General features: G+C 51.0%; 133 protein-coding genes across 133 annotated transcripts; 71 read left to right on the top strand and 62 right to left on the bottom strand.

Moving 5' to 3' along the window:
* Positions 1–11515: 11515 nt before the first annotated feature.
* On the top strand, positions 11516–15215 carry gefA-0 (Ras guanine nucleotide exchange factor A; the record flags this gene model as incomplete). Its single annotated transcript, XM_037329953.1, has 2 exons — positions 11516–12049; positions 12105–15215. 2 exons carry the CDS (start codon positions 11516–11518, stop codon positions 15213–15215), a joined length of 3645 nt encoding a protein of 1214 aa, XP_037172166.1.
* Positions 15216–19324: 4109 nt separating this feature from the next.
* CGCA056_v014710 (putative transporter) lies at positions 19325–20525 on the bottom strand (the record flags this gene model as incomplete). The annotated part of the gene is made up of 4 exons (XM_037329952.1): positions 19325–19710; positions 19895–20105; positions 20160–20358; positions 20419–20525. 4 exons carry the CDS (start codon positions 20523–20525, stop codon positions 19325–19327), a joined length of 903 nt encoding a protein of 300 aa, XP_037172165.1.
* A 731-nt stretch (positions 20526–21256) lies between these two features.
* Positions 21257–22854, top strand: fmo1-2 (Thiol-specific monooxygenase; the record flags this gene model as incomplete). The annotated part of the gene is made up of 3 exons (XM_037329951.1): positions 21257–21390; positions 21448–22036; positions 22096–22854. The coding sequence occupies 3 exons, from the start codon at positions 21257–21259 to the stop codon at positions 22852–22854; spliced, it is 1482 nt and encodes a 493-aa protein (XP_037172320.1).
* Positions 22855–24551: 1697 nt separating this feature from the next.
* CGCA056_v014708 (uncharacterized protein) lies at positions 24552–25005 on the bottom strand (the record flags this gene model as incomplete). Its single annotated transcript, XM_037329950.1, has 2 exons — positions 24552–24840; positions 24899–25005. The coding sequence occupies 2 exons, from the start codon at positions 25003–25005 to the stop codon at positions 24552–24554; spliced, it is 396 nt and encodes a 131-aa protein (XP_037172257.1).
* A 1543-nt stretch (positions 25006–26548) lies between these two features.
* Mfsd1-0 (Major facilitator superfamily domain-containing protein 1) lies at positions 26549–28363 on the bottom strand (the record flags this gene model as incomplete). Its single annotated transcript, XM_037329949.1, has 5 exons — positions 26549–26897; positions 26959–27163; positions 27224–27286; positions 27341–27946; positions 27997–28363. The coding sequence occupies 5 exons, from the start codon at positions 28361–28363 to the stop codon at positions 26549–26551; spliced, it is 1590 nt and encodes a 529-aa protein (XP_037171603.1).
* A 1287-nt stretch (positions 28364–29650) lies between these two features.
* CGCA056_v014706 (uncharacterized protein) lies at positions 29651–31157 on the top strand (the record flags this gene model as incomplete). The annotated part of the gene is made up of 2 exons (XM_037329948.1): positions 29651–30024; positions 30080–31157. The coding sequence occupies 2 exons, from the start codon at positions 29651–29653 to the stop codon at positions 31155–31157; spliced, it is 1452 nt and encodes a 483-aa protein (XP_037171604.1).
* An 895-nt stretch (positions 31158–32052) lies between these two features.
* On the top strand, positions 32053–33186 carry CGCA056_v014705 (uncharacterized protein; the record flags this gene model as incomplete). Its single annotated transcript, XM_037329947.1, has 3 exons — positions 32053–32417; positions 32476–32785; positions 32845–33186. 3 exons carry the CDS (start codon positions 32053–32055, stop codon positions 33184–33186), a joined length of 1017 nt encoding a protein of 338 aa, XP_037171601.1.
* Positions 33187–34436: 1250 nt separating this feature from the next.
* Positions 34437–35643, top strand: CGCA056_v014704 (uncharacterized protein; the record flags this gene model as incomplete). The annotated part of the gene is made up of 3 exons (XM_037329946.1): positions 34437–34620; positions 34673–35090; positions 35145–35643. The coding sequence occupies 3 exons, from the start codon at positions 34437–34439 to the stop codon at positions 35641–35643; spliced, it is 1101 nt and encodes a 366-aa protein (XP_037171602.1).
* Positions 35644–35782: 139 nt separating this feature from the next.
* maoA-0 (putative flavin-containing monoamine oxidase A) lies at positions 35783–37275 on the bottom strand (the record flags this gene model as incomplete). The annotated part of the gene is made up of 3 exons (XM_037329945.1): positions 35783–36540; positions 36593–36893; positions 36958–37275. 3 exons carry the CDS (start codon positions 37273–37275, stop codon positions 35783–35785), a joined length of 1377 nt encoding a protein of 458 aa, XP_037171718.1.
* Positions 37276–39784: 2509 nt separating this feature from the next.
* Positions 39785–41422, bottom strand: liz1-5 (Pantothenate transporter liz1; the record flags this gene model as incomplete). The annotated part of the gene is made up of 3 exons (XM_037329944.1): positions 39785–40552; positions 40608–41111; positions 41165–41422. The coding sequence occupies 3 exons, from the start codon at positions 41420–41422 to the stop codon at positions 39785–39787; spliced, it is 1530 nt and encodes a 509-aa protein (XP_037171719.1).
* Positions 41423–42118: 696 nt separating this feature from the next.
* Positions 42119–43181, top strand: pip-2 (Proline iminopeptidase; the record flags this gene model as incomplete). The annotated part of the gene is made up of 5 exons (XM_037329943.1): positions 42119–42221; positions 42278–42559; positions 42609–42824; positions 42878–42988; positions 43051–43181. The coding sequence occupies 5 exons, from the start codon at positions 42119–42121 to the stop codon at positions 43179–43181; spliced, it is 843 nt and encodes a 280-aa protein (XP_037171599.1).
* Positions 43182–43313: 132 nt separating this feature from the next.
* Positions 43314–45761, bottom strand: STB5-0 (Protein STB5; the record flags this gene model as incomplete). The annotated part of the gene is made up of 1 exon (XM_037329942.1): positions 43314–45761. The coding sequence occupies one exon, from the start codon at positions 45759–45761 to the stop codon at positions 43314–43316; it is 2448 nt and encodes an 815-aa protein (XP_037171600.1).
* A 1228-nt stretch (positions 45762–46989) lies between these two features.
* On the top strand, positions 46990–48578 carry fmo1-1 (Thiol-specific monooxygenase; the record flags this gene model as incomplete). The annotated part of the gene is made up of 3 exons (XM_037329941.1): positions 46990–47075; positions 47137–47728; positions 47784–48578. 3 exons carry the CDS (start codon positions 46990–46992, stop codon positions 48576–48578), a joined length of 1473 nt encoding a protein of 490 aa, XP_037171833.1.
* A 186-nt stretch (positions 48579–48764) lies between these two features.
* On the bottom strand, positions 48765–50570 carry SEO1-1 (putative transporter SEO1; the record flags this gene model as incomplete). Its single annotated transcript, XM_037329940.1, has 9 exons — positions 48765–49010; positions 49065–49278; positions 49322–49408; positions 49454–49690; positions 49768–49804; positions 49855–50131; positions 50185–50213; positions 50279–50301; positions 50386–50570. 9 exons carry the CDS (start codon positions 50568–50570, stop codon positions 48765–48767), a joined length of 1335 nt encoding a protein of 444 aa, XP_037171819.1.
* A 555-nt stretch (positions 50571–51125) lies between these two features.
* Positions 51126–52717, top strand: CGCA056_v014697 (Taurine hydroxylase-like protein SAT17; the record flags this gene model as incomplete). The annotated part of the gene is made up of 8 exons (XM_037329939.1): positions 51126–51312; positions 51367–51428; positions 51495–51689; positions 51799–51965; positions 52085–52181; positions 52230–52354; positions 52414–52643; positions 52710–52717. The coding sequence occupies 8 exons, from the start codon at positions 51126–51128 to the stop codon at positions 52715–52717; spliced, it is 1071 nt and encodes a 356-aa protein (XP_037172222.1).
* A 118-nt stretch (positions 52718–52835) lies between these two features.
* CGCA056_v014696 (uncharacterized protein) lies at positions 52836–53018 on the top strand (the record flags this gene model as incomplete). Its single annotated transcript, XM_037329938.1, has 1 exon — positions 52836–53018. One exon carries the CDS (start codon positions 52836–52838, stop codon positions 53016–53018), a length of 183 nt encoding a protein of 60 aa, XP_037171831.1.
* A 285-nt stretch (positions 53019–53303) lies between these two features.
* On the bottom strand, positions 53304–53657 carry CGCA056_v014695 (uncharacterized protein; the record flags this gene model as incomplete). Its single annotated transcript, XM_037329937.1, has 1 exon — positions 53304–53657. The coding sequence occupies one exon, from the start codon at positions 53655–53657 to the stop codon at positions 53304–53306; it is 354 nt and encodes a 117-aa protein (XP_037171832.1).
* Positions 53658–56158: 2501 nt separating this feature from the next.
* On the top strand, positions 56159–56623 carry CGCA056_v014694 (uncharacterized protein; the record flags this gene model as incomplete). The annotated part of the gene is made up of 2 exons (XM_037329936.1): positions 56159–56301; positions 56374–56623. The coding sequence occupies 2 exons, from the start codon at positions 56159–56161 to the stop codon at positions 56621–56623; spliced, it is 393 nt and encodes a 130-aa protein (XP_037171817.1).
* Positions 56624–57459: 836 nt separating this feature from the next.
* CGCA056_v014693 (uncharacterized protein) lies at positions 57460–59259 on the top strand (the record flags this gene model as incomplete). Its single annotated transcript, XM_037329935.1, has 4 exons — positions 57460–57742; positions 57803–57880; positions 57939–58063; positions 58744–59259. 4 exons carry the CDS (start codon positions 57460–57462, stop codon positions 59257–59259), a joined length of 1002 nt encoding a protein of 333 aa, XP_037172221.1.
* A 6898-nt stretch (positions 59260–66157) lies between these two features.
* On the top strand, positions 66158–67733 carry CGCA056_v014692 (UNC93-like protein; the record flags this gene model as incomplete). The annotated part of the gene is made up of 2 exons (XM_037329934.1): positions 66158–67436; positions 67489–67733. The coding sequence occupies 2 exons, from the start codon at positions 66158–66160 to the stop codon at positions 67731–67733; spliced, it is 1524 nt and encodes a 507-aa protein (XP_037171830.1).
* A 3570-nt stretch (positions 67734–71303) lies between these two features.
* On the bottom strand, positions 71304–75223 carry CGCA056_v014691 (Uncharacterized protein; the record flags this gene model as incomplete). The annotated part of the gene is made up of 2 exons (XM_037329933.1): positions 71304–74944; positions 75010–75223. 2 exons carry the CDS (start codon positions 75221–75223, stop codon positions 71304–71306), a joined length of 3855 nt encoding a protein of 1284 aa, XP_037172191.1.
* Positions 75224–75963: 740 nt separating this feature from the next.
* gto2-0 (Glutathione S-transferase omega-like 2) lies at positions 75964–77082 on the bottom strand (the record flags this gene model as incomplete). The annotated part of the gene is made up of 3 exons (XM_037329932.1): positions 75964–76824; positions 76872–77021; positions 77053–77082. 3 exons carry the CDS (start codon positions 77080–77082, stop codon positions 75964–75966), a joined length of 1041 nt encoding a protein of 346 aa, XP_037172193.1.
* Positions 77083–80809: 3727 nt separating this feature from the next.
* On the top strand, positions 80810–81289 carry CGCA056_v014689 (uncharacterized protein; the record flags this gene model as incomplete). Its single annotated transcript, XM_037329931.1, has 2 exons — positions 80810–81059; positions 81195–81289. The coding sequence occupies 2 exons, from the start codon at positions 80810–80812 to the stop codon at positions 81287–81289; spliced, it is 345 nt and encodes a 114-aa protein (XP_037171948.1).
* A 702-nt stretch (positions 81290–81991) lies between these two features.
* CGCA056_v014688 (putative uncharacterized oxidoreductase) lies at positions 81992–82582 on the top strand (the record flags this gene model as incomplete). The annotated part of the gene is made up of 1 exon (XM_037329930.1): positions 81992–82582. One exon carries the CDS (start codon positions 81992–81994, stop codon positions 82580–82582), a length of 591 nt encoding a protein of 196 aa, XP_037171947.1.
* Positions 82583–82658: 76 nt separating this feature from the next.
* CGCA056_v014687 (uncharacterized protein) lies at positions 82659–83078 on the top strand (the record flags this gene model as incomplete). The annotated part of the gene is made up of 1 exon (XM_037329929.1): positions 82659–83078. The coding sequence occupies one exon, from the start codon at positions 82659–82661 to the stop codon at positions 83076–83078; it is 420 nt and encodes a 139-aa protein (XP_037171691.1).
* Positions 83079–85138: 2060 nt separating this feature from the next.
* On the bottom strand, positions 85139–85465 carry CGCA056_v014686 (uncharacterized protein; the record flags this gene model as incomplete). Its single annotated transcript, XM_037329928.1, has 1 exon — positions 85139–85465. The coding sequence occupies one exon, from the start codon at positions 85463–85465 to the stop codon at positions 85139–85141; it is 327 nt and encodes a 108-aa protein (XP_037171690.1).
* A 1008-nt stretch (positions 85466–86473) lies between these two features.
* OpS4-4 (FAD-dependent monooxygenase OpS4) lies at positions 86474–86834 on the top strand (the record flags this gene model as incomplete). The annotated part of the gene is made up of 2 exons (XM_037329927.1): positions 86474–86745; positions 86831–86834. 2 exons carry the CDS (start codon positions 86474–86476, stop codon positions 86832–86834), a joined length of 276 nt encoding a protein of 91 aa, XP_037171689.1.
* Positions 86835–87011: 177 nt separating this feature from the next.
* On the top strand, positions 87012–87405 carry CGCA056_v014684 (uncharacterized protein; the record flags this gene model as incomplete). The annotated part of the gene is made up of 2 exons (XM_037329926.1): positions 87012–87335; positions 87403–87405. 2 exons carry the CDS (start codon positions 87012–87014, stop codon positions 87403–87405), a joined length of 327 nt encoding a protein of 108 aa, XP_037171688.1.
* A 2335-nt stretch (positions 87406–89740) lies between these two features.
* Positions 89741–90409, top strand: CGCA056_v014683 (uncharacterized protein; the record flags this gene model as incomplete). The annotated part of the gene is made up of 1 exon (XM_037329925.1): positions 89741–90409. The coding sequence occupies one exon, from the start codon at positions 89741–89743 to the stop codon at positions 90407–90409; it is 669 nt and encodes a 222-aa protein (XP_037171687.1).
* A 3178-nt stretch (positions 90410–93587) lies between these two features.
* On the top strand, positions 93588–93964 carry CGCA056_v014682 (uncharacterized protein; the record flags this gene model as incomplete). Its single annotated transcript, XM_037329924.1, has 3 exons — positions 93588–93755; positions 93816–93824; positions 93920–93964. 3 exons carry the CDS (start codon positions 93588–93590, stop codon positions 93962–93964), a joined length of 222 nt encoding a protein of 73 aa, XP_037171686.1.
* A 796-nt stretch (positions 93965–94760) lies between these two features.
* Positions 94761–95089, bottom strand: CGCA056_v014681 (uncharacterized protein; the record flags this gene model as incomplete). The annotated part of the gene is made up of 2 exons (XM_037329923.1): positions 94761–95001; positions 95052–95089. 2 exons carry the CDS (start codon positions 95087–95089, stop codon positions 94761–94763), a joined length of 279 nt encoding a protein of 92 aa, XP_037172392.1.
* Positions 95090–97311: 2222 nt separating this feature from the next.
* CGCA056_v014680 (Zinc-type alcohol dehydrogenase-like protein) lies at positions 97312–98475 on the top strand (the record flags this gene model as incomplete). The annotated part of the gene is made up of 4 exons (XM_037329922.1): positions 97312–97395; positions 97444–97455; positions 97512–97910; positions 97990–98475. The coding sequence occupies 4 exons, from the start codon at positions 97312–97314 to the stop codon at positions 98473–98475; spliced, it is 981 nt and encodes a 326-aa protein (XP_037172383.1).
* Positions 98476–100065: 1590 nt separating this feature from the next.
* PTGR1 (Prostaglandin reductase 1) lies at positions 100066–101360 on the bottom strand (the record flags this gene model as incomplete). Its single annotated transcript, XM_037329921.1, has 5 exons — positions 100066–100296; positions 100348–100405; positions 100470–100539; positions 100596–100734; positions 100803–101360. The coding sequence occupies 5 exons, from the start codon at positions 101358–101360 to the stop codon at positions 100066–100068; spliced, it is 1056 nt and encodes a 351-aa protein (XP_037171713.1).
* Positions 101361–102683: 1323 nt separating this feature from the next.
* On the top strand, positions 102684–103367 carry SCD1-1 (Scytalone dehydratase; the record flags this gene model as incomplete). Its single annotated transcript, XM_037329920.1, has 3 exons — positions 102684–102720; positions 102786–102883; positions 102990–103367. 3 exons carry the CDS (start codon positions 102684–102686, stop codon positions 103365–103367), a joined length of 513 nt encoding a protein of 170 aa, XP_037171711.1.
* A 1038-nt stretch (positions 103368–104405) lies between these two features.
* On the top strand, positions 104406–105324 carry CGCA056_v014677 (uncharacterized protein; the record flags this gene model as incomplete). Its single annotated transcript, XM_037329919.1, has 2 exons — positions 104406–105040; positions 105096–105324. 2 exons carry the CDS (start codon positions 104406–104408, stop codon positions 105322–105324), a joined length of 864 nt encoding a protein of 287 aa, XP_037171712.1.
* Positions 105325–107943: 2619 nt separating this feature from the next.
* Positions 107944–108564, top strand: CUT1 (Cutinase; the record flags this gene model as incomplete). The annotated part of the gene is made up of 1 exon (XM_037329918.1): positions 107944–108564. The coding sequence occupies one exon, from the start codon at positions 107944–107946 to the stop codon at positions 108562–108564; it is 621 nt and encodes a 206-aa protein (XP_037172338.1).
* A 1598-nt stretch (positions 108565–110162) lies between these two features.
* CGCA056_v014675 (uncharacterized protein) lies at positions 110163–110737 on the bottom strand (the record flags this gene model as incomplete). Its single annotated transcript, XM_037329917.1, has 2 exons — positions 110163–110477; positions 110549–110737. The coding sequence occupies 2 exons, from the start codon at positions 110735–110737 to the stop codon at positions 110163–110165; spliced, it is 504 nt and encodes a 167-aa protein (XP_037171428.1).
* A 3950-nt stretch (positions 110738–114687) lies between these two features.
* On the bottom strand, positions 114688–115763 carry PaFS (Fusicoccadiene synthase; the record flags this gene model as incomplete). Its single annotated transcript, XM_037329916.1, has 3 exons — positions 114688–115090; positions 115145–115433; positions 115487–115763. The coding sequence occupies 3 exons, from the start codon at positions 115761–115763 to the stop codon at positions 114688–114690; spliced, it is 969 nt and encodes a 322-aa protein (XP_037171429.1).
* Positions 115764–117144: 1381 nt separating this feature from the next.
* CGCA056_v014673 (Fluoroacetate dehalogenase) lies at positions 117145–118050 on the top strand (the record flags this gene model as incomplete). Its single annotated transcript, XM_037329915.1, has 1 exon — positions 117145–118050. The coding sequence occupies one exon, from the start codon at positions 117145–117147 to the stop codon at positions 118048–118050; it is 906 nt and encodes a 301-aa protein (XP_037171425.1).
* A 559-nt stretch (positions 118051–118609) lies between these two features.
* On the bottom strand, positions 118610–119854 carry L3HYPDH (Trans-L-3-hydroxyproline dehydratase; the record flags this gene model as incomplete). Its single annotated transcript, XM_037329914.1, has 2 exons — positions 118610–119690; positions 119742–119854. 2 exons carry the CDS (start codon positions 119852–119854, stop codon positions 118610–118612), a joined length of 1194 nt encoding a protein of 397 aa, XP_037171427.1.
* A 2214-nt stretch (positions 119855–122068) lies between these two features.
* On the top strand, positions 122069–122878 carry CGCA056_v014671 (uncharacterized protein; the record flags this gene model as incomplete). Its single annotated transcript, XM_037329913.1, has 3 exons — positions 122069–122475; positions 122533–122669; positions 122718–122878. 3 exons carry the CDS (start codon positions 122069–122071, stop codon positions 122876–122878), a joined length of 705 nt encoding a protein of 234 aa, XP_037172336.1.
* Positions 122879–124511: 1633 nt separating this feature from the next.
* Positions 124512–127434, bottom strand: BDF1 (Bromodomain-containing factor 1; the record flags this gene model as incomplete). The annotated part of the gene is made up of 3 exons (XM_037329912.1): positions 124512–124889; positions 124939–127234; positions 127343–127434. The coding sequence occupies 3 exons, from the start codon at positions 127432–127434 to the stop codon at positions 124512–124514; spliced, it is 2766 nt and encodes a 921-aa protein (XP_037172337.1).
* Positions 127435–130335: 2901 nt separating this feature from the next.
* On the top strand, positions 130336–131553 carry utp5 (U3 small nucleolar RNA-associated protein 5; the record flags this gene model as incomplete). The annotated part of the gene is made up of 1 exon (XM_037329911.1): positions 130336–131553. One exon carries the CDS (start codon positions 130336–130338, stop codon positions 131551–131553), a length of 1218 nt encoding a protein of 405 aa, XP_037171785.1.
* Positions 131554–132249: 696 nt separating this feature from the next.
* Positions 132250–133187, top strand: axeA-1 (Acetylxylan esterase A; the record flags this gene model as incomplete). Its single annotated transcript, XM_037329910.1, has 2 exons — positions 132250–133090; positions 133180–133187. 2 exons carry the CDS (start codon positions 132250–132252, stop codon positions 133185–133187), a joined length of 849 nt encoding a protein of 282 aa, XP_037171784.1.
* Positions 133188–136474: 3287 nt separating this feature from the next.
* CGCA056_v014667 (uncharacterized protein) lies at positions 136475–137049 on the bottom strand (the record flags this gene model as incomplete). Its single annotated transcript, XM_037329909.1, has 2 exons — positions 136475–136821; positions 136884–137049. The coding sequence occupies 2 exons, from the start codon at positions 137047–137049 to the stop codon at positions 136475–136477; spliced, it is 513 nt and encodes a 170-aa protein (XP_037171787.1).
* Positions 137050–162163: 25114 nt separating this feature from the next.
* On the top strand, positions 162164–162420 carry CGCA056_v014666 (uncharacterized protein; the record flags this gene model as incomplete). Its single annotated transcript, XM_037329908.1, has 2 exons — positions 162164–162355; positions 162418–162420. 2 exons carry the CDS (start codon positions 162164–162166, stop codon positions 162418–162420), a joined length of 195 nt encoding a protein of 64 aa, XP_037171786.1.
* A 4426-nt stretch (positions 162421–166846) lies between these two features.
* CGCA056_v014665 (ATPase WRNIP1-like protein) lies at positions 166847–168535 on the bottom strand (the record flags this gene model as incomplete). The annotated part of the gene is made up of 1 exon (XM_037329907.1): positions 166847–168535. One exon carries the CDS (start codon positions 168533–168535, stop codon positions 166847–166849), a length of 1689 nt encoding a protein of 562 aa, XP_037171552.1.
* A 762-nt stretch (positions 168536–169297) lies between these two features.
* On the bottom strand, positions 169298–170106 carry ISA1 (Iron-sulfur assembly protein 1; the record flags this gene model as incomplete). Its single annotated transcript, XM_037329906.1, has 2 exons — positions 169298–169335; positions 169419–170106. The coding sequence occupies 2 exons, from the start codon at positions 170104–170106 to the stop codon at positions 169298–169300; spliced, it is 726 nt and encodes a 241-aa protein (XP_037171788.1).
* Positions 170107–171082: 976 nt separating this feature from the next.
* Positions 171083–173457, bottom strand: armh3 (Armadillo-like helical domain-containing protein 3; the record flags this gene model as incomplete). The annotated part of the gene is made up of 5 exons (XM_037329905.1): positions 171083–172064; positions 172119–172456; positions 172513–172779; positions 172864–173067; positions 173374–173457. 5 exons carry the CDS (start codon positions 173455–173457, stop codon positions 171083–171085), a joined length of 1875 nt encoding a protein of 624 aa, XP_037171790.1.
* A 1206-nt stretch (positions 173458–174663) lies between these two features.
* On the bottom strand, positions 174664–179397 carry CGCA056_v014662 (uncharacterized protein; the record flags this gene model as incomplete). Its single annotated transcript, XM_037329904.1, has 1 exon — positions 174664–179397. One exon carries the CDS (start codon positions 179395–179397, stop codon positions 174664–174666), a length of 4734 nt encoding a protein of 1577 aa, XP_037171789.1.
* Positions 179398–186617: 7220 nt separating this feature from the next.
* On the bottom strand, positions 186618–187194 carry CGCA056_v014661 (uncharacterized protein; the record flags this gene model as incomplete). Its single annotated transcript, XM_037329903.1, has 3 exons — positions 186618–186728; positions 187020–187101; positions 187160–187194. 3 exons carry the CDS (start codon positions 187192–187194, stop codon positions 186618–186620), a joined length of 228 nt encoding a protein of 75 aa, XP_037171792.1.
* A 5117-nt stretch (positions 187195–192311) lies between these two features.
* CGCA056_v014660 (uncharacterized protein) lies at positions 192312–194264 on the top strand (the record flags this gene model as incomplete). Its single annotated transcript, XM_037329902.1, has 1 exon — positions 192312–194264. One exon carries the CDS (start codon positions 192312–192314, stop codon positions 194262–194264), a length of 1953 nt encoding a protein of 650 aa, XP_037171791.1.
* A 2392-nt stretch (positions 194265–196656) lies between these two features.
* On the top strand, positions 196657–198192 carry CGCA056_v014659 (uncharacterized protein; the record flags this gene model as incomplete). Its single annotated transcript, XM_037329901.1, has 1 exon — positions 196657–198192. One exon carries the CDS (start codon positions 196657–196659, stop codon positions 198190–198192), a length of 1536 nt encoding a protein of 511 aa, XP_037172304.1.
* Positions 198193–198274: 82 nt separating this feature from the next.
* CYS3-1 (Cystathionine gamma-lyase) lies at positions 198275–199577 on the bottom strand (the record flags this gene model as incomplete). The annotated part of the gene is made up of 3 exons (XM_037329900.1): positions 198275–198832; positions 198886–199410; positions 199488–199577. 3 exons carry the CDS (start codon positions 199575–199577, stop codon positions 198275–198277), a joined length of 1173 nt encoding a protein of 390 aa, XP_037172307.1.
* A 296-nt stretch (positions 199578–199873) lies between these two features.
* Cbs (Cystathionine beta-synthase) lies at positions 199874–200836 on the top strand (the record flags this gene model as incomplete). Its single annotated transcript, XM_037329899.1, has 3 exons — positions 199874–200121; positions 200183–200728; positions 200830–200836. The coding sequence occupies 3 exons, from the start codon at positions 199874–199876 to the stop codon at positions 200834–200836; spliced, it is 801 nt and encodes a 266-aa protein (XP_037172290.1).
* A 659-nt stretch (positions 200837–201495) lies between these two features.
* TMT1 (Thiocyanate methyltransferase 1) lies at positions 201496–202538 on the bottom strand (the record flags this gene model as incomplete). The annotated part of the gene is made up of 5 exons (XM_037329898.1): positions 201496–201651; positions 201706–201822; positions 201885–202070; positions 202242–202407; positions 202483–202538. The coding sequence occupies 5 exons, from the start codon at positions 202536–202538 to the stop codon at positions 201496–201498; spliced, it is 681 nt and encodes a 226-aa protein (XP_037172291.1).
* A 3877-nt stretch (positions 202539–206415) lies between these two features.
* CGCA056_v014655 (uncharacterized protein) lies at positions 206416–206907 on the top strand (the record flags this gene model as incomplete). The annotated part of the gene is made up of 1 exon (XM_037329897.1): positions 206416–206907. One exon carries the CDS (start codon positions 206416–206418, stop codon positions 206905–206907), a length of 492 nt encoding a protein of 163 aa, XP_037172292.1.
* Positions 206908–207360: 453 nt separating this feature from the next.
* CGCA056_v014654 (uncharacterized protein) lies at positions 207361–209494 on the top strand (the record flags this gene model as incomplete). The annotated part of the gene is made up of 2 exons (XM_037329896.1): positions 207361–207419; positions 207505–209494. The coding sequence occupies 2 exons, from the start codon at positions 207361–207363 to the stop codon at positions 209492–209494; spliced, it is 2049 nt and encodes a 682-aa protein (XP_037172296.1).
* Positions 209495–209638: 144 nt separating this feature from the next.
* Positions 209639–210857, bottom strand: CENPV-0 (Centromere protein V; the record flags this gene model as incomplete). The annotated part of the gene is made up of 5 exons (XM_037329895.1): positions 209639–209971; positions 210029–210224; positions 210306–210352; positions 210422–210487; positions 210555–210857. The coding sequence occupies 5 exons, from the start codon at positions 210855–210857 to the stop codon at positions 209639–209641; spliced, it is 945 nt and encodes a 314-aa protein (XP_037171738.1).
* A 1606-nt stretch (positions 210858–212463) lies between these two features.
* Positions 212464–214281, top strand: P450-1-2 (Cytochrome P450 monooygenase 1; the record flags this gene model as incomplete). Its single annotated transcript, XM_037329894.1, has 5 exons — positions 212464–212829; positions 212892–212994; positions 213067–213135; positions 213193–213771; positions 213839–214281. 5 exons carry the CDS (start codon positions 212464–212466, stop codon positions 214279–214281), a joined length of 1560 nt encoding a protein of 519 aa, XP_037171814.1.
* A 793-nt stretch (positions 214282–215074) lies between these two features.
* On the top strand, positions 215075–215674 carry CGCA056_v014651 (uncharacterized protein; the record flags this gene model as incomplete). Its single annotated transcript, XM_037329893.1, has 2 exons — positions 215075–215152; positions 215240–215674. 2 exons carry the CDS (start codon positions 215075–215077, stop codon positions 215672–215674), a joined length of 513 nt encoding a protein of 170 aa, XP_037171820.1.
* Positions 215675–216019: 345 nt separating this feature from the next.
* GLO5 (Peroxisomal (S)-2-hydroxy-acid oxidase GLO5) lies at positions 216020–217247 on the top strand (the record flags this gene model as incomplete). Its single annotated transcript, XM_037329892.1, has 2 exons — positions 216020–216171; positions 216221–217247. 2 exons carry the CDS (start codon positions 216020–216022, stop codon positions 217245–217247), a joined length of 1179 nt encoding a protein of 392 aa, XP_037172301.1.
* Positions 217248–217541: 294 nt separating this feature from the next.
* On the bottom strand, positions 217542–218006 carry dke1 (Acetylacetone-cleaving enzyme; the record flags this gene model as incomplete). Its single annotated transcript, XM_037329891.1, has 1 exon — positions 217542–218006. The coding sequence occupies one exon, from the start codon at positions 218004–218006 to the stop codon at positions 217542–217544; it is 465 nt and encodes a 154-aa protein (XP_037172288.1).
* Positions 218007–221795: 3789 nt separating this feature from the next.
* On the top strand, positions 221796–222779 carry CGCA056_v014648 (uncharacterized protein; the record flags this gene model as incomplete). Its single annotated transcript, XM_037329890.1, has 1 exon — positions 221796–222779. One exon carries the CDS (start codon positions 221796–221798, stop codon positions 222777–222779), a length of 984 nt encoding a protein of 327 aa, XP_037172287.1.
* A 242-nt stretch (positions 222780–223021) lies between these two features.
* On the bottom strand, positions 223022–224708 carry CGCA056_v014647 (putative transporter; the record flags this gene model as incomplete). Its single annotated transcript, XM_037329889.1, has 3 exons — positions 223022–223387; positions 223440–224393; positions 224448–224708. 3 exons carry the CDS (start codon positions 224706–224708, stop codon positions 223022–223024), a joined length of 1581 nt encoding a protein of 526 aa, XP_037171913.1.
* A 1445-nt stretch (positions 224709–226153) lies between these two features.
* Positions 226154–227797, top strand: CGCA056_v014646 (putative transcriptional regulatory protein; the record flags this gene model as incomplete). The annotated part of the gene is made up of 3 exons (XM_037329888.1): positions 226154–226305; positions 226468–226905; positions 226963–227797. The coding sequence occupies 3 exons, from the start codon at positions 226154–226156 to the stop codon at positions 227795–227797; spliced, it is 1425 nt and encodes a 474-aa protein (XP_037172419.1).
* A 240-nt stretch (positions 227798–228037) lies between these two features.
* On the bottom strand, positions 228038–229936 carry LIP1-3 (Lipase 1; the record flags this gene model as incomplete). Its single annotated transcript, XM_037329887.1, has 3 exons — positions 228038–229078; positions 229131–229548; positions 229605–229936. The coding sequence occupies 3 exons, from the start codon at positions 229934–229936 to the stop codon at positions 228038–228040; spliced, it is 1791 nt and encodes a 596-aa protein (XP_037172283.1).
* Positions 229937–231383: 1447 nt separating this feature from the next.
* Positions 231384–233061, top strand: sdnJ-0 (Glycosyltransferase sdnJ; the record flags this gene model as incomplete). Its single annotated transcript, XM_037329886.1, has 3 exons — positions 231384–232030; positions 232094–232726; positions 232785–233061. The coding sequence occupies 3 exons, from the start codon at positions 231384–231386 to the stop codon at positions 233059–233061; spliced, it is 1557 nt and encodes a 518-aa protein (XP_037172282.1).
* Positions 233062–233266: 205 nt separating this feature from the next.
* Positions 233267–235210, bottom strand: ausC-2 (FAD-binding monooxygenase ausC; the record flags this gene model as incomplete). The annotated part of the gene is made up of 3 exons (XM_037329885.1): positions 233267–234400; positions 234571–234838; positions 234903–235210. 3 exons carry the CDS (start codon positions 235208–235210, stop codon positions 233267–233269), a joined length of 1710 nt encoding a protein of 569 aa, XP_037172285.1.
* A 1461-nt stretch (positions 235211–236671) lies between these two features.
* Positions 236672–237983, bottom strand: CGCA056_v014642 (Uncharacterized protein; the record flags this gene model as incomplete). The annotated part of the gene is made up of 2 exons (XM_037329884.1): positions 236672–237637; positions 237753–237983. 2 exons carry the CDS (start codon positions 237981–237983, stop codon positions 236672–236674), a joined length of 1197 nt encoding a protein of 398 aa, XP_037172376.1.
* A 1042-nt stretch (positions 237984–239025) lies between these two features.
* Positions 239026–240323, bottom strand: CGCA056_v014641 (putative trans-sulfuration enzyme; the record flags this gene model as incomplete). The annotated part of the gene is made up of 2 exons (XM_037329883.1): positions 239026–240054; positions 240108–240323. 2 exons carry the CDS (start codon positions 240321–240323, stop codon positions 239026–239028), a joined length of 1245 nt encoding a protein of 414 aa, XP_037171757.1.
* A 10748-nt stretch (positions 240324–251071) lies between these two features.
* CGCA056_v014640 (uncharacterized protein) lies at positions 251072–251419 on the bottom strand (the record flags this gene model as incomplete). Its single annotated transcript, XM_037329882.1, has 1 exon — positions 251072–251419. One exon carries the CDS (start codon positions 251417–251419, stop codon positions 251072–251074), a length of 348 nt encoding a protein of 115 aa, XP_037172426.1.
* A 486-nt stretch (positions 251420–251905) lies between these two features.
* CGCA056_v014639 (uncharacterized protein) lies at positions 251906–252300 on the bottom strand (the record flags this gene model as incomplete). The annotated part of the gene is made up of 2 exons (XM_037329881.1): positions 251906–252210; positions 252285–252300. 2 exons carry the CDS (start codon positions 252298–252300, stop codon positions 251906–251908), a joined length of 321 nt encoding a protein of 106 aa, XP_037172427.1.
* A 130-nt stretch (positions 252301–252430) lies between these two features.
* Positions 252431–252913, bottom strand: CGCA056_v014638 (uncharacterized protein; the record flags this gene model as incomplete). Its single annotated transcript, XM_037329880.1, has 2 exons — positions 252431–252541; positions 252689–252913. The coding sequence occupies 2 exons, from the start codon at positions 252911–252913 to the stop codon at positions 252431–252433; spliced, it is 336 nt and encodes a 111-aa protein (XP_037172428.1).
* Positions 252914–255333: 2420 nt separating this feature from the next.
* CGCA056_v014637 (uncharacterized protein) lies at positions 255334–256137 on the top strand (the record flags this gene model as incomplete). The annotated part of the gene is made up of 5 exons (XM_037329879.1): positions 255334–255366; positions 255408–255465; positions 255535–255738; positions 255779–255996; positions 256024–256137. The coding sequence occupies 5 exons, from the start codon at positions 255334–255336 to the stop codon at positions 256135–256137; spliced, it is 627 nt and encodes a 208-aa protein (XP_037172421.1).
* A 3511-nt stretch (positions 256138–259648) lies between these two features.
* On the bottom strand, positions 259649–261979 carry CGCA056_v014636 (Retrotransposon-derived protein PEG10; the record flags this gene model as incomplete). The annotated part of the gene is made up of 1 exon (XM_037329878.1): positions 259649–261979. One exon carries the CDS (start codon positions 261977–261979, stop codon positions 259649–259651), a length of 2331 nt encoding a protein of 776 aa, XP_037172422.1.
* Positions 261980–266531: 4552 nt separating this feature from the next.
* Positions 266532–267884, bottom strand: CGCA056_v014635 (uncharacterized protein; the record flags this gene model as incomplete). The annotated part of the gene is made up of 5 exons (XM_037329877.1): positions 266532–266601; positions 266779–267100; positions 267160–267582; positions 267640–267800; positions 267853–267884. 5 exons carry the CDS (start codon positions 267882–267884, stop codon positions 266532–266534), a joined length of 1008 nt encoding a protein of 335 aa, XP_037172420.1.
* A 415-nt stretch (positions 267885–268299) lies between these two features.
* On the bottom strand, positions 268300–270635 carry ATAD3B-1 (ATPase family AAA domain-containing protein 3B; the record flags this gene model as incomplete). Its single annotated transcript, XM_037329876.1, has 4 exons — positions 268300–268781; positions 268839–269042; positions 269098–269497; positions 269550–270635. The coding sequence occupies 4 exons, from the start codon at positions 270633–270635 to the stop codon at positions 268300–268302; spliced, it is 2172 nt and encodes a 723-aa protein (XP_037172414.1).
* A 6446-nt stretch (positions 270636–277081) lies between these two features.
* Positions 277082–278893, bottom strand: FUS8-0 (Cytochrome P450 monooxygenase FUS8; the record flags this gene model as incomplete). The annotated part of the gene is made up of 6 exons (XM_037329875.1): positions 277082–277235; positions 277289–277342; positions 277408–278030; positions 278089–278221; positions 278273–278482; positions 278541–278893. The coding sequence occupies 6 exons, from the start codon at positions 278891–278893 to the stop codon at positions 277082–277084; spliced, it is 1527 nt and encodes a 508-aa protein (XP_037172425.1).
* Positions 278894–279968: 1075 nt separating this feature from the next.
* On the bottom strand, positions 279969–281378 carry CGCA056_v014632 (Oleate hydroxylase FAH12; the record flags this gene model as incomplete). The annotated part of the gene is made up of 4 exons (XM_037329874.1): positions 279969–280143; positions 280204–280372; positions 280470–281262; positions 281328–281378. 4 exons carry the CDS (start codon positions 281376–281378, stop codon positions 279969–279971), a joined length of 1188 nt encoding a protein of 395 aa, XP_037171881.1.
* Positions 281379–283387: 2009 nt separating this feature from the next.
* Positions 283388–284785, top strand: CGCA056_v014631 (Phenylacetate-coenzyme A ligase; the record flags this gene model as incomplete). The annotated part of the gene is made up of 2 exons (XM_037329873.1): positions 283388–283631; positions 283686–284785. 2 exons carry the CDS (start codon positions 283388–283390, stop codon positions 284783–284785), a joined length of 1344 nt encoding a protein of 447 aa, XP_037172423.1.
* Positions 284786–285464: 679 nt separating this feature from the next.
* CGCA056_v014630 (Acyl-CoA dehydrogenase) lies at positions 285465–286853 on the top strand (the record flags this gene model as incomplete). The annotated part of the gene is made up of 1 exon (XM_037329872.1): positions 285465–286853. One exon carries the CDS (start codon positions 285465–285467, stop codon positions 286851–286853), a length of 1389 nt encoding a protein of 462 aa, XP_037171879.1.
* A 1221-nt stretch (positions 286854–288074) lies between these two features.
* On the top strand, positions 288075–288650 carry Them4 (Acyl-coenzyme A thioesterase THEM4; the record flags this gene model as incomplete). Its single annotated transcript, XM_037329871.1, has 1 exon — positions 288075–288650. The coding sequence occupies one exon, from the start codon at positions 288075–288077 to the stop codon at positions 288648–288650; it is 576 nt and encodes a 191-aa protein (XP_037171872.1).
* A 1182-nt stretch (positions 288651–289832) lies between these two features.
* Positions 289833–290694, top strand: dltE-1 (putative oxidoreductase DltE; the record flags this gene model as incomplete). The annotated part of the gene is made up of 2 exons (XM_037329870.1): positions 289833–290030; positions 290086–290694. The coding sequence occupies 2 exons, from the start codon at positions 289833–289835 to the stop codon at positions 290692–290694; spliced, it is 807 nt and encodes a 268-aa protein (XP_037171871.1).
* A 228-nt stretch (positions 290695–290922) lies between these two features.
* On the bottom strand, positions 290923–292377 carry MCH2-1 (putative transporter MCH2; the record flags this gene model as incomplete). The annotated part of the gene is made up of 2 exons (XM_037329869.1): positions 290923–290948; positions 291195–292377. 2 exons carry the CDS (start codon positions 292375–292377, stop codon positions 290923–290925), a joined length of 1209 nt encoding a protein of 402 aa, XP_037171868.1.
* A 3509-nt stretch (positions 292378–295886) lies between these two features.
* CGCA056_v014626 (uncharacterized protein) lies at positions 295887–297431 on the top strand (the record flags this gene model as incomplete). The annotated part of the gene is made up of 1 exon (XM_037329868.1): positions 295887–297431. The coding sequence occupies one exon, from the start codon at positions 295887–295889 to the stop codon at positions 297429–297431; it is 1545 nt and encodes a 514-aa protein (XP_037171867.1).
* Positions 297432–298259: 828 nt separating this feature from the next.
* CGCA056_v014625 (uncharacterized protein) lies at positions 298260–299155 on the top strand (the record flags this gene model as incomplete). Its single annotated transcript, XM_037329867.1, has 2 exons — positions 298260–298519; positions 298579–299155. The coding sequence occupies 2 exons, from the start codon at positions 298260–298262 to the stop codon at positions 299153–299155; spliced, it is 837 nt and encodes a 278-aa protein (XP_037171870.1).
* Positions 299156–299871: 716 nt separating this feature from the next.
* CGCA056_v014624 (uncharacterized protein) lies at positions 299872–302956 on the top strand (the record flags this gene model as incomplete). The annotated part of the gene is made up of 2 exons (XM_037329866.1): positions 299872–300244; positions 302949–302956. The coding sequence occupies 2 exons, from the start codon at positions 299872–299874 to the stop codon at positions 302954–302956; spliced, it is 381 nt and encodes a 126-aa protein (XP_037171869.1).
* Positions 302957–311868: 8912 nt separating this feature from the next.
* Positions 311869–313756, bottom strand: BOA3-4 (Cytochrome P450 monooxygenase BOA3; the record flags this gene model as incomplete). Its single annotated transcript, XM_037329865.1, has 5 exons — positions 311869–312797; positions 312886–313233; positions 313298–313367; positions 313418–313507; positions 313571–313756. The coding sequence occupies 5 exons, from the start codon at positions 313754–313756 to the stop codon at positions 311869–311871; spliced, it is 1623 nt and encodes a 540-aa protein (XP_037171864.1).
* Positions 313757–323502: 9746 nt separating this feature from the next.
* On the top strand, positions 323503–324339 carry CGCA056_v014622 (Allergen Asp f 4; the record flags this gene model as incomplete). Its single annotated transcript, XM_037329864.1, has 1 exon — positions 323503–324339. The coding sequence occupies one exon, from the start codon at positions 323503–323505 to the stop codon at positions 324337–324339; it is 837 nt and encodes a 278-aa protein (XP_037171863.1).
* A 931-nt stretch (positions 324340–325270) lies between these two features.
* On the bottom strand, positions 325271–327316 carry CGCA056_v014621 (uncharacterized protein; the record flags this gene model as incomplete). The annotated part of the gene is made up of 1 exon (XM_037329863.1): positions 325271–327316. The coding sequence occupies one exon, from the start codon at positions 327314–327316 to the stop codon at positions 325271–325273; it is 2046 nt and encodes a 681-aa protein (XP_037171866.1).
* A 1598-nt stretch (positions 327317–328914) lies between these two features.
* Positions 328915–329685, bottom strand: CGCA056_v014620 (uncharacterized protein; the record flags this gene model as incomplete). Its single annotated transcript, XM_037329862.1, has 1 exon — positions 328915–329685. One exon carries the CDS (start codon positions 329683–329685, stop codon positions 328915–328917), a length of 771 nt encoding a protein of 256 aa, XP_037171865.1.
* A 3147-nt stretch (positions 329686–332832) lies between these two features.
* On the top strand, positions 332833–336726 carry CGCA056_v014619 (uncharacterized protein; the record flags this gene model as incomplete). The annotated part of the gene is made up of 1 exon (XM_037329861.1): positions 332833–336726. One exon carries the CDS (start codon positions 332833–332835, stop codon positions 336724–336726), a length of 3894 nt encoding a protein of 1297 aa, XP_037172377.1.
* A 1306-nt stretch (positions 336727–338032) lies between these two features.
* Araf43A-1 (Extracellular exo-alpha-(1->5)-L-arabinofuranosidase) lies at positions 338033–339077 on the top strand (the record flags this gene model as incomplete). The annotated part of the gene is made up of 2 exons (XM_037329860.1): positions 338033–338384; positions 338449–339077. The coding sequence occupies 2 exons, from the start codon at positions 338033–338035 to the stop codon at positions 339075–339077; spliced, it is 981 nt and encodes a 326-aa protein (XP_037171662.1).
* A 4750-nt stretch (positions 339078–343827) lies between these two features.
* CGCA056_v014617 (Succinate dehydrogenase assembly factor 4) lies at positions 343828–344292 on the top strand (the record flags this gene model as incomplete). Its single annotated transcript, XM_037329859.1, has 1 exon — positions 343828–344292. One exon carries the CDS (start codon positions 343828–343830, stop codon positions 344290–344292), a length of 465 nt encoding a protein of 154 aa, XP_037172381.1.
* A 264-nt stretch (positions 344293–344556) lies between these two features.
* On the bottom strand, positions 344557–347673 carry CGCA056_v014616 (uncharacterized protein; the record flags this gene model as incomplete). The annotated part of the gene is made up of 1 exon (XM_037329858.1): positions 344557–347673. The coding sequence occupies one exon, from the start codon at positions 347671–347673 to the stop codon at positions 344557–344559; it is 3117 nt and encodes a 1038-aa protein (XP_037171665.1).
* Positions 347674–353267: 5594 nt separating this feature from the next.
* On the bottom strand, positions 353268–354551 carry CYP8B1-0 (7-alpha-hydroxycholest-4-en-3-one 12-alpha-hydroxylase; the record flags this gene model as incomplete). The annotated part of the gene is made up of 2 exons (XM_037329857.1): positions 353268–354171; positions 354223–354551. The coding sequence occupies 2 exons, from the start codon at positions 354549–354551 to the stop codon at positions 353268–353270; spliced, it is 1233 nt and encodes a 410-aa protein (XP_037172382.1).
* A 2928-nt stretch (positions 354552–357479) lies between these two features.
* Positions 357480–358688, top strand: CGCA056_v014614 (uncharacterized protein; the record flags this gene model as incomplete). Its single annotated transcript, XM_037329856.1, has 1 exon — positions 357480–358688. One exon carries the CDS (start codon positions 357480–357482, stop codon positions 358686–358688), a length of 1209 nt encoding a protein of 402 aa, XP_037171664.1.
* A 3065-nt stretch (positions 358689–361753) lies between these two features.
* CGCA056_v014613 (Galactose/lactose metabolism regulatory protein GAL80) lies at positions 361754–362957 on the top strand (the record flags this gene model as incomplete). The annotated part of the gene is made up of 3 exons (XM_037329855.1): positions 361754–361773; positions 361862–361927; positions 361982–362957. The coding sequence occupies 3 exons, from the start codon at positions 361754–361756 to the stop codon at positions 362955–362957; spliced, it is 1062 nt and encodes a 353-aa protein (XP_037172378.1).
* Positions 362958–366850: 3893 nt separating this feature from the next.
* Positions 366851–368045, top strand: ADH6-0 (NADP-dependent alcohol dehydrogenase 6; the record flags this gene model as incomplete). The annotated part of the gene is made up of 3 exons (XM_037329854.1): positions 366851–367057; positions 367112–367256; positions 367315–368045. The coding sequence occupies 3 exons, from the start codon at positions 366851–366853 to the stop codon at positions 368043–368045; spliced, it is 1083 nt and encodes a 360-aa protein (XP_037171663.1).
* Positions 368046–368711: 666 nt separating this feature from the next.
* Positions 368712–369977, top strand: CGCA056_v014611 (uncharacterized protein; the record flags this gene model as incomplete). The annotated part of the gene is made up of 1 exon (XM_037329853.1): positions 368712–369977. The coding sequence occupies one exon, from the start codon at positions 368712–368714 to the stop codon at positions 369975–369977; it is 1266 nt and encodes a 421-aa protein (XP_037172379.1).
* A 3079-nt stretch (positions 369978–373056) lies between these two features.
* On the bottom strand, positions 373057–374534 carry asaE-3 (MFS transporter asaE; the record flags this gene model as incomplete). Its single annotated transcript, XM_037329852.1, has 4 exons — positions 373057–373964; positions 374041–374133; positions 374188–374430; positions 374480–374534. The coding sequence occupies 4 exons, from the start codon at positions 374532–374534 to the stop codon at positions 373057–373059; spliced, it is 1299 nt and encodes a 432-aa protein (XP_037172380.1).
* Positions 374535–377253: 2719 nt separating this feature from the next.
* On the top strand, positions 377254–379329 carry CGCA056_v014609 (uncharacterized protein; the record flags this gene model as incomplete). The annotated part of the gene is made up of 1 exon (XM_037329851.1): positions 377254–379329. The coding sequence occupies one exon, from the start codon at positions 377254–377256 to the stop codon at positions 379327–379329; it is 2076 nt and encodes a 691-aa protein (XP_037172170.1).
* Positions 379330–380827: 1498 nt separating this feature from the next.
* atnN-4 (Aspercryptin biosynthesis cluster-specific transcription regulator atnN) lies at positions 380828–382862 on the top strand (the record flags this gene model as incomplete). Its single annotated transcript, XM_037329850.1, has 2 exons — positions 380828–380946; positions 381185–382862. 2 exons carry the CDS (start codon positions 380828–380830, stop codon positions 382860–382862), a joined length of 1797 nt encoding a protein of 598 aa, XP_037171821.1.
* A 140-nt stretch (positions 382863–383002) lies between these two features.
* Positions 383003–386262, bottom strand: CGCA056_v014607 (uncharacterized protein; the record flags this gene model as incomplete). Its single annotated transcript, XM_037329849.1, has 3 exons — positions 383003–385083; positions 385387–385781; positions 385844–386262. 3 exons carry the CDS (start codon positions 386260–386262, stop codon positions 383003–383005), a joined length of 2895 nt encoding a protein of 964 aa, XP_037171827.1.
* A 7320-nt stretch (positions 386263–393582) lies between these two features.
* On the top strand, positions 393583–393900 carry CGCA056_v014606 (uncharacterized protein; the record flags this gene model as incomplete). Its single annotated transcript, XM_037329848.1, has 1 exon — positions 393583–393900. One exon carries the CDS (start codon positions 393583–393585, stop codon positions 393898–393900), a length of 318 nt encoding a protein of 105 aa, XP_037171826.1.
* Positions 393901–394168: 268 nt separating this feature from the next.
* On the top strand, positions 394169–395841 carry CGCA056_v014605 (uncharacterized protein; the record flags this gene model as incomplete). Its single annotated transcript, XM_037329847.1, has 3 exons — positions 394169–395103; positions 395320–395799; positions 395835–395841. 3 exons carry the CDS (start codon positions 394169–394171, stop codon positions 395839–395841), a joined length of 1422 nt encoding a protein of 473 aa, XP_037171450.1.
* A 1414-nt stretch (positions 395842–397255) lies between these two features.
* Positions 397256–398539, bottom strand: AMZ2 (Archaemetzincin-2; the record flags this gene model as incomplete). The annotated part of the gene is made up of 1 exon (XM_037329846.1): positions 397256–398539. The coding sequence occupies one exon, from the start codon at positions 398537–398539 to the stop codon at positions 397256–397258; it is 1284 nt and encodes a 427-aa protein (XP_037171825.1).
* A 14002-nt stretch (positions 398540–412541) lies between these two features.
* On the top strand, positions 412542–414276 carry CGCA056_v014603 (uncharacterized protein; the record flags this gene model as incomplete). Its single annotated transcript, XM_037329845.1, has 2 exons — positions 412542–412923; positions 412982–414276. The coding sequence occupies 2 exons, from the start codon at positions 412542–412544 to the stop codon at positions 414274–414276; spliced, it is 1677 nt and encodes a 558-aa protein (XP_037171764.1).
* Positions 414277–416562: 2286 nt separating this feature from the next.
* CGCA056_v014602 (Galactose/lactose metabolism regulatory protein GAL80) lies at positions 416563–417742 on the top strand (the record flags this gene model as incomplete). Its single annotated transcript, XM_037329844.1, has 2 exons — positions 416563–417267; positions 417737–417742. 2 exons carry the CDS (start codon positions 416563–416565, stop codon positions 417740–417742), a joined length of 711 nt encoding a protein of 236 aa, XP_037171824.1.
* Positions 417743–417922: 180 nt separating this feature from the next.
* CGCA056_v014601 (uncharacterized protein) lies at positions 417923–420103 on the bottom strand (the record flags this gene model as incomplete). Its single annotated transcript, XM_037329843.1, has 1 exon — positions 417923–420103. One exon carries the CDS (start codon positions 420101–420103, stop codon positions 417923–417925), a length of 2181 nt encoding a protein of 726 aa, XP_037171823.1.
* A 2684-nt stretch (positions 420104–422787) lies between these two features.
* CGCA056_v014600 (uncharacterized protein) lies at positions 422788–423243 on the top strand (the record flags this gene model as incomplete). The annotated part of the gene is made up of 1 exon (XM_037329842.1): positions 422788–423243. The coding sequence occupies one exon, from the start codon at positions 422788–422790 to the stop codon at positions 423241–423243; it is 456 nt and encodes a 151-aa protein (XP_037171822.1).
* Positions 423244–424734: 1491 nt separating this feature from the next.
* CGCA056_v014599 (uncharacterized protein) lies at positions 424735–425630 on the top strand (the record flags this gene model as incomplete). Its single annotated transcript, XM_037329841.1, has 2 exons — positions 424735–424958; positions 425012–425630. The coding sequence occupies 2 exons, from the start codon at positions 424735–424737 to the stop codon at positions 425628–425630; spliced, it is 843 nt and encodes a 280-aa protein (XP_037171794.1).
* Positions 425631–426693: 1063 nt separating this feature from the next.
* ustS-1 (Glutathione S-transferase-like protein ustS) lies at positions 426694–427508 on the top strand (the record flags this gene model as incomplete). Its single annotated transcript, XM_037329840.1, has 3 exons — positions 426694–426766; positions 426814–427314; positions 427363–427508. The coding sequence occupies 3 exons, from the start codon at positions 426694–426696 to the stop codon at positions 427506–427508; spliced, it is 720 nt and encodes a 239-aa protein (XP_037171793.1).
* Positions 427509–428224: 716 nt separating this feature from the next.
* Positions 428225–428707, top strand: CGCA056_v014597 (uncharacterized protein; the record flags this gene model as incomplete). The annotated part of the gene is made up of 2 exons (XM_037329839.1): positions 428225–428555; positions 428577–428707. 2 exons carry the CDS (start codon positions 428225–428227, stop codon positions 428705–428707), a joined length of 462 nt encoding a protein of 153 aa, XP_037171607.1.
* A 2039-nt stretch (positions 428708–430746) lies between these two features.
* On the top strand, positions 430747–431847 carry glcA-3 (Glucan endo-1,3-beta-glucosidase A1; the record flags this gene model as incomplete). The annotated part of the gene is made up of 1 exon (XM_037329838.1): positions 430747–431847. One exon carries the CDS (start codon positions 430747–430749, stop codon positions 431845–431847), a length of 1101 nt encoding a protein of 366 aa, XP_037171800.1.
* A 670-nt stretch (positions 431848–432517) lies between these two features.
* Positions 432518–433542, bottom strand: eglD-4 (putative endo-beta-1,4-glucanase D; the record flags this gene model as incomplete). The annotated part of the gene is made up of 2 exons (XM_037329837.1): positions 432518–432818; positions 432872–433542. The coding sequence occupies 2 exons, from the start codon at positions 433540–433542 to the stop codon at positions 432518–432520; spliced, it is 972 nt and encodes a 323-aa protein (XP_037171567.1).
* A 2829-nt stretch (positions 433543–436371) lies between these two features.
* On the bottom strand, positions 436372–437242 carry srb5 (Mediator of RNA polymerase II transcription subunit 18; the record flags this gene model as incomplete). Its single annotated transcript, XM_037329836.1, has 2 exons — positions 436372–436747; positions 436797–437242. 2 exons carry the CDS (start codon positions 437240–437242, stop codon positions 436372–436374), a joined length of 822 nt encoding a protein of 273 aa, XP_037171799.1.
* A 336-nt stretch (positions 437243–437578) lies between these two features.
* pnk1 (Bifunctional polynucleotide phosphatase/kinase) lies at positions 437579–439276 on the top strand (the record flags this gene model as incomplete). The annotated part of the gene is made up of 7 exons (XM_037329835.1): positions 437579–437672; positions 437729–437904; positions 437967–438082; positions 438131–438754; positions 438809–438870; positions 438921–439063; positions 439109–439276. 7 exons carry the CDS (start codon positions 437579–437581, stop codon positions 439274–439276), a joined length of 1383 nt encoding a protein of 460 aa, XP_037171798.1.
* Positions 439277–443627: 4351 nt separating this feature from the next.
* plyE-3 (putative pectate lyase E) lies at positions 443628–444450 on the bottom strand (the record flags this gene model as incomplete). The annotated part of the gene is made up of 2 exons (XM_037329834.1): positions 443628–443976; positions 444035–444450. The coding sequence occupies 2 exons, from the start codon at positions 444448–444450 to the stop codon at positions 443628–443630; spliced, it is 765 nt and encodes a 254-aa protein (XP_037171797.1).
* An 8622-nt stretch (positions 444451–453072) lies between these two features.
* CGCA056_v014591 (Satratoxin biosynthesis SC1 cluster protein 4) lies at positions 453073–454760 on the bottom strand (the record flags this gene model as incomplete). Its single annotated transcript, XM_037329833.1, has 8 exons — positions 453073–453401; positions 453455–453522; positions 453577–453959; positions 454015–454058; positions 454141–454177; positions 454231–454357; positions 454537–454600; positions 454655–454760. The coding sequence occupies 8 exons, from the start codon at positions 454758–454760 to the stop codon at positions 453073–453075; spliced, it is 1158 nt and encodes a 385-aa protein (XP_037172110.1).
* A 1641-nt stretch (positions 454761–456401) lies between these two features.
* Positions 456402–458134, bottom strand: qutD-5 (putative quinate permease; the record flags this gene model as incomplete). The annotated part of the gene is made up of 2 exons (XM_037329832.1): positions 456402–457788; positions 457854–458134. 2 exons carry the CDS (start codon positions 458132–458134, stop codon positions 456402–456404), a joined length of 1668 nt encoding a protein of 555 aa, XP_037171796.1.
* Positions 458135–461407: 3273 nt separating this feature from the next.
* Positions 461408–462094, bottom strand: CGCA056_v014589 (uncharacterized protein; the record flags this gene model as incomplete). The annotated part of the gene is made up of 1 exon (XM_037329831.1): positions 461408–462094. The coding sequence occupies one exon, from the start codon at positions 462092–462094 to the stop codon at positions 461408–461410; it is 687 nt and encodes a 228-aa protein (XP_037172339.1).
* A 1030-nt stretch (positions 462095–463124) lies between these two features.
* Positions 463125–464404, bottom strand: set5-1 (SET domain-containing protein 5; the record flags this gene model as incomplete). The annotated part of the gene is made up of 4 exons (XM_037329830.1): positions 463125–463546; positions 463606–463694; positions 463743–463768; positions 463826–464404. 4 exons carry the CDS (start codon positions 464402–464404, stop codon positions 463125–463127), a joined length of 1116 nt encoding a protein of 371 aa, XP_037172167.1.
* A 1516-nt stretch (positions 464405–465920) lies between these two features.
* On the bottom strand, positions 465921–467846 carry MUTYH (Adenine DNA glycosylase; the record flags this gene model as incomplete). The annotated part of the gene is made up of 1 exon (XM_037329829.1): positions 465921–467846. The coding sequence occupies one exon, from the start codon at positions 467844–467846 to the stop codon at positions 465921–465923; it is 1926 nt and encodes a 641-aa protein (XP_037172342.1).
* Positions 467847–468497: 651 nt separating this feature from the next.
* Positions 468498–469165, bottom strand: OV16 (OV-16 antigen; the record flags this gene model as incomplete). Its single annotated transcript, XM_037329828.1, has 2 exons — positions 468498–468690; positions 468768–469165. 2 exons carry the CDS (start codon positions 469163–469165, stop codon positions 468498–468500), a joined length of 591 nt encoding a protein of 196 aa, XP_037172343.1.
* A 1722-nt stretch (positions 469166–470887) lies between these two features.
* Positions 470888–471823, bottom strand: CGCA056_v014585 (putative NADP-dependent mannitol dehydrogenase; the record flags this gene model as incomplete). Its single annotated transcript, XM_037329827.1, has 3 exons — positions 470888–470928; positions 470980–471111; positions 471166–471823. 3 exons carry the CDS (start codon positions 471821–471823, stop codon positions 470888–470890), a joined length of 831 nt encoding a protein of 276 aa, XP_037172344.1.
* Positions 471824–472534: 711 nt separating this feature from the next.
* On the bottom strand, positions 472535–473784 carry xdhA-2 (D-xylulose reductase A; the record flags this gene model as incomplete). The annotated part of the gene is made up of 4 exons (XM_037329826.1): positions 472535–472771; positions 472822–473368; positions 473439–473722; positions 473773–473784. The coding sequence occupies 4 exons, from the start codon at positions 473782–473784 to the stop codon at positions 472535–472537; spliced, it is 1080 nt and encodes a 359-aa protein (XP_037172345.1).
* A 389-nt stretch (positions 473785–474173) lies between these two features.
* Positions 474174–474884, top strand: CGCA056_v014583 (putative uridine kinase; the record flags this gene model as incomplete). The annotated part of the gene is made up of 1 exon (XM_037329825.1): positions 474174–474884. The coding sequence occupies one exon, from the start codon at positions 474174–474176 to the stop codon at positions 474882–474884; it is 711 nt and encodes a 236-aa protein (XP_037172340.1).
* A 380-nt stretch (positions 474885–475264) lies between these two features.
* CGCA056_v014582 (putative NADP-dependent mannitol dehydrogenase) lies at positions 475265–476221 on the top strand (the record flags this gene model as incomplete). The annotated part of the gene is made up of 3 exons (XM_037329824.1): positions 475265–475441; positions 475499–475900; positions 475961–476221. The coding sequence occupies 3 exons, from the start codon at positions 475265–475267 to the stop codon at positions 476219–476221; spliced, it is 840 nt and encodes a 279-aa protein (XP_037172169.1).
* A 1361-nt stretch (positions 476222–477582) lies between these two features.
* On the top strand, positions 477583–479267 carry CGCA056_v014581 (Lactose permease; the record flags this gene model as incomplete). Its single annotated transcript, XM_037329823.1, has 3 exons — positions 477583–477727; positions 477786–478154; positions 478216–479267. 3 exons carry the CDS (start codon positions 477583–477585, stop codon positions 479265–479267), a joined length of 1566 nt encoding a protein of 521 aa, XP_037172341.1.
* An 802-nt stretch (positions 479268–480069) lies between these two features.
* GAL4-0 (Regulatory protein GAL4) lies at positions 480070–482733 on the top strand (the record flags this gene model as incomplete). Its single annotated transcript, XM_037329822.1, has 5 exons — positions 480070–480224; positions 480275–480337; positions 480424–481687; positions 481738–482213; positions 482271–482733. 5 exons carry the CDS (start codon positions 480070–480072, stop codon positions 482731–482733), a joined length of 2421 nt encoding a protein of 806 aa, XP_037171635.1.
* Positions 482734–486407: 3674 nt separating this feature from the next.
* On the bottom strand, positions 486408–487488 carry CGCA056_v014579 (uncharacterized protein; the record flags this gene model as incomplete). The annotated part of the gene is made up of 4 exons (XM_037329821.1): positions 486408–486576; positions 486718–487077; positions 487133–487175; positions 487440–487488. The coding sequence occupies 4 exons, from the start codon at positions 487486–487488 to the stop codon at positions 486408–486410; spliced, it is 621 nt and encodes a 206-aa protein (XP_037171625.1).
* Positions 487489–490939: the final 3451 nt, after the last annotated feature.

Raw genomic sequence — 490939 nt, 5'->3', positions numbered from 1 at the left:
CGCCGGCGTCGATAGGGCAGTAAGCTGCCACAAATCGGCGTCGTCTCCGGGCCAATTGTTTTCCTCAGCTCGAAGGCTAGGCCTGAAGAATGTCCTAGCGGATAAGCTGTAATTGCTCTCCTCCCCCAGCATTCGAAGAGAATGGCTGCACGGACGAGACTGCTAGGTCTGATCCTGAATTAAGCTGGACACCATGCTTCGAAGATCTGGGCGTCTCTAGTGGTCGCCGACTGGGAAATCATCCGTCTCTTTTCAGCATCGCGGCACACCTCGGTCTCACGGCGCTGTCGTAAGCAGCCTGGCTTCCTCGGAGCGGCGGCATTCGCGGGCGTCAGAATTAGCAGTCTGATGATTGTTGCAGGTTGGCACCTTGGTCAACCGATAGTTCGACGACCTCCTCACGCGGCCTGCTTGACACACCTCCAAGTCAATCGCATTCATCCTTGTGGCACAGCACATATGCCGTAGTAGATGATAGCTGTGGTTCGTGGAGACCTCAGAGAGCACCTGAAGTGTCAAGTCTGTGCTCACCGAGCGTGCACGAGACTGAAAATCATGATTGATAATACCTCGTCTGCGGCCCTTTCCCGTCAAACAAACGTCATTGCGCATTCCCAGGAAATTGTTGATGAGACACCAGCCCTCAGCTATGCCTTGACAGCTCCATTGACACACACCGAAGAATGCGGCTGCTTAATTTGGAGATTGAACAACAACCTGCTGTGCATGCCGATTACCTCATCGATTGAATATGCGCTCCATGACGCGCGCGCGCGCGCAGGAAACAGGGGCATTCTGGCCGGTACCCTGAATTGGAAACAAGCCCTGGCACAAGTCTTCCTCAGCTATTCTGGTGGCATAGGGCCAAGTTTGTCGAGTAGTAAAAAAGAGTTCAGTCATCTCGTCGAGGTCGACGCGAAGAGCCACTAACATGAGACGGCGTGAAAATGAGTAAGTGAATGGTCGAGATTGGATGGTGGAGTGGAGAAAGTCGGGATTGTTTGCTCGCCTCAGGGTCCAACCGCTCCCGGGGAAGCACGTTGAGGAGTGGTCGTGCGCTAGATGCGCGACGGACCTCGAACATGCAGTTTGCTTGCCTGGGGGCTGGTTTTCTCAAAGTCTCGTCAATTGCACAGAGTGGAGATCTTATCCCAGCAGTCGAAGAGTGAAGACACAACTCTATTAGTTTGGGAGTGGCACCATCAGGACGTCATGAATGCTGCGCCTTCCTAGGAGAAAACCTGGGTGCCTGTTGGATCTTCTCTCAGATGATTGCATATCTGAGTTATTGTGGTCAACGAACCAACGACATCCCGCAGTGCCTGGGTTTATGTTGATCCCTCTTATGCAGCTGCGTATGCAACCATGAGCGGAAGCCAGGATGAAGGCCGCGGATCGGCCAGAACGCCGGACGGGCTCCGGCCTGCAACCAAAACCTGCGTCAAGACGGCAACACGCCCAAGAACCAGGCGCCGAAGCCAGCCAGGAGGATAAAGCCAAGGCTGCCACCGGTGAAGAGCGGATCCTGTTCCTGATCCCCGGCGCCACAATTGCACTGATCAGTGATATTGTGGTGGGGTGAAAGCCTCCCAGGAGTTCATGATTGCTTCCTGTGGACTTGTTTGTCACATTTGCTGGGGTTGATGATAGGACCATCACCCAATGAACATGCGCTTTTCCGGGTTTCTGGGTGCATGCAACCCGGCACGCTCGCCTCAGTTGAGAGAACCAACAGGCAACCAAGTCCTTCAAGCTTGAGTTAGTAGATTGCAGGGCGTATGCAGGGTGCACTCGTCCTCCAGAATGACGGGGCGTACATAACAGAAGCTCATAATCTCGCAAAGAGCTGGCGGAACTGCTGCGGGACAATGAGATCTGACCAAAAACGCCTTTGGGCCCGCCCTCAATCAGCGTTCTTCAATCACACTGAGACCAGAGTAATGGATAGAGCAGGCCAGGCATTGTCGAGGCGCTGATCGCACAATCACGGAACTCTATCTGGGCATGTGGGTCAGCTTCCCGAGATATCGCGGAGACGGGCTCGACCTCCGGGTCCGTTGCTTCGGCTAGGCATCTGAAGTGCGAGGGGTCAGCAAGGGCAGATTAGAGTGGATAAACTCATGCTCTGCGATGCCGACTTGGTATTCCTCAGGTGAGACAGAGTGCAACTGTTTGAGAAAGGTGTTGGGATTTCGTCGGAACTGCCATGTGCTCTGGAACAGATCCGGGGTTCAGACGTTTGTACTCGGGCGAACTCTGTGTCTTCGGCCGACTCCTCAAACCCTAGGCCGAGGTGAAAACCGTGGGATGCCGTGATTCGAGACAGATGTTCTCGACAAATTGAGTTACGACTTGCAAGTTCTCCAGACTGGAGGACCGGTGATCCGGTTGGCATCAATTCTCAGACGCGGTGTCCATTTTTGACGCTAAGCCTTCATCTGGCCCTGCTACGAGCTAGCGGGGTTGAAGCTCCCATGGTCCGGACTGCTTCCCCGTGCAGGTACTTGTTGGTGTTAATGTTGTTCCATTGCAGGTGAAGACGGGGCGTTAGTAACCAGTACCTGGGTATGCTTGCCCAGCGATGGGGGACTTCTCGACCAATCTAGTCATCTAACCCGTGCTCTGTTGGTACTGAGAGGATACGCGGATAACGGAGGTTGCCGTTAAACGGGGACCTCCATTCCCCATGCATGATGTTGTGCTGGAGGAATGAGTAATGAGCCTGGACAAAGGTATTGAGTGGATCGATGTGCCCGAGCTCGATGGATAGTGATAGAGGAGTGGATGAGAACTTTGCTTCGGCCTGCCATGTCCGCGATGGAGGGAGGCTAGAACGAGGTCAGATCTGATGCCAGGACTCTTGTCCAATACCTTGTAAAAGTTGTGACGCTGCCGACATTGAGCGTTCAAAAAGTCCCTCTCCACCTGCGTTCCCAAGGCGACATTGGACGACAGGGGAGATTTCCGCTGCGACGTGGACTATCAGTTTCAATAACACTTCGTAGCTTCGTAGGTGAACTAAACTTTTGAGTTCGAGTGCTTCTGTGCTGTTGGCAAACGTTCCTAGGTCTTAGCTGACTTTGACATGAGGGGGATGTAACGCCGTCTTTCACCATAGCTGCAACTAGACCCATGCGTTTCCTACACACACTATTCGCAACAAAAGCGTTCCCAGCCGTATCGACGGACGTCATCAGGATCATGCTTGAAATGCAGAGTGGCTCAAACGGCGAGAGAATGGACGAGCATTTTCGGCAGCCAAGCTAGCGACGGGCGGTTCGGAGTCGAATCGCCATTTGCACTGTTCTGTCCCTGCTCTTGATCGCCAAGCCGCCCTGCGGACTGAATGTCGAATCCGAAGACCGCATACCTGACGCCGAAGATGTTGTCGCGAACCCAGTAGCATGGGGAGGGAGCGCTGAACATTGGAAAGTACGGGTCACAGTGCGGGTCGCTCAGGTCGGCCAAGGGCAGAATTTGCGTGAGGTCCAGGGAGTCGTGAGGAAGAGGCAGGCCACTGGACCCTGGTTGCCGTTGGGCGATCCGAGGCGCCGGTGAGAACGGATTGAACACCCCCGACCACCGCTGTCAAACTGGGGACGAAACCCCTCGCGGTCACGGTGATTTCCGGGGCGTGCATGGACTCGACTCAGTCCAGACATATCGTCGACGTGCTGCAGAATACCGTACTTGCGCTGCAGCAGTTGCAAGTCGAGGTGCAATGAAGCAATGGAAGGTGTTGTGCACTGACTAAAGTTCGAGTCGCCACGTTATGCCCGCGTGCGCACGTATGTGTATGTGGCTTGTTGTCACCCGAAGACTGCTGCGTGGTGCGTGCGAACATTGATAATAGATCCCTTAGCGTGGCATATCCACCAGCCCACCTCGTGAACGTGTCGGGACATGATCATGGCTGGCCATCCGGAGGCCAGCCGGACGAAGACCCATTGTGAGGCCTGTTCCTTGGCACGAAGATTGAAGTTGGTGGGCTGGCTGGCAATATGCACGTGCCTGTTGGATGCGACTTGCGGACAGGGGCATATTCAGTTCCGGTCTGGTATATTCCCAAAAGGTGCAGTCCCCTGAAGGAATGGCAACACGACATGAGTTTTGGGAGCTGCTGCTTGCATTATGCAGGCGCAAGTTGAGAACAACGACATGTGTGAAGTGCTGTGGCAAAGAAGCTCTGTATTCGTAATGTCGTCCATGATGAACTAGAAAACCGGCACCCGGAGGTTATCCAAACTAGCGAATGCGCTGGCTGCTTTGGATGTTGCTGGAAACATCGATGTCATCTCCTAGTGCCATATCCGTACGGATTGATGCCGTACCGAGGCCCCAGGGGAAGTGGCAAGGCGAGGCCAAGCACGGGGAACCGGATCGTCATGGTCGACAAGAGCAAGTTGGTCGACGGAGGACGGGTCGGCCGGCGAGATTGACGAAGCGGCCAAGCCCCTGCATGACCATCTTTCCTCTTCTTGCTTTGTGCTCCAGCCGTGCCGCTGCCTTGCCTCGCCCCGTCTCGAAGCCTGGAGGACGGGATGGTGTTGGTGGTGTGCGAACACCTCAAACTTCAGACGACCAGGGTCCTTGATGGGGTTCCCTTTTTGAGAAGGGGCATGACATGAGGGGCGAAGAACCGGAGAGAGATCAACGGGATGACGGGTCGACGGGACGGTGTTGGAGCAGTGCGACGAGAAGTGGATGGTGTATTCGTATGTGACGAGACTGTTGCATTGTCTGTCGTTGGAACAGGGCTGGCTGAGCCGCAGGCACCGTTGACCAGGTTGGAGAAGCTGCTTGCTTGGCAGACCGGAGAGGCGACGGCAACGTTATTTCCATTTTCCAGGGCTGCCTCGATACGAGCGGTGGGTTTGCAGACGCAGGGGATGTCGGTGAAGATGCCCGACGCCACAAGGTGCAGCTGAACCTGGATTGGGAAAGTGCATGTCGTTGGTGGTCGTGTGCAGAGGTCGAAAAGTGAGGCATCACGTCGGGAGGGTTGTGTATCGGGCCTGATTACATAATACAGACTCGCTGGTCGCAGGTGTCCAGCAATTCAGCACACTTTAGGGGGCATTGGCTGCTGAAGGCCGCTGTACTGATTGTGCAAGACGTCGACACCTGAGAAAAAAAACATCAACGAACGGACAGCAGGAGCGGCGAAGGTCGCACCTTCCTGATGAAAACCTGCCGGAATTAGGCACCTACCTGCCTTTGATAAGATAAGACCATAATAATTTTGTCACCTGCGCTTCTTCGTCACCTTTGCATGAGTCCTCGCAGCCTGACGACCACCATGGACTTTCCAAATGTCCATCAACATCACCACCGTCCACCAGACCATTGCCACCGCAATGCGCCTCCACCGCCTCTAGTGCCTTCCATTGCTTCTTCGTCGGCGGTGATCATCTTTGGTAGCTACGGCAGCATCTCGGAAATTGAAGCGCTCAACCGCCCAGCATGAACTGCCATGTCGAGCAAAAAGCAAGGAAACGGCAGGCACCGATAATCGCAATTCCTTGAACCATTCGCTGCCATCCGATGGAAGATTACGCCGTGGAGCGTTGCCCTCAACCACACTTACACCCTGCCGACGTCGTATCGCATACAAACCGGGGAACGGTACGGTAAGGTACCGACCAAGTCCAACCGCCGTGACGGCACTGCATAATACTTTGGCACTATCGACGGTGTCCCTGACAGATACATGCATATCCGTCTTCTTCACACCGCGAATCACTCTGTCATCACGCATATCATGCGCCAAATCACACCGTACACGCCGCAGGAGGCTTCGGGCAGACTGCTCCGATTCTCGCAAGACTCCAGGCCTCGAAAGCTCCAGCACGAAGATGGGGAAAAGGATGCGCACGCAGACCAGTCCTCGTTGCAAGGCCCATCGCTGCCGCCGGAGCTTTGCTCGCCAACCAAGCTTCGCCTTGTCCCTGCCGCTAGCCTGACAGCTCTGATCCAGGTGGCATAATGTCCCAGACACCATCACCAAGACTGTCTCTATCAGCCTTCGCCCTGGCGAGCACGGTCAGCTGATGTCTCTGCCTCTGATCACCGTGTCAGATCAGGCCATAGCTGACGGACCGTCTTCTAGTCCAGAAAATCGACAAGCAGAGAATCCCAATCGCCCCTCCCCCGCATGACGGCCACGGAGCAGATCAAGAGAAACAAGGATTCATCTGCGTTTGCCTGCCTCCCCGATGGACGGCCGATTGCTGCCGAGCCGCGCTCCAAACAACGGCACCAGGAAGTGATGCGGGACCTTTTGGCATCTTGTCCAATTACAACGGAATGTACCTCATTATCCAGCGAGATTGTCGGCGCCGTCTCTCGGACCTCTGCTCCGTCGGAATCAGTCCCAGATGATGGCATGTGCTGCGGCACCAAACGACAGCCACATTGACCTCCCACTGTGCCACAGCCGCCCGCGCGCCGCACAAATGCTGTCGTCACTGCCTCTTAGACTTGGGGTAGCCGTCAGGGCCGCCCTGCGCTCCGACTGAGAAGCGAGCACTCCTTGTGACACATCAGGCAAAGCACCTGTCCAAGACCATGTCTACGAATTTTGTCGACCGTCAAGACACTAAAAGGAAGCATACACGAGGAAGAACAATGGTCATTAGTGCGCGGTCGTGTCCGGACGTATTGGGGAGTTCTAGTCTCGGTCTGCGTGCTTCGTTTTACTGCTCATGCTGTTTGGCTATAGCAGGTATGAATTTTGGCCGTATTGTTGCCATGGCAAATCGGGCGGCACGACTAAGATGTTTCCAAATCTGGGTGTTCAATGAAAAGTCAGCATGCCAGCGCGACTCGTCAGGGCACCAAGGTTTGTCTGGCAGCCGGATCGTGTTGTTGGAACTGTCCCATCAAGCGCTACATTAAGCGGCACGCAGGCAGGTGAGTAAGACGGCAGAGGCGCGACGGTGCAAGTGCATCGGCGCACTGGATCTCACCTCGCCCCGGGCGCCGGCCGGTCATGGCCGGGAAAGACATGGAATTCTGAATATTGCCTGGATAGAAGGTTATGGCATACCCACCCGGCTTCGAAGCCCGGTACCAGCATCATGACACAGGTCCCAGGCCTTACGGAAAGCAAGGCGCAAAGACCTGATGCCGCGACTCAGAAGAAGCATACATGGTACAGTGCCCCAGTTTGGGGCCCTACTTGCCCGCCGGCATTGGCAGTGCGCGCAAAAATAGCCCGGTTACTAAACCCGAAGACATGAATGTGGTGCAAACATCCATGGACACAGAGTTTATGGTCCAGCAGGTTCTAGAAGGCAGAGCGCCGAAGACCGTTACGCATTGCTGCGGTACGAAAGCGAAGCTACTTGCCTCGCACCGTCAGTGTCTTGGGGCCGCCGGCTTTGAGCTTTTACTCGATTAGCAATCGACGGCCTTCCCGGCTTCTTTACCAACAGAAAACGGCACGGTTGCTCGTGATACGGGGTCACGGCTTCTACGGATGAGGAGCCAGGCGGAACAAGATGACAAGAGCCCGTTTGAGGTGCTGCCATCATATCATGTCGCTGGAGCAGCAATCAATTAGCTGGGCGCTGATTGACGGCATTTTACCTTGATGCGGCCGTTGCGCCCGGCGTCGCTCCCGAGAGCCTGGAGCATCCACCGCCATATGAACCAGCCCACACGGACCAGAACTCGATTCGTTGGACCCAGCAGTTTGGGGCACGGCGATAGACTCTGAGCACAGGGCTCAAGGGCTGAGAGATCGAGGCCAGACCTCGATGTCGAGAGAGGGGAGAGGGGGGTTCAGGGCGTTGTCGCAAGCCGCAGGGTTTGGCTTCCCTGGTTCTGGGATATCGGTTGCCCACTTGCCTCTTGGTCTGCAAAACATCTCAGCTTACTCGAGCTGGATGTTGGTTGCCCGTCGTGTTTGCTCTCCCTAGCAAACCGCAAGCGTGGAACCTGTCCTGTAGGCAGCAAGGGAAAGGGAAAGGAGAGGGGAAAGCCACAAACTCTGTCCGGGCCCCAAGTATCAGCATCACAGCCAAGCGTCTGTGAGTCTGTTGAAGCGATTGGGACCGAGGCGATGGATTGATGGCAGCCTTCAGCTATCTTGTCGCGGCGCGCAGTCCGTCAAATCCCTCAGGCCACCGACCAGCAGCAGCGAAAGAACGCACAGGCACATGCATACAGTGTTCGCGATGATGAAGTCTGAGAGGCCCTGAAAGAGGTAAGAGAGGACTTCGAAGTAATGAAGTGGGCGCAAACCAGGGGGCAACCAATTGGTCACCCTGGCCCTGGACTAGAGTCCGGGAGGGACTCCGTTGCTCACTAAGAGACCCCTTGTTAAATCACAGTGGCTTACAGGGCATCCGCTAAAGGTCCACTGGCGCAGTTTGGTTTTTGCAATTGTGGCCGCCCTTTGCTGCACGCCTTAGGGGGGGCGTGCGGTGCGAAGGGGGAGTGGAAAAAGAAGAGAGAGAGTTCATTACCGGGGGAGGGGACGACCAACTGACAGGCCTGGAGGGAGAGGGCAGAAGAAGAAGAAGAAGAAGAAGAAGACGAAAAAGAAACGAAGCTGGCCTGGAAGCGGGTGACGAACGGGCCAGAGCGAGAGCACCCACGGCACCGTTAAGGTGGGAGGAATCGCCAGGGACTGGCCGCTGGGGACGGGCGGGTTGCTGGTCGGGGAAAGAGCCCAATTGACCTCGACCGTCGCAGTCGCAGGGAAGAAGAGGTTTTCGGGCACTCGCAGGTCCCGTCGCAACCCAGACCACTGACGCAGCCGGTGTACGTACCACGGCTGATGGCTTACGATGGCTGACGACTTGCAGTAAGGATAAGGTACCTTACAGCGAGGCGCGGTACGTGGCTTGAGGAAGAGGTGGGGAGCTCCCTCCGACTGGAAGGGAAGGGAAAGCTACCTCACGGTCGGTGGGAGAAGCGGCATCGGTCCTGGCCCGAGACGCAGCAATTGGAGATGCGATTGGAGTGGCTGTTGCTCCAAGAGCTCCTGGAGGCTTGTTGAAGTGAGGTGGTTGCTGCTGATGTTTTGGCAGGCAGGGAGGCGGCCATCGACGCTAGACTGCGGACTCTGGAGTCTAGAGTCCAGAAAGAAGGAGAGGGGAGCTCTTGCACCGATCTTGCCAGCCAAACGTCGGACGGAGCCTTGCAATCTGATGATCGGAAGCCGGCAGGAGAGATTGCCATATGGGATCACGGCCTTTCTCCAGCTCAGCCCAGTCCAGTCCCAAGCCAAGACCAACACGACGAAGCTCGCAACCAACGTTCGGAGCAAGCCGAACAATGGGAAGCAAGCAGGCAAGCAAGCACCGGAAGCCGATGGAAACCAGCATCGGCATCACATCAGCACCAACTTCAGCTTCGCCTTGCAGGATTCGGGGTGGGCGTCTGTCGTCCGATTTACGGATACGATGGCTTCTCTAACGTGCCCCTCCTCCACGTTCTCCTTACATGGACACACAGATGCCTCCTTCGCCCTGGCCGCCGCTGCTGCGTTGTTGCACACAACCACGGCCTCGATGACCTCGCCTCGACTTGCGCTTTCCTCTTCTCATACACACAATGGGCCTGGCCATTCCCCATTGTTCAGGAAAAGGAAACGGCGCACGGCGCTCCTGTCGGCCGTCTCCCATCATCATCATATCGTGGCATCAGTGCGCTCGCGTTGCGCCTCCAAACTTGTTCGGTCACAGCACCGTCCGAGGCCGTCCAAGATGCAGATGAACCGGCAAGCGCACACACAGATGCGTCGGCCGCCTAACTCCATCGGAAAAAAATGACTAATGATCAAAATTGAGACCTCGCCCTTCTTTCCCAACACGCTCCAGCTCGTTGTCGGGCACCCAGTACTTTGCGGCGAGCGCAAGCAATGCGAGCCGTCAGTCACATCGCAATTATTGTTAGAAACCAAGCTATTGTATGCACCTCACCTTGCCTCGCCTCTGCATTGCCGACTTTCAAGGCCTGCCTACAGGTAGGCACCTCAGGTGCAGATGGATGCAGATGAAGGGCGGATACAAGATACAGATACGGCGCGGACAGTCGAGCTGCGAGCAAGGTACGATACGGGACGGGTCCTGCACCTGCGTCCGCGCCGCCGCGGCTGCGGCCGGCATCTGTCTGTCTTGTCTTCCTGCCGTACCTGTCGCTGCTTGTCACACACACAGAGTCGCACTCGCTCGGCCTTCACTGCATGTGCATATGCACAAGACACGAGCAGCACACCACAAGAGCGCATTCCTCGCGCCTTCTGTAATTCTTCTTCGCATTCTCTCTTCCCCCCCCCTGCAAAGGGAAAGACGAGCGCAATCACACTCGCCTTTGGAGCGAATCCCACTCTTGCTGCATAGGATGGATGGATGGTCAAATGCTTCCCTCGCGCGTCTCCGTCCCATCCATCATCACCAACTCAACGCGTAGCTCCTCGCACTCTTCCTTTGTTCTCTGGGGTTGCGTGTGCCCGTCCCTCGGGAGACAAGAGACGCCAGACTGACGCACGATACAACAAGCTCGCCTCCGTCGCAAAACCAAACTGGCCCAAGAGCTCTACGCTAAACCAACCAAGCCGACTGGGCGGCCCTAGTTGATCTTCAACGTCGACAAATCCTCGCCCCAAAGCGAACAAGAATAAGGAAGAAAAAAACAAATCCAACGCCGCCCACCTACGAGCAACAGCAAGGTACGCACGCTACAGACCACCGGGGCATCATTTTACGGAACATACTCCCACACCCCCCTCGTCGCCCACTCCCAACGCCCATTACACACACTGGCACACACACACCACCCTCCCAAAGTTCCCAGACGCTTGGCCTGGCCTGGCTTGTCTCCTCCCCTCCACTTCCCTACTACGTGATCGTCCCTCGCTTTGGGCACTCACATGGGGGCCTCTTCTTGGGCTCCCGAAACCTTGAGTCAAGCCCTGGTCCCTGGTATGCACCTATCCACCATTAGTACGGGCAAGGATCCCTCCAACACGTCCGTCCCAGGGCTATGACATTCCTGTTGTTCCTATTCCCCTTCCACATCAATGCCCGCATCTCCTCCCTACATTCCATATCCTCTGCCACTTCCCATCAAAACCACCTCCACAAAGGCCAAGCGTCCTGTTTCTCTGTTCACCCTTTCCGCCGTCAACTGACTGTCATCACAACACCTTGACAGTCCCAAGAGGAGACCCGACCGCATTGCCACCTACTCGACGTTGGGGCTTACGACTTACGATTTCTGTTCGAAGTGAAGGATAACACGCTAGAGGCGCATCGATCGAACCGAGCTTTGCGAACGACGCAGTCGCAACCCATTGACCTATCCGATATCCGTTCAGGGCCGCAGAAGAGGCGCAGCAGGAGGATCAATTCGTATCTGAAGAGAAGTCTGGACTCGACTGGACTTTCCTTCACTGCACCTAATCGAGGGCGAGACAACCTCGACACCAACGACTTGACATCACGCCCAACTCACTTACATCGTTGTCGCCCATGCTTCTCCACGAGAGCAACCAGCAGCAGCCATGGTAATGCTGAGCGACCATTCCATGCGTGCCAGTCTCCAAGTGGCACCTCTCAAGCTTCACAAATCACAATCCTGCGATGCGCTGTCGTCGAAGCAGGACCAGTACAGCTCCAAGTCATATTCAACAGCACACATGACACCACCCGCAACACCCAATGGCTCGCAGGAAGATCTGGCTGCGCAGATGCCGCCGCCAGTATTCCACAACTTCCTGCGAGCCTTTTACCCCTTCCACCCGAGCTACGCCATGACCGACTCGAGCGTGACATTGCCATTGAACGAAGGCGACATCATTCTTGTGCATTCAATTCATACCAACGGATGGGCCGATGGAACTTTGCTGGTATCGGGCGCAAGAGGATGGCTTCCCACCAACTACTGCGAGGCTTACGACCCAGAGGAGATGAGAAATCTGTTGAAGGCTCTGCTGAACTTCTGGGACTTGCTCCGAAGCACTTCCGTCAACGATAGCGAGATCTTCGGAAACCAGGAGTTCATGAAGGGTATCATTGCTGGAGTGCGATACCTTCTGGTAAGTAATGCTCGTGACCCAGACTATGGATTTGAGTGGACTAATTGGTCGTCAGGAACGCACTCACTGCTTGACAAGAGAATCGGCAATCATCACCCGTAACGAGAACCTGAGGCGCGCGAGAAAGACGCTGCTCTCTGAGCTGTCGGCGTTGGTGAAGACGGCAAAGAAGTTGCAGGAGGCGCAAAAGGGTGTCCTGCAACCACGCGAAGACGTTAACGACATCATCGACGAGATGATCCTCAAGGCCTTCAAGATCGTGATCAAAGGTGTTAGGTTTTTCGACATCCTGGAAGACGATCGACGGCAACGAGCCCCTGCGGTGACCGTCATGGCGACCGTCATCGAGGAATCCTACATTCCCCCGACGCCACCTGCAGATCAGACCAAGTTCGACGAGACTCATGCAGGTTCCCGAATGACGAACGGTGCACCTGGCAGGGGTGCACCATCGCAACCGACCGACGCGGCACAGTCATCGCCCGCTAACAGGCGGCTTTCAACGCTCTACTCGCCTGCCAGCCCCAACTCGCACCGATTGTCTCAGAATGTCAAACGGCTTTCATCCAACATCTCCCATCGCGTTTCATTGGCTGGACCTTCGCCGCTGTCAAGACCTGGTCATCTTGTCTCGGAACGCCTCAACAAGAGCCACGACACTTTCCTGTCACACCTGGGATCCTTCATTGGTCGTTTGCACTTACAATCCCAGTCTCGGCCGGAGTTGGCTTTTGCCATCAAGCTGTCAGCGACATCTGGTGGAGAGTTGCTGGCTGTTGTCGATGTCGTCTGCGGGCACAGCACTAGCTCGGACATGCTGGTCCGAGCCAGGGAGATGATGTTTGAGCGCATTCGCGAGTTGGTCTCGGCGGCTGGCCAGATCATCCGCCATGCGGTAATGCAGGATGCGGATGTAATCATGCCGCAAGACAACAGCATGCTTCTAATGGCCGCAACTGGCTGTGTGAAAGCTGCTGGCGAATGTGTGGCCAAAACTAAATGGGTCATCGAGCGTGTGGGCGACTTTGAATGCGAATTCCAGGCTGGAGAGCTTGGTATTGACCTCAGCGTATTGGAACTCGCACCGGAACCTCACTATCGACGACCATCCATCGCTCCGTCAATTGCAGAGACTGCAACGACCGAGGCGACTAGCGTAGCAGAATCATCGAGGAGTACTGACTCTGTCCATTCTGTTGTGCCGCCAACGCCCCACCGACCGAGTATTGTCGCCAACGACAAGCCACTACCTCAACTACCTCACACTGATTCACCTGATGAAGAGTCCCGCCGAGTTCGACCTTCGTCGCAAAACTCCAACGGACGTAATTCACGACCATCTTCACTGGGCGATGATACTACTTCCAGCGTGGCATCTTCCATCTCGTCGATTCGTCCGACTTTGCCTCCTCTTCCCAAACTCTCTACATCCCTGCTCCCTGGAGATGAGTATGGCCCCATCGAAAACATTGGACAGGACGGCGACTACCACAATTCCTCCCGTGTTGACAGTATGACCGCATCCAGCGCGGGCAGCAGCAGCACCTACCTTAGCCGGGACTCAGAGGCCAGCCTCGTTTCCCAAACTTCTACCCGCGCAACAACCCCGGACCACATGTTGGCGCCTAGAAGCAAGCCGTCTATGTCAGAGCTGAGCAACAACGGAAGCGCCCACAACCATGACGAGGTGGACGAAGTCGAGTCTAGGATGTTGGAGAAGACGTACGCTCACGAGCTCATGTTCAATAAGGAGGGTCAAGTAACTGGCGGATCTCTCCCTGCACTTGTTGAGCGTCTCACAACTCACGAGTCCACCCCCGATGCGACCTTTGTCTCGACATTCTACCTTACTTTCCGACTCTTCTGCAGTCCTCTCAAGTTGGCAGAGACTCTCATCGAGCGATTCCACTACGTTGCCGAGGCCCCCCACATGGCTGGCCCGGTCAGACTGCGCGTCTACAACGCCTTCAAGGGTTGGCTCGAGTCGCACTGGCGTGACGAGACCGACCGCGAAGCCCTCAGCTTGATTGAGCCATTTGCCGAGTACGAGCTCGGCGGCGTGCTGCCCTCAGCTGGTCGCCGCCTGCTGGAATTGGCCCAGCGCGTCTCCAACGATGTCCTGGTCCCTCGCCTGGTGTCTTCTATGGGAAAGACCAACACTTCAATTGCCCAATACGTCCCGGCCGATACTCCCCACCCGCCCTTGGCTATCACCAAGAGCCAGTTCTCCCACCTCATGACATGGAAGAATGGTGGCAGCAACCCTACCATCCTCGACTTCGATCCTCTTGAGATCGCTCGTCAACTCACCATCAAGCAGATGAACATTTTCTGCTCGATTATGCCCGAGGAGCTTCTCGCGTCGCAGTGGATGAAGAAGGGTGGCGTCCATGCTCCCAATGTCAAGGCCATGTCGGCTCTTTCAACTGATCTCTCCAACCTCGTTGCCGAAACCATTCTCCAGTACCCCGAGGTCAAGAAGCGCGCCGCTGTTATCAAGCAATGGATCAAGGTTGCTCACCAGTGCCTCGAGCTTCACAACTACGATGGACTCATGGCCATCATCTGCAGTCTCAACAGCAGCACCATCAGTCGTCTCCGCAAGACCTGGGACGCCGTCTCTCCCAAGCGGCGTGATATGCTCCGCCACCTGCAGGCAATTGTCGAGCCATCGCAGAACAATAAGGTCCTGCGAACCCGTCTCCATGACCATGTCCCGCCCTGCTTGCCGTTCCTTGGCATGTATCTGACCGATCTTACCTTCGTCGACATCGGCAACCCCGCCACCAAACAGCTTCCCACACTTGGAGGTGATGGCTGCGAAGAAAACGGCGGCGGCCTTACCGTTGTCAACTTCGACAAGCACACCCGTACGGCCAAGATCATTGGCGAGCTCCAGCGATTCCAAATTCCCTACCGGCTCAACGAGCTTCCTGAGATGCAAGATTGGATGACGGCGCAGATCGTCCGCGTACGGGAGAGCGACCAGGGCCAGAATGTCCAGGTCAGCTACTACCGCAAGAGTCTGCTGTTAGAGCCTCGCGAGATGGCGATGCGCGCCCCCGCCGAGCCTCAAACCAGCACAACCACTACTCAGCGTAGCGGCGATCTCTTCGGCTGGATGAGCCGAGGAGACCGGGGTGCGCCGACACCCACGCCGATGTGAGGTCTCGGTCCAAGACGCCCATGTCTTGCTGGCAATCTCCAACGGACAACATCATTTCCACATTTCCCACGACATACATATCCCCTTATTCTGCTTCACTTTTGATACCCCAATTTTCTCACCTCACGTCAGAGGCTTTATGTCATGAATGACTTCTATCCTCATTCACGCACTACACTCGGCGTTAATTTGCTTCGTGCCCTGTTTCTGGGCTTGGCTCGGGGCTTCATTCGCCATGGATGAATACATGCGCGCTGGCTTATTGCATTGCTTGGATGTCGGTAGGGATGAGCGTGGTCATCCTGTATTATTGGAGGTGGCTGAGATGGTCTCTCCACCACACTGTTGGAATGCTCACATTCGCTCGCGCGTTTGTCGGGTGGTATTCCTGTTCCCTATGTACCTTGCTTTGAAGATTTTGGATTACGGCTGATGGGCTACTGGCATGGCTTGGAATGGATGGGGAGTTGGAGGCATACCAATCGAGGCCTTTGAGCCCTTATCTTGGACACCCGCGTCGTGGTAGGCTCTTTGAGCATTGGAGGCGTCCAAAAAGACCAAAAGTGTACACTGTATATGTAGGATAATTCTGTATACAGATTTTGGAGTGGCGGGCGGAGGTAGATACCATGAATAGGACTCAGAATCCTGATGATCAATAATTATGCATCTTCCTACTTGCCACTAAGTGATTGTGAGACATGACAATCTCGGCATGCAGACCCAAATTTCGCCAGCGGCGTGGTTATTAAACTAAGGTTTGAGCGATTCTTCTAGAAGGATCACGATGCCGTTTCTTTTAATATTACCAGCTCCACCTATTTTGTTTCCTCGGAGGTTAACGTGGCGGACGAGAGATGAAGTCGTAGGGATCCGGGGGCCCGCTCCTCATATCAAGGCCTGCGAGTTTACCACCGCACTGGAGTGGATAACAAATTGTTTCTGATTCGACTCGGTTTCTGACTGTCTCCCAAGGACCGGTGTTTTGGGACCTGGGCTGTGGAGATGGGGATGGGTGGTGCCCTGCTAGTGTTTATGAGGCGGGGGGTGAGATGTGATGGTTGGAAGTGTCCCTGGGCGGTGGTGTTGGGATAGTATTGCTGTGGTATAAATGGGATAAATGAGGAATAGTGGGTGGGGGAGGGGAGGGTATGTGGGTAGTTCGTGGATGGGTTTTGATGGGTGTGAAGTTGGCATTGACGCTGTGATGGTGTTGATGATCCTTTCAAGCAATAGTGAACACAAGAAAGGACAATTTGGTAAGGAGAATGGCTTGTGTAGGGAGGGTTGCTGGGTTTGTATGCTGCCTGTGAAAGCGTCATTCAGGATTCAGGATGAAAGCCACGCTGGAGGCGGCCCTTTCCCAACCGCCCTCCTGGAGGGCAGTTGGCGGTGGCCGTTCATTTGTCTCCAACTTGATTCATGATGGTTGTCTTTGTGATGGGGGCCGCTCTACATATAAGTATGTATGGGTCTGAAGGATGCAACAGCTGGCAAGGCAATCGGCATTCCCATCTCCAATAAGAAATTGCGATGCCGGCAATGGGATGCTGTTGGCTTCTCTTGATCTGTTCTGTATGTGCCACGGTACGACTTTGGACGTTCAGCTGGTCTTTGGATAGCATGGTGTCATTGCTGGGCGCGATTGTCGTTCGTGGATGTTGGGTGAATACGAGCAGGCTGGACAACGTGGCTTACCTGATGATGTATGATATCGCTTGACTTGGTGAGCAAAGGGTGAGGGACTGTATTGATGAGACGGGTGAGAATCAGCAAGCGCCCAGGACAGCATATGAGAAGTTCATTGCGTTCCATCAGATATTAAGCAGAAGCTGTTCAGGTCAGTTAGTTTCTTAAATAGCACTCTTGGGTGTACCACAGGCAAGAGGCATTTGATGTTTCTGGCACTGTCTATTTAAGGGAGTAAACGGAAACAGTTCAAGTGCTTTTCGGCGCGCAATGGGTGTTCGAAAGTCTCGTTGCAATGTTGATCGCGTTGGCAATCGGTGTTGGTATTCGTGCGGATCATGAAGTCAACAGGTCAGAGGGCCGCACAGTCCTCTGCATGTTCTGCAACGTGCGTGCAGTCTCTGTTATTAGTGGTCTCTGTCTTGGATGTATTCGATTTCATAGTTGCAGGATGACTACGAAGAGGGCAAATTGCTCTGTTGCAGGTCTTGTCTTGGGCGCTTTTGGAATGGGAACAAGGACGCACATAGCGAAATGTTCAGGAAGGCAAAACAAACATGGACGAATTTGTCTGCTCTTCTTTTTGCGGCTGCGCTTCTAAATCACGCTGCGTGCTGAAGCTTTTACAGAAGCATGCCTGCTGGGCGTCTGCTGGGAAATGGGTTTCTCTTTCAAGAGGGGATGCAGTATCAAAGAGGATGACCATGAATGTAGCATACTTAGAAACAAATGCTTTCGTGATGAAATATCATCATCAGGACAATGAGAAGGCGAGCATCTCTTTGTGCCAGTAAGAGAAGCTGGTGGCACGCTATGAAGCTACGTGAAGGGAGGATACCACTTGGAAAGCCAACTCAGCACCCAGTATGCTGTCTATATTGTCTGTTGCTGTATACGCATTGGAGAAGATTCCACAAGCGAGGATGGAAATAGTGTTGAGCCTTTAAATTGATGAGAACTTGAATTGCTTGCCCGGATTCCCCCGGAAGCAATGGCTGCTGTACCCCGCCCAAGGCGAGATCTCCACCAAGATCTCCGATACGTTACTCGCTTTTGAATTACTTTTTCTTGTTCTAGCGTTACTAAAGGATAGTGTACCTAGTCTTATGTTGTTGAAGGTGAGTTCACGGAATGACCTGGGGCCGCAGGGTTGAAGTCGGCAGGAAAGGATTAGAACTAAGATGACGTAAGCATAAATTAGATGAAGATTGCCGTTTGAAATATATTATATAACTTAGAGCGTAGAAGAAGTTCTGCGAACGCCATCTTCAATTTGAAGGCACAATATCGGAGATGAGCAACGCAAGATGACCGTTATTGTAAGGCAATACTTGTGGGCACATCAAAAGATGCTAGCGACCAATACCTAGGAGAATCCAAACACTAATCCAATCGTCCAAGAGCTTGTTGATGCGACTACTTCTGAGGGTATGTCATGAGTTCCCTGTATCAGCTGGCTACAACAGAGGCTTGAGTGATTGGCGGCCCGATGTGGTGCTGATGGAAGGTTTGATGACTGGGAATCTGCAGTATTGGACGTGGTGTGATGCGGAAACTACAATATGTATTTGAAGCAACGTGGAGGATGGGAGAGGCTATTGGCCGTCCAGCGATCAAACTAGGGCAGTGGACGCGGGAAATCAATGCACAAGATGTTGCCTGAAGGTGCCAAACGCAAGGTGAACGCATTCATTTACATCTGATACTAGGGGGAGTTTCCCAATATAACCGAACATTAATCCAGAAAGAACGGTGTTCAGCAGCAAGCCCGTATCTATGCTGTGATCTTTGCATCTACATTAGGGCACGTAAATTCGAGGCACCTCCCCCTTGGCCGGATTGTACTTTCCTTCGGCAACACGCTTATTATGCAAGGTGTAGATGATGACCTGCAGTATGGCGAACGCCATCCCAATCGAGACCATAATTATCTGGGTCCCCAAACCGGTCTGATAACTGCGAAAGATTCAGCCGTAATCCTTTGAAGATGTTCTGTGAACTCACAATGGCGTGTCGTTGCCTCGGTAATACTGCGTTCCGACCATCAGGCCACTGATGGAAAGCATCACCCACATTCTATGCCACATATCAGCATTGGATCATGAACTTGCGCCATAGACAGCATCGACCTACGCAATACTGATACTCCTCTCTCCTGGCTCGCGGCAATTCAGCTGCACCCATGAGTTGTTGGCTGGGTGGTACCCCACAGCGAAGCTATTGACGGCTGTCCAAAGACCCCAGCGGGACCACTTGCCCACATGAGGATGGGCAGTCCTCGCCACAAGTAGGACGATAAGATAGCAACTGTGTGCACCTATTGCCGACAGACCGCGCTTGTTAGTCTTGTCACTAATCCAGGCGACTATGAAAACGACTACAAGCGCAAGAGAGGCGCCGACGGCGGCAAGAGCGTTGGCTTATATGCGGTTGAAGCCGAGGTTCCTGCAAGACTCCCGATTAGCATAATGTCCTCGACCCAGATCCCGTGCTACTTGCATGATAATAGTTGGCGTGTAAGTTGTCAAAGGACTCCAGGTGGAGAAGACGGCGAAGCTGCTCAGAAAATGGGGCCATCGTTGCCAATGCAAGATCGTCTTGAGCACAAGTTTTGGCGGTATATGCATTCCTTGCACGCCATGTCGCTTCTCCTTGTCATCGGATTCGAGTCGGCATTGAATGATGGCTCTTTCCGAGCCTTTGAAGCGGACGAGGCCTCGGCTCAAAAGGGGATCAGGGGTTTCGGGAGATCCAGGGAGGAGTAACAACAGGGAGAGTCCCACGAAGATAGTGAACACTCCCTCAACTGCACTCGTGTTAGTTAAGTTGCAGTAGCAACCCGCGAAATATAAAGCTCTTCAAGCTAAACGTTTAAATCTGGTTGAACTTACTGAGAAAGAGCCACTGCCAGCCTCTTAAACCCCGTGCGCCCTCAAGCTTAAGTATGCCAGATGCCAGCAGGGGACTCAAAGCATTGCCACTAAACATACCAAAGAAGAAAACAGCGACCCGCTTCGCGAGCTCTTTCTTCTTATACCATGTCGACAGTGTGTAGCAGGCACCCGGTATATAACCTGCCTCTGCCAGACCGAGAAACATTCGCGATGCCAGAAAGCCCTTTCTATCGCGGAGAAATATCTGAAGGGTCGCAACCAAGCCTAATAGCATAACTTGAGCTGATATGTACTTGCGAGGGCCAACCTGAATTGTATCAATGTCAGTAGTGTTGTTCATGATACCACACCCGTTACTCACTTGTTGAAGCAGCATGTTGGACGGGATTTCCAAAATCACAATGCCTAGAAACATCAACTGGTTTCCGAGATTGATTGTGTCCTGATCCACTCCGATATCCTTCGCGAAACCACCAGTAAGAGCACTCGCCAGGTTCATGCGATCCAGCTGAAAGACAAGCAGCCCCAGATATAGCAACGGCAGCACTGAGCCGTCAATCCTGCGAGCGAGTTAGCGATCTCAGATCACGTTCTTGGCCTCCTCATATGGCGAAACACACTTCCTCCTAGCTTGAGTTTCCTCATGGTTCGTCCAATCCTGTTCAGATATCGGCGTCGCAAGGCCAGGTGAATCGGCCACTTGCAGCTCCTGCTTTGTTTCTGCCATCGTGCAAGGTGAGCTTTCGGGACTTGCAAATTGGGCTTCCAACTTGCAGTTTCGGCGCCAGATTTGATAGGATGGGGCGAGATTAACTATTGGGCCGAACGACGGGAGGCAGGTCTTGTCTCTGTTCGGCATTTGCCCTCCAGAAGCTCAGTCTCTTGCATCATCTCTCGGCAGTTGCCACGTCCACTTGTGACCAATTGGGAGGCACATCGATTAACTCCGCCTGGAAGACATTCCAGAACCTTGGGCCGTCGACCCTCTTAGTCACGGTGTCGCGCTCTTGGGACCATCACGCAATAGCCCCCAACGTCCATTCAGCAGCGTGCCATGCCGGCCGAACATGGGGTACCGGGCTAGATACGGCCACCTCGTTGAAGATTCTCCACATTTCTCCGGATGTGAGTGACAATCCTACCAAGCACGCCATCTTTCATCATCGCGCCAAGACGAAAGCCGGTCTCTTATCTGAGGATGTCGGGATTTGAAACTCAAAATATCATATAATCGAGCATTGAAAAACTCCTCGTTCGAATGCGGCTCCGTGTTCCCGGGGTTTTAAATGAAATCCATTCGGGAAGCAGTACATCGTTGAAGCGGCTTGTTCAAAGCCGAATCACCGGGGAAGCTAGTACTTTCACACGCGATATATACCTTGACCTAGCCGATCCCGTCGCCAAACCCAAACTGAGATCCTCGAGGTGTTCGGCTCTCACCAGCCTAGGTTATCCAAAATGGGAGCTGCAAAGCGCGTTGCCGTCATCGGAGCCGGCCCTGCAGGTGCCATCACAATCGATGCTCTTGCGCAGGAGAAAGCATTTGAAGTAATTAGAGTCTTTGAGAGACGCGAAGGTCCTGGCGGATGCTGGTGAGCCCAAAGAACATATTCATCAACGGAGTTGCGCTAATATCAGTTGACTCACAGGCTTGGGGAGACGAAAACGCCGCCAATTGTCCAGCGCGATGAACTCAACCTTCTCGGCACACGCAAAGCGGACCCAATTTACCCTTTCATTCCTTCCAAACTACCAGCTCAGACCCCGAAGCTTCCAAATCCTCGTTATACAGAGTCTACAGTATATCCGTACCTCGAAACCAACGTCGACTTCTTGCCGATGCAGTTCACCCAAGAGCCGTTCCCACAAAAACAGTCAGAGTGGTCTGTTTCTGTGCACGGCGCCGACACGCCTTTCCGGCACTGGTCGCTAGTGCAAGACTATGTACGGTCTCTTGTCGAAAGAAGAGGCTATCAAGACTTCGTGGAGTACAACACCACTGTCGAGAAAGCCGAGAAGGATGAAGAGACTAGAGAGTGGAGGCTGATTCTACGCAAAGACGGCGAGAAGACAGATTACTGGTGGGAGGAGAGGTTCGATGCTGTCGTTGTGGCATCAGGTCATTACAGCGTGCCTTACATTCCATTGATCCCGGGTCTTGGGGACTTTGCGAAAAGGAAACCTGGAAGTGTGATCCACAGCAAGCACTTCCGTGGCCGTGATGCTTACAAGAACAAGGTGAGATGCGTGAGACCATTTCATGACGATGAGAAATGGGGACTGACTATTGTCCGCAGAGAGTTGTCGTTGTAGGCGCTTCTGTTTCCGCAGCAGACATCGCCTTCGACCTGACCTCGACTGCTCAAGCTCCGGTGTACGCTGTGACTGTTGGCCACAACTTCAACGGTTACTTCGGTGGGGAAGCATTCAACCACCCGAAGATTACGAAGGTCCCATCCGTATCGCAAATCGATCCCAGAACCCGCACCGTACACTTTGTCGATGGCACTTCCGTCGCTAATGTTGACAACATCATTTTTGGAACTGGCTACACCTGGACCTTGCCCTTCTTCGATTCGTTCAACGGTAGGAGAACAGCGCCAAAGCCAACTAATAACCGAGTGCCGGACTTGTATCTGCATGTCGTCTATCGGCCAGACCCGACTCTGCTCTTTGTTGGGGCTGTCAATGCTGGCTTGACCTTCAAAATCTTTGAGTGGCAAGGCGTATTGGCAGCTAGAATACTTGCTGGACGGGCAAAATTGCCACCAGTGGAAGAGCAGAAACGATGGGAAGATGATCGCGTGGCAAAGCGTGGGGACGGCGCCAAGTTTGCTTTGGTGTTCCCTGATTTTGAAGAGTATTTTGAGACTGTCAGAAAGCTTGCTGGTCCTGCAAATGGCTGCGGCAGAGAACTTCCACCATTTAATAAGTTCTGGTTTGAGCGATTTATGGCCGGCCATGAGCGACGTAAAGAAATGTGGAGGAGGCTGAATGCGGAGGCCAGGGAGACTTCAGAGCAAGGAAAAGTAAGAGAAGTTCGCGCCAAGTTGTGATCACACTTAGTCGCAAACGATTACATACACATCCGCAGATTTTAAAACCTCAGCAATATTGTGCAATGTGAAAGTCTGGTCCAGAGACGCTTCTGTTTTATGTTTTTTTAAAAGTGTATATTACACAGGCCAACATCACTACTTACTCCTTGGGTATCAAGATTATTCTATAAATCGCCACAATTAACGTCCTGCTCCATGTGAACAGTCCCAAAATAAGAATGCCTTTGATGCTGTAACTCCAATGCCCTTCGAATCAACTTGCAATCAACTTGAACTTGTGTTTGACGAAACGCCACCGCCACCACTGCCACCGCTGGAACCCATGCCTGAATCCCCTGACTGATGGCTCGAGTAAGCCGGAGGCTGTCCATCATAAGGGGAAGAGTGTCTGCCGTTGTAGCCAGCGGTATAGGTGTATCCTCCCTCTGATGTGCCGTATTGAGGACCTGGGAATGTTCCTTGGCCCATACCGGTCTTCCTAAGCTCGTTTTTCTGCGCTGGGCCCTCATTGGAGGTGGCTATTCTCATATACATCTTCATGTACTCGGTCTGCCTCTTCTTCATTCGTTTCCTCGCGCAAAATATGCAAGTCGCAAAGACGACTGCCATGGAAACCGCAACGCAGCCGAAGATAATCGCAGGGAACGCAGCGGGTGGGCCGGGGCTCGGGCTCCCTGTGTCGTTGAAGTCGCGTTGGATAGAAAAGGATGACTGTCGCAGATTCAGAAGATCGGCTGCGGAGCTGATGTCCGCCGACCTGATGACGGGCATCTTGGCTTAGATTGTAGGCTTCGGGGCCGCGTATGTGTCGACGTGGTATTTGTCGTGGACTTAGAAACGACGATGGTGGCAAGTGGCAACTTAGCTGCGAAAGATAGATTGGTTGTGATAGAACCAATTTGGAACAGCTTAAACTTGTAAAGAAGTCTTCGCAGTGTTTTGGTGGCAATCAATGAAAACATATATGCCCAGGAAGTAATTGGGAGAGGCAGGGCTGACTCGTTGGCTGCTGGTTCCTTGAGGATTCCAAAAGTCGTCTAAGCCCTACCATCACTGCCTCATTTAGGCTCACAGAACATTCCAACACATGGGCAAGGGGCAGACTAGCGGCACTTTAAGACCTTTCGTGCACCGAAGGATTCAACAAAATTGTGTCACGGGGGCTTCAATTAGGATAGGCTACTTCAAAGTGCAAAAGTCATCATGGGGCCCAGACGGCCACTCGGACGACTAGCTTGGGCTCCTTCCCCCACACTCAGCCACCGCCAAGTACGACCGCACACTGAGACCTGCACCGCCCAGTCGCCCGGCTTTCGTGCGCTGAAATATTTAATGAATACCAAAGTCTGCATGTCCAGAATGCCCGGAAGTACAGGCGACACAACTTGTTGGAATTGCTTTCGACGTTCCTAACGTGTATTGATTCGTTGGCTTCTGTGTCATAGATTGCAATCGTCCTCCCTGAAAACGAAAGTCCACAATTCAGAGAAGACTTTGCATGATCAATACAAGTGCTCCAATATTCCAAATGAACAGTGCGCAACGGTTGAGATGGTTAGATACACTCACACATGAGACGAACCGTTGACGTGGAGAACAGACGAAGTCGCGAGTTGCACAGAGGTGTACAAGCCAAGAGTCAAATTTCTCTGATTGCTAAAAGTATTTACAACGAAATCCCGCCCATTTGTCATCTAGGGGTTGGTGAGAGTGAATGCAATATCGCCTGTGCTTGCGCCACCAACACAGGTTGACTTGAAGCTGCCGGTCGGGCAAGTAGCGCGGGCCGCGCGAATGCAACCCTCCCAACGGCCCTTAGAAACATTTAGTGTAGCGCCAGAGCTGGTCGGGTTCAAAGTAAACTTGGCTGTACCCGACACGCCGGTTGTGCTCTTCGGCGCACCGCCGCATTTCTGGATCGAACCCTGGATGCCACCACAGATGGCGAGAGTGGCAACGTTCATGTCGTGGGTGTCGATTTTGCTGCAACCTCGCGTCAGTCTTACACGTCACTGCTCGTTGTCAAATAAGATGTACTTACGCAGCCTTGTCGGTGCAAGTGGTGTCCTTGACAGCAGCAGGGTTGACGTCCTTGTTGGCGCGAATCTCTAAAGCAGCGTCGTTGAGAGTAGGGGCGGGGACAGCCATGGCGAGGCCAGAAAGAGCCAAGAGGCTTGCGGCGAAAGTAGACACTAGCATATTGGGTTGTTTTGATTTGATGAATGAATACGGTTGAAAATAGAGTTATTTTGACAGAAGAAAGTGGAGTCGCAGCTTTGGGCCTGCCAAGAGTAGAATGAACAAACAAGATGGATTGGCACCTTCTGGCCAAGACTACGGGAGCACGCAAACTAATAAATCTGAAATCGGAATGTTGAGCCGGGTACTTTGTGTGGAGGCAGGGCTACCAGAGCATGATCGGCAGGCCCGTCTGATCGTGTGAAGTGGTGTTCCATCAAGGAATCGTCTGAGACGGGAACAGTTTCAGCTGACCCTTTTCGCACATGCGACGAACGATGCTTGCTGGTGAAGTTGGTGGTGAGCTGCCGCACTACCGAGTCGCTTATCCATTCACCCTAGCGATACGAGAGAATAAAACGGGCTGTATCCCCCTTTGCTGTCTCAAATCTTGCGCAAGTTTCGAGCCTTCCACCTTCACCCCGCCCGCTGGATCGCGCGGCCTCCATGAAGCGGGCAGGTGATTTGGGCGCACCAGCCATATAATGGCACGGCGTATTGCGTGGCTTTGGCCGGTTAAGCTTTGTCGGGCTCGCAAGTTTTGGTATCTACCACATGGTCGAGAAACTTCTCACGATGTTGTCTTATCAGAGTTCAATGTCATCACATGGTTCCGATGATTTGGATATGATTAGGTTGTGAAGGCCGCGTCATTCATGCTCAGCCTCTTTGGACTGCCGTGAGCAGCGAGGCTATTCGCAAGTTTTCTCTGTTTTTGGAACAGCTGCATTCGTCTACAAATATCACTAAACGGGCTGAGTAACTTCAAATAGGGTTCTACAGTCCCTCCCCGTCAGCTCCAGAGTCAACGCATGGTCCATACTTCTCGTTATGAGCGCTGAATGGGTTGATGACTTACTCCAAAGCCTGTGGACTGTTTTACACACAGCAACTTCGTCGCAGTCGAGTGATTCTTTGATACTAGCAATGAAGCAAGACGAACACCTGTCAGACCATCGTGAGAGCGAGTAGAGAAAGGTTTCACGTCACATAACGCTGATGAGGGTACGCATCACAAACTTTGACCAGTATCATAAGCATGAGTACTGCAGTCTTGGCAATAGACGGTGTAGACATCATCGGTGTTGTCAATGAAACCCTATGAGATGACTCGCGGGTTGTTATGAGTTATCTAATTGTGAACATCAACGATGCTCTTGGCGAAGGAACCACAGTGAGCGCCAGACCGCTTGAAGTGAATGGTAAATCTGACTTGATATGGTACGCTGAAGTCAAATGGGCCTGGTAACTCAAGCCAGGCGCAATACATTTGCCTATAGTAACCCATGGCCTCGGCACTTGCACTTATGGAATTGAGTTCAACAGTGTTCATGAAGTATCATGCGATTTGATTCAGATGTTGCGTAATCGCGGGGCTCTCTTCTAGTTCTTGGTCCTTCCGAGACGCCCCGTCGGCAGCCAACACACAGCACGTGGTCATGCTCCTTCCACTTTAATTGTTGTTTCCAGTCGCGACACCCCAGAAGTACCCGCACCAGCTGCCCAGGATCAGCGCGATCAGTGCAACGAAACAAGCCATGGAGATCACTTTGTTCTTGTGGCCGTCCTCCTCGTGGAATTTCCGCTTCTGCTCGTTCAAGATTTCTCCCCGAGCAATGCGAACCTTGCGCGACCACTGAAGATGTCCAAGATCAGTGAACTTGAGAGCCAGCAAGAACAAGCCAATAGACACGACAACTGAGATTCCGGCCAAGATGACGTGTACAATAGTGACCTTATCATAGGAGTTGTTGTCCGCGTCTTGGATTGCTCCGGTCACGATACGGACTATGATGTTCATACTAAAGCTTGGTGAGTATATGCGCCGACGGGTGACTGAATCTGGAGGTTGGTGGTACGTACGCATTGTTCATAGTGATCTTCAGAGAGTAAGCCGAGCCAAAGACTGATGAGTCCCACACCGCAGTACGTGTGCTGTCAATGATGGTGGCCGGGCCGAAGCAGTAGGCAAACGCAAAGACACCGAAACTAGCTGCAGTGCCTGTCGTGTTGTTGGCAAAACAGACCAGCAACATGGAGGTGAACATGCCGACACCACAGAATGCCACTAGAAAGCGATGTCAGTCTTCCGAAACACATTAATTTGGGCAGCGAGTGAGTGACATACGGATAGAGATGCGCTGGCCAAAGACGTCTAAGAACACACCGAGAAGGGGAACAACGAAGAAACCTGGTTTCGTTAGCCTTTCGATCTCTTGAAACTTTCAAGAAAGTTAATGCTTACCAGCATATTGAAGCGTCGCGCTGTACCATCCAGCAGTGATGGAACTGGTGCCGAATCGCTGCTCAGCCAGCTCTGTGGCATTCTGCAAGAACACAATAGCAGTGCTAGTTTCGAAGAGGGAAAAGGCCATAACAGTCCAAAACGACCACGGCAGTTCCAAAACCTTGCGCAACTGGAACTTCTTGGACTTTTCAGTGAGCTGCTCTCCTGTGGCTGGATCGCGGACACCTTGGAACTTCTTGTGGGCCACTTTCGTGAACCAGTAAAAAAACACAGTGACGACATTCGTAAACAGGTTCATGAACACCGCCACCCAGAAAACCCAGGCAAAGTTCCCTGTTCGCTTCGCGATAATGTTTGCAGATGACTTTCCGGCAAATGCACCGATCTTGCCGATGCCCAACTCAAAACCAAGCGTGGAGGCGAAACCGTTGCTCGGAGCAAACCAGGATGAGAAGACCTTGTACTGTGCGACCTGTGTAGCGATGTCTCCCAGGGCGCGAACCACTCGACCGGCGACCATGAACTTGTAGGATCGTGTTTGGGCGGCCGCTGCGACGAGAATAGAGCCGGCAGAGTAGATGAAGTTGCCATACAACATGGCGCCTGTTCAGAGTTAGCATGTCCGTCTATGATTGCGCCAAGGAAAACCACACCAGCACCGCCGATCCTATCCGTCACGATTCCACTGAGAAGCATCAGGGCCGTAACCATGAAGTCTTCGCTAGCCTCAAGCAGGGAAAATTGGGTGTTGCTGATACCCAGCTCCTTTTTGATGGTGCTCTTCATGGCTCCTGAGATGCCGGAACTCCATTGGGACCCGAAACCAATCGCCGTAACCAAGGCTATGGACGCAAACTTCCAAGTCCAGGGCACCTGAGTCTTTCTGGTGTCTTCGTCATCGCTTTGGTCAGCGGTCAGTGTGTTGATCGTGACACCCGACTTTTCGTTTGCCTCGTCGGACGGGAGGGAGGCTGGGCGTGCTGTTTCAGCATCGCGGTCCAGGGGAGCGGTGGTGGCCATGTTGGCTGAACGAGAGGGTTGGGCTCCGACCGCACACAGCGACGCGAATGAATGACGTTGGGAGTAGCACCCGCGACGCAAGATTGAAGTCTGTGAAGAACGGGGTTTGAGGCGTGAGAGCTGATGCGACAGGACACTATTTAATATGCAACCTTCAGCTTTCAGCTTGGCTCAGCTTCGTCGTTGTGCCCCTCCAGATCGTTCATATCAGATCCTTTCATCTGATAAGATAATTAAACCGAAGGCCCGAACATCCCTGGCTACACGTGGTTGACCAAAATTTACTCAGTGGACTGACCAAGGCAGATGGAAGCTGGATCCCGGATAGTGTCACCAGGCTAGGCCGTCGGTCTAGAAGCACGTTACACCGCGCCATCCCGTATGAAGTGGGTGGTCGGAAAAATGCTGCCTCATCGGGTAATGACTCAAGTGACATGATTCGCAAAAGCGGCAGACGTGGGAGAGAGCAACTTCAAAGGTTGCCGACATCATCTTTAAGCAACCAGCTGTCTTAGAACCCGTGAAAATTCCCGAGGAAAAGACGAGGAGACGTCTAAGCTCTTACAACTTCGAGGCTTTCACGTGCCCAACAGATCACATGTATTCTATCTGCCGTCAAACATTCGTCTCTTCCTGAAGTCTTCACGATTAACAATTCGGTGGCGAGAAAATTCGATCAAGGGGTACGAATTCGGTCTGTCATGAAGTAGTATTCAAGGCAAAGCGTTGAAGAACCGCCGAGTCTCTCACTGTGAGAGGATTCCTGATCGACGGTCCCCAGTCATTAAGTGGGTATTCCGTTGGTGGGAGTCCGGCGATACGAGGCCAACTGTCTCGGTCGTTAGTGGTTCGCCGAAACGTCGGACATCTGTAGGCGCTAGATGCGCGCGTGCAGAGTTCTCGACAGACGATCGAATTGCGCGTCTTGGCGGGAGGTTGAACTTTCAGGGTCCTTGACTAATAAATGTTATTTTGCATGGTTCTTCACATTTACCCTGAGAAACGCCGGCGGGGCTGGCTGGCCATGTCGATATCGGAAGTGGATTGAGGTGTTGTTTATTATGATGGTCCCGTCTCCCGCGATTATCTCTGGCGCACGAGACCCTTTCAAAACAAGTCGCGTTTGGATCTCAACTTGACAATCTCACAAGAATGTCCAAATCGCTGGAAAGATCGCGCTCCAGGACACGAGGATATGGCTCCTGTTCCCCCCATCCCAGGGCCCGGTCCCCTTCTCCGGAAAAGCCAGTGTCATGGGCCGCCTTACCTCACAAAGGGCAGCTTGCCATGATCGTCTTCGCACGATTGGCGGAACCTTTGGCCGAAAGATCCTTGGCTTCATTCTTATTTTTCCAGCTGCAATGGTTTGACCACACCCTCTCGGAAGCAACCATAGCAACCCAGGCCGGCGTTCTCACCTCCGCTTTCGCCGCTGCCCAGTGCGCGACCGGGATGTGGTGGGGCTACATCGCCGATAGCCCCCGATGCGGCCGGAAGAACGTCCTCATCATGGGCTTACTTGGTACATGCATGTCGTCTTTGGGTTTGGCTTTTTCTAGATCTTTTCTGGCCGCGCTCTTCTTCCGAGTCCTCGCAGGTGCCTTGAACGGCAACGTTGGCGTCCTACGGACGATGATATCGGAAATAGTAGATGATAAAAGGTGCGTAGAAAACTACGATTATTGCTATTTGAACCAACTAATAACTCTTACTTAGGTTACGGTCAAGAGCGTTCCTTCTGTTGCCAATGTGTTTCAATGTGGGAGTCATTGTAGGCCCTCTTCTCGGCGGCTTCCTCGCAGACCCCGTCACTTCACATCCGGATCTTTTCGGCCCCGGCTCCCGGATTGGCGGCCCTGATGGCGTCCAATGGATGATGGAGTATCCATATGCTCTTCCATATCTCATGTCGGCGTCTTTCCTGTTCCTCGCTGCGATGGGAGTGATTCTCGGCTTGGATGAAACACACGTGGCCCTTCGCGACAGCAGAGATCGTGGCCGGGAGATTGGTCGTTACATTTCCAGCTGTCTAAAGACCAAAGAAGGAGTGGAATACACCCGTCTTGATCAAGATCTTTTGTCGGATCGTCCAGTTGGCCGAGTTGCTGGTCGCACGCACACCGAAGCTTCTAGCGAAGCTCCTCGGTCGATCTTCACTCATCAAGTCCTCCTTACTTTGTCACAAAATTTCCTCTGCACACTCCACACGTCGGCATATAACGCCATGCTTTTCATCATCTTGCCACTCGCAAGGTCGAAGAACGTCGGCAAGCAACTACCATTTCGATTCGCTGGCGGTCTTGGTCTCACATCACAGCAAGTGGGTTTCGCGAACACCATCATTGGAATCGTTGGCCTTCCTCTTCAGATCCTGCTTTTCCCGCGAGTGAGTGGAAAGCTCGGAGCTACATCCTCCTACCGACTCTTCCTTCCGTTCAGTCTGCTGGCATACACCGCTATCCCATTTCTGTCTCTTTTGCCTGGCAAGGGTGATATCTTTTGGGTGTGTTTGGCGGCGGTGCTAAGCTCGCAGGTGCTGTCCAGAACGTTTGTTGGACCGGCCACTATATTGCTGGTGAATGAGGCTGCTCCACCGGCTGCTTTGGGGACGGTGCATGGAATCGCTGCAAGCACATCAGCAGGCGCTCGTATGCTTGGGCCGGTGATCGGCGGCTTGGTCCTCAGTTGGGGCCTGCAGACCAACGCCATTGGTATTCCGTTCTGGGGCCTCGGTGCCTTGGTTATGCTCAATTGGCTGCTAGTATGGGCTGTGAGGGTCAATCCCGGACGTTAAAGCAGAGAATTGGTTGGTTGGGTGAGAGCAAAGTCAGGCAGTGGTCACTTCTTGCCCTTTACCTGCCGTGGTCGATTACAATGGCCAAGACTATGGCACCAAACATAATAGAATTTGAGAGAACAGAGTCTAGATCGTACACATCGGATTCTTGGTTTCGTCTTTCATTACTTAGTTGGGAATGTCTATCTTCAATGTCTTCCATCAAGTGCTTACATGACTGGGGCGAGAAGTACGGCCTTTAACCGCCCGTTGCGGGGCCTTGTGGACGTTTCCCGAATCTCAGAATCATGGGGACATCGTAATGTGGATAGTGGGGTTGCATAGATGATACTGCCAACGAAACCAACAGGCAGTGGGAAGGAGTCGGCGTTGCCAGCAACACATGTCATTGATAGAAGAGTTTGATGGTGTCTGGTAGCTAGGCCTGTCGTGACGGCCCGAGGTGGGATGACACCCTCAGCATCTTTTTAGTTTCGTGACGATAAGTTGCAGCCACTCATGTTCAAGATGTCTCATTATAATTCCTCGAAACAGCTAGTGCGGGTATATTCTAGACTTTCCGGGACATCTATCTTACCAGCCGGGGTTTGCCCCGCGTGAACCCAACCCCGCTCATAACGTAAACACACTATCTCCACGTGAGACTCTGCCCGAAGCCCAACGCTGTTCACGTAGAGTTGTGCCAGTACTTGTGTTACGATCAGGAGATATTTGATCAGATATAAATTCAAGACACAAGCACGTTCTCAAAACCATCAACCTTCTTTCTCATCCAAATTCGAATCAACACTTCCCACTGCAAGACACTCGGTGGTCTTTTTTAAAAAAGCTTCTTGAACAACCTCACGTTATCTTCTGCGTTGTTGTATCCAAAGGACAGTATCTAATCAAAATGGCCGCTGAAGTCTTGATGCCTGCAGCTCCACCAGCTGTGCTGGGACCGAGACTCAAAGAGCCAACGCGCCCCACGAATCGGCTGCCCGACTTTCTAATCGACGAAGTGAGAGATGTTGAGAAAGTCGCTTTCGATCCAAAGAAACACTTGAACATCGTCGAACCAGAGCGCATCTTCACCATGCAGGAAATCGGGCTCGGCGGAAAGGGTATATCCCCGGTTGCAGCTTCTTCCCCATTCTCCATCTTTACACCGGAGGCCGTGGCGCAGATGAGAGCAGAGATCTTCAGCGAGCCCGTCCTTCGAAGCTGTCAGTTCACCTCTGACTTTGCTAAGAACATGATCCGAGGATATGGACCCAGGTAAGCAGGGGGGAATGGTGTTTGGTCAGTATGCTCCGGTACTGACTCGTCTTTTCAGACTTTCTCCGTTCATATTCGATGCTTGGAACAGCCCTGAAGTTCTCAACGCGGTCTCGAGGGTCGCCGGTGTGGACCTTGTCCCAGCCATAGAGTATGAGGTCGGCCACGTCAACATCTCCATCAACGATGTCACGACTGAACTCACTGCGATCGAGAATAGCGACGACTCGTCCGCTTTTGCCTGGCATCTGGATAGCTATGCTTTTGTCTGCGTGACAATGCTTTCCGATTGCACCGGTATGATCGGAGGCGAGACGGCTATGCGGACAGGCACGGGGGAGGTGATGAAAGTCCGCGGACCAGCGATGGTAGGTTGTTGTCCCTCACAAAGTACTCATGCAGGACTTTGACAAGTTGTTATCTTCAGGGCACTGGGGTCGTCATGCAAGGCCGCTACATCGAGCATCAAGCGCTCAAGGCCAAGGGTGGTCGGGAGCGTATCAGCATGGTCACTGCCTTTCGGCCCAAGAGTCCCCTGGTCAGAGACGAGACTGTCTTGACAGGCTCTCGCCCTATCAGCACTCGATCTGATCTCTACTATCAGTGGAGTCACTACCGTTTGGATGTGCTTGAAGAACGCTTCCGTGATGGGGCGAAAAAGCTCCGAGAGCGGGAGCGCGCTGGCCGTGAATTCGACGTTGATGCAGCCAAGGAGTTTTTGACTCTCCAGAAGCAGTTTTTGGAGGCTACTATGGCGGAGTTGGAGTAGTGGGAGACTACGGTGAACTTATCTCATACCCTAGGTCGCGTGTGGCTCAGAAGACTGGCAACATGTCCGAACCAAATGAGCCATGGGTCTACTAGGTTAGTATTATATGTACGATTAGGTAAATTGTACGCAATCCAATCACAGTCAACCAATCGTTGGTACCTCGCATTTACAGTAAGAATTTAATGCCTGAGATGGCATGTCATAGTTAGTTGAGGGGGAATTGCTTTGGACGGAAGACGTAGTGTGACGCGCTTAACGTCGTGTGCTAGAACGTTCTGTTGATGCGGAAGGAGATGGCCGAACTCGGAGTCTTGTGTCCTGCATCAATGAGATGTTCATGCCATATAGATGACTGTGTGATAGGAAACATTGAACCCGCAGGTATTGATGTAAACCGCACATCCAGCCAGTTCATCTAGTTGGCCGTATCTTTAAACTGTGTTTGGGTTTGGGGCTCTCATTTGGATTGCCTTTTCGGGCATAGTACGAGATAACGCAGAACATGCCGATCTCCGGAGAAGGTGCCGCGTTAGATGCACTAACAGTGCCGCAAACCCTGGTGCATAAGACGCAGGCCAGCTGCCAACAGTGCGGGGAAGCGAGATAAGCTCCCTTCCCGGTCGGGTGGGTGGATGTGTTGTTGGGGCTCGACGGGTCTAAGCAACCCCGCTTCCTCGCCTGTCATCAGACATCACCTTTGCAAGGTCATAGGCTTCTCAGCATTGGATAGTACCTTGAGATGAAGACGACGTGGATGTTCTGATAGATGTTATGGCTCGGAGAAAGAGGAAATACGTGCCCAAAGTCAAGGGTGAGTTTCGAAAGGGATCTTTCAGGTGATGACTATTCAAATTGGATTACTTGGCTGACAAACGACAGGGTGTTACGAATGTTCCCAACGCCGCATTGACTGCGATGGGACAAAACCCAGTTGCTTCAAATGTACAACACGAGGAATCCAGTGCAGTGGTTTCGGTGTGCAATACAAGTTTCTTGATGGCTTCTCTCGCAGGGCTAGGTCTCAATCTCTTGCAAACCGGAGTGCGCTGCTGAAAGACGCACTCGCTCAATCATCAACGAGTACATCGTCGAGAATCCGAGATCACAACTGTCATGCTACTACCTCGGAACAAAAAAAGCCCCATGATTCTTGGGAAGCCATCTATTGGGAGAGTTCTACACTCGACCTCTATGACACTGCCCAACAAGACGCATTGATAGATGCTTGCCTACAGACAAGTCCACGGATGAACGATGAAGGCTCCCATCCCGAGGTCCCAAACAGTAGCGCAGTCGAAGGAAAGGATGTTGCTGAAGATGCATCATCCTCAACAACAACTGAAGTTCAGGCGGTCGTCAGGCCCCGCAAAGCGGCTATGCCGGCAAGCTTAAGCATACTCGAGCCATGGAAAGAGTTCTTGATAGCGCACTGTAAGGCTCTATGGATAAAACGAGCCCGTGTAGATACTAACGCAATGAAAAGTTTCCGAATCCATCGCGCCTGAGATGGTTGTCATTGATGACTGCTTCAACGGTTGGCGGCATCTGGTTCTTCCTCTTTCATGGACCAACGAAATGATAATGGACTCTGTCCTAGCTGTGTCAGCCTTTCATATTGCCGGAAAAGCTGCTATTCAGTCTGAATTTGACCCCTATCGGCTTTACACGCGGGCAATTCATCAGCTGTTGAATCGAAAAGATCTGGTGGACTGGGACAAGGAAACGAGACAGTTTGTCATTCTCGCAATTATGGTCCTTCTTGTTTCTGTGATGGTCAACGGGTTATCGGATTTCCCCATCGTTTTTCAAATGTTAGAATCAGCCATCGACGCAGTCGGTGGAGAAAATGTGCTAAAGGACGGGGCGGAAATGGGCGGGTTTCTCTTGCGGCAGATTCATAAGTAAGCCTCCCCGATGACCTCCTCCACAAGCATGTCACTGACACACATCCACAGGATGAGAGTATATGCTGCACCGCTACTCAGCCAAGAGGCTGGAGTTGACGCTATCATGTACCATGGGAAGGAAAGCTTCGATTGTTTGTACTACTACCACAGCTTATACCCTGATTACTGTTCTACGTTCGATCACCTGGCGGACCTTCGCCAGCAGGCGTTCAATATCTACCTGAACCGGGTTTTGGGAGAGAGTATCCTGAAATCCTCGTCAGTAGAACTAATTAACTCCTACCAGAAGAGCCTAGAATCTTTGCCCGAGGGGTCTGTTGGCGAGCACTGTCTTGTCTGGCCGACCTTCATCGCTGCTCTGGAATGCCGCAATCGCGAGCAACAGTCATTTTTTGAACATTTCTTGCTACGGCAATATCACCGTAATCAATTCTTGAATATTTTGAAGGCTTTAGAGCTATTGAGAAGTATCTGGGACCAGACTGGGCGCGGGAGCGAGACGAACTGGCCAGCATTGATTCCAAGTATGAGAGTTTTCATCATGTAAGAACCTAGGGGGCCGAAACTGGATAATTCAACTGGCAGCAAGTGGATATTTGTAAATATAAATCCTCAATTGCTTTGGTCTCTTACGTAAACTCACAAACTTTCAATTCTCCACAAGGTACTCATTCAAATTGTACTTCTTACAGATTGGCCCGCGTAGTACGCTGAACGGCATCAACTACCTCCTTCGCACCTTGCTCTCCAGAACACAGTGCCCCTTCCATGTACCCCTTCCATTCCGTAGAGTATTCCGTGCCGACGAAATGAAGGTTGCCGACGGGCTTGCCGTAGACATCAGCGTACTCCGTGTAGTGTCCAATCTCCTGAATCGGGGCCAGCGCCCCCTTGCTATACTTCTCATGCTTCCAGATCTGGTCAAAGATTTCAATCGGACGGAAGACCTCCGAATCTTGTCCAACGTTGAAAGCCTTTGCGACTTGTTTGAGCACTACGCTGCGACGTTCGTGAGGGTGCAGCTTAGACCACTCTTCACCAAACTTGCCGTTGACGAAGCAAGTCAGAGAGTAGAATCCCGTCTCATCGACACTGGTGTCGCGAGCCAATGTGATTGGGCCAGTGTAGCTCATGAAAAAGCCATTGTATCCGAGATCTCTCCACCATGGCTTGTCGTAGCATAAGATAGCCTTGTTGTAGTGCCCAAGTCTAGAAGAATCATTGACTTCACGCAGTCTGGAAGGCAAGGGTGGAGAGATGTTCAGATCGCGGATCATAGTGCTCGGAATAGAGATAACGGCCTTCCTCCCCACAAAACGCTGGCCGTTGGTGGTGATGACGGTAACATGAGCGGGGTTGTTCTCGATCGACGCAACGGGGGCAGAGAGATGGATGTTGCTGCGTCCGATCAGGTCGGCGATGCCATTAGCGATTTGTTGCGTGCCTATTGCTCATGGTCAGTCCAATTACATGCCCCATGAGGAAGGTTCACGTACCTTTATGCAAGCGCTGATAGTTTCCACCAGTCTTGTCGTCTGCACGAATCGAGAAGAGGCCTCTGTTCCGACGACAGTAGTCGATGAACCACGCAGCAGACTCTTCCGTAGATTCGACACCATGCATTACCTTCGCCCAAAGATTGATCATGGCGATAGTCTTGGGAAACGCACCCAGATTTCGCACGTATTGATCCAAAGACACGCTGTCATCTTCTCTCTTGGGAGTCTCTCCCTTTAGCGACTCGGCTTGAATGTGGTCTCGGATGAATTCCAGATTCTTCTTTTCTTCGGGAGTGAACTGCAACCGCTCAGTCAGCCGTGCCTCAAACAATAACATGACGATAAACTGGTCGTCCACTCACCTCAGGCGTGATGCCGAATGGAAACTCGATCCTCTCGTTCTCCGACACTTGCATGACTGCTTTTCCGACTAGTCGCTGCGCAACCATGGGAAGATTGAACTTTCGGATGTATTTGGTAATACGCGGTTGAGTGTTTTCATTGACCCAGGCAGCTCCGAGATCCGCATATCCTCGGCCAGATGCCAAGGGCACGCTCCAGGTCTTGCCGCCAACGCGATTCCTCGCCTCGACAACGGCGACAGATAATCCTGCCTGCTGCGCAGAGTATGCAGCCTGAAGGCCGCTCAGGCCGGCACCAACAACGACGACGTCAAACATGTTGATGTTTGTTGATGAACTGTTCGGAGGAAGCTGTGGAAATGCGCTCTTGGAGTTGTGAGACAAGATGGTCAGCTATGGTAGAAGCGAATGAGACAATGTAGAAATATGATCAAGTTGAATCAAAAGCACCCTGGCCCCCTCTTTTTATTTGGATTTTGCAAAATGTCAAATCTCTCAGGCACAGCAATATCAGTATTTATCGGCTCATTTGACCCATATTCTACCGAGGGAGGTGGCTTGTCGCAGCACTAGATGGAACCATGATCAGCCGAAACCAAATCTAAGCTACAGAAGCTCATAGCTTTTTGGGAAGAAGCCCACAATAGCTCATTTCCTATTTCAGAAATGAAAATGAGAGTACAGACCATGACAGCCAATCCGAAGGTGATACTTATGACTTGACTCCTCGAGTGTCATCAGTTGGCCATGCAACGATGTGGGGTACTGAAGCGACCAGGAGCCTTTCCCAATGCGGTAATGAAAATGAGAGGACCACGCGGAGTTGAGATCAACAGGAACGCGTCCCCTCAACTTAACTGCGAGTCCCCCCTTCCCCGCATACGTACCTCGACCCATCCAGCTTCCGAAGATCGGGGTTTGGGTCAAGACCCTGATGTATTTAGAAGTCCGTCATGGGCTGGACTTTGAGGAACAGTATCCAAGAATTTGAGGGACATGGCTTGGGCGCAATGCATCTGCACCGCCGCTCAGATTGCAGTCTCGTGGAGTAACCGTCCAGAGTGCGACTCACGTCCTGCAAGTCTCGCCGACATGGCAGGTGATGCGCCTCTGGTTTATGGCTGATTGTGCACCAACGACGAGACTGCGATTGCCAAAAGTGCAGTAGCAGCATCTTCTAACTAGGCGTGAAAGAAAACGTAGAACATTCCCATGTCGATTCTAGCGCTTGTTCGTCGAAACTACTGTTTCCACATCTGTCCCATCCTTTTGGATTTCACAGAACTCGACTTTTCAATTGATGCATACCATTTTCGTATGATTTACCAGCTGCCCACTCAAGATGAGTCAATTGCAAATGCGAGGTCATAAATCAAGAGGTGTCTTGCCTCGAACGCTGACCTTAATGAGATGAGAGATGTCAATCAGGGTTTCTGAGTGGGTTCGCTTGATTGCACGGGCGGTCCGAACCCTCAAATTCTCGGTCCGAAATGTCACAACGAGAGACCGACAAGGGTCCTACTGAATAGAAGCACTCCTCTCAGCAATCTGATGGGTTATTCATCAGTTTGAAGGTCGCTGCGTCATTGGCCACCGTTGTCAAACACCCTTTGTAGGCGACTCCTGCCCTCCTGCTACGAACTTGGCAGTCGTGGATTTTGCTCAGAGGCCAACGTGAGTCTTAACCCTACAGGCTGTTGCTTCTGTACAACCTCTAGGTATGGACACTGGTAATTGAAGACTAAAGTTGGTCATAAACGTCGACTAATACTTGACTTTAGATCCTTCCAACCGACTATCAATCACACGTATACACAATGGGTACATACGACGAGGACGATGATTCGAAACCCTCTGAAATGTACAACGCATTAAACGGGCACTCCAATACCGACAGGCAAAGGGGTTTACGATATTGGAATCCAATGTCATTATTCAGATCCTCCAATTACACACCAGTGGAAGACGCAGACGAGCAAACAGAAGATGCATCCGCACTTGCCCTGGAGCTCCGGAGGAAAGAGACGACGATACGAAGATGGCAATGCTTTTCCGTATTCTTGATGGTAGTGTTGTTGATTACCTGGTTCCTGTTCCCATCGAAGCCGCCCCCACGATATCCCCAACCAGACGAAGGCACAGATAATGTCCTGAAATGGATGAAACAAGCGGAAGTAGCTGACGGCCACTACTGGTGTGGTCCAACAACAGCTGAAGCCAAGAAGAGAGGATGCACGTTCAACAAACTTCACAACAGATGGATGTCGCCACACTGCGCAGCTGATTTCGAACCGGCGAAGGAGGCTGTGTTCAAGGCGCTGGATGGCGATGTACCTGAATTTGTCTTCTACAGAGATGAGGATGGCAAGCCCGGGGCAAAGATATCCGAGGAAGAGCTCAATGGGCTGGATATCTTGACGCCAGCGTGGACGACTGTGGGACATCATATGACGCATTGCATGTACTTGCTTCTTCAGGCAGCCGCATCTTTGAATCTCGGGACTAAGGCAGACATGGTCGTGCATGCGTGGGAGCATGCTGGACATTGCGCCAGCGTCATCATGAACATCACAAAGACGGCGCCAGGGTGGACCGACATTGCGAGTTTCGGACATACTCAGTCTGGCGTGTGTTGGTAGCCCAACTCCCCTGGACTGGTACTCGCTGGCATAGGATTTGATGAGAAGCGCAGAACTGTTGGTTGAGCATAGAATGAAGACACACTAAGCATGTTATCATTCTAGATATTTTATTACAAACTAGATATATCCCTATTATCGTTGCGAGGTCCTAGTTCTACGTGGCACATATCGCACAATACGCCAGCTCAGGCCTCATCACTGTCACTCTCATGAGTGCTGACCTTTACTCTCGACTCTCTCCACTTCTGCAACAATGGAAGTCCAACACCCGTCCAAACTGTCAATGCGACGACGAAGGCAAGAGCACTGCCCCATCCATGTGTCTTCACGAAAGCTGGAGCCTGTCCACTGGGCATCTGCAGCTGCTGGAACGGGATGACGACGGCCTGTCCAACAGATACCATGAAACCCAAGACAAAGGCACGCTTCTGCTGGTCACCACCGCATGCCTCGTTTGCCCAACCAGCCAGCAGAGGCGTGTAGCAGCCGTAACATCCTGCGAGGATGAAGACAGCCATACGAAGCATATGGGGAACGGTCCAAACGGTGAGCACGGCGTAGACGAAGGTCAGCAGACAGCCGACTGCGAAACAGATCGGGCCACGACTGCGCATCTTGTCGGCAATGTAGCCCGTCGAGACCATGAAGACGAAGTTGATTGCGCCGACGCAGGTTGGGATGTTATTGATCTCAGGCACCGTGTACATCTTAGTAGATTTGAGGTAGAGGGTGAAGTACTGGATGATGTAGGAGCCGCAGGTGAGAGTCCAGAAGCAGTAAGCAGCGGTGAAGGCGTAGACCTGCCACGAACCGAAGACGCGGCTGATGACGGACCAGTTCATCTTACCGACGGGCTTGCGGCCCTCTTCCTCGATGCGCTGACGGGCACGCTCCTTTTCCCAGTCGCTGAGATAGAAGGCTTGCGTGGTGTGTGGGGTGTCAGGGAAGCAGATCTGGCAGAGAGGTCAGCATATGCATACCAAAGCGCGGTAGGGACTGTCAACTCACAACGCCGTAGATAACGACTGGGATGGCGAGGATGAAGTCAAAGATAAAGAGCCATCTCCACGCCGACAGACCTCCCTTGCCGCCCATTCCGGTGTAAAGGGCGGATTGCAGGTATCCAGAGAACATCTGACCCAAGACGCCACTCATGACAAATAGACCAGAGCGACGGGCAAGCTCGCTCTTACGGTACCAAGAGCCGAGGGTGAACATCACACCCGGCCAGGCGCTGGACTCGAACAGGCCGATAAAGAAGCGGAGGACGTAGAATTGGTGCGCGCTGTTGCACTTGAAGAGAAACAATACGAAGAGCGACCACACAAAGAGGCAGCCTGGCAACCAGTAGCGAGGGCGGACAACGGTGATGATCAGGTTGGCGAAAGATCCGCCGATGATGGTGCCAATGTTGAAGTATGTGTTCATCCAAGAAAGCTCGTTGCCAGGGCCGAAGCCGAGCTCATCGCTCATGCCGGACACATAAGCATTTGAAATGTTGTTTTGGTCGAGCTGCCGATGTGGAATTAGCGGCGAGCTTGAAAAGCTTAGCGGAGGCACCGTACCTGTTTGATGAAATACGTCAAACAACCGAAGCTCAGGAGAAACCAATCGAGCTTGAAGATGAGCTTCTTCTCTTCGGGAGATGTGCCCGGCTCATGCCAGTGGAACCACCCAGCCTGCTCAGGCTCTTGTGGGGGCTCCGGCTTGGTATCGGCAGCGGTGGCGGCGGACGTCGTCGAAATGCCGTCCTTGTCGTGGGCCCGGTCGACCGGGTCGACCGCCTTGATCGCGTTCGACGCGTTGTTGTCGAGGTGCGCCATGTTTGACTCGGCTGCGTGACGAGCAAATGACTCGGGTGTTCGGAGACAAGGAGAAGCACCGCTTCGCACAACGCAGGCGTCGGACACAGGAATACTGCTCGCTGAGGCCCTTAACAGATGGTGAAGGTTTGGGGGTGACTGGGCAGCAGATCTTTATGACAGCCACCGCTCTCCTGAACTGTTCTCAAGGCGGCCGATAGCCCGACAATGATTGGATAACGATTTTTTCTGGGTCGAGCACGACATCGGCAGTCCGCTCAGTGACATTCTGCAAAAGACCGGGTGCTTGGAACGCCAAAACAACAATTTTACCCCGGTGCCGCGCGGTGGATTTGTCCCTTTGATGGTAGTATCGGGGAGGGGCCTGCCTCTTTACCCTTTTCGGTAGTTTCTGTCGGACGCTGTCCGGTTTCTCGCCCGGTCGTCGGACCCTTACTCGTACGCGCAGCAGTCCCCGGTTTATCCCCCATTCGCCTTCTGAAAGCCCGAACCCCGCTGCTTCAGCTTTCAGTGCGATAGGTGAGTTCCTTCAGATGTCGCTGCTAAGGCGTGATTCAATGCCCGGGCTGTCTGGCATGATATTGACTGGTTCCCAGATTTGCACACCGTTTGATTATCAACTCAGTTGCAAACAGAGCGCCGAATTGAACTCACCGACTGTTGACTCAACCGGCCCCTGTCGAACTGTGTCTCATCATGGTTGACTTCGTAGATATCAACGGTGCCCGACTGGCATACCGTGTTGTCGGTCCGGAGAACGCGCCTCTCATGATTACCCTTCATGGAGGTCGAGGGATGGGTGAGCATGAGCCTTCTCTACTGTCGGTGACTTTCCACGGCTTAACAGCTATTCAGGTGATCATAGGTCGGACTTCAAAATCTACAGCCAGCTAAGTGACAAGATCCGAGTCTTGTCATTCGATTACCGAGGACATGGTCAGAGCTCTTTGACCAAGCCGTACACATTCGAGCAGATAGTAGATGATATCGAGGGCGTAAGGCAGCACTTTGCCGGAGACAAGCAAGTCATCATCTGTGGTGGAAGCTTCGGCGGCTTTCTGGCTCAGCGCTATGCGATCAAATATGCCTCTAAAGTTTCGCATTTGATTCTCAGAGGCACAGCTGCATCTCATCACCGTGAGTTCTTGTGCCATATGTTCTGACATTATCACTGACCATCGTCCAGACGAGGCCGGGGCGATCAAGACTCTGGAAGAGAGGATACATAAAGTTCCCAGCTTCTCTGTTGACATGCTTAGAAACAAGGTCTTTGGAGCTTACGAGAGTGATCGTGAGTTTCAGCTGATCTATTTCGCCATGATGCCACTCTACAGGGAGGTCTTTGACCCAGATGCGGCGCTGAAGAGCAATCTAGATGGCGTTTATGTAGCTGAATCGCACAGTAAGTTAACGATGCCAGCGGATAATTGTTTTAGTAAACTGATCGTGTTTTAGATGATCTATACTCGCAGAAAGAGAAGTACTTCGACTACACAGACCGCTTGTCACAGATTACCGCCAAGACGTTGGTGGTTGTCGGTGACAAGGACTGGATCTGCCCTCCAGGTAAGCGTGACTGAAAACTCCGTTAGCATCCAGAGTAAATCACAAGCTGACATCAAGTACAGAAAACTCGAAGTTGATTGCCGAGAAGATCCCTGGGGCTGAGTTGTTCATGGTTGAGAACGCGAATCATGGAGTGCATGCAGAGAAGCCGGAAGTGGTGCTCCCCAAGATCCGAAGACACTTGAATATTTGAGTCCAGGAACGTCGATTGTTTTGATGGTTCCTACTTCGTCACAGCTCAGGAATGACTGTTTGGTTCAATTTAAGACGCGTGGTATCTGAAAGCAGGGGCGCAACGCTGAAGCAAGACGGTAGCTACAAGCATTCAAAGAAATCCCAATTCCAACGACCCCCATCCATAGTCCATAGCAGAGTCCTCATTTCCCGCGACGGCCGAGTGTCGTGTTCCTGTCGGCGAGAAAGCAGCTTGCCCCCTGAAGCCCGTCGTAGTAGGTGGCTGGCCGGCGCAATCATCGGGCCATTCATGGAAAGCGTAACAAGTAGACCTCCCAAGTACTTCCTGCATCAAAGTGACTAGACTTGTGATCATTGGACGGACCATGGCCTGGTAAGACTCTCTCGACGAGGTCATCTGGCCGTTATTGCCGTACATGTTGTTACTGCTGCCTGGGAAGTGAAGAGTAGTGTAGCCATTATTGGGTACGCCTGAGATTAGACTCATGAACTGGCGGAAGACGTGTGCTGCTTGTCGCGCGTGGGTCCAGCCCTCAGGGAAGGCTTCGAGGATGCTGACAATGACGGCGACCTCGTCCCTGGCCGAGAACGACGTGCACTCTGCGGCGCAGGCGATGAAGCTGTGGATAAGGACCAACCCGACAGGGAACAAGCGGCATAGGGTGACGCGGTTCAGTGGCAGCTGGCGTTGCTGGAGAAGGACCGAGGTCGATTGAAGATGCTTCTGTGCGAAGCGCAAGAGCTCGACCGCGGACACGATAGAGCCGCAAGAATTGAAGTGGCAGGGATAGTGAAGCAGCAGCAAAAGATGGTAGTACCGTGCACTCAACCAAGTGACTGAATTATGAATCGGCACATTGTCCGGTTCCAATGGCGACACAAGGCAGCCATTGCTGTACCAATTCTCAATCTCTGATCTGATATCCTGGACAATGGCACGGCGGTCGGCCTGGGAGAGCGCAGCGACGTCTGACTGCTTTCGCGTGTGAATCTGGCGGAGGATTCGATCTTCTAGTTGCCTCAGCTGGATGACGTGACGATTTGTCTGTAGGATAGAGGCAAAATGTTGCCGATCTGGAGAGGCGAATTCTTCAATCGTTAGTCCGGGCAACGGAACATCCATGTTCTCGTCAATGAGCGCTACTGGCAAGCCCAACGAAATAGCCATCATCCGATCAAGGACGTAGATGCTCCAGAAGAGACGATGCCGGAGCTCGATGTCCATCGCGGAGAGCGTCTTGTCCTCGGAAGATCTGCGGCTCAGGCCTAGCAGCATCGCCTGCCGAGAGACTATGCCAGCTATTGACCATGTCGAGATGCCCTTCGGATCAAAGAGCGAGTATAATGCCACCAAGACCAGAATCTGGATTGACTCGAGGTCTTCACGAGCTAAACATTCTTGGATAATGTCGGCATAAGCCACGTCGAACTTGGACGTCGTGTCATTCGGTATCTGGCCTGCTCTCTGCAAGGTAGTGCAACCGATGGCCATGATGAGGTACAGCAAGGTCGTATCTGAGTCTCGCCGCCGTTTCGAAGACTCGCCCAAGTTCTCCAAGTCCCTGAGAACTTTAGACCTGTTCACGAACGGATATGCTCGGTTCACATTCCGGAAATATGCGTCCACAAACCGACGAGCAATGGCATCCCGCGGCAAACTCGATGACGAGAAGCCTCCATCCCGGATAGACTCGATGCCAAGTATCCTCCCTGGCTCTGGTGCCGGCTGAAGAAGAGCACGCATATGGTCGTTCCCTCTTGATGAAGGCGATTCCGAGTCCACGTTCACGGCCAAACTTCGCTGATCAAAGACAACTGACCCGGTGTTGCCGTGTATCGTGAAACCATCCCCTCGATTGCTCCCCACACTCGCGGATCCAGGCGTGGCTCCATTCGCCGGCGTTGACGGGTTGATATCCAATTGCTGGCTCTGGTGCTGTGAAAGGGCACCCGGTGAAGACCCAAGGAGTGACACAAGGTCCGTTCCGGTATCAAGATGCTCAACGCCGCCTCCAGGCACGGGATGGCTTTCGTTGATGTACCGCGTTAACCATTCAATTCTGGCCCTCAGATGATGCGTCTGGGCAGCCGTCGACGCAGCTGGTGTGGAGAAAGAACACTTGTGTCCAGCATTGGCACACAACGTGCAGATAGGAAATGTGCGTGAACATTTCTTCTTGAAAGCACGGCACCGGTCGCAAGCGGGAATATCGCGGGGCGCCTTAGGCGAGGACGCCGCCACTCCCGTGTTCGCGGAGGCGGTGGCGTTGGCGACATTGGGAACAGGGCCGCCCGAAGGAAGTCCAGGGGCAGCAGCAATAGGACTTGGCAGTATCGACGGCGTAGGAGGCGGCAGAGACGTTGTCCCTACGGCTGCCGAGACGACTTCTGAAGATGAGACATCGGGAGTGATATCCGGGGCCCCTCCAGCTGGCGCTGGTGATGCCTGCGGTGGCGGCAGAGATGCGCGAGGCAGCACGGGCGGAGAAGCCGAGCGGCGGAGAGTGGATGGAGACGATGGGGATGTTCGTCGGACGCGGAAGCGGTGGATGTTGGATTTGATCTGTTCGGGAGACATTGCGACGGGTTTGCCAGTGAAGACGGCGAGACGCCGACGCAACGCCCGTCTCGAGTCGGAAGGGGGACGATCGGTCGGTCGGTCACTGTGCGCGGGCGCGTCGCAGGCGCATAGATGATAGGGGGGATCGAATGGCTTGGAATCCAGGAGTCGTGGGGGCGATCTGAGTCGGAGTCGGGGCTCTCTCCGCTGTTATGCTGAGCTGCTCTTCAGGCCATGGATGGATGCCAGGCCCTTCCGACGTGGTGGTAATGCTGCAACAATCTGACTCTATCTCTATCATGTATGTCGACGTAGAGAACGCAGCATCTTTGCAGAGTGCGAATATTTTCTCTCCCCCCTTTCAGCGTTGCACTCCAGCCAGCCTGTCCAGTCCGCGCAGATCCGATAACATGTTTTTTTTTCAAGCCTTGCGCCGGCAGCTAGCACGATCCAGGCATTTCGGCAGTCAGTTTGATAGCAATCAACAGAAGCACGACTCGAACGGGCGCAGAGCACGCAATCTCTATCGGCTGAGGGGGTGGACGAATGAGAATTCTTTCTTCAGGGACAATTGTCCAGTAGATGGCCCATGTTTTGCCCCGCTGTCGGGGATCTGTCGTTCGGACTTAGTACTGCTGAAGAATTTTCTTTTCTGGTTAGGTGGCCGGATTGCGACTTTATGGGAGACAAGTGCGTGCTACAATCACTGGCGAACATGGGAGAGCAGAAGCTTCTTGTCTCTGTGAATGATAGAGTCTCTGCCAAGAGAATTGTAAGACGGGGAAGTATATGACTTGCATGAGACTGCTGTTCGTCCCAAGACTGCTTGTCTCCGGCAGCCGGAGTCCGGCTGAAGGATGCGTGTGTGTAATAGTCCCACCACACAGTTCAGTGTTCGCGCGACTCAGACAATAGCGCCAGTCGGGCCAAGGCCGATTAGTGTCGGCCGTCACTCTCGCCTCGCCATCCCAGCGGGTCTTTCGTCCGATTGCAAAGCATGATTGCACCAGCTGAATGAGTGGTTTGTGCCTATTGCCGAGATCTAAAGATATGGGAATGCAATCGCCTGATGTTCTTTCACCAGCGTAGACAACTCTTCACGGGTGTTTACTCATTTAAGTCCGTCATCTCCTCTCTTCACAGGCTTCCTCCGAGCTGTTCATCGGCGCTACGATACCCCTCATCATCATTCCAACTCTACTCTTCCACAATCCGTCCCACACCGATCCGGTTAAACCCCGCAACCATGTCGCCCATGTACACGGAGGATAAGCTCAATGTCGACCGGGTCGCCGTGATCGGCGCCGGACCGTGCGGTCTCGCCGCCGCGAAGTAAGCTGTCGTCCGACCGAGCCAGCCCCGGAGTACCTCGATGCTAATCACCGGCTTGTAGATACTTTTTGGCCGAAAAGAAGTTTTCCAAAGTCCAAATTTTCGAGCAAAGAGATACCGTCGGCGGAGTTTGGACCTACAGCTCTCTCAGCGTCATTGATAATGACTTCAGCATCCCGAGAACGCAGCCCACAAGAAACCCGGACACGGCTATTGCCGTTGAAGGTCATGAGGCCAAGCAGTTCGTGTCGCCAGTCTATGACTTTCTTGAGACCAACATCCCGCACACGCTCATGAACTACTCCGACAAGAAGTTCCCCTCCACTGCCTCGCTGTTCCCTCCTCACCAGACCGTGAAGAAGTATCTTGAAGACTACGCCGAGGAACTGAAGCCCATCATTTCACTATCGACGCAGGTTTTGAGCTTGAAGAAGGTACAGAGTGGTAGCCAAGTATGCTGGGAGATTGAGATGCAAGACCTCAAGACCAATGAGACAACGAAATCGCAGTTTGATGCCGTAATGGTCGCCAGCGGTCACTACAACGACCCTTTCATTCCCGATATCCCAGGTCTTGCCAACTTTGACAAAGCGCACCCTGGCACTATCTTCCACTCCAAGTTCTACAGGAACCCTTCTCAATACGAGGGCAAGGTGAGCAACACTCAACCTGCAGTTGTGTAAACTCTGAGCTAATGCAGCATTCCAGAAGATCATCGTTGTGGGCAACTCAGCTTCCGGTATCGACTTGAGCGCCCAGATCTCCACGGTCTGCAAATTGCCCATCATTGTGTCTGAAAAGACCACTCTGAATACTCCAGCGGAAGACCGGTCATCATGGGCCAAGATGGTGCCAGAGATTCTCGAGTTTATCCCTGAAGGCCGCAAGGTGCGCCTTGCCAACGGCGAGGTTGAGTCCGACGTTGACGGTGTGGTCTTCTGCACGGGATACTTCTACAGCTTCCCATTCCTTCGCGACCTCTCGCCGCCAGTCGTCACAGATGGCGCCTACGCTCGCAACTTGTATGAGCACCTTCTCTACATAGACGACCCGACATTGGCATTCGCAGGTATTCCGCAGCGCATCGTCCCATTTCCTGTTGCCGAAGGCCAGGCTGCATTCGTTGCGCGGGCATGGGCAGACAGATTGGCTCTGCCAAGCACCGCTGAGATGAGGGAATGGGAAGCGAAGATGCTGAAAGATAAGGGAGAAAGCAAAATGCTGCACAACCTCGCTTTCCCGAAAGACCTGGACTACATCAACATGCTCCACGCTCGAGGTCTTGAGGCTGCCAAGCGAGAGGGCCTCGAGAACGATGGCATCGGCAAGATTCCGCCATTTTGGGATGATGAGAAGAGGTGGACGAGAGAACGTTTCCCGCTCATTAAGATCGCATCGAGAAAGCTTGGTGAGAAGAGACACGAGGTCACGACTTTAGAACAACTGGGTTTCGATTACAAAGCATGGAAGGCTGGCTTGAGCGAGGAGCAGAAACTCTTGTAAAGGTAGCGTCAAATCAGGAAGCGCGTGTCACGTCCAGATATCATAGATATATCTCTATAGATGACAGTTTTTAGAAAGCCTATTTGCCTTCCCAAAGCCTTGTTCTCTAAGTTCACCGCAAAGTGTCGCCATTGCGGAAACGACAAAGGAGGTGCTGCTACCCGCACTGAATCAAACGGATCCAACTTAGCTATCAACAGTCGCCTTTCGAACTTGTCTCCCGAAGTGGCCCAATAGCAGTATACCTACAGCCTGCGCAACCGCACAAACAGATGAGGTGATCCATCCTACCCGAAAGTAAGGCGTCTGCGTCCCCGTATTGAAGATGAGAAGCGGAACCCAAGCATTGAAAGTTGCACCAAAGGCTTGAGCAATCCCAAGAATGAGAGCTCTCTCGTCCGCTAGAGAGCCAAAGGTTTCACCAAGGTAAGACTTTCTATGAGTCAGCATCTGCGCATGAAGAGAAACAAATGAGAATCTGCTTACGATGATCACAGGCCCATAGGCAAGGGTGGCCGGGTTGACGAGGTACCCGAAGAACGCGCCCGCTTTCGAAGGGACAACGGCCAAGACAACACACGTGACAAAGTTCAAGGACGTGATGATTAGCGCGACCCAGAAGCGATTCTCCAGTCTGTCAGACAGCAGGCCAAACAAGATTGTCCCGACGAGACCGATTGCATACGCGGCTGTGGGAATACTGGGAGGTTTTCAGCCAAAGGACGTGCTCGTCAAAAACTCACACGTTGATCTCTTGTACCGTGTACTCGTTGAGAGTCTTTAGGTAGATGGCAAAGAAGTCAAGGCCGTACGTATCGATGCAGAAGAATCTTCGTCGCGTTAGCTAGAAACTTTTACACATATGAGCGACTCACATATAGCTGAGGACAAAGACCCAAACAAAAGGGCGGCTGAAAACGCTCCTGAAAGTCTTAAGCGTCACACCCTCAAATCTTTTGCGCCCGACTTCAACAACTCGCGACTTTGCAAATTCTCGCTCCTCTTCGTTGAGATAGAACACACGCGTGTCATAAGGACTGTCGGGGACGGCAAAGAAGCCCCAAACAGCACCAGGAACATTGATGATTCCGCACATGATGAAGATCTCCAGCCTGGTATTCCGTGGACGCCGTCAAGTCCAGTGTACACCGCTGCTTGAAGGTATCCTGAAAACATTTGGGCTGCGAACGATGCCGAGTAGAAAATGGTACCGCGAGTGGCTAGCTCTGCTCGGTCGTTAGTTGGGGATATCTGGGCTTGCAGCTAGGATGTTTACCCTTGGGAGTGTACCAGCTTCCAAGTAGTGTCATGCCTCCGACATAAAATGGAGACTCGGCGAGTCCGAGCAATAGTCGAAGGACATAGATGTGCTTGTAGTTCTTGACAGCGGCAAAGCAGAAGGTGAGGATAGCCCATGTTGCCTCGATGGATGGGAGCCAAATCGAGGGCCGCACGTGGGTAACGATGATTTGGCTGGGAATCATGCCAATCGTGTAGCCTGTTGTCCACAACGTTTGAAAATAATTGTATTGATCGGCGAAGAGTTCCAAATCCTGTTTCCATTAGCACAAGAAATCGTCACGAGCGGTGATATTGTAAGCATTACCTCTTCCATGCCAGACACGTATGCGTTTCCTGCAATAGCGGTTAGATGTTTTGTGTAAGACGCATACGTTGCAGACAGGCCTGTAAGTACTTACGAAGATTTGAAGCATCCAAAAGTCTGAGGAAGTATCCGAAACATGCTCAGGAGCTTGTATTATTAGTCACTGACGTGAACGAAGTGAAGTTCACTCATAATACTTACAGAATGAAGAAGTCAAGCTTCAGCAAAAGCTTTCGTTCTTCAGACCTACCGCTTCGGTGAAACCAACCACGTTTCCGCTGACCAGCAGCTTCCCCTTCCACATCACCGACAACATTATGAACAATGTCATTTCGCTTGGTGTGCGACGAATCTTGATCCTGAGTCACACTGGACTCGTCAGCCATTTCGAAGATTTGGTCGGAAGGCCTCACAGATGATACAACGGCGTTGAACAAGAAGCAAGCAGATCGTATTACTTATCATAAGCGCGAAGAAGCGATGCGGGGCAATCTAGTTCTGCCCATTCTTGATGCCATGGCACCCAAGGAATGATGCAAGGCCGGCATTGTGGGTCGGTCTTTCACGCCCACGCTCTTCGTCACCTAGGTAGTAGACGCAGAGAGATGTGATGATTGGAGAAGAGGTGGTCGATTAACAGAAACCCGCGCTGAAAGCCAGCTTGCTGCATGTCCGCGCAACACCCGCGTCGTACCGACCGCCTAGGACGATTTACCATCAATCCTGATAATTGCGCCATCGTGCACCCGACAAATTGATGATCAAGTATCGCTCATCGTCCGGAATGTGGGCGGCCTGGATTCAAATGCGCTATAGCATGAGGTCGATGAAGAGAAGAATCCCTTTAATATGACGAGAGTCTGACCGCGGACTATTGGGCAACATTTGGAACTGACAGAGCCTCCAGGTCTTTGGGCAACAAAGACCCTATCAATACAGCCATGACTGCCGACATCATTCCGTATGAGCTCTATTCAGACGCTCCAGGCTTTTTGCTCAATAAGCTTGAATGGGAAAAGGCAAATGCAGCTCACCCCGAAACCTCCAGCTTTGGCTCAGTTCCAAAGGGGTGGCCATCTCAATTTTCTGGGCCTCGGACGTGGACGGGTCAATATTTAGAACAGCATCGTAAGTTACGTACTTGTAAGACCGAGACAAAAGGCAAATGCTGATTCTTTGCAGCCGAAAAGCACATCAAGCACCTCTCCCAAGAGCATATCAATGAGATAGATGCTGCCATCAAGGTGAGAGGATGTTGAGCGCGCCCTTACTTCAATGACCAGACGGCAATCTCATACCTGTTGGCACAGAATTGCAAGAAGCAATCTCTTCTTCTTTCCAGTATTAGTCGATCGAACTTTCAGCTTCTCATCCTCGGGCCAATACTGCGTGGAGTATCCGATGAAATCCACAACGGCATCGGGTTTCAGATTCTCAGAGGCTTCCCGGTCCAGAAGTATGACAAGACGGACCAGATCATTGCTTTGCTCGGAATCAACGCGTGGGTTGGCGATCGACGTCTCAATTAGGGAGCGGACCGGGCCATATGCCATGTCAAGGTGTGCATCAAGTATCTATGCTACCTTCGACGGATGGGTTGCTGACAATCGCCAGAGCATTTCGCATTTGGACCCAGAAAACCGTGGAAAGATCTATGTTTCTGCTCAAGACACCAACGCACAATTCTTTCACAGCGACGCCGGTAGTGATGTAGTTGGACTCATGGCTGTGAGCCTTTCAGGTCACGAAGGTGCATCGACTGTCGTCAGCGCTGGACAAGTGTACAACCAATTTGCCATACATCGACCTGACATTGTCCGGCTTCTGGCCGAATAGAATTTCCGTTGGAGAGCGTACGTCTATCCCCCAACACAAATTAGAAGGTTCTCACGAAATTTAGCAACGGCATACCCGACGATGGGGTGCACTTGATTCATAACAAAGACGGCCGCCTATTTGTCAATTTCTCGACACGGACTTTCATTGGCTACGGAGAGGTTAGTTTTGAATATGATAAGGGCAATAAAGTGACTGACGATTGGTAGATGCCCGATCGAGATGCCGATTATCCACCATTGTCCTTCGAAGAGCGAGAGGCCTTTGCGGGCTGGCAGTGGGTGGCCGACGAGTACAGTCTCAAGACAGACCTTGAAGTAGGTGATATTGAATGGTACGTTGTTTTCAGGTCCTCCCCAAACCCCGTTCCCTCTCTGAATAAGACTTGTTTAGGGTGAACAATCTTCACCTTCAACATGCACGCCGCGGCTTTACCGAGGACATCACGAATCCTAGACATCTCATCCGGATCTGGCTGAACGATAGCGAAAACTCGCCCGAGCTTCCTGAAGACATCAAGCGGAAGTTCGACGCCATGTTTGCCGAGGATCCTAATTTCTTTCCCCTTGATGAGATCGAGGAGGACTTGAGGCGGAGGCAGAGCGGGATCTTCACCGGCTCGTGTAAGCAAGAGACAGCTGACGAGAGGCTGCAAAGCGGGGGCATTGAAGCGTTGAACTCCCGAGTAGTCCGTTAGTTGCACGGCGTGACACGTTGCAGGAATATTGAGCTTTGAACCTATGAATGGTGATTTCTGTTTCTGATTTCCTTGGCTTGGTTGCGTCTAAATGCTGACATCCGGCGTGTAGATCATAATGAGCCTCGACGCGAGCGTTACTGTCTTAGACACGGGCGCGGGCCTACCCGCTTCGGCCGTTGTCAGCATAAGCAACCCGGCACTCGAATGCCGAACGTTCTCTTGCAATGTTTGCGATGATTCAGATAGAAGTTTGAACGTTCTGTACCAATGGAAAAGGGTTTCATCTAAATACTGCTGAGGCCAGCTCGGTTCGCATGGATTTTGCAAGTAATAAGCTGCACTGTGCCACAATACACGGAAAAGACATGGCGGAGACCTGGCAGAGACATGGAAGTGACACAGAAATGCATCCAAGGGCTATTATTGATATTTTGAATTTGCAATTCCCCTTTCCCTGGACAAGACAAGCTGCCAAATAAACCTTTAACTCCGGATCCTAACAGATGGATCCCATGTCGTCCTGAATATGGTCTGTTTCCTGTATCCCATTGCTTTCCAACCGTTCATTAACCCCATTCTTGCTCTAAAAAGCCGTTGGTGTGGCGCAAACCGGCGACGTCACCGTCGTAGGCACTGTGGCCGGGACGTAGATGACCTTCTCATAGGCGGGTCCGTGGCCACCCCAGTTAGGAGCCTGCGCGTCGGCAGTTGTAACGTGAGCACAGCCATGGCAGTCGACGGGGCTTGGTACAGTAACTGTGCTGTTGTACTGTGTGATCGTAGTCGTGGGCTGGAAGTCGCCAGTGAACCCAGGGTCAAAGTGTGTAACAGTAATCGTGCAGTCGCTTACCGCTGGTGGTGCGGTAGGCTCGGGCATTGGGCTAGCAGCTGCAAGGGCTGCGAAGCCTACAATTACTGAAATGATGGAAGTGCGCATTTTTGTGATGGTTTAAACGAATGTAAAGTTCAAGGTTGATTAAATCCCGTAATTGTGTAATTGGAGACGAAGGTGCTGCCAAGATTGATCAAGATTGGGAGCCAAGACAGCAATATTTATATTGCTCTTCACCTTGCAGATCCTCGGATCTGCTGGAATCCTAAAAGATTCTTAATGTTGAGGAACCATGCTGATCGTTGTCTGAGATCGGATGAACGGCAAACTAGCGGGGAGCCAGAGTCCTCTCCGTGTTGATCTTCCACCCGTTGTGTGACGATGAAGGCTATTATTATCATTAAGTTCTACGGCCATCCCGCCGCCACCTCCTGCTATTCACTGGAGAATAATGAGGGATTCGCCGAAAACAATTTGGGCTCGTATTGCAGTTAAAGCGCCCCCTGAGCGCTCAGCCCGAATATGATGGGACGCACTGTTGTAAGCTTTCTGAGATGGGGTAAACAAGCTGTCAACCCTCCAAAGTTGATTGCAAAAACGTGGGTGCCCCCTGCTAAATGGTCCGATGATGTGCCCCCTTTTGAAAGCTTGTTTCTCCGAGCGTGTCGGACGATCATATTGGCATAGCTGTTCAGGAACGAAATATTATTATTGAAAGTTGCTGCTTACCCGAAGAGTCAATAATCGTCGTGAATTCATACTTAGAGCTGCGGATGCAACTACTCGTTGCCGGACTCATCCACCGGGACGGGACCACCCACCGGAGCGGACGCACCCATCAGGCCTAAAACGGTAGGCGTCGCCATTCCTGCCACTCCAATTCCGCCGATTTCATTGCCCGCGCAACAGGAAAACCAGTTCATGCTGCAGATGCTGCAGCGAAGAAATGATATCGCAGCCACAATCTAGCGCATCATTGAAATCGAAGGACAGCTCGAAGGTTGGTTATATTGTCAGACATATCGGACCCCGCAAGCCAAAGCAAATCTGTGGATTTCCCCGCAGGACAGTTTGACGGATAACCACGTGGAAGCAGACCATCTTCCAGCCCTTGAAGCATGGTAACATCTATCCCACACGAACAGTGATACCAAAATAAGCAGATCATAGTACTCACCAGCCCCAGAGGCAGTGCCTGATTCGCATAAGAGATACCACTGCAATCTTCGATGTGGTTGCGGTTGCATTGTGCTATCAAAGTTTGGGCCCAGCCTATGCAGTCAGTATTGTTGTAGTTTATTTCCACGATTTACTTACAATGAAGAAGTAACCACGCAGCAGACTGTTTGTCTTGCAGGTATCGCCACCATTCAGCCAAAAGCATTTGGTCGTAGTGTGATCAGTCTTGTCTTCAGCAACGCACATGATTTAACGGAAGTTGGCGCGGCTGATGAACTGAACGACGCCTTTGCTGGCCGAGCTCGGCTGGCTGTATGTGCATTCCGCCCTGGGGGGTTGGCCCTGAGCGGCGCCGACTTGCAGTGTTCCGTGGTAGACTCCGCTGGGTTGGCGTATCAATGAGGTCCAAGAACTGAAGAGGGGGGTAATTTCAACAGGTGCATCCGCGCAAGTCGCTTCCGCAACGGCAAGTTGCCAGAAGAGCGCCATGAAGAGGACACGAAGTGCGGGAAGGAAAGATTTGTTCATCTTGGGAATAGTTTCTGAGGGAAGATCCGAGACAGATGGTTGTGACTATGGCGTACGAACAACTTTCAACCGACGAAATGGCAGTTTAAGTAGAGAAAAGAAGTTGGACGAAGCTCTGCACAGCCGGTGATTTCTTCGCCTCGGTATCGTAAATGTCGATCTAGTATGGAGTCTTGGATCTGTAAACTTTCATCGGTGATTTGATGTGAGTCGTTTACATCTCGAGAAAAGCTTTGCTGCACGAATGACCGAGCTTAGGGATCAGGCCAAACAACACATTCCACCTTCCCGCAGCCGTTGCAGAATACCTCCAACGAAAAGAAGTGCTCAATTAATTGTGACTTGTACTTCGCTAACCTTCTCTAATGAGGTAAATGGCTCTGGGCCCTTCATTCACGGGGACGAAACTTTGCTGTTCTAAAGGCACTCACACCTAATTTGAGAAGGGCGGGCTGGACTCAAGCAGCAGCTTCTGCTGTCGAAATTGGCCATTCCTACCGCATGGCAAGTTGAAGACTATCGATGTGTAGCAACACTTTTGAGTGGTCAAGAAGATTAGATGGTGTGAATAGATTTCGAAGAGTTGCCTTGCACCTCAACCGTTCTAGATACTCATGAGACATGGGCCGTCAATCGGTGAGCACGAAGTGAGGGTTGCTACGAGTCAGTATCAACAAGCAAGAGTGTGTACCACATAAATTGCTGCTGATAAGCTATACTGACAGCAATTTGTTCAAGAAAGTATATTCTCGGCCATTTCCGCGGTTCCTTGACATAAAATAGCATAAAGAAAGGAGCATTCCGTTACTCTTTGCCAAGCCACTTCCAAGACCAACCCGCTCATCCCCACACTCTTTTTGTCTGATTGAACCATCACTGTTGGACTAATTTCCTCCAAAATGCAACTCAAGTCGGCTTTCCTTCTTCTCGTCGCTGCGATATCAGCATGCGCCAACCCCGTTGACCTCTGCAAAAAGGCCGCGGACGGCACAGTCGATAAGCGTTGCGGTGGTCCCATCCTTGATCATTGCAATTGCAAGATGTACGTTCCCTTCATCAACGACGTCAGCAGCTTTTCAGTAAAACATTTTATACTGACCAAATCTCTTTACAGGTGGGTCCCTGGAAAGACCGCGGCTGATCCTCGTCAATACCTGTCTGGAGACTTCCCATACGGTACTGGAGTAACCCAAGGCACCATGAAAGCAACAGGAGGCGCGGGTCAAGGCAGCGTCTGCGCGGTCACCTGGGACAGAGGAGACAATGGACGTTGTGGATACTGGAAGCAGATCAGCGGCCCGACTGGGTCGGGATGCCAGCAATACCAGAATGTTTGGTTCAGCTGCGACGAGGTTTACGCATAGATAGCGTCTAGATTTACGTATAGATAGCGTCTAGATTGAGTGACCCTGCCTTCAATCGGTTTATAGAAAAAGAATCCTCATAGAGGGCGTTCCCAAGGTGCGCTCTCCTCAGGAGAGAAGCATTTAGCGTACAGAGCAAGAGCAATGACAATCAGGAATTTTCTTGAGCACAACGTTTATTAACCATCCCGAACCGTCACGCGCGACCAGAAGGTGGGCCAAGGACGTGACAATTGCGAACGATAAGTGGTTCATCACCGAGGCAGGTCCACTCTTTTCCGCAGCACCACGTGTGTGGATGGTGGTGCCATGTTACCCTCTCCGCCAGGCTGGCTTAGAGGTCATGCCCAAACGGCCGTGGAGACTTAATGAATGCAGCCTGCCCTTGGCTCAGCTTTGGAACGTATTTAAGCAAATGGAGCCCCCTGCTTGCCGTTGTGTGACCCGCTGTCTTGCTTGCATGGACAACTAGCTTACGAGGCAATCAGTAAGCAAGGCTCTCTTGCAGTCAGATTATTAAGTAGTTGACAGCCCAACATCGCACAGAATGTAATACCCTGCTCATCCGCCACAAGTTCTTAACCCCAGCGTTCGACTCTTTCAAGAACATCTCATATAATGACCTCCTGAGAGTAGCCGCCAAGCTTATTGTACTCGAGGTCACGTTGTCCCTCCTCTTTCGGTCCAAGTCAACGCGCCAAATATGATCCGTTGGTGATTGAATCCACAAAAAGCCATGTCAACCAAAGTTTCGGATCGAAATGCCTACACAATTGGCTGGATATGCGCCCTACCAACGGAATCGGCTGCAGCGCAGGTTTTCCTTGACGAGCGACATGAAGTACCGAGACAACAACAGCTATGTTGCAGGCAAAATTGGAAAGCACAATGTGGGTATTGCTGTCATGCCTCAAGACGAGTACGGAACCATCACTGCTGCAACAACAGCCAAGGATATGGTACGCAGCTTCCCACAAATACGACTGGGTTTGATGGTTGGCATTGGGGGAGGGGCCCCAAGCCGAGAGCATGACATTCGACTTGGCGATGTTGTCGTCAGCAGTCGCGGTAGAGGCACCGGTGGTGTCATTCAGTTCGACTACGGAAAGACAATACAGGGTCAAGCTTTCAAGGAAACCGGCCATCTCAATTAACCGCCTACTTCCTTATTGACGGCAGCGGCTGCACTTGACGCACAGCACGACCTCGAAGGTCCCCAGCTAAACGATAAGGTGGAAAGGGCGCTGGAGACGCAACGTAAAGCGTTTAAGAAAAAGTATGCGCGCCCAAGCGAGGATACTGACAGACTGTATAGGCCCGAAGTTGTTCATCCTGACGGTCTATTCGGGGATTGCACGATCACTTGCGGTGCTCATCCAGAGCACTTGGTACACCGAGCTCCACGGGGTGATGACGATGACAATCCTAGCGTCCATTATGGTATCATTGCATCATCCAATCAAATCATGAAGGATGCTATGGTTCGCGACAAGCTGGTTCAAAGAGGGGTTCTTTGTTTCGAGATGGAAGCGGCGGGCCTGATGAATCATTTCCCATGTTTGGTTGTACGCGGCATATGTGACTATTCCGACAGCCACAAGAACTCCCATTGGCAGCCATATGCCGCTATGGTAGCGGTAGCATATGCCAAGGACCTCTTGGGGTTGGTCAACCCTACAGTGGTAAATGGGGAAAGGAAGATATTAGATCTTGTCAACTCTGGTTAGTCAAGTTTCCAAAAGTGGGATGAACTTAAGCCTAACAAATAGACAGTCGCATCAACCCAGAAGGAGCAGAACAGAATCTTGAGTGAGACAAAAACTGCAATCGAAAGCATTGATTCACAGCAGCGTGCCAAAAGTTTGAAAGAGTGGCTGCGTCCGGCTGAATCGTCCGGCAACGCACAGCGAGCTAGAGACAAGCGACATCACGGTACCGGCACGTGGCTTTTAGAATCTGATGAATTTCAGAAGTGGTTGACCGGCGGCAGACAACATCTCTGTCTCCATGGGCTCGGAGGTTGCGGTAAAACAGTCCTTAGTTCTACTATTCTTGATTATCTCAAGAAAACTCAAGAAACGCCCATATTGTACTTCTTTTTCGATTTTAACGATTCTCAGAAAGGCACCGTCAGTGCCTTGGTTCGCTCGTTGATCTTTCAACTGTATTTGCTGGGAGAGTCCTGGGCTTCGGAAATCGAAGCACTGCAAAAGGCTCATGACAACGGGAAAGATTCACCAAGTACTCAGGATCTGTTGGACTTCTTCCAGTCAACTCTGGAAAGGGTCCCGGCTATCGTGATCTTGGTGGATGCCCTGGACGAATGCAAACAAGAAGACCAGGAGCAGGAAAAGCTGATCAGGTGGATGATTGAGCTCGTTTCAGCGCCTACCCTCAGACACGTCAAGATCGTCGCCACTACACGGCCAGAGGCCGCCTTTGTGGATCGGGAAGGTTACGATCTGACAGAAAACACAGAGTTCGTGCATCTCAGTAGGGCCAACATCAAGAGTGACATCAAGTCGTACATCGAGGGGTGCCTGCGCGACACATCATGGTTTCACACGCATGCACCAGACCATCCGATCATCAAGCTCATTCCAAAGAAACTAATTGAGAAAGCCGACGGCATGTAAGCATCATCAAATCGAGCCTCTAGGTCAATCTTGTATTGAATCTCACTCACCAGCCATTAGGTTTAGATACGCTGCCTGCCATATTGAAGACATTGTCAACTGTCTTGGCCCTGAGGAAATCGAAAAAGTCTTGGACTCTTTGCCAGAGACAATTCAGGAATCATATATGCGAAGTCTCCAAAAGATACCCAAAGGATACTATGACAAAGCAATGCGTCTTTTACAATTTCTTGTTCACTCGGACCAGCCACTCGAACTAGCGGCAGCCGTCGATATTGTAGCTGTGCGCTCCGATTTCCGAAAGTTTACCACCGCTGACCGAATACGTCCCGGACAAATTGTTCGATTATGCCCAAATCTATTGACAATCGTGGAAGTCTATGAATACAATGGGCCCGATCCAGAGGACTGTTATCAAGTTCAACTTCATCTGGCCCATTTGTCGGTAAAAGAATATCTCATTCAGTACAGTTGCCCCGAATTCCCCCTTATTGGCATAGATGCCAGTATAAGCATCGTCCGCACCTGTCTTTCGTATCTCACTGGCGTTTTCCCATATGATTCGGCGTCGAACCTCAAAGCAGAATTTCCCTTTGTCACTGTCGCGGTTTTTGCGTGTATGAGACACATCAACGCTGTTGAAGAATCACCAGAAACTGTCTTTGCAATGGCCGACTACTTGGGGACGGACTATCCTTCGCGGCTTTTTGGGATACCATTTCCCTGCAGTCCCCCGATGCTCCATTCTGAGGATATACAGACAATCTCCTTGCATTTGGCCTGTTACTTGGGCCTCAGAGCAACAACAAAGGCTTTGATATTGCGCGGTGCGGATGTCGACTGTCGGAATAGCGAATGGTATGGCATGAGCCCCCTCGAAATTGCGTCATATCTGGATCAAGTAGAGTCTGTCCAACTGCTGCTAGATGCTGGGGCGAGTCCCGATACCACTGGCAGTGAAGTCCACGGAAGCGCCTTCCGGATTTCTTGTCAGCAGGGTAATCGAATGATTGCCAAGCTGCTTGCGGAGAAGGGGACAGACATTAACAGGCTGGAGGGAAAAGATGACATGAGGAAAAGTCCCCTTCAGATCGCCATTGCGAACAGGGATGCGGAGCTCACACAGCTGCTACTTGACATGGGTGTTGATGTCAATGCAGATTGTGGTTATTATGGTACCGCGCTACAAACCGCAGCTCGCTCAGGGTTTGCTGAATATGTTGCAATACTTTTGCAGCATGGAGCCGATGTGAACGCCAAAGTCGGAGCTTGCGGGGACGCCCTCCAAGCTGCTGCCGAGGCAGGCCACAAAGATACAGTCCAGCTATTGCTGGATAAGGGCGCAGATGCAAATGCCCCGAACGAGACCAGTTACGGGTGCGCTCTTCAAGCAGCCATTCAGTTGAACCATTTGGATGTCGTCAACATCCTTCTGGAAAGGGGAGCAGATGTCAGTGCTAAAGGCGGAGTGTATGAGCACGCCCTCCAAGCCGCTGTTGCAGAAGGGCACGAAGATATCGTCAAGCTTTTGCTCAGAAGAGGAGCGGATGTTGGATGTCGTCAACATCCTTCTGGAAAGGGGAGCGGATGTCAATGCTCAAGGTGGCAAATTTGGTAACGCCCTCTATGCAGCCGTTTCAGAAGGTGGCCAAGATATTATTGAGCTTCTGATGGATGCAGGGGCGAATGTGAATGCGCAGGGTGGTCTCTACAGAAGCGCCCTGACTGTTGCGTGTATCCGCGAGCTTCCCAAAACGACGGACTACCTCTTAGACAAGGGTGCAAACGAGAATGCAAGTTTTCCAGGACTAGGGAATGCCCTTCAAGTGTTCATGACGAGACGAGTTTCACATTGGAATCTCAAAAGCACGAGTATACTCAAGAGCCTTCTTGAAGCTGGCGCAGAAGTCCAATCTCAGACAGCTCTCAACCGGAACGCACTGCAGCTTGCTGTTCAACGCGCGCATCTCGAGCCTATTAAGCCTTTGTTGAGTCACGGAGCGGACGCAAATATTCTGTATGATGCCTCCCGCGCTCATTTCAAGCACAGTCTCCTGATCGAGTCTCTGTTCAAATCTCAGCTAGACATTGCGCAGGAACTCCTCCAATTTGGCGCGGACCCGAACGCAAAGACTTCTCGCTATCTTCCCGGACAAACAGCTCTTCACCTTGCTATGGACAAGGACTTTCAGGACGTCGTGCGGCTACTTTTGCAGAAAGGAGCAGACGCCAATCAATTGAGTGGCTTTCCTCCTTTCACCCCATTGCAACTGTCTGTCAAGATGGGGTCTGTGAAATATGTACGCATACTCTTAGAGCATGGTGCAGATGTCGAAGCGCTTGGAGGATACAATCATAGTCTTACTGCCATCAGAATGGCACAGCGAGCTGGGGATGAGTCGATCGTTCAGTTGTTGGAAAATTCAAGGGCCGAGAAAAAGATTGGCAAACGGAGGCGAGGAGAATCATGGGACACCTTGGCTAAGAATATTCCAAAGCGTCGCAGGTAACGGCAGTGCAAAGAGAGGTTGGAGAGCGCTTGGCGGCTTGGATGTGTTGGCTTTGTTGCAGATTGTTCATGATCCTGACCCAGTGAACTGGTCTATTATCGCAGGCGGCTGGCCGACCTCTGAAATGCAAATTGCACAGCGCTATATGCCAATCTTTCTTCAATAGCTGCATTCACTTGGTATTTGGATTCAGAGGTCCCGAGAGTCTAATGTCAACGATTTCATCTATAATCTCATTCCTTTATTTCTTATATGTATATTGACTTAGGTATGTGTTGTGAGTAACGCGGGCAGAAAGGCATAGTGAACGTAGTAAAAAACGTATAGATATCTATAGAAAAAGGAGGGCACCGGGGAAGATGGGAGATGGTTCACTTGAAGACTGGCCAGAGGGCTGCTTAAGCGCCGGGGACGAGAGAATTGGTTTGGCTTTGGCGTCGTAGGACGAAATACCCAGCTCTCCGAGGTCATGCAACCATGTTCGACACGGTCCGGGTCTCTTGCCGCAGAAGAGGCGATAGCCAGCTGATACTACTCTACACTGCGACTATCTTCATCTCCCAGCAAATACGTCTCGGCCGATATGTCAATCTTTGGACACAAGACCCAGTGCCACGGACCGGGAAACGTTTGAAGAGCAAAACGAAGGATGCCTGCACACTAAAAGGTCCCCATGTGTTTGATCTGGGGGACACTCAACGGAAGGTCGATTAGACAGATGTAACCTTTGATGTTCGCTGCGGTTGGACATTAAGTGTGGGGTAAGGCATGTTACCGTTGAGATACGCGGGGGTTTGAAAGGTGCAACATTGGTATCAAGATGTTGCTGTCAATCGGTAGGGCGAGACGGAAGGAATGCGCTTCTGTAATGTGACGGCTTCATGGGTTGGAAGGGCCGATAATGAGATGCGCATGACCGGAGGGAAAAACAGCCAGACGGCGCCCGAGCATGGCGGATCTGGACGCCGGGCCGCAAACGGCCGTCACGGTTGGATGCTGACGTCTACAGACGGCCCGGAGCCGTGGACCTTGACCCGGTGCGACCTGCCAGAAGCTGTCAAGCAGTGAAGAAGACAGGGACGCACTGCAGCATGGCCTTATCAGTGTAACGAGCCCACGACGTCGGAGGTGAACAATGCAACTGGCCTCCCGCTGCAGAAAAGCTTCGAGTCCCCGTCGCACCTGGATTCCTTTACTTGTGATAACCAAAGTCAACCTTGATAAAGGGTCTCGTGCTGCAGGTTGGAGAGATAGTAGGCCAGGTAAAGAGTAGTTGCGACGCTCCTTCCTGGTCGTCTGAAATCGAGAGAAACGTTACATGCCAGCACGGGCCACGCCATCAGCTAGCGCCCATTGGCTGAACGCTTGTCTCTATCTTGGCTTTTTGGGGTGTGCCACTTTTATTTCTCAGCACGGGGAGGAGCGGAGCACGCGCTGGACTGATGGCAGGCATGCAGCCACTCTCGCACTTGCCTGTTGTCAAATCAGACGGATAATGACAGGAGGAGCGAAGGATGCAAGAGAAGGGAAGGCACGACACGGCATTTCGATTGGTATGTCTGAAGCATCGAAAACCCCAGCTGAATCAGGCGTCTAACACCGCACTGGAATCCGGCTGTCCATCAGCAGGGCGCTTCGTATTTTCCCAACAGTTGGTTGCGCCACTGTCGCAGACAGAATAAGAGTCAGCCGCACGTTGTGCTGTGTCTCGCCCGTCGTCTGCGCCGCATAGTCAGTCCACGGCGAATGGCCAATGGAGTAGTGTCCTTCTATCCCAGATCTCGTGTCAGCATTTAACGGGATGCAGGTGATGGCGGTGGCATCTGCAGTGCGGTAGTAGGTAGATGTATCGTTCGATATTGCGATGGCACAGTGCCCAGCTTTGCCCAGTCCAAAGTCCACAAAGTTGAAGCCACCACCAAGCTTGACTTCGTCTCCCGCGGTGGTGCAGTTCGTGCTCCTTCCCCAATCGGCCGAGGCACGAGTCGCAGGGGCCAATCGCCAGCCGAAGCCTGAGGAAAGAAGGAGGTCGCGCCGCCACCTCGTGATCTCGGCCCTTTGTTCTGGTCGTGGTGTTATCGATTGGGGTAAAGTGGGGCTTACGGAGGCCCTGGGTTTTCACTGTTTTCGAAGTCCCAATCTCGCCTCGCCGACTCCCGAGCCACAGCACACGACCACAAACCAACAGCCAGCCCAGTGATCGCCAGCAATCCTCACGTTTCACGCAAAGGCGACAAACAAACGCACTCGAATTAAGATTAAAACTTTGTACGCGATACCTGGCAGCTCTCAAGTTGATCAAGGCCGGCTGCATCTGCAAATGTGGTGCGATGACTTCCCGGGCGAGTCACTCACGCAGGCTGCCGGGCGCCGCAAACAGAAGCCGCCCCCCCATCCGTCGCCATGGCTTGGGATCGCCGCGGCGTGCCGTCCGGGACCGTTGAAGTTTGTGTCTAAAATTGGCTGACGGGCTGCGGCAACCGGATCTTTCTTGCCTGGCGTCGATTTTTCGTGTGTCTGCCGAGGCGAGATGAGGTGATGATTTGCCTGCCTGCCTGCCTGGCTTTTGATGCCAAAGAACAAGTCAACCAAGCCTTTCGTCATAACCGAGTTTATCTACGGATTATCAGACGATGCGACAGGATTCGACCATATCTCCGGCCAAACAAGGCCGGGAACCGTCTTTTTCTTATCAAACGGCGACGTCCCGGGTCTCCATCCATATCAGTGGAACACACACCCCAGGAACGGAGGAGCCTCAAGGATGCTGTGCTTGCTGATGAACCCTGGAATTGGCCTGGGCTCCTCCCGCGCATCGGCTGCTCCCCCGTTGCCCAGCACCACCACACCACCCATGTGCTTTTTTTTTTTTTGTTCCTTTTTTTCAATTTCACTCTGCGCGGGCCACCATCACGACCCAACACTCGACTCGCTGAGCCATTGTTCATCTGCAAAGATTGCCATTGTCACCTTTCAAGTGGCCGAATCGGCGTCCGCCCGAGCTCTAAAAGGTGGGGGAGGCGGACACAGGATGACTGGTGCTATTGTGCAAATCCATCTCAATTGGAATTTGTGCTGATGGTGATGGGTGTTCTAGTCCGTTTCGTTTCGTCTCGTTGGTGCATGTGCCTTCGCCTTCGCTGTAACCGTAGCCGTAGCCTGCCACATACCTAATCCGCATCTCCAGACGCCTACCACCATCCTTCACCAGCTTGATCTCAGCCCAGATTGCCTCCCGTCTGAGTCGCCCAGCTTTCTCCTCCAGCTGATAGGCACCAGGTCCAAGACATGACTCTACCACACCTTTTCGCCGTCTGCCCGGTTGGTTGTGTCACTGCGGCTTGTTTGGAGACGCGAATGTCAAGAATCCTTCAACATAACGGACAGCAGTTGCGATACCTTTTCGTTCTTTCCTATGGACAGTTCGTTCCTACCACACGTCAGATGGGCACACGCGCAGCAGCGACTACCGCAGGCAGCTCCTTCTCGCTGCTACCTTGCCTTGCCTTGCCTCACAGATACCTACAGACCGGGGTAGCTCCGGCCCAGTTCTGACCGTCCATTCGGTCGGCGCTGCCTTCCTCATCCTCCACGGCTAGCTCTGCACATCTTTCCTCGGCCAGTCGTAGTTTCCGTAGTCGTGCCTTCCTGCCTTTCGATGCCCTTTGCGCCTTGCCGCTGCCTTTTGCGCCGGGAAAGGGAAATTCGTATCGGATTTTGTGAATCAGAGGGAAGCAGGCAAGCAGGACCCGTGCGGTCTCTGGTGATCTCTTTCCCAGCTGAGACTAAAGTCTTTGCATCCCGAACAAACGTCCCCCAAAGCATCCCTTTCCCCAAATCTCCAATCACCACCACCATCCCCCGGTCTCATCCTCCTCCTCCTCCTCACCTCCCTTACCCATGCCCATCCCATCCCTTCACTTCCCTGCCCCTCGCTACCCTACCACACGCCACGCGCCAAAACCACCACCACCTAACACCCACACTCCCATCAACCCACCCCGGCTCTTCCTCCAGACCACCGACTCCACTCACGATCATCGCCCAGTGCAACTGCAACCTGCAGCCCGATAAACCGTCCCATAAAGAAGCACCGCATCCGTCCCCGGACCCTTCTTTCAACCTCGTGGTCTCATTCTCCTCCCTTCCCCTTCTCACCCCCAATTGCGCGCCTAATCTGCGCCCTGCGCCCAGCCGAGCCGTCATCGTCCGGTCACGATTGAGTTTGCAACCTCCGACAATTCTCAGTCACAACAAGCGCCCCGGCTCACACCACTGCCGACCGCATTTCAGCTGCCGAGGCGCGACGCGCTTGTCGAACGAACCTCACTTCGCTTCAATTGACCTCACCTCACTCATCCATCCTCAGACATCACCAATCCGCAACCATGTCTACAGAAGAGAAACTCCAACCCGAGTCCGCCACCACTCCGGGCGACACAGTGCACTCCACCACCCCCGATGTCGACGGCCCCGCCCCGCGCCCGGCCGGCTGGATGTACAAGGGCTTCCGCGTCCGTGGCCACGAGCTGTGGTACGCTTCCCCGCGCATCCAGCTGTTCATGGTGTCCTTCATCTGCTTCCTGTGCCCCGGCATGTTTAACGCCCTGACCGGTCTCGGTGGCGGTGGTCAAGTCGACACAAAGGCCCAGACCGACGCCAACACCGCTCTCAACTCCACCTTCGCCGTCGTCGCTTTCTTCGCCGGCACTGTCGCCAACCGTCTCGGCCTGCGTCTCACCCTTGCTCTTGGAGGCCTGGGATACTGCATCTACGCCGCGTCCTTCCTGTGCTACTCTCACACCCAGAACCGCGGCTTTGTCATCTTTTCCGGTGCCTTCCTCGGTGTCTGCGCCGGTCTTCTGTGGACCGGACAGGGCGCCATCATGATGTCCTATCCTACTGAGAAGGAGAAGGGTCGCTACATCTCGTGGTTTTGGATGATCTTCAACCTCGGCGCCGTTATCGGCTCTCTGATTCCCCTCGCGCAAAACATCCACACCATCTCCGGCCCCGTGTCCGACGGCACCTACGCCGCCTTCATCGTCCTCATGTTCCTCGGCGCCGTGATCGCCCTGTTCATGTGCGACGTTCCCAAGGTCTACCGCGAGGATGGCTCCAAGGTCATCATGATGAAGAACCCCACCTGGCAGTCCGAGTTCAAGGGTCTCTGGGAGACGCTCTACAACGAGCCCTGGATCCTCCTTCTCTTCCCGCTCTTCTTCACATCCAACATCTTCTACACCTACCAGACCAATAACATGAACGCCGGCCAGTTCAACGTCCGCACCCGCGCCCTTAACAACCTGCTGTACTGGCTCTTCCAGATTTTCGGCGCCCTCATCTTCGGCTACGCCCTCGACCTGCACTCTGTCCGCCGCAGCGTCCGCGCCAAGGGCTCTTACATCGCTCTTACCGTGCTCACCATGGTCATCTGGGGTGGCGGTTGGGCCTGGCAGAAGAAGCAGCCTACTCGTGAGGCTGCCGGTGCGGAAGACTTCGTTAAGATCGACTGGACCGACGGTGGCTCCACGTACCTGGGCCCCATGTTCCTTTACATCTTCTACGGCTTCTTCGACGCCGTCTGGCAGACGTGCATCTACTGGTACATGGGTGCTCTGTCCAACTCTTCTCGCAAGGCCGCGAACTTGGCTGGATTCTACAAGGGTAAGTCCAATCTACTCTACATTTTTGACACGCAAGACTAACAGATCCCTAGGAATCCAATCCGCCGGCGCCGCCATCTTCTGGGCCCTCGACTCCAATAAGGAGCCGTACGACACCATGTTCGGCGCCACCTGGGGCTGCCTCGCCGCCGCCCTCATCATCGGCGCCCCCATCATCTTCTGGAAGATCAAGGACACCGTCGCGCTCGAGGACGACCTCAAGTTCACCGACGAGACCGTCGCGGACGTCGTTGCGCCAGGCACGATCGAGCCCAAGCCCGAAAAGGAGGTTGCCTAATTATTTGATCTGATATGTGACATGTAAGGGGGATGTAATTGGTGTTTGGATGTGTTTGTCATGGATGCTGGAAATGATATCCCGGTGTGCTTTGGAGATGATGTGTTGATGAGAGATGAGGATACCTCACCACTATGTGGTCGTATTTATTAAATAATACACACTTGATATGACTTTGCCTGGTCTCCTTGACTTCTGTGTGATCAGCTATCTTGCCACAAGATACATTTGAGAACCACATTCAACCCCAAAACCTAACTTTAGCCTTGCGTGATATCTGTCTTCAAGTCTTACAAAAGTCCGTTCCAATGGATGCTATATTATAACTCCCAGGCCGCAGTGACATGCGGAAGCGTCCCTTCGAAACAGCATTAGAAGTGAACTGCATATCATGCTGGCCATGGACAAGTCGTCTACAATCCATAGGAATTATGCTCAGTAACCGTAAAAGAGATCGAACAGAGACTACCTATTTTTGCCTCCATCAGAGCCACTATATTTCCTGTGTACTGAGTAACTCTAACCAGGGGCAATGGTAAAAGGGTAAAGGTAAGAGAAGTGATAACGATAAAAGACGCCCATAAATGACGACCATAAATGACTGTGGAGGCAATGACGACAGCGATCACAATGACGATAACAACAGCACTAGCTGTAGAGTACATATGAACCCATAGGAATGATAGTTGCTCTAGCACATGGTGGTCAGGCAATCTCATCAAAGCACGGGACCGGGCGGCCATAAGCTCACGGTATGTTGGCTCTAAATTCATCACTGAGCCCTGACCACGTTCATGTGTTGGTTGAATATCAAATGTGCGGAAACGTGGCCTGTCTCAAATTTCTATAATTGAGATCTCTGTGTGAGCAAAGGCAGGTGGCTACAAACAATGATAATGATATCACTCTTAAAACTTTGTGTTTTGTTCATTGTTTGGATAGGCAGGCATGAACAGGCCCGCCAGGTGTTCCGACAAAGAAGGAAGGATCGTGAAGCAGGCACTACCCACAGCCCTTCCCTCTTCTTGATATTCATGCCTGGAGAAGGTGCTAGGCAGCTGCACCTGCCCAGATCCCCATCATCCTCCTACGCATTTGCTACCCCACATAACAAACAGCAGCAGTGAACGGTTGTTTTTCTCCTTCTTCTACCTACCTCACACAAATTCTACACGACCACCTTCCACATCTGCGCGCGTCTACATCAACTTTTGTACCGAATTGACCTCCTACTTCGGTCAAGGGCGACTTGAAACCATAGCAGTTACAGACGACGACTAAGACGGGCAAAGACGACGTGCAAGAATGACGTGAAACAAGGACAACAACGATATCAAGAGCGACGGCAATAACGAAACATGGCACAACTATCATACCTGCCACCGGAGATTATTCTCGAAATCTGCTCCTTTGTGCGACCTGATCTCCACGGCAAGGACATCCTCGACGGAAAAGAGTCCGGCAAAGTCGATCAGTATCAGGAGGTCCTCCGCGACCGCCGCAACCTGAAGTCGTTGAAAAGCTTTTGCCGCACTTGCAAGAAGTACAACAACCTCCGAGACACCCTACTCTTCACCACGATCGTTTCAAACCAAGACTTCAAAGAAGACGCCGTCTGGGATCTGATAACCAAGATCGGCGGGCTCCTAAATAACCCGGGAGGACGAGTTCGCACCCGCAGCCTCCATCTGTTCTTTTACACCGTGGAAGATGAGCGGACGGTGGAGATGCCCTGCAGACTTTCACCTATCCAGGTAAGAGCTCTGGAGAACGCCGCCGCCGCCGTGGGAATCGACACAACCAAGTTGATTCTCGACCTGTTCGGAGACGATCGAAAATTCATCACTCTCAAAGACGTCGTCAAGCACACCGTGTAATTACGTTGCGATTGTATACTGGGCTATGTAACGCTGCTTCTCATTCTCCTCTTGCCTAAGGTACAAGATCTCACTCTCGTGATCAGCCTGCACGCCTACCACTGGATGATTCACATCTGGGCAAAGGCACGTTGCATCGGGCTTTCCCACGCGGCTAATCTACGACTCAAAACCCTCGCTATCAGCATCAACTCCTTCAAGTATCAAGACGACGATCGCGATAGAGGTTTCCGTTCCATGTTCGGCATGCAGCCGTCCTGCGAGGTATACGGACAGATGTGCGAGTTCCAAGCTACGCAGATGACTGAGTCCAAGATAACCTCACTGACTCTCAACCTATCGCCTATCAAGACCCCAGAGCTGTGTCGACTTATCCCAAGGCTGACGACACTGAAAAAATTCATTCTCGTCGGCAACGTGCGACCGATCAGTATCGCAGACACGATTGAGGCGTTGAAGAAACATGCCCGTACTCTGCACACTCTGGGCTTCAAGAGACGACCTTGGGCCGAGGACAAAGACAACGAGTACGTCATCGCCGACCTCAGAGACTTCGTCTCCCTAGAGAAGCTTTGGATCACCGCCGCGCTGCTAAGTGCAGTCGACGAATCTGGTCAGAAGCAGAAGGCTCCTGCTGAACATCCTCCCACGAAGTGTGAGAAACGGCCCTCTGATGTTGACAACGTCTTTCTGAAGCTTCCAACCTCCCTCAAGAAGCTTCACCTGGACGGCCACACGAAGCACCTCGTCGAGGATTTCCACCGCTTTTCGCATGGAGTTCAGCGTGGGGACTATTCCATCAACTTCACCCTGTCGTTGAGCCGTACCAGCGGCGCTGGCAAGAAAGTGATCAATATGTTTTACCAGCTGAAGCATCAAGTTGTCGTCGGCGATGGCCGTCCTGTGCTATGGTAGAATGCACGGGCAAAACTCTAGCACCAAAGCGGAGCTATGATGACGACAAAAATGGGTTGCTTCCGGGATTGACAGATGCTAGTGGACATGGGTGACAGAGTGGACGATGACAGGGAAGACTAGCCTACCGACGACGACGACGACGACGACGAATATAATGGCGGAGAACAGAGACTACAACAAAGCAGGATAACAACGAAAGATTACAACGGATGGCAATGATGTAGGACAACGAGAACAACGATGACGACAATAATGACGATAAGAATTAGCGAGAATGCATCGTGGTCACTTGGTGGCTTGGACTGCGGCGTGAGAAGCCCAACCCGATGTAGTCTGTGGCTCGGGAGGGCATACCTCGGGGAGGAACGCTGTGTGGATCAAGAAGGATCAATAAGATAAAACATGTACTACTTGTTGGATTCAGGTGCATGAAGAAAATAAGTCACGCCACAAATGGCTGAATTTAATTCAGGCTTTCTCTTCGATACAGTGTTTCCAAAGATGACAGCCATCTTGGTCAAAACAATGACCACAGTCTTCCATCCCGATATCCGCCAATCAGGGCATTTCCCCCTAGGTATCTTATGCCTAGGCTCCTCTTTCGGAAAGGCTCTACAATGAGGAATACTGGCCGTTCGATTGTGACCACTTGATGAAGGGATTAGTATCCTGAAGAGTTTGAAAGGTTGAGACTCTGGTTTGCCCTCAGGGAGTTGTAGAGCCATTGGGCAAAAGTCGATTGTAAATGCATGGGAACCCATCTATCATCTGTCGCTTACACATATCCCCGATGTCTATCCTCCACCTCATCTCCTCCAAATCCTCCGCCACCAGGCGTGTTCACCTGCACATACTCTCCAACCCCTAAGTTCACAATCGCCTTGCCACCCAAGTTAATCCTCTCCATCTCACCACCATCCTCACCCTTCAAGAACGCAAAGTTCTCTCCTCTCATCCCCGGCCCGCCACCGCCCATGCCGTACGGCCTATACACCCGCCTATCGCTCAAAATGCTGAACTTCAACGGCACCCGGGCCTCCACCTCTCTCGTGATGCCGTCTCCGCCCCTCCATCTGCCTTGCCCGCCGCTGCCACGCCGGATCTCGTACTTGCGCACCAGCACCGCCGTCCTCTTCTCCACAACTTCCGCGTCCGTCTGCTTCGTGTTCGTAGAATGCACATGCGTCGAGTGCTCCCCCTCGTAGCCATCTCCAGCACCTACACCTCCACCAATACTCTCGCCGTAGTTCCACCCCTTCGTAACAACCCCCGTGGCAGGATCCTTCCCGCCCATGCCCCAGCCGAAACTATTTGCGCAACCCTGCGACGCCGCGCACCTCCCGAAGGCACGCAGGATCACATCAATGACGCGCTGCGAGGCCAGTGTGCTCCCGCAGATAGCCGCCCTCGGTCCCGGGTTAAGCACCGAGCCCGGCGGCACGCGGATCTCCACGGGGGCGAGGCAGCCCTCGTTCAGGGGTATGTCGACGTCCACCAGGCAGCGGACGGTATAGATGATAGCCGAGTGGCAGATGGAGATAGGGCAGTTGTAGTTCCCCCACATCTGCGGGCCACTACCTTCAAAATCGTACACAGCAGAGCCCGTTTTGGGATCGATGCTGATCTTGACGCGCATGGGCGTGCCATCGTCCAGATAATCCGTCGCCTCAAGCGGACGCCCGCCGTTCCGCGCCGCGACGGCTTTGAAGAAGGACCGCACCGCGAGCTCGGCGTTGTTCTGGATCGCGCCCATGTATTTGTGCACCACGGGCAGCGAGGCCTCGGCGCAGAGCTTGCGGAGGAGGGTGATGCCGCGCTGGTTGGCGGAGGTCTGCGCCTTGAGGTCGGAGATGTTGTCCGCCAGCCGGCGGGAGGTTGAGCAGCCCGGGAACGACCCCGCGCGCTCGAAGGCCTCGCGGACCTCGGTCTCGAGGAAGGTGCCGGCGGCGACGATCTTGAGGGAGGGCACGTTGAGGCCTTCTTCCCAGAGCTCGCGCGACTCGGGCATCATGGAGGTGATGCCTTTGCCGCCGATGTCGGTGTGGTGGCCTCTGCTGGCGACATAGAAGGCGATTTCTTCTTTGCCAGAGGAAGGGGAGGGGATGAAGACGGGGGTGACGACGGTGAGGTCGGGAAGGTGGGTGCCGCCCCATTGGGGGTGGTTCGTGAGGAGGACGTCGCCCGGGGAGAGTTTGCCGGCCCAGAGGCGGTGTTGAGCCTGAATTGCGAACTGCATGGAGCCGAGGTGGATGGGGATGTGAGGGGCGTTGGCGACGAGTTTGCCGGAGGGGGAGAAGATTGCGCAGGAGAAGTCGAGGCGTTCTTTGATGGATGTGGAGATGGAGGTCCGCTGGAGGGTTGTGCCCATTTGTTCGGCGATAGCCATGAAGCGGTGGGCGAAGACGGAGAGCTGGATCGGGTCGACTGTCGAAGAGGAGGGGTCTTGGAGGGATGAGGGGAGAGGGGTGTTGAGGGTTTGTTTCTGGAGGAGGACGTGGGAGGTGAGGATGTGTGCGGTGAAGGTCGGGGAGACGAAGATTGTTTGCGTCTGGTCGATGATGAGGGCCGGCCCAGGGATTGCGGTGGACTTGGGAATCTGGTGCAGGTGGTAGATGTTGGTGGCATGCCAGGCACCATCGACGTAGACCTGTTGCGTCTCTTGCGGCTCAGGGGGCGACAGTGGCGTCGTGGAAGAGAGCTCCTTCAGGGCGGAGGACTCTGGGGCCTGCGATCCGGCGTTACCTGTTCCGCGGACCTTTACAGACTCGATGACGATATCGCGCTTCATCGAGAAGGCGAACTCGCGAAGGTGCGTTGCCTCGAACCTGGCGGCGTAGTCACCGTCCTCAGGCTTGGAGATTGTGAGATTCGTGTCGGTGCCGAAGTATCGCAGAACAAGGCTCTCGTCAAAGGTTAACGAGTTTGCATCAGCGCCTTGGGCGAGAAGCTCCTCTGACACCTTAGCCTTGAGCACCGCCAGACGTTCCGCCACGTGGGCTTCTGCGGAAATGTCGAGTTTGCTGCCGTAAGGCTCAAGAGCCTCGTGCTGCAGCTCCGCCTGCGCGATACCATAGGCGGATAACAGGGACGAGAACTTGTGGACGAGGATGCGGCGGATGCCAAGGCGATCGGCAATATCACACGCGTGTTGACCGCCAGCGCCACCGAACGAGACGAGGTTATGGTTCTCGGGCGCGAAGCCGCGGGCCTCAGTGGCGTTGCGGATCGGGCGGGACATCGTCTCGTTGGCAACGTTGAGGAAGCCAAGGGCGACGTCATGCGGTGTCAGGGACTGGTTCGTCTGCGCGTTGAAGTCGGCGGTGATGCTGGCGAATTTCTCCGCCACGACGGCGGCGTCCAGGGGCTCGTCGGCGTTGGCGCCAAAGATGGAGGGGAATGAGGAGAGCACGAGGCGGCCGAGGAAGAGGTTCGCGTCGGTGACGGTCAGCGGCCCGTTCTTGCGATAGCAGGCGGGACCGGGGTGGGCGCCGGCAGATTCAGGACCGACGGCGAGGAGGCCGTTGCGGGCGAACAGGATGGAACCGCCACCTGCCGCTACCGTGGCGATGTTGAGCATGGGTACAGTGATTGTGCGGCCGGCGATGGAGGTCTCGGTGAGGTAGTCGTAACGGCCGTCGTAGCGGGAGACATCGGTGCTGGTGCCGCCCATGTCGAAGCCGATGACAGGTGTGCCGTCGGCCGGGTCGTAGCAAGAGCGGGCGATGCCGACGACGCCGCCTGCGGGGCCGGAGAGGAGGGCCTCATTTCCGCGGAATCGGGTGGCTGCTTTGAGGCCGCCGTCGGAGCACATGAAGTCAACGCGCTGCGGAGGGACGCGGAAGCCCGAGGTGAAAGAGGAGACGTAGCGCTGGATGACGGGGTAGAGATAGGCTTCGGAGCAGGTGGAGGTGCTGCGGTTGAGGAACTTGATGGTCGGGGAGGTCTGGGCGGAGGTTGTCACGAAGGCGAAGCCGAGGGAGCGGGCGAGGTCTGCGACGAAGTCTTCGTGGGCCGGGTAGAGGTAGGCGTGCATGAAGCAGATTGCGAGGTTGGTGTAGCCCTGCTCGCGGAGGGCGAGAAGTTGAGGGCGAACAGCGTCGAGGTCGGGGGCGCGGAGAACGCGGACGGACTCGCCGCTCGGGGTGCGGATGAGGCCATCTTGTGATGCCAATGCGTCTTTGGAGAAGGGCTCCGGGTTGAGGTCGTAGTCTGCGGGGACGATACGCTCGTCGACCTCGACGACGGTCTCGTGGAGGGCTTTGGGTTTGCGGATGTTGAGGTCAAAGAGCTTGGGCCGAGACTGGTCGCCGATCACGCAGACATCTTTGAAGCCTTTTGTGGTGAGGAAGGCGAAGCGCTCGCCCTTGTGCTCCAGGAGAGCATTTGTGGCTACTGTTGTGCCGATACGGCAGGATGCTGGTGAACGAGGTTAGTGAGGGCATTCGACCAGAGTGATTTCAGGGGCTGAGGTGAGGGGTTACCGATGCGGGAGCCGTCTAGTTTCTCACCGACGGGGATGGTCTTGTTCTCGACGGTGGAGAGGATGCGGCGGATTGCTTCTGTTGGTGCATCTGGATAGTTTGCAGGGTCTTCCGACAGAAGTTTGAAGATGATGGGATCGCGGCCGTCAATGTCTGCAATGACATCGCAGAAGGTGCCGCCGCGGTCGATGGCGACCCTGATGTCAGCCGTCATTCTGAGGCTCACTGAGGGTGATGAATTTTCAGTGAGTCTTTGGCGTGTTTGTGGTCTCAGCGCTTGAGTTGGGCTGAGACTTGGCGCTGTTCAGTGAACTGAAACTGAGATATCGAAAACCACACTGAAGGAAAACACACCCCGGTGAGTCAAACCCTTGGCAAAGTGAAGGTATTATGCATATATAAGAACAATCTCACCGACGCATACACCGTCAAGCATTACCCTGCGGTAATTGATCCCGACGGTTGACGGCCGCTTTGCGCTGTGAAAGCCCCACGGAGGCACTTGTCGGAGACTTGTCGGGCGGCGCAATTGCGTGCTGGCGGGCAGGCGCCGACGCGGTGGATTCTGTCGGCACCTCTCCGATGTTAGCATCCTTGGCGAGAAAAGCTCTTATCGCCGTCGTCGGCCCTTTGGCGACTCCCGGAATTGGCTAGAATGAGTTCCTCATAGGCATCTTGTCCGATTGAGTCTCGCGCAATTGCGCAATTGATCCTGCAGAATACGGAGTTGCGACGTCCTCCCCGGATCTTCCAACCGACAGTCAACCCCGCACACTGCTTGCTGCGCATGAACAGACTCAGAGTAATAGCCTGTAGGCTGTGACGATATCTGTGATCTGTATTCTGAAAGCGGTCATTGACTTTAACATACTGTGGGCCTGCCTGGCTTGAGTTCGGGATTCCGTTGACACCCTCGCATCGTCCCGTCGAGTTTCCTTCCTGTTCCGCAGCTAATTACAACTTCTCTTCATCCTTCAACTCATGAATCAACACCCGAGGTCCCTTCGGAATGATGAGCGGCCCCTGGATGCCCAAAACCCTGGCCCTCGCATTGCCATAGCCCTCCTTGAACCTCGAAATCCAGGTGTCTGTGGTATTGAAGAATGCGCCATGGGTCCTCTCACTCTGGTCCCAGTAAAGCCTCCGATACCAAAGATGCAAGTTGGGATAATCGTTTCGGATGGTGCCCAAGTTGCACTGAAAGATGGGCACATAGGCCACGTCGAATCTTGCAATAGTGGGGAACAGACGTATGTCAGCCTCTGTGATGTGATCTCCCAGCAAGAACGGCCGGTTTTGTAAGATGCTCTCCAGCCGATCCAACGACTGGAACAAATGGTCGACGTTATCCTCATACGCCGTCTGCGTGAACGCAAAGCCGCACTTGTAAACCCCGTTGTTGACGGTGTGGTACACCCACTCATTGATCTCATCGATCTCCTTCTGCAGCTTCTGAGGGTACAGCCCGCCGCCAGGTCTGCTGACTTCGCGGTCCGCCTCAGGAAGGAGGTGATCGAACTCAGTGTACAGCATGCGGATAATCTCACTTGACTCGTTACTGACCAGCGTGTGCGCCTTCTTGTCCCACAGCACAGGCACCGTCACGCGACCTTCATAACCCGGACTGGCTTTGAGGTACAGCTCCTTAATAGTCTTGAAACCGTACACGGGGTCCTCGGGGAGAACGCCGTACTTGGCGGCCTCGGGGCTGTCGGTGAAGTGCCAGCCCTCTTTTCCCATGCCCATGTCGGCGATGTACAGGTCGACGTAGTCCTCGAGGCGCTTGAGGGCGCGGACGATCATGAGTCTGTGGCACTGGGAGGCGGTCAGCGCCCGTGTGTTTACCGTGAGAGGGGACCTACCCATGGGCATCCTGGGCTAACGTAGAGCGCATAGCGACCCTTTTCGGCCGGAAACTTGGAGTTCGGGTCTTTGGTGATGAAGTTGCGGAACTGAGCCTCAGTTCGCTCGAAACCTCCGCCTTTACCGGGCTGGTATCTAATTGGGTCCTTCTATTGATCGTCAGCCAATTGCACGTTGAACAGAACAACTCAGACATGCCTCTTCGCCCATGTTGATGATAGAAAACACTCGGCTTCTACTTTACTTCGAGAGAAACGTTGATGAGGGTGCAATGGTCTTTGCGCTTGAGCGAGTTGATGAGTGAACTAAGAAAGGAACAATACGAACTGAGTGAATTACGAAGTCGACGTTCGAAGCCGGCGGGATGTTGAATTAGTCATGGATGCGCTAGAAGGTACAGCTGCAAAGAGCACGCCAGAAACAGTGTGCAGACTGTTGCAGCATCTGGTGACGTAAATCTCCGTGGAAATTCGACTTCCCCGCAGTTCCCGCGCGGCTCGGAAACCCGGGCGTCGCGTAGCGCGCGGGACAGCGAAGTCTATTTACGGTTTGTCACCCTCCCATACGATCATAAGACGGATATTTGTCAGCTCCGTAATGATTTTGCCAGCAAATTGTCGAGTATGACCTCGTCCGTGTCCGGCCGAATTGAGGTAGCTTGGGATGCCACAGTCTACGGCATCTTGACCGTGCGGCATGCGGTCAAGGCTCCATCCGGCTCGGCATGCCCAGTGTCCGCCCCACTCCGAGCGTATTCATCGCCGAGAACGTCACTGTCGGAGCTGCAGGGCTGGACAGGTGGGGTTTCTCTTTCGGCCTTCAAAGACCATCCGACTTGGTTAGAGGTTTGTGAAGTCTGATATTCAGATTCTGTTAAGGAGACTTCACCTGCTAACTGAACGCGGATAAGACACTTTATGTCTACGGCTTACTGGTCAATAAATTGCATCATTAATCACAGCTCCTATAGTTTCTGGTATCTCTTTCGTCGTCTTCTTTTTAAATTTCGTCCTTAAGCTACTGTCTGTAAACTCGCGTAGAAGTACACGGTACACCTGAATACATATAGACATAGAATATGTGGACAATGGAGTCTAAGAAAAGGGACCCCTATCTCGTGGGGTTTCTCTTTCACATAGATTGACACTAGGTATGCTTAAGTTCCCTAGTACTTTTTACATACGGATTCAACAACAAGGCTCCCTTCGACTCCCTCTTAATTTCGCATTCCCGAGATTCTTACCCTGTGGAGCCGCAATGACACTAAGCAGTACACCCTCAGTCTAAGCCGACTGACCGTCTGCTCAGCCTGCCGCAAAAGTCCATCCGTTGATAGGCGCCTCCAGCGACGTGCGGTTGTACGACCCCAATGTTCTCGCCAAATTGAGACTCATTTACCCTTTCCATTTCTTCTTGCATGATGCTGCTTATCACATTTTCGACAATGTGCAGTTTCACAACTTCACGATCTTCATATTGGCTAAAAGCAATCGACCCCGCTCCGAGGTAATCTACAGTCATCCTTGGCTGGTCTTGGGTTCTGAGCGGTCATTATGTCACAATGAGCCGTGGTCGTGTATTTTGTGTATGTAATAGTCGATAGCTCTCTTCCTTTCCATTTCTCCCATCGTTTTATTCATCAACTTAGCAAACAATCTCATCTGAACTCTGTCCTGAACGCCTACTTTCTCCAACTGTTTATTGAGCAAGAAGAAGCTATGCCGAGAGACAAAGACGACACCGACAGCAACCGGAAGAAGTCCCGTGATGGCCATCAGGTAACTCTTTCCCGTCCCCTTACCGCTGCCCCATTGTCGTCTATGGACCTTACGCCTATCACACAGAAGGGTTACCAAGGCCAGACCGATCCCATCGATGCCGACCGGACCGTGGACATGACGGAGCGGAACGATACAACCGATGAGAGCTCCCCTATCGCCCCATACACCGGGAATAAGAAATGAGCTCTTGTATTCAGAGGTTAAGCGCTGGGTCAGAGTGAGGGTTGCGCTGGTAGTGTATTGCTTACTGTATCTAAGGGTTGGGGGGGAGGCGGAGAGAAAGGTAACTTGTATTTGAATCTGGAGACACTCGCTTTAGACCATCATGGGTCTCAAACACATTATTTTTAACAGGGCATCTGCTGCTTTAAGCTCAATGAAACGGTTTCTGGACCGCCCCTTCAGGATGTGTGTGAGTTAACTGTTCGTAGAAGCCATACCCAAATTAGCACCAGATGGACACCTCTTTCACCTTTTAAATTCATCAAGCACATAGAAAGACAAAATATCCAATGCCCCAAAAAGATTTGTACAATTTAGTACAGCCTGATGCGTTTTCATGCATGCGAGGGCCCCCGCCTACGGACACGTCCGACAAGGTGCGGCGGCACAGTCTCATGTTGACCAGGAGTACCAGTAATGAAGCCCACCGCAAACTGGTGCTTGCAACTCTGTCTGAATATAACCTAGAACCTCATCTTTCAGGGGATAGCTTACAGATCACGATACCTGATGTTTCCTGTTGAGGCTCTTATTCCCGACCAAAGTGCAATATCACAGCCTCACTTTTCCTATGTTGACCAATACCTAGGCTCATCACTGTTTGGCACTGCAGCACAGTCCTTGGCTGCATTCAGTTTAATGTAGGGCTAGTTATGTTGGGTAAACGGGAGGTATTGGGCTACGAGGCATACCTATTTGTTGCCGTGTCTCCTGCGTTATGGTTTTCTCCTCGATCAACCCGTCGCCCACTCCAGTCGTCACATCCTTTCTCAATTGCGTCTATACCATCGCATCCCTCCGTTAGCGACGCGCCATAGGGAATCAATAGTGCCCTGCATATAGACGACTGGCTGTAGTCCATGGCGACCAGGCACAACATAGTTCTCTCCTCCCTTGCTGGTTGTTTTCGCACCCTCCAAGAACAATTCCTCACCATGATCCAGCTCCACTGAAACCTACTTCCACCTTTCAATAATCAATGTTCATTAGAGCCTGCTTAGACCATCTCCGGGCATGTTCCCAGTTCGGCCCTCGAGGTATGGCGCCTAAGTTTCTAAACGGTTTTCGAAGCTATCAGCTCTTATCTCGGTTTGAAGGATGCGCTTATATCAGCCGATCACCGCACAATCTAACCATACCTTGACATGTTCACGCTGACCTTGGGGCGCGACAAGATCAACGTCGTCACAAAACGAACAGCCGTGGATAATGAATCAAAGTACGCTCGGAAATTGACGTTCGAAACGGAAACTAGAAAGCCGAGGGCACGCTCATCTAAACGACCCTCGGTAAAAATTCGTCCAGGATGAGCTAGCATCCCCTATCCATACGGCAGGAAAAATGCTGCCAAGAAAGCTTGCTTAACTCATTTGAATACCTGCAGTTTGAGCCCCTTCCGGGAATCAACTTACATCCCTCTCGCGGCTGGTCGGTGTACGCCTTCACAGCAGTTCGACAATATTAATGTTAAGCCGATGTACATTTTGAGGTATCTACGTCGCCTGTGCGTAGATAAATTGAGTTGTAAACTCCTTTCATCAGTTGCTGAAGTTGCATGTGTAGGACACGAATGATCCAACGCGCCGGTGGAAAATTATCAACACGTACTAACAAATTCCCTTATGCTCGGGCCACTGATGGCTTGCGTACTTTGAAAAGAGTTTACGAGCCCAAGTGCAGAGGGTCAAACGCTGCGAGAAGTCGCCGAGTCGCGACCATGACTCAAAGAATTTGGGTTTCTTCTAAATTGCAAGGCGAACGATGACCCGTTGCGAAGGCCCTTTCTATCACCCAGTCCTCTGTCATGTATCACGTACAGCTAAGAATCAACATAACTATTTAAACAGCAGCATATGGCCTAGCTGCTCAACTGCAACACCAGTTCACCAATAGTCCTTCATTTTCAAGTTCTACAGGATCGCTCTGTCGACAACATGAAATTCTCCATCTCTGTCGCTACCGTCATGTCTCTCATGAGCGCCGCTCTGGCTGACGACTTCAACCTTGTGTGTTGGGGCACTAGTGTTCCTGACAATATCCAGAGGGGAGACCTTGAGTGGGCTATCAAGAATCGCGTCACTGAACTCGGCGTGCCTGGAGGCACCACCTTCCCGTACAAGTTCCACACTTGTACGGATCTTGAGAACAAGTCTCATGAGATTGCGGTCATTGTTACACCCACCAGTAAGTGTCTCTGTTGGCTGTTGACGTGACAGTATTTCCCGCACCAATTATATCACACTTTTGCGCCCGCCTATCCCCCAAATTTCGTCCGTTGCGATAGTTTGCGTGGACTATTGTGCTAATGGCCGTTTTTAGTCACCAGAAAGGGATTCGTCAAGCTGGCAAATGGCAATATTGAATGCAGCGCTCTAGGACCTAGGAATTGGATCTGCCCTCGACACGCGTGGTAGAATGTGGGAAGATTTAAGCGATCGCATCGATGCTTACGTATGACTATCTCTCATGTACAAGAGACAACGCCTTTTCTGTGTGCTCGCAACTGCCGTCACTGCCGCCGCCTCTGATTACTATAATATGCTATCGTCATTTAAATGAAGGCTAATATCCGTTCAGAATACACGATATCTAATCGCGTAAACACAAAACCGATGAGCGCTTCTTTACATAACATTCAGAAGAGTCGTTTTAGGTACACTCGTTAGACAGCCATCGCCGGATTTCGTCTCGCTGGAAACCTATCCAAATTGTGATGTTACCGGACACTTAGCATCCTTTCCATTTCTTTCGCCTACGTAAATCCTCCGCTCTTATGATTCCTGTGATTTCTCCATATTGGGGCACTGAAGATCCGACAAAGTCACACCGGGCGGTTGTCTTTGCTTGTATCATACATCTATCCAACCAACCGGATCACATGCTCCAGACCCGCCCCGAAAAGAAGCCCTTTCTGTCTGGAATCTTCCTGTCAATCAATCATAATGTGGATACAGAGAGCTTGTAGTACGCGGCTATGGTCCCGTAAGCAGAGTCCGAACTCACGTCAGCTGGAAAGCCAGGGCGCTCATCTACTTAAATTGTTAGCCAGCAAGCATTTTGAAGAAAGTTCATAAGCCTTCCCCCCTTCTCATGCGTACTTTTCAATCTAAGACAACATGTCGAGCAAAGGCATCGTTCTTGTCACCGGCATCAATGGCTATGTTGGCGGTCGAACCGTCGAGGCTCTGCTCAAATCGGGTTACCGCGTTCGCGGCACGGTTCGATCAATGCCTTCAGCCCAAGCGACTGTCGAAGCATTAGCCGGGTATGAGCAAAACCTGGAGATTATTGAGGTCGCAGATACATCCGTTGGCGGCGCTTTTGACGAGGTAGTCAAAGGCGTTGAGGGCATTGCCCATCTGGCCCAGCCCGTCACCGAAAACTTTGGAAGCGATCCGCAACTTATGATTAGCCAGATCAGAGACGCCACGACGGGTGTTCTGGAGTCGGCTACCAAAGTTGGGTCCGTCAAGACGGTAGTCCTGATGTCGTCGGCCGTCGCCGTGTTCTCTCCAAAGAATTACCCGTACATCTACACCGAAAGGGACTGGAGTGACTCTTGGGTAGAGATCGTGGACCAGATGGGCGCTGAATCGCCTCCGGGGCTACCGTATTTGGCAAGCAAGGTGGTGGGCGAGAGGTCTTTTTGGAAGTTCCGGGATGAGAGGAAGCCATCGTTCACCATGACTGCTATCAACCCTTTTTAAGTGCTGAGAGCATTATTGTGCAGCTGAGGCCACGTGCTAATAGTGTGATAGCTTTGTTAGCGGCCCGCCCCTCACCATGCCCAAGTCCCCGAGCAACATCTCAAGCTCGTGCATGTTCATCTGGAGATACTTGAATGGTGAAGAACTTGTGGGACCCATGCCCGATTGGGATTACTGGGTTGATGTCCGCGACGTGGCGAAGCTGGTTGCCTGGGCCTTCGACCATGGTGATGAGGCGGACGGCGAGAGGTACATCTCAAAGACGACATGGGCGCCACCTCAAGCGACGGCCGACATCCTCAGGCCAGAGTACCCTACTCTTTCTATAAAACAGGGTCGTCCAGGCGAGGGCTATTTGCCAGGTTGGAAGACACCGCGGGAGGCTGACGTTGATGGATCCAAGGCGCTGAGGGCGGTTGGTGGAGACTACGTTCCATATGGTCAGTCCGTCTTGGATACGGCAAAATCATTTGAGCCGTTGATGAGGAAGCTTTAATTCTCCAAATTCGGTTCAATCGGTGTTATTCCATCTTTAAGTATGTATGCAACGTCAACCATTACATTACCCACGTCATTCAAAAATACGTACAAGCTCAAGCAACCGCGGATAAGAGTCTCAGTTTCCAAACGCTGGTCTCAGAACTTTCACTTTGTCCCCTGCTCTCTTTCTCTTTCCTTGCGCATAACAGCCATGATGACCTGATCTTGTGCCCAGGCAGGTAAGAGGTTGGAGCCGAGTTGTTGAACTGCGTGAGCCCAGTACCCAACGACTATCCCATTGCCATGGCCAGATCGTGCCAAAGCTGCCCGGGCCATGGTCTGGGAGTCCGGCGTGAACAGAGATGGAGGCTCTTTGCAGTGTGAAACATCGGTGACCCTCCCTATCCTAACGCCTAACATTTCGACCTGTTTGTCGTCATCATCGATTCTCAACTCGAGGCCCACGGCACGTGTCATATTCATGAGAAATTGCTTGCTGGCGCTGTAAGACGTCAGCAGAGGAAATCCTTTGTCTGCCATCGAGCTGATATTCATCACAAGGGCTGGCGCGTTCCTGCGGAGGATAGGTAGAAGCACCCGCGTCAGATGAAGCGGAAAGAGTGCGTTTAAGCTGACGTTGCCGGTGATCCTGGCAGCAGAGGATTCGCTAAGAGGCAAGCAAATCGGATTGACCGCGCCACCCCCTGCATTGTTGATGAGTACGGTGAGGTGCAAATCACTAAGATCTGCTTGGATGGCGTTGAAATCGAGGTGATTTTGCGAAGAATCGCTCGTTGCACTTGGTTGCTCAGACCCAATGCAGTTCATGCATGGCACAGTGCTTGCGTCTGCGATTAGCAAACGGAAAGACCGTTGGGGATGCGTTGCTTGCAATCGAGACAAGGCGGTAGACAGCTTGGAATGGTTTCGTCCATGAATTACCACGTTAAACCCATGCATTGCCAGATCGTGTGCGAGAGCGTGTCCTATGCCATCTGAAGCGCCCGTAACCAGCGCCCAGGGCTCATTGCCGTTCGTGGATGTATGCCCATAGCGGCTCAATCTTGATGGTAGGATGTAGATGGTGATCAGATTGATAGCCTTGACAACGACAATGCCGATGGTGAAGATACCAACGGCAGATATGATGTTCGGTATCCAGTGCGCCATTTAGCCGCCGTCGGGTATTGGAATGCGGTGGGGAGATGATAGAACCAATGATGCCAATGTAGGTCTTGCCGGAAGGTCTACATCCCGGTCTATGACGAAGAAAAGAGCTGGAAAAATAGCCCGGAAACATGACTAATAATCCTTAGACTAGGTAGCAGACACTAGAAATCCATCCCTGCGGGCGGCTAGAGAGGTGCAGTCAAATTGACGCCACCTTGCTAGGTCCCTAGGTAGGTAATTCACTGCAATTGGCGCACACAAACAAATCGTTGATGGCCACAGCGCATAGTACATACGTAGGTACTTGGAGACCGACGGAACCAATAAAAAAACGTCAACCATCTAGAGCAGGAACAAGGGGAGGCGTCTCAACGACCCATCGCAACTACCTGAAGTCGTTCGGTTTTCAAACACTTCAAGTCATTTACGTGTGCACTTGAGTGCTTGAGTGTTCTGCTGGAGGAAGTGGGAAGCAGCGAGGTTGGCGCTTCAGCGTGACTGAAATGGGAAATCGTCTGATGGTTCTCGTCACTTGCCAGTTGCAACCAACGGACTCCACTTGTGAGCGACGGGTGAAGGGTATGGATTCAACGTGATTCGGTTCCTCAGAGCCGGCGGAGACATGAAAGAGTGTCGGTGACACAGACGATGATAGCTGCCGTGAGTTCAATTAAATCAATCGAAAGGATAACAGTAGATTACACTGTTCCCGTCTGAATATTGTTTCTTTTTCCTAAAAGGTTTATCCTGTCGCCAACACCGAAAACACCGGAGCAATGATCAATGTTTTGCTTTTTGCCCACGTAGTTACCAACCAGTTCTCTCGTCCAATGTTTTGGCTTCCCTATTGCCAGGTTAGCCCCGTTTGCTAAAATAATTTTTCCACATCAAGCACCTTACATGCTCTCAAGTGCACTTCATCATGACACTCTGCACGTTGCTGGCGGCGCCTCCTGACGTTGTCTCGGTGGAGCAGAGACCCTCCTTGAAGGAACCGAAACCTTCTCCTTTTCCACAATCGGTTCCCGAGAAGGCAAACCAACCGCAGTTTCCAGGGAGGGCCTGTGCGAAGAAGGATCCCGGCTGTGACAGGACGCGACAGTCGAAGGCGTTGATGGTAACGTCGGTCTTTGCCACGCCGGTGCAATCGGTAGATGCAAACGCTTGGAACCTCTCCGCGGCGGCGGTCGAGAAAGTTGCAGACAACAAAGCGACGATGTAAGAGGGCTGCATGGTGAGATTGTAGTTGGAATTGAAGGAAGAGTGGGGTTTCTAGTGCGTAGTACTTGTCGTTCAGTCCTGAGTCGTCTGTCTTTTTTCTTCGTAAGCGTTTGGTTTGCAAGGGTAATGTTCTTGGCATCTCTGGGAGATTGACTGTATTTATACTTTGGATTTATCACAATCCTGTGAGCAATCATTAGGTAGAGGTAGTGACAGTTGAACAACACAAAATAGAGTTGAAGAATAGACGAGCGCACCGACGTATTGGACTGGAGTGGGCATGATATGGCTAATTAGCGGAAATTGAGGTCTCGGGCTCGCCGATCGCGGGTGCCGTTTTCATTCAATTATCTCCCCCTTTGCAGTTTAGGATTGAATCGGTACACTTAGTATTGCGGCATTTCACCAACTGTACATCTTATTCTTTTTATCTCTATACCTTAGATATTTGCCAGTCCAAATCGCGTTGTGAGCGCTAGCGGTACTCACACACATTGGAACGACCACAACTTGAAGGGTAGATTACTCAGTTGATTCGTAAACTTGCTAGGCAACTGTTTTAGCTTTTGTACAACGGTTCAGGGCCGGGGAAAATCTTATCTGTAAGGATAGACACGGTACAGACGAAACGACGACAATGACAACGAAGATTACAGCGCCAATTATAAATAAGTATAGAGCTAAACAATCAGTCATATAGGCCTTCATGTCATCCGATCAGCTAGAAGTGCCCGCATGCAGAGCCAAGCTCAAAATCGGACGAATTAGTATCACCTCAAAGTCAACGTGGCAACCCGGCGACGGAACTGTTTCAAAACGCCGAGAACAAACTTCTAGTCGACATTGTCGGGCAAGATAGCGTGAGCTTAAGTAAGGAAAGCTTGATAACAAAAAGTCTACGCAATCGATGTGTTCTTATGCTCTTGGGAGTTATCTTCCTTCCCAATCCTTTGGTCATACAAGGTGAAGTGAATCGTACTCAGCCTCAATCCCAATTCTTCAGACTAAGAGTGTTCCAAAATGAATTCACTGAATCAATCCTATCCCAAGCGCCCGCTCAAAGTTGCTATCATTGGCGGCGGGCCAGGCGGCCTAAGTGCGGCGATTGAATTCCAGAGGCTGAGCTTCGTTGACTGGACGCTTTACGAGAAGAAGCCTGCCATCAGCGAAACGGGGGCCGGCTTGAGCCTTCAGCGGAATACCTGGAGACTCTTGGAGTTTAATGGCGTTGCTAAACACTTCTCCGAAGAGGACTTCTTCAGATGTCAGGATGGCTCCAACAAGCACATTCGGTTCGTTTGAAGGCCTTCGCAACCTCTGCAAGCGATTGTGTGGCTAATAACGCTGGTTGACTCCAGCAATGGGCGCAATGGAGAGTTGATGGATATAATTAGCCACGCCGAGAACACAATTCCTCAGCACCGAACCTGTCGTATGATGCGCAGTAAGCTGCAAGCGGCGCTGCTAAAGGAGGTTGATAAATCGAAGATAATGACGTCTAAGTGTTTGGTATCCGTTGGTTTTGTGGCCGGCGGCAGATGCAGGTTGACTTTCAAAGATGGCTTTGTCGATGAAGTTGACCTTCTCGTCGGGGCAGATGGGATCAGATCAGTATGCCAAAAAGACCCTTTGCCAGGACATTATTAACCCATTTCAGATTGTGAGATCTGTTGTGTCGCCTTCGCACCACCTCGGATACAACGGGCACTTCACCTATCGTATGACGATTTCCCAAAAGGACGCAAAGGAGATTCATGGCCTTCCATGGGCACCTACCTTCTGGCTCGGTAACGTCGGACACTATGCGTTTACCTGCCCTCTTGGTGGCGATGACTTCGAGGTCACACTTCGCATCCCACGACCCCCTGAAAAGGAGGAATTCGTTAGTTGGGGGCGTCCATGCAACCTAGCCCCAATTGCTGAAGATTTCAACCTGTTTTGCGATCCAGTAAGGCATGCTATCCGTCTCAGCATCCACACCCAGTGCCAAGAATTTGCTCTATTCACTGGGAGTAGGCTCGACCGGATCGTTGCCCACGATGCGGTAGCGTTGATTGGTGACGCGTCCCATCCATTGTCTGGGGCATTAGGTGCAGGCGCAGGCTTTGCCTTGGAAGACGTGTACGCTCTCGCAAAATGCTTGAGCTGGGCATGGTTACATGGATGGTCTCTCGGGATTGCGTTGGAATACTATGATCGCATCAGATCGCCCCATTATCGTGAAATCTATCGAGTGCTGGGCAGAGTCAATGGGACTGAAGCTGCTGTAGCAGCCGAGGATCTCGATATAGACGCAGAAGTCAAAGAACGAGTCAGAAGAACTGACGAAGCCAGAGATAACTGGGTATACTACTATGAAGTAGACAAAGTAGTCGCACGCACTTTGAAGGACCCTGAGTTCAAAGTTGACGCAAGGCTTTAGGGACCCGTACGAAGTTGCGGTTTTGGATTTGCTTGGCAGAATTCAGTACTTAGAATGACGTATTCAAAGTAGACAAAGCTGGTTGAGAATTGAGTGTAGGATTTGAATTCATCCGTCGACTCTCCTAGTGGGATTGGAGGTCTCACTCGTTTCAAGCTCACAACAGGATCAATCTTTCCTGTAATTTGTTATATACTGGAGTCCCGCCTTGTGGTAATGCTCGAGCAAATTAGGAGAGGAAATTCAGACCGAAATGTCAATCTGCTTGGCCCGGCACTGAATATTCGGCTCTCAGCTTTTGTGACTGCAGATACCTGGGTGGGCTGTGGAGTACCGAGATTCACAAAGTCGTGTGACATCAGCAGCAACAATAGACCCGAGGCGACGAGAGATACGTGCCTTGCTTCCAGCTGCTGACATGCTTATCTGTAGCCATGTTCAATGAATCTCTAACAGTAGTCATACCCTATTTCTAAGCGGCAGTTCCGCGAAGCCTAGACAGTAGAAGCACTGAAAGTGGTTCGCGCTTATTTTTCTGCTCGCCCGACAAAGTGTCTGAGTCTCTCCGTAGCTATGCTGAAATGGACATTACCGGCCTGCATAGTTCTGGACATACTGGGATGGACTCGAGAACAATCCGTAAGGTGAAGAAAACTGCTTCAGCCATTGCCCCTCGGGATCATTGTTAACCGTATCGTCGTCGAAGGCTTGCGACCTGTGCTATCGGAAGGGAATCAATTGCGATACCCAGAAACTGCTTTGCTCAAATTGTCAAGTGTATTCGAGAAAGCGTACGCGCGAGGCAACCAGCAGACACAAGATGAAAAAGAAGAAGACGCCATCGCCCACCCATGACCATGGACAACATCGACAACGAGCTCAGAAACAGCGTAGCACAGGTGAACGACAAGCTAGGCAGTCATGATCAAAATGCTCAGCGACAACATGATGCCGATCCCGTCGAACAGGTCACAGTCTTGTCGCTTTTTCCTATGCTTCCCGGTCTCGCAGTTCGCGGTGAACAAAACTCCATTATCATGCCCAGTTCTTGGCCGTCGCCAAATCCAGTGCAAGACACACGTGGTCGACGGCGCAAGGAACTGCTACCAGAAAATATTGTGCGCCACGTCATGGACGTCTATCTGGTGACTTTCAACAGCGTTTTTGTCACTGTTCTTTCCGCCGTCTCTTTACCGAATCGTGGACGACTGGTACTGCAAGCCGACTGACCAAAGTGGATCGCTGTCCTGGGCTACCATAAACGTTGTTCTGGCTCTAGCTTATTGTTATGGCCACGGCCACTTAAGCTTTACCGCTCTGCAGGCCGTCAACGTCGCCGGGTGCCTTGATAACGCCCAATCGGTACCTAATGACACTGTATCGGGGGATATGAGTCTGCAGAGCGTTCAAATCTTTCTTGGCCTAGGCATCCTATTTATGGAGGCTAGGCCAGGTGACGTTCGAGCACCCATCATCTTTGTGTCCACGGCCATGAGACTCACGCAGGCCATGGGCATGCACCGCAAGGACAGTTACAAGAATACGAAATCAGTCGAGGATATGCAACGAAGACGTGTATTCTGGATCGCCTACATCCTCGACAGAGACGTGGCCGCGCGAACGAGGCAGAAGCCCATGCAGCACGACGTGGACATGGATCCTGATCTGCCCCCGATCGAGGATGAGGTGGCGATGGCAGTGACCGGAATGTTGCTGATGCTGGTGCTAATCATGACTATGATGACGCTGATGATGGCGCATGCGCAAGGGGCATGACCAAGTTGAACCTATTCCGCGCCCGCGTCGAGCTCGCCCGGATTCAAGGGCGTTAAGACAACTGCGTCTTTTCCGTCCGGGCCCGTCACATGGATCCTGGAGAGAAGGCTCGGCTTGCTCAGGGTATTAGGGTCTCCATTCAGCAGTGGAAGGCTCGGCTGCCGACCGCCCTTGGCGTCGACTTCCTGTCAAGTCAAAACAACAACCACGGTAGCACTGAAGCTGCAATCCTGCCGGCCGTCATGTGCTGTATGCACTCTTTGACCACTATATGCCTCGGGCAGCTGTGTTGTGTCAACTCGATGGACTTCCACTGGATTGAGGAGGTTCTTTCCTATGCTCGGGGCCTCGGTGATTGCGACGCGACGTCCTCCTTTACCTCTCCCTCATCGGTTATACCACCGCCGCCGCCTTCAGCTGAAGGCTGGAATGTGCTTGTGAGCCAGTGCCGTAAGTTCGTGCAGCCCTTTCTCAGTATCCGCTCAAAACATCCCACCTCCGTCAACGTCCAGCTGTGCCCCTTCATGTCGATTCTTCTATGCCCGTCTGTCAACTTGTTCCTGAACTTCGAAAATGGCAACAGACTGACGGACCAGCGCCTCATGGCGGGAGCCGCCTCTGTGCTGGGTGGCGTTATGGAGCAGACGCAATCAGAAATTGTCTCCAAGGTTCTCGAAGTCTACATTGAGTTTGACTGGCACTTTATACTACTAACGACCGACCTCACAACGTCAGAATCACCTTTTCTGGGCAAGTGACTCTCGTATCAGTAGCACCTTGAAATTCAATGTATGCAGTCAATGTCCAATAGTTGCAGTGCCTAGCGCAGAAACATGTCCCTTAAATCGGTAAGCTTAGACAGGCGTAAAGTGTGTGTTGCCGCTTTTGCGAGAAGCGTATCATTTGTCAGGACCTCCCAGATTCATGCCGAGATACCCCGGACAGGATTATGCCAAGTAGCTCTGCAATCTTGCACTGTGAGGTTCCGAGGAACACCGGGATCTCTTACGTGATTTGTAGGTTCCGCGCATTGCAACTCACAAAGGGGGGGGGGGGGGGGGAGGGGGGTAACATTTCTAAGCTACTGGGGAGCCAAGTACAAGAACCGTGATGTCCAGTGTCGTGAATACCGCGAGATCAAAAGATATTAAACCAGACAATCTTTCTCGTCTGGTGCGTCTATTTCCTCAAGTACCACTCGCAATGCTTGTGGGCATTGGCTCATACGTTGCAAATTCCCAAACCCAACCGACACATTCATACGAGGGCCAAAGGAGTTCTGATTTCGAAATGAACATCAAGACGAACATCACTCTCTACACTGAGGGAACTCCCAACGGCCTCAAGCCTACCATTCTGCCGGCGGAGATTGATCTGGAATACAATGTGAGAAGAAATAACCACCTAACAAGTTCGACGTAAGCCGAGAAACAGCTAGGAATTTCAAACCTCCAGGATGGCAGGGATCAGTTTTGGTGTCTCCATATGGCACAGCTTCTGTAAGTGCGCGACCTCATGCAGCTTTTCATGATCCTCCTCAACGCGAATGAGCAGATCACATGGGAAGCCGTGTCGGAGTTGGACCTGAAGGGTGGGTGATTCGAAAGGTGCGCGTCGAAAGTGTTGGAGATTGTAAGGGGCTGGCCCCTAGGCTTGTTTAACATAGAGGTGCTGTTGATTGACTATTCTAAGCTGAAGAAGGAAGAAAGGACTTTATAGGGATAGGCGCCTAGCGGCGGTGAAGCATACTGGGACTAGGCGGTGTGCTACGGCAGAATAGTGGATCCGGCGGGGCTGGGTCTCGGTAGCTGCTCCGGCAAAGCCGGAGATCTCGGCCGGGCTCTAGCCCGTGACAGAGATGATATCATGGGGATGTTCAAAGACACTGGGAGCATCAGGGAAGACTTCTGACAGTATCTGCGTGTCTGGTGAAAGCATTCTCTTATCGTCCGACATCGCTCAAGAGTATTCGTTGGCCACCTAACTCGCAGCTTGATTTGATATCAAAGAGGAGTGCGAGAACAAGAATGGAGAGGGGAAAGCAGCATTGTTATACGGCCTTCAGCTTGTATTTATCCGTTGCTATTCGAAAAGGGTGTTTCACTTTGGTGGCACTGTAACCGACTACCTGCGTACTGATTGTAACTCACACCAAACGTTGCATGAGTGGGGACGTGAAAACGGAGACCATGATTGAGCCTACACATTTTCTTTCGGTGAATCACTGCTTTATTCGATACCGAAACAAAATCTGTGAAGATGTCACCGGTATCCTGGTCATACACTTTCAGACTTGATTCTTTGAGTTGAGCCACAGGCTTGGGACATCTATTCCCTGCCTGGTCGTACATACTGACTACTACCCATACGTTGGCGATGAATGCGGAGCAATGATTAATGATAATCGGTCCGTGAGGCATTGGAAGGACCCCCAACTAGCTCTGGCTTCTATGCGAGTGGTGTTGTCTGTTGAATAGGATGAAAAGCGGAGGTGTGGGTGTCGCAGGTTGGAACGACCTTTTTTCACAACTGCGAAAGCGGCCGCGACGTATGTATTCCAAACAGCGTCGCGCAGGAACCAATCTCCTTGAGCTTCGTCGCTCTGTGTAGATTGTGCAAGCTGATCTACGTCATATTTCGCTCTAAGCGGCGGGTTTGGGAGAGACGGGGACGTGACTTCGGGCCCTTATTCGGGAGATTGCCCATCCTCCTCCGTCGGGGTCAGGCGGATTCCATCTTATTCGGTTTCGGCTTCTGCGGTAATGCTCGTATCCGTAGTGTAGTTCATCTGAACCTTAATCTGTACTGAGATGGGACCACTTGTCAGCAGGGGCTTGTAACGTCTCCACCGACACCCTTGTCACATCGTTTTCGGATTCGGGTCAGCTTGAATCTTCGTTGAGGCTGTGTTAACGCCGAGCTAGATCATAAGGTCCTTGGCCATGCACCGCAGACATCTTGCCCAAGTGCCTTTGGTATCTCTTAACAATGTTTACACCCGCCGGTCGCAATGAGTATGTTAATTCCGCAAGTTGAAGCCACAGGGTTATAGGGATTATTAGATTTCAAACCTAGTCAAGATTTCTTCGATTCTCATTCGCTGGTGCTGCAGTACGCCGAGGTAGAATGGCCGTCATGAACAAGCATCATCGCAGTATTATCTTTCGCGCCCTAGAAGGTTTTGACATACAACTTACTACCGCATTTCTGGAACCATTCTTTCGTTCTACTAATCACACTGCATACTGAAAACCAATCGCTACTTAAGTTATTCGTTAACTCTTCGCGAGTAAATCAAAAGGGCAAAACACGTTTCTCATGTCATGCTCCTGTGGCCCCAATACCTGCAGCAACGTGACGGTGAGAGATAAGACAGAAAATGACCGGTACTCATCATCCTCGTTACCCAAAGACTCAAAATGCACTTCTCCGGTGATGCCGGACTCTACGTGGGGCTTTAGGAACTTAACAGGGGGTTCCCACCACCAAAACTCAGCGACGCTCCTTTACCAAACGGTCGAGGTCGCGAGATTAAGGTTGATAAGTAATACAATAGCTTTTGGACCATGATTAATATATGCTGGGCGGCGTACATGCCAGTAGGAGATCAACGCACAATCTGATTCAAGACTCCGCGTCTGGCAACTGTAGACTTTCTTCTGGCCCCTTGCAATTCCCATACGAGTAAACGGCGGGACCTCTTGTCAAACGAGAAACTCTATTGATAGATTTCCCCTCACCTTTTAACTTGGCTTTCACGAGTCCTTGGGACTATCCTAGTTGCTGTGGCTCTACGTGATGACAGACTTCAAATGGGTAGTTCTACGAATATATAAAGCAGTCTAAACTTGTCAGCACATCCACAAATTACGAGCCTCGAACACTTCCAACTGCCACAACCACATCAACAGAGACATTTCAAGAAAGAACGACAAAATGAAGCTTCAAACCGCTCTCGCCCTCCTCTTTGCCTCCGTGGCCATTGCAGTTCCAGGCCAAGGCCAAGCGGGTAGCAATGTGCTTGCCCGCAACCCTCAGAGGGGTCCTGTGCGCCCATCTGGAAACTGCTGCTCGTACATCCCCGGCACATGCAATTGCGGTTGCGTAAGTAGTCTCACGACTTTGTACAACAGCGATCTTCGCATGCTAATTTCAGTGTTACAGTGCTCAGGTGTATGTGATGGGTTGAGGAGACACCTGTCTCGCACTCCTTCCCTCCCTTTTCCTTTCCCAGTTTGGTTTAAGAAGACTAACATATATACACTCAGGGTCCTTGCGCCACCAACGACGATCCCAATGCTACCTGCCCTTAGACTGAAGAGGTTTTGATTCCACTGTCCTATTGAATGTGTGAATAGCTCATTGAGCTTTTGCCTGGATGGGGCTTGCATGGAAACCAGGTAATGGTTGGCAAAATCGCGGGAGTGAAGGTTCTATTTTTGCCTTCGTGTTTTTGCCTCACTTGGGCATGCGTGGTGCAGGCGGGATTAGAGTCAATGCATGGTCATTTTGGAGGATCATCCAGCATTAGCATTCAGCCCAGCTGCCTACCAACGGCTCGAACATAAGAATAAACCTTTAGCCTCTCAAGTCTGTCATACATATCTCCACACATTATGCCTCCGCGACATTGTCGGCCGTTATGAAGTGACCAAAGCTTTAGTGCATCAATGGCCTAGAGAGTCGGCATCTAGGCCTGGGTAAGATCCCCCTCGTCTGCAACAGCAACACAGTCATACCCACCTTAGTTTCCCTCATGCCTTACGCCAACAAGTAATTAAGGCGGCAACCTGTCATGGTGACTTAAAATTCATGGTAGCTTCCCTCCGCATCCAGAAAACGCGCTTGATTTTATGAGCTTGGGAGAGGTACTCCGTACATATCAGTCCTTGCGGCCTTGGAAGTCCAGCAAACCTTACTTGCACCACAATGCTGCCAGACAAAGACATCAACGGGCGAGAAACAAGTGCTGCCAGCATTGTGTTGCTTGCAGAGTCCACTCGACTCATCACCACCAACCCATCTGTCGTCAGTAGCACCGTTCACTGTTCCTTCGATAGGATGATACTATCTGGAATTAATACTGTACTGGTACTCGAGGAGAAATTCTTACGTATGACCCATCGTGGGGAGCATTGTGGAGTCTGATGTACCACCAAGCTTCACCTTTTGGAAACTGTAAGAGAGGATCGGAACTCCCACGAAGATTGCTGACTCACTGTACACAAATCGTTCATCAGAACCGTTGACAACAGCCTTTGTGGCTTCGTCGTCAATGATCATGCCTGCAGGAGGCTGGTCTCTCACACAGGCGCAGAGACGATGCTTGTCAGCATTGGGAACAACCGCCCTGCTTGAGGATTAGTGTTTGGTCATATAGAAACAGGGACGTTACTTTACATCATGAGGACTGCCAGGAAGCCGAAGTTCTTTGCCATTGCTTAGTTCGAGTTTGAACAGAAAGGGCTGGATGTATGAAGTCAGCGAGAAAATTAAGATGGCTGCATGACACCGATCGAGGTAGAGGAAACCCGTCGAGTTATGAATGTTAATCAGTAGCACTATACATATCACAGAAAACCAGTCGAACCAGTACTTCTTTCTCCAGCAACCGTCAATCGGTCTGCCCGATATCCCGCCGGCTGCTGCAAGGCTCTGAAGCCCCTGTGCCGGGCGGGGCTAATTAGCATGATGATCGGCTCTACGAAGTAGTCTTCTTTCGACCAACGAGAAAATCCAAGCACTCTAGAATTAGGGTAAAACTGGGTCATGTCGTGGCTAAGACCTTCTTGCGTCTTGTGGCAGCCGGTGGGATAAAAGCAGATGCCACAGCGCCATCAAAACGGCCCTTGATGGTTCTATCTCATACTTCCCCAAGCAATTTTAGAAGCAAGTGAATTTACTGTTATTTCTCCTTCCAAAGCAGCCCCCCGCAAGTGCACTGCTGGCTTGGAGTTTGCGGCCAAAAAGCACATCAAAATAGCCAGGGGGGTGGCTCAATCCTTACGGGTACTTGGAACCTTCGAGTCAAGACCAGTGAGAAAGGGTAGTGGGGCAATACCGAACGTATTCCTGGCCGGCGATCACTACACTATCCAAACTGTGCCCCTGTCTTGTCACGCAGCATAGAGTAATGCTCGATGACCGAACGACGCAGCTCTTCTGTATCGTTGCTGAATCTGGAAGGATTGAAGCTACTGTCCAGCCCAGTTTGGCAATCCTACCATCCTCATCATCGCATGCTCACCAAGGGACCAAATAGGTAGTCAGTCAATCAGTCCTGCCAGAGGAACAACATGACTTCATGAACATGCGGGCAACCCCGCGGAAAGGTTTGCTCACGTTTCCACTGTATGCAACCGTTGCAAGTGCTAAAGATTACGTTTCAGGGATAGCAGGGTAGACTTTCAAGGCGGATTGCTTGACCGCCACGAGAGCCACATTATCTTCGGTCGTCGAAAACCTGTAAGATAGGTTTCGAGATTCGATGGGACCACAATGAGGAGGGGCTACCGAGAAACGGGAAAAGTGGAGGAGATGAGTCAATGATGCTCGAATAGATTGTGAGTTTGAAATGTGATCAACAACCCCCTGAACAGAATCTCCAGGCTTGTTCTTTTCATGAAGTTGACAATGAAATGCCTCCAGATGCTTTCTAGACGACCCGTGGCCTGGAGAAACCATTGGGGAAGACGAGAGCCCCATTATTGATGCGTCTGTGAAGTTGGATGAGAGTGCCAGCCGCGAAAAGGAAGTTAAATGGTTCATCCCGTTAAATGATGGTTGAGCTATCCTCATTTCAGTTGATTACGTCTGTCTACTTCTATCAGGCGTGGGCCTCAAGAAAGACGGTTCTACAGCATGGAAGCAGTTTCTGACTCAAGCTGTTCGTTAATCCGGTCTATTATGAGGACCTTCTGACCGATGAACTCCGTTGCTTCTGAGGGCGAGCAAGCAGCGGGGACTGCTTTGTGTAGAGGTTGTTTTAGTCATAGTTCTCGCTCTATCTTAACAAATCTCTAGTCAACAGACTGTCTATGATGGCACGTGCGGGAACCTGAGAGATTTCAAGGACATTTAGATATGGTGGGTGAGAGATATCTGGCTAGCCCCGCGTGATGATCTGCCCCGGGACCCACGGAGCAACCCACATGATACACGCCGGTAAGATTCGACCGCCTTTGTTGTCGTATGTTCAGTCACTGGTGCCATTTTATATCAAACAGGGTGATGGTCATTTACTTTTCTGTCCTTGGTGTATGTGGAAGTGATATGAAGCGACATTTGTGACCTGCGGGAGTTCTCACCAATTCGTCCGCTCGGCGTCCGACCTGGCCGTGGGGTCTAAAGAGGAACCCGACGCCATTACATGTTCGCCCGAATTGGACTGCGTATTTGAACGATTCGGCTGCGATGTTGTAACCCTAGAACCTGGCGGAGCAATATTCGCAAGTTCAGCAAGTACGTCAGAGGTACGTCGGTCTCCCTTCGACTGGGTGTGTTGTCTTCATTACCCAATTCTACTAGCCGTTCCAAATTAGAACTCAACTATTGCGCGTCTACTGTTTCCCGACAGATGAAATTTCAAGTAGCCGACTTCAGGAGATGGGTGCTTCGCACTCCGACGGGCGTCGGCTCACTTGAGTTGCAGACAACGTCAATGTCATTTTCTCTTGGACCCAGAGAAGTGCTTGTTCGAATTCGCGCTGCGTCGTTGAATCCTCGTGACTTGGCCATAATCAATGTGAGCGCACTCCATTCCGATGAATTACAGGACACTAACCGGCAGCAGGGGCTCGGAAAGGTAGAGTGAGATCTTTTTGTGAGGTCTGGTCCTCGGCTAAGAATTCCTTTACTCAGCACCTGCATCCGACACCTGTAAAAAAATCGCTTATACCAGGGTCAGACGACGCCGAGGCTGTCCTGGAGGTCGGCTCCGATGTTCAAGATTTCTGCGTAGGGGACCACGTTGTTACGCACATCACTGCTCACTTATCAGATGAGGCATTCGCGACGACGGATGACATGATTCAAGGATTGGGTCAGCAAAGGGATGGTACTTTATGCGAAATTGGTATCTTTGGCGACACCGCTCTGGTTCGGATGCCGAAAAGCTTGTCATTTGAGGAAGCTGTGACTTTGACCTGCTCCGGCCTGACGGCATGTAATGTCTTGTTCGGACACCCGGGCAAGGTGGTGCACGTTGGCGATCACGTTCTTGTGCAAGGAACTGGAGGCGTGAGCATCGCTGCTTTGCAGGTACGTAAGGCCAACTCATACATTACATCCTGTCTGTCTTGCGGCGTTGGATTGGTCACTGATAGTTGCGAACGAATAGCTTGCGGTAGCAGCCGGTGAAACAGTCGTAGCTACCACAAGCAACCAAGAAAAGTCGAGTCGCCTGAAAGACCTCGGCGCTTCACACGTAATCAACTATCGCACAACCGAGAATTGGGGTCAGGCTGCTCGGGACCTTACTCCAGAGTCTCGAGGAATGGATCACGTTATCGACATAGGCGGATATGCAACTCTCAGTCAGTCTATTCTTGCCACGCGTCCTGGTGGAGTTCTGAGCGTCGTCGGAGCCTCTGGCGGATTTGAGGGTGAGCGCCCTGATGTTTTGGAAGTTTTGTTTCGCGGGATTTCTCTGCGAGGGATTGTTGTGGGAAACAGACAGATGTTCCGAAACATGGTTGAATTCATAGAGGCGAAGAACTTACAGCCGGCGGTGGATGATGTGACGTTTGAGCTAAAAGATCTGAAGGCGGCGATTGAGAGATTCTGGAAGGGGGAGCACTTTTCCAAGATCATTCTTAGGAACTAAGATTCTTTCTTCCGGCTTCAGTCCATTACTTTCCATTCACATGTCGCAGAGACGTTAAACTTTTGACTCGACTGGCAAACTCTAAACGCAACACCGAGGATTGGGTTATGCTTATACATCACTTTGACCCGGCCCTGACATAACCGGCGTAATTGGCGTAACTGGCGTAACTGGCGTAAGCATGTCGGCCTCCCCCTCTCTTTACTCCACATTCCGTGGCAAGAGTACATAGTATTTATATACAGCCGAGTTTTCACAGTAAACCAGCAGCATGAGTGTATTTACCATCGCTACCTGATTGTACGTTTGCTCCAATGGCCCCCGCGACGCGTTCTTCCTCATATACCTTCCGTTGGTATTGTCGCCCCGGCTTCGGATGTATGCCAAAATGCTTTTGGCTTTTGTAAAGCAAATTGCGAAACAGCTGTCCTCAATCACGCGGTTCGTGCGGCTTACTGGTCGCTCATTATCTCACAGAAGCACCCGAACTTCAAAGGTGCGGAAATTGACATGAAAGTCGTTGTCTTGAGTTGCATTTTGCACGACATGGGATGGTCGGAGACGCAAGAACACCGCTTTGTAGACAAAAGATTTGAAGTGGATGAAGCCAATGTTGCCCGCGACTTTATTAGAAATCACGACAGTGGCACAGAAGGCTCATGGACCGAAGCCAGAATCCAGCGATCTTGGGACGCGATTGCATTGCACGCGACACCGTCGATCGCAGTCGATCGCACGACATGCTGCGAAAGAAGTTGCACTGGTGCAGATGGGTGTGCTGGCGGACTTCTTCGGGCCGAGGACTCATGAAGTGGCCGGTGGTCCAGAAGATTTGATCACTGTGGATGAGTATCATGCCGTGATGCGGGTGTTTCCCAGGGCTGGGTTTGACGGACAAGGCCTGAGGAAAATACTGTGTCATCTTTGCCGTACGAAGGCCGATACCACGTTTGATAACTGGGTGGGTGATTTTGGGCTTATATATGGGACGGATGGAGAAGGGGAGAACGTGGAAGAGTACGAGCAGGGGTGGGAGAAGGCACGGTCGGCCTCGATGTTGACGAGCGCCTTGGAGTCGCTGGTGGCCCTCGATAAGAAAGGCTAGAGTACAACGAAGAAGGCTCTCCAACTCGGAAGCCGATTGTACATGTGCAAGGCGACGTCTTCATGTTCCTGCGATCAAGAAGGAGAAGTCTTCAGCGAGACTTTTGATATTTCAAGTCGCCCACGTCGTCTATGTCGTCCATGTTGTCCATGTCGTCCATGTCGCCTCCAGCCAGCTCTAGTCATCTCACTACTGTCAATGGCATGGACAGTTCTGTCCGAAGGTAGGTACCAAGGCAAATGCGGTTGTCATCGATTACAGGTCGGGTGGCACCCTCGGGATTCTTTAGACTACAACGCCTGCGCAGTTAAACACTTATCATCGTTGCGATCAAAATGGAAAACAGCCGTACTCTGAACGTATAATAGAGTACGTCTCAGCAGATCAAGCTACTACGAACTGTCCAAATTGAATGCTTCTCTGGAGATCCAAAGAGATCAAGTGATCGTGCCAGACCCAAATACTTTGCCAGCTTAAGACATAATCTAGTACTTCAACTTGGTCACAAGCTTTCCTGTGTTTCCTCCCGAATACAGCATCATCCAAGTGCGAGGTATCTCTTCAAAAGCTGCCTCAACAACCATTTCACTCTCATTGTCAATGACAATAGTTCCCTTCTTCCACTCATCGAGGAGAATGGCTCGAACCTCGGGCAGATGCTCAACCCAGTCGAGATGTATGAATCCCGTGATTTGCAGACGCATTGCAATGACTTCCTGTAGCTGGGTCAGTACGAGAAATCAGTTCATAGGGGACATTACGCGTACGAAATAGTTCTTCAAACCAACAGCATTGCCGTCACGATTGTAGTTGGAAATAGATCCACTGGGATGACAAGTTAGACTTCGCGATGAAGTAAAAAGGTTATTGTGCCATGGTAACAACTCACCAAGCTGCGACTCGGCCAAATTTGGCCAATCTGGTCAGCATAAAGTCCAGAATCTCGCCGCCAACATTGTCTGAACTCAAGTCAGTTACCAGATCTGCAAGGCTTAGGTGGAAACTATGAATAGACCGAAGTAGATTTCAACAAATCCCTCAGTCTCTTTCGTGAGCTGCTGCTTGAAGGCTTCGGACTTGTAGTTCAGGCAGATGTCGGCTCCTAGCTTCTCAACCCAGCGAGACTTCTCATCGCTGCCCGCAATTCCAATCACCTGTGGCACACGAACAGTCAGTCAATTGGTGTATCCCGATTATGAAAATGGAGCATGGCAAAACATACCTTGCGACATCCGATCATCTTCTTTGCAATTTGAACTGCCATTGTTCCCACGGCGCCTGCCGCCCCGCTGATGACAATCGCCTCCCCCTTCTTGGCCTTCACAATTTGCGCAAGGGCGTAGTACGCCGTATGCCCAGGCAGACTCAGTGCGCCAAGGAAGTGTGTGATAGGTAAATCATGCTGGGGCTCAATGATCGCAACATTCTTGGCGTCGTCGATTGAGTATTCGGCCCAACCAGGGTTACCGGACACCAGGCTCCCCACAGGAACATCGGAGCTGCGAGATTCGACAACCTCTGCGATGCCCATGGACTTCATGACTGCGCCAACATCCACAGGCGGCAGGTAAAGACGCTCTGGACTGGCGAAAGGGGAGATCCAGGTACGTTGAGCAGGGTCATTGCTAAGGTATTGAGTCCTTAGAAGAACCTGACCATCCTTGAGAGGGGGAATATCATCTTGGGACGGGACAAATGTTGACTTGTCTCTTTCTAGAATCGGTTCGCCGAAGGGCTTCTCACGCAGAAGCCACTGCTTTGATGCTCGTGGGGTGCTCATGTTGAGTTTGGTGTGATTTGCAAAGTAGACAGCTGATGACTATCAAGGACAGGATGTTGAGGGCGCCAGAGAGCCGCAAAGAATTTATAGTTGTCGGAGGGAGCGCTCTGTCATGTTCCAGGACAATACTTCACAACTGATCATCGAACTACAATTAACTTGCAATTGTATGATGACAGCATGGGCATCTACCCAGTTTTCTCCTGCTTCTGGGGTGGCTGACTTGTCTCATTGGCTCTGGACGAAGCCATGCATAGCCGAGCACGACCCAATTGGTTCACTTACAGCAGACGCTGCTGGCAGCCGGTGGGATAAGAACAACTAAATCCACCGGATTAAGTGGGAAAATGGATGAATAATCCCAATCCACGGAAGATAAATTCCACATAGCGGCCCGCGTACTACCATTCGATCGAGGTCTCCGCCGTTCCCTGGAAGTCATTAATCATCCTGCACTGTTGCCCTCAACACGGGCAATTATCAGGAGATATACCAATCGCATGAAACTATATTCACGTCTTCCAGTGAATTCAAAGCAATTAGTGTGTGTCAATTGCGCATTGCAAAGCCTAGAGGTCGCAACTAAACAGGTTCCTTGCGCATGACACTGGTAATATTCAGCTCCTCAACCAGATAACTTATCCCATGTTGACGATTGACCATTGCGGTTTTCTGTTCTTATTCCTGCCCAGAGATCTGTCTTTAACGACCCTACTCTTGTCTGAGCAGGCAACATTGGACAAGTATTGGGGTCGACGGTGGGCTTGCAAGTTACTGCTAGAAAATATAAGGTAAACATGAAGGCTCAAGAGTCGTTGAACACATCGTTAAGTCGTGAATGTACCACGTAGTCACAGTGTGAAATTTCGGTCTAGGGAAGGTAGCATGCTGTTGCATATAGTCGCATGTTCAGCGCAGAGGTTGCAACTCTGATACAAGATGCGCTCTTCCGTCGAACGGAAAGTGGGGGGAGGTTTCAGACGCAATGTTGTGGTTCACGTAGAATGTAAGCTTTACACTCCGAGAGCGAGACCGAGGATTATGTCCGTACATTGCTACATCATTGGCCAGCTGAAGCATAGAGAACATAGATTGAGTGATGGTTGGGTTCATGAAGCTTAGTGTCCACCCATCCGGCTGTAGCCAAGATTGGTCGTAGTAGGCGGCCCCACGAGGATCCGACTGCGGCTACATCGCCGGTTGACACCCAGGTTGCGTGCTGGTCATCTGTACCGGGACTAGAAAGCATCAGCATAAGAACTAAATGTTAACTTTGCGCTGAGATTGACCACCCTCAGATCTAGTCGCCAATCCAAAAGTATCATGGCTTCTGTGAGCACAGGCATTATCAATTTCGAAGGTATGTAACGGCTTGATTGTCAGCGGATATTGTGGTGTTTGGATTATTCAGATGCATTTGAACAGACTACCTCGGTGTTTCGGCGGCTCTTTTCGAGTGGGCAGAGAGCTATGATACCAAAGATTGGGATCGTCTGCGAAAATGCGTGACTCCTGAGTTGCGAGTAAGTTTCCACTTCTGCTCGACTGACTCAGAGCAAATCCATTACATTTATGATATTGTACTCAGGGGCCAAAGTGAAAGGCACTAACAGACCGCCTTTAAAACAGATAGATTATCGAGACGTGTTAGGAAAGCTGTGGGAATCTATGCCGGCCGCAGACTATGTTGCCATGATTTCTAGCCCGGCGGTCCTAGGAAACCCGCTTTTGAGGACGCAACACTTTGTCGGTGCCACAAAGTGGGAAAAGATCTCTGACACAGAGATCCTTGGACACCATCAGCTACGTGTTCCCCATATCAAGCTTTCTGATGCGAGCCCGCCGGTGGAGGAGATGAAAGGCCACGCCCACAGCTACAATCAGCATTGGTATCGAAAGATAGACGGTGTTTGGAAGTTCGCGGGTCTGCGCCCGGAAGTGAGATTCGGCGAGTACGACATGAAAGGCATTTTTGAAAGCGGGCGGCAGTCGGTAGCTTCAGAGTAGATTCAACTAGCTATACAAATCTTCTCTACGAGGTATAATGGAAACGATAAACATCCAAGGTGGACCAACTGTGACTGACTTTGCCATGCAGTTATTTTCACGGCCTACGGAGAGTCTGAATCACACAACAGCCCCGCTTGGTGTTCGAATAGAACTAGACAACAATTAGTACTAGGTAGGACTCTGCCTTACAACACAGGGCGAGGGAGGAGGAGAGGTGCATGTGGCGACAGGGACAGCCTATCGGAGAAGACCAGAGACCCTTAGAACTATACTCAGTATACCAAGCAAAAGGCTCTGTGGTATGAACAAGTGGATTAATCAATCGTATTCAACTACGAATGATCCTCCAATCATAGATTATGACAGTTGAAAGCGAAGACAACACAGCTGCGAATAAGAAGTTTCAAGATACCTGTCTTACTTTTGACGGTTGAAGGCACCTAGTCAAAGGTAGACAAGCTTTTTGCAAGAAGAAATGAAGAGACGGCGATGACGAGAGCAATTCTCAGACTCCGCTCGCTTGGGCAGAAATACTCCCCCATCTAAGCGGCAGAACTCTCCTTCTGCTCCCCAAGCAATCACCGCACCACACTTAAGCATTCGTTGAGAACGGATCAGGCGTTTATTGAGCGGCCATGGAATTATGTCTGAATACCTCGCAGGTTCGGGCGCTACCAACGTCCCGGATGCCGGGTCTAGAAATTGCAGTTCTCGCCTACCGTAAGTCCCCGGATTCATGACTCGACAATTCGAAAACCTCACGCAAAAAAAAAACATGATTACCCGGCGACTGTAGCTGCGGTGGAGAATCCTATTCGGCACCGACAGACAAGCCTTCAGACGAAGGCTAGATTAAGGTTTTCCCCCTTTATTTGTCGAAATAAAGTCCGGGTATCACATTGGTGGGGTTAGAGCGACGAACTGGTATATCTTCCATCAATCGCTCCATTCTAGGCTGCCGGTGGGATGTTGTTTTGACCAGTCATTCATTCATTTTTACATTCACTTCAGTCACTCTCTTTGATTATCATCATCATGATTTTGCCCCATCTCGCTGTGCGTGCACTCTCCGCATCTGTGCAGTGCCCAGTCGTCCTTGACGGACGCATTTCGCAAAACTTCACCCTCGAAAACTTCGACACGAACGGTTCCCCATACAACCCAGGCTTCACCAAGGGTTCCGACCCTTGGTCCAAGATCATTCTCTTCCCCACCGTTCCGACCCCGTCCCGCTTCGATGCAGCCGCCTCCGCCAATGCCACCGGCGGAAGTGGGTTCAAGCCCCTGGAGGTGACGATCAATGACCGCTCTATTTTCAACCCCCCACCCGGCAAGAACCCACAACTCGGCTTCCGCCGGGCGGGACTCCTACTTGGCAACGGCTCCGATGCGTCCAACCAGGGTGTCATGACGTTTCACTGGTCTGCCATGCAGCACTCTGCACGCAAACTGAATCTGACGCACGAGTATCTCACCTCCTTTCACGAAACAAATGACTCCGGTGGTGCCCAGTTTGCGCTGCAGGTGGGACTGCCATTGGGCCAGAATGGAACGGAGCCGCCGAAGGAGAACTGGAAGATGTTGGATCGGAACAACAGCGTCGTATTCACGACGCCGTTGAAGTTTGATACATGGCAAAATTGGGCTGTTACGCTTGACGTCCCGCAAAAGTAAGTACACGTTATCATGTGGACGTGATGTACGGCATAACTCACCATCTTGCAGCACCATGCAAGTCTTTTTCTCCGAAGGAAACGAGCCGTTGAAGGCTGTCACCAAGGTCCTCCCGAACAACAATGCTGGCGGTGGTGCGTTGCAAATTGGCATGTTGAAGAAGCCGACCGAGACGAAGACGGTCGCAAATGACGGGTTTCAGGAAAGCAATCTCAACGAGGGACAAATTTTGGGCGGCATTTTTGTTGAAAACAGTGCCAACGGTTGCATCTCGCTGTGATAGGAAGTATTGGATGGGATGGTTGCGAAGAGCCGGCGTGACCAAACGGAAATGGGGTTCGTCGCATCGTCAATGAATGGATGAATCCCTGCGTATGCCACTCGTTCCCGAACAGGCCCGGGGAGGAGGGACCTTCAGTCGAGGGAGAATCCCAATGTGCCCATGCGCACGTGTTCCCCTGGCCGCGGATCCGGCCGCATACATAGCTACCAGCCCCTCTTATTTTCTTTCGCTTTCTCCTGCATGTATTCCACTTAAACCAGGTAGAAAAAGCAAAACTTCACCGTTCGGGCGTTTGTAGTTACATGTGGCCAGTCATTGAAGAACGTTATGAAACGTTGGTTGACCAGGAGTCTCCGAGACATTCCACCACATCACCTGTCTTGGCTTTTTGTCACCTGATTCCCCTGAAATTATTCCATTGTCTCGCGCAACCTTCGCCCAAAAGTTGAGAAGTGTCATTTGCGATGATGGCTGGCGTATGCTGTGCGACATGAAGATGGTTAGCATTAGAAAAACATTCTCAGGTTTTCTCCGTGTACTTTGGGCAAATATTCGCCCGCCACCTTTTTAGGATGGTTCTTGAATGTCTTATCGGCAGGCAATTTCAAGAACAAAATCTTGGGTTGTTCGTATTCAGTCTTTGGAATGAGGGCGAAGAAGGTGCCAATATGATCAGATGAGTGAGGTCTTTGGTGCGGAGATGGATAATCCTGGCCAACCGCCCGGGGCGATATTCACATAGAATATTGTGCATTCTTTTATCCCTATTATTTTCCTGCCGTTCTGGCTGTCGTGCTTGTTGTCCGTTCGGTTGCCTTAATACTCGTCTCGTCCTAATTGATCTGAACTGTCAGAGATAACCGTCCCAACGCGGAAGCTCATGTTTGACGATGGAGATGAATTTTCAGCCATTGATCCCACCGGCATCATGTTCCCTCGGAGGATGGAAACTCGATAGAACATCGTAGAAGGGCCTGGGCAGCCTGGCTGATAGGGAACCTATAGTGGTCTGAGACTTGGGAAAAGAAAATGGAGTGTTAGCGCTGACAATCAGGCTGGCCATTTCATATCACCACAAAAGCCTAACCAATGACCTGGAGAAATGGAAGTGCCTTGCTCATCATACCGAGGTAGGCGAGAACCTAGCGCCAAGAGAACATCAGCTTGGTCATCAGCGGGGAATTTGATTGATTCAAACGAACACCACGAGAGCGGTGGATGACTGATGCCTACCGCGACACCCTAATAGGGCCAGTAGGGATTGTCGGCGATGATTCTTGTTTTGATACCATACCGAGGCTACTAGAAATAGCATGATCTACCCCTGGGATAATGATGATCATTAAGTCACGGAGGGTGGTATGCTTATCTGCCGGGCCGTAGATTGACGACTTGTTTATGCCGACCGAGGTAAAATTCCAGGGCTGCCCAGTTTTGTCGATAATGATTCAGAAACCATGACGATAGTTCGATATCTTTCATCAAAATTCCACAGGCGTCGTTGATGAAACGACCGATTGATTAAGTGAGGTCTTTCTGGTCAGTCCAGATGACTTCTAGGTGCTCAAAGTACGTCGAGATGCCACTAATACAGGCCAAGATCCTTGCGTAGATGCTCAGTTCAGGAGACATGTCGAAAATTGTTAGATGCGATTGGAGCCCACCAAATCCTAAGGAATGATCCTTCCCGGCATCCTCCTTACAAGGTACCGACACAACGGCGCCGGGAGGACCCATCACCACGGTCCAGGCCAATCTAATCTAGACGGCCGGTACATTCCCCAGTCTTTTTGTTGATTATTCGGTTAACTCGGACGTCCCCCCTACGAGGAGGGCCTTCCCAGGGCGGCCATCCCCATATCTCCCCAGAGCTGGTGAGTGCTCCATGATGAATGGGCCGTTTGTGAGGTCATGGATGATCGCCATAAGAAACAACCTGCATGTGGAGGGTACTCCTGAAATCCATGAGATGGTGCGACGGTGAGCACCACGGCTAGCCAATCATTACGTCCGACGTTAGGTGGCGGCCAACGTCCATGCGCCGTGTCACCGGGAATGTACATACGTCCGTCTATGCACGGCCTTGCCAATGTGATATGTCGGAGAGAGAGCAATGCACACGGGAAAGCCGTGTCAATCCGCACAGATGTTGCAAGACTTTCCTTTGATTAGATCCAAGCTCCAGCACAAGACATTCGTGTCTACAAGACGAAGCCACCAATCATCATGAAACGGCAGGTCGCAAGAAACAACGTTTTTGGATGAACTAAGCTCGTCGCCCCAAACATGGGATGGCGTTCGTGGTGGGCGTGGAGGTGGATCCTGTTTTCTTCGTGGATATTTCGAGTCTTAAGCCTCGGTCGAGGGAAGGGTGTTTCGAGGTATAAGAGATGGACATAACGCCGCTTCATGTAGCTATCCGGAGAGATCACCACCTACCACCCAGGCTTCCAACCATTCAATCATTTACACTCCGGTGTTTGCACAATCCTTCGTTTCCAATTCCACTCGCTGTCTGCCTTTGATCGCAAAACTTCACTTCGACTTCAAACAATCACGCTCTTTTGATAAGACATTCGCTTCGATACCACACCAAACACCACCAATACCATCAAAATGAAGACCGCCGCCATCACCACCGCTCTCCTCGCTGCTCTTGCTGCGGCCAACCCTATCGAGGTCCGCCAGGCGTCTGGCTGCAAGGCCTTCACCCTCCTCTTTGCCCGCGGCACCACTGAAATGGGCACCCTCGGATCCGTCGTCGGCCCCAGCCTCCAGACCAACACGCAGTCCGCGCTCGGTGCGGACCAGGTCACTGTCGAGGGTGTCTCCTACCCCGCCGATATGGGCGGAATCATGTCCGAATCCACCGGTTCCGGCCCCGGCAGCGTCGCCATGGCAAACCAGGCCAACTCTTGGCTCCAGAAGTGCCCCAGCACCAAGCTCATCCTCACCGGCTACAGCCAGGGCGGCATGGTCGTCCACAACGCCGCCAAGAAGCTCAGCGGCAAGCCCGTCGTTGCTGCTGTGACCTTCGGAGACCCTTTCAAGGGTCAGGCTGTTACCGGTGTTGCCACTGGCAAGTTCAAGAGCTTCTGTGCCACTGGCGACTCCGTCTGCTCCGCTGGCGGTTGCGCTAGCTCCGGAGGATGCACCAGCACCAGCGCTAGCGGACACATTGGCTACGGCTCTGACACGAAGGCTGCTGCTTCCTTCATCAAGACTGCAGTTGCTTAAATGAAAGTCCGCGACAGGGTTTCAATGCCATGCAAACAGGAATCCTTGGAAGGGCGATAGAGGAAGCTGCTGGTTCTGCGGCGCGGATACACGACTGGATTGGAAGTCTGGGACATTCCTTATTTCGATTGTATGGCTTACCTTCTATGTACATTATGATCCATCAATAAAAACGGCTCTTCCCTGAGCAGTTTACAACCCCTGATCGATCTTGATCCCACTTTCCTGCGAAGGCACTTCTGACTGTTGACTCAAAAGGCTGCATGTATCCGCAAATCGAATGAGGATCATCAGTTTTTCTGTGACATGCTCATCCCTGTAGTATCTTCTGGCCATCTCGTCTAACTTCATTCGAAGCCGCAGACAGTCATTAGTATACCCAGCGGATATTGAATGACAAGGCCTAACGGAGAATTTGACTCAAAAGGGAAAGGGTTGATCGTGGCGTTTCCGGTAGCTCGATGGGTTCCAGACTAACGTTTCTAGAGCTCGTAGTGCGATCCACGATGCATCGAGCCCCCTTTTGCACGGCCCTCGTGTAACCTCAGTTAGTGCTATTGTTTAAATGGTGGCATAATTCAAATTGATGAGAAGCAAAAACATTGTAGGCGCTTCATCCTGTCAATGATATCTCAAGGTGGAGTTCGATCCAAGTTTAATTCGTACTTATTCTACAATGAGATGCGAAAAGGTCGGACTTGACCTCATAACTGGTTTGCTTTCCCGTAATGGTTTTCAACTCCTGATATGGTGGAGATCTCCTACCCCAGTGGGCGAAGTCAATCGTTTGGTATTTTGATGCCTTCGTTGCATGCCTTGGAAGAGTGCGCGATGATATTCTTGCGTCTTCTGCGATGCTTCCGATAAATCGGTTCGCCAATACACAATTAAGGTATATCCAGACCATCAACCGCTGCAGGGTTTTGCTATTCAGGCTCAAATCTCTAGGTATTCGGGAGGATAGTGACAAGAGTACAATAGGGATAATGGTGACGAAGGCTATGAAGACGAGGAGGATGGAAGGGATAAATAAATCCTTATTTTCATTATGAATAGCCCTTAGCCGCCCAGCGTATTGGAAGGATCTTCAATACTTGATGAGAGTTTCCTGAAAATGCAAGCTTGAAAGCTATCAATTCAACATCTCTATCTCCAAGGTTGTGGCATGTACCTTTCGTTTGATTCAATGCGTTACGTCTGCGGGAAGCGCTAACACGAAGTTCAATTTTATAATTGAAAGTGACTTAACGGCGTTTACGAACCTGTTGCGCCCAGGGCTTGTATGGTTATCCTCTTATAATCGTTCAGTCATCCCACCTACATGAAGGTGGACTTTGCTTGGCGCGTAACATTGAAGACTTACTTTAACGGACGATCCCAATACCTGAGTAGCCCTTCACAGTCTCAAGCATTGAAAATATGGTCATTCATCAACGTCGTATTCTTTATATCTTCATCTAAGATTGTAACGGTATACGAACGTGAATAAAATGTACGTCGTCCATCGGAGTTCAGTAGGACATCAAACCCCCCGCACTGCCCAATTAAGCTTCTTGGGAGCGGGCATTCCGTCGGGTTGAAAGCTTATGTTTCCCATATTAACCATTGAACTGAACACCCTTGCTCGCCTGGCCCGCATGCTGCTTGTCGGTGTTGGTGTTCTTGTCAAGCTTCGTCTGCTCCCCTGCGATGCGGGTATCAATGTTGGCCACATTCGCGCCCTGGGCTTTTTGGATCTGCAGAGATAGCAAGCCCAAGTAGTTCTTCAAAACCTTGTTCTTGATAAACCCGTTGGATGCCTCCTGTGACTTGTCGTTTGCTGGGACGAATGCTAGATTCTCAGCATCGCCTACCAGCTGCGCTGCTTTCTTGACAACTTGGAGGTCTGCTGCAGAGGCCGTCGCTGGGTCAACCTACGCCCGTTGGTTAGCATATGACCATAGCTTGTGCCATCAGGGGCCAGTAAAACTACGGATGAACGTACAGGGAATTTGGCCTTAGCCTCGTCGGCAGCGTTGCCGGCTACACCATCAGAGATCTGGATCTCGGCGTACGTACGATCCACCAGGGCCCTCTTGTCTAGTGCTGCATCCACCTGAGACGTAGTGGGCAGCGCCGCAGCCAGCGAAACGGCGGCAGAAAGCAACAGAACAGCGGTGTTGGTGAAGCGCATCTTAAATTGTGCGTGGAAGAGGCAGGTCTGAAAGGAACGGGAGGTCTGGGTGTAAACGAGATGTGTGGGCCGGCCGAAGTAGTGTAAGCTCCTGAGCGAACGAAAGAATGGGATAGTAGAATAGAACAAAAAATTGAAACGAAAGATGGGATTATGGACAGTTGGATGGCTGGTAAGAACGGAGAAAGATCAGACGACGAATACACTAGGCCATATATACTTCGATATTTCTGGGCCAATTCAGGCTCCCGACGACTTTTCAGATCGCAGAAGCTGTTTTTAGGGAAGCCGCCGTCAGGGTGGCTTGGATTGTCAGAGGGGTTTGGGCTGTTCCAGGGTATCGCTTCATGTCACCCTCAGGGCCTGAAACCATCTCGATCATGAGGCTAGTCCCAATGGGGAAACCGCTTCGGTACACATCTGCTGGGGTTTCAAGACCATAAGATCCCGCCGGTTCATTCAGATTTGCAATATACTTTCTTCAACATCATGTGCTGAAACGCGTTTGTTCCTGTCTTTTCCTGTGACTACAGACTCGTTCGTAGAACTCTCTTGTGCTTTAGGAATAAAGCTGGTCACTCGGCTCATGCCGATTTGGAAAGTCCAGGTGCCCCACATTTCCGAAGGCCAGACGCGGGTTGAGGACTCGCGAGAAGTTAGAATATTGAGCTATCAATGGCTTCTCATGTCGGTACATGTAACTCCAGCAGAAGTGATATAATCCGGCCTTCATTCCAGCTAGTCAGCTACAATTGGATGGATTGCGATTAGCGGTCCAACTCAAATCTTCAAAAACAACCAACGCGCTTGGGGAGAGTTGCCACAGACTCCTCAGCTGCCGCTCAGCTTTTTTGACCAATACTGCCAGGCGTGCAACTCACCTGCCTTACTCATACGATAGAAATGTCGCTTGACTCAAACGCGGGGCCAGAAATACGGGATGGCATATGCGATGGAACGATACATGTCGCACCCCACAACCCCTAGCTACAATTGAGGCTTACTGAAACAAGCGTGGTATCCGTACTTCTTCTGGGGGTTTGCACCTCACGACATGGTCTAGGAACAGCGGTACTCTTTTTTTTTCTTTCTTCTCGCGTATCCAGTTAAATATCCAGTATAGTTAATTGCCCAGTAAACACACTTAATCTGCGTGTGTAACTCTGTTTCGTTGAGAGTCTCTCAGGGTGGAAAATCGGGCTTGAAAAAACAGGCAGATACGATGATAATGAAGCTTGAGATGCCCTCGTGATGGCACGCCTTCGCACCTCTATGTCCTCTGATGGACTATATAGGCTTGAAAAGGGAACAGCGGTACTCAGCGAAAACCGCATCCCTCCAAAACCCCAAAAAAGATATTTGACCTTAGTTACAGTTGAGACGAACCATGTGCTCTGGTGGTTGCAGGGACGGCGCCGATGCCGAATTTTCGACATGACTCCGCTCTGTTGTGTTCTGGGAGAAAGCGCAGTGGGACATGATTTTCTGGCTGGCGGCTTTCTGCCCAAAGCAAGTACTAACAAAGCCTCATGTCGTCCAAGCTGTTACCTCAAATTATCGAATGAGGCTTGATAGAGAAAATCGGACGAGTCTACGTGACCACTCAGCCTCTAACTAAAAGCGTCTGAAAACATCTGCACACACATAGCACTTTGCATCTTTTTAGGTAAAAACGCTGCAGGTGAAAGCTATCCCGAAGACTAGAGGTCTGTGGCTTCATACTTATCTGTCATGCCACAAAGGGCTGGCCAATCCGAAGTCTTGGTGTTTTCCGATGGCGACGGCAAGCCTCGAGTGGCAGCACCTTGAGGGACAAACTTTTGTTTCTATAAAATGTGCCATTCACTATCGGCGGAAAGCTTTTCCAACATCTCGAGTCGCTTCAAAACCTGCATCGCACAATTCAGCCTGCACCACTGCAGCCAGCCAGTCGACAGGAGGAGTGATGATGGCCCCAAAGAGCCATATCAACAACAGGTTCCAGCATGGCCGTCTTCCAGGATACGAAAAAGGACCGTCATTGGCAGCAATTCCAAACGAGCTCCTTTTCGACATATGTGGATACCTTTGTCTGCATTGTCAACTCCCACATTTCATCGATATCCCGCACACAACATGGGAAGAAGGACGCGTCGGACAGAGTAGTCTCGTCAATCTTTCTCGTACCTGCAGACACTTGAGAGATATAGCACAGCCGATTCTGTTCCATTACTACTACAGCGGTGACGCTCTAATGAGCCCACCAGGCGGCTTGGATCTTTCGCAGTATATCAACAATAACGAAATGATCGAAAACGGCAAAATGATATCCTTCCTGTACAGCATCATTAGCCGACCTGATCTGGCAAGTTCGGTCAAAGCATTAGCGTTGGTTGCTCATTTGCCTCCCTATTCCACCGGCAATTGCGATGTTCCGAATTCGACATTCCAACTTTTTCGCGACACAGCCGACACCATCGGCCTAGAAGGGGAGATTCCTTGTCGGTGGAGTGTTGCAAGCCTTTTCTGGCTGCAGGAGCTAGCAATAGGTCTCTTGCCCTCCGTGCGTCATCTTCTCCTCAGGAGACCTCAAAAAGAAGGATATTAAGTTCTGCAACAACCGTCGCAGTCCTTGCCAAACTTGAAGTATCTGGCATTACTGCCAACTTCTGGCGTCGATAGGGTTCTTAATTGTGCTCTTGGTCGTACAGATGGACTTTTACTGCGCGCATGCAATTTGGAAGAACTTACGGTGTCCGATTATTACGTCCAAATCGTCAGGCCGGGTCCTCAACCGACACTCCTTCCCCCAAGACAAACGCTACGTAGCCTAGTGCTCAGCTCTGAAGATGCCTCGTCATCTGAATGCGCATGCCCTGACCATGTTAGCAGATTCAGATGGCTTCAGACAAGAGACTACCACGAGCTACGCGGGACGCGTATTTCTACACGTCTGACCCTTCGCACCTACTCTGTTCTCGAATCACTCCAGATAGATCAAATACTTTTGGACGGTCACATTCCTGGGCCGCACACCGACTGGTCCACTCTTCTGGGCACGTACAATCCAATGACTGTTCTTTCAAAGTTACCCAGAGGTTTGAAAGTACTACGTGTCACAGCTGTAATATGTTGGCCTGTTATGAGGAAAGTGCTGGATGCACTGGTTCGAAAGGCTCCAGTCATGTTTGCGAACTTACACGAAGTTGAAACTGTCTCATACGTCTCAATATTCGATCATAAAGCATATCCCAAGCGCGGATCTCGCATGCCCGCTATCAAAGACAGATTTTCCGAGATTGGGGTTTCATTTACATTCAGATATAGCGCACCCAGAACCGAACTTCTTCCATGCAGAGCTCGTCTAAGGCATTTGTAGCAACAAGTAGGGAAAGGCAATAGTATACGTGGGACTCTAAATCTGTTTTCATGTAGAATCTTTCAGGATACAGTGGAAAAGTACAGCTGATGGCTTCAAATATTCTTGGTTGTGTTATCTTACTGTTTGGCGTCTCCAGTTCGAAATTCAGGAGTCATATGGATTACATTTCCTAATTCATTGCTCATTTCCCTATCTGGGCAATCATACCAACTTATGTGATACGACAGATGCTTTCAGCTACAGACTGAAAAACGTTTGTTCGTGTTGCTTTACATGTACCTGTTCTACATGTCACCCTGGCCGGTTCTGATGGTAACACTCGCCATGTGATCTGAATCGTTCCGTTTATTGTATATCCGTCGCCATCATATTTCTCATGCTCACATGATAATACGCGTAAGGTAGTCTGCTACTACCTTAGGTATATAATGTCTCACTGTTATTACGTCTGCATCTTACGAAAGCTCGAGATTTGCTTCTACGACGAAGCGACAGTCCTGAAGAACAGTCCAAGAAATTTCCCAAGCAAGCCTATTTCTCATCACTAACTCTAGACATTGCCTGTATTATTTACTAGCCACAAGCTTGGTCAAATCCGATAGCGGGGGCAATAGATACTCCACACAAGGTTTCCGCTATAACTCAGAAGTAGTGCTTCGAGATACCTCCGCAAGTCATCAGAGAGGCTTTCATTGTTTCGCGCGGCCTTCACGGTATTCCAATAAGTCGACATAACTTTCATTGTCTCCTCGCGACAAACGTCCTTAGCGTCGTCGACGCCAATCCCCCGCTCATTCATGATAACCCAAATGGCGTTAAACACGTAGTCTTGTCCTTCTTCGGCAGCAGCATCACGTTCTTTTTCCCAAGAGTAGAGGTCATTGACAAGTCCAAGAGCGATGTATAATGGTCGAGCCAACTCCATACACAACTCGTACTCGTGGTCAGGAATGGTTATGGCCATACCAAAGGTTATTGTGCCGAACCAAAATCTAAATCACTGTTAGGGACATCTCTTAGCCCTTGCATAGGACGGGGATACTCACAGCTCGCCGGCGTCAATGGCACGTGAGGGCATGTACTCTTCTAAAGTCTTTGGCGGAGCCTTTCTTGTGTCTGCGGCCAACTGAACAAATCGTGCCCAGGCAGTCATTGATGTTATTGCTCGCTGTCGGTCGATTTTCATCATGTCGAGCAGCAGCTTTGCTTGCAATTGCTTCTCTGGCCTGGCGGTCGCAACCGAATTCGGATTCAGGGCCCCGTTACCAAACGTCGACAAGAAATCATTCGCATGGTCGTCTTTATCATTCTTCAAATTGAGCTTCTCCATTGCATCTAATGGATCACTATTAGCAAAACACCCCAAGTTGAGCACCAGATCGGAATACCGTCGTAAAGAAACGCATACTCGTTAGCGTAAGACATGATTTCGAGGCGATCTGGGAGGCACTCTGGAACAGTGACGGAGATGAAGCAGAAGTCATCTGCGAGGCCACCTTGGTAACCTTCCACATTGCTGACTAGCTTGGTCCATTCTCGTTGGACGCGAAGGGCGCCGTCAATTTCTCTGTATTGCTGCTTGTGTTGGCGGAGAGAAATGCCGCAGTCGAGGCCATGGGTGTCGTAGGTGTCTCCCTCGACTTCTTTTGAGTACTCGAAAATCATTTCTCAAGTGCTTCCTACGAGAGGCAATGTAGATAAGCCAGGTTCTATACACAGCGCTTTTGCCCACACTAGCCGGCGGCATTCTTCTTTTAAAGATTCCATTATCAGTCACAACTCCGCCTCTCTCTCGCGTTTTAAACACGTCATTATCTGGCCGGGGTTCTGCTTACTATGATCCGTTATCAACCCTGAGGCTATTATCCGCTTTTCTCTGGCTGGCCCCTGTCTCTGGTGATGGAGTCCAATTGAATCTGTCCGCGGGGATATGACTAGGGGTACATTTGGCTAGTCCACCAAGGTTCGCTTGTAAGCGACCACTACAATTGGAAGCTTGAATGATCGCGACACCTCTGTTTCCCCACCACCACGCGATTTACCGTCCTCGACCAGCAGCTCAAGAGAGTTTTTGTGTCAAGCCCTAGCTCCACGCATCAACATCATTCGCTGACGATCATTCAGAGGGGGTTCGCATACCTGCTTTAGGGAGGCCCATGAAGTCCTGCTTCATGTGGGATTGATACCCATGATGGTGACACTGTTGATGTTGATTGTGGGCGTAGTAGCAGCCGACAATCACTGCCTAAACAGGAATACGAATGGCGTTAGTTCTTACATCGAAACGAGTCTTTCGCGCACTTGAGTCCGAGCTGAATCAGCAACGCATACATATGTAACATCAATGCAAAGACATCGGGGGCCTAAAGGATAAAAAAAAGGCACAGTACAGCACATGGGAGCTTCTGAATGGGTTTCTTCCACGCCATTGGCATCCTCCCACCATCGACTGTTTATTAAGTTGGGCGAAGTGCGAATATTGTATCCAAATCCAGCCCTTTGCTTGTCGACCTGAAAAGCCTACAAACAATGCTATTGGTCGCCTCTTCGATCGCCAATTGCGCCAGAATGATGCGTGAGTCGTCCATATCAGACCTACTTTTATCAACATTGCATGTCCGTTCTGAACACGTTTGGCTCAAGATGACCCGCGGCTAATCATTCCGCCGCTACTTCCTCGACAAACGGCGAGCTGACAGCTGGCCGAGATTGGTCCCAGTTCGCTCGGTGTATCAAACAGCACGGGGCCGAAATATTAAGTTTCGTCCGGCGATTTTAGACGGGATGGTGGATCAAACGGGTTTAACCGTCGGCGTGCAGACGGACGCCCTCCGAGCTAACACCCCGATGCCGCTTTGAGATTGGAGTTGCGTCACTATCCGCGTCAAACATTCGCCGAAAATAGACACCCAAGGGCGTAACGTCTCCTTAAAACCAGCTGGGCGTCGCTTTCGATTGTTAACAAAACAATTCAGGCGCGTTCAAAGGTAGAAGGCTTGCTTTTCTGTCTCATTCTCGTCTACTCATCAAATCACAATCGCCCAAGATGTTCGACGGCTTCCAACCATTCACAATCACCACCCAAACCTCCCCGCCGATCACTATTCACGGCATTAAGAGCGGGGATTCCGCATCACCCCTCCCGCCCTTACTCCTCATTCACGGTTTCCCTCAAAGCCACCACATCTGGCATCGCGTGGCAGAACGAGTCGTCGACAAGTATACGGTAATCGCCATTGACATTCGCGGCTACGGCGCATCCTCGAAGCCCGGCGATGTGGCATCTTACGCCAAGAGCGCAATGGCGCGCGACTGCATCAGCGTGATGGACCACCTTGGTTATGAGGGAAAGTCCTTTTTCGTCTGCGCACATGATCGCGGCGCGCGTGTTGCGCACAAACTGGCAGTTGACTTTCCCGATCGCGTTAAGAAGGCCATCTTCCTCGACATTGCCCCGACTCTGGTCATGTACAAGACGACAAATTTCGAATTCGCAAAGGCATACTTTCACTGGTTCTTCTTGATTCAGCAGGAACCACTACCAGAGACATTGATCTCAGCCGCGCCAAGGCAATACGCGGAGATGTTCATGGGGGGCAGACAGCCGAAGGGACTGGAGATCTTTGAGAAAGAGAATTTTGATTACTATGCGAGTGTCTTGGAAGACCGAGCAGCGGTGCATTCTATGTGCAACGACTACCGTGCTAGTGCGACGCTGGACTTGGAGGAGGCAGAGGCGGACCTGAAGGCTGGAAGGTTGATTCAATCTCCCTTGATGATACTTTGGGGCAAGTATGGTGTGATTGAGAAGTGCTACGATGCGGTGAAAGAGTGGCAGGATGTTACCAGCAAAGATGTGACGGTGAAGGGACATAATATTGAGTCTGGGCACTATATTCCTGAGCAGGCACCTGATGATATTGCTGAGACTATTCTGGAGTTCTTCAAGTAGAATCTGGAAGATACAATCAATCGAAGATGAAGGTGTCTCAGAAGGCTTTCGACATTGAGGCAGATATCTCTGACTATTCAAGCATGCGACCCGTAGGCGAAAATCAGTTGAAGGTATCGGGATTGTGACATGGCTCACCTGGTGGGCCTACGATCAACTCTAAGCGGATGTTACGTCCCGAGAAGAATCAGATGCCCTGAGTCTTGACACTCTGAAGAACTCCTTAGAAACCATCTACAAGATGTTTGTCGGGGCCAACTGAACCCACCTATCTCTTCCTAGACCCTTGTCGATGTTTTCTGCTAGCGTCATGAACGACTTGCCTTCGCATCCACAGCATCCCCGTCTCAAAGCGGGTTCATCTCCACGGCGTTGTGGCAGAGTGGTCTAATGCGCAAGACTAGAAATCTTGTTCCTTCGGGAGCGTCTGTTCGAATCAGGCCAACGTCGAAGCAAACTTTTTGACATCATCTCGAATTAAGTACCTTAAAGGGTGCGTGCAGATAATTCTTTTGGTTCTGAATAATAACAGAAGCTGCTTTTTCTTCGTCCCTAATTCTTACTTTCTGAGTGCCTGGAAGGAAAAGCCTCGACCGACATCATCCTCTTCCTCGGCGACAAAAGTGCTTGCACCAATGTAGTGCGCCCTCCCGCTCACCTCCACTCTGATCCCCTCCATCTTACCAAAGTCAATCTTTTCGACAGGCTTGCCAACAAAAGCACTCTTGTAGTCTCCTTGAGCCCTCGACACAAGACTGTGATACGTCCAGCTCTCTCCCAGCTGTCTCTTCCCCTTTGCAACTGCCACCGCAACTCGCGCTTGGACAACTGAGCCAGTGGGACTGCGATCAATCTGGTCCGAGAAGAAGTATAATCCTGTTTCTGCGCCTTTGCATCCTGGAGCGACAGGCAAGTCGTCCCCGCTGTCGGCATCTGTGACCATGACGCCATATATAGACTGAAGACGCTTGTCATCCGGCAGTGTGAGACGAGTCCGCAGAAGTTGGTTCAAGTTGAAAGCTTCCTTCAACTTATCTGCGGCGTTCTTGAGAGCAGGAAAATCTGGCTTCGTGAGCGATGGTGAAAAGCCCAAGGCCGATGCCGCGACGATGATGTAAAATGCCCCACCATAACCAACATCGACAGTCACATTATCTCTGCCAGTTATCTCGGCCCACCGGAGGCTCTCTGGGATTTGGAACGTGAGGTCGGTAGCGATAGCGAAAGTGGGAATCGAGAGGAAGGTAACCGGCCTGCTTGTGTCCGTCCTCCAGCTACCGTCCGCCTTCACGGCAGGGACCTTCATTTGAACGATGCCTGCCGGCACATGGAGCCTAACTTGCACTTCATTCGCCTGGTTATCGAACTTCAAGTCTTTGCGTAGTGGGAAGATAGTCTCGTCGGTACAATCAACAAGGAATCTGCCGAGCGCGATCGTGGCGTGTCCGCACATCATTCCGTACCCCTCATGAGTGAGAAAGAGGGCGCCCATATGTGCCTCTCCAGAGTCCACTAGCTCGGTGCGTGGTCTCAACACGGCACTGTACATGTCTTGATGGCCGCGAGGCTCGTAGACAAGACTGCGCCGTATGTGGTCATGCTTCGATTGGGCTTGGTTCAGTTGCTCGAGAAGTGTGCCGCTGTCGAGGCATCAGCAAAGATTTGGGCATTTGGCTGTGCGAGTCACATACGGGATATCTGGGTAGCCGGCGTAGACGATCCGGGCCGGCTCACCCGAGGTGTGCATCTCGACGGTGCGGATCTCAGACTTGACGAAGGGTCGAATGAATGAAGGTAGACTCATTGTGGCTGATGATGACTGGCTGCAGAAGCACCGATAGGATTTTTGTCGGACTCTGGAATTGAAACTGCTGATGTTTGCTCCAAAAGACATGCCTCAAATGACGCGAGCATCGCCGCCAGCTGGCCCCTCCATGATTCCGATTCGGGACCCACTTCCCGGCCACCAAGTGCCGATGTCGGGATCAAGACGGCTGTTGGCCCGGGACAAGGCCGCCCGACCTGGAATCCCCCCCATCAAGGAACATGGCCATCGATTCAGACATTTATGAAAGCCATCGCAACCAGCCTAGCAATCACTATCCCGAGGTTATTAGAATAATCTTATCGTGAAGTTGGTAAAATGCTGTAGTTTGGGCCAAATAATTTCTACGTATGATGATACCAGTTAAGACTCAAGAGAGCGATGAAAGCCATCACTCTGTGTCTTGATTAGGTATTTACATTTGTTTTTTGGTGTTCAGTGTATACTTTCCAAGAAATTCTTTCGAATCTGTTCAATGTTTCATTTTGGTCGGGCGAACACTTGTTTCCTCCCTGGAGAACTCAGAGTGACCCTGCATCGAGCTCTAGGCCCTCGGCTGCTTGCGTTCTCTCTGAGAGCAACAGGACAAGACAAATGCCGACTGAAATCAGTTCTGTGACTGGTAGCATTGGTGGTGTGTGCTTCGAAGTGCTATGACCGTGGGGTGGTTTCAATCAGTTCAGTGGCTATGACCTACCGTTTGTCTCAATGACTGGGCGAGACAGTCAACGCGCGTCTTCAGACAACTTCTCAGAGAACAAGCCTGTTGAAAACCAGAAGCGCTTTTATACTTTTCAAGACGCGGGGTTGTTTCCATTCTCCTGCTGCTGGACACATCCACGTCGATTAGGCGCGCGAGCGTTGCGAAATGATTGATGCTACACAACGACAATGTTGGCGAGGGCAGCCGAAGACGGATAGCCGTGCTCATTACGGCGAAGAACGGGATAAAGGTTGATTATCAGAAGCTCACAATCCCACTCGAAGGCTGAATCTGAGAAGTACGTTGCAGCCCTTGTAGGGCCAAGTCGACCTTCGGTTTGGATGTCAACATCAGACGAGTGCGTGCTCAGGCAAAGACGCCGATTCGGCAGCGACCACAACTCAATCTCTCATCAGAACTTTCAAAAATCTGCGATGCAACGCAATCTCACTCTTCTCCTCGGTGGTTGTCAACTAGCGCAGGATGCTACGACACCATGGACTCATCTCGGCCCCAGTTGTCGAGCCCGGAATGCTATATTCGGTGTCAAGGCTTCCCGGAAAGTCAAAAAGGGCAAAAAAACGGCAAACATCGGATTTTCGAGCCTCTGTACGGAAACACAGAACCAAACCATTCCTAATCTTGCATTATCGTGCCGGAGAATATGCAAGCTAGTTCAGCTCATGTTCTAAGTCTTCGACTTGACACGGGTGCACGGGTGCGTTAGCGCAGCTTACGACCGAGACCCCAACCAAGTGACCGCGGTATCATTTCAAATCACATTCTCAACCATCTTTCTCTGCGTGTCATGTTGATGTACTAACACATCCATTACAAGACGTTGAGAATTGCACACAATAGTGCCAACAGGCAAATCTCTTAGTGCCAACCTCATCCCTAGCTTGAGCCATGCTGCCCATGCATCAACACCTATCCGTAGTTCATCTCCTAAACGACCCCTATTCAGATTGATATAGATCCTGAATACGGAAGCATCCATCGCGATTTTCAACTCGCTGGAGGTTGCCAAAATAGTCTTAGTTTCTTCGGCAAGCCGTCCGCTGTGTTGACTTCTCAGCCCCATCCTCACAGACTCACGGTCTACAGCAAAGTCTCACCCTCTTACACCATCTCACCTACTGCCCCAGTGACTGAACGCCTAGAGCACACAACACCGTCATCAAAGCCTCACCCCCATACATACGCGGTCCTCCAGCTGATCCTTTCTAGCCCTGCAACGCCCCGGATCATCGCACCCACGTCTCGCCGTTTACAGCCTAGCCTCCCACCCTCGTGGAGGACCCCTCGACCACTACATGCAGTGAAAAGATCTCCCTCTCCCGCCATGGCATCGAAGCTCGAATATAACCCTCTCACATAATACCTGCCTCCCTCCCGTCCATCTCAAATCCACACCCGCCAACCTGCAGCTCGCGCCCGTGCCCATTCCGCCGCCAGCCCAATGAGGCCGCGCCGGCTTCGTGCCCACGATGCACATCCCAACTCTCCATCTCCTCGTCTGCCTCACCGCCTCCCTCTCTCCCAAATCCGTGTTCGCATCCGCCGTCCGTGACAACACCTCCCCATCCGCGGCCTTCTCCGCCCCCTTCCTGCAAATCACACCGGCCCCGGACCCGTCCCACGTCTCCCGGCGCCTCCATCTCCTCAAAGCCCGCCAAGGCCCCCCGCGCTCGCCGGACGGCAAGACGGGCTTCATAGGCTGGTACACCTTCTCCGACACCTGGGTCTCCGCCACATGCCCCTCGGACGACTACTTCGCCGCCGACGAGACGTACGGCGTGTGCTGCCCGCGGAACACGCCGTACTGCGACCTGGCGACGGTCTGCGGCGGCGCGAATAACAATTTCGCCGTGGGGCCGAGCGGGCAGGCTGACTGGTACGTCTAAACGCTTGACAAACCTGTATGCGTGGCGTTAATGCAAGCTTGCGATAGCGGACCGACGAAGACCTGCGACACAATCACGGTCCTCCAGACCAAGGGAAGCGACGACGCAAGGCGGATCATATTCTGCATCGCCAAGTCGGACCAGTACGTCCTGCCGATGACCTGGTACCGGGTGACCTTTCCTCGTGAGTTATGGTTTCGCATACAGCTGGAAGATGTCTGACGCGGTAAAGTTCTCGAGGCTACGGTGACCGTGACGGAGAGCACAACAGTGACAGCGATCATTCAGGGAGGCAGCTCAGCTCGTGGGTCAGACGGCCCGGTCCATACTCCGCCGGTGAGATGGGGGCTAGCTGTGGGCTTCGTCTTCGTCTTGATGTTGATGACAGCATAAAGTACGTCCGCGAAAACGACGGCATCTACGGGTCTCGGATTAAGGTGATTTTAAGGGGAGAGCGATCCGAACTGTTGAGAGCGAAGCGCTGCAGTATAAAGCGTCGGGGTTTCTCAAAAGAGAGCAAACACAAGAGCTTCACCAAACCAAAACGTCAGGATTCAAAGCAGTTGCGTGAATAAACTTCCCGCCATGGATATATAGAGACTTGGCTTCAAAGTCCACAGTTCGCTCTGTACGATACAGCTACATTCTTCACGAGGCCCCTTAATTCTTCCGCGTCTGCCTTAATGAAGTCAGGACCATGTTTTGCCAGAGTACGCTAGACAAATTAATGGTCAAGCCGATAACGACGATCGTAGAAATGAGGACGTCGATACGAGAGAGCATCATAGTAATAGAGACAGCGATGACAACGGTGGTGGCGAGGACGACGGCGGCAGAGACAACAGCGGCAAGAAAAAGATGACGGCAATGACGGGGACGAAGGCCTTATTCGCAACTCGTCAATGCGAATCATGCCCCAGACCATAAACCGAACCGTACTTCGCTAGAAAGGCAAACCTGCTTTTAGTGCAACGACACCCATTCACGTCCTCCGTCATCTCTCCCTCCGTCCCTGCCGTCTCCGGCCGGACCCCATCACCACGCCGCCGCCTCGCCCCACAACACCAATCAAAGCTTCGCACCAAACCCCCGGAGCCGAGGAGCCCTCGACCACACATCACCCATTCCCTTCTGCCACTCCCCACCACCTGGACACCAACCACAACCAGCAAAAAAAAAACCATCAATCTGCAAGGAGCAGTCACATTTTTTTCCTGCTCGATCAAAGCACACATGCCAGCTTGATTTCTCTTCACCAAGGTCTTCTGCAAACCTACATCAGCCCTGGACCTCGGAAAGAATCCAGAAGCTTCATCAAGCTTCATCCGAGAGACACCCGACCGACTCAAGATAGTCTCGGCCTGGGCGCAACGCTCATATCCGAAGTCCAACTCACCACATCTCACGCGACTCAAGCAGCATCAATCCGATGTCACATCAGTCGATCCGACCTCCCGCTCTCGACGTCGACCCGGGATCACCCAGTCTGTGGACGGAACTTTCTGCAAGCGCTGACTCAGCTGTAGACCCAAGACGCAGTCGGCATCGACGATGCCGTTCCATCGGCAAGCACCCGCGAGTCGTCCGTCCAAGATGAGCGACGGCATCACGACCTCACTACGACAATGGGATGAAGAGTATTATCATACATCTTATTCTACAACTCAAACCGCTAGCTCGCCGAATCATGCTGCTAGCAAATAATGTGGATGCTCTCAAAACGCGGCATCCAGTAACACCGCAAATCAACGCCTTTTTCATCTGTCTCCGCAGCCACTCCTCGGGCGCAGACAATCGGCTTCAAATGCGGTACCCGGGAGGTCATGTTTTACTGAGGCCGTGTCCAAAACATAGGACCAGCCTCTCTTGCCACCCTCTTGGGCGGATGAGCCCCGCGGCATGGTTGACATGAGCCATGTAGGACGCCAGACCTTCCAGACAGGTAGGTTATGCTGGCGTCGCCATCCTCTCTCCTTCCCCTCCTGTAGATTCAACATAAAACGCGCTGCTGATTACGCGCAAGCAATTACTCCTCCTCAGAATCAGACGACTCGCTGTCGCCATGAATCGGCGCCTCATCCGCACGACCGGCACTACCTGGTCGCTCGTGACCGTCGTCGGAGCCGCCCTTGCTGCCGTACATGTTGCGCAGTCTTTCGAGCTCTGCTATGCGCGCTTCTTGCTCCTGGGCATTCATCGGCTTATTCTTTTTGGGCTTGCTCGACTTGGATGCGCCTTTGGCAGGCGCGCTGTTCACCGGCGAGGCCTCACGAGCAGATGCTGCTGCTGGGGCCAGGCCTGAGCCAAACGTGGGCAAGGCCTTCTTGCAAAGATCCCACAGCTTGTGCAACGCTTCGTTGGTCAGCTGATCAATCTCCAACTCGAGCTCGCCACTGCTGTTCTCCTGCACAGTCTGTTAGTAAACGGATTCAAGTGCACAAAAGGTTACGTACCGATTGCCCCGTGTCCTTCTTGATGATGTCAATAGCTCTCTCAATGTGAGGACTCTCGAGGTCGTTGATAGCGTTCGCGATTGCATCCTTCTCGGGCTGGGTCATCGAGCGTTGCTTTGGCTTCTTGGGTGCGCCGCCGCCACTCTTCTTTTGAGGAGCGGCCGGAGCAGCCTTCTTGCTGGGAGCACCACTGGCCTTTGGCTTGCTGGGCTTAGGCGGTTTCGCCTTCGCTCCCTTGACAGGCTTCTGAGCCGGCAGGCTTTGCTTCTCCTGCAGAATTCGTTGTCTGATGGTTGCAATGACACTCTGTTGGAGATCAATCATCGCGTCGCTCGATGCGTCTGCCGTTGTGTACAGCTGCGTTAGCTGTTCCGTCTCTTCCTTGAGGCGCTTCTCAAGCATTTGAATTGTCTTGTTGGTCGCCGGCTCGGCAGCGGCAGCAGGCGCCTCTTCCTCTTCTTCTTCAGCCTCATCTTCACTGTCGTGGGCTGACCCGTCGGAAACAGGCTTTGCAGGGGTGTGCTTGGCGATCCACTGCTCCTTCTTTGACCAGAGATTCCTGAAGATGCTCTCCAGTTCCTGTCCATTCTCGTAGACAGGCTGACCGGGCTGGTTGAATTTGAAGCAGTTCTTGAACACCTGCTTGACGTCGCCCTGGAATTCCTTTGCTGACTGATAATCAAAGTTCTTCAGCTTGCCCATGATCGTACCAAGGTCCATGGGACGCTTGATGATGGTGAAGTACGTAGGAATTGCCAGAGCAACAGGGTCGACAGGGTGCAGGAAGGCGAAGTTGATCTGCGCGTGCTTCTGGTCCATCAACTCGCTCAAGACCTCGTAACAGAACTGGAGCTCAATGGAAAGTTTCTTCTTGTTGAAGTTCTTGGCCGTGTAATCAGGATCTCTGTTCTTGGTGGGCTGAATGGCGCGCTTAGGTCGGTCAAGGTCATTCTGTGTCGATGCACGTCGAACCTGAGGCACACCGCCAGGCGGGACCGCGTAGGCTTCCGTCTCGGCTTTCGCCGGAGGGCTTGCAGCAGTTACACTAGGCTGTCTGCGGACTGGCGGCGCAGGCGCGGGTGTTCGGGTCTCGGAGTGACGAGAGGGCTTGGGTACTGGCTTCGACTTCGCTGGTTCATCTGAGGGGACCTCCATGACACGGGTCCATGCCAACCGAACGACATTGAGAGCCGCTGACGTTATCTCGTTGTTAACACCGTTGAACGTGCAGGAGTTCTTGTAAATCAAGCCGAGGTCGTCCTTGAACTTGCGCAGGGAGCTGTACTTGTTGTCGCGCAAGTTGCGCTCAAGCTCGCCGATATCCATGGGATTCTTAACCCGCAAGATGTAGCTGTCGGCTAGACTAGGCCACATCTTGACAACAGCATCCTTGAAGTGACCGCCATGCTTCGTCTTCTTCACGCCAGCTAAAACTTTACGGAATTCGCGTATTTGGTGTGAAGTCAACGGTTTGGGGTCGCGCTCGGGATCGTTCCACAGGGGAAGGGTGTCAAGAGCAGACTCGCCCATAGCCAAATCGCCCTGCGGCTTGACTTCGACAGTGGACTCAGCGGCACGGGCCTCTTGCGAATCGGCATTCGACTCGGTCTTGGCTCGCTTCGGTGCAGGCTCATCAGCGGCGTCTTCTTCTCGCTCGCGAGAAACCTTGCTCGCTGGGGGTGCCTCGGTCATGAGAACGTCGTCGTCCTTGGGAGCTGGAGACTTTGCCTTGTCATGGTCAATTGCAAGTTGTGACATGCTTGCAGGGTGAAGATCTACCTCTTTGACTTCAGCAGCCGGCGCAGGTGACGACTCCTCCTTCTTTGCCCCGTTGACCTTGTCGTCGTCCTGGCTCATCTCGACATCTTCCTTGGCATCTGACGCGCTCTTTGCGGGTTCGGATGCCTCAGCCGCCTTCTCCTCTGGCTTCTTTTCCGACTTCTCCTCGGGCTTAGATTCAGGCGCGTCGATCATGTCGACATCCTTTGCCGGCTCGGCAGCTGCTGGACCGTCGGACTTGGTCTTCTCTTCCTCCTCGTCCTTCTTCTCGTCCTTCGAGTCATCCTTAGATTCATCCTTCTTTGCGTCGTCTTTCGGTGCGTCGTCGGACTTATCGGCCTTGGACTCCTCGGGGGACTCATCCGGCTTCGCAGAGCCCTCCTTGGGTGCAGCGTCGGCATCTTTGGCGGAGCTCACATCAGCTTCAGCGGGTTCCTTCTTCTCGTCATCGTGCTTGCCGTTGCCATTGACGGTGGGCTTATCAGACTCGCTGGCCTTTTCGGATGGTGAGGCGTGGCTGCGAAAGACATCAGTTCCATTGTTGGGTACACGCAACTTTGCGCCATGACGCGCCAGACTCCTATCGAGTGCGACGCGCAAAGAAATGGCCCTGAGCATCACTTACCCATTGGTCTCCGGCTTGCTCTCCTCCTTTGTAGGCGTGGCCTCGACTGGTTTCTGATCCGAGGTGGCGCGTTCTGACTGAGGTGACGCCATGACTGCCATGTGGTGTTTGCGATGAGGATAGAATTATTGTGCGCGACGCGACATCAATGGCGGCGTGCGCAAAGTTGGATGAATGCGATGCGACGGACTGATGATGACGGCGGCGGTGGTTCGAATGTCGTTGATTGACGACGCGATCGGGGGTGAGCGAAGAAGACAGATACTCTTCTCAATGGGATGGAAGGTAGGGTCTCGGGTTCTCGTGATGAGGAAGGCGAGGGTGCGGCGAGGGCGCAATCGTGGGGAAGCTACCGTCGCAAAGGATGGAAGCTTGGGAAGGAGCGTCGCGATCCTGGATCGCGCATGCAACTCGGGCAGGAATGACCGGGATGCGGCTAGCGTGAAAGTCGCGACAACCTCGGGAAGAAGATTCGCGAATGCGCCTGGGATGATTGCAAATGCGCAGGTAATTATGCGGCTGTGCAGATCGATGATGCTTGAATGCGGCGACCTGATGAGGCGGTGGTGGTGGATTGGTTAATCCGGCCGATTTGCGACGCGCCCAGTAAACGGAAGGTGCAGTGTCCGTAGGTTTTTTTTGGCGATGCGATACGGTTCGGGAGGGTGGAGGGACCTGGGCGGAGGAAATCGCGTGCACGTCAGTGGTTTTTGGCCGAGATGGCGGCGCGTGCTATTTATGAGAAAGAGAGAATTGGGGGTGGTCCCCGGACAGCCGGTTATCTGGCCTTATCGGGGGGCAGCGCAATCACGCAGTGCTTCAGTCTTCAGAAGGGGTGCGGCCTGAAAACAGTGGCAGAAATGAAAAAACAGTGGCGTAGCGTTGGGCAGGAAGGACCTGTGCAATGAGAAGCAGGAGGCGGGAAGGGGGTCAGAGAGGAGAGGTGGTCAGTGCGCCTGGGTGATCGACGACTAGGGGGGAGGAGGAAGAGAGCAGGAGGTCCGAGGGAAGAAAAAAAAAGAGGGAAGAAATCGCAATTTTGCGAGAAAATGGTTGGAAGAGCAAGTTGAAGGGGACGCGGGTGACCGGGGGGAGGGGGCCCGGGAGGGTGACATAAAAATGCATATTTATGCACAGAGTGGAGGCACTAGCCAATGAGGAGGCATCCTGCAGCCCGGATCAGGACTAAAGGCGCGAGGCTGGGAAATGTGACGGGGATGGGGGCGTGGAACGGGATGGGTATGAATGTGTGATGCGAAGCGGGAAGCCGAAACGGAGTGAGGGAAAAAGAAGGAAAGAGAGGAAAACCGCACTCACCTCGAAGTGAATCGGGCTGGTTTGAGAGCGATGGAGCTGATCCTTCGTTGAAGTCTTGGAAAAGAGTATCTAGATGCACAGCAAAAGATACAGTCAGTAAACAGGCCAGCTGCGAGATGTGGCTGATGATGAAGGTGTAAGTGCGGTGAGGCTGGTGCTGCGGTGCGGTGCGGTGAGAGGTGAACATGAAGTGGACCAGCCAGCGCAGCGAATGCCAACGCGCCAGATTCCAGCCAGGAAGCGACATCAATCAGCGGCCAGAGAAAACAGGAGACGATAAGTCCATGGCATGTTTGTCATTTTCTGAGTGTACATAATGATAGAATGTTCTGTGTAAGGTACAGGCTAAGATTGGCGGTAAAGCCAACACCAACACTGTCCGTCGCAAGGAAAGAGAAGAAGGAGAATGGCAGCGATGCAGCGGCAGATGCAAACGCGAGGAAAGAGTGACGCGACACGCCTGCTGCCGCATTGCGCAACGCAACGGATGCGACAGAAACAAAAATCGGTACGTACCGGAAGGATGAGGAAGCAGCTGGTTGGCAGCGAGTGGAACGGAGCGCAGTCGAGGACTGTGAGTGGCTGGCGTTCGGCGGTCTCGTGACAGATCAGATGACTGCGAACTTCGTGGAATTTTTCCAGGACTTTTTCGCATCAAAAGGCGCGAATTTTAGGAATCGGGGCCACTTCTTATTTGTAGGAACCCGCCAAGTCGCGCTGACCCCTGCGGGAGCTTGACGGTCTACCCTGGCAAGGGTCATGGACAGGGATGAAAGCACCGTTTTGACCCAATCACCGTGTCGGATGACGCTAAAGCGGGGCTTGATGAGACAAATACGGCATAGCACCTAGGGACGGCTACACGCCTGCCTGAGCAGCGCGTCGTCCAATGAGAAGCTTCCGTAGTTCTGATTGTGGGTAGTCGTGCCCTTTGAACCAATCAGACCTGCGTTTGGTTGAGGTCCTTTCTCGAGGACCGGCGTGCTCTGCCCGGCCTGAGGCTTGAAGACTGCCGCGTTTTCGCGAATGGCTTCCAGCAGATTTTTAGGCTCTACGCACAGCCACCGCGTCTCATTTCAACCCGCGTTTGAGGCTCAACAGGTTTGCACTATTGCCATGGAGAGCAAACGGGTCAACCATTTGATGGAAAAGTCATGAGTAGGGGATGGCCGCCATGGAGCAGTACACCATTATGGATAGCATGAGGGGATTTGTTTTGGATGAACGGGGCAGAATGAGCGCGTGGCATTATGGAGCTTGATGGAAAGTCATGAAGGTCGCAGGTGAGAGCGAGTTGACGAACGCAAGGAGGGAGGGTGACATGTGCAGAGGTCCGGTTCCGCCACGTGATGACTCTTCTGTCCGTGCACCTGCCTGGACCCTGAGAATCGGTCAAACCCTTCTCCTTCTCCGACGGAACCAGGTTGAGGCTGCCTTACCTAAGCTTGCAGTCTTAGGTCGGCAGGTACCATCGTCCAAGTCCCTTACGTCAGCATCCCCGCGGGCGGTCATCCGCGCCAGAGGAAAAAAAAATTGGCGACCGGCAGAAAAAAAGTTCAGGTTCGTCGCTGTCGTTGCTGGAGGCGTGAGGGTCCCCCCAAAAATCAACAATTTTCCTACCTTCTTCCACCAATCCCAAGATACTCCCTCCCCCTTCCGACCGAACAATCGCCATAATGTCTGCGAAGAGAAGGTCGTCCGGCAAGTTCGCGCCGCCAGTCGTCAAGCCCTCGATCCGAGCTCCCAAGACGACAATCGACGAGAGCAGAGCTGCCGTTTCCGCGACAGACTCGCTACAAGCCGCCGTCAAGGGCGACGCCGAACCAATCGAGATCTCGTCCAACGAGGACAGCGAGGAGGATGCCTCCGACGAGGAGATGGAGTCGCCCGACGCCGAGGCCGAAGTGAAGGAACCCGTGAACGGAACTGAGGAAGAGACCGCCGAGAACCAAGCACAAAAGACGGACGCCGCCGCCGCAGAGTCGGACGACGAGGCCGGATCGCCCAGCTTCGGCGAGCTCCTGCGCGGCACGATCGACGTCCCCGCCATCCTCGCCCAACAAGAAGCTTCCAAGGAAGTCGTCCCCAGCTCCTCAAGAAAGAACCTCGCCGCGCCGTCCCTATCATCCCTGAGCACCGTCCTCACCCAAGCCCTCAAGACCGAAGACAACGACCTGCTCGAGTCGTGCCTGCAAGTCAACCAGGTTGCGACCATCCAGCAGACGATCGAGCGCCTCGACAGCAGCCTCGCCGGCGTCCTCCTCACCAAGCTCGCCGCGCGCTTCCACAGGCGGCCCGGCCGCGCGGGCAGCCTCATGGTCTGGGTGAAGTGGACTCTCGTCTCGCACGGCGGCGCCCTGGCCGTGCAGCCCAAGGTTCTCGAGCGTTTACTCGCGCTGCAAAAGGTCCTCAACGAGCGCTCGCGCGGCCTGCCTAGTTTGCTGGCGCTGAAGGGCAAGCTTGACATGCTGGAGGCGCAGATGAGCATCCGCAAGGAGCGGACGCGCAGGAGCCGCCACGCACGTCACGACGACGACGACGATGAGGATGACGATGAGGATGAGGAGGACCTGAAGGAGAAGGAGGCTGCTATCTACATCGAGGGCGAGACCACGGGCGCCGAGACCAACGGCACGGAGATGGCGCTGCTGGGAGACGAGGACGACGACGAGGTCCCCACGACGAACGGCTTCATTGGCGACTCGGATGACGATGACGATGACGAGGAGCCCGCGGTGGAGGACGACATGAGCGATGCGGAGGAGGTCGATGACGACGAGGAGGTTGACTACGACGATGTTGAGGAGTCCGATGACGATGACGACAGCGATGCGGAGGCCGCGCCGCCGGCTAAGGTTCAGAAAACTGCTTCTTCTTTCGCGAAGAGAAAATGAGAGGGGTGTCGCGATGTATAGAGGAAGGGGGTAGAACGGCACATAGACTTGGCTCGGTCGACAATTGACATAATATTGTGCAATAGGGCGAAAAAGCTGGTTGTAGGAGTTTCGGTAAATCAATTGGTTATCTGGTGAACTGTTTGTAGACAATGAGTTTCGAGTGATGTTTGCGTGATTGTTTGCGCTTCACCCCTTGGCAACCGAAGATGCCTCCTTGCCTCGAGGAAACCCCAATTGAGTCCTCAGCAAACTGTTCTACCAACACCTCCCCATGATGTCCCATCTCCGATGTTGGTCTCTGCGCGCCTGCAAGCCCGCCGTGTTTCCGGTCTGCCACACCGATATCCCGGCTCACCGGATCCAAAGAGTCTCCACATTCCTGTTTTGGGACACGGAGGCACCAACCTCCATGGTCCAGATCCACCGGCGATCCCCTCTACAACCACGTTCCCGCCAACCAGCCGCGCAAAATGCAACCTTAATTCAACTCAATTGGCCTTCTGATCAGTGAGGGGAACTCGGAATCATGATCTTGGAGAAGCTTGTCGGTATTTTAGCGCGGCCGGGGTAGCTCTCAACAGACATAAAAATGCGTCTTCAGCCCCCGTCTTCGCATCTTTACCTCAGTGTTCTCTTGGCCTCCTCACTTTGGCTCCGGAACTCCTCCAAAGTGCCCCTCTCAAGTACCACAAGATGCTCTCACTCTTAACCTGGGCCGCCGCCCTGCCCCTTGCAACAGCAGCATCCCTCCAACAGATAACCTCCTTCGGCCCCAACCCCACCAACGTCTCCTTCTACCTCTACGTCCCGGACTCCCTCATCCCCAGCGCGCCCCTCCTCGTCTTCCCGCACTGGTGTCACGGCACCGCCCAAGACGCCTTCAACAACAAGCCCTGGCGCTCCCTCGCCGACACCCTCGGCTTCGTCACCATCTACCCGTCCACCCCCTGGACCGCCGACTACTGCTGGGACGTCTCCTCGCCGCAGACGCTCTCCCACGACGGCGGCGGCGACTCGCTCGGCATCGTGAGCATGGTCCGCTGGACGCTCCACAATTACGACGTCGATCCGGACCGCGTCTTCGCGCTGGGCACGAGCTCCGGGGCCATGATGACGAACGTGCTGGTCGGGGCGTACCCCGATGTGTTCGCGGCCGGCGCGGCGTTTGCGGGGGTGCCGTTTGGGTGTTATGCCGCGGACGGGTATGATGTCTGGTCTGATGATTGTGCGAGCGGGCGGATTACGCACACCGGGGAGGAGTGGGCGGAGATAGTGAGGGCGGCGTATCCGGGTTACGAGGGCCCGAGGCCGAAGATGCAGGTGCTGCATGGGGATGTGGATAATGTGCTGAGTGTGACGAACTTTTATGAGGAGATAAAGATGTGGACTACGGTGCTAGGTGTTAGTCAGACGCCGACTGAGGTCGTGGAGAATGATCCTGTTGCGAACTGGACGAAGAGTGTCTATGGCACGAGGGGGCTGTTTGAGTCGTTTTTGGCGCATGGGGTTGATCACAATATCCCGGATCAGCCTGGTGAGGTGATTCGGTTCTTTGATCTAGACTGTGTTGGCGAGGGATGCTTTTCGAGAAAGAGCTTACCTGCGCCGGGGGCTTGCAAGAAGAGGCGTAGGGTCCGGAAGGAGTGAGATGCTGGACCAAACCAGAAGAAACTAGCCGTAAGCTAGGAACATCATACACAGTAAAGTTCGTATATAATCATAAATATATGTCGTGTTGAACTAGAAAGACATCTTAAGGAAGTGGAATCTTACAACTCCTTACGTCCATTTATCTTGATTCAATAGGTGCCCCATTCTTTATACTATCTCAATCAAGGAAGTCCTTCCGGAAATACCTAATGCTTTTCGCACTACTGACTTCTCAAGGAGAGAAGGAGATTGATAAACTTTTGGACAGCCAATATAGTCATCCAATTCTATGGGCTCCCTCGCTAGCAAGTCTCTTAACGTCTTTTCCTTTCCACATGACAATTCAAGTAAAGATTTTATGTGAAGCCAGAGGTCATGGAGCTGTGGGCCGGCATTGTACAACGGTTTAAAGGAATCGACCAAAAGAGAAGATTTACACCGAACTTCAACCCAATCACCTATCAGGTCATATGTCGTACATAGATTCCTTGATGAAACGAGTGTCCATTTCATGTCTCCTCTTCGAAACTCCCAGCTTCCACTTTTGTACAGCTGGGACATTCCATTTTCCTCCCAATCTTCTCGACTGATAGTGAGGACAATATACGACAGAGCGCCTGTGTCTGAATGTTTGTTAGTGTGGTACTTCGATCCTGGAGGTGCACAGACTCTGCTGTGGTTATGCGACAAATAGTAAACAAAGCCTAGTTTATTACATAGAGATTGTATGAAGGGGAAAGGAAATTCTAGCCACTGACCTGGTTCCATATGGGTTTCTTCAATGCGCACTTGGCCGGTCTTTTGAACACATTCCAGATACGCCTCCTCGAGATCCGACGGGGTAACAACAGAGCGATGTATCTCAGTCTTGATGTATATACAGAGCACCAACTCCATCATGTCGCTCACTCTTCTAGTATGCGGGAAGAAGGCTCGCCATGCATATTCGCTGTCATCGGAAGGCGGTTGGAGATCCTCATTGCGTAGATTCGATATGGTCTGTAGCCTCGTTGTTAAACTTGACTGCAATTGCTCAAAAAAACAAGGGCCATTAAGAAAGTTAAATGGTCGTGTTGGACCGATCGCCACGAATGGAGAAGTAGCAATGAGGCTGAAAGAATTTTTCTTTCCGTCAACAGGACGTAGAATGAGATAAATAGTGAAAGAAGAGTGAAAGCTGACAAAAATCTGTTCATTCCCGAGGAAGTTCTGCTCGTCCAGCAAATATCGGGACACTACGTGAACAATATACTCGCTGTTATGTTGAATCTGAAAAATGTGGTAAGAGCCTTGCGTTGAAATTCGAGTCGGCTTCGTTTTGATGGATATGTATTGAGTGAGATTGATGTGCAACGCTCCCGTTGCACTAGAGACATGTGCCGTCATATCTGGGGTCTTGTTGGTCACGTCTAGCTCGCCTGTGAGAAGATAAAACATGCGGATGCTTTCGACGCTTTTGACCTCCGTTGAGATTGAGGTTTGCCGAAGTTCCCGGCTCATGACAGTCCATGTCCAGGTACGCAGATCAGCTACTTTTGGCATGAAAAAGAAGTTCTTCCATGACTCGTGAGATTTCCAGTCGGGTGCCCAAGTTGGATAGCCCTTCCGAGCTTGCATTCCGCAAGCCGCATGAAGAACAGCAGCATCTCTTTGAGCTATAAGACAGTACGCAAACGTACCGATGAAGATATGTTGGCATGATAATGAATAATCCGCTCCTGGACCGAAATTCTGATTGTCTTCTGGTATTGACATCGGTGCGATACCCATCAAGCCAAAGATACGATCCCGGGGATCTGTTGTTCCAGTCCTTGAGGTCATAGACAAAAGGTCCCGAATGCCACGCCCAGATTGGGTGCCTTGAGACAGATACTCAACCCAAGATGCAGCAGTGACTTCCCATCTCAAGCCCGTATCAGATATATGGGTCAAGATCAGGGCATTAGCCCAGAAGTCAACGTCGCCTACCCTCATTGAAACAGTGTTGGATAGAAGAAGCTCTTGGACAATCCAAACCCGCGAGAAGTACCGTCTTTCGAGTAGATTTGTCATGGTGACTTGGGTTCTTGATTGAGGGTACCCGGGAAATTCTGGCACCACATTTCCGCTCGCAAGATCGAGTAGCGAATGCCGACGTGGATGCCGCTTAGCTAGAGGTATGGCCAAATCTGAACCGAGGTACGCAACGACGCGAGTCGATCCAGAGTAGATCAGAGTCATGTTGGCGACTTGCTTGCCTTGTTCTGGTGTGTCGTTCTTGTTTATACAGACAGCATCAACCCATATTGTGCGAACTCCTCGCCAGGGCCGCATGAATTGCAGCATGTCATAGCAGTTTCTGGTTTGAAAGAGAACGTCCCAGAAAGGACCGATGTATATCGGACAGCACAGCGTGCTATCGTCATTTTCGCCGCCCCACAGATAAGAAACAGCTTCGTATTCGGGGCAGTCGTCTAGTTCGTAGACTTCCAGTTCCAGGTGGACCGGAAAATCATGACTTTTAGCTGCGGACAGAACGGCCAGTCGAATCTCTGTGGGCCTGAGAGATTGGGGATAGATGGTCGATGGTGCTGACATAGCAAGCGTGGCTGTTGCTTTCCCGTCTGAATCCGCTCCGCCGACGGAAATAACCGCTCCGGGACTACTGTCCGTCAGGCTGTGTTCACTCTCCGCCTGGTTTATATAAGGCACAGAGCTTGGCCACCATAGATTCATGGAGCCTAAAGGTTCATCGACGGGGATCAAAGGCGCGGATGATGTATTCGCGGGCATGAGGCTGGATAGATCGGCTGATTGGTTGCAGTTGCGACACTCTCGCAACCCATTCTTGACATCAACCTGGGGGCTTAGGCAGCCTGCATCATGCCACCGAGACATGGCAGAATCAAACGATCTCGAATGAGACGCTCCGTGGATCTTGTGAGGTTGAAAAGGCCGGTCCTCTTCAGCTGGATGTTGGAGGGTGTCAGGACAATTTTGACTACTCAGTCGGTGGGTTTGGAGCGGGCAAGTTGCCTATTGGATAAGGTAAGTCGGGCATGTCCAACAAACCACATCAGGCTGGCAGAGCAATCACGTGTAGAAAGTGGGTAATCATCAGCAGTATGAGCGTGAACCATCCAGAAGCAAGATAAGCGTAGGCACAAGAAGTCGCTGCAACTCTTTTCCATTGATAATAATTAAGTCGAAGTCTCATCTCCAGCATTATACTCCACTCCCCACTCCCTCTTCCATCACGATATTTGACATCCGCCGGTCATACATCCCTTTACGGGGCAGTGGCCTTGACAGAGGTGGTGGTGAAAGAAGCGCAGCCCTGGCCCTGGGCGGAGACAGTGACCTGAGCCGCGTTGTCGTGGCCGTTCAAGCAAGCACCTCCAGAGGCAACGAGAGTGTTACCCGACTGAGAGACAAACTCAATGCCGCGAGCAGCGCAGTCCTCAGCGCGGATCGCAGTGCCGTTGAAGCCGACGCAGACCTCCTTGTTAACGAGATCAGGGCGGAAGCCGGCGGTGAAAGAGCGCTGAACAAGAAGGACGTTGTTGCCGTTCCTGGTGGAGGGGGTGATCTGTCTGTCGGCGGCAGTGTTGACGCAGGCAGCGTTGACGATCTCGCCTAAGTGATGTGTTAGGGACAGACGTCTTGCCAAGAGTTCAATTGAGTCTTGGTTAACTAACCGTTGTTGCGGAAGGTGAGGCACTCGTTTCCGGGCACGCCACCCTGCTCCTTGAAGACGAGGGTCTGCCTGCCCTTCTGGACAGTCTGGCGCTTGGACAGGTCCTCGGTGGGCATGGCCGCGACGGCGGTGGCGAGGGCGAGAGACAGAACGGCGGAGAACTTCATGTTTGCGGCTGAAGATGGAAAATCGAAGAATCGAATATAGTAGTTTAAAGTTGAAACAAGAAAGACGGACCAGCCAAAACGAAGAGAAGGTTGTCAAAGTTGGAAGTAGAGTGAGCGAATGGGATGAGTCTCAAAACGAATGTCTCGGGTTGAGGGAGGCGTCGAGGCGCTCTTTAAAGCCATCCCGTCAAAGATGGGAGGGATGGGTCGCTCTCGCAAAAGAGTGAAGATTAAGCTTGATGCGACATGAGGCGCCGCTCATCTTCCCAAACTCCCCACACAAACTTGCGACCTTAAGCGGCGACTGCTAATGTTCGTTGAGCCAGGTGAGGTGCAGGCGGCCCTAGTCCAAACAGGAGTCCAGGAGATGGCCGAACTTCTGTGACCTGTGTCAGCTTTTTCTTCGTCGCTTAACCGGCAGACAGGGGTGCTCGAGCGTATCTTTTTAAGCTCATTGCGCCCAAGTTGGGTGGCGCCCCCACCACGACGATTCGCTGAAACGTCTCAAGGTCGGTCGGTTACAGGGTTGCGCCTCCGAATCTGGGGAACACCCCTCCAAAGTGACGGTTTCATCATCGGCGTCAGGGAGCCGCATTAAGGCTGTCATCTTATGTAATGTCGGGTCGCGCGGAGTTCAGAGTATCAAAAGATTGGTTGGCAGGAGCGGGAGATGGGCCAGATTTGCGCATCGAACCAGCGATCCGAGGACCGAGGAAAGGGGTTCGCGAGAATGGCCCTGGTCTGTCTTGAGGTTTTAGGCTGTTACCGAGTGATTCCTCGTCTCGAGTTATACGAGAATGCCTTTTTCGCTCTTCTTTCGGAAGGTGTTGTCGATGATCGGAGCCGGATGGCCACCGACTAGGGACGAATTTGGCCAACCTGGCGGAAATGTCTGACCGCTTAGTTTGGTGCTATCGCAGGGGTGCGGCCGGTATGATTTCCGTCACCTTTGTGAATCATTCATTCGATTGGCATCTGTCAGCCGGAGTGGTTCATGTGGGCTAGGGTATTCTCCTTAGTGATTGCTTTTTAACACAAGGTCGCCTTGCAGATTTTCGGCAAGACTCTCCGTGCTCATTCTGTTGCCATAGGAATTTGACACCGCAAATGACTGTGCCTCCTGTATCTGTCGTCGTCATTGTCACTACTATCGTCGCCAGTGTTCTCGTTTCTGCCACTGTCATCTCTTCCATTGTCATTGTTCCTACTTGAACCGATTCTATAAGCCTTGAGTAAGGTTCGAACACAGCAGATATACTAGTCGCGCATAGACAAGGAGGATAGTGGGTGGACAGAAACATGGGTTCGAAAAGCTCAAACATCTCAAATTATTTCTCGCCTCTCTTCTTCCCCTCATGCTCTTCTCTTTTATGACGCTTAACATAGTCTGCCCGTTTGTAAATCTTCCCACAAAGATCACACTGGCCGTCAATCTTAGGGTAGTCGGCACTGATCGCCCAGTTGATATGCTTCGTCCATACATGTCTCCTCTTTTCCTTTTCCTCATCAAATTGTGAATCACAGTCATGTTTCGGGCATTTCCTGTGATGTTCCATATGCTCTCTGAACCCACGAAGACATCAGCTCGGAATCAAAGAGGTAAAACGGTACCACTTGGAAAGGGCAAGACCCACTGGGCACTCTCCTGGCCTTTGCCCCTAAACAAACATCCCTTCCAATAGCATCGAACGCGAGTCCTTGGCTTTGGAAAATCGGCGACAGCCATGGGAGGATGCATAGGGGCGGTAGAGGTGTAAGTCAGGTCGACACACTTCGGCAAGATCTCCGTTTGCGAGTCGGTTGCTAGTCGATGCACCACAGTCTCTGTCATGTAACTCTTCAAATCCGTCTGCTCCGCTTTCTCACCCATGGGACTTGCTTCCCGGTGAAGCGGTGGCGACTCGCCAACGCCTCAATAGCATTGGGAGGGAGCTGAGAGCTCGAAAACGAGTTCGGATGGGGAAAGACAAGGAATTGCGATCTCAGATGCAGGTGAACTTTCTAAGGCATTCGCATTGTTTGACTCCGGGACATATGATGTTGTCGAAGGGTCGCGATCGTCGAAATAGTCTTCCCACAAGCTGAAGTCGTTATGCTCTGAGAGTAACAGATCTTCAGCCCCGGGGCGAAATGCCCGTATTGGTTCTTTTCCCATAGTGGAAATGGTAGACCATCTCAAGCCAAAGTTGAACCTTTCACCAGGATGTCAAATATCCGTACTAGGGCTGCCTCAGAAGTGGCAATGATAGATGAGAACAAAGAGCTGGGAAATGAGTGCAGGAATGAGAAGCTCTTATAGTTTGCACCATGTGCTTGCATGTGTTCGAGCAAGTTAGACATGCAAACGAGCCTATCGTTCTCGGCTGCATATTATTCTGAGGCAATGTCCCTGGCAAGAATACAACATCAACTCGCAATTGGACGCCGATAACGTCATTCGGGAGATGCACCAGGACCTCAGCCTGTCGTTAGCGCCTAATGAGGCGGTTGGGCGAACCCGAATGCGTTAAGGTTGCATGGGCCTGATTTGTGATTTATCCTCCACAGTTTTGGCCAATAAGATGTGCCTGGCCTCCAACAGGAAGCTGAGGCACATGACTGGACGATATGACGACTGGATGTTGGGCGCGAAACGAGTAGATGGAATATGAATCACCAAGATCAAACATTTGAATATCGTTGAACCTCGTTTGATTGATCTCACCGGCTGCTTTGTCCCAACATCTCAATTCTTTTCAGGGAGAAATGGGTTCACCATTTGTCAGGCCCTCCAATCAGGCTGGGCTCGCAGCGACGCCCACGGAAACGGCCGATATTTCGACGAAGTCAAATGCTTCTCTTGCTGGCGCACCTGCCAATGTCTTAGGCGCGGCTCACAATCGGTTCGTGGTTGTATCGACGCTACTCTCACTCATTGACCGGGTACGTGGTGAGCCGACAACCCACAGTCTTGACCGACATCCCCACGATGATTCTTGGAAGCATGAGCAGCTTCAGAAGAAATTTCTCGATTCTTTTGCTTTGGTCTCATCGACTTCGAGAGTTGGTAGAGAGACCGCAGCAGCTGTATGCTTGGAGCAGGGCCATCCGAGCGGGACAGTGTTGCGACTTGCTCGGAATCTTGGTGTTCCTGGGAGCCTCATCATTCAGCTTCAGGAGATTCTAAACGATCTAACTGCTGTTGCCCTGAAAGGTGCTACAGTCAAACTGCTGTGCAAAAGCGGATCAAAGTGCTGACTTGAACCAGAGAGGAGATCAAAAGACGTGGAGACCGAGATACTGCTCAAAGTCATCAACCTCACACAAGACAAAATATGATCGCTTCTCGAGCAGCTCAGTGACGAAGACGTTCGGGCAGCTGTGGAACGATCCATTAGCGAAATGGATGGTGATGATCTTGAATCGGACGACGCCGAGGAAATAGGCTTCAGAAAATGGGTCCTCAAGCTGCGTCTGCTGACAAATCTCGACCCCAAATCAGATTCTTCGCACCTCATTATGCATATCAAGTGGGCATCAAAGGCCAGATGGACCTATTCAGAACAGCTTGAGTCCCTTTTTGGAACTGAAAAGGGAGAGTTGCCCGAATGGCTCCAGCACATATACAAATTGGGACGGTACTACGTGGCAACAAAGGCGATGCTCAAACTAGCCTCGAAACAACCAGATGTGTTTACATCCATTCATGTGGAGCCTGTGGAAGCCCCCGAAAAAGTCAACTTCACGCTGGGAAACCAGCGAGATCCTCTTCTAACGGTTTTGAAGAAGATCACAACCGCTGACCCAGTAGAACTCAGGGACAAATTGGGTCAAACTTGGTTCACAGCTGATCCTGAGAAAAAGCTGCGGCAGGCATGTCATATGACTCTAACCGTACATGCCGAAATGCAGCTTCTCAGCTTTTACGATCATCATCCCGATCTTACGCCACGACTGCTATTCATGGGCACAAGCAAGAAAGCGTGCTACTTGTGTCACGAGTTCATCTCTCGCCATCCGCTCACGATCGGCGTATCGGCATGCCATCAGAAACTCTATCCGACGTGGCTCCCTGCCCCATGCTCCTCGGCTGTGCGAAAGAAGCATAAGGCACTTCTTTGGGAGTTCAGTCGACATCTTGAGCAAACAACTGCCCGCGACCTCGAAACCAGATTGGGAATCCGGAGGCCGGTATCCAAGGACTCATCGGCCGGTCCTTCACTCACAACGAGTTGGACGGATTCTAGCGGCTCTTGGACCCAAGAGTTGTCTCTACGAGGTCTTTCATGATTCAGTGTGGACATATATACCAGAGGTTGCAGAAATGTCTGGCATAGATTGATCATCTCATACACTGTATTACATGTCCTTGTGTTGATAGTTCGATGCCCTATTACGTTATCATTCACATCACCGAACGACGGAGTCTAAGATAAACCCAACAATAGTGCAGGATATCTTAGGTGGGATAAGATGTCACAACAAATACGTTCTCCATGATGTTCAAGTCAGAAATCATCAAAAAACGTCCTCGTTCTTTCGAATCTGTTTTCTTCATTATTCCTACCATCCCTTTTGAAAGCCATCGCTTATAAGTAGTAAAAACTCAAGTTGATCTAAGGTTTCTCTTCATCTCCTTTACTATTTTAGAGGAGTTTTGCTATACAGGCGGAGAACCACCAATTCTTCCTCATCATATCTATCCCTACCCCTATCCATATCCCAATCCCATAGTCATCCTTGTTATCATCTATACCTACTGTCCGCCCAAATAGCTAGAAATAGCCTCTCAGTATTATAACCTATAAACAAAGATAACAGCTAGAAGACCTATTTAGGTATTAGGCGGCTAGAATAGGATATTTATACTATAAGATGATAGGAATAATAGGGACTCACTTAGGATAAAAGAACTATAATATAAGTTATATAATAACAAAATAGGGAACGATTAGTAAAGCATAAAAAAGAACGCTTAGTAATTAGTTAGTATTACTAACTAATTATAATTACTTATATACTTATATACTTAAATAATTACTTAGATATAAATAAAAGATATTATTTAAAACTTATATATGATATAACTTTGAGGTTAATTTATAATTAGACTTTTATAGCTCTTAAGTAATTAACTTTTATATTTATTTTTATAGATATTTTTACCTTATTTTTACTATAAATTACTTATTAAACTTACGACTAATTATTTTAGCTTCTAAAGATCTAATCTATTATAAGCTTATAACTTATAACTAAAACTATAACTTAATATGTTATTATTATATTTTAATTTTTAGCTTTTATTAGTAGAGCTTAGTATTAGATAGCTAACTATAATATTTTAACTATTTTTATTATGTAAGTTAACTATTAAAACTTATTAATAATATAGATAAGATATGTTTTTATACTTCTACTAAATTACTTAAAATATACTATAGAAACCTATAATATTTATATTAATTTCTAAAGATTTAAAAATATACTCTATTTACTCTTTTAAAACCTTAATAAAAAAACAATAAACTAAGAGAAACTTCTTATAATTTTAATTAATTAAGTTTACTAAAAATTACTCTACTAATTTCTAATAACGTAGCATTTAATTTAACTTTACTAAAGAAATTGAAATCTTTATATTCTACTAAAGATTTAAAAATAAAAATAAAAATGAAATTGTTAAGATTAACTAACTTAATAATTTCCTTTAGTATATTAAACTTATTATTAAAACTAATAACTAACTTTTTAAATAATAATAAAAATAAAGTAATAAGTAATAAAATGTAAACTTAAGATATAAATACTAATAGTATCTTTAAAATAAGTTTAATAACTAGTAGAATAATAATAAATTTTAAAATAACTAAAATAATACCTACTAAAGTACTTCTTATAAATGATATAATAAACCTATAAATTTTAGTACAATAATTAAACCTAATAATAAAAAGCTTTAGAACTTTAAATATTATAATAATAATAAATAAAGATATAATACTAAGACTTATAAGTAACTAAAAAACTTTCTTTAAAAGCTGATAACTAAATAACCTTAATAAGCTAATATAATTTTAAAAGCTCTCTATATATCTCTATTATAGACTAATTATTATAATAATAACTACTAAATCTATTTTAAAAGTAAAGAAATATTAAGAAATTACTTTAAAAATACTAACTTAAAATCATCTAATTATAATATAAATATCTTAAATATTTATTTTAAAACTATAGTAATAATATATATAAATAATAATAAGATTATAAAGAAGTTAAAAGAATAACTTAATAGGATACTCTAAATTTAACGCTTAAAATTTATTAATACCCCCTTAATATTATAGTTAGGCTATAAGAAAAAACTTAAAGATAATAATAAATAGAAATTTATATACTTATAACTAGCTAAGCTTATTTATTTAGAATAAATTTAAAATAAACCTTATAACTTAATATGAAAAGAATAGCTTAGTATTATATTTATATATATAGAACGATATAAATACATATATAGAAATCCTATTTAGATTAAGTAAGTTAACTAAGACATAGAAAAGTAAATTAAAAAAGAATCTAATAAGAGACTAAAATATTAATATAACCTCTTGATAAAATAATAACTCTTTAGTATAATTAATAATTAGACTTTTAGAGAAAAATTTTTTTACTTTATAACTTAAATAAACTTTATAACATTATTTATTAATATATTTAAATAGAGATTACTTATAAGCTTACTTTTAATATGGATTACTTTAGCTATAAAGAGAAAACTAATAAATAAAAACATAAGGTTAAATAACTTTTAAACTTTAAAGAAATTAATATATTCTAAGATAAATAATAGTATTACTTCTATAGTACCTTAGTAGTTTAGAGAGATTAAAGCTATATTTCTTAGTTATATATAGAAAACTATATTGTATGAAGAAATTACTATTAACGTTATTAAATCTTATTTTAGCCTTAATATTTCTATAATAAGTAAAAAGAATATATAGGAGAAAAATATAATTATTAATGTCACGGGCTAGAGCCCGGATTGATATCTCCGGCTTCGCCGGAGCAGTTACCGAGATCCGGCTCCGTTGGACCCACTATTCTGCCGCAGTACGCCGCCTAACCCGGCCTGCTTCACCGCTGTTAGGTGCCTCCTCTTGTAAAGTGCTTTCTTCCTTCTTCAGCTTAGAATAGTCAATCGACGGCACCTCTATGTTGAACAAGCCTAGGGGCCAGCCCCTTATAGCGCATAATAGTATTTACCATTACACAACCACAACACATTCAATTAACTATTCCTCATTACTACTCAAATTATTTGACAATTCCACAACCTTAGAACAGGTTCTCGCATTATGACTAGTCTCGCCACACATACTATAGCGTCTTTGAGCTAGCTGGGCTCTCTTTGATGGACCTCCCTCCTCATCCTCTTAAGGTGCTAGATGTTTCTCTTTTTGTTTCCCTTTAAGTAAAACCTGAGATTCCTCTATACTAAGTGCCCCTCTAAGCTGTACTTATGTTCTTTTAGCCCTCTAGCGTTTAGTAAGTGTTATATTTATATCCTTAAGGGTATAAAGCTGATTAGTTAAAATAATAATTAAGTATGTTATTACCCATATACCTTTTGATAATTACTTAACTATAATAATAATTAATATTAATAAGCTTTTTTAATAAGTAGAGATATAACTTTTAATAAAGTTAAATTATAAGATAGTTTATTATAAGTTAGAAGGTGTTTATAACTATTAAGGTAGTAATATTAAAAGGTTAGCTATAAGAGGTGTAAGCATTTACAAATATATATTAAGCTTTTTAATAATATAGTCTAAGTCTTATAGTGAAATTCTAATGCTTTAGAAAGCAGACTTAATATTTTCCTTATTAAAAACCTTATTATAAGCTTAATAGAAGGTAATAAAGAACTTAGACTTAGTGATATAATTTATAGAGGCTTTAATAAATAGGTTAATTTTATTATTATATATATATTTTAAAGGTAAATAAAAGGTAATATCTAATAGCTGTAGTAGATATAATAAATATATAGGTATACTAATAGTCATAATATTATTCTATTTATAGTAATTATTAAATTTAGCTAATAAATAGCTTTATAGCTATTAATAATAAGCATCTAGTAGATACTTTTAATTTAGTTCTTAATATATTTATTAAAATATTTAATCTAGTTCAAACCTATTTAATTATCTATCTATCTATTAGTAGTAGGTTTAATCACTTAGTTACTTAGAAAACCTAATTCTATAGTCTAACTAATAAGGTAATATACACCTTTAATAATTATAAATAGAAAGATATACTACCTACCTAAATTAATATATTTAATAACTATAGCGTATTTATAGTTATTAAGCTAAATGAACTTTGCTTTACTATATTAATTAATATATATTACGACTATTAATATAGTAATTGTACCTATTATAAAGCTAGTTTTATTAAAATTATATAGGTCCCCCTCTTAGATGCCATACTTAGCTATTATATTATATCATAATATAAACCACTTTAATATAACCTTAAGATCTTCTTAAAGAGCCTCTTAATCATTATATAGATAATTAAACTTGGTTTTTAAAGCAGGCTATAAGTCCACAAACTGCTTAGCTTATTACTTACTAATAGGCTTGCTATTATATATTTATGACAGGAGATTAGCTATATCTTCCACAACAGCAAGGTATAAAGGAAATCCTCTAGAATCCTATTTAATAATATATTAAACAAGTGTTTTCTCTTTAATTAAATTAAGTTTATATTATTAGGGTTAGGTATATTTATATTAGAGTTAATTATTTATTCTATAGCATATAGAACTTTTAGGGATACTATAAGTCTTTCCAGTATGCAACATATTTAGCTTTTGGCTGGCGACGTGGGCTGATTAGATCGCCTTGATAGCTAGAAGTATCTTATCTTCTTATGTGTAAATTAGCATAATAGTTGTAGAGTTATTACGCGTCAAAGTTTTAAGTGGTTTAGTGCAAACTGCGATTGGGAAAACATTTGTTGCTGACTGATATTTATTGCTAACTGATAAACCATGTTAATATAAGTTATATAATAATAAAATAGAGAATATTTAATAGAGTATAAAAAGAAATACTTAATAATTAGTTAATATTACTAACTAATTATAATATACTCATATAATAAGTCAGCTAGCATAGCGAGTCAGCCACTTTTCCTACTTTCTACTTTAACCTTTACACTAACTTTCCTCTATATATAAATATATAATCCACCCTAATTAAAAGTTATATTATCCTTACCCTCCAGGCTATTAAAAAAAACCTAAAAATGTCTGTATGAAAAGCAGCCTAAACCTTTGAGGTCCTTTAAAAGACACTCCAAGACTGATGCGCTAGACGTATTATATAACCTAAAAGATAACTAAATTTAATAAAGATAACTATAACAGAAGAGGAGGTAATTCTTAAATAAGTTATTGACCTAATTAATTAAAGGTTTCCTTTATAATAAGAAGATATATAAGAAATAGTCAACTAACTCCTAAACATATGTAACAGGATACATATAGGACCCTAATAGGTAGAGAACTTTATACAATATATCCCCTAATTAAAAATGTAATTTTAATGTTAAATTAACTATTAGAGGGCTTTAGCTGAAGATCCTATAATTATATAAAGCTGGTTTATATTTATATAAAACATAATTATAAAGTATAGAATACTTAATAATAATATCTATAATTTTAATAAGATTAGGTTCCTAATAGGAATACTATTATATATAAAGGTTATTATAATGTCTAACTATAAGGGAAAGCCTTATATAATGCAGCTTAGTAATTAGGAATATATTATTTAGGGTGTATATGCAGATAGCTAGGTAATACCTCTATATATTATCATAAAGGGCAAATATCACCTCCTCTCCTAGTATACTAACAGCTAATTCTTAGCTATATAGTATATCTATCTAAGTGAAAATAGATAGATAATAAATAATATTAGCCTAAATTAGCTAAAGCATTTTAATTAATATATAAAGATTTATATAAAAGCCTCTTATTACCTCTTAATCCTTAAAGTTATAACAGCTATAAACTAACTAACTTTAATAAATACTATAAGGAATAAAGTATTATTACTCTTTATATACGTCCCTATTTATTATGTAAGCTTTAGCCTCTTAATATTAGGTGTTTTAGCCTGTTAAAATACTTATATAGTAAGGAAATTAAGAAGATAATATAGATATAGATTTTGCATATTACTAAGGATAACTTCTTTCCTACTTTTAAAGCAGTATTCTTTACCTTAATAAGCAAAACGAATATATAAGATAGTTTAAGATAGGTAGGCTTTATACTTTTTAATCCTAAAGTAATTCTTTCTTACTTAGATTTTAAGCTAAAAATATTAACACTATTAAACTTATAGCTAAGCAGCTAAAGCTCTTAGGATATAAAGATACTAACTATAGCATTAGAGGGTGTATAAAGTGCTTCCTCCCTTAAAAAGAAGATCTAGCTATATTAAGGTAGCTTATTAACACCTTGATATAAGGTAGTTAACCTATAAGCAAAAGGTATTAATAAGTTAGCCTATTAACTAGCTCTTATTAAAGCTGAGAACTATAAGCTTTATATAGCAAATAAGGTATTAAGTAAGCATTAAAAAAGAAAAAAAGACCTAACTATATCTTAGAGGGTTACTTAATACTGCTGAAGCAGAGGCATTATAAGTAGAAAAAGGTGGTGTTAATACTAGAGGAGAGAATAACCCTCAGAAGGAGGGTTATACAGAAGGTGCTGAACCACACGCGTGACGCTATGGCAATTGCGGAAAGTCTGGACATAACGCATAAACCTATGAAGTAGTTTAGGATAGTGATAAGGAAGAGGATGATATGTAGTTTTAATTGATTTCATACGTTGTGGTTAAATTAACTTATACAAAAGGTTGAAAGGTAGAGGAAGATGGCCGACTCGCTATGTTGGCCGACTCGCTATGCGAGTACGTTAATTACTTATTGTTATAGTTTTCCTGCTAGCTAGAGGCTATAATAAGGGCAGCTAAAACTGCGCATAAATAAAGTAGATCATAACAATAGGAATATAAATATAAATAATCCTTAGGTCTTATATTCTATCGTCTAAAAAAGATACCCTCTTATACTTATAAAGTTTAAACTCTTGTATTTAATACATTAAGAGTTCTTATAGATATATAATTATTTATATATCTAGCTAACCTTAATAGAAAAGCTTATAATATATACCTCTTTTTTAGAGATAGTTACCCTAACTATTCTTTTAAACTATATATAGATATATTCCTCTCTTATTCTCTATTCTATCTTTATTATATTCCTTTATAATTATCTTATTATTTTTTTTATTAACCTTTTAATTAGTTAAATATGGATAAAATACAACTACGTTTAATAGAGAATACATTAGTATTTATAATAATAAAGCGCTTTATTATAGTCTTTTTTATCTCTGTTATAAAGATATAAAAAGTAGTAATTTTAGTATTAAAAGTAGTAACTTTAGTTTATTTAATTTTATCTATAGTAGTATAAATCTTATTAGCTATAGTTTATTTAATTATAATATTAGTTTTAAGCTTAATAATATAAAAAGAGAGCTTAATAATAATAGTTATATTAATATTTTTAGCTATAATAGTAATATTATTAGTAATAATAATAGTATTATTTACAATCTTTTTAATATCTATAAAATAGAGTAGAATAGCTATTTTAAAGCTAATTGTAATAATATTAATATGTTTATAAGCTTTCGCAGAGTCTTTATAAATATTAATATTAGTAGTAATAATAATATTAATATAGATAAGGGAGGTAATTAATATACAATTAAGATAGTCAAGCTTTATGAAGTAATTAGTAATAATATTATTAGCTTTATTATACTCTCTAAAGAAATAAGTAGCTAGAATATAAGTATAGCTAAAGAGGTAATTACTTTATAGCTTTTTAAGATTAGTCATAACATTCTTATTTTAATCCTTAGTAATAATATTGTTAATATTATTATACTTTTGAACAATATACTTAAATATATTCTAAATATAGTAAATAAAGGTATTAGATAAGGTATTGCTAATACTATTAATAGTTTTAATAATAAAATAAATCTTTTAGAGAAAAACTATACTAAAGTAATAAGTAAATATAAAAATAGTCTAAGCTTTTGCTTTTTTAATTAACTACTAGTAGAAGACCTTTTTAGCAGTAATAAGCTTTTTCTTCTTATAAAAAGTATAGCTAGCTTTATTATTATTATTATTAGTATTATAAATAATAATAGCTACTTTTTTCTTAGAAATAGCTTTTTTAAACTTAATAGAGATCTTAAGAGCTTTAATACTTATAATAGCAATGTTATTATTATTTTTATTACTATAGTTATTATTAAGAGTAGCAATAGCCTTAATAGCAGCCTTTTTAATAGCTCTCTTAGTAGTCTTCTTAGCAGCTATGTTAGTAGTATTAATAATAATCTTATTAATACTCTTAATAATAGCGTTATAGATAACCTTATTACTAATAAAGCTTATAGTTTAAACAGCCTACTTATTCAGCTTAAAGCTAATAGTATGTTCTTTATAATTACTATTATAAGCGTTAGTATTAATAAGTATAAAAGTATAATATAAGCTATTAAAATATTTAATATCCTCTAAAGATATATTATAGTTAATAATATTAATTAAGCTAAAATGACGTTTAGTAGCTTTATTACTAATAGTATTATTAATTATATTAATATCTTTATAATTAATAGCGCCTCTAGTGAGACTATTATTATTAAAATTAGTAGTGGTAATTTTCTAGCTAAGCTAGAAATACTAACCTCTAATAGAAATATTAAATATAGTAATAATATAGCTATTAATAAAGAGGTAAATAAAAAAGACGTTATTATTATTAACTTAAAATTATAGTTACTTTTATAAAGTAATTATAAAAGTTATTATATAGGTGTAAATGAATAATAATAAAGAAAAAGAAAGTAATAAACTTATATTAATTAGACTTTTAAAATAAATAGTTAAAAATAAGTTTCTTTTTATTTTCAAGGAAAATATAGCTTAAAAAGGTTATTTGTACCTCTTTTTCTTAACCTTAAGGTCGTTTTTTAAGATATTAAAGTTAAATGAGAGATAATAATAAAAAAACATATTAATTATAAAACTATAAAATAAAGCCTTTTTAATATTACAACTAGTAATAACTTATTATTTATAAATAATAGTGTTATTTATTAAAAAGTAATATAATATTCTAACTATATTAAGTTAGGTAAATAACTTTATTAAAGTTAAATTGCTACTACACTAGAGAGATTTATTTTATATTTATAAATAATCTTAGCTATATTTAAAAGCAGTAATTTACAAATTTACTAAATATTATGTTTTAGTAGAAGATCCTTTCTATTAGATATAATATTCTACTTATAAGTAGTAATTTCTATATAAAATCTTATTATTAATAATATAGTTTAATTTCTATTCTTTACTACTATTTATTTCTATAAGCTTTAGTAGTAATATTTTCTAGTAAAATATGTTTTCTCTCTAATTTAACTTATATAGCTAAGTAATTAAAAAGATTAAATATATTCTCTAATAGTTAGATGTATTAACTTTATACGCTAGAGGATTAATAATATATTTAACGTAAAATAAGCTTATTTTGTAGGATATCTATTTATTATTTTATTACTTTAGAAGATAGAATCCTTATTTAAGTTTCATATAAACTTTATTATTTTTATAAAAGTTTATATCTATATAGCGTTTATTATAATATTTTTTATATAAAGCGTTAGCTATATTAATTAGAAATAAAGCTTCTTTTTAGTATATTTACCATAGAAATAAGATGTTTACTTCTAAAACGTCTTTCTATATAATAGCGTTAAGAATAGTTTATAACTTAAATCTTAATATAACCTTATTCAGTAAGCAGCTAATTATTATTAAAAAAGCATTATTAAGATTATGTTATAGAGAAAAAAGCATTTCAGTTTATGAAATATTAAGAAATTTAAAAATATAAAAATAAATTACATTTCTAACTATTTAGTTTATTTATTTACTATAACTATCTATCTATAAGTAGGATATTATTAATAAGAGAAATTTCACTTATAGAGCGTTAAATATTACTATTTAGACAGTAGATATAAACTTAAGGTTTTTATTGCTAATAATATAAGAAAAGATATTTTAGTTAGTAATCTAAAAGCCACTAAAAAGGATTTTCACTTATTTTTTCGCTTTATATATATTATTACTAATAAAAGTAATATCTTTTTGGAGAACCCAATAAATAACTATTTTTAATATATTAAGCTAAATGAAGTTAGATAATCTTTATATCGTTTTAATTAAGTTAACCTTTAATATATTTATAATAAAGTCTATCATCACTATATTATAAAGTATATTTATAACCAATCAGAGCTAAAATAAGCTTAATAGCTTCACTTAATTAATTTAGTTTTCTTTATAATAGCTATAATAAAATACATATTATTTAACTAATAAATATATATAGCTAAGCTAAAAGACTTAAAGTTTAGCTATTATTTTATTAACGCTAAAATAAGATTTACTATTATATATAAAGTAAAGGATTATTTATACTAAATAGCATAAAATATAAAGCCTTTTTATACTACTTATAGAGTTATAAAAAAGGAGTTTTTTAGTTAAATAACTAAATAGCGTCATTTAGTAGTATTTTAGTAATTATTATGATTATTTAGCTTTTTCCTCTTCTATATTTACTTCTATTAGTAGCTATTATTAATTTAAAACTACCTCTATCTAGTTAAGTTACTAAAAAAGTCCAATTATATTTTTTATTATTTTTATAGTTATTAATAAGTTTAGTAATAAATTCTTTAAAAATCTCTAAAATAATATCTCTTTAAAGCTTTAAAACTTCAGTTTTAGCTAAAAGAAAATTAGTATTTATACGTTTATTAAAGCTATCGTTATTTTTATAAATAATCTCTAAAAAGATATTCTTATTTTTAAATTTACTAAAATTGCAAGATAAAACAATAAATACTATATTAAGTTTCTCTAAGATATAAATAATATTTAAATTAAACTAAAAAAGATAGTTAGTAGTACTAACTAATCTTAAGTTAGCTTTATTTAGATCTATAATTTATAGTTATATATATATAAAGATTTCCTTTACAGTTATATAATTTATTAAGACCTAAACTAAATAGTGGTTAGATTATATAAGTTTTTAGAGTTCTTTCATTACTTAAATAACTTTAATAACTTCTATTTCTATTATAAAATAACACTTCTTAAATAGAAATATTATTCTAAATAGAAAAGATATAAATAGAATATATTTTCATGTAATATCTTATTTTAAAATATTAATTCTATTCTATAATATATCTAGTTAGAATAGTGCAAATCTAAAGCTTTTTTTTAAATATTAGCTTTAAAACAAAAGAGATTTATTAAAATTATAATAATACTTTATAACTTAAAAATAGAGGTTCTCTTAGAGAGCGTTCTAAAACTTATATTTAATATTTAAAAGTTTAAAAGTTATTTTTTAGACCTTTTATATATAAATTAATTTATTAAGTTTTATAAATCAGACATTTTATTTATAAAGTTTTATATTAAAATAAGTTTTCGTTTTTTATAAAGTGTTAATAATAATATTAAACTGTAAAATATTATATTAAAGCTATTTAACTATTTTAAGATGTCTCTTAAAGTTATAGAAATTGTCTAGGAATTTAAAGTTATAAAATACTATAATTTAGTTATTAATATATTAAATTTTACTACTATTTATAGTATAGCTAAAAAATCTAACTTCTAGAAGTCTAATAAAAGATTGTTTTATTAAGATATAAAGTCTATTATCTTTAAGAATTTTAAATATAATCTTAATATATTTAAAATAATTTTTATTATTATTAACGTAAATAATAAGCAAGCTGAACAGACAAGCAAGCTGAACACCCAACTGCAACCACATTATAAATATAATCATCAAATAACCACAAAAACTATAAATCAATTAAAACTACTCAGAAACCTCTTCATTAGACGTTTCTTCAACAAATTGACATGTTCGCGCATTATGACTGGTGTTCCCACAGACGCCACACCGCCGTTAGCCCGTCTCAGTCCTTGGCTGACGACCACTACTCTAACGCGTTTCCTCCTCGATCTGAGTTGTCGCCTCTCTCTGCGACTGAATATCCTCTGCCTCAGCTACAGTAAGACTTCCTCCTTGTCTAAGATATGTTTTCTTAGTCCTCCTACGTCGGCTAAGTAGGTTATTCTCTTCCTGAAGTATCTGGACCTCAGACCTCAATAAGGCAATCTTATGCATAAATCCACACGCCCCCTTTGATAAATGCTTAACAGCCTCAATAATTGAAGTTGGTGAGCTATTTTGATGGCGTGAGATTTGATTCTTAATAAGTTCGGACTGAGAAGACGCCTCTGTTAGGTTGTTTAGCGTCTGAGAAGTCCACGCAGGGGGTGTTGTTAGGAGAGACCTTAGAGGCGTTAGAGTGTCTAACTTTATATTAAGCTTAGATAGCATACTCTCTGCACTTAAAGGCATAAGCCCAGCCCCTCTAAATCCTCCCTGAATGTTTTTTTCTATAATTGCTTTTGTTAATGCTCTGTAAAACGCAGGGAAGAAGTCCTCCTTTATGATATAGGTATCACCCTGTTGCATCTTTTCCTCAATTTCTCAGCTGTAAGCCTTCTTCAGTGGCCTAAAACACCTAACATCTAAGGGCTGAAGTAAATAAGAGGAATAGGCCAGCATATAAAGTGTAATAATATTGTTTTCCTTACAATATATCTCAAAGTCAGCCGCATAGTGACTTTTATAACTATTAACGATAAGGAGGCGATATCTGCTACTCGCACGCAGTTTTATATGCTGATCAAAGTGCTAGAGCTAATCTAGGCCTCTTTCGTTTGTTGTCCATCTGTTTTCAGACGTTATAATAACTCAGTTGCATAGTAGATCGGTTTCAGTATACCAGGTGGAGAGGTGATATTAGCCTGTAACGATGATATATAGCGGAACGCTATAGCCTGACGAACTGATAGCCTGAATAACTATAACCTATTCATAATTGCTAGGCTGTATCATTTTTATATTTAAACGCCTTTCGGCACTTATAATAACCATCCCAGATGCAATCTGGCCTATTATAAACCCAGTCTTATTAAAGTTATAGATATCAGAGTCCATAATGCTGTATTTTGCGATTATGTTCGCTATAAGATGAAACCATATGTTTATTACGTCTGGATCTTCGCATTAGGCCCTCTTATAGTCGTACTTGCGAAAAAAGCGCGTCTGGAGCTGTGGTTGTCGCTTAATAAAGTTCGAAGCCTAGCGCTTCCCAACTAGGGGTGCGTCGCAGTCGGCAAGCAGTCGATTAGCTATATCTTCAACGCCACTAATCTGAGGAGGAAACAATTAGGAATCCAGGTTGAGAATATACTCAACAAGCTTTTCTTCTTCAAGCGTAGTCAATTTCTGCAAGTTAGGCGTGGTGTCGCGTCGTGATGATCTTCCCTTCAATCGATCGTATAACGTTGTGACTGGGACGGAGTAGATCCAGGCAGCCTCTCAGATACTGAGACTTAGTGTGTTTTGATAGCTTAGACTGCTAGGACCACTTAAGCTTCTTTTTGTGTTGATGCTATTGTTATTGTGGGATTGACGTGTGGTAGAAGTAAGAAGATGCTGTGGTTGCAGTTGGGTGTTCGGCTCGCTTGTCTGTTCGGCTTGCTTATCATTTATGTTACTAAATATTATAATATTATTAATATATATATAAATTAAATATTAATAGTTGTGTAGTAATTTATTTATAAATATCTAAATATATACTAAAGAATTCTTAAAGCTTATAAATATTATATCAGAGATCTTAATATTATAAAGGCTAATTATTACTATTTTATTATAATATTTTAAAAGAATAAATAATTAACAGAAAAAGCTAGTAATATCTATTATAATTATATATCTTTTATTTTTAACAATAACTATGATATTATTCCAGTTAAATATTAAGTATATATTAGAGATTATAAGATAATTAAATAATTAGATATCTATAATACTATAGCTTTTTTTTACACTATTAATAATTCTTTAAACGATAAATATTAAATATATAATGAAGATTAAGCTATCTCTTTAGAATATTTTACTATCTATATAGGTTTACTATAAATATTTTTAATAAAATTAAAAAAAATTATATTTAATAAATAAAGCTTTACTATAGTTTTCTAATTTTACTATCTATTAATAAGTTTAATTCTTATTTACTATTTATTAAATATAGAAATAATCCTCTTATTATAATAAATATCTTATTTATTTAAAACTTCTTTAAGGCGTTAAAGAAATATTATATCTCTATTATAAATGTTAATACTATATTTACTAAAGATTACTAGAATATTAATAAATTTAGAGATTCTATATAATAATATATTATCTATAGTTATTAGTAGCTTTAATCCTTAAAGTGCTAGCTGGTTAAAAAACCTTATAAATTTATAGAAATCTATTATAACTTAAGAGAACTTTTTAACTAAAAATCTAGCATACGCTAATAGCTAGCTACTTATAAAGGTAATAATATCTATATACTTAATTAGATTAATAGTTTCTTTAAGCTTAATTTTAATAATATACCTTAATGCTTACCCCTTGAAATTATAAATAGAGTAGCTATATTATTTCACACTAAAATAAGCTTCTAACTATTACTTACTATTATTATATTTATAATGTTATTAGATTCTGCCTAAAAATAGTGTACTTTATTTTGTTAGTTTAATCTATTTAATAAGTTTGAATAAGAAGTAATAATAAAAATATTAATCTAAAGAGATATAATAATAATATATATATTATCTATTTTATAAGTTATTATATATAGTTAATAAAGTTAAATAAAGCTTATTATATTATATATAGATTAAAATCTAGTAATATTCTTATGAAGATTAATAATAATTTTATAGTCTTTATAGAATAAGGTTTTTAAGAGTAAATTAGCTTCTAAAATATTTATAACTTTAGTAGTAATAATAGTATGAATATTAGTATTTATATTATTAATTATTCTAAAGATATAGAAATTAAATATAACTTATTTTATAACTTAGAAAGTTAAATTAACTATATTTATTTTTTATAACTTAACTACTTAAAATTTTAAGTTTTAAATAAAATGTATTATTTAGTTTTTATTAATAAGAATTATTAATATATTAGTATTAATATATACCTCGTTTTTATATTCTTATTATTAGATTTAATATTGAGTTAGAAATATATATATTTTACTAATATTATTCTCTTTATAAGTTTGATTTATATATCTATAATTTATTTAGTTTTAAATAAAGCTTAAAACAACTTAAAAAAAAAGCTTCTAGTTTTAATAAAGGTATCTATATAATTTAAGCTATTGTTTATATTATAAATAATTATAATATGATCTCATTTAAAATAAGTAATCTTATTAATTAATATATTACTTAATATTTAAAAAGCTAAATCTATTATTTAGTTTATATTTTCTATTTATTAGAAATCTAATATTTATTTTTATATTACATTAGAGAGAACTTTAGTAATATCTATAAAAGTATAGCTATTATTAATTAAAATGTTGATCTTATTATCTATATTAAAATCTTTGATAATATAATAAACTTCTAAATCTAGCTATTTTAGTTAGTTATATTTAGTAAATCTTTAATGTTTTATATTATTTTATAGGTTATTGTAAAGCTATCTATTTCTCTAATTATAATTATTATATTTTAGCTAAAGATTATAGGAATTAAAAACTTTATTTTAATACCATTAATAAAATTATTTTTATTTGTATTATCAAAAACTATATAAGAATTATAAACCTTCTTTTTATTTAAAATTACTCTAAAACATATCTTTTTTAGATTTTAAGTCTAAAGTATAGTTAATTATAATTAATATCTTTAATTAATATTAAACTATTTTATATTTCTTCTTTATAAAAATAAGATATTTTTTAATTATATTATTAATCTTTAGCTTATTAAGAATTCTCTAAAGCTTTAAATTAATAACATTATATAAAATTATTAATAGCTAAAAAGTAAGTAATATAAAGCTTATCTAAAACTATTTATATTTATAATAGTTTTAAATACAAATATAAAAATCTATATTATTAATAAGGTTTTCTATAACAAACTTATATCTTTAGATTTAATTAATAAACTCTCTCTAAAATAGAGTAAAATATTTATAAATAACATTTTAGAAGCTATAATATCTCTTACTAAAGTATTACTACTATTCTCTCTATTCTGAATAATATTCTTATTAGTTTAAAATGTTTTTATAAAATAACTAGTTTTAATAATTTTTAATTTTTATTTCTATATTTAAAGTATAAAGCTTTATATTTAGGCTAAAAATCTAAATATCTTACTTTTTAGAATAAGAAATATCTTATTTATAAAGTACTAATTTAATATTTTATTTCTTGTTAATATTTAGCCAGAAATATTATATTATTATAAGATTTAGTTTACTTATAATAAATGTACTATCTAAAGCTATTATTAAATTAAACTAAATATTTTATTAAATTTTATTTAAACTTAAAATAATATTAATTCTAAATTAGATATTTTAGACAGCTAGTTGAAAGCTTTCAATAAAAGTCTTTGTTATAATAGAGTAGATATCTATAGAAAATATAAATATTTTCTTAGTAGCTATTAGTTTATCTATAATAATAGCTAAATTAGCGCTAATATTAAGTTTATTGGTTTTCTATAATATTAAAAGTAGTTTAAATATAGTATATAATAAGATTTACTTTTAAAACGTTATTAAAAACTAAAATTATAAGATTTTATAGTTTTATTATTACTTCTAATTATTTGTGTATTATTTTCTTATTAATACAAAGAGTTTATAATAAAAACTAATAGAAAGCTAATTTATAATTTAAGGTTTCTTTTCTTTCTCTATTAGATCTCTCTCTTAAATTATAGAATTTAATCAATATCAATAATAGTTTATCTTTTAAAACTATAAACTAATATAAAGTTTTTATTTTATTACTAATCAAATAGAGAGTAAACTTATTATTATATATAAAACTATTCTCTTTTTAAGAAGTTAGAATAAAGTATATTTTTAATATTAATAATTTTTATATAATAAGAATAATATCAAATATATTATTAATGGCTATAACATATTTAGACTAATAAATTATCTATTTATCTTTCAAATAAACTTTTTTTTTATATTTTATTATTTATACTAACAGAAAAAGTATTGTTATTATCCTAATTAATAAGATAAAAGATTATAATTTAATTATAAAATCTCTTTTTAAAGCTAAAAATATATCAATAATTATAATATTTTTATAAAAAGCTTGTAACTTCTTAGCTATTACTTAATATTTTAAGTTTAATATTATAGCTTTTCTTAATAATCAGTTCTCTGGAAGGGAATTCTTATTACTAAAAAGAGAAATATTACTAAAAAGTAATAGAATTAAAGAATTTAAATAGTTAGCTATAAATATTAACTATTAGGTGTTATTCTCTACAAGCCTTTTTTTCTTTTTATTACTTTTCTTTATAAGTTACATTAAAAAGCTTAATACTATAATAAAATCCTAAAATTATACTCTAAAATTAAATATTAGTCTAAAGATTATTTTATAACTTTTATATTATCTTTTTACTTTATTAGAGATAATAATAAAGTTATAGAGAAAAAAGGTTATATGAAAGAAAAAGATATTAAGTTATATTACTAATTACTATAGTTTTCTTATTAGTTAGAGGCTATAATAGGGGTAGCTAAAACTATATATAAATAAAGTGAATAATAATAATAAGAATATAAATATAATTAATCTTTAGGTTTTATATTCTATAGTCTAAAAAGAATACCTTTTTATATTTATAAGGTTTAGACTTTTATGTCTAATATATTAAGAGTCCCTATAAGTATATAATTATTTATATATCTAACTAACTTCAGCAGAAAAGCTTATAACACTTATATATTTAAATAATTACTTAGATATAAGTAAAAGATACTATTTTGGACTTATATATAATATAACCTTAAAACTAACTTATAGTTAGATTTTTATGGCATTTTAGTAGTTAACTTCTATATTTATCTTTATAGATACTTTTAGTTTATTTTTATAAATTACTTATTAAGCTTAAAACTAATTACTTTAGCTTCTAAAGAACTAATCTACTATAAGCTTATGACTTATAACTAAGACTATAACTTAATATACTGTTATTACGTTTTAATCCCCAGCTTCTATTAGCAGACCCTACTGTTAGATAGCTGACTATAACACTTAATAAGAAAAATCCATCTAAAGTACCTTAAGGCTGGAATATTGAACATCTATGTTGAAGACCTTGATGTCCTAAGACACTAAGTAGGTAGAGACCGAGAAACTTCACAAATGTGTTCTGTCGTATTAAATTGAGGATTAACTACGGTAAGACTTTATTGATATTACAGAATGTACTGCAATTGATTGGAAATGAAACACGAAAGAATATGTGGCATCCAGAAGCTCCCCAAATAATGACTCACAGGCTACAAAGGTGCTGAGGACCATGAGAGGTACATGAAAATGTTTCCTACGAAAGTTTCTGCCCAGCAATTTATTAATTACCTAAGATATTGCGAATCCTAGCCGCATGAAGCCACGATGTCATGGCTGCTCGGCGAGCTTCCATTTTGGAGGAGTCCTCTGCACTCTCTGGGCTCTCTGTCCCCCCATCCCCTCGCAGAAAATGACGGGACACAAACTTCCGCGGTTTTTTGGGGAGATGTCTTCAAACGCTGGGAAGAAACCCTGGAAAAATTCAGGCCATTATCCGAGACTGATCAAGAGAAAACAGTCGGGCTTCTTCGCATATTTCACAAACATCTTCCGGAAGATGGGAAGCTAGTCTTGATGAAAGACGTGATCACCATCGGCCCAGATGATGACAAGCTCCGAGAACTTGCCCAACATCTACGGAACGCTGTTTTGAAACCGAGTGAGTCTGGATGGACGCGACCCACTGTCCGGTCAATATTTCGTCTGACACGTCAGGACTACAGTGAGACTCACCAGCGGCAAGCAACCCAAAACACCACCTGTCAAACCCTTGAGGCTTGATTCTATATGGTACGCGTATGAGCAACAATACTCAGTGAAACAAGAGTGTCTCCGACGGGACGGGTACAAATGCGCCTACAGACTTGGAGAGGGTACAGGACGGCCTAGTCAGTGCAGGTCCTGATAACGATGGGCGGTTAGTGGTCAGTTCAAAATGCGCTCGCATGCTTCCCTTCGCCCTCGGGGAGCTGGGTGATAACGACCAAGAGGATACAGCCACCGGAAGACATAACAAGAGGGTCATTTGGTCGACTCTACAACGTTACTTTCCATCGTTCGTCAAAGACAAGGCAGAGACTTCCAAGATGGTAAACCGATTCGAAAACGGTCTGACGCTGGATCTCAATCTGTGCCATTACTTTGAAACATTTGATGTATTCTTTCGGCCTACTGAATAGGTACGTGGCTTTGTTCTCATGAGGATTCCAAGTTGCCACAAGCTTAGCATCGTTAACGCTCACCTTTTCACCAGCTAGACGTATACCATCTTGAGTGGATGTCAGCCCTCAGGTGCTTCGCAAAAAGACGCTTCACTAGCAACGATGAAACAATGAGGTTGACATAAGCGATTCGAACTTACCACTACCACGTCCCGAGTTTCTCGAGATGCACTATCGGCTCGGGCATAATCTCAAGGATAGCAAAGACCTGCATCACTTTGCCTTCAAAGAGGAGATGGAAAAGACGTTCGAATATCCCGCAAATGTCATGCCAGACGGTTCGACCGACTTGGGGAAGATTATTGCGGAGAAGCTATTGATGCATATCTAGGCTTAGGGATTTAGTAGTTTGGTATCTGATTACACCTTGCACTGGAATATGATTTGTCTCCTTCTTTTGCCTAAAGATGTGATGCTAACTGTGAACTGACGCCATTCACACAAGAACTAGATTTTCGGCACTGCCCCCATCTCACGCGCTGGCTCTGGAATGGCGCACAGCCGCCACAAAAATACTCCTCGATATACAAGGGAAGAATTACTCATTGAACTCTGCGAGATCTTTTCTCGCGAGATCCCAGATATGAGCCGGAAATCGTCCAATTCGTGAATCTAATTAATTCGACTGGGAGCAGGGGGTTTCGTTAAGGACCACACAGGGCAGAAATGGGTGAATAGGTCTTCCATTTCTACTATCAGCCATATTAATTAGGCGCTTTTTCGAGTGACGGGGTACACAGCCTGCTTCATCCCAATCGCTGGGTATCATTGGAAGACCCGATTCGAGCTGGTTAGCCCGCTTGGCCAAGAGAATCCCAACTGCAATCACATCCAATCAAAACCAGTCAGCCCCGAGTAGAAACTATGCCCTGTTGTAAGCCACCATGCATCTACAAGTCGCAAGCGATTTGCTAGGAGGGAAGAAGAACAGGATGGTGGTGCCCTTTCGTGCCCTTGCCATTGGATGCAAGCAGTCATCGGACTGGCAAATTGTACGTCATCCAGTCGACTCGGAAGCGCGCAAATATACCATTGTCGCTCAGAAAAGTATAAATACGCCTGACATTAAGAAGCTTCGTGTCCAAAGGTAAGTAATGCCTATTATTTTGGCAGGCTGGTGAAGTTCTTTAATCTCAGCGTCACCGCACAGGACATTAAACAAGTCTTTCTCAACAGTCCTGCAGCCACTCTTTCACATATCATGTTCATTTTCATGGTATTCTTGGAGCTCTCTCTCGAAATATGACGCGGTGCAATTCTACTTCGGATCCATTAAATGCCACGGGAGACATCGTCGGCTATGGCGTAGGATATCCACGATTTCTTCTTTCATGAGACATAATTCTACCATTACTTCAGTTTTGCAGAGCACTGGTTTTCATTGATTAGGATGGGCATTCTGCTAAGTTTGAGATTCCAGATACTAGCAGCCTTTCTCGGAAGTGCGCTTGTCACCATCTTCGCTGTTCTACTTGCTTACTACTATGATGCTATCGATGGCGACTTGATGACCGACCTGGATGACGAATTCAAGTATAAAGTTAGAACTATCATACGAAAGCGTAAAGCAAGCGTCAAGAACGTACTCAAGGGCTCTCTCGGCCGAGCCTTTAGGCAAACTGAAGAACATAGCACTGCGCGGAGTGATACCCAAACCCGAGACGATCTGCGGAAAAGGCGCACCGCATGCTTCGACCAATTCGTACTTTCTTTAAGCAATCAGCAACTTGTTTCGGGGTTGGCGCTTTTGATAATCACTGTTTCCAGCCAGGGCAATTTGTCCGGCTATGAATTCTCAGTTGCTCACAGTCTTGCCTGGTTTTCTTCGACTACTCACCTCGCAACTTAGGACGTCTTAAGGCCGACTTTGAGATCTCAAAATCGATGGGTCCTGGCAATTCGTGTCTTTGGAATGTTTCTTCTGCTCATACTACTCACATATACATCTTACCGCGTGTCACGGGAGATGTCTGCGTCGAAGTTGCCAGCATCGTGCACGAGATGGCACATAGAGGCTGGCGCTGCAGCATCTCGTGTCATTCAACCTACGCTCGTACTTCTGATTATTTGGAGCTGATATACTTCTCGATTACTGGATGTACATCTGCAGGACAAATGCGATCCATGGGCTCCAATTACTAGTATCCTAGTAGAGAAATGCCCTGAACCCAGGGTTCTCACTCAAGAACAACAACGACAAAAAAGGATTGCGAATCGCGGATGCAACATGCTGCTTCGCATTCAAGATCTCGAAAATGAGAACTCATCCTTCTTATCTTTTTATAAATTTGCAACTAGACTGACCCTGGGGATTTTCGACTACAATCGGGCATTCATTTCGACCATACCAATGATATCCTTCAGCTTTTCTTATGGCGTGTCCTAGGTCGTTTCATATGCGCTTCTAAGTGCACCGACTCTAACGGATGAAGCCAGGGAAATGGGATTTGGTCAACTCATGGTACTTTTTCTTCTACTGCTGCCTTGCCTTGCAGCTGGCGAGGTGTACGGCGGTAGGTGCCTTTCATATTTCAAACAATTTATTGGCTCCCAATACTAAACCTTGCTCAGACTACCAAAACGAAAAGTTGAGGGCGCGTTCCGTTCCTGCGAATGTCGCACTTGTGGCAGGAACCCAAACGATGGAACGAACACAGCCTACGCGCGATCCGTACCAAATTAACTTCGAGCACGTCAAAAAATATCTCTTTACGGCCGCGAAGGATCCATGTGAGATTCCAGAAGACAGAAGAGATGTCTTATACGGGGAGTTTGCAGCCCTAACTCATATTGAATTACGTCTCCGCAAGCGTGGGAGCGCACCCCGTTTATCTCAACTAGTGCTGCTCCATGCTTTTCTGAGTTTCATGTATGCGATCTTTTTCGTAAACATCGAACCAGGAATTTACTACTTAGGGTTCTCTGTGCTTCTGCTATGGGTACTGTTCATTGTCCCGAGCTTCCTGATGGGCGTACCGGCGTCGTCCAAAATGTCACCAGCCCAGCGCATCTATGTGGAGACGGAACGTTTCGTTCAGGAAAGACAACGAATGTTGTCAACTTCAGGGCATCCCAGCAGCTCTACTTGATGAGCGACGATATCGTTGAATTATCAAGAGCCTCTATTATCTGGGCCCCTTCCACGTCGAGTAAAGTTCAAAAACTACAAAACTAAAGTTGCAGACTCCGAAGTGATTATCAAAATGCTCCATTTGTCACCGCCTGTGAGACTTCATTAGCTGCCTAGTTGACCTGTTGTAGTATTGGCTGCTTCCTGGCCATTGCCAGTCGTGCCAGTAAGCTCTATCGGTTCTGTCGTCTCTGCAACCGCACATGACACACGAGCAGCTTCTTCGTCCCTTCCCCGTCGGCGTGGTTTTCTTTGCCGCTGAGATCGTCTCAGACGTCTCCGTAGTTTCGAGAGCCATCGAAGCAAAATGATATCCGCGACAAGTAAAATCATCAGCACCATTGGGAAACTGCACACGGCGATACCGTAACCTAATATCTTTGCACCCAGAGCCACATCTTTGAACATGCCGAGGACGAAAGAAACCAAAATAGTAATAGCCAGTATTGTGATGCCAAACCACATATAGGCAAACAAGACGCGTCGTACCGATTTGTAAACAGAGCCCATTCGTAGCTCAAGGTCTACCAAAATGTGATCGGTGACAATTTTCTGGAAGTTGAGGAACACCAGCAATGGAAATACAAGTGCACCGAGAAGAACAACAACGCCGAAAAAGTCGTACAGCAATGGCCCTAAGTCCTTGAAGCGTGTCTGCATGCTGAGGACCCCAGCAGACAGTGAAAGGGGTAGGAATGTTGTCGCCAATATGGTCAATCGTTGGACACTATTCGTTTGTCTCATTTCCCGACGCATGCCCAGAAATTTGATGTCATGTTCCAGACTGGTAGACAATCTCGATAAACAGCCTCTGACTTGCTGGCAAAGACCGTGTATCTCAAGTTGCAGTTGTGTAAATTTAGCTTGACCTGGCGCCATTGGAATGGTCGAAGGACCGGATAAAGTGTGTTGGATAGCCGCTGCTTCTTTGGTAAATTCGACCAAGTACTCGATCGCTTCCAGCAGTCGGTCTCCCGCGTTCTTTAGATCGCGGATGAGGCAAGAAGTCTTTGTGACTTCTTTCAGATGGCCCTGTTTGAATTCGGAGCGACGAGGATCAAAAAGCGGTTGTTTGTTGTTCATGTACGACTCTTCGTAGGCGACAAGAAATTCAGCGTATAAGATCAGGTTGGCGTGGTAGTATTGGAGGCTGGACAACACCTTCCAATTGGAGGTGTTTTCGAACACTTGATACACGTGATCAAGTTCACGCAGCTGTTTTGCGAATGAAGCTGTGGCTTGGAAGGAAAAACGTGCTAGCTTAACGGCAGCTTCCTTTTTGTTCATCCGATCTTCGAGTGTTCCAAGTAGAGAGGTTCTGTCAGGCAGGGCCAATTTATCGGGGACGAGTGTTCTACATTGGATTAAGACTATGAGCCACTTTAGCATCATCTCCATCGAAGCTTTCAGGATGGAATCGGAGGCATACCAACAGAGTGATTGCCGTGCTCCCGGAATTGAATATTCCGTTCTACACGGGCGAAGGTGACATCTTTGCGCCACTCGCCGGCCGGGAAGAGAATTTCAAAAGATTCTAGGCGAAACCATCGGACTTTTGAGTCATCTCCCATAGACAGGAGAGACATGTGGCTTTTTGTGTAGTGTTCCAATGGGAGATATGCACAACTACAAGCGGCGGGTTCATTAGCTAAACGATGAGCACTGTAGTCTTCATCGCTGTTGCCGTGGTTGCCGTCGCCGCCGATGTCATTGTCGTGCCGATCTCCATTGTTGTCTCGGTTGTTGTGTTGGTTCTCACTTCTACCGCTAGCGATACTGTGATCTGTGGTTTTGAAGCTGATGCTGCCGTCACCGCAGCAATAAACCAATTCAGCAACGTCGTCAAGTAGTTCCATTACGTAGACTCGACGCAGACCATCCTGCGGCTTGGGAAGATCGTGGAGAACTGAAGTGAGATTAAGAAGCGAACCGCAGATTGCTTCAATCTTAACGATGCCAGTTGGCCGAGTGTGTTCTGGCCCAGCACCTGGATGATCCCAAACTCGGACGTAGCCATAACGACCACGCCCATCAATGCGAGTCCATTTGTCGTCAAAGGTTCCTGATGCTGCTTCTCTCAGAGCTAAGATGAACGGCTGCGATATAGCAGAAATGACATTTCCCAAGACGCTAATCACTATGTCAGGATCGGTTGTGATGGTTAATTTAACCAACTTAAAGATAGTTGCTACCAGAAAGCCTATGTTGATACTCATGGCGGGCAAAACAGATAAATTCGAGAGCAAAATCGACGTGGTAGAGACAAGGCTGTCGAGCTTGAAGCGAAGAGCTGACGTACATGACGAACCTATATACATGGAAGAGATCAGCACTGCACATGAACGGCTAGATCCGAGACCAATCATTCGCATAACCAATCGCAGGAACTCCGTTGAATACGAGGTCACCTTGGTCCTTTTCGTCGGGTAAGACGATTTTGATCGGGTTGGGTTAGCCGCTCATTAACACGACAAAATCGAAACTTCTTCAACGCGTCTTCGGTCAATGAGGATTACAGGATCGTGTAGTTCTGACTGACAGCCCATCTTGTGATGGGCGAGGACCCAGGTTGTATCTGTCTTCAGCCGTTGAATCGGCAGTTAATAGTTACCGCTACAAGTCCAGTATGTTATCAACAGAGGACCCTTTGCCTGACGGTATCACCAACTGGAGCAGCATGTTCCCGGCTATCGTTTGCATAAACACCAACGAAACCTCACGATACGAGTCGCACCAGTGTCAACAACCATCCAATCTTACATATTAATACAAGTGTATTCATCATCATGTCCAAGGACAACCCATCCAGTCCAGTCCTCAGCGCTATGCATCGAAACGAAATCCAGCTGCCTCCATCCCAAGAAGGCCAGTAAACCTAAAAGCCCGCAATGCCATGCTTAACGCAGTTCCAACTTCGCGCCTTTCCTTTCACCCTCCTCCCTCTCAAATCTCCGTCTCCATCTCCAAGTCCGGATCAACCTCAGTCCCCAAATCCCTATCCTCCAAGAACCTTCTTCCCAGCAGCTCCTCAGGCAGATACTCCTGCCTCACTCGTCCCTCCCTGTAATTCGGCGGGTACTTGTACTCCGCTCCGTACCCCATCTCTCTCATCAACCTCGTCGGCGCGTTCCTCAAATGCAACGGCACAGGCAACGCCGCCACGCCCGGCTCCCTCAGCGCCGCGTACGCATTATTCAGCCCCCGATACGCCCTCGTGCTCTTCGGCGCAAGGCTCAGCGCGACCGCGCAGTGCGCCAGCGGTATCCTAGCCTCGGGCATGCCAATCTGCTGCGCGGCAGTATACGCCGCCGTCGCGAGCGGGAGCAGCGTGTTATCCGCGAGCCCGACGTCCTCCGACGCGATCACGACCATCCGCCGCGCCACGAACAGCGGGTCCTCGCCCGACTGCAGCATCCGCGCGAGGTAGTACAGCGCCGCGTCCGGGTCGTTTCCCCGCACCGCCTTGTGGAACGCCGAGATGGTGTCGTAGTGCTGGTCGCCCGCGCGGTCGTACACCAACGTCTTGGTCAGCGACGCTTTGATGTCCTCCTTCGTGATCCCCGGCCGGTTGCATATGGAGAGCGCGAGCTCCAGCAGGTTCAGCGCTGTGCGCGCGTCCCCGTCCGCGAAGGCCGCGAGGTAGGTCACCAGCTCGGCGTCGATCAGCGGGCTCGGCACCCCTGCCCCTTTTGCGTTCTCGTCCTCGATCGCCCGCATCAGGATGCCCACCACGTCCTCCCGCGTCAGCTTGCTCAGCGTGAACGTCCGGCACCGCGAGAGCAGCGCCGCCTGCACCCTGAAGCTCGGGTTCTCCGTCGTGGCGCCGATAAGCGTGATGGTGCCCGACTCGACGGGGTGCAGGAACACGTCCTGCTGCGCCTTGGAGAAGCGGTGGATCTCGTCGCAGAAGATGATGGTCTTGCGCCCCGTGAGCGCGCGCTCGTTGGCCGCCTCGGAAAAGTACTTCTTGCACTCGCCCACGCCGGAGCTCGTCGCGTTGAGCTCGATGAAGCGCGACCCGACGCTGTGCGCGATGCAACGCGCGATCGTCGTCTTGCCCGTCCCGGACCCGCCCCAGAGGATCATGCTCGGCACGCGGTCCGACTCAATCAGGCTGCGCAGCACGCCATTCGGGCCGACGAGGTCCTGGCCGCAGACCTCGTCGAGCGTCTTGGGCCGCATGCGTTCCGCGAGGGGTGCGGCTCGCGCCGTCTTGGTGCGCTTCGTGGCCGGGCCTGTCTCGGGGGGCGCCATTTCCTTGTCGTCCTGCTCTGCGACTACTGTGCTGCCGCCAAAGGAGGGGGAAGGTACAGCACCCGGGCCGTCATCGAAGCTGCGCTTCACGCCTGCGGTGCGTGCGATGCCGCCGTTCGCGTTGGCGGGGGTGGTGAGGACTTTTGTCGGGGGAGCATGGCGTTTAGCGGCTGGGGTTGAGAAGAAGCTCGACGCGGGGCGTTTGGCCTGGGAGGCGGAGGGAAGGGTCGTCTGCGTACCGTTGGGAGCTTGACTCGCTGTCGGGGAGGTGGTACGGTCGGGGTTGAAGATGTGGGAGACGCAGCCGGAGTCGATGTGGGAGTTGATGAGGGTCTCCTTGACTGGCTTGTTGCAGATGGGGCAGTCTACGGCTGCCATTTTGATGGAGCTACTGCGGTTCGATGCATGCGGCGACGGGGAAGCAATTGGATTGGTGGTTGGTGAAGTGGACGTGGTGTCGCGGCAACGAATGTGGTTGTTTCTTTCTTTGGAGGTGCAGAACCAAACGAGTGGAAGTAAGTGGAAGACGCGCTCTGGGGAATTTTCCCGATGACGCGCCTTAATTGAGTTGCAGCTGTGGGAGCTCTCGCAAATTCTAGTGGGGCCGGCACGCCTCGCTCCGCAACAGCCGACTGTGACCCGCCGGGACCCTGGGCAGGTGCCAGGTGCCTTGTCGCTCAGAGCCGGCTGTTCTTTTTGAAGGTGTGGGGAGGATGGATCGGTGCCGGCACTCGGATTCGGAGATACACTGTGCCATCCGTCTGCCCGCCCCCGATGGGACGAACGCCCCGGGAATGATCTCATCGAAGGGGGGATGGAACCGATACACCGCCACTACAGTCTGTACGATTGCCTGCCGGCTAAGGCATTGAGAGAAAATAGTTGATTCTCGCCCAGACTCGCGGTCCAGGTCTTTCTCATAGGTATCATTACACCTAGTAAACGCCTCCCAATGCCGTCCAGTGACCTCAAGTCCCAATTTGATGTTCTGATCGAACGTGATGTACACGACGCTGCAGCATATGTACAATGCCAATGCCGTCCACCGACTCGTCTCTGTCTATGGAAAAAGACCGCGGCGCTGAATGAATTGTGTATCCCATGCAGCAAATCTACATTGCCTTCCCGCCATTAAGCTCATCATACCATGAACGACTCGCCGCAGCCGCATTGCTCCTCTGTGCATCTTCGTCAGCCAATGCTCATTCACCTCCTTTCCCGGCCAGAGTTCAAGGAAACGCATCAAGGGGGTGGTACTCACTGATGTTCGGGTTCTTAAACACAAACCTCTGGCTCAACTTGTCCTCGACCCAGTCCATCTCGCTCCCGATGATGCTGAACAGCGCCTTGCTGTCAATCAGCACCTTGACGCCGTCCTGCACCACCTCCTCGTCAAAGCTGCCCGGCTTCTCCACGAACTCGAGGTGGTACGCCAGCCCCGAGCACCCGCGGTTGCGCACGCCGACCTTGATCAGCTTCGGCTCCGGCTGGTCCAGCAGCGCGCGCAGCTGCTCCACCGCCGCGGGCGTCAGCTTCATCGCCGCCTTGCGCGCGCGCAGCTTCGAGCGCGGGCGGGTCGGCTTCGGCGCGGGCGTCGATGACGTTGACGTCTTTGCGGCTGCTGTTGGTGTTGGCTCGGCGGGCTTTGTGGATGTCGTTGATGACTGGGCGGAAGACTGCTGCTGCTGCTGCTGCTGCGGTGTGGCGAGCTGCGAGATCTTGGGCGGCCTCGTCTCGTTGACCTTCGGGAGGGGATCCGGCTGCGCGATTGAGCCCTCTGCGCCGTCGGCACGCGGTGGCGGGGGCGTGTTGTTGGGGTAGAGCGGGTAGGACTGGAAGGACGGGCTGCCGTAGGCTCGGCGGCCGGCAACGCAGGGCGAGTAGGCGCATTGCATCGCGGTGCAGGAGCGGCGGATCGCCAGGCGGGTGAGTATCCTCGGGGCGTTCATCGTGGGAATCTGGATTTGAGGTTGGGTGGGTGGGTGGATTGGTTTGTTTGCGCAAATGACCGGTTCTGGCGGTCTGCTTTCGTCTCGGCGGTCCCAGCGGTTGAGGAGTGCTCGTGGGGAGATGTCGAATGGTAGTGTTAATAGGAAAGGCTGAGAGGAATAGTCCGACGGCAACGGAGAGTTGGTGGTTTGTTTGTAAGGTCGGAGGTTTTTTGCTCGGTCGGTCGGGTTGGGGGGACTCGAGTCCAATGAGTTTGCGGATCAAAAGTGTGGCTGCACTCGGAGCAGAGCAGAGCAGAAGCTGGGCCCGGGAAGGGGTCAGTTGACAGGATTTGGCTGTGGCCCCGTGGCGCGGCTATGACATGGCCACTGCGCTGCCGGGAATTCTCGAGCTCTGGGCCAATCAGAGGCCGGTAATTTGTCAACGGCGGGTGGATATGACAAAGCAAGCCTCACAGCATGTTGGATGACTCTTTGCTCATCGTCCCTTCCTGTGGCGTTACCTCTCCCTTAGGTAAGACGACACAGCAAGGATATGAGATGAAGGGCCGACGGTAATTTGACACCCTGAGGGCTTGAGGTGCATTATTCATGGATTCCGTTCATGCTGCAATAAATCGAATGATGTTTTGGAATGAGACCATTGGCATTAGGTTTGCTCGGAAAGTCAAAAGTCGCTTCGGCTACATTCTCGGCAGCAACCGAGGAGAAAGACGTGGGGGTCCATGAGCCGCAAGACATCAGCCGCCATTCATGATCATCTGTTCCTCGAGAACGCCGTGAGCATTGGCTATCATCGAGGATATCATGACTATTGGCTAACACCTATTCACTCGTATCTTGTGGCTTCAACAAATGACGATAACCGCTCATCAAGATCAATTGCCTCAGCAAAATGGGATGGAACACCATCAATTAGACTATCCATCATATCAATCATCATTACAAATTCATACAATCTACCCTACAACCCTCATCATGACCGCTCAACCATCCCCCTCACATCCCCCACCGCCGCCCTCGCCATCTTCTTCAACAAACTCCTCTCGTCTGCCTCCCGGTACCGCTCCCACGTATCCAGCCCCTCCTTCGCCTGTATGCTCAACGTCTCGTACCCCTGCTTAATCACTTCCGTCACCTCCACGCTCGTCAGGTTCGCCTTCTTGCGCCCGCCCTCCAGCAGCTCCTTGTAGTGCGTGCTCACGCTAATCAGCGTGTCGATCGAGTTGCTCTGCCTCTTCCCCAGCGCGTAGCTCTCCTTGAACTTGCCCAGCACGTCTCCCGTCTCGACGACCTTGTAGAACAAATCGTCATACGCCGCCGCGCCCGGCAGAAACGCCTCGCCCGCCGACAGCGACAGCGCGAGCAGGTTCACCACGTTGTCCACCAGCAGGTCCACCTGCGCCAGGTCCTTCAGGTCCGCGACGTACGTCGTCAGGAACCTGACCAGATTCAGCAGCGCGCGGAAGAGGTCCGCCCAGTGGTACGCCAACCGCGTGCGGCTCCTGCTCAGGTACGAGACGACGCGCAGCATGATGCCCACGCACAGCGTGTACAGCCCGACGTCGAGCCGGCGGCGCAGGTTGTGCGTGATGCCGTCGACCATGGTGTCCAGCACCGCCGTCGCGAGGATGCGCTCGCCGCGGACGAGGGGCAGGTACGGCTGGCGCTGGCGGCACAGGCGCACGGCCGTCTTGCTCTCGTCGCTGCAGATGCGCTTGCAGAGCACCGGGTCCTCGATCAGCAGGCGGAACACCATGAGGTTGAGGTGCGAGTAGTGCGTCGTGCGCTCCGAGAGGTGCGCGTGCTGGAGGAGGTAGGAGGTGAGCGAGGTGAAGGCGGCGAGGGGCTGTTCGGCCCCCTTTTCGGCGGGGAGCGTGGCGAGGTTGAAGCAGAAGAGCTTGTTGGCGTGCGTGAAGTCGTATGTGGCTAGGAGAATGGCGGCTTCTTCGCCTGGTCTGTGATCACCCGTCAGTAAACGTGAGTTTGTGTTTGGTGCTGTGTGTACCCACAGGTTCGTGAACATGGTCTTCATCGTCTCGGCGTCGTAGATGGGCTTCTTCTCCGGCTTCGGCCCCCTGGCGACAACACCCAGCCCCATCATCCGCAACGTGCCGTTCAGCGTCCACCCCTCGGGCAGGTCCTCCTGGACGTCCACGTACTGCGTCCTCAAGCTCTGACACGTCTCGCCCACGCACCTGATGATCTTCCGTATCGTCGCTTCGTTGACGAAATCGTTGAGGCGCATCTGGTACGGGTTCTGGAACTCGAACTTGTTATAGTTGGCGAGCAGGCCGAGGAGGGTAAAGGGGTAGAGGATGCGTTGTGTCGAGTCCGCGTCTTGGATGAACTGGTCTCCTGTCAATCTTGCCAGTCCTCTAGATCCTTTTGTAAATAAAAGATTACCTTCATGACCGCGGGAAACAGATCCCTCTGGATGAAATACGTCAACAGACTCGTCTGGTACGCCCCGGCCGTAACAGCCAGCACCACCTCAACCGCCTTCTGCCTCAGCTCCAAGCTCTTCCCGCTCCGTATAATCAGATCCAGCGCGCCGACAAAATCCGTAAAGACGGTGTCGACGTGGTCGATCCCCGCCAGCACGTTGAGGATGTCCGAACTCGGGTGCGCATACTTTTTTGAAAGCGCCGAGCACAAGAATATACTCAATGTCTGCCGCCGTCAGTCCTCTAATGCACAAACTCCCACCGCCAGCCTGACGCAAAGACAACAGACGAGCCAGGGAAAGGAACTCACATCGAGCGCATGCAGATCCGCGACCCCCTGCCCGCTCTTCACAGCGCCCACCGCCCTCGCGAACAGCTCCCTCGTCTGCTCCTCGAGCGCAAGCATGTCCGCGGGCCCGAGACCGTCCAGTATCCGCCGCAGCGCCGCGCGGTCCGGCCTTAGCAGGAAGAACTCGCGCCAGAAACCCTCGGTCCGGTCATCGTCTTCGTCGTCCTTGAAAAGCTCGTCATGTTAGCCCGTCTCGAGGTTTCGGCTTCGTCGGGAAGGGGTTGGGAAGACGTCGGATGGGCGGATGGGTTGTGTCAAATCGCAAGAGAAGGAGGGCAACCTCCAAAGGCGGCCACCCAGCCTATATCGCGAGCTTCAAACCCGCCCGCGGTGGAAGCTCCGGATCGCAGATCCCTCCCCCAGTCGCGCAAAGGAAGAACCCAAAAAGAGAAAGACGCACCTATCCACGCCCGCCTGTTAGCCGCAATCCCCAATCGCAAGTGCGCATTCCCTCCCCAGACAGTCACGAACCTTGAACAACCCCTCATACAGCTCGACAACCTTAGGCTTAAACACCTCGGGCGGAGGCTGCCTCGTCAGCGGTGATGCTTCCATTCCCGCGCAGCGCAGCACCCTATTCCTCGTTTCCAAGTCCGTTCGCTTTTCCAATTCCGGTCGGCGGGTATTCGATATCGCAGGCAGTCCAGGAAAAGCACAAAAGATTACAATTGCATTAGAAGAAAAGATCGGAAGGCACGGAAAGGAGCAAACGTTAACTGCTGGTTGAACAGTGTTCGGTCCGGACGCGCCAGCAAGCTATCTTGGGCACGATACGATACGATACGCGGTCCGATAAAAAAAAAAAAAAAAGATAAAGGCTCCCTTCCACCCAGACGGGTGTTGCTGCGTAGCTCAGGGGTGCATTACAGTTTCTGGTTTCCCACACACTGTCTCTACCATTGTCATATACACCCACTTCACAGTGCCATCTCCAGACCTCAACGGTACATTACGACACAGCGCATGCCCAGAGCCCCAAAACCACCAAGCTGCCGTCCGTTAGCTGGCTGCCTCCAAGAAAAGATCGGGACACATGTCCCAGCCCGTCGCGCCGTTTCAAGCACATCGCAATTCCCCGGGCACCGTCCACCACCCCCCCTTGAACGGGAAGGCGAGCAGCGTAGGGCTGACGGGACCCAAAAAACATTTCACATCAAGCCAAAAACGACACGTGCAGATTTACCTCCTGAGCAACCCAGTGTCACCCTCAACGTCCCGTTGAACCAGAAGAAACCCGCAGGAGCTTCCTTCCGCCAAGCCGAGGTATGTAATAGCACAGAGCTGCTATTATTATCATAGCGGGCCGATGGTCAGGGGTGCAAAGTGATCTCGGCTGTCCCACCCGGACCGCCGTCCTCACGATGATCGCAATATGCCTCTCCTCTCCGTACACGACTTTGATATCACAATCTCACCACTGGGACAACATGCTGAACGAGAAAGTCAACCCTCGCAAGGGCTCTGTGTATATCTAAACACCCAAGAAAACCACCATCGCTAGCTGCATCCCCGCCCAATGCAATCATTAAAACTGATATATGCAGTGGATGTTACCCAGGACCCCCTCCCTTCCCTTTCCTATCTCCAATGCTTGCTTTACAAGTCCCTGGATACAAAAGAAACAATTTCCAACGCCCCTCGCAATGCCATTGTGTGTGTCTTCTATGTACAGACCGTCCAAGACCACCGGGTTATAGTGTATTGGTAATTCAAGTCGGAGACTCGGTTGGTCTTTTTGTTATTCTGTCCACGGCCAGGCGGCTAGTACATGATACTCTGCCGCCAGCGCTCAATGGACTGCGGCTGTCCGGGCTGCATTTGCATCTGCATCTGCTGCATCTGCATCGGCGTCATTTGCTGCTGTTGCATGCCCATGTTCATCGCCATGGGCTGCGTCTGCATCGGCATGCCCATTCCGCCGCTGTACGGGTTCATCTGCATGTTGTTCATGTTCATGTTCATGCCCATGCCGTTCATGTTGTTCATCCCGCCCATGGCACCCGCCCCGCCCATGCCTCCAGCGGTGTAACTGCCGTAGCCAGAGGCGATCGCCGGCTTGTTAGCCATCTGGGTCATGCCAGCCTGGCCAATCAAGCCGCCATATGCAGGCTGCTGCTGTTGTTGCGGCATTTGCAGGGGCGCACCGTAACTGCTGAAAGCCATACTGGACCGGTTCCAGCCGGGTGCCATGTTGACACCGGCGCCGGCGTTGGACGACTGCACGTTGTCGATAAGACCACTGACGCGCCTGCTGTTGGCGGTACCTCCGTTACCATCGTTGAACTTGCCGTTCATGTACCCGCCAGTTGGCGCCAGAGCCTTGGGCTTGTCGAGACTGGTTGGCATCTGCGCACGCACGGCAGCCATCTTGGCCTCCGCCGCCCGAACCTTGCGCTCCTCTTCTTGGAGCCTCGCCTGCTCCTTCAAGGCCGGGTTCTCGTGATGGATACCTGGGTGGCTGCCGAGAACATCTGCCAGACTATGTTGCTTGCGCAGCGGCGGCGCTTCAGGCTGGTTGATGCCGAGCCCGCCACCGAGTCCGCCGCCGAGAGTCATCTCCCGCTCGCGCGCCTCCCGCTCAGCCTGCAGCCTCTTCCGGCGCTGACCAAGAGTCTCTTCTTCAGGAGGCACCTCCTTCTCCTTGCCCTTGTCTTCGTCCTTCTTCTCCTCAGGCTCGCCGAACTGATTAAGAATCTCGGCAGAGAAAGCGCGACTAACAGGGCGGGCCTTGGGCAGGTTGTTGTGATCGGCCTCATCCTTGGCCCGAAGACGCCGCATGCGCTCGCCCAGAGTCTCACCAGGCTCATCATCTTCCGACTCCTCTTGAGGCCTCACGCGCTCAGAAGAGGGCACGTGGTTGAGGCGAAGTTGGCTCAAACCAGCGTTGAGAGTCATGGCACTCCTTTGTGGCCGGAGAGTTCTTGGTGGTTCAGGCTGTCCCGTAAGACGAGCGCGACGAGAGCTCAAAGGCTCGTTCTCCTCCCTCTCACGCTGCTCCATTAGACCTAGGGGACGGTTGACGTCTGCGACGACACCCTGGTTGGCGTACAAGACACCCAAAGGCACCTCATCATCGTCGGAGTCCTCCTTTTCGTCGTTGGCGCCATCCTCCCAGGCAAGCGCAATCTTCTTCTTCTCACGATGCCTCTTCTGCGCCTCGGCGACAGCGTCGAGTTCGAGGAGCGTGGAGTGCATGCCGCCAGCCAGTGCGCTGTTCGGCATCTGCGTGCGCAGCTTTTGGTTGTACTTTCGCAACTGAAGCTCGGCGAGCAGCGTCGTCGGGGGTCCGTCGAGGACATGAGCAAACTCGTCCTCTTCCTCTTCCTCAGACTCTTCACCAGACTTCTTCGACTCGGCGTCGACGTTCTCGGATAAGGCCTTGCCCTCATCGTCTTGAGCCATGGAATTGGCCCTAGACGTATCAGCAGACTTCTTGCCGAAAGGCAGGATGCCCTTCTTCTTCTTCTGCGACGCCGCAATGTGCTCTTCGGGCAGCAGAGCCCCGGGCGCGGCAGACTTGCGACGGTTCTTCTTGCCATCAGGACCGTACACCTCAGAGCCGAGCTTGCCGGCGAAAGCGTGGTCCGTGAAGGCGCTGACGGGAGCATTCGCGGAGGCGTCGAGAATGCTGTCCAGAGTAGCCATGGCCGAGCCATCCTTCATCTCTATCTGCGGTGTCGTAGATGGTAGGTCAAAGAAGGCGCTGGCGCGCAGCTGTGGTGGCAGATCTGCAGCCCTGGGCATCTTGGACTTGCGGCGCTGCGTTGGCGGAGGCGCCATGGGCATCTCCTCCTGTTCACCAGCCAGCAGTCCATCCCTTTGCTCGGCAGGCACGTGAGAGTCGACGCCAGCAGTAGACTCCTTGATCGACGTGCCACCAGATCTCTGCCCGTCAATGTCCTCGCCCAGCGTCGTCGCACCATGCCCGGCAAGCGGGTCGGGTAGCCACATCTTGGACTCTCTCACAGCAGGGGCCTCGGGGTCTTGAGGCAGGTACTCGGCCTTGCCAAAGCCAGGGTGCCCCATAGCCTGCAAGACCTTGGAGTGTCTTGCGTTCCGGACATTGGTCTTGGGCTTTCTAGACAACTTGGGGGGCAGGTTGAGCATCGCCGGCACGCGGGCCGGATAGTACAGCATCTCCTGCCCAGTGAGCTCGTCAAAGTACGATTGCGGCCTGACCTGGGTAGCCTTGGGGGGACGGGGCATAGGCCGCGGTTGGGGTTCAAACGGCGGCTCAGTAATGTCAGGCATCGGCATGGTCTTGGGCTGCGGCGGCGGCATGTCGTTGTACTCGCCATCGCTCTGCTCGCGAGAATCCCAGCCGCCGCGCTCGGAGTACTGATCTGGTTGGCAGTGCACGCCATCAAAGTCATCGAAGGCGTTCTTGTGGTCAAAGGTAGCCGTCGATCTGGGTGTCGCTGGCCTGTCCTCAAAGTGTCTTCCGTTGTCACCACCAAAGTCCAAACCCAAGCCGGACTGCTCCGGATCCAGGTGCCCGCCGACAGTGTACGAGGTGCTGTCGCCGTTCTCTTCGTAATGCGTATTCGGCCGTCGGATAGTGGCATCATCGTCGGCCAACGGCGCCCGATCAGCATCATCCAGCGCCCGCTGCGTCAATGCAACAGGCTCTGACTCTGCAATCTCAGCCAGAGAGGGCTTCCCAGACATGCCCGACCTCGCGCTCCGCGTGGACCCCTTGCCGGGGCCGTGACGCGACATGACGGCGTCGACGTCAATCTCCGGCCTCCCGCTCGCCGAGTTCTTGGACCCGGAGCGCAGGCGGCCGGTGAGGGAGTGATTGGGCGACATGACGTAGCCGCTGGGGGAGTAGCCGCCGTGGCGGGCGGCGTTGTTGAGCTCGACGATGGAGGCGACGGGAGGGATGACGCGCAGGGGGCCGGGCTGGGCGGCGGCGTCGTCGATCGGGGACTGGGATGCGGCGACGGAGGCGGCGAGGATGGAGGAGCGGCGGGAGTCGGAGCGTTTCAGTTCCCCATGCAGGTCGCGGATGGCGTCCTCGATGGAGCTGGTCATGGACAGGCGCTCGGCCGTCTTCTCGAGGGCGGCGACGTTGCCGACGTAGGCGCCGGAGCGGCAGTTGAGATCGGGGACGGGGTGTTTGAGGATGAAGGTGTTGGAGTCGGAGGTCGTACGGACGATTGGTTTGGGGACGGGTTGGACGATGTTGGAACCCGACGAGGAGGAGTGGTGGTGGTGACGGTAGCGGCTGGGGGACTGGTGTTGCTGTTGCTGCTGCTGCTGCTGCAAGCTGTCCTGGATCTGGGAGATGAGGCTGCTGTTGGATCGCAGCGACGAGGTGGAGATTTGGCGGGTAAAGGCAGCTGGGGCGGTGAGAGCCGACGCAGCGGAGGCAGCTGAAAGCGGGCTCGTGATGGAACTCGTATTCGGGGCAGTCGTGTTGATGTTGATGTTATTATTGTCGCCGATATTTTTTGTTCGCAGGGCCAGGGGGGCGATGTGCTGGACAGGAGGAGAAGAAACGGAAGAATTCGACTGGCGGAGCGACCGCGGTGGTGACTGGGGTTGGGCCTGCTGGGACTGCAGGTGGGATTTAGGGGAGAATTGAGAGGCGGCGCTGGGGCTGCTGCTGCGAGAGTTCGTGTTGGTTGTAGCGGCGCTACTGGTGTCTGTAGCGGCACTGCTGCCCCTGGCCACCTGCAGCGGATCGAGGGACAGCGGCGTCGACCCGGCATGGCGCTGGCGCGGGTTCATACGCGAGATTGCCTCCTGTTGGTCGTCCAACTCTGTTTCTCCCTCTCCCTTATTCTCTCCCTCTGCTGCTGCTGCTGTTCCCCTGCCGAGGCCAACATTCCTGGCCATTTCCTGTTCCTGTTCCTGTTCCTGTTCCTGTTCCTGTTCCTGTTCCTGGCGCCGTCCCTGGCCGGGTTGGCGGGGGCTTTGCATCGTTACATCCAGCTCGCGTGCACCCGAGACATGTTCTTCCTTCTCTGGCGACATTGCCAGCGCCGCAACAGCATCCGCTGCTGACGATGCTGACGCAGGCGCATGTGGTGCTCGCATGGTCGATTCCGCCCCGTCGTCGCTCAAACTCATACCTGATTCTGTCGTCGTTGTCGCGTTGGACGGCGCCCCCTTTCCAGAAGTGGGCTGTAATGTCGTCGACCGCTGCTTATCAGGACTCGGGCTGTCGCTCTTCCAATTCGTCGTACTGTTGATGCTGCCGCTGAAATCTCGATCGGAAAACAGGTCGCTGTCCATCGACAAAGGCGTAAAACTCGTCTCGGCAAGCGACAGGAAGTTGAGGGGGCTCGGGGTCGCGGTGATGGGAGATATACTCGGCCGCGACGAAGACGAGGCCGACACGGACATGGCCGCTGCGAACGAGGATGCCCCCGTCGTCTCTTTTGTGTTTGTGTCATCTCTGCTGGCAGCTGCCACTCCTGATCCTGCTGCGGCCGTGTCCGATCCTGCGGAGGAGGTCGAGGACCTGCGGACCGACGTGTAAGTCGCCATCTGAAAATTGTGTTTCCCTTCCGGGGGTCGGTTTGCCTCTGTGTCGCAAAAGCGCCCCTCGAGGGACCGTACGGTCGGTGCAATCAAGCGGCCTGGGGGCGTGTGTGGTGGCAGTCGTTCGGATTGTTGCTGCCAGGGTTCGAGAAGGACGATTTAGTTTTTTTTTTGGGGGGGGGGGGGGGGGGGGGGGGGGGGGGTTTGCGTGCGTTCTGCGCGTTTGCGACTCTGGCGATGGGTGCAAGTTCAGACGGCGTTTCCGACGTGCGGGCCCTGCGTGCGACGGATGGATGGTGCTGTGCTCGAGCTTCACACCTTGTTGTTCGTCGTGTTGGTGGTGTTGTTGCCGTGGTACTCGGTGCGCTGGGCAATAACTGGGTTTGCTATTCTCGTATTCCGTTTGCTCCTATTTTTTTTCTTCTTCCGTTGCTGCTGTCGTCCCGTCCGCCCGTTTGGCAATTCGCATCTGCTCTGATTCCCCTCGTGCCCGAAATAGGCGGTAGACCTCTTCTCTTCTTCTTCTTTTTTCCCCTTCTGTGCCCTTGGCGCTGTCTGTCGGTAGGTCGGTGCGCCGCTGTTCTTCAGCTGCAGGGTCGGGAGCTGTGACGTAGGCCGCGAAACAGGTAGGATTGCCGGCGAGGGCCTCGTGGTAGCATCCGCGCGGTGTGTAAGCTGTACCTCAGGCGGGGGGGTGTGAGTGTGCGTTTCGACTATGGCTTTCCTCCGAACAACAGACGAAGGAGCGACAGAAACAAAACCACGAAACAAAAGCTCAGTCGAAAAATGCTATTTCTGCAACGCCTGCGCCTCCGTGAAGGAAAGTGTCAGAGAGAGAAAGACTGGAGGTCGAGTCGTGATATATCCGAAAGCAAGAAAAAGCACAACTAAACGGGGGCGTGTGTGGTAGCGTGGTGGGTGGGTGGATGGGTGTGCAGATAATTAGGTGAGCTGGACAGACATCGGACAGCGGGTGATGAGGGACAAGGTTGTGAATGAAATGGAGATAGCGCATGCGGGTTGAGCAGACGCCGTCCAACAAGGCCTGGCCCAGCTTCGAGCACCACCTACACTGCGGCGCCAGGTCAGGTCGGATGCAGATCGTGGACCATCTGCAGAACCCCCCAGCCAGAGCAGCGAGAGAGACAGCTGGACGTGGAATCAACAGACACCACGTCGTCTGCTCTTACTCGCAACCTACAAGCCCACCGGCACTGACCAGGTAGCCGCCAGAGATAAGCTCCCCTCGCAAGGTCGCAACACAAGATACAGAGGACGGGCTAAACTTGGGACGATCCCGCCAGGGTACCAAACGAAAAGGAAAAGAAAGGGAGCATTGGGGGGGGGGGGGGGGCATATACGGATGTAATGTCACTACCACCTCGATCAAAGGAGATAAGTAGACATGCCACCACCCCCCAAAAGACAAGGGACCTGACACGCAAAACGCAGAATAGGGAAACAGAGAGAGATAGAGAGAGAGAGAGATACGCACTGATAGACAGAAAGCCCGGCTGCTGCTGCTGCGTCAGAAAACGTGTCGATGTAACTGCCACCCCACAGGGCGCACTCGAAGCAACAAAGAGGCCGTCAAAAGTAAACACGCCCAGCTGCTGCTGCTCAGTGCCGCAAGAGCTAGACTCGATAGACGCCGGAGACGGCGTGGGTGGTGCGGGCCAGCTTTCCTTTCAAATACGAGTCCCCTTTGGGTCGTCCGTCGGTCGGTCAGTCAAGTCGGCGGTGGATCCGGTCGTGTGTGTCTTCGTTCGTGCCGTTCCTTGTTCCTTGTTCCTCCTTCTTTCTGCGCGGGCGAGTAGCGGCAGACTAGTTTATAAGCGCACCCGGCCTGGCTTTGTGGAGAGAGAGAGAGAGAGGTGGATGAGATGGGATGGAGAGATGGAGGAAAGGAGTAAGAAGGCAAGCAGAATGGGCCTTTTCCCAAATATCGAGGAGGGAACGATGAAAGGGGAAAAGATGGCAGCAAATGCCAGATAGATGAAGACCAGCCAAACTAAAACGAAACTCGAGACGTTGACAGGTGCGCGGCAACAAGCCTGTCCCCTGGACGGTTCGTCGTTGGGGGGGAAGGGGATGCAGATAGACGATGGGGCGCAACCGGGAAACGTGTGCGTGTGCGCGTGTGTGTCGTCTGGAGATGATGTCGGCGTCTGGGGTGTGGTAGACCGCAGTTCCTGGGATGTGGACCGATCCCAAGAGGAGGAGGATGCCGTCGAGTAATAACAACAAATGGCCCTCGAGTGCTCCGTAAGTTGCCTCCTTCGGCGCAAGGAAACCTCGGATCGTGATCAGTCAGTCAGTCAGTCAGTCCCCCCCTCTGTGCCCTCCACTTTCTCTAGGTAAGGAATCGTCTACTAAGCTACTCTGGACGGGTCTGCAATTCTCTCGCCGCAGCCTCCATCTCCTCGGGTCCCCGGTTCCTCGCAAGCAGCAGCAGTAGATATCTCGACAAGATAGCAGAGGATGTTTTTGGTATCATCCAACATCAACACACAATCTCCCATCAAAAGCCACCGCCGCCGGAGGAAAAAGAAAAGACACACAAACTCTCTTGAGGAAAAACAAACCCAGCGTCTGTCCCGTTATCGTCAGGGGCCGGCTTGTTTGCTCGGCGTCCAGTCCTGCCGCAGGGGTAAGAAAAAAAAACCGCCAAAAAGAAAAAACCAGCGTCCGAAAAACTGGGTTCAGAATGTGACTGCGGCCCCGTAAGGCACCGTAAGGATGATGCAGTTCCTTCGGGCCCCCAGAAATTAACTCAGGGGTTTGTAGCAGAGCGGGAACGGCAAAGCAGTGAGAAAAGAAAGAAAGGCCAAAGGAGGATCCGTATCGTATGCGACAGTGACGTTTTCCGTTCTGCCCCGTTGCCGTGCTCCGGGTCTGCCTCCGTGGTGGTGTCGCGTGGTGCGGGCGGAGATTGAACGGAGTTGTAAGAGTCAGGTAGAAAGGCTATTCAAATGAGAGAGACACACGGAGATGTTGTTTCTCACGTTAGGTATCGCGGGGATGTTGGAGAGATTGGCCTCGTCGTCGTATGCAGTAGCTGGCAGAAGGAAAAAGGTTGCGACTAATATCACGATTAGACGACACCCATCCTCGTTGTCTGCCTTAGTCTTATCAGAAATCCCCCCCGAGATCACAAGACCGAGCTCCCGCAAATCCTGCACTACCCCAGCCCACCACCACCATCAAAGAGACAGAGACGCCATCCCAACTCACACTCCAGTCAGAGCGACAGACACCAAACCGCAAGCCAGAGCCACGCCGCCCGCCCATTTACCCGTCAGAACCGCATTGGACCCCAGAAACCCAAACCCACGGTGGCGCTCCCAAGCTTCATTCTAGCCCTCCCGCCTCCAGCCCGCCTCCAACCAGCGCAAGTCCACTGCTCTGGTAGTCTGGCTCTCACCGGCCACCCTCCATCTCACGCTCGAACCGGCTCAACCCAAGACTCGGTCGCCAACAGACCCAAACGCATGCAACCACTCACACACCATCCCCCAAAGCCAAGTCGGTTCGTCCGCGCAGTCCATCCCCATCTCGGCGGGCCTTGGCTTACACCAGAACAAAAGCTTTGGAGCAGAGAAGAACGCAGCCGGCAACGGCACAAGAAAGAAAGGGCACAAGAGACATGTGGCCGTGGGGCCGTCAGCGCCGTGTCTCACTCATCCTCCATCTCCATATCTCTCTCACTCACATCATCATCATCATCCATCATCCATCATCCATCATCCATCATCCATCATCCAACCATGCGGCGTCTCTGGATCCAAAAAAAACTCCCCGTCTCACCTTTCTCCGCAGAACCCGGCTCCTCCATCTCGCCCGAGCCTCACGCGGCACACCAAGGCCCGGCTCTTCTTTCCCATCCTAGCGCCGTCTGTCTATATGTTGTAGTCCCAAGCTGGATATGCCGCCAAAAGTGACGACGCCAATCCCGTCCAGGCATCCAGTTCCCCAAAATTTCCTAATCGTCTAGTTAGTAGCTACATCGTTAGTGCCCGTTCATCCCATCCAATGTGCATCAAAAACCCACATCTCGACCCGAACGAAGAAGAAAATAAAAACCGCTATCCAACATAAAATAAAAGTGGATGGAAAAGTTCCAATAGAACCTCCCACCCTTCGTCATAACGCAGCAACCTCCGCGAACACTCGGTGATCTTGCCATCAAATCCCCACCGATTAAACCGGGGTGTGCAAAGCGAAACCCTCCCCAATTACCTTAAGCTTGATTCGTCTCGCGCTCGCTCGGTCCTCGTGCCTCCACCGAGAGGTGAAGAATATCCCGAGAGCTTTCTCTCACCTCACACCGTTGCGCCGGGTTTCCCGTGAAGAAGAGCCCTTTGAGTAATTCCAAGTGACGATGAATCTCGATGCGGACCGTCAGTCAGTGCCCAGCGGAAACTGAACCCCTCGCCCCCATGTCCATAGTCAAAGCCCATCGTCGAACGAAACACGGATACCACATCGGAATCCAAATCGCCCCAGCGCAGTGGACGATCCGGACAACCTGCAGCCAACCAGCAAAAAGCAAAACAAAATGGCAAGCAAAAAGCCAACACCGCCACCTGGCCCGAACCACCCTCGCTGGCGCCAGCCAACACGACGTCGCAGCCGTACCGCCGCGTGGCTTCTGCGCCTCCCCTCTCCACGACGACGCCGCAGCCCCCAAGAAACACAACCCAATAAGCGCCCAGGAAGCAGATGAAGAGCCACAGAACAGTGGCGCACCATCCAGCGCGGTGAACTCACCTCCCTCCCCGGGCCGTCTTCGTTCGGAGCACACGGCACTTTACGATGCCCCCCCTCCAACCGACCCTCCCAAGAAAACCATCATCTCAGAAAAACAAGTTTTTGGACAAACCCCGTCTCCCCCAACGCGGATTCCAGACCGGTCTTCAGGAGACCCATTGGCTGTGACAGAAAAGCCGCCGGCGGCCCTTTTCTGCTGCTCCAATCACGATGCGATATCCCTGCTGGTCCCAATTACCAACATCTCGATTCGCCAGCAGCCAAGCGGCGTTGTTGCTCGTTAGCCATGTGTCTTCGGCAACGGCACGCTCCTCAAGCATTGGCACCTCCTGTCAAACCACAAATCTCCTTCAGCCCTTCGCTAAACCTCTCGCGTCTTCCTAATCAGGCCAGCGCGTTTTGAAGCAAACCCCAGACAGACGCAAAATGACGACATGCGCCGCCGCCGAGCGTCTTCTCGTCGGACGTGCTCCGGGGCTAGCAGTCCGGGACAAACGCTCTATCGCCAACCTCGCCGTGTTGTCGCCCGTGATAGCTACCTTGGCCATCATCAGATTCTACACCGCTCGCAGTCTGTGCAGAGAAGGGCCGCGTCTAGTCGCAGTCTGTGCCCTCGGCGCCTCTTCTTGGTGATTGCCGATCCTTCTTTCCCTATCCGCAAGCCTCATCCTTCAGAAGATCCAAACCGCTTGGGAAGTGCTGCTGTCTTGATCCCGGGTACGAGTGGATTGCAAATCTCTCGGATCCGAGTCGTGTCGAACCCAGCAACCAGCCCGCCGTGGCTACGATTTCAAAGTTGATGATATTTTCCTGTTCAAGCTTTTTGAGTTGAATTCACCTTTCCCCATGGGTTCATGTCATTCGGGAAAACTGACTCACCAACCGGAACCGCGAAGTGCAAGCCTAACCGCGCGATTGCGTTCATCTCGCATCCAGTCTTTTCCCGTAGACTTCTGCCGCCCGTTTTATCGCGTGGCCGTCAACGACGGGAGGCAGGCTGCAGGACCAGCAAATACACGCCGACAGCCACGTCGCGCAAAAGCCCGTGCTCGCAGACAATCCAGCCTCGAACAAGCCACCCAGAGATAAGCGACGATATTCACGGCTCCTCGCTTGGGTTTGGGGGCTGGACCCAAGCTGGAGACAAACCTGGGCGAACACCTGCAGGATCGGGAAATCAGCCACACCAAACCCAGACCCCGGCGTGGGCTCTGTGATGACACTGGGGTTGCGTTGCTCCGGCCAATATCGCACACATCCCGCGCTGGCAAAAACAAAAGAAATCCGAAAGGGACCCTTGGTTAGTGGCTCATTTCGGCGTTGATAACGTTTTTCGCGGCACGACACGAGCGACGAGCGTCATTTCCCGTACGCAGTCTGGTCACAATTAATAGTCTCTCACCACGCGCCGATGCGGCGGCGGCGCGGGGGGACACCCACTCCATGTCTTTCCGAGATGAGGCTTGACGCGTTGTGTGGTGATAAGCAGCCGCCGAGAGAAAGATTCGTAGAATTTCCTTTTTTGCATTTCACATGCGTGCGTCGGCGCATTGTCGAACCCGCCGATAGCTGCAGGCGTGCAATTTCCAACGGCGCTGCATGGTGTTGCTGCTCATGCTGTCTCAAATGAGGGTGGCATTCTCGATTAGATACTGCAAGGCGTGCGGCGGGCTTCATTGTCCTCGTGCGTCGCGACGATTGCTTGCTTTTGCAAGCTTATCCGCTGCATATTGAGGCCCCAAAGGCCGCCAATTTCTTGAAGCTGCGTTGAATCTTACCTCATATCCCGAGAGTCAATAGACGATGTTCGCCGGGATGCTTCTCTTTAGGGAATGCTGCTGTTGCAACCCGTGTCGTCCGCAGCCATGTCCAGTGAAACCTCGGGTGGTAGCCTCGTAGGGTGGCAATCAACATATTTTCCGAATACGCCCTGGTTTAGTAGCAGCCGATGCTGGCTCAGAAGATCAACTTCCACTCAACAACATGCGATCCGCCTGAGATCAAGTATATGCCCCAGGTGTCGTCAGTTGATGAGGCTAGCTTCACAAACATCTGCGGTACTTGCCCCTCTTCTTGCTCAACCCTGTGGCCATGCCAGGAGGGAAAGATTGAATGCCACAGTGACGACAATGTTGCCGTCAACTCTCAGGAAGACGCAAAACCAGCTGTTCCATGCTCAAGAAAAGGGTTCCCTTTTCCCCGTGGTACAGGCCGTATTCATCTCAAGTGTGTGTCCTCATCTCAAGTCTGTGTCCCTGTCATCTTGCTTGGCCTATGTCCGGTCAAAAGGGGGTGCGAGGCACGACATCTTATCTACAGTCGTGCCTCGTAGCACGCCGTGGCGGGGAATAAGCCCGCCCTGCTGTCAACGTTGCCTCGAGGGAGACAATGCACTGAGGAGCCTGGTTGGATACAAGGTTGGAGTTATACCGCCAGACATGTAACCTGATGAGCTGTCAGCGCTTCTGTGCGACAATGTGTAACGACCCCTCTTCGTGAATATCCATTTTCATGGCACTGACGGTGGCATTCAAGAGTCGTCCTTCATCGACGTCCGGCTTAGGCCCCTGGCCAGAGCGAAAGGTTGGCCCTCTCAAATTGGTATGAAGAAATCGTGTTGATGATGGCGAAACCGTCAGGTTACAGTCTCACAACAGCAAGATGGTCAAACAAGATGTACTTTTGAAGCCCTCTTGTATCCTGTAACCTGGTAGACAAGCTTTCTCTAGACATCATCGATAAACCAAATTTCGCTGGATTTCGAAAGTCCACCCGACGTGGCACCGCATAAATGTCGCAATGATGGTCGCGATGCTTGTCACCATATATAGACATACTTTAAACATCCCACAAGTTACTTTTGAGAGCCTTCCGGCAGGCATCTGTTGATTTCCGTTAATTTGTGTTGTGTTGTGTTCATCAGTCTCGCCATAAAGACCAATGCCCACTTAGTAAACGTCAATGTCTGCCATCAATCAGCAGCAAACGATTGAATCTGCTGTTGGCAACAGCGAAGATGGTACCGATATTCATCGTTGAGCTTGAGACAAGTCGAGAATGGTATCGCGACCTTCCAAGATATCCCTCGCAAACCCCGCGGGCATCATCCAGTCGATTCTCCATGACGCCAACGCGAGGAGGAAGTCAGCCTTTCGGATGGAACATCATAATCTTCATGTCGTCTGAATTTGCAACGCCACTTACGTGTACCTCGCCCGTGGATATCGGACAGTAGATCTCTTTGTCTTGAGAGATGGTCAAAGGGTCCTGAGGCGAATGGTTCCAAATACGAGATCAGCGGCACAGTGTCCGCGATTGCCGCCGCGTCTAGTTGTCTTCCGAAAGGATCTCCAAAACAAGAGGTTCACCAGCAACCAGATCTGGGGCCAAGATCAACGGCGCCACCCTGCGACTGTGTAAAGCGACGGGCGAGGGGTCCGTCGGATAAACGATTGAAGCCGACTGAGCCCGGTGAGGAGCGGACGAAAGTGGAGCTAGAAACGCGGGGAAGGGTCGCTCATCCCTGCTTCGCCGGCCGGCCGCGGGTGTGCCCGGCAGGGCATCCCGCTGTCTTCTCGCGGCACCATTTCAGGGCTTTCGGGCCCAGGCAGGGACGGTTGGCCCCGGACGGTGCGAGCAGTTCCCGGCAAGTGATTCGAGGGCGAGACAGGCACCGAGACGGCTGGCAGCACCACCCCCGCCCGGTGAAAACCAGTTCTAGGTGGTCTCAACAAAAAGTCCCGCTGAGCGGTGTGTGTCAGATGCATCTAGGGCGGTTTAGCGGCCGCAGGTCAATCATTCACCTACCAATGACAATGGCCCGTAGTTACTGATTATCACGAGAACTGCTCGCGCTACAGGTGGCTTGCAGACGAGGGGTAGCATCGCAGGGAGCGCGCGTGGCAGAAAAAAGCAGAAACTGGGCACGTGTGCGGTTGTGCTGTCGTGGGTGCTCGGACGCAAAGACCAAGGAAGCTGACAGAGGCTGGAGACGGTGAGGTTGTCGTGAAGTCGCACCGACCGAGCTGGGCGGGGTTTGCTGCTTGGCTAAGTTAAGCTGGAAGTGAGTTCGAAGCTTAAGCAGTTCCCCGGCTCATGGTTTCCTGCAGAACGACGGGGCGACGGGGCATATGCAGAGGCAGCTGGAGCTTGAATGCGTTGTTTGGTAGTGTCGGAGTCATGTTTAATCAAACGTGTTTTAGGGCGGCACAGAGCGGTGGTTTGATGCCGGTATCGGTGAGCTGAAGCGCCGTCTGGAAGTCTCACTTCTCTCTAAAGTAAACTCGCTATAGAAGCAAGGGACATGTCTTTCGACGGCCGTCAAGCTTTGGGCAAAGTGTGGCGTGCCGCACTTGAATGATAAGACGCCGAAGTAAAGGGCGTCAATGATGTGGGGGTTCGACGGGGGTCGGTGATCGTCGGTGAGCTTGATTTGGGATCTGGACAATGGCGCACTTTTTGGTGATTGATCCTGGTGTGGCGTATCAGTACCGTACCGGCCTAGCAAGGGAGGTGACTGGATGACCCCCGTGCGCCGTGCGGGAAACGGACAGCAGGAACGTGATGTGACGCGGGGGATATCGCCGTTGCCCGGCTCCCGCAATCAACTTCTCAAGCGACAGAGTGGTCTTGCTTGTGTGGAATGTGGAATGTTTCTCGTCTTTGCTTGATGTGTTGGCAAGGCTGGGGATTTGGGGCGACCCGTCCAGTCAATGAACGGTTTCGACGCATTTCCCAGTTGGCTCAACTGACTGATCCCAAAGCGGCAGTCATCCGATCTTTGCAATGTCCAAGAAAACATGGCGTCAGTTGAGGTGTCAAGTAGCGTCAGATAGCGCGGCGCATGAACGAACGAAGCACTCCGGGAGACTGCCCCGGGCGGAAGTGTCCAAAGCAAGAACGAACGCAAGCTGGCCCGGGTTTGCTGCGTTGTTGGCCTTGGAAGTTGGAACTGCTGAAAGAGATCAATTCAAGTTTTGTCGGCCGGGGCTCGTAAAACAATTTCGGGGCTTGACTCGTAAGTAGCAGCACAGCCACACCGAAGCCTCGCTGCTCATCTTAGCGATACGGTTTCCTGAAATTCGACAGAAATTACGACCCAAGAATGCTGATTTCTGGGGAAGCAACATTCCCGAAGAGTCCAGCAATCTGGGGACGGACAAGCGGCCTTCTGGCCTGGGTGCCTGGGAAGGAAGTTTTGGCGGCCACGGCGGGAATCCGGGCAGCATGTCAGTTGGCAGTCCGGGGACTTTAGCGTCGGGGCAGGGGTGGTTCGTCGGTGAAGAGAATCAGGCAAAGTCGAAGAGGCAGCTAGCCTCTGGCCCTCTGCTGATATGCCTTGTGACAGAGCTCATGAATCTATCGGTTGGGGTGGAAGGTTGGCCAGCAGAGTTCGGGTGGCAGAGGCATTAGCGGACTGCAGGGTGGTCGAAGGCACCGCTGGGGAGAGACGTGGTGCGGCCGGCCGGCATGATATGGAGACGCTTCCGGGGCGAACAGACGCCATTTCCGTCAGGTGCTGGCAGGTTGTTGTCTCTAGAGGGCTCCTCTTCTCTCCATCTCCATGCATAACGTGAGCAGTAGCGGTGGTCGAGATTCAAGCTCCAGTCCGTTGAGGTCGAGGCCGTGAGACATAGGCGACGGCAGGCGCTACTTAGCAACGTCTGCTGTCGTCGGTGGTGTTCTCTTTCTTTCTCAACGCAGGCCAAGCATTCCTCATGGACGTCGGCTGGAGTGGTCTGGTGCCGGTCTCGTCTGTTGTGCTGGACACTAAGAGCGCAGCGCCAACACGGGTCGGCTTGCCTGGAACGTGTATCCGTACGGTACACTATGCGCGGGCGGGTAGTGCAGTCAGGTACGGAGGGTACGGCGGAGGTACCAGCCGGGCCCAGACAAGGGTAGGATGCATGATCGCTGAGGTCTGGTTCCGTGTCGGGGCATCTGGCCCTGGGTGTTGCACCCTTGGGCGGGACCAAGAAAGTCGGTTGAGGCGATGATGTCAAATGGCAGATTGTGGCATCGGAAAGAAGGCACATGGGTTGGACGGGGAGGGCGAGATTATTGGCATTTTGGGCAGCGTCGAAGCAGTGAAGCTGGAGCCAAAAGGCCATGTGCAATTTGACATGCTCCGTAGTTGGGCTGCCCTTGGCCCTGGCCTCTTGAGAAGGAAAAGGAGGAAGAGGAGGAGCTCTTCTGGTTTTGGTCTGCGCAGTGCCCTGGCCCTGCCCTGCTCATATCCGCGATGAGCATCTGACCTGTGGGAAGGGTTCCGGTACCCACGGCTGCAACGGTGGTATTTTTGGAGTACCAGCTTGTCCCCGGGAGGCTCAGAATAGTACGAGAAAAGGCGGGCTCGAATGAAACAAAGACTGGATTTGGGTTGCAAAACTGGAACGGAGGGACTGGAGAAAGTGAATGGGTTAGCTGGGTTGACTGGAGATAGACTGGAGCGTCTGGAGAGAGGGACAGAGAGAAGGAGGAGGAGACGAGACGAAGAAGGGCCGTGTCGGCGTTGTGCATGTTGAGCCGCCGAGACGGTCGAGGTACAAGCAGTGGAGGAGATGGAGTGGGAATTGGGAGATCATGGACGTGGAATTGGTGAATCGGAGTTTGTGGGAGCGGGAGCGGCAATGTACCTGCAAGGTGTGACCCTCTGAAAATGCGACTGTGTTATGGAGGCAGCTGCTCGGTGCTCGGTTGGTCCTTCTTTCTGACAGAGACAGCCGAGAGATTGACATTGACTGACAGAGGCGGAGAGGAGAGGAGAGGGCGGGGCGGCGGGTGTTGTGCGACATCGGGGCACCGGTTGAGGTGACGAAGAGGTCTGGCCGCGCTGGATGTGTGCTTGTTCAGAGTGATTATCATAGTAATCTTTTTTTCCCCCTTAATTGCTTCGACCTGGACTTGTTGATGGCTATCTCTAAGACAAAATGACTGGATGATAACGCTCATGTCGAGTAACAATGGGAAGGCGGACAGGTGCATCTTGAGGGGGGGGTTCCTTCCTCACCCAATGGCATCATCCATTCCACTGCAGCGTTCCTGCCCCGCGGCCACCCTCCTTCGGCACAGTGCTCATGAAGACGCACACCGTCGGTATACCTGGGTGTGATCCCACTCGCTCACTTCAGCGAGTGTGTCCTTGCTGGGAAAGGTACCTTCTCCCGTACCTACCCTTCCTAGACAAGCCGCGTACCTTGGCCAGCCCGGGCGAACCCCACTACACCCTCGCATGCCCGCTGTGCAGCGTGCCCTTGGATTTCCATCTCAGTCTGAAGTGCGGTCACCGGTGTGTGTGTTCTGGAAGACTGCGAAAAAAAAATATGAAAAAGGGCCTGGCCTGGAACGTATCCGTACATGGCGCACTTAACCCCGGGCGCCAACAGTGCCACATAAGGTAGCCTTGGCCTAGGTAGCTCTACTTTTACTGATTTATTGAGAGAGAGAGAGAGAACCCAAGTACTCGGATACGTACCGCGGACAATGCGCCCACTGTGTTATTCTTACGACCGCACACTCCCATCGCCCCCACTTCCCTGCACCTGTTCTTGCCGCTCCCGTTCTCGCTGCCGCTGCTGCCGCTGCTCCAGTTGCTGTTACTCACTGCATTGCTGTGCCGTCAATCGCTTGCTGCTTCCAGGCGCCTTGTGACCGCTCACCCCTTACTAGCATCCATTCCATTCTTTCCGCGCCTTGACTTTCTCTGCTGAAGCTGCTCCATAGTCGCAACAAGTACCTACCCTACCTCGTCTGTCTGACTCTTCGACAAATACTCACGATCCGTCCTCCGCCTTGCCTTGCCTTACCTTACCTTCTTCCTCCTCTCTCCAACTGCGCGTCTGCACGGGCAGCGATAGCATCGCCGGCACCAACAGCCCCCAACCACGGACCAACCTCTCTCACACGACCACCCCAACACGCACATACACACCACATAAACTCCCGCCGGAAGGACGAGCGTCATCTTCGTCCCATCACTGCCCCTCCTTGCACTACAAAGGGTCCTGTTCTCCAGCCCTGCAAACTCAGCGCCGTCCGTCTGACTTCAACCCTCCCACCCGTTCCTGATCCCTTCGTTTTCGTTCGGATCCCACCTTCGCCCGCAACGAACAACCACCACAACAACACCATACCTTTCGCCGTCCTCCGCCATGGCTCAGTCCACCGAGCCGCGGAGGCGGTTCGCTCCCGTCCCCATCGAAACCACTTTCGAGTCCGTTCGAAAGAGCTCCCAGCAGCAGCAGGGACAGCAGCAACACCAACATCAGCCTGGTCCAGCACCAGAACCCACTCCCGAACACACCCCGCGAACTCCGTCACCGAATCCATTCGAGCAGCAGCTTCGCCAGCCTCCGCCCCAGCACCATGACGACCACCAGAAGCCGAAGCGCCGCTTCGCTCCCCAGCTGATCGAGACCTCGAGGCGAGCCCGAAGGGTGGGAGACACCGGCCCTGCCACTCGACCGACCGACAAGACCGACATCACTCCCTACACGAACCACATCTACCTCCAGCGCACCAAGTCACGAAAGAGGATCGCCGACGGCACCTCTTCCCCTGCCTCCCAGGTCATTCAGCGACAGCCCAAGGGCGCAAGGCGAGAGTCAGAAGACGAGAATGCCGGCACCTACATGTTGGAGTGGGCCGCCATGGAGGCCGAGAGACAGATGCAAGAGGCTGCTCTCGCTGCTTTCCCCAACAGTCGCCCTCGTGAGGGTGGCGCTGCCCACTTCTACTTCAGAGAGAGCTCCGGGGACGACAGCACTCCCGAAAGCATCTCGCCCCAGCCAACGGGGACTGCCTCCAAAACCCGTGCCCGTCACGCCAATGCACCCCGGCGGAAATCTTCAGACTTGGGCTACTGGCATAAGCATATGCAGGAGCATGCAGAGAAGCTGGCAGTGGAGAGGGGCGAGCATATCCCCGTCTTTGACGAGGAGGACGAGGATGATTCGGCCATTGACAGGATGGAGCTCGACAGCCCCCCTGATCCTCTGTGGTTGACCAACACCAGGAATCAGACCGCCGATGCTGGCTCCAAGGGTCCAATTGGCGAGGTCTTGATGCCGCTGATAACCTCTGACCCTGTCTCAGCCAAAGATACGGCGCAGCCAGCGCTCCCCCCACCTGAACCGGTGACCAAGCCCATCGGCGAGACTGGAATGCCATATGTCCCTTCCACTCCAGCCACCCAAACTGCTGCTGTGCCCATTGCCAAACCTGCCCAGGTCGTCCCAGAGACTGGTTTCCGCAACGCTGGCGGCGGCGGATTCGGCAGACCCTTTGGAAACTTTGGGTTGCCCGCCGAAACTAGCGAGTTTAGGAGGATGCGCAAGGCCGCCTCGCCGCCAATGTTGGGCAAGGACATCGTCTTCCGCAAGTGCCCCTCACCGAAGCAGACGAAGCTCGAGCCGGATCACCCCTTCTCAGAGCTCCCTACCGCCGAAGAGAGAAACAGGGATACTACGGGAGAAGCCGGATTGTGGAGGGGCTACTGCTTCCGAAAGAGCGAGAGCGATCAGGCCATAGTGCCTGCATCTCTTCAGGGACCCAGAATGCTGCATACACCGCTGCCTCCCTCCACTCCCGGGGATCCATTCGCTGCAGCTTTTGGCAAGAGCTCTCTCACTGACGAGCCCGGTTCCCACTATGCATCCGCCACTCTCACCCCAAGCACCGCCGAACACCGCGTTCGGTCGGGTGAGTTTAAGGGTCTTCACATGCTTCATGGCTTGGAAGAACGTCTGAAGCGCGAGAAGGCTCTCGAGGAGAAAATTGCCTCCGAGTTTGACGACACTTTCATTACACAGGTTTACAACTACTTGTCTCTTGGATATCCGGCCATGGCCCGGTCTTTCGACGAGGAGCTTGCCAAGATTTCCCACATGAGCGTTGATGAGCTGGAGATGGAAGATGCCAAGCAGATGGCATCCGGCCACTTGATGGAGCCAGCTGAGGCCGAGATGGCAGAGGAGAAGAGGTGCCCCCGATGGAAGGCGCTGAAGGCGTACATCTTTGAGTGGGCACGACAACATCCCGACTTGGACAGCCTCGATCCTCTCGCTTGGGGTGTGCGTGAGAGACGAGGCAGTTGGGCAATCTAGACGGCAAATGATGGAAATACAAATCATACAGCGGAGGATTGGCTTAGCGACACAGCATGATCATGTGGAAGAGAAGGGTATCGAGTGCTTTTGCGACAAACACAGCGCGTTATCAACGGCGTTTCAGCACAGTCATTCATTGCAAGGAGATATATTTTGGTCAGCATTGAGATTTTGGGTGTTTCGATATGGGCGAAAAAATACGCGGTGTTTGAGAAAGTTTAGAACAGCATGAAGAGGTGCATGGCTGCATTCCCAGAGTCCAGACGGCGTCTGTGGGGTAGACAGTGGGGTTTGATGCATTCGAGACCAACAGAGAGGGGCGACTGAGGATCGGTCGACGGCCGGGCGGTTCCGTAGGGCGGAGCGGCGCCGAGCGAGAGGGGAAAAGGCTGCGGACGAGTTGCGCTGCATTGCATGTGCGAGGGTCCTCTTGATGGATTACAGGAAGGATCTAGGTACAGATTGTACACGAGCCCTGCCCAGTAGGGGTATTCGAGTTTTTGGAGCGTGCGCAACAGGATATCTCTGGCGCTCTGACAAGGCAGTATGAACCGAGGGCGGCGGCGGTCGCCTGATTTGACAAACATGAGGAGACCATTGGTTCGCTGTGAAGTGTGTGTTCCAGATAAGCCTTTTTTGTGTTTCATACGTTAGCATTCCACTGGCTGAAATACCAGCCATCCCCATTGATTTCACACCAGAACAGGGTGTTGAATTTAGTAGGTTGCGTGAAGATTATGTGAAGCCAGCAATGGCCTCAATGCCGGAGTTGATATCGCACTCTGGAACATCGAGTACGCCAACATTATCATCAGCTGATGTACATCTTTCGAGATTTGACGTTGATGATTAATGCTGGAGAGAGGTCCTGCTCGTTCGTCTGCATGGGACCATGTTGCTGCTAAGATGAATGTTGTCTTCCAGACAAAGTCATGACAAAGTCATGACGAAGTTGACTTCCAGTAGTATCTGGTGCATGACTGCCTGTTCTCATACTTTAAAAGGGGAGATTAATTAAGCATCCTTTATAGCGTTTTTGTGATGTTTTCAACATAAATATGCCGAATCACAGGCAGACGTTTTCAGGATAAGAATGGATAAACACTGTACGTATGGTGTTGATGGTGTTAGGTGGCTTTGGTTTCAGATGAGAATCCACCGTCTACGTGAGCTGGGACTTTAAAGACTAATAATCAAACAGAATCAGCGTTAACATGAGGCATAGATGTGATTAATCCAGCTTATATCCTCCCTTAGCTTATGTTACTTATTGTTATTTATCTTTAGGATCTTTATGGATTCATTCTAGGATTAATATGTCTGCTGTTGCCTCTACTGAATTGTCTTATCCTTGATGTACTATACTTCATATGAGTATACTTTAGTCAAGCGAATATCCTCGCCTAAGTTGGCGCCTGCGTTATGACTTATTTGGAGCTATTTCGCCACCTTTGGTCTAGACATCCCAGTCTCTTTCTCAGCTCAAAGTCTAAAAGATTCACATGTACATGTCTTCTAATGGAACCGGCTCAATGCAGTGGAAGATGGCTAGCATATGTACCTAATCTTGCCTTAGCTGAAGCTACTCAGACAGAGCCCCTCCCTCTGGACTGAGACACTGGGAGGGGCGTGCTGGCCGGACTCGCCACTCCTCCGGGCTTGCCGGCTATTAGAAAAAAATAGGATGGAGAGCTCCCCAGTTTTTACTACGTTTGGTGTTCATACCAAAACAAAAAGTTCTTATCTTGGACTAGGCTTTTCGAATACATCCAGACGTATGGTAAGCTCATCGTGAAGGCGAAGGTAAGTTGCCGTGCGGCTGTATGAACTGGGGGCTCAGTACACGTGCCCGGGAGTTCCCCGCGAAAAAGGACCACCTTTGACTACGGCTCAACTTCTAGAGCGGGCGTCAACCTCATCCTACCTAGGTAAGTGGGATTTGTTCTTACATCAATTGCCGCACTCGGCCTTCGGCGACACTAATCGAGAAGTGCAGGCCGGCTCAGAACATTCACACACGGCACGATCACAGAACCTCGACTGTCGCAATCCGATGTCCGATGGAATCCAGAAACCTCCCGGTCAATGTCCCAGCCAAGATCCCCGACTCGGGAAAGACCAGGAGGGGCACAAGCAGGCACGCACGAAGCCCGACAAAAGTTCTCAAGGATTGGTTCGCCGCCCATGATGCGTATCCGTATCCCTCGGACCAGGAGAAGGAGGAGCTGAGAAGCCTTTCCGGGCTGAGCATCCGGCAGATCTCATACTGGTTTGTCAATGCCCGCCGTCGAGGGGGCGTGAAGAAGTCGGCAGTCCCTACAGAATTATCGGTTCCGGAGCTGCTGCCGAGCACAGAGCCAGCGACAGTCAGAACCCAGGATGGGATGCCATGAACCCCTTGGACCGCTGGAGGAACTCGCCGCCCGAGGAAGAGCCGGTATCGCTGGACGCCATCGCAGAAGCCATCGGCACATCACAGAGTCTCCCCGGCCTAAGTTCTTCTATCGACTGGACCGAGCCGGCGAGCTGGAGCCAGGGCCAGACCGCACTCAGCACCGACTCCATCAGCTCCCTCGGATCCTCCGACCAAAGCAACTCCAGCAACTCCTCCGCACACTCATATGCCTCTGACTCGCTCTTCAATATCCGCACCCAAGAAGGCCGCCGCCGCAGACGGCGCAACAACCAAAAGTACCGCAACCCGCTCGCTGCACCCCCCGCCGACGGCGCCAAGCGCATTTACCAGTGCACCTTCTGCACCGACACCTTCAAGTCGCGGTACGACTGGACACGGCACGAGGGCACGCTACACCTCGTCCTCGAGAAGTGGACATGCCTCCCCTCTGGGCCGCGGTACTCCGACTCCGCCGAGGCCGTCGCGCGCTGCGTCCTCTGCGACGAGGCGGATCCCTCGGAGCAGCATCTGGAGAGGCACAAGTACCGCGAGTGCGCAGCCAAACCGCTCGCTGCGCGCTCGTTCTACCGCAAGGACCACCTCCGGCAGCACCTGCGCCTCGCGCACGGCGTGGACGACGTGTTGCCGTCGATGGGCGGGTGGAGGGCCAAGATCACTAGGGTGAAGTCCCGGTGCGGCTTTTGCGGCGAGACGTTCGCGCTGTGGGCGGACCGAAATGATCACCTCGTCGAGCACTACCGCGCCTGGGCGCTTATTAAGGATTGGAAAGGGTGTAGGGGCCTGGAGCCGGCTGTTGCGCTGCTAGTGCAGAATGCCATGCCGCCCTATCTGATCGGGGCGGAGGCGAACAACATTGAGCCGTTCAGCGCGTCGAGGGTGGCTTCCAAGTCGCCCGCGGCGGATGAAGAGAGGGATGCTGTGCCATCGCAGTTTGAGCCCCTGACGGCTAGGCTGGGCGACTACATTAAGGCCGCGATGGAGAATAGCAGGCCGATCACGGACGACTCGATCCGGAGGGAAGCGCGGATGATCGTGTACGGGGATGATGACCCCTGGAACCAGACTCCTGCCGACAATGGGGAGTGGCTGCGATTATTCAAGGCGGGCTACGGTCTGGCGAGCGATGAGAAATTGCCAGGCTCCAGCGGACTGGATCCTCCTCATGCATGGCCGGTTGATTTGCCATTCGATGCGTTTCCCGATATGAACACAACAATCGTCACGCCATTCACATTGGAGAACATGCAGAATGCAGCAATATCGAGCTCTGCGTCTACCCCGCTGGACTTTTGCGGCGCTCCGGTCCAAGACGTCACAGGGGATGGGGTGGCTGTTCCTTGGTCGTGGCAGACTCCAGAATGCCTAGCTGAGTTCGGGCAGATGGGATGCATGCCATCGATGGAGATCCCTACAGCTACTGAAGTTTGCAACATCAACGACCCATTCTTTGGGGCTCCTGTATGCCCAGAGCTGTTGGCTCTCGAGGACCAACTCAGGAATACAGCATAGTGGACTAGTCGTGCTCGGTAAAGAAACAATTTTCATCTCCATTTCTAGCTTCTCCAGTCTTGAAATGCCTCTTTCACGAAGTCTACTCATCTTTCACAGCTTCAGCCAAAGCGAGCTCTAGATCCCCCTTCAGGTCCTCCACATCCTCAACACCAATACTCAACCGAACCAAATCATCATACACACCCACGCTCTCCCTCGCTTCGCGCGGCATAGACGCGTGCGTCATGCGCGCCGGTATCTCGCAGAGGCTCTCCACACCGCCCAAGCTCTCCGCCAGCGTGAAGTACTTCGTCGCCTTACAGAACCGCGCCGCCGCTTCCCCGCCGCCCCTGATGCGGAACGAAATCATGGCGCCGCCCATACCCGCCCAGTGCTGCCTTTGCGCGATCTGTCTCTGCGGGTGGGAGGGCAGGCCTGGGTAGTTGACCGCCAGAACGTGAGGAGACGCCTCGAGGAGACTCGCGAGAGCCGCCGCGTTGGCTGAGGCGGCATGTACTCTGAGGTGCAGAGTCTTGAGGCCGCGGTGGGCCAGCCAGCAGTCAAAGGGGCTCGGGACGGACCCGGCTGCTGTCTGGATGAAGGCGAGCTTTTGTTCAAAGTCGTCGGAGTTGAAGGCTGCGGCGCCCATGAGCACGTCCTAGGGTGCTAGTCAGCAGGATCTGGGAGGAGAGATTAAAAGGGGCGACTTACGCTGTGCCCGTTGATGTACTTCGTCACAGAGTGCAGGACGATGTCGGCGCCGTGGTTCAATGGATTCTGGAGATACGGCGACAATATCGTGCTGTCCACGACCACCATAATGCCCCGCGCATGAGCAATCGCCGCCACGGCACGAATATCAACCAGCGAAAGGGTAGGATTGCTCGGCGTCTCGATCCATATGAGCTGCGTATCATCTCTAACGAGCGTGGCCATGTCTCTTTCTAGAGAAGGCGCAAAGTCGACCGTGACACCGCCGAGCCTCGTAAGGAAACGGTACGTGCCGCCGTACAGGTCCGCGTTGCAGATGACGTGTCCGCCGGGGCGGACGAGGCCGTGGATCACAGCAGCCGTTGCCGCCAGTCCGGAGGAGAAGGCCAGGGCGTGCTTGGCGTGCTCGAGCGTTGCGAGGGCCTGCTCGAAGCTCTCGCGGTTGGGGTTGTTGGAGCGGGAGTAGATGTATTTGCTCGTGGGCTGGTTGATGTCTGGCTGGGCAAAGGCTGTGGCGAGGCATATCTGGAGGAGGGTATGTTGTCAGCGAGAGGTGTTACGGAGATTGGGAGGGGGTTTGGATGGCGGACCTGCTAGGAGACGGCGCCTGTTGTAGGGTCGTGAGGTAGGCCGGCGTGGACTGCGTTGGTGCCGAAGCCGGGCTGCTTCTCGGAATGCTGTTGAGAGGGCATGGTGTCACACAAGTCGGCTAATGGTTCGGGGAAACTGGAGGCGTGCTGCATTATGATTCTAGACGATCGCTTGCCATTTATGCACCAAAGGATGGACGCTTTTGACACAGGGCGTGGGAGCTGACACTGACGGAATGGGGGTTCTTGGGGGTCCTCTTCGATTGGCAATAGCCTTGCCCTATTGTCTTTACGCAGTCACTCTAATGTTACTGCTAGGGCTACGTTGCTATCTGATCTATAAAGCCTAAGTCTTGGTTCACCAGCACGTATTTCACAACCAGGAATCTATACCCGCCATGGCAGAACTACCTTTACCCCCAATCTTAGACTCGGCCATCCACCTCATCGAGCAGACGCCGATGGTCCGTCTCAACACTCTTCCACAGTCAGAGGGCATCAGAGCCGAGGTCCTGGCCAAGCTGGAGTTCCACAACGCCGGGGGCTCAGTGAAGGACCAGGTCGCCAAGGCGATGGTCGAGAAGGCCGAACAGGAGGGAAGACTCAAACCAGGCGACATCCTGATCGAGGCAACCAGCGGAAACACGTACGTGCCCTCTACTATCCCTCATATCGTTCAGCAGCAAAGTTCACTAACACGCCCCCAGCGGCATCGCTCTCGCCCTCACGGCCGCGGTTAAGGGGTACAAATGCGTCATCACGATAGCAGAGAAGATGTCCGAGGAGAAGGTCCTCGTCCTCAGATCTCTCGGCGCGCAGATCGTGCGGACCCCCGCGGGCGTGCCCATCACCTCGCCCGACTCCATCATCAGCGTCGCCCGGCGCCTCAACGCCTCAACGCCGGACTCGCACATCCTCGACCAGTACACCAACCCAAACAAACCGCTAGCCCACGAACTCGGCACCGCGCCGGAGATCTGGACGCAGTGCGACGGAAAGGTTGACATCGTGGTCGCGGGCGCGGGGACGGGCGGCACCGTCACCGGTCTCGCGCGCGGGCTGCGGCGGCAGAATCCTGGCGTGGTCGTCGTCGGCGCGGACCCCGTCGGATCCGTGCTCGCACAGCCTGACGAGTTGAACGCGGAGAAAGGGGAGTATAAAGTCGAGGGCATCGGGTACGACTTCGTCCCTGGGGTGCTGGACCAGTCTGCCGCCGAAGTCTGGGTCAAGACGGGGGATAAGGAGGTGTTTGGGTACGCGAGGCGGCTGATCAGGGAGGAGGGCCTGCTGTGTGGCGGGTCGACTCAAAGAGATCTTCTTTTGGCATTGCCAATAATGTTTCCAAACAGAAGAGTTCATGAAGGTGACGTTAACCATACTTCGAGTCTTGCGTCGGCTTACACCGGCCGAAAATGTGGATCCCCGCTTAGCGGCCCCACTCGGAAGTGTCATTCAACGAAGAAAGCAAATGCCATCCGACGCCCTGAGAAGTGTCAGTCAACGCCCTTCAAGAATACGTCAGGCCACATGTCACGAGGTGACAGAACTTCTGGCCTGTGTCCATTCAAAATTGGCAAGATTTATGCTGGAGCATGCTAAGTCCCCGCCTCAGCCTACGCCCTTGAGGTGCCATTTTGTTGAAAGCTCATGATGGAAGTACGCGAGCGCACCTCTTGACGGGCGAAGCCATTACGTCGCTGGCTCGGGATTCTTTCGCGGTAATTCACTTGTTTCCCTGGACCAGACGCTGAGTATAGGTCTCAAGCCTTGGCCTAGCTGGGTTCGCGCCAGTTAGCCGCAGGTTAACAGAATGCTTGACGCTCACGCCTGCATTTCAAAGATAGCACTCAAAGCCTTTTATCTTTTAATCAAGGTAGAAGGGACTTATGATGCTAGGGAAAAATAACTCCTGAGCATAATTGCTAATTGGTATGGAAATACTGCCCGTGTACTGTTGTTACTCGATGAAAATTATTTCATGAATAAATTGCTAGAGTATTCCGTCCTGGATTATCTCCAGCTAGAACTTCTCAGTCCACACACTGACCATATCCGTTCCTTTTCCGTTCTGGTAAGACCGCGGCGGCTTGAACTGACCCACCCGCCGGAAAGATCCCTGGAGAGATTTGTCTTCCGCATCCTCAACCACCGGCTCCTGAATAAGACCATCGTCACCCTGCGCGAGAATGTTCCAGTATACTCCGCGAAGACCCTACGGCGGTCCCGGCACATCGAGGTCTTTGTAGAGAGGGAACTCGAGGCAGAAAAGAACACCGGTGAGCGAGAGTAGCTCCTGCATACACCGGGCCCAGTCTTTCCGCATCTCTGGAAGGAGAGCGCAAAGGAACTGCAAAGACGGGTCAGCGGCTCGCAGTCTTATGAAATTGACTGAAGTTAAGGGATAGATACCGTGTGGTCATAGATGAGATCGAATTCCTGGAAGTCGCCTCCGCTGCTGCTGGCGCATTGCGCCTCCCAGTTACGCATAAAGAAGTCACCTGCCAAGATCTTCACCTCGCCGGGCTGTGCCCCGGAGACGCTGTCATGCGTTCCGAAATTGTACTCTCCCGGTTCTGGCAGTTCCGCCGCGGCGTACTGGCGTGCGACATCCGCACCCCTTTCCGAGACTTCGAGGCCGTAGACGTTGTAGCCGTGGAGAGCATGACCACGTCATATCCCTTGCCACACCCCTGAATGCGTCAAAAGAAAGAGCAGCAAGTATCTTAGAAGAGCGTAGGATATGCTGAGCCAAGTGAAATGACTCACGGGGACAAACGCCTTCAGGCGACGACCAGTAGACGGCCGAGGGAGGACTTCGGAGCGAGACTCTACGAGGTCAATGAGAGCCGGCGACGGCTTGCCTCTGTCCCAGAGGTTACTCTCGTCGGATTCCCACAGCTCTGCCCAGCCGACTGACTGCCTCTCGCGGTCTCTGTGATGGATGGTCAGCCCTGGGCTCCGAAAGTGCCTTTTCTTTCGGTATACTCCTGCGAAGAAAGGCCCGTACTTTGAGGTGAAAAGCGAGATGAGGCGGCCAGGGCCCTTCGTGTTTTCTGTCGCCATCCTGACCTTTCCAGTAAGATCAGTGAAAATATTGAGGGATAATTCAAGAAAAGAATGAAGCAAAAGGAAGCCGCGACAACCAGTTGGTGTTTTATAGGTAGTCCAACTGTGATTGAGCCGGCAGCGCGGAAGGGAAGTCCCGGCATTTGTGGCGCCTACTAATGCCATCTAACGCCCTATGACAACGCAGCCTGCAGCAAACTGTGTTGCCCAAATGTGACAGCCTCTCCAACCTAGCTGCTGACCCTAATTTTGCTGCTTTTGAGAGGTAGAGTGGTGTCTGAGGTGACCTTGGGGTGATTAGGGTGAGCAGAGGTTACCAGGCGGGCAATTTGAAGAAAAACGGCAGCAAATACAAGTCTCCACCTCAAATGATACACGGTCTTCGAATAAGTTTATAAAATGAAGAAAAGATGTTGATTATGAAAGAACTCATTTTGCATCTTGTATCAATTAGGACGGCAATTTAAAACGCATAAAGTTCCCAGCTATGGACTGCTACGGATTTAAGATTGTTACTACCCGACAATTGGATGACATAATGAAAAAGGAATTGTAAGAGAAACCGAAACCGTAATTGCTGTAAAATTCATACGATGTCTGGAAGCTTCCTTTTCTTGAGAGTCCCTGGAGCGCCAAGGCTTCTAACTGCGAAAGGTCTTCCGATTGCCCTACGCATTCTTACCGTATTGCACCTTCTTAACTATATCTACAATTCTGATGGTAGTGTACTATCGACGGCAATTGTGGCGAAACTCTCGGTCAGTTCTTGCATGTCGCCGGAACCGATGCACTGGTCGCAGTGGCCTGCCTCATAACGGGCATCAGCCTGACCATGAAGTCGGACGGGAACCTTGCCTCCCGATGTCCAGGAGATGGGTCATCGTTTAGATAGATTCCATGCTCGATCAGTCTTTCCAACATGAGAAATGCGGCATCGTATTGGTTGCTTATATCGCCCGAGCAATACGGTACTACTTAAACACTCGGGCGGCGATTATGGAGTTATTGAGGTCAGGGTGCACTTTATTTGACAGATGTCGGCTCATATATACCCCTATCACGTCGCGATACGTGTCTGTTAGATCTTAGTTCATAGCCCACAAGCATATTTTACACGCCAGGAGAAGGAAATCAAAAAGAGAAGATCTTGTTCATGCTTAAGATACCAAGAGGTAAGGAACTAGAACAGATCTATTTCGTGCTCCGTACACAAACATGTCAGCCCTCATCAAGCGTCTCAAGTACAGCTTGCTCATCCACATCTTGCGGCGTTGAAGCTGCTTTCAAGGTGTGAGCGTGCATTTGAGGTCTGTATTGCATCTATTGATGCACTTCACATAGACATCGTTGCTTCCTTTCCCGAAAAAGCAATCTTCCCGGCATAAGTTACACTGTGAACCTCTTTAGTTACAGAGCCATGAGTAGTCAGATGGCTTGCTTACCGCTGTGTTTTGGCGAGGTTCGATGGCAGTGGGGCTTGCAACGGCAAGGCCTGCGAAGAGGGCGAATAGAGTGATAGAAATTTGCATTTTGTAATGGGATAACAACGTCGGTCAACGACAATACTGAAAGACTAGTCAGGGCGACTGAAATTGCAAAAGAGAGCTGGTATCAGCTAATTGTAGACAGTGAGTAGGCGTGCTGGAAAATATCTACAATGCCAGAAATACGGACCGAGTACCGCTTCTTAAATAAACATGTCAAGAGGGATAGTTTAGAAGCAATCCGATATTTACCGCAGTGTGGACATGGTGCTCTTTAGAGTTTTGTCTGAGTATTTCGAGCAGGCCAGAGCAGCAAACTATGTTATTATGATCCCCTGCTCTGCAGTATAAACTTGCGCAGGCCAGCACCCCAACTGAAGGGATCGTAGCACTGGGGCTCCGCAAACTGACTCGATGCTATGTTCAGCTGACACAAATCTGACACAACGCCAATGAAAAGGCCGGCCAACTGTCCCTATAAACAGATTATGAAAGGGGCGGCCAGGTCGCTTATTGGGGTGCTCGGTGTGCTAGAGTGCGGTTGCGCGCATGGGAAATTTTCCTTTTCTTACTCAAGCGGTAATAAAAGCTCTCCTGTCGGCTGTCACCGCTGGACTAGCACTCTGGGCCTCGTGTCACGTCCTTGGACAGCCCAGGGCATTAAAAGGTCCCTCAGCACAGTCAGCAGCGGGACCAGTGAGCAGGGTCAAGTGACGGGCATTGTGGCCTCGACGGATGACGGGAATGACTGCTTTCTCTGAGGTGTTGCGACCTGTCAAAAAGGAAATGCGACCAACGTTGATGTCAACAAAGCCGCCCACTAGTTCACTAATATGCTGCTTACATATTGCAGCTGAATACCTCATCAAGTGCAGACGAAAGCAATGGCGACGGCAGACCAGAGGTTTAAGCTGATAACCAACTGCACCACAATGCAACAGCTTCGGCAACAGGTCGTTATCGCCTATTCTGCACTAGTAGCCGCGCCGGCCAGTGCTCCGATTGGTCGGGTTGTAATAGATGCAGCTATTGAACCCGCCGGTCACCACGTTTCACTTTCTAGGGCTGGTTCCTCAGACCAAACGTCGCTACGATACGAGACCAGGCGACTTAAACTTCCTGAATTACCACGCAAACATCTTTTTGAACGTGAATCAGATTGAGTTTTGTGGGGCGCAGAAGTATGACCCCAAAGGCATGGTCCAAGACAGCGTGCCTGGTGAGGTGAGGGGCAACGAACCTGCGCAGATGCAAAATGGTGGAAGATGAGAGCCGTAGCGAAGCAGTTTGGGAAGGTTTGGTCGAGCCACCAACTGTCTGAAACGCTACGGCCGCCTGAGCCAAGGACAGGCTGACATTGATTCGTTACAGGAGGAAAGCACGCAAGACATAGCGGTTGTGGCCATGTCAAGTCACTCGAGATACACTTAAGGATTTGTGTAAGAGTCTGTCTACAGAAACAGGTGTGATGGACAGTTGGCGATAAGATATGGACATGCTCACACCACTTCTTGGAAACACAGGCGGATGCACATGCATTTGTCTAATCATCACTTCTGCACGTAGTGTCAAGAGGATATCATGAAACAGGGAAGATTCCAAGGACAATTGTGCACAAAGCAGAGGCGAAGTCACTCCGCTCTGGATGATCGACAAACACAGTACGGCCAGCTGGCCCAACAGCAACCAGGCAGACATGCCGCCCCCAAACTCGCGAGCTTATAAATAGGAAGGTCCAACTCAGATTCGCGGAATCAGAGCGCCAGGATTGGAAGGTAGTCGTATGGTCACAGAGCCTGCTTGATGCAGCCTGATCAGCCGTAGCTTGGTTGCCAATAGCCGCCGATCTCTGTGCAGCCTGATTGCTGCGGATCGGCGGTGCATGTAAGTTGATCTAAAAAGTTCATACTCGCTCAAGGTCAAGATGATCCGTACACAATCAAGGCTGAGCCTGGCAAAAAGGTTCAACGTCCATAATTCCGACCCCTTCCCTGCCTTCGTTCTTCTTCGCTCCATGGTGGTCCTCTTTACTCTGCCGAATTTCCGCAACACCGAGGCTTACATCACAGCCCCCAGCTATTATATAATTACCTAAAGCTGCTTCTACATCCATTGCTTGTCCCACGTCCCGTCTTTCCTTTTTGAACCGTTGGGCTGTTCGAAGTGATGAGCGCTTTCCTCCGGCCCCCAAGCCCCGGTGCCGCGGGTGATTATACGCATAATCCCGTCTATTCCTTGGGGCAAGAGGTCGATCTTTCATGCCAGAAGGAGTATGAGGTGATCGACTTGATCCTGACACAGTCATCACCTGAGAGGGATCCATCCGTCTATCTCCTGAGTGAGTTACCTCGTTACCCTGGCTCATTGACATTTGACGCCTGACCTGCGCAATGCTGACAAGAGACTTGGTGGCAGACGCAACGAGCGCTGGAGGCTGTCGTTGGAACGTCAGTCTTGACGGCCTAGCATTCCCCGACTGGTACGACCCGACGCTGAGCCCCGTCTACTTTTTCCGAATGCTACTGGCTGGGACCACTGGCGGCGGTACAACATCCCATTACTTCAACATTACTGAGGCTGCCGTCTCAGCAACCACTACATCATCATCTGCGGTCACATCGCCGACTGCGTCTTCCACATCGGCGTCGGCCTCGACACCGGCTCCCCTTAAAGACGAGGGAAAGGGGCTGTCTGGTGGGACTATAGCAGGTATTGCGATTAGAGCGACGCTAGGGACTCTCGCCGTGGGCTGTCTGGTGGGATGGATGACCTGGAAGCAGATGCGAAATAGGAAGCAGGCGTTGGCCCGCCAGAGCGAGAAGTCGGCAAGTCAACGGAACAACACATCCCATTCAGTGAGATCATTACTTGATGCTGTATAGGTAGGTATGTTGGCCAAGATCCATTGCATCATTACCGGATCGTAACAATCTGATTTTCAAAAAGAGAGCTTCTCCCAGACGGCCTTGAATTCGCGTTCGAAGCGCGCTCCTCCATCTCTTTTTCGTATCCAATGCGAGAAATGGACCCAAACGTTCCGAGTGACACAAGCAGCGGCGCACATTGTTCCACAAAGCCGAAACACGGAGATACGAGAAATCAGATTGACACATAACACCCTCGTACAGCCCTCATTGTTTAGATGACGATCTGCTTCGTCCGCAAAAGAAAGTCCACGTAGTAACTCTCACCCCCTTACGGGTATGCTTGGCGAAAGGGTCGTGTATATACCACCTCAAATCAAGACCTCTCGTCAGTTCAGAAGCTCATTATGCATCAATTCTGTTGCATCTCGGGAAAGGAGAGCAGTGAAGTTTCTATCCGTTCACGCAACCATGAAGTTCCGGCGCTCTGCTGTCAGAAACTCGGTCGACCATGCCTGGATGCATTTCTGGTAAATCAACCTTCCCGCCATGGGTTCTGACGCGCTTCTCCCATAGAAAAGCAGACGAAATACGATAATTGACACGATGTTCCAGGGCCGTCTTGTTCGTCGCCGTCACCGCACAGTCTTCCCACCCAAACAGAGCAGAGTGCATCGGAGCGAATATCACCGGGCCATGCTTGGTTACTCCAAACTGCTTCGACCCGATGTACTCTACGGCGCTCATTGACAAAGATGAAAACATGACCCTGCCATCTCCCCATCGGCGGATCTCTGGACATTTCGAAGGCACCGACGTCGATTTCAACTTTTACCTTCCCCCGGAAACATCGTGGCAGGGTCGTTTCTTCAGCTACGTCTACCCGGACCAGAACTCTACGGCCATAGACCGGCGGATTGGCTTTGTACTGGACAGTGGTGCCTATATTATTCAAGTTTCTGGCACTTCGGGATATCGTGCCGACGCCGCCGCGGCGAAATTCTCTCGGTCCATCTTGGCCAACTACTATCGCTCGGTCCCGGAACATGTCTATGGTTACATATATGGCGGCAGCGGAGGCTCGTACATGACGATCGGTGCGATGGAGAACACTGCTGGTGTCTGGGACGGGGCGGTACCCATTGTGGTGGCAACGCCAGTCTCTATTCCGTTGAACCATGCGGTACGCAACTTGGCCTCAGCAGTGCTTAGGAACAAGTCATCCCATATCATTGACTCAATTAGAAGCGGAGATGTGAAAAAGGCCATGCCGAATCTCAGCGAGACCGAAGCATCTGTGTTTAGGGAAGCGACGCTTTCGGGCGTTCCAATAGAAGCCTGGGAAAACTTCAGCGGTCTCGCGAGCAGCCGAATGCTGAAAGTTCTGTTGAGCTCGGTCAAAAACCTCGACCTCTCTTACGCGGACGACTACTGGAGCAAACCAGGATATCTGGGGACTGATAATTCCACTCTATCCGACGTGCTTCATTCCAATTTTGCCAATCTCACGGCGATAATCCAAGTCATCATCGCAATTAGCGATGATGACGACTTTGCTTTTAACATCACACTCGAGGGAGTTCCTGAAAAGATTGTCAATTTTGACGGCCTGGAATTCATCCTCCTCGATATGGACTGTTCGTCCAAGATCGATGCCTTGACCGGAACCTGGAACCCCTCCACCAAATCCATCATGGCGACCAAGGACAATCCGGACATCGTATTGAGCAATCTGACCCAGGGCCAGCGAATCCGCGTCGACAACAGCTGGTTCATTGCAATGCATACATACCATCGCCATCAAATCCCAAATCGACCCGGTTTCTACGGATTTGACCAGTTCATGGGACCCGACGGAGCCCCTGTGTATCCCCAGCGAGCCGTACAAGCCGCTGCCGAAGTGGCCAAGGGCGCATGTGGCGGTCGCACCCATAGCGGCAACATCACTGGGAAGATGATCATAGTGGACAACCTCCTCGATAGCGACGCCTTCCCATGGCATGCAGATTGGTACAAGTCTCAGGTACAAAGGACTCTCGGTTCCAGCTTCGATGACAACTTCAGGCTGTGGTACAATGAGCGCGCCGATCACTTCTTCGAGCCTGTCGCGGAGAATCTGAAAGACTTCATTGTAGACTACACAGGGATGTACGAGCATGCGATGCGCAGTCTTTGTGCCTGGGTTGAGGACGGTATTCAACCACCAGCATCGACGAGTTATCAAGTTCAGAATAGCCAGGTAATTCCTTCTGGCGAAGCAGACGAGCAGCATGGTATCCAGCCCATTGTCGAGCTTTCCATGAATTCGTCGCTTACTGGAAACATTCAAAGGGGGACCGAGGTAAATTTCATCATGCGGGCGGTAGCACCTGTTGGGGCTGGCAAAATCGTCGCTGTCGAGTGTGATTTTCTGGGAGGCAAGACGTTCGAAAGCGTGCCATTTGGCGAACCTAACGAAATCGTTGACCTGGTTGTGCCATTTGCTTATGATATTGCCGGCACGTATCTGTGTGTAGTCAAGATTACTGTTCAACGTGAAGGAAGCTCATCTTCCCAATTTTCTCGGGTAAGCAACTTGGGGCGGATCCAAGTCGTAGTACGATGAAATGATGCTAGAAGTATTCAATGATGCTTTTTCTTTCTACCAGATGCGATGAGGCCTAAGTTTCTGAGGCCATTTGTTGCCTTTGTAGATTAAATGAACGTGAGATAGAGCCAAGCTCGAACATTAGGACGCCAAGCCTCACACCTAAGGGTTCTTGTAAGGCGGCGAGATGTTGTTGGCCCCATCCTTCAAGACTGGTGGCTTCATCTTCTTCAAGTCCACGTCGGGCAGGACACGTAGATTCACCGGGTGTCCAGATTTTATGCGCTCGCCAAATCCATCGGCTGGCACTGCCCCGATAGCTTTTCGCTCCTCTTCGGAGAGATGGTTGTACTCGTTAGTCATACACACACCGCATATCTTGCAGAACGTCTTGGTGAGGACGTGACGCGAGAAGCTGTATCGGCCGATGTTGGCGGGTTCGGTGGCGTGGAGAACGACTCGTTCCTTCTTCGGATAGATCCACCGGTAGGCGTTCTGTTTCGTACTTGTCAGCGTCTGAACTTACACCGCCAAAGAAACCCTTCGACTGACCCTCACGCAGATACTGCAGTTGCAATCGGCTGTTTCATTGTCATTTGTTTCATCCAGCGGCTCGCTCATGAAAGCCAGGTTGACTGCGCCGCAATGACAAGAGCCGGTGTAGAGCTTGCTGCCGTCGATGGCGGGGGGCAGCGGCCCGTTGTGTTCGGGAGATACATATTTGTCTCCGAGAGAAGCGCCATCGTACCTGGAAATAAGCTGATTAGCCAAATGAAGTCCTCCTAGGACATATCTTCCAAAGAGATGTTCATTTCCAAGAAAGGCTCACGGTTGCTTCTCCAACTCAAAAACATCAACATCCTGAATGGTACGAATCTGCAGACGAAACCTGGGTCAGTACCTCATCGTGTGCAGATGGAGTTTTGAGATAAGGAGGTCACTCACGTTGAAGGCTCTGCCATTCCCTCCAATGAACTCCCCCATAACAGGCGTGGCACAAGTGGGACAGAACTGCAAAATCAATGTCAGCGACTAGGCTAGGTATCTTGTCTTCTCATATTCGTCATCGAATTTGTACCTTGTGAGCAAGCTTCTTCGCGCCAAAGGTGTATTGCGAAAGAGCGTTCTTGTCGCCTTTGACAATATTGAACTTGCTGCCTTCTGTGGGAAAGACCCAGAGGTACCCTTTCTTGTGGCAGATGCTACAGTTGCATTCCATCGCCGACTTGATCTCCGGTAACTCAGCTTCGTAAACGAAGGATCCGCAATGGCAATTGCCTCGATACAGACGTAGACTTGGCTTTGGCTGTGGCTGAGATCCATCTTTCTCCGGCTCTTGCTGCTGTGCATCCTCCGCTTTCTTGCTTCTTGTGGTGACCATGTTGGACGGCCTGAAGGTGTTCGTACTCAATATGATCAACGAACTTGGAGTCTTAGAGGAGGACTAGAGGAGAACAATCATTAAGAGATCGTTGGCGGATAATTTCGAAGGGAAATTAGAGATGGAGGTTGCAGGTTGCTAGTTAAATGGCAGGCTTTGGAGCATAATTACCCCGCGTTCTGAAGCCCCTTGCATGGGAAGGCAGGCATCGCCAGTCAGCACGAAGGGAAGCGGCGTTATCTGAGGCCGAACAGTGCCTAGCAACAGACTTGTGGCGTTCCTCACTTGAAGTGGAACATACACTTGCAACTCTGATATCCTTCGAATTGGTGCGGTTTCTTCGCTGTTTGTGACTCACCGCTGTCAACAAATCCCAGCTGAGTGAGGTGTAAGACTCTGATGTTGCTCCGAACATCTCTATCCCACCAATTCACACCACATCTACAGATTTCTGTAGGGCGATGTGAATGAAGACTGGAGTGTTGAGCATTCGGGAGCGGGGTCGCCCAATGCCTAGCTCACAGCCGCTGACGTCAATCTCGCCTGTGACTGTTCAGCTGCACTTAGTGCTGAGGTTATATTCATATCAAGGGGATGTTGTTGCTCGGGAGACTCCTAAAAGCACGCAATGAGTCTCACATTGGCTACTTGCTGACATGCAAGAAAATACAGCCAATGTTTGATTGGATTTTAACATCAATTATACCGGAGAGGGGTAAGACACACTCATACTATCTGAAGTGGCCAGTGCTACAAGTGCAACTGGTTATGATCTAAGGGCATTGTGGTCCTCTCCAAATTGATATTTATAGACCTCGTCGGCTTCATGCCATGGTTGGTATATGGGCATGTATAATAATATAGGTTCCTTTCCTCCGACAATTTCTGGTGGACTCGCGGCTTGCACTGGCGTGAACCTTGATACATAAATTTATTGGCGTTGCGTTCGGCGAGCGGACGTATATGCGGGAAAACTCCGTGATCTTTAAATTCGAGTATTCTTGATCTGAATCAGTTCCGTAAGTCTGTGGATTCACCTTGCAGCGGACATTGCCAAGGCTCTGACGTGAACGACTCCTCCTGAGCATCACCACGCGGGTACGCTATCCCGCCGGCGGCAAGAGATGAACCCCCACTCTCAAGATTGATACGAAACCGAGAAAATTCGCCCAATGAGCTTGGCAGTAATTGATTTCTAGTTCGAATACACGGTCACAATTAAGGTTCCGGCACTTGGCAGCAAGGGTGATCTGCATTATGGTCCGGTGGGATGGAACGGTTCCCCTCGCGGACGCCCTCCGCAAACTCCGGTTTAACTATTCGGGTAAAGCTCATTGGTTCATCCCTCAGACAGCCGCTGAATGGATTATCCAGTTGACGCGACTGCCGGGCCGTTTCAGTGTGGACATCGGCCGAACACCACTGCCCCGGTGAGGCGGTGACGGAGCTGACCGCGGGGCTACGGACAACCAAAGTCCGCCGCCCGACGAAAGAATACGGGTATATGTGAAATTTCCCGTTGGGATTTTGAATCAACAGACGAACACTCCAATCATTCAGATTACAAAATCAGCTTCTCTCCACCGCAAATCCACCTGATTTCAGCATGGACGTCTTCAACACGACATCCTTCGGAAACGCAGTCACCGACCGCCAGGACCCTTCCGCGTCCTCGTGGTACATGGCGGCATCATGCGCGACTGTCGCCATTTTATCGCTGTTCCTTATGAGGGACCGCACCACCAAGCTTCCGTATCTCAACCCCAAGAAGCCGTTTGAATGGTCTTCAGCTAGAGCTGCGCAGGAGATCATCCTCAATGCCCGAAACTTGATGTACCTTTCAGCCAACAGTCTGTTGGGAAAGCCTTTTCGCGTGCTGGGTGACGTTGGCGATGTCATCATTCTGCCTCCCGATGTTGGCCAGGAGATCCGCAACGACAAGCGCTTCAGTTTCACACAAGGTCTTGCCGACGTAAGTTGATTTGAACCCGACCTATCACACTTTGTGACTACTAGCTTACACGGGATTTGTAGGACTTCCAAGCTCATTGCTCTGGCTTTGAGCCTTACAAGGAAGCCTGCGACCCGGCTGAGAGACTTCAGAATGTTGTGAAACTGAGGCTGACAAAGACCCTGGGTGAGTACTTTCCCTCCCTGTAATTCAAATACTGTAATGGAGACTTAGACTTACACATGACCTGTGCAATAGGTAAAATAACCAGCATCCTCTCCCAGGAAGCCGACATGGTTATCAAGAACACTCTCACCGACTCGAACAGTAAGTTTGAGTGTCCATCCTGCTTCTTGTTACAGACGCCCTGACACTCCTTCCCAGACCCCCACGATGTGGTTCTCAAGGAAGCGGTCCTTGACATCGTCTCTAGACTCTCTGGTCGTATCTTCGTTGGCGAACGCCTTGGCCGAAACGACGAATGGCTTCATACTGTAATCAACTACGTTGAGACGAGCGTCTTTGCCATGCAGGATATGCGCAAGTGGCCCGAGTTCCTCCGACCTATCGTTGCCTGGTTTCTCCCCAGAACTCGACTCCTCCGTGCGTACATCAGAGACGCCGAGAAGCACGTCTTTGCTGAGATCAAGAGACGCAAGGAAGAGTCACCGGCCGTCGAGTATCTGGATGCTATTACATGGTTTGAGGAGATGGCCAAGGGACAGAAGTACAACCCGGCCGTTGGTCAGTTAATGCTGGCCAGCGTTGCTGTGCACACGACTGCCGATCTTGTTTGCCAAGCTATGTACGACATCTTGCAGCACACTGAGCTGATTCAGCCCCTGAGAGAAGAGGTTATTCGCATCATTGGCGAAGGAGGCTGGAAGAAGACGTCTCTTCACAACATGAAGTTGATGGACAGCGTTCTGAAGGAGAGCCAGCGTCTGAAGCCCAACCAGATCGGTAAGTCTCCTAATGGCACAAAACCACGAATTGGATATTAGAGGAACATCAACTGACTTTGGAACAGTGGGAATGAATCGCAAGACAGTCGAAGACATCCAGCTTCCCGACGGAACTTTCCTTGCCCGCGGAGCTTCCATCGTCGTCTCCGCTGAACGCATGTGGGATCCTAAGGTCTACGCCAACCCTCTCGAATTTGACGGCTACAGGTACTTCAAGGAGCGCGGTGGCCCCAAGGATGCCGTGAGCCAGCTCGTGAGCACCAGCACAAGCCATATGGGCTTCGGACACGGCATGCACTCTTGCCCTGGTCGCTTCTTTGCTGGAAACAAAGCCAAGGTTATTCTGGCTCACTTTCTTCTCAAGTATGACTTTGAGTTTGCTGAGAATCGGACGCCAAAGTACATGGAGTATGGGTTTACTTGTGAATCGGACTCTACCGTCAAGGTTTCTGTTCGCAGACGCAAGGAGGAGATTGACCTGTCTGTCCAGGACCCCCAAGCGGAATGAGCACGCGTTTAGTATTCATGTTCAAGCTTGATCTTGAACGACTCAAAGACAGATTGTAGTTCATTTTCTTTTGTCATTTTTGGTGTAGCTTAGAGGCAGTGTAAGAAGATAAAGGTCATAGATGTGTTCTGTTTTAGGTTTGGTAATTTGTGTGGTGTTATCCTAAATTACATTTTGTGTTCATGAGTACGATCGCGGCATCTATCACGAGTTCTTGAACGAATACTCACTTTTTGTACGTGAGCATCAGGCAATGCGCGCGCTGTACGTCCAATCAGACATACCTAGTTGCGCCCACAGCCAGCTAATCACCGACACATTGCGTGATCAAATTCTTTTAGTCACGGCGCTATTACCACTGTGTACACGACGATTTGATGTTAGCCAATTTTGTAAGCTTAGGTTTTGAAAACAAGCATGCCGTGTGGATGGTGCTTGATGTTAGTGTATTAGGAACCTTCTAGGGACTTGATTACCCACCAATTGGCGCTGATTACCCAGCAAAAAGCCCCATTGCGGGGATACTCCAGCAAGCCACATTACTTCACCCTCGCACCTCTTCCAAACGTTTTCTTTGAAAGCATTCATAATTGAGCAAGAGACGTCGCAACCTTATCAACAGAAAAGCGCTGTTAGAACCATTCTATCTGTTACCAGGCTCTCAAGCAAGCGATTAGCAGACCAAAATCAAATCAATGTTCGCACCGTCTTCAACCCAACCCCATCGGCAACTTACACAGAATCACGGGGCCCTGTGGGAGCACTCACCGCAACACGCACTGACTTTGGAGAAATGGAGCCCGCTAAAGGGCCACTGGAGCCATCGGAGTTCGACGTTTACAACCGCTTGTCCAATATGATGCAGACCTTCGTGAGTTCTTTTGTCGGGGAGGCTGGATCTCAGCGATCCCTGGTCTTCAGCGACCTCTCAAGTAATTCTGACGTATTTGCTGTACAGCACAACCACTTTCGTCGAACCTGGAAGCGTCTTCAAGATTCCACATTACCCCCTGTTGACGGCCCGCCAAAAATAACGGATGACCAGATTGTCAGGGAAGGGCTGTTCTTCTGTTACCGTCTGACGAACCACCACAATATTGAAGAGAGGTCTCTATTTCCAATGCTGGCGCAGGAAATGCCTGAATTCAGGGGTGACAATGCACTTCTACTGGAACAGCACCGGGAGATACATCATGGCCTCGAAGACTTGCAGCAATATCTAGAAAAATGTCGATCGCGCAAAACCAAGCTGGACCTTGCGATACTGAGGAGCAAAATGGAGCCTTGGAGCCATGTCCTTTTACTGCATCTGGACCTGGAAGTCGAAATGCTGGGCGCGGAGAATATGAGGAAATACTGGACGTGGGAGGAAATGCTGGGAATGCCTGTTTGAGTAATTACCGGCGATTATGTACGGCGTACCACGGTACACACCGAGAGGCGCCGACCAAAACAGGTGCACGGCTCCGACATCGGCAACGTTGACACCGAACCGCCGAGCTGACACGGCCCGGCGAGTCGGAGGTCCGCTCGTTCACGATGATGATGCCATAGAAGTCAGGGTGGCCCGTATCTCGCGACGCCGAATTTCGGAACATCGTGGGAACCAACATCGTCAATTCTGCCAGTACTTACAGCAAGTGCTTACCCCTGGCCCGATAAACAAATACTAGGTCTCCGCCACAATCCACCCGATTTTAATTTACTGCTCACTTTCTTTCACCACAACACGTTCAACATGACTATCAAAGAAGTGACTCCGAAGGTAGTGACCGTCGCCGACGCGTACGAGATCGCCAAGGCGCGTCTGCCAAAGCCAGTATGGGATTACTACACCACTGGTGCCGACGATGAGCACACTCGCGAGCGCAATCAAGCTGTGTACAGAGAGTAAGAACTTCTCACTCCGTCTCATTCAATTGACTGATCTGTCTTGCAGGCTCCTCCTCCGTCCCCAAACACTTCGAAACGTCTCCAAGATCGACACGTCAACAACGATCTTCGGCAAGCGCTACGACATCCCGATCGCGATCGCGCCGAGCGCATACCAAAGACTCGTCGGCGGCGAAGGCGAGCTCGACGTCGCCCGCGCCGCCTCAAATCTCGGAACCAACCTCACCCTTTCCAGCAACGCTACCACCTCCCTCGAAGATGTCGCGAAAGTTCTCCCCGACCGCGGCCCCGAGTACCCGAAGCCGTGGTTCCAGCTCTACTTCCTCGGCAACCGCGAGCTTACCTCAGGCCTGATCAAGCGTGCCGAAAACGCTGGCTACGAAGCGCTTGTCCTCACCGTCGACACCGTCGTTCTCGGAAACCGTCTGCAGGAGCGCAAGACGCCCTTGACCCTCCCGGCTGGTCTGTCGATGGCGAACATGGAGTCGCGGAAGGTCGGCGCCATTTCCAGAGCCAACATGCTGCTGCGCGCGGAGACGGCGGCCGAGTACAACAAGATCGTGGAGGAGTACCACGGCTCGCTTGTCGATGCCAGTCTGGAATGGAACGAGGTCATCCCTTGGCTCAAGTCGCAAACGAAGATGAAGATTCTTGTCAAGGGCATCATCACGGCTGAGGATGCTCAACGGGCCGTGGAGGTTGGTTGCGATGGAGTTGTCGTTTCGAACCACGGTGGTCGCCAGTTGGATGACGTTCCGGCGACCCTTGAGGCACTGCCCGAGGTTGTTGATGCGGTGAGGGGCAGGATACCCGTCATCTTCGACGGAGGCATCACTCGAGGAAGTGACGTCTTCAAGGCGCTGGCTATTGGCGCTGATCTGTGTCTCATCGGACGCACTGCTCTTTGGGGCTTGGCATGGGACGGTCAGAAGGGTGTTGAGGGAGTGCTCCACATCCTTGAGCGAGAGCTTCACAGAACCATGGCGTTGATGGGCACCGCCAGCCTGAAGGAGCTCAACAGAGGATTGCTCGGACGCTCAAAGAGAGATGGATTTGGAATTGCGAAGCTTTAGATGATGAACGTGACCTTGCATTAAGCGATCTAGCGATAGACTATTTGGAGTTTTGGGACTTTTTCTCAATCATAGACGTCAGACATGGGTACCTTGGTCCGCCATGCTTGTGAAAATAGACTTAGAGTTGTATTACCATTGTCATCAGCACATACCAGACGCCCGCTTTCCTGTTCCAGCTGGTGTTCAGTCGCGTTCAACTACATGCTTAGAAGAAACTCTTACCTAAACATCCAGGCTGAGTTCCACTGCCAATCGAAGACTCGTTCACGACATGTTCAAGTCTCCACCCAATTACGGTTCTTCGGAAGTCGAATCTGCCAGGTGTTGAAGCATAGAAACATCCATCAAAAACAATTCACGACCCTCATCATCAATGAAAGCCGAGGGGCCATTGCTCATCATCAACATCTCCACCTCATCCTCGAACACAAGCGGGTCATGGACCGCGCCCTTCCTCTCAGATACATAATCTCCCTGTGCGAGATGTCCCGTTTGAGGGTGGTTGCCGTCGCCTCGAATGACATAGATCTCCGCGCTTTCGATGTGTCGATGCCGAGGAAGAACTCCTCCCTTCTCCGCGCGGACGATAACAGTATAAGAGCCTGTTTCGGGAGAGAGTTTCACTAGCTTGATCCAGACCTTGGGCGCTAGAGGCAGCCATATGAGACCGTTGCAGTGTATGGTGTCCCCGCCATCGTGAAGTGCAGAGTCGTCGGTTTTAGTAGAGGAGTCGGTTTTGGGGACCAAGGAAGTCATTTTCAAAGATGGAAAGTAGTGAATGCCGAGAAAGCGTCTGGTAATGTCGTGTTGGAAATTTGCGTGATTGGTTCAATGTGCGAGCCAAGTTTATATAAGTGAACCAGACTCTCGGAACTCGTGCCCGGATCATTGGACATTCAAGGTATTGAAGATGGACAACATATATCTCGGCGGAATTAGTTTTCGGGTCCATATTAGTAAGTCGGTCGGATGTTTACTTTCAGTGCATGTTTCAAGACCCGCTCGCGACACCATGTTTTCCATGATAACTGACCTATATTTTGTAACTGCTGTGATCCTTTTGATGCCTCAGACCAAATCCATGCTCTCATTGAGTGTTGTGGGGTTGCTCTGAAGCAAGTACTCCCTCGGTGGGATTAGTTTGCAGATAAACCCGTAAGTCCGGGGCACATGATTCATTCTGGTTGATATGAAAATGAAAATTAAGAGTCACCTCTGTTTCCACTTTGAAGATGAAAACACGAACAGAAACCAACATGAGAGTCCGAAGTCCACGTCCACGTTGTCCGAGTCGGGCTGACTGTACGTGAATTCTCCATGTTGCGCCGATCCCCCGCTAAACATGACCTAAAATTTCGATCTGAGAGGAGCATTAATTGTGAACTTGGAGTGAAATTCTCAGAACATATTCGGTTCAGCCTGTTGCCACTTGATTGGCTCTCGGCCTGCCCAGAGCGTTCTTGCCCATCCTCTGTTGTACCGTAGCGGTATTTTGCACAACATAACAAAGACTTCACTGAATTGAGTCGGATCTTGGAAGTGGACATGATATCGTAACATAACATACATGTAGCTTGGCTTTCAAACACGTCTTCCATGATGTGGGCTTAACAGGTAGGCCTTCGACTTTGAAGTTACAGCATCAGTTGTACCTCATACTCATGTCCGAGAACCAGATTGACTACCAGAACTGAATTCATTTTGCTCGGGATCTTGAAGCCTAAAGTTAGCAAAAAAGGTTGTTTGGCTCTTAGTGGTGAAGTAAGTGGCGAGAAGGTGGTCCATTGTGGCCCATGGTAATAATTGTGCTCCTCTCGTTATGAATTCACTGCCGTCATCAAACATAGACTGCCCATTTGGTTCCATGCTGTCGTCATCACTGGGAGAGCTGGCTATGACCATGCACTGAAACGATTTGGCATGACGTTTGCCAATGAATGCACGCTGCAGCGCCCGAAGTTTGAAGAAGGGTGCATTGGGTCGTTTTGAAGGCTGCTTGGCTGCGCAACCTTCTCCCTGAGCGCTACCAAGGGTAACAACTTAGGCCTGCGATCCAATCGCTCTCACATGGTCCCTATTGCAAGGATCCACGCAAGGACTGACAAGACCAGCACTTTGTCACTGAAGTCCCTACCACTAGCCGAACTTTTAGGGGCATTGCAGAACTGAGGGCCCAGCATGCCTTCCGGGTCAGGCCACGTCCCATTTGGACAGCCTGCGAACTCAAGAATAGCCGTCCTGGTGCGGTTCTCCATGTCTTCTTCGTTCTGCTGCAGCCCGTAAGGATCCGCCTCGCGTGTGGGAGCCATTTTCATGCACCGCTCCCCTAAGGAGTTTCCAAGGCCGTCGAACTCGAAGTTGGTGATGAGAACAGGGCAGGAAGACGCCATGTGGGCGAAATCGGGCAGCCGAGTCGATTCGAGGTCCAAATAAAATGTGATCTGCTCCGAGGCATAGACCGGCCTCGGACGCACGGAACTATTTGGAGGGCAGGCGTTAATCAACATTGTAGTGTAATCCAGTAAGAAAACCCTCTCCGTGCCGTTTATAATTTTCCTGTTGGGGCTTCCGAAGACCATGTGAACGCCGTCCTCTGGGCGAGGACCAGGCTCCGTGAGGCTCCACCAGCTCCCTGATCCAAACCTCCGGCTGCATTGATAAGATCTCTTTCGTCCGGATAACCACTCAGAGACCAATCAATCTGAAAGGGAGCGATCTCGTCGTTTTCCTGCCACAGCTGGGAAGCGTTCCGGGCCGCGAAGATTATCGGAAAAGGCCAAATGTGCTTGTACGTCTCGTTGGCCACCGGGAACACCAAGTCGACCTCGATGTCCGCTGGCGAGGCGGCGCAAGTGGTCAGGAAATACAACAACAGAATCAGAGCCGAGCAGACGTGTATGGGAGGAATCGTACGCATCGCAAATTGATTCGGACCCGCTCCGGCCTTGCAGGACACCAAGATACAAAGCTGTGAGAATTGAGGGTTGAGTGTAGCCGTGACCAACTGACGGCCGAGACTTGTGTAATTATACCTACCTGCGGCAAAGAAGGCGACCCACGTAACCAGGGTTGCTTCGACTTGGCGACAGCTAGTTCGGTTGCGATTGAAATCCTCAAAGGGGCAATGTCGTCCGGTTGGAAGACAAGCGAACCCGAGACGGGCATATACATTGATACCTGGTCACGGATCTTGCATCGCACTACTTCTTGCCTGGGTGGTCAAAATGCCACGTTGATCTCATGCGTCGAATAAGTCTGTTGGAAGTAAAAGCCCGCCCCTTGAAGGATGAGTTCTCACGAGACCCTTGGTGACGAGTGTGACTGACCACCAATTCTTGGCTGGCCCCGCTACGCCAGGCTGTCTTCCTGACCAGGCCTAGTCTGGGGCACCTTATATTCAAGTTTGATTTCGCTTCTGCATTGCTCTGGCCTCCGCATGTTACTACTCTGCAGGTATTGGGTGTTGTGATAATTGAGCCCGAGGTGTCGGAAGAAGAGGCTACTGGCAATGTTGGTTGAAAAGAATTTTTGAACCTCGCATCAATAAGAGCGAAAATGTGATTGGTTTGTCTTGAAGCCAAATACAAGCACTGAAGTCTCATATAAAGGGGATGTTTTCAGTGCTCGTTCTTCAATGAAGTATTGATCAGACAAGACACAGCCCTCACCTTTGTCTCTCATTCGTTGTCTGTAAACCGCATCATTCTTTCCACAAAGTATCCAACCAATTTTTCATTCTCAACGTCGTTACTGGCGTCCTCGGTACTCTCGGGAGCTCAGCCAGCTTCCCCCTCCAGCGGCGAGGCAGCAGTCCGAGCCCGAGCCTGATATTCGATCCCAACACCGACCCAAACTGCAGCTGGTGGTGGGATGCAGACGACGGACTTCCCTGCGAGTTTGCGGTCTAGTGGAGTGGACTGACAATGGCAGACTTTGCCAAATGGGTGCGTCAAGCCGGCTGACCATGGCCGAAATATCCTCTGACCCAGAACGTGTGTAGAACCCCTCGGTCAACAGCTGTGGGGGCTGAAAGATGGCCACTCGTACTGCGTCGAGGTCGTGATCGCCGCTCCAGAGACTCCGCGGCCAACCACCTGATTCTTCTTCGATGTATATAATGTCTAATCATAGTGGTTGCTTTCAAATTTGTTTGCTTCGACGACGTGTAGTGTTTAATTCTCCCGGCACTCAATTAGTCGGCCCCACATTTCCGCCTTTCTTGGTCCGGGTCTCCTTCCGATGCGTTCCCAGTATTGAAGGGATGGGCAGCTTACTTCTCTTAGACGGTCTGAGTTTGTACTCTTTCTTTGAGTATTGAATTGCTTCTAGCTTCAGACGGTGTTAGTTAAGGGAAAGTATGCCTTTGTCAAGGATGCTTCAATGCGTACCTTACCTCGGTGAAGGTGTGGATCCCACCGATAAGGGTCTCAGCGTCTCCACCTCTACGCCCTATTGCTGACATCCAGAGCCTTTGTTTTTAACACCAGAAAAGCCGCATCACGACTGGAGCCACAATTACCATTCATCACACATCACCAACTCAACATGTCCAACAGCTCCGAATTTCTCGTTCTTCCTCGCCCAGGTGGGGCGACCGCCACCTCGAAAGCCCCGATACAGGGTCCCTCTGAGTCGGCCTTTACGGAGACTTTCGGTGCGCTCCTACCACCGGCCAAGTTCTTGAAGACTGCCACTGGCAAAGCCGCCTACTATGAGATGCCCCCTTCATCAGATAGCGAGGGCTCATCTACGCCTGAGCGAGTCCTATTCATTCACGGCGTGCAAACTCCGGCCCTTGGCATGCTTCCTCTCGCCCGCAGCCTTCATGGATCGTTCCCGCGCTCGCATTTCGTACTGGTTGACCTCTGGGGTCACGGACTGAGCGACACACCTGTTGTCCCGCATGAAGCGAGCCTGTTTCACCAGCTCATTGATGATCTGCTGGATCATTTGGGTTGGCCCTCCGCACACATCGTGGGCTTCTCCTTCGGCGCCTCCCTGACGGCCGGATATACTGCCTCAAGAGCGGCACGCGTGCAGAGTTTCACTCTCGTTGCGCCGGCTGGACTCCTTCATGCTGCCAACTTCACGGCGCAGGAACAGAAATATTTGAGCGAGGACAATACCGATGAGGCTGGTGCGCGGAAATTTGCGCTGAGATTCCTCGAAGGTGGCGAGCTGGTTGTGCCCGCAGACTGGAAGGACAGGGTAGCCAAGGGAGAAGTTGTTGCTGAGGCAGTGCGAGAGTGGCAGATGCGTGAGCATCCCGGTCACACCGCTTCCGTAACTGCGATGTTCAGAGATGGCCATGTCTTGGACAACGACGCTGCGTTTGCCAAAGCAGTCGAGACGAAAATCCCGTCGCTTGCGGTCTTGGGCGGACTAGATGATCTGTGTAGCGAAAGTCACCTTAAGGAGATTGGGTTCACGAACGTTTCTGTTGTTCCCCAGGTTGGTCACGGTGTAGTGAGAGAAAGTGTCCCGGAAGTTGCAGGTCTCATTGGGTATTTTTGGGCCAAGCTCGGCTAAGTTACCTGTTGTTAAATAAAGCGACTCATATAATTCCAAACTGAATGTGGATCTTTTTGTTGATGTTGTATACGATATAGTCGAGTCTCTCGCGGAGTCGGGGACCATTCGGTCGCAGCAGTGCCCCTGAGTAAACAATCAATTGCTGAATTTGACACAATGTTGGAATAGTTTTATGCCCACGGCATCGATTATTATCAAGTATCAAAGTCGCTTGCTACCAAACTCATGTTGTCAGGTCTCTAGTAGGAGTACCTGAACTTCCTGTTCTCAAAGTCCGTCAAATCCATCAAGACCTCATCATCCTCCTCCGCGGCATTGTGCTCACTGGCCGCGGCCTCGGTATCTCGCTTGGCGTTGCGGCGCTTCAACAAGATACGAATCGCAATAGCAATAACGACCTGACCGGCAGTGCACCCCATGATAACCTTGCAGCCAGTACCGTAGATAGGGGCTTCTGACGCAAGGAAGGCCTGGGGTCCGATGATATTTCCTGCACAGTATGCCAGAAAGACGAAGGCAGTGGATGTGACACGCTTCGTGTATCCTGCAACGTTGGCAGCAGGCATCTGCAGGGCAACGACGAGGGCGCCGACGAAGGAAGGGCTCTGTTTGACTGATTAGCCTATAGTCGTGTGTCTTAGTTCTCTGTCAACTTACGATGTAGTAGGCCATCAATAGACCGTTCTTGTTGCCTCTGTCCAGCTTCAAATAGAGGGAAACAGCAATGAGTGTGGGCAACACCCAGGTCATCATGACAATCGTGCGGAAGTTCTTGAACTTCGATGCACAGAAAGGTCCGGTAAAAATGAAGAAGGCAACCCAAGCGCCGTACGGAATGCCATAGGCAGTGGTAAGGAGAGCATCCTTCGTAAAACCCTTGACGATCAGTTTTCCGAAGTTGGCAATACCTCCGTTGACGATTTCGTTGAGTAGGGTGTAGAAGAACAACAACCAGATCTGGATATCCTTGAAAGCTTCCTTGATCTGTGCTGGTTTGATCTTGCTGCTGAAGACACCAGTCTTATTGCTCTGGCTGCGAGCAATCAGCAGAGCCTTTTGCTCCACCGTGTAGCGCTTGGCGGTGAGAATGTTATTGGGGAGGAAGAAGAACAGGACAACGCCCCAGATGACGGTCATACCACCGCAAATGATGAAGATGATTCTCCAGACGTCCCACCCATCGGCCTGACCAACACCGTAGAATAAGATGCCGCCGACCATAGAACCAATGCCATTGAAACAGTAAAATGCTCCGGCCCGCACAGGTGCCTCCTTTCGGGTGTACCACATGCTAGTGACAAGCATGAAAGCTGGTGTAATGACAGCCTCAAACATGCCCAACAGAAATCGGCAGACCGCGAGGCCGGCAAAACTGTGAGATGCGGCGGTGCATGTCAGAACAATGCCCCAGCAAGTGACGAAGACGCTGACGACGGTGCCAGTAGGGAAGTGCTGAGCGAGGTAGCTGGCCGGCCATTCTGCGAGAAGGTACGCGAAGTAGAAGATGCTGGCAAGCCATGAGTATTGGCTCTGAGATGTGTTTGTTGTCTCGAAGAGGTCGAAGACGGCGCCGTAGCTTAGTGCCTGCTTGTCGATGTATTGCAAGAAGTACTAAGGGATGATTAGTTGACTGTGCAAAGAAGTACGTAATACAATTGGACTTACTGTTCCCATAAGCAAGGGAAGAAGGGTCAGGTCAATGTGTCGAACAAGCTTCTTCTGAGCGGCCTCATCCTCGAGCAGCTCCTTGAGCCGCGAGTGGGGGATGCCATTCTGCTGCAGGAAAACTTCGGCCTCATCGAGGAGCTCGACTTGACCAGTCTTGAGTTCCTCGCCGACACTAGCCGCGATGGAAGGTGCCTTCTCCGCAATTTCAGGGTCCTTGGGCTTCGTCTGCCCTTCGTTTATAGACGATTCGATGGCCATTGTGGAGTCCGGGGAGTCTGACCAGCCTGGCGGGTCGTTCCTTACTCGTAGAGATGATGTGCTCGAGCACGCGATTGAACGAAGTGGATGCAACTCGGCCTAGTGAAAGGGAGTTGCTATTATTGCTAGTGTTGGTTGCAAATGGCAAGATGCAGCAATGATGTTGGAGTTGTTGAGCTCTCGGACAAGTGCGAGTTGTCGACACTTTCCGTAGCGGAAAACTGTCAGGTTGCGGTGGTCTTTTTATTCATTGTCAATACAAGGGGCAGATGATACCCGGCGGTGGCTCTGATAGCGCCTACGACTCGTTGACCAACTCGATAAGATACATGCCGATAGGCGCTGACTACTGAAGACTTCGGTCCCAGATGGCATAGGCTGCAGATAACATGTCAGGCGATAACTCCCAGCCAAGCCAGCGTGCTATCCTAGTAATAGGATCCATAACTTGATAAGGAACCGAGGACTGCAAGATGCTTCCCCGCGTCGGGATGGGGCCTACATGCCGCTGGGTTCATTAACGTGGAGAGCGGGTGGAGTTACCGTGGGCACTGTGCGGCAGCGGTAAACCGAATGGTCCCGGAGTCCAAATTTGACCGCCGAAGTGCTGAATCTGTTGCTGGAAACGACAAAGTGGAGTCTTCTCGGTGAACCTCCGCCTTATCAGCTTGCGCGTTGACTAACAGAGATATGAGCACTAGCGTCTTTGATCGGGATTAAGCCATGATAATGGTTGTGGAGCTTTCCGCGGGGAAATATCAACAACGCAACTCCCACCCAACCTTTGCCCGAGTCATCAGCCGATATCCGGACTCCGCAACCACAGAACAGAGCTCAGACACGGACAACTCAGACACTGGAAGGGCATAATGTCTACAGCATCAGGAGACCAACCGACGCCCCGGCCGTACCGGTCCCATTTGCGCCCAGCATGCTTGCAGTGCCGGCGCCGCAAGTCGCGATGCCAGCAGCAGGAGGGGATTAGCTCTTCGACGTGTCAAATGTGCCATGTCTACGGCACTGCCTGCGAATTTCCGCCGTCGCCTCGAAGCGCTGGGCGCGCGCCGTTGAACCCCGGGAAAGTCCAGAAATCGTACCGAACCCCCCAGTCCAACACGCCATGTCGAAGGGAACCTCTCGCTGTCGCAGCAGCTAAGGCACCCCAGAGCAGCATACATGTGAGGACCACCTCTACGTCTCCACCTACGAGCACGACATCAGCACCGGGTCCCAAACCTGTGCTGAGTCCGCATAATCCGCACTTAATGCTGGCTTTGGACAGTCCCGAAGATGAAGACAATTCGCATATCATTGGTCCGGCGGTTACAAACGACACACAGGTGCTCGCAGATTACCTGAGCTCGGAACCAAGCATTCATGAAAGGATGATCAGGGTGGTGAAGCCAAGGCCGGGATCGCAAGTGGGACAAACGCCGCGTTCATCAATGGACTTGTCCGGTGGACTTCGGAAGCCTGTTATCTTCACGGCAGTCCGGAAGCGGCCTTTCGGTCTCTCGCCCCGGCAAACGGCGCCGTTGCAGAAGTATCAGATTGTGGAGAAGATGTTAGAGCCATGGACATCGACACTCATAGATCTGTAAGTCGAAGACGTTTCTTTTTTCGCTTGTCAGAAGAGCAACCCCTGTTGATATTGGGGGCTGGATGATGAAAGCTCGTCCCCACATCAGAGGACTCTTGGCAAAACATGTCCTTGTCATGGGTTAAGCATCAGACCACAATGCTAACGGTTGTGGCGCAGATACTTCCGAAAAGTCAACATCTGCTTTCCGCTTCTGGATGAAGTGTCCTTCAAACACCAGTTTCAAACCGCTAGAGACAGGATATCACCGGCCTTGTTGTCAGTTCTCTATGCTCACTCGATGATCTTTTGGAAGAACTGTCCAGACTTGCCATCGGAGTATTGCCCTGATTCCAGGTTCATATGGAACCAAGCAACCGAGACGCTCTTCTCTGAGCTACATATTTCACCCGGGATCTCCACAATTATTGCCATCATTCTCAATGTCGGGGGCAGGCCAACCACTTCCATGATCATGAACGAGATCCAGCTTGGTGCTGCTGTTTCATTGGCACAGTCGTTGGGTCTCAATCGCGATCCAACCGACTGGAATATCTCTATCCCTGAGAAGTGTTTGAGAATGAAGATATGGTGGGCCTTGGTGGTTCATGATAAATGGTGAGACTTTCTCTAAACAAGGTAATGATGATCAATGGCTAATACGATGTTTTACAGGCTAAGTCTGGCTTACGGCACACCGCCTCAAATCAAACGCTTCCAGTATGATGTTCCAGATCCCACACTGGAGTTTCTCACAAGCAAAGACGCAAGCGACGCGCAGAACGGAGCTGCGTCAGTTTTCATAGCTCTCGTTACCCTGACAGGCGTCCTCGACAAGTACCTCGAGTTCGTGTACGATCTTAACCAGGACCGTGACCAAGATAACGGCCAGACCTCTCTCGGACTAGAACTCAGTCTCGGCCAATGGGAAGATTCTCTGAGCGACGACGTGAGAAGGATCATCACCCGCGGCAACAATCTACACATCCCCGGCGCGGCAAACCTGCGGCTGGCTTATCTGTCGACCAAGCTGCTCCGCAGAAGAATTGAGCTCGACATTGAGAAGCAAGAGGATGCAGCCCTCGGCGACGCACTCACCAACCGGTATATCCAAGTTCGCCGGGCTGCCGAGGAGATCGTTCTTCTCGTCCAGGAGTTGGAAGAGATCCACCTCAGCGACTTCTGGTTGCCCGTCAGCGCGTTCGCGTTCACCTCGGCGATCACGTTCCTACTGCGATGCGCACTAGAAACAGAAAACACGGCGGCCGGTCTGGCTCAAAGTGCGTCTTTGAGGCTGGCGAATAATCTGATTGATTCATTGCAGTCGCACCAGCAGAAGTCTGGTTGGGACCTTGGAGATCTCTGCTTAGCGCAGTACGCCGAAGTTGTAGAGAAGCTGATGACGGCGGACAGTCCCTCAGCGACTGTGCCTGAGTTTCAACAGTTGATGATGTCGTCAGAGGTTCCGATTATTGATGAGCTTTTCCCGAACTTGTGGGATATGTTTTGATGCGCTTTGAGAACGAAGATACGTTTCATGTACAACTAGATTACGAATAATGACCTGTTTCCCTATTACTTGTCAAATTCGGAGTAGATGTGCAAGCTGGGAGAGTGTATCTAGAACGAGTGGCAAAAGGTCATGAGCAGCAAAAGGTTCACTTGACAATTGAAAACTTCATCAGGCCATCGCTATGTAATCAAGTATAGAACAAGCGCGTTAGGGGAATTCGTGACACGTTTCTTGCACTCAATCCTCGAAGTTTTCCGTCTGCTTCCACCAGAAGTTACACTCCTTCTCCGCCCATTTGTAATCTACGAAATAAGCGGAGGTTCCCAAACTAGAGCCACCAGCACGCTCATCGTTGCCCTCGCCAAAGATCATCGTCTTTCCAGCCTCTTTTCCCTTGTTGCCAGCAAAAGGCAACCACTCAGGACGCTCCTCGAATTTGCCCTTAATCTTATTGGGGTCCCCATGCACGATGAATGATGTGGCATACGCATGCATCAAGCCGGCAATCTCGCCTTGCTTGGGCGAGATAGACCGCACTTCGGCGTTGTAAGTCTGATACCGCATCTGATCACCGTGGTTGGCCCCATAAAGGGCCGTTTTGTTGAGAGCCCAGTGGTAGAGGTACACCGGAGGATCCTCAGGAGATTTGCCTCCCCAAACTGCCGTCTGCCGGACGGGGCAAGTGTATGCGTAGTGTCCATAGGCAGCTTCGGCACGCTTGTATTGTGCGCCGATATCGAGGGGGCGAGTCTCCACATACTCTGAGTCCGGGTACTTTGAAGGGTCAGGGTAAAGCTTGTTCAGCTCAGCCAGCTCCTTATCTGAAAGCTGCGGGAGGAGAGTGCGAAAGAAGTCTGTGAAATCCTCAGGTGAAGATGCTGCCTTGGGGACGTACATTGCGCCCTCGTTGTGCGCAGATCCAGTAAAGATAGGGACCTTGTTCCACTTCCCAGACTTCCAGGCATCAATGGGACGCCGAGAGATGATGTCACCGTCGAGGACAGGTTGCCAAGCCCATCGAACAGACGGATTGGATTTCTCGTAAACTTTCTGACCCGACTCAATGATTGTCGAAGAGGGCAGCGCGCGGAGACACGGCAGGATCTCATGCTCGGGGCGGTTGTTGCAGCCAGTGAGCTCGAGAAACTCCTGAAAATGAGCCTCGTTGAGCTTCGACTCGGGTGGGTGAACTACTCGGGCAGTGTGACCGCCGGAGTCCATGATGGCCTTGTGGAAAAGCTTCTTCTTCTGGTTGATGTCCATAACCAAGTGGCCAATCTACACTGGTTAGCCAAACTAGGGAATCTTTCCCATGACCAAGACAGCTTACACCGTGAGCGGCAGCAGACAACCCCATGATGGTTACATCATCAGGGTCGCCGCCAAAAGCAGCGATATTTTTCTGAACCCACTCCAAGGCCACATACATGTCCTTGAGGCCAAGATTGAGCAGACCTTCTTTCTTGGTTAGAGCGGTGTTCATGCCACCCGCAACACCAATTCGATACTGCATTGAGACACCAATCCAGGGCTCTTCAGACCATGCCAGCATCGATGGTGTGTTGTGCATCCGAGCTGCTCCGCGGTTGAATGCACCCCCAGGGATCATCACCGCGACAGGAAGCTTCATATCGCTGGCCGTATGGCCTTTCGGACGATACACATTGATAGTCAAGCAGTCTTCACTCTCCCAGTCGGGGCCCAGCCACTCGTCGTCGGTGAAGGGAACAAGCTGCTTTCCGGGGCATCTAGTTGCATGTTTAGGTTAACTCATAATCTGTCTCATCTCTTGGCTCAAACCCACCTTGGACCCAATTCGAAAGCCTCGAGTGTGCCGTTTCCAGCGGCTACAGGGACGGCATGGCGGAATCTCAACTGTCCGACCGGTGGAAGGGCATACGGTATTCCCATGAAGCCTTCCAGGGGCTCCGGAAACGTACCGTCAGTTACTAGCCTGCCAAGAATGGTTCCCTGGTTGATTGTGACCGACGCTGCCGGGCTGTACTTAGACTTCGTTGATTGACTGGCAGTCAACCCCCCTGGCTGTCCAGACCAGAAGTAGGCCAAGACGCTGGCTGCGGCCAGGGGAAGGCCCAGACTCCATTGCCAACTTGGGCTATCCGTTCTTTTCGACATTTTCTCCCCGATTCGGAATACTGTGAGAATCGAGTAAGATGAAGCTCACAGCAGGATGAATCGGCAATGCAAATCTAAAGCTTCATGATATACAACACTCAATTGAGGTTTTGGACAGCGCTGTCGCCGCAAGTGGGAGTTGATAACACTGGTTATGCAGGGTTTGGGAGCCGGCGAGTCAGGGGCAGTGCGGGCGCTCACAGTATTTTCCCACGGCTTACGGTGTCCCTCCCACCTCGCCGCGGCAAACTCAGGGGTCGGTTGCATTTTGCCGAACGAGCGCGCTGTTCCCCGCATTGGAAGAATACATGACACTGAATGCAAGAAAGTCAGTGAAAACGTTTGGTGTTCAGTGACGGGTCATCAACTGGGGAGAACTAAGTTGGGGAGAACTTAATTGGGGCGACCTCAACACTGTAGAGGACCATTCGGTTTGCAGCACGATGAATTGCTAGTAAATACAGACAAGTGTTTCCTCCTTCAATACCGCGGAATGCTTGAGATGTACTAAACATTGCAACTCTCCAAGTTTTCAAGTTGCTGGTAGGCAGAGATGGCCCCGAATTCCGACTGAAACGTCTTGAACGCGACAATCCGGGCCTGCCGGATCCCGATGATCGACATCGGCCCCGCTGAAGAGGCCGGCACGGTAGCCTCCGTCAATTTCGGCGGGCAACGGAGACTAGCCGGAGATCGTTGTTTGAGGTCCCCTGGTATCTAAGAGACACCCTAGAAACAAAAATGCCATCTAGCTACCACACCTGTGCTTGTCACATTCCATTGGACTGCAACATTTCATCTGATACCCTCTTAATTCTCTTTGGCGATGGTGCGTTCGTAGAAGGGAAGAAAGTATACACGAAACTGCTCAGGTAGGCATGAAAGCAGATCTGGAAATTATCTAAGAGAGTAAATTGCGTGATTTGAGGTATCTAAAATGTTCATATTCCAGATGCCCACGACTTTCTCTGGAGTCTACCGCCTCTCCGCTTGGCTATTTTCCCATTTGGGTTTGCGAGGTTTTAACCGAAATCCTTCGTGCAGATGCCGCACACAAGTCCCAAAACGAGGAGTCGTACGAGTACCAACTTTTGCGACGAATAGCGCATCAGCAAATCAGCGACATTGATGAATCTCACGTCAGCCTGAACAATCCGGGAAAGCTCCCTGCGGCGCAGTAACGAGCTTCCACTTCGATGTTAATGCCTGACGAAACCCACGCCTGTGACCGGGTACCTACGCTGAGATTAAAATGAGCACATTTCACCCCTGGCGATTACAGCACACTATGTCGCAATTTGTCTAAAATATGGGTAGGGCCTCGTGTCGATAGCGAGCATTGCCGTCGAGTCTGGCGAATACATGTAGACCATCTCCCAAAACCTCTTTCCAGCGTAATGATCCATCGCGTCGGCAATTCTTGACAAGCAACAAGTTCTTCCAAACCATGGCTGACTGGAATCAAATCTATGCGGCGGCCTTTGTGGGCATTCTGGGGGGGCTCGTTTCTGTCCACCTCAAGACCTCCAAGCGCAAGCCCCCAGCAGCAATCAAGGGCAGGCCGGACACGATTCTCTTCGCAGTCAACACAGAATATGGTCTCTCGAACGTCCATCTCGCGACATTATTCTCGCTTCTCAAGAACCACCCCAACCTCAAGATTCACATTGCTTCATTCCCCAGCTTCGCCTCCAAAGTCGATCGCATTCGCACGTACGCAGGCAGACAGAACTCCTCGTCGAGCGATGTGGTTTTCCATGAGCTACCTGGCCCTGAGTTCGGTCCTGCGACGATGATGCCATCTGAGATGATCATTAGGCCGCCTGGCATCCGCAGCATCGACACTGTGGCGAAAGCAGTGCAGGTGTACCTTGCGCCCTGGACCGGAGAGGATCATTTACGAATGCACAATTTTGTGAGGGACCTCATCCGGGACCTGGATCCCGGTGTCGTCGTTCTTGATATCTTCCTGAGACCCGCAATGGATGCGGCCAGGAGCGAGCGGAGGCTACATGCTGTTCTCGCGCCGAATGTGCTCGCAGACATATTTGGATCGACACAACCGTGGTTGAGTGGTCTTTGGAAGTTCCCAGCGTAAGGCTCTTTCTTGTCCTTATCCTTTCAAATGGCTTGCAAACTGACAAATAATACAAACAGCATGGGTTCCGCTCATACGTTTCCCATCCCATGGAGTTCTATACCTTCCAATATCTATCAAGCAGCCTGCTTCCTCTATTCTATGACGTTTTGCCCAGATCAGTCATCGAAGCAAAAGTTTTTGAACGAAAATGGGCTCTTCGATCCCATCTCTTACTTCAATTTTCATGACCCCCCTCTAGGCCATCTCATTTGTCAAGATACCCCCAACGCTTCTATCCCTCTCATCCGCACCCCTCTCAACGTAACGACGACAGGACCTGTCGCCATCTCAGTTGCCACCGCAGAAGAACAAGACCCAGAACTTGCAAATTGGATGAAGAAAGCACCGACAGTACTGATCAACCTTGGAAGTTTCTTCCGGTACGACGAGGAACGAGCAAGGGCAATGGCCGGTTCTCTGAAGGTTGTTTTGGAGCGGACTGAGGTACAAGTTCTGTGGAAGATCATGCCGAACACCGAACCCGTGCTCGAAGACGGTGTTTGGATGCCTTTGGTGGTGGATTATGTGAAATCGGGTAGGCTGAGAGTAGAGAAATGGCTTTCTGCTGATCCTTTGAGTCTACTGGAGACTGGCCATGTCATTCTCTCTGTGCATCATGGGGGAGCGAGCTCCTATCACGAGGCAGTGTCGTAGGTTTTCCGTTTGAAGATTCCTTCCAGATGAAAGGTTACTGACTGGTTCATGTAGGGCTGGAGTACCGCACCTTGTTGTGCCTGCTTGGCTGGATTGTTACAACTATGCAGCTCTTGCAGAGAGCTTCAAGCTTGGCGTTAGAGGGAATTATAAAGCTGCCCCCGGCATTTCTCAGGACGAGCTCACTGAGGCATTTTTGACGATGCTTGATGGTGGCCCCTCCAGCGTAGAGATGCGGACCAATGCCAAGCGTCTGGCGAAGTCCCTTGTCCGGCCAGGAAGAGACGTGGCTGCTGATAGAATCGCAGAACTGGCGACCGACGGCCGTTGAAAGGAGCATTCAGTACTAGACATGACTCCGAAGAAACTTTCCGATGGTCCAAAAGCCATTCAGTACAATCTCTTGAGCGCGCCTGCTATATTTGGTATGCCGAGAGAGCCTCTGGTCTTATACCACCTGCAACTGAAATTAGATATGAACATTTGCCCATGCTATGAATCGCAACATGAAATATTCAGGTGTCGCAGGAGCAGAACTACTCAGGTGCCGATGTGACTATCAGCCCATCAAGATTGCCCTTTGCCATCCAGTTATCTAGCATCCTACGATGGTCGACGATTCCAGTTCCCCAGGCCAAATTCGACACACCCATTCCTTCTTTCAAAAGCTTAGCATTGCCAGTGAACCACCCGGGAGTGCATCCTTGCGAGAGCGCTGTCCAGCCCACACGTTCAATCATCTGCTGAATGTACCTTTCCTCGGCCTCTCTGGTAACCTCAATGACCGTTCTTGCGGGAATGGGGGCATTCTTAGTAGCCGTGGAGATGATGTGCGCAACGACATCCGCTGCATTCACGTAAACCGACGCAATGTTTGGCGAGGTGCCCAAGTTGGAGAAAGTAGCGAAGAACAAGTTGGGAAAGCCATGAGTAGCGACACCAAACAAGGAGCCAGCTTCTTCTCCATTCCACTTTTCGGTGATGTCTCGTCGATCGCGACCAATGAATGTGGAACCTGTCTGTCCGGATGGCGACCCATCTCCAAATGTTAGGCTTTGAAAGCCAGTGGTGAGAATCAAAGGATCCAGGGGATATGCCTGAGCTCCGTTGGCAAGAACTCCCTCGGAGGTGTAGCCCTCAATCCCTTGGCCATCTGTATCGACCAGTTCGACATTAGGTCGGTTGAAAGAAGCGAGGTATTCCTCGTGGAAGGCAGGTCGTTTGCACCACACCTCGTACCATGGCTTCAACTTCTCGGCAACAGACTTATCATTGACTTGATCTTCGATGTGTCTGCGAACTCGCTCGGCGCAAGGTCGATCAGTCTCGATGAGCGAAGCCAATGACTCCTCTTCGGTTCCAGCATATGGTTTTGGCGACCCAATAATACCAGCAAAGGCGTGGCATTCGCTCCAGCCATCGTTGCAAAGATCCTTTTCGGGAGGGTCATTCGTTAGAGAGCGATTGAGGTTGTCTATTCGTTCGTATTGCCAACCCTTCTTGTTCGCAACGTCTGATGCCCATTTCGCTCGGTCCGTCTCTTTCTGTGCGCGCTCGGAGACGTACGTAGGAGTGCGCTGGGACACGTAGAGCTTCTTTGCCCATCTCGCGACTTCGGGCACAACTTGGATAGCGGTAGCCCCACTGCCGATAATACCGACGACCTTGTCCTTGAGTTCGACAAGTCTGGCTTTTCTTGCGAACCGCCGGTGTAGTTGTAATCCCAACGCGCGGTGTGCATTAATCGCTTGTTCTGAATGAAGTCCTGGAGCCCAGAAAGCTTTGGAAGATGCGGAGAGACGAGAAAGCCTCCAGCAGAGAAGAGAAACTGGGTGCTCACTGTCATATGGACAGGATCTCGGTTGGGCCCACGGTTCTGCATCATCGACACGATCCAACGACCGGCTTTCTCATCCCATTGCTGGCTCTGAACAGTAGTTCCAAACATTCCTCGAATTTTCAGGGTACTAGCGACGTTCTCCAGGTGTTGTCGGATCTCGCTGCCGTATGAGTACTTGTGCTTGGGAATGTAGCCTGTCTCCTCTAATAGAGGAAGATACACGTAGCCTTCAACGTCGCACATGGCACCGGGGTATCGATTCCAGTACCTAAAACCAGTCAGCTGCGGTCAAATATGCCAGCGCAAACAAAAGTTTAACTGTGTATAGTCACCACGTTCCGCCAAAACCGCCTGCTGTGTCTACCGCAATAAAGTCTTGAGCTTGAAAACCGGCCTTGACGAGCCTATGAGCGAACAAAACACAGCTGATTCCGGCCCCGATGGCAAGAAATCTAATCTCATTGCCATCCTTTAGCGGCTTCCCCTTCTCTAAATTGTCGTAGTCAATGAAGGGATCTCCCGCAAGGTCGTGTAGCTTGTGGTCATCACGGAAGCTTGCGTACTCTTCAGCGCGCACAGCGGCAAGACGCTTTGCCCGCTCTTCGGCATACTTTCGAATCGTGGTCTCAGTTGTAGTCATATTGATTGCTTTGATGGACTTTGTGCTCAACAATCGAGGATACCGTCTTTATAAGTAGGTGTCTGGTTGTCAAGAAAGACGAGTTTGGTAATCTTTTTCATCATTCAGAATTTCCAAAGTCATTAGTGATGTTTTATATCACACGCGTCTGATTCTGACACCTTTCAACACTGATGTATGCTCTCTAGTATTAAGGAACGATCTCTACGTGCCTGCGGGCAAAACTCATCTGAGAGTAGTCACATATTCTCCTGGCGCGTGCACTGCTCTCGCGTTCTGTTTGGGAATAGGCACCCTGCCGGATGTCGCTAGCCCGCGGTTTCCGTTCTGATGTGTATGGGGCTGCTGAGGTGTTTTTGGGGTTCCGTCGGAGCTCTAACAATCTCTGAAGTTAACCCGTCCCCGTTGCTTGGCTTGATATTCAACCTATCTTTCTTTCGGTTTGAACACGAACGGGGCCAGGATCTTAGACCTCGTAGTCCGATCGGAGCGCCGCTGGACCTGTCGGTGTAATGATCGTTCCACTCACTCTTCAGAATACCTTCTGGCCATGGGCAACAACTGGAAATTCGCTGGAGTCGGGTCTAAAAGATCCATCGCACTTCGGTCCATTAGTGGAAAGCGTGTCAATTAGAATATATTCGCTCTTTCTTGTCACTTTCACGGAAATCAAATATTTCCGGTTATGCAACAGTCTCTACGAAGGTCTCATTGTGCGAATGAGGAAAGTTCTCCGGCTGCTGAAAGGGAGCCTGGCCGTGTCTTGGCTGTGGCCCATCGAAGATGAGCACTGTGGCCTCGTAAAGCCCTGTCCTTGGTCCTAGATTCCACACTGGCAAGATTTCAATAGGGGCTTCTAGAAACCTTCACCCCTGCAGCACCAGGTATGGTCATGGTCTACGTATGTATCAGATGCTAACTGATCACAGGACGACACAGGTATGGTATCACAAACACACATTTCCGCTGATGCCATGTGCGGTTGCAAACTTTTTTTTTCTTTGAGGAAAAGCCAACAGCCAGCTTGCCCTGTTTTGAGCTTCACCCGTCTCATGCAATAAGCAATCACTGCGTCAAACACTCGGCCGAGTATAAGAATAGGACGACGTCGCCGACGGAGTTTTGGGGTTGCAGTCACCGAAGGCTCTCAAGCATGGGCCCTATTGGCTCTGATCCATCCGCCAGTTTCGATCCCATGGCAACGTCACAATCTTGGTTCGTCTGATTGGAAGCGAACGGCACACCACAAGTACGAGCTTGTGGCCGGGCGTAAATAATACCATCATTTTCTAACACAAATTCGTATAACCCCTGCTCTTCTGGAAGTGGCCATGCTTCTGTATCAATCTTAGCTTTTAGTAATAGTAAAAGAGCTTTATGTTGAGCGAACACTTCATTTCTACGCCTCATTGCAGAATACCTACCCTGGGCAGCCAACGCCCGCCAGGTTCTGCTTGACCTTTACTGTAGCGTGGTTAGCCTGGACCGCACCACTCTACCATCCTTGACAAGAGCTGATATGGTCTCCTCAGGATTGTCCAATATCGAGATGTCATCCAGCGGATTGCGCTCCATGATCAGAAGATCAGCCATGAATCCTTCCTTGACCTGGCCCAACCTGTCTTCCTGTCGGAGCAATTTCGCCGCATTGACAGTCGCACTCCTCAAGACCTCTACCGGGCTCTGCACTCGACTGCGGATGGAGAATTCCTTGCTCTGCGCAAAGTGAGTGGGCCCCAGGAGGTCAGTCCCAAAGCAGACCGTAACGCCAACCTCCGTGGCCATTTTTAGCGTCGCAAGCCCGCGGTCCAGCACCTCAGTAACCTTGGCCTCGGACTCTGGCTCGAGGAAGTGTAATTCCTTGGACATGAAATGCGTGACAAGCGTCGGAGTGAGGAATGTCCCCTTCTCGGCCATCAGCTTGGCAGTTTCCAGATCGATCAGGTTGCCATGTTCGATGCCCCTGACACCCTGTCCAATAGCCTGACGGACGGCCTCGGTGGTATAGCAATGGCTCGAGACATACGACTTCGCATTTGTTGCGGCAGTGACGATAGCTCTGATCTCTTCATCAGAGAACTGCAAGGAGTCAATTCGATCCGTCGGGCTAGCAACACCGCCACCACCCATGATCTTGATGAAATCAGCCCCCTGGCGTAGCTCATCCCTCGCAACACGAAGACAGTCGGGCACTCCATCCACAATACGGCTGATGCCCGATACATCACCCCCGCAGCAGGGCACAGTATCGTGGCGGCCCCGCATGTCTCCATGCCCGCCCGTCTGCGAAAGTGCCTTCCCAGAGATGAATAGGCGAGGTCCCGGGTGGATGCCCTCTTCGATCGCTTCTTTCATGGCCAAGGTTGCACCGCCGCAGTCCCGGACGGTAGTGAAGCCGCGGTCCAGCATGGATTTGAGAACATTGGGCTGGCGGATCAGGCTTTTTGTCTCGGTCATGTCGCGGTACGAGGAAAGGGATGCTGCGCCAGGGGGCACCGCAATATGGACATGGCAGTCGATGAGGCCAGGGCAGACGTATTACAATATTCTCGGGGTTAACGTCCAGCTGCACCTCGCCGGAGGAGCTGGCCGGCTCAACAAAAGCTATTCTGCCATCTGCAAGCGCGATTGAGGTATTTTCCGAGGTGGTGCCGCTGACAGGGTCGACAATCTTAGCGTTCCTCAGCAGGTACGTCTTCTGGCTGGAGGGTTTCCATGGGGTGATGTATTTAGAGATATCAATTTCATCGGGCTTTTGGCGAGAGGTGACCATTGTGAACGCAAAGCGAGGCGTAGTTCTAGTTCTCCTGGAAGGTAAACTTTCGTAGCGCTCGTGATTAACGGCAGAATGAGGTATGAACTTATAGCAGGAACAAAACAATCACATTTGCCTCGAGTAATGCCTCAAATCAAGATCTAGAGCTGATGGCAGGTTTAATATGTACTTACATTTCGGCACACCATGGCTACTAGATCTCCGTATCTGCCGTTCCAAGGGTGTTGGACGCATCCGGACCCAAACTCCTGCGCTGTTCTGCGTTACGTTAGGCAATTAGACGAAACCGAAGGTCTTTTCAACGTGCAGTGGAGATATTCGTGAGGGTGTCTCAGAGTTAGTCGCCCCGGTTTGCTGCCGGGAATCTCGGCTTCATATGAATTTCGGCGGAGCATTCCTCATGTGCTCTCGGCTCTGATGATCTGTACTCGTTATATATTTTTATGAAAAGAATTCTACCGGTGAATTTCCCGTCATTTCCTTAACGTCTTGCATACTTTCATCCATCCTCTCTCGCCTTTGAACCGTCAAACTCGTCCCTAATAGGTCAGTCATGTGGTCGTAAGAAAAGATCTACTTCGCACATTCAACAGCGTGTCTGCTCCACGTGCTCGAGACATCGCCTCCTATTCCCAAATCCGGCACAGAATCGACATATGTTACTCGAAGCGTTTGCTACTTCTTAAGAGGGGACTTTTAGCTTGTTCTGGGGCGGTTAGGCGAATTGACCAACGTCTTGATTAGTCCTAGTCGGGCCTGTGCCTAAACGACTTCAACGAGCACTGCGCGTGGTTGGTGAACCTTTGGAGCTAGATCAGAGTGACAGTTACAGCACGTGGAACCTTACATGTTCAACATTGTAAACGAAATAAATGATTAATACCAGCATATTTGGGCAAGGTTGCGCGCCCGACTCCTGCAACCCCCCTCAACAAAGTATGAGTAACCTGGAGAGATCGCCAGTGGCTCCATCTCGCGACAAAGAAAGTTACATGGGAATGATGTTTCATCAGTACTACTACTCTCGATATAAATGCAATCATACAGAGTCACCCAGTGGAAACTCGTTCAACAGAACCTCCATACCCTGGACCAGATCCGCCTTCAGGCAGCTCACCCAGAGCAGTCTTTTGTCACATACCGCGTCACTCATAGACCGCCACTCCATCAAACTCTCCACGCCTCCTAAGCTTGTCGCGTGTTGGAATACGTACATTCGTCCCGGCATTCTCTTCGCATGTTCCGGACTCCTCATCGACAGGCTAAACACAGCGCCAAAGCCACCAGGCATCTGCTTCTGAAGCCAGCCATCACTGAGTGCGTCGGTCTGCAAAGAGGCATGTCGTATCTCGGCAACAGCTTTGTTGACCACTGATCCGGGTCGATGCATCTCGTGGTTGAGCCAGGCGACCAGGTTCGTGCAGGTCTGCGACTGCCGTGTCACGCGAAGTTGAAGAGTGCGTACGGATCGGATACCGAGCCATCCTTCGAAGCTGCCCATCACCGAGCCAATAATTTGGCGCTCTTTGTAAAGAGTATCGACCCAGCCTTCCTTGACACGACTCTGACGGACGACAAGGATACCGCAGAGCATGTCGGAATGTCCACCAATGTACTTCGTGCCGCTGTGCATTACAACATCAGCCCCGAGTTGAAGTGGATCTTGCAGCGGAGGCGGCGCGAACGTAGCGTCAACGCTGAGGTATGCCCCGGCCGCGCGAGCCTTCTCACTGTAGTAGGTAAGGTTGGTTGCCTCGCCGGTAGGGTTAAGTGGCGTCTCGACATGAACGATGTCACCGGCTTGAAGTTGATCAAGGTCCTCCAGGGTCAGCTTTTTGACCCCAGTCAACTTGGACATGATTTCAATAACTCCATGAACGACGTGGTAGCCTTGACCGATGAAAACGCGTTTGGGGTTGAGGCAGACCATCAATGCATGGAATGCTGAGAGGCCACTAGAATAAGTGACAACATGGCCCCCGAAGACATTTCGCAAGATCATCTCCAGTCGACTCGTGTTTGGGTTAGTGTATCGTGAGTAGACGTGAGAGTCCTCGGGAGCATTGAGCTGTTTCGTCAGTTGCTGACGCAAGGAAAGTATTGATTCACCGCGAGACTCACATCTGTGTTGTCGCCCTGCTTCAGGTCCTCTGCGTTGCGAGCGTAGCGATAGTTCACGGCGACTTGCATTCCTGGCGCGATGGCACGGTGAGGGGTGAAGAAATCGTCCGAATGCACAGCTCGCGTAGCCATGGACATGTTAGGGAGGGCATGATTAAGTGCGTCCGCGGTCAGCACCCAATTGGTGGGTGCCTTGCTGCCCTGGGGAGATGACATGATGAGTTTAATAGTGGTGTGAAGTCAGAAAACCGAGCAGCAGCGTGCTGGGGAAAGGACGAATGGTTTTTATGCAGTCTGCCGGACAAAATCAGTCACTCAATATGAAAAATAATTGGCATAAGAAACGACGTCAACGTCATGGAAAAGACGCATTGCAACAGCAGAAGGAGGTCGGGTTTCAGATCGGGATTGAACATACCCGAAATAGAGCGATCCAGGCTACCTTAGTTGAGACCCCTATCTGCGGCCAATCAATATATCAGCTCGCCGCAATCTTAGACGTTCAATACAGGAGAAGAACAAAATAAAGGACTGCATCTTCTGATTTGTTGCTTGTGACAGTCTTTCTCCTAGTCTTATCGCCTGCAGTCAGACTACACGCAATTTAATGTGCACCTGAAGGCGCGTTTTTATAACAATTGAGCCCAAAATGACTTCATTCTTTGAGCTTCAGGCCCTTTGAATAATTTCGTCCAATAAGTTGCTTGTAGGAATTGTAAATGATGTCCGGGTACGGTATGCTTGGCACTCAAGGAATTTGGATTGGAACACTTCCAAAAGACTCGTTCTCCAAAGAAGCGGAGTACCAAGTAGGCCACAACGCCTGATCTCCCAACAAAGCTACAGGATCGAAGTCTTCAAGGTCTTCTGAGTCACGAAGAGCGTCGTTGTTATCTTCGCCAACGTTGGTGGACTGCGCGTCTCCCTGTTCTGCTCCAGCTCCACGGATCATGGCCATGTGTTGTTCTGACCTGTCAACCGTCCTGAACCCGTGAGCCGATTGATGCAGGACTTCAAAGTCCAGGAGTGATCTGTGACGATATCTATCAACATTTGAGTTCACTTCCTCAAACAATGTCGAGGCGTTTTGAATAGTTTGGATCTGTATAGTTTTAGTAATCAGAGCAGGAGACTTAGTTCAAAGAGATTTCTCACCCAACCCTCTCCGAGATCCCAAGCTTTTCGGAATTCCTTGAGATATGCAAGACCCATGTCCAGATGTTCTTTAGCCTTTGGGCTACATCCTGCTGTCATATTGGGAAAATGAATAGCGTAAAGATTCAGATAACAGGCTGAGAAGCCACAGAAGCCAGGCACAGGAGTCATCATTGTCATGCCCCACTCAAGAGCGTCACGCAGAATAGTCGCCACATGCGCTGCTGCTTCGAAGAGCTCTTTAGCACTATTTTCCCAATAACGTGGTGGTGCCTCAGCTTCGAGAAGTGGGGGATCCGTAGGGCCTTGCGGTTCCGCATGCGGTTTCGGCAGGAAGGGGAAATATTCCCTGTTAAGCATGAGAACGCTGAAAGTAACGTCAGTCAGAAGCAACAAGTAGGTAGAGGTGAGAATGCAGCTCACTGTAACAGGCCAGGCCTGTCACATGGGGTGCTCTCGGCTAAGCTCGGCACTGGACTAAGACATCAAGGTATTCAGCAAAGTAGATAAAAGACGTGTAGATGCAGCTAGAAAGGAATAAGAAACCTTCCTTCCTCATCTGAGGATTCTCATTTGAGAAAGGAAGTACGAGTTGCAACATTGCTCCTACTAACCCTTTGTATAATCCTCAGATCCCCTTTTCTAACGTTAAGGTTGTGGTTGAGGGTATAACTGTTACGACCTGTTATGCAGAAATAACAGATAACCGACCCACTTAGGCATCGGGCGGCTAGGACAGGACATTTGTACTGCAGGATCATAGGAATAACAGGGACTCACTTAGTAACAGAAGAACTATAGTCTAAGTCACATGACGATAAGATAACGATCATATTAGATCAATATGATCTAACACAACTTAGGGGCTAAACGATCATTCTGGATCGTAATGATCCAGATCGACCTAAGGTATAAAGGAACATGTTCAGAATTAGACTTATATATAGTGTGACCCTGAGCCTAGCTTATGGTCAGACTTCTATAGCTCTTCAGCAATCAACTTAGTATTTATCCTCATAGATACTCTCAGCTTACCTTTACTATGAATTACTTATTAAGTCTAAGACTGATCACCTTAGCCTCTAAAGACCTAATCTACTATCAGCCTACAGCCTATAACCTAGACTATAACCCTAGTATACTATTATAACGTATTAATCCCCAGCTTCTATTAGCAGACCCTACTGTTAGATAGCTGACTATAACACTTTAATTACTCCTATTCAGTAAGTTAACTATTAACACCTACTAACAGTAAAACAATAAGCATATCTTCTCACGCTTCAGCTAAGTCCCCTACCCTAGGATCTTCATCTTCCTCGCGCAACCAGCCTCAGAGTCTAGCGTAGGAACTTACTAGCATTAAAGACTATAATATGCTGGACCTTAAGTATAACTCTAATAGAGAAGGCACCTTCACTAAAGAAGGCTATAAAAAACTCTAACGCATCATCTAGAAATAAGACGCTGAATCTAAGGAGATATAGACCTTTATTAACAAAGGTAAGCAGGCTATAAATAACCTTAATAAGTAACTCCAGAACGCTAGATAAGCCTATAAGAAACTTAAGAAGGACCTCAGAGGAGACGCCAACCTCAAGAAGGTTCAATATTACAGTCAGCTATCCGACAGTAGGGTCTGCTAACAGAAGCTGGGGATTGATACGTTCTAACAGTACACTGGGTCGTGGTCGTAGGTCGTAGTTTGTAGGCTGCAGTAGATCGGGTCTTCAGAGGCTAAGGTGATCAGTCTTAGACTCAACAAGTGATTCGCAGTGAAGGTAAGCTGAGAGTATCCGTGAGGATGAATACTAAGTTGATTTCTGAAGAGCTATAGAAGTCTGACCATAAGCTAGGCTTAGGGTTATACTACATATAAGTCTAATCATGAACATGTTCCTTTATACCTTAGGTCGATCTGGATCATTACGATCCAGAATGATCGTTTAGCCCCTAAGTTGTGTTAGATCATATTGATCTAATATGATCGTTATCTTATCGTCATGTGACTTAGACTATAGTTCTTCTGTTACTGAGTGAGTTCCTATTGTTCCTGTGATCCTGCAGTATAAATATCCTGTCCTAGCTGCCTGACGCCTAAGTGGGTCGGTTAACTGTTATCTATATATAATAGGTTGTAATATTAGGTCCCCTCTCTAAAGGTCTTATCCTTAAGACCTAACATAAGTAGGTCGTTAATCCTAGGTTGGGGTTCTATTAATTATGCTTCCTGATTTACTTATGATGCTGACACTATATCAGGTTGCATTCAGAAATCAGATTCTCATAAGACTTATCATACTCAGATTCAGCGCAACTGTAAAGCTCTCAGTGCTCTAGTTAATCACTATAGTTATAACATAATGCCTTATTCCCCTTGTTTTCAGCATAATTGAGTGTGCAAAATAGACCTCACCAACTTGAAGCGTTATGGCAAGTGTGTGAAGCAGGGTTTCTCAAACTATAATGGTGGTGACGTGGCGAATGCTCATAAGTACCTTAGCACCTTGGTGTTCCCTGGTGTTGCTGATTTGTCGCAGTAGTGAATTGTTGTTTTAATAAGCAAAAGAAAGTAGAGCGGGAGGAGGAAGAGGCTGAGGAGGCGTTAGAGGTGCTGCAGACTCAGCTTGCTGCCGCTCTAGGTTGTTTATCTTATCTTCAGAGACAGAAAAGGTTCTTAAAGGAGCGTGGTTTAGATCTGATTCGTCGGGGAATACAGTCTGTGGATAAATAGGAGGCTGAGGAACATGCTCTAGAAGCTTAGGAGTCCCAGGTGATAGAGGATTTATTGCTATAGGGTGCTCAGAATAAGTTAGATTAGTCTTCTCTAGGTACTAGGGTAGTTGATTTAGGCATTCCTCTAAACATAGGTTCTTCTGAGGTTTCTTAACTGGCTTCAGGTGTTCCTAGGCGGATAAACAGTTTTCCTTATTGCAGTCGATCTGCTTCAGTAGGTGGTCTGGTGAAGCGATATAGGTGTCTGATTCGTTTATATCCAGCATTCTTCTGGACTAATATAATAGGTGCTAGTGTGGCTTCTTATTCTTAGTGTTATTACCAGTAGATTATAAGTTCTTCTGCTGCTTTAGTGATATTTTTAGCTGGTTCCTATATATTATCTTTATGTCTATATCCTTTCTATTTGACGAGGTATTAATACCCTTCTAGTTCTTTGAGATAGTTAATAATTCGTTTGACTTTATACTCTGGTTTATTATCTTCTATAATGATAATATTATTTATCTATAATCTATATAGTGCTGGTTTGAGGAGTGAGACGTGGAATACTAGGTGACACTTTATGGTTTCTAGGAGTCCTAGTTTGTAGTTAACTGGTGAGATTACTTATGAAATTTTGAAAGGTCTGAGTTTTTTATAGTTAAGTTTGTTATTTGGTTGCTTTGTCTTAATGTTTCGTTATATAAGATAGGCGCTATCTCCCTCTTTTAAGGTTGGTCCCTCAATCCTTTGTTAATTGCTGAACTATGTTATTTGCTGTCGTATGAATTTGAGTTCTTTGCGTGCGTTATCTTAGATATCCTTGATTTATCGTATAGAGGCGACAGCTTTAACTGCAGCTAGGCCTGGTTGCATGTTTCCATAGGCGGTTGGTTCAAATCCGTAGTTGAGGTAGAAGGGGGATTTCTTAGTACTTTCTCCTACTGCGCTGTTGTAGGCGAATTAGGCTATTAGTAGCAATATAACCTAATTGTCTTAGTTGTAGTTAATATAGGCGTGGAGGTAGGTTTCAAGGATCTGGTTGACTTATTCTGTTTGTCTATTGGTCTGTGGGTGAAACGCAGTGGATATTAATTATTTGATACTGAGGTGTGATATGATTAACTTCCAAAAGTTAGAGGTGAAGATCTTATCCCTATCTGACATAATTTCCTTAGGTGTTCTATAGTTAGCGATAATATATTTGTGGAATATATAAGCATATTCTTCGGCGTTGCTTGCTTCTTTGTATAGGATGAAGTAGGCGTACTTTATAAGTTGGTCCATAATAACGAGAACGCTGTTATAGTGTACTCCTATGAGGGGTTCTTGAGACTTTAGTAATTTGACGATAAAGTTGAGAGATATAGATTGCTAGGCGGTTTGCAGCATAGGCAAGGGTTATAGCATGCTGTACAGCTGATGTTAAGCGGGTTTGCTTTTCAGGCAGACCTCATAATCCTTAATTGCTTTTGCCACTTATTCTCTGGTGACCTTTTCTCCATATTGTTGTCGTAGTTATTTCTAGGTTTTCATGATTCCTTAGTGACTATATACAGGGCGAGCGTGAAACTCTATAATTGCTTCGTCGTCTAGTTCGCTAGGCGGGCTAGTATTAGATCGTCCAGCTATCATCAAGAGTTTAGTGTTACGGTCAGCTATCTGACAGTAGGGTCTGCTAACAGAAGCTGGGGATTGACACGTAGTAACAGTACACTGGGGTTGTGGTCTGGGTCGTAGGTCATAGGCTGTATCGTAGATCGGTAGTCAGAGGCTAAGGTGATCAATCTTAGACTCAATAAGTATTCGCAGTGAAGGTAAGCTGAAAGTATCCTGAGGATGAATACAAAGTTGATTGCTGGAGAGCTATGGGAGTCTGACCATGAGCCAGGCTCAGGTCATACTATATATAAGTCTGAACAGTACCCTTTGTCTTGTTACCGTTCCTGATCCTGACGGGGTCCGTTCCTTGATCATACAGGGCCTGTATGTGTTAAGGACGGTCTCCGTATTCTTAGCGTACAGATCTAATCTCTTATCTTATCATCATGTGACTTATACTATCGTTCTTCCGTTTCCAAGTGAGTCCCTGTTGTTCCTGTGATTCTGCAGTACAAATATCCTGTCCTAGCCGCCCGACGCCTAAGTAGGTCGTTCAGCTGTTATCCTTGTTTACAGGTCGTAACATCAGGTCCCCTCTCCAAAGGTCTTATCCTCAAGACCTAACATAAGTAGGTCGTTAGTCCCAGGTTGGGGATCTATCAATCATGCCTCCTGATTTACTCATGATGCTGACATTATGTCAGGTCGCATTCAAAAGTCGAAGCAATCTAAGTCAGCACTTCGTTCTGCTTGTGAAGACGTTTTCCATCGGTTTGGTTCTGACGACGTCATGCCTTGCACTTGTTGTTTCCGTGCGAAGCGTACGTGTCAGATGGCGGAGGGTGCGAGAACTTATCAGGGTTGTAAAAACCTAAAGCGTCCTTGTGATGGTTTAGTGGTTGCGTCGAGTCGTGAGTTCACTATGTCTTGTGGGTGTTCGTCATGCTGATTGGTCGTAGTAAAAAGGCTGAGTGATCAGCGTCAAGAATAGGAAGAGAAAGAGGAGCAGGCTAGCGATGCGCTGCTGGATCTTCATGAGAAATTAGCGTGGGTTCAGGCTGAAGTGGCTGAAGCGGCTGGTTGTTTGTCGCGGATTTGTGCGATTTGAAAGAAGGTGAAGGAGCGTTATATAGAGACGTTTTCTCGGGGAATGCAGGAGTTGGAGGAGGATGATGTTCTTCCTGTATTGGATGCTCACGAGAGTGGTGTGGTTGGTGATCTTCAGTTTCAGGGTGTTGAAAACAATCCGGATTGGGCGAGTTTCGGTATTAGCGAGGAGTTCGCGGACCTTGGTCCTCTACTGGGGGACTTGCAGTTAGTGTCTTCCGGGGGTTCTTAGTTTTTGGGTGTTCCTAGGCGAATAAACGGTTTTCCTTGTCGCGGTCTGTCTGCTTCCGTTGGTGGTCTGATATGTCTGTGTGGGTGTCTGATGCGTTAGTAACCTTGAGTGTTTGTCAGGGGTGGTATCGTTGATGCTGTTAGCGTTATTTCTCGCTCTTAGTGTTATTGCCAGTAGGTTGTGAGTTTGTCCTTTGCGTTGGTGATGTTTTTGGCTGGTTCCTATATGTTGTCTTTATGACTATATCCTTTCCACTTGATGAGGTATTAGTAACCCTCTGGTTCTTCGAGGTGGTCGATAATCTATTTGACTTTGTACTCTGGTTTATTGTCTTCCACAATAATAAGGTCGTTTGTCTGTGATCCTTATGGTGCTGGTTTGAGTAGTGAGACGTGAAATATTGGAAAACATTTCATTATGTTAGGTAGGTTGAGTTCGTAGTTGACTGGTGAAATTTTTCGGAGGATTTTGAAAGGTCTGAGTTTCTTGAAATCTAGTTTGTCACTTGGTCGTTTTGTTTTGATGTTTCGCCGTATAAGATAGGCGCTATCTCCCTCTTTTAAGGTTAGTCCCTCAATCCTTCGTTTGTTGCTGAAATATGTCATTCGTTGTCGTACAAATTTGAGTTCTTTGCGTGCGTTATCTTAGATATCCTTAATTTGTCTAATTGTAGCGACAGCTTTTAGTGCTGCTGGGCCAGGTCGGGGTTCTCCATAGGCGGTTGGTTCGAATCCGTAGTTGAGGTAGAAGGGGGATTCCTTAGTGCTTTCTCCTACTGCGCTGTTGTAGGCGAATTAGGCTATTAGTAGTAGTACTACCCAATTGTCTTGGTTGTAATTGACATAGGCGTGGAGGTAGGTTTTAAGGATCTGGTTGATTCGTTCTGTTTGTCCGTCGGTCTGCGGGTGAAAGGCAGTAGACACTGCTTGCTTGATGCTAAGTTGTGATGTGATCAACTTCTAGAACTTAGAAGTGAAGATCTTATCTCTGTCTGACATAATCTCCTTAGGTGTTCTGTGGTTAGTGATGATATACTTGAGGAATATGTAGGCGAATTCTTCGGCGTTACTTGCTTCCTTATATAGGATGAAGTAGGCATACTTCATGAGTCTGTCGACAATAACGAGAACGCTGTTATAGTAGACTCCCATAAGGGGTTCTCAAGACTTCAGTAGCTTGACGATAAAGTCGAGGGATATAGAGTGCTAGGCGGTTTGCGGCACAGGCAAAGGTTGTAACAATCCATAAGGTTGGTGTCAAGCTGGTTTGCTTTTCAGGCAAACCTCGCAATCCTTAATCGCTATTGCGACATGTTCTCTAGTGACCTTTTCTCTATATTGTTGTCGTAGTTGTTTCTAGGTTTTCGCGATTCCTTGGTGACCATGTGCTGGTGCGCTGTGGAATTCCCTGATGGCTTCATCATCCAGTTCGCTAGGCGGGCTAGCCGTGGATCGTCCGGTCATCATGAGAGCTTTCGTGGCAGGCATAAGGTCTCCGTTATCGTTATGCTTGAGAATCACCTGGGTTTCTTTTGGTACTAGGACGTCATAGTCTGGTCGTCAGCTAAGCGCGTCGGCTCTGCCATTTTCCGATCCTTTTCGATAGATAATTCAGAAATTAAATTCTGAGAGGAATTCTGACTATCTGATTTAGCGTTTGTTGAGTTCTTTCGAAGTGGTGAAATATGCCAGGTTCTTATGATCGGTGTACACAAGTACTTAGTGGATGGTTCCCAAAAGTAGGGGTCTCTATTCCTTAAAGGCTTCGATGATTGCCATAAGTTCTTTATCATAGATCTGATAGTTGAGTTCTAGTCCGCAGAGCTTGCGGGAGAAGAAGGCGCAGGGATGCAGACGTCCTTCTGAGTCTCTCTGGGATAGTTATGCTCTGAGGGCGAAGTCTGAGGCATCTGTTTCGACTTCGAACTGTTCTTCTGGGTTTAGGATCATCAGGACTGGTTCGCTGGTAATGCGGTCCTTAATAGTCTGGAAAGCTGTGTTCTAGGCTTCTTTCCATTTGAATGGTTAGTCCTTGCGGCTGAGATCTATAAGGGATGCGTTAATCTTTCCGTAGAGTCCAATAAATTTTCAGTAGAAGTTGACGAATCTGAGAAATCCTTGGACTTCTTTGAGGTTGGTTGGTGTTAGCCATTCTTATATAGCTTAGACTTTCTTTTTTGATATGCTGATATGTCTGGGGGTGATTATAAATCTAAGGTATTCCACCTCTTAGGTGTGGAATATGCTTTTTTCTGGTTCGACCAGGAGCTTAGCGTCTTGAAGGGCTTAGAGTATGAGGTGTACATGCTCCTTATGCTGTTCTATTATCTTAGAGAAGATAAGGATATCGTCGAGGTAGATAACTATGAAGATGTCCACAAATTTCCTAAGAACCTGGTTAATCATGTTCTAGAAAGTGGCTAGGGCGTTAGTGAGACCGAAAGGCATAACGAGGTACTCAAAATATCCTTTGCGTGTTCTGAAGGCAGTCTTCTATTCTTCTCCTTTCTTTATTCAGATGAGGTTATAGGCACCTTTAAGGTCTAGTGCTGTGAAGTAGTTAGCTCTATAGAGGAGTCGTTATAGTTTGTCAATTAAGGGTAATAGGTACCAGTTTTTAATCGTTATTTCGTTAAGCATTCAGTAATCAACATATAGTCGTAGTTTACTATTCTTCTTTAGTACAAACAGGATTAGGCTTCCTGCTGGTGATGTTGATTCTCTGATGTAGCCTTTTCTGAGGTTCTCGTCGAGGTATTTATCGAGGGCTTCTATCTCTATTAGGTTGAGTCTGTAAATTTTGTTGAATTTAGGCTCCTTCCCCTCCTTAATGGGGATTTCGTGATCGAAATTCGTATATTTAGGCAGTCTGGTTTCTAGTTCGGCTGCAAAGAGTTTCTCGTAAACTCTGTATTCTTCTGGGATAGACAGAAGTGGATCGTTCTTTTGTTTGAGATCTATTATCTTTAGTGGTCGTGAGACAGCTTCTTTTGCCTTGAGGTAGCAGATATATCGTTTTGCTGCTCCTTGGTGGGTGGATCTGTTTGAGGCCTGGGTTCTACAGGGCTGCTCAGGGACTAGATCGTCGTTATCCTAATGGAGTTGGCCTGTTCTCCAATCTATCCGTGGGTTGTTCTTCTCAAGCCATGGTATTCCTAACATAATGTCGTATGTACCAAGTTCGGCAATGTCGAATTGGAGTTGTTCGTTTCGATCCAGGTAACTCATCTCGAGGGGCGCAGTCTCGTTTTTGATGGTTCCTCCTTCGTACTGGACTTATTCTCCTTCTATGTTGTTGAGCTGGTATATATGTTCTTTTTTCTGCCATAGTAGTTGTAGTCTGTTCACCGCTTGTGGTGATATGAAATTTATTTCGGCTCCGCTGTCGATAAGCGCGATAGTTGTGATGTTGTTAATAGTGACTGCTAATTGCAGGTGCACTTTCTGGTCTAGGGATGCTAGACAAATGGACCTTGTCGTTGTTGCCTGTCTCGGTCTGTCGTCGGTAGGTGAGTCTAGTTTTTTGACTGCTCTGGTTGTCTGGGGTAGGTGATCTGTTTTCCTTCCCGTCGTGCCTTCGTGAGGTGATTCTCTTGGGATCTGAGCCTTGGGGGGCTCGGTCCTTCTTATAGGAGTCTGTAGGCCTTGGCCTTCTGGGCTGCATGGATGAGGCAATCATCCTTTTAGCATTCTTCCTATTTCATGTTCTTGTCGTGTTGGCACCTCATGGGGTACTGAGGGCTTAGCCTGAAGGTTGCTAGGTAACTGTTGAACATAATCATCGTCTATCCGATTATGGTGTGGGTAGTGTAGATTTCCGTGATAGGGTCGTCGCTGTGTATCCTAAGGTAGAGCTGGTGCTCGTGCTTGTCGCCTATATATTCCTTGCATTTGTCGAAGATGTATTAGGGCCAGAAAAGGGTCCAATAGTGTTGGTGTTAGGCGTAGAGGGCCGGATGGTCCTTCACGTGCAATTGGGGGGTATAGTCCTTGTTCCTTTGGTTTGCTGGGACACTATAGAAGTGCCGTTGTTATTTGTCTTGAAGGGGGTTAACTTCCTGGTATTAGGTGAGTTATCTAATTTTTTCTTCGTCTTCAGGTTCCTCTTCGGAGCTAGTGTCGTCAGCTCCTGGGATTGGTCCGTTGTAGTGTCATGCGTTCCAGTTAGCGACGTCGGCGGGAGAGTTGGAGTCGTAGGGGATCCCATCCGAATCGAAGCTGGATTCAGGTTCGCCGAAGTTCCAGCCGCTGGTTAGGCGAAGTAGCTGTTGTTCTTCCAGGGGGTCGTATTGGTGTTCAGGTTCTTCGTCGGATTCCTCCTTGGTCTCGAATTCCTTGATTCGATTTGTTTCGTACTGAATCCGTGCTTCAGAGTCCTTGATCCTTTGTCGGGTTTCTTGATTGTAGCCCATAGGGTTGTCGTGAGTGGTTTGTCTTGGTGTGTTGGTGACACGCGGGGTTGGTGAGCCTACTGGCTCGAGCTGCTGTACTCGAAGCATTTCATCAAGTTATTCAGTGGTCTTTCGAACCATCTTGCTGTTCGCTCGTGAGGCCATCGCAAGGGTCTTTGTTTTGACCTCTGGGATGGTCATGTCGTAACCTATTCTTCCGCAGTCTGGGTTGCTAGGCTAGTGTCCTGTAGCCTCCTTATCGCTGCGGTGGGTGAAGCATTCGTCGTTATAGCATCCGGTCTATGACAGGGATGCGTGAGGCGTTTTGGTTGCCATGCTGACTTGCTTAGTCCGTTTGGGTATAGGTTTCCAGCTGAGCTTCTTAGGTTGTCTGCAGTCTTTGGCGATATATCCTATTTTTTCGCAGTTGTAACACTTAGGGTTCTATGGTTTCTTGCCGTCGTTCTTTGTGGCGGCGCTGAGATCTATAGGTCCGCTGTGTTATCTGTAGGAAGTGCTTTGTCGAGTGTTGTTCCAGTTGTTGCGGGGTTTGTTGTCGTTCCGCTGGTTGTTAAACTTGTTTTGAGGCTGCTATTAGTACCTGCGTCCTGAGTTTAGGTTCTGTCGTTTCTCTCCTCGTTCCCTTCGTCGTTCGAAGAGTCGGTTGTCGATTTTGATGGCGAGTTTGGCGTACTGGAGGAAGTCTTCTGGTCGATCGATCTTAACGATCTCATCTTTGACTTCGTCCTTAAGTCCTTGATAGAACATGAAGATCTTGGTTTCTTCGGTGAGATCAAGTTGAACGCTGAGTTGTCTGAAGTTGGCGGAGTAGTCTTTGGCAGACTTGGTCTGTCTGAGCTGGGCGAGGTTGCGCTCAGCTTGCCGTTTTTCGTCGGGGTCTTAGAAGAGCGACCTGAGTGCGTTCTCAAATCCTTAGAAATTGGCGTAGATGTCGCGGGTTTCCGTGGAGCACTCGTCGAGGGTCTCATATTTGAGGTACTCTTCCTAGATTAGTTCGAACCACTTAAGGGCTCTCCCTCTGAGGTAGGTGGCTGCATGCACCACTTTCTCAGTTCTATTAGTGAAGTCTCCATAGTGGAAATTCTGGTAGTTCTTAACCTAAATCAGGAATCCCTTGAGCGTTCCTAGGGTTCCATCATAAGTAACCAGGGTGCTGAGCTTGAGCTTCTGTCGTCCTCCGACGGGGGTAGTAACAATGTTGGCGGCAGCCTGGAGGGTGTTAAGTTCTTCCTGGAGTTCTTAAACCTTTTTGAGGTTGGCGTCTCTTCTGATGTCTTTCTCAAGTTTTTTATATGCTTATCCGGCGTTCTAAAGTTGCTCGTTAAGGTTGTTCATAGCTTGCTTGCTTTTGTTGACGAAGGTTTGCATCTCCTTAGACTCAGCGTCTTGTTTCTGGATGATGCGTCGAAGTTTTTCGTAACCTTCCTTGGTGAAGGAGCCTTCTCCGTCGGAGTCGTACTTGAGGTCCGGCATGTCGTAGTCTTCGACGCTGGCAAGTTCCTGCGCCAGATTCTGGGGCTGGTTGCGCGAGGAAGATGAAGATCCCAGGGTAGGGGACTTGGCTGAAGCGTGAGAAGACATGCTTATCGTTTTACTGTTAGTAGGTGTTAATGGTCAACTTACTGAACAGGAGCAATCAAAGTGTTACGGTCAGCTATCCGACAGTAAGGTCTGCTAACAGAAGCTAGGGATTAACACATAGTAACAGTACACTAGGGTCGTGGTCTAGGTCGTAGGTCATAGGCTGTATCGTAGATCGGTAGTCAGAGGCTAAGGTGATCAATCTTAGACTCAACAAGTATTCGCAGTAAAGGTAAGCTGAAAGTATCCTGAGGATGAATACAAAGTTGATTGCTGGAGAGCTATAGGAGTCTGACCATAAGCCAGGCTCAGGTCATACTATATATAAGTCTGAACAGTACCCTTTATCTTATTACCATTCCTAATCCTGACGGGGTCCGTTCCTTGATCATACGGGGCCCGTATATGTCAAGGACGGTCTCCGTATTCTTGGCGTACGGATCTAATCTCTTATCTTATCATCACGTGACTTATACTATCGTTCTTCCGTTTCCGAGTGAGTCCCTGTTGTTCCCATGATTCTGCAGTACAAATGTCCTGTCCTAGCCGCCTGACGCCCAAGTGGGTCGTTCAGCTGTTATCCTTGTTTACGGGTCGTAACATTTAGTTGCTAGCACTAGGTCTCCGTTATTATTTCCTTTGAGAATCACTTAGGTTTCTTTAGGTACTAGGATGTTATAGTCTGGTCGTCAGCTAAGAGCGTCAGTTCTGCTATTATCTGATCCTTTGCGGTAGATGATTTAGAAGTTGAATTCTGATAGGAATTCTGACTATCTAATCTGTCGTTTATTTAACACTTTTGAAGTTGTGAAGTGTGAAAGGTTCTTATGGTCTGAATATATAAGTACTTCGTAGGTGGTTCCTGAGAGCTTAGGTCTCTATTCCTTAAAGGCTTCGATGATTGCCATGAGTTCCTTATTGTGAACCTGATAGTTGAGTTCAGGTCTGTGGAGCTTGTGAGAAAAGAAGGCATATAGGTGTAGTCGTCCTTCTGAATCTTATTGAGATAATTATGCTCCTATCGCATAGTTAGATGCGTCAGGTTCTACTTCGAACTGTTTTGTTGGATCTGGAATGCTTAAGACGGGCTCGCTAGCGATTAGGTCCTTGATCTTCTGGAATGCTGTTCGTTATGGTTCTTCCCATATAAAGGGCGTGTCTTTATGGCTGAGGCTTATGAGAGCTGCGTTGATCTTGCCATAGTCTTTGATAAATTTGCGGTAGAAGTTGACGAAACCTAGAAATCCTTAGACTTCCTTGAGGTTGTTAGGTACCAGCTATTCCTTAATAGCTTTAACTTTGTTTTCTGACATATATACTTTTCCAGGGGTGATAGTGAATCTGAGGTATTCTACCTTCTGTGTGTGGAATTCGCTTTTCTCAGGTTTAACTAATAGCTTAGCTTCTTAGAGGGCTTATAAGACGTGGTGTACGTCTTCCTTATATTTCTCAAGTGTTAATAAGAAGATAAGGATGTCGTCAAGATAGACTACTATATAGATGTTGACGTATTTGCGTAAAACTTAGTTGATCATATTTTGGAATGTTGCAGGGGCGTTAGTGAGGCTGAAGGGTATGATGAGGTACTCAAAATATCCTTTTCAGGTTCTGAAAGCAGTCTTCCACTCTTCTCCTTGCTTCATTCTGATCAGGTTATAGGCTTCTTTGAGGTCGAGGGCTGTGAACCAGTTAGCTCTATAGAGGAGTCGTCTCATCTTGTTGATAAGCAGTAGTAGGTAGCAGTTCTTAATCGTCATTTCGTTAAGCATGCGGTAGTCGACGTATAATCGTAGTTTTCTGTTCTTTTTAGGTACAAATAGGATTAGGCTTCCTGCTGGTGACGTTGAGGGTCTGATGTATCCCTTCTTAAGGTTTTCTTTAAGGTACTTATCTAGGGCTTCTATCTCTGTCTGGTTAAGTCTGTAGATTTTGTTGAAGTGTGGTGTTACGGTCAGCTATCCGACAGTAGGGTCTGCTAACAGAAGCTGGGGATTGATACGTTCTAACAGTACACTGGGTCGTGGTCGTAGGTCGTAGTTCGTAGGCTGTAGTAGATCGGGTCTTCAGAGGCTAAGGTGATCAGTCTTAGACTCAATAAGTGATTCGCAGTGAAGGTAAGCTGAGAGTATCCGTGAGGATGAATACTAAGTTGATTGCTGAAGAGCTATGGAAGTCTGACCATGAGCCAGGCTCAGGGTCATACTATATACAAGTTCTGAACAGTACCCTTTACTCTATCACTGATCCCTCATCAGGTACCAGTGAGCGCTCATTGACTGTTGGTGAGCGCTCAGTAACTCCGACTGAGCGCTCAGTGACCCACACTGCCTGCTCAGTCTTATCTTATCATCACGTGACTTGTATCATAGTTCTTCCGTCTCCGAGTGAGTCCCTGTTGTTCCCGTGATTCTGCAGTACAAATGTCCTGTCCTAGCCGCTCGACGCCCGAGTGGGTCGTTCAGCTGTTATCCTTGTTTACGGGTCGTAACATCAGGTCCCCTCTCCAAAGGTCTTGTCCTCAAGACCCAACATAAGTAGGTCGTTGGTCCCAGGTTGGGGATCCGTCAATCGTGCTTCCTGATTTACCCATGATGCTGACACCATGTCAGGTCGCGTTCCTGAAAATCCTGCGATTTCTACTCTTCGTCGTTATCGTCGTTCCTTTAACATTGCGGAGAACGGGTTCGAAGTCATGCCTTGTCGTCGCTGTCGGTCCAAGGGGTTGCGCTGTAAAATGCTGCCTGGTTCCTTGGTTTGCGGGGAGTGTGTCGCCGTGGGTGGCACTCGTCGCTCGTGCAATGCTTCCGACGATGCGATCTGTCAATGTTCGTGTAGTTCCTGAGGCCCGTTGTGTCTTTGTTCATGCTAATTCATGTGTAGTGGAACGTTTGATGGTTGAGTCTCGGCGTTTGGACGATGAGGAGGAAGAAACCGAGGAACTGTTTCGAAAGAGAATGGAGGTGCTGCAGAAGGCGCAGGCTGAAGTGAATGAGGCGCTTGCGAAACTGGATCGTGTCCGCAAGGCTAAGCGGATGGTGTTCAAAAAGGGCCGCAAGGAGACTTTGGTGGTGGCTGAAGAGGAGGGGGCAGCGAGTCCTTCCCTTGTTGAGTCTTCCTTGGTCCTTGAGGCGCGGTCGGTGGGCGCTTTTGGTGCGATAGACCTGGATACCGTTCTTGGCGATTGGAATCCGGGCACTCCAAACTTTTTATCGGAGGCGCCTTAGTTGATTCCTGGTGTCCCTAGGCGGATAAACGGTTTCCCTTGTCGCGGTCGATCGGTTTCAGTGTGTGGTCTGGTGAAGCGATGTGGGTGTCTAATTCGTTTATATCCAGCGCTCTTTTGGACCAGTGCAACAGGTGTTGGTGTGGCTTCTCGTTCTTGGTGTTGCTGCCAGTAGATCGTGAGTTCTTCTGCTGCGTTGGTGATGTTTTTGGCTGGTTCCCATGTGTTGTCTTCGTGTCCGTATCCTTTCCATTTGACGAGGTATCGATACCCTTCTGGTTCTTTGAGATGGTCGACAATTCGTTCCACTTCATACTCTGGTTCGTTATCTTCGACGATGATAATATCGTTTGTCTGTGATCCACGTGGTGCTGGTTCGAGGAGTGAGACATGGAATACTGGGTGACACTTCATGGTTTCTGGGAGTCCTAGTTCGTAGTTGACTGGTGAAATTACTCGTGAAATTTTGAAAGGTCCGAGTTTTTTATAGTCGAGTTTGTCGTTTGGTCGCTTTGTCTTGATGTTTCGCCGTATGAGATAGGCGCTATCTCCCTCTTTTAAGGTTGGTCCCTCAATCCTTCGTTTGTTGCTGAATTTTGTCATTCTTTGTCGTACGAATTCGAGTTCTTTGCGTGCGTTTTCCTGGATATCCTTGATTTGGCGTATTGAGGCGACAGCTTTTACTGCAGCTGGGCCTGTTCGGGGTTCTCCATAGGCGGTTGGTTCGAATCCATAGTTGAGGTAGAAGGGGGATTCCTTGGTACTTTCCCCTACTGCGCTGTTGTAGGCGAACTGGGCTATTGGTAGCAATACAACCCAATTGTCTTGGTTGTAGTTGACGTAGGCGCGGAGATATGTTTCGAGGATTTGGTTGATTCGTTCTGTTTGTCCGTCGGTCTGCGGGTGGAATGCAGTGGACATTGATTGTTTGATGCCGAGTTGTGATGTGATTGACTTCCAGAATTTGGAAGTGAAGATCTTATCTCTGTCTGATATAATTTCTCTGGGCGTTCCGTGGTTGGCGATGATATATTTAAGAAATGTGTAGGCACATTCTTCGGCGTTACTTGCTTCTTTGTACGGGATGAAGTAGGCGTACTTCGTGAGTCGGTCCACAATGACAAGAACGCTGTCAAAGTGTGTTCCCGTAAGGGGTTCTCGAGACTTCGGTAATTTGACGATGAAGTCGAGGGATATGGATTGCCAGGCGGTTTGCGGCACAGGCAAGGGTTGTAGCATACCATAAGGTTGATGTCGAGCGGGTTTGCTTTTGAGGCAAACCTCACAATCCTTGATTGCTTTTGCCACTCGTTCTCTGGTGACTTTTTCTCCATATTGTTGTCGTAGTCGTTTCCAGGTTTTCGTGATTCCTTGGTGACCGTGTGCAGGGCGGGCATGGAACTCCTTAATTGCTTCGTCGTCTAGTTCGTTAGGCGGGCTAGTACTAGATCGTCCGGCCATCATCAAGAGTTTGGTTGCTGGCACTAGGTCTCCGTCGTTGTTTCCTTTGAGAATCACCTGGGTTTCTTCAGGTACTGGGACGTTGTAGTCCGGTCGTCGGCTAAGAGCGTCGGCTCTGCCATTGTCTGATCCTTTGCGATGGATGATTCGGAAGTTGAATTCTGATAGGAATTCTGACCATCTAATCTGTCGTTTATTCAACACTTTTGAAGTCGTGAAGTGTGAAAGGTTTTTGTGGTCTGAATACACAAGTACTTCGTGTGTGGTTCCTGAGAGCTCGGGTCTCCATTCCTTGAAAGCTTCGATGATTGCCATGAGTTCCTTATCGTGAACTTGATAGTTGAGTTCAGGTCCGTGGAGCTTGCGAGAGAAGAAGGCACACGGGTGTAGTCGTCCTTCTGAATCTCGTTGAGATAATTGTGCTCCTATTGCGTAGTCGGATGCGTCGGGTTCTACTTCGAACTGTTTTGTTGGATCTGGAATGCTCAGGACGGGCTCGCTGGCGATGAGATCCTTGATCTTCTGGAATGCTGTTCGTTGCGGTTCTTCCCATATAAAGGGCGTGTCTTTGCGGCTGAGGCTTGTGAGAGCTGCGTTGATCTTGCCATAGTCTTTGATGAATTTGCGGTAGAAGTTGACGAAACCTAGAAATCCTTGGACTTCCTTAAGGTTGTTGGGTACCGGCCATTCCTTGATGGCTTTGACTTTGTTTTCTGACATACAGACTTTTCCAGGGGTGATAGTGAATCCGAGGTATTCCACCCTTTGTGTGTGGAATTCGCTTTTCTCAGGTTCAACTAATAGCTTGGCTTCTTGGAGGGTTTGTAAGACGTGGTGTACGTCTTCCTTATGTTTCTCAAGTGTTGATGAGAAGATGAGGATGTCGTCGAGATAGACTACTACGCAGATGTCGACGTATTTGCGTAAGACTTGGTTGATCATATTTTGGAATGTTGCAGGGGCGTTGGTGAGGCCGAAGGGCATGACGAGGTACTCGAAATGTCCTTTTCGTGTTCTGAAAGCGGTCTTCCATTCTTCTCCTTGCTTCATTCTGATCAGATTATAGGCTCCTTTGAGGTCGAGGGCCGTGAACCAGTTGGCTCCATGGAGGAGTCGTCTCATTTCGTCGATGAGTGGTAGTGGGTAGCGGTTCTTGATCGTCATTTCGTTTAGCATGCGGTAGTCGACGCATAATCGTAGTTTTCCGTTCTTTTTGGGTACGAATAGGATTGGGCTTCCTGCTGGTGACGTTGAGGGTCTGATGTATCCCTTCTTCAGATTTTCTTCAAGGTATTTGTCTAGGGCTTCCATTTCTGTCTGGTTGAGTCCGTAGATTTTGTTGAAGCGTGGTTCCTTCCCTTTTTTGAGGGGTATTTCGTGGTCGAAACTGGTGTGTTCAGGCAGTCCGGTTTCTAATTCGGCTGCAAAGAGTTTCTCGTAAACTCTATATTCTTCTGGGATAGACAGAAGTGGATCGTTCTTTTGTTCAAGATCCATCGTTGTTGGTGGTGGTGGTACGGCTTCTTTTGCCTTGAGGTAACAGAGGTATCGTTTTGCTGTTCCTTGTCGTATTGATTCGTTTGAGGCCTGATTCTGACAGGGCTGCTCAGGGACTGAATCATCGTGGTCCCAATGGAGTTGGCCTTTGCTCCAATCTATCCGTGGGTTGCTTGTTCGTAGCCAGGGTAGTCCTAGCACTATGTCGTATGTTCCTAGATCGGCAATGTCGAATTGGATTCTTTCTTTTCGATTCAGGTAGCTCATCTCGAGGGGCGCAGTCTCATTATAGATGGTACCTCCTTCGTACTTGAATTCTTCTCCTTCTGCCGTGTGTAACTGATATGGTCGTTCTTTTCCTCCCCATCGTATTTCTAGCCTATTGATGGCTCGGGGGGCAATGAAGTTTGCTTCGGCTCCGCTGTCGATCAGCGCGAGTGTTATCTGCTGATTGATGGTAACTTCGAGTTCGATATTACCCTTATGTCCTTGTGACATTTGATGAATGGATCTTATGTCTGTTGCCTGTCGTGATCCGTCGTCGGTAGGCGAGTCTAGTTTTTTGACTGATCCGGTTGTCCTGGGTAGGTGATTTGCTTTCCTTCTCGCCGTGCTTTTGCGAGGCTGTTTTCGCGGATCCTGACTTGTGGGGGTCTAGGTCCGTTCTTTGCGATTCTCCAGGTTCGTGCCTTTTCTTGGTAGTGAACTTGGCATTCGTCTTGTTGGCATTCGTCCCATTTCATGCTGTCGTCATGTTGACATCTCATGGGGAACTGAGGACTGGGTCTGAAGACCGCGAGGTTGTCTTCGAACAGTACCATAGTCCATCCAATCATAACGGAGGTCGAGTAGATCTCATGGATAGGCTCGTCGTCATGTCTTCTGGGATAGAACTGGTAATCGTGTTTTTCTCCTATGTGTTCCTTGCATTTGTCGTGGAAGCACTGGGGCCAGAAGAGGGTTCGGTGAAGCCGGTGGTTGCTTCTTAGCGCGGGATGATCTTCCGTGTGTAGCTGAGGGGCGTAGCCTCGGTCTCGTTGGGCTGCTGAGGTGCCATAGAAGTGGCGTTGTTGCTTGTCTTGAAGCATGTCGATTTCTTGGTATCTCAGAAGTTGATTGATTCTTCCTTCCTGGTCGTCGGGTTCCTCTTCAGAGCTGGAGTCGTCCACACTGGGGGTGAACCCATAGGTGATTTCTGTCTGAGCGCGTTGTCGGGCAACGTCGCGAGGTTCATCCGAGTCATAGGAAGAGCTTCCTTCTCCGAAAGTCCAGTTGTTGGTCATACTGAGGAGTTGTTGTTCCATCAGAGGATCGTGTTGGTGTTCTGGTTCTTCTTCTGATTCTTGTTGTTGGTATAGTCTTACTTGTCTGTCGTCTTCTTGCTGGATCAGCTTTATTTCCTTCTGGATTTGTTGTTCTTCATAGTGGAGTTGTTGGCTAGTCATGCGGGGGGTGATTGGTTCTAGTCGCTGAATTCGTAGCATCTCGTTGAGTTGTTCGACTGGTTTTCTAGCCACTTTGCTGTTGCTGGAATGCATCATTGCCAGGGTCCTAGGGCGAGTGTCCGGGATGGTCATATCGTAACCAGACCGTCCAGGGTTGCTGTCCCTTGGGTAGTGTCCTGACATTTCTTTGTCTTCGAGGTGAATTCGGCAGTTGTCGTCGTAGCATCCGGTCCACGATTGGGATGCATGTGGGGCTTTTGCAATTGTGTTGACTTGTCGAGGTCGTTCTGCCACTGGTCTCCAGGGAAGCTTCTTAGGCTGTCCGCAGTCTTTGGCGATGTGGCCTTGCTTGTTGCAGTTGTAGCACTTGGGGTTCCAAGGTTTTTTGTTGTTGGGTTTGGTCATCATGCTGAGGTCCATAGGTCCGCTGTGTTGTCCATAGGCAGTGCTCTGGCGGGTGTTATTCCAGTTGTTGCGGGGTCTGTTGTCATTCCGCTGGTTGTTGAACTTCTGTTGGGGCTGCCATTGGTACTTGCGTCCTGAATTTGGGTTTTGTCGTTTCTCTCCTCGTTCCTTTCGTCGTTCATAGAGGCGATTATCAACCTTAATAGCATGTTCGACGTAAGCGAGGAAGCTAGGGGGTGTCTCCAGTTTGGCCATTTCGTCTTTGACCTCGTCCTTGAGTCCTTGATAGAAGGCAAAAACTTTGCTTTCGTCGGTCATGTGGAGTCTTGCAGCTAATCGCCTAAACTCTGCGGCGTAGAGCGTAGCTGACTTGGTTTGTCGTAGGTGGGACAGGTCTCGCTCGGCCTGTCTTCGTTCATCGGGGTCAAGGAAGAGAGATTCTAGGGCCTTAACATAGCCCGTGAAGCTGAAGAAGATGTCCTTGACTTCTTGGCTGTATTTTTCGACAGGGTTGTCAAGCCATTCCTGTTGAAGGGGTTCGAACCAGGCAAGGGCTCGTCCCCGAAGGAAGGTGGCTGCGTGTACAACGCGTTCGGTGTCGTTCTGGAAGGTGTTTATGTGGAAGGCCTGGTAGGTTCGAACTTGTACCAGGTGTCCTTTGAGTTGTCCTGGGGTCCCGTCGAAGGTGGAAGGCGTGTTGAGCTTAAGGCGTTCTCGTCCTTCGACTGGGGCGGATATGACGTTGGCGGCAGCTCGGAGGGTGGCGACTTCTTTCTCCAGATCCTGGTTTTTGCGGGCTTGTTCCTGGAGTTCGCTAAGGGCCGCGGCGTTCTGGTTGAACATTTCGCGCATTGCCTTGAAGTCGCTATTGGTCTTGTTGAGCTGGCGCTTGAGTTCTTCGGTGTCGTCCTCGCTGTCTGAGTCGTCCTTCATCTTCTGGTCTCCTAGTTCCTGGGCTAGGTTTTGGGTGGCTCGTCCTCCTGAAGTGGACGAGGATCCCGGAGTAGGCGACTTGACAGAGGCGCGGGAAGACATTGTCGTTCGTTACTGTTAGTAGGAATCAATGGTCAACTTACTGAACAGGAGCAATCAAAGTGTTACGGTCAGCTATCCGACAGTAGGGTCTGCTAACAGAAGCTGGGGATTGATACGTTCTAACAGTACACTGGGTCGTGGTCGTAGGTCGTAGTTCGTAGGCTGTAGTAGATCGGGTCTTCAGAGGCTAAGGTGATCAGTCTTAGACTCAATAAGTGATTCGCAGTGAAGGTAAGCTGAGAGTATCCGTGAGGATGAATACTAAGTTGATTGCTGAAGAGCTATGGAAGTCTGACCATGAGCCAGGCTCAGGGTCATACTATATACAAGTTCTGAACAGTACCCTTTACTCTATCACTGATCCCTCATCAGGTACCAGTGAGCGCTCATTGACTGTTGGTGAGCGCTCAGTAACTCCGACTGAGCGCTCAGTGACCCACACTGCCTGCTCAGTCTTATCTTATCATCACGTGACTTGTATCATAGTTCTTCCGTCTCCGAGTGAGTCCCTGTTGTTCCCGTGATTCTGCAGTACAAATGTCCTGTCCTAGCCGCTCGACGCCCGAGTGGGTCGTTCAGCTGTTATCCTTGTTTACGGGTCGTAACATGTGGTTCCTTCCCTTTTTTGAAGGGGTATTTCGTGGTTGAAACTGGTGTGTTCGGGCAGTCTGGTTTCTAATTCGGCCGCAAAGAGTTTCTCATAAACTTTATATTCTTCTGGGATAGACAGAAGTGGATCGTTCTTCTGTTTGAGATCTATTATTATCAGTGGTTATAATACGGCTTCTTTAGCCTTGAGGTAACAGAGGTATCGTTTTGCTGTTCCTTATCATACTGATTCGTTTGAGGCCTGATTCTGACAGGGCTGCTCAGGGACTGAATCATCATGGTCCTAATAGAGTTAGCCTTTGCTCTAATCTATCTGTGGGTTGCTTGTTTGTAGCCAGGGTAGTCCTAGCACTATGTCGTATATTCCTAGATCGGCAATATCGAATTGGATTCTTTCTTTTTGATTCAGGTAGCTTATCTCGAGGGGCGCAGTCTCATTATAGATGGTACCTCCTTCGTACTTGAATCCTTCTCCTTCTGCTGTGTATAACTGATATGGTCGTTCTTTTCCTCCCTATTATATTTCTAGCCTATTGATAGCTTGGGGGGCAATGAAGTTTGCTTCGGCTCCGCTGTCGATCAGCATAAGTGTTGTCTGCTGGTTGATAGTAACTTTGAGTTTGATATTACCCTTATATCCTTGTGATATTTAGTGAATAGATCTTATGTTTGTTGCCTGTTGTGATCTGTTGTCAGTAGGTGAGTCTAGTTTTTTGACTGCTCTGGTTGTCCTAGGTAGGTGATTTGCTTTCCCTCTCGTTATGCTTTTGCGAGGCTGTTTTTGCAGATCCTAACCTATGGGGGTCTAGGTCTGTTCTTTGCGATTCTCTAGGCTTATGCCTTTTCTTAGTAGTAAACTTAGCATTCGTCTTATTAGCATTTATCCTATTTTATGTTGTCGTTATGTTGATATCTTATAGGGAACTAAGGACTAGGTCTGAAGATTGCAAGGTTATCTTCAAACAGTACTATAGTCCATCTAATCATAATAGAGGTTGAGTAGATCTTATATATAGGTTTGTCGTTATGTCTTCTGGGGTAGAACTAGTAGTTATGCTTTTCTCCTATGTGTTCTTTATATTTATCGTGAAAGCACTAGGGCCAGAAGAGGGTTTAGTGAAGCTGGTGGTTGCTTCTCAGCGCGGGGTGATCTTCTGTGTGTAGCTGAGGGGTGTAGCCTCAGTCTCATTAGGCTGCTGAGGTGCTATAGAAGTGGCGTTATTGCTTGTCTTAAAGCATGTTGATTCCTTAGTATCTCAGAAGTTGCTTAGTTCTTCCTTCCTGGTCGTCAGGTTCTTCTTCAGAGCTGGAGTCGTCCACACTAGGGGTGAACCTATAGGTAATTTCTATTTAAGTGTGTTGTTAGGTAACGTTGCGAGGTTTATCTGAGTTATAGGAAGAGCTTTCTCCTTCTCTGAAAGTCTAGTTGTTAGTCATACTGAGGAGTTGTTGTTCTATTAGAGGATTATGTTGGTGTTCTGGTTCTTCTTCTGGTTCTTGTTGTTGATATAGTCATACTTATCTGTCGTCTTCTTGCTGGATTAGCTCTATTTCCTTCTTGATTTGTTGTTCTTCGTAGTGGAGTTGCTGGCTAGTTATGCGGGGGGTGATTAGTTCTAATCGCTGAATTCGTAGCATCTTGTTAAGTTGTTCAACTGGTTTTCTAGCCACTTTGCTGTTGCTGGAATGCATTATTGCCAGGTTCCTAGGGCAAGTGTCTGGGATGGTCATATTATAACCAGACCGTCCAGGGTTGCTATCCCTTAGGTAGTGTCCTGATATTTCTTTATCTTTGAGGTGAATTCAGCAGTTATCGTTATAGCATCTGGTCTACGATTAGGATGTATGTGGGGCTTTTGCAATTATGTTGACTTATTGAGGTTGTTCTGCCACTGGTCTCTAGGGGAGCTTCTTAGGCTGTCTGCAGTCTTTGGCGATATAGCCTTGCTTATTACAGTTATAGCACTTAGGGTTCTAAGGTTTTTTGTTGTTAGGTTTAGTCATTATGCTGAGATCTACAGGTCTGCTGTGTTATCTGTAGGTGGTGCTCTAGCAGGTGTTATTCCAGTTGTTACAGGGTCTGTTGTCGTTCTGCTGGCTGTTGAACTTCTGTTGAGGTTGCTATTAGTACTTACGTCCTAAATTCTGGTTTTGTTGTTTCTCTCCTCGTTCCTTTCGTCGTTTATAGAGGCGGTTGTCAACCTTAATAGTATGTTCGACATAGGCAAGGAAGCTAGGAGGTGTCTCTAGTTTGGCTATTTCGTCTTTGACATCATCCTTAAGTCCTTAGTAGAAGGCAAAAACTTTGCTTTCGTCAGTTATGTGGAGTCTTGCAGCTAATCGCCTAAACTCTGCGGCGTAGAGCGTAGCTGACTTAGTTTGTCGTAGGTGGGATAGGTCTTGCTCAGCCTGTCTTTGTTCATCAGGGTTAAGGAAGAGAGATTCTAGGGCCTTGATATAGCCTGTAAAGCTGAAGAAGATGTCCTTGACTTCTTAGCTGTATTTTTCGACAGGGTTGTTAAGCTATTCCTGTTGAAGGGGTTCGAACCAGGCAAGGGCTCATCCCTGAAGGAAGGTGGCTGCGTGTATAATGCGTTCAGTGTCGTTCTGGAAGGTGTTTATATGGAAGGCCTGGTAGGTTTAAACTTATACCAGGTGTCCTTTAAGTTGTCCTGGGGTCCTATCGAAAGTGGAAGGCGTGTTAAGCTTGAGGCGTTCTCATCCTTCGACTGGGGCGGATATAACGTTAGCGGCAGCTTAGAGGGTGGCGACTTCTTTCTCTAGATCCTGGTTCTTGCGGGCTTATTCCTGGAGTTCGCTAAGGGCTGCGGCGTTTTGGTTAAACATTTCGCGCATTACCTTGAAGTTGCTGTTAGTCTTATTAAGCTGGCGTTTAAGTTCTTCAGTGTCGTCCTCGCTGTCTAAGTCGTCCTTTATCTTCTGGTCTCCTAGTTCCTAGGCTAGGTTTTAGGTGGCTCATCCTCTAGAAGTAGATGAGGATCCCAGGGTAGGCGACTTAACAGAGGCGTGGGAAGATATTGTCGTTTGTTACTGTTAGTAGAAATCAATGGTCAACTTACTGAACAGGAGCAATTAAAGTGTTACGGTCAGCTATCTAACAGTAGGGTCTGCTAATAGAAGCTAGGAATTAATACGTTCTAACAGTACACTAGGTTGTGGTCGTAGGTTGTAGGTTGTAGGCTGTAGTAGATCGGTTCTTCAGAGGCTAAGGTGATCAGTCTTAGACTCAATAAGTGATTTGCAGTGAAGGTAAGCTGAGAGTATCTGTGAGGATGAATACTAAGTTGATTGCTAAAGAGCTATAGAAGTCTGACCATGAGCCAGGCTCAGGGTCATACTATATATAAGTCTAGGGTAGTTTCTTTAAACTGAGGACTGATGTCTTCCGAGCGGTCCCCAGGTGTGGACCGCTTTCTTTATGTCGGTCCTAGGTCAGGACCGCTTATCTCTCGTCGGTCCTTCTTATCGTCACATGACCTGTACCATAGTTCTTCCGTTCCGAGTGAGTCCCTGTTGTTCCTGTGATCCTGCAGTACAAATGTCTTATCCTAGCCGCCCGATGCCCAAGTGGGTCGGTCAACTGTTATCCATACATAACGGGTCGTAACACCTAGTATAGGTTAAAGCCGCTAGAAGGTTGACAGCAAGGCTAACTAGACCATCTAAGTTTAAGTGGGATGACTCTAATAATAGTTCTAGCGGCTGAGAAAGGGGGGAAGTGATATAACAGGCCAGGCCTGTCACATAGGGTGCTCTCAGCTAAGCTCAGCACTGGACTAAGACATCAAGATATACAGCAAAGTAGATAAAAGACGTGTAGATGCAGCTAGAAAGGAACAAGAAACCTTCCTTCCTCATCTGAGGATTCTCATTTGAGAAAGGAAGTACGAGTTGCAACATTGCTCCTACTAACCCTTTGCAGTCACCAGTGATAATATAGCAGGTTGATATAGACAAATACCCGGCAGCCGGTATTCGCATGCGATGCGACACTGTGTTTTGGATAATACAGACAAGAATCCATGTTGCTTCGCCATCTTTCCAGGGATTGCCGACACTTGGCCCATTTTGAATCTGGCATCCAGGGGCACTCTGCGGGCGCACACATCCCGGGCGCTTTCCGTCCATCATTGTACACGAATGTCATGACGTCTGCATAGATTGCGAACCCGTCAACCAGGACTTCGTAACACTCTTCTATACCCAGGGGTAAGCTTCGGTCGGTCATAGGCTCCTGCTTGCATCCGAATAGAAACCCGCTGGCGGGCGGGACCCGAGGGACTTGAAGCTTCAACATCTCGGCCATAGAAAGCATACTAGGATTGTACGTTCCTGAGTTGATTGTGCAGTCTAATATGAAGCAAGCCCAGTAGGTCGCAGTTTCAACGATTTGGGACAGCTCGTCGGGCTCCTCAACGTTGATGGTCTCATCGAGAGAAAACGGGGCTGTCCGAGTGCTATGCAGAGATTGGATGATTCTAATGCCGATACCTGGACTGGAGGTAAGCACTAAAAGCCTTCGTTAATATACTTCCATGTTGACGGCATACCGCAGTGCACCCATGCCTTTTGGAAATCTCTCATGTCCCATTCATATAGCGTCAGAATAAGGTGGGCTTGAACAACAACAACTTCCGGGGGCCCAAGCATGGCGTTTGAAAGGACGCTGCGAGAGAAGGAAGCATACTCCTCGCTTGGAAGTAGCTGGTTCATCCAAGTCCCATCGATGTAGCATTCTTCCTTCTTTATTGCTGCAAGCAAAGCTGCCAGCAGGGCTTTGCTATTAGCCTTGCGCTCCAATAGGAATAAGCGGGAAAACAGATCGGGATGTAGCATGTTCATCTCAGGAAAGTTTGTTCTAAAGATGTGCAAGGCTTTTATGATGATGCTCATAGGAAGCATCCCCAATTGGCCGTCTACATTATTGCTAGGCAATATTCCAAGCGTTGGGGCATTAGGGGCGCCCGGGGCTCCCAGGGCTTGAGTCTCCGTTAGCAGAACTCGGTTTTGATATGCAAAGAGCAACTCACCTGGTGTTGGAGAAGAAGCAGCTTCTACAACGCGAACACGGGCAGCAGCGCGCCTGATCGGCTTAACGCGAGGCCGCGAAAGCTGGCAATCTGGGTATCCAAACTTGTCGCACCGCTCGCATGGTGGACTGCCGCTGTGGATGCACCTCAGTTTCGATTTACTAAAGACATCACGTCAGAACTCGGAATAGAAAACATGAGAAATTTTGCTACCGGCAAGCTTCGCAGGAAACGCTGGTTCGCATTTCGGGAATGATTGGGGTGAGGCGTAATAGGGGTAAAGTTGAAAAGAGAACCTAATTGATTTGATACCCGAGCTCATTGCCGACCACAGACTCCAAACCCGATCTGACTAATCGGGAGTGGTGCAGAAACTCGATGCATGATTGGTTAATAAGCACAACTTTGCTTATCGCACACGGACCCACAAACCCGGCCGCACACAGAGGTCCCCGGACGGTTTACATCCAGTCGAGGCTATGAAAACAATTTGCTGGGCGCTCCACGTTGCTGCTGATAGCTTTCGTGCAGATTCAAGAATAGAAGCATAATACGAGCCAAGGGCGAGTCTGCGACTTCCGCGAAATTATATGTTGGTAACATGATCAATTCCGTATTGTTGCGTGGTGCTTGAGTATTGACAAAAGTCCAAGACGCCAATCAAGAACGATACCACCAGTGATTCATAGCCTTTGCAGCCCAAGAAATAGAAGGAGTCTGATTCACTGTCAGTTCCTTCCCGTCAATATTCCTTCCGAGTCCTTCATCAGGAACACTCTTCTTGAAATCTTCCTGAAACTGGGTCATGGCTGTAACACCTTTCCAGATGTCGTCAGCTGCCATACCCCGCTGCCCACTTTTGGCTACTGCCTGGGCAAGAAGGGCGATATTCTTAATGTCCCTACCGCTGACATCAAAGCTTGCCAAAGCTTTCAGCAATTTATCTGCTGCCCAGGCGGGTCGCTCTCCACCACAAGCTCGTGCAATCCACACATCCCACAGATGCTGTTTGGCCTCCTTGGTCAAAGGGCTATAAGACAACGCGAGATGAATCCGAGACATGAAGGCGCTATCAATGGTTCCAACGCGATTGGTCGTCAAGAAGAGAGTTCCCTCAAAATATTCAAGAATACGAAGAAGCACTGTATCAATTAGCAAAGCCGTCAGTAGATACCTACCCAAGAGCTTGAGTGACGTACTAGATACCAGTCCATTGCGCTCCAAGTCAGACAAGTTTCGAGCTTGCATGAAAACATCGGCCTCATCCAGTAGTAACAAGGCCTGCCATCGTTCGGCAAGGTGTAATAGGCGAGATAGTATGGATTCCACATATGGAGGAGGGCCAACGAACTGGCCCGAGTTGGCAGTAAGTAGGGGTCTACGAGCATGATCTGCCATCGCCTCTGTATTTTGTAGTCAGAATGTGTGGTTGAAGATAGATTCGAATAGCAACTTTACCTGCTGTGAACGTTTTCCCAACCCCAGGTGGGCCATGTAAGAGAATGATCACACCCTTTCCCTTTCCTTCGATAAAGTCATCACTGCTGAAACCTTCAAGATTGCGAGACAAAATTAGCGAGGAAATGAGTTGCTTCTTATCCTCTTCAAGGACTAAGTTCTGAAAAGCCTCTTCATTGAAGTTGACTGGGTGAACAAGCTCTACGTCGAAAAAGCCCCAACGCTTGGTGATTAAAGTATAGCCAGTCACCTCATGATGGCAAATAAGGAAGTCCGTATCTTCCAGTCTTATGTCGGAAGAAGTTGACCCCAAGATGTCTCCTGGAGTTTGAAAGTCTGGTTGGGGGCCTTTAGCATTCTGGTAAAACTCCTCAAAGTCAACCATAATTCTCTGCCGAACCTGACTTTGCTCAGCACATCACTTACGCCAACCTGAGCTTGCATCTACTCACCCTGGTTCGTATAAGCTCATCTTTGACCGTAGTAGGTCTATTGATCAATTGACTGAGCTTTGCTGTGCCATTGTATTGACAGTGGTGGATGTCTGCCAATGACATGTACTTCTTCCCCCGGCCTAAAAGCCGAGTTTTGATCTGCTGACTTTCTGAATGGAAGTGTAATGGAAAGATATCCAAAGTCGAAAATGCTGCGAAACCTTCGTACTTTTTCAAGATGATCTTATCATAGACATATCCTAGGTGAGTACCATTGCGTTGAACTCTCTTCACGCGCATCTCCCATCTTGAAATGCCCCGATACTCATCCTCGTCATCAAAAAGTTCACCTTCCTCGAATGTCAAGGATTCCAAAGTAGCGAGAGTATCTATCTCCCCAGACTTTTGATATAAGAGATCGCCTGGCTTGTACGCCATCCACAGGTATTTGAACTCCGAACCGGCCGAGGCCTGTCGTTTGGCGACTGTTGCGTCATATCTCTTGATTTCTTCGTGAAATCTGCGCTTAACATATTGCAGCAGCATGTGCAGGTGACGCTGCATTTCTTCGTCTCCAGATGACTCGGCGTATACTTCCAATTCTGCCCGGTAGTGAAAGAGGCATGAGGCATCGTCTTCGTGGATCCAGACGTTGTTGGCTGGATCAAAATCGATTCCTGGATACGACTTGATGACTTCTCTCAAGGCTTTCCTCAAATATGGCGATCTGACCTCTAATCTCGTCGAATAGAGCTCTTTGTCTTCAGAGTAAAAGCGTGTCAGGACGAGAGCTGCAGCGTGACTTCTGTCTTTCGGGGCCTCAAATTCATGCTTCACCCCAACTCTCAATACCACATTCTCGCCGCGAGTATCGTAGCGACTTTCGTAGACATGTAGTTCGCAGTCAGCTCCACTGCCATCATTGATTTCGACTGGATCAATGAAGTCAAGTCCGTCTGGTTCAGGTTCTTTTGTGCATGGAATGCCCTGGGCTTCGCCTTCTTTGTCGCTGATTGGGGGAGATTCCGTGGTCTTATCCCCTTCTTCTCCAATGTATTCATGGGGCTCACCCATGCCAGACGTTGTCGAATATTCGGTCGTCATGATCTTGCACCGGAACCACCAATCCGTAGCAAAATTGGTCGAAATATGCCTCGTATTGTATGAGCTGGTGCAAAGTAGAACATGAGAAACCACCAACTTATGCTCAACGCAATCCGGAGCAAGTCGGTATGCTTATAATGATTCGAATTAATGATGGAAAAAGAAGAAGCTAAGGCCTGGAGACTTCTTTTTGAAAGCCCCGTTGCTCAAATTCCAATACATTTTCCTACACCTGGGACACCTAATATCTTGGCCGCATAAAGCAGATGCAGGCATCTTACGATCTATAGGAATATCGTCACCAAGTCAAGCGGGAGAATGGAGAGAAAAGGCGATGTAAATTTGCGTGTTCGGATCTGATTGGCAAGGTCTAAATGATGATGTACATAAATCAATGAATGCCTAGTGGTTGCCTTACGCCTGCTGACCACCCTCCTCAAGCCTGTTTCTGAAAGTAAGGCGAGAGCTTTGGATCCTATAGACCAACCAGCTTTCCTTTCTTATTGGGTTCAACACCCTAGCCCAGCCGAGAAAATGACCCAGGTACTGCTTGCTGCACGCATATGCGGCCGCGAAAAGAGCCCTAGGCGCTCTTACGTTCAGTGGATGGGGCGCCTGTTTGGACAAAACATATTACCAAACCTGCACTTTGAAATTTAGTATGTGGGACTCACTGCCATGCACTGCAACACTGGGCGTGTTTGCAACAGTGACGAAGGTTACAATGCGGTCTCCATCCGATTTGAGCCTCGGGACCTCACTTATCATATGATAGGGTTGCTGCGAGACACTTTCCGACAGCCACCGACTCATGGCAGGTCCATAGGCCGCATGTCCGGCCAGTCCAGCATCCGTCCCTGCAGAGTGTTGAGTGGCTGGCCATGCGCGAAGAACTTGTATGTGACTTCCTGCAGGCCGCTTTTGTGAAGCATGTCGGCTCTTTGAGACCAAGTTAGTCTCTAAGTGCTTTTCAAGAAGAAGTCCGGTGTCTCTCATTAGTCCCCGCTAATAGGTGCAGCACTGCAGCTATGACTGGCACATGCAACTTAAGCACGTTGATTAGTGTATCAACCGCTGAGCCCACTTGGCTGCACATCAAGAGCCCTGGATCTTTGTAGAATATAGAACATATCTTACCTTCTGCGATTTGGAGTTTCCCATCGTTTGTATCGAGGGTGCGAATGTGGCAAGCTTGAGCCTCCTGAGCACGATGCTTGGCAGCCTGTCTGATGAGGGACTTCAGCTCTTAGTCGATGAAACCGAAGACACAAGAAAAGTTGATGAGTAGAACTATCTCTCGCTTCACCTCTGCGAGTGAAATCCGGGACCGTCCTTTATAGTAGCGAGTTCATCACCATCACGAAGAGCTTTTGTGTACTTTTCTTTTCGGCGTCAAAGTCATTTCCAAGAGCCGATAGCACCAGTCTGCCTAAGACCTTTTGAGAGCTTCTTGGGAACTTCTGAGGACTCTGGAATCAAGGGCCCTCACGATATGAAACTTGACCAACAACCTACGGCATTACTGGTCCCAATGTATGCCATTGCGAAAGGGACCTTTGGGAACCTTTTTTCCAATGGCTTAAGGGGGGCAAAAGCTGCAAATCAAGTTTGGATTCCACAGGTGCGGCATGCCGTCCGCACGCGCTGAGGCAGATGTGTTTTCCTTAGGTTCAGAGAAGACTACATGGTGTGCATCAAGCCACCCTGGAAGAGACAACGAACGCAGCGCCCTTGCACTGTAAGGGCACCTATCGAGAGAATCTTTTGGGCCCTTCTCTCAGGCCAACCAATTCTGGAATGACGACTATCTGGGTGGGACCTGCACGCGTCTACCACACCACACCTACCGGTCAGGTGTGAACGAGGCGGTCAGCAACGAAGGGTTTCGTGCGACACTACATGCGCTGCAAAATAACTCTACATGTACCCAACCAAGTTACCGCGTTAGGCTATGCACCATGGATGCAGGAGATCAGGCTCCCGCGAGGCAACCGGATTCCTTGAGAACTTTTTTGGATCGGCTCATGCCGCAAGTCCTCTCACACGACGAGACCACCCACCCCGGGGCTCGCCTCTTCTAGGTGTGCCTAGGCGACCAACTTCGAGCCACTTCGTGCAGAATTTCCACTTGCCAGCAGGCGCAGCGTGACGTACGTACGTGCATGACACCCCCTTTGTTAGACCTTTTGTGAACCTTTTTTTTTCCCCCTTTTGGGAACTTTTCGCAGCTCTCTTGGCGCGTCCTTGTATTAAATAGGCCACGGACGTCTCTGTTACGCTGGTACCCCAAGAGCAAGATGCAAACTGATTTCCCCAACACAACTTGCCTGTGCAACAGCTCCTTGCCAAAGTGCCGTCAAGTTGTCTGTTTTTCTTCTCTCAGTTTTCGCATTGCCGAGTCCCGCCGACATGGAGTCTCAGAACTACCCCTTCTCTGCCTATGCTTGGAATAGCACTCCGACAGGCCAGGACAACCAACATTTCCAATTCTTGTCATACACTCCCAATGAACCAAGCAACCATCAGGCAGTTGTGCACTTGGTTCCCGTCAGACCGCCCTCGGATGTCGCCATACCTCAACATCGAGTTGCGGAGTCCTCCATCGCCTCACACGCAGAGCTCGGCGAATCTAATACTAAGAGAAAGAGACGCAAATACGACAACTTGGACTGGGATGCCCACCAGCAAGAATTGAAAAAGCTCTATCTATTGCAGAACAAGACTCTGGAAGAGACGATGCATATCATGAAGGAGAGACATTCATTTGACGCCTCGTGAGCTCCTACACGTGCTCCTGCAAAGTTTAATATCTAACATACGCTCAAGGAAAAAGCTTTACAAGCTTCAATTCCGGACATGGAATTGGTCTAAAAATCTTCCCGCGACCCATTCACACTTCATGGTGAAGAAAGCAAGAGAAAGATGGGACAACGACAAGAAGGATACGGTTTTTATATACGGAGGGCAGCACTGGGACCCAGAGAAGGCGAAAAACAGCCTCATGCGAAATAAGAAAGCCGCAATACTCGGTAACCCGCAAGGTATATAGTATTCTGTTTCAATATTTTGTCCGATACAACTTTTCTACTAACACTAGATTAACAACAGACTTTCACACCCCGAAAGATGTGAGCTACAAGACGCCCAAGAATCACATACCATCACCGGCTGGAGTTTCCGTTCGAGAGAGCACAGCTGCTGAGTCAGATGACGATATGCCTGATGGAGACGGCGGGTATATGTTTTTAGACTATGTCCAAGGCGGTCCGCAGGATTCGGGCGCATCTTTTGATAATCCTGATTCGGATGAGGATCATGCGGATGAGTCGACTGATGACGATGATGAGGATGCTTTCTACCCAAGACAAAGGCAAGAGCTCATTGAACATGATGTTCCTACTATCAGAGCCGTAGGCCTTGCACGCTCTGGATATATCGAATTATGCGACATGGCGCGGAAGTGCAAGCAAAACGGCGAGGTGGAAGAGGCAGAAACATACTTTTTCAAAGCTATCCGGGGTCTTGATCAAGTCATGGGTCCAGCACACGACGACACGAAGAAGGTGAAGTATGAATGCGCCAGTCTTCTCGCCGAGACTGGACAGATGCAAAAGGCCGACACCATCATAGACGACCTTACACGCGAGCACGTTGATGCGTTCGGCAATGAAGATAGACTTACTCAGCAGCATGTTCTGCATGCGGTTGAGCTGCTGGAGACATGGAACAGACCGAAAGATGCGTTTGGTCTCCTTTCTCGGTCGAAGTACATCATGGACACTCGAGGGGTAACCGGAAGCATTAGACGACGAACAGCCACAAGTTGCGACGGAACTTTGTCCGAAGATGATTTTGAGATCAGAAGTATTGCTCAGGAGCTTGATGCGACAGACTGCATTGCTGTGGTGAACTATGGTTTGGGAGTCGCCAAGTCCCACGTACGAGCGGATGACGAAGGTTCCGAAGTTCTGTTGCAGGCTATCATTCGACACTGCAAACGCTACTCTCCAGACCGCATCGTACAACATCTCCAAGCTCTGGCAGAATTGCTGAATCTTTACCGGAGACTGGAGAGGGTTGATTTGCATGAACCGCTCTTTAGAGAGGCAGAAAAAGATTGCAAGACGTTATGGGACGACTATGTTTGGTGTGCGGAAAAGTTCCAGTGCATTGAGGTTATGGAGGCCGCCATGCAGTTGGCAGCCAACATATTGAAGTGCGGTTTCACGGCCATCGCCACTCGAATATTCCGGAGGGTAGATGAAAAGGCCGAACAACTTTTCGAATTCGATGACGAGCGAACGGTATGGATATGCATCACCATTGGACTGGTATACCAGACTCATATGTCTTGGAAAGATGCTTCGGAATGGTTCGAAAAGGCCCTCGCTGCGACGCTCGCGAATGATTGTAAATGGCCAAAAGACGATGGCATTGTTCGGTCTCTGGAGACCGCGTTAGACAGACGTTATTTTTCCTACCTTTCTGACGAGGGCAGACCATTCAAGACGGTATTTGGTGTATCTGGTGTTACAATTCGTCCAGGAAGACTTCACTTGGACTGATTGGGAAGCTTGGTAGGCAGGCTACCAGAGGCACATTGGTATTTCAATGCTCAGCATCTCGGCCGTTACAAGATTTCTGATGGGGAGGAAGACATAGTGATGTAACTTATAACGCATTATTTTCAAGAGATTGCTGACTAATCATATGTTGGTTAATACGCGGGGCTTCTGCTAGATGCGGAATGAAGGGCCCGCGGGAGTGTCGCTTCTCTCTGATGAATTCAATCCGCCCCACTGCTTCAATAACAAATAGAGGCAGCCATGCAGGTGCATCAGAGACGCGACTGCCTACTAAGGTATCATCATAGGAAAATGAATGACCCCGATGGTCCCTAATGTCGAAGAACTTTCAGTCTGATGTTGTGGCTGAAGGGATCTGTCTGGTTGGCCAAACCGGCTTTCGCTCGGGTTTCAGTCGGAATTGACGGTGCGAGAATGGGACTGAAAATGAGTTTACTCTCATGCTAAACTGCCCCAGTCGTATTCCCTTCAGACAGTTGCCCTGTGAAAATTAGTGGCGTTTGGTCACATTCCTTTTCGCAGTTGATAGGCTGTTCATGGCCTCATTTTCGTGGAGTCCTGACACTTGACGTTTTGGTCAATTGACTCAATCGGGCATCAACCAGCTCAGAAATCACTCCCTCGTCCTTAGCCTAATGACCCATGTCTACGTCTTAAAGTGATTTGGGAAACATGGCCAGATTCCCATCAACGAATGCGCTGCATGAGAGGTGAACGGGGTCAACTCGGCATCCTTGTGTTGCATCTTACTTTGGGTAAACGTGAGATGCCTCGACCAAATCAAGCTAATGAAGAGACTTTAAGCGATTGTCGGGTATTCTGTGTTTAGGTTGCTTCAAAATAAAATGCGGAGGACCATTGGCTGTGTGATTCTCAAGCAAGTTTCCAGGTCAAACAACCCCTCTTCCAAGGCGGGTCTCGGTGAATTACAACCTCTCTCCTACCCAGGAACCCCTCTTGTTCCTGCCACTGTCAATCAGTCATCAACAAGTTACATTGCGTCGCCCCGCCGGCGGGACAACTCTACCTAGTGCCGCAGCATCTCTCGCAACATCCGCGTTTTCCGGGCCCTTTGTCAAAAAGCCGCCGCCGACCGGGACCGCCAAGCCGGTGACTTTCTCGCCGGGGACCCCCCGTGGACCTTTTGCTCGTCGTAACCCATGCGCTGCGCAGTCTCCCCGTCTCCACCAGGGACCGCTTGGATGAGCTTTTTGACTCTGCCCGTCCCCGGGGTAGGCGACCAGGTTCTCCGTTGTTCACTGAGACGATTCTGTCAGATGACATGCCATTTGGCCCCATCGACAGAGAGACAACAACGGCGTGTGCACAGTACGAGGCCTTCGTAATTGGTCACACAATAAGCTTCCCGTTTGCATGTGAAAGCTGCGATACCCACTGTAACGTCAAGCTGAGCACTTTCCTTCTGGATAATCAGAAACGGTAAGTCCTTCGTCCCATGCGATTTGTAGGTTTGAATAAGCACTGGCGAAACTTTGAGGAGGCAAGCTCAGCTGCGCTTGTAAGGGTCAGGTCAGCGGATCGAGCCCGACGGATGGAAATGATGTACTGTGTAGGGAACCAGTGGTAGAGAAGTTGGTAAAACTTTTCGTTGTTCAATTTCAAGGGCTGCCTATGCCTGGGCCATGCTATCTAGGGTGTCTTGAGCTCCATGGGTAGTTCTCTCTGCGTGCCGTGAAATGCCGTCTCCCAAACTCCGACTCCGGTGTCGTGGGCCGTGAAATACAATCCAAATTCTATAGATGCACGCAACGCGGAGATGCGCAAAACAGTGAGGTACAATCTCTTTCATCAACGTGACAGTTCATTTCGGGTCTTCTGGCGTGGGGGTTTTGTGGAGGCTCAGTTCCTGGGCTTGAGCACCACCTTCCAGTGACCAGTCGCAAATTGCATGGTGATGTACTGGCGGAAGTCAATGTCCTGTCCAGGAACCTCGAGAACGTCGAATCTCTGAAGAAGGTTGGCTGCGACCATTCTCATCTCGGCCCATGCAAAGCTAGAGTTCTGTCAGAATAGAGATCGACAGCAGAGGGGAAAGCATCAACTTACTTGATACCGATGCAAGAGTGCTTGCCTCCAGAAAAGGGGTAGTAAGCATCCATGCTAGTGCAAATGTTAGTTGCTTCTGGAAAAATTCTAGACAGAACCCAAATGCCGTGGCCACTTACTCGGGAGCGGGAGCACCTTCGCGCTTGTCCTCGGCCAACCATCTCTCAGGCCAAAAGCGCTCAGCCTGGGGCCAAAACTCTTCGTTGCGGTGCAGGTCGCGGTAAGAGGCAGAGACGACGGTGTGAGGAGGAAGGTCGTAGCCACAGAGATTGACCCACTGGTTGCCGGTGCGGCGGCCCATCTCAGAAGCGATGGGGTGCAGGCGGAGGTTCTCCTTTATGCAAGCCTCAAGGTACTCGTACTCAGGCTCGCTGCGCACTGCTTTACTGGTGACGATTTCGTCGTTGAAGCCCTTGGAAGGGAGCGAAGCGAACAGCTTGGCACGGACGTCAGGGTTGCGCGCCAACTCGAGGAAGAGGCAGCCGATAGTGCCGGATGTAGTCTCGGAGCCGGCGAGGAGAATTTCTGCCATCTGGTCGACGATGTCACGGGCGTTCATGGTAGTGCCGGTGTCAGGCTTCTTGCCTTCCTCGATCAGGTGCTGGAGAAGATCGCGGCGTTCGATATCGTGTGTGCGTTTGCGGCGTTGGACGACGGCGTCGATAGCGGTAATCATCTCGGCGGGCCAGTCGAATTGAATATCAATGCCGAACGAACGGAAGAACTTCTTGACGTAGACGGTCTGCAATTCAAGTCAGATAAAGATGATCGCTTAGAAGACTTGGACTTGTAGGTCTCACCTGGTATCTCTTGCTAAGACCATCGAAAATGGAGCGGGGAATGGACTTCCAGATTCTCTCGTCGACACCGTCTTCGATCATGCTGTCTGGGTTGGTCTGGCCAAAGCCCTTTCCGAAGGAACATTCTCCCATACTGTTTACGTTAGCAGTGATGCTTTGGCAAATGGTGTCTCCTTCAACCTACATGTCAAGAGCAACATTGTGAAGATCGTCCATCAAGTCAACTTCGATGCCCTTCTTGGCATAGTAGACGGGGTCGGCATTGATTTGCGTCTGGTACTTGTTGAGGAGATCACGAACAGTCGTCTTGAAGAACATCTCGAGATTGTCGATGTAGTTGACCGTGAAGGCGGGTGACAAGAAACGCTTGAGGCGCTTGTGCGGCTCGGGGCGGCTGTAGAGGTAGGACTTAGTCTTAGACCATGCTATCGTAGGATCGCGTAAACACTTACATTTCACCAAAAAGACCGGGGCTGAACTTGTCGCGAGAAATCTCAGCGTACATGGCAACCTTGGGGAGATCGGTCTTGACCAAAATGGTCTTCATGGCTTCCTTGTCTGAGATCCAGACCTGACGAGGTCCGAGACGCACAATGCCTCCATACTTCTTGTGACTTGTTTGCACCAACTTCCAAATGTTTCCAGTAGAGAAGAGATATTGGAGGTGAAGATTGGTCAAAGGGGCGTACCATGGACCCGGGACCTTTCTAAGAGGGGACTTGTAGTTGTTGATCTTGTGCTTGATCTGAATACCGGCAAAGATGACTACCGCGAAGTAGATCGCGATCATGTAAGCCGAGGCCATGTTGTCTGAGACTTAGACAGATGATGTCCAAGTCAATGCTTTCAATCTCAATGAAGTGAACGACTGACAATATGGGATGATGGGTTTTGAAGTACTGGACCAAGCGAGAACGAGTGATCAATGTGAGAGACACTGACACTACTTGTACCAGAGCAGACAGACGATCACTCATGGCATAGTCCAGCCGGACCTTCCACTCGGTATTGCCAATATAGGATGAACACTCGTTATTTTCTTCCCGTCGGACTGCTTCCAATACCGTCTTGCGTGCCTCTACAAGCCAACCCAGGCCGGAGCATACGGCCGTGGCCCTGGGTCTCGAAGCTGATGCGATTTGCACGACTCAGGCCCTATCCAGTATTCGCACCTATGTGAGGCTGCTGTGATGCGCTGTTTCAACCCGTGTGAACTTTATTAAATTAAGTCGGACGACGGGGTAGCTGCCCCATGCTTCCTGAAATCCTGGGAGGATGTAAGGTGGTGTGCATCTCCAAGCCCCAGCCCGAGGCTGGCGCGAATCGGGAGGTCCAGATTCGGGTTGACATAACTGGGCTTTCCTTGACTAAGCGCCTGCGTGTCATGCGAAGAAGAGACAACATGGGGGATATGTTGCATTCGATTTCTGAAATCTCACGTATTGGCTGTAAACTTTTTTCAAGATCGGAGAGACCCATGTTCTCCGTACGGGAGCCCGTACGGTCGCTCATCGTGCTCTGGTCTAGGCAGTTTCCCAAAACGGCAACAAAAGCACGTTGTTGACAGAAGGCCTGCGACGCGGCGCTGCGTACGTAACTTGATCAACGACCGTCAGGCTCGGCCTGCAACAACTTGTCAGATAGTCGCCGACAAATTGCGTGTTCACAGTTGAGCCATGGTTTCAAGTGCAATTCCAGCCTTGGCCAGCCATTTTGTCTAGATTTTCTTTGTCTCCGCAACTAATTCTAATGCTTGCCACTCTCTAGCGAACTCTAACTCTTGCGGAGTTGAACCAAAAAAAAGTCTATGTCTATCACTTCGTCTATTTGCGTCTAAAATCAAGAGGAGGGGGTTTTTATGAGTTGTTTGTGGCAACTCTTTATTTGGCCCATCTCATGCGGCCAGGGCAGGTCGGGTCGTTCTCGACATACTTGAGAGTGCCGAAGACAGACCAGAGCTGGCCCAGGAAGCTGCGCTCGTCGGAGTGGTACAGGTCGCCAAGGAGGGGCTTGATGGCCTCAGTGGCCTCATCGGCCTTGTAGAAGGGAATGCGACTGAGCGATATTAGCAATGAGATCTTATCGGTGTTTCAAGTGAGGGGCGAATGATCTTACGGGAAGAGGTGGTGAACGACGTGCTTCTCAATGATACCGTGGAAGAGGTGCTTGCCAACGAATCCGAAGTCGCGGTCAATGGTGGCCAGGGCACCCTTGACGAAAGTCCAGCCGTCCTCGTTGTAGTGGTAGACGTCAGGGTGGTTGTGGTGGAGGTAGGTGATAGCAACTGAGGGGTATCGATTAGCACTCTATCAAACGCGAAAACGCTCGAAAACTCTCATGAGTTCCGGGGTGAACAGTAAGAGAAAGGGGTTAGTGCATACCGAGCCAGTGGTGGACCCACAAGTACGGGACGGCGTAAAGGAGGAGAACAGTGGAGACGTCCAGGATCTGGGCGGCCTTGTAAAGGATGGAGAGGGTGATGGCCAGGCCAAGGTCGGAAATGGCAATGAAGATAGCCTCATTGGGACGGAAGACGGCGCTGAAGGGGTCGAAGTGGCTGACGTTGATCCAGCGTCCAAGAGCGCTGACCTCGCGCTGCTTGCTGCCCTTGCCCGCAGTGGCGTTGAAGAAGAGGTACATCTGCCATCCGAACAGCTGGTGGCCAAGGAGGTTCATGAGCTGGAGGATGGGGGTGTCCTCGAAGAGCTCGTGGAGGTCGATGGCACCAAACAAGGGCTTCTTGGAGGTCTTGGGCTGAGTGGCGGGGACGAAGGCCATGTCCTTTTGCATGTGACCGGTGAAGCGGTGGTGACGGTGGTGAGAGAACTTCCAAGAGAAGTAAGGGACCATGAGGGAGGAGTGGAGCACCCAGCCGACCACGTCGTTCAGCTTCTGGTTCTTGGAGAAGGCACCATGGCCGCACTCGTGACCCAAAATCCAGACACCGGTGCAAACGAGACCCTGGACGAAGCCGTAAATCATCCAGGCGGCACCTCGGACGATGGGGTCCTGAATGGCGGGGATGTAGGTGAGAGCAGCCCACACGAGGGCGGCCACCATGGAGTAGTCCCGGAAGACATAGTAGAAGGACGTCCAGAGCGAAGGCTCAAAGCAGTGAGCGGGAATGGCGTCCCTGATGGTCTGGATATCAGGGTACTCAGGCTCAGAGGTCTTCTGGGATGAGGGTCAGTTCGGTTCATCGATCGAGATCGCGGTCCGGAAGGAGGCTCCCGACTAACCTGCTGGGGCTTCTCGACCACCGCGGTCGTGGTACGTTGACGAGCCGCCATTGTGTGTGACGGGTGCAACCTGGGATGTTTGAGATGCTTCTGTCTATAGGCTGGCGTATATGAGATGAACAGAAGTCTCCTCAGGTTCAAAGCTGAGAAAGAAAGTGAAGGTCGACGGAGCAAAGGCACCAGATGAAGCTGGGGGAAGACGGAAAAAAGGTGAAAATTCTCGCTTGCCCGAGGTAAAATGGGTAGGTGCGATTATCGCTTTTGCGGAAGGGGGGATGGAGAAAAAAAAACTACTGCGTAAGGGACTTGGCTGTCACCGCCACGGCACATGCAACGACGTGTCTTCTCCTTGTTCTTTTTTCGTTAAGGACCCAGCGCCAACCTAGACGGCAGTGGGTCAACGTCGGTTCCATGGTCAGGGACGTGGACGATCTGCTGAATAGGGGTCCAAACAGTCTGGACTTTGTTGCCCACATGCATTGCCATGGGCCGGCAGAAAAAAATTACGATGGTCAGTGTGCCAATGGCAAGTGTTTGGAATCGCGCGAGTGTCAGCCAAAGACGTGACTCGCGGCCAGGACCAACCTTGTGGCCGCCGGCCGATAGCCTCGCAGAGCCTCGGACCAGACGCCTTCCGCAGTGCACTTCATGACTCAAATTGGTTCAGTACAAGCCACCTCTTCTTTGTCCTCTGCTAGAATTACTCAGGAGAAACGCTGAAGAGCTCGGAACCGCGTGGTGGCGCGGCGACCGCCTGCCCGTTCCGTTTGTCTCTTGATGCGTTGTCCCTGAGTATCCAAAACCGACTGCGACACTACAACATGCACACACCGTATATCGCAGAGATAGAGAGACACAGAGAGGCAACCCACACTTGCCCGCCTTTCGCAGGCGGTGAGCAACGCTCTCTCACTCTGTTGAGACCCGCGGATCTGTCGTGCTGTTTTGAATCTTTCGATCCATGCATATCCAAGAAGAGGCTTCCTCGGTTAAACAGGACTAAGCGCTATCGGGCCTAGCGGTTGAAGATATGCCAGGGTTCGGCTCCACGTGCGAATTGCAAGAGGCTTGGAAAACCCACAAAGAAGGCACCCTCAACCCCAACACTTTTACCCCTGGCTCTCTGCGACTTCGTACGGGAAGATTGACCCCCCCCCACTTTGCGTTTGAGCTTGAACCTCGTTTAAACGTCTCTTCCAACGCGGGTGGGTAGTGGCCACAGGACCCTGAGAACCCCTCCTTCTGCTGTTGACAGAGGGTTTCTTTTGGGCAGACTTCATTGGCCAATTCTTGCGACTCTCTCTCCATCTTCTCCAACCGCCCCAAGACCCCAAACCGAACCGCGTGTCCCCAAGTGTTCTCAAAACAAGGGACCGTGCGATAACGTCGCGACCCACTCGGGGAAGATCGGGTACGGATAGAAAGGTTCAGAGAGACACCACAAGCCATGGACTCCTCGGATTCATATATCTGCGCAAACTCTCCCTTTCGTGGCGTCTCCAGCTGCGTCCACGCCGTTACCTATCCCAAGTTGCCCATCACCATCAAGCCTAGGCGCAAGGGTAGGGCGCACGGGAATGTCGGCGCACGGTCGCTGAGAGATTCCAGCATCAGTGATCCGGCGTAATCAAAAAAGCTTAAACGGCTTCTTTATGGGTTTCTAGAATTGAGGCTGGAGAGACAGGCTTCTAGGGCAAACCTACGGTGTATTTCAATCTCCTCGCCGACTTCCGCCCTCTTCGTCAATCAGTCCATTTTGCGAGTTGGTCCTCTTTGACAATAGTCACAAGTCCCTGCAGGTCCGAACTCAATCTGTCGTAACGCAAAACACAACTGAGGATATCCATGAATGATGACGGACGCCGGGGCAACACTCAGCCTCCGACAAAGGCCGGGGACGGTCGTCCACCTGATAATTAGGGAGTGAACCTTGACCACCTGTCTCATTTCCGCTGTCATGGACCAGAGTCGTTTTCGGTGATTTATCAGTTGAAGCTGAATGTCGACTTCGCAACAATCCTGGAACCAAGTTACTCGACTCAACGCGCCTACAGACCAACATGACAGTTCCCAAAGTCAATGGCGCCGGCAACAGAGACCTCACGGAACTCCTTGAGTTCGTGAGGTTGAACTCATCATACTATGCCAAATTTTGGGAGTCCAGGGGAGTCCAGAAAGAGGCAACAGTCTCACTCAGAGACTTGCCTACAGTTGATCATGAGTCGTTTTGGGAATCCAATACGTGTCTCAACAGCCAAGTCATAACGTCAAAGCAGAAAGATGGTATCATCTTCAAGACTGGAGGTGGGTAGTTCTTGAGTGCCCGAGACAAATGAAGCCCCGGCTCACTGATCTTAGGCACAACCAACCACCCCAAAGTCTCATTTTATGACCAAAAAGAATTTCATGGTCTTTCATCGCAGTTGGCAGAGTCGCTGGCGCGATGTGGTGTTCGCGAAGGAGACATGGTCGCCAACTTATTCTACGCCGGCGACCTCTACGGCAGTTTCTTGCTTCACATCCTGTCGGTGTATCACCTACCGTGTGGCGCCATTCAACTCCCAGTCGCTGGACATGTCGGTATCCCATCAATGGAGAGACACATTGTTGAATTTGAGGCCACAGTCGTTCTAGCCACAGTCACAACAATGTCGCAGCTAGCAGAACGCATCCTCGAAGCTGGGAAGACGCACCCTTCCGTGCGGCTGCTCTTGTTCTCCGGCGAAGCATTCTACGACGACCAAGCGGGACTTCTGAAGGCAGCGTTCCCCAACGCAACTATCCGATCCGTAGTTTACGGCTCCATGGACTGCGGAATCATTGGTCTACCGCCAAAGCCCGAGGACTACAACAACGACCCCCGTCTTCACCAAGTCAACAGCCCCAACATCATCGTCGAGATCGTCAACGACGACGGCGAGATCACGACAACCCCAGGCGAGCCGGGCAGCTTGGTCGTCACGAACGTGGAGCGCCGTCTGATGCCCATTATCCGCTACCCGTCCGGCGATCGAGCCGCGTGGGTTGATCCAGCGCTTGGTCTTTTCCGCGTCCTTGACAGGGACCGCACGGCCATCCGCCTCGGCCCCGTCTCCATCGACTTTGTGGACCTGAGACGCATCGTCTCGACGGTTCTCAAAGACAGACCGGTGGGCAAGATCCAAGCCGTCGTCACGCGCGAAGATAGGAAAGACCTTCTCACTTTGAACGTCGCGTACAAGCCGACCACAGACGAGGAGAGTTCGCAGTTGCAGGCAGGGCTGAGAGGAGAGCTCGGGGTAGTGCGGCCGATGTTTCGGGAACACGTCGAGAAGGATTTAGTCAACGAGCTGCAGGTGAACTTTGTCACCATGCAGGAACTCGCTGTCAATCCTAGGAGTGGAAAGATCGCCGAAGTGCTTGACCTTAGGTCAACTACAGTGTTAACCTTTACGGACGTCCCACACCACGATACCTAGAGTTTAGAGTATTGCGTGATCAGACGTCCATTTAGCCAGCCATAACGTTTCGTTTGATTGGTCGCAATACAACACGAATTATGAGCACGTTAAACGGTCTTGGCATCCTCTTGGTTGGGAATGTCAATGAAATAAGCTTTCGTTCTCGCCAAGAGCCGGTGGGACGCTCTTGATACTCTTCAGTCTGGTGCATTGGTCGTAAACCCACGCGCGACAGGCGCCCAGGCCCAAACGGATATCGTAGGCCGGGACATATCAGGACCCCGCTGGTTGTCTCTTTGACGCGGAGGAGATCCCCTGTCGCTCCCAGCCCCGGACGAACCGGCCGGTAGTCACTCAATTGCGGAGATATCCAAATTGGGCCCAACGTGGATACGCGCTTGACTCGCGTGGACCCTGCGCTCCCTCGCATTGAAGGCGCATCGACTCTGATACAGACTTCACATGGAAGTGCTGCTGCGGCCACAAACTCTACTGTGTAGTAATCTCGCAACGCTTTGGCAACCAGTTTTACTGCGGCGTTTCCCGCCTGCATATTTCTTCAAAGTGATCCCGATAGCAGAGAATCCGAGTATCAGACCGTTCATGCCCCCCAGCCACCTTCGCCTCCCGTGGATCGCACGTCTATTCAGTAGCATCTAACACCATCTCGTAAAACCGAGCACGGTAACGTCGCAGCATGTCCGCCAACCATACCGGGTCACCGAAGCCAGTGCTCCCAAACAAGGGACGCACGGCGGTTGGCACCCTCGCTCCGTACTGCCCCGAACCTCCCCCCCTATTCTCCCTCCGTTCCCAAGCTGACATCCAAGCCCGAGATAGATGGGGCGAGCCGGCGTGGTTCAACGCGCTTGAAAGCCCATACTACAATGACTCTCACCGGAGGTTCCAAGCATACGTGCGGGATTTTGTCGACACCCACCTGCTCCCGTATGCGCAGGAGTGGGAAGCCGCCGGCGAGTGCCCCTTGGCCGCCAGACTGCAGTTCGCCAAGTCCGGTCTTGCTTTCCTCGACGTGCCCAGGGAGTACCGGCCGAGGGATCTCATGACAATCGCGGGGATCCCATTCGACGAGCTCGATGGCTTTCACGAGCTCATCCTGATGGACGAGATGGCCCGAATCCCCAGCGGGGTGCCCCTCGCGCTGGCGGGAGCGTCGAACGTGGGTGCCCCGCCCGTCTGGACGGCGGGGACCGAAGAACAGAAGAGACGGTGGCTGCCGGGGCTTTTCACTTGGGAGACGAGTTTCTGTCTTGCCATCACGGAGCCGACGGCTGGCAGTGATGTGAGCGCGATACGAGCCACTGCTGAGAAGACTGCCGATGGGAGGTTTTACGTTGTCAACGGGCGTAAGAAATGGGTTACTGGCGCGCCGTGGGCGACTCATATGACTACCGCTGTACGGATGGGTGAGCCTGGTCGAAGCGGTATCTCACTTCTCGTGGTACCTCTGCATTCGCCAGGCATTACGATCAGGAAGATCCACAACTCCGGTCACAATGCGGGCGGCTCATCGTGGGTCATTCTGGAGAACGTGAAAGTTCCGGTCGATCACTTGCTGGGGAAAGAGAACGGCGCCTTCCCCATCATCATGCGCAATTTCAACAAAGAGCGCTTCATTTTGACGGTGGACTGCAATAGGCAAGCACGGATTTGTCTCTCGGAAGCGCTACAACATGCGCACGATCGCGAGACATTCGGAAAGCCGCTTGCCTCCCATCAAATTATCCGCCATAAACTCACCACCATAGCGCGTGAGGTTGAGGGGCATTGGGCTTGGTTGGAGCAAATAGCATACCACGTAAAGATCCACGGCTGGCAGACCAAGGACGTCGCCAGCAGAATCGCGCTTGCAAAGATCCAAGGCGGCAGAATGGTTGAACAGGCCGTCAGGGAAAGCCAGCAGATACACGGCGGAATGGGTTTCGAAAAAGGCGTGACAATGACAGAGCAAATCTCACGCGACCTGCGTCTGAAAGTCATTGGCGGGGGAAGCGAGGAGATCCTGAGCGATCTTGCATGGCGGGAAGAGCACAAACGGGCTTCAGGCCTAGGCGCAAAACTTTAGGCGCGTGGAAGGTCTGCGTCGAACAAGCTTAAAGAGAGTTTATGTAGCCCTGAATCATTTTTCTTTCCTCTCACGGTGATGAATTAGTTGCCAGTCTCGGACGCTCGGCTTCCCTAGTCGTCGACAGTGGTTCGATTAGGAATTGTGAGTCATTAGTTGACGGCTGTCTAGGCCTTGGCCTTCCGAAGACGTGGGTAACCATTTTGTGAAGAATTCTTTTGTGAATTTTTATATGACCAGGGATACATAAGAGGTCCCCCTGACTCTAACTACCCCCTATATATCTAGTAAACTACCCCTATTAACTACTACTACGCTATAGCGATCATGTATATATTCTTAAGTTCCTTTAATAAAGTATTATACTTTAATAATATAAAACGTTTAATTTAATTAATATTATATAGTTCATATATTTTAAAGTTTATTTTAATATACTTAAAATATCTCTATATTTTAGTTTAATAATATATCGTTTTATTAAGGTATACTAATAAAAAATAGTAGTATGTTTAGTATATTATTAAGCTTTATACTAAAGGATTAAGTTATATATATAAAAATCTATATACTTTATTTTAGTTCCTTTAAGTAATTATAAAAAAGCTATTACTACTTTTAAAGCAGTAATAAATATTATTAATATAGTATAATAATAATATCTTAATATTAAACGAGTAATAAGTTATAGTAGTATAAAGAGGGAGATACTTACCCCCTAGTGATTCGCGCTCTCTTTATATACCTCTACAAGTAGCTATAGAGGTTTCTCTTTAAACTATCCTAGCTCTCGAATATTTCCCTATGAAAGTTATATAGCAGTCAACAAGGTGCGCCTCTAGGCGGCAAACTGCAGAAGAAAAGTTAGAAGGGAAGAAAGAGACGTGGGCAACTCGAACCCAAACATCCACGTGTCGTCCGATATGCTCTTCAAAATGTGACAAAGATATTCGTTTGAGAGTTGTCCAATCTCAAGCTGAAGGTTCCAAGGGCAAAGTCTAAAATACGCCTCGAGATCGCCTACGCGTTGTGGTACGTGGTTGACAGTTGAACAGGCAGCTCCCCCTGTCCACGCCAGCCTCGGAACTACCCAGAACCCCGCATAACGAAACCGAGGCAACTCCATCCAAGCAACCCCTCACCTAAGCTATCAGTCGTAATTTTGTTCACCGCAACTATCATGCTTGACTGACGATCGCGCTCAATGCCCTCCCTTTCGCCATGACATCCGAAGCCGTCAAGTCGCATCCGGAATACCAACACTTCGCATCCATACCATGGTGCGCAAAAGTCCTCGCCAAGTTCGACTCGCCCTCCCACGTAGTCCAAGTATCGGCGAATAGGACAATCTTGCCAACAAAAGAGAACTCATATGTCGGCGGGACTCTCAACACACCGAACACCATCACCGCCTGGCTTGTTTTGCACCCGCGTCCACAACCGCCAGATTGGAAAGTCGACGAGTTGTGTTCGCTCATCACCCTGAAAGATGGCATGATCGGCTTTCCCGAGGCGGCTCACGGGGGAGCCGTTGCGTTGATTCTGGACGAAGTCACGGGCATGACGATTGTAGCGCAGAGACCCGAAGGCGCGGAACCCAACAAGGACTTCCGAACGGCGTATCTGAACACGACGTTCCTCAGACCAGTCCCTGCGCCGGGCACGATTCTTGTCAGGTCCAAGATCTCCAAGATAGAGGGGCGGAAGAACTTCGTCAGTGCGCAGATAGAAGATCAAAACGGAGAAGTTCTGGCCAAGGCAGAAGTTCTGTACATCTCGATACGAACCAAGTTGTAGAAGAAATAACTTTATTTGGACGAGGTGTTGAAGGGCAGGGTTGGCGTTGCATACAGGTATTCTGCTCAGGGGACGAGTCAACCAATCTGCCCTCTCATTCATAGACTTAGAGACCAAAGCATTTTCTGGAGCGGTAGATACAATTGATCGAGTTCACTCAACGCATCCCGAAAAGCAGCTGAAAGAGTATTAGTCGTGGTAAGTTTGCTTGGCCAAGTCTAAAAGTTGTGAAGCAACAACTTTGACTACTTTAAATCACCCTCTGTGCTGGAGGCCTTAAAACACCGGGTCTCATCTTAAAAGGCGCGAGTAACTTCATGTTTGTGCTATTTGAACCCATTCCGTTATTCGACAACGAAGGTCCGATCATTGAACAGGCAGCGTTGGTGGGTGCCAGTCATGTTGGCTCTTAGCCGGGTTTGATACCGCTTAATATATCAACGTCTGATTTGCTAGGAACTATGAAACTAGTCTATCCCTATCAATATACGATAGCATAAATCAGCTAGTTAAGTCCGGAGAAGCCCTACGCTCGAAAAGACTACCTCAACATGTGGTCTTACCTACGTACGTTCCTCATTTTTGCCCGTCTGCTGCAAGATGTCGCTACGACGATGTTCAATTGGTGAGTCTAATGCATACGACATGATGACAAAGGTTTCTCGAAAATTCGTGTCTTGAGTGACGTCGGATTTGTTGTGTGAAAAATGCTTAGTCGAAAGGGGCGAGCTTCTAATGTTGGTTGTGGGGGTAATCCGAGCTCATCGTGAAATTTTCATTGGATGAAGTGTGGCGATACTGGACCGGCCCAATCCACAAGCGGACCGCCCCGCGTACAATATCACGCCAGCGGAAGCTGGAAAGCACCAACAAATAGTTCTAAAACTAGATAGGACCAGATCGGCTGATAAATGCGAGTGTCGCTTACAAATGGAGACGCGATGTCCGTGGAAACAACTCCTACATGGACAATGGTTCACTGTATTAGCATATAAGGTATCATGTCTAAAGCCACTTCTGTCTAGGCAATTGAGATCCAGAAGAATAAAAGAAACCAGAGAGTCTTCTGAAACTACTATCATACCTCTTTCGCTTAGCCTAAAAACAGTCTCTAGCCAGGTACTCATCAACTCATCGTTCACGGACCTGCCCGACTGCAACTCTACATCCCAAATCGCAACCATGACTCTGCCCTATAACAAAGTTCTTCTCGTCGGAGCCACTTCTGGCATTGGTGCTGCTCTTGCGGAAAAACTCGTTGAGAACGGCATCTTCGTCATTGCTGCGGGAAGACGAAAGGAGAACCTCGACAAGTTCGTCGCCAAATACGGTACCCACAAGACCGCAGGAGTACCTGTTGATATTCTCAAGCTTGATTCGGTAAGCTAAATTGGACTTCAACCCATGACGTTCTCGGTCTAACCTCATCCTGTAGATCCCGCAGTTCGCAGAGTCGATCATCAAGGAACACCCTGATCTAGACTGTGTCTTCCTCAACGCTGGAGTCCAACGAGGCATCGACTTCACGGCCCCTGAGTTTGTGGACCTTGACATCGTGTATAACGAGCTCTTGGCAAACTACCTTTCTCACGTTCACCTCACCAAAGCCTTCTTGCCGCACCTCCAAAAGCAGAACAAGCAAGCGGCTTTGCTATACACCACCTCTCAGCTCGGCCTCATCCCGATGAAGCGCTGCCCCAACTACAGCGGCTCGAAAGCTGCCATGCACGGCTTTATTCTCGCACTCAGAGCCCAGCTGAAGTCTAGCGCCAGCAAAGTCAAGATTGTGGAGGTGTACCCTCCAGCAGTCCAGACAGAGCTCCACGATGCCAAGAACCAACCGGACTTGAAGAATGGGCCTGAGATAGGCATGCCTGTAAATGAATTCGTGGATGAGGTTTACGAGAGATGGGTTGGCGGAGAGGAGCAGATTCCTGTTGGAACCGCAAAGCCAATGTTTGACGCTTTTGAGAACAAGCGTCAGGAGTACTTTGGCACCTTCAATGCTCAGATGGACGAGGTCTTGGTTGATTTCACGGCATGATCAGCTGAATCGACAGTGATATTAGATGGCTAGGTAGATAAGAGGATAGAGAAAATGTGAGAATTTTACTTGTGTCAAAGATACCACCCACGACAGGCCATATCAACGCACCGGTTCATAATTATTGTCTGAAGCTGCATACGCACTTGGGATATGCAACTTGAAGTCATATAATGTATCTGAGCTCAATTAGAAGTTGCGTTGAAGTGGGCTTGATAGTTACATCAACTAGACCTTCCTCCATGCTACGCAGTCTTTCAAAAATGTTAAAGAAACCGATTGCGAGACTCCTTCCTCACAACCTTTAATCCGGTCAGACGGTGCTCTAGTCACCCCATGTTCGCGTGGACTTGCGGAGGAATCGACCTTTCCGTGTCTTGTTTTCCAGCCTCGAAGAATAACAAGGCAGAAAGCCGCCGCAATGTACATAAAACCGGTGAATAGCTGTGATCCAAGATAACTTCCAGTCCGAGAATAGATTTGCAAGGCAATTGGCTCACTAAACGTTGCAGGTAGCACCATGCTTAGCCACATCAGGTTCAAGCCAGACGGAACATGGCTCAACCCGAGAACTTCGGCCATCAGCGGTGCAATGGTAGCCCAGAAGTTCCCTGCAACCAGCCCCTCGGCGACGGCGAAGAAGACTAGAAGTCCGAAGCTTTTCGCATTGGCCCAGACTGCGAGAGAGAGTATACCAGCAAGGAGCGTCATTGACGCAGCCATATTCATCCGCCCGAGGCTATCGCTGAAGTATCCAATCAACGGTCGGCCAATAGCCTGCGCGAAGTTGAAAAGGGCGCTGATGAGGGCGCCGTCGGAGGCCGGCAAGCCAATCTCAGTTGCGTAGCTTGCGAGACTGAAGATGAGGACGAAGTATCCCAACATTGTGAAACCGCCGAACCCGAGGAGTAGAAGATACTCTGCCTTCTTGAAAAGCGCAAGTTCGAAAGTAGATTGTTTCGAATCAGTCGCTTTTTTACGGTCGCGTATCAAAATCGTGCAGGTTGTGTTGACGCAAAAGCCGATGATTCCCAAAGTTCGAAACGTCCACTGGAGACCCAGGCTTCTTATCATCGCACCCGCGGCAAGGGCATACACTCCCCCGCCGAGCCCTGCGCCTGAAAGCGAGATACCGGCGGCTAACGATCTTTTCGTGGTGAACCATTGTGGAACGACAGCCGCGGTAGGGATGAAAAGGAGACCAACTCCGATGCCAAATAACACTCCTTGGGTCAAGAAAAGATGCCATATCTCCGATGATAGACTGGCCAAAAGGAGGCTGGTTGTTTCGAGAACAACTCCGCAGAACATCGTGGGCCTGATCCCGTACCTCTGAACACATTTTGTTGCGACAGGGGAGACAAGTAGGAGACAAGTGAGGCTTAAACTCGTGACGAAGGCGTACTCCAGTGGTGATGAACCTGGAAAGATGTCGTGTTCCAGATAGTATGCCAGAAAGACGGCGTATGCCGAGTTGAACCCCCATGAATGGCCATTGACCACTGCTGCTGCTACTGTGCAAACCCAGCCGTAACCTCCATTTGGGGGTGAGTCTTCTGTCTGGTCGTCCTGAGAGCTATTGTCGTTGAAAATAGAGTTCGCTGGTTGGCGGCGTAGCTTTGATGCTGGAATAGTTGTCTTAGTTGGGTTGGGTATTAAGGTATTACTTTGGACGGTTGACATGATGGGGGCGGTGTTGATTCGGTACGTGGTTTGCTGGCTGGCTCAGAGTCATGCCTTGCAATTTCGAAGGGCATATCTAGGAAGTCGTTTATTTTACATGTATTTAGCACAAGAATTGAATCTTTTAAAGGTACGGAGCCAGAAGCCAGGCTCGAAACACTAGGCCGCGGCGTTTAGAAAAGAGACCGCTCTGTAGCACACCGTGAGTTCCGATTCAAACCCGAGCGAAAGCCGCATGGACCAATCAGAAAGGTCCTCTCATCCGCACTCCCAAAAGTCGAATTCGTTGTCAAGAAAAGTCATAAAAGATGACCGGGTCCTATTTCATCTACACAGGGTACCTGAAATTCTCGGCTTTTCCCCCGAAAGCGATGTCCACCTGAGGCCTCAAGCATATCTCGTGGGTTCCAATTTGAAGTCAGCATGGTCTGCCATCTCCACCTTGGAGACCTCTCTGGGACCATTTTCTCCTTCGGATAACCCATTATTGTCATGGCCTTCCTCGGCAAGTCGCCACTTCCAAAATTGAGTGAACTCGTCCGGAATGCCTTCGAGCTGATTCTTGACATGCTGCGAAACTCTTTAGCTTACATTCCGTGAGATAGCTTGAATCGTGGAGACGGGGGTTCTTCGGTCTATAGAGACACTTACTCTGCCTAGTATGGGAAGGAATTTGAACGCATGACCTCTGAAAACTGTATGTCAGATCTGAAGCATTTGGATGACGGAATAGCCAACGACTTACGATCCTCCAGTACAAATAAAAAGAGACTTCGAGTATCCGGGCACGTAGTCAATAACATACTGTGGACGTCAGCAGAAGCTCACTGGAAGGTTCGTGGACTAACTCGCATCATTGTCAATGCTGCCCGTATACCAGCATAGCTGTTTTGTTTTCGTTGGCAAAGGGACACATCTTTCAGAGGATTCAGAGAACTTACTCTGCTATCCGTGAAGCCGAACTCGACCAACTCGGGGAAAGCCTGGGCGATGACTTCTTTCATGCGGCACAGGCCGTAAAGAGGCACCGTGTCGATCGACTTTTCGGTGTATTTGGTACGGGGTGTTGAAATACGACTGCACGTGATGAGTTTGGATCGGAATGACGATCCTGGGTAGTGCTTACAGATTTGGTTCCGTGGGATGATCTTGAAAGTTGGTGAACTTAGCAAGCGCCGTAGTCAGCAGACAGTTTTGCACAAATGCGCCAACATATTACCAACCTTGCGACCGCGGAAACCGAACTTTAGTCGGCCTTCTTTGCTCATGGGAAAACCACCGCCCTGTTAATATCTGCAGAAGCCATCAATGAGTCTGATTAAATCTACTTCAATGTCTCTAAGAGATCCTTGTGGAAGATCACGGTATTTTGGGCCTTCTTCTACAGTTTGCTTCTCGCGTAGTGTGAGCACTGTGATGGGCATCGCTACCCGTAGTAAAGAATCAGGGCCCCTTCGTTTCGTAGGGAACAATGGGTCTTCAATGAGGTTTCCCTCTCCGAGCTTTCCAGGCAACCTGTGTCAGACCTATTTCGAGAATATCCATCCACAACATCCGATCTTGCGCAAGCCAACGTTCCAGAAATGGGAGGACCAGTACATGAGAGCGAATATGGAGGGTGACCAGACGCTTGTTGATGAGTCGTCTCTATTCTTCGTTCTGATGGTGAGAGCATTTCTTACCCATTCTTTTAATCGGATCGCTAATTCAGTCACCCTCCTCTCGGCAGGTATATGCCATTGGAGCATTGGTTCAAAACCACTGCGATATTGCTATGGTGAGTCGCCTAATTTGAACTGTTCTGGACTGATGGTGTGTTGGCCCCAGGCTTATTATAGCAGTGCCATGGAATACATGGATTCATTGCTCAGTTTGGACAATTTAAGCTCGATTCAATGCGTCCTTTGTTGTGCACTGTTGTCGATCCGGTCTCCCGTAGGCGGAAATGTTTGGTACTCACTATTATTCCATTTCCGTGGACCCATGATCAAAACTAACGAGTCTTCGAAACAGGAAAACTGCAGGCATGGCCCTTCGTCATTGTATCGAAATGGGACTGCATCAGCGCACGACGGTATATTGCAGAAACGCCAATACTTTGGAACAAGAGCTGTCGAAGCGGTGTTTTTGGGTGGCGTACAACCTTGATCACGCCCTCGCACTAACGTTGGGGCTCCCTCTGGGCATATCGGATGACGCGATATATGTCGACGTAAGTTCCGCTTGGGAACGGCTATGGACATCAGAAGGTTGACCAAAGGATTAAGCTTCCCATGGACGTTGACGATGAAGCAATCACGCCAACCGGCTTTCTGCGTCCTCCGCGGACTGACAGCACGTCTTCTCCAACACTTTCGACTGGTTTCATACATTCAATCAAACTACGTCGTCTTTGGAGTAAGATCAGCGATTGTCTCCACCCGCAGGCCCAGCCTCTCGTCAGAACAATGAGCACCATAGATAAGAAAGACCTGATCCAGGAGATTCAACTGGAGCTATAGGAGTGGTACGCTGAAGTGAAACCGCATGAAGTGGACCCCATCACGAATCCACAATCTCCTTATGCCTCTAGGAAGTGGTTTCAGCTTGAGTATCTCCGCGCTCTACTTCTTTTACACCGCCACTGTCTCACTCCAGACCGTTCGTCTGCTCTAGGACTCGAAACGCAGATTAACATTGAATATTCTATGGAAACTTGCGCCAATGTTTCTTCGAAGCTCTGCTTCCTGTTCAGAGAAGTACACGAAGGGACAGCTGTCCAAATCACTTGGAGCATGGTGCATGTGCTGTTTTCAGCAGGTCTTACCTATCTCGGGTGTCTGTGGAAATCGAAGCGAGTTCGCGAAAAAGTTCAAAAGATGGACATTTCGGCAACGTTTGAAGCGTGCCTCAAAGTTCTCGCCATCGCAGAGGACTGGCATCCTGAGTCTCCATACCGCCAGATCTTCGAGGAACTGGCACTACGTACGATGAGGGTGGTTTCTGCAGGCGATGTCGATCCTTCATTTCGGCATCCTCCAAACATTGAAGACATCAATGAAGTTTTTCAGGATGAAAATTGGTTCACTTTGGGAGAAGATATGGATCCGATTGCACTTCAGGACTGGGACAATTGGCTTGCTGACGCAACACATTGAGTTGGGAGGCCTCTTTCTACTTTTGTATACATTTGCAGACTTGATGTTTTCAATATTATTGTGAGAAATCTGACATGTGATTAGCGCTTTGCTATTTCCCAATAGGAGGGAGGGGTAGACAGCTTTCCCTATTGAAAATATAGGCACGTGCCGGCGTTCATCGGCCGGAATTGTGGGTCCGTGAGCCAGCTCCGACGAAGCTTGTGTGGGTCCTTCAGCTAGGTGGTGGTTGGCCAGTGCTTAACTCCGTCAATCGCCACTTTCTTCCTTTCATTGACATCACGATAACCATCGCGTCGTCCCCTCGCGATTCCATTTCTCAACCGATCATGCGCATACTGCTGACGCCTTTTGGTGCGTGGAACTGGAAATATGGCGACTAGATTTACGAGAACGTCGTTCGTCTACGGACGCTGCCTTCGAAGTACGAACCGAATCGAGCCTAGAATCCCAGTTGCCCCGCGATTTTACTCTTCCGAACGAGCTACCGAAGCTGCCGAGACGCAACAGAAGCCAGATGGGCCCCCTAAAGAGAAGGGTGCTATGTCACGCAGACTGGAGGAAGCTACCGAGGAAGCTCTGTTGACGGGAGGCCGTGCTGGACGACGAGCAGTTGAGGATGCGGGGTTTGATCAAGAGCTCAAGGAGAAGCTTCTCGACAAGGTTCAAACAGCCAAGTTCAGATCCGACTTTGCGGCCGCCTTTGCCGAGGCTGAGATGCCCACTTCCGCCGCTGAAGGGACCCGAATCATGGCGACAACGCAGCCCTGGACTGGCGAGGAGTCACAATCCGACACTGCTCTTCGCATGCTGAATGATGCGAGGAAGCCTCTCAAGCCCGAGCTGCGGGGAAAATATCAGATCCCGCCAGTCGACATGCGCATACGACGAGAACCGAAAGTCAACGCCGGCCAGCGCGCTGCCAATGCACGCGAACGAGCGTCGACGTATACCGGTATGGGGATGAAGGAGAAGAATGGGCTCAGCGATGCCGAGCGGGAGGAGATGAGGAAGACATTTCGTGAGCGGTTCGAGCCAGGGGCTAGAGCTATGCCGAATACCATATCTGGGCTGGCTGCACTGGCAAACGAGAGGATAGAAAACGCTATTGCCCTCGGGCAGTTCAAGAGCATCCCTCGCGGCAAGGGTGTCGAGAGAGATACTAGAGCGGATAATCCGTTCATTGATACGACGGAGTATATCATGAACAAGATGATCAAGCGGCAGGAGATTGTTCCACCTTGGATTGAGAAGCAGCAAGAGCTCGCAAAGGTTGCGGGCGCTTTCAGGGCGAGGTTGAGGAACGATTGGCGGCGGCACGTCGCGAGGATGATCTCCTCTCGAGGCGGCAGCCTCGAGGAGCAGATGCAGAAAGCCGAAGACTATGCACGCGCTGAGGAGCTGCACAACCCGCGCAAGAGGAACAGCGACAGTATCTCAGTGCCTACAAACTCGACGGATGACATCGTCATGGTCAAGATGCGGCAACAGGCGGCGGAGGATGCGGCAGCCAAAGATGCAGCTGTCACGGCTCCGAGGGAGTCCCCAGCACCTCCGGTAGCGCCGTTTCGCGATTCGGATTGGCTTGAGGGCGAACGCTCGTACATGACCCTCGCTATCGAGAACATGAACGCCATCACGCGGTCATACAACCTCATGGCACCAGAGCTGGCGAAGAAACCGTACTTCTCACTGGAGCGTGAGCTCAGTGCGTGTTACGCCGACGTCGCGCCACAGGTAGCTGGAACCATCAGAGAGAGGGTGACAAGGCCTGTCAAGCCGATGTTCGATTCGGCTGGCGCTGGACCGGCCGCTATTTTCGACCGGTTTAGTAAGGAAGGCAAGACGGCCAAGATCTACGATTCGAAAGCTCCTCATTACGGGTTCAAGGAGATGTGGAGAGACATATGGAACTAAGTGCTTTCCTCTCACTTAGCAATAGTTGAGCCGAGTCACGTTAACAGGCACTATGGAATCCAACAAAACGTCACAATCAACGAATGTTCGCTGCGATTGCTCAACTGGGCAGTGTAGACTGCCCGCGCTAGTGTGACGCGATGCGCCACCTTCTGCGTTGCTTATCGCTCTTGTCGCTTTGCTCGCTTTGCGACCGCATAAGGCATCCAAACGATCGTCTCAGGCAGGAAACCGCCTAAGCGGCTTCAGACCCTTGGGGAAAACGGGTAGACTAATGCTAAGCTCATGCCAAGGCCCCGTCTTTTCTCGCGAATCGACACTTCTCAACACCAAAGTCCCTTTCCTTTCGCTGTCGCCTTTCCGCAGCGCAGATCTGTCCCCAACTTTGACCGCAGCACTTGACTGCGTCAGCCGTCAGCTAGGGCTGAAATGGATCTGGTCTCTCCGCGTAAGGCACCACATTGCCCGCGTCAGGCATCGAATTGATGTAGAGCAGGATTATCGTGAGGCAGTGATGGGGGGCTGTTGGTTGTTGCCTTGCTTTACATGATAGACCAAAACGCATCTAGATCGGCAAGCAGCTTGTTCGTTGTGCATCAGAGCCTTGTCGCTTACTCACTTAGCTACTGCGCTCAACTAAAAAGATACAAGAGTCTTGGCTTTCCTCATATCGGAAAGCCTTTGATCCCACATCAACTCCAAAAGTCCTATCTCAGTCTTGGGTAACATACGATCATCGAATATTCCAGTCTCATTGATACTTAGCTTCAACTTCCTCGCCAAATCCACCCTTTCATCCACGCACTGCTCCGAATCCAAGTCGACGACATGGCCGTCTCAGATAGATACTCCCTCGCCGTCCTCATCATCTTCATCACCCTTTCAGTCCCCACACTATTCGTCACATTCAAACATGGCGTACGAGGATGGGCAACTCTCGGATGGGGTTACCTCTTCATCTTTTGCAGTTTGAAGATCATCGGCTCCGGCATGGCCTTGGGCGACTCTGGGAGCAGCGGCGCCACAATCGTCTCCAGTGTCGGCTTGTCGCCTCTGCTGCTCGCACTTTCTGGTGCTCTACATGAAGCGTTAGTATTCCACCTCAGAACAGCAGGCTCCAGCGCACAACTAATGTTGCATTTGACAGTCGCTTCTACCACACCAGCCCCTCTAAGCGCAGCGCAAATCACAAGCAAGACCTCGTTTTTGTCCTCATGTACCACATGTTCACCATGCTCGGTGTCGTGCTCATCGCGATTGGCATGTCCCATCTCATGAAGCACGCTTCTCCCGACGACGTCTCCAAAGGCTGGACCCTCACCAAGGTTGGCGCCGTTATTCTCTTCCTCAGCTGGGTAGCTCTTGCTGCAGGTGCCGCCTTCGCCGTTTTTCAAGGCTACATGCTCAGTGACGGCCGCCCTCAGAAGAAGGCCGCCGTCATCCTCCTCACAGCGGTCCTCTTCGCGCTGCCATTCATAGGCGTGAGAGTCATCGCGACGCTGGCCTACGTCGCATCGGAGAACAGCTCTCTCAGCGCCGCGACCGGTTCTGCGATGGTGAAGGTGTGGCTGTACCTCTTTGAAGAGTTGGCTGCCACTCTTATCCTCGTGATCAACGGTGTTTTGGCCAGGAACGTTAAGAAGCTCGATCAGGAGGCTGTTGTCAACGGGGGATGGGAGACCCGGCCGGCAGATGCGGAGCAACAGGCCTACGAGCGGAACTAAGGCTGAGGTGCATTTATTATGATGATGGAGCTAGTAGGGACTTTGGTTACTGCCAGCTTTTGATATCCATTTTCACTTGTCGGACTTTGCCTCTTTCAGCTACGGCCACAAGATAGACGCAGGCCCAGATTTAGCTGCTCAAATTTTATTCTCATTGGTCACGAAGAATAAATAAACGCTGTCTTATTCTCAAGTAAGCGCCGCTGACGCAATCTCATAAGCACATTGTCACGATCAGCGACGCTTGTAGGCCAACTTCACTTGACAACAGACTGCTTATGTTCAAACGCTCTCAATGGTAGTCGTATGATTTCTACTGCGGTGGTAACTGAAGAGAAGCATGGGCCAGTCTCGTAGATCACATACCAAGTAACGAAACGGGTGCAAGGAATGTAAGACCAAGAAGATCAAGGTGAGCAGGTTGTGAGCATCACTTCAGAACCCAAGTTCACCTCAATGATTCTGACAAACGCATCTATAAGTGCGATGAACAGGTTCCATGTGCTCGCTGCAGCAAGTTTTCGTTGGCCTGCAGCCTGTTAACAGAGTCCACCACTTCAATCAATCATACACGTCACTCTCTGGCCTCAAAACCCATCGACAGCAGCAGCCCTTCAACATCCGTCGACACCTTTGAAGCTTCTGACTTTGCTCTTTTCAACCACTTCCTGACGACCACGCTACCATGCCTTGCTCTCAAAGACGAGGCATTGCTCATGTCATGGAAATCAGACCTTCCCAATCTGGCACCCAAGTTTCCTTACCTCCTGCACGAAGTCCTAGCTGTATCAGCCATCCATCTCCATCATCTCAACCCCAGCAGCTCGATCAACTACCAGCGCGTGGCATGGGGCCACCAAGCCAAAGCTTTTAGCCAGTTCCGCGATGCGTTGTCCCCGGAAGTGGCTGTCCACCAAGTGCACGCTCTATTCGCTTGCTCAGCGCTCATGTCCAACTACTACTTCGCTTCATTCGAAAACCCCTCTTCACTCCTATTCAACAGCGACCCTCCCGGACCCCCCGAATGGATCTTTCCCGCTCGTGGCTGCGCAACGCTCGTGCGCCAGCTGAGAGGCCCTTTGGAGGCTAGTATATCGTGGACGGCGCTGCAGTCATCTTTGGATACATGGTCCGTCAGCCCTCCATCTCCAGAGGGACCTGAGTGGGAGCCAGAACTTCAGTTAATGGAGGCAAAACTGCGAGCTCTGTCGCATGGAACAGACTCTAAAACTCTGTATGAGGATGACTTCCAGCTGTTGAAAAAATGCTTCAAAATAGCTGGGAAAGCTGGCGATGCTTCGTGCAAGGTCTCAGCAATTAACTCTCCTTCTTATATATTTTTCTTAGCAAGCGCTGTTAGTATATGCTACCGCTCTGCACCTATATCCTTAATAACCTTATTTCGGCTATTTTAATGTATTTAGTATAGTAGCTACTTATAGCGTGACCGCTTTACTAACACCTAATCTCTTTAATTCTCTATTAATACTTTTCTAATTACTAATAAAAGTAATATCTTTTACTATAAAATTTAAAGTTATTAAAGAGTACTCTCTAACTAAGAAGTAATATATAGAGGATTTACTTAAAATAAATTAGTTTATGAAAATAAGCTAACTTAATTTTAATATGCTTAATATAAGCTAATAATAATAAACTTAATATAATAAAATAACTAATTTAGTTTTTAATATAACTAAGATTAAAAAGTTTTACTACTAATAATATAAAATTAGTAGTAAGATTTTTGAGGCATTTAAAGCTATTATTATTAACCTTTTTATTAATCTAAATAATATTATAGCTATAAGATATTTTATATAGCTTTTTAAATAGATACTTTTTTACTTTCTAAATAGATAAAATAGTTACTTTTATTTAGATTTTAACTTTTTTTAGAATATTATATAAAATAGTTTTAATAATATTTCTCTTCCCATTAATAGCTATACTAAAGTAGTTAGTAATAGCTTCTATTTTAATTAGAACTATATAAAAGCTTTAAATTAAAAAACTATAACTTATTTAAATAGCTTTTAAAAAGAAGCTAGAGAGCTATAATACTCTAATAGAAATCACTAAAGTTTTATTTACTATAGAGAATCTAATAGGTTTAGAAAGGTTAATACTATAATGCTTTATAGAAGATTGATAAAAAGTTATAATATTAATATCTTAAATATTAAAAAGATTACTTGAATTTATTTAGTTTTATAGTTATATTAATAAATAAATAAATTAAATTAACTATATTTATCTATAATAATAAGCTTTTAGAATTACTTAATATAATAGATATTAAGGAATCTATAGTTTAAGCTATATATACTCTCTATAGAGTTAAAAAGATAATATATAACTACTATATTAACTAATCTAAATTAATAAAAGATTTAATATATAATGAGATATATATTATAGTGAAATAAAAACTAGTTTAATATTTCTCTATAACAAGTATTGAATAACTAAAAAGATAGATTTAGATTATTATATTTAAAAAAAAGGTTTCTCTTTTTAAAACTTTTAGCTCTATTTTTATAGAAAAAGTAAAATAACGCTTTATACTAAAGTAATATATAACTTATTTTAATTAGTATTGTTATAAAGATTATAAGTGTATATAGCTATATAGCTACTATAGAAAGCTAAAGTATATTAATAATACTAAATATACTACTTTAGAGTAATATACTAACTATAAAGCTTCTTATTATAATATCAACCTTAAGTATTTATTAAAACTTAAAGTAGTTAGTAGTAAACTTTAGGTTATAGTGAAAGTTAATAAGCTTAAACACTACTATAGAGGTGCTAAACTTTTTGAAATATTATAATATAATAAGTTATAGAGACCTAAAGAAAGGAACCTATTAATATTTGTTGCCTCTCTTTTAGAATAGCTATAAAATATAGATATAGCTAGCTTATACTATAAAATAGCTAACATACTTTACTAATCAGCCGCGCATATCAGTCAGCTGCACACTTTTCCTCATCTTTCAAACATCATATAAGTTTTTACAACCAGAACGTAGAAAATTAATTAGCTCTCATCAGCATCTGATTCACTAGATAATTCTACATATTTAGAACATATTTGCGCATTATGGCCTATCTTGCTGCATACACTGCAACGCTATTAAGCTAACCAACCCTTTTTCAACAGACCCCTATCTTCACCTTCTTGAGGCGCTGGATGTTTCCTTTTGCCCTTTTCTTCTAGGATAACCTGAGATTCTGCTATATTAAGTGCTCCTCTAAGCTAGATATATATCCTCTTTGCTCTCTAGCGCTTAGTAAGCGCTATATTAGCATCCTAAAGTATATATACCTAATCTATTAAAATTATAATTAAGTATGCTATTATTTATATACCTTTTGCTAGCTGGTTAACTGCTTTAATTATTAGTGTTAGAGAGCTTCATTAATAAGCTAAGATCTAAGTTTTAATAAAGTTTAATTATAAAAGCGTTTTATATTAGTTAGAGGGCGTTTATAACTATTAGGCTAGTAGTGTTAAGGGATTAGTTATAGGAGGTGTAGGCGTCTATATATATATATATTAAGTTTCTTAATTATATAATTTAGGTCTTATAGTAAAATATTAGCTTTGTAGAAGGTGGATTTAATATTTTTATTTATAAAGATCTTATTATAGGCTTTATATAAGGTAATAAAGAACTTAGACTTTATAATATAGTTAATAGAGGATTTAATAAATAGGTTGATTTTATCCCTATATATATATTTTAAAAGTAAGTATAGCATAATATCTAATAGCTAGAGTAAGTAAGATAAATATAGAAGCATACTAATAGTTATAATATTATTCTGCTTATAGTAATTATTAAATTTAGCTGATAAATAGCTCTTATATCTATTAATTATAAGCATCTAATAGAAACCTTTTATATAAGCCTAAGTATGCTTTTTGAAATGCTTAATTTAGTCTAGGCTAGTTTTATTATTAATCTATCTATTAGTAGTTAGTTTAATTACTTAGTCGCCTAGAAAGCCTAATTCTATTAACTAGTTAGTAAAGTAATAAGACCCTTAAATAATCATAAAAGGTAGGATATACTATCCCCTCAAATTAATACACTTAATAACTATAGCCTATTCATAATTACTAAGCTGGATAGATTTCACCTTTCCACATCTATCAGCATGTATAATAACTATTAAACTAATAGTAACACCTATTATAAAGCTAGTCTTATTGAAGTTATATAGATCCTTATTATTAATATTATATTTAGCTATTATATTGCCTAATAATGCAAACCACTTTAAAATAACCTCTAGGTCCTCTTAAAGTGCCCTTTAATAATTATATAGATAATTAAATATAGTCTTTAAAGTCAGCTGTAAGTCAATAAGCCTCTTAGCCTAATACTTCCTAATAGGCGTCCTATGTAAGGGGCTGGCCCCTAGGCTTGTTCAACATAGAGGTGCCGTCGATTGACTATTCTAAGCTGAAGAAGGAAGAAAGGACTTTACAAGAGTAGGCACCTAACAGCGGTGAAGCAGGCTGGGTTAGGCGGCATACTGCAGCAGAATAGTGGGTCCAACAGAGCTGGATCTTGGTAACTGCTCCAGCGAAGCTGGAGATATCAATCTGGGCTCTAGCCCGTGACATCACCCCCCCGCTCCCCTCCGGCGGCGCGCCCGCAGCGCTAAGGCTAGGTCTCTATCGTGCTCCATCGCAGAGCCATAACGGCGTTTGTAAGCCTCTATTGCTTCTGTCCCCTGGAGCGTCTCGACAGGCTCCTAGGTCCTCTCTGTATATCCTTCCCACTTAACTAGAACTTCGCAGCGTCGCCTGCGCCCTTGACGCTTCCAGGTAGCAGCGTTAATACTCTCTACACTCTAGGTCTCTTCGCCTTTATTATCTATAATTAGTAGCAGCTGCTTATCATCTAACGTTTGACCAGGTAAGGGGTTGTTACCTACACGCTTCAGGATATCTACATAGAAGCGTGGGTATATAGCTGCTGGTATATTAAGCTCTACTATATATAGTGAGATAACTTTTGTAACTATATACTTATAGTGTAACTAATCCAGTTACTTGCAAGGCCTAGGGGATCTATAATGCCCTATATAAAGCTAGACTTTGTTGCCTACTTCTAGTCTCTCTGTAGGCTGGTGCTTCCTATTAGCCAGCTCCTTGTAGCGTTGCTATATTGAGGCGAGGGTTAATTAGGCTATATCTATCACATCTTAAAGCCTTGTTACCAACTTGCGTGCTTAGCCCTCACAGGTGCCCTCAGGGCTTGCTAGGCCTGCTTCCTTAACCTTAATAGGCTCTAGGTTATATCCATGCTCTAGGAAGAAGCTACTCATCCTAATAGCGCTATTATCGCAGCTATAAAGCGCTAGCTGAGCTGCTGGAAGGTTATATGCCTAGTCCTTCTTTGAGTAGGTGGCGTAGTTGCATAGGTAGGCCTAGATCTCCTGGTTTATCCTCTCTAGGCCTCTATCAGTCTGCAGGTGGTAGGTGGTGCTAAGCTGCTGCTCTATTCCCAAAAGCTTGCAGAACTGCCGCTAGAAGCAGCTTATCCAGTTGCTCCCTCTGTTGCTCATAATTAATATAGGGATGCTGTGAAACCTAAAGTAGCAGTTTAGGAATTGTTCAGCATAGGCTTCAGCTTCTATGCTTTCTATCGCCTTAAGGGTTACGCCTTTACCTAGCTGGTCGATAATTACCTAAAGATATCTCTCGCCCTTATCTGTAAGGGGAAGGTTAGTAATAAAATCCATAGCGAGGTCGCTTTATATACGCTATAATATTAGTAGTGGTTTCAGAAGTCCCTTATAATATTCCCTCTAGATATAACTACGCCTATAACTATCGCAGTTACAGCAGAAACACCATACTAGGTGCGACTAATATTACGGTCAGCTATCCGACAGTAGGGTCTGCTAACAGAAGCTAGGGATTAATACGTTCTAACAGTACACTAGGTTGTGGTTATAGGTTGTAGTTTATAGGCTGTAGTAGATTAGGTCTTCAGAGGCTAAGGTGATCAGTCTTAGACTTAATAAGTGATTTGCAGTGAAGGTAAGCTGAGAGTATCTATGAGGATAAATACTAAGTTGATTGCTGAAGAGCTATAAAGGTCTGACTATAAGCTAGGCTCAGGGTTACACTATATATAAGTCTAAGGTAGTTTCCTTATTCTGAGGACTGATGTCTTTCTGAGCGGTCCCTAGGTGTAGACCGCTTTCTCTGTGTCAGTCCTAAGTCAGGACTGCTTATCTCTTATTAGTCCTTCTTATTATTATATGACTTATACTATAGTTCTTCTATTCTAAGTGAGCCCCTGTTGTTCCTGTGATCCTGCAGAGTATAAATATCCTGTCCTAGCCGCCTGACGCCTAAGTGGGGTCGTTCAACTGTTATCCATGCATAACGGGTTGTAACATATTAATAGTGCTGCCTCTATACGTTATATATATGCTGAGGGCAGGGTTGCTTCTAGGAGGAGCTGTAGGATTCAACCTTATTTATACTTATCCTCTAGAGATGTAGGTATATCTTGTTCACATCTAGAGAGTGCGTCTAGCACTACTGCTTTGCTTCCTAGCTGGTACTATATCTCAAAGTTATACTGAGATAGTTCCTCTGCCTATCAGCTTTGCCGTTCTATAAGCTTCTGCTTTATCATAAACTACTTTAGGTTCTTATGGTCTGATAGGATCCTAAAGTGGCTGACACTCTGTAGCTCTGCTCTCTATTCTTATAGACAGCTCATAATAGCTAGCATCTCCTTGTTATATATCAGATAGTTAAACTAGGCAGCGTTAAGCTGCTGTAAGTAGTAGGCTACTATATAACGTCTGCTATGCTTATCTTCCTATGAGAGTACACCTCTAAGGGCAAAGCCTGAGCAATCAGCCTCAATATAGGTTGTACGCTTAGGGTCTAGTTGATATAGAACAGGCTTAGCAGCAAAGATCCTCTTAAGCTCCTGGAATGCTACTTCTTATTCCTTACCCCAGCAGAAGGGGACACCCTTCTTTATAAGAGCTATTAGGGTTCTAGCAATCTCTGAGTATGCTGGGATAAAGATCCAGTAGTAGTTTGCAAATCTAAGGAAGCTTCAGACTCCCTTAACTATCTTTAGAGCTGCCTATTCCTTAATCGCCTTCAGTTTCTCAGGGTTATAAGAGATACTAACTCCAGCTGTAATAATAAACCCTAGGTACTTAACTGTCTTCACAGAGAACGCGCACTTATGAGGGTCTAAATATAGCCCTGCTGCAGTAAGCTTATGCAGTACTAGCTTAACCTTTGCTTTATGGTCTTATTATGATCTGTTTAAGTAGATCAGGATGTTATCTATATATGCTGTTGCAAAGTCGTCTAGATACTCTTAAAGTATGCTGTTGATATATCGTTAGAATGTAGCAGGGGCTCCTGTAAGCCTAAAGGGGATAACTAGCTATTCGAATAGTCTATATCTCATCTGGAAGGCTGTTTTATACTCCTCTCCCTATGCAATCTGGATCTTATGGAATGCTGCTACTACGTCTAGCTTAGTGAACCACTTAGTAGCGCTGACAGTCTGTAGCGTCTCTTGAATTAAGGGAAGAGGGTATTAGTTACGCTTAGTAAGCTTATTAAGAGCGCAGTAGTTAACATAGAAATATATTCCTCTGTTTGGTTTATATATAAATAGTACTAGGGCTGATGCTTCTGAGCTGCTAGCGCAGATAAAGCCCTTATTAAGTAGGTCTTATAAGGTCTTATAGAGGATAAGGAGTTCTTCTTATAACATACTATAGAGCAGACCCTATAGTAGTATAGCTTTATTACTACTACTATCCTGTTTAATAGGGATCTTATGGTTAACCTTAGGGCGATATAGTGGAAGGTTAGCAGCTTCATCAGGTTGGAATAGCTCTTAGAACTTAGCTAGTACAGCTGGTGGGAGGAGGGCTTTTAGGTCTGCCTTCTCAGTCTTCTTCATAAGAGCCTTCTATATATCTGCTAGGCTGATCGCTTAAACTTTATATCCTGCAGTTCCTTTAGTGTGTTATTATGCCCTCTTATAAAGCGTTACGAAAGGGGCTCCTGGGAGGAGGCGGGCAGCTCTGATCTGGTGCACTCGTCCTAGCTCTTCCTCGCCTTTTAGACGTAGGTCTACGCCGCCCCTCTTATGTTATATCTGTTGCGCAGCAGCATTATATAGGATATAGTTCCTCTCTATCTAGGGCTTCCCTAGGAACAGATCGTCGCTAAGGCTCTATATAGTATATGCAAAGATCTTCTTATTATAACTGCACAGCTTGAGGTTAAAGATAACTACACCTATTGCTTTTATAGCGCCTATAGCGTTTTTAAAGCTGCCTAGTACTTGCTTAGAGCGGTCTACTACTAGCAGGCAGAGCTTGCAGGCTAGGTTATAGTTGATAAGGGCGTATAAGTTGCACCCTATATCTATTAGGGCGTCTGCTTAAGTGCCCTTATATATATAGATAGTGATTACTGCTGACTTGCTGCTTATGCGATACTTAAACTGCTTCTATTTTATGATATCACTAAGTTTAGCCTCTAACGCCTAACTTTGCGGTGGAGTTACTCTTTTCCTAAGCTCTCTTCAGCCTCAGAGCTTCCCAGCTCCTCTATAGGACTCTTATTACTGCTCTCTTCTCACTTCTTAGCTTTCTTAACCTTCGCAGGATAGGAACGCTTCAGCTTAGGACACTATATAGCAATATGGCTGATCTGGTTGCAGTTGAAGCACTTGCAGGTGTCTCTCACAAGCTGCAGCAGGTCTTCAGATGAGGAGCTGCTTTATTAGCAACATAACTTTGTCTTCTCCTTGCCCTTAGTGCAGCTAACGCTAGATATCAGTATATCTCTATCTATATCTTATTAGCAGTTAGGTTGCAGCACTTTCTGAGAAGTATAACTGAGGTAGCGTTCCCTAAGCTTCCTGCTATCTAAGTAGGATCCTATAGTGAGAAGCAGTTTTATAAACTAGTGGTAGTCCTTTAGCGCTTCTGGTACCCCTATTAATAGGTTGCTTAACTAGGAATTCAGTATGCCTTCTAAGTAGTTAATCTTAATCTTATCTTGCTAAGATCCTCCCCTACTTGCTGTAAGCTCCTTCTCAAACTTAGGGAAGAAGGAAGTAAAACTCTCTTCCTCTTATTGCTGTATAGTGTGTAACTTATCTAAGGCTTAGGCTTCAGCGTTTAGGTCCCTATACGTTCTTTTGAGATAGTCTATAAATCAAGCTAGGGAGGTGTCTCCTCAGGCTACTCTATTAGCGAAGAAGGCGGAGGATGTTGCTTAGGCGGTTCCCTCCAGCCTGGCGTAGATATATGCAAACGCGCTCTCTTCTCTGCCTATAGCTTCAGCATTAATCTGTAGCTTTAAGTTTATCTCTAGAGCCTACTATAGAAACTGTCGTCTTATGCTATCAAACTTTAGGGGGTTAGGAAGCGTTAGCCTCAGTCGTCTAGTTGAGGTTAGTTTATAGGGCTCAGCCACTATTATTGCAATGCTGTCGCTTGTTGCCTGTGTAGTTATATCAGCTGTAGACAGGGTAGGTATGCTGCTTGCAATCAGCGTAAGGGTTGCTCTATCTGTTGACATAAGCCTGTTCAGAGCTGTCAAGAGCTGCGTCATCTGGTCCTAAAGAGGACGTATGCTTGCGTTAACCGCTTCGTTAACCCTGCGGTTAATCTCTGCAGTCATCGCGTCGTTTGCGCTACCCTCTGGCGAATCCATCGTGTCGCACTCGTGAGGTTTTCATATAGCGTCTTCTCGTTGCGCTACCCTCAGCGAATCGTCATATCGCTCTCGTGAGGTTTCGTATAGCGTCTTCTTTTGTTGAGCTTAGAATATGTAAGGGGCTGGCCCCTAGGCTTGTTCAACGTAGAGGTGCCGTCGATTGACTATTCTAAGCTGAAGAAGGAAGAAAGGACTTTACAAGAGTAGGCACCTAACAGCGGTGAAGCAGGCCGGGTTAGGCGGCGCACTGTGGCAGAATAGTGGGTCCAACGGAGCTGGATCTCGGTAACTGCTCCGGCGAAGCCGGAGATATCAATCCGGGCTCTAGCCCGTGACAATAGGTAAAGAAACTAGGAGGCGTTTCTAACTTAGCTATCTTATCCTTAACTTTATCCTTAAGCTTTTAGTAGAAAGTGAAGACCTTATTTTTATTAGTTATATAGAGTCTAGCAGTTAACCCTCTGAATTTTGCAGCGTAAAGTATAGCAGACTTAGTTTGTTAGAGGTAGGATAGGTCTTATTCAGCCTATCTTCACTTATTAGGGTTGAGGAAGAGAGATTCTAAAGCTTTAATATATCCTTAAAAGCTGAAGAAGATATTTTTAACTTCTTCACTATACTTCTTAACTAAGTTATTAAGCTATTCCTACTATAAAGGTTTAAACTAAGTGAGGGCTTAGCCTTAAAGGAAAATAGCAATATATATAATATATTTAGTATTATTCTAGAAAGTGTTTATATAGAAGGCTTAATAGGTTTAAACCTATATTAGGTGTCCTTTAAGTTATCCTAAGGTTCTATTAAAAGTGGAAGGGGTGTTAAGTTTAAGGCGTTCTCATCCTTCAACTGGAGCTGAGATAATATTAATAGCAGCTTAAAGGGTGTTAACTTCTTTCTTAAGTTCTTAAGTCTTATATGCTTATTCCTAAAGTTCCTTAAGAGCGGTAGCATTCTAGTTGAATATATTGCGCATTTTCTTGAAGTCCTTGTTAGTCTTGCTGAGCTGTTGTTTAAGTTCTTTAGTATTATCTTTGCTGTTTAAGTTATCCTTTATTTTCTAGTCTTTGATTTCCTAAGCTAAGCTTTGAGGAGCTTTTCCCCTAGGGGTGGAAGAGGATCTAGTAGTAGGAGACTTAATAGAGGTATAGGAAGATATATTATTTAATACTATTAGTAGGAATTAATAGTTAACTTACTAAATAGGAGCAATTAAAGTGTTATAGTTAGCTATCTAACAGTAGAGTCTGCTAATAGAAGCTAGGGATTAATATATTCTAATAGTATGCTAGGTTATAGTTATAGGTTGTAGGCTGTAGTAGATTAGGTCGTTAGAGGCTAAGGTGATCAGTCTTAGACTTAATAAGTGATTTATAAAAGTAAGCTGAGAGTATCTATAAGGATGAATACTAAGTTAATTACTAAAAGGCTATAGAAGTTAGACTATAAGCTAAGCTTAAGGTTATACTATATATAAATTCTAAATAGTATCTTTATCTACTTTTAGGGTGATCACCTAAGTGCGTGAGGCAATCGCAATCAGTTAGCAAGACTAACTGATCACTAAGCGTTTCCTCCTATACTCCACTAATTGTTTTCTTATCTTATTATCATATGACTTATACTATAGTTCTTCCGTTCTAAGTGAGTCCCTGTTGTTCCTATGATCCTGCAGTACAAATATCCTGTCCTAGCCGCCCAACGTCCAAGTGTTACGGTCAGCTATCCGACAGTAGGGTCTGCTAACAGAAGCTGGGGATTGATACGTTCTAACAGTATACTGGGTTGTGGTCGTAGGTCGTAGTTTGTAGGCTGTAGTAGATTAGGTCTTCAGAGGCTAAGGTGATCAGTCTTAGACTTAATAAGTGATTCGCAGTAAAGGTAAGCTGAGAGTATCCATGAGGATAAATACTAAGTTGATTGCTAAAGAGCTATGAAGGTCTGACCATAAGCTAGGCTCAGGGTCACACTATATATAAGTCTAAGGTAGTTTCCTTATTCTGAGGACTGATGTCTTTCCGAGCGGTCCCCAGGTGTGGACCGCTTTCTCTGTGTCGGTCCTAAGTCAGGACCGCTTATCTCTTGTCGGTCCTTCTTATCATCACGTGACTTATACTATAGTTCTTCCATTCCGAGTGAGCCCCTGTTGTTCCTGTGATCCTGCAGAGTACAAATGTCCTGTCCTAGCCGCCCGACGCCTAAGTGGGGTCGTTCAACTGTTATCCATGCATAACGGGTCGTAACACTAAGTAGGTCGGTTATCTGTTATCCTTATTCTCAGGTCGTAACAATAACCTATATATTTATATTTCTTTAGATTATACCTACTAAAGCTTCAAGTAAAACTAATAAAACTATAGGAATTACTTTATATATTAGATTATAGGAGCTTTTAGTTTATTATCTTATTTTTTTTCCTCTTTTAGCTAATGTAGCTAGGATTCATATATATATAAATAGTAAGCATAATCACTAGCGTAGACGCCTTATACCTTAAAAGGGATATAACAGGCGTTGAATAATAAAAGAATAAATAAAAAGAAGGTCTCAGCAATGATGTTTGGAGGCGCGGCATCTGAGGGGTTTTTGAAAGATATAACTGAACGCAAGCGCCCTGAGACTCTAGTCATAATGGCTTTCTGGTGTGTCCTGATAAGCCGCGTGAATCAGCGGCACTGGCTGAGAAGCGGATCGGTACTGGAGGCTATTCTAGGTGTGATAGAGGCGCATCTGCCCCGGGAGTATCTGGAGCTGATACGCTGGCCTGCGCAACAGATCAGATCTGCACGCGATGTACCTATGCACTAGATTCACCAGGATCAATCACAGCAATACTGAACTTCTAGCAACTGAAATTGCTGTGACAACATTCTCTTACCACTGTCTGATGCTGAGGTTCAAACTCGATATTGTGCTTGTTGTGTGCAACACACCCCAAGAACAATGATTCTTTTATTCAGTCTCATCAGTCTGTCTTGGGAAGATCCTCTCGTCGATGGAAACGAACCATCAAAGCAGGCTTCTTCCACATAAGGAAGAAGCGTGCTTGACCCATCAGATCCACGTCTTTGCTAACCAGCTCCCAGTCATACAAGAAGACCATCTTGGCCACAATAATCTTCATCTCCAGATAAGCCAAATTGGACCCCAAACATGCTCTCGGTCCCTTCGAAAACGGTTGACTAGCCTCCTTGTTGTCTCCATAGGATTCATCGAGCCAGCGCTCCGGTATGAACGAGTATGGATCCTTCCAATATTGCGGGCTGTGCGATGTAGCCCACTGATCGACACTCACCGTAACTCCCTCCGGGATCATGTGTCCGTCGATAACGGCTCCAGGACACGTGCGCGGCAATCCGAAAGAGGCAGGCGAAAATATTCTCAAACTCTCCTCGATGACGGCATTGAGATACGGCGACCTGGACGCAGACTCGCCGGTGATTTCCCCAACAGATCCAAACGCAGCTCGCACCTCTTCGTTCAATTTTTCAAGACGTGCTCTGTCCTTGAGCAGGTAGTAAGCCAGAGCAAGCAAGCACGTCGCCGTTGTCTCGGAGCCACCCACGATCAGCGTGCTGGATTGGTTCACGAGCTCTGCCCTGGATACCTCGTTGCCGCCTTTGCGGAGGATGTAGGAGAAGAAGTCGTCGCGATGGGCCGAGTCACCCATCTCAAGCCGCTTATCTAGCTTCTCCCCGGTTAGTCTGTTGTGCATTGCGTACTTGGCGGCGGAGTCCTTTGGGAGCATGAATGGGAGGATTAGGTTCATGAGGGGAAGCCGCCTGCGGAGACTGCTGAGCATGTTAAAGTAACCGCCATCAATGATGATGGAGACCCAAACGTTGGTCTTTCCTTGGCCTACTGCGTCGAAGGACTCGCCGAATGTCAGGTCGCCTAGAATGATACACCATGTCAGTAGGGGGATTTCAGCCGCAAGACCGACCTATCTGGGGGCACCGGCAGTGAGAAAAAGTGATCATACCAATGATGTCAAAGGTCAACCAAGTAAACGCTTCTTCCATGTTAATACCCGGTCCTCCTGCACAGCCAATCCGCCCCAGTTGTGCGAGGAAGAGATCAACGTATCGATGGATGACAACTTCTTGATCATGCAAGGCTTTTGCGCTGAAAGCGTGTGCTAGATATCGCCTCTGTCTCGTATGCTCCTGAGGATCCAGGACTGTGACAATGTCAGGTTGGTCGCCTGTGGTCTGATACCACGATGTTTTGTAGAATGGCCGTTTCCCCTTCATGGTGTGACCGTAAATGTCGCGGTAAGCTGGGACCGTGGCGAAGGAAAGCTCGTTTGGTGCTATTCGGACCACTTCGCCTATGATTCATAACAAGACTGCTTCAGCACGAGCTACGGTCCTTGATCTGTAGCAGCGACTGACCATATTTGATGTGAGTTTTCTCCATAATGAATGGATGTCGGCCAGACGTCCATGCCAAAGCATACCACAGCTATAAATGATGTGAGCGAGACATGGGTTTCAGTGTAAACTTGGTCATACATCTGAAATGGCGGCCAGCTTTGGTCCTGGAAACTTGGCCAGTGGGTGGAAGACGAGCCGGTAGATGCATATCACGAGGAAGTATGAGGCCTCAAAAATATGACTGTTAGCCGGTGGGATCGGCAGTGTAAAGTTGCGCTGCAAGCCACTCACTACTGCAATAGTCGAGACAGCGATTAATGCTGTCGAGTACTTCATGCTCGTCATCACTCGTGTGAAAGTCTGATTCACGATTGATAAGTTTCTCAAGTTGAAAGCGTTGTCAAAAGCCGCTCGGTCGCTCTGTGTATTGAGGATCAGTCCCAGAGGTATGGCATGCAATCCTGCTGTGAGAGACATATTGCGGAGGCGGGTTCTTGATGCTTTAAATCTGAAAATAACCACCGAGCTGCTCCCCGCGGCATTGCCGTATTCACCACTAAAAGGCATTGAGTTTATACGCAGGTGAAGCTTAGCGGAAACCCTATGGTTACGAGTCGCGACGCGTCAAAACCTTCCTCAGCGCTGCCAGTGGGAAGGTTACCGAGACCGAGCAACATCACGGAAAAGGCAATACCTCGGTGGCTCGGGGCCAAGATGGAAGCCTACCTCCAGAAAGAGGCGACGATCGATCCATGGAACCCATGGGGATATGTAAGTTCGCACCAATGATGTCAGTTGAGGCTCCTGATCAACACGATAAAATCGGTCTCTTGATTGGAGTACACCTCGACGCTTGGCAAATCTTACCATTCTTCGCAGCAATGACCCGAAGAGGTCCATTTCTAAAATGACTGCAGCTACGCCAACAGAGGATTGCTCAAGTGCAGACGAGCCGCAACCCATGAGCCACCACTTTGCTTCGGACTGAATAAGACCATGCAAACAGCAACTCGTCAATCCTTTCGAAGAAGACAGCGATCTGTCACTGGATGTGCGAGAGTGTAGACACTGATGTGGTGCGCATACCAGCCACGTCGGATACTAGGGATCTAGGAGAGCCAGTCCATCTCAGTCCGAAGGGAAGACTTATTTGACATAACAGGAACAGTACCAGATCTCGTACGTGAGACGCTACAGATGAGACGGGGGGAAAGAAGATTCCATGCACTGTCAGCGCAAATGAGAAAGTACAAAAGGCATATATTGCCGATGTAGTCACCCTATTGGAATCAGCGCTGTCACAACAGATGTTGAGATCCGTCTCACGTACCACTAAACTCTCGAATGACCTTAATAACCTAAGTGCTGAAAGTCCTTATTCAGATTTAGGTCTCTAGAACGTTTCAAAGAAGATGAGGTTAACAAGACATTGCGAAGTGGAAATCTGATCATGGTACCCGGCCAGACGCAAATATGTTCGCTCGATGATGACAAACTCTCGGTCTTTGATGACTTGACGGTACTAAGGGCTGATTCTCCATTTCTTCGAGGCCAGAAACATAATAACATCCGATTGGATTTGCTGTCCTGTTGCGAGCTCTTTTCGCAGAAACCAAGCTCGGTGCCAAGATGCAAGCTTGACGCATAGGACTACAATTATTGCGTTCCGTTTGCAAAATTCATGGAAAACGCAAATAATGATTCAAAACCTTTTCAAAATAACTCTGTTCAAGCAAAGACACTACATTGTATCGCACTCCCTCCGCCCATCTCCCTGTCTTGACTCTTTATATGTGTCCCTGTTGAGCATGGCCTAGCCTGCCTTACAATACGATGACCCACCCAGGGGAAACGATGTCTCTCGCCATCATAGGGTGCATCCAGTCTTCGATCCTGTCAGATGCAGCTGGAAATCTTCTCCACCCCGACATCCGAGAGTTCTCTTCATCTTCGAGAGCTGTTTGAATGCTCTTCACGACAGAAACGTCGCCATGGCATACGTACAGATTATGTATGCTGACGTTACCGGCAAAGAAGAATCGTAGTTCCTCGTTTCCGTAGGTCCGACTGATCCATCTCACCGCTGAAGTCTCGCCTCCTACTGTCGCACCCGACTCCAGATTGGCCACTCCCGGTACGAGAGTAATGGACGGCCAAATGTTCTCCATCTGCCACGCGTCAGCCAACGCTTTCTCTGCGAAACGAGTTAGGCGTTGGTTTGCTAAATGCTTCGCGTTGACCAGGGCCTCAATCGACTGCATCCAGTTCACCGGATAGATTTGGCCGCTGGCCGGATGGAGGATGTCCGTTCTAAAACTAAGAACCCTGCCGCTTTGGTGCCAATGATGCTTGATCTGAAGACCATATATATCGGGAAACGGCTGGAAACCAATGTACTCGTCTTGACGATCGAAAGGGTGTAAGTCAGTCCGTGCTGGTTGCTTCTCCTTGTCACCGTAGAGCTGATATGTAGACTCTTCAGCCTGGATTCTCATGAGAGCGGCGTTGGGATCACCCTGTGTACCATCCCATCGCATGTAGCCTGCAGTTATCTCGACAGCCATGGCATCCCTTGGCATCGTCGAAATAGCTCGAAGCTGTGGGAGCCAGGCCACGTAGCCATTGACGGCGTATGCCAGATCGTCACGATTAATGCCAGTAGTGGCCGGGCTAATCTGGCCGATGAGATCGTGTACACCAGTTGCAGCCGCCGGAAGGAGAGATGCCATGCAGTTGCACCGGATGCTCTGCAGATCAATGCTCGTTATCCCATGGGAAGCCAAAAGAGCCATCTTCTTTGGAGTATCCTTACGACCGACAAGCCCCTCATGACGGATGATCCAGTGTAACATAGAGGCTCCGTTGTAAGTAACGTTGACGTAGTTTCCAGTTCTGAAGAATCGACTCCGAGGTAGCCTAGAACAGAGGGAGGAGTAGATAGACTCTGCTGCCACGTATATTGCTGGTTCGGCGACTCTAAAGTCAATCTCGTGGTCGCAAGAACCCGTCTTCGCCACCAATAGCTTCGAAACGAATTCGAGGATCCATATAATGCATTCAATGGGTTTGCCTCCCAACGGGTGTCCCCTCTGGCTGATCTCATTTTCGTCCAACCCCTGAAAACCATGTTCCGTCCAATTTTTGATCTCGTTTGCAAAGTCTTCAGCACCGCAGACTTCATCTTCCTTCCATCCATAACATACCATAGACTTAGTGACGTTTGCCAAGTATCCCTTCTGACAAAACCTCTGGAGCTGTAGTTCTCGTGGTGCCCCTCCGGGGGTAGATGGAGCGGCAGTAACAAGTCCTCGTTCTATTACGACTAGTACAAGTGCTGTCGCGATCCGTCCGACTTGCTTGATTTGAGCCTCGTTGAGTTCGTACTGGCCCTTAAGGATTGCTCTTGCCGTGTGGGCTGGCACGAAGTTTGGCAGCGCAAGTGGAACTCGGTCGGATGAGGTGTCAAAAACAATCATCGATGATATGAGAGTGGTCTCTCTCCATTCTTCGAGTCTCCAGGGAAAGTCTGTTTCAGGTTCTACCGCAGTAGTGAGTTGGATCGAAAGCTTGGGCGGAGAGGCTGGTGATTCGGTAATGAGATGGTTGTCTACAAAAATCTGGACGTCGTCGCCTTGGAGCCATAGTAGCGATGATGCCACGAAGACGCACCCCGTAATTCCTTTCAAAATGACGATATCGATTTCTTCTTTCTGCAGGGACTCGTATACCGCAGAAAATATCTTCGCCAACTCTTTTCCCCCCAGCCGCGCGTGTGCCCTCTTCATCCAGTGAGGGCTCAGATTAGACGTGCGCTTCAGGGCATCGAAGATGGTCGCGACCGTCGCAGTTGGTATGATGCCATCAGTGTATCCGGAAATAACCGAAACCACCTTGCTGAGCTGATCCCGAGAGCACCTTAGCTCGGGCTTTTGAATCAAGCCTTGGTGAATGAGCATCTCGTAGAAGACGTCGCCAATTTGCTCGTCTGAGAGGAAAGTCTTCAGGCTGGCTGCCAGAACGAATGCGGCTATGCATTGAGTTCCTGTTCGTCGCATGAAATGAGCAACACCGCCAGGCATGACACCAATATTGACCAGGACGCTTTGAAGACGCTCAAATAATCCAACATTGCCCAAAGCTGCTTTTCCATCATCGATTCTTTCAGGGCTCACCAGAAGTCTGGATCCAAGAGCCTCGAGAGCCATCACCGCGGCGCTTTGAATGTCATCATCTCTTGCAGCTTGGTACAGCTCGAGAAGAACCTCGACGCTTTTGAAGATTGTGTTGTCGATAGACCATTGCGCCTGAGGTCTCGATAGAGAAGGCATGTTGTAAATCACAATCAATGACGAAAGATTGATGAATACTTGGTTAACTGAGCGAACAAAGTTCAGCCGACTAGTCGCCCTTGGTAATGGGGTTGTCCTTATTTCTCGTGCGGCGATGAATGTTTGCGCCCTCATTCTGATGCCCAACAGGCAACCATGAGGCGTTCTGGTTGTCGCATGATGAGCGCAGCGTGCTTTTGCAATATCCAATAGGGCACATTAAAAGCCTGGGCCCTAGACTGTAGCGCGTGGTGGCTTGCTGATTTTGTCGATTGTTAGACCAGGCGACCAATCTGCGACCGGTGCATGACACCATCACGGCAGATCAGGTTCTCTTGGAGCCTGAAACCGCGGTCAACGAGCGGTGCGCAAGGAATGAACAAAACCGCTATATGTATTCTTAGAAAATGACCACGGTCCTCGTCAAGGCAGCTTCATGAAACTTTGATCCAGACTTCCTCAGAAATCGGACCCATCTTCGATCGGAAATGAACCCCGACTGACCTGCAGGCGTATGTCTCAACTGCTCAGAGACGTGTCACAGCCCGTGGAAACCGAGCAGTTGGCGTAAGGTAGAGATTAGCATCGATAAAATGAAAACAGGCCAAAACGTGACCTAGTGTGATACAAGCGCCGATGGTGACAACCATGGATTGTGTCGACGGTTTTGTGACCAAGGCACGCCCTTCTCACGATAGGGCGTCCGAGGTTTGGACTGCCGAGGGGTTGCATGGTAGAGGACCTCCTAAAATGACGCAGATACAGTCATGCTGCTCATGTTGTGTCAGCCAATGACGTTCTCTTGCATACCTAGATAGCAAACTTGTTAATGGCTTTGATATCCTGAGTTTTGTGAACGGATAGTTGAGATAGTCTAATGCATCTTCTATTCGGTGAAAGGCCTTGGTAAGCAAACACCAACAGGCTCTTACCAGTTTTCTGCAGCAGTATTGCCCCCTCACCCGATCGCGAGACCTTCGGCTACTTGGAGATTCCGCCGCGTCCGATTTGATACCTTCCATCTATCCAGAAACCCAAGTATTGCTTCCTTCTACTCAACATAGCATACAAGACATTGAGCCGATCACTTTGCTGACCTTGTCAGCCGAAGGCCTTGACGACGTCGGCATCCAAACAGCCAGAACACACACGCAAAGAAGACGTCAACGGCGCTACCCCTCTCGCCAAGACCCAAGCCGTCCCCCTAGCCAAAATGAGAATGTCTTCAACTGCCCGTGTCTAAGACACGGATGGGCGGCAATCGGAATGCAGACCCATAATTGCCACCAGCCGAGAAAGTCCGAATCAGCTTGTCTGTTTTTGATACAGGAGAGTCTCTGAAGGGATCACCTACTCTGGTGCTTGTGAGGCGCAGTGTAGTTTATGTCTTTGAGCTTGACGAGGACAGTTCCTTCTGTGGCTATGTAGGAGGTGATGCTGGATCCGAGAGCTATTCTTGCAACGGTGGTCTTGAACATCATGTTCCTGTCACGCAAAAGGGAGGAAGATGTACTTGGGCTGCTCTGAATTGAAGGGAACCATGAAACGCGGATGGCATTTTGTCCCAATTCTCATCGCGAGAATCGATGTGTGCTCACGCGGTTGTTCCAAAATGCCGTGACTACTAACCGTCGAGGGAATCAGGGTGTTACAGGAGGTGATCAGGTCTCTCATAAGATATCTACTTACTTAAATCATCACTCTTTACGAAAAAAACATCGCGGCAAAATCTAGACTTGCCCGCAACCAAGTTGGAAATTATATCTTGGAAACTATATTAATCAAGCGCTCGATGTTGAAAGTTGAAAAAAGGTAGTTGACGTTAGTCAAACAAAAGAATTGGGCCCTAACCAGGGATCGAACCTGGGACCTCTCCCATGCGCGCTGCAGGTGTCAACCCTAAGGGAGAATCATACCGCTAGACCATCAGGGCTGATCAGCCAGATACATCTGGCTGATGTTTGCAATGCCAAATCCCCTGATTATAATCTCTTTATGCTCCTCTTACAATTCTGATTATTGTCTCGACAATTTAATTCACACCTTCAGCGCGGTCGCTAATCATCTCATCTCCCCCAATGGCGCAAATTGACACCGCCGCGGCGCCTGCACAGAGCGCTCTGCGCCAGTCATCCAATGCCAGGATCAACAATTCTAGAACGCCTCCTAGGCCCCCGTACGGCCAGCAATAGTTTCTGGATCCCGCAAATCACCCCAAATTAAACCAGCAAGAAACAAAAGAAGCATCCGCCCCATCCAAGCATTCAAGCAACGCTGCTGAGCCTCTCGATCCAGCGGGTGATCGCTCAATGCAGCGAAGAGTGATCTTCAGGAACGGGCATTTCCTGCCTTAGTGCGCCTGCGTTCCTCCTGCCCTGCCGGGGCAACAAGCCCGGCCGCGTGCCATTGATAGGTAGCTAACGCTGCGCTGAACATGGCGTTCCCTGGCACATGCACCAAGGGCGGATGGACGAGATGGCAAAGCACAATAAAAACAGAAACGCTATTCTTAGAGGCAAACAAATCAATCGATCAATTCAATCAATCATCCAGGCCCTATCATCCGCTATCCGGGTGCATCCCACATGCAGCTACCGGTACGCCATAGCCCAGATGCGGCCTTTCAAATTCTTGTGTGTGTTTTCTATTTCTCACCCAGCCTGGATGTTTACCAGATTCTTCTTTTTCGTCACCGTCTGAACTTTTTGTTTCTTGCGGTAAACAGCAATAAGCTTGTCCAGCGCTTGTGCGATACCACCCCCCGTGCCCCCTAAAGAAGTCCCCCCCAGGCGTTCGTTCACAAGCCTAAAAAGACCAGACGGTTTTAAGGAGTCAAGGGCCTCCGTCGAGGGAGAAACATGGCAAAACCACCGTTCCCTGAGACCGGCAGTAGCTCCGCTTCCTTGCCCTGACGAGGCCTATGACGCGTTCGGGGATCGCCACTGGTCTCTGCTTCCTCTTCCTCCTTCTCCTGCACCGCCTAGTGGAGAATCCGACGTATCGCTGAATTACCTACCAAGAAGGGGGAATTGGAAGAACCAGCAAAGGGCGAGCAGAAAAGTGGTGATTGTGTGCCCACACCCGGGTGGGACCGGCCCTCCGTACCCGTCGCCTCTGCCCTGGAACCAGCTGGGAGCAGATCCAGAAGCCTCGCCCCCTTTCGCCAGCCCAGTTGCCAGTGCCAGCGAACCCTGGCCGCGTGCGGGCCGTTGAGCGGCAGCGGCACCTTGGATCGGATCATGGGGGCCGGTCGGGAGAGGCAGATGGAGCTGGCATGAAAACGGAGCACACCGCAGCGAGTACGAAGCTCAGTAAATGAGCTGCGAGGCGCTGCCGTGATGTTCGTCCAGCATGTTGGCGGTATAATAAAGTAAACGAGGAGCAATGCCGAGATGGGTTTGATGGGATACCCCCATCTGTCCAATGCCTAGACAGCAACGCTGTATGCCAGGTGGACTTCACATGGTTGACCGCCTTGATTGATGGATTGGCTTAATCTCCAGAACCCAATGCAGCAGCAAGCAGCTTCTCAACAAGGCGTCCGTCACTGGGCTGTCATCCGGTTTCCCCATCGGACGATTTGACTGTGTTCATGCTGGCTTGCATGAGTGCAAGTAACTCGGTCGGATGGCTTCGGTATTCCGTCGTGGACAGTCCTCTCGCGGGGCTCGAGAGGGGTATGTCGGGGGCTAGAATATGCATGCTGACAACATGTTGATGGTTGATTTGACAGTGAGGAGGTGTCCAAGCTGGTGAGAACGAGCCCACCATCAAGGCTGCTTGTGAGACAAGTTGACAACGTCATGGAGGGCGAACAGTGACGACGATTCTCCCGAAGGCCTTCGACTCTGGGGAGCCGGCTGTGTGGTTGCAGTTGTGCTTGACGGGTTCCGTGGTGAGAGATTTAACTTTATGCAACCTCGGGACGTGTGTGCCTCCACCGGATCTCCACCGTAAGCTTGGACGGGGCGTTGTTTTTTGTGAGAATTTTCTTCCTGTGAAGGACTTTTTCGAGAAACCTGAATCGTCGACGAGTTCTTTTTTTCTCGTTGGTGTGTGTCACTGCGGTACGGCAACGGAACGGGATCACCAACGAAACCCACTGACGGTATGGTGGATGCCCTCGGCTACCTCACGTTAGGTCGAGTTTGTGTAGCTTCAAGAGCCAGAGAGGTTCTGTGTGTCACTGCTGGTGCTGTACCCATATGTGTGAGTTGTTCCTGAGCGGCGTCCAACAAGAGTTCGCCGTTGCAGGTCCAGTTCCGGGTCCATGTCCCCAATCCAAGGTTCCAGACCCCCCGTGGCTGCTCTTCCCACGCTTCCCCCTCACGACAACACGCGCCAACGAGCGGGTGTACCTGGCGGCGGCGCTTGCTGCCGGCATTTGCTTGGGATCCACGGGGCGGACTGGACTCTCACAGTCTCACTGGACGCAGTTGGAGCCGACGGGCCTTGACGGGTTCAATGTTGTGTGTTCCATTCGTCCAGCGCGGTGTTTACCTGCACTAATGCCAGGTACATCGCTCCCAGTATGTACGGCCGGAGCTACACATTGCTTGGTTGCGCACAAACTTCAACAGCCGCCAAAGTACCTTTTTTTTTTCCCCCAGTGCTGCACGACTGACGCAGGGCCAACGCGTGGTTTTTTTTTTTTTTTTTTTTTTTTTTTTTTTTTTTTTTTTTTTTGCTTGTGTGAGTTCCTCGTTGGCGCCCGGATCGTCATGCTGCTCTTCTCCATCCGAAGTCCATCCATCCATCCATCCATCCATCCCACTCACACACAAAAACTGGACATGTACATACATCCAGGTTCTGGTTGTGTGTCCAACTTTTCAGTCCCCAAGATGCCAATTGGCAGGCCGCTGCACGAATAGGCGTTATTACAGAGTCGCAGTAATCTGTTTCCCAAAGGCGCCCAGCTGGGAAATGCCCGGGGAGCAGCTTGGACTCGATCCGTGGCCAAGCTTTGGCGTGCGGTGAAATTACCTTCCCCACCCCCTTTTCCCGCATCACCGTCAACACACCGTCCAATCCTGCGCCTGGCCCTGGGCGTCCGGCGGTGCACCCTCCCTCCTCCATGATCCATCCCAGAGTCCCAGCTGGTCACTTTGTCACTCTCCACCATTAACTGTCACCTCCTCTCTCTGTCTTCTCGGCTGGAACAACTGGCAGCAGAGCTGGACCGCCCATTGGAACATCTCCACATCACACCCCCTCCCCTGTGGCCCCGTGTGTCTTGGTTCCGCGGTGCGTGTGTGTGTGTGGCCCTCACCTTCTCAAGCCCTGGAACCAAAAAAGACGCCCACCACGTCGGCTGGCCCTCCTCTCGGTCATGACTTCCTGGGCCCGCCTTGCCTCTTTAGGAGTCTGTTCCTGACTAGACAGGGTTATCGACGAGCCGTGATGGGCTGTTGGACGGCGCACGATAGAGCTGGACGCGCCTCCTTGGTGACGACGCCCCTGTCGATGCGCCTGTCCACCCCTGTCCGCCCATGTTGCTCGTTAACACCCACATCCAAGGAGGAACATGGACGGGGGGGGCCGCCAGAGACAGCCAGACTCAGAGTGCGCTGCGATCTGATGAGATTTGTTTCCTTCCCTTCAAAATGGGCCTCACCTCCCTCCCTTTTTCACTCTGCCCCCATCCCGGTTTCCCTCCTTGCTTCACGCTCCCTCTCCTTGCTTCACGCTCCCTCTCCTTCAACCACCATCGTCCACAACTCCGCGAGTCAAATCGCTGTCACTCTTTTCGGACGGGTATCAAAAGCAAAAAATCCAAGCCAAGCCATTTTTACCTTCCCAATACATACTATCTAGCGTTCACGAGTTGACGACTCTCCTTCTCACGACGACATCCTCCCGAAACACGCAACGGTAAAACAAACCTCCTTCAAGATGCAGCTCATCAACAACCTCGTCCTCCTCGCGGCCGCCGCCTCCGCCCACCCCTCCCTCCACGGCCACCAGCACTTCCACGAGCGCCGCACCGTCGACGCCGTCCAGGAGCGCGACGCGACCTTCATCAAGAACGTCGCCCCCGCCGCGTCGTCCACCACCTCTTCCGCCGCCCCCGCCGCCACCTCCTCCGGCTCCTCCTCCGGCACCGGCGTCTACACCCCCTTCTGCTCCGGCAAGACCAAGCGCGCCACCATCGAGCAGATCGCCTACTCCGGCAACACCGGCGCCGACGGCGACTGGGGCTGCAACATGCAGATCATCGACGAGAACGCCCTGAGCCTGTACAACTACACCACCACCTTCACCTCCTCCAAGGACAGCTTCACCTGCTCCTGCTTCAACAAGATCGGCCCCAAGGGCCTGATCGACGGCGCCTGGTTCGCCGCCATCACCTTCACCGTCAAGGAGGGCGCCGACAAGCACGTCGCCTTCGAGGCCGACTCCCAGGGCTCCTGCGCCTGCGGCCCCGGCTCCGAGGTCCCCAAGACCTTCATCGGCCAGTTCGCCGGCACCTGGCTCGAGTTCGACTGGGGCTCCACCCCCAACGGCGGCAACTCCGGTGCTGACGCCTCCGTCCTCGTCGCTGCTGCTTCCAGCATGAGCTACTACGGCATGAAGGTCGCCGCCAACGACAAGACCTGCTCGTGGGTCAAGTCCGACGGCTCCAACGAGGGCGCCTACATGTCTGGCATGGAGGCCGAGGACGGTGTCGGCTGCAAGGGTTACTACACCGGCCACCTCGACGTCACCCTCGGCGACAACTTCACCGCTTAAGAGACTTGACAAATGTCTGTGGCATTTTGATGGGTTTCTAGCGGTTCCGTGACGAGGGTTTTTGAAAAATCATTCAATTGGGTTGCGGTTTTTCGTCGGGGAATAAGAGGAGGAGGTATATCTCTCTCAATTGACCCGCCACGATAAAACGGAAGCCCTCGGCCACAACAATCTTCTGCTTTTATATACGTACAGCTTGACGGCGCAATTGGGAAACAACGGGGATACCTCATTCTTTTTTCTCTCGGGGCTCTTTTTGGTCCGGCGCGGCCCTTTCTTGAATATCTATATTCCATGGCCCGCCGCCAAATTTTGTTTTGGACATTTGGCAGATATCCTGGATATGGGAGAAAATATCTGGAAACATCAACTTTGGTCTCGAGCCGGGGGGCTAGCAAAGGGACGCCTTACATGAATGTTTAGTCCCCTCCCCCCTTTCTCGGACTAAGCCCTACATATACCTAGTGTCTGCTTCTTAATGCGACATAAAACTCATCCTTTTAAATATTGTTCCTCAGTAATGTGATGTGGTGTAAATGACTTAGTGTTTGTCAGTGGTGCTGTGCTGTTCATCCCGTGTCTTCGTCTCGAGTGAGATGACAGCGGGGCGAGAATAAGCTTCATGTGTGTTTCGGCCGGGACAGGGGCTGCATGTGGCTGTGAAGCTCGACACTTATGCTCTTGCTGCCTGTCACTGACGGCTCATGTGCTGTGAGGAGGCCTTCAGCTTGCATCTGTGATTGTTTTCTTTTGAGGTAAAAAGCTGATATGCTGACGCCAAAGTCAGCTTTCTATGATGCTATTCTCAATGAACTCCCAAGGCCAGTATGCACACGCTCCTATTCATCTTTGTCTCGATCACTATCGCCATGTCCAGTTCATTATCGCCATGTCCAAATTCCTTTTCTTTCTTCTCCAATATCCATCCCATTCAAATAATCTCATCGTCATCTTCTCCAATGCGCAGATCGCTCATATCAAACTTCGCACCCAACTTAGCCCGCGCTTTGCTGCTGCGGTGTGCCTCAGACTCGCCCGCTCTGCTTGAGCCAGCAACAGCAGCACCCTGCGAGCCCTCCTGAGGTGCACTCTCAACAGTATCAGTCGTGTTCTCCGTCGTATCCTCGGTAGAGGCGGCCTCATCTCTCGCGCTCTGGATGAGTTGTCGCTGCTGAGGAGGGGAGGGAGACCCATCTGAGTGCATCGTAAGGTCCTTGAATGGCTTGCTCTTCACCTCTCCATCCTTCTCCACCAACTTCCTCGGCGCGCGGTTGTTCGTCTTGACAGGGCTGAGATGGAGTGTCGACGGTGTCTCCATGCCTTCATCCTCAGTCGGCTGGAGCGAGACCCCAGGGGGCGGCAAGCTTCTCCTCGTAGGCGACCTCCCACGCTCCTCATCCACATCATCATCGAACCTCATCTCCTTCCCCTTCCCCTTTCCCTTAATCGACGACCGCCTTCGCTCCGGCTGCTGCTGCTCCTCCCCCTCACTCACCCTCCGATTCGCCTTGAAGAAATGCCCAATATTAAGCGGCTGATGCTGTCCCACCTCATGGTCACACGGGCACCCCGCCACACGGCACGGGTGGTAGATACACATCCCCATCTTCCTCCTCCTCTTCTCCTCCTTCATCTTCCGCCTCTCCGCCTCCTGCGCCGCCAGATCCGCCTCCCGCGCGCGCTGGTTCACCGCCGCGCTCGTCGAGACGTACAGCAGGTACGAGAGCACGCGCACCCGCGTCCCGCACGGCGTGACCACCAGCACGGTATCCCCCTCGCCGTCCGTCTCCCACAGGTCCGGGACGAAGTACACCCTATGCTGGCGGAACACGCAGTCGGCGGTCGTGACGTTGAGGGTGTGCGCCAGGTCGGCGGGCATCTCCACGGCTTCGCCCCAGGAGACCGGGATCCAGGCGGCGTCGTTGGGCTGCGCATTCGGGATGGGCGCGGGAGGGAGGCGGGCGGATGCCGGCGGCGCGTAGGTTGCGGGCGAGGCGAGGTAGTCGGAGAGGAAGGTGGCGACGACGGGGGTGGTGGTTGGGTTGCGGCGCGGGGCGGTGTGGCCCCAGCCGAAGGGGGAGTCGGCGCCGGGGAGGGTGAGGCGCTGGCCGGAGTGCGGGTTGGAGGAGGACCAGTCGGAGAAGTAGGCGGAGGAGGAGGGGTTGGTGGCGGATGCGTAGTCTTCGTCGGAGTAGTATTCTTCCTCGTCGTAGTCGTCGTCCTCGGTTTGGGCGGTCGTGGGCTGGATGCGAGGGGCGGGCATTGGAGTACGAGGTCTGGGTACGGCTCGAGCTGGGACTTGCTGGGTGTGGTTTCCTCGTGGCATGGGAGCAGCGTAGGTGACGCGGCCGCGGCCTCGAGGGGCGACGGGGGCAGCAGCCGGCACTGAGGAAGTTGTTGCGAGGGCCATGGCTCCTTGACCGGCTTGGTTGGTGACTTGGGGGCTAGGTTGCAGTCCATATCGCATCCGCGAGGGTCCTCCTCTTCCACCTCTCGGACGAGACGGCCAGCGTCCTCCTGAGTTCGTAGATGGACGTCCCGAGACAGCTGCCGTGTTGGTGGCAGGATAGTTGTTAATGCTGACGGTGTTGGTAGGGACTCCTGCCCCGAAGGCGGGAGGAGGACGTCGCAAGTTTGACGAGCTGGGCCGAGGAGGAGCTTCCAGCAATGCCGGGAACCCAGGGACCGCGGGCGACGGGTCGTATAACGGCTGGAAGGAGGCGCGGGGGATGCGGTAGACGCGGTCGCTGCGGCGGCGGACGTTCTCCGGGATCGACTCCTGGGGGAAGTGGAGGACGAGGCAGTCGTAGCAGGTGACGTCCTCCGGGCCTTGGAAGGCCATCCAGGGGCTGTCGCCGCAGGTGGCGAAGGGGAGCCCGTTGGAGACGACGGCGTGGCAGGGGTCTTGGATCTGGGGGAAGTGGACGGGAAAGCCGCAGCTGATGCAGATCGATTGGGGGAGAAGTGTCCAGCACATCGTGAGAGTTGTTGAATGTGAGAGGAGGAAAGGGAAGGAAGGTGGTGAAAAGTTTGCGGAGGTGAGGTGAAGGTGAAGTTGAAAGGAAGAGGGTGGAGCTTGAGAAAGGTGATGTTGAGATGGTGCCTAGAGGGTATTGCAGGCAATTAATCAGAATAAAGTCGAAGTTAAGACGAGAAGGTTGTCCAAATACGTCTGAGGACGGAAAGGTTGGGGTGTGAAAGGGTGAAGTTGAGGACCTCAAGGTCAAGTGTTAGTGAAGTTGGGATGGAAGTCAGACCAAGTCAAGATGTCGTGGGAGTGAAGTTGAGGTTGCGATGTCGCCTGCCAGAAGCTGTTTGATGACGAGAAAAAAACAAAATTAAGGTGAGATCGAGGTAAGCTTTATGTCGAAGTCGAGTCGGGGGAAAAGAAAGAAGCCTTGAGCTTTGTGTTAGTTCGAGGCATTGTTCTTCATGAGAACAACGACTTGGCCAATGTGCACCTAGGCATTGTCGTCTCCATGTTGATGTCCAGGCACAGAAGAAAGGGTTGCCTGTCAAGGCAGTCGTTCAAGGTCAGTTCCCTTTGCGCTGACCAGACAATAAAGGCACAGCCAGGATCCTTTCAAACATTGACGAACAGCCTTTTGTAGTAACATGTCAAGGTCAACAAGCAATAATTATCTTGGCTCGCAGGTTCTCAACATCGTCTTTCAAATAATGAATCAAAGGGCTTCGATCCTTTGGGAAACCTGGCGACGGCATCACAATATTATTGTTGCTCCCATCAAGGAAGCCAGTCCTTGGGCAGAAACGCATGTTGTATTCATTGTGGTCGTCCTCGGTCGAGATCGTCCATCAACATTTTTAGGCAACACCCAGAGAGGTTGTTGGCAGAAATATTCATGGCAATTAAAACACACGCGGCATTAGTGAGGTTAGGATAAGCAATAAGGTGCAGCTATAGACGTGTCGCAATTCAATTTCAAGTCTGATACACAAGCTAAAAAATAAGATTCGTGACGTTTAATGTTGAAATCAATGAAGATAGATCAAAATCGTAAAAAAACGACGTTGGCCTGACTCGAACAGACGCTCCCGAAGGAACAAGATTTCTAGTCTTGCGCATTAGACCACTCTGCCACAACGCCAGATATGGCAAGCTGGAGGATCCCAGTTCCGTGACGGCAAGGGCAAATCGTGGGCTAATGTAGTATAGCGAGCCCTTGTCGAAGCGAGTCAAGCCAAGGGTGGGCTAGTGGGGCGGTGTTCGAACGACGACTCTTGTCTGCAATGACTTGAAGACGACCGCATTCAAAGTTCACCACGTCAATAGGTATTCCTTGACTTCTGGAAAAGGCTGGGGGACACGGACGAGGCCGGGTCTTGAGTTGACGACGTTCTGAAATCGGCTGAACGTAGGATTGCAGCCCGACCGTGTTCACGACGTTTGATGCTTGGTTCGAGATTCGCCATACAGGACAGATGCCAGCCAGGCAATACCCAATATGACAAGTTGGACCAACACCTTAAAAGCAAATGTGACGGTCTATTCAAGCAGAAAACAAAGCTATAAAAAATGAGAAAACCTACCAAGAAACACCCGAAGACGCCACACTATCGCGACGTGCTGCGCTGGCGCCTTCTACCCCTAGCATCCTCCTCCCGCATCTCCCGCTCCCGCGCCGCACTCTCCGCAATCTCAATCGCCCTCCTCTCCCTCTCCGCGCGCTTCTCCGCGTCCTCCTTCAGATGCCGCTGATGCGCCGCATCATAGTCTGTCTCATCCTGCCCGCCTACTAGCGCAATCGCCAACTCCCGCGTCGTCCCGCGCACGTGGTCCACAACCTCCTTCTTCGCCTCCATCAGACACTTCACAAACGCCTGCACGCCCGCGTTCCCCATCGCCTCGGGGCCCAGGTGCCGGTAGATCGCCTGCTCGATCGCGCTCCACACCACGTCCGTCTTCACGCCCAAGCCCGCGATGACGTGGTGCACGCCCTCCCACATCATCGTGTGGCAGCGGCCCAGCAGCGCGCCGTGGGCGCATTGCGCTTGGTATTCGAGGTCGCGGATGTGCTTCTGCATCGCGTCGGAGTACTCGCCGCGCTTCTCGCGCTCGGCTTCGGCGGTGAGGTAGGCGAGGTCGCCGCGGTGGCGGCAGGACGGGCAGATCGCGGGGCGGCGGGCGTAGAAGTCGTCGCGGTTGACTTTGGAGGAGGTGACGGACTCGAAGCCGCCCCAGACGGCGCGGCAGTTGAACTGCGGCAGGCCGTTGAGGGAGTAGCCGCCGCACTCGTCGAGGTGCTCGTAGCGCGCCCAGTAGCCGTCGCAGCCGCCTTGGGAGGGGGGGAAGCAGCGTTGGAGGGAGAAGACGCGCATGCACATTTTGAAGATGGGGTTGGGGGGAGGACTGACTTTTTGGTTTTTTTGAATTGGGGGAGTTGGCGTTTGAAGAGTTGGCGTTTGAAGAGTTGGCGTTTGAAGAGTTGGCGGTTGTTATATGGGATATCTGTGGTGGTAAGTTGGTTATTGTTGTTGATGATTGTGATTGCTTGATGATCTGGACGACATTGATGGTGAGTTCTGGCATGGATTATAAATGTCCTCGACGAGACGTCGACAACTTGTTCCACGAGTGAACATGTCAAAAGATGGTGAACAATCAAGGAGTTCAGTGATGAGACTCGACTAAGAATTCTTAGTCGTCGGCTCGACAAGTCAATTGTGCGTCACAAAGGGGCTTTGAGGGTATTCACACGCAGTCGAGGCGAACCAAAGGGTACTGTTGGTGCTCATGGTGAACAAGAAGACGTCAAGGGCCATTGTTCCACATCCAGTCTGCGTCGGGGCGGCTGGCAGAACACAACTCATTGCCGTAAGCCACACTTGCAGCTTCTCACGAGAATGCATCATCAACAAAAGAGCTCCGAGAAAGAGAAGCTTCAAGATACCACAGATATCCCTCCACCGCTGACCAGCCCTGTGATCATCTAGCTGTTATGAGCTCTGCACTCACAGCAGCTCAAACCACCGGCCGTGGACTTTCACAAGAATAGCACCGTCAACTCTCCGAGATCCTTGATCCCAGGCACGCCTCGAAGGGCTGACGTCGGCATGTACCGAGAAAAGCCCTCCCCTACGCAACGCGTCGGGGGAAACGATCAGGCGCGTCGCGGGTAGATTGTTAGAGCGACGACGGCCGCGGCTCCCGGGCCAAACGGCGCGCCCGCCGTCGGACGCCACTGGGATCTAGCAGCGAGACGAGGCGTTACAGCTGAGGGGTCCTGTGACGGATGCTTGTCTGACATGTCGTTGGCGGAGAGGTCACCGAGGGCGAAGGGTCTTTTCTTCTTTTGCGGGGTTCGTCAGTGCGGGATGGACGATTTCGAGGTGCTTGGTGATTGATGCGATGGATGAGACGGAGGAGGGATGGCGAGACATCCGAGTCTCGCCATTGGGGGCAGACGGCGTTGATCAAGGGATGTGGGCTGTGGTTTTCAGCTGGCTTGGTATTCGTTGCTTTCTGGAGCGAGGCGGGTTGGAGATGATTGGAAGCGAATGTTGGGATGATGGCATGATCTGCAAGCTCCCGCTGCTGCGACGTGTAACGGATGGATGGCAGATGGTTGAAGGTGGATGAATCTTTGCAAGTCGTATTACACACACTGTGCAGGCATCTCCATACCCAAGAGTGCCTCATCCATGCCATGTTGTGTCCCCGTCTGCAACCACCACGATCCGGAAAAATAAAGGAGCAAGGCAGCTTCGGTCGTGGCTGGGACATACTCCAACCTCAATTCGAGTGAAAATCCTGCATAGCAGGCAAGGAGGAAGGCGGCGTCATGAGACGTGCTGTTTTCGGACTGGAACCACGACCAAGTATGCTGTTGTCTCTCTTTTTTTGCCCGTTTCATTTCCCAGTTGCTCGGTGTATTTGCGGTTTCAACGTGAACTGTGTGTGTGTTGTCCCTCAGGCTCTCTCTCTCTGTCTCTGCTCTAGTCTGGGTCCGGACATTTGTGCGTTCCAGAGTCAAATCCAGAAAAAAGGTCCCGGGCAACTGGAAGCATCCAAAGTTTATGGGACACGGCCGGTGAGCACGCGGTGAGCGTTGAGGGTTGAGACGGGAAGTTAGACGGTGCCGTTCACGTGGCAGTGGCAGAGGCAGAGGCAGAGATGGGAGCAGATGCATGCATCGGTTCGGGGAGGTTGAAGATGGGGGCCGCTGATATGGGTCCCGTCTTGTCAATGGATCCATGGGCTTGGATGGAGACGCTGGACGGACGGACATGTGGATGTGGATGTTCGCGACCCAATCAGGCCCCAGTTAGATTGCATCGGAGCGTTTCTGATGTGATTGCGACCCGGGTTGCCAGGCAGAAGGAGGGGGAATGAAGGTGCACTGTCGAAGCAAGCAAGCGACGCTCATTGTCCCGTCAGTATCTGCCTATCTTTGATGAAATGGCCTTGGCTACTGAGCATTCAGGATGCAAAGTCCCCGAAGTCGTGCAGGATGCAGCCAGGTCAGGGGCCAACCCCAGGCGAGGCAAACCATATCTGTACCTATTCACCAGCACCAGAGATAGACCCAACCGGCAGAATGCCTACCCTACGCTACACTAGCAGGACTCCCAACGATCCAAGATGACGCGACTGACATCCACTGACTGCAGGACGCCAGTCCGGGCGGCGGAATCGAGTCCTTGTAGTCCAGTCCCTGTCCTTGGGCACTGGTCCTTGGTCCTTTGGAACGGCCGGTACGTACTCTTTTTTGAGTGAGGTGAGCGCCCGGTGTAAAGGGAAGGCACGCACGGCTAGCAGGTGCAGCTTCTGGGTTCCAGTCAGTTTGGGGGTCCCAGGCTCCAGCAGCCGGTTGCCGCCAGCCCAGACAGGACAGAAACGACATGGGAGGCATGCGCCGGGTTGGACTGGACAGCAGCAATTGGAAGGTGGGCAGCAATACCACTGGAATACCACCTTACCTACCCAACACCAAATACCCAAGGTAACCAACCCATGTAGGTAAGCAACCGACTGCTGCCTTCTTTTTTTCTTTTCTTCCATCCAACTGCGACAATCCTCCCATGACGAATGTCGCCCGCACTTCTTCTTCCATCTGACACCACCGCACCAACCCTCTCACCCACCAAGCGCATACACACTCTCTTTCATCCCGAACAGACTGCCCTGAGCAAAACTATGACTGCGCCTCGGCCTGCAAGGAGATGATCGCGTCTCATACAGGAGGCTGAAGACTGATCTTCCCCGTTGACGTCGACTGCACGCCTGACACCAATAACCCATCCACTCACCTACCCTCTCTGGGCTGCCAGCATAGCTTCTCGTCCGCGATATCCCTCGATTCCGACTCCGACTCTCCGCCCTGTGCTCGTTTGAGCTACCTTCTCTCTCTCTCCCTCTCCCTCTTGTCTCTCTACCATTGCGTCCTGTCCTGCGACCACCCGCCACCCCTGCGCCCAGTGGATTGGATCACTTCTGGTCCATCCATCCACCCCGAACCCAATTCTGCTGCGATGCTTTCCCATCTGCGGTTCCATCGACGGGGGCAATCGAATCCCACCTCGCCCAACCCTGAGCAGTCTTCTGCGCCCGCCCCGTGGGACCCCTCGCTTCCCCAGAAGTCTCCCTTCGTTCAAGATGCCGCCTTAAGCCCAGACGCCCGGTCGCCTGCCGCCCCGACCAATTCCTCGCTGCCTCCAACACTGCCGCCCATCACCCGCGTCACCTCCTCCGGCTCCGAGTCGCCCTCGCCTCTTGACAGACCCTCCGTCGACCCCAAGTTGACGTTAGAGACGTATGCTCAGAAGCAGCAGCCTGCGCCTCCCCCGGTGCGCTCTCCGAACAATTCGCAGTCTGGCTTCGTCGGTGGTGTCGCCTTGCGCAAGCAGCTCGACCAGCGTCAGCTCCTGCAGCTACAGAAGCTCCAGCAGCAGCAACAACAACACGAACAACAATTACAACAACAAATGGCGGCGCTTTCGCCCGATCCGGCGGCCAATACTGCCTTCGACTATGCCAGCCACGAAACTCAATTCCCAAAGTCGAAGCCCGCACCGCCCCCGCCGATAAATACGGCCCCTCCAACGAGACCCCCACCACAACCCACGAAGTCCTCAAAACACAGCAGCTCCTTCGCGACGCCCACCGACCTGCACCAACATCACCTCAGCCCGAGTCAATCGCAGCCTCCCGCCCCGAACTATGCTGCGACCGGACGAAGACCCGCAGGAACGAGACTATCGAGCGAGCCAACTAACGTCCGAATGGCCAAGGACAGCGCCGAAGCCCCCAAGGGCAGGAAAGGCCTGCCTTTTCTGAAGAACCCGATGTCGACACTGCTTATGAGGAGGAAAACAAGCCAGAATGCGCCTGATCTGTCGCCCCTACCTCTTGGAGCGAACAGGCTGGGAGAGCCGTCCTACGACCCGCGCATTAGAGGCACACGAGTTCACGACTTCAGCGCCCCGCGAACGAGGAGAAGCGTCATGAACGACTCGTCTAACGCTGCGTCGGGCGCAAAGCCACAGCCTTCTATACCTGAAGAGAAGCTGGACTTGGGCAAGACTTCATCCAGGGAAAGTGCGGCACCCTCTTCATTCCAGGGTAGGAATATTAGCAGTGCTTCTGAATCTGGTCGGTCTGGCTCCGTCAGCGTCATCTCCCAGACAGTTGCAGCGTCAAGCAGCGTCGCATCCACAAAGGCAAGGAGTAGCATGAACCTCGACTCCAAGCCTCTGCCCGATGTCCCGCCTAAGGACTCGACGGCATCGTCATCGCGGTCTGCTTCTGTTGTCTCAAAGAAGCCGTCCGTCAGCGCTGCATCCATTTTGTCCAAGACACTGCCCTCCACCAGAACGGGTCGCTCAAGAGGCGCCTCTCTGTCTGGTCAGGATGTGCTCTCCTCCGTGCCCCGCCACATGAAAAGTACGTCTTCTAGGTTCAGCTTCGATATGGTCGGTGCCGCAAAAGCGGAAAAGTTGCTCGAGGAACGCCACCGCCAGCGAGAGCTGGAGAGGAAAACGTCTGATCCTACTCCCAACCAGAACCGCGATTCCAGGTTTGACGATTTTGACGACGAGTTCGATTACGACGCTATGATGGACGACGATGGCATGGAGGAGGAGATACCCATGAGCAACGATTTTGACGACTACGAAGAGGACTTTGACGCAGGTGGCACAGATCCCTTGGGTCTTGACGGCGAAGAGGACTTTGATGCGGGCGGGACTGATCCGTTGGGTCTCGATGTCGTGCCAGAGGTCGAAGTTGAGATGGACGAGGAAGACGAAAATGACCCGGATAATGATCAGGAGAACTTCGCAGGCTTCGTCTTCCAGCGTTCAAACCCTGCATCTGCGCTGACTAGCCCACACAGTGCTGGTTTGGCCTTGACACCAAGAGATGCTGATGGGAGGGTCATCGGCTTCGCCCTCTCAAAGGATACGCCGGGCCTGAATCCTTCGTTATCTCCCGGCTACTACCCTGGCCAAAGCATGGACTCACAGATGTCAGAACCGGCAGATGGACTTGCTATTCAGGGATTGAACATTAGTAACGAGCCTCAAGAAGAGCAGCCGAGTGAGGAAGAACAGCAGGGCGCGCAGCTGGATCAGAAGCCACACGAAGCGCCACAGAACAATCAATGGTTAGCACCTGCGATGCCCCCACCACCGCCGCCGCCGCTGCCCAAAAAGGATGACCTTTACTTCGATAATGGTCTCTTGGACGAGCTTGACTTTGCTGGCGAGGGCGATGGCTCCACATTCGACGAGTCGATTTTTGACTTGGACGACACAGATCAGTACGGCCGGCCTCTCCCCGGCGTATTCGCCAAGTTCCAGGCTGCTCGAGCTGCGTCCAACGCCACTGCTGCTCAAGAAAGCGTAGCCCAGGATTCCGCCGCGGAAACCGATACTGCTCAAGAAGATGCTGTCCAGGACACCAGCGGTCAAGAAGGTGCTGCTCCTCAAAGCAGCAAGAGGGTGTCGGACAGCACTTCCAGGCTCTCCGCTCAGTCCAATGCAACAGCTTCGACTGCCCACACGTCTCTGAGTGTGGGCATGCCAGCTCCGTCCACCGAGGAGTCGAAGAGACAAAGCGAAAACCTGGGCCAAGAAGAATCGTCCTCCGCAATGACGTCAAGCTTTTCGAACGTTGAGCAAGGCAAGATGGAGGCTTATCAGGCCGCCCTTGCTGCAGCTGCATGCGAAGCTGCCGCCAACGGCAAGTTCCGACGAGACTCTTCGCCGCCTCCTAGCGAGATCATGTCGCCTGGGGCAGAGTCGTCCAGCCTACCTCCCCAAGACGACTACCCCTTTGATGATGACGATGACAATGGCTTCCGTGAAGACCTCGATGACTACGACGTTGACTACGACGACTTTATCGCAGAGGCAAATGCTAGTGCCCTTGCCAACGATCAAGACGGCTGGTATGGTCAGGAGTTCGGGTTTTACTCGGCGCCGATTGAGGGGCGTCACAGCAGAGACAACTCGACCGGGTCAGATGAAAAGCCGTTTGAGTACGCGAACGGTGGATTCTTTGGGCCCTCGGGTGTTGGCCGCAGCAAGTCCGGCCGCATGATCTCGCGCGAGCCGAATTTGACGCCCATCACTGAACGATCCGAATACTCCAACCGCAACTCGATTATGAGTCTCGGCATCCCGCCGGGCATCGGCTCTGGACCTTCCAGCCTGCAAAGTCCGGGACTGGCGCAGCTCGTGATGATGGCTGATGGCGAGGATAACATGAGTCTTACGGCCCTAATGAAGTTGCGTTCGAGGGCTTGGGGTGGATCGCAGGCCAGCTTGGTCTCAAGCCGCGAGGGCTCTCCTAGATCTGAGAGAGGTGACGGCGCGAGCTCACCATGGGGCCCGGCTCCAAGCCGCGATATCTTGGGCATCCACAATGGCCACGTCCGCAAGAACTCGGCCTTTTCGATCAGAAGCCGTGACATGGACTCGGACGCAGGCAGCGGTGCTGGCTCCCCCACACTCACCATGTCCATGCCCACACTCGGCTCTCCGACTCCCCCGATGCCTTCCCTCAACCCCGCTAGCCCGGCCGTTGCGGTGAGCTCGCCCCATTTCACTCACAGCTCTTCGTTCGAGCCGGTGATGGAGTCGGAAGAGGTGGACGAGCTGTCAATCTCAAACTCCATCTCTCACTCGGGGTTGTGGATGAAGAGCCCCGACACCGCGATGCACCCCAACCTGGTGCCCCGAACTGATCCCACGCCCCAGCGCAGGCCCGGCATGGGTCACAAGCACAAGGGATCCGCTGATAGCATTTCTTACATAAAAGAGGAAGATGAAGGCGAAACAAGATGGGTATTGGAGCGACGCTTCACCGCCGATAGCGGAGAGGTCGAAGTCCAGCGAGAGGTTGTTGGCAAAGGCCACATCTAGGAGGAGCCCTCGCTGCTTTATTTCGATACCCTGCAGCCAGATGAGGAATCCGGCGTTCAACAGAAACGCCAACGAAGGAACGAATGATACCAAACACCAGCGATGGCGTAATTGTTTCGGAAACAGGACACCTTTGGCTACAAAGGACCAACAGGAGTTAATCATGGTACATAAATAGAGAACAGAGCCCCGGCTATGCATCATAATGCGATGTAACGATAAGGGGAAGGCGGCATTGCCATGAGCAATGAGCCTGCAATAGGATAATTAAGAATATCTACCATCAAAGCATGAGTCTCTGTGTGCAGTCTCTGTGTGCACTTGATGGAAGATCACTCATCCCCGGTTACTAATATCATGGTATTGCTCGTCGTTTGGAGGATGCTTCTGATTGAACAGGATAAACCGCGTCTCACAGAAACATCGACCATGTCGAGTTCATCCGATGTAAGAACACCCAACCCAACAACACGATGCCTCTTAGTAGCGGCCGTATCACAGGGCGTCCTTCTCGTTCGGCATCAATCAATTGATGGGAATTTCTCCATCTCTCCCATGAGCCAAGCCTCCCAGACGCATTACACTGACTCTCACATGGCCTCTGGCCCGTTCCCGATCCAACCCTGTCGCCACGCTACTTTCTTCGATGGACGTAGCGATCCGAAGCGCTCCAATCATCTCATACCAACCACGACCAAATTCCCGGGCATCCCAAGAAACACCGAGCCACCCACCTAGTCAGTGTGAGCTTATTTGCTCGCCCCGGAGAATTTAAGCTTTGGACGTCCGTCCGGGGGAGGGGTGTTGTGCCTGGCGGCCTACGCCGGCACCTGCGGGACGCCCCTGTGTTTGGAGACCGCTCATCAACTGCCATGATGTGGTGTAAGCTGTTTATGCAGACGCGGTATCTTGCGCGCGCGCGTGTGTGCCTTTGGTGTTAGTCGCAGCAACCGGCATCCGCAACCACCACACCCCGCTCCGGGCCCAGTCTCCGTCGCGAAATCCCACCAATCCCCCGCCCTCTCCGATATTGCGGACCTGGGCCATGGTCTTTTCTGGACCTGTACTCCGGCCGCCGGTGTTGTAGCCCTTGATGTGAGGTCCTGCCTCCTTGCATGTGCGAAGTCTTGGGACTGGGGAGGTGAAGTTGCCTGCTGAGAGTCGCCAGCCGCCAGACGCCTCCTTCACCATAATGGACCTCCCAGACCACGACCTCGCGCCCATATAACCCCCTCCCCGTCCCTTCCTTCCTCCGCCATCCTCCATCTCTCCCACCCTCGCCGAACCAGCCCCCGTCTCTCCCAAAATGAGACTCCTCCCCCTCCTAACCGCCCTCCTGGGCTTGCTGCCCTTCACGGCCACGGCCTTCACCAACCCGATCCGCCGCCCGGGCGGCTCCGACCCGTTCCTGACGTACTCGGGCGACGGCTACTACTACCTCCTCTCGACGACGTGGTCGACGGTCGAGATTGCGCGGTCGACGACCATCGACGGGCTCAAGACGGCCGCTAAGAAGGTCGTCTACTCGTCGGGGGACTCCTCGCGCTGCTGCAACGTATGGGCGCCCGAGGTGCACTGGCTCGGCAACCGGTGGTACATTTACTTCACGGCGGGGGGGAGTGCGAACCTGGACAATCAGCGGATGCATGTCCTCAGAGGTGAGTTGCAGCAGTCCCGCCATCCATGGAGATGGAGACATGAACGAGACTAACGTGGGAACAGGCGGCACGACCCCCTGGGACGACTACACCTACGTCGGCCGCATCGGCGCCGACGAGTGGTCCATCGACGCCTCCGTCCTCCGCACCGCCTCCTTCGGCAACTTCCTCATGTACTCGTGCTTCCACGGCGCCGCGTACCAGTCCATCTGCATCCAGAAGCTCAACGACGACAACGTCTCAACCTCGGGCTCTGTGTCTTTGATCTCGCAGCCGACGCAGTCCTGGGAGAAGGTCTCGCATCCCGTCAACGAAGGGCCAGCGGCGCTCTACTTTGGCGGGAAAACGTACATCGCGTACTCGGCGTCGTACTGCTGGAGCGCGAGCTACTGCCTGGGCCTGCTGACGTGGGATGGCAAGACGAGCCCGCTGAGCGCGAGCGCGTGGAGCAAGGGCAACGGGTGCGTGCTGAGCAGTGGGAACGGGCACTATGGCACCGGGCACAACAGCTTCTTCCAGAGCCCGAAGGGCGACCAGACGTGGATTGCGTACCATGCCACGGCGAACAGCGCGGGCGCGTGTGATGATAGTCGGTATACGATGGTGCAGATGCTGGGGACGCATAGTAATGGCAGTCCGAACTTTGGGACGCCAGTGGCGTTTAGTTATGTGTATGGGGAGCCGAGTAAGTAAGACGGTTAAAGGGAGTAAGAATAGGGAGGGGAGGGGAGGATGAGATTGGGGTTTCTTGTACATATTTTCTTTTGGATTTGTGTTGCTCTGCGGTGATGCCTTCGGGTCTCTTTCGGAGTCTGAAGTTGCTGCATGAGCATGGCTCAAACGTATTTGACTACAAACGTACATATGGACGCTGTCTCTGTCTCAAGTCTATGGCGTTAGGACTTCAAGCTGTACATGTCTCCAGATTGCTGACCTACCGGTCTGACCTTATCCTCATCAACTTCATCGGCCTCACGCAGATCGAGAATGTATATATAGGCCAGCTTATTTTTTGGTTTCTTCGAGTTAGTCCCAACGCAATAAGGTTAGGGAAACCCTCTTTTTCTTTTCGAGAGGCTCAGCGCTGTGTGCGACTATTCCAGCTAGAAGTCACAGGATAGACGAATTTGAGATACACTCCCAAGGTTCATCACATTGACGATGTCTTCTTCGTCGAACATTGGCATCCCTCGCGTATTCAATAGTGACCGATCAAGGAGAACCTGAACGCAACCATGCAGTGCCCTTTCCCGTCAGTCGATCTCTGTCGGGACCTCGGACTCATGTACATAAAATCTTGTAACCCTTCGGGGGGAGATCCCGAAGCGAAAGGATTCATTCGTGCGTTGTTGAGGCGCAACACTCGTTGTCGTGGCTTCTTAAATATGAAGCAGTGCAGTTGGCCGTCAACACAAGCTTTTGGGGTAGCGATGGTCCGTGGCGCTTGGCAGAAATCCGTGAACGTCATGTACAATGTTTTGAGTTAGTATATAATGTAACAAAATCCAAAAAGGTATGGGGAAAACGGGCAAATGGGTCTCTGTCATTTCCCTGGTGCGAAAAGATGCGCTTGGCAGTTGACACCAGTTCTCGAGTGAGCATCCTCAATGCGTAACCAGCTCATCTGCTCGACCTAATTAATAGCTGTGTATAATCCTTGGGATCCGGTGCTGTCGGATGAGTTGTATGAATATGTTGAGGATGGAGCGGTCGTGGTTTGATACCTTCTCAACTAGCTTATCCACTGATCGTACAATACACGAATCGGATCTTTCTCTTGTCCAAGTAACACTCGAACCCCACGCCATTGTTATTGATTGCTTCCGCTAGTACGTCTAACAGCTTCGTCTATCTTATAACCATGTTCAGTCTTGTTAACCAGTACATGTAAACTACAGCTATCTGCTTCCAGAATCACATATACTCGTATGCGGCTACATAGGAATGAGTAACGTATTTATAAGTCACGGCGGTATTCTGGTTGCATGTTCCTTGAAGCGGCACAATGCATCGGCTACATCTTGTTTCTCTGTGGGCTTCATCATGGAGGGTGGCTCTCATGGCTAGCCACAAGCTCACCGACCATGACTTTTACATCAAGGCTTAACCGTACGAGTGGCTTTCTTTGTCGGCCGGGACTTCCCCTCATTGTTCTTTCCTTATACGTCGAAATAGCAACTGAATACACTCCTGCTAGATGTCATTGCGTTCGCGGGCAACCTGACGGATGGCGTCTTCTCCCCTTTCCAGACCGTTCAGAGTTGATTACAGCTCGCCACTTTATTGTCAGACCCGAAGAGTCATAATCTCCTTTATTTGTCCAAACATAATTACTCACTGCCGAGGGGCTTTTATGTGGTTCATGAACGCGTCGGATTTTGCTAACTCGTAGAACACGCCACTTAGTTTGTATGATGCTCCGTGACCAGCTATAAAAGAGAAGCCCATAATGACGGATTAGATGTGTGACAGACAAGCAAATGTAAGCCCAGGCAATACAGTTTCAAGACATGTAAAAGGCTAATTCTGATGATTAGGGGGGTTCGTTCGCACGAGTCGTTGCGTTAGCATGTGGTTGTTCCCTTAGTGAGCGGGTACCATTCTTAGGATCTCTTAGTATGATTTTATTTACTTGAATACCTTGAAGATAGAATAGTTGGAAATTTCAAATTCATAGACTGGTCTGTTGCGGAGTATAACCTGTACTGTGTCTGCTGGTGTTTCTCTTTTCGAATCCGGGATCAGTTCGTGAACCATATTGCGTGTCTCACTGTCTGTGGTGCGCTTGAAAGATCACTTTTCATACCTATATACATTCTGCTTGGACTTAGACCCGTTTGGAGGAGCGCAGCTTCACAATGATTATCAATTTAAAGGAGCCTTATCAACTACTGTACTCAAGTTATTAAGCCATAAAGTCCTCTGGATGCAACGCGTGATGGCCACGACTCCTGCGTCGAGTAGACTCAGGATTTGCTTCACATAGAACATGATGTGCTAGGCAAGAAGAGATGATGTCAAGCAGATGGAGAACCTAGTGCTGTTGTTTAGATTGTATACTTACTTCACCCATCCTCATCGACGCAGCTTACTAGAACATTAATTATTCATTCAAAGGTTGATTATTATGCGTTTAAGTCTGACTAGAGATTTAGTAGTTCACGGTTCTATGTGTGAATTATTCTAAAAGCCATACAACGAACACTGAGTATCCTCCTCGGGATTCACTGTCTGTCTTGCCTCAGGGCACTCCAATCTAGGGCGAGCTTATACAGAGGTGATTTCGCGAAAGATCTCAGCCTGCCTGCACGAACGTTAAATTGTCCGGTATAACTATCATTATCCCCTCCATTATCGTCCTTATTTGTCTTGTTCAACAGGGTATCATTCAGGAAAGATGCAAAACGTTGGTGACAGCGACTAGTTTCTAGGTAGACAGGTGATGTTTTCTACGAGCACCTATGCTGGTTGTCACTCTTCAGGCCCCCTAATGCTCATGAATGGCATGATCGTGAAATGACTTCAATCTGACGTATAACTGTCATATTTGCTGCTTGAAGCATGATCTGATCTTGCTATATCTTTTATAAGCCGTGATGGGCGTACGAAGCTGAGAACACAGAGAAGAGGGGCCTCTGCAGTCGAATTGAAGAATTATTTATTAGCCGGACGGAGCCTTTTGACACCAGAGCTTACCAACCTGTGATAATGGAAGCTGTGGTTTTCTTCGAAAAGAATCATGGGAAAGAACAAGGTGTCGGATACCTGCAAGTTAAAAACTATACTTGGAAGACTCCTGACACCACTCCCAAAAGCTCTGTTTGATTCACCGCTTCTGTTTCCCGTTTCCAGTCCAGCGCTTATTGACAAGAGATTGATTTTATAAACTACAGACGACGCAAAACAACTGGATACTGTCGGGGTAATTGCCTAGTGCTCTGTGAGTGGGCAACGGGGCCTTCTAACCGCATGTCGTGCCCGCGGATTTTCGAAATATTTGCAGCCCTGATGGCAGGGACAGGCGGTCTATTGTCTTTGGCTGCATGTAATAATCGAAGGTTGCAATTTTACAGCTGCCTGCAACCCACGGAGAGTGTTAAAGACGTATGCATCATGAAAGTACAATCTTCTGGGACTGGGGCGACTTGCTAATCTAGTACACACCAGTCATCGCGCCCAATATTGCTGATGTGTCAATAAAAGACGATTTCAGTGGCTGCTGAAATTCACCCAACGCCACCCAATTTGACCTGACCTTAGGCTTGAGGTCCGTCTTCGGAACTTCTCAGTTGAGTGATTACTGTTAGGTTTGTCTGGCTCTGAGGTTTCGAATTCCACTGACAACAAGGTCTGACCCTTCGAGCGTAAACACCACCGTCCAGCACTGCCTTCGTCAAGCATCGTCGTCTCACTATAAGATTGTATTCGAGTTGCTGGTTCAATTAATTCCTGGGATGGCGCCCAACAAGCATCCATACATTCCATCAATAATGCTGTCATTGTAGTCAATGAAGTATTCTTATGCCTCAAGCACTGAATTATTCAACCCAAGAAACACATGCGCCGAGCAGAGGCATCACATAGGGTCTCGTCGCAAGGCAGCTATCCCTCTTATAGCCCTATGCATTCGCAAAGTGAGAAATATTCCGCGAAATGTTCTCATTGGCTTGCGTGACCGCATACGTGAGTTGGTTCTACAATATTTTATACATCAGGCCGCGCGTGAGGAAGGCGAATGGCGAATGCGGTGGCGTGACTACCTAGTAGGAATGTCGCGCCTGAAGAAGAGCAGTTGATCCAGTTCCTGTGAAACACGCGTTCAAATCTGGGCACGAATTGTTTGTATGTAGGTACATAGAGCGCCGAAGGGTATTCGGAAGCTCACTCGTGCGGCATCTCCGAGCCAACCCAGGTCCTAGACCAATTGTAAGAAGCCCCTTCACCCAGCACAACTGAGCGACGTCAACCTCGCTGAGATGCATCCCTCGATCACGCAATCAACATCCATGACCCGGACAAGAGTACACACAGATGACGCAAACCAAGTGAGTGCGCCTAAGATTACGCAAAATAACTGTCAAAAGATCTCTGTCGGTCAGTCTGCATCGCACCCGCCATATCAACAGTCCGACACCCAAGCCCGGCCCCAGAAAGCATCTCACACGGCCCGTGCATCGGCCACCCTCGGCCCCATCCGCCCTCCGCCACCGGCGCAGCGCCCCAAGCTTCTGCAGCAAGAAGAGAAGACAGACCCACTTTAAATTCGAAAAGCCGCGGGTCAATGACATTTTCCATCCTCTCCAAAACTTCCCGACCTTCGCCTCACGCCTGCACTTCCACCATCACCACCACCACCCTCAAAACCACCACCACCAACCTCCAACCTCAGTAACCACTCAACCAGACACACACAAAACTCACCAAAACACCACAACCAAACAAAATGTCCCGCCTGCTCCGCCTCCGCACCCCAATCCTCCGCCTCCCCTCCCGCGCCTCCTCAACCTTCTCCCGCGGCCCAGCCCCGCCCCGCCTGCCCGCCGACCAACAAGCCGAATTCGAGCGCCTCCAGCGCGCCGCCTCCGTATCCTCCGCCTTCCAAGAGTACGCCAACCCTCCTGCCTCCGACGCCGCAGCAGCATCCACACCCACATCCTCCGACGCCGCCGCAACACCAGCAGCAGCAGCAGCAGCAGCAGAGTCGCAACCCCAAGAAAAGCCCGTCAACCCGACCATCTCCGCCTCGGAGGAGGACACCATGCACCCCGCCTACGTCCGCGGCGCGCCGCCCGAGTTCGAGGGCGACGTCAACCCGCGCACCGGCGAGGTCGGCGGGCCCAAGAGGGAGCCGCTGCGCTGGGGGTCTGGGGGCGATTGGAGCTACAACGGCCGCGTGACGGACTTCTGAGATGGTGTTTGGCACCTGTGTAATGAATGGTGACGGGCAGTCAAGGGCGATAGCGAGACGACCTTGTAAGAATAGCGGTTGTACAACAATGCAAAGACGAGAGTCACAAAGAGATACCATAGCGTAGAAGAACATCCCAATCGTGTACTCGAAGGAATTGGGTATTATAATCATAACTACTCCTACAATGCCTGTGGCTTGAATCATCCGCTGCTTCGCCTGCTTTTCAAGAGTATGCTGTTATCCGAAATTGATTCCCGACTTTTATGGCGCCGACGCCTTCACCTCCTTCGTGCTCTCGTCCAGATCCATCTTGTCGGACTTGGTCGACGCCACGCCGTTGGTGATCGCACCGTTGGTTGCGCGAGCACCTTGCTGCTCGGCAGGCCTGTTCTCCTTGTCGCCCTCACTAGGGGTCCTCTCATCTTTGCCCGCTCCGTTCTCGCGTGCTTCATCTCGCTTCCACCAGTGACCAGAAACGATCTCGTCTCGAATCCTATCAAGGCGCTGTTTCTCTTTTTCCAGCTCGGCACCGTTGAGGCCACGGCTGGCGGCGTTCATCTCACCCATGGCCTTGCGCATGCGTTCCCGACGGCCTTTGCCTCGGAGTCGGCTCTGTGTTCCGGCGCCGTTGGTCACCCAGCGGATCCCCAAGATCTGGAAACTGATGCCGTCGTGAATCGACTTCCGTCCATTGTAACGGCCACCAAACTCGCGTGACTGAATGCCGAACCGAGTGGTGCTACTGTACTTCTCTAGTCGTGGGAGAATCAAGAGAGTTACGTGCATGTCGCGTTCGACAGGGACTGTGACGGGTCCAGTCTTGGGTGGCTTGTCCAGGAACGTGGCCGCGTTCGCTTCTTGTCTGGCCTTTTCTTCCTTCTCTTTCTCCTTGCGTCTCTTATTCGCTGGAACCTCCTTCTCGGGGGCGGCTAGGCCACGATCCAGGTCCAGCATGTCCGCATCGATGTCATCGGCCCATTCTCCCCGAATCCAACCGCCATGAATGCAGGCAGCAATAATGTCCGAGTCGTCGGTATACACTTCTGTTCCCCACACTGCTCTCCGCGCAGTGATCTCCTCTCGTGCGGAGGGAGTCAGATGTACCTTAGGGACCTTGACCGTCAGGGTGCAGTTCTCCTTGTTCTTGATCATGTCCCACGGCAGAGGGGTGGGTGTCGTCGAAAAGCCGCGAGAAGAGGGGACGTTTGGCACTTGTCTCGCCGGCTTCAGTTTGGGTTCGTAGAGCACATCGCCAAGGTGAGTCCGCGGGAGATGTGCGACCGATTCTAACACCGCCTTCGAGCTGACGACTGTTTTCGGTTTGGGAGGGATCACCGCAGTCGGACTCTGTACAGCCTGCTTGGCTGGCGCTTCCTTCACTTGGTGAGTATGCTGGTTTGTTGGCCGAGGGACGTGGTGATGATGCGCAGTCGGCAAGTCCTTAGCAAGCCCTGTAGGCGATGGAACCGGCGTAGTTCCTTTTACGTTCTTGAAAGGGGTGACACCGATAGGTGCAGGAACGTTGGCATGGTCAGTGCCATGGTTATGGGTGTGATGGTGATGATGATGGCTAATAGGGCAAGTATGGTCAGTACAACGGGTCTCGTCTACTTGGGATAATGATACTTCGTACTGGTGATGGTGGTGTTGATGAGTCTTGGGGCGCTTAGCCCGACCCGCTGGTGTGAGGCGCCCTGTGCTCTCCTCATCACCTTTGACATCTTCCTCCTTGAGCTTCCTCCTCCTGCCCTTGGCTGGTGGTTTGGGCGCAGCGTCAGGCCCAGAGTCCTGCGCCGGACCGTCCGTCTCGTCTCGACGGGCAAGGCTTGCATTGGTATATGGCAGCTGCGCTCCAGTGGTGACTGGACTAGACACACCAATCCCGGTGACACCACTGCCAATACCAGAAAACATGCGTCCAAATTCGCTCTTGATGCCAGGCTCTCCTGCAGGGCCAGGCAGCTGTGTTTGTGCCCCCTGCACTGCCTGCGGCAGAGGGGATACTCGACCCTTGCGGTTGATCTCCTGAACCGCCAGCAAGTGCCTCTGTCCATTGTTTGGATGTTCCTCCACGGGGCGATTACGGGGCGAGTCAACGAACGCTGGAGTGCCGTGTGGAGCATTGTATGCAACCGACGGAGGAGGTGGACCTTCCTCCACGGGGCGACGATGCGCCGGAGGCGCCTGCGCCTGAGGAGGGAGATGACTTATTCGCTGTCGCTCAGGAGAATCGAAGGTTTGCTGCGGAGGCGCTTGTTGTTGACCGGGAGTAGGCTGTTGGGGATGGCCCTGTGGGGGATAGCGATCTCCTGGAGGCGGGTGCGGGTACTGAGGAGCCGGCGCGGGATGGCCTTGATTCGGGTAGCCTGGCGCTGAGGTGGGAGGATATTCGTGGTGTCGCGGATGAAGGCCAGCAGGGTCGTACGGAACTCGGGATTGCTGCTCAAATGGCTGGGGCTGCCGCGGTGGCCACGGCCCTTGCTCTCGGTGCTCAGGAGGTCGACTGAACGGCGGAGGCTGCCCACGCGGAACTTCCTGAGGACGGTACTCGCCCTGCGGTGGTGGAGGTCCTCGTCCTCCCTCGCCCCCCGAGTATGCGCGTTGTCTGCTTTCTCTTTCCCTAAACTCAAACTCCTCTCGGCGCTCGCGCTCGGCGCGGTAGCGTTCGTCAAAATTCATTTGCTTCAGACCGGGCCTCTCAGGGTTGTATTCCATTGCACCTCGAGGCATTTCTTCGCGACGAGCATACATCTCTTCCGGTCCGTTGTTACGCCCCATGTCAACAGGCCTCGGAGGCATGCTCGCGAAAGACTTGGGCTGGCTCGTAGGTCTCGGGGGAGGGCCCGGGGGCATTCGGCTCGGGTCTCTGCCATCTTGTGCGGAGGGTCCCCGCTGATGGTACGCCTGTGGTGTACCGTATCGCTGCATCTCCGGTGTTGTAGAGTACGCACCCTGCGGCGATGCTGCGGCACTACCTCTCGGATCGTAAGGACGAGCATGCTCAGGTGTTTGAGGTCTCCTGAAGGGCTGGTACTCGGAGGACGCAGAGTGCATTCTAGGTGACGCCTGGATCGACGGTGCAAACGTCGGCCCGGAGCTGGCAGCGGTCGCCGGAGGAGGGTAGTGCGAAGGTGGAGGCTGAGAGTCCCTGGGCACCGGGGGTGGTCCCCCAAGCATTGAAGATATTGACATGGAGCTTCCGGTGCTTCCCGTCCTCGGTATTGATGCTAACGACGGCAGCTCGCGACCACCGGGAAACGAAGTCGGAGGACCAACATTGAGAGGCGGACCTCGCGGCGCTGGTAGCCCATAATGGCCCATTTGATGCGACGGCGGCTGTGGGTTCCCCGGCTGGGGAGGAGAACCCGGCGGCGGCATGTTTCTGTTCATCGGTGGGCCGGGAGGTAACGAGGATGCACTCGCATGTCGAGAGTGGCCTGGTTGAGGAGGACCAGAGCCCTGTTCTTGAGGATATGACCTCGGGCCCTGACCGTAGTAGGGGTTTTCGGATGTTCTTCTCTGGTGCTCGGCATAGGGAGGGTTCGAAGTAGGCGGCGGATGTGACGATGCGGTCGGGAAAGGAGCCTGGTTTGGTGTTGAAGTCGCTGGCTGATTTTGGTTCGGAGGGAAAGGAGAGCGACTGTATTGCGATGCAGTATTGCGCGAGAAGGGGTGTTGTGGCGGTTGTCTTGGATCCATCGCGCCGAAGTTTTTAGCTCAAAGCCCACAAGGTGGATTGCATAGGCAAACGTGCGTCTGAGTGACAGCGACGAGGCACCCAGTGTAGGCGATCGCGAGTATCGTGAAAGTCGACCTTTGGAGAAGACGGCGATGGAGTCGTCGATGGTCGGTTTGAGAGGATGGGGAGCTGGGATGAGGCTCTCTCTCTGGACCGGTTGGCGAGTAGCGAGAAAGGTGGAAGAGGAGAAAGGGTCGAGAAGGTCGAGAGGATCGCGACACACTGTTGTTACACGGACGGCAGAATTATTTTGGATTCCCCTGGTCGGATCCTGTTTCGGTGGAGCTGGGCTGGCCGGCTACTGGCATTGAGCAGCTTGTGCTTGTGCTCACACCTCACTTTTCGTTTTTTTCTTCTTGGCTCTCTTGTCTTGCTGGTCGCTCGGCCGGGGATGGACAGGGACCCTGTCTGTGGTGTGTGTCTTGGTGACTTGGTGGCTGCGTGACCATGGGGCCGCTGCTGGCAAATGGGCGCAAATCAGCCGGAACGCGACAGGGATACCGGGGGAGGTTCGTTCGCGCTAGTGCGACAGGTGGCCCCCGTTGATGGGAAACGATGATGTCGATGCGCCGCGCCCGGGGTGGGTTGTTTTTCTTGCCCTCGGCCCCTGTCGTGTGTGGTGTGTCGGTCAGGGAATCGGCGTTGTTGTTTTCTGTTGAAGTCGGATTTCCACCTTCAACATGTCCAGCCGGTTCGCCGCGAGGTCTGTGGCCATGCGGTTTGCGCCGATTGAGAGATATCTGGTAGTATAGAGCTTACGAAAGCAAATTAAACAAAAAGCATAACGAAACCCAACTGTCTGGGTTTGCACAAGGGTAATACGGTGTGGCTGGACTTCCGTTTGCTTATTGAGTCGTGATGGTAATTGCTTCTGCTGGGTGGGTGAAGCTGCACAGGTGGCGCGTCTCGCGACGAACGCAGAACTTGTGGTGGTCACTGACAGGAGGCACAACGACGGGAGGGAACGAGACGGCGTGGGGAGCAGCAGGGAGCAGATGAGGGGAGAACAAGCGTCAAGCATCTTGCGCAAGGGACAAAGACGTGTGCGAGACGATCGAGGACCCTAAGCTTATGCAGGAAGAGGCGGACCGCAGGCTGTTAGTGCCTGTCCGTTGGGTAATAGTGCTGGCATCAAGCATCTGAGGTCCAAGGTACCTCATGCGGGTGGGGAAACAGCAGCAGTACTAGAGTCGTAGTAGCCAGGACAGCTGTCGATGCGATTTTCTGCAAGACAAGTCTCGTACGTTGTCTGTGAGTAATATGGGTGTTAGTCGAGAGGTGACAACTGAGGATGGTGGTGATGCGGTGACGGCGATGGTAGTGGCATAGCTGCTGCAAGATGCACGACTCGACGGGCGTCACAAGATGGAGGGGCACAAACAGATGCAGAATGTTGGATGGGGAATGCGGGAGCTGCAGCTGCAGGACGAGGAAAGGTGGTGTAAAATACGTAGAGTGAAAGCAGGAAACTAGCGGTGATGGGCGACGGCAAGAGCGACGGCGGGATGACAGAGATGGAGATGTGGATGGGTGGATGGCGGGCGCGACCTGACGTGAAGCAGCCCGGCTGCTGCTGATGCTGCTGCTGATCAAGTGAAGAAAGATGATCCCGGTTCCAGGGCGAGGGGCTCGGGCGAGTCGCGCGGCGCGGGAAGGGCTGTGGCCTGTCGCTGCTGGTCTCTGGCTGGCTGACTGTTGATTCGCACCGCTTTCTAGTCCTTCGTCTCTTGTATTGATGGCGTGGAGGGCCGAGAAGAGCTGTGAAGGTGGTGTGCGACTCCTCTAGTGTGGCATTCGATAGCCAAGGTTCATGTGCTCGTGCGGAGCATCTGCCTTTTCTCTGACAGGGAAGGGGAATGGAGGCACGAGTTGGGGTAATAATGTGGCGTGTCTTGACGAGTGTCTGTGCCTATGCCAGTGTTTCTGTTTCTGCCAGAGCACGAGTCCGCATCTCTGTCCAACAAACAGTAATTAATCATTCGGCTACTCAGAAGCAAGTAGAATCCGGTTAGGTCATTTCCTCGTGTATGTTGGTCGCCAACGAAAAGTATGTGTTGCCGGCAGACACAAGCATGATGCGGTGGTTAGGATGCGAAGTTCCAGTTGACAGCCATGGCGACATTGGTGATGGCTACCGGTGTTGGCGACATTGAATTGTAACAGGCGAAGGCGCATCTCAACTAAGTGGGTGAAGTTAGAACTGTTGGTTGGCCATCTTCTTCCATCAAGTCTCTGTCGGCGCAGTTCACGTTTGTGGACAACGTCTGCCTTTGCCGGCGGCACTGCCGATGCAAGATATGCGCATCGAAAAAGACTAAATTGCAGACGGAGGCTTCTGTGGTGTTCCGTCTGCGGGAGTGCCAATGTTTGCCGGCGTCTGCCTCATTTCCAGGGCGTGCTTGAAGCTGAGGGTTTTGGCGGCCGCCATGCTTGGGATTCCTCGTGGCGGACGCGCAGCTGCACGAGGATGTTTTGTGTCACTTTGCTTGAAGAGGCACGGTTTTGTGTCGAGTACTAACAGCATAGCATAGTACAGCACAAGACAGGTTGTGTATCATAAAAGTTATTTCTCTGTTGACAGCATCAACAACTTTTCTGACACGAGAGGCAGAGTTCAGCTCACCTGGCAGCTTCCTTGGGGTGCTGAATGATCTTCGGCCATCACCAATGGCAAACAGCAGCGGCAGCCACCCTGACGAGATGATCCTGGTCTGGAGGGCGCTCTTGCAAGGCCGAGGACGGTGGCGGTACGTATCCGACTCGTGAGGTAGCAGTTAGCTTTCCCCCCTTCAGACTGCTACCCTGGTCTGCCGCAGGCCTTGCACAGCCAATGATGACGCACCAAATGACAGGATCGCCAATTTTGTGTTTTTGTGCCTGGGAGACTCGCCCTTTGCAGCAACTGTGCACCCAGCCGGGCCGGGAAGGGAAGCGTGCGGTCATGGCCATGGCAGGTCGCAGGAAGTGAGAATTGGCCTGCACCCTTGATGCTTGGTGCTTCGACTTCGATTGCCGCCGCCAGATGAGAAGAAAAAGGCTCCCGTGCGGCTGGTCCCTGGACGCTCACGCTTCTCTGGTCCCCTTCTGGACCCTCGGGAATCAGGGACTGGAGTGATGAGAGAGATGTTGGGCGTCCGTTCCATTCGGTCTGCGTCAGAGTGTCAGGGACGCCCTCCTCCCAGCAGGGTTTAGGGCCCCAACCACCCGACCTGTTGCTTCCCCGTCCATGGGTTACCGCTGGGCCCTGGGCTGAGGAAGCGGGGGTCGTAACACAAGCGCGCAGACTTTGAGGTGTTCCCTTGTTGTCCTTTGCTTTCTCGTGACTTGTGACGGATGCTGGCGGGCAGGACATGTCATCCAGTGTGTAAGCATGTCGCATTCTCTTTTCCTCAAGAAGGGTTGACTGACATTTCCGTTGCGGTGCAGATGGGAAAGATGCACGCAGATCGGCGCGGTGCGCGATCATGAACCGGGAAGAAGCCCGAGGGAAGCTTGAGAAGGTAGCCGCCGCCGCCAATCGGGGCCACCCGTGCGTGCTTGCTTGCTTTGCTCAAGACCATCTCACTCGTGACTTTGGTACATTTTCGTGTCGTATCTCCCACTGGCTCATCTTGGTCGTGGTTGCTGGCTGCTGCGGGGCCCGGGCCTGGGCCTGACGAGTGAACACAACACAACGTGAACGCGACGGCAGGCGTAGAGGACTGGAGCTTCCGTCACAGCCAAAAGGAAGGAGAAAAAAGTTCGCGGTGACCCTGCTGCTTCCTCCCGTCTGTCTGCGGTCCATGTCGGTTCTCATTGGGAAGGTCCCCACACAGACCCCCTCCCCCCTGGGTTGGTTCCTTCCCACCCCAGATGGCGCACCTTCAATCTGTCTGTACCTGTGACCCGCAGGAGGTTCCGCGACAGGCAGCTGCTCTACCTGCCGCAGCTTGGAGGGAGGAAAAAAGCTCTTCATCAGCAGGTGTCACTCACTGGCCACGCCTGCCAGCCAATTCTTACCTCACAACTATTATGTATGTGTTCCAAGGAAGTAGCTGAGAAGCTCCTCGGCAAAACCCACTCCACTTAGGCTCCTGCCGACAATCGGCCTTGCCCTTGATTCCACTGACCCGGGCGAAGAACTCTTCTCGAAAAATTATCGTCTCATCGTTTCCACTATCATTGTCACTAAACACTACCGGCTCTGCCTGGGCACGGATAGGCAAACAAACGGACGCTGCTCTCGGTGCATCGTCGTCCGGGAACCACCGAACGGACAAACGAAGCAGCCAACAACATGATTACAGCCAACGTGCCAACCCACCAACAAAGTGACAGTCACCAAGTTGCAACCCGCACTTCATCTCAGTCGGCCCCCCTCAGTTCGTACCCAATGCTGCAGCCCATTGCCAGCGCAAACACCAGGCCCAGCATGTTTCGGGTACCATCTGCAACAAATTGCAGGGGACGTCATCACCACCCCAGCACCATAGGGCGGTGAGCTGCGCAAAAGGTCGCGGATTTGCGCCATCTCCTTCACCGATAGCACTTCCTCGCAACAATCCTTGAGAGAACCCCGAGTCTGGAGCCCACTGCTCCACGCCTGCCTGAAAAACTTTGAGCAAACTGCAGGAGCACCGTGACGCCTGCATCTCCGGCCCACGGCTGCGTTGTTCCGCCCAGCTGTCGAATCGAGACTCCCCAACGGCTCGAGATCAGCCCGCCCGCCTGTTCCCGTCTATCAATCTAATCAGACAATGAGGCCGTCGAATACTCTCCGGCCCCCGTTCCGCATCCTTGCGTCGCATCACCAACGGACCGCGTCTACGTGACCTTGACCTGACCTGGTTGGCTGGCTCGTCTGACAGGATCGATCATTCCGGGCTGCCAACCGCCTGTTGTTTGGCTGGCGCAATCACGTCTGATATGCGTCGTTGCACTGCGTCCGGCTCGTCACTCACCATCGCCTCTGCCCCTCTACCAATCGCCGTACATCGCCATCATACACTGCAGCTTATTGACTGACAGCTTGACGCATGACGCCGGGGATTGACAGGGGTGCCACTTGGTGGCTGCAACCACTTTGACCTCCAATGGTTTAACGTTGGAGAGCCACACTGGGTCTCGAATGGATGCTTGTCAGCCGAGACATGCGTATTACTCCCGTCACTGGCTTTTGTCAACGATGCCTTTCGATATCTACGGCAGTTGACGGACAGGTATCCCAATTGCTGGCTGCTACATCTTGAACGAATCAACATGCAAACTTCCAGTTGACGTCCTCCCATCCCATGCGTCTTGAGATTACAATCTCGTCATTCCGGCGGCCCCGTTCTGGATGTCTTGCCGCACCTGCCAATGTCGGCGCACCCGCCGGGGGAACTTTGACGTCTTCGATATTGAAGCCGAGTGCCAGAGCACCGACGAATCCTACAATCTCGGTCTGGGCAAAGAACCGGCCGGGGCACATGTGCTTGCCTCCACCAAACGGCAGCATGAACCCTCGTCTCCGTCTCTCCTCCTCCGGCGTCACGTTGAGGAAGCGCTCAGGTTTGAACGACGTAACATCGTCGCCCCAGATATCCGGCATGAGATGGATAACACTAGTAGCCCATTGCATATTGGTGCCCTTCTTCAGCAAGTATTGACGACCGTCGCTATCCTCGAGAGTAACATCCTGCATGGCTCTTCGGTTGAAGACCTGGGCGACGTATAATCGGAGGAGTTCACGGTAGCAGGCCATGAGGAAGGAACACCGCGACTCGAGATCTCTAGTGTTGATAGTCGCATCTCGTCGTCCGTCTTCCCGTTTGACAATCTCTGTGATTTCTAGAATCTCCTGGCGAGCCTGGTCGACATATTCTGGTTCGGCGAAGATATTCATCAAAAACCAGAACGTCATCGGTATGGTATTCGTTGTGGCGGCCCAAGGAAGCAGGAACTCCATACTCGAGAGAGCCTCGGATGGTATTCCCACTTCCCGCAGGCACCTTGCGCGTTCCCTCACAATGCTCGCAACGCCGGGGCTATCATCCAGATGGCTAACGTAGAACGGCCGCAGCAGAGCATTCATACGTTGACGAGCTGCCACTGCCCTGGGAGCAAGCAGCTTCGGGGCTATATTGGCCCCCAAGATGGCCAAGTTGTCGTCGAACGTCCTATAGCAAAGTCAGACTCAGCTTTGGATGCATGGACTTGCTTCAACTTACCAGAGGTCCCCGAACTTCTCCATATCCCACATATTATGCCTTCCGTACAGCGCTCTGCTAGCAGCCATGGCCATGACCTCTTGGATCCAGTCCCAAGCAGGTAATTTCTTCGGATCTGCGCCAATGGCGTTCATAACTTCACTGCAGTATCCTAGCGAAGCACTGTTGATGGCATGTAGTGGCTGTTTCATGAGGGCTGTGGCCATCGTCTTCCCGAAGTGATGGATGACTTCTGGGCCGAGCTTCTCGAGGTGATGAGGCGGCATATCAAGAATCGAAGCCGTGGCCTCCATCTCGATAGGGAAGAACGAAATGTCGTTGGTACGCATTGCTGCTGCGATTAAAGCCGGGGAGTTTATGAGATACATCTTGCCATGCAGCATGGGCAATGTGCAGATCGGCATCTTGTGTTCTCTACTGCAGGAACAGTCAACGACGGCCACGGTCTTCTGCCTCTGTTGAGACCTACTAGAGACGGTTATTGAAATTCGCTGCCTCTCTTACAAGCGACACAACATGGCCAAAGAAAGGCACCTTTGGCCGCAGGATCGGTGGCTCTCGAGCGTCAAACGTCGGAAAAAGAAGTCTTTTGAGAATGACTGCCAGAGGAACCATTAAGAAAGTGGCCGCAGCCAAAAGCACGGTCGACCGACTCTGGCCGGCATCATGAATGAGGCTCTCATGATTCGCCATGTTGATCCAAGACACCTGCGGAATCATGTTCAGTCTCGCGTCTCCGTGTATGAAGGAGATTAACGATGCCATTGATCAGGTTTTCGCTCCTCTTACGAAGACCAAACAACCTGAATTCCCCGCCTGCTTGTTATTAGACGCATATCAGCCGCTCAGCTACCAGTTCCTTCGTGGCTGAAGATGTCGTCAGCACTAACCGACTGTACCGCCAAAAGCCGTATTCCGCAGCAATTCATTCGCTAGATAGGCACGCGAAGCTCAGGGATGGACGTCCTTCTAGCAAGGATACAGGCGTTCTTAGGGAAGCACCAAGAAATTAGGGAGGCGCTTTGCTGAACTTGTTAGGTCATCTGCAAAATTCAACGCCTCTCGGCGCGTTTATTGTCGCCTCGGCGTGTTGTGAGTTTTTATCACTAGTAAATATCAAGATTCATTGTCTCTAACGTTGCTGCTAGGCGGCGTCCTGGAGCAAATCGCCCTGGTTGCTAAACCTACAGAAGCGAGTTGTGAGAGAGAACCGAGCGAACCAGCGACGTCGAACTTGCTGATCTGCGAGTGTTTCAAGCAGGCAATCTGCAGTCATCAGTTGCATATGACCTGCTCCGCATCCAGAAAACTTACGACCCTCAAACATGACAGCTCCCTTAACACGGACTGAATGAAGCATTGTGGACGGTCTAGCCTGGCGCGTAACGATCTAGCCTTCCCGCGCACAAACCTTGAACCACTGTCAAGTATCAGTGTCATTACGACAAAGCTTGCGGGGCAGTCAAGGCGGAAAGAAACATCGCGTGCAGATGGCAGTAGTGGTTTAAAACGCCATCTGAACTCCGGCGAATTCATCCACGGCCAACACCAATGAGACACAAGCATCCAGTCATCGGCCACTTGACGCCAAAGATCGGTTGTCCTGCTGCTGGGAGACGCACATACACTTCCACAAGCACGCAATAGGAAGACCGATGCAACCGTCTCAGTTAAGGAGATGGTCAGCGCTCGTTCAGCGGCAAACAGTTGGGCCGTTCCTTTCCAAATCTAAGCTCTTGGGTGGACATCAGCAAGCAGAATCGTTACGGGTAAAGACTCGAAAGCCAGGGCCGCCGCTGTGCTTTGCCCGCACCAGCCTTGGGCCAAGGGCCTGGCCAATCTGCAGCTGCGACATCTGCGTTGCAGAGCCAACGTGGTACCTGAATGCTTAACCCCACTTCAATGCATATCGGCTCAGCTTACCATCGCCGTGCGAAACGTTATTGAATTTGTTTCAAACCTTGCAGCACTAGCAGCCCCGTTTTGGCATCGCTGGGTGGGCATGAAAAAAAGCTCTATCCCATCGCCGGCACATCGGTGACGCTTCGAGAAATGTTCATCTCTGAGCCAAGCCTGCACAACACCCGCATCGCGTCATTGAAAATCCCTCGCCAGGGGGGACACTGCACAAATGCCATTCACTTTCTACGACATTGCCCCGGTTAAGCATCTAGCTGATCTTCTGTGGGCATGTTGTCGCTGGAGGAGACTTGTGAAGTCCGAAATCAAATAACATTTACGCCCTACACGATGACCAAGTTCAGAAACAACAGAGGGTCTACAAGTGCCATCATCGCCTGACGTTGACTTTGGCCACCACGAACCGGAAGAAACCTCAAGCTGGCAGGTGTCTACCCACGGATGGTTTGCCAGAACTGGGCAGCTGCGCATGGCCAGGATGCACCTCGCTATCGGGATTTAGCTGCCTTAACGGCCTATGGCTCCAGATGTTCATGTGGAATTGGTCTGCGGCCTCAGCCTCTCACACGCTGCTGCTCGGGTTTCTGTCACCCCGTTGTCACAGCGGGGGACGTGCCACCACCACAGTTGAGTTTGCGTCAGAAAGGTCACACATCCCTGACAACGTCAAGCATCTCCCAAGTTTTCATGTTTCGTACATCAAACTGTATGGATCGGTTTAAAAGCAGGGAGCAAGCCCACACCAAGCCGCTAGACGTGTCGCTCTCCCGCTCCCGACATCCATCGGGTACCGCTTACGTCCACGATTGCCGACCCAACCGAGGGAAGAAGAGAAAGATCTGGAGCGTTGCGCCGCAAAAACGAACGTATGTGACGATAGAATGCCGAAGGGTTCAAGACAATATCACGGGAAGACGAAGAACGGGTGTCGACAGTGTAAGAAGCGTCGTGTCAAGGTGAGGATGACCTGCATCCCAGTTCAAAATCCTTCAGGCCTCATCTGCAAATCCGCGGTGTGCTCTGGAGCTTGTTCTAGTACTTGGCGCCGAATTGGCTACATGTATGCACACATCCCGGGTTATTCGATCTTGCCTTGGCCACTCACGAGGACGGCTACACGAACAAGACATGGTCTCGTCATACCGAAGCCTCCTTCTATCACGTACAATATCCATAATCCACTTGAAGATGCTGACCACTGTGTTACGTAGTGCGACTGTGTCGGACCCGTCTGCGCCAACTGTCGTCGTAGGCAAGAGCACTGCAGCTACTTGGGTCTTCTTGCAGACGCCCTCAACCGGGAAAATGGCGGAGACAAGACCGGCGATACCTTGAGCATGGTCCGCCGTGCGGCGACCGTTGCTGCTCATGCTTCTTCAAGAGACGCCCTCAACGCCTCATTACCTGCCGAGAAGCTACGCGCCGACGAGGCTGAACTCAAGCATCACTTCCTGACACAAGCCTGGTTCACCTTCTCCCTGCAGAGCGACCCTAGGAAATGCGACGTCTGGTCACGATGGGTGCCACAGCTGGCATCTCGAAATGTTTTCATACATCAGAGCATGCTGTCGATCGCAGCTCTTCATCTCTGCCACCTCGAGCCGCCAGAGATGAAGCGATACTACTCTATGGCCTGCCAGCACGCCATCCAAGCAAGTAACTACTTTCGACTGGCCGTCCCGGAGGTCACAGAAGAGAACTGGCTCGCGACATTCGTCTTTGCGATGTGCAACGGAATCTTTGGGTACTACAGGCCCTTTGCGGACGAGAAAGTCATGGGGCAGGTGAACTCGTTCGAGCCGGCCAAAGCTCTAAACGTCATGCGGGTGGCAGCGAAGTTCTCCGACACGGTAACACCGCACGTCTTCAAGAGTCCGATACGCGACAAGCTAGCGCAGGTCGATATCAAAGAATGGCGCGACAGCAGCGACATTGCCCTACGGCCGTCATTACAAAAGATTGCCCGCTTCATTGACTTTATGTCCCTCGGGTCAGAAGCAACAGGGATGCCAGAAGATGACACCAAGGTCTACCTCAGCGCCCTTGTAGCGCTGAAGTCTTGGATGAGCTCGCTTCCAGGACGGCCGCGGATATGGAAACACTTCATCCTTTGGCCATCGCTCGTGTCAGAACAGTACCTGTCTCTGCTACGGTTCAAAGAGCCCATGGCTCTCATGATCTTCGTACTTTGGTGCGAAGTCATGTTTCTGGCGCCGAGGAGGTGGTACCTCATTGCGTGGTACGATCGTGGGCATGGCAGCGCGTTGAAGGAGCTGAGCCAGCTGGCGGAAAGCCCTGCACAGAGGTTTTGGGAGACGATGGCGGCGGACATGTCCAACGACGGGCTTTCAGATTGCACGGGCTCGGAGACCGATGGAAGTACCACTGGCCCTGCAACGCCTTCGACCGTCAAGAGCGAAGACGTCGGCTGTCGCAGAGGAGGGTTCTTGATGTTGAGCACTGGGGAGGAGTACCGTCAGGGGAAGGGGTTCGCGGTGACGACGAGCTGTCGAGATTACTCGGGGATGATTGCGAAGGCGCGGTAATGCATGGCGTTTTGACGCATTGGGAGCATACGACGATCTTACACGATAGATCGACCAGAACTGGGCAGGCCATTGGCGTCTTTGGACGTTGCTCTGCTGGCGTGGCATATGGAACATAGCTATGGCGTAGGGTGTGCCGCCCCGTCTAAAGTACATGAGATAGGCATGTAAGAATGATTTAATGAGCATCAAATGCGTCCATCGTGAGGTCAGCGTCACGCCAATCGTGTGTGACATGCCACAACACCTAGTGACTACTCACACCGATAATGATAATGTCTGATGAACAACGAAGCGCATGCTTCTAAATGACGCGTGCGTCAACCGTGTCAACCCCCCGCACCCATTGCTTCCCACCACTCACAGAGATAGCATTCGTAAGTGGTTCCATTCAACCTCACCTTTACCCCTCCAATCATGTCGTCCTGCCAAGTTGGCAGCAAACCTTGGGGAAAGTCTTGAGGAACTCAATAGAGGCGGATGTCAGTCAATATGCGCGAATTTCTTACTGTACGTGATCGTTGCGCAAACGTAAAAATGACCGAACACTATTTCTCTAGAGGTAAGCAGAACCGTGCGTGCGTCCGGGTTCGGCGGCGAAAAGGATGCTTCGCCGATGCGGTCGGTACGGGAAACAGACATACTGGCAAACGATGGATAAAGCCATACTGCCTGAACGGGCAGCTCCGCGAGCAGAGGTTGACATTTCACGAGCAACGACGATGAGTTGTTTTCTTCTCTGGAGACACAGGGTCGCCCCCAGCCGCCGCGCGGGGGATCGTCGGCGCGCGGCCATGCAGCGATCCCGGCCGTCGACGGGTGTTGCGGCGTGGGAGCGGGTGACATCGGCTTTCGGGAGGGGCTCCGTTGGTTTCCGGCACAATTGTTGGGCGACGGGGCGAGGGAACCCCCACTATTGTGATGTATTTGCCCGCTGAATTACACGAGCGCGAAGGCACGAGCGGGCGAGACGTGCTGCGTAGCTTGCTTCTACTTTGTTTGGTCGCGGGGTTGCATATTCCACGCAGCCGATCACGCCCGCTTCCCCAATGGTGAACCCAATGGGCGGCGGGAGAAGCTGGGCGTGATGTGAGGATGATGTTGACTATTGCTTTTACCCCGCAGGAGATAGGGCAAGGTTTTCGAGCGGGCTTATCGAAGGTGTATTTAACTAGAAGATCATCTCCCCAATGTCGTCGGCACCAGTATACGCAAATTGTCTCTCATCTGAGGTTCTCCCGAAGTACTAGACGCAACAGACACACAATCAGTATGCCCCTCCTGGTAATATCGATGATGCGGTACAGCTGACACACCCACAGAGAAGGCTTTACTAGAGCCATACAATCTAGAGTATGTGACCTCTGGAACGCAAAACGCATGAGCCGGTGCCCAGTCTCTTGCCCTGCCTATGTCGCTGCCATCTCATGGTGCCGCCAGCGACCGGCGCGGGTGAAGGGCCTGGGCTGAGAACATACGGCCTTGAACTTGATCTGGGTAATACCAGCGAAAGGATCATGCACCCTAACACAAGCAGATCACACACACACACAACTTCGCGCTCGAAGTACTACCAAGACAACAACAATGGCTCCTCCGACTGCCATCTCCCCCGTCCGCGACTTCGCCGTCACCTACTCCACCGGCAAGTCCGCCCCCGCCGTCCCCGCCGCCGCCGCCGCCGAGGCCAAGACCAAGGTCGAGGACATGTTCGGCAAGTGGGACACCTTCACCTTCGCGCCCATCCGCGAGTCGCAGGTCTCGCGCGCCATGACGCGGCGCTACTTCGCCGACCTCGACACCTACGCCGAGTCGGACATTGTCATCGTCGGCGCGGGCTCCTGCGGGCTGTCCACGGCCTACGTGCTCGCCAAGGCGCGCCCGGACCTCAAGATCGCCATCGTCGAGGCGGGCGTGTCGCCCGGCGGCGGCGCGTGGCTCGGCGGCCAGCTCTTCAGCGCCATGGTCATGCGCAAGCCGGCGGACGTGTTCCTGGATGAGCTCGGCGTCGCGTACGACGACGAGGGCGACTTCGTGGTGGTGAAGCACGCCGCGCTGTTCACGTCGACGGTGCTCAGCCGCGTGCTGCAGTTCCCGAACGTGAAGCTGTTCAACGCGACGGCGGTCGAGGACCTGATCACGCGCAAGGAGGCGGACGGCAGCGTGAGGGTTGCTGGTGTGGTGACGAACTGGACGCTGGTGAGCATGCACCATGACGACCAGAGCTGCATGGACCCGAACACGATCAACGCGCCGCTCGTGATCTCGACGACGGGCCACGACGGGCCGTTTGGCGCGTTCTCTGTGAAGAGGCTCGTGAGCATGAAGCAGATTGAACAGCTCGGCGGAATGCGCGGGCTGGATATGAAGGAGGCCGAGGACGCGATCGTGAAGGGGACGAGGGAGATTGTGAAGGGGTTGATTGTGGGTGGCATGGAGCTCTCGGAGGTTGACGGGGCGAACCGCATGGGTGAGTTCTTATCCGCCACGGTGGATGTTTATGAGCGTTGCTGACTTTGATAAAGGTCCTACCTTTGGCGCCATGGCTCTCTCGGGTGTCAAGGCCGCCGAGGAGGCGTTGGCTGTTATCGATGCCCGCAAGAAGGAGAACGAGCTCTGAGTGGAGCCATCGTCTCTGGATGGGCTGAGATTTGGTTTTCCGTCACTCGTTCGGCGCGTTCATGACGCTCTTTAAAGGTAAGACTAGGGCACATAGAATGGTAGACGGGCCTGGGTGCGAGCAGTATGGGAAAATTGTAGGCTAGCCGAGTTGGAATACATTCGTTCACTGCCTTCACACATTTTTAACCCAAACCTATGCTTGACTGCTTTCGCATAGGCTACTGTGACAATCTGTTCGTATGTTCGTATGTATAGTGATACGGGAAGGCTTAGAAACAGAACGAATCGTCCCGCAGATCCGATGCGTCTGAACAGCCGTAGGCGGAATCAAAAGGGCGATTGCTCCGTCGCATTTGTAACTTTCAGAGCTTTGTAAGGCAATAGGGTAACGTTTGACACACGGGCCATACCTTTTCATCCGCGTTTGTAAAGTCAGGTTTATGATGGTGCGCCAAACATTTTTGTAAGCAGTATTGTTGTCTTCAGTTGTTCGAACGTATAAAAGGCGATTGTTCACACCGAAGATATCGTGATCATGACGTTTATCTCAGTTCCTCACCCTTCAATCTCATCGTTTTTCCTATCAAGGTCGGCTTCGTAGGCCTTTCATCCCAGCCGTAAGTCGCTAGATGACAATCGAGAAGGAAGAAAACATGCTGACTTGCTTCTAGAGCATGGCCGTGGTCCGTCGCGGCACATCTACCTCACTTCGCCACGACATCCAACTACAAGATCGTAGCGCTCCAGAACTCTTCCACCGAGACTGCAAAGAAAGCCGCGAGCATCCATAATCTTGGAGAAGACATTGCGGCCTACGGAGACATCCTATCTACCGTCTCGGATCCGAACATCGACCTCGTCGCCGTCTGCCTCAAGGTCCCGGCGCACCTGCCCATCATCGAAACGGCCCTTAAAGCCGGCAAGGCCGTCTTCTCCGAGTGGCCGCTCGCGCGCAACATCGCTGAGGCCGAGTACCTCGCAAACCTGGCGGCCGAGATGGGCGCCAGGACGCTGGTCGGTCTGCAGGGCCGTCATGATCCTTCGGTGCTCAAGGCAAGGGACATGGTTGTCGGTGGTGAGCTGGGCGATATACTCCAGACCACGATGCCGTTCACGAGTCCCTGGTTCGGCGCCACGTTTCCGGCGGACGCTGTTTTCGCAACTGACATCGAGAACGGGGCCAACCTGATGTCGATTTCTGTCGGACACGCGATAGATGCCCTCTGTTTCGAGCTCGGAGAGCTTAGGGGAGTTCAGGGTATTCTCGCGAATAACCGGCCTGTGGTTCCCCTCGTCGACAGCGAAGGGAAACAGCAGGGGACAATCAAACAGACGTCCCACGATCATTGCACCGTCACGGGAAGACTTTCGGGCGGCGGCGTAGCGACTGCCGTGCGCCAAGGCGGCATGAGTGCCATTGACAAGAACTTCTTTTGGGAAATCACAGGTACCAAGGGGACACTTGTGCTGGAGGGGCCAATAGGCAATATTCAGGGCTTTCAGCCCACGGTCAGCTTTGTCAAGGCTGAGGCTGGATCGAAGCTGGAGAGGATCGAGGTCGAGGAGGCTAAGGACTTTTCGTTCAACACGGGCAGGGCTGGGGACGCGTCTGCTGGGGAGGGCGAGGGTGCTGTGCCTGATTTCTAGGATGTTTTGCTGAGGCACCGGATGCTTGAGGCGATTTACAGGAGCAGTGAGAAAGGCACTCAGGAAGAGTACATGTGAAGAAAAAGCCCAAACGATTCGACTCCCATTCCGGAAGAGATTCGAGTCCTCAAATCGAAGCCGATTCTCTTTTAAGAGTACATGCAAGATGTCAAGAGTGGATACTAAATCAATTGAACGAACGATGGTCCTTCTACAACTTCGAACCATAAACTAAGAACGAGATTCGTACCCTGAAACATTTCTCTCTCCTCACTTCCCCATTCCGAATCTTCACACTCACGTGTTTCCCTCCCCCAAGATCCTGCACACGCTCGTCCAAGCCATTCAAAACAGGCTTGCCCCGTTCTGAAGTAAGAAAGTCCTTGGCAGTCACGAGGTAGTTGTTCGATATCTCCTCAAGACTCTCGCCACTCCCATTCTTTGGCTCAATGTTAGTCCACACTCTATTGTTGTGGACTCCCAGCATGACCACAAATTGATCCTCGCCAAGTGGATGCTGCAAAAGCATAGCTCCACAGTGGCCTGTTTCTTCCAGCTTCAGTTCCCAGGCTCTGGGTCCGAATTTCCATCGACCTTTCCCAGTGGCTTTCAGATCGATGACAAGAGGGCCGCCTGGCGTCATGGGTGGCTCCATGAAAAAGGTATACTGCGCCCCAGCGTCCATCCACTCAGAAAGATTGAAGTTGCGTGGTCCAGTGGGTGCAATATATACCTCCCTGTATTCCATTTCATTGAAAATCGCAGCTTCAACATTAGTAACGCCATCAGCCGGACCACGATGTCCAAGCCGTCCGTAGCGACGCTCTGCAGCATCCCTAATCTGCTTGAGGGGTATGGCGACGTGCTTTCCTTTGCGCGTGCAATCGAGCACCCACCATATCATATCAGGATTCTTGTCGTTGATGCGCATTTGGATGCGGAGACCGTTATTAGTGAGCACGAATTCTCGAGAGGTGGTATTGGGCTCGACGTCTGCACAAGACGCAAACTCATCTGGGCTCTTTGCAAAAGCGTCCCTTAGTTTGCCAGGTTCTTCAAGTTTGGCTGTCCAAGAGAAAATAGAATGGTCCGTAGATCGTTTAATAATTTCCTGCTGGAGTCTGACAAAGGCTTTTTCACCTCCTTCGGTGTAATCCAATGCCATTGTGATACGGAGCAAACCAAGTAGACTGTACGCGCGGTCTTCGGGGCGACTTGTTTCCCTGCCCGTGGCCCACGAGATTATCTGTGCTACACTGTAGTCGGTGTTGTTTTTATGAGTAGAACTTCGGGTGGGATCTTCGTTGTCTCCTGGATGATGTCTCGCCGAAGAGCTCTCGAGCCGATGTCAATCCAATTTCGGTCGAAGAAAATGAGATTTCGGGGTGCTAGAAGTTCCTGTAGCCTCCATCCTCTCTTAAACCAATCGCTCTTCCCAATATCCCCCATCTGAGTGACATCTGCCAAATATGCGTAGCAAACTTCGGCCTTGCGATACCAGCTATACATTGCATTGATGGACTTTCCCTCCTCTTGAGAGTCCTCGTGGTTGATGCAGCAAGTGTCGATCCACGCCCACTCGAATCCGGCGTCAAAGGCCTTGTTACAGAACTCTGTGATCTTCTTGTAGCTGACAGGACCTTTCGGTGATTCGGAGTTAGGGTCGAGATGCTGGAAGGTTACCTCCCCTACATTTTTCGGACTCCATCGATGGGACAAAATAGCATAAGGTGGAGTCTCATCCTGAGGGAAAACTCTCATGAGTCGGGTCTTGGGGTCCTTGACAGGCTCCGTGTTGACGAGTCGCATCATGTTGGCTTGGAGGGGTAATTGATATTCGAAGGAAAGCGAAGGCCGACGAGAATCCAACAAAGGCTTTGGTGAGCAAACGGTAGCTAGTGTTATGGATGGGGCTTGAAAAATGTTGATTGCATACGACTGGGAACTATCCAGTGTTCCGCGCGAGAAACCACGTGCATTTGTATTGATTTCTCGTACCGCCTACGTGAACGACTCAGGGAGATTCAGGATTCGTGCTCATATTCCCCTACTCGCTCCAGAGATGAAAAACACTTTCGAGATATGCAACGTGATTCAGTTAGACAAAAGACGCCAATTACGGGACGGCACTCTCCTTGAATCAAATTCAAGGGAGCTGTCTTAGGCTGGCCAGCCAGCCCGTGGTAACGTGGCGAGCTGAGATGCAAGACATACGAGTCTAACCAGTCTCGAGCACGATGCGGAGCATTTCATCGTTTTCATTGTGAGCTATCATAAATCCTTTTGATGATGATTTCGAAATGAAGGCGCAAAGCTCATAGAACTCCATTCAAGTTGGCAAAGTGAACGAATATCAGGATTGACCTGGTCTAGAACTCAAATGCGGTCTACCTTACAGGAAGTGGTAATGACAAGTACTGGGTCCAAAGTCCGCGCATGAAAGTGTTGTGATGTTACTTGGTAAAGGCTGTCATAAATCGTACCAAGTTTGAGAAACATGTTCACGTTCCGAATGCCTGGTTGTCATAGTCGCTTCGACGGCTGTCCTCGAGGAGTCCAAAATGTTGGCGCTGTCAAAAACTACACCATTTTCCTGATAGATCATATGGGGCCGTTAATATGGATATCAATGACCCCTCTCACTAATTAATCACAACAGCTCTGACGACTGACGAATGACCACGGAATCTTTTGAGGCCCTACAGGCAAGTGAAACCCATGACTTTGAATCAGAGGTCCAGCGCTTTGGGTGACTCCTAGGTATATCCTCAGGTTGCCTGAATTTTCATATACTTATTTGTTGTCAGGTAAAGTAGGTGGACTTTCAAAGTATTGTATAAAGAGGGGCATCTCCTGTGACCAGACTTTGACTTTCTTATGTTCTTTGTATTTGATAATGTATTACAAGTCTTCCGGTGCGTGCTCTCGATCTATGAGTGAGTAGGCACATGAATAGATGAGCCTTTTGGCTTTAGGGCTGGGAACGGGTCGAGACAGGATCTCCAAAACCTATGACCTGAATCCCAAGAACGCTGGTGAATGTTTTGATATCGCTTCACCTAAACGCTGCTTGGCTTTTCGCTACCACCTATGGAGTAAAGGTCCACGTGGTTTAGATGAGGTCCCGTCATGGCCTCTAAGCTACGCATGTAGACTAAAGAGCCCGGCAATTGTTCCTCTCCAAGTACGTCAGTCCTCTTTTTCAAAGGGTAAACTGATCGCACCGCGGGTCCGGCATCAGGCACCTCGTCAATTTGATTGGCTCAGTACCACGGATCGAACTCCTCTGTGCAAGTATGCATTGGTAAGCGGAATGCCGTGGAATCGGGACTTTCACTCCGGATCGACTTCCCTGAGGCTTAAGTCTCGGCGTATTTCTGCTGTGTCACGGTCAAACCCAACATGATGAAAAAAGGTTGGCGTCATGAGGCTTCGAGACACGTCCCGTTCGGGAAGGAGATCGACACCCCTGGGGGAAGCTAGCTCGTTATCAGCGGTCTGGAAGTCAAGCCTTCGGAGCTAAGGCGTGAGCCACACCCGGAGCTGCGTTGGCGCGACCTTCTCGGCATGGACCGAGACGCCGCTTCGGTGGGGCGACCCTCGAGAAATTGAGAAATTCATAGACGTCATTCATCGGATGGCACTTTTCGATGGGTGTTCTCCGATGGGCAATTTGCGGCGGGCAGTGGGTCGAGGTCTATTGCCTGACCTGAGCAGCTCACAGCATGATCAGCTCAGAGGCGGGCAGGTCTGAGAAAATTCAAGCGTCATCGCGAAATTTGGCCGTATATAAGCAGAAGAAGAGTGCACTTTGAAGCATGGTAGAGACGAAGAACATCGGCAAACATTCTCAAAATATTCTAGATACCACCACCACCACCAATTCAATCAAAATGAGCTACCCCGAAAAGTTCCAGGGCTTCTGCACCCAGGGTCCGAAGACATGGAACAAGTTTAACAAGGAGACCCTCACACCGAAACCATTCGAAGATCACGACATTGACGTGCAGATCGAGTGCTGTGGTGTCTGCGGATCCGACGTGCACACTATCACTGGCGGCTGGGGTGAATACGAGGGTCCCCTGTGTGTCGGCCACGAGGTAAGTCTATTTAGAACATCTAAGACGGGTGTGCAAGGTCTAACAGCCATCAAGGTTGTCGGCAAGGCGATCGCCGTTGGCAAGAGTGTCAAGGACATCAAGGTCGGAGACAGGGTCGGCGTGGGAGCCCAGGTGTGGGCGTGCCTGAAGTGCGAGCAGTGCAAGCACCAGAACGAGAATTACTGCCCTCACCTCGTCGGTACGTTGACACGGATGTTCCGGCCGCTCCCGAAGTTGAGACTAACTAAAAGAATCAGACACATACAACGCAAAGTACGAGGATGGAAGCCAGGCGCATGGTGGCTTCGCAAGTCACATCCGCGCTCATGAGTACTTCACCTTCAAAATCCCCGAGAAGCTCAAGTCCGAGGATGCGGCCCCGCTCATGTGCGCCGGCTTGACGACCTACTCCCCGCTTGTCCGGGGCGGTGTGGGGAAGGGCTCCGTAGTCGCCATTGTCGGCATCGGCGGCCTTGGTCACCTTGGGGTGCAGTGGGCTAAGGCGCTCGGCGCCGAAGTCTACGCCCTCACGCATTCGCCCGACAAGGCCGAAGACTGCAAGAAGCTGGGCGCGAATGAGGTCATCAACACGACAGAAAAGGACTGGGCGAAGCCCTGGGCATTCAAGTTCGACTTCATGCTGAACTGCTCCGATATGACCAACGAGTTTGATCTGCAGACCTACCTGTCGACGCTCAGCGTCGGTGGTCACTTTCACATGGTAGGACTTCCGGATAAGCCGCTTCCCCAGTTCCCTGCGGGCCTGTTCGCCAGCAACTCGGCCAAAATGTCTGGAAGCCACATTGGAAACCACCAGGAGATGGATGCGCTGTTGAAGCTTGCTGCTGAGAAGGGCATCAAGCCATGGGTTGAGACTATTGACATCTCCGAGGCAGGATGCAAGGAGGCGGTTGAGAGGGTCAAGGAGAACAAGGTTCACTACCGATTCACCTTGGTTGGGCACCAGAAGGCGTTCGGTACCGCTTAAAAGTTTCCCTTAATTGAAACAATTTAATAGCAACTTCATATTCAATTCATTCGTACTCAAGTCTTCGATGGATTGCTCGTCCCCAAGTATTATGTGGTACACAATACTAGGTTTTGTCCGCCCATTGAACTCCGCGTCAGCCAGAGTGATTCCCGAATCGCGCAACGCCCGGCTCATCCGCACATCCAAGTATGACAGTGTGTGTACTTTCATCACAGAAAAGTCGTAAAAGCCTATCAGCTACACATTCAGTCAGTTGATCGGATGTGAAATCAGCTTACGAAGGATTTTTCCGTGGAGAAAGATTCAAACATGCATCCACTTTGATCCCTGTAGGGATGACTCTTTGCTGATGACTGACAGTGGCCCGCGGATTCAAATCAAATGCGGGCGCCAACCGGCTAGCCGGTTCAGTGCGACGGGACCACTAACATGCTAAATTCAAGCCTCGATGCGGTTTAGGTCTTACTTCACACTCGATGTAAGATGCCCGTTTGATGCCGCCCCATCTGCTCGGTCCGCTGCTGACCCTTGGCAATTGTCGGCAGCTCAAGAATTAAACTTCAGGTTAAAACCACAACCCCTCTCACTGTGTTCCGTTTGATCCTTAATCAACCACCAGCGAAGTCATACTCACACAACTGCACTCATCACACTGCCAGCAATATGGCGGCCGAAATTCTCGTCATTTCCAAGAAGGACCTCACCAAACATGAGACAATCTCAGTCAATCTGTCTCTTCCCCCCTTAGCCCCCTCGTCCATCCGGGCGCGCTCAACTCTCATCGGCATCACATCCAACAACCTCTCATATGCCAAGCTCGGAGACATGCTCCATTGGTGGTCCACCTGGCCCGTCCCTCTCGACGGCCCCGCCCCGTACAACAACCAGGGTGAGTGGGGTATCGTGCCTGCGTGGGGTTTCGCCAGGGTTCTCGAGTCGAACATCGAGGCCATTCCCTCCGGCAGTCTTGTCTACGGCTACTGGCCTACCTCATCACACGAAGTTGATCTCAACCTCGTACCACACGAGCCCAAGGGTCACTTCCGCGAGGTGAGCGACCACAGGAAGGAGCTCGGAAGCATCTACAACCGGTACAACCTCGTCGACGAGTCCGCTAAACCAGAGGAGTTCAGAGCCATTTTCGCAAACGCGTATCCTATCTGGAACGCGGGCTACGTACTTAACCGCTTCAGCTTCCCGACGGAGTTTAAAGGAGTTCACCCTACTGGCCAGTATGGTGGTAAGTGGACCGACAAGGACGGGGATCTGAGCTCCGCCGTCGTTGTCAACCTCTCCGCATCAAGCCGGACGGGGCGGAGCATCACCTGGAACTTTGCCCGGAACCGTAAACCGGACACTAATGGACCTCTTGCATGGCTGAACGCCACTTCTTCACCTCAGTCTTTGAGTCCTTCCCCCGAGGCTCCCTTCGGGATCAAGAATGTGAAGTACGACGAACTTGCTGCTAAAGAGACGGTCGACTGGATTGCTAGTGTCCAGCCTAAGCGCGTTGTGGTTTTTGACAACGGAGGCCCCGTGGAAGTCACAGAGCGGCTCCGCGAAGCTCTGGCCGCCAAGTTACCGGAAGGTACAAGCTTCACTCTGGTCTTGATTGGCGGCGAGCCAAAGATGCAATCTCCAGAGGAGTTCCAGGCACTTATGGGCTTGCGAGGGAAGTGGGGTGTCCCTGTTCAACTGAACACGACTTGGGTCATTGACGATGGTGTTGAGGCGGAAGGCGCGGAGAGCTTCTTCAGAGACAACGAAGCTGCATTCGAGAAAGCGGTAGGCGAGAAGTACCTTGGAGACATGGAACTGGTTTGGGGCACTGGAGTTGGTGGTTCTTCGGGAGTTGAGAAGGCATGGGAAAATATCATTCAGGGAACGCTAACGCCCAACAAAGCCTGGATTTACCGCCTGGGCAACTAAGATTCAAGCGAACCTGTGGACAATTCCATTACCTGTGGTCATTGTGTAACGAATGACACCAAGTAGAAGGCGAGAATATGTCCAAGGGTCGGGCTCGGTATCGGAATTGAGAGGGCGAACAAGTCTCCGGCTGGATATGTTGATACCTAGGCCACCAGACCCGCTAGTTATCAATTATCATACTGCGTGAGCCTTTTCGTGACTCTAGTCAGGCGGAATGTTCCTCTTTTGTGATTACTTATTTCCCTGAGTTGCACAGCCATAAGGCCATATATGCAATGACTTGAGTCAGGACTACGGGGTCAAGTTCTTGGAGGCGAGTTTCAGACGGCCGTTTCAGACGAACCTCAACTCCGGCTGCTCAGTACCGGCAGTCCGGTTCAGCTCGGGGATACCGTCATCAATTAAGAGTTGCTGTTAGCCAGTAGTCTGACTGAATTAGCATCCGAAGGTCATGCTCAGAGTCTTTCTTGACTTGCTGAGATACATAGTATGCACATTTAGTGCCCACTTCGCCTGCCAGTCGTGTTTGACAGCAACCTTAAATCTTTCCGGCGACTTTTTGTAATAGCTCTCGTCTGTCAAATGCTGGTAGCCTTCCTGCATTCTTTTGTAAATCATTCGAATTAGAAAGTTTCCTATCTCGAAAACACCAAAATAGCCAAGCCAAGTGTTCTCGGAGAAGATCTGTCGATCAAGAGCCCGAGCATTCGGTTAAGTATAAAGGCAAAGATATTGCCGCCTGAACTGAGGTGTTGTTCTAGCTTGTCATCAATCAAGCAGGCTGGTCCATTCTTATTCAAAATCTTGAAGTCCGGCACTTCCCGCGTCATTAGACACAATTCTTCGAGTCTGTCACCTGTCCATTTTGTCTATTACCAACAATATGAAGTTTACTGCAGTTATTGTCACTCTCATTGCCGTTGTTTCGGCTGCTGTCCCTCATCCAGTAAGACCTTCAATTTCGTTCGCTGCTCATTCGTGGACGCCGTCGAATACTGACTGATATACTAGCGTGACACTGCGGGCATAGAACTGTTCCCTCGTCAGGCGAATTGCAGAAAAGCGGATGGTAATACCTGTCCTCTAAATCCTCCAGTCATTTCATAGCCAGCTTACTCACTTCCCACAGAGTTTTGCAACGACAACGATCCTCTGCCTCATGATTGTTGCAAGGGACTTAAGTGCACACTTGAGAACCCGGCTGGCATTGGCCCAACCAAGATTTGCCGATAAATGCTCTCGATAGCTGAGATGGACACATGGTGCAATCAATGTTCATCAAGATTTAGTACATAGAACACAAATGGATTGCATATACTGGATTTGAAAAAGCCCGCAAGTCAAGATCGTTGTTGCATTTTGCCAAGGAGTTGATTACAAGTGACCCTGACCCTTTCTGCAGTTTGGTTTTCTTTTTCTGAGCACGGCGAAAGGTACTCCCAGATAACGGCTGACGCACCTGCATGGCGGCGGAAGGGGTTCACGCGTATAGAGCTACAGTCTCTCTCACCAACAGCTTATTGAAGAGCGTCACAACACATGCTTCTCATTTTCTCTCAAATAGATGTCAATCAAGCTGAAATACCTTGACGCCCGTGCTGCTAACCACAAAGCCAATACTCAAATCGCCTTCAAAATGTAATAGCATCCTCAGAAATAGGCACCAGATCCCCCTTGCCCTTGAACTTTTCCACGATATCCGCTTGCTCGGACAGCATGAGCCTGTCGCTCTGATGCCCAAACCTCGCAAGCACCCTCCACCGCGCCAAATCGCCGGGGTTGCGCTTGTCACCGTGCGCCGCCTTGGGATTTTCCCAATGGCCCCGTGAGAACGAGATAAGGGTTGAGATTTTCTCATTCGGAATGTCGTAGACCAGAGAGCAGACCGTCCCAGTCTCTTCGAGCCAGTTCACCTGCCACAGCTCGCCGGGGCGAATACACTGATACGTGGCGGCCTGGTAGTTTATGCGGCCCGCCATCGGTCCGCCGTGGATGGCGTAGACTACGCGGTCCTCGGAGAAAAACCACATCTCATAGCGCCATTTTTCCGGATTTCCATTCTCATCCTCGGCGTCGTAGTCGTAGATAAGGTGCACGTCGCGGATGTCCTTATCAAACGTCGAGTCCAGAGGCGTGTTGGTTTGGAAGCGGGGCAGCGGTTTCGCTGGTGCTCTGTTGGAGAGAAACATGACTCGTGCGTTTCTGGAAGGCTGGCAGATGTTCTGGAATGCGTTGATGACGACAAGTTTGTGAGCTAGCTCAGGTAGGGATAGGCAGTTTATAGAGCTTTTTGAATTCGAATCCTGAAGAGTCTGAGAACGTAGCAGTTCGTCGGACAAGTGAATAGGCGCCGTTTTATCACACGGATGTCCGTGGAGAAGGGTGCTCGGGTGGTGTGCCGGAAGTGGTCTGTCGGAGCGGGTCTGTGTGGTGAAATGCTCGATTGTCTAAAGACTATTACATCATAGGCCGAACCTTCCGGCGATACCGCGCCATGTGGACAAGAAAAACTTGTAAAGCCTTTGATCTTTCGCGTACGGAATGGGCAATTTGTCAACGATGAATGAGGAAGCTGTCGTTGACGTGTTAGCTTGGCTAGAAACCGGAGGCAAACATGGTAGCTTTGAGTGGGTGCACATGACGAAGGATGCTTCCTAGACTGCACCCAAGCCCTCGAAGGCGGACTTGGCAGCATATTCTAGTAAATCAGTAAGTTTCACTGCTTGCCATGAGAGACGTTGAGAGACGTAATAGTAGCAATAGTTGAAGGTGATTGGCCAAGTCAACTCACCTGCATGCTGCTGCCTGCATGGCGACTTCAGAACCTCTCCTTGAGTCTTGGCTCATCTATGCTCTGGCCGAGAGATGTCTGTACACATTCCTTTGTGCTCAAAGTGGCCAAGCTCGAAGTAAAATCAGAGTCGCACCTGGTCCGAGACTTCGTATTTTTTTCAGAGAACATGGTGGCTAGATTCTCCCGTGGCTTATCTATCCACCAACCTCGATTCCTGCATGCCATCTACAACGACGCAAGCCATCTTAACAACCCCAGAGACCCCGTCAGAGCCGAACCCCATCAACATGCCTTCACCAGCGACCACCCTCCTAACCGCACACGACCAAAGATGTAAGCGGCCAAGGATATTACATAGGCTAGCGCAGCGAATATTATCAACCCCCGATAGCCGCCGCCCTCGGCTCCTAAAATCGCTCCGGCGATTGGAATCCCGATGAGAGTACCAAGGCTGCAAAGAGTGTATGCGGTACCGTTGCGTTTCCCGTAGTCTTCTGTCCGACAGACCAAGCCAATGGCGACTGGAGCAAGGCTCACAGATGCTCCTGACCAAAATCCGTAGATGATGGCGAAAGCTGTTGTCATGGTCCGACTCCCGTTTGCTGTAAGCCAGAGGCCAAATATCGAAGCCATACAGCAAAATGTGATAGTACACGTTGTGTTCATGACACCAAATCGATCAGCAACGTAATTGGGTAAGAATCTACCCGGAACGGCGCCGACGTTGAGAAGGGGGTTGAGCATGTACGCGTCAAGGTATCCGAACCCAGAGTGAATACCGTAGGAGCAGATGTATGTGATCGGGATGAACACGGCAAACTCAACGAGAACTAGTCCAAGGGCCACAGCAGCGTAGTCAATGTCCTTAAGGGCTTTGAGGTCGATGGAAGAGCCTCTTGACTTCTCAGGTTTCAGCCGTTTAGTCAGTAGGCAGCATGCCGCTGCCCCGTGAATGGCGCATATGAGAGCTATCACTCGTATAGACCAGCCGAAGCTAATGCGAGGAGCCAAGTAGAGGATGACGAGGGGCATCCAGACGCCGCCCACACCTCCCGCAGTGCAAGCCAGGCCAGTGGCCAGTCCTCGCTTCTTGTGAAACCAATGGCCGATCGCCGATACAGCTGGATTGTACAGCAACGACGACGAAATCCCGCCAAGCACACTGAACGAGAGAAAGAATTGGTAGAACTCTGGACAATAATTAAAGTCATCATCGAGAACTCATGATGCTAGGCAGTCTGAGACATGGAAACTTATGGGGCTTACCGGATGAAAGGCTCGTGAAAACGAGAGCAAGTACGATGCCGACAGCTCCGGGGATGATCAATAGGCGCATGTCATGGGCATCAAACACAGGGCCTGGGGCTGTCAATTTCAAAACGATACGCATACACTTGCCCCGGGCTGCCTTACCTATTTGAGCGCCACAGAAGAACAGGAAGAAGGCATAGCCGCTGAAAATCCATCCGGTGGATGACTGTGGCATCCCTTGAAGCTCGTGCTCTCCGAGCCAAGCCTGGAGGACGGCGAGCGAGTTCAAGAGACCCATGGAAGGTATCATGGCACACCAGGCACCAAATACGACTAGCCAAGCTCTCAATCCGCCATCTGGATAGTCCATGATAGATTCGGTACTTTGAGCGTGGGTCATTATGCCTGAGAACTATGTCAGCCGTGCTTACGACCCTTAATGATTGCTGCGTACCGTCTGATCCCGAGCTGTGCGGTTGCTCTGCTGGCTGCGGTATATCTTCTTTCATGCTGGGGACCGTTTCTTGACCGCACGGCGAAAGTGGGTGTTATCCGAGTTTGCCGCGGAAAACTAATCATCCACATCGGTAATTGTCGCCGGTCATGGGGTTGTGAACCAAGTATTCCTAGACTTTTGGCAAATGTTTCTGGATACGCGCGACTCTTAATTATTGAGACTCGCTTTCGTAACTTTGCGGAAGGATTGGTAAAATTAACACCACAGAAGCCATTCTTCCTGGATTTGGCGACCGCAAGGCGCCGTCGAGACCTTGGTGGAGCTTGATTTCCTTGGGGCAACTTTTCCCGTAAACGGGCCGGTCCGGCCGTTGAACATAACGTATTACACTTAAAATGTTCCCCTGGAATCTGGCAATGGGGGCACAAATCCCGAAGGCAATCCGCATTTGACGTGTTGGGATGCAATCAAAATTTGGGACCTGCCTCATGAGAGGCGAGGGTTACGCTATCTGGAAAGTAGCTTAAGATAGGCGGAAGGGCCGCCCTAGTCTGGCGGAATTGGCGGGACAGCTTCCGCCCTCTCGTGGTTCACAAAAGCTTTTGTCGTTAATTTGCTTGTGCGATATTGAGGGAACCAGGTGTATGTGTTAGGTGTATAAGGAGAGCGTCAGTGCAGAAGATATGGGTCGCGATGAATGAAGGTTTGGTACATAACATGTTGGCTAGTAAATTTTAATCATTACTGAGGCACATGAGACGTTCCTTTTGTTCTCAATTCATGTTTCATTAGTAGAGGAGCATTTAGGAGGTTCTTTGGGACGTTGCTTGGCAGATAGGATTGGTAATTCTCTCGAAAGAGTTCTTGGCCATATTTAGCTCATGTAGCAACGCGATTCATCGATCAATTGAGATACTGTTGTCAAGGATAGTTGTCCGGGTCTCGGGGCTCACTTTCCTAGTTTTTCAGTGATTGTGTGAACTTTACCTAGAGAGCGACTCACTCGACCTCGCATGTACAACAAAACACATTGGTGACAACCCAAAATATCAAAATCGGGAGAGTCTAGACTTGCGCTCGACTGTTACCAGAACAACACCGGACTCGGACGTCGAGGATAATGTATGAGAAATCAGCAGTCCTTCGCGTGACTTTCACAAGAAACTATTAGATGTGCTTTGGTCGAGCGTCTCAAAACAAATTTCAGTTTTGGTTCACTCCTGTTGAATCAAGACCTAATCCGTGGTACAGGAAGCATCTATCCCCACAAACAGACATTGAATCGAAGACATCAGCGCCACATCGGAATAGATGCTTGGGACTGGCCCGAGTATCGTGAGGACATGAAAAGTCGGGTTTGTTGAGCCTCTTGGCAAGGACGAGAGAAATTATCCTGAATCGTCAACATTGAGCAAAAAGTCTCGCTGATCACTGGATATCTGCGCCGGTGTGAAGTTGGAATGTCGCAGGCTCACGCGTAATGAGTAGATGTCGGAAGAATATGTCCCGCTTTGTTGATAATCGCCATAATGAGCCGCAGATTGGGAAATGGGGTGTCTTGAACGTCCGCGCAAGGCGGCGCATGTGTTTCATGCGGGGTATCCGAGCTGAATGCGGCGACTCCATTTGGCTGGTATGCCGGAATTAGTTGTCCGTGAAGATCATTCTTCGGATCCGAGAGGCATACCGACGCTGAACTTCGCTATTGATCCGAACGCTTCAACGGCTGCTTTCTTCAACGTCAGCCGAACTTCTCAACTCCGACCTTAACCGGGAGAAAAGAAAGACTGATAACCTACATCTAGTCATGGAATGATGTGCGCCAGATCAGTATGTTCTGAGTAGGTAGTGACATCTCAGGTTTCTTCGTTGCTTGATATAACCGTAGGACCCGTCCGAATGCCAAGTGCCGCGTGTAAGACAGCTCCCCGCCTCGGTCTGCGTCAGATGATTGAGATCTTGTCCTGAATGAGCACGTCGAAAAATCACTATGGCATTCTGGGTTCGCCATGGTGCAAACGAGCCTATGAGAGCGTTGGGCAAGGGAGACCGTCCGTGGGATGTCTCATATCTGTGGTTATGTGGCTGGCGTGTCCCGCAACCATCCACCTGGATACACCTGGATACAGACACAACTTTCACGACCGAGTAGGTACAACCCTATCTATTGGTTATTTGTTCTTGAATCTCTGCATGGCTCATGCCGTTCCTCACGAGGTCTTTCCGACAATGGTTTTCTGAGATGGGATTTTCACCCTCTGTATCATGAGACATTCACTTGGGCAACTGTTGGAATCACTCTATTTGGTCAATGCTCGCAGGTAGGATGATACCGTTAACGGAGACGATGAATCTTCAGGATACGCCGATCGTTGAGATCAACGGGAGCTAGAGAATATGCTGTCTAAGACCCCAGGGAGAGAGCTGGGATTTTGTCTCTCTCCTATCTCGTTTTGGTGGAGACGAGCGCGTTTGTGGCAGCCGACAACACCGTTTTGGGAGATCAGCTCCTGGACAGCTGGATACCCGGGGTAGCCATCAATGGCCACCATTGTGCTTTTGATCCTTCGGATGGCGTCTCCTCTCATGCTGGAATTCCTCCCATGGAAGGTTCTTCACACAGCATCCACGACTATATATCTGGATCGTTATTCTCCTGTTTTGTGTGTCTTCTCTTTCCCGCTTCATCCGATCCTTGCCCACCCATGACCGAGATATCCAGCACTTCATTGAATCGTAACCTTGCTTACGAGCTTCCTTACTTCAACGAAATGGCTACCCTCGACACCCACACCAATGGGATTTCCATGCCCAAGGACTTCGTCGGAATGGACAGCATCCTCGATGAGGACCTGTCCACTTTGCCGGATGTCACGTCTCACATCTTCGAGATGTCCCGCACCAGACGTCTGCCTCGTCCCAACGGCGTTCTCTCTCGCGATGCCAGCCCTACCGGCTCCACGCGCTCGTTCGCCAATGGCCACAGCCATAGCTCCCGTCGCATCCTGAGCCGCACCCGGACTTCATCATGGGGCAGCTACCAGAAGCAGTACAGCTCCGAAGTGGCCAAGGAGCTGACCGCTCAAGCCGAGGGCGAGTTCTTTGCCCTCACCGAGCTGATGGCCAACATGTCTCGCCGCAGCGCCTCCCTGAGGGAAGTCTGGAGCAAGATCATCGCTGAGCGAGAGTCGTGCTATGCCGAGATGGACAGGATGCACCAGCGCATTGAGGAGTTCGCCGAGATCATCGAGATCAAGGAGAGGGAGCACTCTCACAACCACCATGAGCATGAAGAGCGCCAGAAGCAGATTCTCAAGTTCAACATTGACCTCAAGGCCGCTGTTAACAGCACTGCCGAGTTCAAGACGAAGCTTGCTGAACGCGACACCGAGTGCCGCCATCTCCTTCACGAGATCACGCAAGTGAAGGACACTCTCAGCCACGTCAGGCGCGAGCATGAGGAGACGAAGAAGACTGTCGAGACCACGAGACACACTCTGATCTCGACCGAGAGTTCTCGTGCTGAGCTCGAAGACAGGTGTGGCAAGCTTCGCGGCGACCGTGATGCTCTCGACCTGAAGTACACCGAGCTGCTCTCTCGTTATGAGGAGCTGACGACCAAGCACGACACCCACCATAAGGAGCTCGCTCACTCCAAGCAGCTCAACTCGGTTCTGAAGAAGGAGAAACACGACTGGCTCCACCGCGAGAGCGAATTGGGAGAGAGGCTGCGCAAGCATGAGCACAGGCACGAAGAGATCAGACGCAAGAACAAGGAACTCGAGGATCGCCTCGAGAAGAAGCAGCTCGAGATCAAGGAGTTCCAAGAGGTAATCACCAGGGCCGAGCAGTGCGTCACCAAGGTTCGACACGAGAAGACCGAGCTCGAACAGCACATTGAGAAGCTCAAGCGCGACATCATCAAGGAACACAGCTGCTGGGAGGAGGCCGAGGATCGCAGCAGCAAGTGGAAGCTCAAGTGGGAGCACTCTGAGCGTGAGATCGTGTCTCTGCGCGAGGACGTCTCTCGCGTCGAGATCACTCAGACCGAGCTGCGTGAGACCATTACCAAGAAGATCGAGGAGATCCGCGTTCTTCAACTTGAGAAGAAGCGTGTCGAGGAGGAGAGCGGTCGCCACTCCGGCCGCGCCGATGATATCCACCGCCAGCTGGTCATTATCCAGGAGACTCTCAGCCACACTGAGTCTACGCTCTCCAAGACTCAAGAAGAGATCCACTCCAAGACCGAGCGCATCGAGCGTCTGCAGCTTGATTTCAATACCGCCAAGACCAAGATCAAGGACTACGAGATGGAGATCAAGAGCCACAAGTCCCTCGCCGCTACTCTCCAGGTCGAGGTTGAGAGTCTCACGACCGAGTGCGGCTCGCTTAAGCAGAAGTGCCGCGACTGGGAGGGCAGATACGAGGACGTCTGCGAGAGCGTCACTGAGTACGAGGATGGCGGCTCCGGCTACGAGTTCGAGATCAGCAGCATGCGTACCATGCTTCGTGAGTCGAGAGAGCAGAAGGAGAAGGCGATCAGCGCTCGCAACAACGCCGACCGCGAGCGTGATGAGGCTATCGCCAGATACGAGGAGAAGTGCCGCGAGATGGAGAGGCTCGAGGAGAGGATGAGAACGCAGTTGCACGAGCAAGAGAGACGCCGTTCCAGCAGCGGCCGGACCGTTGTCAGACACTTCTCCAAGAGTGGTAACGGCATGACCAGCAGCAGTGAGGCTGGCAATGGCCACAGTCATGGTCACAGCCATAGCCATACCCACGGCCACAACCACTCCCACGGTCACACCCACAGTCACGGCCACATCCACGACCACGAGAGTGTTTAGTTGGGATGCAACAACTTGACAAGGTCCTTCTTTATTCTTTTCCTTTTTCTACAAACACTTCCAGTCTTTAGTCTGAGTTCGCAAGACGATTTTTTCTTTGTCAGGTAATCGCCAACGGAGCGAGTAGGTGGCAGATCAGAGATTGAATGAACCCCTACTATTCTTGAACGTCTGGCAAGGTCTGGAACTGCTTAGAGAACAAGTCCAGGGGTCCATGTGTTCTTACAAAAACAAACAAACCTAACACAAGATTACTCTTCAAATCCGATACCAACCTCAATCTGGCTATTCGTTTCGTTTGACATGCAACATCATGAGGACCTTTAACAGTGGATGTAAGAGCTCGTCATCTTACATGCATTTACAGCATCACAGCAACAAGGCGATTGGTCTTCTAAATTTTTGCAAGGCGTTGCTGAAGATTAGGCTTTGGAGTATTTCTCCCACCCCTTTTAACTACAAATTCCCCAATTGATGTTCCATAACGTCTGTGTTCTCGAGATGGTTGGGTTCTCCGGTGACCCCTGTCAGCTTATGGCGCTGGAATTGGTCGTGGGTAGTGGCCCGACAGCGACTGCTTTGCGCTAACACCTGCTGGCAATCTCGAGCAGCCGGAGATCTGCACCTCATACGACGAATGCGATGCTCGGCTCTCACAAGCACTGACGAGGCTTTGTATGTAGAATAAGTCATTTCGAATCCCGTGAGACCAATGATTGGCAGAGATTGCTGCATTTCCAATGCAGGCATCACGCAGCTCTGTCGTAGACCATGTGGTCGATCAACAGCAAAGTAGGTCGTACAACACCCAACAAAAGCACCGCACCTAACTAGTGAGTTTTACATAGACATGCAGACGGAGTATCATCCGAAGTCTTGGTCTTTCAACGGCGGCTTACGTTGAACTATATCGAATTAAGATGTTTAGAAGCTTGAGTGGTCTCAATTGGTAATTCCTTGGTGAAGGATCAGTAAGCTCCCAACGGGCGCTCAATCACAACGACTGACTTCTGACGAAGAACAATCCTTCGTGGCTGTGGGCAGCACAGCACTGGCGCCAATTTGCCGGCCGTACCAGCGTGCCCGTTTCTGGGTTGCTCTTTGTTCACACTGAGTGGAAGACACTAAGATCGATGATGGAGGGCCAACTCACGGGGAAATCCATGAAGCCCATCACGCGTTTGCTACCTTTGATACAACTCTCTAGCACTTCATCTCGTGACTGCGGGGACCTCGGACTGAGTGCCTGCAAAAAGACCTCACAGGTCGGGTTGACATCGACCCTGGTCGTGCTATTCAGGGGCGGAAAGGCTGGAGCCGTTGGGGCGAAGGATCCTACCCTACCACGCTAACGGGTTCAATCCTACGCTATTCTCGGTTTAGCAACTGGCAGCTGCCAGGCTTCAGCATTTTGCTCCGGGAGTCACTGTTTAAGGACTGCGCATGGCCCCCAAGATCCATTTGTCCTTGTTCTTTTCTTGTCATCCATATCTTGAACATGTCCATGATGGAGCCACAGTCGTCAGGCTCAAGCTCGAAATCCAAGTCGTCCAGCCCGGATCCGGCCGCCGGAGTCATGGCCCCGCTGACGACCGGGTCTCGGGGGAAGAAGAATAGGTACGTCAGACTCGGCGCGCCTCCGATCGTGGCGGCCGCCCCCTGACGCTGGAAATCCATCTGACGATGCTGCAGATTGCCGGGGATGTCGCCTCAAATGGTCACTTTCTCTCTACATCAACGCTCACAGACTAAGAGAGCTTCTTCAAAGAAAGTGAGAACAGGTTGCATCACATGCAAGTAAGCATTGACTCCAAGTCCTAGTCATATCCCCCGATGGGCTGACGATTGATGCAAGACGGCGGCACATCAAATGCGATGAGACCAGGCCATTTTGCCTGAAGTGCACCAAGTCACCCCGCGGGCCAGGGGTATGCGAAGGGTACCCTTCCGAGCGCAACACCAAAGCAGGGCACCGCCAAATCCAAGCGGCGCCGCGCAGGATCGTGGCAAAGGGAACATGGAGAATCCAGAACATTCTCGTCGAACCAGGGTACGACTCCGTCTTCTTCACAGACCCGAAAGAGAGAGGCTACTTCGACTTTTGGCGCATCCTCGTCGGCAACATCTACCTCTTCCCCAACGATGTCATGTCCCGCATCCTCCCGCAGCTTGCCCGACATGAGCCCGCCATCAAACACGCAGCCCTCGCCATGGCCGCGATGGCCCGCGCCCTGGTGCCGAACCTCAAGCGTCGAACTCGAAGGGAGCTACATAGCAATGGGCCGCACTATGAGTTCGCGTTAAAGCATTACGGTCGTGCCATCAAACTTGTCCGCACGTCCGCACCGTCGACTGATAATATGCTCTGGGCTATCGTCTGCTGCGTCCTGTTTGTCACCTTCGAGTGCCTCCACGGCGACCGCAACGCGGCGTTGCAGCATGTTATGCACGCATATAAGATGATGGAGCACTACTTCATTCAGCGGTCCATGGTCGAGGATGCTCGGGAAACAGACTCCATCCGCTCCGTTTGTGATGATGCTGCGTGGATCTTCCAAGGCATGACGATGCAATCTTGGTCGCACAACGTGCTTCACTCGAAGAACTCAAGCGACATAAGCTGGTGCTGTCGTGGTAGCACACGGCCCTTTGCAGTTGAAGAGATGCCTTCGACGTTCGCTGACCTACACATCGCACGAAGATGGTGGAGAGTGGTTCAGCACTACATCTGCCACCGCTGTCCGATCTATACCGACATGTATGCGGATGACATGCCGCAAGAGGTCATTGCTGGCGGGTACATACGAAACACATATGAACTCAAGGATGCTGAGGATCTAAGGACAGTCCTTCCTCAGTTTCTTGCCCATCTTCAACGCTGGCATGGCAGCTTTCAGGGGATCTATGACCACGCCAGGATTAGACAAGATCGCGACTTCAGCTCATACGTCGACGCATGCAATCTGCGTATACAGTATCTTCTGCTGTGGAGCGATGTCGTGAGCATCAGTTACAGAGACGTCAAGACAGTTAAAAGTCTTACACCAGCATTCCGCGAGATTGTGGACTTGTCACGGATTGTTATTCAAACACAGTCCAACTGCGGTGGCTGTTCTGAGGTGTTCAGCATGGACAACGGACCTACCATGCCACTGCTGGTTGTCGCATGTAGATGCCGCGACGCCGAAGTTAGAGAAGAAGCAACGGAGCTGTTAGGGAAGCATCCCAGGCGTGATGGCTTGTGGGATAGCAGGACGTTTCACACAATTGCTATGAGAAATAAGGCCATTGAGTCTGACAACATCGCCTTTGAGGATGATGAATTTGAGGAGTGGTCTCGACTTTCACGGAGGGAAGTTCATTTCGATGCCAACGGGGACGTCCAGGCAAAAATTGTCAAATGGCATCCCGAAGTTGGGGAGTGGCGCGTGGTGGAGGAGCAACTCAGTGAGCCATCTCATAAGGTGCCTCCAGACTACAGAGACCTTCCACGGAGACAGCAGTCGATTAAGATTGCCCCAAGACTTTGTTAGATAATGATTAAATGGTAATGCGAAATCTCAAGCTAAATTCTAGTAACACTGACAATGCCGTACCCAAAGCCAGCCACCCGCCGATGTATAGTAGCACGTATTTCTAAGATTCCATGATCGGTCGGGAGTTACCTTCCAAGCTAAACCTCAGGGTTCCCTTCAGAGCATTTCTCAGATCCATCTTCTGAATGGCCTCCGCCGGGCTTGCAACAATAGTCCTCGTTTCTCCAATTACCAGATCCCTGCCAAACCTCTGCCGGTGGGCATGGAGCCCGTTGTTCCATCTGGGCCACGAGATTTTCTAAGCGGGCGCGTTCCTCCGGAAAGATTACCGGCAGGAGGTCGCGGAGGTGTAAAACGATTCCATCATGACATTGTGGAGTCATAACCTTTCTCACGATGGCCTTCGAATTCTCGAATCTGGAGATATTAGACACAAGGAAATGCCCTCTCGCCGTCCCTGGCCACCAGATGATGAAATCGTCGTCGGTAAACTTAACCCAAATATCGGTGTCTGCGCCGTAAGTCAGGAAAAGTTTTATAAAGGCCGCTTGGTTCTCGATTCCTTCTTTCTGGAAACATGACACGAGCAGGCTCATAAGCCAAGTGTGCCAGCATGTAATAGGTACACCATGTAGTACGCAGCTTCCGATATGCGACTTTGCGCTAGATGACGCTCCAGATTTGAGATAGGCATCCACTCCTGCTAGAATTCTTTCGTTCACTACTTTCGCAGGAGTGCCTTGGAACTGTCGTGCTCCGTCTTTCCTGGCCTGTTCGTGGTCCAAGATGCCGGTGAGAAAGTTGTCGAGAACGATGCCTTCAAATATACTGGTATCTTGACTACATTTAATCTTGTTCCAAATTTCGGGAGAATCGTAATCATTGTATATCCCAGCTCTCATAGAAAGAAGGAGCAAAGCGTCTTCGGGTGGAAGGAATGAGCTCGAGGTATGAAAGGTATGGTTTGAGTGAAGATCGAAGTGTAAATCTATTCCCATCTCGTGCAGGTTGTGGTGTTCTAGGACATTGCCAAGTTCTTCGAATAGGTGCATCCAACGGTCGTCGGATAATCGCTTCTCCAAGTAGTGATAATGGGCAAGAAGACCGCGAAGCTGAGTGATAAGTTTGTCTCGTACGTAGAAAACACTTGGGCGAAAGTGTTTTACTGCGGCAAGGTATGACTGGCAATGGAAATCACCTTCGTTGAATTCTGTGTTGTCTGCCGCATCAGCACGAATCTTTTCATCCACCTCGTCTTGTTGCAAAGATTCAAGCACTGTCCTGTGAATACAGCAGACTTGTTGACGAGACGGGTAAGATTGATTGATCCTGGATGCGTCCTCGTACGAGACATGCATATGGAGATATTCTTCGTCGTCCAAATCGACAATAATGTCTGGATCCGATGGTACATCTTTCGTGCTGCCTGACTCCTTCTTTCTGCGTCTCGGGCCATGGTCTTCTGAACTGTCGTCCAATTCAGCAGTGTGCACCTCAAGGAGACCCATGCACCTGCGATACACGGCCTTGTGGGTATGTTCTAGTGTCTGATCTCGGGTTGCCGCATCCATCTGTCGAGTGGAAATGGGAAGATCGAAGGCAAAATTGCGGTTTCTCTCGTAATCTTCGAGGAACGAATGGCGAATGAGAATCGTAGGGGTTTGCACACGGGGACTGTGACATGGTATAGTGGCTAAGAGCATCCGCATAGCCCTTCTCCTATCTTTCCGAGTCGCGAAGCTTTCATTTGCCATGGACTGAAATATGTTTTCGTACAGACTCTCCAGTTCTTTGGGCAAGTCATTGACCCTTTCTTCAAGGTCTACAATGGCATCTCCAGCTGCATGACTTGAGATGAGTCCTTCAACAACGATACGCACCCAAAGAAAGACACCCTCGGCCTTGTCGATAATCTGGTCAATCAAACGTCGAGCTCGTTCTGTTGCAATCGCATTTCCCGTCGACGGAATGAGATCTGCTAGCTTGGTGCGAACGAAGCTATTGATGTCGCGAAACGTGATTTCGTGCAGCTTGATTTTCGGGCTATGGTCCAAAGCCCTCGTGAAAACAATCCACTCACGGCTCGAAACACAAATTTTGATGTTGTTTGGGTAGCGACCGACCCAGCTGAGCAGCAAGTCTACCATGAACTGATGTTCTCCAGCGAATTCGTCTGAGCCGTCTATGAAGAACACAACTGCGTTCGAAGTAAAGGAGTCTGGTGAATTGAATAAGCTCGCAAAGGCAGCTTCAACATCCGATGGCCGTATTTCAATCGGCATCTGCTGAATGGCGCAAGACCATAATTGTGGGAAACCCTCCCCGACGAGCCATGGGACTTGTTCAAGTATTGAACATAGCAATGCCTGCCTTAATCCCTCTAGAGACTTTTGAAAGGGTGTGCCGTGTTGATAAAAGAAATTGGCCATGATTAGTGATCTGCTTCCAGCCCATATCTTCAGTTGGTCTTCCGTATTGCCACTTTGACAAAGTAACTTCATCAGGGTTGACTTCCCTGCACCTGGCTTGCCAGTTATGTGGAAGATGCCTCTTCCCTTGGAGAAACAAGTAGTCAGGTCTTGATGGTCATTGAGCTCCACAGGTGTCTCTTCAGGTCTGGCTTCTGATTCCAGAATCCAAGAGAATGTCTTCTCATGGGCAGGCTTGACGTCGTCGAACCTGCGAGTCATATCGGCAACATGGAGCTTCCCCAATATAAGTGCCTGCGCGGTGCGCTCGGTTGCTTCTTTGGAGAGAGCTAGGATATCCGCGGCTTGTTCCATGAACTCAGGAACATGCCTCCATGCCTTCATTCGAGTCTCAAGCTCACTTATGCCGTCTCTCGTGAGCTTGAATTCGGTCGATTTAGCCTTTCCCTGATCACGGATCTCCACTAAGCGTTGTTGTAGGTCTGCGCTTTATTCCAAAGTTAACTGGATCACAGGATTATGGTGCTCTAGTGAGGACTTGACCATTACCTTGTCGCAAGTGTCAGTTGCATCTGTACTCGCTGACGACAAGCCTCCAAGTCGTTTTGTAGCTCTGCCTTCTTATGTTTCTGGCGGGAGCTTTGGAACAACTTAAATGCTATGTCCCGCTTTCTGGTTGCCTTGAGGCCTCCCAGGAGACTCGTTAACTCAAGTGTCAGATTTCTATACTCATCGGTGACTTTGACAAGCTCAACCTCATGGCTATTCTTCTCGGTGTCTGAATAATCCCGGCGTATACTGTTCATTTGATTGTTACATAGTTTGATGCGATCTTCCAATTCCGTATTGCCATGCAGCGACGCCGACCCATCTTCTGCAATGGCTTGAGCTAAAGCGACACCTTCGGCAGCAAAGTCGACGAAGCTGATTATGCTGCTGATTAGACCGATGATTTCTAGCCTACTCATGATCGTTGGACTGTTATGGCTTGCGAGTTTATCTCTATAGATTGAAGGCCAGGCGATGTTTTAATAAGGCGAATCCTACCTATCGTAAGAGGACGCAGGAAGCGGATTGTGATGGATTGAAGGGGCCGGATTGATAGAGCCACGGGACGTTTCCAACAGTATGGTGTCTCCTGCTGAAGACCTATAAAGGCCACTGGAGCCTTGCTGAGCGCGCTCGACTCCGGGTTTACCGCCGATTTGTGGAACCACTATAGTCTCTCCAGCGTCTGATGCTTTTCGGGTCGAGGCATGAAGGTATGTGGCCAAAGTGATCAAGAGGCAACAACTCTTCACAAATGATAGGAATGAGGCATTCGCCACAGGCCCGCGCGAAATGTTGTTAAAAATGAGGGAGATGTTGGGCATCAGGCTGCCGGGGCTCACAGGAAGTCATGGGACCGCGCCTGCACCTGCCGGGTTTTCGGACCAATGCCCATGAAGCTCTCAAAGCACAACAATTCAAAATGGTCTGGACCATTCTGCAGTATTTTACAACAGGCTGTCCAACAATAGATGGTGTGATTGGCTCCCGCTTATCCGGCCATGAGAGGGGTATGGCGTGCTGACGGTCGCGGTCCTATTATGAGTTTCTATCTCACCCTGACCACTTCAAGCGATAACCGCTGGCCAGAAGGCATAAGTTCGATTGCACTGTTGCTGTCCTTGATGTGATATCCTCTCCAACTCGTTTTCAGTAATTAGTAGATGTAAAACAAGCTTGCTTACCTATATCAAGTCCTGACGTATCGAATGAACCTTTGCAACATAGACCCTACTACTCAATGGGCATGATCACATCGATTCGATTTAAGAAGAGAGATTCTCTGACATTCCCCTGGAAACCCGGTCATAATCAGCCTGCAGCGCATAGCTTCGCAGGCTGCATTCCAACGATGACGATGATAGAGAGAGAAAGGGAGACACGAACGAGTTTCTTTGATGGAATTGCGTGTATCTGAAATGTATTGATCGACCTATGAACGCTTTGAAGTCCGTTCTGCTAGCGATCTACTTTCGCCTACCTCTTTTCGATTACCTCGGCAATCACATCGTCTTCTAGACGCTGGGCATCAGCACGACAGAGCACGGGGTGTGCTCCCCCCTGATTCCTTGGTACCCATCCAATGTAAGGATCCTCATCCCGGCGCAATTGCAATCTTTGGATGAATCTTTGGCGGATAATCGCCGGGATGTTGGAGCCTTCCGCCAGTCTTCTCTGTCTAGATTCGAAAAGAATCTCCATGGCTTGTAGCAAGGAGACCTGTGGCGAGGAAGCAGGCACCAGATCCTTCATCTGCCTCTTCAGGAGCGAGTAGAAGGAAATCAGGCGGTTGCCCCCACTAAGGTAGGTGTCTTGGAGGCTCAGCTCGTAAGAAGCAGGGTAGAATCCGGCGAGCTCCCAATCAATAATAGCAGAAATCTGGTAGTCGGGACGTCCGTCACGAGAGTTGCAAGGTTTAACGATGATGTTGCGAGGGGTGAGGTCGTTGTGGCAAAACACGGACTCATCCCCCCACTGCTCCATGGTGGTCTTTTCGAGTTTCACAGAGCCAAGGTCTTCGTATTGCGACTGAACGACGACGTCACCAGCCGGAGTGGTGGGCGATATGGTGTAGAAAGGTTTTTTCAGTTCCAATCTCTTGGTTATGGCACCGAGGAGGGCTGGTCCAGTCTTGAGGAATCCTGTGCTCGGCCCGCCCATGACTGCTTCCTGGAAGGAGTCTTGCTTCGAGTCGTCCAGAACTTGACGTAGCAGGGTTTGTACTCGGGGGTCAGAAATCCGAATAGAGTGCAGTTTTCCCAGTGCACCGACCAATGCAGTCACAACGGATTGCTGACTCTCGCTGCTCATCTGCTCCCAAGCTTCTTCCAGGGTGTCCCCCTCAATGAACTCAATGACACTGAACTGCAGTCGTTTGCCTTGTGCATTGTTGGCAACGCCAGTTTGGAAAGTGTTTGGGACGAGGTTGTCGATGGCAAGCGAGGCAACATGCTGCATTGCTGAGACAGTGGCGATCTGTGTAGCCTCCTCATCCCCACGTGTAGTCTCAAGACGGACGATGCAGGGGCAGCGAGGCTCGGAGGCATCTGGGAAGCTAGCTTTGAACACACATTTGTCCCAATTCTGGAGTACAATGGAGGTGGAGACGTGAGGTTGATCTGGGAAAATATGATCGAGAAGAACTTCATCAGGGGCGAGGTCTTGAGGGTCCATGACGTATGAATCGGTGCTGTCTGAATGTGGAAGAAGGGCAATCAAAGTCAAGGGCGAGGTTCATGGGAATTCGAGGGTGGCCATGGGGCGGTTATCAATAGTTGGACAGCCCTGCCCCTCACCGCCTGGATGCATGTGCGACAAGGGTCATGTTTGTCAAACGGACAGTACATGTAGGGAAACTGGGCGGCGCAGCCGGGATATGAGCTTCCCGAAGGCTGTTTGACCTCTGATCCGTTCGTGGGGCGCCAGATGAATGCTATCCCGAGCGCCATTGGCCCCTACAGACAAGCAAACATGTACGGCCAATTACGCATGTTTCAACAATACCGGCCTTGGTCAAAAGCTATGTATACATAGCATGCACCTATTCTGGTCGCTAATTATTTATGCACAATCCCGCATTTCACAATGATCAACATTCACATTGCTATCATGGATGTAGTATTGACGAATAGTAAACCATCTGTGAATAAAGGTGTGCCCGTAGGCGGTGACCTGCTGTACGAAAGTATGGGGAAAGACAGTTAGAAGTGAAGGAAACCATGCATTTGCGAAATGCCCCTCAGGTTTAGCCATCCCTGATGCAAAACCTCTCACGGCCGGTTACGGACTACCATGTACCACATTCAATGAACCCAGCCCGGTACCTAGTCTAATAGGTCACTAAAACGCAACCCCTGACATCACACCGAACGATAACAGCCTAGACTCAGGCAAGTGCTGGAAGACCTGGTTAGAGTCGAGGGCCTTCTCCAACTTACCTTTTTTCCAAAGGTTCAATTAGGCTGGGTCGTTGCAAGAGCAGACGTCGGCGCTTCCTGCGTAGTTCTTGTGACATTTGCCGCATTTATTCTTGTCAATGGGGTTGAGTGGCGTCACCGCCTTCGCTGAGGTAGACTTCATCTCGTCATGGTTCGTCATACTTCTTTTGATTTCTGGGTAATGGAAATGAAGATAATGAATAACTGATGAGGGTTATATTTTTCTTACTAGTCGGTGTCTTTGGTGTGTGGAAATCTTGACTCAACTTGACAGAAAAGAAGTGCAGTTCAACTTCGCCCTTTTTATGTTCATTCGTCTATCACTAAGCACGTCCTCTAGTGAGTCTCATTGTAACAGTGTCTATTGGGCCCAATAATCGTTGCACCTGATTCCAAGCCGTCGGGCTGCTAGGTACCTCGACGAGCAAGCTGCACACGCATTAAGAAGTTAGACAAAAACCCTCCTGGCTGCACTTTGTTCAATTGCATTCTAGTCCAAACATCTTTGTCACACATGATACTAATAGACACCTGAGGAGAAAGTGCTACATATGAATGGATCAGTAAATAGATGACGCATGTGTGGATTTACCGCAAGCGGAAGGGGACTTGCGCGATCTGTACCACATAGTACTGGCAGCATCAACCCACAAATCGACAAAAGTTTCGTTCATCAATATTACGCTGAAAGAATGCCTCACCCCGCTCAGGGAAGTAGCTGATCCGGCCGCACCGCAACGATAGACGACAATGAGACGGCTCTGTAGTCAATATCGTGTTGGGGTCGAGTTTTTCTTGGCCTGCGCCGTTGCCAAGCTGAGGGAGAATCTAGGCAATCATTAGTTGTACGTTGGTACACGGCGTACTGTAGGAAACTGCATTCGATACCATAGCCGTACGCGATCGCTCGCTCCCTGCAAGCCCACAGCGTTGTACTACCCCACTAGCAAGCTGCGGCTGTACATCCAAATATGTCCAGGGTTCCCTATGCTAGCCTCACGTTCAGATAGTCAGTCGCTGTGGACGATGAGAGGTTGAGAGAGCAGGCTTTGTTGTGACGAAGTGCACCAGCTAAGTCTCTCGGGCCACATTCCTTCGGAAACAATATGATACCTGGATGCAGCTTACCGATAATAATACCAGCAAGAAGCGTATGCTTATAACGACTCAGGATATGTATGATCGGATCGAGAACAGAGGTCAAGGATAACCACCTTAGAATATGATTGTTCAAGATGGTGGGGAAGAAATACCGCGAGCGACCTGCTGGAGCAAAGTAGTAGGATGCTCGAGCGGACATACATTGGGGGGAGGGATGGGAGGAATACGTTCATTGATCCCCCATTAGTTCCCTCTTCACTGGGCGGAGTTCACATGTGGCAGCCGCATGCGAACGATGTCGCTCCTGTCATTGGTTTGTATCGAGTCACGTGGAGTTCTCAACTCCTCGCAAGTTCAAGTTTTGATGCAACTTGGCGAGAGACATGAGCACTTTCTTACCTCTCCGTCGCTGACACAGTAGGTGAGACCTGCAAATGTCGCGAAACAAGATGATCTCATTATACGCCCTATTCTTGCAGGATAAAGCATGTTCCTGTGCCAGTTTTGCAAAAGTATCCAGGCGGAACACCTCCCCTCGGCCACTGGGGTTACATTGAGGCCTGATGAGTTCGAGGCCGCCCCATCGCAGCCTCATTATCCGTCCTTTTTTTCGTTGCAAGAATCGGCCAAAACGTGTCAGCTTTGTCATTTATTCTTCAAAGGCCTCAAAGTTAACCAAGATGAACGGCTTCCCAGCGGCTGCGCTTATATTAGTATGGGGCATACAGATTGGGCCGCTGAAGATCCCCCCCCCCGACCGTTGAGCCGGTCAATATCAGGGCTCTGAGCCGAAGCAGATGGAGTGTGAACCAAAAGCAGCTTTACGGTATTCAGGTGACTTGTGGGTACAGGACATGCGAGTTTGGGCTGTATGCAGACGATGGTATATGACCGCTCAGGCTACTGGCTTACCTGCCTAACATGATCCAAGATTCTCGCGCAAAGAAAATTGGATTGGTGGCTGGTGAAAGCCCAGAGCCTGTGAAGAAGTGCCGACGACCTCTGGATTGGATTCAGGCATGCCTTAAAAGTCATGATGTTTGCTCCCGATACCAGACACTTTTTGCATCAGCGACATTCTTCCCAACCCGACGTCTTGACCTTCAGCCTACTACACCACATGCGGACGTTCGGCTGGTAGACGGCTCCAGTTGTAGCCATGCGCCGTACGTTGCATTGAGCCATTGCTGGGGCGCCGCTCCCGTCGTCAGAACTGTAAAGGCCAATCTGCTTGCCTTCAGGACCAGGATCGATCCGTCCACACTAAACAAAACTTTCAATGACGCTATGGACGTTACCAGAAGACTCAGAGTGCGCTATCTGTGGATCGATTCTCTGTGTATTGTACAGGACGACGCAGACGACTGGGACCGGGAGGCGGCCAGGATGGCCCAGGTTTTACTCCCAGGCTTACGTTACCATTGCTGCGACGTCTGCGTCTGACGGTACTCATGGTTTGATCCGGAAAGCCCGCGATGAGCCGCTCATACCACTTCACTTTCAGAGCAGTGACTCCTTGAATCGCGGCGTGTCAATTGGGCCGTCACTCAACAAGTTCCAGCGCATCGACAGGGAACCATTGAACAGTCGAGCATGGACGCTTCAAGAGCGAGTTCTATCCCCGCGAACACTTCATTATGCGGCGGATCAAGTACATTGGGGGTGCAGGCAGTCCATCATCAGCGAAAGTGGAAGTTCTCCTTACGGTTATGGCCGGGGAGAATCAGCCGAAAACTCCATAGCTAGGGGTTGGCTCGGCAAGATGGCAAGAGACATAGTTCCGGACATCAAACCTGGGAACGAAGAGGTTTCTAAGTCAGTCAGGGGCGATCCCAACCTTGCCATCAACAACTCAAATGTTTCATACGAGAACTGGTACCGGATGCTACAAAACTATACGGAAAGAAATATCACCAAAGACGCCGACAGGTTGCCAGCTCTGTCCGGTATTGCGAGAGCCTTTTCCAGTAAGAAACCCAGCCCCTATCTAGCGGGTATTTGGCTGGATGACATTGCTTCTGGGCTGTTGTGGTATGTCAACCTACCAGAATCAGCACGGCGCCCAGACACATACCGCGCCCCATCATGGTCTTGGGCAGCTGTCGAAGGCTCTCCAGTAACATTCCTTTCAACCCACTTCTTTGGCCGCCGACCAGGAGAAGTCGATGAGATTGAATACGTCGACCACAATGTTGATCTAGACTCGGCCGATCTCTTTGGGCGAGTAAAAGCTGGCTCGTTGACCTTACGGGGCTACGTCAAAGCTGCAATGCTTAAGACAGTGCAGGAAGGTCAGGAGATCGAAGGAGTTCGGGCTTCCATGCAGGTGTTATTCGATGGGGAATCTGCAATTGGCTCGGCGAATTTAGACGTTGCAATTGCAGACGGTCCTGTACATTGCCTCCTTGCTACTTGTACATACCCCCAGGACTCATCGTTGCATTATACTCCCAACGTCATTCTTTTGCTTCGTCCATTTGGGAATGCCGGTCAATTTCAACGAGTGGGAATGGCCGGCTTGTTTCCACAGCGGATTCGCGAGCCGCAAAAGCATTTTGACCCAATTCCGCAACCGGGAGACCCTAGCTTTACACAAACGGGCATAGTTAAGCTCGACGAACAAACGCCAAAAGGGGCGAGCCTAGAAACTTGGTTCGATGAAATAGAAACATCAGTCATCTCCATCATTTAGATATCAGGCAGTCAAATCGAAGAGGTCGCTCGGAAGGGTTATTCGTGGAAAAGCACGCTTCGCCTGGAACTTGCGGGGTGATGATTGGCTGACTTTTCTAATTTGTTGATTATCTGCGTCTGCTGCGCCGCCTCAATGCTGGGCTTATCATTGGCCCAGCATCCCCAGATGCTGCGGGCATGGGGTCATGCGGACCACGCAAGGCTCCCGACCATGATGAAAACCCCGCCATCTTCATCGCCGTTCTCGACCGTTGCTACGCAAGACGCCTGAGGAGCTCGCCATCGCTCGGGGCTTGCCCAGGTCTGCAGCCTTTGCCGACATCACAACTTACGGAATGATACGTTTATGACACCCAGAGCCTTGACGAAGACTGTACCAACATTGAGTCCGGCTTCCGCTCCCACGGTGGCGCCTGGTCTGCTCGACCTTGGATTCACACGTCATTCTTTAGATAACGATAGCTCGGGGTCGCCTTTCGCCTTAATTGCCCAAAGTACGCAGACAACATGATGACACCTGTGGAGATCATTGGGCTTGTCAGCGCAGTCATCACATTCATCGACTTCGCTGCCGAGAACATCGCGATTGCTCAAGAGATTAGCAAGTCTGGCGCTGCTGCAACAAAGGAGAATGCTGAGTTGGAGAACCGGATCAACCTGCTCCAAAAGCAGGTTGACAACGTGCGCCAAACCACAAAGGGATCTCCCAGCGACACTCACGAAGTTGAATTGTTGAATCTTACGGACGAATACAAAGACCTTGCGATCAGACTGCTTGCTTTGCTGGGTGGACTGAAGTCAACCAAGAAACGACACGTCGTCTAGAAGTCGGTCAAGAATTTGTACAAGAGGAATGAGAAGGAGGGGTTACAACGAGACCTCAAAGACTGCCTGATGAGAATACAGCTGCAATTGATTCAAGTAACGAGGTAAAATGTCCCTCCCTGTCTTAAGAGCCATTGAATCAAGTTAACCACGTCATATCTATAGATATGAATTTGGGGCGCACCTTGATAGGATCAGTGACCGAGGAAACGAGCAAATGGAAAAGTTGAAACAACTAAGAAGAAGCACCACCAATCTCGAAAGCAGCATGAGCTCGTGGGGTCACATTCCCAGTTTGCTAGAGCGAGTCCGTCTAATCGTCCACGAATCGAAAACAGCACTTGGCCGAAAGGCTTATTCAAAGATTATGGACAAACTGAATGTCGACGGTATGGTCGACAGATTTGATGAAGTTGACGAAGCACACGAGCACACCTTCGGCTGGATTCTAGAGCCAGGGCCAGCTCCGGAAACGGAAACCGCGGAAGACACTCAGGCGCATCAAGGAATCATTGACTGGCTTTGCCATGGAGATGGCGTTTTTCACATCACCGGGAAGCCAGGCGCCGGGAAGTCGACTCTCATGAAATATCTCTGCCAAAGCCCGATGGACCAGGAATTTCTTAGCTCTTGGGCCGGAGATAAGTTGTTGATGACGACAAACTTTTTCTTCTGGAGACTAGGCATCGATGTTCAGAAGTCCCTCCACGGGCTTCGACGGGCTTTGCTATACGCCATCTTGCAAGAGCTTCCAGGACTTACAGAAAATGTTTTCCCGCGCCACTGGAAATCAGTACTCGATGATAAATTGGTTTCAATTCATACTAAAGATGTTAACATGGCTCTTCAAGCGCTCTTTGAACAGACAGATTTCCTTCTGTCTCATAGACTCGTCTTTTTTATCGATGGGCTGGATGAATATCACGGAGACCATGACGGGATGCTCAAGACGCTCCTCAAATGGACCAAAGAACACAAAAGTGATATCAAACTCTGCGTCTCAAGCAGGGAATGGGAGATTTTTACACAGCGACTGGCCGACTGCCCCAGGATCAAGCTCCAAGAAATCACGCGCAGAGATATGCAAACCTACGTCAATGAAGAACTCTACGAAAATGAAGAGTTTACCCAAGTCTCTCTTCGAAGCCCCGAGATACTCGATCTCGCCCACATAATAACACAAAAGGCCGAGGGCGTATTTTTGTGGGTGAAAATCACTCTTCGGAGTCTAGGTTGGGGGTTGTTGTCCGGGGAAAGTGTGAGAGAGCTCGAGGCAAGAATCAGCGCATTGCCTAACGAGCTGGAAGCCCTTTATCAATCAATATTCAATTCTATAAGAAACAGAGGTCACACAAGCCAAATCGATAAAATGAGAGCTATGCGGACGATTCTCACAGTTTCACGCTACGCTAATGCTAGGGAAGAGTCGATACCTTGGCCGTCTCTGTTTCAAGTTCCACTCGTGTACTACTCGTTCATTGACGAATACGAAAGAGACAAGGACTTCGCCATCAATTTACCATTAGGCAAAATGGAAAACTCGACACAGAGAGAACGGATAGAAAAGGCTCGAAGAATGATCTACCAAAGATGCATGGGCCTCTTGGAAACATACACGGTTCCCTCTGACGACGAACCTGAGTATTATAAGCCACGTATTCCAAAAGAGCAAGGCGTCATGGCCTCCATTCATTTCTCAAGCCAACGAACAACTACACTGCCTACGAGCGAGGCTGGCGGTTACATTGAAGACGAGGCCGGCCTGACGAGAGACGCCGAAAGTTCATCTTCGTCGAGTTATTGGGGTTCCAGAAGCTTCGTTAGTGGCGAATCGAAGGACGAGTACTTCCACAAGCACGTCAGGTTTGATGAAGACGGCAAGTTCAATCACCGCTTCATGTACCAACCCAGAGTTCGATGCATACACAGGACAGTGCATGAGTTTCTCGCCAGGCCAAGAATCGAAGAACTCGCGCGTATCGATGCAGGAAACTTCGACGAAGCAGACTTCCACTCCCAGGCTCTCGTAGCATGCCTGAAAATGTTTCGACCGTCCGTTCATTTCACCAGAGAAAAGCTTCTTACTTTTTGTGAAAGCCTAGTACACATGGAGCAATGCGCTTCTTCGAGCATGGACGGCACTCGCCTCGCGCTCCTTCTGCAGCAGGTGTTGCAGGTCGTCAAATCTCATCACTTGAACCTAAGATTAGCCTTCGATGGGGCAATGGATCGGTCCATAAGAGACCGCTTTTACTCATACGGTGCGGTCTACTTGTCAGCTGATGATGCATTGTATCTTGTCCTTCAAAGACTTAATTTGCGTCACGGGTTTGAGCACGAAACGGGGAACGAGCTTTGCCGTCAGTTTTCCACTGAGAATGGAATCATACAACATAAAGACATCATTTTGGACAACTACTTGACCGGAGTGGTCAACATTCACTTTTTACAGGAGTTTAAGCCTATAAGAAAGGGTCATTGCTTGGCCATTTTCGAAATTTTGTCGAGATTCTTTGAAGCGGGATTGTCAGCAAACACAAAATCTGTCCAGGCTTGGTCTGGGCAACCAGTGGCGAAGTGCTGGTATTTATGGTTGGTGCATTCTTTGAGCTGCCAAGACCCCGAAAATATATTTGAGAAATTCATTAGACTCTTTCTTCAGTACGGAGCGGATTGCGATGTCTGGTTCCAGAACAGCACGTCCCTGTTTGCCATTTGGTGGCCTGGAAAAAGGGAAGCCTTTTACATTTTTTCGGGAGAAAACTGGCTGGATGAAACTCCCGCTTGGTTCAGATCAGAGAGTAAAATAGGTATGTTCATGGCGTCTCGTACTGAGGAGCGTGGCATTGTGTCTCTGAGAGACATTCTTCCACAGATGTATCCGCTTTGTGGCACCGAGCTGCAGAGGCTAGCGGACCAGAACCAGGGATTAAACCCTCCGCCTCTGGAAGATGTGTGGATTGAAGACACGGAGTATGAAGGATCTTTAGGGAGCTCCGCGAGCCTATCTTCCTCATGATTCAGTGTGTTTCTCGTCTCGCTGGGCCAAGGTTGCCAAAAACAAATTTTATCAACTCTCTACTAAGAATATCTTCTGCTTCTGTCTTTGACAGGATTGCTTGAACACACAGGAAATGAAGCCGTACACACACAGGTAAGTATGGCAGTCTCAGAAGAATTGAAGAATCTCAACGGTCAGACCGCGCTTCTAACCTTATATTTTGTTTATTGGCTGGTCTTCAACCTCTCTCCAAGCCATCCCCAATACCCAGCAAACATCCCAACCCCCTTCCACCCTTCACAAAACGCCCTCATAGCCTCCATCCTCTCCCTCTCAACCTCCCTCTGCCTCCCCTCAACCCACCTGCCCCCCTTCCCCCCCCTCCACAACCCCCATCTCCCCAAGCCCATACACAACTCTCGCCTCGCAGACAGGACACCAATACGGCGGCTGCCTCGCGTCCTCCCCTAACCCCGCGGTGCCCTGCATGACACACGCATAGTACACGCAGTGATCCATCCCAAAACAGTGGCCCAACTCATGCGCCGCCGTCCTCGCGACCCTCGAGAACCACAGCCCCCGCTGGTCCTCCTTCGTCTTCGGCACGACAACCTTCTTCGCAGCATTAATCGCAGCACCCAGAGCCGTGTGCGGCTTCTTCTTCAGATCAAGTACCGCTTCACCGTCAAAAACCGCTCTCCCACCACGCTTCCTCTTCCTTCCCCCCTCCTCCCCGCCGCCATTCTCATTTTCAAACTCCTCACAAAACCCCTCTACAAACCTCGCACAATGCGCCAGCGGCCACATATGCCCAACCTCCACCCCAAACGCCAGATCCAGCACCGGCCTGTATCTAAAACTACTCACCACCGAGATCCGACTCCCGCCAAACGCCCGCCCGCAACAAAAGTCGTCCTCCTCATCCTCATACAGATCCTGCGCGACCACCAGCACGCACGCATACGCGTCCCGCGGCACCACCCCCATCAGCGCGTCCAGCAAATCGCTCAAATTCAGCTGCATCCTTGCAATCTCATCCTTGCTCGGCCGCGCCCGCACGCCCACCACCGTCGTTCCCGTCGCCAGCCCGACCATGTCCGCCTTTCCCCCAGCCTCCCAGCGAACGAACCTCATCGGAGTGGGCAGCAACTTCACCTCGAGCGGGTGATAAAACGCCGCCAAGTACTTCATCAAGTCCCTCGTGTCAGGATGCTCCAGCCGCGGGAACTCCGCCGGGTCAACCAGGTCCTCGACATCAGGCTCCGCCCACTCCCGCATAAACGCCGCGCTGTCATCGATCCGCGGCACGTCCGCGACGTACAGCGTCTTGCGGTCGTGCGTGATCGGGTTGCGGTACCCGCCATTGATCCACGACCGCAGGCTCTGCGGGGGGTACCGCGGGTGCAGGGCGAGCTCGTCGTCAGGGAAGACGAGCGGGCCGGGAAAAGTGGAGGCGTCCGGGCCGGCGGTGGGGCCGAGCGACGATGCACCGCCGTCGGGGACCCTCCCGGAGCGCGTCGTTGCAGCGATGCGTTTGTCCACGGGCACGCGCTCGAAGCCGGCTGTCTTGCGGCCGTAGTCTGACGCGTCGATGAGGACGGTCTGGTGGGTGCATGCTTTCTTTTTTGCGGGCGCCATAGTGGGAGTTGACGATGCAAGTGTCAAACGTCCGCCGGTCGCTGGACGAAAATGAGAGACAGACTTATACGATTCCTTCGCATCCCACGTCCACCGAGACGTTCCAGATTCTGTGCCGCAAAATGAGTCACAAGCACGCATAATCACCCCGCCGTGAATTCCGGGACCGAAGAGGAGTGAATTGTTTGATGAAGGGGCTAGTTTGTAGCTAGAAACCAACGAAACCCCGCTTTCCGCGCTGCTGCCTGCGATGCCTAACTCAAGCCACTTGCGGACGATTTTTCTCAGCCTCGCATCCTAGAGCACTATTCCTGTCAGTACGAGCATCCCTTCTTGCGAGTCGTGTAATTAGCTCCAGGACAGATCGTGTTGACACTGCCTTGCCACTAGGCTGACTCGAAAGACGTGCGGCTCGCCTGGGAGTAAACACTCGTCCGGAACCTCGATGTCCTTCGAGCGCACCCAACTTGCCACTCGCCCGAGTGAGTCGCCCAGTCCGCCCTCGCATCCAAAATCAACGAGTCAAAAGAACAGAGGCAAACACCCAGAAAGCCTCTTGCATCACTCGATCCAAGCAGACGTGCCCCGAGCAGGCCTCCAGCCTTGACATCAATGCCTCTGCCTCGGCCATCCGCGGACGACGGAGCATGTGTTCCTCCAACCCAGTCCAGAAGCACAGAAGAAACGTCCCTTATCAGCCTTTCCTTCCTGCAGCCCTGCTAACACGAAAATGACGCCCTCAGTCTGTCTGCCCTCTTCACGCTCGGCCGGGTCTGGCCTTTTTGCAGCCCTGCACTGTACTGCACCTCGCCACCGCCTTAACCATGACGTCGCGCTTGCGCATAACAAACCGGCATGGCCCCTTCAGACGATCCGCCCGCAACACGCAGCACGACACTATACGCGCGCTGGTCCCGCTACCACCGCCGCGGTACCTGCATCCCGCATCCGCGAAGGTGACGGCCGGCCGGATATCCCCCAATATCACACACCTCATCACCGCCGTGCATCGTGGGATAATTATCCCACAAACCAATATCACCGCGCCCGCCCGCTCATGCCCCCCATCGGCCAGCGTCAAGAACATCGTCAAAAGCCTTGCGCGACGCCATCGCTCTCCCGCCCGCGATCTCTGACGCGCCCCGGCCCTCCCGCGACCGCTTCGCGATGGTCGACGAATGAGATGACGCCACACATAAGGACGTCGTCGACGCCCAAGCTAACAATCCAAGACGAAAACCCCCAAAAAGAGAAATCTCGCTTCACCTCCCAAATGAGCCTGTACAGTCGTCAGCTTCGTCAGCTTCAAATCTCTCTCGTCGCGCCGCGAAAACCATCACTGTCGTAAAACTTCGTAAACAAAGAAAAAAGCCAACAGCATTCCTCCCCCGCATCAGGCAAGGTTCACAAGTGAAACCAGCCCGTCTTCCCCGGAATCCCACCTCCGCGAACCGCGACGTACCAAAGCGCCTAACCTCCCACCCTTCCGCACGCCCCCCACGGGGAATATACTCCAGATGAACTCCCCGAAAATAACGAACAGCGAGAACACATCAAACCTTAGCATCCTCTCATCGCGAAGCGGGCGCAACTGTCACGGCTCAACTTCGCAGGGTCTGCTCGTGCTCTCTCTTTCCGTCCAAAGGCCACTGCTGCATCCGTGACGAGGAGACATGGTTTACCGCTGGCCGCACACGTGGTCCAATGGACAGGTGTGATGGGCGGCAAGGCAGCGCGTGAAAGACGTCGGGAGAACCTCGTTACGTCGGCACGCTGCGCGCCTGACATGACGTTGGGCATCCTGTGCCGTCCGCGGATTGCGAGACCGGCGCGTGTCCATGCATCGCGACTGCGACCAGTCGCCGATAAGTGGGAGGCCAGCCCCGTATGATATTGAAGCCTTACTTCAAAGTTGATATGGCGCGACCTGGAGTAACATCGCCAGTCGATGGTTGTCCCATGGTCCCAGGTCATCAAGTGAGCCCTGCTTCCCATCAGTGCACCGTACCACGAGATGGTGGTAGATTGCGCAGATCGATCCGGGGTCTGGTGTGTCGCAGCCAGCACATCATCGCCGGACTACACTGGATAAGGTCCTTATCGCGTGTTGACGGGCGATCATGGTCTAAGACCTTTGTGGCGCCGAGCCTTTGCATCACAACCAGCGTTCTCGGGACCGAATGGTCCTGGCGCCAGTCCATGCTGCCACGAGGTTCGCGGGGGTGTAAGGTCAGAAGAGCCTTGCAGGTACGTGTGCATCTTCGCCTCTTCGCGACTTCGCGGGTACAAGAGGCCTGCACTCATGATAATGAGCGGGAAAAAGCGTAAGTTGACTGCTCTTCGTGTTCCGCATTGACTTTGTCTTTGCAGCGCAATACTCAGTCTCTACTGGTGTTAATCGAAGCTCTTTGCGGCTGCAAGCCGGCAATACCAAGCTTGAATGACTTTGAAGGGAGCAAGGTTCAATTTCCAGAAAGGTTTAGGCAGCCTTGAGAACCTGATGCAGGGCGTTCGAAATATTTCGGTGTCGCAGGGAGATTCGCTGAGAAAGCCGCGATCTATTTGCGGCTATCTGGTAGCCTGTTTCCGCATTTGGAACCGCCGTGCGCTCGAGATGGTGATGGAAGATGGGCGCTGGTGCCTCGAGCCCCTGGGAGCATCGTGCGGCGTGCGAATAATGATTCTCCCCCAGATGGCCATGCCGCACCATCGCGGATGGCTGGCAGACTATAGCAACGGGCCATATCAACAAGCGCACGACCGAATCGACGGCAGGATGAAGCCCGCCGTCCCGGACTTGGTGCGGTCTGACCTGGCCGAAACCACCGCTTCAGTGCCAAGAGACTTTGAATGACTGCGAAATAGCCACCATTGTCTTCTGTGGCCGTATAATGGATGGCTTCAGGTTACCCCAAAAGCTTCAAGCCAACACAAAGGTTAAACGCCTGTTTTTCGAAGCACAGTATCCGCCATCTGTAACAGATCGTAATGCAGTACGTGGACAGGCGGGCAGTCTTCCCTCATCCGGGGATCGAATAAAGAAGAAGATCTCAAACTGCTCGGTGCCGCCTCAACGGGAGGCTTGCGACCGTCGTCTTCGACCTCGTGGTAGCCACTTCCCTGGCCCAAAGATAGCATCAGTTCGCCGCCACAGGGTCATTAACTTCGGGCACCATCGGCACCGGAGAAAATTCTGACATTTTCTGTTGAGAATGGAACACCGACGTGGCTTGCCGCTTGCCGCTCGTCGCTCGACGGACTGATCGCTATGTGGCTGTATCCACCGATAAATTCGAGAAAGAACGCTGCCGCCTCAGACTTTCCCACCGGCGACGATCAACTGTCTAAGGTAGCAAGCCAATGGGGTTCTGTCCGAGTCGAGACCGGTCTGAAGGCGATGTACCGCAGGGCTATATCATCCCGGGGCAAAAACCCGATTAGCGTCTCTCAGAGGCTCTGCAACTTTACGTTCGACTGACGCAGCCTTGGAGACCGGGAGAGTAGGCGCTTGCAACTTCACATGCGAGTAAGCATTGCTGGCAGTCAACGATGGGCCGCAATGCGACGGAATCGCCGTAACAGGAAATATGCCCTGCACAGGATAACGTCGCCGGCCTTCCGCTCAAGCTCTAACGCGCGGCCAGACTGCGGATAGTCCCCGTCACCCGTCTCTTCCCTTTCGCTTCCGTCTTCTTTGCAGGTATTTTGCAGGACTGACGAATGGCCTACCGTGGTAACCCTCCATCAGGGCAGGGCTAATGCAAGGGACACAAGACCGAAAAAAAACCTCACTCCCGGTCATTCGTCGGGCTGGACACATCGGCTCAACAAGTGAGTCGTCTCTGACGCTGCACACCATCTTCCAGGCGCGATCCTGCGCCAGTCAGATGCAAGTTGGAACCGCAATCGTTCGCGTGAAGCCAAAGTGGGTGTACCGACCCTTGCAAACTCGGTCGGATTCCAGGGCACCCAAATGCAATTTCTGCTCTGCTGAACAAAAGTGCCAAGGATGGAAAGTTCAGTACAGCCCGGCAGACTATTGCTTCCAGTGACGAAAACATTTGCACCAGTCGATGATGACCCGTGTTGGACAACTCCGTCGAGATGATTTGCTCTCGCATTTTTCAAATCTAGGCATAAGCCAACGGGCACCGGAGAGTGGAGCGAGGGTTTGACCCGCAAAAGTGAGCTTCGTTATGATCATTATGTGATCACATCTCAACAGATCGTGCCGGCACTGGATGTCGTCAGATCCGGCTGGGTCATGAGGAGCGCCCCGATCTCGCTGACCCCTCCTGCTCTTCATCGGCGTGCTTTACTCAAGACCGGCGCCTGACGAGAGAAGGAGCCTGAGAACTCAATCTCTGCATGTCAAGATGCCTGTCCCGCTACAACAGGGAGGAAGGATTCGTCCCCACAGCGAAATCCACCGCCCGGCCTAGATGAAGTGATCCGGGGTAGGAAAGCATTCGATGTGCTACGGCGCAGCAACAAGATTTTCCATCGGTTCAAGGGCTTGGTCGCAAAAAGTGCCAGATGGGGATTTCATGAACGGCTGCAGATGCAGAATCAGGTTTTCAGTGGCAGGCCTGCATAGGTAAGCAAGCCGTGCAGCTCCAGGCATCTTGTCAGCGAGACAAATGTCCGGCATGCAATGATGTTGAGACATGTGGCCCAAGACCTTGACCAAGTAACCCACGTACCAAGAGGCCGTTCAGTGAAGTGGCCGACAGATGACGGGCGAGTTGCCAACTGATGACAAGCCGGCCAGCGAATGGCCTGCGTGTGGAAAGCAGTGTCTGGAACACCTGCGGTAACAGAACGCGCTCCGAAGAAGACATCCATGCCCTGATATTGACTAAGGTAGCTTGCGTTGGATCGAGGACGTGCCTTCAACCGACTCTTGTGCGATGGCTGGCGCAAAGCTGATCCATCAATACACAACGGGTGATCAAGAAAGCCCAGGTGACTCGATCCCTATGCCTGTGTAAGTGGCAGGTTTGGGGACGCAGAGACGGTTAAAGTTGACCAGTTTACATCGCTGACCTGCCTCTAGAGGTTACACGCGCGCGGTGTGACAGGGCCTTCTGTCAGCCTCGAGGACCAGACGGATGCAGGAATGAAAGGCGAATCAACATCCCGGGGGCGTAACCGCACCGCCGCCGGACGTGGTCCGAAGCGAAGTTAACAAAGGCGAGCTCCCCGCACTTCGTGCTCCCTCGCAAGATGTTGATTAGAGGTGCAGGCCCAATTGGTAAGACGGACCTTGTCACATATCGTGCGACCACTTGGATGGAGAGAATGTGATGCGATTGTGATCCTTGGGAGATAGATGCGGGGGGGTTGAGTTGCCCAAAGCGTAAAGAACCGTTCACTTGAGGCAGGCGGTCCCCGCCCCACCTGCGAGAGAGCCGCCTTTTGATTTCGAGGCTGAAGTAGTCAGCTACACGACTAAGACCTTGCTTTGTGTCACTTTCAAGCGCCTGTAAGTGCTGGAAAGTGTGGGCGCTGGCTTCCGCAATTCCACGAGGATACTAAGAGCGTGCCGAACGATTCGGGATACGTCCGCGCGGCAGGTTGTCGGCCCGGAAAAAGTATATGTTTCAAATTACTCTTTGACGATGTCCATCGATCAGATGGGGAATGGTGAAATTGCCAGCTCAACTCTCGATGTTGTCTTACCCTGGTCGTGGGACAGAGCAGGTCTAGATAGACGATGTGACCTTGATGCCGTCATGGTGGTGAGCTGGGCTTTCGAGTCAAGTCTCTCAGGTCGCAAGTCCCCAGGCGTCGAAGAGTCTGCAGAGTTTGCAAGACTCAAGCAGTGATATTGATTCAGGAACAGGAAATGATCGGCAGAGTCAAAGTCGCCTTTAGGTTTCTTCTGCCAGTCATCCAATTGGGCAGAGGGAAAAGAAAGAGAACTGTTGAAAAATGGGGATGCTCAGGATGACCTGTCCATGCACCCGTTGCATGCGCAGACTGGGTTGTGGCGATGCAGCTGTAGACGACGGTCCCAGGGCATGCATGGACGAGCCTTTGCTTGACTTGTGTCATTCGTACTCCAGTACGAACCGCCGAGGCTGAGCAAAGTTGCGACTCAGCCCAGAATAGAGGCAGTCGGAATCTAACTCATCATCAGTCCAACCGGTCAGCTGCTCCAGCAGAAGCGGCGCATAGTATCAAGTGCAAGTGGTGCCGGCGTTACGCTGATGGTAGCACAAAGGATCTGACGCCATTGCATCTCTTGGAGGCTCCTAGAGGCGGTACCAACAGCGAACCACAGCGGCGGCTCAGTAGGACTCAAGAGCTTCCGAGCTGTTGCACGGGGAGTTTGTGTCTGGCCCGCTGGCAACAGTGAAGCCACAGCATATTGTCGCTGGAAAAGCTGTCTAGCATCCCAAAGCTCTGACTTTGCAGGGCATGGGTACTCTGTCGGCGCATCGCCCGCATGGAGCAACTTTTGGTTCCATTGGAGGGGGCGAAATCAGTCCATTCTCCAATATTCTTTCTTTTCCGCAAGGAATCGTGACAACCCCTTCCGCTCAGTCCTTTCAATTGACTCGGGACGGCACACAATGGAGCCGCGACGGACTGGTAGGGGATGCGTGGACACGGCGACCGAGCAAAGGAAAATTTTGTGTCCGCTGTACGGAGAGGTACTGAGCGTCAGAGCCTGACCAAGGCATTGTCTGGGTGGGCTGTGGCAGAGTGTGGGTTCAGATGACGCAACTGAGGCTCTTAGTCATTCGGATGAAAGTTGCAAGCGAGGCCCAGTGGTTCCAGCTGGAAGACTTTGAAGACCCAAGCATCGACATCGTGGAGTGATACGGGGAAGGCTGTGAAGAAAGCCCACTTGCGATTAACGGCCAAGTTCTCCTCACAGTGCATTCGAGATTGTGCGCTGGGATGCCCCTAGACTGCTTGTGCAACTCTGTTATGACAACTACTGCTAAACAAACAGTGATCAGACAGTGACGATGTTTGTTGTGATGCACTGACCTATTCCTAGACGTTTACAATTGCTGCGGGGTGGCACTCTCTCCACCTTTCGTCAATGGTGGGCACTCCAAAACAGAGAGCCTGGTGGAAAGCGTGCACTCCAGACTTCCTAGCAGAGACCTCTGCGATATCGCAAGTTGCAAGAAATCGCCGTGGTAGCAGTCGCTGCTTTGACCCCCGGCCTGCAATCCAAGATCACGGAACCAGGGAGTGACTTCGTTAAATTCGACGATGGGTGTCCCTTGTAGCCCGGGGGCTGTGATCCCAGACGAGATAGCAACACGCTATTTGTCAATTGGGGGTTAGCTTGTTGCCAGCCATGCTCATCTTGATCAACTTCGAGTGTTGATTTCGTGGCCGAATGGATTGACTTGATTGCACCCATTGCCCGCGCAGCTTTCATCGAGATTCCGCTCATAATGTTTTGCTCGGCACATATGTCGATCAGCCCCATATGCGTAAACTGGCTGTGATGATCTGCTCTGTTCAACAGATGGCCCAGGCTTCTTGGGGCAGAGAAGCTGAATGACGTTCGCCAGTTAGAGCAAATGATCAGAGGCATTTGGAGTCATCGAAAGGTCCTCCAGAAAAAAACCTCCGAATGACCAACCAAGCCCAGTTGAAGATGCCCATGCCTAAGTACGAAGGCATGCAATGGCGCATGCGAAAAAGTTGATCCTACAGCTCAACTATAACCGACCGCAATTCAGTCCTTTGCCTCGGCGTTAGGTGTCGCTTGCTGTTGCCCAGAGATTCCGCCCCCAAATTTTCATCGTATCGTTCCATTACATTCCATCGGCTCCCATCCACTGGGACCGGCAACTAGCCCCCAGCAGGAAGGAGACGTCCACCTTCCTTGACATCCACGCCACAGCGTTGCGTTGCCCACCAACCTGGAACAAGCCCGTGGACAGGGCAAACCAGAACACCATCGCAAGGACAACGGCGACAATGAAGAAGGCCGATGATGGCTAAAGTGGCCGGGAAACTCAAAGGCCGAAAGTGGAATGAGGGGCCGCCGGGGCTTTTCCGCTTGCGAAGGAGCTCACGAGAGACGGAGTGGCTAGCGGTCGAACCAGCAGTATCAAAGTCTGACAGGACGCGACCTCCAAAGCCGACCTCCTTTCCTCGACGGTGGGGCTACCAAGGCCGACGTCGCCGGAACCAGACTAAGGGCTCAACGGCGGATGTCATGGGACTTTGAAAGTTGCCGCTGTCTGTCTCGACCGTAGTGAAGGCTGAAATTTGGCGATATCCATAGCGAACTTGGGGCTGCGCGCCCGTCTCTGCTGTCATTGTCGCTAGCAGCATGGGCCGCTCTTGGGCTGTGGAGCTCTTCATTGGCGACTCGTCAGCTCTTCCTACTGGCCGGGGAAGCAAACCGAGGCCTGTTCCCTGTGGAGGGTTCAGAACCCAGGCAAACGGTCCAAATTTCGACCGCAAACTTGGGTCTTTCCGACTCATTGAAGAGAAAGCCAGGGCAGGGGCTCACCAATGTGTCCGGATTTTGAGACCGACATCCACATACTGCGTACCGATGCTGCCAAACTGCAGAGCTGGAAGCAATTCAATGCGCCGCACCGATCATTGGGAACTTCGGATGGCAGCACGGAGTGTACCTTGTAGACCAAATAACTGATGTCCGTCTTGTGTTGCTGCAGGTTTGGTCTTCGGATGGCATGGCATTGAGTTTGCCCACCACCAAGAGTCCCGCAGGGAGCTCCAGGCGGGTGACGGTTCGTTCGGACGGGGCGCACGGTTTGGCGGAAGGCATTCGCAGGCAAGTTGGCAGCGAGCTTGGTAATCCGTCATCGGGCAGTGAGCTCTGCAACGACTTACCATAGTATTAGCGATGCATAAGTTATGCACTGCTTGGTAGGTTGTGCAGCTCCGCCGGTCCGGCGGGCAGACCCATCAGCAGCTGCCATGTCCATGTCCACCGGGCTCTTGGAGCTGGTCCCAAAACCGGCAGAGCGAGAGGTCCATCCAAGTGGGGAGAAGACCAGCCCAGAACACTGAGCGACCCAGCACAGGATGCGGTGCTGGGATACGTATCGCCGACGGTCGACGGTGGTGCACGGCGCATCGCCCAACGCTGCCGGGGCGTTAGAAGAGGTCGCTGTCGGCTCTGTTGTCAGTGGCTGGCACCGCGCGAACGTCTCCCGAAAACCCTGCCCGCCACGGTCCACGGTCCACGGGGATCGAAATCCGAGCAGGGATGAGGTGGAAAAACACAAGGGAGGGGGAGACGCTTGGCCGCTTTTGTGGCCCCGGTCGAAGCACCCAGAGAGGGAAGAAAAAAAAGAAAACAAAAAAAAAAAACCCTTGAACCTGAACCTGGCACCCTGGGCAGCTGTCTGGCTGCAAGGGAGAGCAAGGTGCCGACCGAGCTGTGATCCCTGGACTCCGCGAGGGAAACGAAACGGACTTTGGGTTAGCGTGTACGGAGACGGAGAGGCGGTGCGATTGCGACAAGCAAACGCAAATGGCGGAGAGGGCCGATTGCGATGCCAGCGATGGAGACGGGAGGGTGCAGCTGGAGGGTTTTGCAGAGATGTAAGGCAAGGTAGGATGCGTGCGGCAGGTTGAGTTGGCGGCCGTGGTGGTGGTCGAGTGAAGATGGCGCTTGGAGTCGTGCTCGCTGCTGACGATGAGGAAAGAGGGAGGAGGGAGGAGCCGGAGGATGGGAGAAGCCTTAGGCAACGTGAGAATGACGAACGAACGCCTGCGAATACGGACTCCCGTCCAAAGACCTGAGGTAGGTAGCTATCTACGAATGCTTACCTGGTTTATGAGGCAAGAGTGACTGACGAAACCGTGCCTCCCTACCCTTTCTCTTTCCTGCCTCCCGTCCTCTTTGGGTGGTCGCTCCTGCCAATTGCGCAACGCTGGGAACAGGCCCAAAGAAGATGGGGAAAGAACGGGCCAGACATTGGGCAACCCTGAACCCTGCGCTGTTGCCGTTTGCCCACGCTCCCTCTGCGGCTGCTGCTGCAGCACGCACCTACCTGCCTTTCTTTTGTTCGCTGCTGTTGCTGCGGTCTGCCTGCTGTCTTCTGCACTCTGCACGTTGCACCTTCCGCGACCAATGGTAGCCGTCCCCGCTGCTGCAGCAGCGTTGCCGTTGCCGTCGCTGGAAACTGCAGATGCATCTGAGGAATGTGCGCCGTGTCCAAGATTATCCTGCAGAAAAGACGGTCGGTTGGGTGCTGGACCTAATCTCCTCATTGATTGACGGGTGAATCTCCCGGCAGGATAATGTCTGAGAAGCCCTGCCAGTGGCATCATCCTGCTTCCTGCTTGTCGTGTGCCAGATAAAGGTGCCGTCGAAGCAAGTCCGGCATCTTGATGACTGCCTTCTGTGCTCTGCAGACGGCGTCATCGTGTAAGGCAATTGGATGGCACACCTGGGCATGGGCGAATACGTACTTGATGGCTCTCGAGTACCTAGGTGCTTTACTGACCTTACGTGCTTCAACCATTGCCCTTTGAGGTACTTTCGTGCAACCAGCAAAAGGATAGCCAGATGCGAGTCAAACTAGCTGTGCGCACCGCGTTCTGCCGTGCGGTTGGCAGAGCAGTGACGCACACCAGCTGGCTCGAGAATCGCCTCGTTGCAGAGCTACGGGCAGCCATTGCTCAGAAGCTCAAACAGCACGAAGCAGGTTGAGCCGACAACCAACCCACCCCGCGACGGCGGGCCAGAGACATTTCGCAACTCATGTCCTGCTGACGCTGTCGCTGACACTGTCTTGATCCGTTCCGGTCGTGTCTCGAACGTCGGAAACGGAGTCAGCCCCAGGGAAAGACAACGGCGTCGTGGTCGATGTCGGGCGTTGTTGGTCTGTCTACCACCGAATGCCGTCTGACTCTGTCTCTGGCTTCTGAAAATTCCGTCCCCCAGAGAATGACGGTAAAGACGGACGGAGATACGGTACGTACAATGCGCCTGTCCCCATCCCACATGGGTTCCCTAAAAAGACGCTCGACACGGACAAGGGAACGTGGCTGCGGCACAACGCACCGCGCAGACCCTGAACGGCTTGGGCCCTCTTGTCTGCGCGGGAAAGACCCAGAGGGCAGCGAGAGACTCGGCGGCACGAGATGGAGGCAGACTGTCGGTCACAGAGAAAGACATGGCTCTCGTTCGTGGACTCTTGGGGAGGAGGAGCCTGGGAGGGGGGAGACTCCAGCGGTCCAGCGCTCGTCGTGGGCCTCCTCCACTCTCCTCCACACTGCGCCTACCGCTTGGTCGGCGGCGCACACGGACCATCAGGAAGAGGTTTAAGCTATGTTGGGCCTAGGAGGTTGCAGAAGGTTGTCTGGCAAGCTTAACGGACGAGGGGGCCAAAATAAAGAGCCTGCTTCTTTTCTTCTTTGCTTCTGAGACAGCCGAGGCGATGGCGGCGGCGGCGGCGGATCATGAGGGAGGAGGGACGACTCTCAGCTAAACAAAGAAAAACAACAAACAGAAGAGGCTTGCGCCAGTGCAACAGCAGGAGCCCTCTTTCGCACTTTGCATTCGTTTCCGAGCTCCCCGAAGCCGCGACCTCGAGTTTCCCTCTGCTTCGTATGCAGTTGTCGTCAATGGGGCGGAATTGACTACCAACGGACATGGACATGACTTGTAACTGTGCCCATTTCATTGTCCACGAGCGTTGGAAGCTGGAGCAAATGACTCCACGTCCCTTGTTCCTCGCCCGTTGCCGTTGACGTCGCCCGCCCGCCGCCGCTCTGTCCATCGGCTTGGCTTGAAGCTGGTCTTCTGCTGTCCTTCTTTCATCTCCCTCGCCTCATCCTGCCGGCCGAGTGTGGGTTCTCTTCATCTTGCCTTTTTCTCAGTGTGTGTCATGTCGTGGGATTGAGGGAACATTGGGGGACGGTAGTGTCGTCGGGCTAGTTTGGCGCGTAAAGAGGTTTGAGTATCCGTACGGATACTATGTACTTAGGTACCTCGCCTCAAGCAACCTCGGGCTGGACTGGACTGGACTGGACTGGGATGAGGGGGCTCGTCACCCTGCTTGTACCGTTGTACCGTGCCTTCCAGCGTCCCATTACCCGGGCCAGAAGGAAAGAAAAAAAATCATCGCAGGATGCAGGAAAAAGAAAGGAAGACCAAGGGGATGTGGGCATGTGCCGCTGTCCACTCCAAAATGGAAAGCTGCTGCCGCTGCACGGCGAACGCAATGTGCCTTCCCAGTTTTACATAGGCAAGTACGTGACCCTGCGGTGCCTGCCTTCCATCAACAACGTGCCTTTCTTCCCTCCTTACCAATCTGCTGCCAAACGGCAACTACGAATACACTACGTATTCCATCGTCAACCGAATATTAGAATGGGCAGTCTATCTCTCCTCCCCCGATCCATGTCATGTTCCTCGCAGTTTGCAGTGTATGTACTTCCATTAGTACCTATCTTCACCAGCACCCAGCAGCAGCAGCTCACTCTGTCTCCATTCTGCCTTCCCCCAAAGGCTAGCTTCGTTAGGCTGCGGTTTTCAGCAAGGTTTCCCACCAAGCCTTTTTTTTTTTTCCCTTCCCATCCTACCTAGCTCCCGGCCTTCATCCACAAGAGAAAGTCCAATCCACCAGCAACAGCGGTCCAGCCCCAGCACCATCCACATCCACACCCGCGCCCACCTCACCCCCCGGTCCCTTCCTCTGTTGTTTCCTACCTTACCACGTCCACCCCCCCCTGCCCGCACTTCGCTCGGTGTCTTCCCACCAACGAGCCCACATCCACTACACTCAACTCGGCCGCCCACCCCCCCTGTCCAAAAAGCTCACACCCTTGCCTCGTCTACCCTTCCTGCTTTTTTGGCTACGCTCGTCCATACATTTTCCTCGCCCACCCTCCTTGCGCTGCAAAACCATTTGGGAACCAACCCTCTTCCCGCCGTCCTGTCTTTCCCGTCGTCTCTTCTCTTACAGCTGCATTCCTAGCAAGACGTCGCCAACCGCCAGCCCGCCGCCAGTCGACCGACCTCTTTTCCTTGCTGCTGCCGTCCAACCCAGCAACCACCACGCCCACGTCTCATATATCGTCGTCGACCTACCGCCTCCCGCTTCCGGAATCTGCCTCCGTCGCGAACTGCCTCGCCTCTCCGCACCCCGTCAACCGCTGTCATTCCCCTCACGTGTCTATCCTGCAGCAAGACCCGGAGCTACCAGCGAAACTGTCGCAGTTGGTCCCGCGCACTCCCGTTTGATTGGAAGAGGAGGACTCTGCACTGAAGGAAACAACAACGCACGCATATACATACATAGTCTTGCCCGCCCCCCCCCCAGTACAAGCACATCCGCGCCCAACCACCACGACCCAAACCGCCGAGGTACCCTGCACCCAAATCGTACACGTGGGACGAGTCACCGCCATATACACAAACGGTCGCTTGCACCTTCGAACCGCATCATTGGAGAACCCCAGGAGCCTTTCCCAGCTTCCGCAAGCAGTCACCGGTCACGACCATCACCAACCCCGGAGGTTAACCTTGAAACATCACACCGACACGTTTTGTGGAAAAAGAGAGGAAATTTGGAAACCAGACCGTCTCGAAGAATGTGGAGGTAGAGAACCGGTTCGCAGGAAACACCCAAAGTGGCGTCAGCAACAACAGAGTACTTACATCCGGTCACAACTCCAACACCCCACGAGAACCACGGCAACCTTACACAACTTCACCAACAACGACAGAACGGATGTGTGCCTGGCAATGACAGAAGACTAAAACCGAGCACCACATCTTTGCCCGATCTCACAGTCACCGCAGTGTCTATTTTTTAATCCTCCGCCTACCCCACCACGTCTGCCAGGGTACAACAACACAGCGGCTCCGGCATCGTCATACTCGCTGGGTCCCCCCAACCGCCACCCAAAATCCTGACCATTGCCACCCATTGCTCCAACAACAACATCACCAACAAGCACCTCCACCACCGCACGCCTTCCCTAAACGCATCTCTCTGCTTCGGCGGGGCAGCCCCAGGCCACGGCAGACACAATGTCGCCCAGACTCAAGCCTTTACTCCTCCCGCAGCTTGTAGAAGAGCGCCGGAAGTTCGAGGAACAGCACCCCGATCTTGTAGAAGCCGAAATGGACCACCAGTATGTCTACTACACAACAAACTCGTCATCATCCGACGTCGCCTCTCCCGTCACCCCAACGTTCTCGACCCGCGGACATCTCCGCTACTCAAGCTCTACATCATCAATTGACCTCCCGCCAACATGCTGCAATGACAGCCCAGCATCACCAACGTCAACCTCCCATTCCAAGTCCTCTAAGCGCCCTCTTCCGGATGTGCAGGAGGAACCTGTGGAACGTGATGAGCTTGACGAGAGCACAATTCTAGCTGAGCAGTTCGACCTCTACGACTGTTTGTGTAAGTTGTTGACCCATGCCTCGTGAGCAAACGGACGTCCGCTAACACAACGAAATAGGCGATGAGCCATGCATCCACCACGGTTACGAGAGCGCCGAGACGCTCCACAGTGTCTACCCTGCCGACTTTGACATTGACTACGACCTGGGCTTTGGAAGCGACACCGACTATTCTTCGACTTTGGAGAGGAAGCGGACCGGAACCGAATCGCCATTCTCTGGCTTGGCTACCCGCATCGGAACCCGCTTTCCTCAACTGTCTCGGTGGAAGTCTACGAAGCGGTCGCAATTGACTGCCTCGCCAACGACTGAGCTGACGTTTGAGACTGCTCACCCTGTCACCTCTAGGGCTGCTTCGAGCCGATCGTCTTCACTCTCCGGGCCCTCCCGCCACATGAACGAGCCCTCGATCCCTACCCCTGCGACTTCGTTTTGGGAAAGCAGTGAGAGCGTGGATGGCCCCGCTCCCATTGACATCGAAAAGGCCAACGAGAGGGAAAGCATTGAACGCGACCGCGCACTGGCTTCGACACCTCTCCTCCCTCCACTCCTCAACACGCCTCCAACTGAAGTCCCGCAGCCTAGCCCTCTCCAATCTCCCACAGTCGCACCAACCATCCTATCTATGGACGTTCCCTCAACTCAGTCGTTGGCCCACGTTGTGACACCCTCTCTCAGCACGAGACCGTCGGTCTCCTCTTTCCGCCACGCTCAGTCGAGTCAGGAATTGCCCATTGGCTTCCCATCCATCTTGCAAGACCACGATGAATGGTCAGACCGGCTTGGTCACGCGAACTTTAGCATTGCACCTCAACCATACGAACCTGCAGAGGCCAACATGGAGTCACTCCGTCTTCTGCGCGCCGACTGGGAGGCCGCTCGTGTTAACTACACCAAGCACCTCGTCCGAACCGGCGAGAACTACGGCGAGACTTCCAAGATCTACGCCCTCACTGAGGCAAAGTGGTCGGAGATTGAGAAGAGCTGGCGCGTTTTCCACGAGCAGACGATGGAGCGCATTGTCGCAGGGAGCAAGGCCAGCGCTCAGCGACCTGAAGCTCCCCGCAGCCGAAGCCGTGGGCGCGGTCGCGCGGGCAGCGGCGGCTCTGCCATTCTGCGCCGCCCCACCAACGACGACGTGTTTGCTAGTGAGCAATGGCGGCGTTTGGAGGACGGCCTGCCAACCACGATGCCTCGCCTTGTCGACGCCGAGGGCAAGTTCCCAGAGCGCGGAGATGAGGACATTGTCGGACCTATGGAGCGCGACACGAAGATGATCCGCGCTGGAAGCGAGGAGCGCAAGGGCAGTCGATTCTGGCGCAACCTGGCTGGAAAGGTTGGCCTCCGAAAGTGAGGCGACCTCCAGCACAGGTCCTCCTCAAATACAGATCCTGAAGCTGGGCACTTCAGACGCGAGCCCAGGGGCTCGCTGATCTGCTGTTACGATTAATGCCCTCGAAACAACGATGACGATCATAGGTCGCTGACATCGGCGATCTCTACTCTTTTTCAACGCTTGTTCTTTACGAGATACCCACCTTCGTCACTCCTTGACCACCACGCCTCGACTAGGCCACGTTTCTTACGACACCTCACGAATCTCGCGTTGCTTTTACGATCTTTCCTTCACCTAGAAAGGTCCCCAGTCGGACCGCACCAAATCTTATTGTCTTTTATCTATTGTCTAAAAACCATATTGTCTAGAGCAGCAGAGCGCCCTTGGCGGCGCTCGAGGCCTGTAGATACTCTCCATGTCACTGGGAGGGACATATGGAGCCACTGGGAGGTGTTCAAAAAAGGGAGGCAAAACGATCTTAGACCTGGGGGAAAACCCAGCCGGAGTTACAGTCCAGGCCCACGGGAGAGTGGCTGCCTGTTGTTTTGTGGATTTACTCGGCGTACCACAGGAGCGAGGCTTGGTGCTATGGTTGGACCGAGCCCGGCCATCTTGTACAGAGTTGTTCTTTCTTGAAAGAGCTCGACTGCCGTTGACAGGCAGTCGAGCTCAGCTGTGCCCGCTTTGGTCACAGCCTCCGGTCTTGCGCCGAGAGTGTTTGTAGTAAGAGCCTACAAAATGGCCCAGAAATAACAAAAACTACTTGATAATCACCTGCTTCGTGTCTCTTCTCCTGTGAATCATTTCGTATCGACCTGTCTTCACACCATCTTCTTCGCCCCTCGTATGATGAGCGGCGCTGCCTTGGTCATGGTAAGCACGTCGCGGTTTGGGGGATACGACATCCCAGTCTCTCCCCCAACCCCTCATTTGGCAGACTGACTGCCTGTCCACCGCCTCCAACGCGTCGCGATCGCGACAGAATGCAACGTTGTCGATCACCCAACCGGCGGCTGTTAGTTTTACTCTCCGAGGGAAGGGGGGCTCAAGCACGCCTACTCTTCCCGTGTTCTCATCTGCCGCTGACAGAGCTGCGCCCGCATTGCAGCCGGCAGCAGCGTTTTTGTCCGTTCCGTGAGAAGCGGGGGACGGGGGTTTCAAAGTGTCAGATGCAGCCGCGACGTGTACTGGCGCGGGAGTGTATAGGTCGGACGTCCTCGAGTGTAGGTGGATTTTTCCCATTCGGCGCCACAGTTGTTTCAGACGCGGGTCGCCGTGATTTTCGCTCGAGGGGCGCATGAGGCTGAGGCTGATGCGGGTTTCCCTCTCTGACTTGCCATCTGTGAGTTGTCTGGAAGCCTTGTGAGGGGGGCCTGCACTATGTGGCGGCGCGGGATGAGAATGAGGCGTTTTTGGGGGACGGGGAGGGGGAGGGGGATGGTCATCGGATGGCGGGGAAGTGCAGCCAGCGCGGGGATTTCGGGGTTGGGGGAGAGGAGGGGGTTTTTCGATTTGGATGATACTGGTGTCATGCAGGTCGCCGCCGTCTTTCTGAGGCTTTGCCGTGGGAGAGGAAGAAGGGGTATCGGACTTCGGGACGGACCTTGCGGATGTGGGCTATCCTTTGGATGCGTTGTGTTTCTTGCATCTTCGGGACGGATGTGTATGCTTGAAGTGTGGTGTTTTTCTGAGAAATGAGATGTGAGCAAAGATGTTCAGGTCCTGCTGAGGGGGGGGGCCTCCTTCGGATGCGACGGACGGGAGGGTGCAGATGCTAGGCGCGGTGGCGCCGCTGCGAGGGCGGGAAGTGGGCTTGGGATGAGTGCATTTGATGGCGTTTCTATTTCCGGATTTGGGATGTTTCGGATGGAGGTTATCGTAGATTATCGGAGATGGATGGTGGGTTTGCAGGTTTCTCGAGATGCGGGTGAGGACACCGCGTCTGGGCCGGGCCGGGGCCGGGGATCTGCGATGGATCGGGGCCGATGTGGGGATGTGCACGGCAAGGAGTGGGTCTTCGAGGCCGGTTGGGGTTGAATGCATGATGATGTCCCCCTAGTCGGAACGTCAGCGCCAGAGACAGCGCGATCGTAGGCGAGATGACAAATGGGAAAATGGGATGGGAACCAAGGTCTGATTTATAATGTGCTCGGGCGCGATGAATCGCGGATTGGCACCAGGCTTTCGAGCGGAATATGAAAGCCGTTTAGGATGATAAAAGATGGACTTTCGCGGCCACGATGTGGAGGAATTGAACCATTGAAAAGAAACATGGTTTCTAAGACTTGCTCATTATTGACTACAATGGCAGCCATCCGCATCGCACTCATCGGCCTATCCGCCAGCGCGAAAACATCATGGGCCGCGGAAGCTCACCTCCCGTACCTCCTCTCCCCACGCGGCCAGCGGCACTACGCCGTCGTCGCGCTTCTCAACTCCAGCGTGAACGCAGCCATAGCAGCCCGCTCGCATTTCTGCCTGCCCGATAGTGTCAAAACGTACGGCGACCCCGAGCTCCTCGCGCAGGATCCTGATGTCGACCTCGTGGTCTGCTGCACGCGCGTCGACACGCACTCATCCCTCATAACGCCCTCCGTTAGAGCGGGCAAGGCGGTCTACGTCGAGTGGCCTCTGGCTGAGAATCTACGCGGCGCCGAGGAGCTTGCTGCGTTGGCTGCGGAGGGCGGGGGAGGCACGATCGTCGGGCTCCAGGGGCGCGTTGCCAAGGTCGTGCTGAAGATCAAGGAGGTCGTGGAGTCTGGGAGGATAGGGAGGGTGTTGGGAAGCGACGTTGAGGCGTATGGGAATCTGTTGGAGCGGGACGAACTCCCCGCGAGCTTGGCATATTTCGCGGAGCGGAGGGTGGGCGGGAATCCGGTCACAATCGCGTTCGCGCACATGGTTGACTATGTGCACCACGTTCTTGGGGAGTTTGAGGAGGGCTGGAAGAGTCGGATGCAGATCCAGCGAGCTCATTTGAAGCTTATCGGGGATGAAGAGGAGGGGATGGTGAGATCTGACGTGCCTGACTTCATTGCGGTGCACGGCGCGTTGAGAGGAAGAAATGCGGTCCAGGGGGCGACGTTGGCTGTGAGGTTTCGGAACGGGACGCCGTTTAAGGGCCGGCCGGGGTTGGTGTGGAGGATTGTGGGGGAGAAGGGGGAGGTGGAGGTTGAGAGCCCGGCTGGGCCGTATTTGCATTCGGATTCATACGATGAACCGATCGGGATCAGGGTTCATGACCATCAGAGGGATGTTGTGGAGGTGGTTGGGTGGGAGTGGGAAGATTGGCAGGAGGAGTTGCCTGTGAGAACGAGAAATGTTGGTGAGGTGTATGAAAGGTACGCGACGTGGGTCCGAAATGGGAAGCGTGTCGGTGAAGAGAATTGGCCTGAGATTGGGGATGGTTTGGTGAGGATGAAGGAGTTGGATACCTTGTTTGATAGGTTTGATGAGCAGCTCGTCTGATCGCGCCAAGCATTAGACACATATGCACAACAGACTCAATTGACAGCAGAATACGTGCCTAATGCGTCTGATTCTGATCATCTGTCGGCTCATGTGAAGCTCATAATGATTGACATTTCAACGTTTCTCATCATCAGGCAATGCCAGGCATCGAGATGTACTGAGATGCGTATAAGTAGCTAACTGATCCTCCTCATCACCAGGGCTCAGGCCACCCCGGGCCAGGCCATCCGGGGCCTTCTCTCCTTCTTAGCAGATCAAACCACATATCTGGTCTGACAACCGCAAAGTCATCCCCTAGCTTCTTCACCATGCTCTTGATACTAGCCGGCGTCACATCAAAGGCACTAACAGCCCCGGCTACAAAAAGAGGACCGCGTCCCTTGTAACTCTCCGAGATATTCTTCAACGTCGCAGGGCCGCTGTCTTCGTTCCCAATGCTCACCATGTTCGTAACTGGTAACCCCTCGGTGACATTTACCTGTAGCGCCTCCAGTGTAGAGACAAACGACCCGTACAAGATCCCCCGAAGCCGTTGCTTCCCCACAGCATTCTGAAACGCGAGCGTCAGCTCGGGAGTCAACGGGTTGTCGGTAGCGTTGATGCGGTCATACACGAACAAGACGCTATCTGCCCGCGTCTCCCTTACGTATTCGCCGCTTTGGGCGAGGAAGTCGGACAGAGCCCTCTTCGGCCAGACGCCCGGGTAAGTGTAACCTGCGCCGTCGGGCCCGGCAATGAGCAAGTCGTTCTTGGTGGCAGTTCTTTGGTAGTACGAGAGGATGCCGGGCCCGATGTCGCGGAGGAGGGGGCTGATTGTCCAGCCGAGAGGGACGGAGCCCCTTTCCGGGTCGTTCCAGTGGGTGAACATGGCTCGTTGGTCGTATTGCAGGTTGTCGCCTTCGAGGTAGATTAGGGACAGGAAGACTTTGGGGAGTTTTCGTGGCGGAATGCCCCATGGAGGCTGTTTTGGTGGATTCTTCGACGGATCTTTTGAAGGATTTTTCGAAGGGTCTTTTGATGGGTCTTTCGACGGTTCCGTTGGTTGATCTGCTGGTTGTTCCTTTGGCGTAGACTGTTCCGCTTGGTCTTTCGATCTGAACCCACTGAACAACGTCGGGTTGAAGTAAAAGTCCGCCGCACCGACGTATATGCCATTCTTGGCCAGCTGCGTGACGCCAGTCATCTCGTCGCCGTTGGGGAACCACCCAAGGTAAGCTGCGTTGGGCTGGAACTGATGCAGAAGCTTGTCCAGCAAAGCCGCCTCCCGCGGCCTGTTGCTATCCAGCCAGATGCACGGGGCCGCGGTGCCGACAATGTAGTCGCGAAATATCGAGTTGACTTTCTGGTACCCCGGCTTCTCTGCTGATGCGGAGACGAGGTACTGGTTCCACATCGACAAGGTGAGTGTCAACTGGGTGGCCCGTCTGTGGTAGTCGAACTTGTAAATCATCGCGGCTGAGCCGTCTGCAAAGCGCCAGCCTCCCGGGTAATCGGCCAAGTGGGAGCCTCCATCGTCAAACAGGAAAGCGTCTTCTGCCTCGTCGCCAGGTCGGAAGTCGGCCACGGTCTGATTGTCTGCTGTAACCTGGACTCGGTAGACTGAAGGACCAAACCCATCGGCAGGGAAGGCATCCGTGATGTTGATGTAAACAGTATTACTGCGGTTGATGAATCGAGACAAGTCGGCGGTATAAGTGCCGTTATTAGAACTATCCGTAACGGATGAGTTGGCCTTCAAAAGAGTTTCCCAGGTCCTGTTTGCGTACAACACAGTCGAGATGGGTTTGATCGCTGTGATGAGGCGATCCGTGACCTTAGGCCACACGCTCCGGGCTGCGTACTCGTACAATTCGTATTTATCCTTGAAGCGCCCTCTCAAATCCTCAATGATGGTTATGTTGAGGCGGCGCGCCAGCTCTTCGGTTGCTATTACGGCTCCATAGAGGCCAGCCAGTGTTGAGGCGAGATTGATCGTGTCTGGTAGCTTCGTGTCATACACGACGGCCCCGCGAATGTCAGATTTGTACTTATCGACCAGCCGAAAAGGGTCGCTTGTCACGTCAGCACTTTTGAATCCTTGATCTTCGATTTGCCGCAGCCAGGCTTCGTTGACTGCATCGTCGGAGTTCGAGGAGTCTGGTGACCAGTAAAGGTATAAGCGTGGTTGGCGCCGGTTCACCAGCCCCTGCAAAGAAACAAGGAGAATCTGCTCCTCGCCGGATAGTGCCGTGAGCTTGGCGTATTCAATTCTTTTTGCGGCATCCGGAAACAGCGGCAATGCTCGATTTGCTGGCCAGTCTAGGCCGGAATTGTCAGGCGCTGAGGAACCCAAAGCAGCTAAAGTGCTCAGTGCCAGAAGAAGCAGGACACGCATCTTTCGTCCTCTTTCCAAGTCATATGACCTGGCCGTGATCCAAGAATGAATGAACAATGGTGCGACTTTTCTATGCAAGAAAGCGACCAGCCCGGATTCATAAACATCTCAGGAGAACCGAATAAACGAGGCGAACGAAGAGGGGAACAGAGGCCCATGAAAGTTTGCTTCAAAATCCTCAGCTTAACTCTGTTTCCATGACTAGTGCATTACTTTCGCAGCACTGCGAAACATCATCGCAGAGTTCAGTCTGGTAGCCGCACTCTCGTAGATCGTCCAATCTTGACTGACACCGGGTGATCTCCTCTCATCCGAACGACTGCATGGCTGCTTGATTCATGTCTTCGGACGGCGTTTACGGTAGCTCTTAGAAACTCTATTCACCTACATTTACTCAATATTAGCGGCTGCAGCGGTTATGTAAGGAAGAAGAAGATGAACATGAATCAAATTTAATGGGACGACCTAATTTTCCTGTGCTAGAGTGACTACTTTCCCTGTAGCTATACCTTATTGTCGTCACTGTTACTACTATCGTCGCTACTATCGTTACTATTTTTGTTTCTATTGTCGTTACTGTTATCGTCGTCTATCGTCGTCGTCTTCTCTGATTGTCCTCATCAAAGTTACTAAAGTACACAGGAAATGTAGCCACTAAGACGCAAGAAAATTAGGCGATTTCTACTTGATATGATCCTTCTTTGTCACAATAATATCAGATTGCGCGACATTCTACTGTTTCGTGGCCTCCTTGTCTTCCCGCTCTCTTACTGACTTGAAAATGGTTACCCTTCCATCAGTCTTATAGATATTCTGACATCATCTTTGATTAATTATTGTGGATATATTTTATTTGCCTGATTATCGCCAATTTCCCAACGAATCGCATCAAACTATTCGTCCTAAGGCAATGCCTCTGTAGTAGAGGCGAGTAGTTAATTAGCTTTACGCGTAATCGAGAAAATGAAGCACAACGTCATTTTGAGCTGGCAGTACCAATCGCAAAACAAAGTTGTATAAGACGACCATTGAGTTGCTGGGACCGTGAATCAATGACTTTGATTGGAGCCAAGAAGATGGCAGTTAGTAGAGATGCAATCGTTATCGGTCTTGTTGAACTTCTGACTCCGGCAATTGTGGCATTTCTAGTGCCCCCCCCCCCTTCCTTGTACTGTTCTTACTTCGTCAGCCGGCTCGGGCTCCTCATTCTGCGTATTTACTATATTCTGGTCGTTGATCTTGTAATTTGTGTACTCCGAAGCATCGACTTTTGTGAATTTTGCGACATATTGCCCATCACAATTGTGAGGGGGGCGACATGGGCGGAACAACTCTCGTTATCTAAATTGCTCGGCGTCAATCTCCGCAACAGACCAGACCCCCCAACAGCTGGCAGCTGTTCAATCTGATCTGCTTCATGGTCGACATGGTAAGGGTCGTATCCTTTGATGCGGAAGGCGCTCTCCCATTGAAGCTTCTTGAAACCAGGAACAGTGATTGCCGATTTGCATAAGATCCAATGGCCTCAAACATAGCTATTGCAGGGCTTCTCGTGAACCGGCTTGTGGACGTAACCTGAACACCTCTGTTCCATAGTGTGTTTTAAGAGAATGTTTTCACGCTTAATTAAGATGTCCAGATGGATTCAAATCAAGCAGAAGCAACATCAAAGGGTACTTGCTGAGTGCATTAATCATCTATGTTTACCAGATCCATGTCTCACATCACGAAGGCAGTTCTGGACCTCCGCGACTAATCTAGGCTCACAAGCCCACCATGGCATTTAGCGTGAATCAAGCTTCGCTGTTCAGAATTCCGATCACAGTGTCTTCTATCGGGGCGTTGGAAGAGGCAAAACGGATGTTAGATGCGCAGGGCCGGTAAGGATGGCATCTTAAAAGGCTTTTGCCGCGCACGTGGCGATGAAAGCATCATTCTCACTTTTATGACCAGATCACCAAGGTACTGGCCGTGATGTCTTATGCACTAAAACTGCCACTGTACTAAATCAAATGGTTCTAGAAATGACTTAATCACAGATGGCATTCAGAGCTTGTTAGACTTTGTTTCAGTTGCAACGGAATTTGGTTTGAATGTGAGCGGAGAGGGTTGCATCATAATTTACCATAGAAACTTTGCGCGCCACTCGTCTTCTCTCTCCCACAAAGGTGACACTTGACCAAGGCGTGATTATTTCGCCTCATTCACCACAATTAAACTTTGCAGACGGGGAGGGTCGCACAAGGTCGTTTTTCTAGATAGGTATGGGTGGCAATTTCTTCAGCGGTATGGTTTCTATGAATTGTCCGCTCTTTCCAGAGTCTACAGGAGACATTCAGTTCCCATGCAACCCGAAATTCTCCTTCTCTTTCACCCCACCTCAAGACATAATGGCATCTCAAAATCCATTGCCGGCCCCACATTCCATTCTGTATGAGGCAAAGTACTGCTTATGGAGGGCGGGTTCTGAGTCCTACCGCTGGGGCTTTTTCCTCTATCGGACAACTTACGTTAACCAAGCACTGTGGGAACGGTACCTAGAACACATCCGCGGGTGCATCGATGCTCAGCTCAATTTCGAGACAGAATTTGATAAAGAACGTTTAAAGCGACACTTCCGTCTTAACGTTATTGAAGACCCGACCCTCGACAATGCACCCGTCGAGCTAGTCCGACAAAGATTCATGACCTGGGTTTTAGCTCTTCCACCTGAAGGTTGTCAGCAGCAGGATGTGCCTCCTATCGAGCACCGCGATCCCGTCCTTTTCAGCTACCCGTTATATGTGGACACCGAGTGCTTTGAGTCTTTGCTGGCCTACGACAAGGCGGTCGAAGACGGTCAACATGAGGATGACGCGTCTGACCTTGTCTTCGTGAAGGCAGTCAACGCCGAGCAGCCGTGGACTAGAAACGATAGCGAAGATGAGGAAGAAGATATGGACGAAGAAGAAAATAACGACCAGCACGGCGGTAACAACGATGTGCAAAAGGATAATCAGCATGACCCGGAATACTACTGGATGCTCGTAACATGCACTTACCTGGGCGGTTACTGGGAGCAGATGGGGCTTGGTTGCCAGTGGCACAGGCAGTTCTCGTCATGCAGGTACCCACAAAAGCAACGCTGGGAGCCTTCGTAGAAACAGCTATGTGGGTTGAAGTCTCGGGTAAACACGTCTTGCCGAAGATGAATAGAGCATCATTATCCAGTTTTCATGTGTGATCCGCCATGGACGCTTGTCGGTAACAGTTACTTCAACCACCTTGGGGCTATCACTTCATGGTCAAGGATCCACGCATTCAGTGTAGCACTGCATGTCAACCCGCAGCAGAGAGACATCATGTCTATCCAGCCATTGGCATTCACGGCATCTTTCACAAGCTGTGTGTGGCTGGTATCGAGACTTTGGTCGAGGACGAGGTCTGCAACGAGGATACTTGAGTCACGAGGAAATACGTGTTTAAGGTGTTTGTGACTGTCGGAAGCTTATGAGTCAAGGCAAATACAGCACCGACATAAAATCCGAAACTCTTCAAACTTATACTCAAATTTCTATGAATATTTATTCAGGCAGCCTACGTACGGTCTTGCACGACTTGGAGGGATGTAGCAAACCAAAAGGCTCAAACGCGCCCACATTAACAGCCCTGATAATGCCGACAACCATCAGTAGGTGTATTTATGTTGAGCAATCACACCTTATTCCCATCCTTATCATAACCCACTTTCTCTTCGATGATAAACTTGCGATTGTTTTATTTTGGTAGCATCACGAGGATATCCGAATTATCTGTAGAGCTCATTCTTTCTCCTGTGACAAGGTCCTTTGGGGTAGCTCACGGTAACTGCCGGTTCTAAGATTGTGGCGTTGTTGATGGATGTGTCCGGTGCAACAGGAATGCAAGCGTCGGGAAATGAGGGGAGGATTGTCGCAAACGTTCAATCCTGGGGTAGTGTCTCTCCCAAGCAAGTTAAGAGGCGTGGTCATACGCTGGGCTTTGAATGCCGATATTCTTCTCGAGGATGCTAACACACAAAGATGGCGTTATCAAAAATTCCTCTTGGGGTAATTGTGATTACACAGCCAACACGTTGCTGACGGCGGGCGATGTGAAACCCTGGTGGAGGAGCGTCTGGATCTACTCTGTCATCCGTGCCCGGCATCCCCTGCCCCTTCTTGCTGATTATGCTAACGGGATTTCTGCTTCTGGGCGCCTCTGACCACAGACGTGGAATCTGAAACCAGCTCAACCCGCGCCCAAGCTTTGGTTCCCAATATATTGGATGAGAAGGCTTAGCTTCATTGACTTTGGGCTTTTCAGACGACAGCTCCGCTAAAAAGCAACCTTGAAACTAGTGTATTACGATGGGTTTCCTGACCTACAAAATGTGTCGAGGCCAGAATATCCCGCGGCGTATCTGATCAGGCCGCCGTTCACAAATATAAATGCGCTTGTAGCTTCTTTGCAGACTCTTCGCATTTGATCCAGATTTCCATTCGTCTTTCATTTAATCCTTCTGTCATTCATTTCTGTCGTTGATAGCTGGCCTGTCCACACGTATTATATATATTCTAAACTTTTGAAATCATTCATTTAGTTTGAAATCACTTCTTTTTATTCATGCCATCATGCATTACACGTTTCTTCTTGTACTAGCAATCATTACGGTCGGCTATGCGGCTATTCTGCCTAGTTCTTCAGCAAGCGGCAACATTGGGATGGTCGTGGCAAGACAGTCGAAGTCAGCGTCGGAAAACTGTCTCAAGACCAACTTGATTCAAAGCGCAAGTGCTTTGACCGGCCAAGAAAAGGGAACAGACGGGATCAAAGCAGGGCAGGCAAAGTCAGCAACGTAAGTAAAGCTTCACTTCTATAATGTGTCGCTGAACTGACTTTTCATGATAGAGATAAAGACAATTTCATCAACTTCTGCGAGGGCCAGCAAATCACCAACGGGAAGCAAATCACGGCAGGCTCTTGCAATGGTATCCCGATGGGCAAGCTCCCCGCCCAGAAAAACATGATCTCGGCCATTATTACGAATCCGCAGCCTGGTACCAAACTTCAAGCTGGCCAAACGTTCAATGTTTCTGTGCAAACGACGCATCTCAAGGCTGGTAACTTTGTCAACCCGACGACCAATTACTATACCGCGCCGCAGGATCTCGACGGCAACGGAGACATCATTGGCCATTGCCATATCACTATTCAAGACATCGGCTCCCTCACGTCCCAGACTCCGCCAGATCCGTCCAAGTTTGCATTCTTCAAAGGTATTGACGATGCGGGAAACGGCAAAGGGCTTCTCCAAGCTGCGGTCGAGGGTGGCCTTCCAGCGGGCACGTACCGTGTGTGCACCATGATCGCGGCTCAAAACCATCAGCCTGTCGCTATGCCGGTGGCTCAGCGCGGCGCACAGGACGACTGCACCAAGTTTGTGGTTGAAGGATCCTCGAATGGCGGGAGCAAAACGGGTGCAGCCAAACCGACGGCTAGCGCTAAGCCGAAGAAGAAGCAAGGGTAGTTTCGTACCAACATTGCTTGAGATTGAAGAGCTTGGTTCTTTCAGGGTGGATGGCTATAGAAAGTAATCAAGAAATGCTAAAACTCACGAATGAGAGATCCAAATACATTTTCGTATATCACTTTACTGCCCGCGGCTACACCTTTTGTGCTACTGACCATTGGGAGCCATCAGGGAAGCACAGGGAATTCTGATCTCTAGAAACTTGGCCGTGTGCTCTTCACGTCAATACATGCAATTGCCGCGGGCAGAACGGCTCAGCTTCAAATTAAATACGTCCGTGCAGCTCATTGTGTCACGTCGAGGATCCTTGGGATTATACATGCATACGTTTACATCATAATACATCGGCAAGTATAGGGCAGGTCTCCACGTCTGAGGAATGAATTTAGACAGCCTCTGAACTCAAGTAAAGGCTGTTGATTATTCTCAACATCGATCATGACGGCGTTACGGGAGACGTTGTGTTAGAGGCAGACGAGGAAATCAATTGTGATAGCAGCCGGTCTGATGTACAGTTTTTGGCTCAGAAAATGACCTAGTATTACAAAAGAGGCCATACACGAAGGAACACACGCGCTTTTAAATAGGCGCAGTCGTCTAGAAACCCAGTCTTACTGAGGGCAAGGTTGACAATCATCAAAGAACTTTGATGGTTACGTTCTTACAAGTTTACATACACAATATTGCTTTTAGCTGCGCCTGGTAGCCTACAAGTGAAGGTACCTATGCACCAACCAGCAATGGGACTCGATCGCCTCGAAAGAAATATAAACATGCCGGATGCCGTCGTACACTCAATGCTTCCACCATTTTTCATCCGACGCATCTTGACAAGAACTTTTGACTCCTCTGTATCAATAGGTACCATCACAGGGGTTATTGCATGCATTAGTGCTGACTGTTTACTTGACCTGATTTATGTCTCCACAGATAATCCCCCTCATTCCACAATATTGGCCGCAACCCCTCAATTCTTCTTTTCCCACCTGCAGCTGCGTACAACACTCCGTCATCTTCATAGCCTTCCATCTCAGTCAAAACAATACCCAACGATCTAAAAATGGCTTCAAAATTTGTTCTTTTCGATATCCCCGACAAGAATGGCAGAGCTTGGTCATTTAACACTTGGAAAAGTATGAAAAGCATGCGCCCACTACGACGCTTTGCTGACGCCAAACAGCTCGCCTGGCTCTCAACTACAAAGGCGTCGATTACAAGACCGAGTGGCTTGAGTATCCCGAAATCGGGCCCCGATTGAAAGCTGCGGGGGTTGAAGGAGATTCTGAACAGTACACACCATATACCTGCCCTACGGTGCAGTTTCCCGATGGGACCTATGTCATGGACAGCGCGAATATCGCCAAACGTCTCGAAGAAGAGTATCCTGAGAGGCCCCTAGATCCCGAAAATGATCTAGCACAGGCTGCTTCTCAATTTCAGCGCAAGATTTGGGGTCCACTGCAGCCCGTCTTGATGCCCGAAGTTTACCGAACGATACTTGGCGAACGCAGCAAGCCTTTCTTCTGGGATACTCGGAAGAAGGACTTGGGTGGCATGACGATCTACGAATTTGAGAAAGACTACGGCGGCGAGAAGGCTTGGAAGAAGGTCAAGCTGCCCCTTCAAGAGGTATCTGCTCTCCTCAACAAGACGGAAGGGCCCTTCTTCCAGGGCAGCCAGGGTAAGTTACTGTCTTCTGGTCTTAGACTGAGGTCTAATGAGGTCCCAGTGTCATATGCCGACTTCATCTTGGTGGGCTTTCTTGAATTTGTCAAGAAGTACGCACTTCAGCACTACCAGAGAATAATTGGGCTGTGCGATGGGCTAGACAAGTTGCATGAGGCTTGTCTTCCATGGTTAGAACGAGACGACTGATAGATTCCAGCGACACCATGCCTCTCGACCTAACCTGTGGTGTTGTTAGGTACATGGTGCAACATTTTGCGAATAAACATACCTCCGGCCTACAGTGATTCCCACCGTACGTAGATACGGAAAGTGCAAGTATATGGGGATGAAGAATTGAACCTTCATTCGGAGGGGGAGGAATACGGCAGTTCATGACCTTCAGATCTGATTAAACTTTGCCACAACCCCTAGAGGTATTGAGGCTCCAAAGGCCCCCAAAGTGGCGTGTATATACGTCATTTTCTATGAGTATCTTATAAATGTATTATAACACTATGCTTTTCAAACTTTGATTCTTGTTCCGTTTCTTCGTAAACACCTCAACCTGTTTTTCAATCGACTGGAACCTATTCTTCCAAAGTCCAGTTTCCCCAACCCCGATCCACACCATGTCGTCAGAGAATCCATACCCTCCCTATGGCTCCTCTCTCAGAGAAGCAAAACTCCAACTCTGGATGCAGGGATCTGGTTCTTATTGCTGGGGCTTTTATGTTTACCGAACTACATACAACAATCAGGAACTTTGGGAGCGATACCTCACCTACATATATCAATGCATCGATAACACGCTTAAATTTGAATCAGAGTTCGACAGAGAGCGCTTAAGACAGCATTTTCGCCTTACGATCATCGAAGACCCGTCGCTCGCAAACGTATTTCCTGAACATGTTCGGCAAAAGTTCATGAAGTGGGTATCGAGTCTCCCTCCTAGCGGAGACCAACCTAGCGGAGACCAACAGGGAGAGGTACCCCCGGAAGATCACCGGGATCCCATTCGTTTCGCTTATCCTCTATACGTGGACTCTGAGTGTCTCAATTCCTTGCTGGCTCATGACAAGGAACTTGAAAATAGTGGTTATGAGCTGGCAGCACACCGACTTGTTTTCATAAAAGCAATCAACGCCGAACAGCCACAAGTCCACAGCGGCGCCGAAGTCGAGGACGATGACGCGGATGAGAAAGCAGATAAGAGCGAGAACAATGATGACGAAGAAAACGAAGACGACGGGAATAATGGCCATGAAGAGGTCACAGATGATCCAGAGTTTTATTGGATGCTCGTAACTTGCAGATACCTTGCTGTCTGGTGGGAAATAATGGGGCTCGGTGGTCAGTGGGAGCGACAGTCCTCATACCCTCAGAAGCGACCTTGGAAAGAGACTTAGGCCGAGATCTCTTTGGTCTTTGCCGAGGAAATTGGACACAGGAGTTCAGAAGAGCTCACTGGCGACGCCCACGATCAAGAAGAAAACATAGGCAAAAGGCGTTGGTGGTACCCGCTTCTAAGTAATTAAGATTTGACTGGTTTCTTTTGGACAAACATTTCAGGCTAGAAATTGTGCTATGGAATAACCTAGTTCAAATTGTGAAATACGAACGTTTAGCCCACCATAGATTTGCTTATACGATGTCATGTTAGACTATGTTTAACATGGGCGAACTGTGAAGGCGGTAAAACACAAACTCAGCATCTTAGTTGGCACTGCCAGCAGGAACGTCTGTGTAATCGTGAAATTTATGAACTGCACGTAGGGTCCACATCAACGGCATCAAAGTAATGTCTGTAATGTGTTTATAAGCAATAACAGTTGCCCCGAATATTTTGCGATGCGAAGTTGCCTCCTCATCGACGGAGTGAAATTCAACGTGATCTTTTATCAGCCAAGCTTTAAGTCTTTTCAGTTTCATACCTGCTTTCCACAATAGAAAGTAAGTCCTACTTGCGCCCACCCAGTGATACATACACTTGCACAGGAAGAGCGATATGCCGATGCACAATTTCTGAATTGCTTCTATTTGAGAAAAGCCCACAGAAGTTGGTGCAAAATAGGAGGAAATTTTGATAACAACATTGCCTCTGACTCCCGCGGACGTGTGACTGGAAGGAACACTTTGACTGGGCTCCAAGAGCTAAAATAGAATTGAAACGGTTCGACTGCCGAACTTGCCAAGAACCTGACATCAAATCTGGATTGAGGTGAGGGGAAACCAAAGAGATAAATACAGAATAACAGCCGCGAGCAAAACGGCTGTCAAATAGCTTGGTCGCATGAGGTCAAGCCGAGCTGTAGTCTTGAATAAATTGTATGTCAGCAGCACATGGCGAGTCGAGACCCTGCGAAAATCGCCAACCGAAGCTCCCATCCCTGGCGAAAACTCTCACGGAGATTTTGAAGAAACAGGCAAAACGACCGACAGCGAACCACCCTCCGCGTGCTCGAAAGCTGGCTGCACTGCAAAAGAAGTCGGCCTCTGCGTCCGATCCCATCCCGGCGCACGTCAACTTGGCGCGCGGGATGCCAAGTCAATTCCAGGCACGAGGCCAGAAATTAGCCCAGAAACAACCCATTTTTGGGGTCTTGCGGTCTGTGGTGCCTGTGAGAGGTAAATTCAAACCGTCTGGGGAGACCGTGGGTTAGAAATAGATATAGTTGTCTGGGGTTAACAGTGAGTGTGGGGCGGAAGTCGCCTTAACGCCGTCTGATAAGTTCCAAATCGCTGGCCGATCCGGGGTCTGGTGGCTTGCGCATGAACGACAGCGGGAGAGCAGCGATATTGCCGAGTCAGTAATCATAAACAACCCCTTAGCCGATACGCAGACACGCGAGAACGAGGCCTACATAGTATTCAGACCCAGTTTCGCGGGCCAAAAAATCAGGGGTCGCTCAGGAACTCAGCCCTCTTGGTTGATTCCCGGCCGACAGGCCGGAATGTCGGAATGGTTCACGTCAAAGATGCGACCCCGGGGACCCACTCGGCCATCAGCTTCGGCAGCTTTTTATGGGATGGCAGCCTTGAATAAGCCATTTACTTGGTAAGCGACTAAGCTTAACAGTGACGACTAAGATAGGAGAACGCTCATGACAGTGGTGCAATTGGAAGCTGAAAATAGCGGGCTTCCATGTTGTTGATCCACAGATCCCACCGGTAGGGTTCACTCACTTAGACTTAGAATAGAGGTAGAGATCGAACTAGACGAACCATCTAACCGAGGGGAGATGGGCAATAGTGGTCATGATATATGATTCCATCAGATTTACAATGACAAGATTATAAAGTCTTTGAAAATCCCGTTAGACTGGAGAGTTCTGGATCATCCACCCATCCTGTTCTCCTAAGGTCACCAAGCGCAAGCGCATTTACTACCTTCGCTTTCCCTTCACTGCTTTCTTTCTCCCCTTTCTTCTTGATGAAGCTGGCCAACATGTCGACAAAACAGGTTTTGTCAGTTATTGCTCTTCTTGCCAGCTACGGCCTGGCGACCCCAGCCCCCTTCCCAGTCAGGGGTAACCACCACGCCCCCGAAGGCTTCAAGCCGGGCTCCGGCTTCCGACCCTCCGGTGCCGTCCCGTCGCTGCCCACAAGTACTCCCGATCCTGTTACTCCCGATCCCGCCTCCAACCCCCTTCAGCCCGCAGCGAGCGGCACCCCAGGCGAGGGCAACAGCACCGCCGGCGGCCCCACGCTCCCCGCCGGCTACAAGAAGATCGTCTTCCAGGACGACTTTTCGACACAGAAGGCCGGCGCCCTACCCGATTCAGCAAAGTGGAAATTCGACCTCGGCACGAGCTATCCCGGCGGCGCTGCGAACTGGGGCACGCAGGAGATCCAGACGTACACCAAGGACCCCAAGAACATCGGCATCACCTCCAGCGGCACGCTGGCCATCACACCTATCAAAAGCGGCGAGTCATGGACGTCATCCCGCATCGAGACCACCGCCGCGCAGGATTTCAAGTGCCCTGAGGGCGGCAAGCTGCGCATGGAGGCGAGCATCAAGGTCCCGGCCTCGGACCCCGCGACGCAAGCCGGCATCTGGCCCGCCTTCTGGTCCATGGGATCCTCCTTCCGCGAGAACGTCACCTCCTGGCCCAGCGTTGGCGAGATCGACATGCTCGAAGTGTCCAACGGCGTCGGGACCGTGTTCCAGACCGCCCACTGCGGTGTCATCGACGGCGGTCCGTGTAACGAGAAGACTGGTATCAGCTCCAGCGCCGAATTCCCCCGTGGACAGTTCGTGAAGGTTGCTTGCGAGGTGGACCGCTCCGCGGGCGGCAGCTTCCAACAGGAGAAACTGGTGTGGTACGTCAACGACAAGCCGACCCAGACGGTCACCGGCCAGCAGATCGGCGATGCGACGTACTGGAATAACCTGGCTCGCACACCCAAGATGATTTTGCTTAACGTTGCCATCGGCGGCGAGTTCCCCGATGCTAAGGCTGGTACCAAGACACCCAATGCGCAGACTGTCGGCGGCGAGAAGTCTATGATGGAAGTCAAGTATGTTGCTGTTTACAGCACATAAGACGATTCGCCGAGATTTTTCTTCCTCTCGACATTTACCTTCAATTCTTATCTTTCTCTCACGAGATTAGGGGATCGGATTTGGTTTAACGAGTTGGACGTGTATGATTGAATTTGAGCGAGCACGGACTGGCCTGCATGGAGTTCACTAGCATTTCTCTGCACTTGTACATAAGCCATACCAGAATATAAGGATATAAGCACGTTACCTTCCCATGCCTATTTGACGTTCTTGAATAACCATTCCAATTTGGCTATGCCTTCTCGCCCAACATGTTCTTGAAAGGCTATGAGGGAAAAAGTCAATACATGTGTGACGAACGATTCACCCGCAAGGTTTACCCGTTGACATGTTCGTCTGGGACTACAGTCAAGACAAGATCTCGACAGATTTGAGTTGGCATTCGGCAGTTACAATTACAGTCAAAAGGAGACGAGACCGAATCGAGTGGAAGCACGGGCTGCTGTCGATGAAGTTCAAAATTCAATCACATTGTAGACGGGACAAAGTTTGTTTGAACAAGGTAAATAGTCTTGTTTGTGCCACTCAATGGGGCGTAAATCGCAGAAGTACGCGAGAATATTATGTACAAAGAACTTCTAATATGTACCTGAAAGATACACGTCCTATATCTTCTCTCCTCTCAACAGCGGACCGAAGTCGACTCTGCTTAGTACTGGGCGGCGCGGCGGGCCTTGCGGGCAGCACGGCGGCGCTTGCAGCCGGTGCTGGGAGCGGTGGGGGTGGCAGCGGCGGCAGAGGTGGTGGAAGGAGCAGCAGCGGAGGGAGCGGCGGCAGCGGAGGTGACGAGGGTGGTGGGAGCAGCGCTGGAGGGGGCAGCAGCGGCAGGAGCGGAAGAGGCGGGGGCGCTGGTGGCAGCAGGGGCGGAGGCGGCAGCGGAAGAAGCGGGGGCAGAGCCGGAGCCGGAACCGGAAGAGCCAGAGCCGTAGACAGCAGGGCCGGGGATGACGCTGAACACAATGTTAGTTGCCATTCCAAGTCAACGTTGACATTTCGAACTTACTAGTTGGAGATGGTGTTGTAGATGTTGATCAACAGACCGGGGTCGGTGGCCTTGTAGGCACCAGGGAAGGAGACACCCTCAGGCTTAGCAGAACCGGTACCCTCGACCTTGATCTGGTAGCAGGACATGTAGTACTGAGCACCACCCTCAGAGCCAGCGGCGTGGAGAGCGACGGTCTCGGCACGGAGGAGGTAGTCACCGGGGGCGATGTCGGAGGGGATGACGAAGTTCTGCTTGCCGCAGCCCTCGTTGATGAGGTCGTTACCCCAGGTGTTGTTGTTGGCGAAGTAGCCGGACTCGAAGACCTTGAAGAAGGAGCTGGAGCCGTCGGCGGCGGCGGCGTCCTCAACGGAGGAGAGGTAGATCATGACGGGGCCGTGGTGGGCACCGCCGATGGCCTCCTCGGAGCAGGCACGGGTGTTGTGCTGGTGCATCTCGACGGTGATGGTGTCACCGGCCTTGACACCGCAGGTGGTGGAGGCGGCGGCGGAGCCGGCGTTGCAGCGCATGTCGTTGGAGGTGACGTCGGTCACGGGGGAGTTGGAGGCGGGCATGCGGACGCAGGTGGACTCCTTGTCCTCGCCGTTGACCCAGAGTTGCTGGAAGATGGCGTGGCCGGCAACCATGTTGGCCATGGAGGCGGTGAGAGCGAGAGCAGCGATGGTCTTCATCTTGAGGGTTGGTTGAGGTTTTGGTAAAAAGGACGGTGATTCCGGGCGTTAGAAGTGATGTGCACACAAAGGTGAAAATGAGTGAAGTGACGCCGGCGTCGAGCTGTAGGGAATGACTGAAAGTAATGAGTGGACAGATGAGTGACTGTTCTGTTGGGGAAGAGAGGGAGATGGAGTTCTTGGTGGTGAGACAGAACTCTACTCATATATGTGTGCCTCTTACACGCCGTTTCTCTTCTCCTCCCTCGTCCGTCACCCCACCTTCGGATAGGTCATGCCAGTTCAGACCTGCCAAGCCTAAACTATGGAAAGGGGCAGGCGTGATCCCGTCCCAGTACCCACGATGCCGCCTCATCGGTTCGATGATACCCAGTCACGATCCAGGATCTCGCCATGGGCGTTAATCTCTGGTGAGCACAGGCAAGGATGGCTCGCGAGACTCTCGAGAGAACCGCTACCGCCTCCGAACAACCTGGCCGCAGTCTGGCTCGCGGCGAGAACCGCGATTGGAGCAATAATCTTGAAAGGGGTTAACGTTGTGGGGAAGCCGTTGTTGTGTCTAAATTGCGGGATACGTGCCTTGCAGCTTGGCAGGCGGGTGATGTGCTCAGTTCGGTTTGGTCGAAGGGCGCATGCTACGGCCCTGCGGTTTTTTTCTCGCATCCCAATGGTTGGCCCTTCTTTGGGAAGCAAGCCGTCCCAACTCGACCCCAAAAGACCCCAAGCTTAATTTAACCCCTTGATGGGCCACCTGCTTGTGCTCAACCGAGCCAACCACCAACGGCGACCCCAGTCTGCGGCCCCTCCAGCTCACGGGTTGCTCGTCCGAACCTGAAACACAAGCAGCATCTTGCCCCTGGCGCTACTGAGTGTGATAGATAAGGTCAGCAACGCGTGTTAGTGGTGCTGTGGACGTTCTCAAAGAGAGTTCTGGAGCTATCCGCGATTTCTCGATGGTTTCGGGGTGGTTCGGATCGTCCGCTGTTGAACAATCTATTTGCCTTGGCCCCGTCGTTGTGAAGTGCAAACCTTAGAATCTCCAGATCTTCCCGCCCGAGCTTTGCGAAGTTCGCCAAGGTCTCCACATCCTGGACAGTTTTTGCTGTCAATACTGAGCTTGAATGATTCCGATTGGCCCAGAGCCGCTCATTGATCATCCTCCTCGACAGGGATGCTGGTCGATGGATTGTGTCAACCAAAGTGGCCCGCGAGGGGCCTTGCCTGCTGGGATTGAACCGTCCACGAGCGGGAGCCACCACGGTACACGTGCGTTACGAGTAAAGGAGTCGGAAAGGCCCCATTGAGGTTCTCACCACAGCCGCTCTTGACTCAATATGCTTGCTCTCGCGCTTCTCCGTTGTGGCTTTCCCTCCTCGATTGAGCGGCAAACCGTCTGAATTCAGCCGTCGAAAACGCATTGGCCTACTCTTCTTGCTCGCTTGTCGTCCAAACTTCGCGAGCCCATGATGTTCGTCGAGGGAGGATCGCCTGCGTCCTCGGCTCATTCAGTTGAGATATGTGGAGAGTGGACAGCATCATTTCCGAGTGAAACGGGCCTAGAGATCTTGGGCGACTAAATTTTTTTTTTCTGCTTATCCACGGTTGCCACGAAGCAAAAAGACGAGACTCAAGAGGCACAGCAGGACAAGGGCTTGTGCACGACTGACCGCTGCCTGGGTTTAATCAGCTTGAAACTCGAACTTTGGCTTGGCATGGATAAAGGATGCAGCGTTACTAAGGGATGTATGAACACCAAGAGTCAGGGCGGCTTGATGCCGCAGCGAAAAAGAAATAAGACCAATTATTGTTTCTATGCAAGCGCGGGACGTTATTATCCATACGTCATTCGCACTTGCAACTGAATATTGCAGTCAATTGTCACTGAATCGCAGGTCGAGCCGAGTTTTTTCGCGACCAGCGACTCGCAAGCCCAGGCGACGGCGATCATGGCACGGAGATTGGACGACCAGCCGCTGTCGGGGGATCGACTGAAAGCGATCCTCCGGGTAGGCGAGAGCCCCTGCATCTCATTACCCGGTCTGATCCTTGGTTGCATCCGTCGATGAATGGCAAGATATCTCGCCCAACCGCCAACCAGTGTCTTGGTTTATTATGAAAATCACACTCATAGTTGGGAGTGTCGGCACGAAAATCCAAAAGAACCATGGCACGCCACAGGACGCAAAAAATAAGCTTGAAGTAGGATAGGTGAGTTTAGCTCCTCACTCTAAACCATTCTGGGTGAGACACATTGACCCACTTGGCCTGAGAAAACTTCTGGAACCAGTGGGCTCTTCCACCTCCAGCATCATCTCCCTGTATTGTTGATAAAGGCATCTTCGCCCACTATCCGCTATCTTCGTGAAATTCTTGCTTCATGCGAGAATTGTTGATTGCGCTTCGCCTCTGTATTGCCAATAGTTTCCGACTTTTCCCCTTGCCCATGTCAACGGAGAATCTGAACCGAGAAGCTTGGCTTCAATGTGTCTTCAATGGTGTAATTTGCGATGCTGGTGGATTCGTGGCCAACGCATCCACATGTAGCTTCAAGCATGTGTGGCGGCACGTGTAAAGTCTTGGCCGTCGGTGGGTTTCAGGGCTGCCGTCCCTTCAAAACTTGGGAAGAAATTTGTCTCCCTTGTTTGTTAGGTATGTTTCCGTCGCAAAACTGCTGTGACTTCCACGGCAAGTGAAGGTGAAGCCATTCGCGAGGAAACCCTAGTAGAGCATCGGCAGAACGTTACCACCGACGACCAGTTACGTTCTCGTTCCACACGCGTGTGCTGCACTTCCCTTTTCTCCGTCATTGAGTCGATCCCGGATTCAATCTCACCGCTGGTCAGTGACAGTCATGACTTGCGGCAGAGGTGCGGGGGCGTTGCGCATCTCGACAGCAACCCTGGTATCGTGAATGCGCCTATCGAACTGCTTGAAGTCGAAAACTCCCTCGAGTTCACGTCTGATGGTGGCCAGGTGTTCGTGTGCTTTAAGGATCTCATCGGGCTTGTTGTCTTGGTGAACGTGGACCTTGATGAGGAACATCCAGCGGCGTCCAGGATCAGCCGGTGAAAGATTCTCCCATGGCGCGAGGTGAGTGAGGGGCGCACCCCCTCCGTTCATTTGAAGAATGTAATGCCGTGAAAGGCAGAACTCAACCTCGTCTCTGAAGAATTGATACGTCTCCTCAATAGCCTCGCTCTTGAACCTGTTCAATGTGAGTTAGTAGCCTACACACCGAGTCGCAACGTACGCACAAGTAGTTGTTGTCCTTCATCACGGCCGGCAGGTTTCGCTGGTCCCAGATCTCGGTCTTCTTGCGCTGCGTGACCGTCGAACGGCCTCCCTGAGGCGGGTCGGGAAAGTCTGTCCACCGCAAGGTGCCGGGGCGAGTGTTGAAGTCGACTTCTGGGGCAGTCGGGCCGAAGTCCTTGTCCTTGAAGACCTCGTAGCGGGCTTGAAGGATATACGACTGACGGCTGAGTTGTTGGTGAAGATCCTTCCACAGCATCTGGATATCCTTTCGGGGAGTCTTGACGATCGAGTTCTGGTTCGAGATGCCACCGGGCTTAGCAGGGCCCTTGAAGTAGAGAACGCGATTGAGACTCTGCCACGCTGGCATGGCGCAGAGGCCACCTAGCACTGCGCATGCCGCCTGGATGTCGTCATCGTCGACGAGCGTCGTCAAAAAGAGCTCGTACATGACGGCAATTGAATACCGGGACGCTGGAGTGAGATGACTGGGCTGGGCACGAAGAGGCCGCAGTGGTGAAGCTCGGTGAAGTGAGTTGGGCGTCGGTAAAATCGCGGGGAATCTGGTTGCTGCTCAAATGGAGGTCACGTGGAATTGACTGGTCCGTGCTTGCTCTTTCCAAAGACGCGCTCCCGGCGCGTTCTGTGCACCTGCCGTCACTGCCCCACCAAAGGTCACAGCGCCTTCTGGGTTCCTTACCTCGATATGCGCTTGTCGCTAATTCTCCTCCCCAACCGACCAATCTCCGCCTCAATTGGAAGTAGACTGCTTCACACAACTCTGAAGATGTCGTCTTCGAATTCGTCGGCGGCGAAGCGGAAACAGAGAGACTCGATCTCTCCTCCACCAGTCAAGCGAAAGGTCCAGAGCGGGACGACCAGTAAGTAGCTTTGCACATACGCATGATTGTGCCGAATCCGACTGACCATTTGCAAGAGAGCGCAGTCGCAAATTTCTTCAAGCCCGCCTCCCAGAAGCCGAAAGACCGCACGATATGGACAGAACGAGCCCCGAATGAAGACACCCCAGCGACCCTTTTGGTTGGTCGTTACGAACCTGAGAACCCCCCTGCCGAATCGAAGAAGAGAACGAAAGTTGCCGCCTTCGATCTGGTATGACAGATCTGACACGACGTGACTGCTAAAGAAGTGTGATGTTGACACACTTCGCCCAGGACTCTACATTGATCACCACAGCTTCTGGCAAGAAGCATTCAGACGACGGAACAGACTGGAAGTGGTGGCATGCCTCCGTTCCCGGACGACTGAGGGAGCTGTATAACGATGAGGGGTAATGATCGTATGCAACACATGTAGAAAAACCAGCTAACATGGCCAGATACCGAGTCGTAGTCCTGTCCAACCAAGCAGGGCTTGTACTCCACCCAGATCCGAAAGCCAAGGGCCCCAAGTCAACCAAAGACCGAGTGTCTTCGTTCAAGCAAAAGGTCAACGCCGTCCTAACACAACTCGATATACCCACCTCGATATACGCAGCGACAGAGAAGGACATCTACAGGAAACCTCGGCCGGGCATGTGGAAAGAACTTTGCGAAGACTACGATATCAGCGACGAAGTCGACCTCGAGCATAGCGTGTTCGTTGGCGATGCTGGTGGTCGGATAGCGACGGTGAAGTCCGCCGGTAAGAACGGCGCAGCCAGTGCGAAAGACTTCAGCTGTTCCGATCGAAATCTAGCCCACAACATCGGCATCGACTACAAGACTCCAGAAGAATTCTTTCTTGACGAGGAACCCCACGATTTTGTTCGGGAGTTCGACGTGATACACTACTCCTACCCAGAAGAATCAAAGACCGGCGCATCAGACGTGTTATTCGAGAAAAAGAACAAGCAGGACATCGTTATCTGCTGTGGGCCACCAGGAGCCGGGAAGAGCACCTTTTTCTGGAATCATCTGAAGCCGTTGGGATACGAGCGGATCAACCAAGACATCCTGAAGACGTACGTTGGGCCCTAATAACCCGTCTGAGAGACTAAGATTGATATTCCCATCAGACGTGACAAGTGCGTCCAAGCGGCCAAGGAGATCTTGAGCACCGGCCAGTCTGTCGCAATAGGTAAATATCCATGCTTTCCGCGTCTAAGAGTCTTGCCTGACAGTCCTCAGACAATACGAACGCCGATCCTGATACCAGAGCTGTATGGGTTCAGCTAGCAGAGAGGCAAAAGGTCCCAATTCGATGTGTATGGCTGAAGACGCCATTGAATGTCTGCGAGCACAATGATGCTGTTCGGTCGATGAATGCATCGGTAGGTTAGCTCCAAATCCATGGTACCAATATTGATTCAATGCAGCTCAACCCTGAATCCCGGGTGGCCTTGCCCAAGATGGCCTTCAATGGCTTCAAGTCGAGGTTCAAGGAGCCCAAACAGAAGGAAGGGTTTCAGGATATCACAGAGATCGAGTTTGCCTTCCGAGGCAGCAAGGAGGAGCATGATGTGTGGGCGAGATACTGGCTATGATCATCATAATCAATGTTAAAGAGACGGGCCAGCCACGATGACGCAGTCTTCTGTATATTTTACACCCAAAAGCGGTATCAATGGTTCATGCGCCCCATACTTGCCATGCAGCCTTGCCCCCATGTCTTTTACAGCTAGTATGACGAGGCGAAGTGAGCTTGGCTAAGCAGGTCTCATTACCCCTTGCCGCCTTATGCGTTAGCTGAAAACTGACTTCATCTGTATCACATTAGGCGACGGCAGCCAACTCTTTTTTTCCTTCTTTTTTCTTAATTTTGTTTTTTTCTTCTTTGCTCCGATAAGCTCGTCGTGAGCTTGAATGTATGCGCGTACCTTGCAGCATTGAATGGTATCCTGGCATTTATTGCAAATTATCATTCTGCTTCGATATGGCAGAAGCACCACGGCTCACAAAGGAAACCCTTCCACCATTCTTGGTCATATGCTCTTCCTGATTAGCGAACAAAAGCTACGACTGAACAACAGGCGGCGTATCATTTCAATTTTCAAGCGGCCACCTGGAGTAATTGTGACTTTCCCCCATTCGTCCTAAGGACGTGGGTAAGAGTAATGTCTATCAGTTTGACACTTTCAACGATCGCAGCCCTTCTGTACACGTACAGCCTCTCAGGAACCGAAGACCGGCTCATCATAAGCATGAATGCAGGAAAATTAAACTCACTTACTTTAGACGTCAATGTTAGCACTTATCATTCTCGCAATTTCAATCTATACGAGCAATTCCGCTTATGGGAGCCTTTCGACAATCCACATGCTGTCTTCAAGCCTTGCAGCGCGCAGGATCTCGATATATCACATCTGGACATGTTGTTGTTGTTGTTGTTATATTTAACGCCGTGGCGGCAAGGGCGCAGCCGCCCTTGCGGCCGACCTCCCGAGGGGTATATGGCGTGGAGGGTCGCCGGCTCAAGCTATATACTCTACAGTACACGCCTCTTCCTAACGTCCTCCAAATCTTGCCCGTGGGCTACTATGTGTTCTATTCGTCCCTAGTTCCCGCTGGTTCCCTAGTTCCGTTGTGGTCTTCCGATCCTCTACGAGGAGGGGGTTGTTACTAAGGTCTAGGTCAAGACCTAGTCCCTAGTACCGCGGGCAGATCTTCTGGAAGAAGTCTGTCACGGAGAGAAAGGCCTGGAAGCCTTCATGATCAGTAATTAGCCCCTTATAGTACTGCTCAAGAGATCCTATAGGCCCTATAGGCTCCTGTGAACTAGAAGGGTGGAGGGTGGGCCACTGAAGCCGCCTCACTAAGGTCTTTCGGCAGTAGACTAGGTGGTCTACTGCCTTTGCCTCCCCGCAGGAGCAGGTAAGTAGTGCTTCTGTATGGTTGAAGCGTTGGTGATATTGCTCGAAGTCTCCATGCCCTCAACGGGCTGCCAGGAGATGGTGAAGGATCGCCCGTGGCAGGGTCAGTTCAGGAGGGCAGGCGAGGGAAGCCTTTAGCCCTAGTTGGGTGTGGCAGGACGTTGCCTCTTGCTTCCACCATCTTCTATGCTGGCGGTATATACGCTCTCTAGCAAGCCGTTTGATCCCTGATAGGGTAACATCTGGACATGTAAGGATCACAGACTCTCTTCGACTCTCTAAGACGTCAGGCTTGGGCCGTGAGATCTTCCCAAATTGTCACCTTATGGTGTGCGTTCTTGACAACGTTAGCCTTCAGCTTGTTCTTCACTCACATAGATCCAGACGTCCGGAACGTCCAGCTCAAACAGAAAAAACATAGCTGGGTTCTTTCAGTATAGAGAACACACCCAGAAGCCTTGACTTGGCCACGAATAACAGAAGACTAGTCAGCAGCCTTGTTCTACATCAAAAATGATCCTATGTTGGTTTATCCGCAAGACACCTATGCCGATCTCGTGTTTCCTACTCTCGGAAGCGCGAGACCTGCTGCTAGACTGGGATCTGCCTGTTCAGGCGTGCAGCCGAAGGATTACCGAGTTGTCAATCACCTAGATCCCCGTAGCTCCAGAGAGATCTACGTGGCTGAGTTCCTTACTTTTCCGGATGGTTGAAAAGTCGAGCTTGAGCATAGAATTCACGTTGGAACTGTCGTAGATGTTGGGGAAATCCTGGGAGGTGCGAGAGACATACACTTTACTGAGCAGTTCACCTCTGCGGGCAACCTTTCCAAGATGAATAAGCTTTGCAGGCTTAATCTCAAATTCAATGATTAAGATCATTCCTACACGTTCTACAGGACAGAGACGTATACCTAGGGTCTTTAGAATACTTATAACTATTAAATCGATAATTTCACAATGTAGAGATGTAATTACACCTGGGAAGAAGTTACTACCAAGGTGGACGTTAAAGTTCTGAAGAACGATTTTGTGTCAGATTCAACAAGGCCACCAAGACCGGATGACTCAACCCCGAGACCGTGGAAGCCTGCGTTCAACATTCCGACGATGAGCTACGAGTTTGACGATCTATCCGTAGCTAGTGCGCAGGTCTTCAAAAAACTGGACTGGGAAATCGCCGGTTTCACGAGCGATCAGTTTGACGTCTTTTTTGAACCGCATGGCCCGATCTCGGCCCAAGACCTTCGCGACCCAGAAATGGAAGACGCCATCGTCAAGAAACTTGCTCAACTACGCCCTCATTGCAGCCCAATTAGCCAAACCCGAAAATCGCTTCAACATGACCGAGAGCTCTGCAGACCAGAGTCCTCCATCCAACAGCCTTTCGAAGCTAAACTCAGCGGTTACCGACCACGAGCGATGACGCCTCAGACAGGAATCGGAGGTGACCTGGGCTCTTGTCACAATAATGGCATCAGTAGCTCTGGCTAATGTCTGGGCGCTTCTCTCTACCGCATCTCGTCATTTTCTGGGGAAAGGTTTACCGCTTGATATGGACGTGAGAGGCCTTGCACCGAATGGTTTCAATAGTATGGCGGCGATGTTTGCCTTGCTCAAGGGCTCGAATATCCGGGCACATCTTCCGGACGACGTGGAACGGCTGTCTTCCAAACGGCTCTTTGAACATATGGCTTATCTGGAGTTCCAGCTTGGTTGGTTTTATCGGGCGAAGGATCAATCTAGAGTCTTCACCGGGGGTGTGATCGGAGATCCAGGTTTCATGTTCCTGGGATCGAAGGAGAGTACAGCCAAGGAAGAGCCGCCGGTTGCACCATAGCATTTGTTGAAGAGTTTTGCTGTCCGGGCGGGTACTTCTAGCTAACCGGGCGGGTAGTAGATATACGGCGATAGGGATGATCGACAACAATAACCAACGATAGGGACAGAGAGAAGGATAGGAACAGCGACCAAAGTAGTAAAAGTATCAACTGCTGGACCTAACATAGGTAGCTATCCGCCCGGTTAGCTAGAAGTATTCGCCCGGATAGCAAGACTCTTGTTGAATCCACGAAAGGTGTCTTCGTGAAAACACAAATCGATTGGACACAAATCATCATCTACATTAATGGAGAAGCTGGCCAAGTAAGGCCCGGACGGTAGGGCGGACTCGTCGGCGGAGAGGAAAGAATTCGTTCAGTTCGTAAGCGTCGAAGGCTAGAGGCATCGCTGGTTTCGCTAATTTCGCTCCGTAGGTCGATTCGAATGTTGACTGCTGACTGTGCGTTTGTGCACGCTTCGCATCGTGGTTGAATATCGAGGTCTTCGAAAAGGTTGCTGCATGGCGCAATAAGTATCTGGTCGATTTTTTTTGTTGCCCGGATTTGCCGAGTATTTCACCAGAGGGAGCAGAATAACAATGGGAGGACAGATAGTCTTATTCATTTTATTCTGGGGACCCGGCCAGGGTCGATGCAGGCTTGGCTCGAAGTTGACGCGTTCCATGATCTTGGCTCGGTTGTGTGCCGTTGCTGCCGTGGGTGCCGTTCTTCCGTCCGGGGAAGGCTGAGAGTGCCGTGATACCCGTCGTCAAACGTCTTAGGATTAGCGTTTGTGGATAGCCAAGTTTATCCAGGTGGAGGCATCTGCAATGACATGCATTTAAAGATCCGACCATCAAGTTTATTTTGACGTTTTCCGGGGAAGGCGTATTGGTCACGTTAAAAGAATTGTCTGAAAGAACCACTTGCGAATGAAGTTGCGAAATATGTTGACTCAAGTCATGAGGATTATATTGTTTAAATACACTGACCCCATGTTCATATGTACACAGAATGACCAAGCGGCCCAGTGAATGCGCATCAGCTTACACACCACAGAAAAGAAACAGTCGTGGTTCGTTGTCTTCCTTCCCCGTTCTTTAACCAGTAAAACGAAGTTCACTCGCGTCTCACAGAGACTGAGCGCATGAGAGATGCACCGTAGCGACCAGAGACCCAAGATGAAGACTGAGCAAAGCGAGACGCTTAGCAAGCCTTGAGAGTGGAGTACTTGCAGGCGGAAGAAGAGCCGGAGCCGATCTTCTTGGGCTCGTTGCCGGGGGTGGTGCCCTGGAACTCGGTGCAGATCTCCTTGACGGAGGTGGCACAGGTGCCGGTGATGGTGGAGGTGTCACCCTTGTTGGAGTTGATGCCGGTGAGCATCTTGCCGTTGTAGGCCTTGACGTTCTTGACGACGACGGTGCGCTTGCCCATGGTCTTGCAGTTGCCGCAAGAGCGGTAGAGCTTGCCGAAGTCGACAACGGTGAAGCCATCAATGGTGACGGTTCCGAGACCGTTGTGCTGGATGACCTTGTCCTCAGCACCGCGAGCACCACTGTAGATGTATTGTTAGCCGCTGCAGTGAGCATTGGAGTGAGCAGAATGTGACTTACCCGCCAATGACGGAGGCGTTGCCGTCACCCTTCAGGGAGAGAGCATCCTCGCAGACAGCAGTCCACCAGACGTTGTTGATGGTGCAGGAGCCCTTGCAGTGGACACCCTCGATCTGATCGGCACCGATGATGGCGTTCTTGAGGGTAGCGCCGTTCTCGAGGAGGAAGACGGCGTCCTTGTCGCCACCCTCAGCCTGGCCAGTGCACTTGACGCCACGGCCGTAGGTCTTCATGCCACCGTCGAAGGTACCCTTGACGGACTGAGCGGCCTTGTAGGTGACGGTGCCCTTGGAGGCGGGGATGGGGAAGGAGGCGCGCTTCTCGATGGCGGCGGCGCCGTTGGGGCCAGACTGGCCACCGGGGGCGGCGAGAACGGCAGAGGCCGAGATGGCAGCAAGGACAGCGGAGAACTTCATTTTGAAAGTGGTGGTTGGTTTAAGAAAACACGTAGAGTTGGAATAGTTGGATGAGTGTTGACAACGAATGAATAACCACCAGGGTTAAAGAATGTGAGTAGTTGGATTGGTAAAGGAGAGACGGTAGCGGAAGATGCTGATGAGAGGATGGAGAGGAAAGAATAAGCTGATGATGAGCAGGAAATCTGCGCCTTCTTATATCGAAGAGTCGCTCTCGAGATGCTCCCCCCGAACTGGTGCCAAGACCACACCACCACCTGCAAGCAGTGATCCTGATTCTGCAGTCCTATCCCTCAGCCAAGACTTTTCCAGTGGGACCTCGCATTTGGTCCAGCTCACAGATACAAGCTTTCGCCAGGGCTGGGGTGATTGAGGCCCATCCAGAACTTCTAGTGTACCGCCCGGTCCACTATGGAGTGAGATTGAGTGCGATATGGCCTGCGCCGCGGCAGGTGATGGCACCAGGCTTCACATTGAGTTGACCGGGGTTTAGGGGCAAAAGTGCGGATGGAAGCTGGGCGCAAAATCAATCGATTCATTTCGGGCACAGCCCTCCTTCCCTGTCGATAAGATCCACCTTGATATCGGAGGATGGTTCGGACGCTTCGGCGAGCCGCAACCTTCGCGCAGGAACAACATGTTTGGCTGATCACAGGGGCAGAATGACTGCCCGAAGAGGATGTCAAGGGCATGAGCAGCGCCAAGGACAGGGCCGTTTGACTCTTAGATCTCCAATTTGCCCATCGGCTCAGGGGGGGCATGACTGTGCAAACCTATCAGACCCGTGAGCGAGTTGGCATAGCGTATTGTCTGTATCACTATCCGTACCAGTCCAGAGAAGGTTCACATTTCGTATTTGTCTAAAAAGTGGCGCTTTCTGCATTCTGGACCATGAAACATGTCAGGGGCTGTCACAGGGGTGATTGACTGGTGAAGAAGAATTAACCCATGTCAAAGATGGGTGGAGAGTCTCCTTTTTGGGGGTGGTTTGAGGTTGGGTGAGGTCACGTTGCCAGCAGTTCGGAGTGAGCAGAAAAAAATAAACGAGCCAAAAAGTCGGCCATAATCCGCAATGTTTCCGTGCACTCGAAAGCAACGCTAGCGCGCGGGAAGCGCTCCCATTCGCCGCCACCCATGTTTCGGTTGTATATCGAAGGGAGATGAACTGGGGCTCCGGATGGAACCAACTTCCATTTAGATAAGACCCGTCACCTTGGTCCTGAGTAATTCCCGAGCTCACGGAAATGGAAATGCGTTGGGGACTTTGGCACCTTGACGGACGCCTTCTGAGCTGGCATTGCCGAACTGGCAGCAAGCCGACTTGTTCTATCCGTAGCGCTCGTCTAACCCTGACCTTGATGCTAGAGCTTTTCTCGAATAACCTTACAAAGATTAAGAGGATGCGCATATGCTATCGATAGACTCGATATTGGTGGAGCGCGGCGCCAACTGAACCGAACCGCTTTATTGCCTGGGGCCAGGGATCATGACTGGCCAAAGTCTTAAGCCGTGGCGAGCCTGATATTACTGTTGGTCGCTCACTGGCCAGTTGGTGCGCTGCGCAATCATTACCCGTAACCTTCACCGCAATGCCCGCTAAAAGATCATGCTTTCCGTCCCCTGCTGAACTTTCGTGACCTTAATCGACTGTCGGGGGTACCGCTGACACTGAGTGAGGACGGGCCAACTCTACAGCGGCTACGGGCAACGGGAGCAGGTTTTCTGACTCTGAGACAGTGTTGATTTAATCCGATTCAACATGCTACTGAAAGAGTCGTCTTCCGTCATGTGTGGATCAAGCATTGAATCATTACACTACGGTCGCTGATGTCCAAAATGACTAGGACCCCGCTAGTTTCAATGCGCCACGCGATTGGTCAAACGATCTCCAGTTTCTGCAATATATCACCAACTTGTGCCGTCTGGAATGTGGGTGGACGTTACAGTCGCTGTAGGCAGAGTCGCAAACTGCAGTGCATCGCGGGGCGCGCGCAGCGACAATGGGCTTTTTGGGTTATTCCTCAATGTCACCTGGCTGCTATCGGCCCTGGCCCCGACTTCTGTTGCAATGAAACAAGGTAGAGAAGGAAGAATAGAGTCAGTCTCCGTCGCTCTATTGCCTGTTCTAGCGGTGTGTGAATGCAACGCGGGTACGGATACTGGGCATTGGGCAACAGGCACATGGAGCGGAGATCGGATGGCCTCAATCAACATTAACAACAAAGCCCATGGGGCCACAACGCTTGAACCCGGCAGCCTGGCAAGGGGGTGGTCCGTTGTCTGTGTGTGCCCCCTTTTCCCACCAATGTGCAGTCTCCATTTAGCTCGAGGAATTCCCACGGCACTTCTCCAGAAACGTGATGCCAAGACGTTTGGAAAGGAGATGATGCCAAGACTGGAACCTCTGCCAAGACCTTTTAGCATCCATCGATCTGCGCACTTTGCACACACGAAACCGAGGTCACTGACCAGCTCAGCTCTGCGCGATCATGACGAACGTCTTTTGGGTTTGCCAAATTCTGCTCGACGCGCTTCGTTGAAAAACTCTCTTTTTGCAGCTTCAACGACCACCGGACGGCCGAATTTGAGATTCAACGGCTTTTCCCCGGACGCTCCGAGAGGCCTCCCGCCTCCCCCGTCTGGGACCTCGACCGGCGAAAAAAGGGGCCGAATCCGCCGCTTACGGGGGTCGGAGTCGGCCGGCTAGAGCTGGCGAAAATGCCAACAGAGGGTCATGAGTGGGTATCGTCCTTGAACCATTTCCACCCCGAGATTGCGCCCCAAACGGGAGCAAGCATCGGTTGATGTGCCAAGTGGGCGCTGTATTCTCATCCAAACATTGGACTCGGCCGCCAGCGTGCTTTTTTGCCCGCGGCAACAAGACTGCTTCAGGTTCACATTGAGATCAACAACAGGAATCGGGGTTTTTTTGGTACTCTGCTCATCCTTGATTCCTCCGGCTGGTACAATGCCCACTTGGATATACTAGGAAAGCCTCTATGTTGGAGACGTATCGTCAACCGCACCAGACAGGATCCAGTAAAGTTGCTTTCGTCCGAGAAGGCTCGTAAAAAAAATCGGATTCATCTCATGTTTAATCTATCTGCATTCCATGTTCTCAGGTGAGTACACCTAGCCAACCCCTGATTTACATTGTGAGGCAAGTGAGGACCAGCCTCACGCCTTACTTGCTACCCTACCTGCAGGCAATCAGATCTTAAGCCAAGGGATCTTTGGATAAGCATAGGGGTCTTGCACTAGGTTACGAACGTTCAGCCCCCGTGAACGCATCGTACAGATTGCCATGCAGCACAATCGACGTTGCGATTACAACCCGAACCACTTTTGTTGAGTTACCTACTGGAAGCAGCCGACGGGATATGATCTAAACAATCGTTCGGATGGAGTACCCATTCCCAATTATTGATTCTCAGTGGAGGGAGAATCACTTCCGTGGATTTCGTGCATGTCCTCGGTAGCATTGACTCCCGTTCGGTCTCACACCATGAACGCATGATCGTGAAAAAAAAACCAAGATTTTCTCGCAGAGTCATTCGCGTTCGTAAATTCAAAGTATCCGAATCAGACTTCTCCGCAAGTAATTCTCCAGAAATGACATGTCGTCGACGTCTTTCTCTAGATCAAAGGAGCCGGCATGCTCCACGTTGGGCAGAATGCCGTGGGCAGAACGCGATGGAGACGCGAGGCTCGTCGGAGCTCGAATCCGCCAAATGCCAGCGCAGCAGGACCACACCTGGGTCATCTATGCGTATCCTTGCTGGCCGTACTGACATCCTTGCCAAGGCATTCGGTAATAGCCCTTTTGAATTTTTGATTACCATTACCGTGAGAAATCTTCACCGCATAACAAGAGACGGCCGCCGACATTCAACGTGACGGGGAGCAGCTGACCCTGCCTCATAGCTCCAGCACAAGGCTTCCCTATCAAAATAGCCGCCGAGCACGTTACAGAAGTTGTGGTCTATCATCCGATGATTTCGATAAAACCACCGCCAAGCACGAATGAGGCCTTCTCCACGAGCCAGCAACTCCGCGCCTACAGGAAGCAAACACATCCACCGCGGCACAACCTGGCATCAAAAGTGGGTGCTCAAAGCGGGCGCCTCGCCCCTCAAACACAGCAGCTCTCCCTATGCAGCCACTAAGGGCGCATGACCAGGTACAAAGTGCATGTACAGCCATCAGGGGGATGGCATTCTCCATTATTCAATTTGTATCTTGCTTCTTTACAGGTTCAGTAGACGATAGACTTGCTCGCTCTACTGGCTGGTATCTTAGAATACGCTGTCGTTGCGGATCTCACCGACTCAGGAGCATAGATGGACCCAGCCCCCAACATGAAGCCTTGCTTGATGGCTCGGACGAAGTATGTCTAGACCGCCGGGGAGACGGGACAAGCAACCGATGCAGCTAGAATATTCGGGATATCTAAGGAGATTGTCGGGGGCCGAGGACAAGCAATCTAGACGATAGTAGCTCTTCTTGACCGAGATACACTCCGCCCTTCGCACTTTTGTGTCCACACTAATGAACTCATCAATGCCCACGCTAATGACCCGGCCGAGTTCTGGCCAGACCTAGCGTTGACCATCATCTCCTGGAGTCTTCACACCGCTGTCTAGTTGAGTCATTTTGGCAGTCTTGGCCCAGCAAAGCTGACCGCTCCTTCGTGGTGTTGAATCCAGTTGATGCCATCTTTCCTACCGGACGCCCCTTTTGAGCTGCCTAAAAGCCGCTTCGATGAGAGCTCAAACGTCTGTATGCTGGAAATGAAATGCATGTGTGAGATAGCTGCGGAGGCCAGAACATAGTTGACGTTCTGGATCCGCCGCTTCCGACATCGTGCTATACCTTGGCTCAGTTCCCTTCATCATCTTTGTATTCGAATTTATGGGTGACCTTTTTTTGCTGCGCCTCTTAATTATGATGCTAATCAAATTGGGCTACGCCATCATTGATGCTTGGAAGCCTTGAGATTGACAGCATGACGCTACCTACCGGCTTGATATGGCCCAGGAGGATGGAAGACTGGTGCCAAAGACTCTCCACCAATTTTTACAAGCATTGAGATGCATAGAAAGAAGTCGACTCCCATTCGGAATCGCTGCAGCCTGTAAACCGCTATCAGTGCCTGACCGGTCAGTAATGAAGCCGACGCGCAGTGGCTGGAATTTCCATACCAAGAGTTTTTAGAAGAAGCGTGCCTTAACCTAAATGAGCCGACAACTTCAACCATGCCTTCTCGTACTGTATTGCAACAATAAGCAGTGCACATCCAGGGGACGCGGCATGTACTATCGACAAATGTGTGCGGTGTATTGATGCACAGTCCGTGGCCCCACGGTCGGGCATCACCCGTTGTCCCTCAGCGATGGGCCAAGTCTCGTTCAAAACATGTTTTTGACGTTTAAGATTTCGAGTTGATTGCTTGTCGCGAAATGCGACGTTTGTGTTGGATTTGAGTTTGACCTATAATGAAGCTCGGTCACAATAAGAGAACAAATGCCACGTGCCGGTGAATTCAAATGTCCCGGTGCCTTCGCACCTGGCCCTTGCGCAATATCGATATGTTTTGCTTGAAAGGAACGTGCGTCAGCGGGATTTCATTTAGCCATGGATATCATGAATACTGTTCAAACTCTATCAAGGTACACCAACTCGAAAGTCGATACATACGTAGATCAGATGGTAATTGCAGAGATGACAGATGCGTCAGAAAGTATTCGAGTGGCATAAAGATAATATAACGACAATGACCAGAGTCGAAGCCTTAGTAGCCATGATGTTGTTGCTCTGACTTTGATCAATGGCGGCTGTTTAGCACCACCGACCTGCTTCTGATGGCGAGGACTTTCCAGACATACCAATTGATACATTCCAGCTGGCATCTTGAACGTGATTCATCCCTTGTACATTGTTGTCATCTCTCTCCTTGAGCTTCCTGCTGCGTCGCACGTCCACTCCACCTCTGAATGTAAGAGACATCATAACCAGAAGTTAATGCTTCACTTCGTCGGAGCCCGGCGATTCAGAGGGTTGAATCAGTTGTCAAATATGCTTCAGGGATGCGCAAGTTCTATCGAAACTCAGAATTTCAGGTCGTCAGGGTGGTTCCGTGACTGATTTTATGTCACTATTGACTTTTTGAATATTGCGTTGGCATATTACACCCGACTTTAACAGAAATAATTAGCCGTCACTAACTGCGATTTACATGGTGCTCTGATCACAAGAAGATATCTTGGATGAAACGGATCAAAAGCCTCGAAGGCTGACTTTTGAGATCTCAGCGAAGACAGCTGAACTGCAAACCCGCGATATAACTGTGCTAGATCGTGAGAACTCAGGATATATAATGTATTTTTCGTCAGGTCCACAGCCTGGGACGTTCTATTAGAAGCTAACATAGTTTATATCGTGTTCCGAAACAACTTCTAGAAGCTGGGACGTTTTACTTCTTTATCACTCATTTTCAAGACATAATTCACAAGTTCGATTGCCACCCCATTTGACCCGCAGGAAAGTACGTTCAATACGGCAAGCAAAACACAAGCTGTCAGTCGTCAAAACTTCACATTCTATAAGAAAAACTGCATATTTCTTCCGTAACTTCCTGGCTCTCCTGTCGATCTGAGTCCGTCCGCTCTCTCTCGAGGACTCGGGAACGCAGAATCCAGCACTCCCCTACAACCTTCAAGAGACAGGAGCATAACATGGTATATAGGGCTGTAGTTCAGCAGGCAATTCCCGCACAGAATAAGCCGCTGCTCTTGTTCAGCCACAACATAAAGACGCCAGAACTTAACGACCACTCGTTCAAGCTTACTATGGTTGTCCTTTCACACGTGAAGCAGCCCCTGCAGTTCAACGGATCGAGAGTTTGTCCCACTCCGAGGCCCCCACCATCTCGTCACGACGCACGCTACGAAATTCGCTTGGCTTCCACCTCTCCCATCGGAGCATGTTTCTCCACTCCCTCTACTTGCCCTGATGGTCTAGCGGTATGATTCTCCCTTAGGGTTGTTCTTCGACAATTCAGGTCTCTGGGAGAGGTCCCAGGTTCGATCCCTGGTTAGGGCCCAATCCTTTTGCTTTTTGAGGGTTTTTGGTTCTTCAATAGGTTTCTCTGCTTTCGGTGGTCATCGGCCTACAAGGATTGACTGCATGGAGTCCTGTGGCAGGCAATTATCAGTGCAGACGAAATAAAATCGATACGTACATACATACTGTATCTTCTGTTATTTTCGCAACCCACATGCTGATCGCGCATCCCCAGCTGCCTTGAAAGCCCTTCGGAGTCCTTACCGAAATGTCGCCATTCGCAAGTTCGGCTCCGCCGCCGATCGGCCGTTTCAAGCGGGTCAACGAACGCGAACCGAGTCTGGGGTGGTGACGGAGTAGTCCTTCTTGGCATGCAATGAGAAGACGACATCGCGAGCGGGTCGTGCAACAATTGCCGATGTTCACCGCCATCGTCCGAAATCTCCTAGAATGCAGGTCAAATGCCGCCCGCAACTCTGTTCAAGCGCATCAGAACAGTGATTCAAGACTGAAAGTTTGGATGAGTTAACTTCGGCCAAAGTCGGGGCGAGAAGCAACCTTCCGCGCTCTTATCCGTCATCTCCGTCACTCTCCATGAATCAGATACTTTTGACGGAAAAGCGCGACACAAGTCAGTTTCCCGTAGGTTGGGATGCGATGAAGCTGTTAAACTAAACAGCCGCTGAGCGGTCTTGGCAGTATGAAGCTCATGGCCTCGTGCTCTACTACCAAGATGCTCAGCCACAACTCAATTGATGGTCGAAACGAAATGCGCTGCACGTTGAGGCCTTGAGATTGGATTGAGATGTACAAGATAAGATCACAGAAGTCTTGGCAAACACTATCACCGACTCAGGACCTAGTCCCACGAAACTCTGGATGTACCTTCTCAATTCTCGAATCGCTTTGTATGCCGTCAGACCCCATGTGTATATTCCATCAGTGCCCCAAACATTCGAATCGCCACAAACAAGACGTGTTTGAGCTTCAATCGCCCCGATTGTTGAGGGGGTGAAAGGCAGGCCTAACAAGATGATCCGCCGACTCGTCTGAACTCTCACATACAAATGCAGTTTCATGCAACGCTGCCCTTCTTGACATGTGCTTGCCCTGTATCGAGACATGCGAAGTCGTTGAATGGCACGAACCCATTGAAACAACCAAGTCTGGCAACTCTGAAGCGAAACATAGTTGACAAAACAGTGATCTCCATAAGAAGGACACACTGGTTTCGCAAGTATCACGAACCTTCTTGATGACATGATAACGACTTGACAGTTACTTTCTACTTTCTTGATCACGTTCTCACATTCGTAAGAAACCCCGAATCTTTGAGCCCTTATCAGATACCAGTGACATGAATGATTTTTGTTGTCCTCGCTAATTCTTGCATGTGTCTCGTATACTTCCAAAATTGCTAACCTGTCTAAGAACCTATTGAAACTTGGGGTATATGTGCGTACTCTTAGAAATCCATATTGCGCCGACTCCTTATTCAATGTTTCCACAAAGATGACCTCTTAACGTACGAATGCTGTAAAGAGAAGAGCTGCTCTGACCTCATTTCTGCTGCCGTGAGCCACCTATCGTAAAAGTGGCGCTTTTTGGTGTATTTGTGTCTGTTAAAGACCGGGTATCTGGTTGAAGAATAGAGACTCCTGTATTGTCGGACTTCATAGATCTTCGGCTGTTGGATACAGGTCGCAGTTCGGTGTTTGTGTTTTGGGTTGATCTGGCAGACCTCGTAGACCTCGTCAAACTCTGGCGGGTCAAATCGATGAGTTTCGGGAAGAACTTGACAGCAAGCTGCCTGGCAGCTGGCATGCAGGCGACGGAAATTCCGACGCAGAGCTCGACATAAGACCAGATGATACCCCATAGAGTCTCAGCTGCGATACTAATGAGCGAGGATTCCATGAGTGTCGAGGAACAATAAACTTACCAGTGATGTTGAAAGATGTGGCAAAGACGAGTAAACTTTTGATCCGGATAATGCTCACGATTGTGAGGCTAAGGACCGCATCAGTGAGGAATGAGTCCGGGATAGAGCAAGCAACGACTTACAAGACACCAACGCCAAACATTGCCATGACTCCCAACTTCTTCTTTAAAGGAAGGTTGAGCTTGTACACTTGGGATGCCGGCAGAATAAGCACCCAGACATCCAACCCAATGTTGAGTGCGACATGGGTGAGTCCGATCAAGTTCAGATCGGCACACTTGCCGGGATGCCGGCCGTCCCATCCGTTCCAATAGTGGTTGAGCGGCTGGCATTGCAACAGGCTCAGGAGGACGTAGGAGAACCCAAGGAGGAAGTTGAAGCCCTGCGTGCACCACAAAACTGTTCTGAACAAACTAATGCTGAAGACTCGAAGGTACAGACAGATGATCGAGGCCTTGATCACCGCAAGATCCAGGATGTAGAACAGTTGAAGGACAAAGAGTAACTGTGGTTGATTAGTAACGGGATATTGTAGAAGTATCAAGGGGTTGCAAACTTACCTTCAGAAACATTGTAATTTGATAGGGGTGAAGCTTGAAAATGTCTTGGCCAAGACCATAGTTCAACACCGACCTTAATGTTAGCCCGCCATTTCTTCACTTTCGGGAGGTCTTGCCAAGACTTACTGACGAATGTTATTGGCACAAACGGCAAGAAGAATATCTATTCCCAACAGTTAGTGTTGTTACCTGTGTCATGAAGAACGCTGGACATACAAAAGCCAGCACAATCGTTGTGTCCTCAGCTCCCCATGTCGTTAGGTGCAGACCTCTAGCAATCATCCGGGCGGCGAAGAACGAGATCGGTAGGATAAGCAGGAAAATCAACGTGTAGCGTGCCGTGCTTGTCGTATCAGTCAATGGAAATCCGCATGCAGACCACGTCAGATTTGTGACGGCTACCCAGCAGGTCAGCAATCGGTGTCGGCGATGTTGTCCGTCAACACATACTAAGCGCCTCTTGGACGGTGCATGCCGTCTTTACGCAGTCTCCCACGAAGCCATTGAACACAGGATTCGTACACAGACATGTCGTGTTGTCGATGGTGCAGGGTTACTGAGGCAGAGCCTTGAGAGCGCATGTAACCTAAAGGCAAGCATCAGCAAGAAATCCATCGTGCGTAAGACGAGGAAAGTTCACGGACAGCACACTGCGGGGCCGCGCCCAAGGCGTCGGTGAACGCAGATCCAGACACCAGCCTCACGACTCCCGCAAGGACGAGCAACGAGACCAGAGAGGCCCTCATGGTGGACGGGTTGATGCCGGTGGGATGACACACACGAAGACAATGGAAGGGACAGTGGTTACACGGGATCACAATGCGCATGCATGACGGGCGCAATGTCTATTAAGAGCGGTGCCTCTCCCTCCCGACGAAAACGGCCTAACGGGCTTGAACTTCTATGATGCTCTTGGCCACTGAATGTGCCGATGCGCGTCAGGGGGCAGCGCGATGGCCCAGTCCCAGGAGATTGGCCACGCTTGCACGCAAAGCGCCTTCAAAGGCAGCACGGCCGCTGGCAGCGCGCGGGCTCTGGGGAAGCGAAGCGCCGCCATTGCTGCTATCCGCTGTCCGCTTCAAGCCAACGTTCGTTCCTCTCAAAGAGATGCATTGCTTTCGTTGAAGAAGATCGGGCCATTGGCGGAGCTGTGGCTGAGACATCGGCTGTCGTCGTGGAGCTTTGGGCGTCCTGTGGTCTTGGAGATGGGGGACGCGATTGGGTGCCGCTGGCATTCGTGGCGCATCCGGGGCAGAGGTTCCTGGGTGTGCTAAGCTTCATCGAGACGGGGCCTGGAATCTGGATGGGCTCTGACGGTTGGCATTTTCGCGCTGCTCGGGATCCTAATCCCATTGAAGCCGGGCTGAGCCACAGGCATCGTCAGTTCGAACCATTGAATTCGATAACCCATTTCTATGTGACTCTGGACCGAGATCCAACCTGTCGCCCCCTCGACCTGAAGCCTCTCGCCAATAGCTTGACACTCGTTCCTGGGCCAGGGGCGGTGGCACCTATATTTTGATCGCTCGCCACAGATGGTCGCCTTCCAAACACAAGGGGGACTGCTTTCACGAGCCGTAGATATGCCGATGATCCATTCCACGAAGTTGCACTGAAGTCGTGTCGTTGGGAGCGTGACCGGATCTGGTCTCTCGGTTCCATTGGCGGCAGAATCGTGCCAGTCGACTAGTCATTGACGAACAACACGGCCGCCCCGTATTCGGTGCGTATATCAATGGCCGAGGACGTCCAGTTCGTTCCGCAATGCCATGGCCGCGCCGACAGGTTGCATTTCCGTCCCTCAACAGATTCCAGGATCCTGCACCATCCTTCCTTGATGTTCCGAAGGTGTTGATATATCTCTTTGCCGATGGCCCGTCCTCGGCCGAACCCTGTCACCTTTCACACGCGGGCTTTCCCCGTCCTAACCGTAGTCCCTCACGGCAATTCTCCGCTTCCCCACAGACATAGGGGTAACGGGCCATCTCCGTCCCCCCTGTTCACACCTCGACCGCAGACGGGGTCTTCTCCGTCTGGCTTCTTTGCGGTCTTTGTCCGTGTGAAAATGCCTCTGATCTTCATCCAATACGTCGAGTTGCGTCACATACATAGCGTAGGGAGGGATTCTATTCCCTGCAGGGTTTCACGCGCACCGCCATGCAGACCGATCACAGCTTTTACTCTGCTGTTTGAGCAAGATCAAGCGAGGTTCAGTTCACGCCAAACGACATCAGATTTCAGACGAAAAGTCATCATTTTTGAAAAAACTGTTTCTTTTGAATCATTACTTCTTTGGGTGCATATTGCATTCATTATATGGGCCCTTTTGTTTTGGTTTCAACCATCAGACGCTTTCAGGCATCTATCGTGTACACATTATACAATCCCTAAACCTCCCTCTTCTCAGCGTGCATCGCGGCACCCTGCACGCCCTCGGCGGCCTCCTGCTTCTCGTTGTGGACAATGTCGCGCTCCTCGGCGTCCGCGTTGCCGTACAGACCGATCCTGTACCACGGCAGCTCGAACAGGCGGTCCATGCTCTCGAGCGAGCGGCCGGCGGTCTCGGGCACGAAGAACCACACCCAGACGCCGCCGATGATGGTAATCGCCGCGAAGGACCAGAAGGTGCCCATGGGCGAGATGCCGCCGTGGTCGGTGGAGAGCAGCATGTTGGGCACGGCGCGGGAGTTGCCGTACTGGTTGGCGAAGTGCAGCGTCATGGCCCAGGAGGTGGCGAGGGCGCGGACGCGGAGGGGGAACAGCTCGGCGGTCAGGAGGTACTGCATGGAGTTCCAGCCGAGGGCCCAGCCGAAGCCGGAGATGTAGATCATGGCGATGGCGCCGCGGGAGACGCCGAGGAGGTTCTCGGGGAGCACGAAGCTCTCGTCGACGCCGAGGAGGGGCACGTGGGTGAGGAAGCCGGCGACGTAGATCATGGCGACGGCCTGCAGGGTGATACCCGTGAGCAGGGCGCGCTTGCGGCCGATGACGTCGACGAGGAACAGCGCGCAGAGGATGGCGGCGGTGAGCTTCACGACACCGAAGACGGCGGTGACGAGCAGGGACTCGTTCTGGCCGGTGATGCCGAGGATCTTGAACAGGTCGGGGGCGTACAGGGTAATGGAGCCGGCGCCGGACCACTGGGAGAGGAACTGGACCATGGTGCTGAGGTAGAGACGGTACAGGTTGCTGGGGACGAGGAAGAGCTCCTTGACCTTGCCGAACCAGGTGGCGCCCTTGCTGGCCTCGAGCTCCTCGTGGTGGGCAGCCTGGATGTTGTAGATCTCGCGGGTGACGTACTCGTGGTCGACGGAGAGGTGACGCAGGTGAGCCATGTTCGCGGTGGCCTCCTCGATCTTGCCCTGCTTGACCAGGAAACGAGGGGACTCGAACTGGAAGAAGGTGAGGATGAAGATGATGCCGGCGAACATGATGTGCAGCGAGGTAGGCACGAGCCAGCGGTTGTGGGTGGTGTCGCCGAGGTGAATCTGGCAGCCGTAGTTTGTGAAGTACGCGAGGACGATGCCCAGGTACACGAAACCGGTGAAGACGCAAGTGCACAGGCCGCGGACGGAGGCCGGGGCGATCTCAGCGAGGTAGACGGGGCCGACGACGGGCGTCTGGCCGACACCCAGACCGGCGATGAAGCGGCCGGCGTAGACGGCGCCGAGGTGCCCGTTGTTGGCCATGAAGATGGCAATACCGATAATCCAGATGACGCAGAGCTGACGGGTAGCCCAAATACGGCCGATCTTATCACAGATGACGAAAGCACTGAACCGGTCGTGTTAGTCGGAGAAGAGTCAAGCGCAAAAGCCACCCGAGGGGCGTCGACTTACAAGAGAGCACCAGCAACGGAACCGAGCTGGACCATGGCAGAGACGTTGGCCTTGATGTTGGTCTGCTCAACTTCGCTGTACTGATCGTAGTGGATGAACTTTTGGAAATCCTTGGAGCCGAAGGCGCCAGAGATGAGACCCTCATCGACACCACGGGCGGCGCCCATGAGGCCGAAGGAGACGACGGCGAACCATAGTCGCCAGTTGAAAACGCCCTTGGGCTCGCCAAGCTCACCGAGCCTGAAGACGTTGATGGGTTTCTTGACACCACCTCCAGCCATTTTGGAAACTGTTTCTTTTCGGTGCTCGCTCGGGATGATTCGTCGGCGGGCTAGGCAAAGAGAAAAGAAGGGTGCGTGAGGTTTGAGGTATGAACACGACGGTTGAAGAACGGGAAACCGTCGAATGGGTGAGAGGGGGATGATATTAATACTCCAAGAAGATCTGGGGAGGGAAAACGGCAAGTGATCGGACGGAACACCAGCTTACATGAGTGACCCAGATCACAAATGCAAACTACACACCACGCGCACACGACTAGAATCCCTCCCTCCCCGCCCTCTGCGAGATGACAGCCAGCGGTCAATGCGACCCCGTGGGAAAAGGGTCGTAGGGGGACATCGGGGGGATGGCCCGCCGACCGACCAATCGCTCAACTTCCGTTCCACCATCGTGAAAAATTGCGAGGGGAGGAACGGGTGGAATGGTGTCCTGGTTACGAAACTAGACAAGGGTGTCTTGGTGAGTTGAATGGGGAAGGGTATGGGGATGAACATGGAGATGCGTGGGGAGAGAGGAGAGACGATGCCTTTGGTGCGTAAAGTGGGCGGCAGCTTGCCCATATCCGGCTGTAGCAACCGCGCGCCGGCGGCTTTGGTTTGGGGTAGTTGGGGAAAAGACAAGGAAGAGGAGGAGGAGTAGGAGGAGTGCGTAGGACGGACTACTCGAGTCGGGGGTTGGCAGACAGACCTTTGCCTGCCAGCCTGGCCGGGATGTTCTCCGCTGTCCGTATTGTCGGACGCGCGCGTTGTGTAAGCTGTTTCTCTGTCTCTCTCTCGCTCTCGTTATTTTTCTCGGCGCAGTTTTGCCGTATCTCGCAGCTGTATTATCCACAGTGATGCGCCATGCAGAGACAACGGTTTTGGGGGCCCCTCGGTTTACTAGATCTGGAAAACGGGCTCTAGATCTGTTTGATACTGGGGGGTCAGAAATCATTTGGTATCCCAAAAGTTGGCCCCGAGAAATTCGACGGAAAAGGGGGGCCTTGAATTAACGGAAAAAGCTCTGATACAAAGTCTAAATTCTCAGAATCGACCACCTGCCGCGGAGAACTGGGATGACTTCCGCTCATCTTCAGATGACCGTTCGCGCCTCTGGGATGGCCCATGAGGCCACGCGAGGTTAGAGGACGGCCATCACCCCGCGCATCAAGGCCGATAGACTCGTATTTCTCACGGTTAGTGTTCTCAAGCCAGCGGTTTGGGATCAAGAAGCTCCCGCAAGTTCCCGTAATGCAACACACCAAGAGACAATTCCACGGGCAGGGATGCAGTAGTGTCTCCCAGCTCAACAAGAAATGAATCGCCCGAAGAAGCAAGGCCGCTTACGTCCCGGCTGGGGGAAGGGGGACAGCGGTCGCTGGGGAGGTGAGGTTGGGGTAAATCTGCCCAGAGAGGGTGTGATGCACGCGAGAAGGGCGAAGAAACCGCCTCAAGGCTTGTCTGCACCGGCAGGATGGTGTTCCGCGGCGCTGGATTGGACCAAGAGTTCGACAAAGGACGATCCCGCCCAGTGCCAAGTGACGTGATGTTCCTTGGGAGCGGTGCTTGCTTGCTTGCCAAGTGCGCAAGCCAAGTCAGGGCCAAAACCACCACAAGGCACTTAGTAGAGACCCCCTGTCCTTAGGTGGGAGAGCGGTGCACCGCTCCGCATTCTCCGCGCCTTGGAAGTTTGGAGACGACCATCTGTCTTGTTCTCCCCCGCAATGCCAAAGATTTTACAGGAATAATAGCTGCGCTCTGACTCGTCCAGAGGGTGCGTTTCCAGATTTTGCTGCTGACCAAACATTGGTAGGGAAAAAAAAGAGTGGGAAAGGCAGAGAGATGCAACGCCAGGCCGAAGCCCTCGCAATCGCAAAAGCCCCATGTCGTCCCATGATCCATGTCCCCAACTTTTTACGTGGAACCGCTCTCAGTGCCTCCAGAAGTCCAGCCTAGGAAAGTCAGCCAGATTTGCTCCAAGACTTCCCCAAAGCAGCCAATCCCAAGGGCCGGTTCCCTCAGCAAGTTCGCAGGCGGCAGAGGCACCGCAGCTCGCCGCCGGCCGGGTGGGGCCCTGTTCGGGCTGCTTTGGGACTAAGTCGACGGGGTTTGTCCGCGCGTGCAACTGCCGCTCGGCCATCTTCCGTGAGGGCGAACTCGCAAGTTGCTCGTCAACCACCGACGGCTGCGGTTTTTACGCCCGCGGAACCTTCAGAATCGAGTCATACTGGCAGTAGCCCCTTGTACACTTGTATGCCTGTGCCGGTTATTGTTACATGAGAAATGCAGATGACCAGGCCAGGCCCATCGGGCCTCGACCGACAATTCGCCTCCCCATCTCTTTGCTGCTCCACGAACTCCAGTCTGCTTGCCTGGCTTTCCCCTCAATCCTCCCAGGCAAGATGGATCTCGCGCGAATGAATCCCCGTAGTTTAAGCTTACATGCCGTCTCGGCCAACCAGGACATCGATGATTGCGCAGTGGCACGCCCGGTGATTCGTACGCAGGCAGAGAGCTCCATCCAGATGGCCAGGATATCCGACCATCCGTCTCATTGCACCCTTTCTCTGCCCCAAAGTAACTCCCCAGGTCCCCTTTTCCTGCTCGCCCGCTCCCCAACCCCAAAGTCTCCACGGAGAAGCTTCCTTCGATGGGGACTTTACGGGGTAAAAAAAAACTGGACTGGGGATATCTAAGCGCTCAACTCGCAGTGCGAGCTCGGTGTTTTCCCACCCACACTTTCCCTTCACACACACCGCACGCACGCGAAGAGACCTTGGAATTGACGCGAAATTTCTGCCAAAGAAATAAACCCCCCACTCGTCACATGGCGAAAGGCGCAAAAGGAGCACGGATTGCCGCTGCTCCATACTTGCCATGCCAGGCAAACCCAGCCAACCCGGGCCAAGGCGTGTAAATTACCACCGAGTCCGACCAACGTGCGGAGGTCTCTGAGTGCATGCAAGTTGGGACCTCATACGATTTCCAAGACTTTTACCAGTCAGTTGGTCACGGGGTTTACATGAAAATTGCAAAAGATCGCTCATCGCGCGCTGTCAACGTTTCCTAACACACGCCGGCGTCGGAGCTACCACCCAGAGCGCGAACCCGAGTGATGATCTTCGGGTCGTGTAACCCCCCTCCCCCCTTTGAGAATCCTGTTTTGTGTGTATTACATGGTCATCATTTCTGGCGCGTCATGTCTACGTAGTCAAATTTGCCCGACACAATCAATTTTCGAGTTTTCTCCCAGTATGCGTACACTCACCGAGTTGGCCCCTGCCCAGGTCTCTGCTAGTTCTCACCTTTCAGGGCCTGGTCATCGTGAATGTCAACCCGGTGGGTGTCCTCGTGCTGCGCTCCATCGCAGGGCAACATCACAGCCTCATCGTCCGAAGGGAGGGGAATATCCTCCGCATGACACTCATTAGACTCAAACAACTCATCCAGACCATATCCCTCAACCTCAGTAGCATCAGGCTCACCCGCAATGGCATGAAACTCACCATCCCCAGCAGCGCCAGGCACATCCTCCCAGAACTCCATAACAATGTCGCCGTCATCCCGGCCCACAGAGGTCTCCTCCTCGTCCTCCAGGTAAAACAGCAACTGCTCAGCATCATACTTGCCCAGCCACTTGCCCTCGGTGCACCGCTCAGCGTGCTTCGGCCCAAAGAACTCAGCCCAGATCTCCGCGAACTCGGCGTCGAAGATCTTGAGCAGCAGCACCTCCTCCGGCTCCGCGACGAACAGCCCGTCGCACGCCTCGCACGGCGCCTCGGCGATTTGCGCCAGGTCGCTGTCGTCAAAGTGCGTGACGATGCGCCCGCACGAGCCGAAGAAGCACATGCACCGTGCCGGCTGCGCGCCGCCGCACACTTCGCGTCGCGACACGACCACGTGCTCGCGCCGGCAGCCCTTCTGGGCCACGCCGCACGCGGCGGCGGTGCAGATTGCGGAGATGATGTACTGGATGCACATGGCAGCGAAGATCTCTGGGGGGTTTTCCGGCGGGAGAAGTCTGTGCTGTGGTGGTAGTGTGAGTAATAGCGCGGGTTCGTTTATGCCGTCGTATTGTTAGCCGAGATATGTGATGCGACGTGTTGTTGCGTTCTGGTTTGGTGAGAGCAGGTTGATTTGCCATCGGACGTGGGCCGATTCAAATACGGGAGCGCAGGTTGATTTGGCCATCGTGATAAAGACATTGTGTCGGTGGTGATGTCTTCCTGTGGTGTTGATGGGACGTGCATCGAACACCGAACAAGGTTCTCGTTTGCAAAGAGCAGCATTGTGTCACAGTCAAAAGGTTTAACGTCTTTGTTCTGGAATCACTTGCCTTTGATTGTTTCTTAAACAGAATGCTCCTGTGTTTACCACAAATGTCTCTTTGCATCATCGGCTTTCTTCTCTGAATCTTTTGGTGATCCGCACGACGTTCAGAGAAGCATGCCAAGGCAGCCTTGGCAGCGGTCGTCCAAGCCCTTCCAAGCCTCTTGGCGCCACATGGACGCGGCTCCAGCCAGAGCCTCAACTCCCCCAACCCTCAGAAAACGCATAGCAGAGACACGTTGTTCTTATTTTTGACAACCCAGGGGGAAAGTATGTTGCGGGAGGATCAACGGGCGTCACACCCCCCTTCCCGCGGAACCTAATCGCGGTTCCAGCATCTTGGGTCATGGAACGGTGCCGCATAGCCGTGAGCAGGTGTGTGCGAGTCGGAGAATACTAAGCGCCCCCAAGGAAAAAAACGGTTTGCTCCCTTCCCCCAACGCCGTGCCATGTTGGAACTGCCTGAAAAAGATATATCCCGTTGGTGTTAGGCGAGGCACCCCGAATCAGGAAACCTCACCCCCGTCCTTCTCTCCGGGGTTCCTTTACTCCGGACCAATACCACTCGCAGCAGACCGTCAAGAAGGGTAGTGACAGTCCTCCGTCATGTATTACCCCGAACATGCCCTTGTTCATCATAGTCACACCGCACCGTTTCCCCCATACCCCGTGTAAGCTGCTCCTACGCTCCCCCAACTTTCCCCAACTCCCCCAAAAGCCCCCTCGCCCTCTCCGTCCTCTCGTCGTCGTACCCCGCAAAGTGCACCAGCTTCTCCACCGCCAACCGCGCATACCTCCTGCCCGTTTCGACCTCGCCCATGTCTACATAAGCCCGCGCGAGTATGTCGTAAAAGTCGCCCTTCTGCGCCGACAGCCCCTCTTCCTTCAAAATGCCGTCCAGTTCCTCCGCGAGCTCCGCCATGCGCGCCGGCGACGAGCGGAAGACTTTGTTGTTGAGCGCCGATACGATCTCTTGCATCCGTCCGCGGCGGGCGTCCGATACGGCCGCGGCGGAGGCGGAGCTGCAGAGCGAGCATGTGCAGTTGAATCCCCACTCCTGCAGGGTCCGCTGACGGTCTGCGTAGAGCATGTTGAGCGGCGAGTCTGGGTATTGGTGTTAGCTTGGCGAGTGCCGGTGATGTGCACAGAGGATGGCGTCTCACAACTGATACTCAGCTCTTCTCCTGGCTGAATATCCCGGTACGCCACTACCTCCAAGGCGAGCGTTCGTGGAGAGTACCGAGTCACCGCGCTGTGTCATGTAAGCCTACAATCTCATCATTGTTGTGGGACCACCAACTTTGGCTTGCAGTCGTGGTTGATTCTCTGTTGTTTTCAAGTCAGTCTTTCATTCTTTGTCCAGCAACACAAGGTTCCCCATACCGCAATGTTTATGAAAAGCCCGTAGTGGCTGACATTGTTAAACGAGGCCGCAAACGTATTTGTATGCAGAACGTCCTCAAGCACATGCCCGCCCGTACTCCTCGCGAGCTCAAAGACTCTGATCTGAACCTCCCTCGGCAATCGCACAAAGCCCTCCTCGAGAACCCACAGCGCCTCTCTCGGGTCGATCTGCTCCCACAATTCTGTGGACACGGTCTGCAAGATGGTCGGGTAGTCGCGCATGACGACCTCTCCCGCGCGAATTGTCGAGTTAACCACAACGCCCAGGTCTTTCCCGGGTATTTTCCGGACCTCGTAGGGCGGGATCTGCGGCAGCGGTGACGAAGAGCCGGAGGTGAGCCACTGAGGGTCAGAGTCCTCGATCAAACCGAGATCTCCGGCTGCCGTATCTGGGGATGTGAGGATCAGAACTGCCGAGTCGCCGTGGAAGTCATCCTTGACGAAGGCGCAGTATCTGGATTTTGTCTTGGGACTGGTGCACACCGGTCTATGTGTCCACGGCGACGGCTCCGAGCTTTCGAGGTTCTTTTCTGGATTGTACGGCAGGGAGCATGTCATCTGATGGATTGAAAGATGCAGCGGCCCCGTGGGGTTCCCATCGCACTGCCGAGTTGTTTCGATAGGACGATCTGACGATTGAGCCAATCCACATGACAAGGAGCCTCCTAGAACTAAAAGGAACGAAACAAACAACGTCATTGCGACGAAGAAGAGAGATGAACCCTCAGGAACAACAACATTGTTCTACTCCAAGGCTTCCAAGGACTACCCGTACCCGGGGGCATTCTCTTATGAAAGAACCCTCAACCGTCCGCAGCCGTCGATCACGCGATGGCATCAGTACCACAGGAAACTTCTCAAGTTGAACACCGTGTCTTGCAGCGCTCTGTCGGCATCAAACCCCTCAAAGGAGGCGTCCCAAACACACCGCGCAGATCAGACATGACCTAGTCAACTCTATCCTCCGGCCCCTGACGCAAGCCGAGCCGGCCCTTCTACAGGTGTGGTTACCGCCGTCACCCTACATCAAGATAAAGATAAGCATCGCATTTAGCCGCTGTGCACAGTCGATCGGTCCAGCGGCCGTCTAAAAGCGGGATGGATCCCGTGGTGCAGGAGACGGAGGCTCGTAGGCCGCGATGCCAAGGCCTGCCAAGATGCTTGGTTTTGGGGGAAATCATGAAGTGAACAGGTGGTCAAGGGGGATTCCCCAAATAGATGGAGGGGGTATTTGGGGGCCATGGGAATACGACGAGAACTTCTTGGCAAAAGTCTTGGTTTTGGGGATAGGAGGGTGACGAGATCATGGGACGCGTTCATCATCGTATTGCAACTGCTGTATCGGCCACGCCTACGAGGAACTATAGAACGTAATTTATGCTCGCTGGCTAACAAAAAGTCTAACACTATATCAAGTCGAAGGGAGAGCAAAAAAGATGTGATTTGTAGTCAATCGCTGACGGGAATTGAGCCCGACGTGGCTGGGATGTGTTAGTGATGATGTCGCTAGGTGTAATTGGATGATGATGGCGCTTACGGGTCGAACCCACAACCTTGAGATTAAGAGTCTCACGCTCTACCGATTGAGCTAGCCGGGCAGGCTGATGTGTGGTTGTTGGTATCGTGAGGGCAAGATGGTCAAGAATTTGGTGGAAGTTGTGGGCGGGTCGAGGGCACGATGCGAGCGTATCCACCGTCAACACCAAGCCGGCCCCATCGTGAGAAGATGGGGCCCATCCGGATCATCCGGCCCTTCCGGATCCAGGAAACGCGGCCGGGGCTATGAAGCCCAGGAGCGGAGGATGAACAGTGGGTTGGCGACTTCCGTGAACGTCAAACTGAGATGAGCCGCCCGCTTGGTGCCTTGGAGGAGTGTCGAGGCAGCGTAGAACGGGATGTAGTAATCCAGCAAGAGTAAGTACTTAACAATCGATGTAAGCCCTCAATGATTTGATCATTGGCCTGACGACTTCAGCCGCGCGTCAGGGTCAAATTACAATGTTACACGTATAGGTACACAAACACGCCGGGTATTATCCAGGACATCAGTCTCTACTTCATCCAGGCCGCCCGTCTACTCCTCCACCCTCTCCCGCACCAGCGCCCAACACTTCCGCATCCCCGTACCCATCGACTCGTCCTCGACCTCTTGCACAGAAGCCCACTTACCCCGCGCATGTGAAGACATATACTCTCCGGGCCCGTCCGCCTCAAACAGGTGGACATGCATGGTCAACTTGAGATGCGAAAACAGCCACGGCACGCTGCCCAGCTCCCCGGCATGCCGTAACTTCTCCTTTTTACCGCCGGCAATCAGCCCCGACGCATAGGCCTGAGCATCCTTCTTCCGCGACGTTGCTGTGTTGCTGGTCGCAGCGGGGAGTGTATGGCTGGGGAACTCCCACAGTCCGGCAAGCAGGCCTTTCTCGGGGCGGCGGTGGATCAGGAGCTGCCCATCGGCGCGCCGGATGGCGCAAACGAGGGCCTCTTCTTCCCGGACCGCCTTCTTGACAACCTTAAGCGGGAACTTCCTGGCATGCTCGGCGACGGTCTCGAGAGCCTTCGCGTCAACGGCCGGTTGCTGCTTGGGGGATGCGTCGTCCTTTTCGGCGTTTTTGGAGACGAACTTGAACGCGGCGAGGGTGGCCTGCTTCGGCCCGAGAGCAGCAGGTTTCGCCCCTTTGACGCCCTTCGTCGGCTTCTTCGGGGGAGTATCAGGGTCGTCGCCAGACGGACACCCCTCATCGCCGTCTTCCTCGAAAGGCTCGCATATCGAGCACAGGTCCTCGATGTCCTCCACTTTGGGCTTCTTCGACTTGGCAGCGAGCAGGACGCCCTCTGCATAGGCTCGACACGTCGCCGTGATGGGACACTCGCCGCAGCTTGGTTTTGGCGTGCAAACTGTGCTCCCGAGCTCCATCAGCGCCTGTCCCCATCGTCCGGGCCGATCACTCGTCGGCGCCTCCTCTTCGTCCTTCTCATCATCACCAACCTCATCCCTCGCCACGGCTTTGACCAGCGCATCCGCGGCAGCCCAGAGGAGATCAATAGTCGTCTTGTCCGTCTTCACGTTCCCAAAAACACCCAACTGCCGGCTCAGCACCCGCAGCACATTGCCATCCACCATCGGCGCCGCCCTCCCAAACACAATCGCCGAGATCGCGCCGGCCGTGTACCTCCCCACACCAGGAACCTTGGCCTCCAACTCCGCCGTGTCCGCCGGCATCAGGCCCCTCCACGCCGCGTCCCCGACAACCAGCTTCGCCGCCTCGTGGATCCGCGTCGCGCGCGAGTAGTACCCCAGCCCGCGCCACGCGCTCAGCACGTCCTCCGGCTCCGCCGCCGCGAGGTCCTGGATCGTCGGCCACCGCGCCATCCACCTGTTCCAGTAGTCGATCACCACCGCGACGCGCGTCTGCTGCAGCATGATCTCGCTGATCCAGACCTCGTAGGCGCGCTTCTCCAGCGCGGCGCGGAGCTCGGCAGCGTCCGCGACGGAGGCCGGATCGATCCACGCTTGGCGCCACGGCATGCCGCGGGTCGTGCTGATCGAGTCGAACCATGAGAGCAGCGCGTCCCGGCCCCGCCTGCCTGGTTGGCCGTGGAGGAGCAGAGGGCGGTGATATGAGTCTGCGTGTGTTCGGGAGGGAGGCGTGCATGCGTCTTTGCAAACATCTCCTGGGGCCTCAAAGAGCCTGGCGTAAAGCTTCGCGGTGTCGGATTTGCTCGCTTTCTTCGGCCTTTCGACTTTGCGCCGCTTGGGTAGTGGCTCAATGACCTCGTGGCCCTCGTCCTGCTCGACGTCCTCCGGAGTGAAGTCCGCCTCAGACGCGTCCTTGCGCGCTGCTGCTGGTGACGCCCGCGGTTTGGGAGCGACCTGGCGCGCTCGTGGCTTCGGCGCAGCTTTCTTTGGTTCAAAATCAGGCTCGTCGTCTGCTTGGGCTAGGATCCTCTTGGCTGCCGCAAGCGAGCTTTGTCGCCTAATGACGAAACGCTCCATGATCTATCTGTGTTCAAGAAAAGGGCATTTTCAATGATGGAAAAATGCCACACCAAGACGCGTCGTAGCACTTTAGCTTTCGCTGTCGTTGGAGACGCGCTGAGTGAGGATGTGGTAGGTGCTCCTTTAGCGCCGATTCGAGCAATCGACCGCTGGAACTTAGATCGCCTCAGGGACTTCGTACCCTTGTCTTGATGTGTCGCTCACTGTAATTTGTTCATATCATTGCGAAAGAGCCCGCGAATGAGGTAGTGAAGCACAACGATAAGAAATTATGAAAAACTGACAAAGTGAAGCCAAGGAGCTGAAAAAAGCTTAACATGATGGTACTGATCAGGACTGACAAAAATAACGATCGACTTGCGAACAGTGACGTCAAAAAGGTCCTACCAGGATTCGAACCTGGGCCTACGGAAGAATCTGATGATAGTCAGAATCCGACGTCCTAACCAACTAGACTATAGGACCGTGTCGGGAGGGGAATTCTCCAGCGTCATGAAGCTATCGTCAAACGACAATATCTCTGTTTCGCATCCTTCCTCACTATTGACCGCTTCTAACGTTTCTTATCTCGTTTGAATAGCTTGGGCTTTTCCTTAATTGGTTGATTTAAAGTCTATCGTTGTTGTTGTACCTTGTGGGTTCTAAAAATTACTCAGTCCAGCCATCTCCAGCGCAAGTCATCCAGTTGACTCCGACAAGCTTCAACCCGTGCTTCCCAGCAAACTCAGCCGGCTTCCATGACCGCCTCTGCACAAACTCCTCTCCGCCAACATCGTCCTTCTTCAGGTCAAGACCCTCCGGCTCACGGTAAAGGAGGAACAGGTATCGGTGAGGCTTTGAACTGTGCACAAACTAAGTAAGCGGCCCCATTCCACCCAACAGGAGAAACCTGCTCGAACGCAAGGACTGAACGCTTACTCATCCTTCGGCCCGGGTCCAAGGAACTCCGTCAACGCCGGTTTCGTCTGTCCGACAACCGCTTCTCCGCTCAGCGGCTGCAGTCCGGGGAGGACCCAGTGGCGCCAGAAGGCGAACTGCGGGTTGTCCGGCGTGGGCGCATCGGGGTCGGTCAAGAACAGCGTGTAGGAAGCGTTTGAGGGCGCGCCCTCCTCGGCCTCAAAGGAGACGCTCGGCGCGAGCTTGCACTCCCCGGCGCGGAAGAAGTTGCCCGTCTCAACGGCCTTGCCAGCAAACGACACCCCGAGCTTGATCGTGGGCTTGAAGCCTTCCGGGATGAGCGCCGCCGCGGACCCGGGGACGAGCTTGGCTTGCTCCAGGGTGCTGGTGAGCTTTTGTGCGTGGTCGGCGAGGGACATTGTGTCGTTCGTGACGTTGGGGAATGACTGAATTGAGGTAGACAAGAATTTAGAAAGGCTGAGAGGTGGCTTTGATCGCGTTCAAGAAGAATTTCGATGATCGCCTGCGGGCGGATTTGACCCGAGGGCGTGATGCGTGATGACCTACGCGGGGTCAATCGTGGGATAAGGGGGATCGATGCCAGTGGTGGAAAATTGCCAGGGCAGCTGCGCCAGGAGTCTTGGCAGATATAAAGGTGCTCACGCCAAATCTGCCAACGTGTTTTTTTCCGAAAGATGCGGAAATGCGACCCAGCGACAGGCTGTTCGTGTTGTTTGCAAAAAGTCACGACTCTGAAGCGATGCTTCATAATGAATGCCCGTGACCTGTAATAGACTACCTAGGTATGTGTATGATCGAGTATGCATCGTGCTCCACTGAGGTCATGATGACGATATCGATCAGCAGTTCCCTCACTTGCGTACCCAACTTCTTGTCAATCTGTGGCAGAAGAAATGATTCTTGATTCTGAAACTCTGCCTCGCAAGAAAGAGAAATGACTGATTCTTGGGAGAGGGTGGCCTAGCAGCCACATTGAGTTGCGTTTACAAATGCAGTCTCATCGTGTTACGATCTGAGGATGTTTGGCAATGAGAGTTTACAACTCCTGGTCAACACTAATAACACATATCAATTATCTTTTGAATTGACCCTCTTGCTCAATCGAGTCTTCTGGGTTGCATCTCCTTCGATACGAGGCCTGATATATCTTGACACGAGGATGTCTTTAGGCCGGAAGAACTGATACATCGACCAACCACCGTTGCATCAAGAGCTGTTGCGCAACACGTATTTCAATTTCTATTGACTGGTCGGTTCTCAATGACATAAATAGCATGCGGAAAGACCAACGAGTAGTGTTGTAGATGTTGAAATTGTGTTCCATTCCTGAAATGTCCACTTCGCTGCAACTACTACATTCTTGTTGGTGAAGTATTCTTGTACTCCGACGGTCAGCTTGGCTTGATGTTTGATTTTCTAGACTCGTTATGTAACTTCGTCTTGATTGTCGGTTTTATCTGTTGCTCTTGTAAATATAGGCTGGCTTATCAAAAAGACCTTTACACTTAGACTTGCCGCCGCATGGATGTCTTGGTTGTCTTGAGCGAAGTAAAGGGAGTAAAAGTAAGTAGGGAGAGTGGATCTTCACAAGCTGCGCACAAGGCAAGCAAAGAAGCGCGGGTGGGCCTTGTCACTACTTGAGTAGTTTGGCTGATCGCATTAATCAACCAATCAGACCTCAAATCCCCGATGGCACAATTGGCTAGCGCGTCAGACTGTTAATCTGGAGGTTGGTGGTTCGAGCCCACCTCGGGGAGTTACGGCGGTTAAAATCCGCCTCGCATTGAGACTTTCTTTTTGCTTTTCATTATTTTGTTGATCTGTATTGTGTACAAGCAGGCCCGTCTGTGGTTGAACTGGCATCCAACTTAATCTTTCTTTGTCTTCTTGCATAGTGAGCTGATGATAATGAAACTTTTAGGTTTTTAATATCTCTACCTAGGTTGTAAGCATTTAAGGTCTTAATGCAGCAGTCTCTTTTCACTCTTTTAATTAACTAGTGAGCACTGCTTTAAGTCTTTACTAAATTCTATAAATGCGATAGAATGTAAGTAACCTTAAGCCCTAGTTTTAGCACATACTTTACTGGAACTTTTCAATTGAAAAAATGTACTTCTAATCTAAGGCAATGTGTATCCACCATCAATCACCAGATTGGCACCTGACACCATGATTAGCACTGAAGTCTCTAATATCGAACGAGACACCTTACCTGTCATGTAACTGCTTGCGTTGCTAGCGAGATACACATACGAACCCTTCAGCTCAGCAGGCTCGCAAAGTCGGCCTCCGGGAATCATGGAGAACCATTGCTTCCTCCACTCTTCAGGGTGCACCGAAAGCACTGCATCTGTCAGCAAAACGCTACGCTCAGTAAAGCCTGAATAGGAGGACTCACTGTCCGTCGCAATGAATCCAGGAGACACGCAGTTCACCCGCGCAAAGTCCACCCACTCCACCGACAACGACTTGGCAAGGTGTACCACCGCAGCCTTGCTCGCGTTGTAAGCCGCCTGCCTCTGCGGCACATTCACCAAAATAGCCGACACTGACGCGGTGAAGATGATGCTTCCACGTCCGTCGCTGCCCGCCTTCTGCTGCCTCTCAAACACCTTGGCCGCCGCCTGCGCAGTCCAGAATGCACCGTGGAAGTTGACGTCCAGCATCTCCCGGAACCTGTCCTCGGGGTACTCGATAGCAGGGATGTGGTCCGCAATACCGGCGTTGGCCACGACAATGTCTAGCTTTCCGCCGCCGACCTCTTTCGTCGCGGCCTCAATGACGGCCTCAACTTCAGACCGCACCTTAACATTGCACTTGTACGCCTTCACCATCACGCCGTTGCCAGACTTGGACAGGGCAGCGGCCGTGGCATCAGCCTCCTCCGGAGGCGTGCTGGTGTACGTGATGGCAACCTTGGTGCCGGCCTCGGCGAGACCGCGGGCAGCTTCGAGCCCGATGCCTCGGGTGCCACCCGTGACGATGGCCGTCTTCCCGGCGAGGTCGAAATGGGAGGCGACCGGCGCTGCGGGGTTCGGGTGGCTCGGGAGGACCATGTTTTCTGCTGCGTTTGGGGTATAGATTCGGGAATGAATGCAAGTCCTTGATACTTGGTGATCTTGTTCGAGCCGAATGGTCTGACTATGGACCAGGGCAGAGACACCAGGCAAGTGCCGGGGGATTTTGTACCGGGCCATTTGCGGGAGGGGTGGGTCCGGCCGCCGTCGTGCCTTTTGGCGGCGAATCAGGCAATCGGTCGACTGTCGTCCGGAGCGGAAGGGGTTGCTTCGGTGCGGGGAAGCTGGGGAAGCGGACATCTGCCACCCCTGTCCGAAGGTTGGGCATGCCGGGACACTTGCGCACCTGACCGCAAATGCTGATGTTTGCTCAGGCTTAAGCTAGCTTGATATCAGAGGGCTCATTGACAGGGGACAAGCCACTTCGATCAATTTCTTCGGGAAAGTCCAGGGTGACATATGTTCATGATCATGATCATCTTCGGCAAAGTCAGAGGTCTGCTTTCAAACACAACAGACACACATTCTTTTCAATAGGTCTAGGCTTGGCATTATGAATTCGGCATTTCAATTGACATAAATACTTCACGACGTGAATGACAACCTTCTTAGGTATGTTGTGACTGCACATATCTATGACACAAGGCGAAATAAGTTCATGTTAGGGGTCATGCCAGATAGGTCAACGTTGTGCTACGACCGCAAACATTTTATCATCATGATGTTTTTATTCTTCATCTATGCTAGCCTCTATTTTGGTACACCTTGGATGACGACCTTCAAAGTGTCCTCCTTCGCCTGCCTTACAACCTCAAAGGCCTCGACGGCCTCCTCGAACTTGTAACGATGAGTGATCAACTTCCTTGGGTGGACCTTTCCTGACGCTACCAAGTTCACAGCCTCAGGGTAGCATCCCGTCGTGTACCTGATCGAGCCCTTGATGTTCAATGCACGAATACAAGCAGTGGTGATGGGGAACACGACATTCTGAGTCAAGTTAGTGGACTGCCCGCAAATGCCGACTGAAGTACGCTTACCTCCTTGCCCATCCCGGCTTGCACATAAGTCCCGCCCTTCTTGGTAGCAAAGACACCAGCCTGGATGCATGGCTCAGCACCCGTGCACTCCAGAACCACATCAGCTCCCTCTCCGAGACCGTAATCCCTGAGAATCTTCTCACCAATAGCGCGAGAAGCATCAACAGGGTCCTCTGGAGCATCGGGGAGCTTCTTTGACACGTAGACATCGTCAGCTGCAAAGTCCTTGGCAAACGCCGCGCGAGACTCGGAGATGTCCACTCCAATGACCTTGCTGGCGCCGTAGGCCTTGGCCACGGCCTGGCAAAGAACACCAATGGGTCCGCAGCCGAAGACAAGCACTGTTTGGCCGCCCTTCAGTTCAGCAACCTTGCAGATCTGCACCGCAACAGCAACCGGCTCCACCAGCGCGCCGTCCTCGGAAGTCATGTGCTCTGGGATAGGATAGGTGTAGTCGCCGGCAACGATGTAGTACTTCTGCAGGGTACCGTCCCATGGAGGTGTCGCCGCGAAGACGGTGTCTGCACAGAGATTGTATGCGCCGGCCCTGCAGTGATCGCAGCTTTGATGAGTTAGAACATGCCTATTCTCAACGTACATTACGGTGGAAAACTCACTGCCTGCATGGGACACCGGGCTCAATAGCAACCTGGTCGCCGACCTTGACATTCTTCACCTTGCTTCCGACTTCGACAACGGTCCCGGCACTCTCATGGCCGAGGACGATGGGCGACTCGAGGATGAAGTCACCAATGCGGCCGCGCTGCCAGTAGTGGACATCGCTGCCGCAAATGCCCGTCTGCTCAATGTGAACGCGGACATCGTACTCATCTCTGAGCTTGGGAACCTCGCGATTCTCGAACGAGACGTTCTTGATGGAGTGGAGCACAAAGGCAGGGTTCTACGGAAATATTAGCATTGCGAAGCCGGGGTGTTGTCAATCCAGCTTACGATTTCGGACATCTTTGAGGTATAGTGAGCTTAATTTCGGTTCGAACCCTTATGGCAGTGATATTTGGGATATTTTCAATTAGCTTGAGCTCTACCAAGCTTGGAAGCATCTTATTTGTGCAGGTGGGAGACGGCCGTGACGTCGACGCGGGGTACTGCGGCGCCGGCCGGAGCGGGGCCGCCGCCAAACGCCGAGCTGAGTCGGGCGACTGTTGCCCGATGTGCGCCAATCAGCAAACCCTGCCCTCCGCTCGAGCACCATTTGTCCTCTTGCTTTCCCATCCTGATACTTCTTGAACTCGATTCGTTGGTGTGCCATTGTTGGCTTTGCTGGGGTCAGTGTTACCGCTGAGGCGCCCATCAACAGCCTGAGAAGTCCAGACCACACCCACAGCGTCACCATGGAATCCACCTACCGATCACTGGTCCAACGCATCCTCTCCAAATGGGAAGAAAAGAAGGGCTCCTCTTCCAGCGCCCCGGATACCCATCTCCGTCTAATCATCGCGCTGGCGGGGCCACCGGGCTCCGGCAAAACAACAATTGCTCAACGCGTCGTTTCGGCCATCAACAACTACCCTGGACCCCACCCCAAATCCGTCGTCATGTCCGCTGACGGCTTCCACCTGCCCCTGGCAACACTCCACGCACTTGCAAATGCTGCGGAAGCGATCGCCCGGCGCGGCGCACCGTGGACCTTTGACGGACAAGCTGTCGTTGAGATCGTCCGCGAGCTGCGGACGTCTGCAGGCCACCGGCCGGTCTTGGCCCCTACATTCGACCACAAAGTCAAAGACCCCGTCATTGGCGGGCTCACTGTGGATGCCGATGTCGACGTCTGCATCGTTGAAGGGAATTACTTGCTTGCGGACGAAGAGCCTTGGGGTCAGATTGCTCCGCTGGTGGATGATCGTTGGCTGGTCAGAGTTGAGTCGGCACTGGCCCGTACAAGAATTGCGAAAAGACATGTTGCAGCCGGTATTGAGGACACTATGGAAAAGGCATTGCACAGAGCAGAGACTAATGACATGGTCAATGGGGAGTTTGTTGCTAAACGGAGCGAAGGCAGATATGATCTCTTGATTGATAGTGTCGAGGAGTTACCAAATTAGCGACTAAGACTAGAATACCATTTCACGTTGACTCGGCTCGTTTCATGGGTAGCATACAAAGTTCTTGGCACATAATGTGTGTCGGTGAGGGTGAGAGCACTCCGCCCGGAACATATGCCTGCAGCTTACGGTGCGGGCCACCCGAGCCAACGTCCGGGGATGACTTCGAAGAGCTTGGCATGATCTCCCGGGTACCAAGTAGGTCTTGAGTAGAAATCACACATGACTTCTATTTGAACCCTAGTCGCAGAGTATCGATAGACACAACTCCTATTCCAAGATTACACCCATCTCCTTCGTAGAGGCATCAGCACACTGTCTACAGTAACACAAGTCCTTCTTTGATACCCATATACGGAGTAATCTCAACTCACATCACCATGTCCACAAACGGCACAACAAACGGTACGAGAAAGTCTATCCGGGCTCCCAACCCTCCTGTTCAAGACAGCGTCTTCAAGCAATTCCGCCTCGATGGACGCACCGTCATCATCACAGGTGGAGCAGGCGGCATTGGTCACGAGATCGCCAAGGGTCTCGCCGAAGCCGGCGCCAACGTACGACCATCCTGACCGTATTCCCCTGAACGTCGCACATGGCTAAAACTCTCGCAGATCGCTATTTGGTACCACACATCCTCAAAGGCAGCCAACTCCCTGACCGAGACCCTCATCAAGGACTTTGGCGTGAAGTCAAAGTCCTACCAGGTTGATGTCCGCAACTACGCCGCCGTCGAGGCCGCTGTAGCGGAGGCTGTCAAGGACTTTGGCCGTCTGGATGTCATGATCGCAAATGCTGGCGTGCCCTCTAAGGCAGGTGGTCTCGACGACAAGGTCGAGGACTGGGACCATGTCCGTGCAGTCGACTTTGACGGCGCGTACTACTGCATGAGGGCAGCTGGACTGATCTTCCGCGAGCAGAAGAACGGCGTCGGAATCATCACGGCGTCGATGAGCGGCCACGCCGCGAATGTCCCGCAGGAGCAGAGCTGCTACAACGCATGCAAAGCCGGAACCGTAAGTTCGATTTCGTTCGTCTGACATGCCACCGCCCGGACTAACACCGAGCTTTTGCAGATTCACCTGGCCAAGTCTCTGGCTGTCGAGTGGGCTAAGTGGGGAGGCCGCATCAACTCCGTCTCCCCCGGTTACATTGACACGGCCATCTCGGGTGACTGCCCATTCGAGATGAAGGAGGAGTGGTTCAGCCTGACGCCGCTGCGCAGGGATGCTGATCCGAGGGAGTTGAAGGGCATTTACCTGTATCTCGCCAGTGATGCTAGCTCTTACACTACGGGAGCCGACTTTATCATCGATGGCGGTTACACCGCTCGGTAAATATCTCATGCTACTTAATAACCAAACCTTTGCGCTGAACGTGTCTCAAGTCAATCAAGCTGGACACGAATAATTTTGAAAGAAGCGAGCGCGTGAACCGAGTCGGCCTTTTCGAATGTATGTTTTTGAGTTGACATGAAAGGCTTACTTTGGACATTAAAATGGCTATGGCTTGTGTTAAATGTTTTGAATAACAATATTAGGTGTCAAATGATGCAAAGAATCAAAACCGGACTTAATGTTCGTAAAAGATGCTTTGATTGTGTGAAGTGGTAGCTTGACCGCACTTTTACGTACGAACCTATTTGATGGACATTATGCTAAACGTATCGTTACCTAAGTGCCTCCTTTCCAGACTCTGGTGATTCCTAACTCTGGCACCTTTGAAGAACTAGGGTACTGGTCTTTGACTCAGATAGCAACTCTAGAGCTTCTTAGCCGACACTCGACAGCAACTTCATGCCTTCACTTTTACGCACAGTCGTATGGCTCACTTTCCTCCTTTTCCACCCTACTGAAAACTACAGGTTACGTTCTTCTTGGACGATAACCAGCGAAATCCACTTTCAATCTGGCCTGCGTGTGCACCTCACAAGTTCCCAATAACACCCGGCCTCTTGTGGGCCGGATCCCAAGCGAGCATGGACGATGTCCGAGACCAAACGCCGGTGTCCGATCAAAAAGAACAATTATCACAGCCACCATCACCAAAATCCAGCTTTGAAGACATCACGATGTCGCAACAGGTCCCGGTTCAACCCCGTCCTCACCCGATCATCGAAAGATCCCAGCAGCCGGGCCTCGCTCACCCCTGCCCAGCCTTCCACGCATGCGTCTTATTGCCGGGCAGAGCCTGCACGGGCTAGGCACCATCAGCCCCCGTCTAGTGAGGTTTTTTAGTGAGGGTCACAGTCGTCCGTCGTCCCCGCACTGCCAAACAGCCGCTCTGGGAACGTTCTCTCCGCAAACATGACTCGTGGGCAAACAGATGCAGCACCGCAAGCACGATGATGCAACAGGTCGCACCGCACTGTACCCCATGGGCCAATTCCCCCCCGTATTCCACCGACCCATCAACCACGTTAATGTGGGGTAAGAGGGAACATGCGGAGTGGCTAGCTGGGCGCGGAGGTTCCAATTACCAGCCGTCTGGGTGAGTGAGCGTGTCAACATCACGCTACCTGCGAATCATCACCTCGCTCCTCGTCCATGTAGATATAAACCTCCTGCGGGGCCCGCATGATCTCGCATCGGGCAATTTCCTTTGAGCCTTTCGGTTTCTCATCAAGTTCGTCCCAACTTGGATGTCTTCATATTCTTGTTAGTCGATGCCAGGCATGCGACCTCGGATTTAAGCAAACATGAAAGACGAGCAGATTGTCGGCGCCGCTTTGGCCGAGGTCCTCCCCAAGACGGACAAGTACTGGTTCCAGCAATCACATCTGTTGAGGTTGAACCTGCTTCTCTTGATTCCTCTCTTGTCATCGTCGGTTGCCGGGTATGATGGTAAGTTGCTAAAGCCTCTCGCATAGGTCTGCCAGCGTCTAATAGGAGCAAATCACAGGATCGTTGATGAACGGGCTGCAGTCGCTTCAGCAATGGCGCGAGTATTTCGGACATCCAACCGGTGTGAAACTGGGCGTTGTCAATGCCGCGCAATCCATCGGATCCGTTCTGGCTCTTCCAATCATCGGATACCTCGCGGACCGCTTTGGCCGAAAGCCTGTCCTCCTTTCGGGCATCATCCTCATCATCGTTGCGACGATCATCCAGTCGACCTCGATCAACCTGCCGATGTTCATTGTCTCCAGACTCGTTGTCGGATTCGGAGGCATGTTCGTGGTCCATCCAAGTCCACTGCTCATCGCAGAGTTGGCTTATCCGACACACCGCGGAAAGTACACCTCGGCATACTGGACTATGTACTACCTGGGTGCGTCTGAAGACCGATACAAAACATTCAATGACAAAGATTCTGACAAGGATTTCTCTAGGTGCTATTCTAGCTTCATGGACTACATTCGGCTGCCAGGATTACGCTACCGAATGGTCGTGGCGAATTCCCAGCATCCTCCAAGCTGGCTTCCCCATCGTCCAGCTCTGCTTCTACTTCATGGTCCCGGAGTCCCCCAGATGGCTCATTGCAAAGGAGAGAACAACCGAAGCAGCTGCAATTCTCGCTCGATACCACTCCGGCGCGCAAGACCCAACCGAGGCCCACACACCCCTCGTCCGCCGCGAAATCGCCGAGATCGTACAGACAATCCGACAAGAAAAGCTGGCGGAAACCACCGGCTGGGCGGCTCTTGTATCCACCCCAGGCAACCGCAAACGGACCCTGATTGCCGTATTAGTCGGCGCAATGGCTCAGTGGAATGGCATAGGTGTGGTGTCGTATTACCTGACTTTGGTGCTGAACACCGTGGGCATCACCGACACATTCGACCAAACACTCATCAATGGCCTCCTTCAAATATTCAATTTTGGCGCCGCTCTCAGTGCGGCGTTCCTCGTGGACCGTCTGGGTCGGAGAACTCTCTTCCTCTGGTCAGGCGTTGGCATGTTCATCTCGTATATCGTCTGGACCGCCTGCTCGGCCGTCAACTCGGACACGGGCTCCAAACCCGCGGGCATCGTCGTGGTCGTCTGTCTGTTCACGTTTTACTTCCATTACGACATTGCGTACACCCCGCTTCTCATGGGATATCCTACCGAGCTCTTCCCCTACTCGCTGCGGTCTAAGGGTATTGCGGTAGAGCTGCTTGCGATCTACGGTTCGCTCATTATCCAGGCGTTCGTCAACCCCATTGGGATGGAGAACATTGGATGGAAGTATTACATTGTGTTCTGTTGCCTCTTGGCGGTCTTCCTGTTCATAACGTGGTACCTCTTCCCGGAAACAAAGGGACATAGCTTGGAGGAGATTGCAGTCATCTTTGATGGGCCACAGGCTGTTGAGAACTTTGAGGGCAGCTCGGACATCAAGGAGGAAAAGATTCTGGCTAACGGCGGTGTAAGCACTGCGGTACATAAGGAGGAAGCCTAAGGGGTGTATTGTCTAGCTGATCTATCTTGTAAAACTACTCAAGATATTAAAAGGATGTTTAAATTTTTGGGTTCTGCCAATATACCAAGATCAAAAGTCCATTTCGCAAGGGTTCACGATGATATGTATCCGCAACCAGCTCTTGGGACTCAAGTTCAACATTGAAGCCGTCTCAAACCCTTCCTGACATCGGTCTGAAAACCTTCATAGACCTGCAGAGGCAACTTTCAGCTATTCTCGATGAGATCCAACAGCCGATAGCATTGCCCGAGCCTTTTGTCCCGCCAAGCTGCTTCCCCAGCCCGTCGTGCCCGACTAACACCGGCGGAGCTCGGATTACAAGGATGTTTGGCCCAGGCCCCCTGATCGCGATCAGTCATATTGTGGATCACCACAGCGCAAGCGTGTGGAGAAAATGGCGGGGTTCATGCACCTGGAGACTCACTGGGGTTGAATGTTGGAGAGGACCGCCTGGGGGCCGCGCTACCCAACGTGAGGAGCAACAGAAACAGCCTCCGACCTCGTCCGACCCGCAGCAACCACCATCAACCCACACCACAAACGTCCGCTCCTCCTCATTTCCGTATCTCCTTGCTGCGTGCTCGAATGTTATGACGGCCGCATACCTACCCAGAGAACGGACGACAACCACCCTACCTCCGAGAGCCGGCCAACGTCACTCCGGGACCGCCAAGTGCCAAACATCAGCCTAGATCGCGATCCCCAAACTGACCACCCCTGAATGTGAGAGGCTGTCGAGCTGTCTTGGGCTAAACCTGTCTCGGCCCTTGAATCAAACATAATGTCATCATCGGGCCCCATCGGCGACGACCCGGCCGGGTCACTTCCTCCGGACCCGGCCTCCGTCAGCATGGCCTTTGCATCTGCCGATCAGGCATGCAAGGAGTGCAGGCGGCGCAAAGCCAAGTGCAACCGGGCCATACCGACATGCAATCTGTCAGTGACGAGCCTCTAAAGGTATCAGCCCATACTAACATTGGGAACAGCTGCGTAAAGTACCGGCGTCACTGTCTCTATGAGAAGCACGCCCGGACGCCTCTGACCAGAAAGTATGAGTAGCTTGCAGGGGGAGGGGACGTTGGTGGTGTGGCTAATTGTGCTTTGCCAAAGAAACTTGACTTACACTTTTATGCAGGCACCTCACCGAGGTTGAGGAGAGGTTGGAGCGGGCCGAGGCACTCATCACACATATGCGGACTCTGCTTCCGACCAACACGAGGCCGGGCTCCTCCCTAGCCACGCCCGGGAGACCCGAGCCGCCGGCTCCGCGTGTCGATGAGCCGTTTGACTTCTCGAAGCTGGATTCGCCGGCTTCGTCCGGCGCCAATGTCCCTTCATCACAACCTCTGCCTATTGAGGCCGATCTTGGCGCGCTGCCGCTCGGCGATCCTGAGCCGGCCCTTCAACTCCTGCCAGCCCGAGCTTCTCTCTCGCAGCATGCAACTTCATCATCCGCGCCGGGGTTGCACACAACCTCCAACATAGCCCGTCCTCAGCGACAGCATCATCATCATCACCCAGCAAACGACATCGCCCACCGAGACCTCAACCTCCTCGAAGCGCACCCCACAGATGACTTCGAGTGGGACGAGCAGGAGACCCTAACAAACTACTCCGCCTCCCCGGAAGCGATCCAAGAGACAGACTCCAATGGTGAGGCCACCATCGCAGACGGCATGGCCACCCTCGCCGTCAGTGAGAAGGAGTCCGGTTACCTCGGCGTCGCCTCCGGCGCCGCCCTCCTCCGCCTCCTGGAACCCTCGACCCCACGCCGCAGAACCCAGTCCTCGTCCTCGCGCGCAGGCCCCGTCAACCACATGCAATACGCCCTCACGCCACAGCCAGATCCCAACAGGCACATCACCGACGCCATGATAGACGCCTACTTCCGGCTCTACCACGTCAGCTACCCCATCATCCACGAGGCGACCTTCCGCGCGCAGTACGCCGGCGTCATCCCCCGCCCCAGCGGCGACTGCTGGCTCGTCCTGGCGTACACCGTCGCCGCCATCGGCGTCTACACGACGGCCACCACCCTCGACAACCTCGACATGTCCCTCTTCGCGCAGGCCCGCTCGATCCTGTCCTTCAATTTCCTCGAGGTGGGGAACCTGACGCTCGTCCAGGCGCTCACCCTCATCTCCAACTACCAGCAGAAGAGAGACAAGCCGAACTCGGGGTACAACTATCTCGGCCTCGCCGTGCGCATGGCCATGGGCCTTGGGCTGCATAAAGAGTTCCAGGGCTGGAACATCTCGCCCCTGAACATGGAGATCCGCCGACGCGTGTGGTGGTCCCTATGTGTCTTTGACGTCGGCGCAACGATAACCTTCAGCCGGCCCTCCGTCTTTCCATCTGAGGGTGTCGACGTCTCCCTCCCACTCAACGTTGATGACAAGGTGAACCAAGCCCCTAAGCTATCTCGAGAGCATCAGCTAACAATGACCAGTCCCTAACCGCAATCTCCAAGTCCTACCCGCCTGAAACGGAGGGCATCACGCCATACACAGCAGTCCGGACCCAAGCATCCTTCCACATCGCCACAACGCCAATCTACACCCGCGTCATCTCCAAACCTCTCCCCTCGGCAGAGGAAATGCTCCGCCTGGACCAGGACCTCCTCGAGCCCTGGCTGTCCAGCATCCCCCCCTACTTCTCCGAAGCAGCAACGAACCCTCCCCCGCCGCCCAAGTACGCCCTCGCCCACGCCGTGATGAACTGGCGATACCGCAACCTGCGCATCATAATGTACCGCCCCTTCGTCATCCGCCGCGCCCTCCAAGCCCGCGACAGGCGCGCAGACGACTCGCCCTCCAACACCCGCGCCTACGAAAAGTGCCTCGCCGACGCAAAGGCCACGATCACCAGCATTAGCGACTTCTGGGACCGCAACGAGCACAACCGCCTGGGCGCGTGGTATGCTCTGTAATGTCCCCCGAACCACAAGCTCCCTTCTCTGTCTGATCCTAATCCCCCGTGTAGATACTTCCTCTTCCAAGCCGCTCTGATCCCCTGCATCTGCCTCCGCAACGACCCAACCTCCCCCAACGCCGCCGACTGGCGCCACCAAGTCACCACGACCACGCGCTGCATCGCTGCCCTCGCGCCCGTGAACTCGAGCTCCTCGCGCTGCTACCAAGTCATCGTCGACCTCTGCGGCCGCTTCCTCGACAGCAGCGTCGTCGCCAGCCATGCACCGCCCGCTGCTCCGCCGTCCACCGCTGCCCAAGAAGCACGTTCGACGCCGAACTACGACGCTCTTGAGGTTGCCCCTGAGCCCATTGACGAAAGTCCGCAGACGCAGATCAACAGCGTGTTCTCGATGATGTGGCCCAATGTGCCGCCCATGGAGGCGGCGGATGTGGTTATGGGCGACGATGCGTGGATGGAGTTCTTGAAGGGCGGGAGCGGCGGCGATGGAGATGGCATGTGGTTTGAAAGTTAGGGACATGAGTACTCCTGATCATACTACCCTTATGAACATGAAGACATAATCTCAGATCCAGAGGGGCGAGATACACATGAGATAGAACATGTGGGGTTGAAAGAAGCCTGCTCGCAGACGAAAAGAGTATGAACCGACTTCGTCATGTGGAAGATGATACCCATTTCCTCATCAACAGATATTCAATGACGAAGTAATGGTTGAAACCTAAATACAACTGAAAAAATATCAAACGGCATTTCAAGATGACTCGACTCAGCGAGACACATGATGCAGCCTCGTCATCAAAGCACGAGGATCCATGAGTTGGCATCCGAATGTCGGCGGTATTGCCAGCGGAATCGCGCATATCTCTTGATACTCTAAGAGATGTTTCGTGAGGATGAGAAGTCAACAACTGATCTCACGGCAACCGCTGCTTCAACTGTGTCAATGTCCTATGATCCCATCTGGCGCCGATCAACTCGTCCAAGTTCTTTACAACCGCTTTGGACTCCTAGGGCACTACTCCACCCAATAAGCTATACGAAGGTCAAAGTTCGAGCATTAGATACCACTGCTGCAGTGGGCGAGGTTGCTCATTCCTGTGGTTCCAGGCTCCATTCCACTTGGATCATCTTGATTTCTGCCCAGCAGAGCTCACGAGGACACCACGATCATCATGTTGAAACTCATCAACAGACTTGTCTGACGTGGCAGAGCCAGCAAAGCCAAGTATCCAAAGTCAGGCGTCTTCTCTCTGTCAGATTGCGCACATATCAATCGATTTGTCGACCAATCGGGGGTCTCATCGCTAAGGCAACTCTTCGCTACCCCAGGCCTGCCGATCTGGATCTTCGCCCTCCCGGGAGAAGAACCGAGGCACCGCGGAGGATGGGAAGATCAGCAAGCCCACGCAACGCAACCGAGGGCATGAGAGATGATCATCGCTGCCCTCACCGAATGGATGTCGACATCGCCGATTTCCTCTCAAGAGCACAGCTGGCTTGCCCTCATCGCCAGGGGCTAATTCAAAGCATTGGTTGGTCGCGAGGCACGTCTGCTCGCTTACCGCAGCCATCAGCGTGGCGAAGGTGGCATTGGACTCCAGCCTGCGACGTTGAGATCCGTCACGAGATCGAATTTGAAAACTGCGCCCAGAGACGTCTTGTCAACCTGAGGCGTCGCCAAATGACACGTCTTTCAGAGAGACGGAGAGAGACATACCCCTATGTCTCACCCAACGTCCCGACACTCCGTTTGAGGTTGTAAGCTCTAGACTTTTTCCTCATTGAATCTTCTACTGGAGATAGCATACGTGTGCACCCCAAGTGGAGGTGTTCCTAAAACGGTTCCTTCCCCAGACGACCCAGCGCGGCATCGTCACCAGACCCCTTGCATCAGATTCCCCGGGCTGCACGTCGGCTCCGCTGCGGCCCAAAGAAGCAATTGCTTGTTGGTGGTGTGATCATTTCAAACACACCCAGGTCGCAGGTTTAGGCCTCGCTCAACGGCAGAGGGATCCATATGATGCAGACCTCGTCGATCCACGCGGGAAAACCTCAACGGCTCGGGCAAGATATTGCGTTTGTCTTGGGCAGCTGTCTGGTTGACTTATCCGTCGCTCTCAAGCCATAGCATACCATGCATGAGCTACGGCTAGGCTTGCGCGGGCCGGTCGGCAGGGAAGATAACTCTTCGCAAGTTCAACCTCCGATCTTTGCAAAAGCTGAATAAGTGCCTCCTGTTTGATGCTCTCACCGCCTCTGATAGACTCTCATTGCAGAACGTGGTTGATGGAAATCTGTGACAGGGTCTACAAATGAGGGCATATCTTTGCATGCTTCGCCGCTTGCTCATAGCCTACCCGCAGGAGGCTCCTGGCTACAAGCATTGGAGGATGAAAGTGCTCACGCTACCAGCCCGGCTGCAGCACACGTTTGCACACCATCAACAACGCTGTTGTTTTCTCTCTGCTATGCGACAGCGGTGAGGACGGGCGCGTTTATCCGCTGCGTTTAGCCTAAACACCGCGACTTCCCAAACAGGACCTACCGGTGAAGATGTCTTGCAAAGACAACATGGCGTTTGAGGAAGTCATGAGAGAATCCTTCATCTGTGCTACGCCTCTTCAATTTCCTTATACCGGCTCATTGGAACGGGACGGATAAGTCTGCAATGTTGTCGACATGGGAGGGGCGTGTGAGCGACGACCTCAATTTGGTCCTCATCGCGTGGTATTTCCGCCGCGTGTTGGGTGTGTCAGGACGTCGTCGCCAGGTAGAGACAAGCAAATAACGATAAAATCAATTCAGCAATATTTCTGATTAAATTTATTTCACTTGGTATCACCTTTCTCATCCGGTTTTGCAGGGCGATCAATTTGTTGCCGCCCTCAGATCATCATCCCAGTGCAACATGTTGGAGTAATCTGGGGTACATGACACCCCCCCCCCTCAACGACTATGTATGGTGAAGGGCTTTCAGCCCTGAGAACTGCTCGGGACACCAGCTTACGGTGGATCTTTCATTAAAGCTTAAAAAATGTAGATTTCTGATGTCGTTGATTGGACAGTCTGCGACAACGATGGCCATCCTCAAGACTTGAGGACTTGTCCCTTCCGTTCACAACGGAGGCAGTCTTGCGTTGTTAATGCGGACCAACCCATGTGATTAAGAAAGCAGCATGGAGAACATAACGGTTTGAAGTTGGTTGATCCGCCCGTTGAAATGAGCATTCGTCCCCAGATATTTTCAATGAAAATCATAAGAGGCAGCTGGCCCGAAGTCCCGGTCGTGTAATTTGGAGGTCACCTGGTATTACACCGAGACCGCGCAACCCCGGCCACCTCGGTCAGCTTCGAGCCACACCTTACCCCCAGCCCTTTCACCGGGAAGACTTCCCAACGAAGTCACATCCCGCTCGCCGTTGGTGCGCCAGACCATTTCGAAGGGCCGGACCGAATGTCAGGATGAAGTGAAGCAGCGCACGCTCCATCAAGCACCGAGCTGTCGCGGGAGAAGAGAAAGGAGGCTCCAAAATGGGCGGATATTCGTGTCATCTGGCGACATGAGGTTTAATCCTATCAATAAACCGATGTCGTTTGCGGGGGGTTCGAACAGAGTCTGACACTAATTTCTCGGTGTACCCTACCTGCTTCCCGCACGAATATCTCTCCGGGCTCCTTCCACCCCAGTCGCGGAAAAGCCTACCTGATGCGCTTTGGATCATCGCACAACGGGAGGAAGAGGAAGACCGACTGACCTCGCGCATCATTCCTCCTGTACAACAAAGACCCAGGAATAGGCCAAGATCTGACCCAGTCGTGACACCCACCCCCCTCTGCACTTGTTCCTATTTTTCTTCTTCTCCCGTCTCACCTCTCTTCCCCGCGGGACACTCATCCCACTCCAAGGCCCCCCCGCGCCGTGAGAGGGTGCATGTAAACGAGTATCGCCATCCCGCGTTTCTCCCCAGACCAGACGAGGCCTTTGGGGGAGCACACATTACAACACACCGCAACACAAGCAGTGCCCTGCTAGACCACCCACCCCCTCCGAGGCTGACTCTCCGTGTCACCGCGCCCGCCGCCCGCCTGCTCCCCCGCTCGGCTCGGGTTGCGGCTTTCCCCCAGCTGCGAGATGCGCCGGGCCGCGCGATCGCGTTCCAGCCTGTGGCATTGGCCCGCGCCGTTTCACGCGGAGGAACCTGGACCTCGTATAGCCCCGTCCTCACCAGACCCTGTCCAGCCTCTGAGCCTCTCGTGGCTTGCTTCCATGTGTCGCGCGCCACCTTCCCTGATGAAGCCACTGCCTACTGACAGCACAGCCTGCGTGTTGTCTTGGATTTCGTGCGTTGCGTTCCTGAGACTCGTCAGTTAAACGGTCGAGGGAAGGAAGAAGCGAAGGATCACATAGGGAGAGGCGTGTTTCTGGAACCACGCGCGAGACAGTGAAATTTGACTTCATTGCACAAAGTTTTCCACATGACCTTCAAGAACTTACTTTTGCGCATCGTGAGATGTCGAGCGGAATGGCTCATTCGCCCGCTCGAGACGCCGATCAATTGAATGGTTCCATCGGAGGGACCATGTAGCCAATGTAATCCGGCTGTGAAACCCGTCTCCGAGGTCTGTGACAGTCCTGTCCCCTCGCACCGTCGGTGCTGAATTTGCATCCTCGAGGCTGGTGTGATTTTGGTTCCAGGGTCTCGTGTCGGTGGAGGATGGCGCTCGTTTCTTGATCGAGAATTTCGCCGTTTTCCTTGCCCCTGTCGAAGACGACGTGGCACAGAGACACCGGCCCCTTTCGCAGCCGAACGGCTGCTTGCATTGCCCATTCAGGGTCAGACTCTGGGTCCAGCCGCTAAACACATTGAGACTGGCACTTTCATTTCGCAAGAAAGCCAATGGCAGCATACCCGGGATCGACTGTGTCGTATCTGGCCGACGAACTTGGCACTGCTGTGGCACGATGACCCAGCTGCCTCAACATTGCATCTCAGCTTTACATACCTGCTGATATGTCAGACCTTTCTTCCATCTCCGCAAGAAAGATGTAATTGCAGCTGGTACGTTCGATCCAATCATGTCCGCAGAAAGCCTTCTTTCCAGTAAGTGGTAGGTGGGCGGTGTGCTCTGACCTGAGTCGCAGATAATCAATCAATCTGGTCCATACACCATGTCGAAGCCTTAGACGTGAGAAAATGTCTCTCAGGAGAACGTGACGTTGCAAAAACAAACCTGGCTTCGTTGGAAATTGACTGAAGCTGATCATGAAAGTCGAAAAGTACTATGTGAGGATCTTGATTGACGAGGTACGAGCGTGGCAAACGTGATGTAGTCGTAGAACGCGGGGGCTTTCAGCCGGGCTTCTTCAACGCGGATGCAGCACGGAGCGCCGGGTGGGGCCCGGCCTCCGTCTCCGGGGCCACGCTTCGGCACCGCAACCCACGCAAGTCACCGCTTCCTTCCGATCTCTTTCCCCCAACAGGCGACGCCGCCATCTGACATCCTCCCTCACCGGTGTTTCAAACGACCTTCCCCACAACCTCACCGGTAATTGAAGATGTCGGCCAACGTCTGACCACCAAACGGGCGAGCGGTCAGCGTCTCATTCGCGCTCCAACAGAGATTGCCCGTCTGCTGATGCTTCACCCACCGAATTCCCCCACGCCTGGGGACACGCCACCATCTGAGATCACTCCATTTCTCGGCCCGCAGGCTGTTTTCTCGTCAGCAAGCAGGCCAACGCCACTCCCGTTATTGAACAGCCTGAAGAATCCTACATTGGGGCCGAATTGGCGATCATAAGAACCAAGCTGGCCAAGCTGAACGTATTGCACGTGGGGGCTGGATAAGGAATCGCAGACAAGGACAAAAAGACCGCACAGACAGACGGGCGAGGAATGCATCCATCCTCCTGATTACTGTCGTATGCCTGAACGTCGCTCATCTCGTGCGATTCTGAGTCCAGCCAACCAACAACGCTGCACTAACACCACCCAGCGTTCCCAAGGCAAGGTGATGACAAAAGGTCACTTTCACCCACGCAAATAACTCCTTCCGGCTCCCGCGCCGTACCCGCGCTCCCTCACCTGACCACCACCACCACCAACACCCCGCAGAACCTCGGTCTGCTCAGCCGCGGCGCTCGCCAACGCATCAATCATACCCAATCCCCCCCTCCGCGAGACAACACCAAATTTGGGGAACCAGATGTCACGCTGCGCTGACAGTCATCAATTCTTCCCTTCACCGCACCGCCGCGGCCCGTCCCAAGCCCAAACCACTTCCTCGCTTGCTCCGCGCCAAAAGCGCCCGTGATTACCGCCGAGGATCAACATGGTTCGGGTCTTGGACAAGTCATCAATACTCCAACAGACAGCTGTTGACCTAGCCAAAGGCCCTTTCTGCTGCCGACGAGGCGTGGGGGGAGGGGCAGGGCTGACCGCAGTCCCTGACTGCCTGACCGGCTCGTTAGCAGAGGCTGCAGCAGATATGCCGAGGCATGCGAGCTCTCGCAGCCGCTGTGCAGCAGTAGACGGGCGGCACGGAGCGCTGCCAATTGAGATTCTGACCGCGACTCGTGACGATGCCCTCATGTTAGCAGAACGCGTGCGGCGCCACTTCACATGCGTCCTTGGGGGGCGATGCAGTTCCTGCAGTAGAACCGCGCATCGAGGGCGTCCGGCGGTCAATAGCACATTCTTCACCGCATTTCGGCTTCGGACCCTGACTCTCTGCCCTCCGCAGATTATAGATCCGGCGCGACCGCATTCCCCGGGTGCACAACAAAAAAAGGACCAACCAACACATGACTCTGTGTGGTTGTCTCTCCGCAAGTGCGGTCTCACACACCGCATTCGCGCGTCAGTCAGCGAGAAGGGCAGGCGACACCAGAACCAACACACCAGACGGGAAAATTCTCCTTAGCCCGAGGTTCAACCCCGAGTGAAAGGAAGGCGGTGGTGATCACTCGTCATGCGCCTAGCGCGAAGAAAATGGCTTCGATTTTCCTCGGGACCTGGATTAGATACTCGTGGCTTATTTTTGACTGGTCGTTCCAACACTTGCCGGCCAGCCGTTGGAGAGACATGCCTTAGAGGGAGTGAAAGAAAGACAAACCCGGAGTCTTTGAAGATGCCGAAAGCAGACACATCTGATCCCACTTCTCTTTGATTCCCATGGTCCTTGTGCGTGGGGAAAATCTCCCATCGCCCTTGAGACCGCCGTGGCGCAGGTCAGCAGCTGCGAGGACGACGATGTAGACGTGGGTGCCACCAGTGCAAGAGACAAAGTAAGGCGCGCGTGTCTGGGAGAAAGGCTGAATGGGAAGATACCACCACACTCGAACAGATGTTTCCCATTTTCCCGTCTCAGGTACCGACGCCGTTCCCATCCATGTCTTCTTACCGTCCAGCTTTTTCCCGCGTGATGCCACTTGACACAGGCGATACTGATGGTTCCTGGGGTCGAAGTCCCGGAACAGGCCATTCCAAAGTCACAAAAACAGAGAACAAACGGAATTGGGACGTGGGGTTGGTTAGTTCAGTGTACCGTCACTAGACGTAGCTTGCAACCTTCACGTATGCGCGCCCATTTGTGACAGTCTGTGGCAGCGCGGCAAGGCAGGACGGTTAGGCGCCGCCGTAACAGAGACGACCTGACAAGATATTTTGGGGGGTTGACCACAGGGCAGATCGCTTGGCCGTCAACCTGGGTGAGTACATGCAGAGAAAGGTCCAGTGAAGCCAAGAGAAACACTTGAGTTGCAGCGATGCGATGCTGAAGCCTGGAGCTGGCACAACGAATGGGCCGATCAGGAGGCTCGGCCGGATAATGTCCAATAGCAATGCAGAGAAACAAAAGAGGACGGGCTGATTCATCTTACCCCCTCAATGTCACCCACCGTACCATCCATCCACGCAGTCTCTCCAGCCCTGCGTCTATTTGGGGGATGGATGGGTGATACATCGATTCTTCGAACATTCGTCGAAGAAAGGGCTGCACAAACAGTTCGAAACAATCAAGCAGAAGCGAGGCGAGCCTGCAGAATTGGCACTCTGGGGTTGACAATGTTCGTTCAAACAAAAAAGGCTACAGCAAACCTGGGGAAGGGGGTTGCAACCGTCGAAACCCCCAGGTTGCAAGGAATCCTTTTCCGTCCGCAAACGGCAAAGAGGCGGTTCGTGTCTCTGCAATTAGCCTTTTGGAACGGCAGAGAAAAAGTCACCACAAGCATGTTCAAAACGGGGCCGAGATTGAGTAAAAACAAATGAAATAAAATATTCATATTTGATTTTTATTTTCTTTGAATATCTTGGCCCTCAGTTGCAAATCCGTTTACACGCCCCTCCCTCTCCATGGAAACTACAAACCCCCATCCCAAGTCAGGGATCACGGTCCTAGTCTTCCAAGTCCGTTGGCCATCAAATGCCCAAAGACTTTGAACGACATGCAACATAGGGGGTCGTCATCAGACCCATCAGTTCGCCGCTGGAAGTTGCCCGAGAAGGCAAGCATCTCAGCAATGGGGAACCCAAGAAGCCGAGCCGACCGCACCGTGACCGCCACATAATCTGGAGCAATGACCAAACAGAAAAATAAGGGATTCCGGGGAAACTTGGCGGAGGCCCACGTTTATGCCATCTTCCCCTCAATCTTCAGGGCTGACGGTATTCGACAAAATGCGGAGAGACGGGGGGTCTTGGCGAGGGGTCACCCTT

The sequence above is a fragment of the Colletotrichum aenigma genome (assembly GCF_013390185.1).
Source record: "Colletotrichum aenigma strain Cg56 chromosome Unknown KSG_Cg56_contig10, whole genome shotgun sequence".
NCBI classification, from domain to species: domain Eukaryota; kingdom Fungi; phylum Ascomycota; class Sordariomycetes; order Glomerellales; family Glomerellaceae; genus Colletotrichum; species Colletotrichum aenigma.
Note: the sequence above shows the minus strand (reverse complement) of the source record. Positions and strands in the feature narration are given on the sequence as shown.